At 40.8% G+C, this 576,716-nt stretch overlaps 3 protein-coding genes and 4 pseudogenes across 11 annotated transcripts; 4 read left to right on the forward strand and 3 right to left on the reverse strand.

Moving 5' to 3' along the window:
• Positions 1-323: 323 nt before the first annotated feature.
• Positions 324-390,895, reverse strand: NEBL (nebulette). Of its 6 annotated transcripts, XM_033209539.1 has the most exons (31): positions 171,688-172,737; positions 170,570-170,654; positions 157,832-157,919; positions 118,470-118,613; positions 116,117-116,188; positions 109,195-109,299; positions 107,447-107,557; positions 99,808-99,918; positions 88,482-88,583; positions 87,416-87,517; positions 77,836-77,949; positions 76,365-76,469; positions 71,969-72,073; positions 69,837-69,944; positions 64,719-64,829; positions 59,889-59,999; positions 54,638-54,748; positions 50,785-50,895; positions 50,508-50,618; positions 48,277-48,381; positions 46,186-46,278; positions 42,675-42,767; positions 38,963-39,055; positions 37,137-37,229; positions 35,161-35,253; positions 33,491-33,595; positions 32,336-32,507; positions 29,612-29,704; positions 28,327-28,476; positions 6,896-7,002; positions 324-5,620 (listed from the first exon to the last, which is right to left on the reverse strand). In XM_033209539.1, exons 4-31 carry the CDS (start codon positions 118,479-118,481, stop codon positions 5,444-5,446), a joined length of 2,976 nt encoding a protein of 991 aa, XP_033065430.1. In that variant the 5' UTR covers positions 118,482-118,613; positions 157,832-157,919; positions 170,570-170,654; positions 171,688-172,737; the 3' UTR covers positions 324-5,443. The 6 variants fall into 6 exon arrangements, with proteins under 6 accessions (XP_033065430.1, XP_033065429.1, XP_033065431.1 ...); XM_033209538.1 differs by lacking the exons at positions 118,470-118,613; positions 157,832-157,919; positions 170,570-170,654; positions 171,688-172,737 and adding an exon at positions 116,279-116,754; XM_033209540.1 differs by lacking the exons at positions 107,447-107,557; positions 109,195-109,299; positions 118,470-118,613; ... (1 more) ...; positions 170,570-170,654; positions 171,688-172,737 and adding an exon at positions 116,279-116,498.
• On the forward strand, positions 224,323-224,694 carry LOC117082651 (annotated as a pseudogene). Its single transcript, XR_004436720.1, has one exon. The product of XR_004436720.1 is annotated as a transmembrane protein 258-like (transcript).
• Positions 242,144-244,672, forward strand: LOC117082648 (annotated as a pseudogene).
• On the forward strand, positions 336,449-337,750 carry LOC117082649 (annotated as a pseudogene). The gene has a single exon (XR_004436719.1). The product of XR_004436719.1 is annotated as a 60S ribosomal protein L3-like (transcript).
• Positions 341,826-364,992, reverse strand: LOC117082652 (putative uncharacterized protein C10orf113). The gene is given in 4 exon segments (XM_033209546.1): positions 341,826-342,187; positions 362,766-362,863; positions 362,865-363,553; positions 363,950-364,992. Coding segments are annotated over 3 exon segments (480 nt in total). The 5' UTR covers positions 362,937-363,553; positions 363,950-364,992; the 3' UTR covers positions 341,826-341,877.
• LOC117082650 (AT-rich interactive domain-containing protein 1B-like) lies at positions 390,518-391,628 on the forward strand. The gene is made up of 2 exons (XM_033209545.1): positions 390,518-391,081; positions 391,194-391,628. Exons 1-2 carry the CDS (start codon positions 390,546-390,548, stop codon positions 391,546-391,548), a joined length of 891 nt encoding a protein of 296 aa, XP_033065436.1. The 5' UTR covers positions 390,518-390,545; the 3' UTR covers positions 391,549-391,628.
• Positions 391,629-521,290: 129,662 nt separating this feature from the next.
• On the reverse strand, positions 521,291-522,274 carry LOC117082653 (annotated as a pseudogene). The gene has a single exon (XR_004436721.1). The product of XR_004436721.1 is annotated as a calcyclin-binding protein-like (transcript).
• Between the last annotated feature and the right edge of the window lie 54,442 nt (positions 522,275-576,716).

Consider the following 576,716-nt stretch of genomic DNA (forward strand, 5'->3'; position numbering starts at 1 on the left):
AATTGTACTATTGAGGACATATGAGGAATTTATTCTTGAAAGAAGTTAACTACAATGAAGCATTGTTGCAGTGCTTTGATATAAATTCAGAAAGATACTGAGCTTGGAAAAGCATAATATTGTTATCACTTACAACTAAGTTCATTTGGGGGAGGAAAATATCTTGACTGATTCAGCAATGTAAATATACTGAAGCCAGCACACACCTCTGATGTGATTTGATGTGAGTTGTCATGTTAAACCTCAGACCCAGGGTATTATGAGGGTGCATTACTTACATCTAACAACCCATGCTCCAGGAAACCACGGTGAGAGCCAAGAAGTAGAACCATTTCTTTATATCCTGCATTTATTTAAGCAAACCAAATGTGTAGAGATAGGAAATTAATGTGTTATAATGTTTTACAAATACAGAGAGAAGACACAGAATATTAAGACCCTGAAGAGAGTGCATTTGAGAACGCAGTTTTATCATAGGAGATCACTTGCAGGGAACACATTAAAGCCATTGCTGACACAGCCATCTGTCATTCCTGGTTTGCTGTCATTCAAGTAGTTTCAATAGCTAAATCGGTGATTTGCTTTTAAACAAATATTAATGTTAATGATTAGGGTAGCCTTGAAGGGTTTGTGAGTGACTATACTATACAATGTGATGCTAGGCTTAATGTGTCATTTCAATGCTGTTGTACATTATGCAGGGGAAATAATGTCTTATTACACATTAACTGCGACATCCACTAAAATGTGAACTAGTTTGCATAGGTTAGTCCTTTGGGCAGCACGATGTTGCTCTAGTCCACCAAGGCTTAAAGATTCACAGTGTAGAGGAAAAAAATATGAATTAAAGCATTTCTACTAAAATAGATTTTAATAGCTGGTGTTAACAATTTGCATAACAAAAGCCAAATTATATTAATAACATTGTAACAATTCTGTGAAGCCCCTTCATTTGGAAAACATTCAATGTTTTCTTCAAAACTGTTACACTCTCAAAGTTAGTCTTGCAAATTAATCATCAACCACAATTCTATATATTTTGAAGCAAAAGGAAGCCAAACTGCACAATGGTTCAATTTTGATCACAGGTCAAATATCAAGTTTCACATCATGCCTGTAATACACCTGGTGATGCTTCCTAAATGCTCAGCAATTCACTGCATGGACACTGGAGAATGGGACTGTGATGCAGTTTTCTCTTTTCCTTTAAAGTCCATCATTCTTAACAGCAACTGGATTACAAAGAAGTAGATACTATGCAAACTGGATACCATATATCAAACACAAAAAATCCTATGGAATTCCCACGAATATACTGAAGTCATACAGACAATTGAGAAAATTTGCCCAAAGATTCTTCCAAGTTTATGGATTCAAGTAGTCTAAGCATCATGGAATAGTAACCACAGAAGCAACATACAATGCCTTGACTTTTTTGATCAATAGTTGACAGTTGCCAGGAAAGGGTCCAAAAGGCAGGGAATACTTCAGAGACTTTTATTTTAGCATCCTTGTGAGTTTACATAGCTTCTTACTTAACTAAAAGCTCTCCCACCTCCATATCATGTTACCCAAAACAACCACAATCTAGCCACTTTTAGATGATCAGAAACAAATCGCTAAGGTATAATTAATTTATGAAGTGAAGTTCATCTTGTGTAGTGAATCCAGCCTCATAATTATTCTATCTTACAATAGGCATTTTAAATCCCAAATCTAAAGTTAATGTTTATATAGCTCAACTGTATATAAATCCACAAAGAACCTTTCAGAAATAGAGGGAAGAAGTGGGCATTTTCTAAAGTTCTAAATCTTTAGAGATAAAATACAATCATCAGCTAACACCTTTAATATCTGTCAGGAGCATCCTACTTCCCTACCACAAAAATACCAATCATGTGTAATAAAATATTACTACAGAATACGCAGCAACTTGCTTGCTTGGTTTTCTTTCCAAGACCATACTAGACAAACAAGAGTAATCAAAAAGGCACCTATATTTGTATATATCTGTATTATAGTTTTGGTATATATTTTATCGACTTTCTATAGGGATGTGTTATTAAAGATCACACACATTTTCTTCACCTTTATTGAAAACATTCCACTGGAGATGGATGAACCTGAAAACGAGGTACACCCCTTGAACTTCCACTGTCTTTTTAGAAAAGTCTTGTTCCTCATTCCCAGAGTGCTGTCAAGCTCAGCACAGAGAAGAGGTAAAAAGACTGTGGCACATTGGAAAAACCAGATCTGCATCTTCTTCAAGAAATAAACCCAGTGGCCAGAGAGGGGCTGGTCTAATCTCATCCATATTCCTACAAGGTGCTTGTGGAAACTGTGCTTACAAATGCCTGTGTGGTGTATGGAGGTCGGGGAGACCTGGGATCATCAAGAGCCTCCTCCATGGACATTTGATAACCAGATAAATATTTCAAACTGGGCTACACTGCAAGTGTGTAAACAATAACAAGAAGACATGAAGGATTCATTTTGCCATAGGTTAGAAATAGAAAGCTTTCTAGAGAACAAGTATTATTAGTAAAAACATACTACAAAAGCTTATGACAAAAGCAATATATTCTGTTGCTATACTTTGCTCGAGAGAGAGAGAGAGAGGATCCCCATACAGCTTTGTTTTCAGAACCTTTTAAAAGTGTATCAAACTGTTCCTTGTGCTTCTGCCAGGCTTGAGAACACATCAAACTTGAGAAAGACAAGTGCATGCTCTCTGTGCTTGGACATTTACACAGTCATCTTTAACTCAATTTTTAAAATCTTCTTTAGCTGTCAGCTTTATGCACGAGATACTTGTTGCCCCATTGAAGGTGGGAGGGAAGGACATGGAAAGTGGAAAAGTTGTTCAGGCATGTAATTTTGTTTAAATGATGCTTTTAAAAATAGCACTTTGGTTTTATACATATACTTTTCCAATATTTCTCCTGAGAGTCTTAACATCCTGACAAGCTTTATTAACAATTGCCAACACTACCAAATTATGGCCTCAAAAGCATGCAACATCTTGTTCAGTTTTAGTCTTCATTGTAAAATAACTACCCTCTAGTTGAATTCCGATCAGATCTTAATTCCTAAAGGCTTGAAGCAGAAATATTTTGCTATGCAAACATTATTACATGAAGCTTAAACTTTTAGGAGACTTATTCCTCAAATATGTATTGACTTTTATGTTCAGTGAATCTGGTTTTGAAATCGGTGGATGAAATTACTTTCCTGATTACAAGCATTATTTCAAGTCAGTTTTCATCGCGGTTCCTACAAATGTGCTATTTATCCCAAAATTGTACCTGTCCTACATTTAGTCTGAAAATTTAATCAACAACTACTCTTTCTTATAATCACAAAAGAAAATGGCCTGCCTGGGTGAAATGTAAATACATACTTAGTAAAATAAAATGGAGCAGGTATTTTATCCTCAGTTTTAATGACAGATATTCTTGCAAAAATATTGCAAGTTCAGTTTATTTTTGTAGGTTTGTGTACAACATACCAAAACAGATAAGGGGTTTTATCACTTGAATCACGACTGGCCATTTCAATGAGAGAAAACCAGCCAAACCCCCTTTAAAGAAGTCTCTAGTTATTTGCCTGCATTTATTTTTTCAACTTTATGTCAGTGACATCTAGATGCAGCTTCAGTGTAATAAAGCTTATTTGCTCTTTTAGCCTAATAAAATGAAATCACAGATTTTCAAAAGCATGTGCTAACTTTTCTAAAGTGTAAATAAATTAGCTTTGGCCTTTGGACTAGTAAACACTTCTTTAAAAGATGTTTTACAGGATGTTTTGTTAATTTCCTTGAATATAACATATAAGGCAGATATCCCCCAAGACCCATACATTTTAGTACATTTTCGCAATGTTTGCTTTTCCGGTTTATCATAACTGTGAAATCAGACCCTAAATGAACGCTACCCTGTTGCAGGTCACAGTAAATGGCACAATCAGAAAGACACAGGCTTGCTGATGGGCGCCAGTGGCTTGGTGACCTTGACTGCAGGCTCTGGATGAAATTTCAAGACCCACCAGCAAGGGCTAGCGAAAGCCTGCAAAGTCACTTATTCGAAAATCAAAACATGGCAACGATTTCTTTCTTAGAGAACAGGCTCTTGGGCCTGTACTGAAAAATCTCTGATGACATTCCTGTTTCATTCCCTTAAACATGATTTAGAAAATAAAAGCCAGAAGACGGAAAAGGACGTCTTTTGATTAACCAGTTTTGGTGGCTAGATTTCCATTCCAGAATTTGAATACCATTTTCCAAAAGAAGATACCAGACCATCTCTGTATGGAATTGGTAACTTTGTTTGCCAGGTATTTTTCTAGTCACACTCCAGCTTCCATTGCTTCATTGGCTCCTGTTACATTTTCTTCACTTTGAAATCAATGGTGGCATTAAGTTAATCAAAGCTGTTCAACGGAACACCTAAATCGCTTATTTACTAGATTATACATGTTATTTCCTAAGGTATAAATCCTTCAAAACTAGAGTGCAATGCAGGAGGAAAATCTCAAGCATCTTTTCAAAGTATGTTTTTCTGATGAGCTGGCGACTAGAGGAAGAAAGGGCTTTTAGGTATCAGTCACCCTTTTGCTTCAATAATAGGAATGCGCAGTGCAGCTGCCTATGTTACAGAAGCTTGAATCTACATGACATGCAACAGGGTAAGTGCTACTAGGGAAATTATATCCATGACATTATACTCTGCCTTTTGCAGAGTAGCTGTGAAGTTATTTGGTCCTGACGTTCCATGGAACGGAGCATAGACTTGGGTCCATAGAATATAAATAGAGAGTAGGAGATGCCTTGGTACAAATGAGAAATAAATAGATCCCAGTCAGCCTAGGGAACAAGGAAATTTCTCTGTTTAGTAGAAGTTTCTAGATCCCTAAGGCTACCAGTCAATATTATTTTAACCAGACTGTCCTTCTGCCACTGTTTACACTTACTATATTGGGCAATTTTCACTAATATTGGAAATTGCCTCATGACTCAAAAGCAAAATGGGTTTTAAATTATTGGCTGCATTACCGCGTTAAGAGAATTGGCTTGGGGTGATTTCAAAGTGACAGCTAAGAAGTTTCACATACACGCTACATTTAAGGGACAATCAACATCTCTAGTAAAGTCTACAAAAATACATTTCCCAGAAGGGTTCAATAGCCAATCAAAGGAAACCATGAACACAATTAGCAGCACCAGGTGTCCAGACACAATGATTTTTGTGTATAGGAATTACTGAAAATGCTGCTGTTTTCAGCCCAGAGGTCATTCCTTCTTCCTGGTACCTGTGTGTCTAATTGTCAAAGGAAGGATACATCATTGTAAAATAATGGCCAAGTTGTCTTAAAAGTATCTTCTATCTTTTAAAAAGATTAGGTTTAGGATACATTAGAATAAAGCTCAAAGGGCAGGGAGAAATAATTAATTAACAAACTCAATGTAATTCGCTGGGAGCATTCCTGTTCTCCCTGTTCTCTGCACTGTGCCGTACATCCAGCCATCATCAATGGGCTGCACGTTGACAATGTAGTCGCCGTCTCGAAAGGAGACCTCGTCTTCATCCTGGGCACTGTAATCATACATGGCTCGGTAGGTCCTCTGAGAAAGGAAGAAGGGATTATACGATGAATACCAAAATAGCTACAGTCACAAATTCCAATCACAACACATCAACCCACACATAAAGTAACTATTAGGAATGTTTTCAAACACACGGATCTCTGGAAATCTGTAAACTTAGCATCTCATCGTGCTGATCTCAAGTTTCCTAGTCTAGCAAAAAGCTTAATATTTTTGGAACAGGGATAGAAAAGTCACTAAGTACAACAGCTACCCCATCAAAAAGTAGGCTTTGAAATAATAAAGCCAAGTTCCCCCCAACTTCAGATAACCCCAGAAACCTTAGATTATACATGATTTCCTATTCTTCAGAGAACAAAACTCGTCATATGTCAGAGAAGTCCAAATCTCTCCGGGCAATGTATTTTTCTTAAGGAGATGCTAAAAGTGTTCATTTCCTCCTAAAAATATGTAAAACAAATGAAAGAAAAAACCCACAATATATTCACTATATAGGTTTCTGTCACACTGTGGGAGAAATTGAGCATATAAATGTTCTGAATGCTAAGGTACGTAACTCAATGGTACTTATTGTATTATGATTATAATGAGTTTTCCTATATTTGTTTTTGTTTAAGGCTAAGTATTTAGCTAACATTAACATCAGACAATATCAAAATCAAGTATATTCACAGACTGAGGACATTGGCTGGGACCCAAAGAATTTTAGAGCAATTCAAGTTACCGGACAGTATAGAAGAGTTTTCTAGGTGTTGAGGCGAAGACCAAGAGACTAGGTCAAGGGCTTATAGAAGAAATTTCTGCATGAGAAGCCAAGTATAACCAGCAAATGTTGAACACTGCTTCCAAATTTTACACTGAATATATGAACCAGTTCCTCAAGATTTCCAATGCGGGATTTGAAGATACATTTTGGCCACATAATTTAGGCTTTTGTGTTCATTTTAAGATGAACTTGTAAATACAACCATCAATACCTGTGCTCCTAAGGCCTGAATAAAGATCATAATCAGCTAGTACCAATCATGAAGTAACAACTAGGATATTGTACTGGTAGATTCTTTGGATGTCTTACTATTTTATATAATGCTTATTATTGCCTTCCTTTCTCAACAGTTTACCTCTGTAAGTTTTGTGCTTCCTTCAAAAGAGTTGTATAAATGGCAACACATCATCATTTCTCTTTGAATGAAAATACCCAATACTCAGTTCAACTCTATTCCACAGGTATTTACACGCTTGAGGTGAAATGGGAAGACCAGATAAGGAGGAACATATCAAATGGACACTTACTAGATTTGGTGAATGCTGCATTGATCTCATGGATGACACACTGGTCTGGTGCATGTAGCCATAGCCTTGGGAATGGCTTTGCTGATAGGCTCCGGGAAGAACAGGTGCTGCATGTTAAACATACACACACACACAAAGATTCCTTAAAGCTAGCCTCGAAGCACCCATCCCAAGCCCTCAGAGTGATGTTATGCTCTGCTAGAAGCTTCTGAAACAAAATGCCGTTTCAGTGTTGTGAAATTTGGGTTGCAGTGTTGTAAGTGATCTCTAGATTAGTAGAAATCTTAGTAATTAGGGAAACATAAAGAAACTCAGTTTGGCATGCAGTTAAACATACTTTAAACATTCTTGTTGCTCTATTGCAGATGCTACATTAAAAACATAGACAAAAATTTTTCATACTCCCTTAATGAAATCATGTTTTTATTTGACCATGTGATCCTTTTAGGCATTTTCCAAAAGAAAAATAAGAATTTTAAAGGAATTTAATGACAGAGTATAAATATTTTCACAGGGTATTTCTCATATAACAGATACTGTCAATATTTCAAGACATACAGCTGAATGTTACTTTTACAAAGATGGCAAACATAACGTATGTTTAGCAACATACGTTTGTCAGTAGTTAAAAAGTCTACACCCTTTAAAGAAACATTTACTTAGAATATACGAAGTCTTTATTTTATGAATAAGTGATATTCAGCTGACTTATCAGGACTAAATAAGTCAGCTAAATATGTTACAAAAGCCCGAGAAACCAAACCACTTAAAGAATTTCATAAATATTATTGTTTTATATTAAGAAAATATCAAAATAGTATTCATTTAGTTTGTGCTCTCCAAACCACTAATTATGACATTCAAAAGGCATAGTTCATGTTTTGAAGAGCTCAAAATTCTAGAGAAGCCAACATAGAAGCTAGATTTTAAAATCCCACAGAATCAGCAGACATAAGCTTGTGTGTTTCTCTGTGAATGTATTTAAGTTACCTGTAGCCAGAAACATGAGTTATAAATGAGGGTATTTTCATAGCATGCCCTTCATTGTCTTTTGAATAATTTATATGCTACATTAGTAAAATTTATGTCATATGTGCTATAAAATACATAATAGTTTGCCATTTTTGTTTAATCATATTGAGTATATAAAGTAATTATAATGGGTTGATTTATTCAGAACAGTTTTTATAGTAAAAGAAATAAGATTTAATTCTGGGTGTTATGAATAATTAATATTTTATAAGTAGAAAATTCACTTTAATGATAAGTGAGATCATCAATACTTTAAGTAAGTTTAATCATCAGAAAATTACAAATCATTGAATATGTTCTCCAGATGATAATTATATCAGATTGAAAGGGGATTTTTTAAAATAGTTCTTGAGTGAATTTATCTTATAAAGTTATTACAAATTATGCTTAATGTCCAGATAGGGGACCAAAAAGAAATAGCCAAGATCTCCACTTGAATTATAGTATATTGTAGTCATTAAAACATCATTAAATATCAAATACTTCAGAAAAGAACACTTTTTAACTTTATCAACAAAATTTAAATATTTGATGTCAAGAGATATTAAGGATATTGTCAAAATCCACTCACGCAGAAAAAAGAATGAAATTCCCATAGATCTCCAGTCCCTCTTAATTAGCTAAGTAAGGAGGCTTTTCTATGTATTAGAATCTGGAAGCACTGACCATTTATTCATTCATTGCCTCTCCTCTCAGCAAATACTTACCAGTTAATGTATGCACAGAGCACACTGCATTTCCTGGCACACAGTAAGCCTTCACAAATGGTAACAATAATTATTACTATCCACTATGTTCAAGGCATGCAAGGAAGAAAAGGGGTGACAGAAACAATTGCTCTCCTGGAGCACGGATGGGCCTTTTACCCAATTAACAAAATGTCACTGGCTACTTAGGGTTATTTCCAATTAAATTATTCAGGCTGCATATCCCAGACTGTTAGTCTTGCACTCGTTTTTAACCATTTAAACAACTCATGACTTCATTAATTACTACTTGAATCTATTTGTAAAGTTTTAAAGATTAAATATAAACATCTGTGTAAATTTATAAAAATTAAATTCGAATTGATTGTTACACCATTTAACTATGAACTTTAAGTTTTGATGTGTAGAGGTAAGCACAGCCATCTTTAAATGTTTAGGAAAAACTTTCAGGAATGGACACTGAAAAACTTGGGAAAACAGGCTATCTCATACTCTGTAATACATTTAGGTTCACCTAGTTTATACATCACAGTCCCAGCTTAGTGTCCGTTAAGTACTGACAATTCAAGAATGTTGCTTAACAATGTTCTCTCATTTTGGCTTTCAAAAAATAAGTATGCTGGGTATGGTGGCTGACATCTGTAATCTCAGCACTTTGGAAGGCCAAACCAGGAGGACTGCTTGAACCTAGAAGTTTGAGATCAGCCTGAGCAACATAGCAAGACTCTATCTCTACTAAAAACAACAATAATAATTAAAATAATAGCTGTGTGTGGTGGTACATGCCTGTGATCCCAGCTACTTGGAAGGCTGAGGTGGGAGGATTGCTTGTACCTGGGAGGTAAAGGCTGCCATGTGATCTCACCACTACACTCCAGCCTGGGTGACAGACAGCGACCTTATCTCAAATTTTATATATATATATGTATGTATGTGTTTATATATACACACACACACACACACAAAAGGTATATTTATGCCTACTCCTTACTTATATCTGACTTTCAAAGGGAACCTGTGCTACTGTCAAATATAGCAAGAAAAGAAAGTAATGTATTAGTCCTAAACGTGTATATGTTGGAGAGAGCAAGGAAGAGAGTTTAGAATGAGAAACTTTCCAGTAATTATAACCATCTATCTAGCCCTTGCAGTTTATCTTCATGTCTGTATTGATTATTCTCATTTGCCTTCTGGCTGAATTACTTATTAAAAAGTTTCTTTGAGATTATAAAACCTACTTATCTACCTTATACTTGGTACAATAAAAGAGTTTTTAGGGAACTCCTACGGGGTTATAAGAAACCATAACTGATGGCTCACGTCTGTAATCCCAGCACAGTGGGAGGCTGAGGCAGGCAGATCACTGGAGGTCAGGAATTTGAGACCAGCCTGGCCAACATGGTGAAACCCCAGCTCTACTAAAAACACAAAAAATAAGCTGGGCATGGTGGCGTGTGCCTATAATTCCAGCTACTTAGGAGGCTGAGGCAGGAGAATCACTTGAACCTGGGAGGAGGAGGTTGCAATGAACCGAGATCATGCCACTGCATGCACTCCAGCCTGGGCAACAGAGTGAAACTCTGTCTCAAAAAAAAAAGACAAACATAATTGAAAGCCTAAAGAAACCAACTTAGTAAAAGCAAATGGCAATTTAAGAAGACTTTGCATAAACACTGCTTTTCTATTGTTATGCTACATGAATGCCTTTTTTGGAAACTTAGGTAAAACGAGGAAAAGGAAATCTAAAACAATGGCTTTACATCGGGTTCATTGAGAATTTGGTTGAAAGATAGTTCCATGTATGAGATTTCTTCCATGAACACGTGGAATCAAAGGATTTTTTAAAAAGCAAGATATTAGGTTAATTTGGCAACAAACAAGGGCTTTTTAATCAAAGACTAAAAGCCTAGTGCCCTGTTTATTAAACTAGTAATCAGGTACCATTAGCATTGCTACAGATGGGGGACAATGGCTTTTCTAACCAAAGAGTTTCAGTTTGACAGGTTGTTTTATTTCAACAACATTAAGGCCACAAATAATAGTTTTAGTTATACTAAGTCAACGAAAATACACACAAGTGTGACTCAACTTTCATTTCACATTGATAAGATTTATTGACCAAAGATCTAGAAGCTGACTAAAGCTCTTAGCATTTCAGGCTCTATTTGGAATATTCTACAATATTTATAATATCAAAATATCTCTTCTACTGTACAATAAAGTACTTCCACAGATAGCCTATACTAACATTTTCTGTTTAATGTTTATTATTAAAATGGAAAGAGATAAAACCAAGACAATGAAGTGAATGCATGTGAAGATCATAAAGGAGAAGATGGAAAGGGAGGAAGAAAAGTTTTTTTGTTTTGTTTTGTTTTTGGAGATGGGGTTTCACTCTGTCACCCAGGCTGTAGAGTGGTGGTGTGATCACAGCTCACTTCAGCCTCAAACTCTTGGACTCAAGTGATCCTCCTGCCTCAGCCTCCCAAGTAGCTGAACATATGCCACTATGCCCAGCTAATTTTTTTTTTCCCTACAAACAGGATCTTGCTACATTGCCCAACCTGGTCTCAAATTCCCAGTCTCAAGCGATCCTCTTGTCTCAGACTCCCAAAGCACTGGGATTAAGGGCGTGAGCCACTGCACCCTGCTAAGAACATTTAAAGAGGCTTACCAAATCTAAAACTGGAAAAAAGAGGAAACATATGTAAATACACAAAGATTAGAGTAAATGAAAGGAAGAAATGTACCCACAATAAAGGTTGAAGAGTACTCAAAAGGAACTTCACTGTGGGGGATGTACGCAGAGTGCGTGAAAGAAGAGAATATGATTAAGTGTCCGTGGTGTGCATGGTGCTTTGTATGTTGTCACTTAATTACTGCGACAAGTATCTAAAACAGATACCATTCCCACTTTACAGAACAAAATACAACAGAGGCTGAGAGATTGAACAGGAAGGCAGCAGAAAAATTATGTGTGTAGTGAAGCCACAGTTAAGGTTTCAAGTCATCAAAGATAAGGGGAAGGTTTTGAAGGCCCCTCAATGACTATAGAGATACAGTCGATGGCCAAATTCCGAATACAAAGAAAAACAAGGAAGGAAGGAAGGAAGGAAGGAAGGAAGGAAGGAAGGAGGGAGGGAGGGAGGGAGGGAGGGAGGGAGGGAGGAAGGAAGGAAGGAAGGAAGGAAGGAAGGAAGGAAAGGAAGGAAGGAAAGGAAGGAAGGAAGGAAGGAAGGAAGGAGAAAGAAAAAGAGAAAGAAAGAAAAGAGAAAAAATAGTACTTTATGGACTAACTGTAGATGTAATGTGAAAAGAGAAAATAATCTGAGTTTTTTTTTATGGGCTTACTTTTTGAAAAAACCCAGAAAAAGGGAAAAAATCACCATTCAGAAATTTCCCAATAAAGAGTCTAGGATACAATGCAATTATTGTCATATTTTCTAATACTTGACTACTGTTTTATCAGCTAATGCATGTCAAAGAACTTAATGAGGTTTTGTTTTTCTTTTTAGGACAAAGAACCCCTATTGAGACAATCAGAGAGGAATTGCTAAAAGAGAAAGTATGAATATCTGCTAGTTTTGAAAAAAGTATTAAATAATGAACTAGAGCCTAGTTAAATCCTGTCTAGTCCTGGCCGGGCACAGTAGCTCATGCCTGTAATCCCAGCACTTTGGGAGACCGAGGCAGGTAGATTGCTTCAGCTCAGGAGTTTGAGACCAGCCTGGCCAACATGGTGAAACCCCATGTTTACTAAAAATACAAAAGGCGTGGTGGTGGGCACCTGTAATCCCAGCTACTCACGAGGCTGAGACGGGAGAATTGCTTGCACCTGGGAAGAGGAGGTTGCAGTGAGCTGAGATCGTGCCATTTCACTCCAGCCTGGGTGACAAGAGCAAAATAATTCATCTCAAAAAAAAAAAAAAAAAAAAATCCTGTCTAGTCCATGAGTAAGGTGGCTGTGCTGCTTGGTTATAACATAGGGCCATCGCATGGACCTTTCTGCTCAAATTGCTTTTACACGTGTCACTGAGAGTTTCATGTCAAAGCCTCAAGTCCTATTCACATTTGATCACAAGCCATAAGTGGGAGTTAAATCCACAAAGCTTATACATAATCTAGAAACAAGATACTGTTTTGTAATCTGAAAGGATTCTTAGCACTACAGAAACCCCTTTTCCTTCCCTGCAGGATACAGAAGCAAGCCAGATTGCCTCTAGACTTTAGTTTGCAGATTCTTAATTATAAGCTCTGAATAAGGAACTGCCTAAGAAACAGGCTTACTGCGTAATAAACTAAGAATACACAGACTTCAATATAAAAATGAAGTGTTCTATAATTGAGTTAAAACCACCAAGTTTTAAAGACATGCCTAATCGTCATGATACAAAATAATCAAGCTCAAGCTTTGGGAATCATTTAAAAATAAAAACAATCATTACTGTTTTATATACTAAATCTTCAGTTTCAGCAGGAGCAACAAACTCTGGAAAGGAAGGACAGGAGATTAAGGACTGAAGACAGAGGAAGAATCAGTTACTTGCAGTGTTTTCAACCCTGACTGCATATGAAAATCGCCTGGGATCTTTTCAAATGTACTACGTTCAGGTCCCCCACACCAATTACAATAAATCAGAATCTAGGGTGGCGGTAAAGGAAATTGCATAATGGTGTCTTATTTTTCTTTTTTTCGACACAGGATCTGGCTCTGTCACCCAGGCTGGAGATGCCATCTCAGCTCACTGCAGCCTCCATCTCCCAGGCTCAAGTGATCCTCCCACCACAGCCTCCCGAGTTGCTGGGACTACGGGCGCATGTTACCACACCCAGCTAGTGTTTCTGTGTTTTTCGTAGAGATGGGGTTTTTCCACATTGCCCAGACTGTTCTCAAACTCCTGGGCTCAAGCCATCAATCCACCTTGGCCTCCCAAAATGCTGGGATTACAGGCATGAGCCACTGTGCCTGGCTGATGTCTTATTTTTTTCAAATGAGCAGCCACAATGCAGACCTACTGAACTGGCTGGCTTCATTCGCCCCCATTTGACAGGAATTCAGGGACATATGTGGCTCTATTTTAAACACACTGTTCCCCAATTCCCTCTTTTCCCCCAGTGCCTTGTTTCCAATATCTGTGGAGGCAAATGTTTGAACCTGGGCCTCAGAAAGCAGCCTGGGACTGCAGGAAGAAATCCAAGTCAAGAAAAAGCTCATTGTAGAATAATTTGGAGGTTAGCATGCAACATTCCTGGGAAAGCCAGTGCCACAAAGCAGCAAGGGGGAGCGGACCCCATTTCTTTGGGGCGGAGCAGAGCAGGACTTGATGGTCATCAGCTGAGAGGAAAGAGGAAGTGTGCAACCTAAAACATCTTTGCAAAATCAAAAATTCTCTGTCAAGCCAATGCTAGGATCCTAATAATCAATTCTCTTCTTCTAGACTCTCATATTATCTTTGTTTTAGTTTTCCAGTTTTAACTAAATTTTATTTCTATTCCTATAATATAACCTGTTTATAGTATATACTATATCCTGCTTACTGCTGACCATACTACAGTAATATATACTACTTACAGTAATAAAACAATTATTGCCATTATTACTTTAAGATTGCAAATCTATTTATTGTGGTGAAATATACATACCATAAATGTATCATTTTAATTATTGTTAAGTGTACAGTTGTTTGACATTAAGCACATTCATATTGTGCAACCTGTAAATCTTTATAAGAAAACGCAACCTACGTAAAAGTATTTAAGCACTCAGGTGTGTACCCTGTGAAAGTTGGTGGGGAAAGGGGTAACATAAGACTTTACTTCCTCAGGAATACAGAATCTGCATACAATAAAAATTTAATAATATAAGTTAAATGTTTACAACCCCATTAGCTCAAGATTTTACTAGTTTAGCTCTTAAATCTGCTTTTCAGGAACATCCTTAGTTTCGGGCAATTTGGGATGTTCAGTTTGCTTCCTTACAATGTTCCTTAGCATGTCGCACGCTTTAGTTGGCGTAATCGTCACCACAATCTTCTTTTCACCAACGAAGGAGCTGAAGGTTAGCAGATTAAGTAACTTGGTCAAATATCAGAAACAAGGGGGAGCCAGAATTTAATGCCAAAAATCTGACTTCAGCACCCAAACTCTTGACTATACTAAACCCAAATTATTACAGAAGAAATGACAAAATAGTGTGAGATTAATTTCAAAATAACCACTGTGAATTCAGAAATGTGTAAGCACACTATGGTATGGTGAGCAGAGAAGCTTCTAGGAGTAAGACTGGATCTGAAATTTGAAAAGGAGGCAGTCAAACCTTCCCGGTTGGGGCAGTAGAAATGAGAAAGAGGGAAAGGTAAAGAAAAATGAGTTTAAATGCACGGGATATGTGCCAGTCAGGCTTGTTAGGCTCATAGAGGTTACTTTATTTGTCATTAATTTGTGTGCATATGTGTGGTAAACATCCAACTAGAAGTTTGTGTGTATGTGGTTGATGAAGTATGCTAAAACATCTCTGGAAGAAATTATAGAGACAGCAATTCATCTACTTTTGGAAAAGCAAGCTCAAATAAAGTAGCATCATTTCTGAAGCAATGACTTTTAGATGTATTGTAAGAGTCATTTTAGCATCTGACAGGTCTCTGGGGAGAGAAAGTGTGTGCGTGTGCACTGTGTGTGTGTGTGTGTGTGTGTACCTGTTTAATTTTTGTTTCTTTTTCCCATTGCCGATACCAACCTATTTTATCCAAGGGCAATTATTTAGTCGCCTTACCTTGCATGATAAATTTCAAGCCTATGTTCAATATCACATCTCCTAATGTGACTTCAACCACATTCCCACTGAGTAACAATAGCCTCCTAATGATGGCACCTAACAATCTTCAAAGTCATTGTGTACAACGCTGCCTGAAAAACACCTCCCACCATCACTATTAGAATAAGCAATGCTGCCATCGACATATGAAAGATTTAGTTGAAAATACAATTAATTCCAAGAGATCTTTAACCATTTTCTTCCCTAAATATAAATAACCAGGTTTATAATATTCCTTAAATAAAATATTAATGGATTAAAGATTCTTTATTGCCTGTTAACTGCAAAAGGAAACATATGTACTTTGTACTTTTTAAACTACACATGCAGACATTACATTTCAGCATTTCATTGATATATTTGACTTAGTTGTCTCAAATAAGAACTTCTAGGCTGGGTGTGGTGGCTCATGTCTGTAATCCCAGCACTTTGGGAGGCTGGGGCAGGCAGATCAGTTAAGGTCAGGAGTTTGAGACCAGCCTGGTCAACATAGTGAAATCCCACCTCTACTAATATACAAAAATTAGTGGGGCATAGTGGTGGACGCCTGTTATCCTAGTTACTCAGGAGGCTGAGGAGTATCGCTGGAACCCAGGAGGCAGAGGTTGCAGTGAGCTGAGATCGCACCATTGCACTCCAGCCTGGGTGACAAGAGTGAAACTCAGTCTCAAAAAAGAAAAAAAAAAAAAGACCTCCTCTAAAATATTATTTTGGGGAATCTGCAGTTTCTAAATATTGAAAAAAACACACAACATTAGTTGTATTTGTAATTATCCACCAGTTAAACTTGATTAGCCTCACAAACCAAGAAAATCAGATTTTGAAGCCAACTGCTTTTTCTCTAGAAAAAATTAGTCTGCAAATGTTCCAACAGAACTGAGTTAAACCATAATATGGTTTAAATACAACTAGATAGCTTTAGATTTCAGAATTTCTGCTATTTTACTTCAGAATAATCTAGCCCATTTACTCCTACATTTAGATTTGAATTGCAACTTCCATTTTGTTCCCTCAGATTTGTTTCTCATTTTAGCTCTCTTAGGATAAACTCTCCAAGTTGTAACTATAATTCAAACCACAAATATAAGCAGAATTGTCAGGGAGGAAAAAGAAAATAATTTCTTCCCCAAATTATAGAGTCTTTAATAATTATTCTCACGGCACAAAATCCATATGGTACATGTTTGTGTGCACATGAACACGTGTGAGCCATCCCCCAAAACAAGACAAAAAGAAAAGAAAGGAATGTACAGTGCAGATACATATGTAGCTTCCTGACAAGAACTCCATGACTTTGGGCAGTTCTTTGATAAGATAAAAGCAATTCAGAACATACAACTGGCAGGTGGACAGAGATGCTATTTCCACTTATGTATCCCTATCCCTAAGACTAGCTTGTAGATGCAAATCATGCCATGACTGAAGAGTCCGCTCACAGCAAATCGCAGTTTTCCTCAGTGAATACTACTGCCCATGTTGTATAAATCAATATTTAATATGAAGATTCATTACTCAAGTACAATGAAAGAAATTGCCATTATTCCACTGCAGAGGATATTCTGGAAATACTTATTGGATCAATGCATGTAACATTTTTTTAAAGACTTAAAATGGCATTGCCTTTGGTTTTTCCTGAACTAGCGTATTCTAATACTGACCCTTAGACAATACCATCAATCCATAAGAAGTTCTCATATGTAGTTTTACACTAGACATCCTAAGTAGCAAGCAACACTAAATATCATAAACAGGCATATCTTGGTGCTGATTAAATTGCTGAATGAGCACATATATCTTTTCCAACAAATAGATATATATAAAACTGACTCAATGTGTCCCCAACACGATTTGAAGATACAGAAATACAAGAAAGTAAGTGTGAATGACTGTCTGGGTCTCAGAGAGCACAAATTCTCTCTGTGGGTCTGAACAAACAGGCAGGTATGAAGATTCCCTGCCAGGTAGGGAGGTTAACAGGTTGACTGTACACAATAGACAGGAGCAAGGTAAGAACTTGACAGAACAGTAGACAAGTTTAACACACACGGGTGAGATATGGCACAAGAATAAGATCCAGGACGAGAATGAAAAATATAGGCACAGTGGTTCCATGACTGTAATCCCAGCAACTCAGAAGGCTGAGATGGGAGAATCACTTGAGGCCAGGAGTTCAAAACCAGCCTGAATAACAGAGCAAGACCCATCTCTGCAAAAAATCAACACAAAACAAAAAATACTAGCCAGGCATGATGGAGGATGCCTGTCCTCCCAGTGATTCCAGAGGCTGAGGCAGGAAGATCCTTTGAGCTCAGGAGTTAGAGGTGCAGTGAGCTAGGATTGTGCCACTGCACTCCAGCCTAGAGGACAGAGCAAAACCCTGTTTCTAATTACAAAAAAAAAAAAAAAAAAAGTAGCATGGGCATATCAGAAATACTAGGGGGAAGGATCAGGCAGTAAGAAGTAGCAAATCTGGCCACAGGGGATGAAATACATGACCAAGAGCCAGGGCCACAGATAATGGGCAAGCAAAATGCAGAAAATTCATATGCTATTTCCCCACTGCATTATTTCCAGCACGTGGAAATTTTAAAGAGTTCCTCTAAAGTCAGGAACCAATCCCCATGACCTACATGCCTTGGGCTTCATGTGGGGCACCTGACTGAAATGGAAAGTGGGAGAAAAGCAGGGAGATTTGTGACTGCGGAGATCACATTATGACTCTACTGTTTTGCACATGAGACAGACAGGTAAGTATGCATATCTGTTCAGTCTATGATCCAACTTGGACATTGATTTTAATCTATATAAACCAAAAACGACTACTTTCATTTCATTTGCTAATGTTCAACCATCCGATAAGCAGGAATATCTATTTTCTCCCTTACATGCATGTCACTTTACAGTTTATGAAGCTCTTCCCAAAAAGTTTTCTCATTTGACACACATGCTAGAGCCACATTTATATCCCTCCTGATGATCAAAACTTCTCTTTCTCCAAATCAACTCAGTCTCACAGGAAATATATTTTTAATGTTTTATTGTTTCTACTTTAAGTATCAGATGTTTCTCCTTCACACACATAGGGAACCCTTGGACTGAATCTTGGCAAATGGATGAAAGACACATGTGCATTCTAGAGCAAGTGCTATTCATTAGTATTTGATCCTTTCCCCAACTTCACACTCAGAAGAGAAAACGTATGACATTTCTTTCATTCCATTTCTATTGAGACTAGGAATACAAGTTTTCTAAGGGCTTCAAATTCAATCAGAAGCCCGAAACTTTTTCTTAGGGAATTAATAGAATGAACGAATACTTGCTAACAATGTATAGTGTCTGTTTTTTCACAGGCTAGATGTACAGACTAGATGGTAAAATATAATCATGTGATAGCCTACAAATTGGAGTTTACATTATAAAGAAATAATTCATTTCTCTAATGATTAGATTCATCGCAGAAATTTATTTTTGAGGCAGATTCTTGCTCCGTCACCCAGGTTGAAGTGCAGTGGCACAATCTTGGCTTACTGCAACCTCCACCTCCTGGGTTCAAGTGATTCCCCTGCCTCAGCGTCCTAAGTAGTGGAGACCACAGGTGCATGCCACCACACTCAGCTAATTTTGTATTTTTAGGAGAGACCAGGTCTCACCATGTTGGCCAGGCTGGTCTTGTATTCCCGGCCTCTAGTGATCCACTCAGCTCGGCTTCCCCAAGTGCTGGGATTGCGGGCTTGAGCCACCATGCCTGGTTCATCACAGACATTTAGTACTTCAATCATCAATTCTTCATATCTTCCTAAACTTAAATGAAGACAGCACCTTCTCACCAGAGCCCAGCAGAGCACACATTTCAAAGGGGACAAATTTAAACACAAGAGCATTTTTGGGACAAATTTAAACCGACTTCTCAAATTCAGTTTGGAAATAACACTCAAATATAGTTGGGAAGTACAACTGAAATTTTGAAATTCTCTTGCTGACTGCACATTCTTTACAGAAGTCAGGCTAGCAAGGAGTTGGACTGGGGAGTGATCTTGAAGGGTGACCAATCAGTACTCAGAAAACTGAAGCAGTGGCTAAAATAGAAACACTAGCAAGTGTATTTTAAATGAAGATATATCGTTCTAAATCAGGAGTGTATTTTCTTTTTCTTAAATAAATCTCATGTATATTTGAAGTTTACAACATGATGTTATGGGATACATAATAGGTGGTGAAATGGTTACTATAGTGATGCAAATTATCATACCTACCATCTGACACAGTTGTGTGTGTTTGTGTGTGTGAGAGAGACAGAGACAGCGCAAAAGAGAGTGACAGCAAAGGGCAGCTACAATCCACGTATTTAACAAAAATCTCGAATACAATTTTATTAACTACAGTCCCCATGCTATATGTTACATCTCTAGATGTGTTTATCTTACATATCTGCTACTTTATATCATTTGACTTACATCTCCCCACCCCCCCAATCCCATTGTAACCATTGTTTTATCTTCTATCTCTGTAAATTTGACCTTTCTTTTTCAGATTCCACATATAAGTGGGATCATGCAATATTTTTCTTTCTATGTCTGGTTTATTTCACTTAGTATAATGTCCTCTAGGTCCACCCATATTATGGCAAACGGCGGGGTCTCCTTTTTAAAGGCTAAACAATATTCCATTGTATGTGTATCTATACCACATTTTCTTTACCCATTCATCCTTTGATGGGCATTTAAGTTTTTTCCATATCTTGGCTATTATGATAAAGATGCAATGAACATGGGAGTACAGATATATTTACAAGGTGGTGATTTCATCTACTTTGGGTTGGGTGTGTAACCAGAAGAAGAACTGCTGAGTTGTATGGTAGTTCTATTTTTAATTTCTTTAGGAACTTCCATACTGTTTTATAATGGGTCTACCAATCTACATTCCCACCAACAGTATGCTAAAGTTTCCTTTTCTAGGAGTGTACTTTCTAGTAGGTTTTTCTGGTTATCTAATTTCAGTGTTTCTGCTCTTCTGCATAAACAACAAATGCCCACAATGAGAGAGGTTGCGATATTTGGAAAAAAAAAAAAAACTACCCATACTATTTCTACATCATTAACCCCTCTAGCGAACCACTGGGAAGGTCTCTTGATGCCTGAGGAGTCCATTTCTTGGTGAAAATCTAAACAACGCAGACCAGATTCTCAGAAAAGCTCCGCGAATGGATTAAACCTCCACAGAAGAGACTCCACTCAACTCCAAGTCTAGGTCACTGGTCCTCTAAATAGCGTTTAAGTCTCCTACAGGATAAAATCCAAGGAAAGTGTGCTGGGACCATGTTCCCTTGAGCCCTGTGTCTGCAGAGATTGGGGTTCAGCACTGCCCACACTCTAGTTCCAGACTTCTTCTTCAGCCCATCTACACACACAGCCTCAAGATGTGCTGAACTATACCAAGTTCCCAATGCGCTATGCTCTCTCTCATCTGCCCTTTTCCTGCCTAGAACATTCCTTTCCCATTTCTCTACGTGGCTATCTCTCTCTCTCTCTCTCTCTTTATTTTATTTATTTATTTATTTATTTTTGAGACAGGGTCTTACTCTGTCACCCAGGTTGGAGTGCAGTGGTGTGATCTCAGCTCAGTGCAACCTCCACCTCCTGGGTTCAAGCAATTCTCATGCCTTAGCCTCCTGAGTAACTATGATTACAGGTGCTTGCCATGACAACCAGATAATTTTTGTATTTTTAGTAGAGAAGGGTTTTTGCCATGTTGGCCAGGCTAGTCTCGAACTCCTGACCTCAAGTAACCTGCTTGCCTTGGCCTCCCAAAGTCCTGGAATTACAGGCATAAGTTACCATGCCTGGCCTTTACTTGGCTATTTCTAACCCTATGCAATATTCCATCACAATGTTTTCCTGAGCCCAATGGTTTTATGCAACTGGTTCACCCACCGGAATGTGAGTTCTCTGAAAACAGTGACTGTTTATTGTATTTTTGTGTTCCCAATATCTCATACATACGAGATACAAGATAAATGTTTGGTGACTGAGCAGATGGAGTCATGGGTACCAGTAAAACATCAGGGCAATTGGCTGCACAACTGGTGCACTGCCCTCTTGACATATGCTATGGACAATAAACTGAGAGTTCCAGAAAGTACTGAGGCATCCCTTGCAACTCTTGAATACATATTACATGGGATGAAATGCTGGAAGTACAGCCTGGCTAGGGTGGGTTAAACTGCCACAAAATTCAAAACTCACTTTCAGTCAGTTAAGGCAGGACTAGGGCATCCCCATAGGATTCTCCCACAGCAAAATGGGAAAGGTCACGAGGTTGGAAAGCTGAAAATGTCTATTTTGAAAAGTGCATCTGTTTTTCATTCCCCATCACACTCCCATATCCTATGTTTTCCGGAGGAAAACAGAAACACATAGCATACCTGAAGCAAAACTGAATACAAGTTCAAATCGGGGCAGGTAAACACCAGGTGACATTGCAAGCACATGCCAGTACTTGCGATACCAGAAAACTGCAAGTCAAGGAAAACCAAAGAAACACAAAGTAATACCGGAAAGCAGATACACATTGCAGGCAATGAAATAGAGGCAAACACAAAGATCAAAGGAAACCTCCCAGTGAAATAAGCTGAAATCATCAGGATCCTTTCCACTAAAGGAGCTGTGTGTCAAATAAAATATAAGTTAAGCGAATCTAATACCAAAAGGCAGTGAAGATAATTTCAAGTAATACTATTCATGAATCAAAACAAAATTTGGTAAAGGTTAAATAAAAACCTCTGTTCTTAAATCAAAGTAACACAGTAGAGATGTAAAATGAAAAAGCTTTGGTAACTTAATACATTGGAAAGTAGACTGAAAAGTAAAGAAAGTCCAAAATAATCATATAAGAAAAGAAAATACCGAACAAAGTAAGATGGGAAAATACCATGGGAAACAGGTAACCAAAATGATGACAAAAACTGAAAGAAGAAGGCTTACATGTTAATGCTCATGAAAACCAAATGTGAATGATGAAAATCTTGTACTTTTGCCTTAACGAAATGAGTTGATTGTTCAACCCTTTGTCCTAACAATCAGAACTTCCTCTAACTCAAAAGAAGGAACAAAAACTGTGACTCTCATAACTGTCCAACTACTTAATTCATAAAGTAAAACAGACCCTTTCAGAACATAAACACATTCTTACACATAGAAAGAAGAGAAAGAAAAAAAGGTTATTTAGGCCACTTAGCTGAGGAAATATAAAATATCTGCTTCTTGTTCTGCGCCATTCTTACCACAGATGCAAAATTTAAGCCTAATAAGGTTAAATGACCTCTTTGATAACCCAGACCAAGTCGTGAGAGCACTGGGACTTAAGTCCAATGTCTTGTCCTCCAGTTCAGGGTTCCGGCCACCACAGGACACCACTGCCACACACCCCACTCCGACCGCAGGGAGACAACCAAATATTAAAGGACATCTTTCTGGGACATAACACATTTTATCATGTAAATTACAGCTAGACAGCAGGAATAAATTCTCGTGTTCTATAGCACTGTAGGATGACTATAGTTAACAAGAATATACTATGTAGTTTCAAATAGCTAGAAGAAGGATGTTTAATGTTCCCAATACAAAGAAATGATAAATGTTCAAGATGATGAATATGCTAATTACCACGTTCTGATTACTATATGGTGTATATATCAAAACATTCCTTGGTACTTCATGCATATGTACAATATTATTTATCCATTGAAACATTAAAAAAGAAAAATCAATCCTTAAAATAGTGCATTATAGCAGTGGTATTGGGAAGATGATCTTGAACCAAAATATTTTAACTACATTTTGTTTTTAAAAGTAAATAAAATAAATTCAAAAGAATCAACAACATCCAGAAGAAAAATAGCATTTCTAAATATTTATAAACATTTCCTTTCTTCATCTTACCCCTAACTAGTATTGTTATAAAATTCTTTTCGATTTCTAGGATAGAATTTAAACAAATGCATATGATGGACTGTTACTGTTAAAAGCACTAACAATTTTCATCGCTCCACTTTTTATAGAGTCAATCGGCACCTTCTCACCAGAACCCAGCAGAGCACACATTTCAAAGGGGATCCTAAATTTCAAAGCCACTGAGAAATCATGGAAACTTCTTTCCTTCTGTACCAGGAAAAAAAAAAAAAATACTGGGAATGCTTCCACTTCAGAGTATTTTTTCAGCTATGCTTTAATGTCATCGAAACATATCAAAACATCACCAAAAATGTAAGAATCTTCTTGAAAGCCTTCCCAAAGAGGATTTTATTTTATAAAAATAATTATACTTACATATATTTATGCATGTGGTCCTTGTTTTTAAAACATTCATTTGGCCATTTTATCCCCTCTCCAAATAGTTGCTGAATGCTTATTCTAAGAGCTAGAGCTAGAAGAGTCAACAAAACAGCCAGTATCTCTGATCTTGCTGGGCTTGCAGACTGATCCAAATAAATAAATCAATATATAATATCTGAAGTGTTACCAGGTGCTATGAAGGAAAAAATGCAGAGAAAAAGGACAGTCAGGAAAGGGGTGCTATTTTTTCTCTAGTAGTTAGAGAGGGAGTCACCTGAGCACTGGACATTCAATTCAAAATATGTACTCATTAGAGCACTTTGAGCAGTAGCCCAAACAATTCCAAACAAAGTTCCCCTAGCAATCATCCTCCTGTTAGTTCTCTTGATAAGTGGATCATTTGCTTTATCAACCCTCATCACCACACAAGGGTTCACATGACTAACCCTACCATTATGGCCTCTAGCTGTAAGACGATTTATTTCAACATTAGCCGAAACTAACCGAGCACCGTTCCACTTAAGAGAGGGTGAATCAGAATTAGTCTTGGGCTCCAATGTTGAATATGCTGCAGGCCCACTGAAACATAAAGAAAAATGGCACTTAGCTAAGCAAATATTGGGTGGCAGGAGTATTCCAGGCTGGGGTAACAGTGTGTGCAAAAGCCCTGGGGGGAAGCATTCTTGGGAAGTTTGAGTAAAGCAAAGGAACCGGAAATGGTGAGAGTTGATAGATGTACTCAGAATGGCAGAAAATTAGTTCAGAGCAGTGGCCAGAGCCCAAGATCGGACATGGGTCTTGTAAACAATGATGAAAATTTGGGTTATATTCAGAATAAAATAGTAGAAGAGTGACATCATGTCACCAGGGCTTCAAGAAGATCATTCCAGATGCCAGGTGGAGAACAGATCAGAGCAGGGTGTGGGTGGAAGATGGTGTGGCCAGAGCAGAAGCAGACAAGCCAGTCAGGAGGCAACTATGACTGTCCAAATGAGAGACGACAGTGGCTGACACAAGGGTAGCAACAATGGAGGTGCGGCCAAGCACTCAGATTCTGGATATTTTTGTCATGGTCCAGCTGACAAAATTTGCCAATGAATTGGACGTGGGGTGTGAGTGAAAGACAAGAGTCAGGGGTGACTCCAAAGGGTTTGACTTCAGTAGCTGGAAAGTTGCAGTTGACACTTAGCAAACTGGGAAGCTCAGAAAGGAGATTTCTGCAGGGAAGGGGGAAGTAGAGAGGTGGTATTGAACTGAAAAGGTTTGCTCTACGTCACTAATCATTTGAATACAGACATCAGGTGCCAATTGGTAGAATGTGCTTTGCTTCACTTAAAATAAATTAAATTAGCATATTCCGACGTATCCTAAAATCTTTTCAAATTCATACGGCTCTTTCGTGGGCATGCTGTCACTTGTGTTTATGTTATACAACTTATTGGTACATCCTCACTTTTGCTTCATACCTCAGTATCTATTTTTTAAAATAGGAAATGTCCCTAAAGACAGAGCATCTTGGCCTCAAAACAGGGGATTGAGAACAACAGAAATTCATAAATGACTCCAAAGAGTCAACTTTTTGGCCAGGCACAGTGGCTCACGTCTGTAATCCTGGCATTTTGGGAGGCTGAGGCAAGCGGATCACTTGAGGTCAGGAGTTCAAGACCAACCTGGCCAACACGGCGAAACCCCATCTCTACTTAAAACACAAAAATTAGCCAAGTGTGGTGGCATGCACCTGCATTCCCGGCTACTCGGGAGGCTGAGGCAGGAGAATCACTTGAACCTGGAAGGCAGAGGTTGCAGTGAGCCCAGATCGCATTACTGCACTCCAGTCTGAGTGACACAGTGAGACTCTGTCTCAAAAAAAAAAAAAAAAAAAAGAGTCAACTTTTTCTTACAAGGCATTATTTGAGTCACTGAGTCATCACTGCTGTCCAAAATCTCCCCACATGTTTGAAGGAGTATGAAATTCCCCCTTTTAAAAAAATATGATTATTCCCTCTTACCTATCCATTGTTACTCTTACTCAAATTCTAGTATAATTGCAAGAATATTTGCCTATACCTTCTTCCAATGAGACATTTTCTCATTCAGTTTGGCTTAGGATAGGGTCTTCCTGCTAGAAATAATTAGAAAAGAGAAGGAATGTGGGCTTGAGAAGAAAAAGAGGTGATTAACAGCAGCAGGTTTTTACAGCTTTGGAGAAGAGAATGAAAAGAGGTAAGTGAGGTGGGTGTGGTCTGCTGCTGCAGAGGGAGTAGAGGCATCCAAGCAGAGCGCCTCCGAATTCCTGATCTCTACACAGATCCATTCAGGACCTAAATCATAGACTCGGATGATGATTTCCAAACTGACCTCCAGTGCGGCCTCCTCTTCTCAACTCTAACTGCGTATGTGATGCTTCCATTTGAACATCTCAATGTTTTGTCCTATCCAATGCATGCTTCTATCCAATCAGATATTGCATGCTCTGTCCTATCAGAAACATTCTTCTCCCAAAGCCCCACAGCCTCATTAACGTCCATCAGCATTGACATCTCTACTCAAACATCCCCTACCCAAGGAAGGCTCCCCTGACATCAAGGCCAGAGGCAGCTGCCCTGTTATTGTAGCCCTTATTCCTCCCCCTCACAGGCCTGATTCTGCTCATCATTATGTATTACTTGTGTAAGTGTCTGCTAAATGTCAAGGTCCCCCCAACAGCCTCTAAGCCACTGACAGCAGATGTATGTTTCTTTTGCTCACTGCTGTGTGCATTGCCAGATGTAAGCTCTTGGCTGGTGCACAAACAGCACTCAGTAAACATTTGGTGACTAAATGAATGAATGATGTGCTGGGGAGACAGACGTGAAGTAAAGGGTCATTCATGAAACAAAGACTCTCTGGTACGTTGCCTTTGGGAGAGACATCAATTCCAATATGCTGAACTGAGTAACATTAAATAAGGTTGATCAACATTAGTTCTTGTATTTGCTTTGGGTTTTATTTATCTCTTTAAATATCAATATTATTTTGCATTTACAGAACCAGGAAGGACACTGAGGGGAAAAATCAGTGACCCCATGTCCAAAAAAAGTAATCAGAGGTTGGGCATGGTAGCTCACACCTGTAATCCCAGCACTTGGGAGGCCGAGGCGGGTGGATCACTTGAGGTCAGGAGTTCCAGACCAGCATGGACAACATTGCGAGACCCCTGTCTCTATAAAAATTACAAAAGTTAGCTAGGTGTGGTAGCACACACCTGTAGACCCATCTACTCGGGAGACTGAGACACAAGAATCACTTGAACCCAGGAGGGGAAGGTTGCAGTGAGCTGAGATTGTACCACTGCACTCCAGCCTGGGCAACAGAGCAAGACTCTATCAAAAAAGTAATCGGGAAGTTACTGAACCCTTCTTTAGCAATTCGGACAGACACAAAAAGGGGAGATCTTCTCATGTATATTTTACCTACAAAAAAACAACTAGTTTATAATTATTTCATTAGTTACACAGAAAGGAGACCTTTAGTAAATTTGTACCAAAGTAAGGCCAGTCCAGATTTATAATTCAAGATGTATAGAATATAATAAATTTCATTCCCACTAGTGTTTCATTGTAATGAGTGCAAAATAAAAAAACAATTACACAGTTACAAAATCTTTCACAGCTTCATCATTGCCTCAGTCACACCACCAAGGTGTTAAGTTGCTCAATCTCAAAATGTCCTCCTTTGAGATTTCAGCAATATGGCCTTTGAGTTGAAAGGGAAATTCAGTATTGTTTTTGTTCTCATATGCTTCAGTCCTTTGCCCTTCCTTGCTGTACTAAAATATAACTGCAATGAGGTGAGGAAACATTTTAGTCTTAACCTTTAAAAACAGCTTTATAAGTAAAATTAGTTTAACATCCTAAAGAAATTCATGAAAGTTCTAGGCTTAATCCATCAGCCTGGACGCAGAAAACAGAAGATACAGGAAAAGAGTGGGTATATAAAATGGAGAGAAGATGATTAACAATCAATAGTGTTTCTCATTAGAAAAAAAAAAAAAACCCTCTCATATCCCAAGTATTATGCCCAATTTCTTTTGGCAAGATCTAACTCTGTCTGCAAGTTTATATTAATATTTAAACATATATACATTCATTGTAACCTCTTAGGCACCCCAATATTACTGTAAGATTGATTTTTTTCTTAATGGAAATCAGATACAAACTATGCAGAACTCAAGTTTCTGCTTTGACTGTGTAGGGTGTATATTTATCACACATAACTCCTGTGAAACAGACTCAAGTAGCAAATCTCAAGACCCTTTCGTCATTACAAATCCATTGCTGTGATAATAGTGAAGTAAGACAGCGGGAAAAATAACATGCAAAAATGCAAATTAGTAGGGTTTTTTCTTTAAAAAAACAAAAGGACTATTAACTTTCTGAATTTAATTTTAAATTCTCAAACACAGCCAGGCTAGATGTTCATGCAAAGGTGAAAATAATGTTAAAGACACTCTTGTGACACACTTAAAAAACAAATCGATCTTCTTTGTAAGCGGTGGATGTTTGATACCTCCTTCATCAGACGGTCTTGTTACCTCACTGCAGCATGAAAAGCTAGGGTAAATCTCTGAGATTTCTGACCTGTCGTCTCCAAGACCTGTACCGAAAGTACTGCTGGAATGGGATCGAGACCAGTGTCGCCTAAAGTGACTCGCCTTTTCTATATTGGAGGGAAAATATTTACACGTGTGATTAAGTGACTCGAAAAACAAAATCAACAAAAAAATTACTTAAAAGCTTAACAGAGAAGAAAAACAATCTCTTAGTAAAGAATAACTCAAAATCTCAGCTCTAGGCACCTATTCGCAAACTTCAGCATGCATTGCATCAACTACATGAGGGACTTAACCGTCATTTTATGCTTTTTTAAGTCTCAATTTTAAAGGACAGGTAAGGGATAGGACATTGACAAGGATTAAGAAACACTGGTAAACTAATAAATTTTTGTTAATTGTAAAGCCTGGTTTAAAATAATTCCTTTAAACTATCACCAGGTATATAGTATTTGTTGCCTTTTCTTTATTTTTAGAAAATCAAGTGACACTGGCTAACTATATGAATGAAATTGAGTATAAAAGTACTAGAATTCCTACTTTGCCTCGGGTATTCAATTCTATTCACATCAACAATTAAATATAGTGTAGAAATCAGGGTTTAGAGCAAGATCTAAATGACATAGCTATCTATTGTTTAACATAACTGTATAACTGTCAGAGAAAATCTGAAATGTCAAATCAAGCTATCATTCATACCCCAACTATCCATTTTTTTGCCTTTAATTATGAACTTGCAATCTAAGTTAAAAGCTAACTATGCTTCCTATGTAAACTATTCATTTTATATTACACAAAATGTCAAAGAACATTTTAAAGATACTTGAAAATTTCTTTTAAGACATTTATGATGCCCTATAGAAAACCTTTCTACTGTTCTATATATCATTCCTTAAACCTACCTTTAAAAATGATAACAATGCATTTTATGAAACAAATCTCCTTTTGTCTCAGCAGTTTGATGAAATCCGAATAACTGTATTTGTAAACCCCGAAATTCTATAAAAGCGTTCTTACTAATAAAAAGCTTATTTAAAGGAATCTAGGACAGACTAATTAAGATATATCAAAAAGTCCTTTTGCAAGCTTTCTTTTCGTAAATGATTAATTGTATTTAAAAGTAGCATAGTATTTTTTTGGTTTGCCAAATTCTCAGCTTTAAAATTTACATTACACAGTATAGTGAACCTCTACAGTTCATAGTGGTTTCAATTTTGGGACAAAACCAAAAGTGAGCAATACCAGAGAGCATATGTAGGCTTCTAGACTGAATATTGTCTTCCAGGGGATCGAGGTCGAAGATGGAGCCAGGATCTGTGCGCCAAACTTTGAGGTCTTTTGTCAAAAGGAAGAAATCAACATTCATCAAGAAGGAATTAAAAAAAAAAAAAAAAGCCAGTACCCAAAAGAGTCAAGACAAAGTCTGCAAAGGAGTAGATATAAAAAGCAAACATGTAACAGACAAACTCACAGTGCTACTGACTTCAGAAGAGGATGAAAAAATACTTGCTTTCACAAGCATCTGTTAAGAAATCTTTGTAATCAGATTGAAGCTGCCTGCTCTATTCATTGAGCTGCCCTGCCAGACCTTGCTGAAGGACCTGTGACCCATTACAGATACACAGGAGCACATGGGGCAGCTATATGCATCCCCCACAGCACCCCCAAATCCCCAATCGCTCTTGCTCTCCACAGGCTGAAACAAGCAAAATGTTTGATTATAGCTTCTGATTCAGGACATGTGAGTAATTCATAGGAAACAATTGAGAAGTTTATGTTTAAAAAACAAAACAAAACAAAAAAACTTCCCTTCCTATAACAGAAATAAATATCTAAAATGTGGAGTGGTGGCAAGTCTAGTTTTCATTCTGAGTCCGCGAGTGCAAGCTAAGTGTATCTAATAAGATACACTTATTTAAAAAGTGTTATAAGCAAGGCACACAGCAAGGAAATATGATGAATGAAAAAAGAAATAATATCAGCTTCCTGCTGTCAATGGACCCCTGCTATAGTCAGTGATTAGACTGTGCAAACCACTTTATTCTCCTCGTATTTTAATAGCTTCTGAATTCATCAGTCTATCCAACAAAAGGGCATCAGATCCTAAAATAAGCTGTTTACTTACAGCTGTACCAACAACTGGAAAATAAAAACCTAGTTACAGACATATGGCAGAAATGGAGCTAGAGCAAAAACAATTCATTTGTAAAATGGAACTGAAAATTTGCTTGTCCGTTTTTAATTAATATTATGTAGTGCTGACCATATGCCAGGCACTATTCTCATCTGACACCTAATTAATTTAAGTTTCATATATACCATCCTCATTTTGTAGATGAGGAAACTGAGTCACAGAGAAATTGAGTAGCTTGGCCAAGTTTACACAGCTCGTGAGAAGTAGCAGAGCCTTCAACAAAAATAGAAGCAGCACAAATTGGCTTAATCTGAATTCCTCAGAAAATCTCTAAACGTGTATTTTCATGCCTGATACAGAAGATGGCTCATTGGAAAGTTTAATGTTGGCCAATTACGGAAATCTCAATGGAAAACAGTTCTTCCCAATAAGAATAAATAAACTGACTTCCGGATTGCCAAGTAAGTAAATAACTTAGAGTTATACATCTTATATTTTATAAAACAATCATAATTTCAACCTCAATGGTTTTGAGTACTGAATTCTGAAAGCCCACGGTCTAGACATTTTCATGGTTTTTAGCAACGACCTCACCATCATTCCTGACCTCTGACGTGTGCAGGGCCTGGGAGTAAGCTGTACAGACTTTAGCAGTTCCACCCTAAGTGAGATAAATCAGAACCCCTGCACTATCCCTTAAGATAGTTCCATCCGTTTAGCACAAAGCAATGAAACTCTAATTTGGTGTCACATTTAATGAAAACATCACAACCCATCCATCCAACTTAATGTGATCCTTTTAAGTAATCAACTCCAGCAGATCAGCAAAGCTATCAATTGCCTACAAACATGTTTGGAATCCTTCTTCAGAAAATACTTTCAGAGTCACTTTAATATAATCATAGAAGTTACTTAGTGCTCTGACTTTAGTACACTGGTTTACCCCGTCAAATTTACACTTTCCCCGCATAACTTCATAACTTACCTCTATGGCCTTTCACTAGTACCAAAAAATAAGCTCCTACTTTTGAAGATAAAGAAAACACTGATATTACTGAGTGGCATATACCAAAAATATTCTTTAAGTTGCATAACTGGACTACATAATTCAGAAGCTAACTGCTCTGAAGGAGACAATAGTTTTGAAATGTTGACACAGATTGAAAAATCGATAACCATCCTTCCTAGCCCTGCCTTATACTTCAGTATGATCTTTTCTGGTATCTCAGCCACCATTCAACAAATATCCTTCTAGGATTTCCCCTGACTATAAGAAACAGAGAGCAGGAATAAAAGTTTGCTCTCTTAATTGCAAGACTTTCAGATGGCTCTCAACTACTCCAGTCCAGAAATAGTATTTTTTAAATGAGCTATTACTACTATGGAATACCATCAGAACGCCCCTGGCATGTCAGTTTGTGATCAAAGGACCTAAATGCAATATGGTTATTTCTGCCACTCATGCACATGATGTCAACAGAACAACACATCGACCAAGCACACGGGCTGAAGAAAAACAAAATAATTGTTCAACCATTGTGATCACTCATATCTCTGCTTCTTTGCTTAACAAGAAGGAACATTCTTAACACTAGCAAGGTATTAAAGACAGAGCTTCCAATAATAGAAAAGACTTGAGATGATACCAGGTGAAAGCCAGAAATCCCATTACACATAGTACAAAAATAATGCTTTACCAGTGGTCCATTTTAAATTGGTAGCACACCCAACATGTAATGAGGAGTCAGATGACTAAAGAGGGTAATTCTGAAGCTAGAACAAACATGATCTTTTCGACCACATACACCTGCCGAGAAAGGCCATCAGCTTACCAACAATGATTCCAGGTCTCCTGTCCATCTCCACGATGTGAGGGTGGACCCCTTTATAGGCAGCATCGCTGACTACCTGGGTGTTCTTCCTCACTCTCTCTGTCACCGGATCGTCCACGACAGGAGTAAAGCCTCTCCCCTTTGTTTTTTCAAAATCTTCATGGTATTTTACCTGAAAAACGAAAAATCAACATACTGAATTTTGCTGATAGGTACCTCTTTCACATTTTGATTAAAGGACAGGTGTACACTGCGCTGACTGCGTGCAGATTGTCTACACATATGTATCTTTTCCAAATACTCCAAAACTAAACTCTGGAACTTCAGTTTCTTAACATCAGAAATCAAGTGCTGATATTTTCACAAAGCTTTTCATCATCATAGCTCATATCTATTTTAAATTATATGTAAAACTATATCTATTATTAGTGAGAGGTTGTAAAAAATACATAATCTCAAATCCTGGTTACTTCCTAAAATATACTAAGTATAAATTAAATTTCCTATCTCTTAACCTTCAATATCCAATAAAGTGGTATCTATCTCCAGGCAATCATTCATGAAAATGGCATTATTTAAAATTAGTTTAAAATTTTATAGGTAACAATATATACCGTTTTTAATATAATTACAAAAACTTGTACCTCAAAATACACTTTTTTCATGTCCTGAAATTAGGTCCAGGAGATAGTTGTATAATTGTAAATTATACTAGAAACCACTGAATTGAACACTTTAATGGGCAAACTTTATGGCAGGTAAATTACATCTGATAACATTTTAAAAACACATTTTTAAAAACACACTTTCAAAAATACACTTTTTAAAATATTCTTAATGACAGGCAAACAGACCAAATTTTGTCTTAGAATTAATTGGAAAGATGTCTACACGAATGTCTTTCACACCATGAGTTTATAGTAGTCACATTAGAAATAAAGACACACCAGAAAAAGTCACTGAGAAAAATCATTTTATTAGACTAAATATTTCCATTACATTTCAGTGTGATTAGAAATGCCCCTCCCCTAAAAGACAAGCCAGCCACGTTTCCATGCTTTGTTAGTTATCAGATTAATAGTGAAGTAATGCCATCCGTGCACTGGACCTGGCCATTCCTTAGCATGTTTTAAGAATGATTTGGTTGAACTCTACCATTGAAATATGATTTTGTGCTTCTTTAACATGTCTCATAGCAGGTGTATCTAAAATCAGACTTGGTCTACCTTTCATCTGTTTACGGTCCTGGGTATATTTTACCTGCAAAGTAAATAGCAGACATAAGACAATGATAAGAAAACACATGACATCACTTTTTTAAGCTTTACGAATGAGTGAAACCATATGCAACATACATGAAATTATTTTCCAGATAACTTTTTCAATGAGTTAAATTTTGTTCTAGAATAGCAACCTAAAATTTTACATTCAAAGATCTCCTCCACTGCCTACTGCAAAATGACCTAAATCTATCAACTGAAAACAAATGTGTGAATGACCAATAGTAACTAACTATCTAGTCTGTAAACCCGGCAGGCCCGGTGGCTCATGCCTGTAATCACAGCACCTTGGAAAGCTAAGGTGGGAGGATAACTTGAGGCCTGGGGTTTGAGACCAGGCTGGGCAACCTAGTGAGACCCCACCCCTGCCCCCACCCATCTCTATAGGTAAAAATTAAAAAAAAAAAAATTAGCTGGGCATGTGCCTGTAGTTCCAGCTATGTGACAGGTTAAGACACGACAGCTACTTGAGCCCAGGAATTCAAAGCTGCAATGAGCTATGATTGTGCTATTGCACTCCAGCCTGGGCAACAGAGACTGTGTCTCAAACACACACACACACACACACACACACACACACACAAACTGGTTACCATATTTAAGTTAAACAGAGAAAATCCAAAACTATTAAATAGAACCCAAAGTTATTTTGTTTCTAAATTTCCCCATTTTCTACTATAAGAGTGTTGAAAAATGCATACAACCTACTCTCTATTTCTTTTGATTTTTTTCTCTGCTTAGGTAATAAGAAACAATGAGGAACAAATCTAGTTGTTCTTCTAAGCAGCCACAACTTAAAGGTAATTTATGTGGACAGAAATGCCACTAGGAAGCTGTAAATTGCAAAGCCTAAACGCTGATTCTCAGGCAAACAGCTATTCAGGGTGTGCTAAGAAAAGCGTCTGTGTTCTTGACAGCTGCCCATCAGAACACTGCCATTTATGAAACTGATTAGGTGTAAGATTTGGATACTGCTTATTGTGGACCTGGGGGCATTATGCACAATTCAGAATTGAAGCCCTGATCTTCACTACGAGGAAGCACAATATTCAAATAAGATACTAATGTGCACCACCGGACTTTGGTGAGCAACTGAATTCTACATTAATTGTATTTAAGGATTATTTTCTGTAAGTCTTTAGTGGGAGTAATGATTCATCTCCTATTTTGTTTTGCAGACAGCATTTAACAATCCATGTTCAATGAAATATTTCAGTAAAATGACAGTTATTTAATGCACACATCAAAGGCTTTATCACTTTCAAAGACATGGCTAAAATAGCATGAATCGTTGTTTAAATGAATATAATTATAAAGTAAGCTTTGAATGTAACTGTTGGTCACATCTGGAAATAAAGAGTTGCACGATAATGTAAATGTTTGCAGTGGCAGCTTTTGGAAGTCATCTGAAATAACACGTGTACTTATTGGATGTATCACAAATATTTCTTGAAAATAAGGTTTATTTTCACAAGCAAAAGAGGACCGCAAGTAAATAATAAAAGACATTCTTTGTGATAGTCTAAAATGAAAAAAACCACTTGCCGAGCTAATATTTTCTTGATTCTTCTTCACTCTTTCCATTTCAGGAGTTACACTTAAAGCAGTAGCTCTTCCCAGATGACCTTTGTAATAAATCTATCATTTCAGAGAACAAAAAATAGAATACTATGAATCAATTCAGCTAAGAGGCTTATTTATTTATTTATTTAAGACAGGGTCTTGCTCTGTCACCCAGGCTGAAATGCAGTGGTACAATCTGGGCTCACCACGGCCTCGACCTCCCAGGCTCAGGCAATCCTCCCACCTCAGCCTCCCAGGTAGCCAAGATTACAGGCACGTGCCACCATGCCTGGCTAATTTTTGTATTTTTGTAGAGATTGAGGTTTGCCATGTTGTCCAAGCTGATCTGAAACTCCTGGGCTCAAGTGATCCACCCACCTCAGCCTCTCAAAGTGCTGGGACGACAATCCTGAGCCACCATGCCTGGCTCACAGTATTTATTTTAATGAGTTAGCCAAGGAAGTTGTGTAGGAAACTACAAAAAATATTTTCAGAGGTTGAATTGTATTTAAAATGCTGGCATCTTAAATCAATCTATTTCATTTCATCCCAGAAGAGAGTACATGTGTCCAAATCACTGTGGATGTACTCAAATACATAGGCATACCACCCGTAAAGCTGTAATAAATATTTAATCACAAAAGGAAACGAGAACAAATGTCTTCATGGATATTACTTAAAGGTAGTCACCATAGACTGGTACTATATGGTCGTGGTTTCTTAGGAATTAACTGCGGCAGAATTTTTGTAAAGATGTGTTTAAATAGGTGACTGTGGGCATCCTTAGAAAAGCCAGCATACTTCTCACTGGTCCATTCCTTGTCTCAATAACCATGTTCCTTTTTGAGAGTAATGGAGTCACATCAAGCATGACTCTAAATATATGGGGGAAAGATGAGCGTCTACTTCTCTAAAATATAGTTGTTAGGAAAAGTATCAATCACCTGCCTTTGCATTATAAACTAGTTAAATGACTTTAAAGGTGTGAAGAATAAAGTATTTCTTTGAACATAATAGATTTCCAAGTTTCCTCTTCCAAAGAACCCAATCTATATGTTAATGACTTTAAACGAGGACTTTCTTCTTGAACTGCAACCGTGAATTATTTCAACAACAGGGAATCAGAGCAGGCCACAAGTTGGTGTCCAGGTAAAAACTGCCAGCCCCTTATTAAGTGCCCCCAAAACGATCCTGCCCCATATAACTTATTCAGCCGTGCACACATTATCATTTCTTCCTAGACATTGCCCAAAAACGGAGCCATAATTGTGGGGAGTGGAAAGTGGGGCTCGGAGGGGAAGCACAAGAACAGGAACACGTGCGGGTAGAAAAGGGAGGGAAAAATGTTTGCAGGGCCAGGATGCCAGAAGCTACAACTGTGGGCCTTGAGAGGACCAGAGCACCCATCAGTTAGATGGCAAGACAGAAGGGATACACAACAACCTGTCAAAAAAGTCACCCTGGCCCGGTGGCACACACCTGTAATCCCAGCACTTTGGGAGGCCAAGGCAGGTGGATTGCATGAGCTAAGGAGTTTGAGACCAGCCCAAATCCCATCTCTACAAAAAATACAAAAGTTAGCCAGGCGTGGTGGCATGTGCCTGTAGTCCCAGCTACTTGGGAGGCTGAGGTGGGAGGATCACTTGAACCCAGAAAGCAAAGGTTGCAGTAAGTCAAGATTGTGCCACTGCACTCCAGCCTGGGTGACAGAGCAAGACCCTGTCTCAAAAAAACAAAAAGAAAAAAATCATCCTAGTGAGTCACTGGGAGCCCTGAGGTGGGGAACACCTGACTGTACCCACAATATCAAAGTCCCTGAAATCTTTCAAATAAGTTGTTAGTCAAATGAGAACAGGACATCACTCAAGGTTATGAAAACTCTGTAAATACAATCCCTTCGTTCACACGTGGACAATACATTTGATAGTGTAAGAAAAAAGTTACTAAGATGACCACACATTGCTGATGTTTTTCTGGTTTTCTTTTGCCCTCTTCAGCTCTGGTGGATCAGAAATTGCAGTTCCCCGTTGAAGTTCTCCCTTATATTTTACCTAAGAAGGATAAATAAGAACTTTAACAGATAGCAGAACAGGCTCCACTGAAACACCACAGAGGACGAGGCTCAAAATTAACACCATCTTTTTACACATTTCTTTCCATAGTTGATTACATCAACCTTCACACTTACATATACGCCCACATTCCAATGGGTCTGATTTAGCAGGCACAAGTTGTTGGTGCTACTGTTTAAATATGTCTTCGATAAATACTTTCCTCTTCAATATCAAAATTAACCATACATTCCACAAATAAAAGTAATGGAATCATAAGGGAACGCGTTTTAAAGAAACGCCAGAATGAAGTCCTTACAAGAGAACTCTTGTGAAGTCCATTCCCTGTCAGTCTAGAAGGCTTTTTACTGTCTTCTGACCCTGGGGCTTCCCCCTTCAATAGAAGCTAAAGCTCTCTGACTCCTACCACCTCCCAGGGATAATACAAGGATAAATAGTGTTGAGCCTAATTCTCTCCACCCAGGAGAACTTGCTCTTACATTTCAAACTCTTTCAAAAATACCTGTCTTGGAAAAAGAAGGCTTTTGTTTGTATTGGTGAAAGTTCAACAATACGTTCCAATTTCAGCTCTGCCCTTACTAGCTGGGTGGGGGCCTGGGGAGGAGGCCAGTATGTTCTCTGACCTCCCCAAGACTCAGTTTCCCACATCTACCAGCCAGAGAAACAAACAGTGCTGACCTCATGGGTTTACATAGAACGTTAGCACAGGGCCCAGCACAGAGTAGAGGTACCTTGTTAACTATTTTTGCTTTATTCACAATAGACTATTGAATGATTGAAAAATATTTTCCATTTATGAGGCTCTTTGACTTGATACTATGTCTTAGAATGCCAGTCAAGCCAGGTCTTCTTTTGCCCTGTTCCAATACATACTTTTTTTTCTTTTCATATTGACATCAGATCCAGTATTCTCCATTAACTGCACTTTTTTTTAAGAGATTTACCAACTGAACTATGAGGTCCTTGAGGATAGAAAGTGGGTCTTATCCATCTTTGTGTCTGGGTGACCAGGACAATGCCCAGTCAATCTGAGTACTTAATGAAGATCTCTTGAATAAGCAAACACAGCTAAGGTACAGCAACACAGTCCCAACTTTCCTAGACACACAGTTAGTTCATGCCCTTCAACATGGAAATGTGAAAAGGAACATCCAAAAATGCAGAGGGTGTAAAGCTTTTCCTTTTTAAATTTTTAGACATTTTATTAAATCTGGAGATATGCCCTTTATCATCATCATTATTATTGCAGTTGTTAAACTTTATAGAAGAGTTAATGCTATATGGACATATTCACTTTTTCATATTATAATGATATGATTCATCCATATAATTGCATGTTGCTCAAATTCATTATTTTTTTAAAAACTTTTAAGTTCAGAGGCACATGTGCAGGTTTGCTACACAGGTGAACTTGTGTTATAGGAGTTTGTTGTACAGATGACTTCATGACCCCGGCATTAAGCCCAGTACTCAAAAGTTGCCTTTCCGGATCCTCTGCCACCTCCCACCCTCTCCCCTCCAGCAGGCCCTGGGGTCTGTTATTTCCCTCTGTGTGTCCATGTGTTCTCATCATTAAGCTCTCATTATTATGCAGTATTTGGTTTTCTGTTCCTGTGTTAGTTTGCTAAGGATAATAGTCTTCCAAACTGCATATTTTTAAATAAAAATATGTTATGTTTGAGAAAATATAAAAGGAAACAGAAACAACTTGCCGCACTCAGCTGCTCCTGGTTTCGCCTCACTCTCTCTGTCTCCGGGGTCACGCTTACCGGAGTGGCTTTGTAGTTTTGATCTTTATACTGGAGCTGAGAGACAAGGTGCAAGACAGTTTGAGATTATGGGAAATAAATACATCCCAAAGCATTGGAACAGATTTTTTTAAATGTCACATGGCTACAGAACATTCATTAATAAAATCATCACCAGGATTTCATAGTGAAATATGTATTGCTTATAGATTTTATCTTCTTGGTGATGTCAGTCTTTTCCTTGTCAAGTGGTTTTGTTGTTGTTGTTTTATTGTTGAGACAAGGTCTTGCTCTGTTGCCCAGGCTGGAGTGCAGTGGCATCATCACAGCTCACTGCAGCCTTAACCTCCCACGCTCAAGCGATCCTCCTGACTCAGCCTCCCAAAGTGCTGGGATTACAGGTGTGAGCCACCACACCCAACCCTTATCAAATGTTTTAAATCACACCTTTCGTTGTTTTCCTTCAGATTGTATTATTTATTGGTGGCCTCTCTGAGTGTGATCTTATCAGTAATAATGAATAATCCCTTCATCAATAAGAATGAATTCTATGAATTCATTTCTTCATAGCACTAAAGCAACATTTATCAAATTGCCATTTTATATCTAAAAATAATAATTCTACATTCTTATCATTGGGAAGGAGAGTCACAAAATCCTGTACGTGAACTTTAGTGATAGACTATTACTGTATAAAGAAACCTTGAACTTCAAAGTTTCTTCTCTACGCCATTCTAACATTGGAAGCCCCATCTCTGACCTAGCGTTATAGAAATTTTCCTGACTTAATGCGCACAGGTGTTTTTCTTAGCTGGGGATCTAACTCCATTGTTTGTGGTCAGCATTCCCAACAATTCCACAACACCCCCCAAAATAAATGAGCATCAGTACAGAAAATCAGAATGGCAAATGAACTTCTGACAGGCAAAAGTAGAGCTGGCGGTTAAGATCTCATTAGAAGAAACTTCACAGGGACAGTTTTAGTGTCTTTTTAGACTTTAAAGTTCATGTTAGGGAATTTTCTTTTACAAGAAATCACAAGACTTACAAGGCCTGCTGATGAAACAGACTTGAGGTTGCGTGTGATGGCTCATGCCTGTAATCCCAACAGTTTGGAAGGCTGAGGTGGGTGGATCAACTGAGGTCGTGAGTTCGAGACCAACCTGACCAATATGGTGAAACTCCATCTCCACCAAATATATGAAATTAGCCAGGCATGGTGGTTTGCACCTGTAATCCCAGCTACTCAGCAGGCTGAGGCAGGAGAATTGCTTGAACCCAGGAGGTAGAGGTTGCAGCGAATTGAAATCATGCCACCGCACTCCAGCCTGGGTGACAGAGTAAGACTCTATCTCAAAAAAAAAAAAAAAGAAAAGAAAAAGAAATAGACTTGAGATGCACACTCTCAGTAGTGAACATGAAAGTGAAGGGAAGTTGGATAAGTTTAAAAAATAAACGAAAAGGGATAAGGTTCCTCTGGTCTCTTTCCTCAATATGTAACTGTCTTTGTGCCATAGTATGTAGTTTGAGATGTCAGACAGATTCTTGTGACTGGGTGATTGAGCTAAAGGGAGGAAAGTTTCAGTTTCATCTATATTGATGGCAAGCTCCAAAGAAATCACTCTGGCTAAAGCTCAAAGGGGAAATCTGAATACTAAATTCACATTATTGACATAGAGAAACTGTTACTGCCAATTTCTAGTGGATGTAAGTTTGGGTACATAAGTTTGATAGAATCATCATGTCTCATATTCATCCCTTCACAAACATGCTGTGTGCTTCACAGGCAATATCTCTTCAATACTCTTATCCTTGCCTTATATAGAGGAAATTTAGGTTTGGGGAAGTTAATGGCTTATAACGATTATACAACAAGTAAGATCTGGAGTTAGAATCAAACCATCCAACAGTCCACGGTTCACGTTCTTATACACCACTTGCGTGCTGTCCAAATTTCCCAAATTTCTGCCCTTTGCATGCTCCTTTCCATATGTCATACTAGATAAATACTACAAATAACACCTATGCTGTTATACTTTTTCATTAAATTAATTCCCGGTTATTTTCAAATAAAGTTATTTCTAAGAGATTGTTATATTTCTACCATCAATTGAAAACTAGTCACCCTTCTTTTGGAAGAAGGTAAACATTAAAACAATTTAGTCATGAAGTCCACTGTTCTTAATCATTAAGATTATCGGCAAGCCACATATCTACTGTAATGCCATAATGATATATGAACCACACTTTAGAGACACCGTGGGAATCCACACTACCTTTTCGCGATCTGTATCTCAACTTCCCCTCTAGCATCCTCCCTCTCCTGCCATCTTTCACCCCAAGTACTCATCACACTAAATTCTCTTCTTGAATCCTGGAACAAGCCTTGGATCCTGAACATATTTGGTTTGCTCTGCCAGGAACGCCTTTCCTCACAAAACTCAGCCCTAAACCTTCATTACTTTTTCAAGATCTAACTCCAACGTTACCCCTTCCCCAAGGCTATTTCTCCCTCCCACTGCATAGCCTTCCTTCTGCGTTTGCACAGCACTTTGCAAGAGGCATTATTACTTATGATTAAATGAGATATTGCAATGTGAAGTACTCAAAACGCATAGTAAGCACCCAACAAATAATATTTATTGTAATGGCACTGAAACAATGAATAATAGCTATATACTCCTATCTCTGTTTCTCCTAGAAACGTTGAGGATGCCCACGACCCCAGCCTTAGGTCTTACCTCTCATCTTTAAAATCCCCCAAGAACAAGAACAGAGTAGACATTCAATAACACATTTCATTTTTAGTTTTGTCATTTGTTTTGTTTTGTAGACTAATATATATGTTATCTATCTATAGATATCTATACCTATTTTCATAAATATATATATTCATAGATATCTATACCTATTTTCAGAAATAGGTATAGATAAAAGAAATAGAAAATTTTCCTTCTTGTTTTGTGATTTGTTTTGCTTTGCAGACTAATATATATAGTATATATAGAGAGAGATAGGTAGTCTAGATATAGAAAGACTATATATAGATATATATAGACTATCTAATATAAACTATATATAGATATATATAACTAATATAGACTATATATACATATATAGACTATCTAATATAGACTATAGATATCTAGCTATCTATATAGCTATATAGAGACTATATGTACACGTCTACAAAACAAAATAGATGACAAAACAGAAAAGACAATATCAATATATATTTCTGAAAATAGGTTTCATTCTTTTTTATTTTTTATAGATTCAAAGGTACAAGTACAGTTGCGTTACATAGCTATATTGCATAGTGGTGATGCCTGGGCTTTTAGTGCAACTATTACCCCAAATAGTGTACATTGTACCCAACAATATTTCATCCTTCACCCCGCTCTCATCCTACTACCTTTTGGAGTCTCCAATGTCTGATTCCACTCTGCATGTCTGAATAATACATGTCTTTAGTAAATCAATGCTGTACACAAGGCATTAAGCTAGGTGTCATGGAGGGCACACAGATGTGCAAAATGCTAGCTCCACTTTTAAGGAACCGATCCTCTTGCAACGGGATTCATTGTGATGGGATTTTGCCTGTACAGGTTTTACGCTGTCATTATATGTTGATATACAATAAAATTTTTAAAAAATACTTAAGAAATATAATCACATTGCTGATGTTCTTCTGGTTTTCTTTAACTCTCTTTAGTTCTGGAGGATCGGAAATGGCTGTCGCATGTTTAATCTCTTCTTTGTATTTCACCTGCATAATTTATAAGAAAATGTTAACTTTATTCTATGCAAGGCTTTAATATTGAGAATTCTTCAATTGTAACTATTGCATAATTGAATTTTATTAATTCCAACATTCCTTTTCCTTCACTGGGGACACAATTCTTAATTTTATCTGATGTTTTCAGGATTCCTTATTCCTAAAGTACAAATAAACCCATATCTATTCACTTATTCATCACTACAGGAGTTTATTAAGTAAAATAAGCAAACATTGTTTATGAAAATAAATTTTACCATTAGGCAGATGCAGGAAAAAAAACCTTGTAAATTATCTTAAATAAAGTGATGTATTATTTTCTATCCAAAAAGCAGTTTCTATTAATATGGTAATCAAAATTTAACACATATTTAAAGGCAAAAGTCAAACTGAGTTAGCCACAGAGTCTGGAGAACATTGCCTATCTGACTGAGAGCACATAAATAATCCAGAATAAGGGAAAAAATAAAGTGAGCACAATAAAAGAGGAGAAAAAGGGAGATGGAAGGAAATGTACTAAAAGCATAGACCACTGTGTCCTGCGTCACTATAAGGAAGGTCAGTGCCAGAAAGTCAGAGGTGTCTGCTATCCACACAATCACATTAGGAAAAGCTCACCTTTATCCTGGCTTCTACTCCACTCAAAATCTCCCCCTTCAAATCTATTTAGAGGAAGATCAATCAGGCAAATGGTAATACGAGCATACAGTTATGCACGGGACAAGAAACAGTTCTTTGAACTCATAAAATGATTAGTGATGCTCTCACTTCAGATGGTATTTTAATATGTCTAAAATTCGTGGAAGATAATTCAAATTCAATCTTTCGTGAATAAAAAGGATACATATGTATGTAAATATATGAAAGCATAGGCTCGACTTAAGAGGCTGTGTTGAAATTTAGCAAAGATTTAAATCTACATGAAACATGTTTCAGAAATTACTTGGTAATGTTTAAAATGATAGAGGGTGAAATTCATGCAGACTGTCCTAAAGAAACAGTACCTAAATATCTCAGATATCATCTACGTCTTAGTATCTGTGGATTTCATATAAGTAACAATGCCAATATTAGTCCAGACCCAAAACAGTTAAATTGGAAGTTCACTGAGACAGGCTACCTCTAAATAAAATTCAAAAATAGTTCTTAACACAGAGAGCTAACAGCTAAAAGGCTTGTACTCTGGAGGTGGAAAATGTCGAGATCTTTAAATGTTAGAGAATCATATCTTGGTTTGACAGATCTAGCTAATCTTAAAAGGGCAACTTTCCATTTGAATACTAAGCAGGAGTTTATGGCCCAACCTCATGCAGATACAGAACTATGCATTTATTGTTTGCTAGAAAAGGCTGAGGGATGCTAAGAGAAGAAATGATATACTGTAATACTCTGTGGGATTTTCCACGGGTGAGAAGCTTAACATGATTAAAGATGAACATTTTTGTTTTTCAAAGGGACTCTAATCAAAATGGCACAGTTATTTCACTGTAGTCTATAGAATTGCATACTACAGAATATTTATAATATTAAATCACAGTACATCGATGGGTGCATTTTAAATATTATCATTGGAAAGTGAAGGAATGAGTATTTTATACTTCTCTCCCAAACTAATTTCTCTACCAGGCTAACACAGGCTCTCACCATGAAAGATAAGAAGAACACATTCATCCACCTTCATCCACACCTTAAGCGTAGGACCTCCTTACGCTTTCTTCAAGAGATAGCTCCATGCGTGCTACAGAGGTTTTATTGCACTGATATTCTGCAGACTTTTTATACTTTTATTTTGAAGTAGCTTTACTATTTCATTCTCTTACCTCTCCTACACTTTCTTCACAAATGCTGACCCACGCTGATATTCTCAGGACGCTACATAATGACCAAGTGACCCACAAATGAGTCTAATCAAGGCCATTCTGCTTGGATTACTTAAAGGGAAGGTACTCTTTCCAAAGGTGAGGGTGAAGAGATAAGGCAGAGGAAGGGATTTAAAGAACGGATTCTTTTTACTTCCTCAACAAGAAACTAAATGTAATGGACAGGCACAGTAGCTCATGCCTACAATCCCAGCACTTTGGGAGGCTGAGGCGGGAGGATCACTTGAGGTCAGGTGTTTGAGACCAGCCTGGCCAACATAGTGAAACCTCATCTCTACTAAAAATAAAAATAAAAAAATTCGCCAGGCGTGGTGGTGTGTGCCTGTAATCCCAGCTACTTGGGAGGCTGAGGCAGAAGAATCACTTGAAGCCAGGAGGCAGTTGCAGTGAGCTATTGCATCACTGCACTCCAGCTTAGGCAACAAAGCAAGACTCTGTCTCAAGAAAAAGAAAGGCCGGGCGCGGTGGCTCAAGCCTGTAATCCCAGCACTTTGGGAGGCCGAGACGGGTGGATCACGAGGTCAGGAGATCGAGACCATCCTGGCTAACACGGTGAAACCCCGTCTCCACTAAAAAATACAAAAAACTAGCCGGGCGAGGTGGCGGGCGCCTGTAGTCCCAGCTACTCTGGAGGCTGAGGCAGGAGAATGGCGTGAACCCGGGAGGCGGAGCTTGCAGTGAGCTGAGATCGGCCACTGCACTCCAGCCTGGGCCACAGAGCGAGACTCCGTCTCAAAAAAAAAAAAAAAAAAGAAATTCAATGTACTAAATATACATGGGAGAATATCTAATTGGTAAGGAGAGCAATGATCCATTGCAAATGTCAAACACTCAATGGAAAAAAAAAAACAACAACTTATCCATAACATTAAGCACCTTAATGTTAGAAGCATGCTTCTAACAGAAGGGGACCCTTCCCCCAAGTCTAAATGTTATTGGAAGGTAAGTTATTTCACAATTTACAGTGAAGATGTGTGATTTGTTTCCATTTTTGCTGGAAGAAGCAGAAGGTAAAAGGGGCTGGAAAGAAGAAATGGGCAGAAGTGTGTCTGATAAACAGCTTAGAGATGTGACTGACATGGGTTAAAAATGAATTGGTACCATTTGCTTTTTCAAATCTAAACCTTCCCTTAAGCTGCCAAATAAATGTTCTAGGGCCTTTAATCATTCTATCAGGGAAAAATTTTTCTTCCAACTTGTGGAGAGGTACTGAAATGTACCCTTTCTCTGCAAAATTTAATAGAGTTAAAATTCTCTTCAAAGAGATGAAATCTAATCCTAGGATTCATTAAAATGACCTGGCTCTTCTTCACTGTGATATATCAGAATGAAATACTGCTTCAGAGTCAAGGGGAACAAGGATATAGTTTTTGTTTTGAAAGTTAGATCTTTGATATACGATAAAACAGCATTTCAATAAAGTGAAGAATAAAAGGAAAAAAGCCATCAGTTGAGTAAAGAATTAAAAACATTTGTCTACAGTTTCTGTTTGCTTTTAGAAAAGATAATTAATGATGTAGAGAACTTACTGAACTAATATTCTGCTGATTCTTCTTCACTCGTTCGATCTCTGGGGTATGTTTTACCGCAGTGCCAGATCCTACTTCTTTCTTATAAAATACCTTTATTATAAGAAAAGGGAAAGAATAACTAAGCTTGTCAAAATCAAGTCCTAGATCTGCATCTTAAAAAGACATTTTCTCAGGTTTTATAATAATATGAATACCGCATCTGAGTGCCAGAATTATAGAAAACAATTAAATAATCTATTAAGATAGTAAATAATCCATTAAGATAATCCATTAAAACTTTTGTTTTATATCCCATAATCTTACAAGTAACCCTCTCCTGCTCTAGGGCTAGACCGCTACCATGGCTGACGACAGATTATTTGCTTTAAGAATACGCACTGACAAACCAGAGTTCCTTTCTTCAAATATAAACGTATGTCACACGTGTATTTGAGAAAAAGCAGATATTACAAAAGCCCATTAAGCCGTTATCACTGAATTCAAAAAGAGCATGACATTTTAGGCAACTTCTATTCTCCAAACACAAGGATGCCCACATTCTCTTCCAAGAAAATGTTAGCTCATCGTCAATATCAATGTTAATTTCAAGTCTGTCTTCTTCATCTTCCACTTGTTAACCCTCTCCCATGTGTCTCCACCCCCAGTAACACCTACTCCTTCCAAACCCAAAGCAGAACAAAAACACAAGAGTATTTATGAGTGCTCTCATTATGAGTACTCTGCAGAAAACCAGAGTAATTATAAGAAAGGCAAATGAGGATAGAATCACGGCCTTTCTTGACATTTGGTAATCCAGTGGCCCTGCACGGGTGGGAGAGCACTGTAGGAGAGATGTTTTCCTCCAAAGGCTAGAACTCTAGAACACTATGGAATCACACAGCCTCCTTTCCTGATCCTTCCAGTAAGACTTTTCCATTTCTCAGTACAGACTGGCCATCCCTGTGGAGACCCAGCAGGCACCTGACCAACTTACCCTGAGAGCTGGCACAAGCCAACTAATTAGGAGGTAGGAAATATTCCAGAAGTCCTCACACTTACTAGAATTTATATTTTGATGAGATGCTTGCTTAACTATTAATGACTGAGCTAATTCTATGTTAAAATATTAGTTGTATGGTCAATTTTTACAATTTTAGAACAGAAGTCAAGTTTATACATTTATTAATCATGGACCAAGTCTCTTAATTAATAGTGCTGATGTACTATTTACAATAGCAAAGACATGGAATCAACCTAAATGCCCATCAATGATAGACTGGATAAAGAAAATGTGGTACATATAAACCATGGAATACTATGCAGCCATAAAAAAAGAATGAGATCATGGCCTTTGCAGGGACCTGGATGGAGCTAGACGCCATTATACTTAGCAAACTAATACGGGAACAGAAAATCAAATACCACATGTTCTCACTTATAAGTGGGAGCCAAATGATGAAAACACATGGACATACAGAGAGGAACAACACACACAGGGGCCTATCAGAGGGTGAAGTAGGAGGGGAGAGAGAGGATCAGAAAAAATAACTAATGGGTACTAGGCTTAATACCTGGGTGACAAAACAATCTGTACAACAAATCCTATGGCACAAGTTTACCTGTGTAAAAACCTGCACAGATACCCCTGAACTTAAAACAAAAGTTTAAAAAACATAGTGCCGATGCAATTCCTCTTCCTCAAAATAAAAATATATAAGGTCAGAAATTTATTAAGAATGAGTAAATCGCTAAATATATTATCAGTAAAAACAATTACCAGGAATAAAATCACTTCATATGACTATTTTCATCTTCTAAGTAAAATCCATGTAGAAGACTAAGGCTTCTTTCCAGAGTTAAATTTTAAAATTTAGTTAACTGTCATTTGTACCAAAGAGGGAAATTTGAATTTGTAATTCCAAAAAAACATGAAAATTGATAATTTGTAAAAATTATCAGTATTCTTATTATTTTAAAGAAATAAAGATAATACACTTGACAGAAAACTCAAGTAAGATAGCAGAAGACATCAGACAATGATGAAAAAAGACCATTTCTTACAAAACAAAATTTCAAGGTGTCAACTGAAAAGAAATAATGGCTACTCACCGCACTAATGTTTTGTTGAGTTGTCTTAATTCTCTGAATTTCAGGAGTATCTGCTATGGTAGAATAGTTAGAAAGCATCTTCTCTGCTTCATCTTTATACTTTCTCTAAAAATAAAAACAGTTAATATAAATCTGAAACTGTGTGTGCGCGCACATGTGAGAGGGAGGGAGGCAGGGAGGGAGGTGGAGGGGGAGAGAGAGAGAGAGAGAGAGAGGGAATGATACCATTCTTCAATCTCTACCATACCACATGGCTTCTAGATTTATGCTTTGTGTCCTACTTCAGGTGAAAATAGATTTGATTAAGGGAAAGTTACCAGTATTTTGAAGTTGAGATTAAAATCTTAATTTTCTCTCCACTAAACGAGCTACTATGAGTTCTAATACAACCCAGGCAGTATCTTATCCTAGGACCAGCACTTACATTTACTTACTATGTAATGGGTATTGTTCTAAGCACTTAACACACATTAACTCATTTAATCAACCTGACAAGCAGATACTATTATTATTTCCATCTTACAGATGGAGAAACTGAGGTACTAGATAGTCAGTATCAGAGCTGCAACTTAAAACCAGGCTCTCTGATTCCAAAATCAGTGAAGTTAACTATTCTGGCAAACTACTGCTTATTAAGAAAGGTAACTACTTTTCATGTCGAAATGCACCAGGCTTCATTACACACTCTTAAGTATCCCTATTGTATTTCAGTGATTAAAATCCCTTAAAATTATATTCTCACGTCACACTAAAAAAAAAAAAAAAAAAAATCTATGCTATTAAGTTAGGGAGGAAATCTGACAGCTCAGGCACCTTCACTCTCAATACTTTTCCTTTCAGGTGTATCTATCATGGTTGTAACACTGTATTTACATGATTATTAGATTTGTCTGTAGCTTTCCAAGGGCAAAAGTCATGTCTGGTTTTGCATGCAAATGGGTGCTCAGGAGGTATTTACCGACTGAAGGAATGAGTTTGGCATTCTTGAGACAGAAAGTAACTCTTCTCAACTGACTCAAATGTCCATTTGCCTGTTTAATGTATTGACCTAGGATTTTAGTTCAGCTGATATGGCCAGAGCCAATGTCTCCAAGTTCACGGACACCGAGAACAGAAGAACACACACTTCAGGACCATCCCAGTGGCTGTGTCGTCTGCGGAGGCTGACAGGCACACAAGTCCTCTGACATTTGACTCTGCCATCTTGATACTACCCTTTTGAACTAGTGGATGGTTAATGTCCTTGCTTATGTCTTAATCAGAATTTTAATAAATTTCACCAAATGTTGTTACACATTCCTTCCTGCATAAACTCCATTAATCAAATTAAATTCTATGGTCAATTTTATATAACCATTTTCATTTTTTTCATTCCTTCTATTTTTTTTTTTTCCATTGAGAGTCATTTGTTTTAGTAAATGTGATAGCAAAGATACTATTTGCTAATGAATGTTTTTGCCCAAGTCAGATTTTATAAATAAATTCTTCTTCCATAAATATTTTTTGTGGTCATTACTTCTCCCACATCCAGCTTTGTTTACAGAATATGGGACAAGTATATTTGACAAATCTAAATTTTACCAAGAAAACTTCACTGTTCCCTCTATTTTTACCTAACACTAAACTTCACCTTGTACTTTGTGTAGCTTTTGTCACTGTGTTAGTTTTATTTGGAACTATTTTAATAATAATATTCATTAAGAAATGGTTAAAAGACAAATAGTTTGTAATTTATTTTTCTGTGGTATAAGCAAAAGCATTTCAGCCAAGTGTCCAATAGGGTCAAAAAAGAAAAAAAGAAAGAAAAGGTTAAAATATCCTTAGGCTGGGCACAACGGTTCATGCCCACTGAGGCAGGAAAATAAGCTTGAGCCCAGGAGTTTGAGGTTACAGCAAGCTACGATGGTGCCACTGCATTCTAGCCTGGGTGAAAGAGTGAGACCTCCATCTCTAAAATTAAAAAAAAAAAAAGTTTTAATGTCCTTGGACTCAAAACAAGGAGCCCCGACAGAGAGGCTGTAGCTCTCCATAATGTCTGTTGCATTGAATCTGTGACAGTTGTCCTATTCATTAGTAAGGTTAATCAAGGTTGGCCAATGGTTTCTCAGTGAAAGAGTATACTAACTCTGAATGCAATACCCTCAGAAAGATATCATTCATAGAGACATACAAAGCACATGGCAACATGACATTGGAACACACGATTCTGAGCATCTTCATTCTTGACCAACCTGGCTATAGATTTCAGATGTCCTCTTGGCTCGAAGGATATCTGGGATATCCATGCTCACTTGCATTCCTCTCCCTTTAATTTCATTTTCTAAGTCCTTCTTGTATTGTTTCTAAAAGGACAGAAAATGATCTTAGAACTTTGCTTAAGCTTTAATAGCAATGTTGACATTTACGTGTTTGAATCTCAAAGCCACCCATGTGGAAAGAACACTTATGCTCTTTCTAGCTATGATTCACGGCATTTATTTTAAACTTTGTATCTCACTGTTGTCTTACCTGGCTGGCCATCTCGGATGCTTTCTTAGCTCTCTGGACATCAAGAGTGTCCATGCTCACCTGCATCCCTTTCCCTTTAATTTCAGTCTCCAGATCTCTTTTATAGTCTTTCTGCAGAAAATGAAACACACAGTTAGTGCTCTCCAATCATTTGAAAAACTACTCAAAAATCGAGATGTTATTTGACATCAAGACCATGTCTTTTGGAACGAAGCTGAATCCTTATTTCTTTTATTTCTATAGAAGAAGAAAGAGTTTTTACTTGTGGTAGGACTATGACTTAGTATAACTTATTCACCAGTAATCAGAAGACTTTTTTTCTGCTAATCTGAATTAAGAAGAAGAAAAACGGAGCTAGCCACGGGGAAAATTTAACATTTCATCATGATAAACTTGATATATTATTGGGTCATATACAGCTTGCTGTTTTTCACTCTGTAGTGAATACGTGTTGGTTTTTTCTCTGGAATCCACCCCTTCTTTTCCCTTCATTGGCTCCCTAGCTTGCCACTGGACAACTCAATGCTCCCACTCCTAAACCATCCAGCTTGAGTGAGACTGGCTCAAATCTCTGGACTCTGCTGGGCTTAAATAAATCATTACTCCCTTCACTGGCTCTCTGATTTGCCACTAGACAACTCAATGCTTCCCCTCCTAAACCATCCAGAAACTGGCCCAAGTCTCTGGGCTCTGCTGGACTTAAATCATTATACCCCATCACCCACACTGCAGAATTGGTTCCAGGATGCATGTATCTTTTTTTCCACATAAGAGGTGCTGGAAGCCTCTTTGCAAACAAGAATGTCTACCTAAGAACTGAAAGCTGAAACCAAATCTCATTATTTGAGTCCTAGATCAAGCCATGCCTAGAAATTTCTCTACCGTTCAATCATAAGAACAACAAATAAGTTATCTGTGTTTTTTTTTTAAGCCAGTTGGAAGTGGATTACCTATTGCTTACAAGATAGTCATAATTGCACAGACACACATGTCTTTAGGGACTTATGTCACATTTAAAAACTGATTATAAAATTCAACACGCTGTACATATGTAAATTTGCATTTTCTATATGTATATTATTCTTCAAAGAAAAATGTTATTTAAAAAAATCTATTAACTATAGCCAATTAAATTTGTTTTAAAACAATTATTTCTTATTATGCTGACACACTCCAGATTTGTAGATTCTCTGCTGCAAAGTAAATGTTGGTTTGCTTATTAGTAGATCGTCAAATTTAGATAAGTGGTAAACAAAAGTCTCAATCTTGGAGTATTTTTCCTCCTGTCTTCCACTCACAACCCTTCCTGTTTTTACTGACTTACACTCCTAGTATCACTTTTCTAAATAAAAGTTTACATAATTATGTTTAACTTTCAAAACAATAATATTCAATTATTACTATGTCTATGAAAAGCACTCTGTTTCAGCCTGTTTAAAGCCCCAAAACAAAATGTTTCATTTGAAGGCCAACAAATATGATGAAACTGAAGCACTGATAGCAGACAGCCACGAAGGTCCAATGGTAGAAGGATGTAACAATTTTCCAATATGAACTTTCAAATGTAAATGTGTTCTAAAGCACACAGACTACATTAGACACCCTTGGCATCAGTTATTTGTTGTCTGCATAACAAAACACCCCAAAACTTAGAAGGTTTAAAACAACAACATGGCAGCATCTGTGTTCAAAGAGGGCAAACCCTAATGCAGAAGTGTGTTTATAGCCTCTGTCTGAGTCACATTTGCTGATGTCTCATTGGCTAAAGAAAGTCACATGGTCAAGCCCAGAGATATGGGAAGGCTTGACTATTGAGGGTCATTTGTGTTACAATATGATCCATTGACTTTATTTGAAAAATAAACTTTCGATATTAAAAACAAACTCTGGCAAAGTCCCAAACATTGGTTGAAAAGGATCTGAGCCTATCATTTAAGTGAAATGTGACATGACTATGATTATAATTAGATTTTTATTATTATTATTTGGGGGGTTTTTATTGACTAAGACTCTCAGCCTGAGAGTGGAGACTTCACCAGAGCCAGATGAATCAATTCACACTGGATGTGACTGGAAACCACTAAATAATTGCACGTGAGGAGAGTAACAAAATTTCATTTAATTCCCTCAAGGAGTCTTCTGCTGGGTTGAGAATGTCTACTAGGAAGGCAATAATAGCAGAATTCTAGTTAGGAAGCTACGGCAATGATCTAGAGGATAGAGATGGTAGCTTGGACTACGGTGGCGAGAAAGAGATGGATTTAGACCGCCACTATGGGGGTGACATCAACAAAGCATGCTGATGACAGGAATCAAAGTGACTTCTATGCTTTGGTTGGTGCCATTTGCTGGGAAGCAGATGGAGGAAAGCTAACCTAGGGGAAAATTAAGGATTCTAGTTTTGGCCTGTAATGTTGAGATCCCATTATACACTTCCCTTGTAGACAACAAAAGATAAAGGGTCACATATTCACATTCATGTTATAGAACACTTAATTTTTCTATAAGAATGAGGTAGACCTATATGAAGGAACACAGAAAAAAAATCCATAACATAAAGTGAGAAAACAATCAAACACTTAAATGGAGTATAACCCCATTTAAGATTTTTTTAAGTCTTTGTGTGTACAAGTATATATTTATCTATATAAACACAAAACAGATTTGGAAGGTTCCATAACAAACTTATAACAATGACTATCTCTCGGGAGGAGAACAGAAGTGGGAAAGTCCCTGTTCCTCACGCTCCTGGCCGTCCACCCCTGGCCACCACTTCAAAATGGAACACTTATTGATCAGGAAACCTATACCATCTCCACTTCCTTTGTCTTATTCAATCATGGCAATCCCATTCCCCTGGCCAGTGTCTAACCCTGGGGATGTCAGTCATTTTCAAAACAACAGTAACTTCCCTAGCAGCTAAGCAGCTACTTCTAGCCTTCCAGATTTCCTGTAAGGTGTCAGTCCTCAGTCAGCTCTTCCTAAGTGCAAAGGTCACACAACAGCTGAAGCCCCCACCTAACCAGTCTTGAGATAAGTGAGCAGGACCCATTCACCTGCACCCCAATTTTTCTTCACATACACTTTTATAAAATCATCACAACCCAAATCTTTACTCCAGTGATCCTTTTATATTCTCAGATTTTTGTGGGGAAGTTCAAGAGGTGTAGAGAAAGTTCTAGGGTATTTTCTTTGAAATATATGCATATGGTCTGACTCCTACAACCTTGTGATGTGATATCCATCCTGTTACAGAATTTAAGACAAAACTTCTAAATCAATATCCTGTATCCCATGAAGAGAAAAATGGTATTAGATGAATGAACATGGTCAGTCAGGTTATATCAGACCTCTACTCAAAATGCTATGTAGAAATTTCATGCATGCTGATTATGTCAACAATGGCTATTTTAAGAACATGCAATCAGACAGAAATGACTATTGTACTCACGTTAAGCATCCAAATATGAAGTTCTGCTCAGAAATTTGGAAATACAGATATGCCGAGCAGCAGGTGATCCATTAAAAAATACCATGAAAACATTTATCATAGCCCAGATTACCATTAAATCTGTTGCATTCTGAAGTAAGGTGTGCAGGGGAGTGCATGTGTGCGTGTGTGTGTATTCAATTAAAATGCCTTCCACCAATCTTTTTTTGATATACTGGAAGGATGTGAGCAAAGCAAAAACTGTACATTTTCAAACAGGCATAATGCTGTGGAATAGTCTCCATTCCAAACTGTTAAACCAGCCACAACGCTTTGAGAAATTCCATATAGTCATCAAGTTGCTAATGATTTGTTAGGTTCCACAATATGAGTCTTAAGGCCTGCATCACGCACCCTACTAACCTCACTCGCGATCTCTGCAGCCTTCTTGGCATGCTGCATTTCAAGGGTGTCAGGGCCAGCTTGCATTCCTTTCCCTTTAATTATTGACTCCAGGTCTTTCTTGTATTCTTTCTGCAAAAGACATGTTACAACATTCAAACACTCAGTGGGCAAACATGCATCTGCAGTCAATGATACCAAAAAAATAGTTAAACATATTTTACAAAAGAGGTAACAAAGCTCCTTGAGTACTACGAATGATCACTCACAACTAAATCTTCTGAACTGCTTAGAACAATAATCTTGTTCTCACTGAAGAAGGGCATGCAAAGCTCCAAAGATGTTTAGTATACAAGGGCAACTGCCACGTGAAAATCTTCACTGACAATTGTCTTTAGGGTTGGAGGATAGGGAGGTGGATGTAAATGAGCTGATGTTATACAGAACAGATGAACTTGGGAGGCCACAGCACTCACCAGCTGTGTGACACTGAGAATGCTCAACTTTTCCAGTTTACTCATCTGCAAAATGAAGGCAGTAATGCAGGCATACCTCATTTTTATTGTGCTTTACTTTATTGTGCTTTGCAGATATTGCATTTTTTACAAACTGAAGGTTTGTGGCAACCCTGCTTGCCAAGCAAGTCTATCGGTGCTATTTTTCCAACAGTATGTGCTTACATGGTGTCTCTGTGTCACATTTTGGTAATACAGTATTTCAAACTGTTATGGTGGTTTGTGATCAGTGATTTTTTTTTTTTGACAGAGTCTTGCTCTTTCGCCCAGGCTGGAGTGCCGTGGAATGATCTTGGCTCACTGCAACCTGAGCCTGCTGGGTTCAAGCGATTCTCCAGCCTCAGCCTCCCGAGTAGCTGGGACTACATGCGTGTGCCACCGCATCCAGCTAATTTTTGTATTTTTATTAGAGACCAGGTTTCACCACGTTGGCCAGGCTGGTCATGAACTCCTGACCTCAGGTGATCCACCCGCCTCGGCTTCCCAAAGTGCTGGGATTACAGGTGTGTGAGCCACCACGCCTGGCCAATCAGTGATCTTTGATGTCACTATTGAGACAGACAGATAGGAGGGGGTCACTGCCAAAACTCCAACTGGCCTGAACACTGGAAAGAGTGTGCACTGGGGTGGAGCCAGAGAAATTCAGGCCGTTTGCAACAGGGAGGAGCCTGGTCCCTCTTCTTCCTGTGTGGAACCTGGGATCCAAACGGCGAGGTGGAAAGCACTCTAGCAGGGACTCTGGCCTTGCAGAGAGTCCCTGTTTCCCCCTTTTCTTCCTTTACACCCAATAAAACTCTGCTTTACTCACCCTTCAAACTGTCTGCAAGCCTAAACTTTCATGGCCATGGGACAAGGACCCTGTCTTTAGCTGAACTAAGGAGAAATCCTGCAACAGTATTGTAATTGTTGGGAGATGCCACCAAATGCACCCCTATAAGTCAGTGAACTTAATTGAGAAATGTTATGTGTGTTCTGACTGCTCCACTGATCAGCCGTTCCTCTATCTTTTTCCCTCCCTTTGGGCTTCCCTATTCCTTAAGTGATAACAATATTGAAATTGGACTGATTAGTAACCCTACAATGGCCCCTAGATGTTCAAGTAAAAAGAAGAGACGTACTTTAAATCAAATGCTAGAAATGATTGAGCTTAACGAGGAAGGGATGTCAAAAGCCAACAAAGGCCCAAAGCTAGGACTCTTGTACCAAACACTTATTCGAGTTGTGAATGCCAAGGAAAAGTTCTTGAAGGAAATTAACAGTGCTACCCCAGTGAACACATGAATTATAAGAATGTGAAACAACCCTATTGCTGATATAGAGAAAGTTTTAGTGGTCTGAATACATCAAACCAGACACAACATTCCAGAAACAACATTCCCTTAAACCAAACCTAATCCAGAACAAGGCCCTAACCCTCATTTCTGTGAAGGCTGAGAGAGGTGAAGAAGCTGCAGAGGAAAAGTTGGAAGCTAGCAGAGGCTGGTTCATGAGGTTTAAGGAAAGAAGCCATCTCCATCATATAAAAGTGCAAAGTGAAGCAGCAAGGGCTGATGCAGAAGCCACAGCAAGTCACCCAGAAGATCTAGCTAAGACACTTGATGAAGGTAGCTACACTAGACAACAGATTTTCGATGCAGACAAAACAGCCTTCTATTGGAAAAAGATGGCATCTAGGACTTCCATAGCTAGTAGGAGAAGTCAATGTCTGCTTCAATTCTTCAAACGACAAGCTGACTCTTCTTAAGGGCTAATGCAGCTGGTGACTTTAAATTGAAGCCAATGCTCGTTTTTCCATTCTGGAAATCCTAGGGTCATTAAGAATTATGCTAAATCTACTCTGCCTGTGCTTTATAAATGGAATAACAAAGCCTGGATGACAGCACATTTTTTTAAAGTATTGTTTACTGAATATTTGAAGCCCACTGCCAAGACCTAATGTTCAGAAAAGAAAGATTCCTTTGAAAATATTAATGTTCAGTTACAATGCACCTGGTCACCAAAGAGCTCTGATAGAAATGTATAAGGATATTCATGTTTTCATGCCTGCTATACAACATCCATTCTGCAGCCCATGGATCAAGGAAAATTTTTACTTTCAAGGCTTATTATTTAAGAAATACATTTCATAGGGTTTTACCTGTCATAGATTGTGATTTCTATGATGAATCTGGGCAAAGTAAATTGAAAACCTTCTGAAAAAGATTCTCCGCTCTACATGCCATTAAGAACATTATTGATTCATGAGAGAAGTACAAAATATCAACATTAATAGAAGTTTGGAAGAAGGTGACTTCAACTCTCATGGATAACTTTGAATGGTTCAAGACCTCAGTGGAAGAAGCAAATGCAGATGCAGTGGAAATAGCAAGAGAACTAGAATTAGAAGTGGAACTTGAAAATGTGACTGAATTGCTGCCGTCTCATAATCAAACTTGAATGGATAAAGAGTTGCTTCCGATGGACAAGCAAAGAATGTGGTTTCTTAAGATTAAATCCTTGTGAAGACGCTGTGATCATTGTTGAAATAACAACAAAAGATTTAGGATATTACAAAAACTTTGTCATTAAAGCAGCAACGGGTTTGAGAGGATGGTCTCTAATCTTGAAAGTTCTACTGTGGGTAAAACATATCAACAGCATCACATGCTACAGAGAAATCTTTCATGAGAGGAAGAGGCAATTAATGTGGCAAACTTCATTGTCATCTTATTTTAAGGAATGGTCACATTTACTCTAACCTTCAGTAGCCACCATCCTGATCAGTCGGCAGCCATCAACATAGAGACAAGACCCTCCACCAGCAAAAAGATTACCACTTGCTGAAGGATCAGATGATCATTAGCACTTTTATCAATAAAGTACTTCAAATTAAGATATAGATGTATTTTGAACATAAGGCTACTGCATACTTCTTAGACTACAGTATGGTATAAACATAACATGTATACATATTAAGAAATCAAAAAGTTCGTGCGAATCACTTTATTGTGATACTTGCTTTATTAGGGTGGTCTGGAACCAAACCCATAGTATCTCCACAGTATGTCTGTACCTCCATGGAGGATTCATTGTGAGGATCAATCAGAGTGCATAGCACAGCGCTCAGCACAAAGGAGATGATCAACACCTGACACTTCCTTTCAGTTTTCCACTCTTTTTCTCCTAGGCCAGTCCTTCCTTCTCCTAATAAGGCCAACTAATGCTGCTCCTGCCACCATCCTGCCATTCAACTGCATCCGTCTGTACTTTGCCATCAAGAGAATAAAATAACTTTTACACGTGCTACTGACAAGTAATTACAAGATAATCTCTGCATGTGGATTGGACATGTCATGGCAACAGAAGAATTTGCAGAAAATGACTAATGTAGGGATAATGTGATGACAATGTTAGCCACAGACCTCACCAGGGGCACGTGTTGTTTATGGCTGACCAGCACCATTCCTCCTTCTTCTGGCAACAAGCTCCATGGTTTCCTTTTGGGAAATGACATCTAAGTTCTCTCAATCCATACCCTTGGGAAGGATTGATTTCCATCACCTCCCTACTCCCCACATACATTTTAAATTCTACTAAAGTGCCTTTTAAATGTTTCCTTCATTTAAAGAACGTGAATATAGCCGAGATTAAGGTGGTGTTTTAAACACATAAACATTTATAATGTTTTATATAAGACACTGTTAAACTACCTCAATGAATGGGTGAGAGGATAATCAGCACATTCTACTCCCCCAACCCCAGACACAATGATTAGGCCAGGTGTGAGCACAGGATAGCGATTAATCCAAGGAGATTGAAACCTAAGACTTTAATTAGAACTACAAAAAGGGATGTTCACTTCCCACTGGGATTACTGGCCATAGATATGAGTTATCCTGTTATTAAGATGTTTCATTGCACGGAGACAGCATTCCAGAAGCAAAGCCAATAGAGAAGATAACAGAACCAAGAGATGAAGGAAGAGAGACATCATGTGAATCCCAACATGACAGTAATTCAATCTTTGGATTTTCTATTCCATGAGTGAATGCATCTCCTTTGCTGCCCACCCTAGTTTGAGTTGGGTTTCTGTCATTTGCAACCTAAGAGTCACCATCACCACCATCATCATTATCATCATCCTCATTATCATCAGATTTTCAAAATATGGGAACAAGTCTTTAAGCTCTTTCACTGCTAAATTCAGCTAAAGTCTGTTAAAAGCACAGTGACACTTTATGACCCAAAGTAATGAGATAATACAAGGATTACAGGACTGAAAACACTTCAGAGATGTTTCAGTTCTCCTTATAAAGTGCATGAAAAGTGAGCAGAAACTACTTTAATTTGATAAAGAGGCTGAATAAGTTCATTCAGCAGCCCAGGGCAAGACTGGGAGAGTCAGTTGGGTTATGTGCAGGAAAGCAAGTGAACTTTCTACCTGCAGTTACTGATGGACCATAATAATACACCTTCCCAATCATCTGCCTTTTACCTGCTTAAAAGAGGAAGTTAAATCTCATTAAACTATTTTAGTTTATTACGTGGATTTTCTCCAAAATGGGGAAATGGCCATTTTTCTCACATCACATAGAAAGGGGATTATGAGCATCATTTTTTTTTAAAAAAATTAGTAGTCCAGGAAAAGACTACAGGATATAGCTGTTTACAATCACTTACATATAAAAGTTGTGGATGTATAGAACCTTTCAGAAAGACTGACAGATAAGAAAACCAGCAAAAAGCATATTCATCTAAGGTGTTAAATAAACACTCACCTCACTCGCCATTTCAGAGGCTCGCTTTGCTCTTTGGATGTCAAGAACTTCTGAACTAAGTTCCATTCCTTTCCCTTTTATTTCATTTTCCAAATCTTTTTTATATTCTTTCTATAAGACAAGAATATCATAGTTCAAAACTTAGCAGGAATCACTTTAGTCAGTGTGCTATTCCACATGTTTTCTAGAGATCACAGAAATGAGAAAATATTACTAGGAAGGAATGAATCAGACAGTTAAGTATTTGTGCTTTTTTCCTACAGACACTTCATTTTCCCCTCTACCAAGTTCAGAGTGGCTTCCAATATTTTCAGCCTTTTCCTTTTCATACTTTCTCTCAACATGTTTTGGTATCATAGTGGATTTTTTAAAAAGACATCTTCTCTTTCAATGGTGAGGAAGATCTTAAGAACACATGTTCCTTATTAATTAAAGTATTTTTGAAAGTTGTCTATAAAACATGAATTACCAAAAAAGAACATGATTGCAAAAGAATGGAAAATTACAAAATCAAAAGGACTGATGTAGCCAAAGTTTTTAAAAAAAGTTTAAAAAGTGAGCAGAAACCACTTTCATTAGACTCAGGTCATTCCAAAATTATAAGCAGCCCATTCCAATGTCTAATAAGCTATCAGGAGTTTCAATTACTTGGGCTCACCACAAGCTGATATAAGGTAGTTGAAAGCAGATACTTCAAGCACTATCCATCACAATTACCTTAGGTATTTACACCCTTCTACAAGTCTCAGAATATTTCAAGGCCCCCTTTACTATCTCTGATGGAATCTGTGACTCACATTCATGATGATGAATGGAATCATCCATAGATAATGAAATCTGCATAGACGATGGCATTTATGGCTCAACATGAAGATGATGATGATGATGATGATTATCATTATAGTGATGATGGTGGTGATGGTGACTCAGGTTGCAAATGACAGAAACCTAACTCAAACTAGTGTAGACAACAAAGGAGATGCATTCACTCATGGAATAGAAAATCCAAAGACTGAGTTACTGTCAAGTTGGAATTTACATGATGTCTCTCTTCCTTCATCTCTTCGTTCTGTTATCTTCTCTCCTGGCTTTGCTTTTGGAAGGCTATCTCCATGCAATTTAAAGAGTTGTAAAACCAAAACATTTTCTACAAATTAATAATAATTTGAATTTCACCCACTTGAATCTCATATTTTAAGTAGATCCAAATGCCTTCTATGAATACTTACATACAACTTATTTTTCTCTGCTAATGAGTTGCTTGTTTTCTTACTTAATTGCATATGAAAATCATATATATCTTATTCCTATTCAACTAAGTTGCATTTATGATTAACTTGCCAGATGAAAGATTCTAGGGTTCATTTCATGTTACTTTCCCTTCATCCAATATAATTAAATTAGCCTGTCCTCTGCTCAACTAATAGCTTACTAGACATTGGAATGGGCTGTTTTATAATTTTGGAATGATCTGAGTCGAATGACCCAGGTGAAAGTCAGACCTCTTTCATTTATGTGGTGGTGTGACCTTCGGGAGGACTTTTAAGTAACTCAACCTTGATTTCCACAATGGTGAAATGAAAATAAAAATACTTGTTCTACTAATGTCAAGGCGCAATGGGGGGAATCAAAGGAAATGAAGTATAAAATGATACTTTGAACACTCTAAATGCAATGTCAATGTAAAAACCACAGAGTAAAAAACGCAAAGTTCATTTGAAGCTAAATGCTTATACTTAGAAAGGGAAGTAATAATTTAATTAAGTCACCGAAAGTCCTCTTTTTCAAATTAGACAGGCTGCAACTATTTTTTAAGTTAATTTTTTAATTTTTAAAAAATTCTTATTGGAACTTGACAATTTATGGTTGTATATATTTATGGGGTACAAAATTATGTCATAATTTACGAATACAATGTGGAATAATTAAATCAATCTAAATAATATATCCATTACCTCAAATATTTACTTTTTGTGGTGAGAACATTTGAAGTTTACTCTCTCAGCAATTTTGAAGTGCCCTATATACTAACTATCTTCACCACAATGTGCACTAGATCTCAAAAAAATTATTCCTCCCATTTAGAGATTTTGAACTCTTTGACTATCACCTACCCAGTCCTCCCACCCTCCAGCCTCTGTAACCACCACTCTACTTTCTGCTTCTAAGAGTTCAAGTGTTTTATATTTCACATAAAAGTGAGAATATGCAGGATTTGTCTTTCAGTACCTGCCTTATTTCACCTGGCATCATAGTCATCAGTTCATAGTCATCAACATTATGAACTAAATGTTTCTCTCCACCAAAATACATATGTTGAAGCCCTAGCCCCCAGTGTGACCGTACTTGAAGGTGGGACCTTTGGAAGGTGATTAGGGTTAGATGGGATTGTGAGAGCGGGACTCCCTTGATAAGATTAATGTCTCTAAAGGAAGGAGGAAAAAGACCACAGTTCTATCCCTCTACTGAAGTCACAGCACAAAGGTGTCTGTCTGCAAGCCGGGAAGAGGGCCCTCACTAAGAATCACATCTGCCAGCACCTTGATCTGGGACTTACCAGCCTCCAGAACTTTGAGGAAAGTCTGGTGGTTAAATCACTCAATCTGTGGTATTTTGTTACAGCAGCCTGAACAGACCAATAGAATATAATGTTCTGAGCCTTTTCCTACCCTGATGCATGTATTCTGAATTAATACATTAAGACTCACTCCAAAACAGGAATAAAAGAAAAAGGCAATGGCACATAGTAAAGTCATTTACGAATCTCAAAATAGACTTTACATTGCCTTTTGTACATAAGTGATACAAAAAGATTCTCCTTTAAAAAAGTTCACATAAATAGCGTATTTTTAAATGGAAGACAACAGTAGTAGGAAGTTGCCATTATTTGAAATTGTTTTAAAAATTATTATTAAACTTTTTTCTTTTTAAAAGCCTTACGGTCAACTATTTCTCTTTTTTTCTTCCCTTTTATTTTTAGTTGACACATAATTGTACATATTTATGGGATACAGGATACAGAGTGATATTTTAATATGCGTACACAACATATAATGATCGAATCAGGGTAATTAGCATATCCATCACCTCAAACATGTATCATTTCTTTGTGTTGTGAACACTCAAAATCCTCTCTTCTAGCTTATTAAAAATATCCATTCAATTATAGTTAACCATATGCACCTTGTGGTGCTGCAGAACACCGGAGCTCATTCCTTTGTATCTGTTAACCAACCTCTCCCGATCCTCTCCTCCTGCCACTGTGTCCCAGCTCTACTCTCTAGGAAGTTGCCATTTGCTTAACCTTCAACTTCAAAAATTTTTATTAGGAACTAGAAGTGAGAAAAGATAGTGTAGCAGGAGAACTCTAAAAAAATTACATGTCTATTTTAGCACAATATATATTACAACACTGAATTACATTAAATTTCTAAAACCAGTTAAACGGTACGGCCAGTCAGCATTTGCTTATTAAAGAAGTTCATGGGCCGGGCGCGGTGGCTCAAGCCTGTAATCCCAGCACTTTGGGAGGCCGAGACGGGCGGATCACGAGGTCAGGAGATCGAGACCATCCTGGCTAATACGGTGAAACCCTGTCTCTACTTAAAAATACAAAAAACTAGCCGGGCGACGAGGCTGGCGTCTGTAGTCCCAGCTACTCGGGAGGCTGAGGCGGGAGAATGGCGTAAACCCGGGAGGCGGAGCTTGCAGTGAGCTGAGATCCCGCCACTGCACTCCAGCTTGAGTGGCACAGCAAGACTCCGTCTCAAAAAAAAAAAAAAAAAGAAGTTCATGATGATGTGCTCCTTCCTATAGGTAATTAATCTCAAATTTATTTCACTCGTCTAAGAGATTTCCTTCAGGAATAGTTTCCTCAGTTCAAAAATTCAAAATGAAATGAAATTCATATATATATGTAATATATATTCCACTTACATATCACATAATATACATTATTATATTGTGTATAATATATATACATATATTACATTATAAACTACATTTATACTTAGGGAACACTTTCCCTTAATATAAAGAGCATGTAAGCAGATTTGGAAAATCTACGAGCTACTTTTTGGCCACTTAAAAACAAAGAAAAACTAGCTTTTAAAGGGGTGGACTACAGACATGATATTTTTAAGGTCTTAATGTTAAGAAAATTTAATATATTACTCATGAGCAAAAAGTGCACCATTACGTTTTTGGAGAAATTTTTGCAGAGAATAAAATAAAAAGTGGACATGAGTTCCTCTGTTCTACATGTTAAATATATTATTTTTCCATACTTAGAACACCAACTACTTATAAGTAATGTAGCATTTATCCAGACCTTCACATGTGAGCATCTTATTTCTGATATCAAATGTCAAGAGAGGGAGAGAACTCTGGTCTTTTTCCTCCTTCCTTTAGAGACATTTGCTGCAGGAAAGCGACAGGAAAAGCTGGTTCTAGAATGTTTTTATAATAACTAAATTTGAAAGAATCAAGCTCTCTCCACCCATATTCAAAACATTTTTTTAAAAACTGCTATAAAACTATAAAACTATTTATAGAGCTTCTGAGCTACAACTAAAACAAAAAACCAGGCTGTTTTTCAAGTTTTCCCAGGAAATCTGGGCAATTTCTTCTCACAACTTTAATTGGAAATGTTAACACACACGCTCCTGTTTTTAATGAAAATGCAAAATTTTATTAGTGAAGATCAAAGTGAAAAAAAGAGTAACGCCTTAATATCTCAAACACTGAATTAGTAGAGAATTAGCTAAATATTTCCTGGCTTATTTCTTGACTTTTCTTCGTGATATATAATAGTAAACACCAAGATCGTACCTCCCTCAGAAGGTTGGTGATGTACTTTACATGTAAAAATTCTGGAGTCTTGTCTAAATCCAGTGATGACCTTCCTTTAATCTCCTTCTCAAAATCCTCTTTGTAAATTTTCTGTTAAATAAGACCACATAATTTTAAAGTTAGCAAATATCAGTGACCATTGAAAAGAGATTTGAACAAGAGTTCCCAAAACAAAAATGATGTTTTCTTAGGTAGTTCTACCACATAAGGGTCATCCTATCAACAGGGAAATAAGTTCAACTTTATCATAAATTTAAGAATTCTACCAAACAAAGGAGAATTATTAAGTGGCCTCTTCCTCTGGTAAATCAGAAAATTCTGAGTGAGGTTTCCTAACATCTTACTAGTCTAGGATTAACATCAGCCCATTTTTCGGAGAAGAACCAACAAGACTGGCTATTTGACTGGATCCCCCAGTTGGTTTACTCCAAGGTGAGTGGATCTACTGACTGGGGGAAAATCTGGTGGCATGGAAGCCATTCAAACCACCATCAAACCCAAGCAGCATTAACGTTCATGTCCCCATCATCCTTCTTCATCAGACTTTTGCAAATTCAGGAAACACCACTTCTAAAATGTAATGATGATTGAGGGTAGGGAGGGGGTTTCCCTTTAATGATTTTGGAGTTGAGAATATTTCTCTACCATCTATGGTGTTTGATACGAATGAAGTTGTGCTGTGAGGAGAATTTTATCTTGAACCTTATAACTGAACTCCTCCCTTAAGTGAGAGTTCACAACAAGAAATGAAAGGTGGACGCGACGGTGATAGTGGGGGGCTTAGATTCAGACCACCATTAGCCCTTTTAACACACTCTGCCACTCTTTGGCTATGATTCTCTAAATTCTAACATTTGAACTACACATTTGAAAAATCAGTGAGAATGCATGCTTTATGACTATAAAGACAGCTATAAACTATAAATAACAAAAATATCCATCCATGTGAAATATCTAGTAAACAAGGACCCAGATTTTACCAGCCAAATATTTTGTTCAAATTGCATCCCTGAAATGATAAAAATAAATAAATTCTGCCTGAAATTGTTATTCAGGCAAAATGAGAAGCTATTTCCAGGTTCATTATTTATTCATTACAGAGATAGGTAACTGTATAAATAAATAATGTCTCTAAACCATGAAGGAGAATAAGAGAAACATGCTGGCTCCTCACTTAGCACACGTGTTCCCCATAGCGGTCTAACGATGTGGATATAGCCACAAGGAGAGAAACAAAGGATGTTCTGAAAGTCTAGCAAAGCTAAATAAGCAGTTGCATTGAGAACATTCTGAACTAAAGAACTGAGATACAATGACCAAAAACAATGACTAGAAACTTTCCTCTTCCTTATGTGAATTAGTAGAAATAACAGGCTGAATCTAGGGCATCTCCAGGCTAAAAAGGACTCTTTAAATGGTGAAATAGGAATATGTCTATGCATTTATGCATTCATTTACATCAGCTATTTCACTTCAAAAAGTGCTTCTGAAAAAAAAAGTTATTTTACTGAAGTAAGTCATTAAGGGAGGTTAATTATGACTAGAAGTAGCCAAAATATATAGCTAGAAAAAAAAAACAAAACTTTTTGGGCATGCTTTTTGAAGAAAGCTGTATTTGTGAAATAAGACAACGAACTATTCAAAGCCAGATTTAAAGGTTTCCTCCAGAAAACACACACATTAAACCTATATCTGGCATTGGAAGAAAGCATGATAAACTTAATTATAGGCCATAGCGAAGATACCAGTGGCTTTTCCTGGATCATAAATACTTAAGTTTACCTGTAAGAAGTTCCTCGAGAAACTCGTAGTCAAACCTACCTCTTAGGAATAAAAAAACATCTCTAAGATGATTCTCTTTGCACCTACTTCATCGGTCCTATATTTAAAAACAGTTTTCACGTCAAACTTTGTCTAAGATTTTTAGCTATTTTTCTAACCTTTAGCATATGAATTGGGTCCAAAGATACTTTCTATTGAAAGATTTCATTCTCCTCAAGAAATGATGGTTGAGCCTAAAAAAATCTAATAGTCAATGACTATAATTAAAGGGAATATATGTCAGGGAAAACATGTCTCACTTGGCAAGAGTGAGAGAAGAAGTTGGGTGAAGAAAAGAGACTACCCTAAAATCCCAAATCATAAATTACTGTCATTTCTACTGCAGAAACATAGTATTCAAATATATTAATCATTAATTACAAGTTTCTGGATTTATCAGTGAAAGGAAAGTTATCCACAGTAGAAAAAAAAAATGTTAAGAAACTGCGCAACCAGAATGATAAAAAGGTGTTCGGCATGAATGTTGCTAGGGCTGAGGATGAAAGAAGAGGGGAGGGGGTAAAGGGAAAGGGGCAGGGGAGGGAACTGGAAGAGGAGGACCAGCCTGAAATACTGATGCTGCCAGAAATGTCCTCAGAAAAGGAAAGTGATTTTTGATCCCTGTGTCTTTCAGTGAAAATTTGTTAACAACTTCATATTGTCTTAACCCATTGCCCTTTTGCCTCAAGAATACTCTTGTCCCTAGTCCTAATGTAACATTATAAGCCTGTCTGTTCCATGAGAATTAGAGACAAGTTCTGTTTAGAAATAACTCCAAGAACAGTTTTTATATTTTATTTTCACATTGCAAATCAGGTCTGATTTGCTTCAGCCTCAAAGAGCCTGTTTATGTAAAATTAAATCAGTGCTGGCAGCAAACTGCACATTTTTTTTCTAAATGGGAAATGGGGTTAACCTTTCAGAAGACCCACTAAGCAAAAGCATTATGACAGCTCCTGAAAGTAGAAACGTTTCTCTGGGCTGTGGGTCAGTGACAACGGCCACATTATCTCTACAAAATGGGGACATTCATTGGGTGGCTCTACTCCACGCAAAAAGTACTGCTGCAGTAGAAGATAGTAAAGCAATGAAAAGAATATATAAAATACTTTATATAGCTTATACACGTTTACACACTATTATCTGAAGGCAGAAAAGGTATTCTAGGGAAATTTATTCCATTAAATGTAAATTTTTGTAGGGTTTCTGAATTTTGACCAAACTCACTAGTATCAATTCACTTAAAACAAATAACTAATTTAATCAAAATGGTTACTTGATATTTCTTTATCAGATTTTTCTTCATTGGCTTAAGAAGATATAAGACAGGAGTCCCCAGTCCTTAGACCATGGACCAATAGCAACCTATGGCCAGTTAGCAACCCGGTCGCACAGCAGGAGGTGAGCGAGGGTGAGGGAGCATTCCTGCCTGAGCTCTGCCTCCTGTCAGATCAGTGGTGGCATTAGATTCTCATAGGAGTGCAAACCCTACTATGAACTGTGCATGTGAGGGATCTAGGTTGTGCACTCCTTATGAGAATCTAACTAAAGCCTGATGATCTGAAATAGAACAGTTTCATCCTAAAACAATCCCCTCCACCATCACCACCACTTGCCAATCCATGGAAAAATTATCTTCCATGAAACCAGTCCCTGTTGCCAAAAAGATTGGAGACCACTGAATAAGACATGAAAAATACTAGTAATTCTTTTTCCTTTTTGCTTGAAGAAGAAATTAAACAACTTTGTCTATTCAATAAACCATGGTAATATCTGAATGCCTTTTCCCCAAGAAGATGAATTATAACATTTCAACAAATAGCACGGGTAATGCTTAGAAAATTCCTGAGAGTTTTTTGTCCACAAGTTATCATTTCTGCCTGTTTTGATGTTGTTATTGGGCAACAGGAAGGATCTTATTCATTGAGCATGCCTAGCATGAAGGTTGTATTGAACTGAGACCAGCATCCACTATTTCTGTCCCTTCGCATTAAGAACCCAGCTGCACTCACAAAACTTTGATATAGGCTGCAGACAAAACCTTGTGTGTCTGATCGTGAAAAGGTAGGAAGGAAAACACACACACATACACACACAAATAAGTCTCAGTGGAACAGAGAAAAAAAAGTGTGGGGAATACCGAGATGTTACTTACCATAATCTTAGGTTGGGAATAAAGTAGGTAAGCCGAAGAAACTCTCAATTGTTTATTGAAAAAAAAAATCAATCAAATATGTTGCTACACTTTGAATGTGTCTCCACAAAGTTCATGTGTTGAAAACTTAATCCCCAATGCAACAGTGTTGGGAGGTGGGAACTCTAAGAGGTGATTAGACCATAAGGGCTCTGCCTCATGAATGGATTGATGCCGATATCATGGGAATGGTTTTGTTATCATGGGGTTGGGATCCTGATAAAAGGATGAGTTTCCCATCCCCACCTCTAAGGAGTGTGCAAGCACTCTGTCTTTCCACCTTCTGCCATGGGATGATGCAGCAAGAAGACCCTTGACAGATGTGAACTCTTGGATTTTGAACTTCCCAGCCTCCAGAACTGAAAGAAATTAATCTCTGTTCTTTATAAATTGCCCAGTCTTTGGTATTCTGTTATAGCAACACAAAATGAACTAAAACATAAACTAAAGAGAAAACGGAATCATTCACGATTTTGACCAGGTCCTAAAACATTAACATTTACTGCATATATAATTTCATCTAAGACAATTTCAGTAGACACATTCTTAATCTACAGAGAACACCTTGCTAGCATCATTACTTGGAGGATTAAATGAGCTGACATATATAAGACTCTTAGCATATTACCTAGCATGTAGTAAGTATTTTAAAAATGTTCTATTTTCATTGGGAAAAAAGCGGGGGGAGGCGGGGGGGGGGGGCAGGCAAATAAAGCAACCAGCTATTCGTTTTTAGTTTTTATGAACTCATCATAGTTTTACATTAACATCTGAAAGGCAAAAGGTAAAATTAACATCTGAAAGTGTCAGTTATATAATCACAGAAAATTAGAACTGAGAGGAACTTTAAAAGCTCATCTAGCTTAAGATCCATATTCACCAATGAGAAAAGCTAAGGACCAGATAAACTCAATGTCCTAGACAAGATCCCAGGCAGAGGGTGGCTGGGTCTAGAAAGCAGGTCCTTGAAAATGCCCAGAGCAGCACTACTTTCTTCTAGACCCACTGAACATTCTGTATCCTTTCAAATGACAAAACATCATATTTACATTAAACAATTAATAACAAACCAATTGACTTACTTCACTTTGCATCTTTTGAGCCTCCTTTGAAGCATGATATGATGGTGTCTCAACAAATTCAAGCATTGGCTTTCCCTTATTTTTCTCATATTCTTCTTTGTATTTAACCTTCATTGGAAAAAGAAAAGCATATATAAATCAAGAGCCCTTATACAAACAGAGCAAAGTAAGACAAAATATATGTTCAAAACTAGTCATCTTGTCTTCTAAAATCATATTATTCTGGCCATTTAGGTTGATCACTGGGTTCCCTTTGGTTAATGACATACAAGGAAAGTAAACAGGTAATAGAAAATTTCCTAAAGGATAAAAATAATTTAGAAAAACTGATGTCGTTCTAGGACCTGTATAAACTATTTTGTCAAATGGTTGGAATATATAGATATGTATCATATATATGGGGTTATATATGTATATGCAAATGGCATACACGCATAGGTAGTGAGTATGAGAAAGAGAGAGATCCCTGAGATCACATTGATGGCTATTGGTAAATCAAGAACAAGAAAGAAAATATGGGTATGATCCTCTGTTTTTCTGTCAAAGGGAAGGTGATGTCCTCCAGGACTGTTGAATATTTTCATAGACACTGAGTAAAACACTCACACAGACCTTATATGATTTATATCAATTTCGCTATGCAATATTCAATATCATATTATGAATTATTTAATTCAATTACAGTCAATCCTCATCTTACTTTGGTTTATAAAATGAGTGACATTTTTTATCTTCCAATAACAAAAAATAATAGGTAAGACATCAGAATGGTTGGCTTTTTAAGCAGTATACTCTTTCAAATTAAACTCATAGAAGTTTTTATACTTCATTTCATTCAGAAATGCACTCTCAATAAAATTTGTTTAATAATTATCTATAAAATTATTTGTTATTAAAATAATAATGTTAATGATAATTCAACCCAAGGGAAATTTTTCAAACTTAGAACTTTATGAAACAGGAAATATGACACATTTTTAAATACCTATTTGTAGACATAATTTAGTTGCAAAGAGTATGATAGAGTGATCAATAAAAGTATTGGGAAGTATAATAGCATACACCACTAGGATAAAATTTTGTGAAATGGCCAGGTGCGGTGGCTCACACCTGTAATCCCAGCACTTTGGGAGTCCAAGTCAGGCGGATCACAAGGTCAGGAGTTCAAGACCAGCCTGGCCAACATAGTGAAACCCTGTCATTACTAAAAATACAAAAAAAAAAAAATTGCTGGGCATGGTGGCGGGCACCTGTAATCTCTGCTACTCAGGAGGCTGAGGCAGAAAAATCGCTTGAACCCAGGAGGCAGAGGTTGCAGTGAACCGAGATTGCACCATTGCACTCCAGCCAGGGTGACAGTGCGAGATTCCATCTCAAACAAAAATTTTGTGAAATAAATGAAATGAAATAAGAAATTTTTAGAAATGATGTATATTTCCAAACTTAAAGGGGAACTGTTTTGTTTATTTTTAAAACCAATGAAGATGAGTATGAAATTTTTATGGACTTTACATTCCACAGAATACATTTAAAAGAGTGATATAAAATTTTATCTTAACAGATGCTGGAACTGACATCTTTTGCAACTATTTAAGCTCAGAATTTTTTAAAAAATAGCGACTTTAAAGTATGCTAGAGAGAAGACTTTTTTAAGTTTATCTAGGGAGTACCTAGAATTTCATATTGGAAAAAAATATTAATCAAGAATACATTAGTAAGACTGTATTCCCTTTTTAATAACACTTATAATTGAAATAAAAAATTATAATAAACCTTGCACCTGGAAAATTAATGTTACTGCTCAAAATGACAAATCAAGACACTAGAAAAATTTAAATCATCATGTGGTTTGACCATAGTTTAATTAATTCCTACCTTGTAACTTTTTAATTATGTGAAGTAATGGTTATTTTACAAAATGCCTTTAGATTGAAATATGGTTCAAACTCCCCTGACCCCAATACATACATAGCAAATAGTGTTTGAGATTTTCAAAAGTAATGTTAACATTCTCAGGATTTATTCTTTTCTACAACTGTACATTCTCAGTTAAGATGTACGGCAGTGAGCGGCAGGCCTCAGGATGGTTACGGCTTCCTGGCAGGGAGGGTAGGTGCTCAGTAAGTACGTACCTGACTTTGGAGGATGGCATTGCCTTTATGGTGCAGATGTTCCACAGCATCCGCATCAAAATGATACATTCCTTTGTTTTCCTCAAAGATCTTTTTATATTCTCGCTAAAATACAGAATGTGAAAATAAATTTAGAATCAAAGAGACTGATTAGAGCCATCAATACTTAGAAACGCAAACTGCACAATACAAGCCACCAAGAGCTGCAAAGCGTTGCCAAGTCCCCATCTGCAGTTGGCTGGCAGGTAGGTTTCTGACACTGAGATACACAGGCAATGCAAGACAGACCCACTCTAGGTCAGCATATGAAACACGCAAGAGAGGCAGAGGACAATTAACCACAAACGTAATGTAAAGGATATTCACAACACCAGGGAGTGGCAACGGAAAGCTAGTGCTGGGACTCGTGGAAATAGGTAAAGTGGAGCAAAATAAAGACAATTTGTCTTGCTCTTATCTTATGACAGGAATATGTTTAACACTGTTCAAAAGGAGAGAAGGAAAGAAAAACAAAAAGAATAGAGGAAAAGAAACCCAGAGGCAAGGAATAAAAAAGTCCTATACAAAAAGACTCCACCACAAAGAAGATTGAGGGTCACAAGGAAAATGTAAGAGAAATAATTCAACTATTTTTCCTAAAAGAAAAGGGTAAAAGGTGCCCGGAAGAGAAACTGAGCAATCTGGGAACAGTCAGTTGAGTTTTTAAGGTGAAAAAATTGGATGAAGGCTACTATTTAGACGTACAGAAAACAAGTTGAATTTGGAAGAGACTGAATTGAACAGGGATGCCAAGTCTGGCCACTGAAAGATGCTAAATGTAACAGGCAGCAACATGACAAAAATTGTTTCAATAGCAACCTAAGTGTCCATCAACAGATGAATGAATAAAGAAAATGTGGTACATATACACAACGGAATACTATTCAGCCACAAAAATGAATGAGATTCTGCCATTTGCAACAACATGGACGGAACTGGAGGTCATTATGTTAAGTGAAATAAGCCAGGCACAGAACAACAAATTTCACATGTTCCCTCACTCATATGTGGGAGCTAAAATAGTTAGACTCCAGCTCTACAAAAAATAAAGAAATTAGCTGGGCATGATGGCATGCACCTATAGCCCCAGCTACTTGGGAGGCTGAACTTATGAAGACAGAGTAGAATGATGGTTACCAGCAGCTGGGAAGAGTGGACACCATCTCCTCAAGTGGAGATGGTTAAGGGGTGCAAAAATACAGTTAGAGAGAATGAGTTGAAGATCTAGTATTCAATGCCACAATAGGGTGACCATAGTTAACAATGATTTATTGTACATTTTAAAATAACTAAGAGTGGAATTGAAATATTCCTAACAGAAAGAAATGACAAATGCTTGAACTGATGGATATCTCAATTATCCTGATTTGATCAATACACACTGTATGCCTGTATCAAAACATTACATTTACCCCATAAATACATACGACCATTATGTATCAATAACAATTATAAATTAGAAAATTTTTAAAATGATTATTTCATGATTTCTATCATTGGAGATTGGACACTTAGTTATTTTGCCTTATTTGGAAAAGACCTTTAGAAGTAAATGGTAGCTCTTAAAGACTCAAGGCTACAGAGACTTAAGAAGCTAAAGGTAGTTGCTGATTAGGCAATGGGGTGCCAGTAAAAATGGCAATAGAGTGGAGGGATACAGAAACAGTATTTGAAAGGGAGCAGGAGAGAGTTGGCCATAAGGAAATTTGCATTTCGATCTTAGGGGATGCTCCAGGGATTTCAGAGTGAAAGAGGAAGAAAGCCCAGTGCTAGGAATGGAACAGATGCCCAAGTGTCCTGCCACAAGACAGCTGTCCTTTCATGTGAGACAAAGCAATAGTCCCCAGAGGGAGCCTGGCCTCAAGTGCTTCCAGTCAATTAGGGAGCTGCAATATATGTTCCCTCAAACCTAACCAGAATAAAATCAGGGAGGAAAGCACCCCCAGGAAGGTCATGAAAATGTTCATATAGTACTTTTTTTTTTTTTTTTTTGGACAGGGTCTTGCTCTGTCACCCAGGCTGGAGTGCAGTGCAGTGGAGGGATCATGGCTCACTGCAACCTGACCTCTGGGCTAAAGCAATCTTCTCATCTTAGCCTACTGAGCAGCTGGAGCTATAGGTGCATGTCACCATGCCTAGCTAATTTCTTTACTTTTTTGTGGAGCTAGGGTCCCACTATGTTGCCCACGCTGGTCTCAAACTCCTGGCCTCAAGCCATCCTCCTGCCTTGGCCTCCCAAAATGCTGGGATTACAAACAGGAGCTACTGTACCCAGCCCACAGAATACATCTTGATTGAAGGAAACAAGTGATAAATTTTGGCTCCTCTAATATTTTTTTTAAAAAGTCTTTTTTGGGATAGGCATGGTGGCTCCCACCCTTGGCTCCCAGGTCAAGAGATCGAGACCATCTTGGCCAACATGGTCAAACCCCATCTCTACTAAAAATACAAAATTAGCGGGACGTGGTGGTGTGCACCTGTAGTCCCAGATACTCAGGAGGTTGAGGCAGGAGAATCGCTTGAACCTGGGAGGTAGAGATTGCAGTGAGCCGAGATCACGCCATTACATTCCAGCCTGAGACAGAGTGAGACTCCATCTTAAAAAAAAACTGTTTTTTGTTTTTTTAACCAGTTAAAATCTGGAAAGAAAGAGAATAATATAGACTTTATAATCTGATTAGAAGTTATCTTGTAATACGTATTTATAAAATAATCATGAATGTAACAAACTACAACATAGTCCACTACTGAGTTAAAATCCACAACAGATACATATTAATATGTCTAAAATAATTAATATATACTGAAAAATTCAGTAAATATTGTTCCCAACACAATTATCCATTTTAGTTACAAAGAATTTCAGAAATTCCTATTTAAGAAAAAAAAAAAAAAAAAAAAAAAAAAACAAAAAAATAACAAGGAAAACTTATTTGAACTAAGATCTGCAAAAGAACTTCGAATACGTGTCTTTCCTTATATAACAGTCTCTGTTGCCTCCTAGTGGGAGATACACAGAGTTACACAAAATACACATTTCTTAATTTATGTAAAATTATAAAAGAAACTGAACACTACAAGAGGTCCATTTTCCAGGGGAAAATGTTTCCCAAAATTTTAATTAGAATGATTTTACACACTAATTAAGGCATTCATATCACTCTATAGAGTTTGGGTTAAAATAAAAGTAATTCTGATATTGCTAAAGACATCTAGGGGTCTTTAAAACAACAGCTACTATGACAAATGGATAATTTTGGCAGAATATCTCTTACTGAGCAATCTAATTCAATCTTTTATAAATCAACAAAATTCCAATTCTTTACATGAAAATGTTAAGATAGGCTATTCTTTGTTTCTTCACAAATACTAGATAAAGGAGGCCATTCTAATATACAATAAAGTTGAGCAAATGTATACAGCTTTATACAATGTATACAACTTCGTAAGTAGGCAATTCAAAAGGAACACATTTTTTAAGTCTTAAACTTTCTCTCCCATGAAGTAGTCATTCAATCACAATTTGTCTATGGGGAAAAAGAAATCTGTCCTCTAGGCAAAAACACCACCTAAATGAAGATCTAAACTTTATAAATGATATATGAAATAAGTAACATATGACTTTGTTACGTTTTCTCTGTTGAAGAGATGATAGAAACAATTTACATTAGACTGTACAAAATGGAGCCACTTGTGACTTAGGGTTGTCAGTTACAAGAGCTAGCGAATTCAGGGTCCTGATGTACTATGGGTTGAAACAGCATCCAGGGTAGTGAGAGTCCCGCGGGACTGACTACATGGGCAGTGCACCCAGATATTTTCATCAGGACATGAAGAACTCACCCTTTTCTCCTGGTTGCCTTGATCGAGAACACTGAAACCATGACAAGACTAAAAGCAATGTGTCAATGCAGTATAAATGCTGTTAGGAATTATTTTCAGAGAAAATACAGTTTAGACTAAGACAATTTTTCATGCTACTGAAGGCATACTAAAGACACTCTGGTCTGGCCTGCATAAAATAAAATAGCCCTGACTTGAGAACCTGAACTTCAAGTGGCTTTAATCTAACACAGATGAAGTAAGGGAAAGAAGAATGATAGAAAGGCCGTTGTGCAGACACTTTGAAGTATAGTTGTATGCAGGAGATACTGGAGAGCAGCAAGAACCTCCTTTGCAAAGTGACGGCTCTGATGGGATTTCTGCAAGCAAAGGAGTATTTTTCAACGAGTTAGTTCTTGAGGGAGGAGTGAGGCACAGGCCTTCTAAGGAAGCAGGTGAGCACACGAATGCTGCAGACATATTGGCTTCTTGGAGCCACAAGGCAACTACGGTGGCCATTAGATGAACCACTTACGCCGCTGAGCATTTTGCTGGCTTTCAAAACATGGTCTAAAAACAACAAATTTGGGAGATCTGAAACTGGATCATGCATATTTTGAATGTCTTTCTTGTACTTCACCTATGAAAATAACATGGAACAAAATACCATCTAGGAGAAGAAAATATTATGCTTTTGCATTATTGCATTTTTTCAGACATCATAAAGTAGTACTATTTAGTGGTAAATTGACAGGCGAATTACAAGGAGCCACTAGATGGTGCTGATTTACTACGGAATGAATTTTAAAAAGTTATTTCTATATGGGCTTGAAAACACTTGGATAATTCCTTTTGTTCTTAATATTCATGTTGACAGAATAAAGTAATTTTCACAGTAACTCTGCTTTCAAAAAATAAAGAGAATAGCCACTTTATTCTTTAGAAATTACTACGGTATTTCAATTATGCTTTGTGGAGATTTTAGGATTTTGATGTTTTCCATCCTATCACCACAGACTTTTTTAAAGTAACTTTTTGAAAATATAATACCAGTAATAACAAAATATTGATAGCAAAGATATCACAGACTATGTGCCATTTTTCTAAAACCCTTTATATGTGTTAAGTATTGAATCTCCACAATAACCTCTTTATTGAGTAGGTATTTTAAGTACTCCCATTTTATAGATAAGAAAACTGAGGCACAGAAAGACAAACACATAGTAATAGGTGATGAAACAGGATTTAAATCCAGCCAATCTGACTCGAAACCTTTAGCTTTCAGCACTATGTTCTAGGTTCCTTTAAGTATATTTCATCTCTATTTCTAACAAAGCAACAGATCAATAATGCATAATTTTTATACTTGAAAAGGAAATCTAAATATTTTCACCTATAGCAAAGTAATCAATTTTTTGATATTGCTGTTTCCATACTCTAATTTTAACAAGAATTTAAAACATCATTTCTTGTAAAATTAATTTTCATTATTTTTAAAAACATGGAATGAGAACAATTCATATAAGGAAGCATTTTACAGCATTTACGTAAGGAATAAAAAATAAATTGTAAGTCATTAAAGTAAAATTTCTAAAAATTTCTTTATAGGATAAATTACCATGTACCAGGCAGTACTTTACAATAAACTCAATTTCACAGCCATAATTACATGAGGTAACTACTGTCCTAACCACTAATTTGTGGTAATACAGACCACTTATCTGCAAAATTCTATAATCTAGTTCTACTCTTGAACAGATATAATAAATTCATTTGCAATACTATTACTACTTATTAACTAATTAGTAATCAGTAACCATTAAAAATTAATTACAATAATATATTTTTCTCAGAAAAAGCTTTAGAAAAATATGCTTCAGTTCAACTACAAATTACTTGGAAGCTACATTATTTTGATTAAGTATCAGTAATTACAACACAGTCTATTCTAAAAAAAAAAGGAATCAAAAGATACTGAAAATAATTTTCTACGAATTACAACTTACGTTGCTTGCCAGTGTGGCAGCAAGCTGATTCTGCCTAAAAGAAGCACTTTCAAGAGGATTGTAATGATGTTTCTTATCCTTCATTTCATTATCAAATTTTTCTTTGTATTTAATCTGTCATAAAAGAAAAGATAAACAGTACACGTATCTTTACATTTAAAAGTAACACATTTGATTTTCACATAGATAAAATAAAAGCTACCTTAAAAATGAATGGTTGCAAAGTTTAAATTCCTGGTATCCATTTCCCTCTATAAAGCTTAATGGAATAAAGTGTTTTTTTGTTTTTTTTTTTAATAAGAAAAGCTCTACTTCTACATTGATCACAAATGCAATGGCATGAACTCACATCCTATTAATGAGAATTATGCACTAAAATACCAAGATTTTTAAATGTCAGTTTTCATTTCTGCATTTCTATAATCTATGATCAGTTAGAAACCTAGACCACAAATGTCTTAATGTCTACCACATTTAGAAAATAGATTCTAGGCCCCAGAATTTGAATATAAATTTTCCTAAGGGAATTATTCCAAATAAAGAGCATGATGTGTACCACAGTTTTTCTCATCATTTCCTATACTTCATTTGCTCAAAAATTTAGTCTTAGGAACTACATTTTCTGAAATGTCCTGGGTCAATTTAATGTGAATTTAAAACTTTCTCTGCTTTAACTCCACAATTTATTCACCAGGAAAACCATCTCCAATACTCACTCTAAATTATTTTTCTCCTTTTAAAGGACTCTTAAAACAACCAAAAAGGGATTATCAACTTATTTGGTAGAACTATATTTTTCTCCATGTATACAGAAATGTTAGAATTCATGTCACAACTAATTAGAACATAAACACAGGTTCACTACAAAAAAAAAAAAAAAATCCTAGCTACTCACATATCACACCCCATTTAACTTACTTTAGCCAGGAAAGGGTGTACTGATTTCACAGGTCAAAGTAAGCTGTTTCGTTCTCTCATAATATTTTTCTGATGTTATAATTATTACAATGTTTTGTTTTCTAACAACATTCTGATAATACACCTTTATGCATACATCTAAAGGCTCTGCCTTGCAGAGGGCTTTATTAAAAAGCAATTTGGGATGGCTCTCATGGTGTATTTTAGACATGCATAGGGTGATGGTCTCCTTCCGGGACACATGTCCAGAACCTACCTATGAGAGAGAGCTGGAGAAAATCTTGGTGGGAATACAGCATTTGGTAAATATTTTGAGATGGTTTACAGGAAATATTTTCTGTTCTGGTTCCATTTGATAATAACAACTTTCTGATATTCTCAATACCGTACAAATTGATTTTAAGTAATTGGCAAGACCTCTTTAAAACAAGAAAAACGGACTTTTAAAATTATTTTGTGTCTTGAAATCAAGAACAAAATTACAAACGAAATAAATTTAGATTTCCTTCAGTACTTTATACAGTAGCTGGCACAAAAGCAATGATTCACCCTGCCTGGTCCGCCCGTAAATTCAAAGTCTTATTTTATTTATTTTATTATTATTATTATTATTTTGAGATGGAGTCTCGCTCTGTCGCCCAGGCTGGAGTGCAGTGGTGCGATCTCGGCTCACTGCAAGCTCCGCCTCCCGGGTTCACGTCATTCTCCTGCCTCAGCCTCCCAAGTACCTGGGACTACAGACACCCACCACTATGCCCAGCTAATTTTTTGTATTTTTAGCAGAGATGGGGTTTCACCGTGTTAGCCAGGATGGTCTCGATCTCCCAACCTCGTGATTTGCCCGCCTCGGCCTCCCAAAGTGCTGGGATTACAGGCATGAGCCACTGTCCCTGGCCATAGTCTTATTCTTTTTGCCCTCTTCACCCTTCTGCTATACTTTTACCATATTTTAGTCACTGGTCCTGTCTCTCCTAAGTTTCTAGTGCCTAAAGGATATTCACTCAACAAAGATGGTGGACTCTTCAACAGCCTTCCACTGGAATGACACTTCTGACTCAGCCATATTCATAAACACTGTATTAGCTAAATGGCAAAAGTAGGTTATATGATCTTTGCACACAGAGAGCCCATCATACTGTTTCTGCAAACTCTGAGGTTTCCAGCATAGTAACACTGGAGTACTTGAAAATGAAACTGATGAATTCCTTTCTTGTTATTAAACCTTGCATATGCTCTTCCAAGTAAATGTACGGAAACCCCTTCCTCAACTTATGATGGGGTTTGCATCTCAATAAATCCATCATAAGTCAAAAATATTGTAAGTTAAAAATGCACCAAATACACCTAACCTACCAAACATCACAGCTTAACCTGGCTTACCTTAAACATGCCCAAAACAATGACCTTAGCCTACAGCGAGGCAAAATCATCTAATAACAAGCCTGTTTTATGCATGTTGAACATCTCATATAATGTATTGGATATTGTAAGGTAAGTGAAAAGCAGAATCATTATATGGGTACTTGAAGTATGGTTTCTACTAAATGTGTAGCACTTCCATGCCATGGTGAGGTTAAATAGTCTTAAACTGAACCACTAGAAGTCAGGGACCACCTACACATTTCTAAGAAACAATAATCAATCAGTTATTCATATATATTCATATTAAATGTAATAATAAGCATTGTGTTGTGAAATTTATCTTGTTTGAATGTTCACTACAGTGAGTGATTTGATTCAAGATGCCTAAGGAACAAAAACACAAGTTTCCCTCGTTAATGAATCACAAAGTAAAATAACTGCATTATATAAAAAATGCATGGACCAGACACCGACACCCAATTGTTTCTAAGTTCGCTCTTTCTGTAAGGAATGCAGGTAAAATGAACTAAGAAGATCACCAAATGGCTGAAGGGAGTCACATCACTCACCTTCTGACTTGTTCACTCACTAACTACACAGACATACTCAACATTCTATTGTATTTTCAACCTAGAGCTCATACATCTGTGTGTCTACCTTCTCGTGCAGGCTTGCATCTTCTGAGAGATCCAGGAAATGCTTTTCCTTGACTATAACTTGTTATCCAACCTTGGAACAAGGCATAACACTTCCAGTTTTGAGATCATTTGAGAAAGGGAGGAACAGGTATTGGAGTGGCTTTGTCATGGTTTTAAGACCCAATGTTACTCCTTATACCTACATCAATTATTCTGGAAACAAAGTTACTCCATATGACTGGCTTTATTTACATTATGACTAGTATGCCTAGTGGTCCCAGTATTTATCACTTTTGTTTTTATTTTTTTTATTTTTAATCTTTGTGCGTACATAGTAGGTATATTACATTTATGGGGTACATGATATGTTTTGATACAGGCATGCAATGCATAATAATCACATCATGGAAATATCACCTTTTAAAAAAATACTCTATAGGTATATAGGATCAAACTCCTAGATGTTTTTTAAAAAATTATAAGAGACAGCAGGATTTTCAGAGGCTCACACTTTGAGAAAACACGGATACTGTTAAGCTACAACGACAGCATTGTAGCTCCTCATAACTGCACAACTTCTCATATAAAGAAATGAGAAGTTACATCTGCAGATCCTCCTGTGAGGGTCCAGATTCTCATAACTGCACCTGGGTATGTGTGAAGTCTAACATGCAAACCCAAAACTTTATACTGACATCACCTGTGACTCAGACTCACAAAAAGCCAGCAAAGGCACAAAAAAGCAGACCCTGAATGAAAGTGTTTCACCATAATCACGTAAACATATTTTAGCAAAGAAATAGCTTGATAAGTGTACCTTAATTATCACTGAAAATGAAAAGTAAGCAATTAACACAATACTGCGTATCTATAGACATCAATCCCCAGCAATCTTGGATGAAATTAAACTAAAAGCTGTCAAGGAAGACAGGACAGATTTTTACATAGAACTCATCATAAAATCAATAATATCTTTAAGTCTTAATTTTACACAATATAATATCTCTGCTCTTATTTTCCTTGCAAAATAACATCTTACTGACTTTGCGCCAAATGTTAATGATCCAGAGAATATTGGTTTAACCAGGTTCTATACATCTATTGGCAGCATAATCTGTGTTTTCCTATAATAGTGGATCAAAGCATATGAGCCCTGTCTCCATGGAGCCTGCCTTGTGGGAAGTGAAATGGATTTCTAAAACACACACACACACACACACACACATATATTATGCAACTACTACAAATTGTATCAAGAACTGTAAAGAAGGGCAGAGAATAAAGGGGAAGAGAGCAGTATTTAAATTGGCGAGTCAGGAACATGACATTTGAGCTGATAATTGGGTGTGACAAGTTTCGTGGAGGGAGTGCTTGCCAGGACTGGAGAGTGGTAGATTGTCCAAACCAATTAACACCCCTTGCAATTTAAGGCCACTGCTTACTACTAAATTTATAATGTGATTTTTAGGTTTAAAACCCATTCTTGCTGGGCGCGGTGGCTCACGCCTGTAATCGCAGCACTTTGGGAGGCCAAGGCTGAGGCGGGCAGATCACGAGGTTGGGACATCGAGACCATCCTGGCTAACACCGTGAAACCCCGTCTCTACTAAAAATACAAAAAATTAGCTGGGCATGGTGGCGGGCGCCTGTAGCCCCAGCTACTCAGGAGGCTGAGGCAGGAGAATGGCGTGAACCCGAGAGGCAGAGCTTGCAGTGAGCCGAGATCCTGCCACTGCACTTGCACTTCCAGCCTGGGTGACAGAGCGAGAGACTGTCTCAAAAAAAAAAAAAAATTCTTATCAATGTATTAATGCAATTTTAGAACAATCCTAAATATTATAAATATATAGTTTTTCCTTGAGGTTATAAAACTGAACAAGGAGTCTATTCATCATATAGACAAATTCCAAGTGATAAGATGATCTATGGATATATTAATTAATCAACTACTCTTAGAATTTTTAAAGTCAATAAATTCAACAGTTACTCTACTTATATTTGAGATATATATGCACCAATCCCTTCATCTTGGCACAGGAGATTTTTGCTTTATTTTTTTAACGATTTTTTAAAATAACCTGGCTATCATTTTACCTATATTGGAAATTTTTAAAAGGGGAAGTTTATAACTATGGGAGCAAAGCTATTGTAGAAGTTAATATAAGAAGGGTTTGGTATGTGTTCCCATTACCTTTCCTGGGTAAAATCCCACAGAGTTCAATTTACAGACAACATGTGAGAATCCCACCCATTCACTCTCTGTTCCCATCCTTTCATCAGACAAATCTTATCCCCACATACCTTGACCATTGCCTTGTCATTGCCTTCTCTGTTACAATGTTTCTGGTGCTCTGGTGCTCTTTTTCTCCCTGCATTCTATCCCCCTCATCTCCCTGCTTATTAAATCCCTGAATCGTTTGCCTTCTATGTATTTATGTGCCTTCATCATTAGTTGAGGAGCAAACTAAAAGCTTTAATGCTGTCAATGAAAATAAGAAACTAAACTTTCTGCCCACATTTCTGCTATAATTGATATACCTGAAAATACAAATGGAATATACTGAGTTCATCCCAGAATTCCTATTATTTATTTTCCCACCTTCCCCCTTTTCTGATGAGTTTTTATACCACTTATAAAATCTTACATGACATGAAAAAATCAACAACAATAGTTATAATGTAACTTAAAAATTACAATCTGCTTAAGCATCTGATCACTCATTTGCTAAATAATTTAAGATTTAAGAAAAAAAAATCTGCTTTCAAGCCCAAGTAAGGATCAAATGGGGGAATTTTTGTGGATTGAATTTGAAATGTGAAAATAAAGCTCAAATGTCAAAACTTTATTCTAAGGGCTCTCAAATAGGATTGTGATGGAATGAATTTAAGGTCAGAATTTCACAGTGTTCGTATTCCTGCTCCATTCTGTGCATGAATGCATCTAAAAATGCAGAATAGAAAACTATTTTGATTATCTAAAGTAAAATTATTCCTATGAAATGATGTCATGTTTCTATGGGCCAGGCACCATTTTAAGTGTTTTACTCAAAGTAACTCATTTAACCTTCACAGCAACCCTGAGAAGTAAACACTGTTGCTGTCATCCCCATTTTACAGAAGAGGAAACAAAAACAGAGAAATGAAGCAATTTGTCCCAGGTCACTCTGCTAGCAAGCAACAGAACCAGGAGGGCCCTGCTCCAGGGTACATTTTCTTAACCACTAGACCAAACCATACTGCTTCTCTAGAATTTGCTTTCTCTCCTGTGTAACTGATGGGGAATTTTTGTCCCCAGAAAAGGGTGAAGTTGTAAGAGGCCAGGTAGCTATGCTGGAAATCTAAAGTGAGGCCCATATCCCCTGTCTCTTCAACAAGCATTGCTGGGAATATGTAGCGCTTAGAGTCACAGCCTTTTAATGAGTGTCACCCAGACATGTCCCCAACCTCTTGCACATCAGTAGCCTCCTGAGTTACAAAGTTGCTTTTTAAGTGAAAGTCCCTTGTTAACTGTAAAACAATTACTGTGAGGCACAATTGCATTTGGGCATCTCTCATGTCTGCCTCTCCCAGGGAGCAGTTGTGTCTGCTTCATTTTCATTCCCACAGCCACAGAGTCTATTCAGGTACTGATCATTTTATTTGCAGGTTACCACTGTCACAGCCCAGCTGGCCTGCAGGACGTTCACCACTTGTGAGCCAGACTTTCCTGCCCAATGTCACCACGTTAACCTTCCCTAAGTATTTTCTTCACAACCAATCTTTGCTCAAAATCTTCAGTGATGTCTTCTTTCTTCCCTGAGAGACTACAGTTAACATGGCAAAAAGTAGTTCTGGTGTTTACTTTTTGGAATTGAACCCCGAAATGCTTCCTGTGATTGGGTTCTGAAATCACTTTTTCTTTTTATCATTATTTGTTCACAGAACATACTATTCTGGAAAGGGGCCGATGGGGAGTTATTATTTAATGGGTATAGAGTTTCACTTTTACAGGATGAAAAGAGTCCTGCAGATGGATGGTGGTGAGGGTAGCACAACATTATAAACGCATTTAATGCCACTGAACTACACACTTAAAAACAGTTCAGATGGTAAATTTTATGTTATATATATTTTATCACAATAAAAAAATGGGGAAAAATTATATATATAAACACATTATTCCTATTCTGTTCTCTAAGCAATGGCTTATCATCAAAATCAATACACATTGACCCATCCATCATGACACAGTATCTAAATTCCTCCCAAATTCCTTTTCATACATGCACAACTATATCCTCTTGCTCAGAGCCTCTGCCATCAGATTCCTGTTCCCTGGCACACTTATTCCCAGCCTGTATTTGGGGCCTTCCCCTTGAGCAGAGTTGTCTTCTCCCTTTAAATCCAAATTAGCAAAAATCTACCTTCTACACATGAACTTTCTAAGGACGTGTCTTTCTTCTCTACACTAACAAGACACATTGTGATGGGTGTAAAAGACATTTTGCTCTCACTCAGTTGGTATTTCCCTTTCTACTAATAAATTTGGGCATCTTTTTGCCTGTTGATTGACCATTTATGTTTGCTCTTCTGTGAACTGTCTATTCATTACACTTACTCCTTTTTCTACTGGGCTGTTAATCTTTTTCATTCATGGGAAAAACAAAATTGGGCCCAAATCTTAAACTATATACAAAAATAAATTCCTTTTAAAGAACATTTATATTTTATAGGTATTGCATATTATAGACATTTTATATTTAAAATATTAAAATGTTCTCATCAAATGCATTACAAGTACTTTTCCAAATATTTGAAGACCACTTCTCTTTTTTTGTATTTTAAAAAACTATTCTCAGATACATCCTTCTCTGTATAAACTCTGAATTATTTAATTTATTCAAGTTTTTCATTTCATTAAAATTTTTTTTTTTTTTTTTTGAGACGGAGTCTCGCTCTGTCGCCCAGGCTGGAGTGCAGTGGCCGCATCTCAGCTCACTGCAAGCTCCGCCTCCCGGGTTTACGCCATTCTCTCGCCTCAGCCTCCCGAGTAGCTGGGACTACAGGCGCCCGCCATCTCGCCCGGCTAATTTTTTGTATATTTTAGTAGAGACGGGGTTTCACCGTGTTAGCCAGGATGGTCTCGATCTCCTGACCTCGTGATCCGCCCGTCTCGGCCTCCCAAAGTGCTGGGATTACAGGCTTGAGCCACCGCGCCCGGCTCATTAAAATTTTTTAAACCCTTTTTTTGGATTCCAGTTGGAATTGCATGGAGCTTTTAATGTTAACTTTGAAAGAATTAACATTTTTGGATATTTAGTATCAAGGCTCTTTCAGCAACAGAATACTATGTCTTTTTATTTGTTTGGGACTTATTTTAGGCTCTTCAATCAGATTTCATACCTTTCATCATTTACATCTCTCCACTTTGAAATGTAATTCAAGTAAGATTTCTGCAACTTGAGAAATGAGTATTTTCAATGTCAAAAATAGTATAAATGTGTAAAAATTACTGTTTGCTAACATTATTGTTGACTCTACAAACGTTACCTTTTTCATTAAGAGAGTTTTTCATTTTTATATAGTTAATGTGCCTACCTATTATAGCTTCTGGATTTCTGGTCTTGTTTAAGAACAACTCTGTTATCCTTATGTGGTACACAGAGTCTCCTGGATTTTCTTTGAAGATTTTAAAATTATTTTATTGTTTACATTCACATTTTTAATCCACCTGGAATTCATTTTTGTATACGGTTTAAGATTTGGGTCCAATTTTGGTCTTCCCATGAAGGACGGTGTGTTACGTCAGCACCATTTATTAGCTAATCCAACTTCTCCCCACTGACTTGAATCGACACTTTTATCATATATTAAATTCTTATACATATTGGAATCTATTTCAGGACTCCCTATTCTATCCTACTGATTATTTAGTCTCTCACTACACCAATCCCATATTGATTTAATTTCAGTGATTTTCTATTAACTTAGAGTAACTCGTAACTTAAGTTCCCCTTCACTGGTCTTCATTTTCATACTTTTAAAGGCTATTCACTGGTATTTTCTTTCCACACAAACTTTAAGATCATTTTGTTGGATTCTAATAGAAGTTGCCTGACATTTACATAATTCTGAAAGAACTGACATCTTTATCTATTGAGGCTTTCAGCCAAAAACATAAAATGCCTTTATTCTTTTTCAGACTTTATTTTATGCTCTTTGATAAGACTTCAAAGTTTTCTTAATTTTCATCTCCTCTTTTAAATTTTGTGATTAAACAAAAGCACTTGAAAATTGGGAAAATTAATATTCTTACTACTAAGTTAAAAACTGTGTGTGTGTGTGTGTGTGTGTGTGTGTAGATTAAAACATAATTATTTAGTATGACTATTAATGACTTCTGGAAATCCAGGGAAATGTGACAACATGGCTAAAGTCATTGAAAAATGTTCAGATTTATGCCTGGAGAAAAGAAAACTTTGTTTTATGCTTAAAATTAGACTTAATTTTTTTTCCTTTACTGAAATTCATAATGATTGCAAGCCCATGTGAAATGGGTTCAGAAACATTATCTCTGTTTATCCTTGCAATTAAAGATATTATCTAAAATGAAATATTTTCCTGTGCTGGTAGAAACAAAATCTCTGAATAAAGTCATTGTGGAATCATCACTAGAGCCTTACTTGACTAGAAAGTTTAGAAGCTTCCACGGCATGTTCAAAATCTGGTCTTCCAATTACAGCGGGCTCTTTATTCATTATCCCTTGTCCTTTTTTGTATTCTGCCTAAAATGAATAAATAAGACAATGTTAAATATTTCTGCCCTCCAGTGATGTCAATATGGAAACACTGACATTAGCCAAAATAAAATATAACAGACCTTCATCCCATTAATATTCCTTACAACATATCAAACACTAAAATGTTGACTGCTAAAGCAGAAATTGATTTTATCCTGTGCTTACATGAACAAACTCAACTTTTTGCAGTAAAATACTAATTTTGAGGCTAAGTGTTCAGTCATCATCATCTTTGTAATTATATATAAATACTATAGCAAAATATTCGGAAAAATTTCTGGGGAATTGAGACCCTGTACTCTCCATATAGGTAGCTTTTATAGTTTCATTTATTCTCAGGAACTGTTCTGGCCATACTTGATTGACGTGCATTTGCATATAGTAATGATTGATTTTAGGGTGAATTTAGCCCATGTTATGAAAAATTTTGGTTCAAGTTAAACCATCATTTTTAACCAGGTTTTTCAATATGTTTAAGTAAAATGATATTAACTCAAGTGGGCACCTCAGAGAAGATAAGAAACAGTTATGCCACATAGACAGTGGACAAAGGTAAGTGTTGGTGGAAGAGAATCTACACAATGAACAGCAGCAATATGGAAACAAGGCCAAGCAAGAGTCTTTGGAGCAGGGTGAGGGGAGAGATTATATGGGACCATATGACTTATAACCTTGACTTTCAGGCTGAGACATCTGAATGTCAACTTATACCTAAACAGTATTTCTCTAAAAGAACACTGGCCACAGCCAATTTGAGTTTGGACTGTTTCTGCACATACCCAAATAATTAACATAATAAAATAGATAATTTAGGGGGGAAAATTGAGATTTATTCATTTATATTGATTCGTTACAATAATTAAATTAACCATCCAATCACTGAAGCTATGCTTTGTCTCCTACAAAAGTAAGAAATCATTTCTGTTCAAGGTTTAGAAAGAGAAGTTACATTGCTTATGATCTTAGAGATCTGGGTGGCCATCTTGATGTCTGGTCGGTCGAGCTCTGCACTGTAGGTGTGAGCGTCCTGCACGTCTTTCCTATAAGAAATCTGATCAGAGACAGTTTTGGTTAAAAAATAAATAAATTAGTAATTTCACAGCTACTAGTCTTACTGTTCGTAACATTATTTATTCTCATCATAATAGCTTAGAGAGCCTACTGACTTACGTTGGTTTATTTGTGCATCTATTTGTATAGCTATATTAACTCTTTATACTATACCTATGTCTCACTAATTTAACATATTTGGGGCAGTGGCTCACGTCGGTAATCCCAGCACTTTGGGAGGCCTAGGCAGGCAGATCACCTGAGGTCAGCAGTTCCAGACCAGCCTGGCTAACATGGTGAAACCCCATCTCTACTAAAAATACAAAAATTATCTGGGCATGGTGGCGGGCACCTGTAATCCCAGCTACTCCGGAGGCTGAGGCAGGAAAATCACTCGAATCTGATAGGCAGAGGTTGCAGTGAGCCGAGACAGCGCCACTGCACTCCAAACTGGGCAACAGAGTGGGACTTTGTCTCAAAAAAACAAAAACAAAAACAAACTTGAACTGAATTTATGCTACCTAAGAAATAAGACTAAGATCAAGGCACAAAACCAACCTTAAAGAGTTTTTATATCTATCACTTTATGAGCATGTCTTCGTATCTAAGTGTATATTTATATTCATAAGCAGAATATCCTCATCAAGAACTTCAACTTGTCCATCACAAAGTCTCAAGCCCCACTGGGTGCAAGATAAACCCAAGCACAAGAATATCGCAAATTACTTCCTTGGGGATGGTGGGTGGTGCAGCTCTGTAGCTCTCCAGCATTCGCCCTTTCAACTACACCCTTCTCTCCCTTCAAATGTTCAAAGGCCCATGCCTAGGAGATCTAAGGTACTGATAGCTTTATCACCCAATAAATATCATTGCAATGACTTGAGCCTTCCAAAATAAAAACAATTACATTGAGTAACATTCGCCTTCTGAATGCATGTTAGACACAAGCCAAAGTATGGTAAGTAGAGATTTAAAGAGAAAAATACATAAATGTTGACAAATGTACTCTAGATCACATTCGTCATTTAGATGAACTTGACTGACAAATGGAAAGAGACACAAGAATTGAACTGGCATAACGTCCGATGGCGAATGTTTCACTGGTCAGCTCACTTCTTTATTTCTTGCGATTTATCTTGAGCTGAAGCAATGTTTGCCAGATGTGGTTCTATTTGGCAATATCTCCAGGGACCAGCTGGCAACTAAAATATATTCTATTAGAGTCATAATGCAAAGCGTACAGTCATGGACATTCTTAAAACCCATCTTCATTTTTTCAGAGCATAGAAAGATGAAAGAAATGTATCACCAGACATCTGTACAAAATGCACGATTAATTACATTGTGTACAAATATTTCTAATGTCACCTCCAACCTTTCTGGAATAGCATCATTTAGGGGTACTTATTAAAGATTTAGATTCTTGAGGTCCAGCCACAGTCCTCTGTAACAGAATTTTGATAGATGGTGCCCAAAAATCTAATTTTAATGAATTCCCTAGTTGACTGCTGTAAACCAGTGTTCTGGGTAATATTAATATATCTTGTTAGTTTCCTTTCAATCTAGCAGAATTAAAAATTTCACCCTTTCTTACTCCTTAAGATCAAGTGGCCGGGCGCGGTGGCTCAAGCCTGTAATCCCAGCACTTTGGGAGGCCGAGACGGGCGGATCACGAGGTCAGGAGATCGAGACCCTCCTGGCTAACACGGTGAAACCCCGTCTCTACTAAAAAAATACAAAAAATTAGCCGGGCGAGATGGCGGGCGCCTGTAGTCCCAGCTACTCGGGAGGCTGAGGCGAGAGAATGGCGTAAACCCGGGAGGCGGAGCTTGCAGTGAGCTGAGATCCGGCCACTGCACTCCAGCCTGGGCGACAGAGCGAGACTCCGTCTCAACAAAAAAAAATAAAAAAAAAAAAAATAAGATCAAGTGTAAGAAGTGACAATGCATTAATACATCAACAGACTCCCTGTGCATTATGTTACTTTATTTCAATGAAACATTTATATACACTTCTATTTACTCTTTTATGAGCTTACATTTGCTTCACCATCAAGACTATTTTTTAAACTACACTTATAATCATGAATCTGGCTGACAAGTGAACACAGCTGAAACACAATTAGTATAATTTCAGAAGGAACATCTGTTTTCTTCCACATTTATATTTTCAGAGGTTTTACATTAACAAGTCATTTCAGGTAGGTTTTATGCATACAGGTAGTAAAAGAAACATAAAAATAAGCCGGAAACTGAGTTATTTTGTTGGGTGGATTTTAAATCTTTAGGGAATGTTTTCAAGCAGGCCAGTTCCATCGGCTTCAAAAAGCAATACGCTCATCCACAAATGATGGTAAATCAATCTCATCCTATGCCAAGTTAAATACAAGCTGTGTAAACAAAAACTGGCTCTCAGGTGAAAACAAACCCAAATTATTACCCAACTACAAGACTAACTGCTTCTAAGTTACTACATTCATATGAAAACCACAGGGGGGAAATGTCTTTTTGTTTACAAAGAATGAGGGTAAAAATGGAAACCCTTACTTTCTGAAAAGAACCGCAACCTTTCAGAAATCTAAGCTTTACATGTGTTACCTAATTATATGCTGTTCAGCCTAATGACTGCGTGAAGAGAGGTGAACAGCACAAAGGCGGCAGGAGCAGGACTCTGAATAGGGCCCCATCATCCATGTAAATTGCAAATTAGAGGCCGGCATATGCGACTCACAACAAATATTAAGATTGACATGAACTGCAAATTCAAACAAGAGGACACCATGGAGCCACACAGAAAAAAGCTTCCACGCCTGATCACTTGTCACATCTTCCAGGATATCACTCCCTGGGAATATTCCATAGGAAAGGGGGCTTATGTTGGGGGACATTCAAGAGGGTGACACTCCTGATGTCACGATCTCCAAGGGTGTCTGAATATACATGGAATGGCAACATGGCTTCCTGCACAGATGCCTCATTGTCCTACACCTAACCCATTGCTAGTGTCAGAGGCATCTGAACCAGAGCAACTCCATCTCGAGAAGGGAATGGGTAAAATGAGGCTGAAACCTACTGGGCTGCATTCCCAGATGGTTAAGCCATTTTGAGTCACAGGATGACATAGGAGGTTGGCAAAATATACATGTCATAAAGACCTTGCTGACAAAACTGGTTGCAGTAAAGAAGCTGGCTAAAACCCATCAAAACCAAGATGGCAAGGAGAGTGACCTCTGGTCATCCTCACTGCTACACTCCCACCAGCATCATGACAGTTTACAAGTGCCATGGCAACAACAGGCCAGAACCCTATATGGTCTAAAAAGGGGAGGCATGAATAATCCACCCCTTGTTTAGCATATAATGAAGAAATAACCATAAAAGTGGGCAACCAGCAGCCTTTGGGGCTGTTTTGTCTATGGAGTAGCCATTCTTTTATTCTTTTACTTTCCTAGTAAACTTGCTTTCACTTTACGGACCCACCCTGAATTCTTTCTTGTGTGAGATCCAAGAACCCTCTCTTGGGGTCTGGATCAGGACCCATTTCCTGTAACACTAGGTTTGAGGGAAGCTCATCTGACATTTCTCAATACGTATTTGCTCCAATCTACCACCCATCAGAACTCAGGAAGAATAAAAAACGTAACACAGCAGAAGAGAGGCCTGGAGGTCAAAGTGTGTGTATACATATATATTTTTTTCTATTCCTTAATAAATTCAAACCCTAAATGCTAACCATATTGGAACAATGGACTGGCCTTCACTCTTCAGTCTTCTCATGACAATGTGGTGCTCTATAAATCTTGTTTTGCATAAGGACAGGGAAAAGAAGAAATCATCACCTCAGCAGACGTGTGAACTTGAGGGTCAATAATTGCTTTTACATTATTTTCCTTAATGTCTTGTTCCCTACTCTGTCTTCGGAGCATAGCAGAGAACAAACAAGAAGGAGGAAGAACAGGAGGAGGAGGGGGGAAAGAGGAGGTAAAAGAAAGAAAGATTAAAGAAGAAGAAAGAAGGAAGGAGGGGTGGAGGAAAATAATAATAATAATAGTCTCCATTTCAGACTATTATGTACCATATTAAGGACTTAACACTCACTACCTCACTCATACATTTTTCAATGTATGACTGTTTGAAATTTTTCAAACAATCATATCTGTTAAAGTTTCATTTCCTTACTACTCATCTATTTCATTTATTTTCTTATTTTTATTAGAATAATTTTAGTAAATTCCACAAAGGAAATAACTGTAATTTTAACAAGCATTGCACTGATTCTATAAAATGCCTTAAAGAAAAATGATATTGTAACAAAATGTCGGTCTTTTCCTAGGAGAAAGTGGGATATTCCTCCATTTCTTTAAATATCTTATTATACCTTTCAATGAAGTTTCATCATTTTGTTCTATATGTCTGGCACTGGGCAAAGAAATTATCATATGATTATCATTTTTATACATTTATCTTGTACTCAAGATGATCCACTTTTTCCTTTTAATAGTGTAAACAGTATAGAGTCTTATCTGAAAATAGTGATTCTGGTTTCTTCCATAGGAACACCTAGAATTATTACCTTACATGCTTGATCTCTTCCTCTTGGCTTTTCACTGAATTTATCTCTTTATTCTTTCTCATTTATTTAAGTCATTCTCCTATCTAATCCCTTTGTAGTGGGCATGTGTTAAATTTTTTTGTCAGCCTAAGTTTTTAAATCTGGAAACAGCTCCCCCATCACTCCATGTGATTGGTGGGGCTCTGTTCAGCCTGCCTTCATGTTGACTTAGGCTGTCCAGTCAGATACCCCATCCATCTGGAAACCAGACAGACACATAACCCAAGCAAGGCCAGAGTCATTTGAATGATCTGAGGCTGGAGGAGAAAGAGCTGCTCTTCTTTTCTCTGACATCGGCTGTTGTAAGGATGATTAAAGTTTGGAAACACCAGCTGCCACCTTGAATCCACAGAGAAAGCGCCTATCTGAAAGTGTTATACACGTCCCAGAGCCCAGAGGTGGGGAGAGAAGAAGAGTTCTGGTAACTCCGTGAAGGCTCCAGCCCACTTATGCCTGAAGATAGTTTGGATTTGCCAATTACATACACAACAGAATCTCATTTTTCCCTTGCACTAACTTGAAATAGATTGCTGTCACTAAATCTAGAGAGTTCTAACACAGCCTACATTTCACTTTTCTTTCTTTCTTTCTTTCTTTTTTGGAGATGGAATCTTGCTATGTCACCCAGGTTGAAGTGCAGTGGCATGATCTCGGCTCACTGCAACCTCCACCTCCTGGATTCAAGCAATACTCCTGCCACAGCCTCCTGAGTAGCTGGGATTACAGGTGCATGCCACCACACCCAGCTAGTTTTTGTATTTTTAGAAGAGATGAGGTTTATCATGTTGGCCAGGCTGGTCTCAAACTCCTGACCTCAAGTGATCCTCTCACCTTGGCCTCCCAACATGGTAGGATTACAGGCGTGAGCCACCGCACCCAGCCTCACATTTTCTATAGTGCCAAATCTGTTCTTTGTTACTTCCAACAAATATTTGAAGTCCATCAAAATCTCTCTCTGAATTTCTTTATCTTACCATATTCACTTTCACCCTGAGCTCATATTTTTATCTTATGTTATTCTCTTTTAATCTCAGCTTGTTCTCTCCTTATAATCCTTCCACTTCTGTTTCATAACAGCCATGTCTTTTGCACGTTCCCCATGCTCATGCAGAGTGTCCAAGGTGCCAGGCCATCCTTTTCTGCATCAATTCATTAAATCCTCACTTCATACCTGATGTGTCTTGACTCAACTGGGCTACATCAACACTCCCTTCTAAGGCTGGAACTACATCCTTCAGAATCCCTTTCCTTAAATAGTTCTGGGTTAGACATGGCCAGTAAGAGAAACGCATGTGAGACTTTGAAAGTGGACGTGAAATAGACACCTTTATTCTGCAGGTATAGGCAGACACGCGTGCAGTCAGAGGATTCACAGTGGCCTTCCAGCAAGCTTTTTATACTCAGGCAACAGTTATTTGAGACTCTTTGGTAGGTGAGTTAATAAACCAGACTCTCCTTGAAGTGAAAGTCAAGGAGATGACTTTTACTTGGAGATGAGAAGATTAAGACAGCTCAGGGATGGCAGCCTTGCAGGAGTGACAGCCAGCCAGCCAGCCAGCCGTGCGGGCTAAGGCCTGCATGAGCAGACAGACCTTAAAGAAAACACATCCAGCTGACCCAGAACCCTTTGAAGGTTAAACTGATTCTTGGTGAGAAGAAAGGAAACAGAATATATAATCTTTTAAGTTTGTGGAACAGAGGCAAATCATGTAACTGATATATACCAATAATCTTTAAGCAATGGTTCAACCCATCTCAAGAAAACCTTCATCTTTAGCATAAACTCTCACATTAGAGAAGCCCTCCAGGTATCATCAATAGGCATGTGGACTGCTAATTCCATTTCAAATGACACTTACCTTTGTCTGGGCATGCTGTGAGTAAAAACCTACTAAATTATTAAATTGTAAATATTATTTTTCTGTAAGAGAATATAAGCCTTTTAAAGGTAAGTAAACATAGGTTCAGATACTATTCAGAAGAGATAAAAAGTGTTCAATCTTCCAAAAGAAGGAGTAAACTACAGAGTTATGGCCAGAATGGTTTATCCTTTGGGATTGCTGTCACTGTCTATAAATCATTCTATAGTTGATGAAAGTTGTCTTATTTTCTTATTCATGATTTAATTTTATCACCACCATAATCGTGTATAGAAGGCAAAATAAGTATTACTAACTATTCTGTCTTAGAGATGAATACAATACTAATATATCTAATTTTAATGCTAAATCCTAAAGCACCATTATTGTAAGTCTCATTGGGGAACCACGTAGAGTCATAATTGTTTTTCCAGTATCATTTTACTGATTTATCTTTAAGCTTTCTCACTTTCTGATGGAATAGAAATTGTCTACTGATAAGTTTTTATTAATTTTAAGAAAGTACATATATCATTCTTGAAAAGAACATGAAGTCTTTTATTTCCCATGCTGAATACTTCTTTCTAATACACATTGAATCGATTACCAATATGGTGTTTTGGAAAAGTTTACCACTCCAATTTCATCACAAGTCTGTATAGACCACATTACTTACAAAACTTAAAATAGAGTTTAAAATTTGTTTGACTTATTTCAGAACCGTTGGACTTCATGTCTCTGATAAGATTGATGAGAACTAATAATATAACTAGGGCTTTCATTATAAGTCCATCTTTAGGGGAAAGCCACGGGATAGAATATCTCCAATTTCTCTAATTACATTAGAAAAGTTTGGCAGGGGTATATCCCTTAAGGTACAAGAAGATTTCGGTTGGCTGCTTTTAATCATTTTCTGATTATAGTATTAGTAAGATAGGTTCAGGAACCTTTTGAATATGCCCTTCTGACCTAAACATTTCCTAATATAAATTTCATATTGATTTGGCCTTTTATAAATTGGACTTCCTTTAATTGTTTCAAATTAACTATGACATCACCCTAAACTCCCAACTCACCCTTTAAACATTGAAGGAGGACCAAATAGAACCAATAATGTATGCCAGCGACCTTGAAGATGGAGGCTCTTCTGTGAAGCCCTTTACACATATTGTTTCATTTAATACTTGTGAGAATCTTCTGAGGTAGATATTGTTGTCCCCATTTTACAGATGAGAAAATTGAGATTTAGAGACATTAAGTAACTTGTCCAGGGTCATCTAGGCAACGTATGGCCAAGAAGCATTTTAACCAACGTCTGACTCCAAGTTCCTTTTCTATATGCTACTGATACAGGAGTTAAGAATAAATTATTTAGGCAGATAGCAAGGGTAAGGAAGTCCTTGGTAAGGCTTTCCTTTTAATGAAAAGCAGCCCCAAAGTCATTTTCTTTTCTAACAAAGAGCAGCCTGTAAAATCGAGCTGCAGACGTACACAAGTGAGCTGAAAGCTTGAACGTGTGAATGTTGGCAGTTGTGCCAATAGGAAAAGGCTACCTGGGAGTAGGCATGTTCAAAATGGCAGTTCCATCTTCCCTTTTCCTTTCCAACCACATGTGCAGTAGGGAGCAGACAACAGGGAAACCGCCAGGCAAAGACTCCATTTGCATAGTGGGACTGGAGGCGGGGGGCAACCAGCTTCCTCACAGGCTATGTAAATGTCATACCTGGTCCAAGCAATCTGTGGGCCCTATGTAAATCAGAAACCGGCTCCTCAAGCCCATCTATAAAATCCGGTGCACTCTGCCACAAGGCACAAGTCCCATTTGGGTGTACCTCTCTCTCACAAGAAAGAGAGCTGTTCTCCTTTCTCTTTCTTTTGCCTAGTAAACTTCCACTCCTAAACTCACTCCTTGTGTGTGTCCATGTCCTTAATTTACTTGACATGAGATGATGAGCCTCAGGTATTACCCCAGACAATGATGCCACTTCACTACAGTGGAGGCTATTTTAAGAAATTTTTTTTTAACTGTTTGGAGATCATTTAATTTTGGGGTGGCACAAAAGACTACTGCCTCCAGAAAACTCCGCCCCGGGAACGCCATTACTCAAAGGTGGAAATTAATCCATACAGTCACATGAGCCCTATCCCTCATTCTCTTCTGCTTACTCACATTTCTAAAGGCACAAGAGAGAGAAATCCTGGTTCACTAAAAGGTGTTAGAAATCTGACTTGATTTTTGTGGAAACATAAAGTTAGGCAAAGATGCTGACTTCCACTGTCTTCAGGTGAATCAGATACACATATGACACACTTTTATTTTAAATTAAATGAAGTCATTTATAGCCATAGTGCAAAGTGACAGTCTGTATTATGAAAGGGTAATTCTACTAGCAAATTCTCTGCAATGAGTTTCATTGGGCTGAACTTTTACAGGAGACAGGTTTATGGGAGATTGTCTTTTATAGAGATTTCATAGATCCACCCACAGAACCAAGAGATGTACTTTCAAGACCTATGTTTAAATTTCATATTGTAGGGACAACAAATGTATTATTCTAAGTGGCTTGACTCCAGAGGAATATCAACTACTTCACAGGTAGAATACAAATATCATTCTCACTTTAAATCTGAGTAAATAGTCTTAAACACTTTCTAAATCCTATTATATGTACAAACTTTGCATGCAAAGGTTGAGTCAAGTCGGCAGAGGAGTATAAGTAAATACAGCCTTCTCCCATAAGTACACAGTATTGAATGAAGGAGAAAAGGGCTTTATACTCTATTCCCTCAATCCCTCAATCAAAGACCTTTTAGAAGAAAAGGCAGAGTTAAAATAATAAGCCCAGTTCTATGATAAGGAACTTCCGTATTTGAATTTCATTGAATTATAGAGTTGGAAAGAGCCTCCCGGGGATCCGTGTAACAAGAGACCTCACCCCAGACCACCAGACCACCTTCTAACCCGTGGCCTTTTGTGTGAATTTAGTCTCTTCAGTGTTAAAATACTGGAAACTCAGGGTTTCTCTGCCATTCTTTCCTGCAGTGCATTTGAAATCTGAAGATAACCTATTTTGCTCCCCATTTTTAAAAACTGCATTTAAAACCTCGACTAATTGCCAGTGACCTTTAAGGTGGAACAGAAAGAGCAGACTCAGCAGTTTGATTTCTTAGTCTCATTTTCCTCATCTACAAAATAAGAATCAGTACAGGGTTTTCATGAGAATTGGAAATGATCAAAGTCTTGGCATAGTTCCTGGTGCATGGCTGTGCTCAGTAAGTGGTAGTTATTATGATTATTACAGTCATCCTTAAGCAAACAGTTCTTATAAAGCATCCCCTTAAAAGAACCCTTAAAATAATTATAGACATGTAGCTTCTTCATCTCCTAGCAATCTTAAACTATCTTAGAAAAGTGCTCTGCTATTGGCATATGTTTGTATATTTGGGTTAAAAAGTAAAACCTCATTCCACTTTTTTACTTAAACATTGGCTTACTGCAATTTAATATCAAATAACAGCTGCCATTCTACAAAAAACACTCTGCACAGTGGGGCTATGGGGACACATGGTCAGCCAAGCACCATTCCATAAAGGGACTAAGTGACAGAACAGACTCTATGTGAGATGACAACTGGACTTCCGGTACTTTTCCAAGAAAGGGAGTTTCTTGATCCAAAAAAGACAGGCACTTTATCTTAACTGATTTTAATGCATAAAGAACCTAACGAACAGTTCACACATTCCTTTTGGAGAGAAAAGTCAGGATGAGGAGATTAAAAAAAGCTTCTCCTACAATTCCAGGAAGAAATTACTCTTCTAGGCCACCAAGATGGTGGTGGTAATTGAGCAAATGCATGCAAACCTTGATGCAACTGCTAACTTTAACCAAAGAAGAAACTGATTTTCTACTGATGGATTTCCTCCATCTTGGCTTTAAAGTCAGCCATTTGGCATCTATTGCTGTCATATTTCCCATGGGTCTTAGGTTGGACCATTTGTTCTTACAAACATCCTAAAAGAAACTATAGACCAGGCACAATGGCTCATGCCTGTAACCCCAGCACTTTGGGAGGCTAAGGCAGGTGGATCACAAGATCAGGAGCTGAAGACCAGCCTGGCCAAGATAGTGAAACCCTGTTTCTACTAAAAATACAAAAATTAGCCAGGTATGGTTGTGGGCACCTATAATCCCAGCTACTCGGGAGGCTGAGGCAGAGAATTGCTCGAACCCGGGAGGCACAGGTTGCAGTGAGCCGAGATCACACCACTGCACTCCAGCCTGGGTGGCAGAGCAAGGCTCTGTCTCAAAAAAAAAGAAAGAAAAGAAAAGAAAAGAGAAAACAGTAGTGGGTACAATATAGCTGGTGTTAGTGAATGATCCGTCTGTGTGCCATTGATTCCTGATGCCCTTTCTTCCAATTCTTCTGTGATTCTAGACTTAGAAGCCATGAGCTTCAGCATCAAGTCAAGGAAGCTCTGGAAATGCTTGATAACCCAATAGGTCTAAAGGATCTACATTTGTCTTGTACAAAGCAAAATTCCAATGCCTGAAAGGGCCCAATAACATAAAGGTATTGGGCAAGGTGTTAATGACTGTGGATAGAATAATTCAGATGTACCTCTGACTGATAAGAAATATTAAAGTATTTTTTGAATAGGGCTGTTGTAATATTTAAATTTCAGCAAAATAATCATAAGCCTTGATATGACTTAACTACAATTCACTAGAAAATCATGAGAAATGAGCTTCCTTACATTACTCTGGTGTTTATTGACCTCCACGGCATGTTTGACCTCAGGAGGCTCCTTCATGTGGGCATAAACTGAGAATCCTTTGGCAGCATCATGTTTCTGCTTGTAGGCCACCTGAAAAACACACATAATTGTTAGTCCCATTTAGAGGTGTACAAATTCTTGCCCGCTAAATTTCAGTGTTTTGCTAGGACTTTATCTATTTGAATACCACCACTGATAGTTAATTTGCCTAAATCTCTGTAACAAGACAGTATCCACAATGCATTCATCTTTGTGCTTCTGTTCAGATTCCTAATTCTAACTCTTTGTGGTTTATTTCAAAATGTCCTTGACCAAAGATGGAATTTCCATTTTGATTCTTCTAGCTTAAACCTTGGGTGCAGTTTTGGGAAATCATCCACATCCAAGAGCTTTCTGGGGTATAGATGTCAAAGATTTAAATCTTGGTAAAACAACTAAGTAGAGGGGAATTATAGGATATTTGAAAGTAAACTGTTAGTTTTCAAATGATTGGGTCTGATTTTATGTAGGCACAGCTATAAGATAATATAAGCTTCATCAAATGCACAAACCTTTGGGAGAAAATATAGCATGCAGGCAAAATTCTCAGATACGTCAAGTCTTGGCCTCCACTAGGGAAATGGACTAATACCATCCATAACCACTATGTTGAATTTCCTCCATACTAGGATGGAGAGGGGATATGAGAAAGATATCTCAGAAGTAGATGTAACCAAACTCAACCACAAAGTTGGAAATTAAAGAGGAACCCAAAGACAGAAACCAAGTTATCCCCTTGGTCTCCATTGATATTATTAACCTATTTATTTCCTTCATAATGTTTAATTACTTTGTTTAGTTTATGTATAATTACTTATCCGTCTTCCCTTACTAAACACAACTGTTATGTTCACTGAATCCTCAGAACCCAGAGGAGTGCCTGGCACAAAATATTGCTCAGTGAATGAATAAATAAATAAATGAATAGCTAAAAGAATGAGAATAAAACAATAACAAATGAAGGACAGAAAGGCAATATTAATTTTAAAATATATTAAAAGTTTAATACTAAAAGGATGTTAAATGGAGTTGGAATTACTTGACATGAGAAAAATGGCAACTTAAGAAAGAAAAAGTAGGTTGGGCTCAGTGGCTCATGCGTGTAATTAGAGAAGTCAAAGAGGGAGACTTGATCATGACAAAGTGAGGCCCCCATCTCTACAAAATATCAAAACAAAACCAGGTATGGTGGCACATGGCTGTTGTCCCAGCTACATGGGAGGCTGAGGCAGGAGGACTGCCTGATCCCAGCAAGTCGAGGCTGCAGTGAGTCATGGCATTCCAGCCTGAGTGATAGGGTAAGATCCTGTGACAGAAAAGAAAAGAAGAGAAGAGAAGAGAAGAGAAGAGAAGAGAAGAAGAGAAGAGAAGAGAAAGAAGGAGAAAGAAAGGAAAGAAAAAAAGAAAGAAAAAAGGAAAGAAAAGGAAGGAAGGAAGGAGAGAAAGAGAAGGGAAGAGAAGAAAGGAAAGGAGACAAGAAAGAGAAGAGAAGTGGAAACTAAAGGAAATGAAAGGAAAGGAGAAAGAGAAAGAAAAAGAAAAACTAGAACAGGCTTTACCAACAAGAAAACAAGATGTAGTTTTCAATGCAAAGAATATATGAAATTAAACTTAAGGAGAAAGTTTTTACCAATATGAGCTCCTTGACTGCACGCCTATCTCACACATCTTTTTATCCTGTGCCTATCATAGTGAATGACAGAGTAGAAATGCAATAAATGTTTAGTGAACAGATGAATAAATGAGTTTACTAAACATTCTTGTGAGCTGAAACCCTTCATTGGCTTTTATAAACAGTATTAACCACCCATTCAACTTGGATAATAAACCTATTTAAAGGATTAATGTGATCATTATAAGTCTGATTTTTACAACTAAAGTCATTGAATCTCGTCATCCAAAAAAAATGTCATCTGGTGTAACTATCAATGTTTCAATCCCCTCTCTGGACAGACCCCCATCTAGTTTTTCAAAAACTTCCACTGAAAGAGAACTCAACCCGGGCCACCACAGTCTCTAAATTCTGAAAGCTCAGGTTAAAAGTTCTTTCTTTACTGAAACCCCAGTCTATCTCCCCCTAGCTGCATCTATGTGGCCATATGAAAAGAGCCTAGTTCATGAGACAGAGCTTCCAATGTGGGAAGACAGTCGGCAACGACTTCTGTTCCTCCAGACTCGCAGTATGGATTAAAGTGCTGTACTCCTGAACGCCTTACATGCTCTCTTCAGCCCAAATCCCAATTTATCAATCTCTTTCTTAAGGTGCTCACAATGGTCGGACCAATCTTAATTAGAACTGTTAGATTTAATCCAGGTTATCACCTCCCCCGTGCTAAACGTTATTAACATATCCATAGATCACAATATTTTTCTTTTGATAGCTATGCTGAGACTTCTGTCAACTGATAACTTTAAGTCTTATTAAGTCTTGCCCAGCCATATTTCTGCCTCAAATCCTGAGGATTTGGTTGGTTACCGGGACTCAGAAGCAGCACCTCACGTTGTTCTAGGGATAATTCATCTTGTTAAAGTCTGTCCATCAATATACTCCATCAAGATATCTCCCTCTGGAGACTGCATCTTTATATTTTCACCAATTAATTATGTTAAGCAGGGAACCCTTTAAAAACCTCCATTCAGGTGGAGAAAGTCCATTATCTCAGTTCTATTACACCCTGTGTTATAACTCAGAGGTAGGGGAAGGAGGAGTTTAATGGGTACCCAAGTCTATAAAGCCAAGGAAAAACTTCTATGAGATTTGCTCCTTCGTCTTAAATGAAAAGAACTAGTATATGCCTATTTCCTTTTTCATGGTTGCCTGGTTTATTTTGTACTTCAGACCTACTATCATATACCTGTGACTAGATAAATGTAACACAATGCAGCTGATCATTTTGTGGGTTATCATAGAAATGATGAGTCATCAAGCACAATTTTAAAAAGCACTCTTTCTTAAAAAGGCTATGTAATTTTCTACTTGCAGCATTAAAATCGTCATTTCATTTATAGCCGCTACTAAGTACCACTTTAGAATTAAGATTACATCAACTTGGAGGGAGCTGAACTTTAATTTATCATATTAATTTTCTTTTTTAAAATAGCTAATGGAAAATTGTGTCAAGCTAATAAATTTGCTGATAAATTTGATTTCTTAGGATTTGTCATTATTGTATGGCATTTCCCTAGATTAATGCTGTTTTCTTCATATTTTGAGAACTAAGATTGCCATGTTATTAGGAACCTGGAGACAGGAGTCCACTTGCAATAGTCATATACATTTTATGTTTATACAAGTGATAATTTATTTTACATTTTTGATCTTACAGCATATTTTATATTTCATATGTATACAGCTAAAATGTACATTTATGTTTAACTTACAGATTTTTTTGGCATTTACTTATTTATTCATTTATTTTAGAGATGGAGTCTCACTATGTTGCCCAGGCTGGTCTTGAACTCCTGGGCTCAAGAGATCTGCCCACCTCGGCCTTCCAAAGTTCTGGGATTACAGGCCTGAGCCACAGCACCTGGCCAAATTTGGCATTGAAATTGGGGGTTTTACGGACGCCCTGAAGCTTCTCCCTGCCCTTGCTTTCAGAAAATTCACAGATCTCTAAATTAAGGTTTACGGGCCAAGGAGGTCAAGAATGAAAATTAAAATAATGGCTTTGCCTCTGAAAAGTATGATTTATTTGGCTCCTTAACTCTACTTGATGGTTATTTCTAACAACATAGCATAGGATGCTACAAAGACGATCAGAACAATAACATAACTTACATTACATTTTATGTGACACAGGTAAATATGCTTTTATTCCCACAGCATAGACACCTCTGAACTTCTGAAACAGAATCCTGCGACCACTGCGGATGACACATAGACTCTCATTAAGCTGCAGTTCCAATGCCTGAGTAGCCTGAATTGCTTCTATGATAAGGCATTATTTAGCCTTTGTGCCTGAAACAGCCCTGATGAGAAGGATCTCGCCACCTCATGGCATGGTCCATTTCATTTTCAGAAGCTTTCTTTGTAATCTGTGCTTATAAAATTGTTAACAGGGGATAGCTAATAAAATGGCCTCCTAAAAACTCTACATTTCTGTCTTTTTCTGGCATTTCTTCCTTTCAGGCATTTTCTGTAAGTGTTCATCTAGCTAACTTTACCTTATCATTCTAGTTTCAATTTAAGCATCTGAGAGTGTTTGCAAATTGACTTTAAGATAATAGTTTGTTTTAATAATTTGTCAAAAGTTGAAGAGACTTTTCATTAGAACCCAGAATGTCATTAAATTTCTGAATTCATCCAATACTCCAATTTAGGATATCACAAATCTGATACTATTTGGACACAGTAAATGTTTAGTTGTTTAATTATCACAGACACTGTCAAATAGTTCTTCTACTTTCTTGCCCCTCTTGTTATTAGGTAAACTCTAAGAATCACAATTTTAACAATAATAACATTGATGTACGTAAATCTAAAGAAATGTTATGATGGTTACATAAATCTTTGAAATAGCTACCTTATCCAGAATCCAGGTTTTTCTTTATTAACAAGCTCAGTGACTAATTACAACAATGGAAAGCAATGCTAGAAAGTGAGTGCATATGTATCTTTCCCAGTGGTGTCTATTTTAGTATAGGATAACATGTTAACAATGTTAGTGGGAACCTATTCTGACAAATGATAGATTCCAAAATATACAACCTGGATTATTTTTCATGTTAAGTTCTATGTGGCAGGGATTTGTGTTTTTTTTTTTTTTTTTTTTTTTTTTGAGATGGAGTCTCGCTCTGTCGCCCGGACTGGAGTGCAGTGGCCGGTTCTCAGCTCACTGCAAGCTCCGCCTCCCGGGTTTACGCCATTCTCCTGCCTCAGCCTCCCGAGTAGCTGGGACTACAGGCGCCCGCCACCTCGCCCGGCTAGTTTTTGTATTTTTAGTAGAGACGGTTTCACCGTGTTAGCCAGGATGGTCTCGATCTCCTGACCTCGTGATCCGCCCGTCTCGGCCTCCCAAAGTGCTGGGATTACAGGCTTGAGCCACCGCGCCCGGCCGGATTTGTGTATTATAGACCTATTTATGCTATAAGAAGTTGAGAGCTATTGTGTGCTTCCAAAGAAATGAGGATGCAAGTATCGGAAAAGTTACCTTCCCAAGGAAGTATAAAAGCAATAATAGATTGTTTTCCTTTTCTTTCTTTATTGCTTAATTGTTGCTTGTCACATATCAAGTGTTGGGTTGTAATTTTCTGCTTTTTAAAGTAACCCACATTATCAGCAAGTGCTTAGGTGGCCAGATATTGGCAGGAAAAATAAAGGGCATATTAGTCACAGTCACCCATGCAGAACCTTGACATCATATATTTTAAGCTGCATGTTGCATAACTGAGATTAGTTTACTGCCAAGTCAGGTACACAGTGAACATTTAAATTTGTAATAGTGAAATACTTAAAGGTGTTCTGCAAAGAATAACTATGCTCAGCACTTTTCAAGAGTAATGTATTTTCAGACTACTTAAAAATAGCTAATGCATGCTGCGCTTAATACCTAGGGGATGGGTTGATATTAAATAGGTGCAGCAATCACCATGGCACACATTTACCTATGTAACAAATCTGCACATGCTGCACATGTACCCCAGAACTTAAAAAAAAATTTAAAAATAAGATTATCTAGGTATCTCTACTTAAAAAGATTCTGGGGAAAGGTATGGCACAGTGGCTCACACCTGTAACCCCTGCACTTTGGGAGGCTGAGGTTGGCAGATCGCCTGAGGTCAGGAGTTCGAGACCAGCCTGGCCAACATGGCGAGACCCTGTCTCTACTAAAAAAAAAAAAAAAAAAACACAAAAATTAGCTAGGTGTGGTAGTGTGCGCCTATAATGCCAGCTACTCAGGAGGCTGAGGCATGAGAATAACTTGAACCCGGGAGGCAGAGGTTGCAGTGAGCTGAGATCAAGCCATTGCACTCCAGCCTGGGTGAGCAAGCAAGACTCCATCTAAAAAAAAAAGAGAGAGATTCTGGGGAAATTCTGGGGAAAGAAGTAAACTTACTTAATAAGAAAAAGAGGGTTGGAAATGGTAGGAAAAATATAGCATAGTGTGTGGTTAAAAACCTAGACTCTGGGGCCAGACTGCCCATATTCATGTGCCGGTGCTGCCATTTACTGGCTGTGCCACTTTGGCCAACTGACTTAACCTCTCTGTGCTTCAGTCTCCACAACTCTAAACTGGGGACACCTCATTGGGTTGTTGTGAGGACTGACTGGCATAAATACACGTGAAATGCATAGAACAACTTCTGTGTGTTTACTATTATTAACCTAATATGTGAAATGAAGAATACAAACTATGTAAAAGGAAGCATATCCTTGGAAAGAAAATTTCAAAATTCCACAAAATCCATGTTACGAGTATTTACTGAGCACTCTCTGTGTGCCAGGAATCTTCCGAGACCAGAGCAAGGAACAAGACAGATGAAGTCCCTGCTCCTGTGTAGCTGAGAGAGCTAAAGAATAGATTACAAAATAACATCCCCAAATTTGATTGTTCTGTGAAGAAAACACAACATTAAGATGAACCAGAAAGAGGTGAAACATTCCATTTAGAAATTCTGTTTTAGGAAATGCAATAGATTAAGAATGCCTTATGTGTTGATACGCTACAAAGAGAAAATTACTCTTAAACCCTTCTGGATTCAAAATGAGTTTACATGATGACAATTCTTAAGTTCCTCTGCAACTGGCAATCACCAAATTGTAACTTCCACCTGATGGGGTCTCTTTTTGGTAGCCTGAGATATCCTAAAGGAAAAACACAATCCACAGAAAAGGAAATTCAGGGACCACTTGTTTAATTGATGAAGCAGATCTGTAGATACTGAATTTAACCATTATCTTTTTTTTTTTTTTTTTGAGACAGAGTCTCACTCTGTTGCTGTAGCTGGAGTGCAGTGGCACGATCTTGGTTCACTGCAACCTCAACTTCCCAGGCTCAAGCAATCCTCCCACCTCAGCCTCCTGAGTAGCTGGCACCACAGGTATATGCCAACGCATGGCTAATTTTTGTATTTTTGGTAGAGACCAGCTTTTGCCATGTTGCCCAGGCTTGTCTTGAACTCCCGAGCTCAAGCAGTCTACCCACCTTGGCCTCCTGAAGTACTGGGATTACAGGCCTGAGCCAGAGTGTCCAGCCCCATTATCTCTTAATGTGGCTTTTAGCAAGCTATTCAAATATTCTCTACTTAGGGATCATATATGAAATTAGGGAATAGTTTAATATTTACTATGAGAATTTCATCCATGTAAGCTGTCTAAATAGGATTAAGATTTGCTCTATAAATTGCGTTGAAAGGGACTCAGAAAACAGTAGCATGTGACTGACATAAACCTGCATGTCCTTTTCACTTTCTGCAGTTTCAACAGCAACTACTGACAGCACATTAATCAGTCGCTTTCAACTTTCATTTGGTATTTAACACCCATGATGAAGACATTTTATTAAAATGCTAAGTAACTTTTTTCCAGTTATATGTTTTATCTACATAATTATGAAACACTTTAGGAAAATCCCACCTCACTCTGGAGCTGTGTAACTTCTCTTGCAAAAACACTGTCAATTGTGGCTGGCATCCGCTTATAAAGAGAATTAGAAAGATCTGCTTTAATGGTGCCTTTATATTTTGCCTGGGGGAAAAAAAAACAGGAAAAAAGTTAATAAATAAAATTCCATTTTTTTTAAATTATGAATTTAAGAAGAAAAGAAGAAACTTTCTTCCAAAACAGAATTGATTTTAAAATCTGCAGACCATTTTAATTTTAGATACTGGAGCTGACAAACATATTTTGAAGAGATAGAAATAAATCCAATTTATCATAGAGAACGCTTTCAATGAGACATGCAAGGACATAACGGCTGTCTTTCTATTTAAACACAAGCACATTTCTAAAAGTAAATCTATTTGTGTATATTGACAGTTTCATGCTGGATGAGTGAGCAAGCAATTCGAGTTGTTCCAGAAAATACAAGTCGTTAGAATCTACTATCTAGAACTTGACAAAGGACAGTGTTCTTTTATTCAGGTCTTCTCAGCCTCCTCCTGCTCCAGGGGGAGCACAGAGTGGAGTGCTTTTTTGTTGTTTATGTGCCTACCCACCTCTAACCTGCACTGTCTGTAAGCCATCTCAATCACTACTCCAAAGACAAACACTCTTTCCTCTTGGGAAAACTAAGGTTCAAGGGAACACAACAGATTGCTCACTTCCAATATTTTGCTCTGCAATTAACTCCTTCAGGAAATATAATCAATAATTGAGAACATCAAGTATTTATCTGCACAGGATAACGGAACATAGCTAAGACAAACAAACTGTGTTCTTCCATTATCTGCAGACGAGTTCCTGATGTTCTTCCTGCTCAGAGCTAGATTTGAGTATTGATTTATTGAGCACAGATCCTGTGCAAGCCTTCTGCTACCACACGCTTTGGATTCTGGTACTTAATGAAATAAAATGTACTGATTTCATTCAAAATTGTTTCGCATTAGCAGAAATAATCCCAAGAATATCCAGTTGATCTTTTTCCAACATAATTTATGAAACACTAGAGGTCAGTCATTTACAACATAATTTCATTCCTTTTCTTTTCAAACGTATTTCTTCTAAGTGATCTATTCACAGACTACAGTAATGCCTCATCACAGAAATCATCATCGTTAACATTATGCTTTACAATGCAACATAAACTGTAGTTCCAAATGCTTTCAGAAAGAAACTACATAATTTTTCAGCTGGAAAATGAATGTAGCATATTCCTCAGTCTGTGGTTTCATAATAGGTATCACTGTTGAACTGAATTTTATCCTACTCCAAAATAGTTTAAATTCATTTAACATTATTTATCAAAGATACTACATTTTAGACAACTGGTAAATCTTATTTATTTCCAAAATGATATTCAATCATTTATCTCTAATATATCTATTAGGAAACAAAATAATGGAACTTCTAAAGTGAACCATTGTGCCAGTGCTTTCTACTTATTGAATAAAAAGATGCCTTTTCAAGAGGAACTGTATATACATAAGAAAGATTGAGTCAAAATATAGACATGTATAATAAAATATATAAACCATACATAGTAAAATATGTCAATCTATATGAGTTAAATGACAGTGCATCGCATTAGATAATTATGTAGCTATTACTAACATTCAGTAGTGCTTTTGAAAATATTATTCGCCATCTCTTTAATGCACAGACTTTCATCTAGATAAAAAGAAAAAGAAAAATGCAAGCCAGTTTGCAAGCTTTTGATATCTTACCTCAGAAATAAAAGCACCAATATTTTTTACATGGTTTAGCATAGGAGTGTCAGTCACAAATGTACACTTATCCTTGGACTTTTTAAACTCTTCTTTATAATGGATCTAAAAAAGAGAATGATTTACATAAGAAGAGAAAAAGAAAAACAATTCTAATGGCCTTTTTTGAATGAGAATTAGGTCGATAAAGTCCATTTACTGAAGTAAATACTCAAATGTGAAAGGGGCCTCAAAACAAGCCAAGTTAAATAAACGGATATCCAGCACAGGATTGTAAAGATGATGAGGCACAGTGAGGAAAGACCATTCTTTAGATAAGCGAGGGTCCAGTTAAGCATCAACACCCTGGATGATGGGTCCTGTTTACCCAGCCTGCCCAGTGCAATTAGCAAGCATATGCCATTTCACTCCTACAAGTGTCCTGGTGTTTTGTTGCTTTTAAGCCTTGACACTTAAGCCTTTGGCCAAACAGAAACATAGCTGCCTACCTCAAGGTAGAAAATAAGTAGTCAGCATGGCAGATGTGACCAATTAAGAAGTAGAGGCAGAAATCAAATGGGGATCACTATTAGCGTTACCACCTAGACATGTTTGATTAGAGGAAGAGGCTTAAATTGTGGCCACCGTGGGCTTCCTGTTACTAATTCCTCCCAATTTATGAGCACCCATAGGTTTCCCAATCCTCCTCCCCAGCACAGAGAAGTGCTGAACCTACCCAGAAGGCTTGCTATGTGGTAGAGATCATTCCAGAATGCCTTCTTGCTGGAGATCAGCAAGAGAAAGCCCAGTGAGGCTTAGCCAAGCCTGCTCATCTCTTCTCTGCAACTCACAAGTCAAATGACTCACTCTCTTCCCCTTTGGGGAGAGGCCAGAATTGTTAGGCTGGGGGAAGACCCAGGTTGACAATTCAGACCAAAAGAAGTCAGGAAATGTGGAGAAGGACCTAAAATATAATCACATTGTCACACTAATTGCTGCACAATCTGGAAACTGGGAGGCAAAACGATGACTCGTTGAGAAGATGGAGGTAATTTGCTAGAAGTTGTATCACTCTGTAATATAGTCATGTTTATCCTCCCAAGACCATAGATACTTAGACTGGAAAAGTGTTCCTGTTTCAGATGATAAATTATATGTTCTCCCTAATTATAACCCAAAAGTGGAGTTGAATTGCATATATTACCTGGTTCTTAGAAGACGTGAATAATATTGATGTTATACACTAATGGTACCTGGAGATTTTCCCATATGCAAACCTGATTTGAGGGGCATTACTTAACCTGCGGTAGAACTAGATACGGATTAAGTAAAGTTATTTCAAATTGCCATATTGCACTGCTGTGACTCTTGGATATCAGATGCCTACCACATTAAACATTTGCTTTATTCATGAAATCAACATGAGAACATATTTATCTTATCTGAGCACTAAATTACTTTTTTTTCTTCTCAGAGATTAGCCATAATTTTAGGTTCCTGCAAATCACCCTCCTCAGCCACTAGTAATTAAACTGTTAATGGCAGTATGATAAATAGTAGGCTATTTTGATCATACGGAAAAAAAAGTATCTCTGTTATATAATTAAGTGTGAGAGAAAATAGCCTATCATTAGGCTTAAGTTTGACTCATTATTTTTATCTTTTGCCACCATCTATTCCCCATCACATTCACATTCTTCACTGCAGTGGTATGTGCTTGTGGCTACAGCCTCCTGATAAAGTCTGACACATGCAGAATGTTCAGGACAGGAAGACTGGATAAGGGTGAGGTATTTACTTCTTCTGTTAGGCAGACAAATAGTTCAGTCTTAATTGTGGACTGTGTTTTTTTTTTTCTTGGGTCTTTATTAAAAAGATACATATATTTGTATATTTTAATTGAAGGTGCATTTAAAATTTAAGATCCTTTACAATTGTACAATTCAAGAGAAATTGTACAATTTGTAACACACAATCACATGTGATTTCAAATGAATTGTGCAATATAAATGACAATAAGCAAAGAATCTTAGATTTTTAAATATTTAAGGAATATTTATATAAATAATAGTTACATATTAGTAGCCTTCCTATGCCAAGATAATAGGAAATGATCACTGAAAGGGAACTATATTGGTCAATGAAATAAATCTTAGGTAACCTAAAAATCACTGAATAGATGGCTATATTTTATTACAACCATGTCTACATCTTACAATCTTGGGTTGACACCACCTATTGGATAGACTGACTGGCCACTCCCATTGTCTCCTATTAAAAGAGCCCAGATGGATTAATGAGAGCAGCCAGGCTCCTGCCCCAGTCCCAGAGGACAAACTGATCTAAACCAGGCATGGTCATGCCATTCAGTGTTTGGCCTGGGGACGCCACAAGCTCTGCGACTTTAGTGGAAATCTTCCCAGAAGTGCTTCTAGCATTTCTGGTATAAAGGGATAGATGCTGCACAACCCTTTGACACTCTGTCTTCCACCTTTTCCTTTCTCAATCACAGGGAAGGCAACGGCAATGATGCATTACCAAGGAATAAGCCACCATACTAATGACGACAGAATAGAAGGAAAGGAGCCTGGAAGACTGATAACATCCATAGTATCCAGACTGAACTACCTACCTCCAGGCTCTATATGTGGCAGCTGGGGAAACAAAAACCTACTTGTTAAGTCATTGTGTTAGAGCTTTCCTGTTTTTACAGTCATCCGCACTCCTAACCAATACACAACCCAACTCATTTTCACACTGAAAAACAAAAAGGGCAAAATTGATGACTTCATGATCATTAAGATGTCCCAAACATTGACCTTCTCTTTTGCCCTTACCCACGAATCCCACAATGTCTCCATTAGAGTTAGAATGAATTTAGTGCAGGGTCGCTTCCTCCTCCTGGCCAAGTTTCTTTGAATGAGTATGAGATTAGCTAAAGGCTGAAATTGGATGACAGACATGGAGATGTTTGAGGCTCTTTCCTTTCACCAGCATTCTTTTTTTCTTTTTTTATACTTTAAGTTCTAGGGTACATGTGCACAACGTGCAGGTCTGCTACATATGTATACATGTGCCATGTTGGTGTGCAGAGAAATGCAAATCAAAACCACAATGAGATACCATCTCACACCAGTTAGAATGACAATGATTAAAAAGTCAGGAAACAAAGGTGCTGGAGAGGATGTGGAGAAATAGGAACACTTTCACAAGCATTCTTAACTGAGAGTATCTGGAAAGCCTTTTCACAAGTGAAATCATACAAATTAAATTCAATAAACCATGGTAGAAAGAATTACGGCTCCATTATTATTTAACTGGGCTGGTCATAGCTAAGGTCACTCTCCCAGGTTTTCTGATATCATCTAAGCTTTCTCTGGAGGAGTAACCATAGAATTTAATGTTTTTGGCATTGAAAGGATTTACCCACAACAACGTTCATTTGTCTGGAAAATATTCTTCCTGCTGCCATGCAGATGAACACCCTAAAGAGCCTTGAACTAAACGCGGAGTGAGAGGCTGCATGCAGATGTGGTTCACCTGCTCTGTGGAAGGCTCTTTCTGCCTAATTTACAAGAAACATACAAAAGATTCCCTTTTGCCCAATCTTTTTTATGACTCCCCATCAGAAGGCTACTAGATCCATGATTCTGAGTGCTCAAGAGAGTGGATAGGTTTAACTTAGTCAAGGAATTGATTAGATATTGTTAGATTAGACTAACAGGACTAAATATGAGAGAAAGTATATCTGCAAGAATATATCTGAGAAAATAATAGCATTATGTGATTAACAGAAAAATAAAAGAGGCTGCCTCAGAAGACCAGCTGTTCTTCAAGACTGGGAAGTGAGTTGTGCAGAGGGAAACCCCATAATGTTGGTAGAGCAGGTGCAAAGCAGAAACTAGGATGGGGGAGAAACAGAAAGAAAGAAAAATGCCTTATGCTGATTCCCAAAGTGAAGCCACTTGAACTGAAAAACTGACATTTCTCTCTATGGAGAATTTGAAGCAGTGCAGGCCTCCTAGGGCTGATCTCTAGGCCAATTGCTTAACATTTCTACAAATTGTCTGACAACGGGATGATATAGCAGTGTCTACAGGTCAACTGACTCCAAGCTGTCTCGATAAGGGAAATGGCAAACTGAGATGAACTTCAGAAGTTCTCAAAGGGCCAGGCAAGAGGGCAGAAAACTACAGATTAGATCTAGCCCTGGTATGGTTAAAATAATTCAAACTATTATTTAAAGATGATGGGTCCTAAGCTAGGAGCTACAGGTCAGAAATTAGGAATTAAATGGCTCTGATGGTCTACAGATCATCAAGCTAATCTAATAGCTTTCTGCAGCTCCCAAGTCTAAGAAACTCTTCATAGCATCATAAAGGGTGCTAGAAGCTAAGCAAAACATTATCCTACACATGATCTAGGCCGTCCACATCTGTATCGCTCTGCACAGTTATGATTATTACATCTTGGTTATTAAGGACATAGGAAGGCTGGAAGAAGTTCAAAGAGTAATAATTAGGCCATACCATGAAGAGAAGTCCATGAAACTATCCCTCTCATCTATAAAAACGAAGCAGGGCCAGCCTGCTGGTTCACACCTGTAATCCCAGTGCTCTGGGAGAGCGAGGCAGGAGAATCACTTGAAGCCAAGAGTTTGAGACCAGCCTGGGCAACATAGTGAGACTCCATCTCTACAAAAAAAAAAAAAAATGAAAATTAGCCAGGCATGGTAGCACACACTTGTAGTTCTAGTTACTTGGAAGGCTAAGGCTGGAGAATCACTTGAGCCCAAGAAATTGAGACTGCAGTGAGCTGTGGTCACACCATGGAACTCCAGCCTGGGCAACAGAGTGAGACCCTGTCATAAAAGGAAGGGAAGGGAAGGGCAGGGAAGGGAAGGACAGGGCAGGGCAGGGCAGGGGGAAAGAAAAGGAAAAAATCTAAAAATTAAATAAGTATCTCAGCAAGTATAGAATTCTATTTGGAAGCAAAATGTGAATGTGAACACAGATATAAATTAAGCCACAATAATAATGTCCTAAATATTTAAGTAGTACATTCTACTATGCAACAAATATCTCTAATAAACAGAAAGTATGCCTATCTGTTTAATTTTACCTACATGGGTGTGAAATGTATGGCTTTAAGCTTTTGCAAAATGATAAAGGCACCACCCCTCACAACACATTGGTTTTAAAGTCACTGAAAAACAATCTTACCCAAAACAACTCCAACAAAATCACCTACTAACTACAGTTACCACTTTAGTCCTGATGGTTTATGTAACACAAGTTAGCTCAATTATAATTGCACTTCAATAAAAATATATCAAACTGGAAGAGGTTAGGAACTTAGAGTTTTAGTAGGTAGCATTACTACTACCAATAGTAACGTAATAATAATAAGGCAAAGAACAACATTTCATGGAAATCTACAGTGAGAGATAACTTGGCAGTGTAAGACGGAGGCCTTTGTGTTCAAATATTACTGCTGCTGCTTAACTGTGTGACCCAGGCAAGGTACTGAACCTCTCTGTGCCTCTATCTCTTCACTTCAAAAATGAGAAAAAGCATAGTGCCTACCTCACAAGCTGCAATCCCTGCACATAGTAGTCACTAAATCTTAACTGTTGCCAATATTGTTATTGTTGTTGTTGTTGTTCTCATTTATTATTATTGCAATTTACAAAGAACTTTCACACACAATAGCTAATGACTATTAAGTAACAGCACAAAGAAATACTTAATTTAAAGGGTAATTACATCACATGTCAAGTATATGGGAAAGGGTATGATTTCCACCACCATCCTTTATGCTTGTCTTCTGGTTTGTCAGAAAGAGCCAGTCATATATAAACTGTGATTGGATGGATGTAAAAGTAAGTAACAGACAGAGTAGTTAATAACAGCTAACATTTATGGAGTACTCACAATGTTCCAGATAGTTTATTCAGCATTTTAGATGCATTACCATTATTTAATCTTATTATAAATGTTACAGCTGAGGGATGGAGCCCAGCCAGGTTACATAACCTTTCCAAGGTTATTGTGGAGTCAACCCAGGCAGGTTGACTTTGGAGGACGTGCCAGCCCATTGTCCTCCTGCCCAGAACTGACTTCCCTTTGAAAACAAACGTGCAAAACATTCTGATCATTTTGCTCACTATCAACAACAGAAACAACCAGTATTGTGCTCATCTTTCTAAATGAAGACACAGGCACATATTCACTCTACAGGAGTTACCCTTCCTCTGGACCAGCAATCCTCTTAGAACTGTTAATGAGGATCATCTAAATTCTCATTCCTGGTGAGCAACATTTTTCCTTGTACTTCTTGAATTCTAGCTTACATATTTAACATAAAACTATATGTTCAATCATTCAATAATTCTGGGATTCCCTTGAAGTGTAATATTGACCAATCCCAGTTACTAAAAAATGTCACAACAAAAATGTCCCTTGCACTAATTGTAAATAAAAGTTATATGCATATATATATATATGCATTTTCCTGTTCTGAAAGACAAGTCCATTCATCAGATTCTTCAGAATGCCCCAAAATGTTAAAAAATGACTACTCATTTAGATAGAGGGCCTCCCAAGACAAATTACATCATTACATTCATTTTAAAATCTTTGGGAGTTCTCAAATGGAATAAATACTGCAATTCAATGCCTTATGATTTCATGCCAGAGTGACAGCAAAACTCATAGGGGACAGGATTCTGGATTAAGAATGAGGAGACTGCTCTAGCAGAAATTCTCTGTATAGGTGACCTTGGCGAAATCACTTAAAATTTCAAGACTTTGTTCCATGATCTGGAAAGTGACTGTGTTTTAAATGGTGATTTCAGGGTTTCCCCCACAGCTCTATGCCTCTATAACATAGTAATACCACAGGTGCAATGCAAAATAAGACAGAAAGTACTCCAGCCACTTACATCACTAATGAGTTCCGTGCATTTTCTGGCCAATTCCATGCTTAAGTCTTCAATAACAGGCTTATAGAAGATCTATTTGAAAAAAAAAAGAGAGAGAACATTTTTCTCATCATCAATTTAGAGGCACAAACGCTGGTCATGAGTATGTGTTTTCTCACTCACCCGGTCTTCTTCATTTTCTTCTTCTCCTATTGTTTCTTCTTCAGTTTCATCTTTTACATCCTCAAATACAGGGACCCTCATTTTTACCCTTTAAAATATTTATTTTTAAAATTTACTCATGTGGCGTCCTTTTTCGTACCACAGCGCCCTTGAGATGCTGACGTCTCTGGTGCTCTGGCCGAAATGCCCTTGCCCAAGCCTCAGCCCTATTTAGCCCACACTTCACTCCTTATCGCAGTGGTGTGTGAGTGAACAGAACAGGATCCCAGAGGTCTACCAGGCTGGCCTCACAAGTGGACATAACATATTCTTGGGCAAAACTTGATTTTATGAACTTTTAAAGTCAACATTTTTTCCACTGGTTAAGAAACCCAAAAGAGAAAATTTATTTATCTTTTACTAATTCTATTCATTCATAAAAGAGTGTAAAAAGGACTTAGAGATTCTGCAAAAACTACTCAGCTCTAACACTCAAGATAGCACAGTCCAAAGCCTGTTATCTCAAAGACTCCTCGTCTCTGTCTAAATAAAGCTTTCACTGGAATGTCGGCCTTCCTTCTGACTTGGGGTAGAGAATCTGGATCATTCAAACTCATTTTGTTAACCCAAATTATATGTTTTATCAGACACACCAGTACTTCTCACATCCTAAAAAATACCCACTTTATATTAGCTGATTAGAGGCTAGTTATTTATTATGAAAAGCCCTTTGAACCACTTCAAAGAATCTATTCTGAGTTAATTACGACTGTTAGTCTTATACTGGCGAGTATGGTATTGTATTAATTGTAAACATCATTAAACATGAGAAGTTGCAGTTAACACATGTTGATATATAATTTAACAATTCTAGAAACATCACTGTTTCAAAAATAATCATCATCATCTTTCAATTCTGCAATTCTACTCATCATGTCAATTTTTACAAATTCATTGGCGATGTGCATTATTACTCAACGGGTACCCCACATTCAGAAAAGTTTGGAAAAATAAACCATCACAATATTTATAATGTGGTACATGTCCTTGGTTATGTAAAACCAAGGTTAAAAATACATTTCTCAAAACAAATATTTTAATGTCAATTCAGGCAATTCCAAGACTCTCTACAACTCACGATTTATTAATCTGGTTATTTAAATCTTAGGGGAAATTAATTTTACCAAGTCATAGCATATTAGCGTTGGGCATAAAAAAATACCCTACAAGGAATAGTAATACGATGACAGAAAATACAAATTTATTAAAAATAATACATCATTCTAAGTAGCCAAGCATAACTCTTTTTCTCTTGATACCATATCTAGTTTTCAATGTATTATTAAAAAAATGCCTCGGCCTTACCTAAACTGAAAACCCTAACAAGAAAAACATTCCACACAGTCATCGTGTATAAACTATTTCTGAAATTGTGTTTCATGAGGCAAAAGTTCCACAAAAGATTCTGGGGGAGAAAAGCAGGTTTCTTAAACAAGTATGTTTGGGAAATCTGTACCCCAATCTCTGTCCCTGCCACTTAGAGATCTACAAGGCATATTGACACATTAGAAGCTCTGAGAAGACCTTCAACCAAAAAACCTACTTAGGCTTGCTTAACTTCCTTTTCCCCTGAACACAAAACCTATCTCTCTCATCAAATCTAATCCAATTTAATCTAATCTACCTACCTACCTATCTTTCTATCTACTTATCACTTTTTAAAAATTATACCCACTACCCCAGAAAACTAGCACCCCTCTGTGAAATATGACCTATTACTTAGGGAAATATTGCTCTATTCTGCTAAAATGTTGTGTTCTAGAAGGAGCTATTGGTCTTGAACTAGTTTTTGATAAAGGCTAAATCAATGGTATCACATATCCTCTTCACCAGCAAAGTACCAAAAAGAAATTGTCCCAAGCATGCTGAATTTGGAAACCACAACCCTTAAGATTACAGCCATATCATGCTGACCCAGTATAGTGGATTCCACAAGGACATTGTTTGTACATTTCATTTGTTCCATAAAAGGAAAGAATGTGTGGATTCTAATTATTTCCCTCAAGTCCTCTGCTGGCCAGAAGACTATTCTAGTATTCTATACATCTATTACATTATCTTTATTGGGAAATAGGAGTAATTTCTGTAAACTTGTCTTGCAAATTTCTAGAAGTATAGGGAGAAACTCTCATCAAAACTGCCTGAGACTCACGTTTTGGCTCATATTTGAGGAGACAGTACTGGTGTTGCTCAGGGTGACACCTATTCCCCAAGGTGAATTACATTCATCAGGCTTGCATTGCAGTTATTTCTCATTTCTCATCATGTAATACGTTCTTAAGGACTCTTCACTGTGCTGCAAGAAAATAAGCTGTTGAGATTTAATGTTCAAAGTTTTGAAAACCAAAACCAAACACCATGTGCAATGTGAACACAAATTTTCCATTTGAGATTCTAGAATCAGAATTTCAAGCAAAGGGATCCTTAAGAAATCAATACACCTAAAGCCTTCTCTTTCACAGATGACAAAATGAAGGCTATGAAAAATTATCTGTCTCATTTACAAACTATTCAATGAAGTACTAGGATCAGAACCTAACTAAAGACCTGTGTTCATTTGTTCAACAAATAAATGTTGTTATGCCAGGCACTGTGCTTGGTATTAGAGATACGATGGTGAATAAAACATCCTTCACACTAAGATAGAGTAGGAAATAAAACACTCATCACTCAAGACTTGCTGGATGAAGTCTTTAATGGATTGTTTGGCAAGCTAGAGACAACATTACTTTTGATTGAATGCATCTTTTTTCCTTTCACCTATAATATAAAATTCATGCAAAGTTTTCTCTAAAAAATGTTAAGCCCTGCACTTAATCACAGCAAAGTTTTCTTGTCAATAGCTCTAAAATATGACATGGAGAATAGGAAGAAAGTGTTCCTCATGGACAGCTATCATGTTTCAAAATCCCCTATCAACTTTTCCAAAAACCAAGCTATTTTAATAGATATTTTCACCTTGGGTTGCTGCAAAAGGGAAAATCTCTGTAGCTGCTCATACTTTTTACTTATTGGGCACTTCTTTTATGTTGTTTACTTTTCTACTTTAGTACTCTACCCATCCCTTGATGCATCACTTATGGTGAGACTCTCAAAGTCCAGGTCTGGGTCTATCATGTCCTCTAGGGCAAATTACTTAATCCCTCACTACCTCTAATTCTTCATAAACAGAAAAACTGAGTTGCCAGAAGTTAATAAAAAGAAAGCACCAGCTGGACGCAGTGGCGCACGCCTGTAGTCCCAGCACTTTGGGAGGCTGAGGCGGGCGGATCACGAGGTCAGGAGTTTGAGACCAGCCTGACCAACATGGTCAAACCCCGTCTCTACTAAAAATATAAAAATTAGCTGGGTGTGGTGGCATGCGCCTGTAATCTCAGCTACTCAGGAGGCTGAGGCAGGAGAATCACTTGAACCCGGGGGGCGGAGGTTGCAGTGAGCCAAGATCACGCCACTGCACTCCAGCCTAGGCGACAGAGCGAGACTGTCTCTCTAAAAAAAAAAAAAAAAAAAAGCACCTTAAAAATAGTGGAGCCCCTCACAAACACAAGCTTTTTTTCAACCACCAATAAGGGTAACAGTGATGGGAAAAACACTTGGCATGAAAGGGTCTTCTCATTCTCTGTGCCATTAATATCCTTTTAAAGTTAACAAGGGCCTTCTGCAACTAGACAGCTTAAAGATAAGAGCTCACTTGCATATTTATAATTCAGAAGTCTTCTGATCTTTTGATAGTTTGATGTTTACATGTAAGCAAATGTATTTCCTTAGCAACTGTCAGGTGGGTAATTCAAGTCTCTGGAGACACAGCCCTGCCAAGGGAACATATCTGTGCCACCATCTTGAGTCGTGCAGTGCACAACTGTCTTCACCTTCCTTGAGGTCACCTATGACAAGACTTTCTTGGTTTTTGACTAATGCTTCATACTTATGTCACTTTTTTCTCCTTTTTTAAATAATGATAGAACATGTGCTTTTCCCCAACATGGTGATACATGATTTAAAAATAAAAATTATAATAAACAATTGAAATAGATCCAGATTCAGTTCTGAGTGGGGGGAAAAAGTACAGAGATAAACTGTTTTTCTTTTAACTTTACAAATGAATTCAACATTTCTTATTGTAAAATATTCATCCTAAATGGTTAAGTGAGAGAATTTGTTTGCCTGATTTGTTTCCCTGCCGTGATGGCTTTTCACACTCATTTTTTGTTGCCTGGCTTTTGTTTTGATGACTGTCTTCCAGAAGGTTCCTGCTTCTCATTTGAATCCCTAGTCATTCCAACTTTGCCTCACCTATTTACTCAGTAACTGGTGTCTTCCCAGAAGATAACTTTACTAATGGACGAGAAGAGATAAATCATTTCTTGAAAGAAGAAATATAAGCACTCTAGGACAATTTGTCTCCTTTATAAAAGAGAAGAGTTTTGCTTAATATTGGTCCAATCAACTTCTACAATTAAGAATTCATGAACATATTTTCTCCTTTTTAATGGCTATTTCATTATTCCTTATTAATTAGAAATTGAAACAACACAAAGCAACCTAAACATGTGTCATCATGACCAATTATGCTATTAAGATTTAAAAAGGTATATTTCATATTCATATTCCCCTTTTCACAGATGTAGATCCCACTCACAAATGAGAGCTACATAGTTAGATGGATATTGGAGGAAGTGAACAACAAGAAACTGGAAATAGTGTGGGGCACAACAATTTCCAGGTTGGGTGTGGTTAGGGAAGCCCAAATTAAAATGATGTATTCTGCTTATAGAGGGGGCAGGAAAGTATTCTCAACCTCTACATTAACATAGCACCCATTGAACTGAAAGACTGGTTTCATTTGCAGCTTACTTGAGCGATTAGTTCAGTTTTCATAGCAATTGAGCTAATACCATGATTACTCCTGCAATCCTCACCACCAAGAGGAAGAAGCCTAAGCTCTGTGTGGTCTGTATGTGGCTTATACCCAGAACCGAAGGGTCAGGCAGGATCAAACAGCTTGACTTCCACAGAGTGTCCCTTTCCTAGAATTTTATGTGAGATGTGTCAGGAATAATTGTGAAAGACTTTGAAATGGGCACATACAAAACAAATTACTGGGTATTCCCTTCAGGACTATACTGTTCTTTCATTATCTTTTAGCTACTTCATAATTCCATAAACTGTTGAAAACCAATAAGAATGAGAATGATTCTTATCCACAGAAATGCAAATTATAGTAGCCCCCAGACTTTATCCACAGAGGATGTGTCCCAAGTCCCCCAATGGAAGCCTGAAAGTACAGACAGTATCAAACTCTATACATATTGTTTTTCCTATACATATATACCTATGATAAAGCTTAATTTATAAATTAGAATAGTAATGACATGAAAAGACATTTCCCAAAAAAAGATATACAAATGGCTAACATATGAAAAAAATGCTCAATGTCACTAATCATCAGATAAATGCAAACTAAAACCACAATAAGATACTGCCTTACCTGTCACAATGGCTATTATTAAAAAGTCAAAAAACAATAGATATTGGTGTGGATGCGGTGAAAAGGGAACACTTACTGCTGGTGGGAATGTAAATGAGTACAACCTCTACAAGAGACCATATGAAGGTTTTTTAAAGAACTAGAAGTAGAGCTACCATAGGATTCAGCAATCCCACTACCAGGTATCTACCCAAAGGAAAAGAAGTCCTTATATCAAAAAGACATCTGCATGCGTTATGTTTCTCACAGCACAATTCACAATGTCAAGCATATGGCAACAACCTAACTGGCCATCAACCAATAACTGCATAAAGAAAATGTGGTATGCATTCACCATGGAATACAACTCAGCCATAAAAAGAACAAAATAACGTCTTTTGTAGCAACTGGGATGGAGCTGGAGGCCATTATTCTAAGTGAAGTAACTCAGGAATGAAAAAACAAATACTGCATATTGTCTGTCACTCATAAGTGGCAGCTAAGCTATCGGTATGCAAAGGCACATACAGTACTGTAGAAGTCTCACACAGAGACTCAGAAGGGAGAAGGGTAAGGGATTAAAACCTACAGATTGGGAACAATTACACTACTCAAGTGACAAGCGCACTAAAATCTCAGACATCAACATAAAATTCATCCATGAAACCAAAAACCACTTGTACCCCAAAAACCACTGAAATAAAAGCAAATTTTAAGATGTCACAGTAAGAGATCAACTAGTAATAAAATAGAATAATTATAACAAAATGTTATAATAAAGTTATGTGCATGCATTCTCTTTCTCTCTCAAAGCATCTTCTGATGTACTCACCTATTTTCAGACCTTAGTAACTGAAACCTCAGAAAGGAAAACCAGAGATAAGGGAGCATTACTGTAGCTGTGTTCTTGGGAAGACAATTGAGTACTGCCTACGAGATAGACCCTTTTTGCACCTATTTGTAAATGCATTTCAGTGTTCTTTACTACGTATTTATATGTGGTTCTTCAGATTCACCTATGAACCAACTGTAAGGTCTTACTGGTACCCTCGTGTATTATGAGTTATAAATCTTTGAAATGTGTTTATGTTTTATGAGAGTCATGACTTTACCATTTAAAAAATTCTGTAATGATGCAAGTGATTTGATTATCCTCAATTCTTTAACATTCAGGAAAAATAGAAAGAAAAAAGGCATTATTGGAGAAAGCCCACCTCTCAATTGTGAAATTTAGCTGTAAAAATTTCTAGCATTTATTGATATCAGCTTTTGGTTTTGTTTTGTTTTCAGGTGGGATCTCATTTGACTATTGGCAAATGTCACATGTGTGCTTGTATATATGTACATTCACACATGCAACACACACACATGTAACAAGCAGAGTTCATTCACCACAGCTGCCGGTTCTTGCTCGAAAAGCATAAAAGGCTTCAGTAAATGCAATGACTTAATTACTTCTCACATCTGGAAAAACTTGAATACGAGAGTGGATTTATTGAAGAAGCTCTTTGCTTGGCTGTCAACACCATATCAAGAGCCAGAAAGAGAGCGGGCTTGATCACTCTTGGCAATTCTTTAACCCATTCATAGATAGATGATCTACCAATTAATTCATAACATGTCCTGTTAATATGATTTATGAATTTTGTGAAAACACAGCAATGTAAATACTTTCCTAGTAATTTATGGAGAAAAGCTGTTTTTGTAATGTTTCCAAGAGGAAAAAAAGCATACATTAAAATGGAGAAATAATGAAGTTTTTACTTTCAAGGAAACAAAGGAAAGGGTTTTGGGGGTTATAGAGCATATTGCGAACAACCATTAGAACTGTAACTTACATAAACGCATGCAAAACTAGATGATTTGGCACTTTTTGGAGAAAGTGTAATATAGTGCTCCTAAAAGGGAATAGGGGATTTATATGAGCTCATAGAAAGAAGATTTAGTAGAAACCAAGTGTATTAGTCCATTTTCAAAATGCTATAAAAACATACCTGAGATTGGGTAATTTATAAAGAAAAGAGGTTTAACTGACTCACAGTTTCACATGACTGGGAGGCCTCAGGAAACATACAATCATGGCAGAAGGGGAAGCAGGCACTTCTTACATGGTGGCAGGCAAGAGAGAGCCAGCAAGAGCAGGGAAAACTGCCTTATAAAACCATCAGATCTCGTGAGAACTCACTCACTATCATAACAGCATGGGGGAAACTGCCCCCATGATCCAATCACCTCCCTCCCACAGCATGTGGGGATTACAATTGGAGCTGAAATTTGGGTGGGGACACAGAACTAAACCATGTCACCAATAAATGACCAGATCTCCCCTAGAAAAGGATACTGAAACTGGAATTCGGCAAAATGATGATAAGGCATCCAAAGAGCAATTTGCAAAGATCCAGAGACAAGAGTTGAAAAAAACAAAAGTTCTATGTCACTGGAGCAATACAATAGGACAGAGATGAGGGAAGGAGAGGAGCTGAAGATCCTTCAGCCTCCAGGATGACAGGAGAGAGCTACATGAAGCAAATGTATTGAAATCACTTATCCTAACACAAAAAAACTGAAGTCAGTTTGAACCATGAACTCTTTGCAAATATAACAATTCCTAGTCAGTTTACTGTGGAAGCAGCACTACTACAGCTTCTCTATTCCCTTTATGTGCCTTGAACATAATTTTTCCTTCTTCAGGTTATCATTAGCCCTTCAAAATACTCTTTGAATATCTGGACTTTATGAAAATTTCTAGCGAAGAAAGTGTTTCCAGATTTATGAGTTTTTGGAAGAAAAACATTTAAGGGAAATCCGTTTGTATTATGTAGACTCTGAAATAAATAAAATTTATGTTAAATGTGTTTATAATATAACTTTCACACTTTTACATTTCTACAATTAGTTTTATTATTTAAATGCACCTCTTTTTTCTAATTCTTACTAAACAAGTGATGTCAATGTTCCTTCTCAAACCTTAAGCATCAAGTTACTAACACCTATGTTCACTAAGGATTCCTTCTTCCTGAAATCATGATTTCATCTCACTTTAAGCCAGGGAAAACAATACTACTAATGCTCAAAAGTTTGGAACTTTTAAAACACTAATTTGTGAGCCTTATTCTAATTATTTCCATGGAGCTTTTCCATATTTAACTCAAACTATAAGACAATATCAAAATAAAATTATAATTAAATATATCATTAAAACAGCTATGAAGTTAATGATGTTTTAAAATAACTGGTACCCTTTGAAGAGTGAGAACTAGTTTAACATATGTTGTGGGTGATTTCTCTCTAAGGACTTTATCTTCTTTATTATTTGTGTGAGGGTGTGTGTTGGGGGGTGTGGGTGTGTCTATGTTCGTTCATTCATTCACTCATTTGTTATATGAAGATGGACACGAATGAATTATAATATAATTCAACAAATTTTATTTGTTAATAAGTTCACAAATGTTTCTTGTGTGCATTCTATGGGCCAGGCACCATGTTAATCTCTTCAATCAATGAACAAAACCAACAAAAATCTTTAACTGTCTCTCCTATTTCAATCATACATTCATTTATCAAATATCTATGAGTATCTACTTCATACTATGCACTACAGTGAGATATTTTATATTTATATGAGACATTTTATACTTTTTCCTACTAAGTCTTTAAAATCCTGTGTATTTTAACTTCACAGTTACAGCACAATTCAATCCCAACTAGCGACATTTTAAGTGCTCAATAGTCAGATGTAAATAGCAGTGACCATGTTAGACAGTATAGCTCTATAGTAATGCTATAAGACTGGAAATCATTAGCTATTTTTCAATTTGATCATATATACCTTAAGCATGAAAAAAAATTTTAAATTAAATTTAAGATAATGATCTCAGGGTCTTAAGCAAGCAATAAAATCTACAATCTGATTTTAATTTCCAGACCTGTCTAAATAAGTCTTCAGTGTGGAAATGCATTTAAGGGTTTAAATTTTTATTATAAATAATGAATTAATTTTTAAAATTATGTTTTAATTAAGTTCACCAAAGGTATATTTTCAAAATGCTATCTTGTTTCATTAATGAAAAGATGTAAAGTCCCACTAGTTTTCAGGATATTCACCCTCTAATTTTCTGTCTAATAAATAATTATATGACTGAATAATAAATATTCATTCTATAATTCTCTAAATAGCAAAAAGTCCAAATAGTGAAATATCCTCCATCGATACTCCCATTTTTAACTCATATAACCGAATTTAAGCAAACCATTCGTTCATCACCTTGGCTAGATAAGTCCTTTTAAACAATATTGTGAAGTAATGTCACCAGGAAGTATATGAGATTTTAATAAAGAGGTTGATGTCTCATGAAAAGAACCGAAGTTTCACTGAAATGAGATTTTTCTATTTTAACAGAAACTTTACATTTTTCAAGTATTCAACAGAAAAGATCTTGATCAGTGAGGAAAAACAGTATTTGTGACTTCTGCTCCCAGCAAATTCACCTCTCACCTTGACAGAGTCAGCACAATTGGTACTCGAAAACTGCTGGAATCTTGAATAATATCCAAATGCAATGAAGCGCTTCAAATCTAAAAATGCTGTTATGCAGAATGATATTCAAGGTCTTAAATTTTATTTGTGCTATACCTCACCCAAGCTATGCTGACATTTTTGGGGAAAGAGGAACTCCATATAAAAATAATGGGAGGCAGCCATGAAGTCTTCAAAGTTATTGAACTCTCTACTGACCTATACTAGGTAGCAAGAGAAGGTACCAAAGGATGATCACTGCATGCCAAGCACTGTGCTGTGAGCTTTACATACAGTATCCCACGTGATCCTCAGACACCCATTTCACAGATGAGGTCACTAGGATTTAGACTGATAACTTGCCCAAGCTCTCACAGTAAGAGATTCATACCTAGGTCTTACTGCTTCCATTTATGTAAAACCTACTAGACCACAGGGCAGTAGAACCTTGAATGGATGCTTTTTATTTATTTCTGGTAGTGACATTATTTTCTCTCAACTCCTTCAATTTGCAACTTCAAAGGAATTGTCATCACAGATGGTTATATAAAGGAAGAGTAGTCCTTGTGGTATGGAGACAATTTGGTCCCTGTGATCAGTGAAAACAAACCCCCATGGGCATTAGAAGCAACAGGAAAAGCAGGCAATAATGAAAGCATTATGGGAATCCTTGATCTAGCAGGAACCTAATTTGAGGAACTTTTCCTGCTTTTCATTCATTAAATGGCACATTTATGAGCAGTAGTGAGCTGGTAAATGTTTAATAATCAACTCTCTCTGGATTTATATTTTTTAATTAAGAAATAAATTTTTAATTAAAACACAAAAGCTCTGCTCTGCAGCATAATCACGGAGTTGGGAAGAGATGAACACAATCTGCTCTGGTAAGCTGATAGGAGCCAGTGCCACACAGCACTGTGAGTAACAACAAAAGCCTATATCTAATGCTAAATGGACCAAGAAATGCCAATCAACTGAGGCTAATCTTCCAAATTTTTAAATGGGCATTTCAAGGTATATGGTTATGCCCTGCGGCTATTCTGTTCCTTACCTGTATGTTGATGAATTCATTCTAAATGGTAAGATTTCAAACTTACTTGTGCTACACTTTTTCTACTGATCACCAGACACTGAGATCATAAAATCTGTGTTTATGGCACTCTTTTTAATTTTTAATTTTTTATGTACACGGTAGGTGTATATATTTATGGGGTACATGAAATGTTTTGATCCAGGCATACAATGCGTAATAATCACATCACGGAGAATGGGGTATCCATCCCTTCAAGCATTTATCCTTTGAGTTACAAACAATCCAACTACACTCTTTGCATTATTTTAAAATATACAATTAAGTTATTATTGACAGTCACCCTGTTGCTATTAAATAGTAGGTTTCGTTCATTCTATTTTTTTTTTTTTTTGTACCCTTTAACAGTTCCTACCTCCCCACCACCACCCTTACTACCCTTCCCAGTCTCTGGTAACCATCCTTCTATTCTGTGTGTCCATGAGCTCAATTATTTTGATTTTTAGATTATACAAATAAGTGAGCACATGCAATATTTGTCTTTCTGGGTGGCACTCTTAATAATTTAGATGCCTCTAAGATATTGTACACACAAATGAAACAAATGAAATGGAAAATACTTTTAAGAGGCAGATTTTCTTGTACCCAAATAGAGCCTGCCTTTTCTACATAGCTGTCTTCGCACCGAAAAGGATTAAAACTTAAAATTTTCTTTAAGTAGGATCTAACATGTAAAAATTTAGAATATAGTAAATGCTAATTGAAAATAGTATTATAGTAGTGACTTTTATACTATACAGTCTCTGATTTGAAAAAAGCCAATGAAGATAATTTACAGACTACCTCAACAATTCTCTCAACTGGACTAGAATATTAGGAGAAATTCACCACAAAATATTGGAACAATAATATATATAAAAGAAATACAGAATTGCCAGAGGAAACAACTTATATAATGGCTTTAAGTCTTAAAATAAGGAACCAAGTACAGCCCTGATCCAAAGCACATATAGTGACATTTCTGCAGAAAAAAAAAGTGTTTTATAGAATTACGATAATACCTGTCTAGTATCAAAGCTTAATTAAAATAGTGAATAAACATGTCCCTTGTATTTCACTGTGCGTCAGCAAAAATATCTCCTTTTCAGCAAACTTCACACTAAAGTTTAGTTTTAAAAAGTTTTTTAGTTTAAAAAAGTTTACACTCCTTCAAAAAAATTTTGACATAAAAAAGATCCACAGGGTAGGACTGTACTTTAAAAAGTTGGATTTTTTGGGCAGTTTGTCATGGCAAGTCTTAAAGCAGCTTCTCTGTGCTTTTCAGATGGATAGATTTAGAAGAAATGAATTGAGAACATACTTCTTAAAAATTATCTATATAGTTAAGCAAAACTGTCATTTTCAGCTCAAGGTTCATACAAAAGCAGTATTTCTTTTATATATGTTGTCATGGTTCTGACAATTCTTTATAGTATTTATCTGCCATGATTTTACAAAGATTATAACTAACTCATGAGCTATTTAATCATGTAGCTTCTGCGTACGTTCCATAATGATGTTATACTCAAAAACTAAAACACATGCATCAGATGTCATAAGGTTATAGTCCACAGTGACTGATGGCAGAACTGTATTCTATTTTTTGGCCTGGCAAAAACACTACAACTGACCAGACAAGGATGACTAAGGACAGAAGAGATGTGAAGGCAGCTAAACCCTCACTGCATGAACCATAGTCAGAGAGACACTGTTTGAAAAGGAGCAAGCATTGGAAATGCCGCATTTGGGGTGGGCAGTGGAAAGCATGCCCCACAGAAGGAGTCCTAAGACCTACCTTCAAAATCCCTACACTGCAAAAAGTTAGACTGATCTTCCTAGTTCTAAGATTGTATGATTACCAAATTTATCTACCTATCTACTAATCACCAGGGTACAAGGAATTCAAAGACAAAAACCTTATCTATGAACAAATTCTTTTGTCAAACCACTTTTTTGTTTGGTGTTTTTTGTTGTTTGTTTTGGCCAAAGGGGGATAGAAGTAACCTAAGATAAAGAGGTGGCTCTGGCCAGGTATGGTGGCTCATGCCTGTAGTCCCAGCAGTTTGGGAGGTCAGGGTGGGAGGATGGCTTCAGCCCAGGAGTTCAAGACCAGCCTGGGCAACACAGCAAGACCCTGTCTCTAAAACAGAAAAACTAGCTGGCCGTGGTGTTGTGAGCTTGCAGTTCCAGCTACTCAGGAGGCTGAGGTGGGAGGACTGCTTGAGCCTGGGAAGTGGAGGCTGCAGTGAGCTGTAGTTGTGCCACTGCACTCCAGCCTGGGCAACAGAGCAAGATCCTGTCTCAAAAAATAAAAACAAAATATAAAGAGTAAGCACTGCAGTAAATCCTTTACGTATCTTATCTCATAAAACACTCACAAACCCTCTGGAAAGTAAATACTATCAGGATCCCCAAACTGAAGTTCAAAGGTAGCATGAACAAAACTTAAAACAAGATATTCTATGTTGATGTATATACCTGTTGTGAGCATTCAGCACTGTGAAATGGCTGAAACCCACATTTTAAAACACCCTTTGTATTATGATTACATTTCAGAAACTAACCAGGTATGCTTGCATGGCCATCTGTATTTGGACTATGTATAAATCCATACGTTAGGTATCATAAGAAATATAAAACTGAATAAAACGTAGCCTTTCATATTCAAGGCTCTTCTAACCTATGAGTAGAGACAAAGCACTTCGAGAATATAATGAAGTCATCAGAGAATTAGAGAGTGCCGTAAAGGTTCAGAAGATGAAGAAAATCCCAAATATTAGGAAGATGCCAAAGTTTCATGAACATTGCTTTTGATCTGCAGATCATGAAGATGGATCTGTTTTTCAGAAGTGAGAATAGGGAGGACATTTATAAAACCTATTCCTATATACATCAAAATATTTTTAACTGTTCTAAAACCATAGTCTTCAAACAACCACAAGGACATTCTCATAGTCTAGTTTTAAAACTAGAGCATTTAAATCAAGCATGTATAAATAAGAAAGTATAAGCGGATTTTATATGTACATAAAATAGGGACGTATTCCCAAGGCATGGGAAATCATCAGTGATGTAGCTATCCTTAGTGTATTCATGACTATGCATTCCAAAATCAATATAAACATAATCAGTGGGAAATTAAATTCTGATAGAGCCAAGAGTATGACTTTGAAAAGCTTTTAAGCATTTATCTCCACAATGTTCTCATGAGGAGTTCAAGCTTGCTTTTCAAGCAACAACACCGTCAAAGGCTCTAAAAAGCAGATATTTATCATAGCATTCAATCTGTTGCAAAAATTTCTTGGCAGTTTGACTCAATACAAGAAAAATAAGTTTTCGTGTCATCGTAAATGGGGAAAGAAATTGTTATCTTAAACACCACCTTTATCTCCCAATTTAATTAACATTCTCCCTCTTAAGGTTATAATAATAACTTTTCTTATTCTTCACACTAAAACTATTTTAGTTTTTCTGCAAACATGAATGTAAATGTAAAAAACCTGAAAATTACTTTTAAAAATAAACTAGAATTATTTTTTAGATTATTTATATTTCTTTTATATCTGTTATCATGAACTGTATTTTATATTGCTTCTGTTTTATATTTTCAGGTATATTACCATGTCTCAGAGGAATGCTCATAGATGTGGCTTACAAGAAGAGCGAGTCAATGGCACTGCTATGTTTCAAATAAAAATGTATATTGCCTGAGTGTACATTATGTTCAATATTTGCTTTAAAACATCTGTATTTGGACTATGTATAAATCCATACGTTAGGTACCATAAGAAATATAAAACTGAATAAAACGTAGCCTTTCATACTCAAGGCTCTTCTAACCTATGAGTAAAGACAAAGCACTTCGAGAATATAATGAAGTCATCAGAGAATTAGAGAGTGCTGTAAACGTTCAGAAGATGAAGAAAATCCCAAATATTAGGAAGATGCCAAAGTTTCACGAACATCGCTTTTGATCTGCAGATCATGAAGATGGATCTGGTTTTCAGAAGTGAGAATAGGGAGGTTAGAAGACACATCACATACAAGGACAAGAGAACCACCATACTGGCTGGATGTGGTGGCTCACACCTGTAATCCCAGCACTTTGGGAGGCCAATTGCTTGAGGTCAGGAGTTCAAATCAGCCTGGCAAACATGGCGAAACCCCATCTCTACTAAAAATACAAAAATTAGTCGGGCATGGTGGTGTGTGCCTGTAGTCCCAGCTACTTGGGAGGCTGAAGCAGGACAATTGCTTGAACCCAGGATGGAGGTTGCAGTGAGCTGAGATCGTGCCACTGCACTCCAGCCTGGGTGACAGAGAAAGACTCTGACTCAAAAAAAAAGAACTGCCATACTATGGCCCCCATGAGGAACAGGTTGAGTATGGCATAGGGAAAGTGAAGGAGTCAAGATCGAAGGAAAGGCAGAATGGAGACAGCTTCAAACATCAAGCCAACAACTGCGTATACAATTCAATCAGAAATCTCAAGTCACAACGTTTTAACCAGGGGAGTGACATACAAATCCAATAAAGAAACAGTAATCTAGGTGCAACATAAGTAGGAAATGCTGAAATGAGAGGAACAGGATATCAGAAGACATCTGCAAAATGGCCTAGAGGCTGGCAAGAGATAAAGACACACTGGATTCATGAAAGTGGTTGACAAAAAGATTTGAGAGATATTAAAGATGTAAACAGAGCAATAGATAATATGTGAAGAACGAGAAAAGAAAGTTTGTGTTGAGATACTGTAAGTTGTTTTTGTTTGTTTGTTTTCAGAGACAGGGTCTTGTTCAGTCACCCAGGCTGGAGTGCAGTGGCACGATCGTAGCGTACTGCAGCCTCACCTCCTAGGCTCAAGTGATCCTCCCACTTCAGCCTCCTGGAGTTGCTAGGACTACAGGCACACACCACCACAACCAGCTAATTTTTTTAAGTTTTTTTGGTAGACACAGGGTCTCACTATGCTGTCCAATCTGGTTCCAAGCTCCTGGTCTCAAGTGATCCTCCTGTTTCAGCCTCCCAAAGTGCTCATATTACAGGCATGAGCCACCACACCCTGCTGTAAATTGTTTTGAACAGAGGGTGAAATAGGCTCAGGGAGGAGCATACTGAGTCTGAAATAGAGCATCCAGGTGGAGGATCAGCCATCAGTGAGAGCTGCACAGAGGTTATGACTACAGCATTGACTCAGCTTAGAGAAGGGAGTCAGAGTTCAGAGGGCCATAGGCAATTCCTAGAGCAAGTGAAGAGAACAATTTTGAAAGGCATCTGCTGAAGAAAAGCAATTATTCATTCCTAAAAGACACTGCCGATCCTTCACACTGAACCTCAGAAAAGGTACACTCCTGAAACAAGGTCTCCTGTGGGACAAAGAAAAACTCTATTCTGTTTTCTTAATAATTCTCGAGATCGAGACCATCCTGGCTAACACAGTGAAACCCCGTCTCTACTAAAAAATACAGAAAACTAGCCGGGCGAGGTGGCGGGCGCCTGTAGTCCCAGCTACTCGGAGGCTGAGGCAGGAGAATGGCGTAAACCCGGGAGGCAGAGCTTGCAGTGAGCTGAGAACCGGCCACTGCACTCCAGCCTGGGCGACAGAGCGAGACTCCGTCTCAAAAAATAATAATAATAATAATAATTCTCAAAAATCAGACCACTTTAATGGAATGCTTCAGTAAAAGTATTTATTAAGAGATAATTATGTGAATTAAGAACTTGGAATATAAAAATATTATCTGCATTAAGAGGCTTTAAACATCTCGGATATATGTCTGGTTATAAAAATGAAAAAATGTTCAGTTTACTGGAAATAGCAAAAAAGTACAAAAGCAAAGTGTACAAAATAATGTATCAGGAATTGTTAAATTTTATCAGTTGCTTTTCCAGCATCAGATGGCATATTTGACTTTTTGATCAATATCAATAGCATATTAATTTTATTATATTAATAGATTTCCCAGTATTGAATCACCCTGCATTCTTGGGTTAAATACTATTTGCCTGTGGTAGGTTGTTCTTTGAATGAATATGATCTTATAGCATTTGTTTATACGATCATATGTATGAGACAATGAATATTTATGCTCATGTACTGGAGCCATTTATTTTCAAAAACTGGAGTTTTCTTTTTCAGGCTGTTAGCCTTTTTTGTGCTCAATACCAAAAGACATATTTTGGAAATGGCCATTCTTGAAAATAGGATAGACTCATCAATAGAGCTATAGCAGACATGTCAATAAATTCACCTGTCCAGTCCAAACTACATTCATGTTCAACTTCTTCTGCACAGACTATGAATCAATCACATACCCTGATTATTCACCCACAGCTCATCAGACCAAAAGCAGACACTGCACTTGAGGAGAGGAAACACATTGGTCATTTAGTGACCAATGAGAATGTGTTTTGCGAGTTTGAACTAAGAGACATTGAGCTGTGGATAATTAGATGTCAGTAAGTGTTGGAGCTAAATGCTGGGTAAACTCGGGTGGGTCACTATTTTTCAACCACATACAGGCTAAGAAAACCTGTATTCGGAGAAAAGCAGAGACAAAGAGCCATAGAAACCTTAAAAGATACAGTGAACAAGATTTGCATTTTAATGACTTCACAGTTTACATGAAGTCCAGCCCTACTTATTGCAAAGGTTTTCTATGAGATTACCCCCATGCTTCCTATAAATCTCTTTTTCCTTTAGTCATTCCTTGGAAGCAAACGTTCCTAATACAATATTTAGCAGGGACAGGAACTTTTCATAAAGCAAATTGTTTAATAATATTGTTCAATGCTTTCCTTGGTTATTGCTTTGTTCAGGTTTTCTAATTCCTCAAGTCCATTTTGGTAGTTTATATATTTCTTTTAAAACTCCATTTATATTTTCCAGGTTTGTTAACATAATGTCCTCTTGTGGGTTTTGAATTTAATGATAACCTAGTCAGACTCTGAGCTAGAGGTAACTGCATATCCAGACAGAGGTTGAAACTTAAATTGATGAGAGAGTAAAAATAATAGAAATGGAAATTTTAAATAATTGAGACAATTTTAATACCAAATTTAATATACATTGAGGGTAGTGGTTCTCAAGATGTATTTTTCATATATTTTCTAGGGTTGTTTTGTTTTGTTTTTTGAGGTGGAGTCTCACTCTGTCGCCCAGACTGGAATGCATAGCACGATCTCAGCTCATGCAATTCTCTTGCCTCAGCCTCCCAAGTAGCTGGGAATACAGGCATGTGCCACCACACCCGGCAAATTTTTTTTTTTTTTTTTTTTTTTTTGTATTTTTAGTAGAGATGGGGTTTCACTATATTAGCCAGGCTGGTCTCAAACTCCTGACCTTAGGTGATCCACCCACCTCAGCCTCCCAAAGTGCTGGGATTACAGACGTAAGCCACCATGCCTGGCTTTTATATATTTTCTCAGTAAAAGTTCTTTATCATAGTACAGACCAGGTATGTAATGAATAAAAATAAATGAACCCATCATTACAATAACACTCCACCAACAAATACTTGTTAGACGTTTATATATGCAAGGAACCAGGCTTTGATATTTTTAAACTTTTGAATTGGATCTGCAAGCTAACCAAACGTTTATATCCAGGTAGTCAACCAACATTCTATTTAAAACAAAATTGTTAAAATGCATTACCAAATGTTGTCATAACCTTATCACTTAGTTACATAGGACAGTAAGACATAATAGACTGTCTTTCTATGATAAACCATTATTAACTAAGTCAACCCTAATTTCAGAAATAATCTTTTATTTCCTAGATGAGAAGTAAAACACAATGAATCATGAGGTGATTAATCAGTCATCTAGTTTAACTAGATGTTTGATGAGTGCAGACTGCTAGTGAGAATTTTAGAACTACAGGCAAGAACAATGGGTTATGGAGTTCCCAACACCTTAATCTATACAACTCTGAAAAACAACCATACCTGAGAAACTGCAAAGTAGGGAAGGAGGGAAATAGAAGCAAACTATCGCTTAAAAATTAAATAACTAAAAATGTAAAAATAGCTAGAGTTCTATTACAAAATATTTCTTGGATAGCTCTGAAGAAGAAGAAAATGACTTAACTTTTTGTTTTCTTTTGTTTTTTTGGGGAAAGGGTCTCACTCTGTCACCCAGACTGGAGTGCAGGTGTAGTGACACGATCTTGGCTCACTGCAACCTCCACCTCCCAGGCTCAGGAGACTCACCGACCTCAGCCTCCTGAGTAGCTGGGATTACAGGCATCACCACTACCATCTGGCTTTTTTATGTTGTTGTTGTTGTTGTTGTTGTTGTAATTTTAGTAGAGACAGGGTTTCACCATGTTGGCCAGGCTGGTCTTGAATTCCTATGATCCACCCGCCTCAGCCTCTCAAAATGCTGGGATTACAAGTGTGAGCCACCATGCCTGCCTTGATTTAACTGTCAAATATTCTCTCGATTAAAAGCTTCTAACCTAGCTTCGGTATAAAATGTGTGCCCAGCTGAAGTTTCTCAAGGCAATAGGCTATTTTATACTTTACCACTAGAGTGACACATTATGAATAGTTGAAAAAGAATATATGAGTCCTGTAGTGTATTGACATGTGGGGAGAAAAGTTCCACTTTTTAGAATATTTATTAACTTATTTTAGTTCCAACATTCAGAAAAGAAAACTTTACAAAGCATGTGCATATAATTTATAGTAAATATAAAATATCCTGGGGAATGAACTTAGATTATTATTTACTGAAAGGCACTGTATACTGAAAAAAAAACTGTGATTTAATTATAACCCTCCTGATTATGGGAACTAGACCTGGTTTAACGTATTAGTCCATGTGTGCCTAGCACAAAGCTGGTAAGAACATTAACTTTTTATGAAGTTGAAAATCAGCTTGTAAGCCCAAAATCTATCATTCTGTCCTCTCCTAGCATACACACAAACATAAAATTACACTTAAAATGTTACAGGCAAAACACTGTCCTCTAACAATCACTAATATTGTATTTTCACATTAGCCTGATACATTCCATTCATTTCTTTCTTCAAGGGTCCTCTGAACTATTTCTCCAGGGGTACAAACCCATAATGGCAATACATTTTTCATCTTTTTCACTGACATACCCATTGGTGTCACAACAGAAGCAAAGGGTAGAAGGAGTATTGCTGAATTAGGCTAAAAGTTGAGACCATTCAGGGGATGTCTATTTATTTCTCAAGGTACACAAAAGTCCAAACTATTCACATGTTGGCCACATATTACTATGCATCATGTACCTGATTTTTAACTTGGATTTTGAGACAATGTGGATCTTAGAAAGGCTAGGAAAAATTAAGAAAGTTATGCAAATTTTGACATAAACAAAACTTCAAGTTCAATTAACATAGGAAAGTGAATGCTCTCTAAACATCATGTAAAACACTTAGCAGCAACTATGTCTATAAAATTAATGTGTGTTTCTGTCTCACGGTGACCTTGTCCATAATTGTTCTATTTCATATTTCACTTTCAAGATACTTCTTTGAGAAGCCAATATTCTATACTAACTGAAGAAAAAATATTCTTAAGTTCCTCTTATTAAAATCTGGTTTAGGTCATTTAATTGTGTTAAAAGAAAGATGATAATACAAATAAAATTTAACATGATCATTGAGAAAATGAGGATGAATATTTCTGGTAAAATACTAATAAAATAACAGGATCCAAAATGATATATGCATGACACAATGAAAACAGCGGCTGAAATATAGTTGGTGGAGAAAACACACAGGAGTTAGAATCCAAGCTCCAGGACGAGTGTGGTGACCCACACATGTAATCCCAGCACTTTGGGAGGCCAAGGCAGGCAGATCACTTGAGGTCAGGAGTTAAAGACCAGCCTGGCCAACATGGTGAAACCCCGTTTCTACTAAAAATACAAAAATTAGCTGGACATGGTACAGGTGTCTGTAATCCCAGCTACTCAGGAGGCTGAGGCAGGAGAATCGCTTGAACCCAGGAGGCAGAGATTGCAGTGAGCTGAGATTGAGCCATTGCACTCCAGCCTGGGTAACAGAGCAAGGCTCTGTCTCAAAAAAAAGAATCCAAGCTCCACTGTTCACCAAGTCTGTGAGGTTGGGAAAGTTATTTAATTTCTCAGAGCCAATCATTACTCACCAGTAATAGTGATTAATAAAGATTGCATCTTCAGATGAGTTTTGTGATAATTAAATAGGATAATATACTTAGAGCACTTGACTCAGTACACTTAAGTACGTAATAAATGCATAATATTACTGTCATTCTCTCAAAATTATTCTCAATTAACATGATCATAATAAAGTGAATGATTATGCATAGGAAAATTCTGGAAGGAATTAACCCAAGTAACACAATTCTGGAGGTCAGTAGTAGAATTCTGGAATATTTTTTCCTTTGGAATTACTATTGCTCATTTCAAAAAGCTTCCAAATGTCTTAAGATGCAATGTTGTTATAATTAAAAATAAGCTAAATTATGTATTATCCTAAAAATTCAAAACTAAAAAAAAACATTTTGTAGCAAGAGAATGCATCTGAGCTGTGGTTAAGTCTTTGCTGGGAGATTAGTCTCTCACGCTTTCTGAGAAAATTATGTACTTTTTAGAATATTATGCAATGTATTGGTTGAAGACATAGGTTCCTGTCCCACTGCTGACTAACTGGGTTACATTGGATAGGTTTGTACAACCTCTCTAAGCCCCACTTCCCCTCTGTGCACATTGGAAGAATAAGGGTAGCCCATTCATAGGGTATCTCTAAAAATGCTACCATTTCAAGCTTTATGTTTCCATACTCATGGGAATCATGCCATGGTGACTTTTAAAGTACTTTTAATCCATTTTATAAAGAAAGCTTCCATTATTAGAGCTGTGTGCTCCTGAAGCATTAACCGATAGAATGAGATAAACAGTCCAGAGATACACGCAAGTCCACGGGATAAAGGGCATCCAAGAAAAGGGAGAAAAGGACAACCCTTTAATAAATAATCTTAGAACAACTTGGGAAATGCATATTACTGGATCCATTATTCATGCCTCACACCAAGATAAATTCCAAATAAGATCCAAATGCAGAATATGAAACCATGGAACAAAACATAGGGGAATTGCTTTACAACCTGGGAGTGGGAAACCACTCCTAACTCAAAATCCGGAACCTATGGGAAAAATAACAACTATATAAAAATCAGTTTGACTACATGAACATAAAAATGAATAATAATCTAAAATGTGCAGAGAAAAAGAAAACCATCACTGCAAGCAAAAGCAAGGTAGTGGGGGGAAATTGCAACATGAAGGGCTAAGAGTCCTAATATAAAAGAATTGTCTAAAAATTGAGAAAAAATCAACAACCCAATATGGACAAAAGATGAACAGTTCACAGAAAAAAGATATAAATGGTCCTTAGTGTAAGAGAGGATGCCCAAGCTTCTTACTGGTGATAAGAGAAATATGAATTAAAACAACATGACATTTTGTACCTTTCAAATTAGCAAAAACTCCAAAGTTTAACAACGTATTCTGTTGGACTGTGGAAAAACAGACCCTGTCATATATTACTGTTGGAAACATAAATGGTTCAACCCCAGCAGAGGATAATTTGGCAATATCTAGCAAAATGACATATGCATTTACTTCTTAACCCATCAGTCACTCTTATAACAATCAACCCTCAGGGGTACTGGTAAAAAATATGAGATGATAAATACATAAGACTATTCATTACAATACTAGCAATAGCAAAAGACTGGAAATAACCCAAATGCCCATCAACAAGGGACTAGTTAAAGAAATTGCAGTCCAGCCACACACTGGAGCTGTCAAAAGGTATAAGGCAGATTTCTGCATACCACTAAGGAGTCATCTCCAGGATACAGCAATAGAGGGAAAAAAAGCAAAGTACAAAAGAGTGTGTACTGTACATGACCATTTGGTTAAGGGAGGAAAGAATATATGCTATATGAACACATTTACTTCTATATTCAAAAGAAATAAAGGAAGGACAAACAAAAACTAATACAAAGAAGAAAAAAATATTTACCAAGAAAAGGTCAGAATAGGAAGAAAGAAATGGGGATAAAAGTGAGAGCTCTGTTAATATATATCATTTTGGAAAATCATGGAAACTTTTATACAATTAAAAAATATATAAATAACTCAAGAATACAAAACAAAGCAAACTCTACCATTCAAAATCAAGCTGAAATAAATGGAACTAATTATACACACACATTTTATAAATCTAAATTTGATGTACAATTAGGTCCATTTATTCTAGCCAGGTTGCTGTTCATATTTTGAAAATGCTCTTTTTTGTCTTTCAAAGAAACATGTGTTTACCAGCTCTGTCCACTGAAATGAAAACGTCTCGAGTAATGACAGTGGGAACGGGGAATCAAAAGAGTAGAAAGACTATTTCCTATCTATGTTCATGAACAGAAAGTGAAGTTATGCCTTTTCCTAACTCAGGAAACAAATGTTGATATTTTATTTAAACTGGGAAGCCAACACAGAGTAGTGCCGATCCATGCCAAATTTTTCAGCTCTAAGGTGAAATTCAAAAAATTAGGACAAATTCACACACACACGCACCTGCCTGAGTATTCTCCACTTGCCTCCAGCCCAGCTCCATTCTTCCTCCCCTGCCCTGTTCCATGTCCCAGGAGGAGAACCTGAACCTGAGCACGGCCTCTCCTGGGCTTCCTTGCAGGTTCCCTTCTAACTGAGTTTGGCCAAACGAGGCAGGGACAAGAGATCAGACGACAGGGCAAGAGGGAGGTAGGGTATTTCTTCCCTGCACTCTCCCTGCTTGGGAGGTCTTTCTCTGCCAATAGCCTCATCCTTACAATTAAGTCTCCCTCTGGCAGCACCCCCTCCCACAATTCCAGTTCTCCCTGGGCTTCAGCCCAGAGGGTGATAGGACTTCCTGAATCTCTGGGCACCTCACTATCCCTTGCTTGTTCCCCTAACCATGTCCACAGCTCTGCAAACTCTCTTTATTTGCCAATAAGTGGGCTTACTTTGTTTCCTGCTGCACCCTAATAAGTGACCACACACACACAACACATGCACACACACATATCCATACACATACACACATATGTACATGAACACACATACACGAATACGCACACGCACACGCCCACACACAGAGCTACATTTCCACATCCATACATCCATACACTCACATTCATATATAGACAAACATATACATACACAAATAAGTACATATATAAATATGTGTGAACAAATCATGTGTCTGTGTAAGGTTGGTAATAAACCTCACTACAATTTTAAGTGAAAATGCACTTTTTTGGAAAGGAAAATAGAGCAAGTAATGGTCTCCTAAGTAGGTTCCTAAAATTGTTTTGGCTCTGAAATTTTATGGCTCCAAATCAAATGTCTGGACACTGTATGACAGAGCAAAAACCACAAACGCAAAGAAGCAACAGGGTCAAGAGAAACGTGCATGTGCTGGAGAGCAGGCAGCCTGAAACGGCGACTCGGCTCTGCATCAGCCAGGCTTTGACTCTGGCTGAGAATTAGACGAATCTGTGCCTCGCTGACTCCTCTCTGTGTCATAGGACCCAAAAATAGGCCCTCCCTCCACCCGCCCCCCACCCATGGCTGTTGTGAGGCTCTGAATGCACTAAGTGCTTCAGAAACATTAAAAGCATGAGAACGATATGTTTTATTCTCCATTTATCCAGGATGTGTACAGTGATACTCCAATAAATTCATAGAGTGTCACTTTACATCCCTCCCTCCTACACCGAAAAGCAAACTCATCCATTTAAGAGCACTCAAGACTGAAACCAACCTTGACAGAAAAATCTAGTCTATTCCTTCTAATCAGCAGGATTGCATCAAAGCCATTATGGACAGATGGGCATTTTGTTCTATTTCTGAAGACCTCCAGGGAAGGAGATTCTACAAACTGCCTTGGCAGCTGACGTGCTAATGCAATGTAGGATAACTTATAAATATAGGCAGAGTCAAGGAGGGCCTCCAGAATGCAGCTCAGCATGGGTGTGCACTCGCCCAGCCTGACACACAGCTAAGGAACATTCTGAGCACGCGAGCCATCCCTTCCATTGCTCCCCTTTCTTTTAATTATAATTGGTCCTTCAGAAACCAAGTCATTTAAAGGGGAAGGGAAGAGAAGACTTTGTGCTAGATGGATTCTGAAAAATGTAAAATGAAATGATAATACGAAACACACAGAAACCAACGACTTCAGGCAGATACAAGGCAGAGGAGAGTACAGGGAAGCACTTTTCCTTCCAGTACATGGTAGAATGTTTGTTAAATGAATACAAATATTTGTTAAATGAATTCATTTGTAGAAATACAATCTCTCTCTTGTTCTTTTTTTTTTTTTTTTTTTTTTTTTTGAGACAGTGTCTCGCTCTGTCTACCCAGGCTGAAGTGCAGTGGTGCCATCACGGCTCACTGCAGCCTTAATCTCCCAACTCAATCGATCCTCTAGCCTCAGCCTCCAAGTAGCTGGGACCACAGCCATACACCACCACACCCAGATAATTTTTGTATTTCGTGTAGAGATGAGGTTTTGCCATGTTGCCCAAGCTGGTCTCAAACCCCTGGGCTCAAGCAATCTTCCTGCCTCGGCCTTCCAAGTGCTGGGATCATAGGCATGAAACATCACATCTGGCCACTTATTCATATTAATAGGAAATGTTTTCTGGCCAGGTGCAGTGGCTCATGCCTGTAATCCCAGTACTTTGGGAGGCCGAGGTGGGCAGATCACGAGGTCAGGAGATCAAGACCATCCTGACTAACACAGCGAAATCCCATCTCTACTAAAAATACAAAAAAATTAGCCTAGCATAGTGGCACATGCCTGTAGTCCCAGCTACTCAGGAGGCTAAGGCAGGAGAATCACTTGAACCTGGGAGGTGGAGGTTGCTGAGCCAAAAACATACCACTGCACTCCAGCCTAGGAGACTGAGCAAGACTCTGTCTCAAAAAAAAAAAAAAAAAAAAGGAAAAAAGAAAAAAAAGAGAAAGAAAGAAAAAAAAAAGGTTTCTTGACATGCTATTTGGAAGTGACCACAGCACAGCTGATTGAATGTTGAAGCTGTCGAGTCTGCACTTCATCCCTTTGCATGAGTATACTGGCTCCAAGAACCTGTTCTCTGTCAACACAAGGCAGACCCTTGACTTAGAGCTCCTCATATCTACGAACCCAGTAGGAATAAAAGAAGGGGAGAGCTGGAGGATGAAACTCAGCCTACACTTCCTATCTAGCCCTTTTCTAATTCATCTGGGTGTCTTCTAGTTCTGCACGAAGACACTATGTAAGCTTTCAGGAGCTTTACTGGGCCCCACCTCTAGGTCCCCAGGATTTGAAGAGTTTCCTCTCGATATACAGCAATTCTTGGAGAATGAATAGCAAATCCAAAATCACTCTAAATTGATGATTGTCAGGTAGGGAGATTTTGCTCCCAGGGGACATTGAGCAATATTTAGAGACTTTTTAATTCTCATGATTAGGGGTTCTTATTGGCATTTCATGGGTAGGGGCCAGAGATGCTTCCAAACTTGTACAATAGACAGCCCAATATATCAATAATGCCAAGATTGAGAAGCTTTGTGTCTTCTGAGACCACGAAAGTTTCACCTGTGACAACTTACAGTATCTGTCTGCTTTATATCCACACCTTAAGTTACCAATTTTACAGATGTGTATCAAATGCCTATAGCTCTTGACCAGGCAGAAGGAAAAAAAAAGGCAACAACTTTCCTTTGTTTTGCACTTTGTGCACCAAAATAAGCTCCTCGGAAGAGAAATTGCAATACAGAAAATATCGTGTCAAAAAAACAAACAAACAAACAAAAAACCCAGCAGGTAGCGTAGCACCAAACGCATAACTACATATAGGGTTCTTGTCATTTCTGATGAAATGAGTGAGAATGTGGATGAATAGGGCTTCCTGGAATAAATCTGAAGTTCTTTTTTAAAAAAAAATAAGATGAGGGAAGGTAAGGAAAGTGATAGACATAAAAGGGAGAGAAAATGGCTGGAGGCAGTTTGGTTTAGTGTGCTCTCTGGAACACTGCAGAGTTTCTCCCATAGAAAGAGATTACATATGGTAGTTCAGTTCCAGGTCAGCCCAGAAAAGCTTAGTGAACCATACATAATCCAGCTGGAGCTATAAAACTGCAGGAGTCGTGGGGTACATGGTCCCTGAGCTTTGTAACTTGGAAGAATGAAGGACAAAGAGATGATCTGTCCCTTCCCTGTCTCCTCTCCTCCCCCTGCAGACCCCCAACCCCCTGCTCTACCCCACCTCTCTTAGAGGTAAGAATAATTCTAGAAAACTAACTAGCAGATTTAAAAAAATTAAAAGTAAGTATATAAAAAGGTGAAGTGTATCCCCAGAAATAAAATAATACCTCAGACCCAGATCCTCCATGCTCCTTTTGTAGAGACAAAGCCACTGTTTATTACATTTCTTCCAGAAATACTCTCTGCACATACTCAAACATATATACGCATATATGCATGTATCATCTTTCAAATTATATGCAGAAATGGAAATATACAATGCAATCTGTTCTGCACTTTCTTTTTACTCATAAATCTACTTTATTTCTTTAATGGCTGTGGAATATTCCATGGTATGGATGTACCATTTGTATCAACATTAGGATGGCTCCTAGGAATATTCTGAAACATCTAAAGTTCATCTTTCCTCTCTTATGACCTAGTATCCCTCCCTCCATCCTCCTTGTAGAACTTCCCTGAACCCTTCACCTTCCCTCTCTTGACTGGTTCTACTCTATCCTTTTTCCCAAAGGTCCACCCTCCAAAAGCATGGACTTCCTCATACCAATAAATACACTCACCTTCTTTCAGAGTGGCTGGCCTGACTTACCTTATTCTGAAAGAAAGCAATCTGATTTCACACTAATTATTATATGAATTGCTGCCAACTCAATAACCTACACATTTAGAAAGGAGATGTTTGTTAACTAAGTTGAACTCATTATTGGAATTCCAGAGAGAACAACAATTAAAAAAAAAAAAGGCAGAAAATAAGCTATCAAGAGCACATAATTTAGGGCTGAGGTCAGCCATACTGGCTATTGTCTCATACCAGAAAATCTAGACATAGAGCTTTCTCTAATTAATGACATTTGGGCAGCTTTTTTTTGTTTCCTCTAGCTAAAGTCAAATTATTCTTCGAAAGCTCTGAGATTTTTCACAATACTCTTATTCAGTAGGGGTCCTGGAAAGAGTAGGCCAGCTGTCTATAGGTGTGGGCCATTCGTAAACAGGTGTCCGTAACATATGGACCCACCGTTCCGAGCTTGCCACCATTAAATTGAGAAAGAGTAGAAAAGAATGTTTTGTTAACTATACTCTCCATTATGCCTCTTATGAAATCTTATAGGCCATATAAAAATACCAATCTCTCTTCATCAGATGCACACAAAAAAATGGCCTGAGTCACTACTGGCATCTTTTGCTACATTACACACAGAAAGAACTGGTTCCCTTTCACCAGGGACAGGGTTGCTGCAGATTCATTTCTGAAATGATATCCTGTTTGGAGACAGACCCCAAGTAAACGCTGAAGTAACCTGGTACCACAGAGCTCTGAGCATGATTTATACTCGTGGGATTCTATTGCAATCCTTTATAAAACTTGACTAATTTTTCTAAGAGGGCTTAAACAAACTTGTGATTTGATTATGTGAAATTCTGATTTTTTATTATCTTATTTTTCCTTTTTTCATGCATTTTGGCTCATAAACCATGTGCCAGATGCCTATACCTACATGAAAATTATCCACAGTTTGTCCCAAGGTTATCAAGTATGAGATATCGTATTCCAAGGATTTCTATCACATTCTATTCCTCAGGGGCATATTACTATAGGACTTATGCTCCAAGAAAGAAATCTGTCCCTCATTAGTTGCAGTAGCCAGGGAGGGATTTTAGCTGGATTCATGTGAACTGAGCGGGTACAGGGGGAGAGTGTGTGATCTTGCATTCAGCAATGGCCAGCAGCATTACTGCCAATGGCACATCCAGCTGAAGAGTGATGCTAAATAAGCTTTGCTAACAGTATTCAGGAGAAAATAATGCAAACGCAGAGTAAACACAGATCAGTTTCAATTTCTGAATAAAAGAGAAACACAACCTATGAATATTCCCATCAACTAAGCACAAGCTCTCAGCTAAGACCTAAAAATGCATAGATGAAAGAGACAAAGGCCCCTTTCCTAAGAGATCACAGATGAGAGGGTAGGAAAAAGCATTGAACAATCACAACTGAATGGAGAAGGTCTGAACTAGGCAGTGGTGGTGGTGGAAAGAAAGGATGAGAGGGACTGGAGATAGTTGGAGAGGAGTTTCAGTGCGACTGCATGTGGAGTGTCAGAAGCTCAGGGGCAGAGGATGACTGAAGTGTCTGGCCACTGTGTGTCTAGTGATAACATTAAATAAGATGGTGAATGAAGAAGAATAAAAGGAATGGACCATGAGTTCAAGTTTGGGATGTGCTGACCCCTAGATGCCCACAGAACATCATGGTTGACTATGAACTTCAACCCTTTAAAATTTATATTAACTTTAAATTATTCCTATTAAAATAAACAGATCTTTTCTTCACAAAGACTCTTCATGAAATCTTAACAATTTTAAGACAGTAAAAGAATGTCATCAAATATGGAAGCAGCTTGGTTCTTGTAGATCTACTCCACAGAGCAAATGGTGGTCATCACTGATAGTCAATAAGACACATCAAAGAGTTCACTGTTCGTCTGTGAGCTCAAGGACAAGGAGAGCCCTAACTACAAACTGTGTATCCTCAATTTGATCAAAACAAAGTCAGTAACAGTACATTAAAACCATACTCTGAGAGTCACAATTTCAACTACGAGTTAAAAACCAAAACCTATCTTTTAAGTGTTCATGTAAATATCCTTTGCCAGTGTAAACATGGAATAACTCAAGTGCAAGACTTCACAGAATGACTTATGTGTGGTATACAGTCCAGAGCACAGCCTGTGGCAGCCAGACAGCCAGGGTTCAAATCCCAGTTTTGCAGCCCTGAGACCTTAGGCAAGAAGAATAAAGTCTCTGAGGCTGTACTTCCTAAACTGTGTCTGCTTCTCCTGGTGAGATATGACTTACTCCTAGATAGGCATGACCAAGTATACACACAAAATATGAAGCTTTCATCCTGTAAGATAGCGTCACCCAACAGAGATACAATGTGAGCCACACACTATATTTAACTTGGCTAGTAGGTACTTTTAAAACGTTTCTTTTTAGTCTAGTGAAATGAACTTAATGATATATTTTTAACTCAGCAGATCCAAATTGTCATTTCAACATGTTATTGATATAAAATTATTAATGGAATAGTTTACATATTTTTTAGCTAAGTCTTCAAAATCACTGTACAATTTACACTTACAGCACATCTCAATCCAGATGCTAAACATCCTCTGAAACACTTGGAGAGTTGAAAAAGTAGATTCACATGTCTAAGTTGTCCCAAACATAGTAAAATGTTTCCAGTAACTCAATTGAGTATCAGTGTTTACATTTAAATTAAGTAAAATTAAGTGTTCAATTTCTCAGTTACACCAGCCACCTTTCAAGTAGGCAGTAGTCACATGTGGCCAGTGTCTACCATGCTGAACTGCTGAGTGCTAAGGTAAAAAATATTACTCTGGGTCAGGCTATGCCATCACTTGCAGACACCACAAGATCAGGCATAGATAACTGAATTGAGACTGGAGATGTGCGGAAACAAATCTTAAGCACTGAGAAAAAGGACTGGAGAGAGAAGGAGAAAAAAGAGCAGGCAGAGCCCACAGAGAATACAGAAAGTAGAAGCAATCCATTGTGGGCGTCTCACCTTGCCCTGCCCGTAACTGTAGACACATTTTTCTGCTTTCCCTTCTGATCCAATGGAAGGAAATATTCCTGGATCCTAATGAAGGCCAACACTATACTTGTGCTTTGAATTCTATCCCCTTCTTCCCACCCTTCTCTAGAACTTTGCTCCTGCTATAATCCCTCTCTCTTGTATCACCAGTTTCTCCTACTCTACCAGATCAATTCCATCAATGTTAATTCAAACATGCTTTCGTAGCTCCCATATTTAAAAACAAAGATGAAAAACACAACAAAAATCTTTTGATCTTAGATTACCTCCATCCTCGGTGCCATTTCTCTTTGCCCTTCACAGCAAAACTTCTTAAACTATTATCTCTATTCACTATTTCCAATTCGTCCCCTCCTCTCTTAGCTTCTGTTTCCACATTCACCTTTATTCTCTCTCATCTCAGTAGACCCACCTTTGCTTTTTCCTCCTCTTCCACCAGTCCTCTAAAGGTTGGAGATCTTTGAGAAACCTCCATATCTACCATTTTGATCCAGCAATTGCACTACTGGGTATCTACCCAAAGGAAAAGAAATCAGCATATCAAAAAGATATCTGCACTAGTATGCTTATCACAACACTATTCGCAATAGCAAAAATATAGAATCAACCTAAGTGTCCATCAACAGATGACTGGATAAAGAAAATGTGAGAGATATAAATACATATACATATATATTTCTATCACTGATTAAAGGAACTTCAATAGACTTATTATTCACAACTATTAGGTATATTTACATAAAACCATTTTATTTGTCAATATTAATGGCTGTGCTATTTCTCCACCTGCTTTTCCTACTCAAGAAAATTTTATCAAAAGGACAAAAGTTGAAAATTGTAATCTCAGCAATCCCTAACTTTGAGGACTTACCCCCAGTACAAATGTTCATGTATATGCATATTTTCATCACAGATTCAGACAGATGCCCTTGCATCTATGTATACACATACACACACACCACTGAACACTACTCAGCCATAAAAAGAATAAAATCATATCTCTTCAGCAATGTGGATGGAACTGGAGGCGATTATCGTCAAGTGAAATAACTCAGGAAGTCAAATATCACGTGTTCTCATTTATAAGTGGGAGCTAAATAATGTGTACACGTGGGCATACAGAGTGGAATAACAGACACTGGAGACTTGGAAAGGGGAGAGGGTGGGAGGGGATGACAGATGAGAAATTACCAAATGAGCACAGTGTATACTATTGGGGTGACAGTCACACTAAAAGCCCAGACTTCACCACTGTGCAATATATGTATTTAACAAAACTCTACCTGTACCTTCTAAATCTATAAAAAAAATAAGTAAATAAATAAAATTAAGGTTAGAGAGCTTCAGGATTGTTACTGGGCCACTTCTCATTTCTATCTAAACTCTCTTGCTGGGTGATCTCATCTCATTCCAGGGTGGTAAATGCCATCTAGGTACTGATGACTCTCACACTTATGCCTCTTCTCTGCCTTCTCTCCTGAGTTTCACACTAATAGAGAGAACAGCTTAATGGCCACCTCCATATAGATGTCCACATCCAACCAAAGTGGGTCTACCTTTCATTTATCCCTTCCCTAGTCTTCTTCATCGAAGCTAACTGGCCATTCCACTCATCCATTTACTAGAAACAAAATTCTAGGAGATGTTCTTGCTTTCCCTACTCCCTCATTACAAACATTTCATCTTTCAACATGTTTTATTGGATGTATCTCCAAAGCAAAACTTAAATTCATCTTCTTTTCTCCATTTCTATGACCACCAGCTTAGTCCAAACGACATCTCACATGTCTCCTGTACTCTTTCTCTGTGTACATTCTTGCACCATAAAACCCATTTTTCCGAGACATCAGCCAAAGCAGTCTTTTTGAAAATGCAAATTAAATTGTATCATACCTCTACTTCAAAACGTTCACGACAGTGACAGTAAAATCCCAGCTCTACCATGGCCCTGCCTAGTCTCTCCTACTAAATCCTACACCACTTCCCCTTTTGCTCAGTCCAGCCTTCTCTCCATACTTATGACACACCATGCTCCATGCGCCTTTTTACTGCAGAACTTTCCCACTTGCTACCCCTTCTGCCTTGAGCCTAAATAGATGGCTTCTGCTTAGACATGAACCACATAAATGCCAACAGGAGAGACAAAATCTTCCTTACAAATGATTCTAAGCTTCTCCTAATACACAGGAGCATGGAGATCCAGGACCCAAATCCCACACCACAAGGTTTGCCTAGAATGACGCTAACTGGAAAACATTCAAAGCAGGCAATACTGTATGTCCATTTGCAATCTGGAACATCTAACCAATTGACGTCTGTTGCATGGACAGTCACAGCCTTACCCTAAACATACAAAACATAGAAACAAACGCCTGTACCTTTATCCCAATCAATCATGGAAAATCAATACTGTTTGGGCTTTCAGAAAAGACATTACAACTCCGAGCAAGTCAGTCCTTTCAGATTCACACCTCAGTCATTCATAATTTTCTCCACATTTCCTTTCCCATAACAAAAATAATAAACTCTCTAGCATTTCAGCTCAAAATAAACTAACCAAAATTTCACTGGGAAGATGTTATCAAAGTATGACAAAGACACCATAATTCTCAATCCTTCTAAACAGCTGGTAGATATTAAATTCTTCTGCAATGAGTTTAAAAAAAAAAAAAATTTAACACATCTTTAAACTGCAAAACTGATGTTTCAGAATCAACTCTGTTTATTCTTGGCCTGCCATGAACTGTTAACATAGAAGACTGGAACTTTACCAGTATATAAATAAGTTTATAAATTAAGAGAAACACTTTGCCATTTGAAACTAATAAATAGACAAATCAGAATTGAAAAATATAAGAGATCAAAGAGAAATGTTCCTCTAAACTAACAAAGATATGGGATGAGAGTCAGTAGATCATCAAGGAATGAGGACTGCCAGCCCTTCTGTGCCATGACTGTGGCCTGGAAAAAGTCCAGGCCTCCTGGGAGAGGCTCCTTGGCCTGCCTACGGCGGTTAATCCCAGACACTAGAGTTTCCAACCTGGGAAAGAGTCTGCAGCCCACGCAGGACGCAGAAGTTATAGCCACCTGATATGACATGGACGAGGGTCTCAACAGTGACCACCAAGAACTCGAAATCAAAACCCTTCCTCCCCACCCCAGCCCCATATTCTATCATCCTTTACATTCTTATGTGCAACTGGAAGGAGGTAAAGAAAGTCCCACACTAACCAAGCCTATTTATTTCTATAGGTCAAATTCAAGCCAAAGTAAGTAAAGAAATAATAAAGAAATCAAACATTTCTTACACAAATTATTTTATTACTAACAGCATATTATTTCACATATTCCTTCCCTGGTCTTCCTCACCTAAGCTAACTGGCCACACCACTCATCCATTTACTAGAAACAATATTCTAGGAGACGTTCTTGTTTCCTCTACTCCCTCATTACAAACATTGCATTCTTCAGCATGTTTTATTGGATCTATCTCCAAAGCAAAACTTAAATTCATCTTCTTTTCTCCATTCCAATGGCCACCAGCTTAGTCCAAACCACCATATCGTACCTGTCTCCCGTACTCATATATAAGAGTAAGTGCCCCTCATATACACCATGGAATACTATGCACCCTTAAAAAAGAATGAGTTCATGTCCTTTGCAGGGACATGGATGAAGCTGGAAGCCATCATTCTCAGCAAACTAACACAGGAACAGAAAACCAAACACTTCATGTTCTCACTCACAAGTGGGAGTTAAACAATGAGAACACATGGACACAAGGAGGGGAGCATCACACACCAGGGCCTGGTGGGGGATGGGGGGGAAAGGGGAGGGAGAGCATTAGGACAAACACCTAAGGCATGCAGGGCTTAAAACCTAGATGATGGGTTGATAGGCGCAGCAAACCACCAGGGCACATGTATACCTATGTAACAAACCTGCACATTCTGCACATGGATCCCAGAACTTAAAGTAAAATTTTTTTAAAACATTTAAAAAAAGAATAAGTGTTCTTGCTGAAAACAGCTACACATTCTAAAATAGCATTTTCTAAAAATCATAACACTGATTAAAGGAATTTCAATAGACTTGCTATTAAGTGTATTTACATAAAACCATTTTATTTGTCAATATTAATGGTTGTTATATTTCTTCATATGCCTTTCCTAGTCAAGAAAATTTTGCCAAAAGGACAAAAGTTGAAAACTGTAACCTCAGCAATCCCTAACTTTGGGGACTTATCCCCTGGTACAAATGTTCATGCATATGCATATTTTCATCACAGATTCAAACAGATGCCCTTGCATTGATTTGAATACTTGCATAAATATTAATGTGTACAAATGCTTGCATGCAGAAAACCCATTTATGAAATATCCAATTGCATAAATTAGGTACATTAGATACTAACTGCACTAACACTTCAAAAAATACACGCACAAGTTTGCATGACCAAAAAAAAAGGTACAATCCATTAGAAGAATTCTCTCAATGTGTTTGCCATTCTGTGGGCATGAACTGGGGATCCCCAGAAATGATTTGAAGCCTTTAGAGTATTTACGGTTCACCATTTACACCAGTCCCTCCTGACCCAAAAACTAATTAAGCCCTTTTTTATAGTAAATTTATAAATTGTCACCTGTGACCCTGAAAGAAAGTGTTCATTTTTTAAGCCATCAGATGGCCTCAAGAACTAGTTTTTTTCACAACAAAGATGACTCCAAAGTAATTTTCACAAAATAGCTTCAAAACCTACCTGTACACTACTAGACTATATGACTGACTCACTCTCAGGAGTGGCAGATAAATATAAACCTTAAAAAGTTACAGAAGAAGGCCAGGCACCATGGCTCATACCTATAATCCTAGCACTTTGGGAGGACAAGTGGGTGGATCAAGACCAGCCTGGCCAACATGGCTAAACCCCATTTCTACTAAAAATACAAAAATTAGCCGGATGTGGTGGCACGTGCCTGTAATCCCAGCTACTCAGGAGGCTGAGGCAGAAGAATCACTCGAACCTGGGAGGCAGAGGTTGCAGTGAGCCAAGATCACACCATTGCACTGCATCCAGAGTGGGTGACAGAGGAAGACTCCATCTCAAAAAAAAAAAGTAAGTTACATAAGAAAACACAATAAAGCCTGGTGGTTTGGTGAATCCAAATACAACACAAACGACATTGGCAGGTGTGCTCCACTCGGTTCTGGTTCTCAAGTGGGGACAGTTCTTATCTTGGGGAGATGCGTGTTTAAGAAGCCATTTCCTTGTCACCAACTATTCAGAGTTTCTCAGTTCAGCATATGGCCAGCTGGGTACACTATCAGTTTCACTATCTTTACTTTTGTATTTTTTGTAAAAGTACAGGTTGATTTTAAAATATGTTTTCATTAACGTTGAAAAAAAAAAACACATGGCCTCATTTTACACTTAAATTTTTTGTGCCTGATTTATGAAATGATTGCAAGTTCTCGCTCCCTGCTTCAGACTGGACTTTAGTCTCATCTGTGACTGAGCAAGACTTCAGAGACAGGTCTATGGTCAAAATAAAGGGGAAAGAAGATGGGTTCTGAGCCCAAAGTATTCCTTCTACTATAGAGAGTGCATAGGTCTCCTTGAAACTCAAATTTGGCTCTCATGAGAATATGACAAGCATCTCAGGAGCTGAAGGGATATATAAAGTGTTTGGGACTATTTCTGGCTAGTCTCAAAGTATATACTTTTTGATCAAAGAGTGTACAGCAGGGACTTACTATTGTGTACTAACACACACTTGTTAGTCATTCTCCTTGGCACACCACTCCACATTTTGAGCCTTCCACAGTGAAGTGAGTCTGCAAAATTGAATTCTAGCCTGTGGAATATGGATGGACGTGACGTGCATGACTTCCAGACTGAACATGAAACCCTTGCTATATCCATTATGGGCCCGCTCTTTGCCTGACTGCACACCAGATGCAACTCATCCAGTAGAGAATGCCATGGCCCTACTGGATACCAGAGGTGCTATACAGAAGCAGCCTCGATCCCTGAATGACCACATGGAACAGAGTTCTTTTAAGCCCCCACTGTGCTACCAAGCTGTGTTGGTCTGTAATGTGAGAGTACAATAAAACTCTGTTGTACTCAGATCTGAAGGTTGTTTATTTCAGCAATTAACTTCCTGACTCATACAAGGTGCAACCACAGCACATAAAATGCACCTACTATTTCATTAACAGACAAATCTTTAAGACATAGCAACATTTCTATCAGGAACAAAATGGGAAGAGAGATCTAGGAGTGCACCAAGATAGGTCAAGAGTTGTGACTGGAAATGAATCTGGAAATAACTGTCATGCTGTGCAATAGTGAAACAAAGTGTCACGCAATTTTATTTATTCGTTAAAGCACTTACTGAAGGCCAATACATGCCAGGTACCATGTCTGGTGCTGGTGTTAAAAATATGACTGGTCACATTCCCTGAGCTCAAAGAACCACAGTCTAGCTGGCTGGAAAGAGAGGAAATGCAATCAGTCCTTCGACACAATGTGGTAAGTATTATAAAAGTCACCCCGAGGAAGCATCCACTATCTCCTCTCAGATGTAGATTTTGTGTAATACACAACATGGGTATCCATAACAAAGATCACAAAGTAGATTCATTTCTGGATTAAAAAATAACAGAACTTACGAATCTTCTCAAGACTGTGCTAAACATGACAAATGGCAACTGTGAGCCTACAAGTGATACTAATATCAGCTAAGGCAGCACATGATTATCAGCATCTCTTCATCAAATTCACCAAGCACTGCATGGAAGAATGCAGACAACAGAACTGAGAACACCCCCAAAAACACGCCCCCCTCAGTAGTGAGCCTTAAAATATCTACATCACCTGAAAATCACACGGACTTTGAGGTATCTCCTCCTTTGTAAGGATACTGTGCAATCAGAGACTGAATCTGGAATCTGTGCCTTTTAATGAAATGGAAGCAGAATTAAAACATTGTTACCTCTTTAAATTAAAATACAGAATTTCAGAAGAAATACAGGGTTTTCTCCGTCCCATCTTAAATAATCTTGATGCTTATCACGATGCTTGTAAGGATGTAAAGAAGCATTAGGAAATTACAAATCGTAGGGTCCTGAGTTTAAATTGCAAAATAGCTCATTTGTGAACTAAAAACCTAAGAAGAATTTTTTTCACCTACATGAGAATCATTATAGGACCAACTTCCGCTCTTATCAATGAAAGTTCCATAACGGACATTAGCTTCCAGAAAAAATTTGCAGCACTATTTAATAAAGGTATTATACCTAAAACTGTAAAGGATGGTAATCAAAATAATGTGCCTTCTAAAAAATCCAAATAAAAATAAAATAAACTGTTGCAAATGGCAATAAATTTGAAGACCGGAAATACTACTGCTATTTCTACAAATTCAAAATGACGTGACTAATTAAAGCATTTCCATGCCCAAATCTTCCCTCCGTTTTCAGTTTATTGCATAATAATAACAAAACTATCAATTACTAAGCACAAGGACAAATCTTTCACTCGTAAGAGCTAATATGTAACTCTCATAAAAACTCTGCAAGTATTTTCATTTCCATTTTACAGATGTGGAAACTTAGACATAATAAAGTGAATGAAACAGAACCACTTTATCACTCTATTTCCTATGGTTAAAGGGGCAATAAAAAAAGATGTGGGCATTAGAACTCAGGTCTTGTCTGCCTCTAAAATTAGTTGTTTATGCTCAACAGGCTGTTGCAAATAGAACCTAAAAAATGGTGGATAATGATTATGAAATCTGTATAAACAGAATCGAAATTCAGTCTACTTGTCCCTCTGGCCCATGTCTTTTCTCTCCTGAATCACATAGTTCACTACGTCTGCTCCCCACTTCCTTTTACAATTAGGTCTGGCCTTAGAGCAAGAATTAAGTGAGACCTTAAATCCAAGGCACAGCTCCTTCTCTAGTGTACAAACATTCCAAAAAGCAGAAAGCCAGCTGCCTCTTTCTTGGCAACTTCCCATTGAATCTAAATAAATAATGCAGTGTTTTCTGTGTTTTAATTTTCTTTAGGATTACCGTTCATTATAGTTTAATTTCTGCCTGTTCTAATTATTGCCTTTTCTGACCTTCCAAATAACCTTGTCATCCAACACAGTTCAATAGGCTTGAACATCTCCCACCTTAGGAATAAGCTTGGGTCGATTCTTTTTCAGCATCATAAACATTAGCTCATATCACATACTCTTTAAAAGAACAAAAGCATAAGAAGGAAATGGGGCCTTTCATCAAACATCCCGCTTTTTTGCCTGGTATTAATCCCCATTCCAAAGCAAAACATTTTGGGATCCTTAGGAATAATTACCACCACTTTGTTTTCGATGTGTGATCTGGAAGGATTTAAAATTGCACCTGCCAAGTGCAGCCCAATAACATACGCTCAGCTTTCTCCTGCCCTATATGAGGGCACAAGGATTTCTCCAACTCTCCCAAACCAGGCTAAACTGTTTTTCCCTTGTCTCTCAATTACATGTTAATAAAATTCTTAAAGGCCCGAAAGGAAAGCCAATCATCCCTTGGTGTACCCATCTCCATTGAGAAAGCTCGACTTCACATTTTTATTTAATAGCACCTTTCTTCTGAGTCATGCAAAGGGCTTTTCTATCATGTGTTTATTGATCTTCCCAACTTAAAATAAGCATCAGATACTATCATTCCCATTAGAGATGTAGGAGAAAAGAGGCATAGTGATTGAGATACAATGTTCAGCTGAAACAGGTCACTTCAAAAGTTGAAAGAGCCTTACGAATTTATCACATAATCCATATACCATAGGAAGTTATTTCTTGTTTCTTACCCACATGTCCTGCTACAATGCAAAGGTAACTTCCTTTGCTTTTAACTAGGATCAAGTCCTCAATTCCTTACACACATAAAACTAAGTCGTTCAAAACTATTCAGTTACTAGGATCTTACTTCTCTGTATTCTGACTTTAAGAGTCAAAGCTAAATGATCTCAAACAAGCATCCTCACAAGCTGCCAAAAAATGATAATTCCAGACAGTGTCCTAAGGACAACAGGGACCCAGGGCCATCTCTTGGATCATCTGTATCCAATTGACCTGTGCTAGTCAATCATGTCTACAGTCTAGTCTCTGGTCTGTTTAATGAACAAGAGGTGGTTAAGTTTTGGAGTCAAAGTTAGTTACACTTTATGGTTCACCATCTAACTTTCAGAAACACAGTCAATAAAAACAACAAAAGTTAAGGCTTAACTTGTAGTTAAATATAGTTAAATATAGGCCAGGCATGGTAGCTCACTGACTGTAAAGTAATCCCAGCACTTTGGGAGGCCAAGGCAGGCAGATCACCTGAGGTCTGGAGTTCAAGACCAGCCTTGCCAACATGGTGAAACCCCGTCTCTACTATAAGCACAAAAATTAGCCAGGCATGGTGACGGGTGCCTGTAATCCCAACTACTTGGAAGGCTGAGGCAGGAGAATCACTTGAACCTGGGAGGCAGAGGGTGCAGTGAGCCAAGATCGCATGACTGCACTCCAGCCTGGGCAACAAGAGCAAGACTCTGTCTCATAATAAAATAAAATAAACTATATAAATAAATAAAATTAAATATAATAATTGGTTTACCAGAACACCCCACAATGCAGACATTTTAGGTTAACTGAGATTTTTCGTGTTTGTATGAGAACTAACGTAGCGTTTCCCTCTATATTTGTAAGAGAACTAACACAGCACGCAAGGCTAAAGGCATGCATATTTATATGGGTTTGCACTCTCTCACACCTACCAACCTGAGAGCATGTCTGAGACTAACTATCCCAGGCTTGTATCGCAGTTGGAGCGTGAGCACACCATTGCCCAATTTACATGCCACACAGACACCTTTGCTCAACATTGTCATTCAATTCTAAATCAATGCGATAAAACTGCCTACGTTACTTTTTTAATTGGCATTGCTTCAACATACAGAGATACAAGAAATCATAATTGTTTCCCTTTTGTTCTCCAAAAGCAGACACCTACAAATCCTAGTGCCATAATCATCCCTGGCTAAACAGTCAGACATAAGAGGCCACAAGATCCCATAGTGACAATTAGAGTGAAATCCAATCCACGTAAGGGCCAAGTTGACCACAGGACTAGATGAAGCACTCTCAATATTTAAACAAACAATTACCCTAAAATGTAGGGTCATTTCCGTACTAAAAAATACTTTTGAGTTACTCTTCAAAACTTTCAGGATAAAATTAGTTTTTGCAGCTCATTGAACACCACGCAGTCTCATTCTTCATTCCTGTACACGCAGTTTCCCTAATGTGAAGTTTTTTGCCACCCACCATTCACTGGCGCCAACTCCTCACTTGTGTCTATCCTTATTCATTCTTAAAAACTCATGTCAGGACACTTTCTTCTGTAAGCCATCTGGGACCATCACCAAATCCCAGCTAGGGTTAGGTGCCTTACTCTGTACTCCACAAATTCCCACTCTTCACACACTTACCAGGCCATGTTCTGTGTTCTGCATTGACAGCTGTGCTTAGATCTTATATCCTCAGCTCCTAATATAGTGCCAAGCACAGAAAAGGTACCTTCAGAGAATGGAGGAACAAGTAAAGTAAGCATATTCTGAAGGAGAAAAAGCATCAACCCTTAATAATATCATGCATCACATGAATAAACCACATGTAAATTGTCTGGAAAAATGCAAAGCCTTCTTATATCCCAGCACATAATGGAACATCTGAATGAGAGATTCTACTTGGGGATGAGAAGAAAGACTGGTTCCCAGTGGTAAGAAATTTGGAACTTCAAAATTTGGTCCTAATACTCGCTACACAGACCCCAAAATGTCATTTAAGAACACACTAGCTTCGTACCGACAAAAAGAAACCAAAATTTTTGACATTTGCTCTATAGCACAAGGGCTCCAGATATAACATATAATCAATGCTCCCAAAATCCTGGGGTAGAGGATTCAAGTGCTGGACTTTGAAGTCAGAAAAAAGAAACCCAAACCAACGAACTTGAACTCCAATCTCAGCTCTGTTCTTTACTGATGGTGTGCAATTAAATAATTCATTTATCCTCTCTGAGAGCCAGTTTCCTCATCAGTGAAATGAGAATAATGACAAGTATTTCTAGGGATTGTTACTAAAAAAATAAGTGAAATAACAAACATGAAAGATGGCCGGACACACGAGAGCCCTTCACGAATGTTCGTTCTCATCTCTTCCCTCTATTTGGGGATGTGGGTGTCACCTACGTATGAACGGGGATGAAGAGATGACTGACAGGCCCCTGCTTGAGCCCTGAACAGCTAAATGAGGACAAGGAGGGTGAGAGGCAGCCCTTATAGGCTGTATGAGCAAGGAGCCAATCATGTTTCCTCCAAAGTCTATATGTTGTTTCTGCACATGGAAATTGGATTTTCAAATAATCTTTTCATCTTTTCAGGAGCTCACTATGAAAATCTTGTTTTCAAGAAGCTGTAGCCCTCGTGTTGCTGGTAGTTAGCAGGATGAAGCTGAGTGTCAAGGAACACACAAAGGACTTCAGAGGTTTTTCAAATATTCCAATTCTTGATCCAGGAGTAGCTACATGACTACCCATTTTATTATTTTTGTTTTTTGTTTGTTTGTTTGTTTGTTTTGAGACAGGATCTCACTCTGTCATCCATGGTGAAGTACAGTAGTGTGATCTCAGCTCACTGCAACCTCTGCTTCCTGAGGTCAAGCAATTCTCCCACCTCAGCTTCCCAAGTAGCTGGGATGACATGTGCATGCCACCACACCTGGCTAATATTTGTATGTTTGGTAGAGATGAGGTTTCACCAAGCTGTTCGCCAGGCTGATCTCAAACACCGTGCCCAGTCCCATTTTATTATTCTTTAAACTGAACATATGTTTCTATCAACTGTTTTGTATACATAATATAGTTCACAATTTAAAAATGGGGTATAGTCTTAATATCAGGAGGTTGGAATCAGGGATCCTAGATGTGGAAATCCTGACAGCATTTAACAAAGGATAACATTTATTTTTTTGCCTCCTGAACTGATGGGTTTTTTGAATTGTTAATAGCTACTTTTGTGGAACCCATACAAGTGCCAGAAAGCTCACCACCCCAAGATCCCCAGAAGCTGACTGACTCCAAAGCATTTGGTAGTGAGACATGCAAAGGTCCCCTAAAAAATAATCAGGAGTACAGGGTGCATCCTGAGAACAGGATGATGCTGACGATATCTGAAGGATTTACAGTTTAATACATAGGAGTTCTTGAAAGTCTTCAAAGTTTATTTCTGACTGACTGGAAATTTCGGCAATGCCTGCGGATTTGAGTTTCAAAGTGTCATATGTCGAAAACGAAAGGCAACCTAGACTAGAGGTTAGAATGCCTCAGTGATAGCCCCGAGTGTTTCACAGACAGCATTAGGGGAGTTGTAGGGTAACTTTAAAAGTATTCAGGCAGCACAGACTTAAGATGAGATGCTACCTTGTCTGACATCCTCATATCCTCATTGGCTAGAACAGCAAAACACAGGCTGTTATATGAGGGCAGGACGGAAAGTGTCAAACTCACACTGCTCCCCTCTTCTTGTGCCTTCTCTTAGGACAAGATTCCCCTCCCCAACCCCCTACCTTCCAGTTTTTGGTGTATGTATGACAAGTACAAAATAATTTAACTAAATATTTAACTTCTAAAGATATCACTGTAACAGTCACAGTAATAATCGATGGAGTAATCTGCAAAAGTAAAACAGCACTGATGAGCTTCATAATTGTTTATTATCATTGAGCCAGGCTTTGCTATTTACAAATCACAGCCATTGACATTTTTACTGAGAAATCACACACACACACACACACGGTGTCAGGAGACAAACGGATAATAGAGTAGGAAGCAGATGGAAGGCTGGCTTCATAGCAGACTGAGCACATGTTTCATGCATAAGTGAGGTAACGGGCACCCAAAAGAGAAAAGAAGTCAACAAACTTACACAGAAGTCTGCAATCAGACAACCTAACAAACACCGAATTCTTTTCAGGTTATCGGTATGTCTCATGCTTTAGAGCAGGGGTGTCCAATCTTTAGGATTCCCTGGACCACACTGGAAGAAGAATCATCCTGGGCCACACATAAAATACGTTAACACTAACAAAAGGTACATGGATAAATGTCATAATGTTTTAAGAAAGTTGATGGATTTGAGCTGGGCCACATTCAAAGCTGTCCTGGGTCGCATGTGGCCCAAGGGCCATGGGTTGGACAAGCTTTAGAGTTGAGTGTTGTTCCTGTTGATTTTTAAATTTCTTTCATTTAAGGGGAAGCATCATCCTTTTTATAGAATTTAGAGCCTTTAATGGTTTTAATCTAACCCTGGAAGCAGAAATAATGGGATAGAGGTTAGAAGCAATGTAAACAATTTTAATCATCTGTCCTGCCTCTTGCTAAATATTTCACACCTTTCAACCAATAACATAAAACCTAGGATCAGAACCCAATATGCTAATCAGTTGACTCCAAATAACCCAGTGGTGTGGTTTATTTCATTATACCTATGACACTAGTCCTTTCTTTCTATAAATACCAAAAAATATTATTTTCTCCGTTAAGTAAATCAAGTAAATAACGGCTTACCCTTCACAGTACCCAGTTATTTAATGTATCAAATGCCTTATCTGGCAAAACCTGAATGTGATATAGTTATGGAAGTGTTTACAATAAAGGCACAGAGGTGGACGAGAACAAGTTTTGGAGAAAATGAGGGGAATAAATGGTTAACTGCCAGCAGACACACACTCATGCTGGAGGACACAAAAAGGTTCACAGCAGTTGTTAAATTCATTTAGAGAAACTCACTTTATTTCTCCAACAGAGCTCCCACCAGCTAATCTGTATTACGACCTGCAGGATTCTTAATATTCTCAGCAGGATCAAGATTTGGGCCACACTGATTCAGCTATTTAATCTTGCAAGAGAACAATATTTGGCAGGAAAAGACCCCACAGCACTGAGGGGATGTCCCAGTGGTTTGTCGTTAACACAGACTGGGCCAAGAACGCCAAAGGTGGAAACCAAACAGCACTAAAACCAATGTTTCTCTTTTCCTTTCACTAGCTCTGTCTTCAAACACATATGCGCACTCTATGCACACGTGGCAAACACATACGTCACACGTGCATAGACCGCTAGTTCAGATGCATGTATGTTTTTAAAAGGTAAAATATTTCCTGAATATCTTGGGCCCTGTCATGAAAAATTTAAAATTCAAAAATATCCATTTGACTTCCTCTCTTCCTATTAGAATACCCTTTATTTCTTTATCTTGCCTGATTGCCCTGGCCACAACTTCCATTCTCAGCAAACTAACCCAGGAACAGAAAACCAAACACTGCATGTTCTCACTCATAAGTGAGAGCTGAATAGCGAGAACACATGGACACAGGGAGGGGAACATCACACACCGGGGCCTGTTGGGGGATAGGGGGAAAGCTGAGGGAGAGCATTAGGGCAAATACCTAATGTACACGGGGCTTAAAACCTAGATGGCGGGTTGATAGGTGCAGCAAACCACCATGGCACATGTATACCTATGTAACAAACCTGCACATTCTGCACATGGATCCCAGAACTTAAAATGGAAAAAAAAAAAAAAAATCAAAAGTATCACTATACAGGTTGGAGGCAGGAAAAGAGATGAAGGAACCATGGCCAAAGTTTTGCTTTTGAACCCTTTCATCTTCTCAAGCATTGAAAATCAAAATAGTAAAAACATATTTATGAATTTTTAATGTATGCAAATGTTTAAGATACTGATTTTTTTAACCATCTTGAAATTAATAAGCTGAACAACACTCTTCTATACTTGAACATTTGTGATGTTTTATATAGAATACTGCGGTTTGATTTCCTTTTGTGTTTTGTTTTCTTCTGTTGAGGACAACTTTATTTCTTTATTTAAATACCTGTTAAGTGATTTAGACGGTTTGACTTCATTTTTTGTGGTATTTTCTGGAATACTGATAGGCAAATAGGGAATAAAGAAAACAGACATACAGAAGCAGACAAAACTTAAAAATAAGATGTATAGCTTCTATTATTAAAGATTATAAATCACTATTGAAATCAATGATTCAGTAAAGTTTTTAACAACTAATAAAATAGTATGACTCATGTTCAATTCCTTTCCTTCCTAAACCTGAGTTTGTTATCCTTCTGATATTAACACAGCATTTCCCTCTATCTGGCATTTCTCCCATTTACGTCATTAGATGTATTATCTCATATATGGAGCTTGTTGCTCTAACATCGTCTGCTTGCCTGTCAAGCTAACTACAAACTGCAGGGCCTCAGGGGTCATCTATGCTTTATTCCTCATTAATCCTGCCTCCTAGCAATGTGCCTGGCACATAGTAAACACTTTAAAACATGTTTGTTAAGTCAATAAGTTCTCAAAAGTGGTATCTTCTAGAAATGTTTATTTTGGATTTATAGATGCCCAAAGTACACACATTTGAAAACACGATAAATACTCCTTCAACAATGCTGCTCAACCTATATTTCAGGAATGGGATCTCTCCTTGTACTCTAACAAGGATATGCTGGGTGTTCCTAACCTTATATTCATCTGTTCCCTTCCTTCTGCCTCTTCTCCCTCTTAATACTTTTACATCCAACCGAGGTCCTCATGCATCCTAGGATGAACATGAAACACATCCAGAAAAGTGGTTTTTCACTTTTTCTGAAATCCACAAGGTCTGATGCAATGTTATGTTCAAAGCCAATGTTTCACGAACAAATGTGTATACATGTCAGGTAACTGTGAAGGTAATTTCTACTTCTGTCTTATACTTTACAGTCAAAGCCCCAGATTCTGGAGGATTTAAACACGATCAAGAAATGCCACTTATCATCAAAGACCTCACCACGATTACATAAGAAAAATAAATATTTAAAACACTTTGTTTAGGGGAAATCAATTCTATCAAAAATGACAGTGTTAAAAACAATAGAATGGTTTTTAAGGTTTTTGCCTGTATTCTTTTTTCTAAATCCATACTCTTTTTCCTAGTTTGCTAAACACAGGCAAATGCTAACACCATTATAATTCCAAGGATGTAATGGTACAAAGCTTAATTGAAATGAGTTAAATACTATTTTGTGGCCTGGTATGGTGGCTCACACCTGTAATCCCAGCACTTTAGGAAGCTGAGGTGGGAGGATGGCTTGAGCCCAGGAGTTCAAGACCAACCTGGGCAATGTAGGCAAACCTTATCTCTATTGGAAAAAAAAAAAAAAAGCTGACTTTGTTACAATTGATGTAGCCATGAAAGGAAAAATCAATCAAAAATATAAAGAAGCAAAAAACATGACTTCCTACTTCTTGTCCTTGGAACCAAATAGAGTCTGGAGGCATTTCACAAAAGCAATAGGTCCTTCAGACAGAAATTTAGGGATATCTTTGTGCAAGCAGCATTGCATATGACTCTGTACAAAAGAGAAAAAGGCTACAACGCAGGCCTGACAACCGTGAATGAAAAGAAAGCTATAGGAGAAAATACGAGCAAAAAGAAAAAAATAAAGAAATGCAATTTTTATGACATAATCCTTCCAGGAAAATGAAAAAGCAAATTAGAGAGCACAGTTGTGTGCTTCAAAAAAAAAAAAAAAAAAAAAAGACTTTCTTGTTTCTAACTTCCAAATCATAAAATTTTCTTTAATTGTATAAACTTGGCTTGGATTACCAATGGATTTTTGAAATAAATCTCTACACAATGTCTCCCTTGACTTATGACCCTCCAATAAGCTAAAATAACACTCAACTATTACTCTTAAGAGCTAAAAAAACAACAGGTTTTAAACCTGCCTCTAAAATTCCATCGACATTATAATTATATGGTCTAATTATTAATGATAGTCACATCTGGGACTCCAAAAATATATACATAAGCGTTCTGGTTTTTCTTTAACATTCAGGATATTCTCCTCACTGTGGCTATGTCCTAAGAGGTATAATAAAATCTGGAAGAAAATTTAGATACTTTCAAAGTTCTAAATCTGAATCGTGCATTGGAAACTGAGACATGAAGCTAGTCTTTGTTAGACTTCCTGGAAATTTTTTTTCTATTCTCATCCCTCTGCCCTCCTTTTTATTCAAGTCTGCCCAGGCTAAACTGCTAGCACAGGACATGTGAAGTCTATATTCTGAACTACATAATTCAACCAAGAGCTGGAAAACGTAAAAACTTCACTACTACTCTAAAGTATCTGCGTTTCTATCAATGACTAATGGCTCAAAACTGGAAATGAAAAGTTTGAAAGGTCCAATTAAGAACTGGGGCCGGGGCCGGGCGCGGTGGCTCAAGCCTGTAATCCTAGCACTTTGGGAGGCCGAGACGGGCGGATCACGAGGTCAGGAGGTCGAGACCATCCTGGCTAACACGGTGAAACCCCGTCTCTACTAAAAATACAAAAAACTAGCCGGGCGAGGTGGGCGGGCGCCTGTAGTCCCAGCTACTCGGGAGGCTGAGGCAGGAGAATAGCAGGAACCCGGGAGGCGGAGCTTGCAGTGAGCTGAGATCCGGCCACTGCACTCCAGCCTGGGTGGCAGAGCGAGACTCCGTCTCAAAAAAAAAAAAAAAAAAGAACTGGGGCCGGGTACGGTGGCTCATGCCTATAATCCCAGGACTTTGGGAGACCGAGGGAGGTGGATCACCTGAAGTCAGGAGTTTGAGACCAGCCTGGCCAACATGGTGAAACCCCGTCTCTACTAAAAATACAAAAATTAGCTAGGCATGGTGTCAGGCGCTTGTAGTCCCAGCAACTAGGGAGGCTGAAGCAGGAGAATCGCTTGAACCCAGGAGGCAGAGGTTGCCATGAACCGAAATTGCACCACTGCACTCCAGTCTGGGCAACAGAATGAGACTCTGTCTGAAAAAAAAAAAAAAAAAAAAAAACTGGAAATAGGACATAGGAGGAATTTTGTTTTCTTTTTTTAGTTAAGAATATTCAGCTTGAAAATAGGGAAAAGTTTAAAACTACATGTAGAAGTTTTCCTGGTATGGCAATGGGTAGAGGGTAGTGTCATCTAACTTCACTAAAGAAACTAGCTCATCTGTCAGGGCACAGTGGCTCCCGCCTGTAATCCCAACACTTTGGGAGGACAAGGTAGGCGGGTCACTTGAGGCCAGGAATTTGAGGCCAGCCTGGTCAACATGGCAAAATCCCGTTTCTACTAAAAATACAAAACTTAGCTGGGCATGGTGGTATATGCCTGTAATCCCAGCTACTCAGGACACTGAGGCACAAGAATTACTTGAACCCGGGAGGTGGAGGTTGCAGTGAGCCAAGATTGTCTCACTGCACTACAGCCTGGGTGACAGACTGAGACCCTGTCTAAAAAAAAAAAAAAAAAAAAAAAAAAAAAAAGAAGAAGAAAAGAAAAAAAAGAAAAGAAAACACAAGAAATTAGCTCATGATAGCAGCTTATAATGATGTGACACTTTGGATATTTCAAAGCATGTTCACAAAGTGTATGTCACTTAAATACCTCAAAATTTCTCTGTTATATATGCAGATCATTCCTCACTCAGCCCTGGTATGGACTGAACTGCATGCCACCCCAGCATTCATATGTCGAAGCCCTAACTACCAATGTGACTGCATTTGGAGAGGGTGACTTTAAGGAGGTAATTAAGGTTAAATGAAGTCACAAGGAAGCCCTGATCCGATTGGGTCTGTGTCCTTCTGAGAGGAGGAGACACAGAGATCTCTCTTGCTCTCCCTCTCTCTCCCCACGTGCGCACACCAACGAAAGGCCACATGAGGACGCTGCGAGAAAGCAACTGTCACCAACGAAAGGCCACATGAGGACGCTGCGAGAAGGCAACTGTCTGCAAGCCAAGAAGAGAGCCCTCACCAGCCCTACCATACCTTGATCTGGAACTTCCCAGCCTCCAGAACTGTGAGAAAAATTTCTGTTGCTTTACGCTGCCCATCCTGCAATATCTTGTTATGGTGCCTGAGCAGACTAAGACAAGTCCTATTTTTTTTTTTTTTAATTAGGTTCTTGGATTAGACACCAAAAAGAATTTCCTGTGGTATTTTAAGATAGGGGAAGTCCTGGCATTTCTAATGTAATTTGAAAATAAATTATCCTGCTTTACTGAGGAAATGTTGCTACAATCCTTTGATAAAACTATAGAAATCACTGAATATTTAAGCAGCAGAGAGTAAAAGGTAGTGTTTATCAAGCAGCACCAAAAAGAAAAGAATCATAAAGTTGAAAGCAACTTGAGAAACTAAAAATATCCTTGCAAAGAGGAGTTTCAAGAAAAAGAAATGTACAAAATTAGTCAATATTTTACATATTATTGCCTCATTCATTTATTCCACATGCATTTACTGAGTATGTGCTCTGTACTGAGCTCTACTCTAGGCATAACCAATCTTGGGTTGAAGGGGTAGACTCATTCCTTGCTCCACTACGGCAGATATTCCAGGAAATATTTTATTTGCCTAGACTGAAAAGTGGATGGGATGGCAAACTCTTCTTAAGAAAAGAAAGAAAAAACACCCTGGATATGGAGAAAGTAATCCCACAAAATAATCCAGCTATTTACTGAATAAATACTTGATAACTACTTTGTGCTAGAAAATGATACAATAGAAAAAAAATCTGGGAGCTTTCAGGAAGAAAATTGATGTGCAATAGATATGTAGACTTTGAAAGAGATTAGAACTCCTAGCAATAATCTTCACTGTAAGATGAAATTCACATAAGGCCAGGAGATTAACTCATCAAAGTAAAAAATAAAAAGATTTGTTGACACAAACGGTTGATTCATTTGTTTATTAAATTTGGCAGTGGGCTAGACCCCGGGGCTATAAAGAAAAAAGACACAGCCCATTTCTTCATAGAGTTCAGTCTGAGGGTAGGAAAACTCATAATGAAGCTATAGAAGCTGACTGTCAGAGCAGCTAGGGAAAGATGGTGTTGCAGGACTTTTCCTTAGTTCAGCTAAAGACGGGGTCCTTTGTCCCACGGCAATGAAAATTCAGGCTCACAGACAATTTGAATTATGAGTAAGACAGGGTTTTGCTGGGTGAAAGGAAGAAAAGGGGGAAACAGGGACTCCCTGCAAGGCCAGAGTCCCCTACTAGAGAGCTTCCTGCCTCATAGTTCAAATTCCAGGTTCCACACAGAAGAGGAGGGGCCTGGCTCCCCCACCACCACTCCACTCTCCTCTGCAAACAGCATAAACTTCCCGAGGCTCCACCCTAATGGGCAGGCTGATTGGAGTTTTTCCGGGGACCCCCACACATCTGGCTGTCTCAATGGTAGCCTCTGAGCCAGTGTGGATGGGGAGAGGTACGAAGGGCCTTGCAGACGGAAGTGTGAAATGGATGGGTTCAGGCTGCAAGAGGGCCTCCCAGGCTGGAGGTCTCAGCTAGCACTAAGCCAGGGACAGCCTCACATTCCAAGCAAAAGATTTACATTTTATCCTAAAGGCAGTAGAGAGACTTAACAGATTTTAAAAGAGGATGTGACATGATCAGATGTGCATTTTAGGAAAACCTTGCAAGAAACTATATGGAGAATAGCCCAAGTCAAGAGATTATTCCCACACTCCCATCAAGGGGTAGGGAGTGCCCTAAATTAGGGAGGTGACAAGAAAGGCAAAGTATAAAGCACCATCTGGTGCATTCTTGCAGATATAAAACATAAATGGAAGGAGACACAGATGATCCTCACCTATGGGAAGTTAAGGAGGTCAGACATATAGACACATAAAATGCCAATTAAAACCAAAGTGAAGAATATGATGTGTGAAATGAGTGGTACAAATGATAGTGTTATAGCACAAAGCCTCACAATAATTCAGAGATGAGACACATCACCGTAGCTGGGTTTGAGTGTGTGTCTGGGATCAGGGGGCTGGGCTGTCGTTTACAGATAGTGTGAAATTGTCCTAAACATGCAGAATGACTCATGCAAAAGTCCAGAACAGAGTAAGTAGGCAGGCCTAAAAGAAATGGAAGAACAGTGGTGAAGAACAGTGAAAGATAAGGTGAAAAATAGTCATTTAGGAGCAGATTGTGGAGGGTCCTTAGAGTCAAAATTAAAGGGTTTAGGAGATTAGACTTTATCCTACTCAAACTGGAGGTCCATTTAAAGTATTTTAGTGGGTCATAATTAGGGTCTTGATGAAAGAGATATTTTAGAACAACTCATCTGGTGATTGTGTTTTAGATTCAATAAAAGGAGCAGAAGGAGATAAGGCCAATTAGGAAGTTACTGCAGTAACTCAGGCAAGATAATGGCCTGAAAACAGTGAAACGGAAAAGAAAGGAATAGGGGAAGAAAGGATTTCATGAAAAAAGGGTCTTCACAAATTGTTTGCTGAATCCCTCATCTCTGCTTCAAAAAAAAAAAAAAAAAGTCATATGTGTTAATTACTTTATTACGAGGGCTCCTCTCAAACCTCCCCTTTAGACAATGCCATTTTACAACCAAAACTTTTGTACTTGACACGCACAAGTAATTACTGGTCTGGGATGTATTTGTTTCTTTAAGTGACTGTGGCTGAAAAATTGAGGCTAAAAAGAAGAGATCAGCCTTTGAAGTTCTGCTCTACACGGAAAAATAAAGCAAAACCAGGTGTAAGGGAAACCACAGATTTGGAAACAAGAAAGGACCAAGAGGTAATTTTCCGTACATTTTTCACATGAAAGTATAAGTAATCCTTATAGAAATACTTTTCCTGAGGAGCAGTTGTTCAGAGGATCTAATTAAACAGGGTATGTCAAAGTGTTTCAAAATAAATGAAGTATTCCTACATGTGTTAGATATTATCAGAAAATATGTGTTATTGCCCTATCACTTTCTCTTTTTTTAATCTTTGTTTTTAAAGATAATGCTACTGACCCCACTATTTATTGGGAATTCATCAGAGTTATTGATTGAGATGAGCTACAGATAAGGTCTAGTCCGCTAAAGCAACATATAGATTCACTCTGTAAAAATACTAGCCTTCAAGAGCTTAAATCTAAACCACTGACCTCACAACTAATCATCTCTGTTAATCAACCCACTTATGACTTACAATAAAAATAACATTCATTCTCCTTTCAAACTATTTAGTGTACTAGATTTTACTACTCAAAATCAGAAGCTTTTACATAAATGTTTCATTAGTTATAAAACTTCTGCTTCTTGTATAAAGAACAAAATTAACAAATAATGTATTTTAATGAATGACTTTGTAATTTTTACCTTTCTCATATTTAAAAAAATGTTGCTGAATATAAAAAGAAAAAAAATCTCCTTCAATGTCAGTTGCTTAGATTCATACAAGACCTAATTGCCTCATACACGATAATTTTGCCACCAGTTTACAATTAGCATGCATTGCTCATGCATGAATTGACCCAATTACATAACAAATTTCGCCTTTGGGGATTTCTCTTGACTGCTTGTCTTCTGTCCACCATACAACTCAATTTCACACTGTCAGCAGCCTGAACATGGTTACAGTCAGTCTCTGTCAAAATGATTTATTTAAATTACAAACAGAGACCAAATCCCTAGATAATTGTCCCTACCCTCATGTTCACCCTTGCACTCAACCGAACTTTGAATCAAATCTTTTAATAGCCCATAGACACTACTATTCAATTATTAGGCAAGGTTTAGTCCCAATAATCTAATATTGTTGAAGCTAACTCACAAAATCTCAGGGAACTAAATCAGCAGTATCCGTGTGAGCTTATTAATGGGCATATAATTTATTTTACATTCTAAGAAGTCAGTGAAAAAATTATGTAATGTAGCAAAAGAGCTAAAAATAATTACATTGCAAGATCAAATTATAGAGAGATTACTTTTTGGTATAATTTTTTTAAAGTGTCATTCTTAGCTTCTCTTGTAAAGTAGGCAAGCATTTCTTATGAATGGGTATGCAGAATTGAAAGTGGTAGCAAAAAAGGATATTTGGTAAAGCAGACAGACAACCAAAATTATGAACACTGACAAGGTAAGGGAAATAATATAGGGCAGATGAAAACACTAATGTCTATAGCCCAGTGATCCAGGAAAATGGGGTTTTAGAGACTCTCATTGAAGTCAACACACAGCGGTACATACAGAGATACACACACACACAGACATGCAAAACTATTTTCTCCATTTGTCAAGAACACGCAGAAATCCTAACAAATCAAATAATGGTACACTCACTATTTCAGTCAGTCTTTAAAATACAAGATTTTGTCATCTGGTGGATTTTTTTTTCTTTCCCCTTCATTTGATATTTCTCTTCCCCCTGAAATAAATATAAACATCCAGTTTTTATATCTATGGCACAAAGTCTGTAAAAGTCTCTTGGGGTTTGACTTCACCATTTTATTTCACAATTTATCCCCAGACTGTCTCAGCTAATTGAAAGTGCAGCTGATATTAGTGGGTAAACAGCCAGAATGAAATATCAGTAATCTTCTCAAGGCTAGCCTGAGTCCCTTGAATGTCTGGCGATGGTTCTGCTTTGAGATCCTGCTGCAGGTATCCTGAATACACTGCTTGTAAACTTGAAGGTGGGAACTACTTGAAATTAGAAAGAGCCTTTACAGTTACTCACATGAGCTAGCCCTGTAGTAGCCATAGAAAAGGGTGTTGTTGGTCTTTTTTTTTTTAATGCCCATGGGCACAGTATTCCTCAATTCATATTTGGATACTGTCCCTTAAGAACACTTTCCTAAAATATTGGTAAATAAAGAAAATGTGATGTATAAAAATATTTCTGCCATTTCTGAATTTATGCCCTAGAGTTTGGGGGCAAGGAGAGGGTGGATGGCAATTAAGTGACACAGTTGTGAAAATCTGTAGGGCAGGGCTTTCTAGCCCACAGTTCCTAAGTCAGTGCTGAACACATTGGCTGTCAGGTTTCATTCTGCCGAAGAGATACAGTTTAAACAAAACCTGGACTTCTGAACATTATCTTCAATTAAACGATTTGACTGGATTTCCTGACTTCCCATAAAAACTGTTCCCAAGCCTAACATTCAATTTCATAAGCAACCAAACTCCATCTGAATATTAATACATTCAATGAGATGAAGACATCTTCTGGAATTTCATGGGGAAAAAAATAATTTTCCTTTATTTTAGAAGCCAAGTTCTTTTACTTCCTAACCATTTAGTCAATTCTGAAATCCTGCCTCTTTTCTTGTATTGTTCTGCAGCTATACTAAGTGGGTAACATATCAGAAGAATTTTAAATCGCAGTATTTAATAAATCTCCCATGTTCAATATGTTGTCATTATAGCTACCCAAAGAAGGCAAGTTCAACCACTCTCACCTCTTTCACACACTCAATTTGAAATTTACGGTTGTATTTTATCCCGCACCTCAGTAACATATGCAGACTGAGTGGTCCAAATCCAAATGATTTCAAATCCTCAATAAACGAACGTGAGAATAGCTGAAAAAATTTCAAAACATTGACAACAGACATAAGCAATCAAAAATGCCCATTCATCCATAACATATTACCCAAAACACCTAGGAGTTTTCATTAAATTCACTGCTTTATGTCTTTATACAGGGGAGATTAAAGGCAGCTAAGAAAGAGCCACACAATATTCAGAGATAAAGTAAACTAGAAACAAATAAGAAAATGGAACACGGGGAAACATAAAGGTAGCAAAGACTGCCAATTTCAGTTAACCTACCTACATTAAGTGATATTAAACTTGGTGCTCAAATGCAAGACTCACAAATTTCATACCCCTAATAATTTTCAGGATCTATAATTTTCAGGATTATAATTTCCCAGCATCTCTAGCTGGAAGATTCTGGGGTCTTTCCAGTCTAGACACTTTCTCACCTGTTTCCTCTCATAACAGACACAATCCAGCCACTGTCAAAAAATATCTGCTTGGGTTTTAGCCAATATTGTTCAGTGGGTTTAGATTAAAGTAATATGGAAAACTGGACTTGCCAAAGTACTACTTTTTGGATCAATCCAAGTGTCTTATAGAAAAAGATCCTTGAGTAATATGGAAAACCTAGTGAGGTAAGGGAAAAAGTTCATGAAGTTGCAGTCTTATAAATGAATAATAAATTCACCAGACCTCAGAACACTTAACAGCCTCCCTTCTTCAAGAGTTGGTCCCTAACAGTAATATTATGAAGTCTATATTTTTTACAGCTATCCAAACATTTAATATGCCTCATGTTGGCTAAGAGAACTACTTATAAGACTGCTATGGCTGCTAACATCAAGACATTGCAAACAGTTCTTTTTAAATAGAAAGATGTTGTCTAAGTCACATGCTTTTAAAAACCAGCATTGTCAAAATAATAGTCTTAATCTAAGCGGCGCTTTTTATACTGCTGTCTATATAACATACTATATATGATAAATATAGATTAATACATACCTGTGTTATAAGGGTTTTTTGCATAATTAAGAATGGATCTGCAAACGACCTCTGGTATTGAATAAAATGTATATTCCTGCTAATGATAAAGGTTGGTAAAATGATCAGTTCTTTTTTAATTAAATATGAATATTGACTAAATTTGAATAAAAATTAAAAAGCTTACCTTTGATCAGCTGCAATCCTTATGTTAGCTGTCATGTGGATGTCTTAGGTAGAAATATTTAGTTCTTTTTGAAATAAAATTCAGTGATCGTTGAAGATGTATGATATAACTGTTTCTGGCAGAATTATTTTTTAAAGAAACATTTTCCAAAAATAATCCAAAGAAAGAACTGTTGTTAAATGTAACTGCCAGTGAAATAGATCATTGATTTGCATTTTTAAAAGCAAAAATAGGCTTTTGATTTAAGGAAAGAATAAAGAGGAAGAAAAATAAGGACAGTGATCTTCAGTATTCATGACTGATGGATTGCTGGGATTGGGTAGAAAAACTAAGGGATAAATGTCATGAAGTCTTAAAATTCAACTCTTTTTCTTCAAAGGAAATCCCTAGTAATATAAAATGTCCATTTAAAGAGCAAAAAACAATGTGTGTTTTGCACCCTCCCATTTCCTAATAAATTGTTTAACATGAAATAATTCTGTTTTTGAACTTCAGACATATAAAAAGATTTTTTCTCAAATTATACGTAATTCTATCTGCAATTGTATATGTAGGTGTGTATATATGTGTGTGTATATATACACACATATAATTTATACAAACACATATATAATATATACACATACATATACACACACATACATGTATACATACATCTCATGATGATGAACATGTCCTGGAAATTAGGGCTACATCAGTTATAACACCTAGATATACAAATTTTAGTGACTTTATAAGTGATGCACAAAACACAGTTCTCATGAAAAATGGTATGAGTGTTGCCTGTTTGCTCATACTTTTATGTCTCCCACACATGTTAATTTTCATTCATATTTCCTCTTGGATATCTAACATTGAATTAATTTTTGTGAAAAAAATAAATCCTGACACACTTCATATAATATTTTGGAAGAAACACAATCACAGGTGTGAATTACAAAAACTAAAAAGAGCTGTTTGTCCACCTTTAAGAAGTACTAAATTAATACCTCCCTAATATGTTTTGAACTTCTGCTAGTCTCCAGTTTCTCTTTCAAGGAAACTATATTAATAAACAAGGCACAGCTTCAAGTCCAAAGCAACTACATATGTAAATGTCTATTTCAAAAGTAAGATGTAATACCTGATTTCAACAAATATCTAATTCAAAAGTATGAAATCTTATAAACACATAGTCAGCAAATAGGAGATTTTTTTAAGACTCCTAATCTTATGTGTATATTTTATATGCTTACCCACAGTCAAAACTTAACTTTCAAGTTTCTTATTTTAATTATAAAAGGTCTACTTTGGAAAAATTTGAAAGCTGAGAACCATTCAAAATGGAATAAGGAGATCTTCTATTAGGCAACTAAGCACTGAGCCCTAGATAACTGTGATGGAACCAGAGGGCAGGGTTTACCAGATTAAATTGGCATAGTCTATGCGTGCACTGAGTACTGCTTGCACCCCACAGCAACACAAACGCTTCCAAGTCACCCAGCCTTCCTTTCTCATCCAGAAATGCATGTCAGAGCCATCATGCTACTGAATAAACAGGCACCTACGTTACTGATTTGTTCCTGAGTCCTCTTAAGTCTCTGTAGCTCAGGAGTGTCCGTGACGATGCTGAAGCCTCTCCCTTTGCTTTCTTCAAAATCTCTTTTGTACTTGACCTGACAAGAAGAGGGGAAAGAAAAGTGAACAGAGGGATCACAAATCCCACTCAGGATAGGCCCGGCCAACGAAGCTGCTGGAATTGGAAACAATGGCTAAAAATACAGTTCTCGGCCGGAGGTGCAGTTAAGAGCCATCAGGAAACAGCCAGACTACCTGGTTTGTGTCCCAGAAACTCCACTTACTATTTGTGTGACTTTAAGCAAGTTCTTTAGCCACTCTGTGGCTCGGTGGTGTCATCTGTGCAGCGGCAATAACAACAATGGCTATTTAACAGGTTGTAGGGATGGGATCGGACTACTTGATGCATGAATCTGGCTGACAGAAACAAATAAGTACTCCATAATAGCAATTATGATTATTGTCATTAATACCATCACCACTATGAAAGGAAAGAAAATGTGGAAAAAGAAAGCTGGATCTTCTTCTCCTCCTGTGCCCACCTGTCAGTGAAAAAGCCTCATTTTGAGCCTAAACTGCCCTATGGAGGAGGGAGACGAAGAACTGACAGCTAGCCCTGTCCAAGAAGTTTTTATTCAACTTCAGAAGGCAAACATATGGATACGATTACACAATGCTGTATTGCCAAATGGCAAGTATATAAATGCTTATGAAAATATTTATAAAATAGGCCACACCTAGAGATTAAAAAGCTGCTCACACATGCCCTTGGCATACTGTGTGCTGAAGTAGTGAAGATTTTTTTCAGTATTTAAATATACTTCTTTTCTAATTACAACCCAATGGAGCTGAATTTTACTGTTTCCTCGGGGGACTGGAACAGCTAATGCTTCATCTTACAGAACCCCATCTCCTGTTATTAGCGTAATGACAATAACTGTCACACCAGTTAAAGATTCGGCTTGTTAACGACTGAGATGGTTACATCACTTTGACTGTTCTTTTTTTAAGCCTAAATATCAAGAAATATGGAAACATATTTTGATAACCCATAGAATCCCCATTTTACATTCAAACTTACAAGCTTCCAATTAACACTTAAATTGATCATTAAAATTAATTAAGTTAATTTAGGGTTGCCTATTCAATATGATTCTGTTAGTGCAGTCTTCTGCAGAAGGTGGAAAAGTTCACTTTGTTGAACATGGAATGGCTGTTTCTGTTGAGTCATGGCTGTATTTAAATACCCAATTTTATCAAGCATTATTATCCTCAAAGATACTGCAAGATTTCTTTTACCAAACAAACTTGAAAGAAGAACACATACACACACAGACACACACAGACACACACACACACACACAGGAAAAGCTATAGATACTCTCATCACTTTTAGCTTAAGAATACCTAATTCTTCTCTCTCTACTTTCGATTTGTAAAAGCACTAAACCCCTTACTTTATTCCCATCAGTAAAAGGTCAAATAAACTGCAATATTTTTCTTCCACATAAAATGCTGAGAGATTAGCCTTCTCACCCTCCATCTCCCAGCATGGGTAAAGATCCACATGCTAGCACATTCTCGGTGTTTTATGCCTAACTAAGCAGGCAAGCTATTTAACTTTGCTGGTAGTAAGCACTAGAGCTCAGAGTAGTAAAATAATAAAAGTTAAAAGGACAACAAGGTTGGAATAGCAACAGGCATGAAGATACAGGAAGAAATGCCTGTGAGACAAGTTCTAGCATTTCTAACACCAGTCTCAGAGAAAGCACAACTACATATTATTTTTGTTATTGGTTTATATTTTTTAATAGAAATTTCCAAAGACAGAGGTGAAAAGAAAAACCAATAAATTCTAGAATCATAGGTATTTTTGGTTTTGTTTTTATTTTTGTTTTGGTAGTGATAGGTTCTCGCTATGCTGCCTAGGATGGTCTTGAACTCCTGGCCTCAAGTAATCCTCCTACCTCAGCCTCCCAAAGTGCTGGGATTACAGACATCAGCCACTACCACACCCAGCCTAGGATCACAGGTTTTGAGCTGATGACAGTTCAAAAATCCTTTCTACATTCACAAGACACAAAAGAATCATCTGACTTTGGCTTGCCTGGTTGGGTGACTAGCTTTGAGAAGTACACAATCACCTCTATAAAAGGCCTGTAGACTGTTGCAGGATTCCTATTTCTTTTGAATGGTGTGAAACACAGCCAAGCCTCTTACCCTCTCAGCACCAGTTCGAGCACCAGCCCACCAGTATTTCTTTACTACACATAGGGAAACTCCAAGCTACTCATCAGCTCTCTCTTCCACACTCCCGCCCACTTTCATCCTATCTACTTAGGTCTAATTTTAAATGTTGTATTAGATGGTTTGTCAGTCATGCGTAGTCTGATTCTGGGAGGCAAGTGGATATAAAAAGAGAACAGAGGACAGAGAGAAATAGCAGGATGCCTCTCTCCAATCTCATGTGGCCCCTTTGCCCTCACGTGACCTCATCCAGCCAAAGAGGACACCAGATCCACAGTCCCTGCAATTGATCTGGGAGGGCCACATAATCTAGCAAGCATCCAGGAGCCTCAGCTCTGGGACTCTGGCAGGAACTCTTGGGAAAGGGGTTGTGCCATTTATTTGTGATGCTATAAAGGAATACCTAAGACTGGGTAATTTACAAAGAAAAGAGGTTTATTTGGCTTGTGGTTCTGCAGGCTGTACAGGAAGCATGGTGTAAGCATCTGCTTCTGGTCAGAGCCTCAAGAAGCTTCCATCATGATGGAAGGTGAAGGGGAGCCAGCATGTCACACGGCGAGAGAGGGAGCAAGGGCAGGGGAATGTGCCAGGCTCTTTAAACAACCAGCTCTCAAGTGAACTCACTGTTGTGGGAAGGGCACCAAGCCATTCATGAGTGATCCACCCCCATGACCCAAACACCTCCCACTACTCCATACCTTCAATGCCCGGGCTCACATTTCAACATGAGATTTAAGGGGGACAAACATCCAAACCATATCAGGGGTGCTCTGTTGCTATGGTCTGGCTAGTTTAATTGGCTGTAAAAGTGGAGTTGCAGACTACCATGTGGCCACCGTCCAATAATGAAGTCAACACAGAGGCAAGCAAAACAGTGATTGAGATAGAGTCCTGATATCGCCATTTGAGCACCTGAATTTAACTCTTCCAAAAGCCAGAAACACCAGGTTTGCCAGTTATGTGAGCTAATCAATCTCTCACTTTTACATTCAAAAGAATTCCGATGAACATAACCAGCCCCCATGTCCATGTGTTGTACACACGTATGACAAGGCTCCCAGTAAAAGAAATATGTAAATTTCTCCTCATTGACTTCTATGCCCTGATCTTTCCTATGAGTGTTACAAGATGTAATAGTTTAGATAAACAGCAGATTCTGTCAAGGAAAGAGCATTGCTTTCATGGACGATCCTTTGCTCATTCAGCAAATCTTTACTGAGCACCTATTATATGCCAAGAGCTGTTCCAGATATAGAAACAATGCAACAAAGAGAAGTCAATGGTCCCTGCCCTTGTGGGGCTTATGATAATTACAATGCAAGAAATGAAAAAGACACAATATCTATGTAGGTCATAAATGGTATGTTAGTGGGAAGTGCTAAGAGAGAAAAATAGCGAGACAAGGGAACGTGAAGTACCAGACAGTCTGCCCTTCTAGACAGGGTGGTCAGGGAAGTCCCCCGGTAACAAGGTGGCATTTCAGTAAGGCCTCAAAGCGGGAGGAAGAAAGCCACGCAGACTTCTTCCGGGAGACCTATGCAGGCAGAGGGAACAGACGGAGTAAAGTCCTAAAGCCCTTTAGAAAGGTCAAGGAAGGGCCAGGCGCGGTGGCTCAAGCCTGTAATCCCAGCACTTTGGGAGGCCGAGATGGGCGGATCACGAGGTCAGGAGATCGAGACCATCCTGGCTAACACGGTGAAACCCCGTCTCTACTAAAAAATACAAAAAAAAAAAAAAACTAGCCAGGCGAGGTGGCGGGCGCCTGTAGTCCCAGCTACTTGGGAGGCTGAGGCAGGAGAATGGCGTAAAACCGGGAGGCGGAGCTTGCAGTGAGCTGAGATCCAGCCACTGCGCTCCAGCCTGGGCGACAGAGCGAGACTCCATCTCAACAACAACAACAACAACAACAAAAAAAAAAAAAGGTCAAGGAAGGCCACTTTGTCTGTGTCTTAGTGGGAGGGAAGAGGAAGAGGACGCAGGGAGTGGTCACATGGAGCCTTGCAGGCCCTGAGGATGTTGGCTTTTCTTTCCTGTGAGGCATGGGGCCCGTGGAGGTTTGTATGCGGACAGCGGCATGCCCTGACTTACGTTTTAAAAGGCTTTTTCTAGCTGCTGTCCTGCAAACTCCTTGCAAGTACGCAGGACAGAAGCGAGAAGCCCGGGGGGGGTAGGCATTGTCGGTCCCCTACCCCAGTCAGCCACTGTCAGAGAACTGTCCCAGGACCACAAAAGAAAGCAAAAGTTCTTGGGCCCAGCCTCAGGGCCCTGGCGTCCCCGAAAGACTCCACCAGGCATGCTACACACTCTTGTCAGAATGGAGCAGGAAGGACAAAGAGGAGAGAGGACAGAATTAAGTTACCAACCTGAGCTTAGAAAGAGAATGTGCCATAACCAGGAAGTAACAGTCTTACCTCCCTACAGTCTTAGCCCTTCAAGACTGAAGAAACGCACTTTGAAAATGCACTCAAAGTCAAATGTGAGAAATTCACTCAATAGGCAACTTGCTTTGCCATATTTGCCTTCAAAAGTAACTTAAAAATGTCTTATTTCAAATATTGAATACTAGATATTATGGACATTCTATGTATGTCTTGACATTCTACGTGTCTGTGTGTATATGTTGCATGTATGCTCAGAAACATGATACGCATGTGTACACATATAACTTCCTGCAGCATAGATTAGAACGCTAAAGCAAGAATCAAGAAACCTGAATTTAAACCCTGATTCTTTTCTGTGATCTTAATTTGCTCTATTTGTCTAACAATCCCGATCCTCAGTTAGAAAAGAAAACAAGAGGCCAGGCACAGGACCTCACGCCTGTAATCCCAGCACTTTGGGAGGCCAAGGAGGGCAGATCACAAGGTCAGGAGATCGAGACCATCCTGGCTAACACAGTAAAACCTGTCTCTACTAAAAAAAATACAAAAAACTAGCCGGGCGAGGTGGCGGGAGCCTGTAGTCCCAGCTACTCGGGAGGCTGAGGCAGGAGAATGGCGTAAACCCGGGAGGCGGAGCTTGCAGTGAGCTGAGATCCGGCCACCGCACTCCAGCCTGGGCGACAGAGGGAGACTCCATCTCAAAAAAAAAAAAAAAAAAGAAATGCAGGCAAGGTGGCTCACGCCTGTAATCCCAGCACTTTGGGAGGCTGGGGCAGGTGAATCACTTGAGGTCAGGAGTTTGAGACCAGCCTGGCCAACACCGCCAAACCCTAGCTCTACTAAAAATACAAAAATTAGCCAGGTATGATGGTGCGCACCTGTAGTCCCAGCTACTCAGGAGGCTGAGGCAGGAGAATCACTTGAACCTGGGAGGTGGAGGTTGCAGTGAGCCAATATCACACCACTGTACTTCAGCCTGGGTGACAGAGCGAGACTCCATCTCAAAAATAAAAGGGCATACTGGTGAATGTACGGTGGGAGGGGGCTTGATAACACGACATTCAGGGGAGTGGTGACAAAATCTGCTCATGGAAAAATGTACAGGGAGCTTCCCTGTTACTGGTGATGTTCTAGTTCTTACATTGGATGGTGAATTCACATGTTATCTTTTTATTATCGCCCTATAAAACCTGCATGTACACATTATGCATAATCTTTTGTGTTGATCAACTATCTCACGATAAAAATACTTTCAAAGAAAGCAGGGACAAAGTTTTAAAAGTCCTGATGCAGAAACTGAGGAACCCAGAGGTTAAACAAAAAACATGAGTGGGAAAAGAGAAAAGGAATATATAACCAGGAATTCAGTTGATATTTTCAGTCAGCCAAAGACTTGGGTTTTTCATAAATGGCAGGTGAGCTAGTCAATGGGTATCCACCATTTGCGGAAAGTTAAATCAGCCACTCTGAGTTTCTTCATCTTAGTGAGGCTGTTTAATTGTATCAGCAAACACAGACTAAGAAAAAAGGTAGGCAAAATTGCATTGAGAGAGTGTAAAAGGGTGGTGTTAAAGGGATTCCAAATATGGATTAGGGCCAGGCACAGTGGCTCATGCCTGCAATTGCAGGACTTTGGGAGGCTGAGGCAGGAGGATTGCTTGAGGCATGGAGTTTGAGACTAGCCTAGGCAACACAGCAAGGCCCCATCTCTTAAAAAAAAAAAAAAATTAAAATCAGCCAGGCATAGTTGTGCATACCTGTAGTCCCAGCTAGTGGGGAAGCTGAGACAGGAGAAATGCCTCAGCCCAGGAGTTCAAGGCTTGCAGTGAGCTATGTTCACACCACTACACTCAAGCCTGGGCAACAGAGCAAGACCCCATCTCTAAAATAATGAAATAAATACACAAATATGGAGGAGGGAAGAATCACAGAAGTTCAAGGGGATGCATCCCATGTATCACAATAGACAAGAGCAGTGAGAACTATGCAGGGACGGAAGTATATATAGAAGGAGAACAGTATTTGCTTTAATGCAGCTTGTCAGACTATGTTTAACAGAAGCCTAAAATCTCAGGTGCATGTATTACTGATTCATGTTATTCTGCTCTTTATTTCATACATTTCTGATAACAATGAAATCCATGACCAATTTCATTACCTTTCATGACATGATAGATACTCCACATTTCTTTAAAGGGAGATGGTGAGGGTCACAGTATTTTAAAAGTACATGCAAAATTCTTAATTTGATCTGCAAAATTTAATGCTCAATTATGTATAGTTCATCATCTTGTATCTTTCCATAGATTTTAAGGTACTAGAAAATGTAGACCACATGTTTCTTTCTCTCTCACTGCATTTGCTTGGTGCTAAGCATAGATTAAAAGCTTAACAACCATTTCATGATTGATTACTATCTAGTTTTGTATGTTTAAGGTCTAAAATGCAGAAAATTGGTTAATCTCACAATGTTAGATGGGAATTAAACACTACAAAGGAAAATCTAAGAGTTTTTTTTGAGGTGAAGTTAATTTTAGCAATGTTAAGTCAAAGAAATGAGCTCAAAAGTAAATTTGCTTTTTTATAAATTAATCTCATAATTTGTAAATCTATGGTTAATTAAATAAAATTAAAATTATAATTACCTTTTTAAACATAATTAAAAAGCATTAAAAATCATGTCCATAGATTTCTCAGCTTTCAATTAAACTTCCACTGCATTCCCAGAGGCTCTGAGAGATAGTCACTATTTTGTCACTTTTCCATGTATATTCACAATCCAACTTTACCAAATTTTGGGTTCTTTTACTTAAAAAAAAAATGAAATTTTTTTTTATTCTAAACAAAAATGCTAAATACTTCGAAAAGCACTTTTTTATTTTATTTTCTTTCTTTCTTTTTTTTTTTTTGAGACAGAGTCTCTCTCTGTCACCCAGGTTGGAGTGCAGTGGTGCAATCTTGATTCACTGCAACCTCTGTCTCCCACATTCAAGCAATTCTTGTGCCTCAGCCTCCTGAGTAGCTGGGATTACAGGCGTACACCACCACACTGAGCTAATTTTTGAATTTTTAGTAGGGACGGGTTTTGGCATGTTGTCAGGCTGGTCTCAAACTCCTCACTTCAAGTGATCCATCCGCCTTGGCTTCCCAAAGTGCTGAGATTCCAGGTGTGAGCCACTGTGCATGGCCCCAAAAAGCAATTTGGGGCAATTTCAATTTCTCAATCAGTTAAGATAATGCAAAATTACTCTCAATCAGTTAAGATAATGCAAAATTACTCAAGTGTAGCTTAGTGGTTAAAAATATAGCCTCAGAAATTATACAAACTTGTCTTGGGCCCTGGCTCCACCATATTAGCTGTGTGATCTTAGGCAAGTTACTTAGTATCTCTGAGCTTCAGTTTCCTTATATATACAAAATATACATAATTTTAGTACAATATTGAGGGCACTTTTGTGAGAACTAAATGAGATAATACTAGTGCCTGACATCTAGTAAGTGGCTCCTGTGTTCCAAGCATACTACTGAGTGAGTGCTTTACATATTATGTGAGCAGAGCAAGGATGGGAAGCCCAGCGGATAACCTGTAAGAAGTGCTCAGCACTCCTTACTGTACACACATGTTGACTCACTCACTCATCGTAACTCAACGTCCTACCCCATGGCCAGGGACTGTGCCATCTGCATTTAGGAGCTCATTCACTCCTTTTTGGATCAAAAAAAGAATATAAATAGGCTGGGCACAGTGGCTTACATCTGTAATCCCAGCACTTTGGGAGGCCAAGGCAAGAAGATCACTTGAGCCGAGGAGTTCAAGACCAGCCTGAGTAACATAGCGAGACTTTGGCTCTGCCCCCACAAAAAAAATTAGTTGGACACGGTGGCACATGCATGTGGTCCCAGCTACTCAGGAGGCTGAGGTGTGAGGATTGCTTGAGCCTGTGAGGTGAAAGCTGCAGTGAGTTGTGATCATGCCACTGCACTCTAGCCTGGGCAACAGAGCAAGACCTCGTCTTAAAAAAAAAATGTAATAGAATATTAATAAATAAAGGCAACAACAATTACAAGGTACATATATCATCTTCAGTTAAATCTTAGCAGGCATGCATGTTAAGGTCCATTTTACAGATGAAGGAAGTTTGCGGAAGTCATAGAGCTGATAGAAGGCGGAAGTCTCTCTGACCTCCACCTACCCAGCATCTCCCCAGATGTTATCTTTCAATTCATCTGACACTGAAAAAAATACCAAAGTGAAAAATATCAAAGCAAACACAAGTAAGACATAAACAACATTTTGTAAATAAGCAGAAGTGAAAGTGGAACCAACTGAATATTTCTTAATATAGGACGCCAAAAGATTTGCATAATCTAAAATTAGTCAATTTATTATCTGTGATGGATCCTATAGTGCCACAAAAGAGACAGAAATAATCACCCAAAGTAAAGTTTAACACAACCTACATTTCAATAAAAGTGTTTTCAGGTCTTTCTGTTGAAGTCAAAAATTGCTTAAATTTTCTTTTAGGAAAGATCGGATTAGCAGGGAAATACCATTGCCAAAATGGTAGCACTGGCAAAAATACTAATTCAAGGCGAAAAATTATATCTACACTAATAAAGAAAATTGAAGCCTAAAATATATACACATAGTCCATATTTTCACTAGGAATTTCACAAACAGCATTTTAATAATTTGGACAATTGATAAATTTTGCTTCTGAACACATGTTCTCTTAATCCTTTAGAGACAGTCTCATCTTTATATGATTATAACTTTTAAAGATAAGTAGCTTAATTCACACATAGAATAGAATATTATTGATATTATTTTGAACCAGAGTGACCACACAAGGTTAAAATAAGGAGAGAATAAGAAACCACAACAGGGAATGCATTGTCCTGTGTACATATCCTGAATTATAAAGTATTAGGAAATAAGTAATTTCCAGTTAGAAAATAACTAATTAGGAAATGGGTCATTCAGAAAAGAAAAGCTACATCCTAACTAGCTTGAAGAAAAGAAACAGGATAAACCAAGAATCAAGCAAATATAAACAAAGTAAACTAACACAAAACAGTCATGGAAGTGAAAATAACCTGTCCTAAATCTCAAACTCTTGTCACAGCTGATAAAAATTACAGATTGTTCCTCAATGTTTCTAGATACGCAGATTGATAATGTCATTAAAATTGTTCCTAACCTCCTTCCCATACCTGCAATGGCATTATTCATCAAATACCGACTGTTTTTCTATAACAAAACATACTTCTTCCACTCTACAAAACTGAAAAAAAAAAAAAAAAAAACCTGTAAACAGCAAAAGAGAAAAAGAAACACAAATTTAAAAATCAATGTAGGCCAGGCGCAGTGGCTCACGCCTGTAATCCCAGCACTTTGGGAGGCCAACACGGGCGGATCACGAGGTCAGGAGATCAAGACCATCCTGGCCAACATGGTGAAACCCTGTCTCTACTAAAAATACAAAAAAAAAAATTAGCTGAGCGTGGTGGTGCATACCTGTAGTCTCAGCTACTTGGGAGGCTGAGGCAGGAGAATTGCTTGAACCCAAGAGGCGGAGGCTGCAGTGAGCCAAGATCATGACCCTGCACTCCAGCCTGGAGACAGAGTGAGACTCCGTCTCAAAAAATAAAATTAAATTTTTGCAACCTACTCATCTGACAAAGGGCTAATATCCAGAATCTACAAAGAACTCAAACAAATATACAAGAAAAAAACAAACAACCCCATCAAAAAGTGGGGAAAGGATATGAACAGACATTTCTCAAAAGAAGACATCCATACAGCCAACAGACACATGAAAAAATGCTCATCATCACTGGCCATCAGAGAAATGCAAATCAAAACCACAATGAGATACCATCTCACACCAGTTAGAATGGCAATCATTAAGAAGTCAGGAAACAACAGGTGTTGGAGAGGATGTGGAGAAATAGGAACACTTTTACACTGTTGGTGGGATTGTAAACTAGTTCAACCATTATGGAAAACAGTATGGCGATTCCTCAAGGATCTAGAACTAGATGTACCATATGACCCAGCCATCCCACTACTGGGTATATACCCAAAGGATTATAAATTACTCTACTACAAAGACACATGCACACGTATGTTTATTGCGGCACTATTCACAATAGCAAAGACTTGGAATCAACCCAAATGTCCATCTGTGACAGACTGGATTAAGAAAATGTGGCACATATACACCATGGAATACTAGGCAGCCATCAAAAAGGATGAGTTTGCGTCCTTTGTAGGGACATGGATGCAGCTGGAATCCATCATTCTTAGCAAACTATCACAAGAAGAGAAAACCAAACACCGCATGTTCTCACTCATAGGTGGGAACTGAACAATGAGATCACTTGGACTCGGGAAGGGGAACATCACACACTGGGGCCTATCATGGGGAGGGGGGAGGAGGGAGGGATTGCATTGGGGGGTTATACATGATATAAATGTCATGCACATGTACCCTAGAACTTAAAGTATAATAAAAATAAATAAATAAAAAATAAAATTAAAATAAAAATAAATGTAAATGCATTATACTTAGTGTGTACACAAATGACACAAAGGGATGACAGCATGGATCTCAACAAGTCATTTTAATCAAAGCATGTAAAACATTATTTCCTTAATGCAGAATTTCATTTAAAATATAAATCTCCTAGAAATTTTTATAGGTTATTAAAAAAATCTATGTTACAACTAGAAATAGAGCACTAATTCACATCTTCCATAAGAAAGAAACTATTAAAAATAAGTATATTAGAAATGTTGAAGAGTTATGTGAAGAATTATGACTTCTTAGCTAACAGTAAGAGCTCCACATTAATTACAGTGTCAGTTGTAAGAAATGCTGGAATGTTGCCTCCCTGCTATGTAATAGCAGCTATGATTTATTGAAGACCTACAAGGTATCAGACATTGTTCTAGGCACTTAACAGACTATCCTGATTAATCTTTAAAATCACTCTGTAAAAAAGATATTTTACTTTTTTTTTTTTTTTTAAGAGAGAGACAGAGTTTTGCTCTGTTACCCAGGATGGAGTGCAGTGGCCTGATCATGGCTCATTGCAGCCTCCATCTCCTAAGCTCAAGCAATCCTCCCACCTCAGTCCCCAGAGTAGGGCTAGGACTTTGGGCATGAGCAACCATGTCCAGCTAATTTTTTCTTTCAATTTTGTAGAGACAAGGTCGCACTATATTTCCCAGGCTGGTCTCAAATTCCAGGCTTCAAGCTGTCCTCCTGCATCTGCTTCCCAATGTGCTGGGATCACAGGCATAAGCCATTGCTCTCAGTCTACCATTTTTTTACATATGAGAAATGTATAGGAAACCTATCATTTGATCTACCCAAATCCTCCCTCCTTCTAGTAACTGTCCTGAGCCTCTTTCTCTTCATGTAGACTTTCTCAAGAGGTGCGATTTTTTAATTTAACCTCCTTCTTTAACCACTGTGGATTGGCCTCATTTGGCCTAAGCCAGTTCGAGTCAAGATGTTTGATTTAGGAACTAGAACCCAAAGTCTAGAGTAAATCTTTCTCTCTGGTGACTAAAACTCTAAGACATCAAACTTTAGAACTATCAACAGTCATGTTTGCCATCACAGATGTGGAGGAACAGATGCAGTTCATCTGCCAAAAAGAGTCCTGGTCTGATGGCATTTGACTCCTGACCTCCCATTGTTCGTGAAGCCCAAGCAGGCACACTTCTGCCCTTGGATTTTGTACCCCAATATCCTCAAAACTCTCATTTTGTTTGAGTTAATGAGCATTGGGTACTTTTATCACTTGTGACCAAGAATTCTAACTTAATACGAGAAACTGAGGCTTAGTGGTTTAGTGGTTACAACCCAGGACTAGCATTGCCATCCGTGAATAGTAGAGTCAGGATTCAAACCCAGATCTGCTGTCCCCAAAGTCTTTGCTCTTTCCACCCTATCATGCTACAAAATGGAAATTCAAATATTTCATAAACTTCAGACCATCACTTAGATTTTTTCTTTCTTTTTTTTTTTTTTTTCTTTTAGACAGGGTCTCACTCTGTTGCCCAGGCTGGAATACAGTGGTACAGTCTTGGCTCACTGCAGCCTCCACCTCTTGGGCTCAAGCGATCCTCCCATCTCAGCCTTTCGAGTAGCTGGGACCACAGGCACGCACCACCACACCCTGCTAATTTTTGTATTTTGTGTAAAGATGGGGTTTTAACATGTTGCTTCTTGAACTCCTGAGGTGGGCAAGGAATCCATCCACCTCAGCCTCACAAAGTGCTGGAACTACAAGCATGAGCCACTGTGCCCAGCCTTGAAATGTAATTTAAATAAAAAATATATATATATATATATATATTTTTTTTGAGATGGAGTCTCGCTCTGTCGCCCAGGCTGGAGTGCAGTGGCCAGATCTCAGCTCACTGCAAGCTCCGCCTCCCAGGTTTACGCCATTCTCCTGCCTCAGCCTCCCGAGTAGCTGGGACTGCAGGCACCCACCATCTCGCCCGGCTAGTTTTTTGTATTTTTTAGTAGAGACGGGGTTTCACCGTGTTAGCCAGGATGGTCTCGATCTCCTGACCTCGTGATCCGCCCGTCTCGGCCTCCCAAAGTGCTGGGATTACAGGCTTGAGCCACCGCGCCCGGCCTATCATTATTTTTAAAAGACTAGATTCTAAACAACAATGTAAACAAGATCTTAAATAATTTTTAAATTGTTTTTACATGTTACATAAATTAGCCAATATCAGACCTTTAATGGTTACACATACTACCAATTAGATGTTTAGCAGTTGTCTATCAAATGAGTGAGAAAATAACTAAGATAACTACTTAAAATGACTTGTAAAATAATTGCAGTCTTAAAGCACCAACATAGAAAAGTGTGTAGGTTAATTTGATATTTTGACTTTTAAAAATTAACGTGAATTTTCAGCAGGAAAAAATGGATACTAAATAATTCAAGGAAACTCTAAACTTTGTTAACATTATCACTAGAAAAACAATTGCATCAGTTTGTGCTTTGGTTAATCTATTACCTTGATGGCATTTCTATGAAGTTTCAAGTTTCATGATTCAATATAATTTCGTGGTGTCACAGGTACAATTATATTTGTCCCTTGCTGACTCCAAATGGTCCCCTCAGCCTGAAGACACTAACGGGCTCCAAGCAAGTTCATTTCTGGGTCCGTTTCCCAAAATGACATAGGACCTTTCTTTTTCCTCTACAATAAATACCTCAAGAGCCCATCATATTGTTTTCTTTGTAATGTGGAAATAAAGAACTGGATTTTATAATTACAAAGAGAAAGAATTAAAAATAAGATCTTAAAAGTACTAGAAGTGGGAAAGGAGGGCCAGTTTGAGGTTGACATGGATAGGTGTTTCTGCTTCTCTTAAGAATCCTAATTTTGGAATGTCATTCTGCCTGGGCCCATGAATGGCTCACTCCTACATTTCATAGTTCATGAGAGTACAGCTATTTGAGAAATAGCCATAAGTTGGCATTGCCAATGAGCCAGGTGTTTCCACTGTTTGGAAACCATCTGGTCTGAGTTTTCTCTTTGTCAGCACCATCAATACATCAGTAGCAAGAGCTATTATAGGGGTTGTGTATGTTTCGTTTCTTTAAATAAACTCAAACAAAACCACCCTGAATATAAATTTGTTATTTCTTTGAATTGTTCTTTCAGAGTATAATGAAACCCATGTCAAGATGAGTTACGCCTGAATACCTACAGTCATTACATAACTTTACAAAACAAGGTGGCAAAAGACTGGAAGCCTGCCTCCAACTCCAGTGTCTCTTGGTCACATTAACCATTCTTGAGGTAACTACCGTCCAGCCTAGCACTAGCAAAATGAGGAATTTTCTGCTGAGGTAGCGGCCAAAGGAAATCTATGTGTTCATATAGACATATATGTGGGCTGTAAAGAGATTTAGATAGAGGTGTTATTTAATCAGTCAAGAAAAACAAAAAGAAGGGGCTCTGAGAAAATTAAACCTAATTAATCAGAGGCCCTACTGACCTCATCCAGTGGACAATATGACAAGCTAATGAGCAATACTCATGAAGTCACTGCCTGTATTGTGAAAAACATATGACAAAAATGTGCTTCAAAGTTTGGAGATTTCAGCTGGGCGTGGTGGCTCACACCTGTAATTCCAGCACTTTGGGAGGCCAAGGGAGGCAAGTCACTTGAGGTCAGGAGTTCAAGACCAGCCTAGCCAACATGGTGAAACCCTGTCTCTACTAAAAATGCAAAAAAAATTAGCTGAGCGTGGTGGCGGGTGCCTGTAATCCCAGCTACTTGGGAGGCTGAGGCAGGAGAACTGCTTGAACCCAGGAGGCAGCAGTTGCAGTGGGCCAAGATCACACCACTGCATTCCAGCCTGGGCGACACGGTGAGACTCTGTCTCAAAAAAAAAAAAAAAAAATGTTTGGAGATTTCTCAAAGAACTAAAAAATAGAATTACGATTCAACCCAGCAATCCCATACTAGGTACATACCCAAAAGAACATAAATTGTTCCACCAAAAAGACACCTGCACTTGTATGTTTATCACACCAGTTTTCACAATTGCAAAGACATGGAATCAACCCAGGTGTTCATCAATGGTGAGCTGAAGAAAGAAAAGGTGCTACATATACACCATGGAATACTATGCAGCCATAAAAAATAAGATCATGCCCTTTGCAGCCACATGGATGGAGCTAGAGGTCATTATCCTAAGCAAATTAATGCAGAAACAGAAAACCAAATACCACATGTTCTCACTTATAAATAGGAGCTAAACATTGACTACACGGACACAAAGATAGGAACAACAGACACTGGGGACTTCAAAAGGGAGAAGGGAGGGAGGCAGGCAAGGGTTGAAAAACTGCCTGTCAGATACTCTGCTCACTACTCAGGGGGCAGCAACATTAGAAGGCCAAACCTCAGCATCACAAAATATACTCATGTAACAAACCTGCATATGTATTCCTGAATCTAAATTCAAAACAAAAACAAAAGCAAAAAAAAAAAAAACAGTGCTTTGGGTCCTTACCTGTACCTAAACAAAGGAACATAACTAACCAAAAATACTAGGCTTTCTGGAATACATATATGTGAACAGACACTGGCATTAATAAACCTTGTCTTTTAAGCCCTTAATCTCAGTTTCAGCAAAAGATAAAGTTTCCAGTCCAGGTGTTTTTATCAGAACACCCAAAGTCAAATCTCCCTAAATGCCAGCATCTACCCTCCAAAGGCCGACCTCCATTTCACTGGCCTTTAGATAGAAGCCGGAAGTCATCATGTCACATTCACTTAAGAAGGGACAAATTAAGGAGGTTAAAGTATTGACCTAAAGTTAAAAGAGAAAGAAAGTAAGGCTGTAAGGGATTTTGCTTTCTTCTAGTGGCAGGTCATCTTCGTTCCCCCACTTCTTAACCAATGTTTGACTTGTCAAAATTGCTTTGCTTCATCTGCACCTGACATCTAAATCATTTGACAGGCACATAACCTTATCAAATTTCTAGTTATAGTACAAATAGAGGTAACAAACCATATCCACTGAAATTGATAATGGCTCACACAAAGAGCTGAAAGGCTGGGCTTGCAAGACAAGGGAGAGGCACCACAGACAGGGGAGCTGGCCTGCTGAGCCCACAGGAGGAGGAGGAGGAGCTGGCCAGATGAAAGGCTAATTCCACCAAATCCAATTGGTACTCAAATCCTTCTGCCAGAGATTGAATCAAGTAAAAGGCCCAGCACCGGGGTGAAAAAAAAATGTGAAATCAGTGGTGTTAGCTTGTTCCAACTAGCATTTAAACTTAAAAGGCGAATGTAACAAAAGCATCAGAATGGTACCTTTGAAAGTTGTCTGCCACCCACAGTGTGCCCTAATACGTTGCCAGGTTATGAAGTACCACTTCCTAATTCAGTCTTGCAATGCAAGGAATACTAATATAGCCCTGGTTTTATCTGTAACTCAAGCCTAATCTCCCTGCTCATCTCTAGGATTTGCTCGGAAACAAACAGGGAAAATAGGGTGTGCCATGAAAAGAATGCAATATTTTAAGGGAATATATCACATTGAAAATTAATCTAAAAAGGTGGTATGAAACATACATCCTTTTAAAAATCTTTTTTGTTTGTTTGTTTAAATGCTGTAGGCTCCTAACACTTCAGGAAATATTGCAGAAGAAAATAAGGAAATAGATATGAAAAATAGATGTAGTCAGCTAGGCAATCCCCCAGCTAAAAGACAGACCCAAAATTCGATTCAAGTTTATCCAACCATAAATATTCCATCTTCCCCAACACTTCCCTGGTCTGAGACCTTTTATCCCAGTCCCAGGAAGGGCTCCTCTAAGACTGAATACTCTAATCAGAACACCAAATCTTTTTAGTTTTCTAAATGAAGACAGATCAATAATATCCCAAAGAATAGACAGCTTATTCAAGTAATATAAAAGGCCACTTGTGAGTCTACCCTATTTATGACATTTCTCAGTAAAATTAACAAGAAAAGGTAACTGAAAAAATAACGAGATATTTGATGAAATCAAAAGTTTAGAAAGGGCTGGGTGCAGTGGCTCACATCTGTAATTCCAGTGCTTTGAGAGGCCAAGGTGGAAGGACTGGTTGAGGCCAGGAGTTCGAGACCACCCTGGGCAACATAGCAAGACCTGGTCTCTACTAAAAATCAAAAAAAAAATAGCCAGGCATGGTGGTGCATGCCTGTGGTCCCAGCTACTCAGGAGGCTGAGGTGGATTGCCTGTACCTAGGAGTTTGAGGCTGCAGTGAGCCGTGATTGTGCCACTGAACTCCAGCCTGGTAGCCAGAGCAAGACCCTAACTCAAAAAAATAAAATAAAAAATAAATCAATAAAAAAGTCTGGAAAGGTGTGTTGCCCAGACCAGCCTGGGCAACACAGCAAGACCTTGTCTCTACAATAATAATAATAATAATAATAATAATACACATATAAGATTGTATTTTTATGAGTATTTATTTAGGTATATAAATGCAAACAAAAGAAAAACCTGGAAACAGGTACAACAAAATGCCAAATGGTAGGAATGATCCTTTGAGAGTAGGAAAGAGAAGAGGCAAAAGGTGGTCGAGAGAGCCCAGGTGGTCATTAGCCTTGTCTATAATATTTTCATTTCTTACGTGTATTTATGTTTTACTCGTATAATTCTCAGAAGGCATCTAACATTATTACTTCAAGAAAACATGCCATATTATTTTAGATCTTTCAATATATAGAGTAAAATTGCATTGTGAAATGCTAATCCCATAGATTCTCTTTATTCTGATTGACTGAATAGAGGTAAATAATGATGTAGACATACATAATGTTTTAAGCAAACATAATATAACACAGTTATTTATTTATTCATTTATGTGTTTGTTTAGTAGAGACAGGGTCTCACTCTGTCACCCGCGCTGGAATACAGTGGTGCAATCATGGCTCCCTGCAACCTCTAATTCTTGTGCTCAAGCAATCCTCCTACTTCAGCCTCCTGAGTAGCTGGAACTACGAGCACATGTCACCATGCTCATCTAATTTTTAAATAAAATTTTAGTATAGACCTGGGCTGGTCTCGAACTCCTTGCCTCAACCAAGCCTTCTGCTTCAGCCTCCCAAATCACTGAGATTACAGAAGTTAACCACTACATCTGGTCACAGTTTAAAATTTTAAGATGTGAATATATTCTTTTAAAGTGTCTCATTTCAAAAAAAAAAAAAAAAAAACACCATAAAATTCACCATGAGATGAGTTTCTATAGAAATTCCATAGGACTTGTATTCAAAGAACTCAATTTAAATGGCTTAACTTGCTAGCAAATATTTGTGTGTTTGTAGCCTACACAGGAGTGTAGAGTATTGGAGTTGGTATCGCCTGTAAAACTCAAATGTCATCAGTGAATGGGCTAAGCCATACTTTTGTCCAGCTCTGGTGGTCACAAAGAAAAGTTTCTTTTTGTTCAGAAACATAAAAAAGTTTTTTTTGTTCTGGAACAAAAAGAACAAAAAAAAAGTGTCTTTTTGTTCAGAAACAAAAGAACCAGGAAAAGAAAACAAAAATATTTAGGTGCTTGGGAAAGAAGAGACACTGAAAGAAAAGTAGAGAAGAAAGAAAAATAAACAGGCAGATGTACAAACACCTGCAGTGCACATACAATCTGTTGGTCAAGGTTATGTACATATAGTGTGCATGGTACAAATAGTGCAAGTAGCATGGAGGTGACTACCAGTAACCAGTGTCCTTATACTTGGTAAAGTATCAGCCAGGGCCCCTAGAACAGGGGAAGCCTCTATACCTCAAGACCAATGTGATGGCAAAGATCCACATCTGCCAATCCCTCCCAAGGCTCTAGAAATTGCATCAGGTACAAACTTAGCAGGTTGATCACTATCCTAGCTCCCAGCTCTTCTTGGCTGCTTTTGTTAGCAAAAGTGGGACTGATTTTCTATATAAGTATCAATCCTTTTTGAATCATCTTATAAACAAAGCATATTTTAAGTTTATTACTTCTTCCTTCTAACAGGCAAGAATATTTTTCCAAGGCTGGTAAGAACTGTGTTTAAGACATTCCATCAAAGTCTCAGTCTCATCCAACATTTTTTATTCCTTTTTAAGAAATAGAGATGGGGCCTCACTATGTTGCCCAGGCAGATATCAAACTCCTGGCCTCAAGTGATCCTACCACCTCAGCCTCCCAAAGTGCAGTGATTACAGGCATGAGCCACTGTGCCCAGCCCCAACGAATTATTTATTCAAAGCCACCTCACTAAAATTCCATTTAAACACACAGGTTAATTCACTGTCTTACAACATATGTACCTGGTCAAACTTCATGTGTCCTGAAGATAGAGAACACATAAAGTTCAAAATATAGACATATTGATTTGAGGTTACGTCCTGCTGGAGGCACAGTCTACCCGAAATGGCTTCAAACACTGATACAGGCCAGAAAGGAAAAAAAAAAAAAAAAAAAAAAAAAAAACGCCATTCTAATGTTGGCTTCACAAACACAGGAAAATTATTTGTCTCTCCCCCTTCCCAGTATTATGAAGAATTCTATCACATCTCATAACAAGACACAAAATTATACAATAATCACTTTATAAAGTGGAAAACAAAAATTTCATATATACTATGGTCAGCATTTGTCATTCCTTGAGCAGTCAGCATCCTACATCCCTTCTTTGGGTAACAGCAACCTGACTTGCTTTTGAAAACTCAGCACTCCTTATCTCTCTCAAGGCTGGATGACATGACTTGGGATTGGCTATCAGAGTATCATACTTCCCTATTTCAGTGACTTGTTCAGCCATGGACACAATATCCAATCAGGGCCAGAGAGACCCAGTGACACCGGTGATAGGTGCCTCTCTTCCACCGGACTGACAGCTACAAGGATGTAGGCTGAAGGTCTGGCAGCCACTTTGCAACCATGAGGTAAGCCTGCCTGAAAATGGAGTTGTCACAGAAGACATGAATTGAGAGATGGAAATAAACAGCCTATGAGCCCCTCTTAGCAGCCTTGCCCTAATGCCAGTTTCACCCCCCTGGACTCCTCAGGCACCAGAACCAACAATGCTAATGACAACTGGAGTTCAGATTTCTGGCAAAAAGAATTCCTAACTGATACACTCATCTACATTTTTAGCATTAAAACATATCTCAATGGGTTTTAGACTCTTCTAGATTACTTTCCTCCTGTATCATACCTTTCATTTGCCAGGCTAAGACTTAACACAGCTGTTTGTGATCAAAGTTCAATTACCCACCCCAACAGAAAAGTGGTTCAGAAAATCCTGAACAGTGGGTACTCAAAAATCATTTGCATATGGTCTAGGAATGCATCGTGTAGTTACAGAAAATTCGGAAACATTGTCAAATGTTGTTTAAATTTTTTTGACAGATCCTCCGATGGGACTCCCCCTCTCCAAACTACTGCATGTAAGTCTAACTTCAGGCATCAGTGCTCACACAAACGTTAAATAGTCTCAATTGCAGCAAGCGTGTCCTATCTTTTTATTTGTAGAACACTGAACTTGAGCAAGAATTCTTTTCCTAGAATTTGCTGGGGTATCACTATTTGAGCTTCTGATGATAATCATATTTAATAAGCACATTATAATATCACTAAAATGATATTTAAAACAATTTTTTTTACACTTCGGTAAATGAATTTTCTTTTCTTTTTTTTTTATTATTATTAGACTTTAAGTTCTAGGGTACATGTGCACAACGTGCAGGTTTGTTACATAAGCATACATGCGCCATGTTGGTGTGCTGCACCCATTAACTCGTCATTTACATTAGGTATATCTCCTAATGCTATCCCTCCCTCCCCGCTCCCCACAATAGGCCCCAGTGTGTGATGTTCCCCTTCCGTGTCCAAGTGATCTCATTGTTCAGTTCCCACCTATGAGTGAGAACATGTGGTGTTTGGTTTTCTGTTCTTGCGATAGTTTGCCGAGAATGATGGTTTCCAACTGCATCCATGTCCCTACAAAGGACATGAACTCATCCTTTTTTATGGCTGCAGAGTATTCCATGGTGTATATGTGCCACATTTTCTTAATCCAGTCTGTCACTGATGGACATTGGGGTTGATTTCAAGTCTTTGCTATGTGAATAGTGCCGCAATAAACATATGTGTGCGTGTGTCTTTATAGCAGCATGATTTATAATCCTTTGGGTATATACTCAGTAATGGGATGGCTGGGTCAAATGGTATTTCTAGTTCTAGATCCTTGAGGAATTGCCACACTGTTTTCCACAATGGTTGAACTAGTTTACAGTCCCACCAACAGTGTAAAAGTGTTCCCATTTCTCCACATCCTCTCCAGCACCTGTTGTTTCCTGACGTTTTAATGACTGCCATTCTAACTGGTGTGAGATGGCATGGGTTTTGATTTGCATTTCTCTGATGGCAAGTGATGATGAGCATTTTTTCATGTGTCTGTTCGCTGTATAAATGTCTTCTTTTGAGAAGTGTCTGTTCACATCCTTTGCCCACTTTTTGATGGGGTTGTTTTTTTCTTGTAAATTTGTTTGAGTTCTTTGCAGGTTCTAGATATTAGCCCTTTGTCCGATGAGTAGACTGCAAAAATTTTCTCCCATTCTGTAGGTTGCCTGTTCACTCTGATGGTAGTTTCTTTTGCTGTGCAGAAGCTCTTTAGTTTAATTAGATCCCATTTGTCAATTTTGGCTTTTGTTGCCATTGCTTTTGGTGTTTTAGACATGAAGTCCTTGCCCATGCCTATGTCCTGAATGGTATTCCCTAGGTTTTCTTCTAGGGTTTTTATGGTTTCAGGTCTAACATTTAAGTCTCTAATCCATCTTGAATTAATTTTCGTATAAGGAGTAAGGAAAGGATCCAGTTTCAGCTTTCTACTTATGGCTAGCCAATTTTCCCAGCACCCATTTATTAAATAGGGAATCCTTTCCCCATTTCTTGTAAAACAATTTTCAAACGAGAGAATAATTCCACAAAATGATTGAAAACAAGATAACTGTGATTTAGCTGTGTATATTCACTGATTCTATATTTCTGTTGCAAAGATGTTTCCTGTATTATGTAAAATTCCTAAAAACCCTAAAAGCAAGAACTGATAAGCATCCTACTTAGACCTTTCTGGATATCTTTTAATTACTTAGCATACCACAGGTATTCAAAAGTTCTGTTATCGCCTTCCCCAAAAACCATTTACTCACTATCTTTTTTTTCCAGTCACTTTAGTATTTTATTTTTCAACCATAGTGTTGTTTAGTAATGTCCATTAAAATGGACAAAAGATAATTTCTGATATCAGGGCAATCATATCTTAAGAATGCCAAGTTTTACATGAGTTTGAGAAGCTTGACAATAAACTTAGTATTTAAATTGATCACAGTAAGACGTCAGAACATTCACTAGAATATTTTATCTACAATCTAATTTCAATAAAAAATAAAATGTGAAGGCTGGAAGCTGACCTTCTAGGGTGGGTAGGGTAAGGCAGATACCCTAACCCTTGGGAACTGAAGTGGGGAATATGGCAACCTGGTGAAAAATCCTGGATTCCCAACTTGGAGTTGGGCCTATCCCATGGTTAGACCTTAGCAGCTATCTGGAGAAGCATGTCTCTTCACTTAGGAAGTGAGAAAACCAAATTAGATAATCTCCGTAAGTCTTGTAGAATGCCGAGACTTTATGATTCATTCTAGAGAATTATCTGGAAAATTAACCATGAAAGATAGAACAATTATCTTGAGACCATTTATAATAATCACCAAATACACATAAAATCAGTGTGCTGCAAAACTATGTGCTAAACTTCAGTGCAAAAGTGTGCACTAAACTCCAATCATAGCTTAATTTTGATTTACAGTAGAATCATTTTCAAAAATCATCAGTGAAATAAAGGGAGTTTTCTGATTAATCTTTGGCTAGCCAAAACAGTGAATATGGAAAAACCTCTCTTTCCATAAGTATTCCAATTTTATCTGGCAATAAACCTACTAGTTGTTATCAAATTGCAAATCGCTGTACCCAAAATATCTGTCCATAGGAATTCACAAGCATCCAGTGATAACTAGTGTGGTCTAATTGTGCACAAGGCAAAGAGAAATTAAAGTAATTGGTGTGTCCAGGGACATAACCCAAAACTTGGCCTCATTAATATATTGGCTAGGCCAACTGAGCAGCCCATTAGACACAAACTAATGAGACACATACACTTACCCTGGTATGACAGTCTCCAGGAAAATGCTACACACGACATGCACAACAAGGAAAAATGCCTAAAATCATCAGACACTAAGAAATCCTGGGTGACTATAAGTTACACTTTAATCAAGTCCTATTTAAAATGCCTCAGGGAACTGGTACTTAAAATTCTTTTATAGCAATTACTTTTTTAAAGAGAAAGTAATGATCCTAATTTATCTATTTTGCAAAGCCATGTAGTTTTTCAAAAGGTAAAAACATTAAACAGTTCACCCAATAATTAGTTTTTTAATCAAAACCTACAAGGGAGGGAAAGGCACTTTTTAATAATGAAGTTTTTCAGGCAAACATCCAAAAATCCAACAGAAAATGTACCTGGAAAAAAAAAAAAACACTTCAAACTTCTAAAAAGTAAAGATTATATTAAAAACAGGTACACCAAAAACACATAGTAAAAATCTAATATCAAACTTGTGTATGCTGCATTGATTTCCACCATCATTTTAAAACAAACTACCATGATGTTATCTCAGCTTAATTACAAAATTATTTGTTTCCAAGCTATAGGAACAATGTAGTTGTCAGGTTGTTTGACAGGGTCCAAGGGACAAAACTAAATAATCTAGAGGAATGGAATGTTATTTATGTTTTTCATGTAGGACAAAATAAAATGTTGAACTAAAACTATTATTTCTAGAGAGAAGGCAAATTGGTGAAAATTTTCAATCTGACACAGAAGAGTACCTTGTTTTATCAGGTTTTGACAATGAAATGTCTCTCCCCTAGTTGAAATTCAACTTGTTTTAAGCCAGAAAATTGAAGAATTGGAGCATTCTACAAGGCAGAGTGATTCTTTTTATTCTGAGGTACTGAAGGAGCCCTGAAAAATCTTCCCCCATTCATTCTCTGTGCACTTGGGCCCTGCAGTTCTTCCTTACCAGGCAGAAGTCAGCCTTAGTCTTATGCTATAAAGCAGAGGTCCCCAACCCCCAGACCACAGACTGGTACTGGTCCACAGCCTGTTAGGAGCTGGGCTGCACAGAAGGAGGTGAGCCGCAAGTGAGCTAGCAAAGCTTCATCCGTATTTACAGCTGCTCCCCATCGCTCCCATTATCGCCTGAGCTCTGCCTCCCTTCAGATCAGCGGTGGCATTAGATTCTCATAGGAGCACGAACCCTATTGTGAACTGCATGTGTGAAGGATCTAGGTTGCTTGCTCCTTATGAGAGTCTAATGCCTAATGATCTGTCACTGTCTCCTATCACCCCCAGATGGGGCTGCCTAGTTGCAGGAAAACAAGCTCGGGGCTCTCACTGATTCTACATGATGGTGAGTTGTGTAATTATTTCATTATATATTACAATGTAATGATAATAGAAACAAAGTGTACAACAAACATAACACACTTGAATCATCCTGAAACAATCCTGTGCCCCGTTCATGGAAAAACTGTCTTCCACAGAATTGGTCCCTGGTGCCAAAACAGTTGGTGACTGCTATGCTGAAGAAAATGCCCCACATCTGTAATGCCCTTCAATCTCAAACAGATCACAGCAACTCTATCCCCATGCCCTTCAATCTCAAATGGATTGCAGCAACTCTATCCTCACAGGCTAGGTGGTCAAGGAGACCTCCGTTACCCACTCACAAAAAATTTTGTTTGAAAAATATTTTTTATTCAGGGTCTCTAACATTCTAATAAGATTATCTCCATATAAAATACCAGAACATGGATCAACTGTATTACCATGAAATCTCAATCTAAACTGCTAATTAAGTATCAGACTAACCAGCCACATTTCTCCTTGAATCCTGCTACTCGTTTTGGGCAGTCAGAGACATCTATTAGTAGTGAAAACACTCTACTGTTTTAGTTGAAATGAATAAATAAATAAATAAATAAATAATAAATAAAACTACCACTTCCCAAGTATTTCCCACAATCTACTAGTACTCAGCTATACTGAACATACAATATTCAGGATGGAGAGTAGCTCTGACTAAAAAGGTAACTGAAAGCTATAACTAAAACTATGTTTAAAAAAAAACAATGTGCATCTACACATAAAAGGATTGGTAGGAAAATAAAAATGTTGATGCATTAGATTCTTAGAGAATGGGCCTACGGGTGAGTTCAGATTTTTATTTTTGTTATTGTTGTTATAAAATTATTTGTGTAAGAATTAAAAAGTTTAAAAACACATCCCTTCAGGTTAAAAGGATTTGATATATTCTGGACCTAGTGGCATTACAAGCATGGAGAATGGACCCTGCTCTACAAGGCAGGAATGAACTGCAACTACATAAAAGCAGGCCAAGTGCTAAATGGAAAATACATCAGAGGCAGTGATACATCATAATTCATTGTCCTCCTGCCAAGTTCTAATACATATGCAGTTGCGTATAGGTGCTTTATCCAAATGAGTACAATATAACCACGAAATACCATACCATATATATAATTCATGCAAAGCAACGCAACAGTTCAAAGGCTGGTTCCGCTGTTGCAATAACTAGATTAGCCTACTCCAAAACAAACACAGATTTTAAAATAGGGTTAACAGTAATGGAAATGTGACATATCTCATTGACCTAAGCAAAATAATTAAGCCGAAAATAATTCAGCAACTGTTCGTTTCCCTTCAAAATTCCCAAAGTACATTTGGGTTAGATCCTAACGGAGCAACTTAATGCCTATTACTGTTACAATCAGCTCAGCTAATTATTACTCAAGGTTTGCCAGCCTTCCAATGCCTTAAATGTTCCTAAATAATGGCTAAGGAAGATTTAAACAAATGATACCTAAAATCCCTTTCAAAAATAAGTTCTATGTTTCTCTAGTATCTTAATATATCAAAACACTGCTGCACAAACATACAATTTATAGGTTCTTAAAATAAACTAGCATCAATTAAATCATAATGAACAAGTCATTTCATTTCATATGTTTAAACAAATGAGAGAACCTTGTTTTCTCTTGAGTATGAATTTCCATGATAGATCCTAAATAAAACTTGAAAATGTAAAATGAAATAAATGAGACAGACAATATAAAAACACACTCTCTCCAAATAGAATCAGAATAATAAATCCAAGCATCTGCTTTATATTCACAGGAACTTCTTTTCTTCTCTTTATTTCATTCAACTATGGGAAATTGTTAGCACAGAACCCCTAACAACCACCAAAAAAATGTTATTGACTTACTATCTTTGGAGTCCTATTTTAGCAATCATAAAGCATCATTATTTGAATTTAGAAATTCATTTCTGATATTACATTTCTCAGGCATTTGCTAGATGAAATGTGGATTAAATGGATAAAGATATTAATGTACTTTTTCTAAGCTATTATATCATGTTGCTATAATTGCATATATACTATCCGTAGGACCATTATGGGTAAACCTATAAACAAGATCATTGCTTCTTTTTTTTTTTCCTAAGACATTCACATATATCATTCGTTCTAACCAAACCCTAAGTGGATATTTCCTAAGAACAAGGTTTCCCTTGAAGCCCTCAAATGATAACAAGTTGAGTTGAATAACCCCACGCCTGCCCATTGCTGCTTCCAGGCCTTTGTTCATCTCTCCTCCCTGCTCTTTTGATGCACATGCTGCTGGATGACACACCCATTACTCCAGCCACATCTCTTCATTTAATCCTCCTCACTACTTCACCTCTCTTTGTGCTTTCTCAGTGACCTCAACGTCACGTATGCAATGCACTCCACCTCCTCACTCCTCAATCCTTAACCACCTCTCCCAAACACTATATCCTCCACTCAGCTCTGCCTCCCACAGCCAGAGCCACAGCCTGGAGCACGGTGCCAATAGCTGTGCTGCCTCCCAAGTCTATTTCAAGCATCTTAGTCTATGCTAGGATCCATCTGAGACTGAAGGGATTATAGCAATGTGGGGCATTTTCTTTAGAGCATAAGACCAAGACTAACTTCTGCACGGTGAGGAAGAACTGCGATGAACAAGTGCTCAGGAATAAATGGAAGGAGATTTTCCAGGGCTCCTTCTGTACCAGCACCCTTTATTTTTCCACTCACTCCTTTTAATACTTCAACAATCCTCTGACATCACTAGGACTTCCACTGACTCCACCTACTGGTATTGCCCACCAGTCTCCACAGCTTCATTTCCTTCACACGAAACTTACATTCCATGGTCCAGCATTATGAGATGATATACCATCTTCAAGGACTGGAAAACTTGATAAATATGTCAAGTCTTCCTCAAATTGATACATGGCTTCAATGTAACACCAGTCAAAATCAATTATCCTCAAATACTCTTCCCTTCTGCTCTCTGTGGGACACTTCTAGCAAAACCCCAATTCTGGTAAAATCCAATCTCTTCCTACTCTGCATTGTATCCAAAAGGCCCAGTGTGGCAGAGAAAGACACATAGCCAGGCTCTCTGGCTCCAGCTTATGATCATTTCAACTCAGCCCTTAGCCATGTCTGGCAACCCCACGACTTGTCCTGAGTCCATGACTTTCCTACTCCTCAGAATAAAACCCTGTCCACACTACTCTGCCTCCTCAGCATTCCACAGCTGTGCCTTCACTCATTTTCAATTGATAATAATTTTTATTTTACTGTAAAAATGGGACTACTTAGAAGAAAGCTTTAGCATTTTCCCACCAAAAAAAACCTGGCCAATACTCTCCCTTGTCTCTGTTTCAACAGATGAACTGTCCTGGCTCCTAGCTAAGGCCAATCCTGCCCTCCATTGTGCAGTAAGTCCGATCTCCCCTTGCCTAGCCAAGGACTTTGTCCCAAAAATTAACCTCTCTCCTTTCCATCATCAAATTGTCTCTGTCTATTGGGTCATTGCCATTAGCATACACACATACTATGTCACCTACATCCCTGTTTTTCCACTACTCTATACCAAAAACTCCTCAAATAGTTATCTAGATTCACAGCTTTGACTTCTCTTCTCTTCTCTCACTTGGTCATGAGCACACTCCAAGCAGATGTTTGTCCCACCACACCACGGAAACCACACTTGGCAAAGCCACCAGTGAACTCCACATTGCTAAATCCAGTGGGCAATTCTGCCATCAACTTCTTGGGAGCATTTTAGCAGAGTTGAAACCACCCTCCTTGAACGATTTCCTTCACTTGACTGCATCTCAGTCCATAGAGAAGTGCATGGCACACATTAGGTACGCAATACATATTTGCTGAATGAATAATTAGTCCATTGAAATTTACACTGCTCATATTTTCATAACTAAATATTATCAGTTTACAGTAAATGTCAAAACCGTGATTACTTTAAGAATTTTTGCTGCCAGAATCTGGTTTGTCACTTATTTAAATAAGTGGTCAATTTTCTAAAGTGATGCTTTTAGTACAAATGAATACTAGATTTCTGATCTTGCGAGACGTGTGCATAATAAGTCCTTCTCTCTCAAGGCAGCCAAAATCTTAAAATCACCATTTCCCCCCAGCTTACCGAGTTTAAAAACATTTAATCCAACTTTACTTTGGGGAAGGGGGGATTTGTTTTTGGAGGAAAGGATTTCCAAAGATGATCATTCAAAACATGTCTTAGCCTTCATTAGCAATATATGAAAACCAAAATAAAAGAGAGGATATACCATCCTCATGGACTGGAAACCTCAAAAATATGGTGTAGTCTTCAAATTAACAGATAGCTTCAATGTAACTCCAACCAAAATTTCAAAAAATGTTTTTTTTAGAATGTGATCATTTATATGGATGAATAAACAACCAAAAGAAACCATAAATGTATGAAGTATGAGAAGACAAGGAGGAGGGGAGTGTAGCCTTTCTGGAGAAGAAAAATATTATAAAACCTTCATGAAGTACTAGCATGGGACTAGATAAATTGATCAACAGAACAAAGCAGAAGGCCCAGCAACAGAACCCCACTTATACTGACATTTGATTTATGACCATTATATCTGAGGGATTCTTGTTGCTTGGAGGGTCACATTGCTCAATGAACTTTTACAGGAGTAAATCTTTTGGAGCAGGGGTCTTTACCCTGATGTCTGCAGAGGTTGGGGGGTGGACTGTGGATAAAATTCAGGGAGTCAGTAACTTCAAATGGGGAAAAAGAACATCTTTATTTTTACTCACCTCTAACTGAAATTTAGCATTTCTACCAATTACTGCTGAAATATGAGCAGAACCTGTGATGTTAACATTGATAAAAATCGGAAATATTTTCCTGTCACATTAGAGTTACTAAGAGATATCTTGAAGTATTATTTATACTTGTCATTAAATTAAAGTTATGTTATTTGGCATCTTAATGAAGCCATATTATTCTATTATGAATTCTTTATTAATATTTTGATAACTATATTTAATATACTTCATTTCCATGTGACCTACTGTATTTAATGGAATTAAAGACTTTTTTTCTACATGGCAGCCAGTAAACTTTATACAACTGCCAAAAGGGTCCAAGGCATACAAAAAGTTTAAAAACCCCTGCTTTGGAATGCAACAACACTTATGGCTATGTTTGTGTCCTCCCCAAATTCATATGTTGAAGCCTAATCTCCAGTGTAATGATATTTGGAAGTGATAGACTTTGGGAGGTAATTAGATCATGAGGACAGGGACCTCGTGATTAGGATTAGTGTCCTTATAAAACCACAGCACTAGCTCTCTCTATCTCTACCATGCGAGAATACAGAGAGAAGACAGCCATCTGCAAACCAGCAAGAGGACCCTCACCAGACACGAGATCTGCTGGCACCTTGATCTTGGACTTCTCAGCCTTCAAAACACTGAGAAATAAATGTTTGTTGTTTAAGCCACACAGTCTATGATATCTTGTTATAACAACCCAAACTAAGACACTTACCTTCAGGCCAAAGATATCTCAGAGTACCAACACTATGCAGACAATTTATGCAAGTTAAAATTACTCACTAAATCCAGCTTAGCCAGCCTAACAAAATGACAATTTTCTTTCTGTCTCACACAGTGTGACTCAGTCACTAATCTTCAGCCAGAAAGAATGCTTGCCACTATTTACTACATCCAGCAGATAATCCCTTGGTTTCAGATCATTCATCCCTGCTCTGATTTTCTGACTACCAATCTGACTGCAAAATCCTCTCCACATCCTGCTTTTCTCCTTCCCTTGCCCCGCTACTCAGTCCACAAACCTGGGCACTCTATTTTGCATGCTGTCCATCAATCAAGCTCTACCCTATACAACCAATTAGCATCCCTAACACACACACTGACATTTGACAGCTTTTCTCTACAGGGACACAGGAGCTATAATTTAATAAACAAAACCTATAGAGAAGTATGAGATATTTCCACATTGGTTCATTTAACAATTTTCTCTGCAGCAAATGAAATGTTCTAGACTTCATTCCTATTTCCTAAATGGGGAATTGGCTCTCTGACTTAATGAGGAATGGTATGTAGGAGATTTTTTGCAGTAGATTTATAACTGTCAAGCCTTCAAAAAAAATGCTATTAGCTTGATGACAAAAAAAAATGTTGAAGAATTATCTATAAATAGGTGGTTCTAAAGTTTGAAAATTTTTATGACAAGTGTTGTAAACACTGTCATATTGTGAAACTGACAATCAATTTAGTCACATTTATTATCATAAATTTTGAATAAAATTTAAATCAATTAGATTTTCATGGAAAATAGAAAATTTTACTTGATATTTGCTTTTTGGGGTTATTTTAAAGAAAGTACCCAGCTGACAAATATATGCCTATAAGACCAGAGATTCTACTGAGTTTTTTCATTTGTTTATATAAATGCTCATATTTTCCTTTTTTGGTTTTGTATTTAATTTAATTTTTAAAAAATTTTTATATTCAGGGGGTACAGGTGCAGGTTTGTTACATGGGTATGTTTCATGATGCTGAGGTTTGGGCTTTTAATGATCTCATTGCCCAAGTAGTGAACATAGTACCCAATACTGTCTCAACCCTTGCTCCCTCCCTCCCCTCCCCTTTTTGGAATCCCCCGTGTTTATCGTTCCCATCTCTGTGTCCATATGTACTCAGCATTTAGCTCCCACTTACAAATGAGAACATGCAGAGTTTGGTTTTCTGTTCCCACATTAATTTGCTTAGGATAATGACCACCAGCTGCATCCATGTTGCTACAAAGGACAAGACTGTATTCTTTTTTATGGCTGCATACTATTCCATGGTGTATGTGTACCACATTTCTTTATGCAATCCACCACTGATAGGAACCTAGGCTGATTCCATGTCTTTGCCATTGTGAATGGTGCTGTGATAAACATGTGGGCAGATATCTTTTTGGTAGGAATGCTAACCTTATGTTTTTAAAAGTAATGAAATAAATTATATTTTCATTTTTTAAAAATTACTATACTAATTAGTAGTTAATTAAACGTTGGTTTAAAATAGATATTACAGATTTATATGAATGTTTTTTATGCTCTATGACTATCTAGCATCTTTTGAATGCCTTTCCTAAGTTTCATCAATTTTCCACATTTTAAGTCTTGTTTCCCACCAAGTAGAAGGTATAGATACTTTCTCAACCTCCCTTGCAGTTCAGACACAGGCATGTGACCTAGGCAGCATGAATTAGATGGACCCATAAGAGTCTTTAATTCCAAGGAGAACATGGAGAAGCAGGCACCATTCAGAATTCTTATTCTGAGTGACGACAGAGGCTCCTGAGCTCATGAGTGCCACAGGCCCCAGTGGCAGAGATTCTAGGACCCAGAAGCCCATGAGAGCAATAGGAGCTGTGACCTCTTAACAGCAGATTTAACAGGGTCCTTGCTGACGGTCACTATGCACTTCAAGAGCTCTGTCCCTGACTGCTCAGCCTTCAGACCTAACTCTCCTACCCTCACCTTGAGCTGCCTTCCTTCCCTGAGCTACCTACTATCCTCTACTAAAATTTACTGTCTCCATAGACCAACTACAATGAAATCAGTCATTTGCAACTACAGTCTTTTTTTTTTTTTTTTTTTTTTGAGACGGAGTCTCGCTGTGTCACCCAGGCTGGAGCACAGTGGCGTGATCTCAGCTCACTTCAAGCTCCACCTCCCAGGTTCATACCATTCTCCCGCCTCAGCCTTCTGAGTAGTTGGGACTACAGGCACCTGCCATCATTCCCGGCTTATTTTGTTTTTGTATCTTCTTAGTAGAGACGAGGTTTCACCGTGTTAGCCAGGATGGTCTCGATATCCTGACCTCATGATCTGCCCGCCTCAGCCTCCCAAAGTGCTGGGATTACAGGTGTGAGCCACCGCGCCTGGCCTGCAACTACAAAGTCTTTTAGGGAATTTTTCAAAGTCTTTTTAAAACAATCACATCTACGTGACATTTTAAAACATGTAAAATCCCAAATAAAAAAGATTAAATAGCGGTGTCTAATTTTATTAATATTTAAGAGGATATACTCATGCAAACTCTGGTCACGAAAGTTTTGCTAGCAAAGGACATTACCACATTGCAGGCAAAAGATACCATTAAACTATGAACGACGTTGATTTACTGGCAAGGTGAGAACAAGGATCTAAATGTAAAAGGAGCTTATTAAGCCAAATGAATATCTTACAAGGGCAGGGAATTCTTAACACATGTACACATATTAGCTATTTCCACAATTATGCTGCATAGCAAACTAGTCCAAAAGTCAGTGGCCTACAATAATAGGCATTCATGCCTCTTGCTCATGGGTCATAGTCTACTTAGTTTTAGGTTTAGGGTGGCTTTATTTCTGCTCCACGTCTCCACACCCTGCTAGACAGCAGCTATACAGAACATGTTCTCACAGTGGGTTGCAGGGATGCCATAGAAGCCCATCTAAGACCTCTACTAGTATCATATCTGTTCAAAGCCCATTGGCTGGCATGAGTCACATGACCATGGCTGACCTCAATGGGGCAACACTACGGTCTCTAATAGAAGATCCTACAAAGTCACATGGCAAAGATGTGGGCATACGATTCAAAAAGGGAGAGGTGAAGAATGGAAGGAAAACACTTCAACAATTACAGAGGCACCTACTCCCTGATCTGGGGCACTGCCACCCTAATTAACTCTCTAAAGAATATAATACACTGGTTTATCATGGCTTAACAGGTTTTAGCCACCCATCGGCATCTCACCCAATGGCACTTCACATTACGCATAAAGGTCAGACCAGCCCCTCACAACGTCAAATTAAATCACAGCCACATAAACAACTGCAACCATCTCACAACAGAATCATCTCACAGCAAACAAAATAAAATGTTACATAACTCCAATTACTGAACCTCAGAATGCAAAGCGATTCTTCCCATCCAGTAATTTAAACTGTCTTTCAGTTCAGCCAGCTAAATCATGTTTTCTCACACTTTGAATTACGCTGACCTGAAAGGAATATACCTTGTCACTGAGTCATTTATTTTATGTCATACTTAATTGCTCTCTTTAGTCTCTCCATGTGTAGTCAATTTATCAGACAAAATATATTTGAACTTGAAGCTGATTCCATATAAGAGAAGCTAGAGGCAAAGTACAGCGAAGCCAACTCCAGGGGGATCTTTCAATGAATTTAATCTATGAGATCCAAAAAGAGTAATTGCATCTATAATATACATTAATTCAAGCCTCAAATATCACTGCATTAATTAATGGATACGATTCAAAGGTAACTAATTCAATGTCTTTTTGCATTCAAAATCCAGACTCAAAGATAATTCCTTTCACTGGCCATAATCTAAAAAGCCAACAGTTATACAGTTGACCCTTGAAGAATGCAGGGATTAAGGGCATTGACCCCCTGTGCACTCAAAAATCTGCATATAACATTTGACCCCCCAAAACTTAATCATGTATAGCCTGATTTAGGGAATTTTTCAAAGTCTTTTTAAAACAATCACATCTACGTGACATTTTAAAACATGTAAAATCCCAAATAAAAAAGATTAAATAGCGGTGTCTAATTTTATTAATATTTAAGAGGATATACTCATGCAAACTGGAAGCTTTACTGATAACATAAACAGTTGATTAACACATATTTAGTATGCTCTATGTATTATATACTGTGTTCTCACAATAAAGTAAGCTAGAAAAAATGTTATTAAGGCAATCATAAGGAAGAGAAAATACATTTACTATTCATGAAGTGGAAGTGGATCATCATAAAGGTCTTCATCCTCCTTGTCTCCACGTTGAGTGGACTGAGGAGGAGGAGGAAGAGGAGGGGTTGGTCTTGCTGTCTCAGGAGTGGCAGAGAGGGAAGAAAATCCACTTATAAGTGAACCCATGCAGTTCAAACCCTTGCTGCTCAAGGGTCAACAGTAGTTAACTTATAAAAGTAATTAAAAATGCTTACAAACACCTCTCCTGGAAGCCAACCACAGACACCCACATTGGGTTGGAGAAAACACGGAGGGCATGGGGACCGCCTCACCTTTGAAGCAAAGTCTGAAAGTCAGGACAGGGAAAAACGCCAAGGGAAAATGATCTTGAAAAGAAATGGTTATTCCCCTCTGGGAAATGTACAGCACCCCCCAGTCCCTGAGAACAGGAGCCCAGCGCTGACAGAGCCGGCATGCAGGGCAGACATCATAAAAAAAATGATGTTTCCAGTCCCTGGGGGTGGGGACAGCAGCTAGTGCTGTCTTCTTGGGAAGGCAACAGATTAGCAATTGCAGCCGTGTGAAGGTGGCTGCTTGGTCACCTTTATAGTGCAGGACAATCACTGTTGTTTTTGTACAAAATGAGAGCTGCCACGTACAAGGAAAAAGGGTCCCTGAACATGAGCAAGGCCTGAAAAGTAAAGATCCTCCAGTTCAGTATAATGATGAGGGGATTCGCAGCAGCACCCACGCTGAGGAATACCAATGAGCAGCTCTATGGTAACCGAGCAGACAAATTTATCAGCAAGATAAATAGGAGGACGCTGGAGAAACGAAATGAACTCCCAACTTCGCTGTTCTGTATTTTTGTAAACTGTTGCTAATAACCCCTCCACATCAAAACATCCTTGAATTCCTTTTCAAATTTCCAAAACCTACTTTCAGGGTTTATTCTCGAGCAGTTTTCACACATGCTAAAGCTGACGCAGCTGTTGCCGAGCCATCTCTGCAGATGCTGCTCGGCTTGAAAATAATTATTTCTGAGTGGAGAAGGCTTGCTCTGAGCTAGATGTTGTGAGCAGCAATTCTTACTGCTGTAACCATCAACTTATCCTTTGTGGGACTAATTCTTTTTCTTTTACAGTTTATTACCAAAAAAAAAAAAAAAAAGTCTGCACCTCCATATTTCCAATTCTAATTTTATAAAGGAAGAGTACCCTTTACAAGACTCATTCTGTGGCCAGATTCCTTCACACAACTCCTCTTCGCCAGCAAGGTTCAGAGAACAGCGCGTTCTGGCTCGTAACTCAGGCAATACTAATGGGCGTTCTCAGACCAAACACAGCACGAACCAAAGAAGGCTGGAGACTTCTAGACGCTTCTTACATCAAGTGAAACAAAATCGGTTAATGTGCCACTACTATGTGATGCCCTTTCAAAGTTCTCCCATGTGAAGTTTTAGGAGAGGCCTTTTCCCCAGGCGGGTGGGGCAAACTAACACATTTTGGGGATATGATTTCCAGAACGCTTTTTTACTTGCAATTCCCATCCCACTCCCAAATGTAAGAATAACAGCTGTCATTTTCAACATTGATCAATATCACTTCATAGAAAGTGAAGTGAAAATGCAGAGTATCCTGAAGATAGCGATTGTGGTTATTTCCTGGATGCCTGGAAGTGTCAAGGATTGTCCTAGGTCTACTGGCTCCATGCCTTATCACCAATCTCACCATAATCTTTTGTGAGAGAAAAACATCACCCATTCTAAAAAAAAGAAAATGAGAGTTTAAGTGACTTGTCCGAGGACACACAGTATTAAGTGGCGGAGACAAATTGAAACCTAAGTTTAACTTGTTCCAAAACCCTCACTGTTTCCCTCACATTCCACTCGTTCTCAGGGGACTAGACTATAACGCCAAGCTATTTAAACTGCAAAAGTTACTTTCTTAAAAGTATCATATGGACTGCCTAAAAACAGCCAGAAAGTTTTACAGGGATATTTTTGATATCCTTCAATATCAAGACTAATGGTAAAGCTAAAAATCTAAAAAGCAGTTCCAACTCTCAATACTAACTGTTTTTGTGCAAAGATTTTTCTCTGGCCTCTTTCTCTCTCTGTGCACCCCAGAATAAATTTGGAAATGTGTGTGCAATTGATTAATGCCTCGGCCATTTTGAAAAATAAATGTTCAAACTGGATAACAGTTCATCATACATAATCTATAAAATGTGGGTTATTTATCCATGAATCATAAACATTTAGTTTCAAAAATCCATGTTTCCGTAATGCAACGGAACATAATTTTAGAAAGCTTTGGTCACCACTTGGTTTTTACTTTACTATCACTGTTTGTCCATCAGTATGAAAGTCATTTCCCCTTAAATAATAGCCAAACTCTTTAATCCTAATCCTGAACTCACTCACTCACTCAATCCTTTGTTCATTTAAACATTTACAACGGTGGGGTTGCAGAGACAATGGGATCTGCAAGCCCCCTGCCCTCTCAATCTCTGACCACAGCCAGGAACAGTCCCTGTTACTCAGGTCTAGAATCTCAAAGGCATCACTGACATGAGACTTCCATCTCTCTCCATGCCACTGCCAAGGGGGGCGAGGTGGGAAAGGGAGTGGCCACAGTCACCATTAGGTACCCCCATCCCTACAGCTGCAAACCACATCAAATAAATGCACAGTTTCAGTAAAAAGAAAAAATAAATTATTAAAAATTTAAAAAACACAGTCCTGTGGCTAGTGAACAGAGCATCTGGACATGATGTCTAAGTGCATAAGTGCTCCTCCCTACTTCCCACTGGTTTTCCAATCATAAATTCCTCTAAGGGAGATTCGAGCCACCACCACCTTTTCCACTCATTTATGATCACTCTTCAGTACATGTCTCCTTCATGGCCCCCTCTCCCTTCCTTTCCATTTTCTTGATTAACTGTTTCATTATAATGCACTTTCACTACAGCAAATATGTCCTAACACAGCTCCATACTTCAAATCTCTCCCAGTTCCATCTATTTGCTGCCAGATTCATTAGCAGCAAATCACTCTCCTGCCCAGCACCTTGCAGATCTCCACACCTCATAATGGAGCCCAACCTTCTTAGCATGTTATTCAGGTCCTCTGCCACCCGTTTCACCTCCCCTTTTCTCTTCTGGACTTTCCATAGAGTCACTGGTCCATAAATGGTCAATTAACACATCTATCACATTCCTAGCTAGGATATACTAGGCAAACCTAGAATATCCATCTCTCCTGCCATCGGCTGATGCCTGCTTCCTCCAGCAAGGCACTTCCTCCTCCAAAAGGCCTTGGTTTCTTTCCGATTATACTCATAAATATCCTTTAAGTGTGTTTCATTGAGTTACTTTCAAACCTCTTTGGTGCCAGCACACTGCAGAGTAAAGACCCTTCATGCATGCAAGCAGGAACACACACACAGAAACCTCCAGTGAGCCCAGCCATAGCAGGGAGCACATCTCGTGTTCTCTTGTCGACAGTACCCATCAGGACTGTAACTGCGCTAGCTTTTCTCCTATGGAATTTTGCTTGCCAACAACAAGCTGAGCAAAGTCAGAAACTACAACTCATGCTGCTTTGATGCTTTGGAGCACCCAGAAGCAGCGCCCTAACAGTTGTGAGATAAATGGGTGCTGTGGGTTGCTAAGGAGTCTCAAGAGAAAGACAATGAAATCATGAGATGGGAAGCATCTTCAGCAATAAAAATGAACTCCTGGGTTGGGCATGGTGGCTCAAAGCCTGTAATCCCAGCACTTTGGGAGCCCATGGTGGGCAGATCACTTGAGGTCAGGAGTTCAAGACCAGCCTGGCCAACATGGTGAAACCTCATCTCTACTAAAAATACAAAAATTGGCTGGGCATGGTTGCAGACACCAGTAATCCCAGCTACTTAGGAGGCTGAGGTACAAGAATCGCTTGAACCCAGGAAGTGGAGGTTGCAGTGAGCCAAGATCACGCCATTGCACTCCAGCCTGGGCAACAGAGCGAGACTCTGTCAACAACAACAACAAAGAACTCCTGAAGAATTTAGGATTCAGATTTGCAGCCAACACTCCAATGCACTATGGATTAAAGTGTTCAACCAGTTCCTAACAAAGTATCATTACACAGAAAAGCAAATTTCTAATACAACTGGGTACTTTCTATGATCAGATCTACTTTTTAAAATGTTTTTGAAACGTGAGTAATTTATTCTTTCATTGGTTTTATAATAGCTTCAATGGCAATGTTCTGATCAGCACTATAGCAATGACTGAAAACATTAGATACTTGAGATAGGATCCTATACAGAATTCGAATTTAAAAATCAGTAAGCTCAGAAAACATGAGGACATTTATTCAATACCAATTAAGATGGGTACCGCCAACAAAATGGCAGTGCTGCTAAAATAATAAACTGGCTAAAATCAGTGACCTCCGAATGAAAAGTTTACTGCATAACTTAATTAAAAGGATTAAAAACATTCAGGAATGATGAAAATCAAATGGAGTGAAAAATAAATAAATTAAATATGATAAAAGGCTATTTACCAGAAATCACAATTTTTAAAAGTCCAAATATAAAAATTTCACCTAATGAAGAGATCTTGGAGAATTTTAAACCTAAAACGTCACATCACTGATACGACACGGTGTGGAAGTCACAGAAATGTCATAATAATGACTATGCTGAGAGAGCTAATAAGAAACATCTCAGGCTTTGGAGTCGGAAAGTCTTAAGGCCAAATATTAGCAAGGGCCCTGAGTAGCTGTGTGGCCTCAGGCAGTTTACATGACTTCTCTGAGTTACAGCTCCCTCATCTACAAAATGAGAACAATCATGCTAACCTAAGAAAGTTATGGGGAAGATTAAATGAGATACTGTACAAAAAGCCTTAGCAAATGACTGGCTCATCGTTAACTCCCAGTAAATAATGTCTGTTATTGTTTCCAGCAACTCATTCATTCATCTAGAATCTATGAGGAATCCAAAGATAAGGTCTCCACTCTTGCCAGGGCTCTCAACAACACACATTTAGAAACCATGGCTCCTGGCTGCTTCAAGAAATGTGCAGATAAAAGAAGGCAGGGGAAATGGTAGAACAATAAAAATTCTATGTCTACATCTCATACTTGACATCAGAATTAAAATATATATAACCAAGCAGATGGCCATGAAGAAGAATAGAAATTACAATAATGCACACAGCAATAATACTATCCAATCTGCATATCACATTAAAAATCCAACTGGCATTGCTGTGAACACTCTGCAACGTGTCAATTCTGACACCCCCTAAAAGTAACAATCTGAATTCACAACTAGCCCCAATGAAGTCCCTTAATTCGATCACTTCATTTGTCTATGGACAAACTTCTGTCAGTCCAATATATGGATCATGAGGACTGTGGGATGACAAGGATGGAAGGTCACACCCCAGCAAGTTCTGGGGGCTACCAACAAGACAGGATCCGCCATCTGGAACGAGTGAAGATATGGTGGGTGTTCAGGGTCAGGCAAGGCCTGGAGTCAGAGCCAGTAAAGGAGCCCAAGCAAACAATAATTCATTCTCTTTCCCAGACTTATGTTTGAATTATTTATTTTTATCTGCGACACCAAAAATTTCCAAATCCTTGGCTTTTACCATACAAAACCTATACAGAAACCCAGATGTGTGTGTGTGTGGCGGTGAGGAAGGTGGCGGGGAAAGGCTGTCGGGGAAGAAGGGCGTACTCTCTGAGTAAGACCAGAGTCTTACTACAGAGACCAGACTGTTTATTCCAACAGTCATTTATTGATTGCCCAATTATGTGTGAGAAGACCTGCAGTGATGCTATATTCCCCCAGCCCCACAAGAAATACAAGCCAGGCTGGATGTAGTGGCTCACGCCCATAAACTCAGCACTTTGGGAGGGTAAGGTGTGAGGGGTGCTTGACCCAAGGAGTTTGAGACAAGCCTGGGCAATATGGCAAGACCCCATCCCTACTAAAAATTTGAAGATATTAGCCAGGCATGGTGATGCATGCCTGTAGTCCCAGCTACTCAGGAGGCTGAGGTAGGAGGATCACTTGAGCCCAGGAGGTCGAGGCTGCAGTGAGCTGTGATTGCACCAATGCACTCCAGCATGGGCAACAGAGTGAGACCCTGTCTCACCTCACAAAAGAAAAAAGGAAAAGAAATACAAACCAAACTGATTCTACATCCAGGATTTATATACCCAGGGTTGTAAAAGCCAAAGCATTTTCCCTACACTCACTGGAACTCATCTAAGGCAATGAGGTCCGATGGCTCCATGTTCTCTTACAACCCCCGCTTTAACTGCCATGGAGGCTGTGAAGCCTGTCATATTTCTTCAAACATAAATATGAATGCTGCTCCTTTAATATCTTTCTTCTCCCATAATAATCTACACTCTAATTCAAAGAAATGCAATTTCATCATTGGTTCCCCATGCTGATGCTTGAGAAAAGATCATGTGATGCAAACTGTAATGACTAAGGAATATAATCAAGATGACGCCAGTAAGTGATTTCCAGCAATGTAGTCATTTACTATAAAGCACTTCCTCCTCTGATGGAAGGTTTTAAAAACTTAAGCTTTCACTGCTGCCACGAACTGTTGTAGTTTGGAAGGCGGCCCATGGCCGTGTCACCATCTTCGGTGAATCCTGTTAAGAGTTTTGGCCACTAGGGCAAAGAAAAAGCCAGGCAGAGTGGGGCAGAGCGGGGCAGAGGGACCTGCAGCTACCACGACAGGTTTATTACTGCCCTGCCCTCAAGAGGCCATATGGCCCCAGCGTGGCCCCAGGAAATGGCTACAGAGGGGCCCTGAGTGCTAGCTGGATGGGGTGGTTTATAGTGTCCCATGTTGCACTACAGTAGGCAAGGTTCTAGTTCCCCCATTAGTACCCAGTCAAAAGTGACTCTTCCTGGCCAAACACATTTATCCCTCCCCATCTACACAGGGTTGCAGAATGTTGACCTTCTGCAAAGTACAGAGGTCTCTAAAGAGACAGAAGTTACCCATTCCCAGGTAAATGAGTGAAGCAGGAGACCAGCCTTTGCAAAGGAAGGAGCAAAACATTTGTAGAAAAATAAAATCAAGTGGGTAAGAATCTGTTTAAATTGAAACTCTGAACATTTTGAGATAGAGGGTTAAATACTTACTGCAAACAGCAATAAGGCTCCCAAAACAAGAATGCAACACCCCAAAATGACTAAGTGAGCAAAAGACTGCAATGGAGCAGATGACATCAGGTAAGATGTCTGTTGTCTTTCTGAATGCTCTGCTGTTTTTGTAGTCTAAATGGAAGAAAGCTGATTCACTGGAGAGAAATCAAGTGCACTGAATGGAGAGAAAGAAGGTAGGAATCGAATGGCCAAGAAGGGCCACATTGGGATTTAAGGGCAGAGAAAAACGCTAGAAGCACCAGGTCGAGGAGGAGAGCTGGTCTCCAGCAGACAGAGCCAGCACAGGAGGCTCCTGACTTCCTGGTCAGGAATTTGCTCCTGCACACCCAATCTTCTGCAGTTCCCTCTGGAAACCAATGCAGATCTCCATGAGTTTGTATAGTATAGATCCTCTCTTCTCCACAGAAAGTAGCAGGTAAGATATCAGAGGGATGGAGGTGGTCAGGAAAATGCTAGTCTAACCCCAGGCCTAGACTCTACTGCCTACTTCCCCAGGTCTAGCCAGCTGACAGGCCGCCAGAGACAAAAAGCTGACAACATGACAACACCTGGTTGTCACATTCCAGGGAAAAACAGGTACTTAGTGCTACAGGACAAGCAGTGAGTAAAGAGAATGCTTGTCCCACAGACATTCCCTGGGAGAAGCTGGTAGCCACGTAGCAGCTGAGAACCAGAGAACCCAGGGAGGTGGAACACAGCCAAAATTCTTCCTATCAGAAAGATTTTTCCAACTTGTAAGGTGGACATTATTTCATGGCCTAGCAAAATAAATGATTTACTGGATAAGCTATGGCATTATCAGATACTACAGGAAAAGAAACCCTCAGGAACATCATGCCACTACTGATAAAGCCCAATCTTCAGTAATTAGGAGGTAACTAACAAGCATTCCACAGGTGAACAGATTGCAGAAGCCTAGTGCTCCGTAGTAAGCTTTTTCAATACACTCTCACAACTTTTTTTTTTTAATTTGTCTTTAGCCCATTTATGCCTAGTGTTCCATTATTGGAACTCTAAGCATGTGGGAGTTATTTATAAGCCTACTGCTCAAGGTCATCGCCAAGGTCTGATTGCAAAAATTCAAACAATTGCAACCTCAGGCATAAATGGATTAATTGCCATTTGTTTTGTTTTCTAATGGAAAATAAGAACTGATTTCCTTGCTCTGTTAGGTAGCAATCTGATGTACCCTTTCTCTGCACCTACCACACCAAATATAAGCCAAAGTGGTCTCTGTTTTTCCACTAATACTTATTTCTCATTTGTGAATTGAGCTAACAACACACACAATTAAAAAAAAAAAAAAACATAAAGCCAACACTTTTTCTCTGTAGGTAGTAATTAAGGTGATTTGTTAGTTAGCTGGGGTTTTCTACTATTTCTTTTTCTTTTTCAGAGATGAAAGGTACTCTCCCCACGTAAATGTCAACTTCCAAAAAGGAGTAGGTGCTTCTTAGACAAGAGGAAGATATCCTTGACGTGGGAAGGAGGGAGGTTTTTTTTTTATGGTGATGAAACATTGTTTTTTTAAATGTTGATTTACAATAATCTTACTAACATGAGTCATAAAAAAGTTACTCCTAAATAACTGTAGTAGAACTTTGTGTCCTATGCAGGAAAAAATGTCACATAGAATTGCAGATTACTTTCCAAGATAAACACCAGAATTCAGTCATCTAGCACTTACTCACCACCTACTACTGAAACCTTATCCTACACTGTAGAATATTTACCATGTCAAAGGTCTGTTAGATGATATTTGTATTTTATTACAGAAATAAATTTTTAAATTATAAATCAACAGAAAATTAAAGATTTAAAAATCAATTGTATTAGTCCATTCTCACGTTGCTATAAAGGGTAATTTATAAAGAAAAGAGGTTTAATTGGCTCACAGTTCTGCAGGCTTACAGGAAGCATGGATGGAGAGGTCTCAGGAAACTCACGATCATGGCAGAAGGCAAAGGGGAAGTCGGCACATCTTCACACAGTGGAGTAGGAAAGAGAACGAGCAAAGGGGGAAGCACTACACACTTTTAACAACCAGATCTCGTGAGAACTCATTTACTATCACGAAAACAGCAAGAGGAAATCTGCCACCAAGATTCAGTCACCTCCCACCTGGTCCCTCCTCCAACACGTGGAGATTACAATTCGACGTGAGATTTGGATAGGGATACAGAGCTAAACCATATCATCAATTAATGAGGTCTCTTTCACACCACTACCCATAGTGTTCACTCTAATTTAAAATGCCTTAGACTGAACCCACCGTGATGGGTTTAACAACGTCACAGTTATTTTCACTACGCGGCTTTTTTTTTTTTCCAATTTAACCCTAATATCCCATTTTCTCCAAAAGGAGCTCTACGTTTTTCTTCTCTGTTTTCACAGTCACCACCTTGATCCTGCCTCCTAACTTCTTCACACGGGGCTTCTTTAATTTCTCCAAGCTTTGCGTTTCATAAAAACCCTAGACCACAGCTCTTCTGCAGTGTTTCCCTACACTAATTAAGGAATTCATCACCTGTTTCTACTAATGCTTCTTCCACCCTGGGGAACACAGACCCACCTGCCTGACCTCCCACGCCATGCAGCTGACACCTTTGGAAGGAAACAGCGTTATGGATTAAGCTCACACTTTCTCATGTCTTGTTTCTGTTCCATTGTCTCCTGACAACCCATGTCCCTGCAGCCAACACCTTGCCTGCCCCACAATTTCTCCTTTAATGCTGGTTTCCCTAGCATTTTGGTTGAAAGAATCTTTTGTTATAAAGCCATGTCAAAACACGCACATTTGAACTATATTCTGAACCAGATTATTCTTCAAAGATGGAAACTATGAATTTTCCTTTTGTATCCCTACTGGTACCTAAAACCTACATCTGAAACCAACACTATTCAATCAATGATTATTGACTGAGGGATGACGTCATGAGTTTCTTGAATCGACTTGGGTTGTATACATCCTGCTGTGCAGCTAAAAGGTTCTCAGGCAGGATCTTTCTAATCAGAATAGGGTTGTTCTCTGCACAAGCATAATTGCATGAGGAATATAGGAAAATTGCCGTATAATTCTGCTTTTCATAGGAGCTAGCCTTTGCTTAAATTATTCAATTATTTTAAGATTTTACATAAATCTCAAAATGTATCTAAATTTCTTGGGGAAGAAATGCATGAAAGGGAATAAAAAATATCTGAAAAGCACTTTCAGTTCTTGTCTCCACTATGGAAATGTATAAGCAAACCAAAAGTAGTCCAAAAAATCAAGAATCCATGAGTGCATCAAACGTGTAACACGGGTAAAAATTCTGGTTTGATTCCTGTAGTTCAAAACAACAGAATGCATTGTAACCTGAAATTTTTTCTCATATGTATGCAGATAAATACATGTATATTAAAGACAATTGAATTTGAGCATCAGATTGTTGATTTTTTTAAACCATTCTAGCTTTTAACTGACCTACATTGATTCCTTTACGTTAAGAATGCAGTGGGTATTTGGTAACAACAGTGTTGTTTGAAGAAGTTTCCTCTACACGAAATCTTCTCTAAAATGCAGACATCATTATGAATAAATGCATGAATGAATAAATGCATCATTAATTAATAAAAAAATAAAAATTCAAAGCCATTGAAATATTGGAAAAATGTATTAAAAGAGTAAAATTTTGGGGGGAAAAATGCCAGGAGTGTTCATTATTTGGGACAACGTTTTATGGAACTGGTTCTCAAATATTAACATGCATAAATAAGAATCACCTGGAGAATTAACAATGCAGATTTCTGGGCCTCCCGTGTTAGTGGGTCTGGGACCAGGCCCATCGATGAGCACTCTCACCGGATTCGCTAGGCAACTGTGATGCATACAGGCAGGCAGGAAAAGACAATTTGGAGAAACACTGACTCACAGAAAGCATCTCACCTTTCTTTTTCCTCTAAAACCCTTTCAGTATTATCCTTTCAAGGTCTTTAGGCATTTCTATGGAGAAACTGGAGAAGAGGCAAAAGATGAAATCAAGACCTCACCCAAACAAATTCTTAGGTTCTTACTGGCCTGAGAGTAACACCTCATGCCCTCCATTTGCACCCTCACAACCAAATGAACAGACACATATCAAATTGAAGACAGGAAGTTCAACTGCATCTGTAAACAGTCCCTGACTTGTGCAGACACACCCACACTCACATCTTAGTTCTTTAAGGAGCATGAGGCCTAGTGTATGACATAAAATAGACATCCAATAAACATTTGCTAAAAGACCAAATGCCTTTAGAGCAATAAGTCACGGAATATCCATCTAAGAAGTCAGCAGGGAGACCCCCAGCTGGTCAAATTGGCCAGGGCAGCCCCCAGCAGCCTGAACGGTAAAGCCCCAGTGTTACTGACTATGAATAAGTAAAACAGCAAAATTTAAAATATACATAAGCAAAACTTTTAAAATTATTATCTGGCCAGGCACAGTGGCTTGCCCCTGTAATCCCAGCACTTTGCAAGGTCAAGATGGGAGGACTGCTTGAGCCCAAGAGTTCAAAACCAGCCTGGGCAAAATACGTAGACCCCATCTTTCCAAATAAAATAAAATTAGCCAGGCATGGTGGTGCATGCTTGTGGTCCTAGCTACTAGGGAGGCTGAGGTGGGAGGACTGCTTGAGCCCAGGAAGTCAAGGCTGCAGTGAGCTGTGATCATGCCACTGCACTTCAGCCTGGATGACAGAGCGAGTGTCTCAAAAACAATAATAATAATAAATTAAATGAAATCACTATTTTATTTCTTTTTACATCTACCCACCCACAAGTATAATCTGATACAATTAATTACTGTCATACTAACACTTTTATATTTTTAAGTATTGTAATCTTTTTTTTCCTTTATTTGCTAGGCTCACCCTGTAAGCTCTAAGAACCAATGTTAGTAACCTGGAATATATTAATCCATATTTTTCTACCTATACATATATTCCTAATCAGAGTTATACATATATAGACATAGATACGCACATGCAGGCACACACAGACGGTTTTGTCATCTCTATGCTTTTCTGCATCTGTGTTTCTCAGTGAGCAACATTTTACAGCCATACCTCCAAGGCATTTGGCTATAGATCTCTATTTCCTTCCTTTAAATGACTGCATCATATTCTTTGGTATGGATTATCATAATGTAACTCACTATTCTCCTGCAGATGAGCTTTCACTCTGTCTCCAGTTTTGTGCACTACAAACGGCGCTGTCATAGACATCCTTGTACTTATGTTTTCTATGCTGATAATTTTGTTCCTATGGGAGAGATACCCAGGAGTGGAATTGCCAGACCAAAACGTATTTGTATTTTTCAAGTTTTAACACTTGTTGCTAGATTGCTTTTTTTAAGGCAGTAAGAGTTCATGTTTCCAAAAGAGTTAATATTTTAATGGAGATAAAATAAAATTGTGCTTAGAAGGCAGGGAGTCCATCATCTTTCTGTGACAATGCCGCCACTTTCTGTGAGACCTGTAAATCCAACCAGTCCTTCCCTGTTCCTTCCCTTGGCCAGCCCAGCCACTCCTGCTAAAGCTTGAGACTTTCTAGGGTTCCACTGATGGGGGTCACTATGCCCTGAATGTATATTTTAAAGCTAGCTACCATAACTTTTCCAAACAAGGAGTTGCACGGCTTTCACCAAATTTCCGTAGTGGTCCATGACCCAAAAAGTGTTAGGAGCCACCCGTCTAGAGTCTGATGGACGACAAGAGGATATTGCTTACGACATGATTTGATTTTGCCAAGGATAACAATAAGAAGAAAGTTGCTTTTATTGGAGAAGTCTTCCTGTGTCCATGAAGCAATCAAAACCATTTTCGATTCACATTATTTTAAGAAGGAGCAAGTTCTATAAATAGCTGACAAAAGGGTACAGGTGTTGGGCGGGGAAAGAAAAACAGAAAGAGCTCCTTCCAAACAAGATAAAGCACCCTTTCTTATTCGACATATTTCTCAGAGAATTTGGCATCTGATCCGTGGAAAGAGGAAAAGAGTCACCTTTGGGTTTCTTTCAAAGAAAGGGTAAACATTTCAGTGGAGAATGAGAGGAGAAAGCCAAATGAAATACAGAAAAAAAAAACTGTTTACAGAATTTGGGAGAATATATTTTGAGGGGACCCAATAAACACCTCTAAGTCAGGGGTCAGGTCTTTCCTCCACTCATCCCCTCTCCCCAGGGCCGCTGGTCTCTCGCCTCACACAGCCCCCACCCAAGAGCAGGCAGGGCTGGGCCAAAGGAGGTATCCATTAAATGCAGATTAAACCAATATATAATTAAAGCACCTTATACAGAATAAGTTACAGAAAGTACGGAGGGTCCTTCAGTGAGATTTCTTTGCTGGTAAAGGTTTGAAACCAACAATACCATGGTCTTTCTCCATTTGTAATTTATGCCAAGAAAGAACTGGAAAAGCATCTGTCCACCTGTCAGAAAAGTGTCTTGTTCTTCATTCTTATAAGACTCTTGTTTTTTATGAAACTACCTTCCATTCTTTCTACTTCATTTCATACATTATCACCCTTATCATCCAACGGCACAATATCATCCAGGTGATTGCTTAGTGTGGTTATTTATTAGCAACCATTAAATTAATAAGATCACTGGCCTCTAGTTTAAAATCTACAACAAAGGGCAAAGATGAAAACAGACATAAAAAATCCTTAAATTATGAACAAAATACACAGAGAAAGACCCAATAAAACAGGTAAAGCCTCTTTAATTATGTCTATGCTTGTTATACATTAGAATGAGAGATCTGTCCTCTGGAATCAGTAATATTTTGAAAAAGATCTCATTACCACACTTCCAGAAGTAATACTACATATTTCTGTTACGCTTTGTCATGTTAGCTATTTCTTAAAACATACGGAATAACTAAAAGAGCGAGACTGCAAAGCTAATTCACAGACGCGGAACTTAGATTACAATAAGGTGACTGTTAGACTGTCCAGCAGTGAATTAAATCATACTTAGTCATTGATAACAAAAGAGAAAAGACACTTCATGTTTTCTCGGTCTTTCAGGTTTTCAAGACTTTTGTGAACATTGTCCTTCCAAGTTAACTTTGTTATATTATTATATATGTGTGTGTATATATGTGTATAGGTAGATGTTATACAAATGTATGTAAAAGCATGCATATATTTATATGCGTATTGCATATGTTTGCATATCTATATATATGTACAGCAGTCCCCTCTTCTCCCTGGTTTCACTTTCCACAGTTTCAGTTAACTGCAGTCAACTGTGGGCTGAAAACAGGTGAGTAAAGTATAATAAGATATTTTGAGAAAGAGAGAAACCACATTTGCATGACTTTTTTTACAGCATTCTGTTGAAATTATTCTATTTTACTATTAGTTACTGTTGTGTTTTTTTAATTTTAAATTTTTTTTCCATAGGTTTTTTGGGGAACAGATGGTATTTGGTTACATCAAAAAGTGAGCTAAGGACATGAATAGACAATTCTCAAAAGAAGATATACAAATGGCCAACAAACATATGAAAAAATGCTCAACATCACTAATGATCAGGTAAATGCAAATCAAAACCACAATGCAATACCACTGTACTCCTGCAAGAATGGCCATAATCAAAAAATCAAAAAATAATAGATATTGGCGTGGATGCAGTGAAAACCTGCTGTTGGGAATGTAAACTAGTTACTGTTGTTAATCTCTTCCTGTGCCTAATTTATAAATTAAACTTTATTGTAGATAGATACAAATAGGAAACAGCAGTATTTATGAGGTTTGGTACTATCTGCAGTTTTCAGACATCCACTAGAGTTCTTGGAACATATTCCCTGCAAATAAGGGGTGTCTACTGCATGCCTATGTATGTAATGTATGTATATGTATGTATATCTACATATATGTATATTACATGTAATATTTATTATATATGTATAAAAAACACATATACATACACACTCCTAAGACATTAAGTGGTATTCCTATGAAGAATAAAATATGCTAGAATAAAAAGATTCAAAGCCTTGGAAATTATCCAATTCTAAGGAAAACTTATATAACAGATATGTTCTCTGTCCAATAGCAGAAATACAGTTAAGAGCTACTTTGGTTTAGGCTCCTGCCGACGTGTGCTTCTGGTGGCGGGGCGGCGGATTAGCTGCGCGGGGCAAAATGGAGCTCGAGGCCATGAGCAGATACACCAGCCCAGTGAACCGGCTGTCTTCCCCCATCTGACCGTGGTGCTTTTGGCCATGGGCATGTTCTTCACCTCCTGGTTCTTCGTTTACGAGGTCACCTCTACCAAGTACACTCGTGATATCTATAAAGAGGTCCTCATCTCTTTGGTGGCCTCACTCTTCATGGGCTTTGGAGTCCTTTTCCTGCTGCTCTGGGTTGGCATCTACGTGTGAGCGCCCAAGGGTAACAACCAGTTGGCTTCACTGAACCCCTGCTTTTGTAAATTACCTTTTTTTTTACTGTTGCTGGAAGTGTCCCGCCTGCTGCTTATAATAAAGGCAGATGTATGGCAAAAAAAAAAGGCTACTTTGGTTTTAATTTCAATGGTTTACAAGCATTAAAGCCATTCTAGAGGTTTTTTTTAAAAAATCAGTATTAAGGTTCTACAATTGCCTAATTAAAAATAGAATAGAATTCTTGGCTTTACTATATTTCACTTTTTTGGTTTAAGCAAATCACTTGGAATTGGTATATTTAGCTGTCTGGTGTCTAAAATACTGTGTGCTTAGGAAGCTAACTCAGTAGCGGCCGGGCGCGGTGGCTCAAGCCTGTAATCCCAGCACTTTGGGAGGCCGAGACGGGCGGATCACGAGGTCAGGAGATCGAGACCATCCTGGCTAACACGGTGAAACCCCGTCTCCATTAAAAATACAAAAAAAAAAACTAGCCGGGCGAGGTGGCGGGCGCCTGTAGTCCCAGCTACTCCGGAGGCTGAGGCAGGAGAATGGCGTAAAACTGGGAGGCGGAGCTTGCAGTGAGCTGAGATCCGGCCACTGCACTCCAGCCGGGCGAAAGAGCAAGACTCCGTCTCAAAAAAAAAAAAAAAAAAAAAAAAAAAAAAAAAAAAAAAAAAAAAAAAAAAAAGGAAGCTAACTCAGTAGCTAAAGATGCTTATTAGATTTCCCTTAGAAGACATTCACAGATCATGGATTCCTGTAAACAAGAAAAATTCCACAGAAATAGGAACTCAGTGTCAGTCAAAAGGGGTCCAGAGCAATTCTACCAGTTAGGATCAAATTTGTGTCACCTTAATTTCTGATGTAGCATCATCGTGATCCTTGACCTCACCAAAAATCAAGACAGAGGAAAGGAGAGAGAGAAGGAAAGTCTAATTGCTCTCTTCCGACATTTTGGAATGAGAAAAACTCCATTTTACAAAGCACAACCCATATTTTGGAGGCCCAGGTATCTCATTTCAGAATACAATACAATTGTCCCAAATGGAAGCTTTTTTAAAGTATGATGTTAACATAGACAGGCTCTCACTCTGTCACCCAGGCTGGAGTGCAGTGGCATGATCATAGCTCACTGCATCCTTGAACCCCTGGCCTCAAGTGATCCTTCTGCCTCAGCCTCCTAAGCAGTTGGGGCTAGAAGCATAAGCCACCATGCCTAGCTTGTTTATATTTATTTGTTAATTTTTTTGGCAAAGACAATGGTCTCTCTATGTTGCCTAGGCTGATCTTGAACTCCTGGCCCCAGGTGTTCCTCCTGCTTCAGCCTACCAAAGCATTGGGATTATAGCCATAAGCTACTGTGCCCAGCCTGATTTAATACTTTTAAAGCATTCTCCTTGATAGACAGGCTATATATTCAAATGTCTAATTCAAGGGCCAGTTACCAGACTCTGACCCACTTACTTATAACAAATAGCCTAGAGCCTGCCCCCGCCCCGCAAAGTACAGCTCTCACACCTCCACCGTGGGCTCTGGGAATGATAGAAAGGGAGGTAGGGTGGGCCAGGAGGGAATCAAAGGACCAACTTTCCAGGCCTTGGGAAACAGATGATAAGGATGCAGGTCATTTCAGGAGGGATGAGAGTAGAACACCAGGTCCCTGTGATTAAAGGCTCAAAAACCCAGTGGTGACACAAAAATCAAAACATCTTGGTTATTTTCCTGTCTCCCACTACTGACATTTTTGTCTCTTACATCATTTCATCCAGGATTAAAATGGCCGGGGCGGGGGGGGGGGGGGGGGCGCGGGGCACGGCAGAGGGCGGGGATCTGACTTATGGGAAACTGTGAGGATGAGAGAAATCGCAAAGGTTGGAGGTAACATCTGCTTAGCATGCTGTGCTCCCTGAAGGAAATGTGCCACATCCAGTGAATTCGTCCCCTTTGAAGTTCTTACTCACATTCACCCATTCCTATATGTGAAACGTAATCTCTCATCATTTGCATTGCCTCAAAACCTTGAAAAGAAACACACTGAAGCGTCTCCCAATGAAATTTTACCAATTCATACATGAGAAAGTCCTTACTCGGAGAACAAGAAGCATCACCATGGATCAGAAGACAGCATCAAATGGTGGAAAATCAAAAGGGGGAGGTGTAAAGCTGCCAAAATTAGGTTCAAAGAAAAGAGAAAGTTAGAAGGCAAGCATAAAAGGTTTCTTGTCCAAGACCAGCAGAACCCAATAAAAACTGTCTGGAGAAACAGTGTTTGTGTTTAGAAGTCTGAAGTTGTCCAATGAGACAAGACATAATAAGAGGGCCAGTCACAGTGGCTCATGCCTCTAATCCTAACACTTTGGGAGGCCAAGGCGGGCAGATCACTTGAGGTCAGGAGTTCGAGACCAGCCTGGCCAACATGGTGAAACCCCCGTCTCTACAAAAATTAGCCGGGTGTGGGGGCACATGCCTGTAATCCCATCTACTCAGGAGGCTGAGGCAGGAGAATCGCTGGAACCTGGGAGGCAGAGACTGCAGTGAGCTGAGATCATGCCAGTACACTAACAGAGTGAGACTCCGGCTTAAAAAAAAAAAAAAAAAGAACTCAATAAAGAGCACAGTCCCCTAGGGTTAAAAAATGGGGAACAATGAATATACATTTGGAAATGGGATCCAGAGCTGAGCAGGACATAGCAGACTGTTCTAAGATTTTATTATGCATCTGCTGCAGAAAGGTATACAGGCCTCCAACTCCCCAAAAGTGCCTTAAAATATATCCTTAAAATACACTCCATTCTCTCTGCAGGTCTTGTTGCAGTTTTAAGTTTTTCCTATTTATTATTATTATTAATATTACTTTAGATATAGGGTCTCACTCTGTCACCCAGGCTGGAGTGCAGTGGTGTGATCGTAGCTCACTACAACCCCAAATTCCTGGGATCAAGTGATCCTTGCACCTCAGCTTTCCAAAGCACTGGGATTACAGGAGTGAGCCATCAGGCCTGGCCTATTTTTTATTACATTATTACCACCCTCTCTCCCATTAGACCATAAACCCCCTGAGAATATGGGCCTCACCTGGTTTCACTCACTGCAGGATATCCAATTACTGACACACAATTGGCATTCAGTGGCAAATGAAATTTAGGTCAAGTTTATGATCAGGCAATCATAGAGAGTGGGACTTGAAACTTATGGACAATGCTATCCAAAATAGCTCTCCAACTGTCTTTGGATAGTCAATGGAGTTCCTCAGTCAGGGATTCATCACTTTGAAGGAAGTCAGACTTCAGCAGACACACTTTAAGATGTAACTCCCACCTGAGAAAGGTTCTGTTTTAGGTAATACCAGTAAGGTCCACCTTACTGAATGGTTAGGTGACAGACAACTGAGAGAGAAACCCTCTGGAAATGGAATATAAAATAAGAAGGTTCAGAAACATGCCAAAGGCAAGCCACATTACCGCCTTCTTGAGCTTCCAAAGGTTTATACTAAACACGTGCCTTCATTTCTCCCAAAAGATGTTTAACTATTATGTTCCCTATAAAAAAATCACTTTGCCTTCTCACCCTTACTGCTATCATATATTGTACTTCCTATGAACCATGTTTTTATGACTCTGCAGAAATCTGGAAGATTAAAAAAGAATCAACATAGATTACAAAAGAAAGACTCAAAGGTTCCAGAATGATTTGCATTCTCTCCATTATCATTTTCCATCTTTCATCGTATCAGCCCTCATAAATTACACACACTCCATTTAAGAGCACAGTGAGCCCCAAATCCCTCTTATTTTCAACATGATTGCAAATAGCTAAGCCAAGCACATAAACAACTAAGTGGGGAGTAGCTATCATTTTGTCTTCATTTTAAGCAGCCTTTTTCAAAACTATGCTCTACAGAAGCCCAGGTTCCCTCAAGGCTCTGGGGTTGGGAAGATGAGCAGGGTCGGGGGGTTTGGAGATGCCAGGAGCTTGCTCCCCTCCCCTGCTTCAATCATGACAGCTCTGTGTTGTTGTCTTCTCAGTGGGAGCTCCCACTCAGAATTTCATCGGAAGAACCATTTCAATGGCTTAGAGAAGTCTCCAGACCCCTGGTTCAGAGTACCCAAGCATCTATGCCTTCCCTTCCAGTAAGAGTGTGCTACACAGCCCGAAAAAGGAAACGCTTTCTACCACACGATACTAAAATAATCAGTAAGCTTCTTTTTCTGTTTTTTGCGGTTTTTTTGTTTGTTTGTTTATTTGTTTCTTAGAGTCTTGCTGTGTCCGCCAGGCTGCTGGAGCACAGTGGTGTGATTATAGCTAACTGCAGTCTCCAACTCCTGGGCTCAACAGGATCCTCCTGTCTCAGCCTCCTGAGTAGCTGAGACTACAGATATGCACTATCATGCCCTAATTTTTTATAAAATGTTTGTAGAAACAGGGGTCTCCCTATGGTGCCCAGGCTGAGGTCAAACTCCCAGCCTTAAGCAATCCTGCCACCTCAGCCTCCCAAAGTGCTAGGATTACAGGCATAAGCCACAGCACCTGGCTAGAAATTTCTTTTTTAAGGGGCCTTTCAAAGCACCTGGATGTTTTAAGTTTAGGGCTCACCCAACTTACAAAAAGTTTGTGTTCCAAAACTTTTGTTTCTAAGTCAGGGCTTCGGATCTCACTTTCCTAAAGAAAATGAGGTGAGCCAGGCCCAAGGCAAGCAGTAAAAGCCTGATGCCCCCGCAGGTGAACTATAATGTTGCCGATTCCACCAGAAGCAGTCTTACTTTTGCTTCTTGTTGAATGGACTACTGTGGACCCGTTGGGGCGTCTAACCACTCTTTATCCTAGTTCTTTGAAGCAGTTCATGCTGTGATGTGTGATCAAAAGGGAACTAGTGACTATAAAAGGGCTTTCCCTTCCTCTCTTCCTCTTGACTGCCAAGGTCCAGGGCAGTCCACATCTACTGCAGTCAGGGGCTGGCCGAGTGGATGTTCACCACGTGCTGGATAAAGCCTGTGAACCACTGGCTCTAAAGAGCTAACTCTTGGTTTGTTTATTCGCAGTATTTCATAAAATTTTATTATGACAATCTGGCACCTGATACAGATTCCAAAAAAGCTTGAGAGGATTTAGCATTTAGATTAAAAATATTCACAGTGTTTATAACCCTCTCAAGAAGAGAGAAGGGGGAAATAAAAAGAAAAGAGAAAAATTTTAAAGAAAGAGATAACAGTGGGTAACTATAAATAACTTTCTAGATTGGATTGGAAAATAATTTTTGATTTTCTTTATGTTTGGCTCATTTGGTAAGCTAATGAACTGAAAGAACTAGTTTTAACCACACAACTCTAAAAGATTTCAGAATTTGAAAACTTAAGAGCTATGAATAGATTTGATTCATTTAGCACCAAAATGATCAAAAGAAGCCTATAAAATTTTAATAGTCAATTTTCCACCAAAACCAGTGAGCTGTAGAATTCCAGATATCAAAACTCTAAGGAAATGCTCTCATGCAGAATCAAATCATTTAATAGGCTAAAATGGATTCCAATGCCATTACTGAGTATCACCATTAGGATGGACACCTATCCACGTTTTTGCAAAAATGGAAATATTCCTACATTAGTGTTCTCACCTCTCACCCAGAAAAAAAGAAATCATAATGACTTCTTCCTACTTATACTTAATGCCATATTCTACCTTTACATATACTGCATCATCCCTTGTATTGCAATTCTTTGCTTACAGATCTTTTCTAGGTGCTTTCTGAGCAAGGGGACCAGAGTACTGGTGAACAGTGTGGACATCAAGGGCTCAGAGATCTAGGTCCCATTCCAAGGGCCTATTCCATACCAGCTAAGTGTGAAAGAGCAAGTTATCGAAATTCTCTAAAGGTTGAATGTTTTATCTAAATAGAGATAATACTAAACACCTGTACCATTGAAGTTGTTTGTGATTAAATAATACATGTAAAATTATGTCCTTGGAATACAGTAATGCTCTTGATGATGATGATGTCTTTATATCCCAGTGCACAGAGTAGGTAATCAATACGTGTTTCTTGAATTGCACTGAATTTCCCCATGTTGTCTGCTTGATGGAGCCCAATTGCTTCTAAAGAAGAGGACATTTGAGCAAAATCTTTATAAAGATCCGACGCCTTCCCCTGACTGCTGCTTGGCGATCCCACAGATCTTTGCACATCTCGCCATTAGCTCTTGTCCCACCAGCCTATAATTATTTGTATATGCTGCCCTTTGAAGCTTGCAGCTGGCCACATCAGGGAGAATAAAATCAGCCATTCATAAAACAGTGACCTTGTTTTTCTTTGCATCTCCAAAGTCAGACACATAATAGGAAAACAATAAATGCTTGCTCCTGGGATGTGCTGAAGGCATCTATAACCACTAACCGAGCCCAAAGGGTGTGGTGTGCCTTCGAAAGGGAGGAGACAGTGTTTATATCAGATTCTTTCTCAACCTTGAAGGCTCCATTCAAATCTCACATCTAGCACAAAGCACTACTGAGTCCAATCCACACTGATTCTTCTCTCTTTTTTTTTTTTTTCCCCGAGATGGAGTCTTGCTCTGTTGCCCAGGCTAGAGTACAGTGGCACTATCTCAGCTCACTGCAACCTCTGCCTCCCGTGTTCAAGCAATTCTGCTTCATTCAGTCTCTCAAGCAGTTGGGATTATAGGCATCCACCACCACTCCCAGCCAATTTTTATACTTCTTGTAGAGATGAGGTTTCACCATGTTGGCCAGGCTGGTCTCAAACTCCTGACCTCAAGTGATCCACCCACCTCGGCTTCTCAGCCTTATCTTTCTCTTTTTCAGTCCTTATAACAAATTAAATATAGTCATTCCAAGATGTGTGTTAGTCCTCTTTGCTCAGATACCCTATAAATTTATGAAGGGAGGAGAAACTAATTATAAATTATTTTACACAGTACCAAAGCATATCACAGGCAGGAAATGAGTATTTGATTGCTTGATTTACTTCTATGTCCAGTGTGTAATTGTCCAGAATTACCTGATGAACACTAACTTGACGAGAAGAAAGGCACATTGGATCTGCACAAAGCCAAGATCTGGTATCCCCGAGGGTGTGAACGAACAGAGGTGTTCTTGCCGGCCTCCATAATAGTGTCTCTCCTTGGCCAGCACTCAATTTTTGTAGCCAAAACCAGTACACAAACACCAGCATCTCACACAAACTAAAAAGTAGCTCCCAACCATGTATTCATGGCATTGTTAACCAACAGTAAATTCCACTTGGAGATTATTTCCTCTAATTAAATGGACTGAGAAGTGATCCCAAGTCCCCTGGAAAGAGACTACAGGCAACTGCAACCTCCCCTGTGATTAGATACACCATCAAGGAAATTATTCAATCCCAAGCCACTGAAAGCTGCCTGCTCTCATTAAGAAAGAGCTTCAGGCCGGGCGCAGTGGCTCATGCCTGTAATCTCAGCACTTTGGGAGGCCGAGGCGGGTGGATCACGAAGTCAGGAGTTCAAGACCAGCCTGGCCAAGACGGTGAAACACTGTCTAGACTAAAAATACAAAACTTAGCCAGGCGTGGTAGCAGGCACCTGTAATATCAGCTACTGGGGAGGGTGAGGCAGAGAACTGCTTAAATCCAGGAGGCAGGGGTTGTAGTGAGCCGAGACTGCACCACTGCACTCCAGCCTGGGCAACAGAGCAAGACCCCGTTCTCCCATCCACCCCAGAAAAAGAGCTACAGACTGACATTTTCTAAGCCTGTTAGTTGAACACCACTTTCCTTCACAAATTCTGTGCTTTTCCCTTTCACATACCAGAAATTCTCAGGGACCATCATTATCACCATCGTAACAAGCCTCCACAGTCATAGAATATCTTCTCACTTTTTGAAATGCTTTCACACCTACCTCATTTAATACTTACAGACACCCTCAAGACAGGTAGATAAGATGGACTGCCTCAATGTACATTAGTGCAAACATCAGAGAAACTGGCCTAAGGCCACAGCCAGTGAACAGATGAAGGAGGCCTACAACCACCCAGCCTTCCCTACCTCCACCTGCCTTCTCCCCTCTTCCCTCCTTACTTCAGCACTGACCAATGGATTGCAACGTAGTTGCTCCCTGTCTTCCTATGGGGTGCCAGGAAAGACAGCTTCTTTGAAAGAGAGCACCCCATGTTTACTAAAAGATCGGGTGTCCCTGCAGAAAACTCTGCCACTCACAACCCTAGTCTTAACTGATGTGTTTCACCATATTGAAGGCAAGTTGCCATCTAACATGGTTGACCGGGAGCCAATTGTGGTGTTCTCATCTTTGTTCATGCTGTCAATGTGACATATGAAAGAAATATGAACAAAGTGACAGGAGGAAAACAAAGCCCGTGGCTGGTGTGAGATACACAGACGGGGTGTTAGCCCCACACGCACTGCAACTGGGTCAAGTTAACACCTTGTTTTTCCCCACATATGCGGTGTGGAAAAGCTATTTGTAAAACGTGTTTAAATATTTAGGACCAAATAAGTCAAGATTGTTAGGAAACATCGACTCTGACCGGAACTCATTTACTCGCCCTAGTCCAACGTGAATAACAAAACTGAGAATATCAGGACAATTCAAGACCGGGAACAATACAGATGTTCAACACTTTTACCCGGAATTCCCACACAGGCCTGCTCTCAGGCTCCACACCGGCTGGTGACCCGGCAGGAACAGTATTTGGACAACAATCTCAGAAGAGCAGCCTTGTGAAAAATCTGTAGTGCCAAAGGAACAAAACAAATCTTCTAGAAGTTACCTGACTCTGCAATTCACTTTGCTGCTTCAGGCGAAGATTTTCAGGTGTATCTGCCACCGTGGTGAAGGACTGCTTTGGGTAGTGTCTGTGGAGAAATTTTTTAAAGGACATAATTAAAATATTGTGCTACAAAACAACACTTTCACACATACCCATTGTTTTGCGCATCCCCCCCTTTCCCCACTCCATCACAGCAGAAGAGGGACCTGAGCTTGGCTCACAACTTAACATTGGCTTCTCTTTTCTAAGAGCATCTTCACACATGCTCAAGGTTCTCCTAATCTCCACCATTCCTCCACCCCACACATCGTTCCAGCATGAGTGCCAGCTCATCCATCCTTCCACCAAACTTCCTGACAAAGAAGCCTCACCTCACTGTCCCTGCCCATCTCCTCTCCGACTCACTCCCCAACTCTATGACTGCCTTCTGGCTTCTGTTTCTATAAGTTTCTCTTGCCCATTATAATGACTTCCTGTGGACACAACCAACAGACATCTTGTAGTCCTCCTCTTGGGCGGCCTCCCTCCATCTTGAAATGTTCTTTCCGCGGGTTTACACACACCCCTGGCTCAGCTGCTCCCTCTAGTGGTTCCTTTCCTGTCTCCTGCCGGCTCCCCTAAGTCTGCGCATCCCCCTACTCAAGGTGCTCACCTGGGATCTCTTCTCTTCTCAGTCTACACCATCACCCAGGGATCACATCATTCCCGCAGCTTTGGGACCTCTCTGCAAGCTGACTACTCCCAAGTCTGAGTTTCAGATCCAATAGCATTTCCATTTGCAGATTCCATACGCAGCACAACTCCACCAGTACAAAACGCAGCTGTTTATGACTCCACTCCTCCCTGGATCTTCTTTTTCATTTATTATATTAGTGTCCTATTGCCCAAGTCAGAAAGCTGGGAGTAATCTAGATTCCTCACACATCCAATCGCTCGTTCACCAAATCTATTGATCTTATCTGCAAATATATCTCAAATATTTACTTTTATAAATGTATATATGTGTATATGTCTCCATCTTGACTCCATTTTTTAATTGTCTGCCACATTTATCGTTTAGGTGACTACAGCACCAGCCAGTCTTGCCCTTCTCATCTGAGAACAATGTTCTCAAATGCAAATCTGATCACGTCACTCCCCTGAGTAAAACCTTCCCGTTGATCTTGGAATAAAGTCTGGCCTCCTGTCTAACAAGGCCCCCATGGCCAGGCCTCTGCAGACTTCTCACTGAGAACACTGCATGCTTCTGTTGCAGGGATCGCTTCAGTCCCCGGAGTTCCCCCTTCTCGTTCCCTCTGCTCCCCTGACACGTTATTCCCCTTTCCTGGATAATCCATCCCTCTTCCCACCCCACTTCCCATTTTTTATAAACTGTGTTTATTTTTCAGGTCTTGCCTTAGATGTCACTTTCTCCAGGAAGCTCTCCTGGCCTCCCGAGTTTGGGTCAGGAATGGCCCTCGGATGGACTTTTCTGCCCCTGTGCTAATGCTTATCATGCTCATGGCTTTTCTTATTGGCAGGCCTCTGCCTCACAGTACAACGAAAGTTCTGTGGCAGCAATGGTGGGCTGTCTTGTCCCTTGCTGGGGTACATTCCTGCCTATATCACTAGCACCTACTAGTGTCTATCTCCTAGTGTGACCTTAATAATTACTCGTGGACAGAAGAAATGAAGGGATGGAGGGGGACAGAACAACCACCCAAAGAGCCCAGCCTTGGCTACAGCCAAACTTCAGCGTGTCCTATAAGGCATGTCATCACATTTGTGCAAACATGCGGTGGTCTCTCATGTTCACAGATGACCCTCCTGGTGGTGAGGAGACGGCATTTCCTCCCTGTGTGAGGGTAAAGACTCAAACACTGATTCAGAGCTGCCGTCCCGTCTACTCACTGCTCCCACGTTCAGCTGGTGCTGAGGAGACAGCTTTAGCTGCTGTGACCCCATGGCCACAAAAGCCACAGAGCTCAGAGCTGCTCCTCAAAGAACATCCTCTCATTCCCTCTGCTCCCTCTCTAGCCCCTCTCCTTTCTGGTATCCACATGTGTCTCTTCCTGTGGCTTCTCAAATGTCCTCACTGTCCTCACTGTTTCAAACTCGACTCTCCTCGTAAAAGGTTCTTTTCAGCATCCCTGTCCCTGGCGTCCCATGAGAAGGCTGATGCAGTAATCATTTGTCAGTGCAGATAAAACCTACCCAAAGCACGCTAGCACTTCTGAAATAAAGATTAAATATTGTAACTCCCATGGAGTCAGATTCATGGTAGGAAAACGTACATGCAAGTCTCATTTTTCCAGCATTCTTCAGGAATTCAATGTCCCATATAAGCCAAAGTTCCAGGTAATTGGAGTTAACCCCATAACTGCTGGACTCATTTTAACTATTTTAATTAACATCCTTCAAAACCCTTTACATGATTTTCCTGCCTTCTTAGAGTATAAACAAACCTAGTTATATTTTTTCCTGATAATATAGGTCATCTTAATAGATATTATCAGACCATGATATAAAGAAGTCATGCTTTTGAAGTTTATAAAGGTAAATAACCTAAATCATACAAGATGATTGTACTTGTATAACCGCTGGCCTGTCAGAAGATAATTTCTTACACATAGCACTCGGTTCTGCCTCGTCTTCTCTAGATAGTCAAGTTTGTTTAAAATGTTGGTAAATACCAGAGTTATTGATTCAAGCAAGTAAGTTGTAGCAGGTAAGATCTTTTGCTCTCCTTATGCTGAAGTCAGACACAATGTTGGCCACACTCTTCCAAGGGCTACTTCTGAACTATGTTCCAGACAATAGACAGAGGAAGTTGGGCAGACAACTCTGGTGCGTTGTGTAATATTTGCAAGTTCCAGCTTGGAAAGTTGAACTTTACTGAACTTTAAAATGTAGCAACTACGTATGGCTGTATTTTAAAGCTATAGTAACAACTGAGCATGTTTTCTCGTGTTTTGTTTTACAAAATGTATTCTGTGGGATAAAGTTGCCACTGAGATTTTCAGGTCTCTATGATGTTTAATTTGAAAATTTTATATATGGATTTTAACCATTTTTAAACTGTAATTAGAATCCACTCTCAAATGTGTTACAGAAACTTTGGCCCATTGGAAGATCCACTTCATACTAACTTACAGGTTCACTCAGTTTGGGGGCATGCTTTGGGGAACAACCTTCTTCTGCCATTTACATTTAATTTAAAATTCTGAGTTGGGCACAGTGGCTCACGCCTGTAATGCCAGCACTTTGGGAGGATGAGGCAGGTGGATCACTTGAGGTCAGGAGTTCAAGACCAGCCTGGCCAACATGGTGAAACCCCATCTCTACTAAAAATACAAAAAAAATAGCCAGGCATGGTGGTGTGCACCTGTAATCCCAGCTACTTGGGAGGCTGAGGCTGCAGAATCACTGGAACCCAGGAGGCGGAGTTTTCAGTGAGCTGAGATTGTGCCACTGCACTCCAGCCTGGGAGACAGAGTGAGACTCCATCTCAAAAATAAATAAATAAATAAATAAACAAACAAATAGATAATAAATAAATAAAATTCTGCTTAATCATTTAATTAAGGAGCATCCTGAGATTGAAAAGTGAACTGTTGGAGGAGTGTGCAATTTGTACCTCTGCACTATGTGTGCACAAATTTCCTCCATGCAAGGCAAAAACGAATTCTATTTGGATAGTAATGAACTTCACTTGCTGCCCATACCACTAAGTTTGCAGCATCATTTCAGGAAAACAATCAAATTGTTCTCACCATTTGACTTTGCAACGTGAAAGCGTGATAGATTTGAACTTATAAAATATATGCATATAAACAAAACACTACTTTGATATGTTTGGTATGAGCACCAAACAAAGTTCTATTTGGAAAAAAATACTCTGGGGGGGGAAAAAACATTGAAAAGCTTTTGCTGTCTTTTAGAAAAATATCCTGCTAACCTCATGACCAAAGTGCAAACTTACTAACAGACTATGCAAATGTACATTGATATCTAGGACTAGAAACAGATGACGATGCTTTGTACCTTTTCCAATTATCTTTTTAAATCCTAAGATTTAATGATTTTTTTAATAGTGGGTTAATCAATATGTAGCATAACTTTCTCTAAAGTGCATAACAGGAAGAAGTTATACAAAATTTTGATGTAGGAGAGAAAAAGTTCAATTTAGTATTAGTAACCAAAATAATAAATGCTGAAGGAAAGAAGGAATTTATACCTGAAACTACCAGGGGTCATGAGTACTAAAATGAATTAAAGAGGATTGGGGGATTCACATTATATTGAGAACTAGCAAAATTCAAGAGAATAAGATCTTCAAAAAAAAAAGAAGGCTTAACTATTGAGAGAGAGTGGGATGGCCTCATGAGTTGAGACCATAAGACTCAGAAGAAATAAGTGTAGTTATGGAGATGGCAATTCATACGGCCTTATATTGAAAATAAAAATTACAGTATCTGTAGGAACCTAATTAATTTCAAACTCAACGCATCTGAAAATCCCATCAAACACTGGATTTCTCAACATCATGTCCATGTAGTAATGTCCATCTAATCTAATTCAACAACACTCTACTCTGAAATCACAATCTCAACTTCCACTCACCCACAACTCCACCTCTCCAGCAAAAAAGAAAAAGAAAAGAAAACCAGATACAGAAATAAACTGAGGGGCTGGTGGTCCTCGTGTGATTATAAAAGAGAGAAGTCAAGCATCTAACACGAATCAGTAGCACCATACAATTAGTTCTAAAGCCCTTTCCAAACACCACATTTAAAAGGTTGTGAAAGGTCTTCCTAAAAATTTGTCTTGAACAGAATTCTTAAGGAAAACAGAAGATTTCTCCACCAGGCCTACAGGAAGAATAACACTTTTTCCCTCCTCCATATTAAGAGTAAGAATGTAGGAAGAAGACACAGGGCATGAGCAATGGATGTTCAAAGAGAAACAGGAAGCAAGTAAAAAAAAACAAAACAAAACAAAACAAAAGGAGGAATGGATGAATTGACACATTCATAAGTTTCCTGGAAAACAAAACATAATTGTGGAAATATGACATGTAACGCATTCAGAGCTGGTTGAGAGATGTGGGGAACATGCTGAAATGTTTAGCATCATAAACAGAAGTCTCTTAGATGAGCTATGCAACAATTGGCTGAAGTGTGTGTATCAAGACTGAGCTGACAGTTGCAACAAATCCAGATTTCCATAAAATGCTGTATTAAAAATAAAGAGAGAGAATCAAGATAATAATAGAAGACTGCATCTGAAATAGCAAAGTTAGGTCACAGAAAGACGACTTCAAATTTTTTTTCTCTGTGAGATTCAGTTGTTAAAAATATAGGAAAAGTTATATGCAAATCACTAGACCAGAGCTCGTCAAAATGCAGGAAGCAACATAAGCAAATGGCAACCTCCATGGAGATGGGAATGAGAAAGAACATGACTGGGGAGAGCAAGAACCCAGAAACACTCTCTTTTTATCCAGAATCCAGTGCTTATAGGAGCACAGGAGTCAAAGTGCTTGGGTTTGTACTTGGCTAGTCTACCTTCCATCTGTGTGCCTTTGGGTTAGGCTTCTTATTCTCTCTGGCCTCAACTTTTTCATCTATAAGATAAACATAACAATAGCACAATTCGAGCTTGCTGCAAAATTCACACGTATAAGTCATCTGAAACCATTTGTGGCTCATAGTAGGCACTCAAGAAAATGTCTGCTATTAATTATAATATTATTATTACTATTACTATTAATACTACAGCTACTAACTACTGCTACTTTCTCTTTGCTCTCCTGCAAAGTAATTTAACCTCTGTGCTTCACGACCTTCATCTCTATAGAGGGAATAAAATATTCCTGGTTCTCTCATGAAGCTGCTGCTGGAATCAGATGAAAAAAGTTTTATAAATGGAAAACTACTGTAAATGTGAAATATTAGTGAACAACTCAGACATATAAAGCTAAGATCTTCATGGATTTATTTTCTGTAAATCCTGTGTTTTCATACTGTCCTCAGAGGACATTTGGCAATAGGCAACGTCTGTAGACATTTCTGGTTGTCACATTTGGGAGTGAGTAGGGAGGGGAAAATACTACTGACATCTCGTGGGCAGAGGCCAGGAATGCGGCTATCCTACAGTACACTGTACAGCCCCCTCCCTGACAGACTTATCCTGTCCCAAATGTCAACAGTCCTGAAGTTAATAAACTTTGTTTAATACATATAAATCTCTAACATTATAGGCAACCACTCATTTTAAGACTTCTAGCTCTAACAAATCTCTAAACTTTGTTTTCATTCTGTCTCCTGGTGAAATCAAACAGCCACGACGCCCTCTTAATCTTTTGCCATATTCTAAGTCAATTATATCCATCTCCATCTTCTCCCTCCTGAGCACTTAAGTCCACCTTCTCTGGCTTTCCATTTACCTGACCACTGTCGCATTTACACTCAAACTAGAGGATCTGACAGCAGAATTCAGATGTCAAAAGAATTTGTTGCTATATGATGATTTCCTTATGGGCTCTATGTGAAAATGAGTTAACATGGCGGGGCTGCATGCTAGCGTTTGAAAGGTGTGCTTACAAGGATGGCCCTTCTCTGGTGTCTGCGAACTTGAATTTGGGGAGGGTTTTCTACCATCATTAACCACCAAGAGTGGTTCACTGTGCTGAAGCTGTTTGTACAAACAGCTAAACACCTGTTTTCTTTGTGGGTGTCTGGAATTTGGTGATAACCCACTCCCCCTCTCCACCACCCCTGGGCACTAAGTCTCTAAGGAGCTTCGCTGGTTGGCAGTGTTTGACGTAGGTTGTCACAATTCATTGCTGGAGGAGTTAAGCGCATCCCATGTGGCTCTGCTGGAACAAGCGTCTCGTTTCCTCCTGACCTGTCCCCATGCATTTTACCTTTGCTGATTTTGCTCTGCATCTTTTCACCGTAACAAATCATGGCCGCATGAATAAGCGGGACTGTATGCTGAGTCTTGTGAAATCTCCCAGAGAATCATCAAACCTGAGGATGTTCTTGGGGACCCCCAGCACAGGCCCCTTTGTGTGTAACAAGCTTTCATTCGTAAAGGAAGAAGCATACTAACACATTTAACATATTATTTATTTTTTAAAAAAATATACAACTTTATCGTTAAAAAAAAAATTTCAAATAGAGTCTCACTCTGTCACCTAGGCTGAAGTGCAGTGGCAGGATCACACATCACCACAGCCTTGACCTCCCGGACTCAGGTGATCCTCCCACCTCAGCCTCCTGAGTAGTTGGGACCAGAGACAACTGCCACCACACCCAGCTAATTTTTGTATTTTTTGTTGAGATGGGGTTTCACCATGTTGCCCAGGCTGGATCTCAAACTCCTGGGCTCAAGCAATCCAACCGCTTCAGCCTTTCAAAGTGCTAGGATTACAGGCATGAGCCTCCATACCTGGCCATATTTTTTAAGACCATTTAAAAAGCAAAAGTCCTAACCTCACATTATGAAACTGGCTTTTTAGCTCCTCCTCTGTGAGTTAGGAGACAGACCAATCTCTTTGCTTGGCACCATGTTTCACACTCTGATTTTAACAAAGGAAGTCACTTTGCCCGAGGACCAAGACCATAACTAACTGTTAGGGAAGCAGGAAGATGATAGAAGGTTTAAATGTAATTTTAATTATTCCTCCTAAGTCTGAACCACTCCATTTTGTAGCAACAATGATTGTTTTATGTCATTCAAAATTATCTTTAAAGAATGAGAAATAGGCCGAGTGCAGTGGCTCACACCTGTAATCCCAGCAATTTGGGAGGCGGAGGCAGGTGGATCACATCACCTGAGGTGAGGAGTTCGAGACCAGGCCAATGTGGTAAAACCCTGTCTCTACTAAAAATTCAAAATTAGCTGGGCATGGTAGCGCACTCCTATAATCCCAGCTACTCAGGAGGTTAAGGCAGGAGAATTTCTTGAACCCAGAAGGCAGAGGTGGCAGTAAGCTGAGATTGTGCCACCGCACTCCAGCCTGGGTGACAGAGCGAGACTCCATCTCAAACATCTCAAAAAAAAAAGAAGAAGAATGAGAAATAAAACGTTTAAAAATAAGCAGACTCTGAGAGAGATTACCACGATCAGGTCTTCTATGAAGCTACTTATTATAAAGGATACACTGTCAGGAGGAAACAAAATAATTCCAGAAGGAAAAGCTAAAACGCAAAAAAGGAGAGTGGCAAGCAAATAAAACGTAAATGTGCACACAGGCATGCACAGGCACACACACACACACACACACACACACACATTGTGTGGAATAATAACAATGTCTACTACGTAGGATTTTTTTTAACGACAAAGCTAAAATACTAGATAGTAAGTTGAGAGGGCATATGAGAATTAAAGTATTCTAAGATCTTTCTATTCTTCATGAGAAAGGTTAGAATATTATTGAGTTTTCGATTTTGTTTAAACACATGCAATAACATTTTAAGTATAATCACAAAGAATGGAAATAAGATTACATAAATTCAAATCCTACAAAAGGGAAAATATCAAATTTTTTAGAAGAACCAAAAATCTAACTCAATATAATTTTTTTAAAAAAAAATGAAAACAGAGAGAAAAAGCATAGAATAAACAGGACAAATAGAAATTAAACAGTTGGAAGAAATAATTCAATAATCATAAAAATGTAAATAGGCAATACTTGCCAGCTAAAAGATTGACATTGTCATATTTTTTAATTCCACTATAAAATAGCTATACTAATATGAGACAAAATGCCTTTTAAAATGAAAATGTTGCTTTCCTGCTCCCAACATGGCAGCCTCAGCAAAAAAGAAGAATAAGAAGGGGGAAAACTATCTCCCTAACAGACTTTCTGGCTGAGGAAGCGGGGACTGGTGGAGGAAGCACCTATGTTTTCAAATCAGTCAGCTGGGCTGATGAAACAGATGACCTGGAAGGAGGTGTTTCAACAACTTGCACAGTAACCATAACAATGTGCAATGTGCACAGGGCGCCTGCAATTGACTGTTCAATCCTTCCCACTGCTCCACGGGCTGCCCGGGAACCCAATATCGACTGCAGCCTTCTTCCCAAATCGCCCCCCTACACTGCTTTTCTACAGAACCTACCCTATGATGTGACGGAAGAATCAATTAAGGAATTCTTTAGAGGATTAAGTATCAGGGCAGTGCGTTTACCACGTGAACCCAGCAATCCAGAGAGGTTGAAAGGTTTTGGTCATGTTGAATTTGAGGACCTGGATTCCCTGCTCAGTGCCCTGAGTCTCAGTGAAGAGTCTCTAGGTAACAGGAGAATTGGAGTGGACGTTGCTGATCAAGCACAGGATAAAGATAGGGACGGTCATTCTTTTGGCCATGATAGAAATCGGGATTCTGACAAAACAGATACAGACTGGAGGGCTCGTTCTACCACAGACAGCTTTGATGACCACCCGCCTAGAAGGGGTGATGATAGCTTTGGAGACAAGTTTTGAGACCGTTATGATTCAGACCAGTATGGCGATGGGTACTGGTATGAGTATCCGGATGGCCCATGCCAGGATATGGATCGATATGGCGGTAGGAATCGCTATGATGACTGAGGCAGCAGAGACTATGCTAGAGGCTGTGAGTCCTGGATAGGCAGTGGCAGAAGAGCATTTGGCAGTGGGTACCGCAGGGACGATGACTACAGAGGAAGCAGGGACCGCTATGAAGACCGATACAACAGACGGGATGATGGGTCGTGCAGCTCCAGAGATAATTACTCTCGGGATGATTATAGGTGTGATGATAGACGGCCCCCACCCAAAGACCCAAACTGAACCTAAAGCCTCATAATACTCCTAAGGGAGATGATTCTTCCGCTAGTACCTCACACTCCATTCGAGCTGTTTCTGTCTTTGGAGGGGCAAAGCCCGTTGACACAGCTGCTGGAGAAAGAGAAGTGGAAGAACGGCTACAGAAGGAACAAGAGAAGTTGCAGCGTCAGCTGGATGAGCCAAAACTAGAACGACGGCCTCGAGAGAGAGACACTCAAGCTGGCGAAGTGAAGAAACTCAGAAACCGGAACGGTCGAGGACAGGAAGTGAGTCATCGCAGACTGGGACTTCCACCACACCCGACAGAAGTCAGTCAGACCAGGATGCAGGAAGGAGAGAGAGTGAGAAGTCTCTAGAAAACGAAACACTCAATAAGAAGAAAGATTGTCACTCTCCAACTTCTAAATCTCCCAAACCTGATCAGCCCCTAAAGGTAATGCCAGCCCCTCCACCAAAGGAGAATGCTTGGGTGAAGTGAGGTTCTAACCCTCCTGCCCCATCTCAGAGCTCAGACACAGAGCACCAATACCCTACAAGTGGTGGGGGAAAAGTAACTCCAGCTCAACCGTCTGAGGAAAGACCAGCAAAGAAAGATGAAAATAAAGTAGGTGGGATGAATGTCCCAAAAGACCACACTGGGAACTCTAGCTGTGGTCCAGGAGACCCAGGGAACAAAGACCACTGGAAGGAGTCAGATAGGAAAGATGGCAAAAAGGATCAAGACTCCAGATCTGCACCTGAGCCAAAGAAACCTGAGGAAAACCCAGCTTCCGAATTCAGTTCTGCAAGCAGGTACTCTGCTCTCTCCGTTGACGGTGAAGATGAAAACAAGGGAGAAGATTACACCGAATAGACCTTGACATCTTGTGCTTTCTCCTATTTTCTCTCCACCCTGGAACATTTGAGAGCAAATCAAACCTCCATGCAGACAAGACAAAATAAAACTCATCATCTCCTGGAGACCTTTCTTGCCTTTAAAAAAAAAGAAATGAAATTATTTCACATGCTTCTGCAGCCTTATAAAGTGTTGAAGTTAACTGGAGAATCACCAGCATAGCCAGAGAGAAAGAGACTACAGCTTTTTAGTGGAAAAGTTGTTGTGCGTTGTGTCACCATACAGTTGCTGGTGTGATTAGTGCCTAAGGGTCTCCATTTAGCAAAAATGGTAATGACAGTGATACAGCATCTGCAATCTGGTTGGGCAGTAGGGGAGGAAGGTATAAGGAAAAATGTGAGATGTCTACCTTTCAGTTTTCATCCTATTGTGGCATATGTGATTTCTCTAACATTATCTGAATAAATTTTCCACTCTTGGAAAGGTAGATTAGCCTCAAGCTGTTTTAATCTGCAGGAGGCTGCCAGCCCCTCCTCTTATTTAATTCTGAGTTTTGGGGGCCAGCCTAGGGGGAATTCCTTCTTTGCTTTTTATCCCCCAGGGGGGTAGTTGGGAGTGAGTCTACAAGCCACAAAGAATAGGACTGCATTGGACCAAAATAAATGGGAAAATCATGGTTTGAAAAGAAGCTTTGGGGAGGTGATGAGTCATTTTGCACCAGGCAATAGGGGAAAATTGTGACCTCCAGCAAACACATGAATGGTTATTTCCCGGAGCCGGAAGCAGTTGGGGGTCATGGTAATTCCCAATGTTTTGTGTGTCCTGATTTTACCCTTTCTAAACACTGTCTTTTTTGAAAGTTCAAATATATCCACATTCTGTTGAAACCTTGAAACTTTAAAAATTTAGACTCTTGTTGTCATCTTAAGTTCTTCATGTTACTCTTAACCTCCCAAAAAGCAGCCTCTAGGTCACATAGATGACCCCTTGGGCATTTTCTCTCTCAGCCATGGAGAGCTGTGAAAGGAAGAATCGCTGCTTTTCTCAAGCAAATCAGTTTCTTGATGTCTTTTGGTTCTCACTCCTTGCCCGCTCCTGATGCTTTGACCCCTTTTATAGATCAGAGTGCTCTAGAATAATGGATGGTCTCGGGTGGTGAATAAAGGTAGATAAATAGGGACTGGGACAGTTAAATTGGGAGCCTTTCTTACAATCTTGGTGTGTTTTTCCCCCCAAGTTTCCTTCTCCACTGAAATGCCACACCAATGCTTGTTGGATTTATGAGGTGGCCAGACCAATGTGTTGTTTTTTTCTTTTTCTTTTTCTTTTAAGCTTCCCTTGAGAGAATAAATGGCAATGAAGAGAACTATTTAAAAAGGTCCTGGTTTCTCTTGCAACACAGTAGCTAAACTTGCCTGCTTTTACGTGCATTTTTGTAGGGATCTGCCTCGTAGACAGTATTAGCAGAGAAATGACACCTCGATCTTGGTCTTGATTTGCAAGCCCTTCTCCCACCAATCCTAGATCAGGCCCTGTTCAGCCATGCAGGGGTGTTGGTTTATGCATGCTGCAGCAGTGGGCATAATGAACATAATTTAGCCACAGACAAAGGTGTGTACCAAGTAAATTTAAATAATTGGTGTGGATTGGCTAGTAGCTAAGAAGTGGGCTTTTAAAGAGATACTGAACATTGAAAGAGTTTTTTTTTTTAAAGAAAAAAAATAAAACATTGATTGTAGACAATGAAAAGCTAGGGTTTGCCTCTTCATGTCTACTCTCCTTCCAAATGGTTGTATCCAAAACTGTTTTTCCCTCTCCCCTACCTTGCCCCCTTGTTAAAATGGAAACGGGGATTGATTAATGTCCCACTCATGAATACATGTAAAATTTGTACAAAAATATCTTCTATGAAAATGATTTATAATCTGTAGACTTATTACCTGGGAGATGTCTTGAGATATAAAATCCCATCCTTTGGGTTGTGGGTTTTTTGTTTTCTCCAAATAAATCTGATCTTTACAGTTCAAAAAAATCCAAAAATAAAAACAAAAATAAAATAAAAGTGTTAAGAATAGAGACACTACATAGTGATTAAGGTTCAATGGTTCAATTCACCAAAAAGTATTATTCTAAGTGTAAATGTACCTAATATTAGCCTCAAAAAATTTTTTAAATACGTATGTATACATATAAATACATATAATGCAAAATTGGTAAGATGGGAAAATTGGCATTCCACCAACATAATGAGAAATTTCAACACCCTCTCCCTATTTTTGCTGGGTGATGCAATGAAATACAAACTGAGTAAAGATATCCAATATGTGAAATATGGAATTTGTGACAATGATATTAGTCATGTCTCCATGCAAGAGTGGTATTCAAACCACTTAACACCTGTACATCATGGCACTCACCAATCAAAAATGGCATCTGAAAGATCAGAGAGGCCTGGCTACAAATTACCATTAGGACACAGCGGTGTGCACTGATGAGCATCACCCTGCCTCCAACAGATCCCATGTGGGAAAAAAGCGTGATGCCCACGTGCGCCATATGGAATGAGAACAGAGTAGTAGAAAAAAAACAATTCTCTCTGTTATGACACTGGCTCTCTTCATGGACGTCTGTCCCATCTGAGTTAGCTTCACTGAGGATGTCTGCATTTAAGCCCAGAAGTAGTGAGAAAAGGAAACAGCATGTCAGTAGGGTGGAGGCAGAGAGACAGGAGGAGAGAGAGAGAAAGAGGATGATGATAAACCCTACGGGGGTCAGCCATCACCTGCTCACCATGAGAAAGCTGCCACCACAACTACCCCAGGAAGAGAAAGCCCGGGCTGCAGAAGCCCAAGGAGCCCCACGCTCAGACAAAGAGGTTTCCCCTGGCAGAGGGAACAACAGGAACAAACACAGCCAGAAGACCACAGGACAGAAACCAGACATAGCGATGAAGATTGGACAGACCAAGACCGCGGCTACTCCTGCTGGGATGGGAGGCCCAGGGGAGCAGAGAGATGCAGCAACTTTAGGCAGAAATATAAACTGGTGAATTTACATCTGTGTGGCGCTGTGTTCTCCCCAAAACAAAAATGTTAACAGATTTGTTTAAGGAAGACTTCCTCCAATGCCTAGAAAATCTGAACTGAAGCCAGCTCCAAGCTGCCGCAGTAAGAACAGAATGGAGTTGGGCACTTGCTTTTGCAGATGCCTCTGCTACCTGGGCAGTTTCTCTCCTACAATGTTCTTTCTTTCCTACTGGGAGCCCAAGTTGCAGAAGGCCTGAACCCCCAAAAGCGAAGCCCTGGGCCTCCTTCACTCACTTCTTCCAGGACAGAGTACACACATACTCACTTCACTAGTCTTCATATTTTATTCCCTATAAGAAGATTTTAAAACTCACATTCATTGCACATAAAAGATTCTGTCTGTTAGTTTCAGAACTGTAAAGCAAAACAGCCTATTATATGAGATAACAAGAAAAACGGAACATTTTTTTCCCTTGAATAAAAAAGGATGTTTTAAAAACTCAAATGAATAAAATGTCCTAGGAAATGGTATAAGCTATTAATAATATACAAATATAATCCGAATTGGGTTATTATTTCAGGTGTGTAACATTGTATACATGAAGAAATTATCCCACCAAATGTTTTAAGTCTCTTGATAACATAAATGCAACAATTCTACATATTTCCACAGATTTCCCATTTGAGCAGCGCCAGGAGAATCACCGTTTAATAGGTAGAGACATTTTAAGATAATACCTTTTTTACATATTGGGGTCAATCTGGGCATTTTCTACCTAATTGAGCCACTCAAGTAAAAATTTGGCAGTGTACCATTAGCACTATTCAACATCAGCCAAAGGCATAATTATAATGACTATAAGCCTGACATTATTCCAGGATTTTGGGGTCTAACATGCTTCTTGAACCTATCTTCCTGCAGCATTGATGCGATGTCTATTCATGAATTTCCTTCCACAGCCATTGTCTTGTTCTTAATTCTACCACTAATCTTCCCTATAGCAGCACCTCCATAAACAACTCACATATAATGCCTCTGGTTGCAAAACATCAATTTTATAATTTTTTAAAAAGACAGTGAATTAGAGCACGTAAATGGGGAATGCCCTTCAGAAAGCTGACTTACGAGAGCTGCTGATAGATAACATAAAAGCGAAAAATGGATTATGATAATGTGGGCCTCTCATATGTGAAATACAAGCCCCAGCTGAAAGGAGTTACAGAATCCAAACCCCTGGCTCTCTAAAGGGCAGTCAATAACCTGTCTAACAATTTACCAAATTCTCTTTCTGACTCGAAGGGTCAAACAACTTGCCACCTATCGATCTACTTCCTCAGCAGGACTCAATTGTAACTTCTCTCATGTATTTATAAAAGAAGGCATTATCAAAGGGATTGCACGGTAAACCTGACCTACCCCACTATGAAATGCTTATCGGCTATTGGAACATGTCACCTAGATTTTGAATTATGCTATAAAAGGCGAGAAATTAATACACACACTCACACACACACACACACACTCCTACATGCTGTTTAAGAAAAATACGAGCTGGTGGAAGAGAGTCTATTCCCTGTGCTGTTGCTGATATTGATCACGGGAATACACAAACAAGGAAATGTGTGACATCAAGCAGCCCTGTGATTTGCGCCCAGGAACACCAACCGGCACTGATGATTACAAACAAGAGGAACACATGCAGATTTGGGACCTGAGTATCTAAGACATGACTATAGTCTGAAAAATATCAAAACAAAGTTTATAAGAAAACAGAACATTAGAAGCACAAGAAGAATCACGTTCGATTCCTTTGTTAAAGATAATAAATAAGTATCATACCTATAGCAAATATGCAATATGAACAAAAATAATTATTTAAAGCCTAAAGATGGGGGAAAACCATAAAATAATTATACTTTCAAGAAAAGACCATGTGTAGATGGACATAAGTGTGTAAATGTTTAGTTCCCACTTATAAGAATGTATCACAAATATTAAAACTTAAATCTCTATCACTCTCAAAATTCATCCATGTAGAACAGAAAGCTCTTATTGAAAATTGTCCTGTCTCTACTAAAAATACAAAAATTAGCCGGGCATGGTGGTGCACGCCTATAGTCCCAGCTACTCAGGAGGCTGAGACAGGAAGGAGAATTGCTTGAACCCAGGAGGCAGAGGTTGCAATGAGCTGAGATTGCGCCACTGCACTCCAGCCTGGCAGCAGAGCGAGACTTCGTCCTAAAAAAAAAAAAAAGAAAGAAAAAAAGAAAAGAAAATTGTATGATAAAATATCAATATCTCGCTTGACTCTTATATGAAACTACATCTTCAAATAAAAAATAAAATATTTATTTAAAAAAGACCAGGCTGGGCACAGTGGCTCACAGTAGTACTCCCAGCATTTTGGGAGGCCAAGGCGAGTGGATTGATTGAGTCAGGGACTTTGAAGCCAACCTGAGCAACATGGTGAAACCTCATCTCTACAAAAAAAACACAAAAATTAGCTGAGTGTGATGGCATCCACCTGTAGTCTCAGCTACTAGGGGACCTGAGGTGGAAGGATCGCTTGAGCCTGGGAGGTTGAGGCTGCAGTAAGCTGTGATTATGCCACTGCACTCCAACCTAGGCAACAGAGCAAGACCCTGTCTCAAAAAAAACAAAAAAACCTAAACAAAACTAGAAATATCATATTGCATTCAGCTGTATATTTTCCATTAAAATGTTATGGTCTTATAGATAAATGTATGTCCTAAAATAATGAATAAGCTAAATAAATTGTGGAAAACTAACAATTAACAATAGAAATAACAAGAACAACCACTACCACTGGCATAATGGTCTATGCCTAGCTTATGTGCTACCTCTTGTGCTCAGGGCAGACATTACTAATCACACCACTCTTAGTAGAGTCCAGAAAAGATCCAACATTCTTCTCAGCACAGAAATGCAGGCACCTGTTGCCAGACATCCCGGAGCACAGGATAAGTCTCCTTGCAATCCATAGACTCTACTTATTCGACAATTTGCAGATCAGTTATTTCCTAACTTGTATGGCTACAAAAGCAATTTCAACAGACTAACATCTAGGTAACCATTGGCTTCCACTATGGAATTAAAGAACTATCCTTGGTGAGAGGAGGAAATTGTCTTAACGCACTTCAATTTATTAAGTTCCAAATTTTATATATTAAATTCACTTAAGTATGGCTTTTCAGGATAGACAGACTGAGGGAGGGAACAATTATACCAAAATTAGCATCTTTTTTTAAATTTTTATATTAAGTTCCAGGATAGATGTGCAGGTTTGTTACACAGATAAACATCTGCCATGGTGGTTTGCTGCACCTGTCAACCCATCGCCTAGGTATTAAGCCCAGCATGTGCTAGCTATTTATTCTTTTTTATTTATTTATTTATTTATTTATTTATTTATTTATTTTTGAGACAGAGTCTCACTCCATTGCCCAGGCTGGAGTCTAGCTCTGTTGCCCAGGCTGGAATACAGTGGTGCAATCTCAACTCGCTGTAACCTCCACCTGCCAGGCCCAAGTGATTCTCATGCCTCAGTCTCCTGAGTAGTTGGATTACAGGCACCTGCCAACACGCCTGGGTAATTTTTGTATTTTTAGTAGAAACTGAGTTTCACCATGTTGGCCAGGCTGTTTTCGAACTCCTGGCCTCAAGTGATCTGCCCACTTTGGCCTCCCAAAGTGCTGGGATTACAGTCATAAGCCACCACGGCCAGAACCCAAGCTATTTATTCTGATGCTCTCCTTTTCCCTACCCCCCAAAATTAGTATATTTTACAACAGTATGTGTTAAAGAAAATGAACTAAGCATTGTGTACAACATTGTCAACTACGGTGTCCCCAACTATTCTCCTCACCTCTTCCAAGTAACTCAATAAGCAAATCACATTCTCTTCCTAGGTACTTCAAGGCAGAATCTAACCACAAAATATATCAGCTGTTCTTTAAATATATTTATTCCTGGTCATCGATTATTATATAATTAAACTAAAACTCAATAGGTCATTCTACTTCTGCTGTATTCAGTGCCTTGGATCAGGAGAAAGGTGTCCAGCTTTAAACCTCTTCCATCAAAGGTTAATGGCATAGGAAGAAAAGAAGAATTTTGTGGATGGTCTGAACTAGACACCATTTTTTAAAATACATATCCTTATTACCTTCAAAATCATACACATTTTCTTCTAACTCAAATGGCAAACCTCCCACCCAAAGCCCAACTGAAATATTTTTAAGTGTACATATATACATATATAACATGTACATACATACAAACAGAGGGAGAAAGAGAGTTGTTTAAAAGAATAAAAGGGCTGGGCACAGTGGCTCAGGCCTGTAATCCCAGCACTTTGGGAGGCTGAGGCGAGCAGATCATTTGACATCAAGAGCTCAAGACAAGCCTGGCCAATGTGGTGAAATCCCATCTCTACCAAAAATACAAAAATCAGCTGGGCATGGTGGTGCACACCTGTAATCCCAGCTACTCAGGAGGCCAAGGCAGGAGAATCACTTGAACCCAGGAGGCAGAAGGTGCAGTGAGCCAAGATCACATCACTGCACTCCAGCCTGGGGGACACAGCTGGAGTCTCAAAAGAAACAAGAAAAAGAATAAAAGGACAGGCGCAGTGGTTCATGCCTAAAATCACAGCACTTTGGGAGGCCGAGGCAGGAGGATTGCTTGAGCCCAGAGACCAGCCTGGGCAACATAGCAAGACCTCCTTTCTACAAAAAATTCTCAAATTAGCCAGGCGTGGCGGTGTACACCTGTGGTCCCAGCTACTCGGGAGGCTGAGGTGGGAGGATTGTTTGATCCTGGGAGGTCGAGCCTGCAGTGAGCCATAATTGCACCACTGCACTCCAGCCTGGGCATCACAGCAAGGCTCTGTCTCAAATTTAAAACTTTAAAAAATAAAGAATATAACCATTGACAGTGGAAAGGAAAGAAGAAAGACCCCTTAGTTGATAATCAATGAATAGGAACAGATTGATAGAAAAACAAAACAGCCAATAATATCAGACAGATAGGGGCTCTGGAAATGTCACCAGGACCACAATGGCCAGGCTATTCAAAAAGTGCATTCAGATCAGCTGGCTACTCAAGTCCTTTGCACCCTCCTTTTACTCCATATAAGCAAAGCGTGTTCCTCCAACAGAAGAGGCATCTACCCCAGTTATAGACTTAAGCTTGTCTCTAAAGAGAGTGAGCCATCCACCTGAGCATGGACATACCCTGTCTTGGGGCCAGAGATGAGGAAGATAGGCCTGGAGGTGACTTGTGGATTCCCACATCAGACAGCAGATAGGGGAAGCAACACTACTCAAGGGTAGAATATTCTAAAGTTCTTGACCCCTGGAGTACAGCCCTCCTTGCTTTTGTTTGTTTTGTTTTGTTTATTCCAAGAAACTTGAGAGGTTCTCCACCCTAGCTGTTCCCACCTGTGCACTTTACAGAAGCTGGTCTGTTAACACCCCTGGCCACACACAGCACTTGTAGAAGCCCACAGTCAACATTCCCAGTCAAAACTAAGACCTGCTCAGGAATCAGGCCTTCCCCATTGCAACAGAAACCCATTCTGGCTACCTGTGCTATTCAGCCTCCTCTTTGCTCCTAAAAAATGAACAAACAGCCAGCGACCAGCCAGTCATTTAAGAAAACCCAACCAGCAAGAAAGAAAAGAATGAAGATGAAAATGAGGGTGGGGGTGGAGGAGGTGGGGAGAGGGAGAGAGCGAGCATAAGAGAACATCGCTAGTCCTGGAAGAAGCAGATAATTCGTGCATGAGAACCCTGAAAACCATTCAAGAGGATGTGACATCACACGATTCTGAATATTACAACACAATCAAGTTAGATCAATAAAGTAAGAACAAATTGCAAAGAATAAAATGGGATTCAGAAATACCAAGGAGCCACTGAAAACTTTAAAAAATTAAATATACTTGTTGAAATTAGGGGTTCATGTGGGCCAGGGGTGACAGTCAGGGCAGGTTCACCACAAAGGAGCCACAGGAAAAAATTTTTGGGAGTGATGAAATGTTTCATACCTTGATTGTGGCAGTGGGTAATCAACTATATGGGTTTGTCAAAACTCATAGAATCATATTCCAAAAAGAATAAATTTTACTCAACATAAAATTTAAAAAGTGAATTTTTTAAAAATATGTGATTGTTGAAATCAAATAGCCAATAGAGAGAGAGAATAATGGAATGAACAATCAAACTAGTGATCTTCAAGATAAATTACAGATCAAAAAACACTCCCCTAATGAAGAGCAGAAAGATAAATAGACAGAATGAGAGAAAAGCTAAGGAAACTGTAGACAACTTCATTTAATACAAGGTTCAGAAACAAGAAAGAGAGTAAGAACCACTTGCATCTTCACCTCTGAAGAACAAACTAAGTGCCCAGCAGAACGAGCAAAACTATCTTCATCAGACATATCCTAGGGAGATTTCAGAATCGAAAGTAGAACCTTCAGAAACTGTCTAGAGAGAGAGAGAGAGAAAAGTTTGCCTATAAAGTTATGATATCACATCTTCTTATCAGGAAAACTATGCCTTTGAGGTTTTGAGGGCAAAATTACTACCTAACTATGAGGGGAAATGCATGACATTTTCAATCAAGTAGCAACTCAAGATTATAACCCATGCACTCCTCCTATATATATTCTTTATTTTACTTTAAGTTCTGGGATAGATGTGCAGAACATGCAGGTTTGTTATGTAGGTATACATGTGCCATGGTGGTTTGCTGCACCCATCAACCCATTATCTAGGTTTTAAGTCCCACATTCATTAGGTATTTATCCTAAGGCTCTCCCTCCCCTTTACCTCCACCCCCCAACAGGCAGGCGTCCATGTGTCCATGTGTTCTCGCATTCTCATTGTTCAACTCCCGCTTATGAGTGAGAACATGCAGTGTTTGGTTTTCTTTTCCTGTGTTAGTTTGCTGAGAATGATGGCTTCCGGCTTCATCCATGACCCTGCAAAGGACATGAACTCATTCTTTTTTATGTCTGTATAGTATTCCATGGTGCATATGTACCACATTTTCTTTATCCAGTCTATCATTGATGGGCATTTGGGTTGGTTCCAAGTCTTTGCTATTGTAAATAGTGCTGCAGTAAACATACGTGTGCATGTGTCTTTATAGTAGAATGATTTATAATTCTTTGGGTATATAACCAGTAATGGGATTGCTGGGTCAAATGGTATTTCTGGTTCTAGATCCTTGAGGAATCACCACAATGCCTTCCACAATGGTTGAGCTAATTTACACTCCCACCAACAGTGTAAAACGTTCCTATTTCTCCACATTCTCGCCAACATCTGTTCTTTCCAGACTTTTCAATGATCACCATTCTAACTGGCATGAGATGGTATCTCATCGTAGTTTTGATTTCCATTTCTCTAATGACCAGCGATGATGAGCTTTGCTTCATATGTTTGTTGGCCACACAAATGTCTTCTTTTAAGAAGTGTCTGTTCGTATCCTTCACCCACTTTTTGATGGGGTTGTTTTTTTCTTGTAAATTTGTTTAAGTCCCTTGTAGATTCTGCATATGAGACCTTTGTCAGATGGGTAACTTGCATAAATTTTCTCCCGTTCTGTAGGTTGCCTGTTCATTCTGATGATAGTTTCTTTTGCTGAGCAGAAGCTCTTTAGTTTGATTAGATCTCATTTGTCAATTTTGGCTTTTGTTGCCATTGCTTTCAGTGTTTTAGTCATGAAGGCTTTGCCCATGCCTATAATGCCCTGAATGGTATTGCCTAGGTTTTCTTCTAGGGTTTTTACGGCTTTGGGTTTTACATTTAAGTCTTTAATCCACCTTGAGTTAATTTTTGTATAAGGTGTAAGGGAGGGGTCCAGTTTCTGTTTCTGCATAGGGCTAGACAGTTTTCCCAGCACCATTTATTAAATAGGGAATCCTTTCCCCTTTGTTTGTTTTTGTCGGGTTTGTCGAAGATCAGATAGTTATAGCTGTAAAAATTGATATAAGACATTTTCTATGACTACAAGAAAATTCGAGAGAACTAAATTATATAAAAAATTCAGTGACCACCAAAAATGACTTAAAATGGTGTTTTTAAAACTTTGATTAGAGCCCACAGTAAGTGATGCATCTCACCTCACAGCTCAGTACACGCACAGATGCATATGAAAATGCAAGCTTCAGAATAATATCCAGACTAATTTTGTGTGATGCCCTTTAACTTTTTCTATTTTATTCTAATATATTCCTTTTTTCTTAATGTTGGTCTTCACACATTAAATCAATGTCTTGACCCAGTAAATGGAGCCAATCCACAGTTTGAAAAATACAGACCTCACAGAAGCAAGCAGGAAAACAACTAACCATAAAGAATGGGAGGACGCAGTAGACCGTGACATGTGGGATTATCCTTTTGACTGGCAGAGGTTTAACAGCATAGGATTACGCAGCCAGATAATATTTTTGAAATATCAACTGTTAGTCTGTCTGTGTTGCTATAAGAATACCTGAGACCGGGTAATCTCTAAAGAAAGAGGGTTCGGCTGGGCGTGGTGGCCCACACCTGCAATCCCAGCACTTTGGGAGACCGAGGCAGGTGGATCACAAGGTCAGGAGATTGAGACCATCCTGGCCAACATGGTGAAACCCCATCTCTACTAAAAATACAAAAATTAGCTGGATGTGGTGGCGCATGCCTGTAATCCCAGCTACTTGGGAGGCTGAGGCAGGAGAATCACCTGAACCCGGGAGGCGGAGGTTGCAGTGAGCTGAGACAGCACCACTGCCCACCAGCCTGATGACACAGTAACACTCCATCCAAGAAGAAAGAAAGAAAGAGAGAAAGAGAGACAGAGAAAGGGAGAAAGGGAGAAAGGGAGGAAGGGAGGAAGGGGAATGGGAAGGGGAAGGAAGGGAGGAGGGAGGGAGGGGAAAGGGGAGGGGAAGGAAGGAAGGAAGGAGAAGGGGAAGGGGAAGGGGAAGAGAAAGAAAGAAAAAGAAAGAAAGAAAGAAAGAAAGAAAGAAAGAAAGAAAGAAAGAAAGAAAGAAAGGAAGGAAGGAAGGAAGGAAGGAAGGAAGGAAGGGTGGGTTTATTTGGCTCACAGTTCCACAAACTGCACAGAGGCCATGGCACCAGCATCTGTTTCCAGTGAGGCCTCAGTAAGCTTCCAGTCATGGCAGAAGGTGAAGGGGGAGCAGGTGTGTCACATGGTAAGAGAAGGAGCAATAGAGGAGAGAAGGAGGTGCCAGGCTCCTTTAAACAACCAGCTCTCATGTGAACTAACAGAGCAAGAACTCACTCATTACCATGGGGAGGACACTACGCCACTCATGAGGGATCTGCCTCCATGACCCAAACACCTCCCACCAGACCCCACTACCAATCTTAGAAATCACATTTCTTTTTTTCTTTCTTTATGGTTTGGATTTGTGTCCCCACTCAAATCTCATGTCAAATTGTAATCCCCAGTGTTGGAGGACGGGCCTGTTTAGAGGTGACTGGATCATGGGGGGATTTCTCCCTTGCTGTTCTCATGAAAGTGAGTGAGTTCTCATGAGACCTGGTTGTTTCAAAGTGTGTAGCACCTTCCCCTTAGCCCTATTCCTCCTCCTCCAGCTATGTAACACGTGCCTGCCTCCTCTTCACTTTCCACCATGATTGTCAGTTTCCTGAAGCCTCCCCAGCCATGCTAGCCATACAGCATGTGGAACCATGAGCCAATTAAGCCCCTTTTCTTTATTAATTACCCAGTCTCAGGTAGTTCCTTATAGCAATGCAATGAACTAATACACTTTCCAACTTTTATTTTAGTTTCAAGGGCTCCATGTGCAGATTTGTTACATGGGTAAACTGCATGTCTTGGAGGTTTGGTATATAGATAATTTTGTTACCCAGGTAATCAGCATAATACTTGATAGTTAGTTTTTCAATCCTCACTCTCCTCCCACCCTCCACCCTCAAGTAGGCCCTGAAGTCTATTGTTCCCTTCCTTGTGTCCAGGTGTATTCAATGTTTAGCTTCCACTTATAAAGAAGAACATGTGGTATTTCGTTTTCTGTTCCAGCTTCATCCTAGAGTGACAGATGTAAAGCCAGTGCAGCTTCAATACTGCAACAGCACTGTCAAGACTGAGCAAAGACAATGTCATCATCACCACTAACAACCACGGGAAGATGCAGACAACATGGAAAAAAGCCAAGAAGAAAAAGGAGAGTTTTGACCTGAGAGAGAAATTGCTTTTACTGAAAACAAGCAATAACAGAAAGAAGGTTATACTAACCTTCAGCCCATTCTTAAATGCATTTGAGATTTAAAATCACTAGAAGGATAGTTAGATACATAGCCATATGCTATTCCCTCGACTCTTTTTTTTTTTTTTTTTTAGTGAAAGCAAGTTTATTAAGAAAATAAAGGAATAAAAAATAGCTATTGCGAGGGGCGGAGCAAGATGGCGGAATAGGAACAGCTCCAGTCTCCAACTCCCAGCGCGAGCGACACAGAAGACCGGTGATTTCTGCGTTTTCTTTTTTTTTTTTTTTGAGACGGAGTCTCGCTCTGTCGCCCAGGCTGGAGTGCAGTGGCCGGATCTCAGCTCACTGCAAGCTCCGCCTCCTGGGTTCACGCCATTCTCCTGCCTCAGCCTCCCGAGTAGCTGGGACTACAGGCGCCTGCCACCTCACCTGGCTAGTTTTTGTATTTTTAGTAGAGACGGCGTTTCACCATGTTAGCCAGGATGGTCTCGATCTCCTGACCTCGTGATCCGCCCGTCTCGGCCTCCCAAAGTGCTGGGATTACAGGCTTGAGCCACCGCGCCTGGCCGATTTCTGCATTTTCAACTGAGGTACTGGGGTCATCTCACTGGGGAGTGCCGGACAATCGGTGCTGGTCAGCTGCTGCAGCCCGACCAGCGAGAGCTGAAGCAGGGCGAGGCATTGCCTCACCTGGGAAGCGCAAGGGGGAAGGGAATCCCTTTTCCTAGCCAGGCGAACTGAGACACACAACACCTGGAAAATCGGGTAATTTCCACCCCAATACTGTGCTTTAAACAAACAGGCACACCAGGAGATTATACCCACACCTGGTCGGGAGGGTCCCATGGCCACGGAGCCTCCCTCATTGCTAGCACAGCAGTCTGCCATCTAACCGCAAGGCAGCAGCGAGGCTGGGGGAGGGGTGCCCACCATTGCTGAGGCTTAAGTAGGTAAACAAAGCCACTGGGAAGCTGGAACTGGGTGGAGCTCACAGCAGCTCAAGGAAACCTGCCTGTCTCTGTAGACTCCACCTCTGGGGACAGGGCACAGATAAAAAACAACAGGGGAAGCAGCAGAGGCCTGTGCAGACCCGAATGACTCTGTCTGACAGCTTTGAAGAGAGCAGTGGATCTCCCAACACAGAGGTTGAGATATGAGAACGGACAGACTGCCTGCTCAAGTGGGTCCCTGACCCCTGAGTAGCCTAACTGGGAGACATCCCCCACTAGGGGCAGTCTGACACCCCACACCTCACAGGGTGGAGTACACCCCTGAGAGGAAGCTTCCAAAGGAAGAATCAGACAGGTACACTCGCTGTTCAGCAATATTCTATCTTCTGCAACCTCTGCTGCTGATACCCAGACAAACAGGGTCTGGAGTGGACCTCAAGCAATCTCCAACAGACCTACAGCTGAGGGTCCTGACTATTAGAAGGAAAACTATCAAACAGGAAGAACACCTATACCAAAAGTCAGACTTAGACTCCCATACAATAATAATGGGAGACTTCAACACTCCACTGTCAACATTAGGCAGATCAACGAGACAGAAAGTTAACAAGGATATCCAGGAATTGAACTCATCTCTGCACCAAGCAGACCTAATAGACATCTATAGAACTCTCCACCCCAAATCAACAGAATATACATTCTTCTCAGCACCACATCGCACTTATTCCAAAATTGACCACATAATTGGAAGTAAAGCACTCCTTAGCAAATGTAAAAGAACAGAAATTATAACAAACTGTCTCTCAGACCACAGTGCAATCAAACTAGAACTCAGGACTAAGAAACTCAATCAAAACCACTCAACTACATGGAAACTGAACAACCTGCTCCTGAATGAATACTGAGTACATAATGAAATGAAGGCAGAAATAAAGATGTTCTTTGAAACCAATGAGAACAAAGATACAACATACCAGAATCTCTGGGACACATTTAAAGCAATGTGTAGAGGGAAATTTATAGCACTAAATGCCCACAAGAGAAAGCTGGAAAGATCTAAAATTGACACTCTAACATCACAATTAAAAGAACTGGAGAAGCAAGAGCAAACACACTCAAAAGCTAGCAGAAGGCAAGAAATAACTAAGATCAGAGCAGAAATGAAGGAGATAGAGACACAAAAAACCCTCCAAAAAATCAATGAATCCAGGAGTTGGTTTTTTGAAAAAAATCAACAAAATTGACAGACCGCTAGCAAGACTAATAAAGAAGAAAAGAGAGAAGAATCAAATAAACGCAATAAAAAATGATAAAGGGGATATCACCACCGGCCCCACAGAAATACAAACTACCATCAGAGAATACTATAAACACCTCTACGCAAATCAACTAGAAAATCTAGAAGAAATGGATAATTTCCTGGACACTTACACTCTTCCAAGACTAAACCAGGAAGAAGTTGAATCCCTGAATAGACCAATAGCAGGCTCTGAAATTGAGGCAATAATTAATAGCCTACCAACCAAAAAAAGTCCAGGACCAGATGGATTCACAGCTGAATTCTACCAGAGGTACAAAGAGGAGCTGGTACCATTCCTTCTGAAACTATTCCAATCAATAGAAAAAGAGGGAATCCTCCCTAACTCATTTTATGAGGCCAACATCATCCTGATACCAAAGCCTGGCAGAGACACAACAAAAAAAGAAAATTTTAGACCAATATCCCTGATGAACATCGATGCAAAAATCCTCAATAAAATACTGGCAAACCGGATTCAGCAACACATCAAAAAGCTTATCCACCATGAACAAGTGGGCTTCATCGCTGGGATGCAAGGCTGGTTCAACATTCGCAAATCAATAAACGTAATCCAGCATATAAACAGAACCAAAGACAAGAACCACATGATTATCTCAATAGATGCAGAAAAGGCTTTTGACAAAATTCAACAGCCCTTCATGCTAAAAACGCTCAATAAATTCGGTATTGATGGAACATACCTCAAAATAATAAGAGCTATTTATGACAAACCCACAGCCAAAATCATACTGAATGGGCAAAAACTGGAAAAATTCCCTTTGAAAACTGGCACAAGACAGGGATGCCCTCTCTCACCACTCCTATTCAACATAGTGTTGGAAGTTCTGGCCAGGGCAATCAGGCAAGAGAAAGAAATCAAGGGTATCCAGTTAGGAAAAGAAGAAGTCAAATTGTCCCTGTTTGCAGATGACATGATTGTATATTTAGAAAACCCCATTGTCTCAGCCAAAATCTCCTTAAGCTGATAAGCAACTTCAGCAAAGTCTCAGGATACAAAATTAATGTGCAAAAATCACAAGCATTCTTATACACCAGTAACAGACAAACAGAGAGCCAAATCAGAATGAACTTCCATTCACAATTGCTTCAAAGAGAATAAAATACCTAGGAATCCAACTTACAAGGGATGTAAAGGACCTCTTCAAGGAGAACTACAAACCACTGCTCAGTGAAATAAAAGAGGACACTAACAAATGGAAGAACATACCATGCTCATGGATAGGAAGAATCAATATCGTGAAAATGGCCATACTGCCCAAGGTATTTATAGATTCAATGCCATCCCCATCAAGCTACCAATGAGTTTCTTCACAGAACTGGAAAAAACGGCTTTAAAGTTCATATGGAACCAAAAAGACCCCGCATTGCCAAGACAATCCTAAGTCAAAAGAACAAAGCTGGAGGCATCACGCTGCCTGACTTCAAACCATACTATAAGGCTACAGTAACCAAAACAGTATGGTACTGGTACCAAAACAGAGATATAGACCAATGGAACAGAACAGAGCCCTCAGAAATAATACCACACATCTACAGCCATCTGATCTTTGACAAACCTGAGAGAAACAAGAAATGGGGAAAGGACTCCCTATTTAATAAATGGTGCTGGGAAAATTGGCTAGCCATAAGTAGAAAGCTGAAACTGGATCCTTTCCTTACTCCTTATATGAAAATTAATTCAAGATGGATTAGAGACTTAAATGTTAGACCTAATACCATAAAAATCCTAGAAGAAAACCTAGGTAGTACCATTCAGGACATAGGCATGGGCAAGGACTTCATGTCTAAAACACCAAAAGCAACGGCAGCAAAAGCCAAAATTGACAAATGGGATATGATTAAACTAAAGAGCTTCTGCACAGCAAAAGAAACTACCATCAGAGTGAACAGGCAACCTACAGAATGGGAGAACATTTTTGCAATCTACTCATCTGACAAAGGGCTAATATCCAGAATCTACAAAGAACTCAAACAAATTTACAAGAAAAAACAAACAACCCCATCAAAAAGTGGGCAAAGGACATGAACAGACATTTCTCAAAAGAAGACATTCATACAGCCAACAGACACATGAAAAAATGCTCATCATCACTGGCCATCAGAGAAATGCAAATCAAAACCACAATGAGATACCATCTCACACCAGTTAGAATGGCAATCATTAAAAAGTCAGGAAACAACAGGTGTTGGAGAGGATGTGGAGAAATAAGAACACTTTTACACTATTGGTGGGATTGTAAACTAGTTCAACCATTATGGAAAACAGCATGGCAATTCCTCAAGGATCTAGAACTAGATGTACCATATGACCCAGCCATCTCACTACTGGGTATATACCCAAGGATTATAAATCATGCTGCTATAAAGAGACATGCACACGTATGTTTATTGCGGCACTATTCACAATAGCAAAGACTTGGAATCAACCCAAATGTCCATCTGTGACAGACTGGATTAAGAAAATGTGGCACATACACACCATGGAATATTATGCAGCCATAAAAAAGGATGAGTTTGCATCCTTTGTAGGGACATGGATGCAGCTGGAAACCATCATTCTTAGCAAACTATCACAAGAACAGAAAATCAAACACCGCATGTTCTCACTCATAGGTGGGAACTGAACAATGAGATCACTTGGACTCGGGAAGGGGAACATTACACATCGGGACCTATCATGGGGAGGGGGGAGGGGGGAGGGATTGCACTGGGAGTTATACCTGATATAAATGACGAATTGATGGGTGCTGACAAGTTGATGGGTGCAGCACACCAACATGGCACAAGTATACATATGTAACAAACCTGCACGTTATGCACATGTACCCTAGAACTTAAAGTATAATTAAAAAAAAATTTTTTTTTAAATAGCTATTGCATAGGCAGAGCAGCGGCGTGGGCTGCTTGACTGAGTATACTTATAGTTACTTCTTCATTATATGCTAAACAAGAGGTGGATTATTTATCAGTTTTCCAGGGAAGGGGTGGGCAATTTCCAGAATTGAGGGTTCCTCCCCACTTTAGACCATATAGAGTCACTTCCTGACGTTGCCATGGCATTTGTAAACTGTCATGGTGCTGGTAGGAGTGTCTTTTAGCATTCTAATGCAATGTAATTAGCATATAATGAGCAGTGAGGATGACCAGAGGTCACTTTCATCGCCATCTTAGTTTTGGTGGGTTTTGTCTGACTTCTTTACTGCGTCCTGTTTTATCAGTGGGGTCTTTGTGACCTTTATCTTGTGCCGACCTCGTATCTCATCCTGTGACTAAGAATGCCTAACTTCCAAAGCTCTAATGCTAAAAATAACTTACATTTACTGAGCACTTAGGATGGTGCTGGCTACTCCTCCAGGGACTCTGTATTCAATATCTCATTTAACCCTCCCAACAATCTTATGAGGTACATACTCTCATTTTCCTCACTTTGGGACTGAGGAACATGTGTCTTGGAGATTACACAGCCAGTGAGTGTTGGATCCAAAAATCGAACACAGGCCCATCTACCAGCAATGGGCTAGAGTTGGCTCACACTGGTTCATGGGAGCTGACTGTGCACTTTTTGAAAATTTATGAGTAAGTTGCTAAATACAGCCATTATTAAAAATTAAGTTGTATCAACTTACAGTTAAATCAATGGTAATATAAGCAAAGGTAATAAATGTTCACATCTCTTCACTTCCTAATTATGTTACTACGTGGTATTATCATCTCTGCTCTCTGCTCTTAGTCACATCTCTTGTATCTGTAAGGGAAAACGCCATCAGGATGTGCCTTTGTGCCATTCTTTCCAACTTCAGATCATGTAATGCCAGTTTGATGGCTTGTAATTTACCATGGTGGGAGTATTTTTCACTACAGAACATGGCAAACACTGCATATGAGGCCTTTTTGTTCTCCAAGAGAGCCGGTTTTTAACTACTGACCAGCAAACCTCTGGATTATTCCTGCAGACCACAAGCTCTTAATGCAACAAATTTTCTCTTTCACCTGATAAGAATTATACATTCGTTTTTATTAACAAAAACAAATAGCTTTCAGAGAGCTTTTGCTTTCACTTAAAGAATTAAACCACATGAAAAGTAAAAGTAGTTAACTCCATTGAACCATTTAATTAAGTCCTCCGAGGAAGACTTTTCCTTTCTTGTTCAAAAATAACACTGCCCAAGAAATCAAGGAGAGAAGGTAGAAAAGTCTGCTGTGTACACAAACAATAAAGGACAATGCTTACACCAATATCTCCCTGTAACCTACTTATACAGCTCTTCTAAAGTCTTAAATCTGACAGAAGTAGGCCTTTTTCTCTCATATAGCACATTTTGTATCTTAAAAAGGGTCTCAGATGATATCCCAGCAACAGCCTTTCCTCATTACACACTATCTCATAGTACAATGCTTCACATCCAACAGATGGTGGAGCCATTTTTGATACTTTCCTTTTTTCAATAAAATGGAGCAACACCAACCAGTTGTCATCCTACAAAAAGACAGCCCTCAACATTGACGAATTTAGAAGCAGCCCTGTCAGAATTTTGAAAGCCTGCAATCTTACAAAAATCCAAAATCTTCGAGTATGCTTTCTATGCACAATAAACAAGATAATTAGCTCCTTTCCTTGAATACTTAACTTTCTTATTTAAGAGGGACAACTGTAAGGTATCATTCTTCAAATTTTAATTTTCTCTTTAACTAAATAACACACATGTGACTCAATTTTGTGTATACAGACACACATACATGATTAAAGGAATTCTCTTTTTAACTTACTTATAAACTAGATTTCCTTTGTACTCAAGAAGAACTATAGATGGGAATATTTTAATATCATCACCTTTCCTAGTGCGAGAGTTGCACATGTTGTAATTGTTACTCCCAGCAACAGATCTGCCAAGCCAAACAACCTTGAGGTCTCTCAAATATTCATTCTTTCAACAAATAATTATTATGTATCAAATAATAATAGTGTTATGTTTATTCAACATAGATGCATCAGACTATGTAACCATGTGTAACTTTATGTATTTATTTTTATTATCTATTGCAAAATTTTAAAAGTTGCCAATTCAGGATGAGAAGAGAGAATTACAAAATGAGTGGAGAGATTCTAGTCTACAAGTCTAAATAGATCCACAATGTGCATACAGCAACCTGAAGCTCCCTTCTACACATTCGTCTGAAAACAGAGTAGGATATTTCTTTTACAGAAAGCTGATGGGTATTATTTTAGAGGAACATTCCCTAAACAAGGCTCTGTGAAACACAGATTCCACAGAATGTTAAAAAACCACTATAGGTAGGGCACAGTGGCTCATGCCTGTAATCCCAACACTTTGGGAGGCCAAGGCGGGCGGATCACCTGAGGTCAGGAGTTCGAGACCAGCCTGGCCAACATGGTGAAATCCCATCTCTACTGAAAATACAAAAATTAGCTGGGCATAGTGGTGGGCGCCTGTAATCCCAGCAACTCAGGAGGCTGAGGCAGGAGAATCGCTTGAACCCGGGAGACAGAGGTTGCAGTGAGCCAAGATGGTCCCACTGCACTCCAGCCTGGGTGACTGGGTGACACAGTGAGACTCAGCAACAAAAAAAACAAGGCTCCTACCATCAAATACATGTGGGCAACGATGGATCAGCAAAGTTAAACAGGATTTTTACTGCAGGACTTCTCAGATTTGGCCCTCTTTTTCCAGGAACATCTTATACAACTGGTACACCTCAGAACATATCCTGAGAAACGCTGATTTGTGCAGTGCTGTAGCCTAAGTATTTAAATAGGAGAGGGGTACTTAAAAGAAGAGAAAATAAATTCACATGACTGTTCACAGATTCTTCCTTCAGAACTGAGATTTCCAAACAAATCCATTTGCTTTTGCTATTCCTTAAATGTGTTCCTCTTCCTTGCTAAATGGTCAACATCTATGCACCTTTTACATCCCTGCTCAAATGCCCCTGCTCCATAAGCCCTTCTCCATAATACCACATGATCCCCCAGCCACAGATTCACGTCAGCACTTCTGCAACTTATTCAGGATAATCTGTCATGGCATTTGTGCACATGCCCATTGTCCCTAATTGCTGGTATGTTTGTCTGGGGGAGGAGGAGAACTGACAAAAATACTTAATGAATAAATGAATTACTAAAAGACTGATTAACTGAAAGAATGATACACCAAACAGCTCACTGGAAACTAGTGAAAATAATAAAAGTATAATTGGCCTGAAATACAGGCATTCTCAGAAGAATGTTAATTATACACTATTTTGCTAAAATGAAAATTCAGCCTTTTTTTCTTCAAATACATTCACATTTTCATGGGCCTCCATAAATTGTTAAAATTAAAACTGTATCTTTAAAATTGCTGTATGACTTTGACTCTGTGCCTCTGCTTAAAGTCAGTAACCTTTTTTATGGTTTCTGAATTGTAGGAAATACTAAAGTAAATTAATAGAGTCAAAAGAAAATGTATGCTCAAAGATGAAATCTGACCATTCAAGTATTGAACAAACCATAATTCATTGGAAAATTGAATTTACACATTTAAAGGAATATGTTACTTTTCTTTTAGGTGTCACAATCTCAATCTCGCGATACTAACTGCCAAAAACCAAAAGCATATGCATAAATGTCATTGACTCCAGTGCTCAAAAACTCATAATACACCAAAAACCATTATGAACATTCAATTGCTTAAATAATCAATCTATTCTGGTCAAGAAATAAAGGGAGAAAGAAACTCAATAGTAAGAAAACAAATAACCTGATTGAAAAGTGGGCAAAGGACCTGAATAGACATTTCTCAAAAGAAGACATACAAATGGCCAACAGGTGTATGAAAAATGCTCAGCATCACCAATCATCAGGGAAATTCAAATTAAAACCACAATGAAAAATCACCTCACACTTTTTAGGATGGATGTTATCAAAAAAGACAAAGAACACATGTTGGCAAGGATGTGGGGATGTGGAGAAAAGGAAACCCTTGCACACTGTTGATGAAAATGTAAATTAGTATAGCCATTATGGAAAACAGTATGGAGATTCCTCAAAAAATTTAAACTAGAACTACTATATAATCCCAGCAATCCCACTACTGGGTATACAGTATATCCAAAGTAACTGAAAACAGTATGTCAAAAAGATACCTGCAATCGTATACCACAGCACTATTCACAATAGATAAGACACGGAATGAATCTAAGTGCCCGTCGGCGGATGAAGGGATAAAGAAAATGTGGTACACACACACACACACACGTGTGTGCACTGGAATACTACTTAGTCTTTAAAAAGAAGAAAATTCCATCATTTGTGATAACATGGATAAAACCTGGAGGGCATGAAGGGAAATAAGCCAGGCACAGAAAGATAAATACCACATGATCTCACTCATTTGTGAAGTCTAAAAAGTCGAACTCATAGAAACAAAGCAGAAAATGGTGATTATCAGAGGCTGGGAGATGAGAGGAGTAGGAGATGTTGGTTGATGGATACAAAATTTCAGTTAGACAGGATTAATAAGTTCTGGAGACGTACTGTACATCATCATGACTAGAGTTAATAACAATATATTTTATACTTGAAAATTGCTAAGAAAATAGATTTTGTAGTGTTATTATATGAGGTAACATATATGTTAAATAGCTTGATTTAGCCATTCCATAATATACACATGTATTGAAGCATCGTGTTGGACACCATAAACATACATAACTTTTGCTTCTCTATTCTAAAAAATAATTAAGAAATAAAGGCAGATATATGACTTTTCATTTGCTTTCTGCTTTAAAAAATTTGGATTCTTTACTGGCAGGTTATAAACCTAACCTCAATATTTTTATCATTTGTTACTTTATTTTAACAACTAATGGGGAAGACGTCCATTTTGGATGGGGAAAAAAACAAGTACACATATGATTTGAGACCACAGTCTCTTATAGTGTTATATTTTCAAGGAAGTATGGTTTACTGAATAAAATGTGATGAATGTGACTGACCAGTAGACTTTTCAGATCTACTGACAGTCAATCACTGACTTCCTGATAATGAAAAAGCCACACATTTAAACTATAAGGGAAAAGCAGATCATCTATTTAGTCACTTTTACTCAATCAGCTTGTTGATTTACTTAAGAACAAACATAAAAGATCAGCGCAAGTAATAGGCACTGATTATGGTCATGAACAAAGTGATGATTGAAGCATTCCTTTGTCAAAATGTCTGTCAACACTTGACCAGGTCACATCTATCCTGGGAGCGCTGTGCCCTAGGACAGTATCCAGTCAGGTCCTTGATCAGGAGAATGGGACAGAAAACAACAAAAATATATGTGGGGTTCTGCAATGTTTTAGTTATTTCTATAGAGGAATTTACTAATCATACAACTCACATTTCTCCTAAACTCATTCAATAATAGATCACTTTGTATTTAAAACTTCCCCAAATGAAGCTTTTTTAAAAAAGATGTTTTTTTAACACAGTCTGCTTTCTCCCACAAATAAATGAAAGTAAAGTGGCATAAAACAAATATTGGCCAAGTACATAGTATTGACCAAAAAAAATGTGCTGGAGGTTTATGAAAATCTGTGCCTAAAATAACCTAAACCACTATTGTATGCATCAGAGGGGGTGAGTCTTAATTCTTGTTCTGCCACCAACTAGCTCTGTGACTCTGACCAAATCACTTCATCTCAAGAAGTTCCCTTTTCCTCATATTGTTAAAAGCAACTGGAATCTTCCCTGCATGCCCGAGCAATATTGTCAAAGGTGCTTGCTGAAATAAGTCATGAAGAGATATATAAATTTCAAGTATTATTAACTTTGCCAAGAAGACCACTTCACCCTACAATGTTATTGCCGTATAGCTTAGAAGCTTTCCTTTTTTATGGGGGTACACAAGCACCAGAGGATATTTAAGCAACTGATGAATCCCAGAATCCATCCTTCTGCACGTCACAATATCAACACATTGCAATGCAAAGTGAGTGGTTTTCCAAGACAAAAACTTCTGCTGTGGCAGCTTCGCCAGGAGGGACAACCTGCACTGCTCTCCCAGCGTCCCTTGTCATTTGCATGGGCAATTTCAGCCTTGTTCTCCCCTCACATGCTGTCCTCAAAGAGTTGGTATCCCATCAGTCACTGTGACAGCTCCACATTATAGATCAATGTAATTTGTTTATTGACTTCTGAATGCCAAATTCCTCCGAGGAGAGTCACAGACCCACAGCATGCTGGGGAAACAAGGCTGGAAAACATGTAAATACAGATGCAGCCTGACAGCTTCTGATGGTTGCCACTCAGAAAATCTCCCGGGGTGCTCTTCTTCCAAGGGCCATTCTACTCTCAGACATAATAGATTTCTACAAAAAAAAAAAAAAAAAAAAAAAAAATCTAAGTAACAGAAAAGAAACAATAGATTTAGCACCACATGAGTTTGAAAAATACAAAAGTGGTAAAGATGCAAATGGTTGCAGTCTTAGAGTTCTTCCTAGAAACAGAATCAAAAAGATGGAGAGAGAGAAATTCATTTTATGGAACTGGCTCACAAAATTGTAGGGGCTGACAAGTCCAAATTCTGCAGGGTAGAGACCCAAGCACGAGGTGATGTTGCAAATTCGAGTCTAAAGGTGGTCTAAGCTGGGCACGGTGGCTCATGCTTGTAATCCCAGAACTTTGGGAGGCCGAGGTGGTGGATCACCTGAGGTCAAGAGTTCAAGACCAGCCTGGCCAACATGGTGAAACCCCATCTCTACTAAAAATACAAAAAAAAAAAAAATTAGCTGGGCATGGTGGTGTGTGCCTGTAATCCCAGGTACTAGGGAGGCTGAGGCAGGGAGAATTGCTTGAACCCGGGAGGTGGAGGTTGCAGTGAGCCAAGATCGAGCCACCACACTCCAGCCTAGGTGACAGACAGAGACTCTAACTCAAATAAATAAATAAATAGACGGTCTAGAAGGAGAATTCCTTCTTCTTTGCAAGAACTTAATCTTTTCTCTTAAAGCCCTCAACTGTTTAAATGAGACTTACCCACATTATGAAAAGTGATCCGTACTAAAAGTGTACTGATTAAAATGTTAATCTCATGTTTTAAAAAAATCTTCATAGCAACACATAGATAGACAGATGTTTGACAAAAGATTGGGTACCATGGTCTAGCCAAGTTGACATATCACACTGAACATCACAGTGGCCTTTCAGAGTTTTTCTCCTATGAGGGTAGCTACCATCTAGCAGGCTCACGCACCCAGGGTCTGGGGCCCGCTGCTTTACATTTTTGGAAAAGAAATTTTACCAATTCATTGTAGATTTGGGTGAGAACTTAGCAAAATTATTTATTCTAACCAAGCTCATAAGAAGACTGATTACACGTCAGAACCAAACTCAATGGCATAGGATGAGATACCACATCACTCCAGAGCCTAGAATGTCATCTGTGTAATTTTCATAGCTTTGCTTCTACTATTGTTCTCCCACCCATCTATTTATTGAAATCTTCTCATTCCTGGAAAACACCTGTCAGATGCCACAATCTTCAAAAGCCCTTTGAATCTACACAGTCAAATTAAGCCAACCGCCCACCCTGCCCCCATTCCTCACTTTCTTTATTCTGCTTTACTGCTGGTTCATTGTTCGCATGCTTCTCCCCATGCTGCAGTGACATTCGCTTCTTTGCAGGCAAAGGCTATGTTTCTGCATCTCTCTTCTCTAATGTGGAGAGAGGAAGGCCATTTAGAGGCAAAGTGAACTGTCTATTACAGAAATATTTTCCTTCCAATTTTATTTAATTTTTGTATATTACTTCTTATTGGCATAAAACCTCAATGAGCTAGAAAAATGGTCTCTCTGGAATACCTCACTGATGATGAGTAAGAGCTTCAGTATCCCCCCAGGAAACCAAAGTGAAAATGAGAGGTTACTGAAGAGCATAGGATTTGGATGACCTTGAGAGACCAAACGAAGGGGGAGGAAGACTAGGTAATATCTAAGGTCCTTTCCAGCTCTAAGTTCTAGATAATTCAACCTTGTAAACTGCTACTATCTCATAACAGAGCATACCGTTCTTTATAATCTATCTTTGGTTTCACCAGGTAGAATCTCTCTTTTGCCTGGACATCATTAGATACATGCTGATAAATTCTTACTTTCTGATTTTACTTTTTCTGCATTCCTGCAGAAACTATCTGACTTCTGTTGGCAACTTTTTTTTTACCTTTTCTCAATTCAGTAGTCCTTCATAACATCATTGTTACAACCACATTTTAAACACATTAAAATCAATTCTCACAGCCAACATGTAAAATCCCTCTTTCCTATTTCCCTCTTTTTACAGGTCAGAAAATTCAAAGACATTAAATATTCTTGGAGGCAATACACTTTGCCTCTAAGTGGCCTTCCTCTCTCCACATTAGAGAAGAGAGATGCAGAAATACAGCCTTTGCCTGCAAAGAAGTGGATGTCACTGCAGTATGGGGAGAAGCACGAGAACAATGAACCAGCAGTAAAGCAGAATAAAGAAAGTGAGGAACGAGGGCAAGGTGGGCGGTTGGCTTAATTTGACTGTGTAGATTCAAAGGGCTTTTGAAGACTGTGGCATCTGACAGGTGTTTTCCAGGAATGAGAAGATTTCAATAAATAGATGGGTGGGAGAGCAATAGTAGAAGCAAAGTTATGAAAATCACACAGATGACATTCTAGGCTCTGGAGTGATGTGGTATCTCATCCTATGTAGAATGCAGAAAAAGTCATGAAGCCATTTGGCTGTAGGGGCTGTGCTCTCTCTCTCTCCAGTACACAGCACTGTTTCCTATGTTAAAAAAAAAATAGCGCTTCAGAATCCCTGAGTCTTACACATCCTGTTTCACTGACTTTCATCCTTTTGCCTATTGACTTTGCACCTAGATTTGGCCTCCATCTATTATGAACACTCCACCCAACCATGAATGTATGGAATATACAGAATATCCTTCTTCTTTAGAAGAAATTACATGCCCCTGAAACCCAGTCAGGATGAAAAAAGAAGAAAGAGAATAAAGCACCATCCCTGATGTCTGGAGATAGGAAAAAAACACATACACCTCAATCTCAACCTGACTATGACCGCAACATACTCCTTACACAAAAAGCCTATAGGGCTTTGTCAGGATTTATATTCAGAGATCACATTTTTTATTGTAATTCTCATTTGTAATCCCTCCTTTTATTTTCTGTATGATTTAAAAGACAAATGCATAAAAATTAGAAATCAATGTTAATGCATACATAATGTGTAAAGATGTAATTTGTGATACCAATAAGCTAAAGGGAGTAGAGATGTAAAGCAGTAGGGATTTTGTATGTGGTTGAGGTTAGGTTGATATGAATTCACAACAGATAGTTATAGTTTAGGATGCTGTATGTCATCCTCGTGGTACCCCCAAAGAAAATATCTACATAATATACATAAAAGAAAATGAAAAGAGAATCAAAGTGTGACACCACAAGTAATCAACTAAACACAAAGGAAGAAAGCAATAGAGAAATGAGGCACAAAAAAATCTATGACACATGGAAAACAAGTAACAAAATGAACAAATTAAGCTGTTCCCTAACAATAATCACTTTAAGTATAAATGGATTAAATTCCCCAATGAAAAGACACAGATTGGCAGGATAATTTTCTTAAATGTCCTAACTATACATTATCTACAGGATACTCTGGTTTTAAAACCACTTTATTGAGATATGATTGAATCTTAAAAAGCTGTACATATTCAATGTATACAACTCAATTATCACATTTGTTCGTTAAGTATTTAATTTAATTGAAAACTTCACCTGTGAGCATATGGTGATACACTGACCCGTAGTCCCAGCTACTCAGGAAGCTGAAGCAAGAGAATCACTTGAGGCCAGAAGTTTGAAACCAGCCTGGACAACACAACAAGGCCAAAAGGAGGGCAGAGAAGGGGAGAGGAGAGGAGAGGGGACATTCACATGGTTCAAAATAAAGACATATGTTTTTTAAAGATATATGATAAAAAGTTAAAAAAAAAAAAAACTTTACATATCAGATAAGAAGGAAAATGACACCTATAGCACCAAGTAGTGTTTGTGCTTTTTCCTTCAGAAGGACATGCAAGTTGCAATGAGCTGTCACCCTCCATAAGGAGTGGTTCTGAGGATGGATAGTCAGGCTCAGTTGTCAGCAGATATCATTTTATGAGTCAACACTGGAAAGAGAGAGCAAACGACCTCAAAAGTTTCACAGAAAATGATGACACAGGGCAAGTCTGCATTTTGCTAAAAGAAACTAAGCTTTCCACCTCAATTCTCTAACCACTTCACAATTTTTCTGCAGTAGAATGATAGGCAGCTAACAATAAGACTCCAGAGAGCCTGGCAGCAGAAGACACCCAGAGCCTAATCCAGCCTTGATCAGGATCCTCAAAGCCCACACAGTTCAAAGTCAGTGTAACAGGGGACTCACCCCTGCCTTTCATGTGGAAACTCAGTCACCATCTGACTGTCACCTATTGGTCATCTGGATATAGAAGCTCTTTGTATATAGAGCAAAGTCTGTAGCGATGTTAAAACCAAGATTGAATGGCATAATCTTGAAAGAGCACGGATAATCCAGTGAAATCACCAACATTCAGGAACAGCAGTGCCACTCCAGGCCTCAGAATGGGATTTTACAGACCGGGTTGTCTCCAGCCATGGTCTGTAGAAATGCCACCTCCTTGAACCCTGGGAGGGCCACCAGTACTGCGTACAGACAGAAATTGCTCAGCCCCAACCTGCTGTCACCTAGTCCTACTGATGGTCCCACCAAAGACCTGGGGTTCACATAAATAATTCGCTGACATACTATTATATGGAAAGAGCATGTTCTAGGGTTTGACACCACAGTAAGGTGACTATAGTCAACAACAATATATTGTATATTTCAAAACAGCTAGAAGAGAAGATGTTCCCAATGCATAGAAACGATGTTTGAGGTGACAGATATCCTAACACCTTGATTTGATCACTATACATTGTATGTATGTATCAAAATATCACATGCCCCATAAATATGTACAAATATTATATCACAATAAATGAAAATAAATAAATACATAAATTAAAAAAAAAATTCACTGACAACTTTCCTTCCCCCCTATAATCTTGAGCATATACAATGTAAGATTCGTAGTTTGGAGACTTTTCGGGAGAAAAGAGGGTGTTAATTAAGTGACGTTAAGCAGACTTCTTGGCTATAATCCCACTTCCCACTCTTTTAAAATCCTGGCTTTCTAGATGCTCTCTGTGTGTCTCTGCATACTCATCCATACTCACAAGAGTCTGAAAGGAAACAGGCAAAAATGTTATCTATGATTGTTTCTGAAGGATGGGAATTTCAGGCAGTTTCTTCTTCTTTATTGCTTTATGTTGTTTAAAACATTTATGATTAGCATCAGTAGTTAAAGAAAAAGATAATAAAGCTGTTTTCATTTTTCAAGTACAAAAATAAGCTTACCCATTGGATTCTTTATAAGCCTCATCCAGTGGTCCCTGATTATAATAATCCCCAAGAAGTTATGAAAATCAAGGCCTTAGCATTTCATTTTTAAGGTGTGGCCTGAAACTTGAGCTAAACCAACATGAAGAGTTGTATGTGAGCATGATGAAGTGGGATTTAAGATGTATGCCTAGGGCCAAGCGCGGTGGCTCAAACCTGTAATCCCAGCACTTTGGGAGGCTGAGGCAGGCAGATCACTTGAGGTCAAGAGTTCAACACTAGCCGGGACAACATGGTGAAGCCCAGTCACTACTAAAAATACAAGAATTAGCCAGGCGTGGTGGCGCACACCTGTAATCCCAGCTACTCAAGAGGCTAAGGCAGGAGAATCACTTGAACCTGGGAGGCGGAGGTTGCAGTGAGCCAAGATCGTGCGACTGCATTCCAGCCTGGGCGACAAAGCAAGACTCCATCTCAAAACAAAAAACAAAAAAGAAGTATGCCTAAAACACTCAGGATATCATGGCAAAATGGACAAAATAGGGGAAAAATTGAAATGTTTGCAAAAATATTTTTTCAAATAAAATTTTTAATGACTCATAAAATCATAAAATAGTGCTGTGACAAATGAACTAGAAACAGTAGAAAGGTGGTTTGGGGTCCACGTATATTTTCTCTTTTTTATGGTGTTTTCTGTTCTCTGTTTGTTGTTATTGTTATCATTACTATTAACAAGAAAAACAAAAAGTGCTAGCTAAGGTAGAGCCAGGCCAAATCTGTTTAATGGCTATTTTTCCCAGTTGGTTGTGGGGTTTATAGGTGACTAGCTGGCATTGTCCAGAACGTTCCAAGTCAACCGTTTGCCCCAAGCACCGTCGTGTCATACTAATCTGTCCAGCCTTGCACTTGAGCAGCTATACTGCCTCTCGGAGAGGCATCAGGGCATTGTTTTTGTTTGTTTGTTTTTCTGGCTCAAGAACAAGATTTTTCTGTTTTCTTTGAAATGTGAGAGATTCAAATAACTTTTTCTAAGCCCTTTTCAATTCATAGTTTACATGTAAACTCTCTTGGATACAGATGAAAGGAAAGACCACAGCACAAACATATTTTTTCCAAACTGTTCTAAGAATTTTGAAAAACTTATGAAAATGCCAGGCTCTGCCCGAGATCCCTATTAATGTCATTCAATAAAATTTTATTTTATTGAAACTCTGCATTAAAAGAAATATATGACTTGGCATTGACTCCGAGGCATACAGTACAATTATAGTATTCAAAAATGCCCACATTTTTTAATTTCATGAAACTTAAGAGTTAATTACCCAGGCACTGCAAGATAAGTGCTAATATAAACACAGAGACAGATTTCAATGTCTTAGTATTACTTTATAAAATAAAGTTGTTTTTAAAGCATTCTTCTGGGCAGAACTGATGCAAGTTCTGTTTCTGTTGAGAGGGAGATGAACTTCTACCCTGAAGAAGAAAATGTATCCAGATAGTTTCAAAACCAACATAGTTCATTATATCTGGGGGAGTTGTTCGTACTGAGAGTTCTTTTAAGCTTCTGCTATTAAAAAGTTTTACAACCATATGCTTTCTTAATTTTATCAGAAGCATTGTAACAAGTTATAACCTTGAGCTAGGACTATGAAATTGGAAAAAGTCCAAGCAAATCTTTTAAAATCTATAATTTCAGGGAAAGTATTTACAGTTCTAAGTACTGGGAAGAATTCTCTGAGACTTCAAGAGATGTTATAAAGAGGGAAGTATTCAGCAAGCAAGAAATTTCTAAATCGGCTCATTCAGGCACCCAAAAGGAAATAGGGCTGCAGGTAGAGGATCTGTGGCGTCAAAGCCACAGATCTTTTAACTTTGGTGTCAACGCTGTATTGACACACAAAGATCAGGGCACCAAACGATCGTGTGACAGAAATGAAAATCCACCCACCTGTTCTGCTACTTTAAGGTTACCATTCTGCAGGTAACCACATCCTGGCTCTATCACGCACTAGCTATGTCACTTGGGGATGTTATTTAACCTTTACATCTCAGTTCTGTCATCTCTACAACGGCAATAATAACAATGTGTACCTCACAGAATTGAACTAATATCTGTAAAGTGTTGAACATGTCTGGCACAAAGTCTGTGTTAGGTAAACTGCAATTTACACAACTTCTGCCACCCAACTCCGTAGCAAGCCTGTAGCGCAGATAAACCGGCCAAAATAGCATCGAGTGTAGCCACCATGCGGATGAGGGCGTTCAGGGGGCTCCCGTGTGAGAATGAAAAGAAATGATCCAGAATGACTCCAAGGGGATGCACCACAGCCAAGCACACATTAAAATCAGCCGGAGTATCTTGGCTCTGGGCTGCCCTGAGGCTACACTGGCAAATGCTTTGTTTGTCCTGAGGCTTAGTTGTCTCCGGGTGGTTCATCCCAACGCAGACCAGTGAACTATATTCAGAGTCCTGCCTTAACATTACAGTGGAGTGAAATAGAAAGAGCAACTTGTACTTCCTGAGCTCTGACACAGGCTAGACACTAGGTCAGATGTCTCTGCATCATGATGTAGGATGATTATCTGCTTTTAACAGTACAGAATATTTTGCCATCATGAAGGTATTACGTTTTGCAAGGTAGGAGGAGGTTATAGAACTCACACCCAGATCCCTGATTGCAATTTATGGGTTTTCTCCTACCCAGTCCTCTCTCTTGTTCATAAAACCTAATATAGAGTACTTCAAAGAGAATGGGGAAACTTACTCGATTCTTTAATTCAACCAAATATTGAATCAGACAATCAGGCATTACTAAATTTGCACAAAGTTCACTGTTAAAAGCTGGACCTGCAAAGAGAGACAGAGTGACTGTCCTCCCAGAACTTTAAAAGCAGTAGGAAAAGGTTTTGGAGCAGGAATCAGTATCTGTGGCTGGTGGGAGGATAATTTTAGTACAACCATTTTGAAACACAAAATGGCATCACATCCAGGCATCACATCCTGGAAATGCTGAACATGAACAGAGAACGAGCCAATCCACTCCTAGGTATATCTTCTAGACTTGGAACTCCTGCACATGTACACCTATATTGCCGTGTCAAAAGAACTGGATATATTCCAAATTGGAATATTACACAACAGTGAAATTGACAGCAGTGATGGATTGCAACATTAAAGCTGTATGGATGCATCTCAGAAGCAAAATACCGTGGGAAAGAAAGCAAGTCACAAAATCATCCACATGCAGATAAACTATAAAAGAAAACAAGGAAATGATAACCACAAAATTCAGGATGGTGGTTCACCCAGGAGGGAGGAGGTATGGTCAGGGGGAGGGCCATGCAGTACTGCTAATCTCTTTCTTAAGCTCAGAGCCAAAGACAAAACTGCTTGTTTTATGATTCTTTAAACTGTGCATTCAATTTAAAGCTTTTTGCATATATATTTATCAAATAAAGTTTTTTTAAAAAAAACAAGTAGGAAAGATCAAGTTTACTCTATTAAATGCCAAAAGCAAAATAGTCATATATACAAGGGGCCACAAAATAAGATAAAACAAGTGGTTAAGCTGAGATTTCTGGGTGCCTATGCTGCAGATCTCGTGCTGGGCTTTCACATCTAAAATCTTATTTAAAATAACACAGAGGTTATATGGAGTTTCAGAGAAAAGGGAGATGACACCTGGCTGGGAGAACAACTTCCTGGGAAGGGCTGCTCTTTGACTTTGGCGGTAAGGCAGAGTAGTGTGTAAATAGTATTAATAGCAGGGAGATGCAGCATCTCAGGTAAAGCAAGATGTGGAAAAGGGGCATCAAAGACATCTTGCACATATCAAAGAAACACCAAGCAACACCGAGAAAAACCATTTGGGACCTTTGTCTTAACTCTGTGTCACCAGAAGTCAAGGTTACTACAAACCAGTTTTCAAATCTGAAATTCTGTTAAGAATCTGAATGATCCCTAATAGCCAATGAAATACCTTTTTTTTTTTTTAATTTTTTTTCCTTTGAGACAGGATCTGGCTCTGTCGCCCAGGCTGGAGTGCAGTAGCGTGACTTTGGCTCACTGCAACCTCTGCCTCCCAGGTTTGAGCAATCCTCCCACCTCAGCTTCCTAAACAGCTGGGACTACAGGAGGGCACCACCACACCCAGCTAATTTTTGTATTTTTTGTATATTTTTTATAGAGACAGAATTTTGCCATGTTGCCCAGGCTGGTCTCAAACTCCTGAGCTCAAGCCGTCAGCCCACCTTGGTCTCCCAAAGTGAGCCACTACGCCTGGCCCTGATCTGTTAATTTATTCATAACTTAACATGACATGAAAAGGATATTTAAAGCTAGACTTATTTTTGCATCTCCAAATTTCATCAGTAAATCATATAAACTTGAACACCAGCTTACTCCACCATCAAAAGGGAAAGTTCTGACTTTCCATCTACTTTTTCTGAGAGATACATCACTTTGAAAACAGGGCAAACTTCAAGTCATTTTTACAGCCAATTGCAATCAACTCAGCATGTTTCCTCAGAAATACTACTTATAACTGCTACTATAAATGTGAATAACATTCATCCCAGGGGGTTATGGAATGTAGCTACCAGTGCCATTGTTCATTGGGTCTTTCCATTTTGGTCAGGAGCCAGGGTTAGTTCAGACATGCTAGACTTGTCTCCTTGCATTCTGCCTGCAGTCCTGAGAGTGTAGCATTCTCCCTGGCCCAGCAGAGCATAGATACAATCCTTTCTTGCTCTTTTGGACTTTTGGAAGGTGCTTTAAACTAAACTTGGCATTAAACTGTTCTATTAGGTCAACTTTCACTGCAAGTTTTAAATTAAGCAAACAAAAAAAATTTCAAACACACACAAAACAGCTTCAATTTCTTACAAATATAAAGCTTTAAAATATAGAGGAAAAAAAGGAAAGAAAAAGAACAAATTGAAAACCTATAAGCCAAAACCCACTTTGGAAACAATGACAGTGTAGGTAAAGTTTTATAGAGCATTAAAAAAACTAACAACTTGTAAAAGAACCAACATTATTTAATGGCATGTTTATCAAATGCAACATTAAATACAAAATTGTCTTAGTCATGAATCTCAAGCCAAACTTTAAAAGTTCCCAATTATAATATCAGAGTTGCATGTGAAGGTTTACAATTTCAAGGGAACTTAAAGAGAATTCAAATATCCTTTAAATTACTGTTGAACTGTAAGTTGGTCTATATATAACTTAGAACCAATTCTGAAATGAATCACAGTTCATTTCCTTAACTATAGGTACAAAACATTTAGACCAGGATTCAGATGTGCTAAGTATTAGGCTTGGCTCCTACCAATTGTGTAAAGTTGAGCAGGTCAAATGTTCTAAGTCTTGATTTTCTTTTTTGATCTGCCTATATATTGGGTGTGTGTGAGGATAAAACAGATGGGTATAAAAGTAATTAAATATTAAAATGTGAAATATTATAATACATGTTATTATAAAGGATTTAAAAGATTACATATTCGACAGGCTTTCCTATCACTTTCCCCTCATTTATCAAACTTACTATTAACCACCACTCCCAGCAGTCGGAGTGAAGCCCCCCTCACTTGTGCAGCCTGAGCAGCCTGTACCTGCATCTATCATTGCTCTTATTATGTTGTGTGAATTACAGATGCTATTTTCTGGATACCATTCCACCAACCCAGGCATTCCATATGGTCTGCACCACCTGGGCTGGGCACAGGCACTCTATCTGTTAGATGCTGAGTGAAGGTTCCAGGATGAAAATGTTAACACTGACATTAACAGACGGGCAATTAACAACATCCCAGAACACTAAAGGGCAAGTCTCATTCCAAATTTCCTTAGATATGTTCAGAGAAACCAGGGAAATAACTTTCTAGTATCAAAAGGCACTTCAAATCCTTTGTGACTACTTCAAAAGGGAGCATGGGGAATGCCCTTTTGAATATACAACCTTAATAATCTTATACTTTCTACCACATAAAGCAAAATCAATATTCTTAAATTAATTTTAACTGCTAGAAAAGCATAATGTTCTGTGCTAGCCAAACATTTGCTCACACCAAGTTATTTTACTAAAACTCGGGTTAGTTGCTGCGTTGATTGAAACTCTTTCCGTTGTCTCAACTTTTTTCAGTCCTGTAACATTAGGAAAATCAAAATCAATTTTAATTGACTTGAGAAAGAAAGTATGGCCATCTTGTTAACTGTAAATTTTAGAATTAAAGGTTATCTTACAGTGATAATGCCAATCTACAGCCCCAATTTATAAGGAACAAAATAAAGTCATAAGATGGCCAGACACTCCAAACTGGGGATTCTTCTTTGGGAAGGTTTCAGTGAAAATACTAAGTCATATTTTAAGGAAACTTGATATACAAAAATTTGATACAATAGCATTAAGGTATTGGGACACTAATTTGTTATACAGCCTTTGGGTTCTGCCAAATACAAATATTTTAAGTCCCTGTGACACTCTCTTCACTCTGCTAGGGTTTAATGCCCGGTCATCTAAAAATAGCAACTGGAGATGCAGCCAGATCTCCCAGGCAATGATGAAGAGGTGCTTCTAAATGACAGAAATTATAGTTTAAAGAGACAGTACAGCTGATTAAGCCTCTCAGAGTAAAGCAGAGATGGAGAGCTACCACTCCCCACAGCACATCTCCCTATAATACGTGTGGTCACATTCCATCTCAACTCTCAACTCATTCTTCATATACATTAGGCAGTATCATCATTCAAAACAAAAGAGGGGGTTTCATTATCAGCTAATGGGGTAAAAGTCATCACGAGGCACAGAATTTTAGAGAGTCCTAGAGATTACCTGGAACAGTGGTTCTCAAACTTGAGCGTGTATCAGAATCGCCTGGAGGGCTTGTTAAACCAGCCATATTCTGCAAAGCTATTAGATCATACACGCTCTTGCCTACTCAAAGACATCACTCTAGAAACTCTCTCCTTTTCCTGTAATATTTTCCCCCCTACTGGCTCATATATTTAAAAATGATTTTATTTATCTCATTTTTTAAAAAATCCCCTCAAACACTGGTTTCCCCTCTGCCACCTCCCATTTTTCTCTTGCCCTGTATGCAAAACTCTTCAAAAACCTCTCTATGCTTGCCTTCTCTAACTCCTCTGTTTCCATTCTCCCTTCCATTTCAGTCTAATTCTCATCCTTACCACTAAGCTGAAACCACTCACTGCAAGGGTGATCACAACCTCCGCATTGCTCAATGCAACCGTCAATCTTTTGTTCTCATCCTATTTGCTCAGTCAGCAGCACCTGACTCCGTTTATCCATCCTTTCTGCCTAAAGCACACTCTTCACTTGGTTTCTAGAGTGCCACGCTACTTTGGTTCTCCTATCAGCCTTACTGGCTGTGAAGGGTTCAATTGTGTCCCCAAGAAAGATTTGTTGAAATCCTAACACCAGGTGCCTGGGAACGTGACCTTATTTGGAAATAAGGTCTTTGCAAATTTAACCAAGCTAAAAAGAGGTCATTAGGGTGGGCCTTAATCCAATACAACTGGTGTTGTCATAAAAAGGGGAACATGTCCCCTTTTTTATAGATGATATATAATACATGTTCTTATATGTATTATATATATCATGTGATATATCTCTTATATCATATATTATTATATACCATATGATATAGAGATGTGATATATATTGTGATATATTACATATTATATGAATCAGATTTATATATTATATTGTGTATAGTATATCATATATTACATGGTCTATGATATATCATATTACATCATATATTATATATCACATATTACACAATATATTTTTATATATGGTATTGTCTCTCTATATATAGTATTGTCTCTCTCTCTCTCTCTATATATATATAGCATTGTCTTAAGTTCATCTACCTAAACTTCTCTGAAGTTGGGATGAGCATAACTGTATCTCAGCACTGCAGACATTATGGCCATAAAAGAAAATTCAGAAAACCTGGGGAAAAAGAAGCATGCTAATAAGTTCTTCCTTTAAATGATGTTTTTATCCCTAAAAGTGGTTGGGACCTCCTCAGCCTCACAGAGTGGATAATGACTGAGCCACCTAAATAATGTGACTTCTTGGCAGGGGTTTCTCCCCTGCAGTGATTATACTTGGGTCACCTCTGTACCTAAAGCTACAACACTGTCCTAGAGACAATAATTTGTACATGGCTGCACTTTAGGTTAACATAAGCTATAGATGCAAGCACAGAGCTAGATGATTCACATGTCTGCTTCTGCAGGATGAAATGATAATCCTGAAATTTCCTACCGCCCAACATGCACAATGCAAACCCGATGAAAAGAGCAAAGATGTAAAACTAGAATATCTAAGCAGTCAGTGGTGAAGATTCTAGTCGTGTTTTGTGTGTACACAGCAGCTGCATAGCTTGTGAAGTTTAATTTTATCAGTCTGACTTATATTTTATGTGCCAAGTTTTTCCCTTTAGCATTTCAGCAGGTGCAATGGGACAAATCAGTACAGTTAAATTCTTAGCTACTGAGCTAAGAAAACTCTCACAACTCACACATCACTGCTTGAGAGACTGCAGAAGTTAAGGGGAGGGGAAAGAAGAAAAAGACAATGAGGTAGAAAGAGATGAGATTTTAAACGAAAACTGTTATGTATGCCTAGGGGTGCTGTTAGAGAACTCTGTTCCTGGCCGGTGTAGTGGTTCTCGCCTGTAATTCCAGCACTTTGGGAAGCGGAGGTGGGAGAATTACTTGAGCCCAGGAGTTTGAGATCAGCCTGGGCAACATAGAGAAATCCTGTCTCTACCAAAAAAAAAAAAAAACTAGCTGGGCATAGTGGTGTGCACCTGTGGTCCCAGCTACACCAGATGCTGAGACAGGAGGATCGCTTGAGCCCAGGAGATCAAGGCTACAGTGAGCAGTGATTGCACCACTACATTCCAGCCTGGGTGACAGAATGAGACCCTGTTTCCAAAAAAAAAAAAGAAAAGAAAGAAAAGAAACTCCATTCCTCTTGTTTCCCTATCTGAAGGATCTAGAATGAGATCAACCCTCTGAGTTCTGCACCAGTCTAGACATTCCTACTACAAGGGGCTTGAAATGTGGTCTGTGGAAGGTAACAATGCTGTGATATCAATTTTTTTTAATGTTTTAAGCATTTGAGTCTACAGATGAGTATACCCATAAAAGAGAACAGAAAAGGACAAAAGCGGCTAAGCTGTTAGCAACGAGATAAATCTAGAAGAGTGATTTTGCTACAGAGGAGACCTGGAGGGGAAGTTGAGTATGCAAAAGATGAGGCAATAGAAATAAAGGTTGCAGGGGTCGGGGGTGTGGCCTCAGTTATATGAGGGCCGAAGTGATGCCAGCATGGGGACGCCTGCAACATAACAGTGTGTGCTCCGTTGCTCAGAGGACTGAAAACACACACAGCAAGACCCCTGGCACTTAAAAGGGCCCTTTAACCCCATGCACACACAGTTCCAGTCTCGCTCCCCCATACCTGTCAGCCGCGCTTCTGACCTCCCTAGAGGCCCACAGGCTCACTTGTCATATTCACAGTAATGCTCAGAGATCATTCCACGCTCACCATCAAGGACACGGGGTGTGTCTTCTGCCTCATATGATGCTTAATGCTCTAAGTTCCCAGTTAATAGTTAATCACTAGTAGTCACGAGATACCTACTATTTGAGACTCACATTAGAATAGTGAGTCAAATTTAACAAGTCATAATAAACAACATGGAGCCGAACTCCCTCTTTAATGAAATCCATGGAAACATGATGGAAATCACCCAAGTTTTCTATTCAAACCTAGCAAATCAACACTGGTTATATTTTTCTTCTTATTCTCACTGCAGAACAGGAATGCTTTTAAAGATCTCTGGAGCTGACCAGATGTGGTGGCTCACGCCTGTAATCCCAACACTTCAGGAGGCAGAGGCAGGCAGATCTCTTGAGTTCAGGAGTCTGAGACTGGCCTGGGCAACATGGTGAAACCCCAGCTCTACAAAATATAAACAAAAATTAGCTGAGCCTGGTGACATGTGCCTGGGGTCCTAGCTGCCAGGAAGGCTGAGAAAGGAGGATTGCTTGAGCCCGGGAGGCAGAGGTTGCAATGAACTGAGATCACGCCACTGTACTCCAGCCTGGGCAACAGAGGGAGATCCTGTTCTCAGAAAAGCTTTCTGGAGTTAAGGCTTCTTTCTACTCAGGGGTTTTTGTTTGATTTTGTTTTGCTGTATCTGTTGTTTAAATAATCACAGCAGTAGAGGAGACTTAAAATAGAAACATAGCACATACTTAAATATAGAGTTAACGTCAAAAAAATTGAATTCAAATGAATTTTCTAAAAATACATACATATTTCCTTTTTGATTTCCACAGATATGTTCACTCCTTTGAAAACTTCTATAATATTTTAGGATTTCACTGCAAAGCCAAGATAAGCATTGATTTTTATCTAGTGAGGGTGTTGCCTTCCCAGAAAAACAATCCAGGTTGACAACCACAATAAAAGTAAACACAATGGCCAAGGATGTGGAAAAAGAAAACTCATGATCCCACACTCAACTGGTAGGGCTCTAACTCAACCTTCAGAAAAAATGAACCATATATACAATTCCCTTTACAAGTCTAGTTTTATTAACCATTTAAAAGCAACTGAAAGTTTCTATTAGCTTTTCCTAATTAAATGCATGTTGCTTCTTTATTAAGTGTTGCTGGTGTTTTGAAAGTAACAGTGTCAGGAGATGCATTTCTAATTACTATTTTGAAAAATAATTCAAGCCATGTTTTTACCGTATCAAAATGATGCAACTAACTGTAGATGTCCATAATTAGAAATGCAATGTAAATTTCATTCTAACAAATCAACCCATTGTGTCTTAAACATAGGATAATTAACACAGATACTATTAAACTGAGATCTATGGTGAGAGGTGTCATAAAGACTTACAGACAGATCATAAAATGCAATCTGAGAAGGGAAATTAGGCGGTCTGTACAAGCAGGAAAAAAAATCTTTAAGAATGAGATAGAAAAAAAGAAAGCAAGAAATAAGAAGAGCGAAGGGTATTGTAACTGGTTTTAGGGAAGGTGTGTTGGAATACGTATTTAATATAAGTAGTTCTCCATATATACCTGAGTCTGCCCAATAATGAGACATTATGACCTTTTACTGAATAAGATTTTCTTCTTGATGGCACTGCAAAAAAAGAATCTTTGTAAACATGGAAATGGGTGCAAGGAACAAATGAAAAAAATCTCCTTTGAATGAAAAGAAAAATCTGACCCCACAGCATATGCCTTAGTTACAAGGAATACAGCAGTCTTTCAGGTTTGTTTTGTATTTAACTCATCAGTTTGATGAACACACTCTGTTTAACCCACAAATGAATAAAACTGTTGTTTTGTTTTCTTCAAACTTTGCAATACTTTGGGAGAATTTGAGATGATAAAAAGGAAAGCAAGTGTGAGGGAGGAAAAAATTAGGTACCCAGCCCTAACTTCATAGAAAAACAGGGAAGATATGATTGTTTTTCCACCCACGGTGCTGGAAAATGAATTAAGTACTTAGCAGGCGTTCAAGGAACATTTGTTTCAGAAGAAAGAAGGTGTGAAGGAAGAAACTTGTTTACTTCTGAAATGCAGGTAGAAACTGTGCTAAAACACATAATGTCTTAACTCATGATTCTTAATGCAAAACCTGTCACATCCACATCTAGCATCTTCACACAAAGCCAGTGGCATTTATTGAGCACCTACTATGTATGAGGATTGCCCCTTCGGCAGCTGCCACTCTGTATTAGTCTTTAATCCTGCAGCTGATTGGCCGGGCGCGGTGGCTCAAGCCTGTAATCCCAGCACTTTGGGAGGCCGAGACGGGCGGATCACGAGGTCAGGAGATCGAGACCATCCTGGCTAACACGGTGAAACCCCGTCTCTACTAAAAATACAAAAAAAAAACTAGCTGGGCGAGGTGGCGGGCGCCTGTAGTCCCAGCTACTCGGGAGGCTGAGGCAGGAGAATGGCATAAACCCGGGAGGCGGAGCTTGCAGTGAGCTGAGATCCGGCCACTGCACTCCAGTCCGGGAGACAGAGCGAGACTCCGCCTCAAAAAAAAAAAAAAAAAAAAAAAATCCTGCAGCTGAAAAGCCCCAGGGGCTGTGAGCAGATGGGGCTAGTAATGGTGCATCACCCTCCCTGCAACCCTATCACTCCACCTGGCACATCTTTCCTGGAACAGTCCCTGGAAGAGAAATTGCACCAGGTAAGAACATTAACAAAGGGAGGGTGATGGGTTTCAACAGAAATTGCATCTGACAAGCAACCTTTCTAGTCTTGCCACCAGCAGCTGCACACCTCTCTTCGACCTGGTTACATGTTAGCTGTCCTCTTTTTATCCTTCTACACCTCCATCTTCAATTCACCCTCCTCTTAGACTAATAGTTCTGCCAACTCAGGGCCCATCAATCTTTCCATATTAGCATAAGCTGGATGGAAATGGAAGAGAGAGTGAAGTACAGACCCGTGAGTTGGGCCACCTCCCTCCATTCTCGTGGGCTTACAGAACTCATTAACCTTTTCCCTGCTTCTCCTTCCTAACTTGTTAAGAAGTATGTGCTTCTTAAAGCTGTTCAATTTCCTCTTCCACATACTTTTACAGACCCAACATAGGATAGGAATGTTGCAGTTGTTGAAAAAAAATGTTAATTATTGGTGAACTTTTCATGAATATGGCAATCGCCACCTAAATAACTGAATAAAATTGTCCATTTCTTATAAAGATGATAGCAATTCGTTGTTGATAAAATATTTTTCATGCTAATGATTAAAAAATAAGTTAAGAAGTAAACAAAATGTAGTGAGTACATGAGATACGATTTAAAATGGAAAAACCAGGAACTGAAATGATACACACCTTCTCTAAAACAAATGTGTCTAAGATATTTAACTAAAGGAAAACAAGACTGATCCAGAAATGTAAATGGCCAAAGCGAACAGAGAATCATTAATAATGGAGTTTTATTTTAAGCCTCCGAATTTCCTTTAAAAAGCTAAGACTTTAATATTCTTTGCTTAGATTTACCATTGCTTAAAACACAGCAATACAAGAAAGAACAATGAGACATCCCTTCTTAAGAGTTCATTTACTAGGTCAAGTGCATATTAGAATCTTAATTCCCATCTAGAAAATCATTGTTCTCTTACATTGATTTTCTTACATTGTTCTCTTAATGGTTTTTCTATTAAACTGAATATTTACATTCATGGGCTATTTAAGGACACTTAAGAACTTTTAGCATCATGCCCAGTTTGCTGCATCTTATAGAATACTGAGGACACAAAAAGATGCTTAAAGACCTGTGTTTCCTGAAATAATTAAACTTTTAAAATGAAATACATAAATGCTGGAGAGTGCTGTTTTAAAAATTCAGTTTTGTGATAAACACTTTATATTGAGTCTTCAAACTGTAATTCATTAAGAAACAAGAGAAACTTTTAAAACGGAATTACATGTCCAACAATTGTCATGAAATTGGATTATAAGCTTTCTTTATATCATAAAAAAGAGAAAGCAGGAGGAGAGAGGAGAACAAGCAGGGAATAACTAAGAGAAACAGTTACGTATAGCCAAAAAACAAATTCGACTTTGAAAAGAACAGAGGAGATCTTGGAAAGATTACATTTATTTTATGTAACTCCAAAAGGCAGAAAACAGACCATTAGAACAAAGGTGAGGGAGAAGGGAGGGCCTTTCAGCTTAATACGAGAGGGAACACCTTCCTATTAAAACGGAATATAGGCCAGGCGTGGTGGCCCACGCCTATAATCCCAGCACTTTGGGAGGCTGAGGCAGGCAGATCGCTTGAGCCCAAGAATTCAAGACCAGCCTGCGCAACATAATGAGAACTTGTCTCTACCAAAAAAAGAATTTAAAAAATCAGCTGGGCATGGTGGCGCACCTGTGGTTCCAGCTACTCAGGAGGCTGAGGCAGGAGGATCACTTGAGCCCAGAAGGTTGAGGCTGCAGTGACTCGTGACTGCAACATGCACTCCAGCCTGGGTAACAGCAAGACCCCATCTCAAAGAAAAAAAAAAATGTAATGTACTTCCCTACAAAGTAATAAATACAACATCCCTAGAAGAACTCAACTGGAAGTTGACATACTTCTTGGCAGGAACACTGAAATTGTGAATTTCTCTATTAGGTGGGGAAAAAGGCCAGCTCCATGATTCTACACTTTACATTTTTTCCTTCTCTTTACAGATGTCAATTACATGGTTTTAGTCAAATGTGTTGAACAATTTTATAAAGTTAAAAAAGCATTTGTTAGCACTTTTCAGTAAACAGGTTTAATTTATACGTCAGTGACAGACATCTGTATTTTGAGGTCAGCATCCATATCCTTCCTCCTGATGGCATCAACTTGATTTCCCCTTTGAAATACACCCAGTCCTTTTGGTTTGCATGGGGCTGTTTCAACTCCCACTCCATCAGTTTGTACCCTCCTGGCTACAGGGATGGCCATATGACTGGAATCAGGCCCAGCCAAATAACCCTGGAGTTTTCAATCAAACTATGGGAGAAGGAACATTGTTTCCACTGAGATGACTAGGATGTAAGCCTGAAGCTGCAAAATGTCAACTTGTCACCACGAGGAAAGAAGCTACCCAGAGAAGAGCTAAGAGGGACAGGAGGTGACACCTGACCATAGACCCCAGACCCATGGACTCGGGTCTTTTCAGCTGTCAGCTGCTAAGTCAGTACACCCTCTTTTCTGCTCTAGCTAGTTGGTGTTGAGTTTCTGTCACCTGCAATCAAAAAGTCCTGACTAATGTCAAAGAAGGAAATAGGGAGAAGGAGAGCTTGAATATCTAAATAGGCTAATTATCTAGTTTGCTATAAATTTCAATCTTTAAAGCTTGACATATTTGGAGCATTCCTCCAAATGTTCATTACATTGTCTCATCTTCATCATGTTTGTTGCTGTTGTTGTTGTTGTTGTTGTTGTTTTAGACAGATTCTCACTCTGTCACCCAGACTGGAGTATAGTGGCAAGATCATGGCTCACTGCAGACTCAAACTCCTGGACTCAAGCAGTCCTCCCACCTCAGCCTCCTGAGTAGCCGGGACTACAGGCACATGCCACCACACCTGGATACTTTTTATATTTTTTGCAAAGACAGTGTCTCACTATGTGGCCCAGGCTGGTCTTGAACTCCTGGGCTCAGGTGATCCTCCTGCCTTATCCTCCCAAAGTGCTGGGATTACAGGCATGAGCCACCACACCTAGCCCACCATAACTATTTTCCAGTTTGCATGGAAACCACTTTGCTCCCAGTTTTCTGCCCTGGTTGCCCTTAAGCCCCTCAAGAAGTTCTCCCTTCGTTTTTCATAATCTCCCAAGAAAGAAATGAAATGGGGCCGTTAATGGCAGGCACACAATTCTTCCTCATGGCATTGTTCTCCCATGCGCCATGCACATAAACCACAGCCAGTACAGCATTTGGAAATTTCCCCTCTAAGTGAACAGATTGTTTCAAGAAACAGGATTCCAGAAATAGTTTGTCAAGCTGTCCAGGTTGGCTGTTTTGAAACCATGGTGCCGGCCAGAAGAATCAGTCTCCTGCTCCCTGTATCCCAGTTTTCTCAATGAGTCTCGGGCCCATTAACCAGGGCATCCTGAATCTCTTCATCCGTCCACATTGAAGTGTTCTGCATTTTGGAGCATTTAAAAATCTTTATGTAGATTTTTCTAGGAAACTGAGAAATGGTTCATTTTATACATTTTCATGCAACCTGGCATGGACCAGGGTGAGGATAGAAATCTCTTTGCTAAGGATCATTGTTTCTAACCTTCTATAGAATAAAACAATGCACAGAGACAAATATGTACATTATTATTATATTCATCTGATCATTATCTAACTGTATCTAATTATATTAATCACAACATTGCCTTTTATGAAGATTAAAACAAGTTTTTTAAAAGAATAAATCTTCTGCAATTTTCCCCTGATAGCACAAGTCATGTAAATATCCCCTATCATGTACTTATGGCGGCTTAGGGACTGCGCCCCTGGAGCCAGAATGCAGCCACTCATAATAGAAATGAAGCATCTGATTTGCAGCACACGGTGTCACCTCCACACAAAGCCTCACACTTCGGGACAGGAAGGAGAGAATAATACTGTATCCACTGGTAGCTGCAGGGGGACTTTTCGGGAGGCAAAATAGCATTACTTGAGTTGGAATTTGGCCAGGACACTGGGGCTAAATACCCGGACTCTTAGGGAAAGTGCCCTAGGATTGTTAATGCCCTTGAGTCGTCAGGACCTCAGTTTTGTGTCTGCTATGAAAAGAAAAGCTGATTAGATCATTTAAGTAAATCTCTCAGTGGGCTTCTTTAGCTTCTGATTATCTAGATATGCTTTAATCACCGTCAGATTGCCCTGGTTAAAATTAATGACAGATTAATGTAAGACTCTCCAAGATATCAAAGCACCAAAATATATACTACCTCAATAATATATCACACATATATTTTTTCATTTGTTCCCCAGGAGATTAATTTAGAGCCCCAGCAATTCCTACTTGGACTAAATCATGCTGTTTTAAAGAGTACATAATATCCTAATTATCCAGTTGCCCTTAGCTTCATGAGTCTCCAAAGGACAGATAACCTAAGTGGGCGATTAGATTTAATATCACATCCCTGAAACCAAGACACCCTTAAAAAAAAATTACTCTGAACATTAAATCTTCTATGTTATTTACCAAAATGCTTACCCATAACAAGACCTCAAACACAATTATTCATCTCCTTTTCCGTACAGAAATCTAGGCTCTGTTTGAATTTCTTCAGGGAATAAGGAAACAGAATCTTTATTGAGGTGGCAATGAAAATCATAAATATTTTAAACTGGCATACGTGTCTAAGAAGGAAAACATGTCTTTTATTGTACACATGAACAAATCAACTTTTAGAAATGATTTAGGCCAGATGGCAGTGGCTCACGCCTATAATCCCAGCACTTTGGGAGACTGAGGTGGGAGGATCTTTTGAGGCCAGGAGTTCAAAACCAGACTGGGCAACATAGCAATACTCTGTCTCTACAAAAAAAAAAAAAGTAGCCAGGTGTGGTGGCATGTGCCTGTAGCCCAGCTGCTTAGGAGGCTAAGTCGGGAGGATCACTTGAGCCCAGGAGCTTGAGGCTAAAGTGAGTCATGACAGCCCACTGCACTCCAGCCTGGGTGACAGTGAGACTCTGTCTCTAAACAATAAATAATAATAATAATAATTTTTAAAAATAAAAAGTGGGTATGGGGGAAGGTCCTTGAAAAATATTAGAAGAAGAATTCTTCCTCCATTTTCTTAGCCATTACCACCCACAAAACCCAACAATGAATTTTTTTTTCTAAAATTTTAATTTACAGACACACTCCTTTGTCCTTCAGTGAGTTGTTTTTCCCCTTTCAAAACCCTACAAAGGGACTTTTCAAATCTTTCTTTGGACCACAAAGCAACTTTGCCGAGTCTTGGTTTTCTTATCTGCAAAATGTGACATCTGGCAAAGATCTGTGGTTCAGAACCCAGGCTGTACATGACAATCGCCTAGGACACTTCTAAAAATATTAATCCCTTGACTCAGCCCTCAGAGACTCTAATGCAGTGGCTGTTCTTTCTAAACGTTCTCCGGGTGATTCTAATGACTGAAAGTGACTGAGCTGGGATCTCCAGGATTCATCCAGAATTGGCTTGCTAGGACTGCCATAAAGAATCACCACAAATTTGATGACTTAAAACAACAGAAATTTATTCCTTTGCAATTTCAAAGGTCAGAGGTACAAAATCAAAGTTATAATAGTTGGGGTTTTTTGTTTTTGATTTTGTCTTTTTTTTGAGACGAAGTCTCACTTTGCTGCCCAGGCTGGAGTGCAGTGGTGCAATCTTGGCTCACTGCAGCCTCTGTCTCTTGGGTTCAAGAGATTCTCACGCCTCAGTCTACTGAATAGTTGGGACTACAGGTGCCTGTCATCACACCCGGCTAATTTTTGTGTTTTTAGTAGAGACGGGGTTTCACTGTGTTGGCCAGGCTGCTATTTAACTCCTAACTTCCAGTGATCCACCCACCTCAACCTCCCAAAGTACCGGGATTACAGGCATGAGCCACTGCGCCTGGCCCATTGGTTTTTTCAGGAGGTTCTGAAAGAGAGTAAGTTCTGTGCTCTTTGCAGCTCCCAGTGGCTGCAGTCCTTGGCTTTCCTTGGCTTGTGGACAGATGGCTCCAATCCCTGTCTCAGTCTTCTCATAGCCCTCCCTTCTGTATCTGTGTACCTCTTTTCCTGTTCTGTCTTTTATAAAGTCATTGGATTTAGGGCCCACCCACAGCCAGCACGTGCTTACTTCAAGTTCCATACCATATGTTCATCTCCCAAGACTTTTACTGCAAAGAGGGTCACAGTCTGAGGTTGTAGGTGGACATATCTGTTGGGGCCCCTATTCAGCCCACTGCACGAGGGGTGCCACTTTTATCAGGAGCCACCAACAAAATCTTCTGGAACAAGTGGTAGGACAACTAAAAGGCATGATGTATAGAGGTCATCCAGGCCACAGTGCTGTCAGCTGCCACACAGGGAAAACAAAGGACAGAGTGCGGAGCACAGGAAAGGTATACACAGGGGGATCCAGGCCAATCCCCACCGGCAGCTCAGGGTTCAGCTGTCAGTCATCTCTGCCCAAGTGATAAGACTCAGTGAGTCAAGAGAGAAGCCAGCCAGGTTCAGTGGCTCACGCCTGTAATCCCAGCGCTTTGGGAGGCTGAGGCAGGTGGATCACTTGAGGTCAGGAGTTCGAGACCAGCCTGGCCAACATGATAAAACCCTGTCTCTGCTAAAAATACAAAAATTAGCCAGGTGTGGTGGTGGGTGCCTGTAATCCCAGCTACTTGGGAGTCTGAGGCATGAGAATTGCTTAAACCCGGGAGGTGGAGGTTGTAGTGAGTCGAGATCATGCCACTGTACAACAGCCTGGGCAATAGAGTGAGACTCTGTTTCAGAAAAAGAAAAAGAGAGAGAGAGAGAAGTAGCCACAGCACAGGGCTCCCCCAGTGCCAACTCTATGCTGAGACAGAGGATGGGACAGGTTGTATGGCCTACAAAGAGGGACCACAGACTTTGAAAAGGCCTGCTAGGACCACTCAAGAAGTATGCGTTCCCCAACCCTGGAAAAATATCTTCAATCATCAGGGTGCAGTAGTTCACATCTGCAACCCCAGCACTTTAGGAGGCTGAGGCAGAGGGATCGGTTGAGCCCAGGAGTTTGAGGCTACAGTGATCCATGATTGCACCACTGCACTCCAGCCTGGGCAACAGAGTGAGACACTGTCTCCCAAAAAAAAAAAAAAAAAAGGCCAGACACAGTGGCTCATGCCTGTAATCCCAGCACTTTGGGAGACCGAGGCAGGTGGATCACTTGAGGTCAGGAGTTCAAGACTAGCGTGGCCAACATGATGAAACCCCATCTCTACTAAAAATACAAAAATTAGGCAGGCACGGTGGCACACACTTGTAATCCCAGCTACTCAGGAGGCTAAGGCAGGAGAATCACTTGAACCTGGAAGATGGAGGTTGCAGTGAGCCGAGATGGCACCACTACACTCCAGCGTGGGTGACAGAGCAAGACTCTGTCTCAAAAAAAAAAAAAAAAAAGTCTTTGTTTCAATAATCTTACTGCTTTCTTTTCCCCACTGCCTCCTACTCCCAAAGAAAAACAAATCTCACACCTAATGTTTTTCTAGGCAACCTGTTAATATACATGGCTAAAAGGAAAAGAGAGGAGGAGAATGCTATAAAATGCCTACTATAGCTATCATTTTGCTTTTATGCCAAGCCACGTTATTCCCTTCTTTTGAAATTCTGTTTCAAATCCTCACCCTTTCAGGACCCCTCCTCACCCCTAGACCTAAGCACATCAGCCCTTGTGCCTTAGAATGAACTTCTGTCATTTTAACTGTGTCTGCTTGTGCTTATCCATATGTTTACTCCACACATCTTTAAGTCTCTTTAGATCTAGGCTTCAGGAGGCTGAAAGCTCATCACAGGCAGAAATCCTGCCATTGACTTCTATGGGATTCTTAGAAACTAATATTGTCCACTTCACAGAGGATGCTATCAAATAAGAGATGATTATATTGTACATCTCTTGTAAAATGCTGCTCCTCATTTAACTTCTGATTTTTTTTTTTTTTTTTGAATCAGAGTCTCGCTCTGTTGCCCAGGCTGGAATGCAGTGGTGATCTTGGCTCACTGCAACCTCCACTTCCTGGGTTCAAGCGATTCTCCTGCCTCAGCCTCCTGAGTAGCTGGGACTAGAGGTGCACACCACCATGCCTGGCTAATTTTTTTGTACTTTTAGTAGAGGCGGGGTTTCACCATGTTAGCCAGGATGATCTTGATCTCCTGACCTCATGATCCGCCTGCCTTGGCCTCCCAAAGTGCTGGAATTATAGGCATGAGTCACTGTGCCTGGCCAATTTTTTTTTTTTTTTTTTGAGACAGGGTCTCACTCTGTTACCCAGGCTAGAGTACAGTGGCATGATCTCACCTCACTGCAGCCTTGAACTCCTGAGCTCAAGCCATCCTCCCACATCAGCCACCCAAGTAGCTGGAACTACAGGTATGTACCACTATGCCCAGCTAATTTTTTGTATTTTTATTAGAGGTGGGGGTTTCACCATGTTGCCCAGGCTGGTCTCGAACTCCTGAGCTCAAGCAATCCACCCGCCTCGGCCTCCCAAAGTGCTAAGATTACAGGTATGAGCCACGACACCCAGCCCAGAATTATTTTTTAAAAAGAAGAACAAGAACCAGAAAGAAGAAAGCAGATGAAAGAAATATTTCTCTTCTGAAACAAGAATGGCAAACCCATGGTGGAAACACAATGGTAATATTTTGTGCTACAAATCCAGGAAGGGGCCCAGCAATCCAACAATTAAAACGCTAAGGGCAAATCCTCCCAAAAGCCCAGTAGTTTCTTTGCTTCTTTAAAATGGCTGGAGACGGACTGAGAGGGTCACTTGCTGATAATTGGAGAAGCTGTAAATGAAGAGCTTATTTTTCCTCTTCAGTACCCTGAAACAACATGACTTAAGAGGGCCTCCGCCTCTATTTGATTACCTGGCTCTCTGGCAGTGGACCTTAGTGATCTGTGATGTTACACCTGATGGCAATGACTTCACATCACCAACCTGACACAGTGAGGTGACAGGGGTTGCTTTGTCCTTGCTGAGCCAAATCCTTCCAGGAGCATGATATAGTCACCTAAAAGTGAGAGGCTGGCCACTGGTCTGCAGCATGGACTATCCATTCAGAGGGAGGCCCTCATTTTCCTCAACTCTTAGCTTCAGCAATTTCAGCCATGTCGTAGGATGCTTGATTTCTCAAGCTAGGGCATCATCCATTTAAATCGTCAGTCCACTTGAATTTAGCTACCCTCAGAAAATATTTGCAAATCACACATCTAATAAGGGATTGATACCCAGAATATAAAGAACTACAACTCAACAACAAAATAACGAACAACCCCACTTTAAAAAGGGCAGAGGACTTGAATAGATATTTCTTCAAAGCAAATAGACAAATGACCAATAACCACATATGAAAGATGTTCTACATCAAGGATCATTAGGGAAATGCAAATCAAAACCACAATGAGACATGACGGCACACCCATTACAATGGCCATGATTTTCAAAAAGGAAGAAAATAACAGGTCTTGGTGAGGATGCAGAGAAATTGGAACTTTTATGCATTATCAGTGGTAATTTAAAATCGTACAGCTGTTATGAAAAACTGTATAGCAATTCCTCAAAAAATTAAATATAGAATTACCAGCCAGGCGTGGTGGCGGCTCACACCTGTAACCCCAGCACTTAGGGAGGCCGAGGAGGGTGGATCACCTGAGGTCAGGAATTGCAGACCGGCTTGGCCAACATGGTGAAACCCTGTCTCTATTAAAAACACAAAAAAATTAGCCGGGCATGGTGGTGTGCACCTGTAATCCCAGCTACTCAGGAGGCTGAGACAGGAGAATCACTTGAACCCAGGAGGCAGAGGTGCAATGAGCTGAGACTGTGACACTGCACTCCAGCCTGGGTGACAGAGTGAGACTCAGTCTAAAAAAAAAAAAAAAAAAAAAAAGAATTACCATACAACCCAGCAATTCTATTTCTGGGCATATAACCAGAAAAAACTAAAGTGGGAACTCAAGCAAATATTTAAACATCTATGATCACAGTAGCCTTGTCCACAATAGATAAAAGGCAGAAGCAATCCAAGTGTCCACCAATGAATGAATCAAAAAACAGAATGTGATGTACACATATGATGGAATACTATTCAACCTTAAAAAGGAAAGAAATTCTGACGCATACTACAACACGGATGAACCTTGAGGACATTATAATTGAAATCAGCCAGTCACAAAAGGACAAATACTATACGAGCCCACTTATATGAGGTCCCTAGAGTGGTCAAATTCATAGAGACAGAAAATGGGCAGAGGACTTGAATGGATATTTCTCCAAAGAAGATAGACAAATGGCCAGAGACAGAAAGTAGGATGACGGAGGGGGAAATGTGGAATTAGTGTTTCACGGATGTGGAGTTTCAGTTGGGAAAGATGAAAAAGTTCTAGAAACAGATAGTTGCACAAAAATGTGAATATACATACTGCCACTGAACTGTCCACTTAAAAATTGTTAAAATGGTAACTTTTATGTATGTATATCTTTCCACAGTTTAAAAATATATTTAAAAATAGCCACCCAAGTCCAGAAATGATCTACAATATAATATTATATTCAAAATTAAGGTAAGTTATTGGGGTCTATCTTGCTTTTTACTCTGAACAGTATTTAAAAATCGCGCTTAATCTACTTTTCTTCAAAAAAAATTAAAAAATCAAAGGATCGGAGGGAAGAAAAGCTTTGTTCCTCACTCCCTTATATTTGCTATGGAGCAAGGTACATTTTAAATTGCTTTTGTTATTTGTCATTTTTATAGTTCGAATTCAGTTGATGCTCTGTTGGTTCCTGCTGTTTCCCTTCTTCATTTTCTGTCCTCCCTTCCATCTCATTCATTAATCTCCTAGCACTTGTCCCTACGTCCCACACACCTAGGAAGTGGGAGGAAATCTCTCTCCCCCGCGGTAAACATTGTTAGGCACAACAGAATTGACAGACCTTTCAACAACCCAAGCTTTGGGCTTCCCACACCATTCACGACCATGAGAAAGTTCTTTAGCTCTTAGAAAAGCAACACTACAGCAGCCACAGTTTCAAGTCCAATGGATACTGCAGAGTCGGCTGTCACAGGGACACTGAGACACATTCTAGAGCATGGATTGACTCTCAATACCAGACTATTCTGAAAGCCAGGCTGTGTGGAGAATGGATGGGGGATGGAGATTGGAAGACAGAAATGCATTCTATGGGGGATCGAAAATAAAAGTAATGGGGAAAGCAACAACCAAAGCTGGAAGCATATCTCAAATTAGTCCTAAAATGAACACAGCAGCATGAGTACAAATAGACTCTTCTTGATGACAGATAAATGGACAAGAATGAAATGGATTTTTCTGTATCCTAAAAATCTTTGTATTTTGTGTTATTTACAAGGTGTTTAATAGCCAGTAGAATGTATTCTTTTTAAAGTAATAAACCTTTCAAATTATTACAACGAACACTTTTATGATCAGGAAAAGAAATACTCTAAATGAAAAATGAAAAGTTTACAGACTGTAATAATATAAATGGTTTCCTCTCCTAAATAGAGTCGTGTGTGTTGTCTATACTATTTGCCATCATGTATAGTATTTGTTATCCTGAGTTTCACCCCCAGTTAACACACCTTGGAAATCTTCTTGAATCCCAGCACACACAGCCCCAGCCCTCAGTTTTTATAAATGACCTGTACACACGTATGCAGAGGTATCTACTCCTACGACATGCTCGTTGGAGCGGGACTTCAAAGGTTTTTATTGTTTAATAAAGAAAAATCATGTATCCAAGCTCTGCAACATGCCAGAAGAAGGTACGTTTACAAGATCATTCTCTCTATATCCATTCAAGGAAAATAGACTTGATCTTATTTTTAGAAAGAAAAAGCGTAAGAGACAGAGACATTTGGGCAAAGCACTAGAAGTTGCAGTCTCTGTTTCAACTTGCTTATTTGCCAGCTGCCACTTGGTGGCACTGTTGATTCCAGTTTGCTCCCAGATCCAGGGGATGGGTGTATCCACTGATCCAACCTTAATAAGCACGTGCGGCTCCTGCCCCATGAGGAACTTCGTTAAGCCCTGACAGCCTTTATAGAAACATCAGAAGGTCAGTATTTCTATCACCTCCAGATCTAAATGGTAAATGGCACAGTAAATGCCCTCCTCTTAGAACTTTCCCTAGCTTTTTCTCCAAAGCAGATATCCAACCTTTCCTTCCAGGTGTCTGCCTCAGCCTCTCTCTCTGAAACCTTCTCTATTAACTGCAGCCAGAGCCTCCCATGGGACATGGCAAATCTGGGAAAGTGTCCTGGGTGCATCCTGGTGGAGGGGACAACAGGGCAAGACCGGAAAAAGAAAATGAGGAGGTGAAGAGGCAGTAGTACCACCATCTTGAGATTTTAAAAAATACAAGATGAAATGCAGGGAGCACAAATCTTCGGTAGGCTCTCATTTCTGTGACTTATTTGACAGGTGCTTTCATCTAAACCTCCCAGCACACCTGTGTGAGGACCCTATTTTGGAAGTGAGAAAACTCAGGCTCACAGGCTTAAGTAACTTGCTCAAAAGTGGGCACACAGAACTTGTGGGTCCAGGACTGGAGCTTCATCCTCTTCTCCAAGTTGCCAACACTACACAGCCTTCAGAGAGCTTTATAAAACTAGGGCTCCCAGTATAAATACATAGGGAGGCCCAACAACTTCTCACCCAAATAGACGGACAAAAGTGGGCAGCTTCCCTCTCAATAAGATCTATGGCTCTCATCTTCACCCATCTGCCCCATAAACACACAGATTGAGATGCATATTCCTTTATTTATTTTTCCTCCTTTGAGATGGCCAAGGCTATTAATTTTCAAAAGATTTCAGTTATAGAAACATTTGGAGGAAGCACATGCACAGACATATAAGATCATTATTTGTTCTTTGTACTCCGCCCCACCACCCAAGGTAGCTCCACCTCTGTCCTACACTGAACTCTCCTTTTTCATATAATAAAAGAAAATTACTAGAAGCCTTGAACAATGACTAATATAGAATCCTCAGAGAGGGGTGGAGTATGGATACTATATATCAATAAGTCTTACACTATTGCTTTGAACGTGTATTATGATCCTTTCCTGGTAAGAAGAGCATTCTATGATGTCTCAGCTAACTCAGAACATAAATCATCGCAGGTGAACTGTAAAGTATACAGAGACGGTTCTGGTGGCTGTGATCTTATGATAAGCACTTAATTCATAATGCATATAAAACATGGCTGACCATAAAGTAATGAAACTGATCTCTTAACACAATTCATAGATACAACAAAAGAATGTCATCACTTTCTAACTGTATACTTTGGGATATTGTATCCATATTCTGTGATCTTGAGACTGCTCAAAACTCTGAAAATTCCTCTTTTGATATTGCATTCCATGCATGAGACATACATTTTTGACTCTTCTCAATTGTGGTAAATATTCATACTTTGAGGGCAGAATTTCATTTTTGGGAACAGCTGAGTCATTTGGGACTAACTCTGGCATATAAGCTGGAGAAAATTGAATCAAAGACAAGATTCATTCATTGAATAATTCAACAACTATTGTGTTGGACGCTGTACAATATGAAGTTAGCCTCGGATCTGAGGGTCTCACAGACTAGAGGGGAAGATGAGCATATACATAAATCATTGTAATAAAAATCATTTTCCCACAGAGATTTACGCAGCTCTGGTTGCCTTTAACTAGGACTACAATGGAAAAGTGGCAAGGCTGGGTTTCTGGATTGGGGTTGGAAAGTGGTTCTAAAAACAGGTCTAGAAGGAGGTGTCCAACCTGTTTCAGTAAATGGAACTTTGATGGAATGATTACATACCCTCCCAACAGGGCTAATTCTGGCTTATTCAGATATTGATATTCTGGTATGCGTCATTTTAAAAATGTGATCTGGTTTTCTTGTTTGTTTGTTTTTTTGTTTTTTGAGATGGAGTATCACTCTTGCCCAGGTTGGAGTGTGATGGTGTGATCTCAGCGCACTGTAACCTCCGCCTCCTGGGTTCAAGCCATTCTCCTGCATCAGCCTCCCAAGTAGTTGGGTCTACAGGCACGCTACCACCATGCCTAGCTAATTTTTGTATTTTTAGTACAGACGGTATTTCACCACATTGGCCAGGCTGGCCTCAAACTCCTGACCTCAAGTGATCCACCCACCTTGACCTCCTAAAGTGCTGGGATTACAGGCATGAGCCATCGCGCCTGGCTGATCTGGTATTATTTAATAGCCACATTCCAACCCCAAAAAACTGTAATCATGACTTGATAATCAAATGATGCAAAAATTTTCCACTGTGTTTTTCTAAGCTGGCCTAAAACCAATGAGGCCACCATTTGAGTTGGGGGGAGCTCCAGCAGCTGGCACAGGATGACAAAGTCTTTCATGGGAAGTGGGGGAAAGGCAGTCAGCCACAGGGGTGTGAGGCTTGTTATGCACAGGAGGGTTGATCAAAGAAGTAAACACATAGAAGAAACCAGGAGCCAGGTTTCTCACCATGGCTCCTGGTGGGAAAACTGGAGGTGGAGATAATTGGCGTGAACTCATTTTTAATAATACTTATAATAGATAAAGAAATTGATATTTAACACACACATATAAACACATATATTTCCTAGCTGTGTCCACTGAGAGAGTCCAAGAGCAATGCCACTCCAATAGCAACAAGCATGCTTAATGCCCTGGACGCTTGGTTTCCAAAGACTGTTCTTCACTAAAAGGAATCAAGCATCCTCGGAGAAGTGATAGATTCCAGGGATGGGGGAGGGAAAATATAAGATAAGTCTGGAACATCTTTATTGTGCCGAAAAGTAAGGACGTACCCAAGGAATGATGGAGTTGTGTTGTAAGGACCTGGAAACTTGCTCATAAGGGCTCCCACGGGCCAAGTGTGGAACAATTTAAGGATAGACATAAATCATGAGAGTGATGGATTATAACCCATTGAATAAAATATGAAATTGAAGTCTATATCAATAAAAGTAAATAAATGAGCAAATTAAAAGTTTGATGAGGTCCAGGATACATCATGTCAATTACCTTCATCGAATGAAGAGAGTTAACATCACCAGGTCTGGAATCAATCAAAATATGTGCCACCTGATAGGATGCCATGAAAAGAACATAGCACCCCTTCCGTGAAATCCCTGCCAACGATGCTTAACCTGAATATAATCATGAAGAAACATCACCCAAACCCAAACTGAGGAACTTAACCGACCTTCAAAAGAGTCGTCAAAGTCACCAAACAATGAAGGAACCCTTGCAGGTTAGTGGAAGCTGAAGGAACATGACGATTAAGTGCAAGGCATCATTCTAGATTGGATCCTTTTGCAATAAAGAATATTTATTTGGGCAAGTAGCAAAACTTTAATGGGGTCTGAGGATTGGATCGCAGTGATACATAAATATTAGTGTTCTGATTTGGATGGTGAGATTGTGGCTATGTAAGAGAATGCCTTGTTTGTGAGAAATACGCAGTAAAATATTTGGCAGTGAGGAAGCATCATTCTGGCAACTTACTTTCAAGTGATTTCAGGAATAAAAACATTCTTTGTAGTGTACTTAAAATTTTTTGTAAGTTTGAAATGTTCCCCCCACCACCACCAAAAAAAAAGAAAAGAAAAAATTAAGACTGTGTAGACAGTGGAATAAACGGTCCAACTCAGCAATGGGCTATTTCCTCACCTAATTCCACTGCCCCGTTTGAGCCTATACTGGTGAACTATCACAATGATGGAAAAAGGACTGTACCTCTCACAAAGGACTTAAAAATACACTTATTTAAGAAGGGAAAATTATGGGATATACAGGAGGGATGCTTTTTTTTTTTTTGAGGCAGAGTCTCGCTCTGTCACCAAGGCTAGAATACAATGGCACGATCTCGGCTCACTGCAACCTCCAGTTCTCCTGCCTCCTCCCAAATAGCTGGAATTACAGGCACCCACCACCACACCTGGCTAATTTTTGAATTTTTAGTAGGGACAGGGTTTCACCATGTTGGCCAGGCTGGTCTCGAACGCCTGACCTCAAGTGATCCACCCAACTTGGCCTCCCCAAGTGCTGGGATTACAGGCGTGAGCCACCGCACTTGGCCTGAATGCATCCTTTCCTTGGTGACGGTTTCATTAACCAGGAGCACAGTGCTGAAAAGAAACATTTACACTTAGCAGATGGCATCAGAACCCCCTTGGTATAAAAGCCTTAAAGGTTCTTTAGAGAATAGAAACACAAGCAAGTTACGAAGGCCTATCAGGGAAGATTCTAGACAGCATAGCGTGACACCAGGGTAAGCAATCGTTGATTTAAATTGATTTCACAAATGGACTTTCAAAATGAAACTGTGTAGCTGTTGTATTTGACGATCCAGGAAGTTTTTGTCCCTTCTTCTGGGCACTCATTATGTCCCTCCTCCCCAGTGGCAGCACCCCACCTCCTTGCAGCAATGATCTCTTCAAGGGGTACAGTGAGAATCAAAAGAGCCCATCTGAGTTCTTCCTGAAATATTTTTGCAATGCTAGAAGAAGGAAACTCTCTTTGCACTGCAGTCACTTAGCTAAGATCACCAGCTGCTATGCACCGCTCCTCTCAGAGACGGCCTCGGTGGTGGAGAGAGAATAATGCCAATGCGCAAAGAGGCCAAGGCAGGAGTATCACTTGAGCTCAGGAGTCTGAGAACAGCCTGGACAACATGGCAAAATCCTGTCTCTACTAAAAATACAAAAATTAGCCAGGCATGGCGGCATGCAGCTGTAGTCCCAGCTACTTAGGAGGCTAAGGCAAGAGGATGACTTGAGCCCAGGAGGTGGAGGATGTAGTGAGCCATGATTGTGCCACTGCACTGCAGCCTAGGTGACAAATGTGCAAATGTGCAAAGACAAGCAGGGAAGGAAGAAGCTACACTCTTACAGGTCTGCCTATGCCTGGAACAGATACTCTGGCATCCTTCCAGAGCCAGCATACCCTTTCTTACTGAAGAGCCTATGGCCTGGGTTTCTCTCATTTGTCCCCAAAGAGTCCTGACTAATCCAATTGTCATCGTGGGGAAAGCCCCTAGTATAAATAACCTGAATTTCCAGCACCAGTTCCCAAGTATTTGGGTAGCACAAGCTGGTTTTTCAGGCCCTAATCACCTGCTGGATAAACCAGCCACTGTGGTCCCAGATTGGATGTTAAATCCTGCAGTCCAGAGACATGGGAGTAGCTTTGAGACTTTCTCAAATTTCTCTGCACCCTTCATTTAACCGCAAATGGTCACAGTGTGTGAGCTAATGGGTTGAGTGTTGAATGCAGCTATATACATTGTTGCCTCATTCACAAATTGCTTTATGTCTGTATGGCTTGCTTCCTCAGTTACACTTTAACAGTTTTATGGGCAAGAATCTCTACTTTCTCTCTGGCTGCAATCACTGAGTAGATACTCAATAAACAAGACTGAATGGGTAGAGCAAGTATAAAAGGCCAATGTTAAAACCAAGTCTCACCCTGTAATCCTAGCTACTGGGGAGGCTGAAGCATGGGAATCACTTGAACCCAGGAAGGATCCCAGGAGGCAGAGGTTGCAGTGAGCCGAGATCGTGCCACCACTGCACTGCAGCCTGGGTGACAGAGCAAGACTCTGTCTCAAGAAAAAAAAAAAAGAAAAAGAAAGAAAAAAAAAGAAAAGAAAAAGAAAAGAAAAAAATAAATAAACAAAGTCTCTGAGGGAAATAAAACTAAAGAGACTAGAAGAGTTCAACCAGAAATTAGAAATTCACAGAATTCAGGATGGGTGTCTAAGAAATACTGAATGAATGAATTAACCTTGCCTTCTCCCTCCTGTTCCATTGCCAGCATCATCCAAGCCAAAGCACAGGGGCATACGCACTAGCACAGAGAGAACCCGGTTGCTGCCAAGACTCAACATGACTTTACCACCTGGTCTGGTCATGGTTCTTGGTCAACTCATTAGGAAGCTTGGTGGGGAGTTTATGCATGGCTAGCCCTGTTGCACATGAATGCTTTTTAGAAAAGAGACCAGTGGGTTAGTACGGAAAAATGTGAAAGGGTTATGCCAATCTGATTTCCTCTAGCCTATGGTAGTGTCACTGGGCTTGTCACATTCGCTGTGCCTGAATAGCTTCTTCCCAGCCACCAACCAATACCACTTGGAAGACAAACCTACCAGAGATTTTGAAAGAATTGCCTTCTAAACTCGCTTGATTTTAATGTGAGGACCCATTATATTTCTAACACTCCATCACATGCTGATCTTGAAACATTTATATTTCTTCCAAAAGTAGAATGCCCTTCTGAGATTTTACTAAGTCATAGCTACTTTCTTCTCATTGTTTTAGAGATGTGGCATTTTTCCAATTGTGCATTTTCAGTTAATTTGTTTTAAAATAGCACATAGGCCAAGTATGGTGGCTCGTGCCTGGAATCCCAGCACTTTGGGAAGCCAAGATGGAAGGACTGCTTGAAGCCAGGAGTTTGAGACCAGCCTGGGCAACAAAATGAGACCCTGTCTCTACAAAAAATAATAATAATAATAATAATTAACCAAGCATAGTGGTGCACACCTATGGTCCCAGCTGCTTGGGAGACTGAGGCTGGAGGATCACTTGAGCCCAGGAGTTAGAGGCTGCAGTGAACTATGATCATGCCTCAGCTGTCTCTAAAAATTAAAATTAAAATTAAAATTAGAAATAAAACAACATATATATATAAGCTCTTTTAATTAATACATTAAAGCAATTTTCTACATAAATAGTAAGAAGTTTATATGTGTTAAAGTAAAATTTTATTCTAATATGAATGCACAACTATGAAAATATATATAAAAGTAGGACCTCATGGCAACAAGACAAAAGAGGCAAAAATATGCACTTCTCATTTACATCTCACTCGGCAGGGCAGGCAAGTCTCTCAGAGATCATGAATAAACATTTAAAAATTTTAGATATACAGGAGGAGCTTTTATGGAAATCTGCATTTTTTTCATTTTAGATTTTCTTAAAATGGGCTACATCTGTACTTTTCCTTTTCTTCACAGTATTTCTTTGATAAGATGTATTTTGAAAAAATAAATAAATAAATATGTGTGTTTTCAACCAGGAGAATCTGGTACCGTATTGCTGTACTAATACAGAAAACAATCAAAAGAGACTAGGCAATGCAGTTTGTTGCCCGTTTTCACAATCTCCATAGGAATTAAAGAGTTCAACTCTGTGCTGTTATCATTTAGGCCCACATGAAATAGAGTTCTTTTCTAGAAGTGTTTGGAAATATCCCAGAAAAATATTAGCTTATGCAAAACTGCACAATCTGTGTAAGGAGAAATCAATGACATAACGGATTTCTCATTTTCTGTCACCCTGTAACTCAAACAGGGCGATGCTATTTCCAGATGGCTCTAGCTCCTCCCTATAGGTTTCCTTTCAAACATAAAAGTTATTCTTTAAAACACTGAAGCCAACAAATGACCTGGAGAATTTCATTTCTGAAGGTGCAAATTAGAAATCAGATGTCTGGCCGGGCACAGCGGCTCACACCTGTAATCCCAGCACTTTGGGAGGTCAAGGCAGGGGCATCACTTAAGCTCAGGAATTTGAGACCAGCCTGAGCAACATGGTGAAATCCCATCTCTACTACAAATACAAAAATGAGTCATGTGTGGTGGTGTGCACCTGTAGTCCCAGCTACTCAGGAGGCCTAGGAGGGAAGATGACTTAAGCCAGGGAGGTGGAGGCTGCAGTGAGCCATGAGCGTGCCATTGCACTCCAGCCTAGGTGACACAGCAAGACCCTGTCTCAAAAAAAAAAAAAATTACTGGAAATTAGACTTCTGGTGAAATTAAAAACCAATGACAAGGACAGATACCAGTTTGCTAAAGAGTTGAGTCATACCTCTTATGTCTGCCACCCATAGGGAATGTTCTCTGCCTGAAAGATCTCCCCGCATCCCAGTCAATTTGGTTATCTGCTCAACTACCCATCTACACTCAGCAGAACCATTAGTTTTCCAAGGGATCTCTCTTAACCTACCACCCTCCCTCACCAAGAACTTGCCTCTCTCTCTTCTGAGCTTCCATCTCACCAACCGTGTATTCATTTCCCCTAAAACATATGACACAGTGTCACATTTATTTATTTTTCTATCTCTGTGAACTCCTGGAGAACAGGGACAGTTACTGTCTCCTCCCTCCACTCCCCTACCAGTGATTAGCAGTGTCTATTTTAGTCAACAATAAATATTTGCTAACTAAATGAATGAGTCGGTAATTTTTCTAAAAACTAAGCTGATGATCTCGTTTTGACTTTTTATGGAAATTTGTGTGAGATAAGCCTGGCTTGTTAAGGTATAATACATAATTCAGCTTTTTTTCTTGATGACCCAAGTTCATTCTCACTTTAGAAAACACACACTGAGAACCTCTGCCTGTTGATATGTACAGACTGTCACCTGGAATCCCAAAAAGCCTCTGTCTCTCCTCTTTTTTCAGACTTTCTCTTCTCCCAGTTTTTAGTAAAACTGCCTCTAATAGAATTCATAATCCACCTCTCCTAATTGGCAGCCTTTAATCTGCTAAGGGCAGAGGAATTTGATAACTAAGCTTGTTAAGCTCCTGCAACTAAAATGAAATAGTCTCTGAATTGGTGTCTATCGAGTAATAATGTCTTGGAGCTTTGGAATTTGGAACGTGTGACAATTAATTCAGCTGTTTGAGGTCTTAGAAATTATTTCATGAGTTCTCCACCCTAGTTTGCAGCCCTGACCTCGGTATAATTGAGATTTTACAATATTTAAGTGCCTTAGATATGATTTACCATAATCCATCCTTAAAAGAAAAGGACTTATATGGAAATTACTCAGAATCAGAAAATGGACATTTAAAATGAATTAAATGGCTCTTGGTACACTCTGAAATAGGCAAATCGATTTCTGCCCTGAATCTGACTATTTGCCAGACCAAAAATGCCACTAAACTACTTTATGGAGATATTCTGTATCAGTCAGAACAGGCTTGATTATGCTGTACAAGCAACATGGAACAAACAATGTGAAACTTCCCCTGAGTGTTCCCCTCCCCCACCATTCATGCTGCATGTCCATCAGGAATCACCCCTGGGTCTACATTCTCACCCTAGGGCCCAATTGTCAATCTCCACACTGTCAGTCTTCTGGCAGAGGGAAAGGGACACAGTGTACCACATCCTGGCTCACAACACTTCTGGCCAGGTGCAGTGGCTCACATCTGTAGTTCCAACACTTTGGGAGGCTGAGGCAGGACAATCACGTGAGCCAAGGAGTTGGTGATCAGCCTGGGCAACACAGCAAGATCCTATTTCTAAAAAAAATTTTAATTACGTGGGTGTTGTGGTCCCAGTTACACAGGAGGCTAAGGCAGGATTACTTGAGCCCAAGAGTTCAAGGCTGTAGTGGGCTGTGATTGTACCACTGCACTCCAGCCTGGTTGTCACAGTGAGATTCTGTCTCTTAAAAAACAAAACAAAACCTTCTGCCCAGAAATGACACACATCACTCTGACCTTCTTTCAGTGGCGAAAGCATGTCCTATGGCCACTCTGAGTGTAGCCAGGCAGGAAGATGTAATCTTTCTGCAGGAATGGGAGCCACAGAGATGGAAACTAGAATATTTAGCAAACAGAAATACAGTCCACTACAATTACTGTAAAAGACAGAATGCAGGCATCAGATGCACACATTATCAGCAAAGAATAGTGACAGCCGTCCTTCCAATGGAAGATGGACTGTACTTTGGAATCTTTCTTACTCCAACATTCTGGACAACCACTACCAACTGGCAGAGGCCAGCAAGTAAGACAAGAAGTATCTGCCAACCCTTCTACAGAGTCAGATAGTCCAAGCTTCAGGGTTAAGGGAAGTCTTTCTAGAAGAGTTGGACACTTTCTGGAAGAACTGCCCTCTGCGGTGAGGATGGGCAGTAACGAACCATGCGAGGCAGGAGAGATCGTTTGAGGTAGCAGCACAGGTGAAGCTCTAGAGGGGAGATGGGTGAAATGAGGGTCCCCTGGAGCTCTCAATGAGGAGAGATGGTGCAGTGACAGAGGAGACAGAAAAAGGGAGGCACTACAGGTGTTAAGGAGGTCAAGTTGATTAGACGGGATTGTGTGGTGATTAAGGAAGAAGCAATCAAAGAGGACATTTGGGTTTTTGCTTGAGCAGAGTCTAGAGGATGCTGACATTCAGGAACTAGGCAGGAGGAAGGAAGGACAGGTCTGTGGGGCGACATGAAGTCAGGGCTGGACATGTGCAGTGTGAGGTGCTGTGGAGCCACCCAGTAAACAGCTGGATCCCAGCCTGAAGCTCAAGGTGAGAGCTGAACTCCAAATATGAACACGACCATCATCAGCTTAGAGCTAGCCATGGAAGTCCTGGACTCCAAGACCACGTTGGAACAAAATGCATGGGACACACAGCAAGGAGGATTTCGATCAGAGCTTTGAGGAATGCTACTGGAGAAGGAGAGTGAGAGCAGGTAGCCAAAGCAGTTAGGGGGTGACACAGGTGAGTGTGGCAAGAGGAAAGCTGAGGGCAGAGAGACCAAGAAGGAGGAGACTGATCAGGTGCCACTGAATTCACTCAAAAAGTGGTGTACTGGTACCTAGCAGAAAGTGGGTGAAAGCCTGGGTAAGAGGGGCAGGACTGGAGGCTGCTCTCAGTGATTGATGGGTGAATGGGAAGAGGGGAGGCAGAGGCATCCTTCACTCACCAATGTGCTTCAACAACAGAATCTTCTCCCTTTTCTCCCTCCTTCCCCTGCCCAGATAAACATCAAATGCTCCTCCAAGTAAAAGTCCCCATTCGAGTTAAAATAAGAAAGAGGAAAACAGATGGGTTTTCCAAAAAAAAGTTCATAGTTCCAATATTCAAAATTACCCATTTGTAGCACTGTGCCTTCTTTTAAACTTAAAAATGATTACACATCATTTTCTATAGTGTGTCACATATGCAGAGTGTACAAATGGCCTCTGTGTTGACGACTCCCCAGTTCGCATTTCCAGCCCAGATCTCTGCCCCAAGTCCCAGCTGTCCCATTGAACATCCTGCTCACAACTCAGACCAAACATGGCCAAAGGCATCTTCCCCCAGGTGCACTGTGAGCTCCAGGAGAATGGAAAGAATGAAAGTCCTGTCCGGTCAGGCCGAGAGCTATGGTCTCCACAGTGAAATGCTTTCAAAACAGTATTTATCACCCCAAGAACCACTGCCTAGAAAAACTACACACAAAGATTCTTGCTATAAACAAAGATACATGGATATCTTCTAAATCACAAAGGCAAAAATACAGTCAGCCCTCCGTATCCATGAACTCAACCGATCATCAATCAAAAACATTTGAACAAAAATGTAGAAATTCCTTTTCTTTGTCATTATTCCATAAGCAATACAATATAACAACTATTTACGTAGCATTTACATTGTATTAGGCATTATAAGTAATCTAGAGTGATTTAAAGTATACAGGAGGATGCGTGTAGCTTATATGCAAACACTATGCCATTTTATGTCAGGGACTTGATGTTCTGGAACCAACCCCCACAGATATTGAGGGACTGTATTCCTTTGTTTGCTTTTCCCCCTAAATTATAAGAATATGTTTATACAATAAACAAATTAGTCACACTTAACACTTTTATTTTGGTACTTATCCAACTCACTGACTTGCGTTATACAACATCTCCTGGAGCCAAATGTCAGCCTTTAGGAATTAGGAAGCGGGCCGGGCGCGGTGGCTCAAGCCTGTAATCCCAGCACTTTGGGAGGCCGAGACGGGCGGATCACGAGGTCAGGAGATCCAGACCATCCTGGCTAACATGGTGAAACCCTGTCTCTACTAAAAATACAAAAAAACTAGCCGGGCGACGTGGCGGGCACCTGTAGTCCCAGCTACTCGGGAGGCTGAGGCAGGAGAATGGCGTGAACTCGGGAGGCGGAGCTTGCAGTGAGCTGAGATCCGGCCACTGCACTCCAGCCTGGGTGGCAGAGCGAAACTCCGTCTCAAAAAAAAAAAAAAAAAAAAAAAAGAAGCGAAGCTAGTCAGGATGGCCGAGCGGTCTAAGGCGCTGCGTTCAGGAATTAGGAAGCGGAATGGCCTCCCTATCGCCACCTGGTTTTGTCATTAGCCAGTTTTCACCTGGCTCAGAAGGCGCCACAGCTCATCGTTGCTGGCCCCTGCTGTTCACTTCCTGTTTGTGGTTCAGTCTAGATCCATTTATCCACTGAGCTTTAGATACACATCTCCAACCCACCAGCAGATCCATGCAGATGTCCTGCAGACACTTACAGCTCAACGTGACAAAACCAAGGTCATCATTCTATCCCAAAAATGCCAATTCTCTCCCAGTGTCCCACCACCACCCACCCAGCCACCCCAACTAGAACCTCAACACAATTTTGATCCCTCCCTCTCCTCCATGCCCCAAGGTCAACTCCACCTCTTGAACCTCTCTCAGATTCATCTGTGTATTTCCTTCCCCAGCAATATGACCTGGGTTCAAGCCTCCATTGTCTCTTTCCTGGCTTACTAACATAGCCTCTGACTGCAAGCAAGAAAAGAAGTTCATGTTTCACATTTAACTAAGAAGACTTTAAATGTCTACAGATACAATTCCATTGTTGGGGGCTGGGGGGTGCCCCTTATAAAACATCTTGGTCATAACATTTTCCTGCCAGAACATTTGAACCTGGATTCTCATTTTCCTCAAAAATCTTAAGAGTTTTTCATGTGTCTAGGCCATTTCAATACATACATAAAAAAGAATAAAGGATCAAGGATCCTAGCTAGATGTTATATTCTTTCTATCACAAGGAAAAAAAAATGTATGGGACAAATAGAAAGCCTACAAAATACACTGTTAATTCCAAACAAAAATACTTCATTTCTTTATCCAATTAGCTATCAGGTACCTCAAGTTTTCCTCTGAAATTCTCCCAAATTCAGTCATTGTTCTTCATCTCTCCAACTGAACTTATTAATTCATGCTTAGATTGCTACTTTCATTTTATTATATTATTTGGGGGATGGGGATCAGGGTCTCACTCTGTCCAAGGCTGAAGTACAGTGGCGCAATTATAGCTCACTGCAGCCTCAAACTCCTGGGCTCAAGGGATCCTCCCATTTCAGTTGCTAATACTCCCAAGTTGCTAATATTACAGATGCATGACAACTACACCAGGCAAATTTTTTTTATTTTTTGTAGAAATGGGGTCTTGCTATCTTGCCCTGGCTGATCTCGAACTCCTGGACTCAAGCAATCCTCTTGCCTCAGCCTCTCAAAGTGCTGGGATTACAGGCACGAGCCACCGCACCCAGCTTGTCACTTTCAGATAGTTTTTCTTATCTTGCATTTGCTATTGATATTTTTATCCATAGCTAATTTAACACTATAACATATCTTTTTTTCCTAAGTGTTAAGGGCGATTTTAGTTATGTCATATTTTACAGAGTATCAGCAACTACATGCAGTCTGATAATGGAAGAGTTCTGTTCTCAAATTTTTTTTTTTTTTTTTTTGGACGGAGTCTCGCTCTGCCGCCCAGGCTGGAGTGCAGTGGCCGGATCTCAGCTCACTGCAAGCTCCGCCTCCCGGGTTTACGCCATTCTCCTGCCTCAGCCTCCCGAGTAGCTGGGACTACAGACGCCCACCACCTCGCCCGGCTAGTTTTTTGTATTTTTTAGTAGAGACGGGGTTTCACCGTGTTAGCCAGGATGGTCTTGATCTCCTGACCTCGTGATCCGCCTGTCTCGGCCTCCCAAAGTGCTGGGATTACAGGCTTGAGCCACCGCGCCCGGCCTCTGTTCTCAATTCTTCATCAAGTTGTCCAAAGATACATTAAGCAGAACTGGTCACTATGTGCTATCACTACTCATATGGCCTTTCATTGACTGTGGGAACAACAATACATGTTCTGTGGGTGTGCCATTCATTCATTCATTCATTCATTCATATGCCATTACTACAGTCAAGAGAAAGCACCAGCTTCCTAAAGTTAAAATAAGCATATCTAGTATTATCCCACTGTTTGCCTGTGCTTCTAAATATAGAGGGCAGTTAGATTGCTCTAATGCTATTTAGTTTGTGCAAAACCCTGTTGTTTACTATGTTCCTCTGGAAATAACAGTAAATTATATGATTATTTATTCTGATATCATTTCATGTATTTGAGGTTTGTCTGACCTGCCTATAATTTCCCTGGTCAATCTATTCTGGCTGTGTGTTTTATAAGCTAGTCACAATACCATATTTTAATTCACATGGACTTCTTTTTACCTCTATAATTTAATAATAGTAATAATAATAATAATGGCTCACCACCACAGTAGCACCTGCCAGTTCCTTTAGTAGCCAGCAGGCTTTACTAATACAAATGGCTCCAGTTCTTCAAAGCACTTTTTAACTCTTTTTCTATTTTGACTCTCTTTACTTTCATCAAACCTGGGAACTGTTCCAGGCCCCTTCACATCTGATATCTCTTATGAAGAGTGAATCGACTAAGGCATTAAAAAGCCTTTGCCTTTTCACCAGCTTATGTTATCAGCTTTCCCAGCCTGTCCATCACAGACTCATGCCAAGCAACTGGTGAAATTATATTACACTAAAGTCTTTCTGGAACTTTCAGTAGCTAGCCCATATGGACAGGATCCAAAGTGGACTCACAGTATATTTTCTCTGATGTGGGAAAAGTTTATGACAAGAGAATAAGGAAAATCTAGATTGCCTTGTACAATTTATTGTATTTTATTGTATTATTTTATTTTTGTTGTATTATCTTATTTTTGTACAATTTATTGTATTTATTTTATTTTTGTTCTTGGCTTCTTACATATCTACCAAGGAGAAAAGAGGAAATAATTTTTTAAGAGTATTTTTATTCATTTAGCAACAAGTCTTTTTTTTTTTTTTTTTTTTTTTTTTTCATTTTAACAGAGCCAAATGAAGATTCTTCAAGATATGGTATCTTTTCACTTGGCTGTTTCTGCCTGGGTGACTCAGAGCATAAGTATTTGGCAAAGACATGAATGGTAGTGCCAGGGTCCACCAGCCCAGAAGTATTGGAGGCATTTTATTATAGGACCATGAGTTGGACAAAATTTTATAGGTGGGAAAAAAAGAAATGGGCTGGAGAAGGGAGACCCTCATCTCTCTTGGCTTGCTCTGTCTCCTTCTCTCACCCATCATGTCAAGGGAACCAGGTGCTCAAAGCCAAGTTCATCAGTCCCTCCATCAGCACTGAAAACATCCATCAGTGTTCTTAAGTTGCTAAGCCTGTGTAAACTGAGTGCCATCTCCAAATTTCCAGTCTTGCCAACAAACTGAAACAGGAGAAAGAATATGCAACCAGATGGGGGTACGAGCATTTTAAGTGCTTTCTTCAAGATTAAGAATTGGTAGAATCAAGAAAAGGAAAAGACATCCAGAGTGTCTTCAGCTCATGTATCCACAGATCTCTGTCTTGTTCAGGCATATCTAAGTTCATCCACTGGAAGACGAGAAAAATATTTTATCCTGAAAAACCTATTGCTTTGTAAACAAATCAATACACTTCTTGTGAAAATCTTCTATAAAAATATCCTAGACTGGTTTCCTCAGCCTTCATTGCATGTGTTACTCATGATCCATGAATCACACAAAGTTCTCACTGACCTTCTTTTGTACAGAGATATTTTTTGAGGGAACCAGAAAACATTTTGTCATTTTTGTGAAAGACTATTTTCCATTCTAAGCTTTCCATAGAAAGCTATATTTATCTGTGGTTTGACACATTAAGCATCATTACTCAACTTAATTTGTTCATATGAGTCCTTAAGAGTCTAAAAAAGACCAGGCTGGGTGTGGTAGCTCACGCTTGTAATCCTAACACTTTGAGAGGTTGAGACGGGAGGATTGCTTGAGGTCAGGAGTTCGAGACCAGCATGGCCAACATGGCAAAACCCCATCTCTACTAGAAATATAAAAATTAGCCAGGCGTGATGGGAGTGACTGTAATCCCAGATACTCAGAGGCTGAAGCAAGAGAATCACTTGAGCCTGGCAGGCAGAGGTTTCAGTGAGCTGAGATTGCCCCAATCCACTCCAGCCTGGACCATAGAGCAAGACTCTGTCTCAAAAAGAAAAGGAAAAAAAAAAGTCTACAGAAGACCAGAAGTCTGCTCCTTTGTAAATGGGACTTTTGGGTGTTGGCATGAATATTACAGACTCCTGTTAACATCAGATGACAAAGCAAGGTCACCTCTTTGCTTCTAAGTCTCACATTGTTGAAAATTAATTTCACCTAACCAGATTCAGCAATTGGAAGAATGGCAGTACTGTAGGAGACACTAGAACTCTCTCCTCATAGTTTCCCAGGTGATGGTGAAGGAAATCCTCAGGCCAACACACAGAACACAGAAAACACTCCCTATAATTAGGTGAAGGGATCCAAAGTGTAGGTGTGCCTATAGTCTATAGTAGTGTATCCAAAATCTGATACCACTAAGCATTACGATCTGGGAACCACCTGCATCCCACTGAGAACTCACCTAGATAGAAAGATTTGTTTCCAATTTACATTCCAAGGCCTCATCTCAGACCAACCATACCAGAATCTAGAGGTGGAGCCCATGAATCAGCTCTCTGCACTGTTCATAAGCCCACTAAGGTTTCAGAACCCCTGCCCTGGAAGCTGAGCCTCACAAAAGTTCCATCCAACAGGGAGTTATCTAGGGGGTGGTAAAAGGTAAAGACATTTGGCCCAGGTATGGATGAAATCAGGGAAAGTCTAGCCTAAGAAAAGCAGATAGGAGAAAAGATAAGAGAAACATGGTCAGAGTGATGAACGCTGACAAGGAAAGATGGCCAGGACCAACTACAGATTCCCTTCTATGTAGAATTTTAAAATTCTAAATCACTAAACTTTTGGGAAATGCTGAGTTAAGGGTGTTAAACTGTGCTATTAGCATAACTGTACCTTTTAAAACCAAATCACTAAACTGCTATTCAAACTGTTAGGCTTAAGGATTTTGAAGCTAATCAAATTAGTTAGGGTGTGATTTTAAAGTAAGTAGGGTCCAAATAAGAATGGCAATTTTCTATTAAATCTTGAACGCTTTTGATATCAGTTCATCTTAAATCTGAATTTGGAGCACTTGGTGCTCAGAGAGAAAGGGACATCTCAGTGGCATCTGTCTCCTGGTCACTGGACAGCTTCATCTTGACGCAACGAGACGTAATCTATTCCCTTCAGCTTTTCGAGAAAATGACAAGGAAGACTTGGGGTTATCTGTCTCATGCCTCCCTCATCCATGAGTCCTCTTAGTACTGTTCAAAAGAAGACAGAACTAGGATGTAAGAAAACCTGGGTTCCGAGCTCTATAAACCCCTTAACTAGACTGGATAAGTCATTTAACCTTGGTAGGTTGCAGCTTCCTAGTCAGTAAAATGAAAAGGTTAGACCAGATTATCTTCTGGCTCTAACATTCAAAATGTAACATTATACACAATAGTGATGCTGTGCTTCAGACTTTAAATAGGATTAAATAGACCCCATAAGCATGGCCATTTATTTTCCCCTAAAGAGAAATGTAATATGTCAGAATAATCCTGTTGTTAATATTGTGACTTGGAGTGGAAAAAGCATCCATGGAAAGAAACAAACACTACTGTGGACTTCAATACCACTGAGTTCTAGGATCCTCGTCCTTCCCTCCCTCTTCCCACTGTCCTCTGATTCCCTCCCTTTCCCTATTCTCACCTTCAATCAGCTAATTCCCCTTGTTGGATATACATAGAATATAAACCACAATACAATTTGCATATAAAACTCGCTTCTCAAAAACACTGTTGAGGCTAGTATCTTAGATTTGCCTGAAGAAGTTGTTAAAAGCTCTTTTTTTTTTTTTTTTTTTGAGGCGGAGTCTCGCTCTGTCGCCCGGACTGGAGTGCAGTGGCCAGATCTCAGCTCACTGCAAGCTCCGCCTCCCGGGCTTACGCCATTCTCCTGCCTCAGCCTCCCGAGTAGCTGGGACTACAGGCGCCCGCCACCTCACCCAGCTAGTTTTTGTATTTTTAGTAGAGACGGGGTTTCACCGTGTTAGCCAGGATGGTCTCGATCTCCTGACCTCGTGATCCGCCCGTCTCGGCCTCCCAAAAAAAGCTCTTTTATTGAAGAGTTTACTAAAAAAAAAAAAACCCACAGAATGTTTACACAGACTTTAGAGCGACTTGGTTTTGAGTGTGTGTGTGCGTGTGTGTGTGTTTTGAGACAGGGTCTCAGTCTGTCACCATGCTGGAGAGCAGTGACCTGATCATAGTTCACTAAAGCCTCAAGCTCCTGGGCTCATGCAACCCTCCTGCCTCAGTTTTCCCAGTAGCTGGGACCACAGATGGTCACCACCACGTCTGGCTAATTTTTACAATATTTTATATAGGTGAAGTCTCACTGTGTTGCCCAAGCTAGTCTCACACTCCTGGTCTTAAGCAATCCTCCTGCCTCAGCCACGGCAGGATGACAGGTATGAGCCATCATGCCCAGCCTGAGTGTATATTTTTTTAACATAGATTTTGGCTAGTTTCATCACATTGGCCTTTCTTTCATTAACTTATCTCTCCTTTTTGCATCACTCTAGACCCAGCTATTTCATCTGAGCTACCCACAAATTCCTCTACTCTTGTCTGTCACAAAGAGGCTCAACCAAAAATCTCCAAGGCATCCTTAAAAAAACAAAAAGTAATATTGCTTGGCTTATATTTTATTTAAATACACTTGTAGGAGTTTCACCTTCCCAGATACCTCTACTTTGGAAATTTTCACCCCTACATTCCCAATACTTCATTGTTTCCAAATAAAATTTATAATAATTACTCATTGCCTCTTTGCAAATAAAAGGAGCTCAATATCCGGCCGGATGCAGTGGCTCACGCCTGTAATCCCAGCATTTTGGGAGGCCAAGGAGGGCGGATCACAAGGTCAGGGGTTCCAGACCAGCCTGACCAACATGGTGAAACCTCATCTCTACTAAAAATACAAAAATTAGCTGGACGTGGTGGCAGGTGCCTGTAATCCCAGCTACTTGGGAGGCTGAGGCAGGAGAATCGCTTGAATCCGGAGGCAGAGGTTGCAGTGAGCCAAGATTGCCCCATTGCACCCTGGGCTGGGCGACAGAGCGAGACTCTCTAAATAAATAAATAAAATAAAACAAAATAAGATAAAATGAGCTCAATACAATGGTGTGTCTTTTCTGTTTCCTATAGCAATAGGCTGACCTCCCTTTCAGCATGGCTTAAATGAGTCATTTTGTATATTGCCAAGCCCTGGGCTCTGCCTGTACTATTCTGGTTACATCATTACCCACAAAAGATTTACAAACAGGTTTCCATGGCAAGCTACAAGAACAAATGAAAAAAGTCCAAGAGAAGTATAAACAGAAAAGATAAGTCTGGGTCAATTTCTGATGAAACTGGTATGCAAGCTACCCAAAGCAATGACTTCAATCACAACTGAAATGATTGTCATTCCCCTGAAACATGACAGGAACCACCCAATAAATGAAGACATTGGACTTTTGTATGAATGTAATAGTCACAGCTCCATGAGAAAGACTCTAGTAGCGCAAGGGCAGTCACCTTCTGTATACCAATTTTTTTCCTTGTTTAATGGTTAGACAAGTGCTACTGCTTTAATTAATGGCCCTACATGAAATGAACATTTGTAATAATCTCCTTTTGAATCTTGATGTTTTCTGTAACCCTGGTAGCTAAGTGCGGATAACAACAATTATCTAAATGTAAACAGTTGTTGCAAAAGGATGAAATCAGTAACAATGGGTCTACTGAAAAGAGGCAAAAACGTGGGTGGATATGAATTTATAATAGCAATAGGACTAAAGCTGCAGGACCCTTTCATGTAGGAAGATAGCAACACACACACATTCGTACACATACACACACATTCTCACACACACATACACACATACATACACACACGCGTACACATTCACACGCACTCTCACACAGAGAGTGCAGATATGAAAGGAGCCATTTTCACACATCCATACAAAAGACAAAGATCAAACTATGACTCTTTCCTCTTTGTAGCCCTACAACTTTTCCTATCACACAGCAGGTCATCAATAAATGCTCACTGAACTGAAATATGGCACCAAATTCAGACTCAGGAAACCCATTGCTATTTAATAATTATCATGCAAATAAAACTGCATCATTTCACACAGAAATAGGGGTGACTTGTTCTACCTCCCTTAGTATTGAGAAGCCATTCTGGACCTCTTACTGCTAGGACTAGAATAATTTCTTGTTTCTCAGTTCCCTCTCTTAATAATTCCTCCCTTCCCAATCAATCCATGAAGGTGAATTCAGTTCATTTGGTGTCCTACAACATTGTTACAGGACAGCATAAATACACTCCTATATACATATGTATCATCATAAGTTGAATGTATATAGAAAACAAAAAAATTTAAGGAAGTCCTCCTCTGGCCAGCTTTCCCCCACGGCCTCTCATTGGTGATGACCTGAACAGTTGTTTTGCCTGTAGCCACAGATTTAGCAAAGAAATCAAAGTGAAGCAAGTCTAGCCAGGCATAGCGGCTCACACCTGTAATCTCGTAGTCCCAACACTTTGTGAGGCAGACCCAGAAACATCACTTGAACCCAGGAGTTCGAGACCAGCCTGGGCATCATAGCAAGAAACCATACCCACCAAAAAAAAAAAAAAAAATAGCTGGACATGGTGGCACACACCTGTGGACCTATCTACTCGGAAGGCTAAGGCGGTAGGATGGCTTGAGCCCAGGAACTCATGGCTTCAGTGAGCCATGATCGTGCCACTGCACTCCAGCCTGGGTAACAGAGAAAGACGCTGTCTCTAAAAATAAAAATAAAAACAAAACAGAGTGAAGCAAATCTATCTTTTTCATAAACATACCATTTTTCAAAATGGCATGAACCTACTGAGTAAATTATTAAACTAAAAGTGACGGGTATGGATTCAATGATTTCTATTTCTTCTTCTATAACCTCACACACTTAGTAGCCCACCCACCGACATGGCTGCTTTGCTCAGCTTGCTTCTCTCCTCTCCCCTCGCGTCCTCCCCTGTCTGGTGCCAGCCTGTGTTCTGTCCCTTCACACCAGCTTGCCATTGCTATTCCTGCCATCTGGAGTCGGTTTTCAGTATCTCTGTCTCATCAGCTCTCCATCTATTTTAAAATATCATCTGAAAACATATGTTCCCCCCACCACCACCCCTTTCAATTTCCTCTCTGCTTTTATTTATTTCATCTTGACTTCCTTTAGCTCTGAAAAACTCATCTGATTCACTTCAGAAAACCGCTCTACAAAGGGCCGTAACTGCATTTGATATGAAAGATTGTAATCTCTCAGATTTGAAATATCTCATACGAGTGGCCAGCACATGTTCTTCCATTTTATCTCCATGAAAGGATGGAAGGAGGGAGAAAGACTATGAGCCAGGAAATGAGGGTATTTCCAGCATTAAAATCACCTCGAATGCTGTAGATCAGTTGCAAGTAGTAGCTCTTGCACACTCCTCTGTTGAACAAGGCCAAAGAAGAAGCCAACCCAAGATGCTACAGTTACTGAAGTTTTGAAAGCAGGCTGTTCTGAACATCTTTGTAAACACTTATAACTCAGTAAGAAACTGTTGAACCCCTATTTAGGTTTGCCAGTAAGAGAGTTGCAAAAAAAAAAAAAAAAAAAAGCAAGAAGTCCTCCTCAATCCTTTCTATTTCCCTTAAAAACATGCCCAAGAACCTGGCCTAAAAAGAAACAAAACCCCAAAACAGGAAGGGGATGAATGTGCTTAGACACCCACTCAGTCAAAAACTTCCATTTCCAGACTGCCCGACCATCACATTCCATTGACTCTTTAGTTTCCCTAATTAACCTCTGCTGCTGTGATCACCCCCTTTTAATTTTCTTGGCGAGCATTTATTAAGCCTGTATGGGATGTGTGGTACCAGACCATTCCCCACCATCAGCCGGTCCTTTTCTACACAGTGCTGTTGACTGTGTTTCTTTCATCCCACTTGCCTTTTCTTTCTTTATTCCCTCTCGCCACAGTGAAGAAGCTGAAAAATGAGGAGCTCACTCGCAAACTCTGCTCCATTGTCAGCTGTGCGGGCTGCAGCAGTTGTTAGAGCTGGAAGAATCGATGTTGCTAAGCAACACTTTTGCACCCTGTGTAAAAGATAAAGAGTGCAAAGCATGGCTCCGAGGATGAGGCCGTCCGGTTTCCCGTGAACTCTAGGGGGCTGACCTCTGTGCAATCAACAGAGAAATGTAGATTCTGTTAACACAGGGCTTGGGGAGGAAAGTTCTTCAATTTTCTTTCTTTTTCTTTAGATCATTTCTAATTTTCTCCAAAAGAAATATGACCTGATGGGCAAAGACATGGATAGCAAACCCCTAGTTTGGGTTTCCAGGATTGGTTTTTACCACAGATTTCCTTGTTGAACAGAGCTACTTCATTCTATACCCTTCCATGACTCGGTTTCTTCCCTGTGAAAAAGTGGAAAGGAAAATGAGCTGCTTCACAAAATTATAAGAGTAAAGTATTCAGCAATGACTAAACTACTATCCTTTAAATGATGATAACAAATGTCCTGTGACTGGTCTCGGATGTCTCTTGTAACAGTTTTCTTTGTTTGTTTGTTTTAATCGAAGGTTCCATTCCCCCATATCGACCTTTCACAGGAACATTTTGTGGCTTTTTTTGGAAGGAAATACTCACCATCAGAATGTAACTTGAGAGACACAGGGGAAGTTATTTCCTTCATTCACAGGCCTGAAGCAGAAGTGGATGGACCAGGGATGGGGTAGAAAGGTGAGCCTGTCCCCTAGCCACGTGACTCAAGTCTCCCCTCTGTGTCACTTCCTGAATTGAGGCAAGGAATGAACAATCGGGAGACATTATGATATCATGAATGTCCATGAATTCTAATCATCTGTAAGGCTAAAGCTTCTGTGATACGCAAATCCTTCCCTGTGGCTAAGGCTGCTAGGCAGCCTCACAGTATCGATTCTCAGTTCTTCCAAGATAAGACTTCATGCCCAGATCACTTGCAGGCAATGTGGTCAAGTAACAGCTCTGGCTAAAACAATCCACACAGAAGTGATGTGTAGAATTTTCTGGTAGTAGTTTTCACTCCTCCTTCCTCTACTCCTTCTTGTTAGAGAGAGTGGGCATGATAAGAGCCACTGCGAAACATCTGGACAAAGGCAAGACCTAGAGATGGTGGGGGAAAAAAGAAAACAAGCCTGGGTCCCTAATGGTTTCCCAGAACAGAGCCCCTGCATTAGCTAAGACTTAGGTGACAGAGAAGTACAATTCCACCTTGTTTAAGCCACTGTTGTTTGGCTTCTCTGTCACCTGTAGCCAAACTCAGACCTTAAATACTATGTACCCCCACAATTTATGTTCCACTTCAGAAGCTCTTCCAGACCCAAGAAGTGTCAAGCATGCCACTGAAACAACTTTGTGCCCAAAGGAAACTCCAAATGAGCTCAATAATTGGAAATTGTAATAAGATCTACCACTTACTGAATGCATCTTTCCACTATACCAAGAAAGTGAAGCACTTCTCATCTATAATTCAGTTTAGGAAACATCATGCTTTGACTAGCCAGCATCTATTTACTGAGCACCACTGTGTACAAAGCATTGTCCAAGACAGAGTAGAAGCCACAAAGGTAGACAGGGCAGGCCCGTCTTCCGTAACATTCTGATAGGTGTGTCACGAAATGTAGCATTCCATTAAGGGCTTAATTAAATTACCTGTAACTATCCTGACCAACTCATTTTACTTCTCTGCAATGTCAAACATCACTCCTAAGGTCTCATCTGCTCCAAATGTCCAGACTTCTACCACAACTGTTAATAAGCTACTTGAACGTTTCACCAAAGATGTAAGTTAGGATTCTTGCCCAATGCACAATCTAAACTTAGTCTCTCAATTCTCTATATCTTCTTTTTTTAACAGCTTCAATAGGGTATAATTGGCTCACAATATAATGCATATATTTAAAGTGTACAACTTAATGGATTTTGATATATGTATGTCCATGAGACTATCACCACAATCAAGATAATAGATGTTTTCATCATCAGCTGTTATCTTATACCTCTTTGTAATGCATTCCCCATCCTTACCCACTAACCCAAACCCGGGGAACCAACAATATGCTTTCTGTTGCTATAGATTCAATTGTATTTTCTACAATTTTATTGAAATTGAGCCATACAGTGTGGACAAATTACTATTGTCTGGTTCCTTTCACTCACTTAGAGTTGCCTTTGAGTGTAGTTGTCTTACTGGCATGCTTGACATTTCTTGGATCTTCCTTCTTTTTAGAGTCATTAAATATATTGATATTGATATTTCCTTTTCATTATGAGTAGTATTGAATTGTATGAATATAACAAAATTTAACCATGTACCTGTTGGAATTCTGGATTGTTTCTAGTTTAGAGCTATCAGAAATGAGCTGCTTTGCATGTTTGTGTACAAGTCTTTATACATGTTTGCACATATATTTTTTGCTTGTTTGTTTGTATTATTTATTCCAATTAAAAATGAATTTAGTTCCGGGGTACATGTGCAGGACATGCAGGTTTGTTACATAAGTAAGAGTGCGCCATAGTGGTTTGCTGTACCTAGCAACCCATCACCGAGAGTTATTAAGCCCAGCAGGTATTAGCCTAATGTTCTCCCTCCTGCCACCCCACCCCCAGACAGGCCCCAGTGTGTATTGTTCCCCTCCCTGTGTCCATGGCACACATATGTTTTTATTTCTCTTGGATAATTATCTTGGACTGGAATCACTGGGGGGTATGGTATCTAACTTTTTAAGAAAACACCAAATTATTTTTTTAAATATTTGTACTATTTTATAAAATAAAATGTATGTACAGGAGCATATGAGAGTTACAGTTGCTCCAAATCTTTTTCAACTCTTCTTTTTTTTTTGAGACGGAGTCTCACTCTGTTGCCCAGGCTGGAGTGCAATGGCCAATCTCGGCTCACTGTGAGCTCCGCCTCCCAGGTTCACGCCATTCTCCTGCCTCAGCCTCCCAAGTAGCTGGGACTACAGGCGCCCACCACCTCGCCTGGCTAGTTTTTTGTATTTTTCGTAGAGACAGGGTTTCACCGTGTTAGCCAGGATGGTCTCGATCTCCTGACCTCGTGATCCGCCCGCCTCGGCCTCCCAAAGTGCTGGGATTACAGGCATGAGCCACCACGCCTGGCCTTTTTCAACTCTAGATAAGGTGAGTCTTTTCCATCTTAGCCCTCCTAACAGAAGTGGTTTTACTTTGTACCTACTTAATGACTAATGTTGAAAAAAAAGAGGCTCCTTCAACTCTTCTGCCCATTTCTAATTGGGTTTTTGTCTTCTTCCTGCTGAGTTTCAAGAGTTCTTTATATATGTGTGATATATATTTTGCAAATATTTTCTCCTATTCTCTGGCTCCCTAGTTCATGACATGCAATTATTAGTATCTTTTGAAAAGAAAAAGGTTTTCATTTTCATAAAGTCAACGTATCCATTTTTTTCATTTATAGTTATACTTTTTGAGCCATATTCTTAAAATGTTTGCCTAGCCCAAAGTCACTAAGATCTTCTACATTTTTTTCTAGAAGTTTAATTGCCTGAACTCTCACATTTAAGTTTATGATATGCTTCAAGTTAATTCTTCCATGTGCTGTGAGGTAAGTGCTGAGGTTTTGTTTTGTTTTGTTTTCGTGCTTCTGGATATACAATTGTTCCAGCACCCCTTGTTGAAAGAATTCTCCTCGCCCAATTGAATTAACTTGGTGTCTTTGTGGAAAATCACTGCTCTCCATTGCCCTGTATGTCTTCTACCTGTATAATATTACCACACTGTCCTGATTACCAGAGCTGTATAATAACGTTTAACATCACATACTATAAGTGTTCTAACTTTGTTCTTCTTTTTCCAAAATTGTGTTTTTGAATCAGCAAGTGAAATTATACAGAACAAAGAGCCTTCTAGAATTTCAATTGAAATCATGTTAAATATATAGATCAATTTGGGGAGAACTGGTATCTTAACAATATTGAGTCTTCCAATCTATGAGCATTGTATATCTCCCCATTTCGTTAGGCCTTATTTAATTTTTCCAGCAACATTTTGTAGTTTTCAGTGTAGAAGTTTTACACATTTTTCCTCAAATTTATCCCCAGTGTTTCATAAGTTTTGATGCTGTCATAAATTGCATTGTTTTTCAATTTCAAGTTCTAATTGCTTATGGACAGTACATAGAAATGCAAATGATTTTTATATTGGTTTATATACTGCATTCTCACTGAACTCACTTATTAGTTCTAGTTGATTTTTTTTTTTCAGATTCCCTAGGATTATCCACATAGACAATCATGTGGTCTGTGAATGAAGACAGTTTATCCTTCTTTTCCAATCTGTGTGCTTTTTATTACTTTCTCTTGCCTTACTGCACCGATAACAACTTCCAGTACTATGTTAAATAGAAGTAATGAGGCAAACATCCTCACCTTGTTCCTGATCTCAGGGGAAAACTTTCTGTCTTTCACCATCAAGTAAGATGTTAGCTTTACATTTTTCATAGACGCCCTATATCAGGATGAAGAAGTTTCCATCTATTCCTAGTTTGCTCAGAGTTATTATCAAGAATTGATGTTGCACATAGTAAAATGCTTTTTCTGCACCAATTAAGATAAACATATGGTTTTTCCTTTTTAGTCTGCTGATATGGAAAACATTGATTAATTTTTTTTTTTTCATGTTAAGCCAACTCTGAATTCTTGGAAGAAACCCCACTTGGCCATATTATCTTTTTTACATATTGTTGAATTTTATTAGCTAAAAGTCTGTTAGTAACTTTTACATGTGTTCATGAAGAATATTGGTCTGTAATAATCTTCATTTATTTTTCTTTTCTATCTTAAGTTCTGGGATACATGTGCAGAGCATGCAGGTTTGTTACATAGGTATACATGTGCCATGTTTGTTGGTTTGCTGCACCCATCAACTCGTTATTTACATTAGGTATTTATCCTAATGCTATCCCTCCTCCAGTCCCCCAACCCCCGACAGGCCCCAGTGTGTGATGTTCCCCTCCCTGTGTCCATGTGTTCTCATTGCTTAACTCCCACCTATAAGTGAGAACATGCAGTGTTTGGTTTTCTATCCTTGTGATAGTTTGCTTACAATGATTGTTTCCAGCTTCATCCACATCCCTGCAAAGGACATGAACTCATCCTTTTTATGGCTGCATAGTATTCCGTGGTGTATATGGTGCCACATTTTCTTAATCCAGTCTATCATTGATGGACATTTGGGTTGGTTCCAAGTCTTTGCTATTGTGAATAGTGCTGCAATAAACATACGTGTGCATGTGCCTTTATAGTAGCATGATTTATAATCCTTTGGGTATATACCCAGTAATGGGATCACTGGGTCAAATGGTATTTCTAGTTCTAGATCCTGGAGGAATTGCCACACTGTTTTCTACAATGGTTGAACTAATTTACACTCCCACCAACATGTAAAAGCATTCCTGTTTCTCCACATCCTCTCCAGCATGTGTTGTTTCCTGACTTTTTAATGATCGCCGTTCTAACTGGCGTGTGATGGTATTTCATTGTGGTTTTTATTTGCATTTCTCTGGTAACCAGTGATGATGAGCATTTTTTCATGTGTCTCTGTTGGCTGCATAAATGTCTCCTTTTGAGAAGTGTCTGTTCATATCCTTTGCCCACTTTTTGATGGGTTTGTTTGTGTTTTCTTGTAAATTTGTTTAAGTTCTTTGTAGATTCTGGATATTACCCCTTTGTCAGATGGGCAGATTGCAAAGATTTTCTCCCATTCTGTAGGTTGCCTGTTCCCTCTGATGATAGTAGGTATTTTATTCTCTTTGTACCAGCTGTGAATGGGAGTTCACTCATGATTTGGCTCTCTGTTTGCCTGTTATTGCTGTATAGGAATGCTTGTGATTTTTGCACGTTGATTTTGTACAGACATTTTCAAAGTTGCCAGTATTACTTTAATTGGACTGCCTTCATAATACATTGCCTCTGCTTCAACAATGTGCAATTCATCCTTTGCACGAGCCCCTAGCCGGACTGTTCTTAAAAATAATTGGTGATCTCAAAAGGAGACATTTATGCAGCCAACAGAGACACATGAAAAAATGCTCATCATCACTGGTCACCAGAGAAATGCAAATAAAAACCACAATGAAATATCATCACACGCCAGCTAGAATGGCGATCATTAAAAAGTCAGGAAACAACGCACGCTGGAGAGGATGTGGAGAAACAGTAATGCTTTTACATTCTTGGTGGGAGTGTAAATTAGTTCAACTAATTGTAGAAAACAGTGTGGCAATTCCTCCAGGATCTAGAACTAGAAATACCATTTGACCCAGTGATCCCATTACTGGGTATATACCCAAAGGATTATAAATCATGCTACTATAAAGACACATGCCCACGCATGTTTATTGCAGCACTATTCACAATAGCAAAGACTTGGAACCAACCCAAATGTCCATCAATGATAGACTGGATTAAGAAAATGTGGCACATATACACCATGGAATAATATATAGCCATAAAAAACGTTGAGTTCATGTCCTTTGCAGGGACATGGATGAAGCTGGAAACGATCATTCTAAGCAAACTATCACAAGGACAGAAAACCAAACACCGCATGTTCTCACTTACAGGTGGGAGTTAAGCAATGAGAACACATGGACACAGGAAGGGTAACATCACACACTGGGGCCTGTCGGGGGTTGGGGGACTGGAGGAGGGATAGCATTAGGATAAATACCTAATGTTCTCACTCATAGATGGGAATTGAAAAATGGGAACATTTGGACACAGGGCGGGGAACATCACACACCGGGGCCTGTCGGGGAGTGGGGAACTGGGGGAGGGATAGCATTAGGATAAATACCTAATATAAATGACAAGTTGATGGGAGTAGCAAACCAACAAACATGGCACATGTATACCTATGTAACAAATCTGCACATTGTGCACATGTACCCTAGAACTTAAAGTATCATAAAAAAAGAAAACAGAAAAAAAAAAAAGGAAAATGTCTGTACAGTCAATGGTTTCCCTTAGGGGCTTTGAAATTACACCACCCGGTCTTAGATTTGAAGTGTGGTTCAGGGCCTGTACATATTTGTGGACAGCACTCAGTATCTGTGGAGGAAGATGCGGAGTCAGAAGATGAAGAGGAGGAGGATGTGAAACTCTTAAGTGTATCTGGAAAGTGATCTGCCCCTGGAGGTGGTAACAAGTTTCCACAGAAAAAAGTAAAACTTGCTGCCACTGCTGAAGAAGGAGGAGGAGGAGGAGCAGGAAGAGGAGAAGGAAGGAGAAAGAGAAGGAGAATAAAAAGAAGGAGGAGGTGGAGGAAGAGGAGGAGGAGGGAGGAGGAGGAGATTTTGATAATGAGGAAACTGAAGAAACAATGCCAGTGAAGAAATCTATATGAGATGCTCCAGCCAAAAATGCACAAAAATCATTTCCACCATGGAAAGGACTCAAAACCATCAACACCAAGATCAAAAGGACAAGAATTCTAAAAAAAAAAAAAAAAAAAAAAAAAAAATACAGGAAAAAACTAAAACAACAAAAGGACATTACAGCAAAATTGCAAGCAAATATAGGTGGTTCTCTTCCCAAAATGGAAGCCAAGTTCATCAATTATGTGAAGAGTTCCTTCTGGATGACTGACCAGGAGGCTATTCAGATCTCTGGCAGTGGATTAAGTCTCTTTAAGAAAACAGTGTTAACAGTTTGTTAAAAATTTTCCATCTTATTTCGTCTCTGTAACAGATGATATCTGGCTGTCCTTTTTATAATGCAGAGTGAGAACTTTCCCTACCATGTTTGATAAATGTTGTCCAGGTCCCACTGCCAAGAATGTGTTGTCCAAAATGTCATTTACCTTGTAAAAATGGAACTCCACCCTTTGCTTGGTTTTAAGTTTGTACATACATACTTAAAGTATGTATGTACTACATACATAGTAGCACCAATGGTCAGACATGGAAATGGTGGGAAGACAAAAATATACATTTAAAATAAGCTCAGTATTTTAATAAAGTAAAAAAACTAGCCTTTGCTCTCACTGATTTTCTCTATTATTTTTCTGTTTTTTATGCCATTGATTCACTCCTATAGTTTATTATTTCCTTTCTTCTGCTTACTTTGGCTTTAATTTGCTCTTCTTTTTCTGGTTTCTTATGGTTGAAGCTTAAGTCATTGGTTTTAGAACCTTCTAGTTTTCTAATGTAATATATTTTTAATGCTATTAATTTCCCTTTAAGCATTGTTTATTGGTAACTCACAAATTGTTGTTGTGGGTTTTAATACGTTGTTTTAATTTTCATTTACTTCAAAATATTTTCTAATTTCACTTGTGATTTCTTCTTGTATTGATGGTTATTCAAGTGTGTTGTGTGGTTTCCAAATATTTGGAGATTTTCCAGATATCTTTCTGTGATTAATTTCTAATTTAATCTCACTGTGGTCAGAAAACATACCCTGAATGACTTAAATCTTTTTAAATTGATTAAGATTTGTTTTATGGCCCAAAATATGGTCTATCTTGGTAAATGTTCTGTGTGCACTTGAAAAGAACTTGTATTCTGCTGTTGTGAGATAGGATGTTCTATAAATGTCAATTTGATCATGTTGATTATAGTGTTGTTCAATTACTCTATATTCTTACTTATTTTCTGTCTGTTTGTTCTACCAATTATCGAGAGTAAGGTGTTGAAATCTCCACCTAAATGGTGGTCTGGCTATTTCTTCTTTCAGTTTAGGATTAGAAACTTCAACCACATTTAGGATTGCTATGTTCTCTTGAGAAAACGATTCCTTTATCATTTTGAAATTACCCTCTTTATTCCTAGTAATAATTCCTGCTCAGAAATATACATTGTCCCATATGCATACAGCTACTCCAGCTTTCTTTGATTAATGCTGGCATGCTATATCTTTTCCCATCCTTTTGCTTTTACCCTATCTGTGTCTTTATATTTAATTAGGTTTCTTTTAGCCAATGGAAAGTTGGGTCCTGCTTTTTTTTTAATCCAATCTGACAGAGCCTGTCTTTTAATTATGACAGAATTTAGGCCATTTACATTTAATGTGACTATTAACATGACTGAGTTTAAATATATCATCATGCTATTTGTTTTCCGTTTTTCCAATCTGTTCTTTGTTCCTTTTTGCTCATTTTTATCTTCTTTTGAATTAAGTGTTTTTTATGATTCTTTTTATCTTCTTTATTGGCTTACTAGCTATATCTCTTTGTGTTGTTTCTTTAGTCATTTCATTAGGGTTTGTAATAAACATCTTTACATTGATACAGTCTACCTTCAAGTTCTGTTATAACACTTCACATATAGTGTGATAACCTCATGACACTTTTTCCCTTTTGCCCCTTCCTGGTCTTTGTGCCACTACTGTCACAGATTTTACTACCATAATACCTTGTTAAAATATTCGCTTTAAATAGTTAATTGTTTTTTAAAGATATTTTCATAAACAAGAAGTCTTTTGTATTTACGTTCATATTTACCTTTTCTAGTGCTTTTTATTTCTTTGTGCAGATTCAGTTTCCATCTGGTATCATTTTCTTCCTGTCTAAAGGCCTTCTGTTAACATTTCCCATACTGATGGTCAGCTAATGATAAATTCTTTCAGCTTTTGTATGTCTGGGAAGGTCTTTATTTCATCTATTTAAAAATTTTTTTTCACTTGGTATGGAAGTCTACTTTGAGAGTTTTTTTCTTTCAGTGCCTTAAAGGTGCTGCTCCATTGTCTTCTGACTTGCATTGTTTCCAACAAGGAGTTAGCTCAATATCACCTTTGTTCTTCTGTGCATAATGTCCTTTGTCTCTGACTGCTTTTGATTATATGATGTGCCTTGGTGTGGTTTTTTTCCACTTTCTTCTAATTGGAGCTTATTGAAATTTTGGGTCTGTGGGATGATAATTTTCAGCAAATTTGGATATTTTTCAGCCACTATTTCTTTAGATTTTTTTTCTGTTCCTTCCCCCTCTGCTCTTAACTTTTTAGCCATTATTTTTTAAGATATGTTTCTTTTCTTCCACTCCTTTTGTCACTATAATTATAAATATGATGGGCTATTTTCTATGGCCCCACTACTCACTGATGCTCCATTAATTCTTTTTAGTCCTTTTTTTCTTGTTTCATTTTAGATAATTGCTATGTCTTCAAGTTTACTAATTGTTGCTGTTTATCCCTCTCTTGTATCTTCTGTCTTGTATTTTTTTTAACTCTAGAAATTTAATGCATGTCTATTTTATATCTTCAATGACTCTCTTTATCGTACTCATGTTTTTCTCTACATACTTGAACATATGCAGTATATTTACAATAGTTGTTTTAATGGCCTTGTATTAGCTCAGGCTGCTATAACAAAATACCATAGACTGGGTGGCTTAAACAACAGATATTTATTTCTTACCATTCTGTAGGTTGGAAGTCCAAACTCAAGCTGCCAACCAATTCAGTTCCTGGTGAGAGCCCTCTTTTTGATTTGCACATCGCTTCCTTCTCACTGTGTTCTCACACGGCACATGCAAAAAGTTAATCTGTATCTCTCTCTTCCTCTTCTTATAAAGTTATTAATCTTATCATAAAGGCCCTACTCTCACGACATCATCTAACACTAATTACCAAATTACCAAAGTCTCCGTCTCCAAGTATCATCACATTAGGGGTTAGGACTTCAATATACGGATTTGGTAAAGATGAGGAGGGTCACAATTCAGTCCATAGTAGTCCTTGTCTAGTAATTCTATCATCTGTGTCATTTCTAGGCCTTTTTCTATATACTGTTTTTCTCCTCATTATGGGTCACATTTTCCTGCTTCTTTGAATGCCTGGTAATTTCTTTTTATTTTTACTTTTTTAGAGACAAGGTCTTGCTGTCACTCAGGCTGGAGTGCAGTGGCACAATCATAGCTCACTGCAACCTCAAACTCCTGGATTTAAGCAATCCTCCCACCTTAATCTCTTGAGTGGCTGGGACTACAGGTGTGCCCCACCAATCCCAGCTACTTTTTAGATTGTTTTCCAGAGATGGGGGTCTCACTATGTTGCCCAGACTGGTCATGAATTGCTAGGCTCAAGCAATCTTCCTACCTCAGCCTCCCAAAATGCTAGGATTACAAGTGTGAGCCACAGCACCCAACCTGAATGACTGGTACTTTTTATTGGATTTCAGAAATATACATGTTACTTTGTTGGTACTGGAGCTTTTTATTCTTTTAAATATTTCTGAGCTTGATTTGGGTGCAATAAAGTTACTTGGACACAACCTGTTCCTTCCATGGCTTGCTCTTAAGCTCTGCTAAGTAAGACCAGAAGAACCTTTCGTCAAGGGCAAATTTGGCCCCACCATGAGACCCACCAGGAGACAATGGTTCCCTGAGAACCAAGGTCTTTCCACTCTGGGTGATAAGGGAAAAAAAAAATCTATTGAGCTCCTGGATGACTCCACCCAATTCTTGATTCTCTCCTGCGTCTTTCTCTGGCCTCGGGGAGTTTCCTCACTGAAAACTCAACAGATCTCTAGAGTTGCCTCTCTGTCTCTCCTAACCTTGGTTAGGTCTCTTCTAACCAAGATCTGGCCTTGTGAATTCTAGCAGCCTTAGCCTCTCCAACCTCTGAACTGTGTCTCCTCAACTTAGGGTAATTCCTGGGCTCTGCTACATGTCTAGAAATATAATATGTATTCCTGTGCCTCAGCCTAGAACTCTCTCCAGGCAGCAAGCTGCAACAATCTCGTTTGTTTGCCTTCTCCAAAAGGTCACTGTCTGTGCTGCTTGTCTAATGTCTGACAACTGTTGGGTCCTATATATTGCCTAGTTATTCTTAGTATGTTATGTTGAGAGAGTAATTCCAATCCCTTTTCCTCAATCATTGCTGAACGCATCTCTCTATAGCTAAAAAGCCTTCACATCTTTTTCATCTGTTCTCTCAAATATCAACTTTAGAGAATCAGTTGAGTATAGCGTGGTGGTTATAAAACAGGCTCTAGAGTCACACAACCTGAGTTCAAGTAGCAACTTGGCCACTATTATCTGTATGACCTTACATAAGTTATCTAACCTGAGTCCACCTAATCTATAAAAAAAGGAATATTAGAAATATTTCTTACCAACCTCGGGGATATTGTGAGGTTTAACAGAAAATACACAGAAAGCATTGAACATCACTCCTAGTGCAGAATAATTACTTAATGGTCGCTAATATAGCCATCATCATGATTTCCTCATGTGCCCACTGAGAAAGATGGCAACCTAGTGTCAGTCTGGCTGATGTGGCACCCCACAGCCACCACCAATGAAAACTACAGCCCACACCTGAACTGTCTATACTAGCTGAAGAAATTCGTCAAGTTCATTGCCTGACAGAAACGTCTCCTCCAGCTGACAAGTTATGTTTGTTGTTCCATAATCCCTTCCTTATCATTCTTTCAACATGGTTGTCTTCCAGTCAGGATCAAAATGTCACCATTTTACAGATATTTTGGCCTGCTTCCCTGAGAAGGGGCAAAATGTTCACTCTCCAGGTTCATGTCAGTACTCCACAGACATAGACTCCATTTTACATTTAGTCTAACAGTAAAATCCTGAACGCACATGCATACTTAAAAAGAAACCTAAATTGAAATTATCACAAGATAATAGCACAGCACGCAACTCTGAGCTTTTCTCTACTTAATGTTCTATTGACTTATATTAAAGCTGCTGTTTGCTCACTTTCCAACCTCTGGGGAAAGATTTTCCATAAATGCAACTGGCTAAATGAGCATTAAAAGTAAGTGAAATTTTGTTTCTTTACTGAAAAAAACAATCTATTATTTGTTAGATGTATTTAGACACTGTTCTAGATATGCCATGGGCAGAACTATATTAATCTCAGTGAAATGGAGTCAGTTTTCTTTTTCTAAATTACATATGTGTGAAATGAGTCTTAATAAAGCCACTGATTAAGTTTCTCTTTCCTATGAATCCATAGTCATTCATAGAAAATACAAACACTGGATGTTGTACTTCAGCACAAGTTACAACCCAAAATACAACATTGGGTGTTATAGTTCAGCACAAGTTACATCCTAAACACAAAGAGGTTTAGAGACATTACTTTCACAGCTTACAAAGCACTTTCATACACATCATCTCAATCATTCTTACAACGATCTTGTAAGATTGTTGTATCTGCCTCGTCTCTAACACAAAGTTCTTTTTTCCTAACTTTTTATTTTGAAAAATTTCAAACCTGCAGAACAGCTTCAAAACTAGTGTGATGAAGATACCCTTCATCTAGATTCACCAATCACCAACATTTTGGCATATTTGCTTTATATACATACACAAACGTGTATATGTGCAGGTACAAAGCAAATATTTGTAATATACTTAATATAACATATATAGTTATATTGAGTAATATACTGAATATAACATATGTAACATTTATTTTTATTATAAATAAATATTACCATACATGTTTTAGATAATTTATATGTATAAATGCGAAGCATTTGAAAGTTAGTAGCAAGCATCATGACAATTAAGTTATAAATGCTTCAACATGAATCTCCCAAAAACAAAAACATTCTCTTACATACGCATGATTATCACACTCAGGAAATTGACCATTGATACAATATCATTATCTTATATAGTCCATTTTCAAATTTCCCCAAATGGCCCAACAAATGTCCCTGATAGCTATTTCCCTGATCCAGGATGATATCCAGGATCACATCCTACGTTTAGATGTCATATCTCTTCAATCTCCTTTAAACAGCTCCCCAGCCTTTCTGGTCTATAATGACTGGTATTTCTTAAGAGGATAACACCTCATTTGGGGATTTATCTAATTGTTTTCTCATGATTTGATTCAGGTGGAACATAATGGGGAGGAATGCTAAGTGACGGGCAGAGAATAAGTCAACGGGTAAATGATGTCAATTTGTTACTCTACTAATGATGTTAAGTTGTTTAAATTTAGCCAGGCACAGGGGCCTGTAATCCCAGCACTTTGGGAGGCTGAGGCAGGAGGATCCCTTGAGACCAGGAATTCGAAACCAGCCTGGGCAATATAGGGAGACCCTGTCTCTACCAAAAATTTAAAAATTAGCCCTGCATGATGGCATGTGCCTGTATCCCCAGCTACTCAGGAGGCTGAGATAGGAGGATAACCTAAGCCTAGGAGGTCAAGGCTACAGTGAGCTGTGATAGCACATCTGCACTCCAGCCTGGGCAACAGAGTGAGACTCTGTCTCCAAAAAAAAATTTGTTTAAATTTGATCACTGGTTTAAAGTATTCTCCATCATAAAGGTGTGTTTCATCTTTGTAACTAAGTAGTCCAAGGGTTGATACTTGGAGAATATTCTATTCCTCAACAATCTTTCACTCACTGATTTTAGCACCCGCTGGCAGTTCTTACCTAGGTCACTTATTAATTACTAGGGCAGTCATAAAATAGTGGTTCTCTCTCCCATCATCCTTCTATATTTATTGGGGATTGGCACTCTTCAAAAGTATTTCATGACAACACCAACAACAACAACAACAAAAAGAATAGGACCACCTATACAAGAGGATTAGAGTGAAGAAGTTCCCTGTGGAGAACTAAGCCCTGCATAGGAAGAACACACACCCAAGTGAGGTCTGAAGTCAGTGCTAAATACACACAGCTCTGTGTTGGCTGCTATGAAGATATGCAGATATTTTCCCTATGGTTAATCTGGTTCAAAGGAATTCTTCCATTCTATTGTGTAAGTTGTGGATGTTTACCATATTCTTTGTCCCAAGATGATGATGAGATACTGGCACAGGATCTAAAGGAACTACATTTTCAGGCTTCATACAATAACTTCTGACTTCCTCCCTGGAGTAGAGGAGGCATCTGAAAACATCACACTGAGAACATTGGACCTGACTGAAAACCCCAGGAGATCAATTCTAAAGTATGTTTGGCCGTGAAACATTTTTTTAAAAGTATCTACCAAATGCCTTAAAATTATACTCTTTCATTCCTTATCTCGCATGGCTTCAGTTCAAAGAAGGAAATGGTATTTCTTTCCATCCCTTTCTTTTTTTATTATTTATTTATTTTTTTTTTTTTTTTTTATTATACTTTAAGTTCTAGGGTACATGTGCATAACGTTTATATCATGTATAACTCCCCAATGCAATCCCTCCCTCCTCCCCCCTCCCAAAACCACAATGAGATACCATCTCACACCAGTTAGAATGGCAATCATTAAGAAGTCAGGAAACAATAGATGTTGGAGAGGATGTGGAGAAATAGGAACACTTTTACACTGTTGGTGGGATTGTAAACTAGTTCAACCATTATGGAAAACAGTATGGCGATTCCTCAAGGATCTAGAACTAGATGTACCATATGACCCAGCCATTCCACTACTGGGTATATACCCAAAGGATTATAAATTACTCTACTACAAAGACACATGCACACGTATGTTTATTGCGGCACTATTCACAATAGCAAAGACTTGGAATCAACTTTCCATCCCTTTCTATCTTGCTTATGGAGAGATACCCTGAGCCCTTAACACTGTATAACTCTATAAACTTAGGCTAATTGTCAGGGAATCAATCACTTTAATGCCACGGTCATGCCAATCCCAGTGCTTCCAAGGTGCAGCCCCTACCTCTTGAGTTCCATCCTACCAAAAATAAACTCAAGATAATATTTATTTTAGTTTAGTTCAACAATCATAGCATAATCCATAAATACTCTGCCACCCTTGGACATCATTTTTAAGTGCTTAACTTTCTGCCTTCCAAGTTGTCATAGAAAAAGTCCAAATCAAGGTATGCCTATCACATGCACACTCTATAATAGTAGAAATGCATTATGAAATAATTGTCTTATGAATCACTATAAAGTTAGAAAATCCTAATCTTAGAATGAGTCTTAGAAAGCTAGTCCAATCTCCTCTCTACCAGCGGGATTTGATGGCGTGATGTCTCACAGAAAGTTCTCCGCTCCCAGACATGGGTCCCTTGGCTTCCTGCCCGGGAAGCGCAGCAGCTGGCATCGCGGGAAGGTTAAGAGCTTCCCTAAGGATGATCCGTCTAAGCCGATCCACCTCACAGCCTTCCTGGGATACAAGGCTGGCATGACCCACATCGTGCGGGAAGTCGACAGGCCAGGATCTAAGGTGAACAAGAAGGAGGTGGTGGAGGCTGTAACCATTGTGGAGACGCCACCCATGGTGGTTGTGGGCATTGTGGGCTACGTGGAAACCCCTTGAGGCCTCCGGACCTTCAAGACTGTCTTCGCTGAGCACATCAGTGATGAATGCAAGAGGCGTTTCTATAAGAACTGGCATAAATCTAAGAAGAAGGCCTTTACCAAGTACTGCAAGAAATGGCAGGATGAGGATGGCAAGAAGCAGCTGGAGAAGGACTTCAGCAGCATGAAGAAGTACTGCCAAGTCATCCATGTCATTGCCCACACCCAGATGCGCCTGCTTCCTCTGCGCCAGAAGAAGGCCCACCTGATGGAGATCCAGGTGAACGGAGGCACTGTGGCCGAGAAACTGGACTGGGCCCGCGAGAGGCTCGAGCAGCAGGTACCCGTGAACCAAGTGTTTGGGCAGGATGAGATGATCGACGTCATCGGGGTGACCAAGGGCAAAGGCTACAAAGGGGTCACCCGTCGTTGGCACACCAAGAAGCTGCCCCGCAAGACCCACCAAGGCCTGCGCAAGGTGGCCTGCATTGGGGCATGGCATCCTGCTCGTGTGGCCTTCTCTGTGGCACGTGCTGGGCAGAAAGGCTACCATCACCATACTGAGATCAATAAAAGGATCTATAAGATTGGCCAGGGCTACCTTATCAAGGACGGCAAGCTGACCAAGAACAACGCCTCCACTGACTAGGACCTGTCTGACAAGAGCATCAACCCGCTGGGTGGCTTTGTCCACTATGGTGAAGTGACCAATGACTTTGTCATGCTGAAAGGCTGTGTGGTGGGAACCAAGAAGCGGGTGCTCACCCTCCGCAAGTCCTTGCTGGTGCAGACGAAGCGGCGGGCTCTGGAGAAGATGGACCTTAAGTTCATTGACACCACCTCCAAGTTTGGCCATGGCTGCTTCCAGACCATGGAAGAGAAGAAAGCATTCATGGGACCACTCAAGAAAGACCGAATTGCAAAGGAAGAAGGAGCTTAATGCCAGGAGCAGATTTTGCAGCTGGTGGGGTCTCAATAAAAGTTATTTTCCACTGAAAAAAAAAAAAAAAAAAAAGGAAGCTAGTCCAATCTCCTACCCAATGCTAGGCTCACGTCTTCAGTATCTGAAACAGCGATGCCATCTCTGTTTAAATGCCACCGGGGAAAGACAGCCCACAACACATAACAGTTCATTCCACTAATTGACAATAGCACATTAGACAGTCTGGAGATAGATGTGCTTTGCATGTAAACCCACCAGGATACCAAAACGCAGTGATAGAAAATGCAAATTTAAAGATGCAAATTCCTTTCAATGCTAAGCTTTTCTGAAACTTTGAAAGCAAAACTCTATCAAAATCTGATATACCAATATTAAGGAACTTAACAGGTAATGTATATACAAATACATTTTCAGGCCAAGGAATGTGGGGATTTCTCCTATTGTTGTTTTGAGACAGAGTCTCTCTCTATCACCCAGGCTGGAGTGCAGTGGTGTGACCTCAGCTCACTCTAACCTCCACCTTTCGAGTTCAAGCAATTCTCCTGCCTCAGCCTGCCAAGCAGCTGGGATTACAGGCACCCGCTGCCATGCCTGGCTAATTTTTGTATTTTTAATAGAGACAGGGTTTCACCATGTTGGCTGGGTTGGTCTCAAACTCCTGACCTCAGGTGATACGCCCACCTCAGTCTCCCAAAGTGCTGGAATTACAGGCCTGAGTCACCGCACCCAGCCGGGATCTCTCCCATTGTTCTATCTTGCCCCGAAACAGATCTCAGTGCCACTAAGTCAAAACTCTACCATCTGTGTCTTCCACGGAAGAGACCTGAGAATGTCACTTCATTTCCTTCTCTCCTCCATACTTGCTTTGCATATTTGGGCTCATTTGATTAAAAATCTCTCTATTCTCTTGATCTACTAACAATCCAGAATAAGTGGCCATGGTGAGTAATAAATATAAAGACATACAGATATGCAGAAATAGTCAATGATTTTAAGCCTTGGTAATTAGAAGGGTACTATAAAAGGCAGAAAGGAAATGAGACTTAATCTGGTTGGGAGAGACAGAGTTTGGGTTTGGAGATCTGAAGTTTAGGATGATGCAAAAATGCTCAGTGTATGGGTAGGAAATCCAGAAGAGATATCTATTTGAGTCACCAGTAGAGATAGCAGTTGAAAATATGACAGATCAATTTCCTAAGGAAAAGGGAAATGAGAGAAAGAACATCAGCAAAGACATCCACTTATACCCCCTTCAAATATTCCCTCCTTGTATATGTCTTTATTTCCTAATTTTCCTCCAGTGAATACTCTCATCTTCCTAATAAGTTCTGTAGGATCAAGAATCAGGGGTCTCACATATTTTCTCATAGGCTGCTGGGGTCATAGAAGATACTCAATAAAATCATTTTGGCTGGTTCTAATTACAAGCCAGAAACTTTTTTGAAATATCTCATATCAGTGGGGTTTTATCAACGCTTAACACTTTCCCTGGACAGTGAAGACTGCCTTCTACAGGTGGCCTGGAGAGTCACATATACTATCCCTTTGAGGTCGACACCAAAGGAGGTCTTTATATTAAATCCATGCAACTCTTAAAAATCCAGCAAGTGCCAAGATTCTCACTGTTCTAGATCTTACTCTGTACAAAGTCAAAGGTAAATCTGTGCTTTTTGTCATTTTCGGACACTCCAGTGTATTTGCAAATATAAGCAGTTGTGATTTCATAATTTTCTTTCAATTTTGGCAAATAGACTAAACTACTTAAACTAGCAACAATATAATTTGAGGATAATTGCTACTTCATATCTGTACAGAGAACTGCATATTGTTAAAGTTCTTTATCATCAACTTCATTCATACACTGAAGATATTAGTAAAAAGCTCACTAAGTCTTTTATGTCACAAGAGCCCTGAGCTCAAGTCATCCTGGCCTTCCATAAATTCCCACAATTTAGTCCTTCTTTTTTAATTTACCAGTGTTATTTCCCATGCCTGGAACTCTTCTTCTCCCCACCCTGCTCCCCTCTATCCAAATTATCCAAATTCTTCCTTCTCCTTCATATTGGTATCTTCGACTTCATTCAATCTATAGTTCCCCTTCTCTGAATTCTGATGATCATATATATCATCAGAATACACATATATATATATCTCCAACCAATATATTCATAAAATCTTCAACATATATAATTATATATAATATAAATATACATAATCCCCAACTGGTTGTATATGTATATCTCCAACCAATCTAACATTTAGGTTTAAGTTTTCTTGTGTTATTTAGGAAATATTTCATGTAAGTTCTTTTTTAATTTTTCTCTCCTAGAATGTACCAGTAAGTTATTTGAAGCCAATCGACACCTGAGATATATGTGTGTGTTCACTGGCACCAATCTATGACATTTTATGCATACAGAAGGCAGACAATATTTGTAAATCACTGAAATACCTCTTGGTATTTGTAGAATTTCATATAATTCCTTATCTACTTGGCCATTGAGAAATGCTTTTAAATCATAATATTGCATACTAGACCAACATAAATTCATTGTACTCATAACCCAAGCCTTCAGGGAAGGTCCTATTTTGATTAAAAATGAAGGAGTAGGAGGAGGTAAAGCTTTTAGTATATTGATAGAACTGTTACTAATATTGCATTACTGTCCTTTATAATTTAAGGTAACATCACTAACAAAGATTAGGGAAAAGATCAATAAGTTATGAGCTATTAAAGCAGGAATGAAAAGAAGTCCAACACCAAAGACACTGAAGCTAATAATATCTTCTCCTCCACTTGCTGACCCATTATAATCAGGCCTGAGCCTTTTTTCCCTAGTAGAGGTGATAAATGTTTACAGAATGGCAGTTTCTCCCTGAGCTGTCAAAAGACCCTAATGTAATGAAACCAACCACTTCAGGCTCATTAGGGTCACTCTTTAACAAGTTAGGCAGAACCCACCACCCAACCACATCAGGATTCAAAGTTTCAAAGAGGATGGGGAATGTAGAGTTTGGAAAAGAGCAATAAAAATGATCAAAAATAAATAGTCCAAAAGAAATAAAAACAAGGCCGAGTACAGTAGGTCATATCTGGAATCTCAGCACTTTGGGAGGCTGAGGTGGGAGGAATGCTTGACGCCTAGGAGTTTGAGACCAATCTGGACAACATAACAAGACCCTATTGCTACCAAAAATATACGTTTTAAAAATTGGCCAAGCATGGTGCCATGCACCTGTAGTCCCAGTTACTCAGCAGACTGAGGCAGGAGGATGTTTGAGCCCAGGAGTTTGAGGCTGCAGCGAGCTATGATCACAGGACTGTACTCCAGCCTGTGAAGCAGAGCAAGACCACGTCTCTAAAAAGGAAAAAGAAATAGAAACAGCACCATCTGCATCAGTCTCCACTGAAGTGCAGTGGTGAGGGGTGATGGGGCAAGGCAGCACAAAGACAGATCATGAAGGAAACATCTCAAAAACAAGCCATAAGGAACAGTCCTGTGGTGGCAAAGAAGAGACAGAATTGCTGAAAGCAATGCTGACATCTCTAATTCTTATGATGAATAGAATTCCAGAATCTCTAGAAGCTCACAGGCACACACATACACACACATGCACACATGCATACACACACAGCCACTGTGCACATGCATTAGGTTGAAGCTATATTTGCTCATCACCAAGGGTTCCCACCACATTGAAATGAAACCAGCAGTTTCTTTTCACATCATAAGACTCCTATGAAAGGGATGGTTCATGTTTAAAAGTCTTACAAACAACTGTTTTAAATTGGGGGTTGGGGAGAAGAAATGGTAAGTTGCAGAGGGGACTGCTTAATGAACTGGGCTATTTAAGGCTTCCCTTGAAATCTAGCATCATTCTTGCCTTTTTCCTGCTAAATATAAGCCTCAAAGTAAGAGGAATGCAAAGGTTGAAGAAGCAGAAATCATCACTGTAGAAAAACAAAGGTGGATCTGGCAAATGCAATGAATTTAGAGAGAATGTAAGTTTTGTTCCCCAGCCATCAAAAATAGTTTAATGGATTTGTGCCAAAATGAGAAATAAAAGCACACTCCTTCCTCCCTGCACCCTACAGAGCTGCCTTTGAAGTCACATGTGCTCCACAGGGCACGGATGGAAACAGAACTCAGGCTCATTTAAAATTTTATTGTATATGGTTTGGTATAAGACAGTGTCCTTTAGACATTTACAAAAAAAGTCATTTTCAACATCTTCTTAGATACATTGAACTTTTCTTTTATGCCCTGGAATTTAAATCCATGCTTCCCTTTGGTTATACCTTCTGGTCCCAGAGACAGCCTTGGGGACTTGGCCCAGTTGCCTGGATCTGGTTCAGGAGCTGCCTGGATGGACGGCTTGTAGAGACTGAAGCTGACTCTCCGCAGCCACCTGGCAAGCGTTGGGCAGCTTTGCAGCCTTCTGGTCTCCCCAGCCAGCTCCCTGGGAGGCCTCAGGCCCTTCTCGGCTCTCCATTCTGCCTTACCAGGCCTATGCGATGAAGTGCAGCTGTCCGTTCTTTATGCCTGGTACCCTCCATAGACGGGAAAAAAAATACCACATTTGGAATAATAACAACTACATTGCTAGTTATGTTTCAAAACCAATCCATCTTCAAAATCAGGGACTTCTTTTGTAAGCCTCATTACAGCCTTAAGTACAGAAATGTTTATATTGTTTGCTTTGTTTGGTTTTTTACCTAGATACTGAGCTTAGAGTGTGGACTCCTGTCAAGCCAGTGTCACATAACTAGGAGCTAAAACATCAGAAAGAGAGAGAAACAAAAGCATCCTATGTTTTCAAATGCATTAATTCACCCAGTGTGTGGACTCTAAAGAGGGAAAAAGTAAAAACAGATTTTCAGCATAAGAGATTTAGTCATAGAATATTAGCATATACCATCTTTTTTCTGGAAGGGAAGCTACAACTAAAAGGAATCATGAAGACCAACTAACCCAATTGTTTAAAGAGGAGGAAACTGCTGCCCAGAAGTTAATGGCTCAGATTAAGAGTGTCAAAGAGACACACAAGCCAAATAGAAGAAGTCTCCACTGGCCAAAGATGGGGTAACATAAATACCAAAAGGAATTACTGCAACAGATTCAAATACACTCAAATGCATCCATGGGTTTATAATGAGTTGATAAGATGTTCCTCCCACCCCTTTCCCTCTTCCCCAAAAGGTAGAGAACAACTCCCTGGTTCCCACCAAGGCAGGATGCCAGGACCCCAATTCATTATTCAGAAAATGGACCAATAACAGAAAAGAATGACGAATGGATCTTGCTTTTTCCTTTCAAACTATATTTCAGAATACCAAATAAGTAAGGATAAAAAATTGATCCCTATTAAAGAATTCCAACTAATAAATGCAGAAAGAATGATGGAATTTTCTCTAGAAGTCCATTGCAAAAACCATTACTTAGGGTAATGTATGGTTGATGAGGAACCTTATAAATGATGGACCAGGTATACAGCTAAGTCTTCTGACCAATCTTAACTCACTGAAACTGGGACAAACAGATACTATGCCTCTCCCAATGAGATGCACTAGAAAGTACATAGCACCAACTATAAAGTGATCTTGCCTAGAAAAAAAAGAAGAAGAAAAGAAAATTTGAGCCCGAATATTATCAGGCCTGTTGATCCATGAGTTTATATGAAATATGGGGATAGAGGCACAAGTTAAATGATACTATAAGGAAGCAATCAGCCCAACCCAGAATGTGGGACATGCTATAAGGCAAAAACCTGATGTCTCCAACAAATAAAGGGAATTAAAAGGGGGAAAGCAGTGGAAGGGGATTATTATAAATTTAAAAATATTTAAGAGACAAAGCTGCTAATTCAATAAATGTACTTCATTTGGCTCATAACTTGAGCAACTACTAAAACAAAACAAAAGACTTTGCAATTTGCAAATGAAAGAAATATCCAATAAAATGTGAATATGAACTGTGTTAAAAGGAATTAAGAAATTATTGTTAATATTTTGCAATATTTATGTTATAGGTATTTATACATACAACTAAATACTTATTTGTTAGGAATGCATACTAAAATATCTTGGCATCTATATTTTTGTAAAAAGGAAGTTAATGACTCGGTTGGGACTAGAATCTGCTCTTATGGTACCCAGCACACACTCATTTAATTATAACCAAATTTAAAGGAAACATAAATAGTAAATTTTTTTAATTCTTAAAAAAGAGCAACACCAACCGTCATTTGTGTTCCCTCTTCCCTGCATTAGTAAGACACCATGTATGTTTGAAGACCATAGACATTTTCTTCCTCTTGAAACAACAAAAACATATAAATAGGATTACGTAATAATCTTATAGATTACATTAGTTAAGTGGGGTTTTGTGCATTGGGTGAGTTAATCTCAATATAAATAAGAAAAGGCTCCCTAGACAAAAAATATCACACACACACACCCAAGAGCATTTCAAATTCTCATGTACACTTTACCATGTGATATGGAAGGAATGATACACTGAGCCACATAACTTTGATTACGGTATCAGATTAAATTTAGCCTAAAGAGATAACACACAGGACAACTAAGAATCCGTAAACATACAGAGCTGAAAAAAATCCACAGTAAGGGTCCTTAATTACTAAAGATATAAAAGAAATGGGGCCCCGCGCGGTGGCTCAAGCCTGTAATCCCAGCACTTTGGGAGGCCGAGACGGGTGGATCACAAGGTCAGGAGATCAAGACCATCCTGGCTAACATGGTGAAACCCCGTCTCTACTAAAAAATACAAAAAACTAGCCAGGCAAGGTGGCGGGCGCCTGTAGTCCCAGCTACTCGGGAGGCTGAGGCAGGAGAATGGCGTAAACCCGGGAGGCGGAGCTTGCAGTGAGCTGAGATCCGGCCACTGCACTCCAGCCTGGGCGACAGAGCAAGACTCTGTCTCAAAAATTAAAAAAAAAAATTAAGAAAAAGAAATGGGTGTCTAGAAAAGAAAGTTCAGAATGGAGAGGGCGAGAGAACAAAAGCAAAAAAAGGAAGAAGAACAAGAGAACATCATCAACACCTCTTCCAAATCTTAACTCTCAACTTATCCCATAATTGTTAAAACACTTTTTTTAAAAGTGTGACAAGGCCGGGCACGGTGGCTCAAGCCTGTAATCCCAGCACTTTGGGAGGCAGAGACGGGTGGATCACGAGGTCAGGAGATCGAGACCATCCTGGCTAACACGGTGAAACCCCGTCTCTACTAAAAAATACAAAAAACTAGCCAGGCAAGGTGGCGGGCGCCTGTAGTCCCAGCTACTCGGGAGGCTGAGGCGAGAGAATGGCGTAAACCCGGAAGGCGGAGCTTGCAGTGAGCTGAGATCCGGCCACTGCACTCCAGCCTGGGCAACAGAGCGAGACTCCGTCTCAAAAAAAAAAAAAAAGTGTGACAAAAGTGAAAACATACTCAAAGCATAAAAATATAACATTGAAGAAAAACAACAGACAAGATGGTCCTCAGACTCTCACTTCTCTCACTTGAATCTCCATCTTCAATGAACAGCATGAAAGAAGGACACACAGGGTTTTAAGCTGTCAGTGGTCTAAGAGCTGAATATCATATAAGCCACATGCATATTAAGTAGAAACAACAAAGTTTCAGAAACAATGACAGGTGTGCAACTTTCAGTGTGTGGTTCCACATGTAAGCAGTTTGAAAGCTGCCACTCTAGAATTCTGTACCCTGCTAAGTTATCCTTCAAAAGTGAAGGAGAAATAGCAACTTTCTCAGACAAACAAAAATTGAAGGAATTTGTTGCCAATACACCTGCCTTGGAAGAAATGTTAAAAGAAGCTCTTCAAAGAGAGAAAATGATGAAGGTCAGGAACTTGGATCTGCATAAAGAAAGTACATTAAAAAAAGGTGTAAGTAGAGGTAAAATTTACATTTTTTTAACTTTTTTCTTTTCTTTTCTTATTTTTTTTAAGAAATGGGGTCTTGCATATTGCCCAGGCTCTGGCATCAAACTCCTGGGCTCAAGTCATCCTACCACATTAGCCTCTTGAGTAGCTAGGACTACAGGTATGTGCCACCATGCCTGGCTTCTTATTCTTAATTGACCTTACAGAAGTTTGTTCAAAATAATAATAAAAACAATGTATTCAGTTACATATTCTTATATACAGATATTTTATGTATGTATATATATGTATATAGGTATCTATGTTACACACTCATATATGCTTTTGTATAAGTGAAATGGATGACAAAAAGGAATGAGAGGGAGGAATTAGAAGAATTAGAATTACTTTATTATGAGGTACTTATACTACCCATGAAGTAGCATAGTGCTATTTGAAAGAGGACTTGGATTACCTGTATATTGCAAACCTCAGGGCAACTACTAAAAAAGAAAACTTTAAAAAACAGTATAACAGAGATGCTAAGAAAGGAGAGAAAATAGAATCATATAAAATGCTCAATTAAAACCATAAAAATTAGAAAGAGTGTAACACAGAGAAATGAAAGAACAAGGACAAAAAATTTAAAATAGTAATAAATATGGCAGATACCCAATTATATCAATAATCACTTTGAACATCAGTGATCTAAATGCACCAACTGAAAGACAGAAGTTTTCAGAATGGATCAAAAAAATATGACCTAACTGTATTTTGTCTACAAGAAATCCATTTTAAATATAAAGTCATATATAATTTTAAAGTAAATGAATGGAGAAAAAGATACCATGATAACACTAACCAAAGGAAAACAGGAGTAGCTATGTTAATTTCAAAACAGGGTAGACTTCAAAACAGGGAAAGTCATCTGGGACAAAGAAAGCCATTATATAATAATAAAGGGGTCAATTCTCTAGATAATATAACCATCTTTAACATGTATGCACCTAAAAACAGAGCATCACATTACACAAAGCAAAAACTGATAAAACTGCAAGTAGAACCAGATGAGTTTACTCTTACAGTTGGAAATTTCAACACCCCTCTATCAGTACCAGACAGATCCAGCAGACAGAAAATCAGTAAGGACATAGTTGAATTCAACACTAGCATCAATCAACAGCATATCATTGACATGTATAGACTACTTTACCCAACAACAGCAGAATACATACTCTTTTCAAACCTACATGAAACATTCACCAAGACAGACCACATTAAACACACCTTAACAAATTTAAAAGAATAGAAATCACACAATGTCTTCTCTCAGATCACAATGAAATTAAACTAGAAGTCAATAACAAAAAGATGGGAAAATCCTGAAATATATGGAGAATTAAATAACACGCTTCTAAATAACACATGGTTCAAAGAATGAATCTCAAGATAAATTATAAAATATTTTGAACTGAATGAAAATGAAAATACAACTTGTCAAAAATTGTGGGATGCCACAAAATCAGTGATTTGAAGGAAATTTATAACATTGAATGCACATATTGTAAAACAAAAAAGATTGAAAATTAATAATCTAACTTTCCACTTTAGGAAACTGGAAAAAGAAGAGCCAATTAAATACAAAGTAAGCAGACAAAAAGAAATAATAAAAACTAGAGCAGAAAACAATAAAATTGACAACTGGGGACTCCATAGAGAAAAAAAAAGTCAATGAAACCAAAAACTGGTCCTTTGAAAAGATTAATAAAATCAATAAGCCTCTAGCCAGGCTAAGAAAGAGAGAGGACACAGATTACTAACATCATAAATGAAAGAGAGGCCATTATTACAGATGCCATAGATATTAAAAGGATAATAAAAGAATACTATGAACAACCCTGTGCTCACACATTTATTAACCAGTTTGAAATGGACCAATTCTTTGCAAGACACAATCTGCCAAAACTCACACAAGAGGAAATAGACAATCTGAAGAGGCCCATATCTGTTCAAGAAATTGGATCAATCATTGACAATCTTTGAAAACAGAAAGCACAAGGCCTAGATTAGTTCACTAGTGAAGTCTAGCAGACATTTAAGGAAGAAATTATACCAGTTCTCTACAATCTTTTTCAGAGAATAAAAGCAGAGGGAATGCTTCCTAACTCATTCTTATGACACCCTCATTGCCCTAATGCCAAAACCAGACCGAAATAATGACCATGTTGTATACTCCACAGCTGAGTCTCAGTAGGCCTGTACTCTGCTCACTGTGATAATTTTCTCTGTACAAATAAATAAATAAACAAACAGAAGTAACAAAACCAAAGCAAAAAACAACCCAGCTGGAGAAAAGCGCAGGACAGTAGAAAACCAATAAAAGCAATGTGGGAAGAGACAACATTTCCATATGTTACTGTTTTGGAATCCATGTAGAACCTCTGGTGTGTGTGACAGGTCATGACATGGAACACTGCTTCAAGACTGAAACAGAAGCAGCATCTTTTTTCTCCCCACTGAACTAGTTATTTCCTCCAACCACAAAGTTTGGGAAAAGGAATAAGAAGAAAAACATAAGAAAATGAAGTTCGTTTGGCAAGCAGCTGGGTCCCAGTGCCCTTGGGTGCCCAAAGTGCAATTGGTAAAAATTTCCTGCTGTTGTATTTTTTGAATGGTCAATGCTAACTGTGCTTCCTACTTTCTGCAAAAGGGCAGATACAGCTTTCTTTTTTATTTTTGTATACGTATGCGTATATTTGCATTGACATGTAATCGTAATACCATAAAATTTATCTTTTTAAAATGTTTAATTCAGTCAGTTTTAGTATATTCTCAAAGTTATGCAATAATAACCATTATATAAATCTAGAACGTTTTCATCACCCCAAAAAGAAACTCAGTACTCATTAGCAATCACTCCCCATTATCCCTATTCCCTAAGAACCTCTGGTAACTGCTAATCTACTTTCTGTTTCTATGGATTTGCCTGTCCTGCACATTTCATATAAATGGAATCATATCATATGTGGCCTTTAGTGCCTGATTTATCTAGCTTAATGTTTTCAGGATTCATCAAGTTATATTAACAGTATGATGAGTGCTTCACTCCTTTTCAGGGGTGAATGGTGTTCCATTATGTAGATGTACCACCCTTTGTTTATCTACTCACCAATTAGTGGACATTTGGGTTGTTTCCACTTTTTAGCTGTTAGGCATAATGCTTCTATGAACATTCATGTACAAAGTTTTGTATGGACATATGTTTTCAATTCTCTTGGATATATACCAAGAAGTAGAATTACTGGATCATATGGTAATTCTTCATTTAAATTTTGAAGAAATGCTAGGCTATTTTCTAAAGTAGCTGCACCATTTTACATTCCCACCTGCAATGTATGAGGGTTCCAGTTTCTCCACATTCTCACCAACATCTGTTATTGTCCACCTTTTTCACAATATCCATTCTAGGACGTATGAAGTGTCTCATTGTGGTTTTGATTTGCATTTCCCTTAAGAGTAACAATACCAGGCCTTCTTTTATGTGTTTATTGACCATGCATCTTCTTGGGAGAAATGTCTATTCAAATCTGTTGCCTATTTTTAATTGGGTTACTTGTCTTTTAAGAATTGAGTTGTAACCATTCTTTATATATTCTGGGTACTAGTTCTTTATCAGAAGAATGATCTGCAAATATTTTCTTACATTCTAGGAGTAGTCTTTACACTGTCTTGAGAGTGTCCTTGAAGGACAGGTGTTTTTAAATGTTGATGAAGTCTAATTTGTATTTTCTTTTGTTGCATGTGTTTTTTGGCATTATATATAAAACCACTGCCTAATCCAAAGTCATAAAGATTTACTCTGTTTTCTTCTAAAAGTGTTATACTTTTAGCTTTCACATTTAAGTCTTTAGCCCATTTTGAGTTAATTTTGTATGTGTGTGAGCTGGGAGTCCAATTTTACTCTTTTACCAGCTTTCTTTTTGTGACACTTTCAGTTTGATTTTTGAACCCACAGCCCTCACACCATTTACCTCAGTAGAAGTCATGGTTTCAAGGTAAGAAAAGCAGATGATGTTTTTAACCTAATGAAATTACTGGTTAAATCACAAAAGGGAAAAAGTACTGTGTCTTGGGAGGCCAGGCTCAGTGGAGGGGGCTCCTCACTGTGGGTGAAATGTGACTTGTTACAATTTCTCTATGATCCCCAATCACTGGGGAGCAGTACACAAGGGCTGATGAAAAGCAAGTCCCAAAGCCAGATTCCATCTTAATTCTACAGGCTGTGTGCCTTTGAGTCAAGTTATTCTCTTTTCTGTGTATCAGATCCTCCCCATCTTAAAATAAGAAGAGAAAACATAGGGAATCTGCATAGAGTTAGAAGGATTATGTGAATGAATATAGGCAAAGCACTCAAAACAGCATATGGCACATTGTGAACACTCAGTACCTACTAGCTGTTATTATCAGGAAAGATCCCATCATATTAATCCTAAGGGAATAGGTTCCAAGGAAACCTATGTCTCAACATAATAGCAGAGTAGCGTTTGGTTGGGTGATGTGGTTGTCATGATGACATCACTGATTCTCCCAAGTGGCTGCCTCAAATCCGAGAACCTTAAGGAGCTTGGGCACCACTTGACGCTGATGGTCATCTTTGTCCTGTGTATAAGTCAATCTCTGTTTTGTTTGCCACAGACCTACACATTTACCAAAGGCAAATTCTAAAAAGGTCTGGGCACAGTGGCTTACACCTGTAATCTCAGCACTTTGGGAGGCTGAGGCAGGTGGATCACCGGAAGTCAGGAGTTCAAGGTCAGCCTGCCCACATGATGAAATCTCATCTCTACTAAAAATATAAAAATTAGCCAAGCATGGCAGCACATGCCTGTAGTCCCAGCTACTCAGAAGGCTGAGGCAGGAGAATCACTTGAACCCGGGAGACGGAGGTTGCAGTGAGCCGAGCTCATGCCATTGCACTCCAGAGCCTGGGCAACAGAGCGAGACTCCATCTCAAAAAAAAAAATCTAAGCAGGTATCAAATTAATTTTCCATCCTGCAAGAAAATAAGACTTCAGTTGAATTAAGTCATATCCTACTCTCCTAGACTCAAAGCTTCTTTATATGTATTCTTATTTTCTATAGTATTTTTGTTTCCAGGTCATTTAGCAACAGTGTTAAAACCCAGCTACTCGGGAGGCTGAGGCAGGAGAATGGCGTAAACCCAGGAGGCGGAGCTTGCAGTGAGCTGAGATCCGGCCACTGCACTCCAGTCCAGGCGACAGAGCGAGACTCCGCCTCAAAAAAAAAAAAAAAAAAAAAAAAAAAAACCTTTGTAATGCTAAAGACAGAGGGCAGGATTAATTCTTAGTCTCATTTGTTTTCAGAATTTTCTGCATATGTTTCCTAAATTTTGGAAGACACTATTCAATCCATGTAAACCCACATTATAAGCAACTTTAAGTCTTCTTCCAAGGACTACCTTTTACACAGTCGATCCCAAATTATCCAGATTTGGACAAGTTTCCATTCAAAAGTGATACCCATCCAGTTAGAAAGCTTCTAGAACATTTTCCTTCCACTCTCACAACTGTCCCATCAATTAGTGTGTGTTTAGCAATTGCAAATTACTTTTAGTATTAGCATATGCACAATATAATTAGATGGGGAAACCTTCTGGGATTAATTCATGTCTTGGGTGATTACTGAGTTCTGACAAACATCAGGATTCATTCATCCATAGGAACATTGTTCTCTTTTCACCTGGAAGGTATGCTATTCTACAATGCTGCCGTGCTTAAAATCGTTTTCAGAATTTCTCTTATGAATTCCTCTCAAAATCTGTTTGTGGTCTAGGTACACACATCACACACAGTTAATATTTTATACCTTTTTTAAAAACTAGAAATGGGATTATTCAGCTTGATTATTCACCCACTCCACCCTCCATCAAGGGCAACATTTGTCCAGGTTCCAGTACACTCTTTCATTTCCTCTGGACACCTCTTGTGAGTCATTTTAGTTCAAACAGAGCTTTGTCTGTAACAGGCCCTATTTCATCCCAGAGCTCAAGCTGAGAGGAAAACAGCCTGAACTCCACCTTGGGGACATTCCTCATTCAAGAAAACACATTTTCCTCTTCCAAACTGAATTCAAGAAGAATATAGTACAATCTCTCTAGGCTAATAGTAAAGCCACTGGGTGGGGCGAGGCCACAGGGCCAATGCCGACAGGACAGCCCGTCCTCCCTTAACTCCTTTGTGTGGTACTTCCCCATTTGTATCCTCCAAAGGGCTGTTTGAAGATCTAATTTCTCTAGTCTCAGTGAACTCACATCCTAGTTATAGCCTCAGTGGAGATAAAAAAAAAAAAAAAAATCTAGCAATGATTCTTGACATTATAATATTTGACAAAAAGGAAGCACTGAGAAATTACTTCTCAGGCCAGGTAAGGCTACCAACAATCAGCCTCCCGCAACCACAGGAAACAAGTCAAAGAAACTAAACTGAAAAGAGCTTTTCTGCTAAAGAAAAGAGAAACAGCTCCTATGCGTGCACCAAATATACTCAGTGAGTGATTCCCCTGACCTGAGACATCATGGCACAGTCTTTTTGTAGCGGAGTAGAATTGGTGAGGGGTCTACACCACATGGGCTTCTGCCCAAGGAGGGGACTCACCATCCCAGTGTGTCCGGGACTGTCCCGGCCTCAGCACTGAAGGTCCTATTTTCAGCGGTCACCCCCTCTTTTCTTGGCTCCCTGAAGCTGGAAACCCAGCTCTTCCTCCTCAAACCTGGCCAGGATGAGAGATGGAGCCAGAAATTAGCTAAGAGGCAAGGAAGAAAAAGGCAGCCTATCCCTGAGGCAGAACTTTCTGGGCCTTGAAAAGCTTTGCCTGGATTGATTAAACACATTTCTTAAAGGCAGGAAGCCCTTCTTCAATTTAAACACCTTGAGCTGTTCAACCAGGGAGTCCCCAGCCTCACAGAAGCCACAGGATCACATTCTGGGTTGGGTGTAGACTTGCCTACCAGCCCAGTGGAAGACACTCTAACTCAAACTTGCCACAAGTTTGGTCCTCAAGGCATCTGCATTAAGATCACCCAGTGAGCCTGGTACAATCCAAGTTCCTTGGTCCACTCCACACTTCCTGGATCCAATTCTCTAGTAATACATTTCCAAAATCTCCATTTTTAAGAAAGCCCCAAATACGACTAGTGACTGTTGAAATCCAAGGACTGCTCTCCTTACTACTTTTTTGTTGTAGTTTAAACACAGGGTTTCACTCTCTTGCCCAGCCTGGAGTGCAGTGGCAACATCACAGCTCACTGCAACCTCAAACTTCTGGATTCAAGCGATCCTCTCACCTCAGCCTCCCAAAGTGCTGAGATAACAGGCATGGGCCACCATGCCCAGCCCTTATTACTTCTTATTTCAAACCTTCACCCTCATCACCCACCACCAAGAATCCTCAGAGTCAGCAAAAGCAGGAGAGAGGTGAACTTGTCTTTGGATCTTCCCCACCGCTCCTTCTGTATCCCTGTCCTATTTCAGCCTTCCAAGTTCCCTCTCACCTTCCTCTTTACTTTCTACCCTACGGCTGGACAAAGGTCGCCAAAGCCTACCCTACTGTAAAGGGTCTCCATGTTCCAAAACCACCTCCACTTTCTCCTTCCCGAACAGCAAATCTTTTATTCACGCAGTACATTGCAGCCTGCTGTTAGGAAAGCAATCTGGGTAAATTAATTCATATCTAGAGCAAAACGACTGATAAAACTTCTTACTCATCTCTGGACGGAGGAGTTGCTTATTGCCCCCAATGAGTCATGGATTGGTAGAATTAATGGACATCTAGAGACAATATTTTTGGAGTTGATAGGTTCTTCTTTAAATCAGTGCTTTCTGGTGACTTCCCTGACTGGCATAACATTTTCTTAATTTGGCAAGGAAAAATCCCACTAAGTTAGTTGTTAGAAAATTCCTTATGCCATTTGTCTACAGGAAGTGATTAAAGCATGATCTTTGATCTTATGTAGATATAGGTCTTAGTCCTGACTCTATCACTTACTGGCCATGTGACTCTGGGCAATGAATTTAACCTTTTACTTGTGAAAGTGGAGATAATTATAACATTTATCTCAAAGGGTTGTTAAAATCCAAAGAAATACATTTTTTCAAAGTATCTGGCATCTGGTACTTAATAGTAATTGTCATTATAAGAGTCCGTATATAACAAATATCCATCCAAACAACTGCTGCCTTCAGTTAGCCATAGTTATTCTTGCATGGTTAGTCTTCCTTGTTAACTGTTCATATAGCCTTGGTGTTTATTTATAATTCTGAAAACTGAGAAAAATATCAGTCAGGACCAATCTGGCTTTGCCCTGGGCAAGTAGAAATCTGTAGAATTATTCCAGTTTGCTCCTGCTCAGTGTCTAAGAACACCATGGCTACTGCTGCCCCATTAGGTTTTCTGTCTTTAAAATCCACTCAAGGTCATGGTCACTGAGGTTACTACCTCCTTGGCCACTCCTGATAGGTGGCACAACCTAAGCTAAGTGAAACTGGAAGTGAGCCAGTTATGCCTGTAATCCCAGCACTTTGGGAGGCTGAAGCAGAAGGATTGCTTCAGGCCAGGAGTTTGAGACCAGCCTGGGCAACATAGCGAGACACCTCTGCCATCTCTACAAATAAAAAAACTAAACCAGCTGAGCATTATGGTGTGTGCTTGTGATCTCAGCTTCTTGGGAGGCAGAGGTAGAAGGATCACTTGAGCCCGGGAGACTGGGAGGTTGAAGCTGCAGTGAGCTATGATCACACCACTGCACTCCAGCCTGGGTGACAGAGCAAGACCCTGAAAAAAAAGAAAGGAAAGAGAAGGGAAAGGAAGGGAAAGGAAAAAAGAAAGGAAGGAACTGGAAGTGGAGAGGAGCCCAGCATGCTGTGGATGGTGGGTGTCGCGATTTCCAATGGTCAGTGGTCAGCTCCTCCTTGCCAAGTCCTCCTCCTAGAGGGTAATGATGTCTATAACCCTAAAGAACAAGGTAGGAGGGAGCATGAATCTGGCTTCCGAAAACAGTAGAAACCAAAACAGTCTTATATTATTGGGACAATGGACAGCACTGACGCAACTCACCGTAAACACTGCAAAATGTGTGCATGTTCTGCTGGAAGTGTCCAAGATCAAGGAGAAACAGATGCATCCAAGGAATGGCCTCTAAGGTGGAGAGGAATGATGGCTTATGGATTCCCACCAAGCTCAACACAAAGAAGCCAAGAAGGTACAACTGAGGGGCTCTCCCAGGAGACACAGAGAAGAAATCTTTATAATAAATGGACTGTCCACTATGCCTCTACCGTGATTATAAGGTAGAAGAAATATATATTGAATATAGGCAATGTACAGCTATTAGAGAAACCAAAAGAGGGGTCAGGGCTCAATAAAATGTCATTGGGAGAGGTGAGGCAGACCAGAATCAATGGATGAGGACAGAAACAACAAAAATGGGAAGTGTGAATAATAAACATTATAAAAAACTATACTCCAGGTGCTACATTATGTGTTCCAAAATCAGCCTAATCCTCATGACAACCCTGCAAGGTTACCCACAGGAGGCTCCGAGAGGTTTGGTAACTTGCCCAGAGTCACACAGCAAAAAAACTGCAAAACTGCAATTTCAACCCAAGTGCAGCTGATTCCAAAACATGTACTTTTAGTAAGGACACCAAACTAAACTATAAAAAAAAAAAAAGATTAATGGACAGAATATCTGCCAAGAAAATGGAAAGTGATTACTATTATTCCAGACACTCTAAGTAAGCAAAATTAAATTAAATTACCAAAAGTAAATAGCACATCGTAATAAATAATAGCCACTATCCATGACTTCATGATGTTCTTATACGTGATCTATTCCTACTTTGATTGTATTTGTTCATTTGTAATTTAGCTCTCAAATCTGTTTGAAAGCAATTCAACAACAAAATTTAAAAGAGCACACTCAGTCATCTCTAGTTACAATATGTACACAGAGCTCTCAGATGTTAAGAGTCATGGCTGGCCTAGGAATTTTTTATAATCATGTTACATAGCACTAGTGGAACTTTTTCTGGGAATCTAAGTCAAGCTCTAAAACCTATAATTCAAAGTAACATGAAGAAATTAGAGAAGGGCATTTTCATTAGCATGAAGCTTTGGAGTTGTGGCCAAAGGTTTTGAAAGAAAATGTAAAATCCAATCAGACAGAATAAAATGACGACATAATGCTGCCAAGAGCTAAAGAAATGCAGAACGTAATCAAGCAGGAGGGGAAATCCTTTGCAATTTGGATGAGGATGCCCTGCATCCACCCAAATCGGAGGAAAGGATATCAACCCAGGAGACCAAAGTTGAAAATCCATTACATCTGAAGGGTGTGGACCGCTATCTGTTGTCATAGCAATTATATGAGGCTTAGCCTCATGTTGTCATAGAAATGATGAAATGAATTTATCTGTAGTGCAAAAAGAACAGGGACATATGGTTCCTCAACCCCAAATCTCTGCCAGATAAACAATTGTGTAAGAGGAACATATTAGCACATGTCGCACCTATTAGCGTGGTAACCTCAATCCAACTCCCATAGTAGACCTGCTTTCCACAGTGCACATTTGTCTTGGCAACCTTGGGAAGGTATAGAATTAAATATAGAAATGCTGAAGCCATAGTATTAATAACTTTGTGTGACGCTCAGAATAATCTTTGTAAATTAGGGATTAAAGTGTATGGAATGTGGCCGGGTACCAGTGGCTCATGCCTGTAATCCCAGCACTTTGGGAGGCTGAGGCAAGCAGATCTCTTGAGGCCAGGAGTTCGAGACCAGCCTGGCCAACATGTTGAAACCCTGTCTCTACTAAAAATAAAAAATAAAAAATAAAAAAAATAAAAATTAGTCAGGCCTGTAATCCCAGCTACTCTGGAGGCTGAGGCACGAGAATCACTGGAACCCGGGAGATGGAGGCTGCAGTGAGCTAAGATCGCTCCACTACACTTCAGATGGTAGACAGAGCAAGACTCTGTCTCAAAAAAATGTGAAATAATAATAATAAATAAGGTATATGGAATGTTTGAGAATCTGACATCTTTGAAAATGTGCCAGATTTGAAGTGATTTTAGATGTGATTGAGTAAGCAGTGAAAATATGAGTGTTTTCAAACAATATTAGAATGTCTGGAAGAATGAGGAATCTACCGTATTTATAAGTTTAATTTTTAATTTGCAAGAATTATTCAAGTACTTAGGAAAGTGTTTGCTAAGGTCTTCAGGTTTGCTTTATGAGGCATTTAAAGTGATTAAAAGAAAGATTAGATATATTTATTTACAAATACAATCTTAAATGTTTAAGAAGATGTAATTAAGTTACAAACTGAATGGATTAATGGGAATTTAGTCTGTCCAGCCTGAGTGTATCAAGCATCATTTAAAGCAAACACCCATAAATGATTTGTTCTTATTTCATACTCTACTTGCTAGATTTATATATAGAATAACAAGACATTTACAGTAAAATAAAATCATACAATGAAAAAATATAGTTTTCAACTTGAATAAATCAATACTAATTAAAAACTAATATCCATTTAAAAGTAATATAAATTACAGTGAGAACACATGAACACAGAGAGGGGAACATCACACATGGGGGCCTGTCGGGGGGTGGGGGACAAGGGGAGGGACAGCATTAGTACAAATACCGAATGCAGGCAGGGCTTAAAACCTAGATGGCGGGTTGATAGGTGCAGCAAACCACCATGGCACATGTATACCTATGTAACAAACCTGCACGTTCTGCACATGGATCCCAGAACTTAAAGTAAAATTTTTTTTAAAACTAGTATCAATTTTAGTCCTATCAATAATGCAAAGCCTGAATCTAATCATGAGGAGACATCAAATAAATGTAAAACAAGAGGCATTCAACAACAACAACAAAAAAAACCTGATCTATGCTCTTCAAAAATCTCACTATATGAAAGAAAAGAAAGAAACGTCCCAAACTAAAGACACCAAAGGGACATGACAACACAATAAACTGCATGATCTTGGATTTTATTTTGCTAAAAGATGGCATTATTGTTTCATTTAGTGAAATCTGAACGAGGTCTGTAGATTGGATAATACGACAGTATCAATGTTAATTTCCCAGTTTTGAAAGTTATATGGTATTTATGTAAGGGAATGCCTTCGTTTTTAGGAAATACACAGTGCATTATTTAGGGGCAACGAGACATCTTATCTGCACTTACCTCAATGGTCTCAGGAGAAAAAAAATAGCATATAAAGAAAAAGGATAAAACAAATGTATCAAAATGTGACCATTTGGAGAATCTGGAAAAATGTATACAAGAATTTTTCATGATATTCTTGCAACTTTTCTGTTTGTCTAGTATTACATCAAAATAAAAGTTGAAAGAATGAAAAACTAATATTTAAAGTAAAAGTGTTGTTGCTGTTTTCTTAACGCCACCCTTGAACATCAAAAATCACCCATGACAGAGAAACACAAAAAAAGATGGTTAAAAGCTGAAAGAGTAAATCTAAGAGACTAGAACAAGATTGAATAAAATGAATAAAAGTCAGAAAATCTCAGAGTGTGTTATCTGAAGTATGTTAATCTTTCCTCTACCTTGAACCCAAAATTGATGATATCCCTTTGGATGAAGCTCTGATACAAAGCATGTGAGATGTTCACAGCAAATCCATGTCCTAAGGTTCTACCCGTAGGGTGCCTGAGGTCCAGGATTAATCTGCCGCTCCACCTCCCACACCTTCAGCAGAACTCCTGTTCTAGAAAATCTTCCTCTTGACATAATACCATATACTTCTAGGTAGAAGACAGGCCCTGCCCCCGGTATCCAAACATCAACTCCAGCCTGGCCAGGATTAAAGGGTTTTGAATCACTCTCTGTAAAAGGACAAAAGACCTCATTCAGTGGTGAAACTTGTAGGAACAATAATTCTCTTAGCACTCTCCTTGGTAATATAACCCACCATTCCTAAGCATTCACTCTTGGTGGTATTCCTAATACACAGACATCTGACTTAAAACATGCCAGCCTTTCTCAGAGACCATGACAAGACAGACCAACCAAAGAGCCTAGAGATATTTATGACTTCACCCTGGGTTGCACCAGGCCTGTCTACTGGCACAGCCTGAGCCACCTATGTACTGCAGCCACGCAGACTCCAGCGTGGCTTACTCTGACAGCACCGCGGGACACCACTCCAGAAGTTCCAGATCGCCTTACCACTCAGTCCATGGCCCAACTACCCATTCAGGGTGTATAAGAGAATACTCGGGCAAAACAAGCGAGCACAGGAGTCAACAGCCACCTGTGAGACAGACTAAAGCAGACAAGTTTTCCAACAGCGTCAGTTCTGAAAAATCAAAATGAGCATCTAAGGGAAATTGTGGGATCCTCTTCTGTATTTAAAATCATGGGGAAATGATTTACTTTTAATATTTCAAATACTCCATACCTGAAAACAGGAGATAGACTATATCAGGAGCCTCCAACCCCCAGGGTGGCAGGCAGTATGGCGAGCATTACTGCTACTGCCTTCTGCCAGACCAGCGGTGGCATTAGAGCCTCACAGGAGCATGGCCCCTGCTATGAACTACACATGCAAGGGATCCCAGTTGTGCTCCTTATGAGAATCTAATCAACGCCTGATGATCTGAGGTGAGACCGTTTCATCGTGAAACCATCCTCCTGCTCTCATCCTGAAACCATCCTCCTGCCCCAGAGCCCCAACATCTGTGGAAACCACAAAACCTGTCCCTGGTGCCAAAAAGGCTGGGGATGGCTGGGCTGTATACCCTTGGGGTGGCTATACAGTGGTGAATTTGAGGCTTAAGTGTGTGTGGGGTGTGTGTGTGTGTGTGATTAAAGTATAGAAATACATAACAATTATTCTTTTATTAATTCAACAAGGGTCAACGAAGCACATGTTATATGCATAATGTGAATGTGGAAAAAAAGGGGTTTTCATAAACATGTTCAAAGGGAGGTTAAAATTCAAACGTGAGGCCAGGCACAGTGGCTCACACCTGTAATCCCAGCTCTTTAGGAGGCTGAGGCGGGCGGATCACTTGAAGTCAGGGATTCGAGATCAGCCTGGCCAACATGGCGAAACCCTGTCTCTCCTAAAAACACAAAAATTAGCTGGGCATGGTGGTGGGTACCTGTAATCCCAGCTACTTGGGAGGCTGAGACAGGAGAATCGCTTGAACCCAGGAGGTGGAGGTTGCGGTGAGCTGAGATAGCACCACTGCACTCCAGCTGGGTGAAAAGAGCAAAACTCCATCTCAAAAAAAAAAAAAAAAAAAAATTCAAACGTGAAAAGAGCTTTATCAACTACTTAGCACAACAATTCAATGCAGTAAGTACAACCAGTCTCATTTTCCAGGTAAGAATCCTAAGGTAAGAGGAAGGAGAACATAGACAAATGTCAAAAAGATATAAAATGGCCCAATCGGAAGTCCTAAAACAGTTGAAGAGGACCCCAAATTCTAGTCTTCGATCTGGAATAACTGAGTGCCTTGGCAAACCACCCCACTTCCCCAGATCTTAGATTCCCTACGTGTTCAATAAGTGACTTGACCCAGAGAGCTCTGAAGATTGCTTCCAGCCTTTACAAACAAATAAATACATCTAGACTTTCTATTCCAGGACTTAGCCCCATCAAAAAACATTACAAGCCAGATCAGGATAAGAAAAAAAAAAAATCTTAAAATAAGACCATTCCAGAAAAACTTTATATCAAGTTTACTCTTTTACACAGGAAAGGAGAATGGTAATTATTCAATCACAAAAAAGAAGTGATGATTATTCAAATAAGATACCACTGAAAACTCCAACAAGGAGAGGATTTTTGTTTCAAGTCTCTTGTGATTATTGAGAATAGTCATGTTCTCTGGTCTCTGTAACGTGAGGCAACTACAGTACTGTTTGTGCCCTTGGAGGGCAGAAAGGTGGCACCGCCAAGGGGCTATCACTCTCCTCCTCCTTTGTCTTTGTAGCCAACTCCTCAGGAACAAAGACACAGTCATGGCCCTCAGGCCCTCAGGCCCTCAGTTACCTTCACTTTTTCCCAGGATTAGGTGACACCTGCAGATGGGGCTGGATGGCTGCTGGTACTAGAAGAAACCTGTGCTGCACATCATTCCGCTTCCTTAACCCAGTGACTTCCCTGGTACTGCATTCAATCATCCAAATTGCCCTGCAAGGTAACCCACCCTCCCTGGCCAGCTGAGCCTCCCAAATAACCCTTTCTTGCTCAAATAAAACTAGATTGGGGCCGGGCACTGTGGCTCACGCCTGTAATCCCAGCACTTTGGGAGGCTGAGGCGGGTGGATCACCCGAAGTCAGGAGTTCGAGACCAGCCACACCAACCTGGCAAAACCTCATCTGGACTAAAAATACAAAAATAAGCCAGGTGTGGTGGGGTGTGCCTGTAATCCCAGCTACTTGGGAGGCTGAGACAGGGGAATCACTTGAACCCAGGGGAGTTGGAGGTTGCAATGAGCCGAGATCATGCCACTGCACTCCAGCCTGGGAGACAGAGTGAGACCCTGTCTCAAAAGAAAAAAGAAAAGAAAAAAAAGGCAGATTGGAATAGGAAGAGCCAGGTTCCTACCCAGGCCCCATCATATACGGCCAAGTGACTGTAACTAACTATTCACTTCATATGTCTCTCATCTCCACTGTAAAATAGTGGTTAACATGGGCTCTCTCCTCTCAATGAAAAAGTACATAAAATGAAATGAAAAAGTATTAAACATGTTCAAGTACACAAATAGCCCCTTCAAATTTAAAAAAAAAAGTCTCTCCAAGCACACAAAAGGGGTGGATAAAAAGGCTACCCACAGAAGTAAAAATGGTAATAAAAAAAAATAGAAGATGCTTGTGGATAGAACAAGAAACCAAAAATAACACAACCATTAGATATTACTTTTCATCCAGCAAACTGGTAAAATTGGAAAATTAGATTCGCCAGATAGGGAAAGATGGGCATTCTCTTACATGTTGTCTGGGACGGTAGGTTGCTATTGCCCTTTGGTGTGTTTGATAGTAGCCAACAAAACATGAAGTATATAAGACTTCCGGCTTCACAAAATCTCTTTCAGTACTCCCCTAGAGAGATATTCTCACATAGGCCAAAGTTATATGTATAAACATGTTCAATGCAGCACTATTTGCTTAAATGTCCATAAATTGGGGAATGGTTAAATAAATGATGGAACACCTATATTATAGGATATTAAAATGCCATTACAAAGGATTAAATAGATCTATTGATTTGTTCTGACATGAACTATATTATGAAACTAGAATAGTGCCTGACACTTAGGAACCACTTGGTAAATATCTGTTGAATAAATGAATATGTATACACCTTTACATAGCGCTTTACATAATCTGTCTCCTCTCGTTCTTACGCCAACCCTACAATATGAGCCAAGTGGCTGTTATTGTGCCCTCTGTAAGGATGAGGAAATTCAAGTCCAAGGAGGTATGACCTGCCAAACATCCCAAACGTATGGAACCAAAACAGAACCAGATCTACCTGACGTCCATTCTGCCTGCAACAAGGCTAACCTGCAGATAATCCCTGTAGGGAAATGCCAAGGGTTCCGGCAGCTGGAGAGTGACTCAGTAATTGCTTGCTGATTTGGACTGACTCAATCTTCTTTTACCAGCAAAGCCCTCCATTAGGTGAGGCTCGGCTCTCTGGACCGCAGCTCGGGCCCATTGGGCATCTAACAACAGGTCTGAAAGGAGGTCATTCAACAACAGGTCGCCATGGAAACCCTAACCCCCTCCTCGCCCCTGGAACAAAATGGAGTGGGAAGGCAAAGAGGAGCATTTGTTAAGCGCCCGCTATGAGCCAGGCACCATGAATAGGGAAAAATTCATCTGAGTCTTCCTTTACAAATCTCCAAAAGAAAAAGAAACTGCATTGTTACACAAAGTACAGAACAGGCCTGCATTGCTGCTTAATCTAGGTCAGTGATAACTGCAAAGGAAGTTTATTTCATGCAGAGGGTACTCCGTTCACCCCTCTTATAGCTGCACGTGTCAGGCAGCATCATTTACATCACCACGTGGCCCTGTCTTAGCAATAGCCATGCAGTATAAACCTGCCTCCAATATATACTCTACCTGTTCATGTCTGGAATGTACATTTCAGCCACACAAGAAAAAAATGACTGGCTGATTAGTAAAACACAAACACTCTCCCTCATATAAGCTAGAAGACAGACAGCCAATATCTTCAGAAATTTCAGGTGCCATGCTTTCCATAGAGTAGATTCTTCTTTCACTTGTAGCCATCCTACTCCTCCTGCATTATCAGAAAATGGTGAAAATGGTGCTGTGTTTGGGCATTGTTACCTTGGAACTTTCATCTTAATTACAGAAGCTCTTAGCAACCGTTGCTTAGTAACAAACACATTTGAAATAGATTTGTTGACTGATTATGAGATGCTCTGAAAAGACTGTAGAGTGAAATTCACTGATGGAAAAGAATTGCAATGGCCTGGTAAAGTAAAAATATTTTTTTAACTACAAAAGTATTCACAAACTTGGGCTATGAGCAGGTCCCAAAGATATTACTGAACTTCTGGAGTAGTTTCATAATATTTTATGCTGCTTTATGGCTGGTCTATTATTTTCAGAATCAATTCAGACACAGTTGTCTGACTGAACAGCTACCGAAGCTCTGGGAGATAGGCCTCAGGGTTTTAGGCAATGCAGGATTCTGCACAGAAAATCAATGCTTTCTTGATTTCCATGGGTCCACAAGGTCCTCCCTGCCATAATGCCTCTTCCCACTCAAGATTTCCAAAGTGCCTGAGACTTCTAGTGACTCTTCAAGTCAGAAGCAAAAAGCAAGGGAAGCTTTGCCTCCATCTTTCCAATACTATTTCTTCAGCACCTGTTAATAAAATCTGTGATAAAAAGTAGAAATGGAGATGCATTTAGGACTACATCCACGCACAGCTTCCCCAAAGCAAAACCCCAACCCCACACGCACTCCCCTCACTGAGCCTGGGACCTCCTCCTGCCTCGCGACAAGGTCTCATTGTCCGTTTGCTATTTTCACCTCAGAAACTAGGGACCTTCGCCCAGTTTCTCAGAAGAAGGGGTCCTTATTGGCAGAGAAAGTCCCTCCCCTCCCTTGTATCTTTCTGGAATTCTTCTCTGACCCTGTTTCTCCTCCGGTCTCTTTTTTTGCCTTTTTTTTCTTTTTTTTTGGACAAAATTCTCAAGGGAGGAGCCTCCCTTCACTGGCTTTCCCTTCTCACTTCCCACTCAGTCCTCAACCCACTGCAGGCTAACTTTACCTCGTGATTTCCTCTTTCAGTCACCACTGCTGTGGATTCTAGAAAGACTTCAATGAAGAGTAGTGTAAGTGTCCTCAGTCTTCTCTACTCCATAAGTCCTGTCTTCCCGGGGAGTCCTTGATATTTACCACAGTTCAAGCCTACATCCCTGAGTGAGAAGAATCCGCCTCCACGGAAGGAACAAGAGAACATCCACCGAGCAGGCACCTGTCCAGAACATTCTATCTGGTTGCCCAGAGCAACTCAAGCTCCTCACAGTCTGCTTCACCCGTTTACCTTAGCTACCCGGCCCCTTCAGCGTTTGGACTTGAGGCTGCGGGCAGGAATCTTTGTACTGGCCTTCCTGTCACCAACCAAATTCAATTCACTCACAGGTTCCTTCATGAAACAAATATTTATCAATCACAGATATTTATCACCATGCCAGGCATTGTTTTTAGGCAGTGATGATACAATAATGTCCAGAAAAAATAACGGAACTCTTCTTTATCTCTTGGAGTTCACAGGATAAAGAATTACTCAAATAAATATAAAATGAGTGCTAAGAAGAACTACACAAGGTTAGAAGAGTTTACAGTAGAGAGAACTAGCCAGACCAGAAATGGCATCCCCGTTGACAGTTGAGGCCTAAAGGACAAAAAGGCATCAACAAGACAAAGATGTGTGGTGGGAGAAAGTTCCAGAAAGGGAATAACACGTGCAAATGTCCCAGCTTCTACTCAAATGATTTATCCAGTATACTCCTGTGATATTATGAAGCATGTACATTAGTTTCCATCCACAGTTCATGACTCATCACTCCCAGGACCCTTGTTATTTCCTAAGTGACTGAAACAGTAAGTTTTCTTCTGTTAAATTATGTGGACTCTGGTCTGTGGTTCCCAAAGCAGCTTTGGAACAGTATCAGAGTGATGAAGGTGAAAGATAGTCCTGTGTTAGAATGTAGGGGCTCTTTAGGCCTCAGAAAACAGAATCTCTCAGTCTGAGCTTTATCCTGCCCTCCTTTTTTGTTGTTGTTGTTGTGGTTTTGTTTTTGTTTTTGTTTTTTAGACACAGTCTCGCTCTGTCGCCAGGCTGGAGTGCAGTGGAGTGATCTCGGCTCACTGCAACTTCCACCTCCCAGGTTCAAGCGATTGGCCTGCCTCAGCATCCTGAGTAGCTGGGACTACAGGCGTGCACCACCACGCCCAGCTAATTTTTGCATTTATAGTAGAGATGGGGTTTCACCATGTTGGCCAGGATGGTCTCGATCTCCTGCCCTCAAGTGATCCACCCACCTCAGCCTCCCAAAGTGCTGGGATTACAGACCTGAGCAACTGCGCCCAGCCCCTGCCCTCCTTTTGCCTGCTCCTTTCTCTCCCCAGGACAGGCCATAGAAACTAAGAATATGCTCTCACCTTCCCCTACCTTTCCATAAAGAAATTCTCTGACGTCCATTATCTGATTGTGGGTCGCAAGACCCCCGTTTCAGAAGGGGTCCTGCCCCATCCCCAGGAGGAAGGAAGCCTGCACAGAGAGGCCAAGAAGAACCTGAAAGGATGGGTCTGGCTGGCTTTCCCCACTCGTCTGTTAGCATTAGATCATCCCCTCTGTGTCTAATCACATTTCTCCACACGGGTGTCCACACTTCAATCACACCTATCCAGTGAAGTGTCCCAAAAAGGCCCAAGAGAACATGGTAGTGAGAACTTCTGGACAGCTGTTCCTGGAGGGGGTGCAGCAGGGGAGGGCATGGAAGCTCTGCACCCCTTCCTCACCCTCTGCACCTCCTCATCGGTATCCTTGGTAATAGTCTTTCTTTTTTTGCTTCTTTTTGAGACAGAGTCTCTCTCTGTCACTTAGGCTGGAGTACAGTGGTGTGATTTCAGCTCACTGCAACCTCCGCCTCCTGGGTTCAAGCGATTCTCTCACCTCAGCCTCCTGAGTAGCTGGGACTACAGGCGCACGCCACCACACCCAGATAGTTTTTATATTTTTAGTAGATACGGGGTTTCACCATGTTGGCCAGGCTTGTCTCAAACTCTAGACCTCAAATGGTCCACCTGTGTTGGCTTCCCAAAGTGCTGGGATTAGAGGCATAAGCCCCATCGCACCCGACCTGTAAGTCTTTCTAATAAACCAGTAAATATAAGTAAGGGTCTCCCTGAGTTCTGTGAGACACCCTAGCAAATTAACAGAACCCAAGGAGAGAGTCATGGGAACCCTGATTAATAGCCTGTTGGTCACAAGTGCAAATAAAGTGAATTGGAGCTTGCGACTGGCATTGGAAGTGGGTGATGGGGCGGTCTTGTGGGACTGAACCCTCAACCTGTGGGATCTGGTGCTATCTCCAGGTAGATAGGGTCAGAAGTGAATTGGAGGACACCCAGCTGGTGTCCACCACAGAACTGATCACTTGCTCTGTATGTGTGGGAAAATCCCTCACACTTCTGGTCACAGAACTCTTCTGTGTTGACTGCTGTCGGGTAAAAAGAGGAAAAACAGTTTGTGCTTTTTCCACTCAGAACTCTCCCCTTAGGGAGGTTCTCTACTAAGTTAAGTTCCTTTTTTAGCATATTATTATTGACTTCTAAACTAAATAAAGGCTCCCATTGCAAAATCAGAGCAACGATTATTTTTGAAAGACCAAGACTGAAGTATGAAATAACGAAGGCCTCACTTTTAAATTATTTACAAAACAAATAAATAAAATATGGACCAAAAATATTTTTCTCTACTTCCATAGCCTCGTTTATGTGCGGCTTGCATCTTTTTTAAACTAAGGATTTATATCGAACCGTTGGAAGCTTTCGCTTCTCATCAACTTTCCGACAAATTCTGCTCAGAACAGCTGCTACCATAAAATTTAATTTGCTACTTCCCAAAAAAGTCACTTCGGTGTAAAATAACTTTGCCTTCCTGCTAATATTTTACAACCAATTAAAGCTGAAATGATGGCTGGGAGTCTACCCAGTGAGGCTCCAACCACGGACTTGCACAACTACAGTATGTGAAGAAAAACATGAAGTCACATGTGCTGAAGAACATACAATATATCTCCAAACATTTGCACTGCCAAGAAAAGAAACTGGTGGGGTTGTTTGGCAAATATAAAAATGAGATGTGAAAACTTCAGAATTATTATCTGTGTAAACCCATTTCCATGTTTCAAAGGTTTAAAAGACAGAATCATTACATGTTCCTAATTAATCTTTATAGTAATCATTCTTTGCACACCTTCTGTACAAAAGTCACACCTGAAGCCAACAGCCTGGCACACCATGTTATGGCATTTATTATGAGCTCACAAAATGAAAACTTTCTTCAGATGTTTTCCTAGGTGTCCAAATTGTACAAGAAAATTAATAGGAAGTGGAATTTCGCCAACTTCTTCAACCCTGGCTGCAGAACAAGGTCCCGTTGTCAAAACTCATTCACACCAAGGTGGTGCTCGATGTTCAAAAGAGGTGACAGGAATGTTTCCTCAGCCAAGCCAAGGAAAATTAATGACCACTACTCAGAAATATACACACTGTTAGGGCAATTCCCTGACCTCTGATCGTCACTGAAGGGCAGAGACGGGAAGGATGAAATGAGGGAGAGCAAAGAAAGGAACTGAAGTCATTTTTGGAGAAATAAACAAGACTCAATTCTTCTGCAGGATTTTTCCAAGTTCCCTCTAAAGCAACCTAGGCTAAAATTATATTCAGGAAACAAAAGATATGTTTTTGCACATACAGCAACGCACACCATGTAATTCACCCTGCTTTAGTCAATGGTCATGACTTTGTCACTGATGATGACAGAAACCTCCTGTGTCATCACTTTCTTCTGACACTCATGTGTAGAAACTTCCAGGGGGTCCAACTCCCTCAAGGACCATAGCCTCATGATAACTCTTGGTTCATTTTAATGACAAAATGCACTCTTGTTTACACCCAAGGGGATATCGTTACAGTAAATATGTGACTGTCCCTTTAGCGTGAGCACACACACAAAAGTCCTTTTTTAGCCCATTAGTGCTTTATTTTTACAGCCAGGCAAAGTGAAAAAAAAACTAAAACCCTAAGTCACACATCACGTCACTCCTCTGCTCAACACCCCAGCAACTGCCCTCTTAGTCAGAGCTGCCCGGATTCTGCAGTCCCTGTAATGGTTTACAGGCCTTGTAGGGTCCCCATTGTCCCTCTGTCCCTTCCTCCCTTCCACACAGGCTTCCTGCCTGGATTGCTTTTCCCACACGCCCCAAGTTCACTCCGTGCCCTTGCTATCCCCTTGCCTGTACCAGGTTTTACTCCAGTGTGAGAACTAGACTTCCCTGACCAACTTATGCAAAATTGCAAACTCTCCTCCTACTCCCTGCCCAACCTAGTGAAACTTATCTCTTCCCCTGCTCGATTTTTCTCTATAGAACGCATCCGTTTCTAATATTTTATTGATGGTTTTGTTTTGGCTTTTATCTGCTTCTTTCCACTAAGAAGCTCCACGAGGACAGGAATTTTCCTCTACTTTGTTCACCGCCTCATTCCAAGTACTTAGGACAGCGCCTGGTTCATAGGAGAGGCTCTTTCAATATTAAGTAAATGAACAAATGAATTCCAGCATTACTGAATAATAAATGAAGGACTGAGTGCATTTCCACTATCCAGAAATGGGACAGAGAAGGCAAGCCTTCCAGGGCCTGCGAGGAATGTAGGCAGAGTCAAGTCTGATCTTACTTCCACCCAACACAGCTCAATCCATCATGGATTCTCTTTCAGGCTCATCCGTCTGGCCACCCCTTGACTTCCAATGATCATTAACGAATCTCATAGATTGGGCCCCAAGGACAGTGACTCCAGTAAAATATTTTAAATCCATTAGTACCAAGAATTCCAAAGGCATCCAATGAGCATCTCCTCACCTCCATTTCCCAATGTTACACAACACCCCCGGGGCTATTCCTCACATCACAGGCTACAAGGACAATAGTATCCAACATTGGTAAAAGTCAACATAAATCCACAGGACACTGAGATGGGAGGATCACCTGAGCCCAGGAGTTCAAGCTTACAGTGAGCTATGATTATGCCACTGCACTCCAGCCTAGGAAACACAACAAGAACTTGTCCAAGAAAAAAGAAAAAGAAAAAAAAAAAAAATCCAGAGTAACAAAAGCCAAAAAGAAACAGGAAGAGGATAAAATTTCATCCAAACTTCTAACTATTCTGCCCAATTGCACATTAAGTAATATTATACTTGGTTCAAGCACAAACTCCACTCTGAATTTCAGAACCTCAGAACAGTAATTTAACTTTCTATTTAGAGAGAAAAGAAAGACTAATGAGTCAAGCTGTAGTCCAGAAATCCAATGACCGCATTATTTTCCTTCTTTATTCTTCTAAAGTGAAGAGTGCCCTTGAAAAAAACAATTGTACATCAGTGTCCTTGTTTGTAGCAACATGAATAATAGAATAACCCCACAGAAAACCAGCACCACCTTATGTACTTACAACCAAAGTCTTGGTCTCCTTGGTCTCAACCTCCATCTTCAGACTTGGTGGATTTTATCTGGTTAAGAAACTCCAGTCTCCTAAGCCAAAATTGTCCACCCCACACCATGAGCCTTCTAGCTCACAACTGTACAATGGCTGTGAAAATACGTAATATTTAGGGGTCAGGCACTTTCTATGCATTATCTCATGTAAACCTCTCAACAACTCTTGGCAGTAGATGCTATTATTCAATATTATCTCCCATTTCACAGATAACGAAATTGAGGTTGAAGAGATGAAGTGATTCCCCATGTGGGTCTAGAGCTCAAAAAGAAATGAGTCTGGCTCTTAATGCCCACGCTATACAGCAAGGCTGCAAAGACTCTTGTATTTTAAATTTAAAAAAAAATTTTAAGATGGAGTTTTGCTCTGTCGTCCAGGCTGGAGTGCAATGGTGAGATCTCAGCTCACTGCAACCTACGCCTCCCAGGTTCAAGAGATTCTCCTGCCTCAGCGTCCTCAACCTCCTGAATAGCTGGGATTACAGGCACCTGCCACTACACCTGGCTAATTTTTTGTTTTATATATATATATATGTGTGTGTGTGTTTTCTTTTTGTTTTTGTTTTTGAGACGGAGTCTTACTGTATCTCCCAGGCTGAAGTGCAATGACACAATCTCAGCTCACTGCAACCTCCACCTCCAGGGTTCAAGTGATTCTCCCACCTTAGCCTCCTGAGTAGCTGGGATTACAGATGCACACCACCACAACCAGCTAATTTTTGTAGTACAGATAGGGTTTCACCATGTTGGTCGGGCTGGTCTCGAACTCCTGACCTTGTGATCCTCCCTCCTCGGCCTCCCAAAGTGCTGGGATTACAGGCGTGAGCCATCATGCCCGGCCGTAAATTAAGTTCTTAAAATAAAAGTATATACAGAAATAAATGTAAGCCTTTACATCTTAAAAGTAAGATGTAGCACCTCGTTATATTTGTTAAATGATGCAAAATGAAATAAGACCACATGAACAAAATAGAATGGGCAAAATAGAGAAGTTCATAATGAACACAGACATGATAGGTATATTTTTCAGAAATCTATTCCACCTGATTCAGTGTTTTGGGGAAACTGTTTCCTAAAAATTGGCTTAATCATAGAGAGAATGATTCTCCAGTTCAGAGAGGAACTTCTCATTTTATTAATACCATACAGAGAATAAATTTTCTTTAAAGCAAACACTAAAGTCAGATTTAAAAGTGAGTCACAGGCTGGGCGCGGTGGCTCACACCTGTAATCCCAGCACTTTGGAAGGCCGAAGCAGGCAGATCACCTGAGGTCAGGAGTTCAAGACCAGCCTGGTCAACATGGTGAAACTCCATCTCTACTAAAAATACAAAAATTAGCCAAGCATGGTGGCATGTGCCTGTAGTCCCAGCTACTCGGGAGGCTGAGGAAGGAGAATCGCTTGAACCTGGGAGGTGGTGGTTGCAATGAGCGGAGATTGCGCCACTGTACTCCAGCCTGAGTGACAGAGTGAGACTCTGCCAAAAAAAAAAAAAGTAAGCCACAATGGAAACAAGCTATAACATTAAATTTTCATGTCTTTGTGCTCATGGGCCTCAGTAGCACCTGTGTTTAGAAATTCACAATATGAAACAGAATATGGGAAAAGTAGCACAGCAATCAAAACCAGCAGCATAAACTCTCCACATTATTCAAAATGTTAAAGAGATGCTGGATGCGCACTTTCCTCAATTATCAGCATTATAAAATAAATCTTCACAGTCTGGAGTCTCTTTATCGCCTTTCTTTATTAACTCTTATTCCAAACCCAAATCTTACACAAAATCTAAAATAATTTGACAATGCAATCCAATTTGAAATACATACAGGAGTACTTTTTGAATTTTTTAATTTTAACCTTTGTGGGTACATAGTAGGTGTATATATTTGTGGGGTACGTGAGATGTTTGGATACAGCCATGCAATGCATAATAATCACATCACAGGCTGGGCGTGGTGGCTCACGCCTGTAATCCCAGCACTTTGGGAGGCTGAGGCGGGTGGATCACAAGGTCAGGGGTTCGAGATCAGCCTGCCCAACATGGTGAAACCCCATCTCTACTACAAATACAACAATTAGCCAGGCGTGGTGGTGCACACCTGTAATCCCAGTTACTCCAGAGGCTGAGGCAGGAGAATTGCTTGAACCCAGGAGGTAGAGGTTGCAGTGAGATGAGATCTCACCACTGTACTCCAGCCTGGGTGACAGAGTGAAACTCTGTCTCAAAAAAAAAAAAAAAAAATGTTATTTTTAATAATCACATCATGGAAAATGGGGTATCCATCCCCTCAAGCATCTATCCTTTGAGTTACAAACAACTCAATTATATTCTATTAGTTATTTTTAAATGTACAATTAAGTTATTATCAACTATAATCACCTTGTGGTGCTATCAAATACCAGGTCTTATTGATTCTAACTATTGTTTTGGTACCCATTAGCATCCCCACCTCCTCACCACTCTCCCACTGACCTTCCCAGCCTCTGGTAACCATCCTTCTACTCTCTAGCTCCATGAGTCCAATTTTTTGGATTTGTGGATCCCACAGATAAGTGATAACATGCAATGTTTCTTTTTCTGTGTCTGATTCATTTCCCTTTACATACAAGCACTCTGGAAATCTTGAGTGCTGTGCCTATAATAAGGTAACACTTCAACTTTCAAACGCACATTCAAAACCCAGGTAATCACTGGTAATCACTGCATTGCTACAGCTCAAACAATTGACACACTTGAAAAGGCTAGAAGAGTGAAATAGGGAAAACATTGCCTGGGTCCACAAAGAAAACTGACTGGGCAAGGGAGGTGCGTTGGAAAAGCACTATCACGTGGTCATTCGTGTTTCCATTTATTGAGCTGTGCCCAGTTCTTTATAATTATCCATTTTCTCTTTTCCTCCTCACAATCAATTTCTCTGCAGAGATTAACGCCCACTGCACGACAAGAACAGAGGCCGCAAGAGGTGGAGTTGACCCCCGCCTACTGATCACTGCCACCCCTCAAAAGCAATATGGGGAACAGCCCTACAGTCTCCAGCAGGGCCCAGACCCCATATTTCAAAACAACGGTTCATAGAAAAGTTAAAAACATCCATCACATCACAAGTGCTGAATTTCTGGCCACTCAAGTGATAAAACAGAAAGAATCAGTAGAACCTCCAAGGAAAGAAGAAAACTGCTGGCATTCATTTATTGGGGGACAGGAGGAATTCTAGTCATGTAATTTGCGAGAAGTAGCTTTGCCCTTTCTTTAGCGACCAGGAGAGTTTTCCATTTGGCATCTTTTTGGTGTGGTTGTAAACATGGGGCAAAAAAGTACAAATGTGCTTTTGTACAAATGGACAAAGAGTTATCAAAAAATTAACTCAACAGCATTTAGGAGGCATTGAAAGCTAAGAACTGATTATGAGGAGGAAAAGAGAGTGGTGTGTTTGGGATTTGTTTTCAAAGTCAGGAGCAAACATGGAAGAAGAATGCTGTTTTCAAAACACACATTAATTCAATTGATGGATCAGATTTCTATCAGGTAATAAAGTTCACCTGGGAGAAAAGGCTAACCAGGGAGCATGTCTACTGGAAACAAAGCAAGACGACCAACCCAGTTCTTATCACAGGACATAACTATGCTGCCTTCGTGCTTTTTTTTTTTTTTAGGAGCCCATTACTTATATATAAAAAAATGGCAATTACAAAAGTCTATTTCACTCACTCTTGAAATACGGATACAATCCTTCATTACTTAATAAAATAATAAAAGAAGTTTTAAGAAAGTGAAGCTATCTGAGAAAGTTTCATGAGAAAATTAATAATTAAATTTTGAAATTGAAATATAAATCCTAAATTGTAGGAATATTAAGATTATAAATCTCCACACCAGAATCTCTACATTGAACTAGAGCCAAGGTCACAATCGTGCGTTTTTCCCCCTTCTTTTTAACATAAAGCAAGAACTATGTCATTTTCTGTAAAATTTTAAACCATATTTCTTCTTGCCATTTGAAACTGAAATTCATTTCCTTATGAATATTTCAATACCATTCTCCTACAAGCAAGAACAATCTATCAGAGAACAATTTTCTAATTGTTTTGCAAGCTTACAAAGCACATAATGTCACAAAGTAAAGGTCCTGGGTGAAAGAGGAAAGGTTATTACTCCTTGAAAATATTAGTGAAATCATGAAGACATGCATGTCAAAGGAAGAAACAGACACTGTGGTCAACTTGTAATTCAGAAAAATTCTCTACTAGTCTTTCATTTTTTTTTAACACTGATCTTTTATAAGCTTTATTGAGGTATCATTGATATGCAAAAAATTAACAGCATTGAGGCCAGGTGCAGCAACTCACGCCTGTAATCCCAGCACTTTGGGAGGCTGAGGTGGGTGGATGACTTGAGATCAGGAGTTCAAGACCAGTCTGGGCAACATGGTGAAACCCGTCTCTACCAAAAATACAAAAGTTAGCTGGGTATGGTGGCACGTGCCTGAAAGACCCAGCTACTCAGGAGGCTAAGGTGGAAGGATCCCTTGAGCCTGGGAGGCAGGGGCTACAGTGAGCCGAGATGGTGCTACGGCACTCCAGCCTGGGTGGACAGAGCAAGATTCCATCTCAAAAAATAAAAAATAATTAACAGCACTGAATTTGTTTTAAAAAAATTTTAAGTTCACTGTGTATGTATTTCCTTTCTTCTCTAGCATCAAAAACACAGTTAATTTTGCTCTGCTTGACTTTTCTTAGTGAACCTGTTGGAGTTGAATTGTGTATGTATTGGAGTCCAAAAAGTTTGTTAGATTCCCAACCCCACAGACCTCGAAATGTCACCTTATCTGGAGATAGAGTCTTTGCTGAGGTAATCAAGTTAGAATGAGGTCATAGGTGTAGCCCCTAATACAAGATGCCTGCCTGGTGTCCTTAGAAAACGAGATTAGGAAACAGACACACACGAAGGGAAGTTGATGTGAAGACACAGGGAGAAGACGACTGGCCATCTATTCAACAAAAGCCAAGGAGAGAGGCCTGAAACAGATTCTTCCCTCAGTCGCCAGGAGAAACCAACCTACCGACACCTTGATTTTGGACTTTTAGTCTCCCGAACTGTAAAACAACAAATTTCTGTTATTTAAGCCACCCCATTTATGGCACTTTGTCACAGCAAGCCTAGCAAACTATGACAGAACCTAAGAGGACTTTTTATTTCGAAGTTTTTACAACCATCCTGCACTCATCCATATGAGGATTTTGCCAGGAATTACTCTCACATTAATTAGGCTGTAATTTCTACAATCTGTCTCTTCTTCTTTCTAAAACTTGGAATGTTTTCCCATCCCCAAAGCTTTCTTTTGCTGACAATTTCTCAAAGAGAATAGGCAATAGTAATAACAGCCAACTTTTATACGGTGTCTACTCTGTATCAACTATTTACATAGATTATCTTATTTATTCCTTGCAGTAACCAGAAGAGGTAGCAAATACTATTATTATCAGCAAGTGAGACACAGAATGCCCATTTTGCAGACGAGATAACTGAGACAACATCACCATTTTATAGGTGAGGAAACTGAGGGACGGCGAGGTAAAGTAACTCAGCCTCAGCCCCAGAAGGGAATGGTCCCTTCACTCCCCCACCACATCTGCTTTCACTGCTAAGGGACATGATTCCAGTATTTCAGTTCCAGGACCACATCTACAGGGTTTTCTCAGGTCCCTGAGATGCCACCCTCTGGATGGAGAGATTCTAATTTCTTTAACCCAATGCAAAACGACTTGATGTTGTCTGACTGCTGGCTCTCCTAACTTTTACTTTAATTTCTTAATGATGTTTTTGGATCTTTTCTAGTTGTAAATATATTCTTCTCAGTTGAAAGGATAAAAGCTACAAAGGAACTGCATAAAAGCTAAATAGGATTCTTTTTCCTGTCATTGTTTATTATCACAATTATCCTCCCTAAGCCAGGGTTCCACTTTTTTCTTAGAATATAAGTGCTTTTGAAACCCACTTTGTCTTTAGAATTGTCACAAGCCATGGTTTTGGTTTTTCGGATCCCGGTCTTACTGTGTCTGCCATCTTTGAACACTCAGTCATCCATCTTTTAAACTGTGTGTTAGGCTAATCCGAGCTTAGAAAGCTCCCGAGGGATGTCCTAGGATGCTTTTCCTCCACACTTTTTTAAAGATGTGTTCCTCCTTTCTCTCTCTGAAATAATTAACACTTTTTCAATCAGGATTTTATTTTTGAAAGTCTTCTATCTCACTCGAGCCACCTTTTTTTCTTATTCCTTCTTTTGTTTATTCAGTAAATCTTTATTAAAAGCTAACTGTGAGCTAAGGACTAGACCAGTCACAGGGATATGGCACACTTCGTTTATCTCAGAGCTTCTGAGAACCTAAGATTTCTTGAACAAGCACAGCCTTTCCTTCTTCCCCTACACCGTTTGAAGGCTTTCTTCAAAGTCTGGGTGTGGTGTGACTCCTTTTGCTCTTGTGAATTTCAACATAACAGAGACCACTTGTTCTAAAGTCCTCACAACTGCTACTCCATCAACCAATTCTTACTTGTTTTCCAAATTAAGCGCAAAGCAGCTTGAAAGCAGTGACATTGTCCACAAAAAGCAAAGCAAGAAACCAACTGGTATTCTCTCTTAAACCTTCAGCAGATAGTTCATTGAAAAAACCTCTGTGACATTTCCATTCTGGACAAGAGGCACATGGTCTGCCCAGCAGCAGGGCCACCTGTTTCCCTTCTTTTCCTTCTCACTCAAATGTTCTCCATCATCTTTTCACCTTCAAGATTCTTTCTTTCTATTCAAGGGTTCACCTCCTAGACATGTGTCTCTTTTAGCATACCAAGCCTCTCCACTGTCACAATTGAATCATCAGCCTGTCGTCATCCCACGTTGGCAAAACTCCTGGACCTTACCTATCCCCTAACATGTCTATCTATGCATTGGTAAAGACAAGTGAGGTTGTAAACACTCCCCTGCTGGTCTCTTCTGAGAATTACTTGATCCTTCCTCCATTCAGGGACTTCTTTTATGTTACCACCTGTTTTCTCCTGCAAGGGAATTAATTTTTAAATCCTGGGTAACAATTGTTCCTGACCCACCACTACAGATCCAGAGAAAGAAGCCAGACTTGGGAAGCTTGCTATCAGATCAACGACTGCTGTCTCCCATTCAGAGTAAAGGTTCTTTTACAGTCAATCAACACATGTTTATTCAGTCCCTGTTATATACTCATCACTGTATAAAGAAAAAAAAAAAAACCAATATGCTTTTCTTTCAACGTCTGCCAAACTGCCATTCTGCAGGACACTTCCTGGGCAGCAGCCCCCGTGTGCAAATCTTAAGTGCTTTTTACGGGCCACTCAGCCCTGCAGGTATATATGACATGAGAGGCACACAAATAAACTAGCTTCCTGACTCCCAGCCAATTAAACCTGACATTACATAACTACCGTTTTAAAAAAAGACCACAGAGGCAAACCCTCTAAACAGAATTTTCCTTCTTTAGTAGCCTCTGAGGAAGAACTGTTCTAATACGGTGTTTCTATTCCTGATAGGAATAACCCTTAATTATTACGTGCCTTAAGCATTTAGACATTTTAAAATAGAATTCCCCTTAATGTTAAGAGAATCAGAGAACTACGTCACTGGCAACAAAAAAGACTTCAAACAGAGAGAAAGAGAAATGGAGAGATGGTGCGGTGGGGGAGGGTTGGGTTGGGGGAGAAGCATTGATCCTACAGAGTTATTTTTAAAGTTCTGGAAATGTGGGAGAAAAGGCAGAACATTGAAGGAAAATCACATGAGAAAAGAAGATTCTTCCACGAGAGCCTGTGAAGACCTTTCATTCATCAGGAATTGACCATTAATCCCTGATTAAATTTAGTTTCAGGAAACGAAGCCATCAAACTTATTTCCAGGAGATACAAAAAACATGATATGCAAGTAAATGTATATATGACCTGATGTGTCAAACATGTGGTTCACTCCTAAGACTTTGAAAAACAGTCGTAATAAAGTGATTTTTATAAACTACCTTTGTAGACAACATTATTCTTGTCATCCTTTGTTCCATTGCATGTCAGTGACCAGTAATCCAGCTATAAATTTCAATATTTCACCTAAACAGAGGAAGTGTTCGCTACTGTTCGTGTGCATTATCAGTCCAAGCATGGCGAGCAACAGCTGGGATCGCCACACAGATCCTCATGGAAAGATAGGTCTATTGCTTCTCTCTTTTTTTTTTTTTTTTGTTAGAGACAGGGCCTTGCTATGTTGCCCAGGCTGGTCTTGAACTCCTGACCTCAAGCGATTCTCCTGCTTCAGCCTCCCACAGTGCTGGGATTACAATTGTGAGCCACCGCACTCATCCTCTATTCCTTCTCATTGAGTCAGCTTTCTTGGCTGAGGATGCCTAGAATAAGGCTAAGCTGTGTCACTCAGACAGCCAAAAGAACTCACCATGCCCCCAGCAAAGCTAGATGGGCAATCTGTTCCAACAGGGTGACAGTTTCTGAGCACACAGCACGTGTGCTGTGTAGACAACAGCAATTAGGACCATTCCTGACCTCAAGAATGTAATTTGCCAATAGGACAGACTCATGTATCAATAAAAACAAAATCTAGAGAGTTATATTAAGAGTCCACCCATGATTAGTGCCCCCACCTCCTTCCTGTTCACAAGCAGCAAACTATTTCTAATCTTCCCCAACTTCTATTGACTGACTGGAGATGGTGGATTTTAGGCCCTCATTCATGTCCTGATGGAATAGGAAGGCTCAGGATATAAAGAGGCAACACAACAAAGGTAGCTTTGATGGCGACAGCATGAAGCATGCCTGTTGTATAATAAAGAATTTGAATGGCCTTTGTCCCTGGTTCCTGGGAGGCATACTCTGAATACTTGAAATTTCCCAAGTAATTGGAATGTCTTTGTTATTCATGAGCTCCTTGGACCATATCTAAGGGGACATGATCAAGGTGGCTCAGTGCACCAGAAAAACCAACTCTGTGATTAGACGGTTGGTGCTTTGAGCCGGATGAGATCAGTTGACCTTTTCCAGGGAAGAGAGGAGGCTGGAGATTGAACAGTCACATCACCAATGAGTCAATCAATCATGCCTACATAATGAAACCCCAATAAAAACTCTGGACACCAAAGATTGGTGGAGATCCCTGGTTGATGATCACATCAATGTGCCAGGAAGATAACACATATTGATCCCATAGAGCAAGGACAGAGAAGCCCCACATCCAGGATCCTCTCAAACTTTGCCCTAAGTGTCTCTTCATCTGGCTGGTCTTGATTTCTATCTGTTATGCTAAAACAATCATCTTAGGTACAGCACTGTCCTGAGCCCTGTGAATTGTTCCAGCTAATTATCAAATCTGAGGGGGTTGTGGGAACTCTCAAATTTGCAGCCAGTTGGTCCAGAGTGTAGGTGACCTAGGGACTCCTGGGCTTGAAGTGAGAGCAATTTTGTTGGGGTCTGTGCCTTTCACTGGCAGAGTTGATGCTAACTCCACATGGCTGGCATCAGAGCATTGCAGTTTTGTAACACCTGTTCTCAATTCCTTACACACCTTGCTCTTTAAAACACAAAGCAGTCCCTTCAAGGAGCAAAGCTCTCACAGGCTGACTTGACCTCTCCTACCCCAACCCACCTCCCACTCCAGGCCGAGAACATCTATGGTCCAATCTCAGCAGGAAACCAACTCAAATGGGAAGACAAACATGGCCATAGTACAAAGCAGGCTCTTTGATAGGTGATATAATTGAGGCATAAAAAGTACAATGAATCACAAAGAAAGAGTTCAGTGATTGAGGGATTAAGAATATCTTTGCAAAGGTAGGCATAGCCTTACAGATGTGCCTTAAGGATCAAAGTCACTCCAGTGCCAGAGGGCATAAGAACAGCATGAGTAAAGGGTCAAATCACTGTGTCTAGTTAATAATGATTAAAGTTATAAATATATCTAAATTGTATTAATTCCTTACCATGTGCCTGAAACTCCGCTAAGCTCATTATTAGATTGGATATTCCAACGAATCCTTAATCCTATTAGGTAGAGTCTATTATACCCATTTTACAGATGAGGATACTGAGGCTTAGATTAAGAAATTTGGTGAAGGTTTCAAAGCTAGCAGCCCAGTGTGGCTGAAGAGAAGGAGGTTAAATGGAAGTGGATAGAGGAAGGTAGACTGTGAAAGGCTCTGAATGTCTGCTAGAAACCCAATTATTTTTCCTATAAGCAATAGGGAGCCATCAAAGGTGTTTGAGCAAGAGAGTAGTATAATCAGAACCATGTTTTCAGAAAATAACTGTAGTGGCAGGAAATGCATGAAGCTCAGGAGACTGGGCAGATAGTGGGGAGAGTAGGCAGGAGAAGACATGTACGTTATCCAAACAGGCCATCAAAAATACATCTACTTACAGGGCACGTCTTTCTGCACTGGTGTATGTGTTTGCTGCAGTGTTCTTGCCACTCCCATGCATTGCCTGAATTTGCTGGAATTCACACTCTGGATCAATTAAAGGATTAACGGATACAGGAGTCACATTTTAAAACCAAATTCAATATTGGCAGGCAACCATCTAACTCCCACTGCACATCCCAGATCTATAGACCCTTGGCTGAGCTTAGCCATCCTATTTCTCCAGGTTCTCTGTGTTTGGTCGCACCTGCCTTTGATGGATAATAAGCATCAGAGTGCCAATCAAAGATTTTTATCCAAATGGTTTTTTAGACTGCTGAGCTGATGCAGAAGTACAACAGACCACCAGTCTGGTTATCGATTAGATGCTCTTCAAGAATGCACACATCGAACTAGTTATCTTCTGGCTCCTCCTAGAATTCAATAAGAATGAGTCAACAGAGAGTGTGAAAAAGTAAACAGAAGTTAAACGCAAAGCAACTCCTTTGAAGACTCTGCTAAGAAAATTGCACAGCTAACTATAAATAAAATTAATACGGGATTTCCAGTGATGGAAGAAACAATCATTGCCACTTAAACCTGGTCCTTCTCACAACTTCCTATTCTCGTGGTTAGGTCTGTGCCCTATCTAGGTTCAACTAGAGGCCTGAAGAAATGTTAGACCCATTAGCAGGACTTTGCTGAATTCAAATAGCCAGCTGAGCATGGAAGAAATCAATAATAATCATTTTACTTAGTTCCTAAAACGTTCTGGGTACTCGGCTCATAAACATTATTCTAGATTCCATGCTAAAAAGCCAAGGTCTCCTAAGGCTAAAAGCCAAGGTCTTCCTAGTAACACTAACTGTAAAAACTGAAACAGAACAGAAAAGTAATTAATTTATCCTTCCTCTAGAGACTGAAAGGAGTTCTAAGCCCTTGAGGACAAGGGTGCCATGCATGGCTATGTCTGTATCTCTCTTACCCCCTGATGTCCTAGGAACCACTCTGTAAAGCACTCATCTGAAAACATTTAAAGAGGACCCACTGGCCGGGCGCCGTGGCTCATGCCTGTAATCCCAGCACTTTGGGAGGCCGAGGCTGGCAGATCACGAGGTCAGGAGATTGAGACCATCCTGGCTAACGTGGTGAAACCCTGTCTGTACTAAAAATACAAAAAATTAGCCGGGCGTGGTGGTGGGCGCCTGTAGTCCCAGCTACTCAGGAGACTGAGGCAGGAGAATGGCCTGAACCCAGGAGGCGGAACTTACAGTGAGTCGAGATCGCGCCACTGCACTCCAGCCTGGGAGACAGAGCGACACTCTGTCTCAAAAAAAAAGAGGACCTACTGAAATGTACTCTCTTGCACAGGCCCTTGATACATAATCAATATTCCTTTAAGCACACATATCTGTATCTTGTATTAACCTTGCATTTCACCATGATTGAGATGAGATCTGCTGGGTTTCATCTCAAAATCTTTTCTAATCTGACATCATTCCATAATAAATACACCATCATAAACAGGCAGAACTTACACATCAAAGGCACCTTTCAGAAACATTTTCAAATGGGACACAGAATCCAGAGAGTGATTTGTAAATATGATTCCCTACAATGACTTCAAAAGTACCAAAATGCAATATCTAATTGCCAACGGTCCAATACGGTGACTGAGAACCAGATCGTTTTGTATATACACTGGAACCTTTTTATTGGCTCAAAGTATCTCCTTCGTTTGTTTTTAATCATCCAGTTATAACCAGAAAAGAAAAATGAAAACTGTCATCCTTTCATGTCAGATACTGTGTCAAGGGGCAAAGGTTTAATTTTTTCCTTGAGGTATGTAACTAAAAAGTCAGGCAGGGCACATTGCAGTGGATGCTAACTAGAACTCTTACATGCCACAATATCCTTCCATAGAAACGGTCACTTCTAACAATGTGACATTTTCTCTTGTCTTTAGCGGAGAAATATGAGACAATAATTTTCCATTTACTATTATAAGTAAAAGAGTGGACTGACATTTGGGTCCTTAGGTGTTATTTGATGGGCTCAAGCTTACAAACATTTCCCCCATTTAATCTCTATAAAGTCCCTGGTAGGTGGGAATTATTTTCCCATTGTAGAGATTGTAATTTAACCCAGAAGGAAATAAATGAGTATTCGTAAGAAATGTTTTTAGAAAGATGTCACATTTTGAAGCCAAACTCTAAGTAGTGAAAGTAAATTCCCACTATGTTCATTACAGATCAGAAGATGTGAGACTATCCCAACAGCAGGATACTTTATTATCCCTTGGAATTCAGGCTTAATGACCCCTAGTCACCAGTCCACATGGATCAGGCTCCTCAAAGCCTCATCCTAACCCAGTTCTTCTGAATCACGCAAATTCTGTCTGCCTTCCCAAAAGAAACCAGCCTGGGCCTCATCCTAAACGAGGGACTAAGTGCAAAGGCTACACACAGTTCTTATAGTCACTGAGGTGACTAATATGATCAAGTACCTTCTAAATGCCAGGCTTATCTATGGCCATACCACCCTGAACGTGCCCAATCTCGTCTATGTGCCAGGCTTGAGGGATATGCAGATACATGGGACAGATCCCTTGGAGGATACAGACAGATAAGCTCATGGTTCCTGCACAGGATGTGGGCTCTTACTGTTGAGCTGAGACCTATGTGATGACTGTATTGGACTGAACCCCAGGGAAAGGTGTGGGGTCGGGTGTGATTGGCACAAAGAGAAACGTGGTTGTTAGGATTCACAAACTTATTGCATGCCATTGTACATTACAGGTAACTTTCAGTGCTCTCTGATGTATGGAGCATTAAGAATATGGAACTAAACTAGTGTTTCTCATACCTTTCAATCACCACTTCCAGTAAAAATTATTTTCCATTGGGAGGCCAAGGCGGGCGGATCACGAGGTCAGGAGACCGAGACCATCCTGGCTAACACGGTGAAACCCCACTAGAAAACACAAAAAATTAGCCGGGCATGGCGAAGGGCGCCTGTAGTCCCAGCTACTTCGGAGGCTGAGGTAGGAGAATGGTATGAACCCGGGAGGCGGAGCTTGCAGTGAGTCGAGATTGCACCACTGCACTCCAGCCTGGGCGACAGCGCCAGACTCTGTCTCAAAAAAGAAAAAGAAAAGAAAAAAAAAAGTCTACATCATGATCCAGTACACATATGTACCCGTATCACTGAAAAAAATATATTTGCCAAAAGAATCCTCTGTTTAGTACTTACATGAAGTCTGATGTTTTCTCTTATTCTCTTTTCTTCCTTCTTTCAATTCTGGTTACAACTCTCTAATGGGTAGCAGCCCACAGTGTGAAAAACTTCGGTATGAACCTTTTAATAGGTGTGAGTGAGTTCCTATTATTTATTGATATACCTCCTCTTCTCTCTTCCCCACTCTTTCTTCACCCCTCAAAAAAGTACTGATGAGGAAAGAAGGACACTACTGTTTCCTGGAGATCTGCTATGTGCCAGAAACTAGGCTATGGCCTATCCTAGTATTGTTTTGTTACTTCTCATACAGCTCTGTGGGTTTAGTATTACTGTACCCATTTGACAGACGGAGAAACTGATGTTTGGCAATCCAGAGACTAGCTCAGTAGGCCAGGATGGAGCCAGGATTCAACTCCAGCTCCATCTAGCTCCAAAACTCCAATGACAACATGTTGTACTTTGTGACACATTGTTTTGTAATCAAAGCTAACTTCATAGCAGGAATTTCATCAATCTCCTTGAGATAACTCAAGTCCTTGGAGTGTTCTAGAACCAAATTCAGGAGGCCCAACTACAGATAAGGAAAATAGATGGTGGGAATACTCTCAGGTTTCAATTTAATTTCCTTCTGTGTCCTCTGATTCCTTAGGAAAGGCACTAACGAGGAGTGACCAGCAACAAAATGGTACGTGGGAGGCAGTGAGGCACCAGCCTGGACAATCACACTCAACACGGGCCGGCAGAACTGTGCTGACCGTTCTGAGTGACTCGTCATGAGATGCACCCAGCCCAGCCTCTTGCAGGTGGTAGAAAGTCAATAAATATTCACGAGAGGGAATGCAAACACAGGCAGAGAGAAAGTAAACACGACACTCAGCGCCTGCTGTTTTATTTTTTAAAGTCTTCGGAAACCACTTTAAGTGAAACTCTTTGATGAGAGGGAATCTTATTTGGAAGGATCACTAAAGATACTTCAGTGGATATTTGTGTTCTTTTAGCCCCATAATTAAAGATACATTTGACTAAGATACAGGGTATAGTAAATGTAGGCAGGTCAGAACAAATGTTCAGCCCAAAAATATGTCTGCGAATAATGTTCAGCCCAAATAATGTTCTGCGGAAATTATTGGCAAGGTCATGTTAAACTGTTGCATCGTTCCTTGGTGGCACCCCAGACCTAATATAACTTGACATTTGGTGAGAACACATTAACTGGTCAGTCTTGGCAATGCTACTTCTAAGTGGTAATACCTCCCAGGAAATTTTAAGAACCGATGTATATTTTACAAAGACATAGTAAATGCAATTTTGACTTATACACACAGCAAATTAAATAATTTATTTGACAAATGGTCTTAGGGTGTGTGGCTTGCTGGGTAGGAAAATGTTTCTAGTTTAGCTTGGCATATAAATTCACATAGAAATATTAGCTATGTTTTTTGTCTAATCATCTAGTGTTACTTTCTCGGAACCTCTTAGTGATAAGAATTTTGCCTAGTCCTCATTTCTTTGTAAGTTCCACGATGAAAAAAATCCTAAATGTGCTAAAGAATCCATTGCCTGCTTATGAAACATAAAGGCTTATGAAAACATGGCACGCACTCAAGTACAACAGTTTGTTTTTAAATATTTTAATAGTGTGCACTGCTGCATTAGGAGCAAAACGGGTATTATGCTCAATCTTACATCTAGCGTGTACTATACTTTGATCGTTCTATCTAAAGATCAAAATTTAAATATCATGTAAATTATATTTTATACATGTTCTCCTTTGCATGAAATCAAAGAGAATACTTGTTTCTTCTCTAAACACATGAGAATATAAACAAGCAACATATTTAAACTGAAGAAGCACTCACTACTTCATTTCCTTTAAGAATGCCCTCAGGTAGCGATTAAAATAAGAAACCTCTATGTTTTCTTACAGTAATTCTAAATGTCTATGTTCATGCTTTCCAATTTTTAAGCATATTCTTAATATTCATTTTAAAGGTTCTTCATTTAATTATGGATGTTATTTTCATAAGAAATGCTACTTAAGCCCTTTTCTTGAAAACCGTGATAGGTTCTGTAAATTAGTAGAAATAATAGCAGAACTTGAATAACTGATATTGAATCTCTAATAGCTAAGAAAAGTTGTCATTTTCATAACAGCTAAATGTAAATTATGAACGCTGATTGGATCCTGGCTTTAAAAAAAAAAAAAAGATAAAGAACATTCTTAGGACAATGGGGGAAATATAAAAATAGACAGGCTATAAGATGTTATAATAATGCATTTGTTAATTTTCTTAAGTGTAATAAAAGCTCTATGATTCTTTAAGAAAATGCCCTTATGCTTAGTGCATGCATGATGTGGTTTTTAGGGATGAAATGTCACCATGTATGAAACCAGCTTGATGTATGAAATGGAAAAATGGCTCAACAGTAATAAAAATATTTGGACATGGCCGGGTGCGGTGGTTCATGCCTGTAATCCCAGTACTATGGGAGGCTGAGGCAGGCAGATCACAAGGTCAGGAGATCATGACTATCCTGGCTAACATGGTGAAACCCCAGCTCTACTAAAAAATACAAAAAAAAACTAGCTGGGTGTGGTGGCGGGCGCCTGTAGTCCCAGCTACTCGGGAGGCTGAGGCCGGAGAATGGTGTGAACACAGGAGGCGCAGCCTGCAGTGAACCGAGATGGCGTCACTGCACTCCAGCCTGAGCTACAGGGTGAGACTCCGACTCAAAAAAATAAATAAATAAAAATAAATTTTTAAAATATATATATATATATTTGGACATATAATGAGATCAAAATATGAAGCAGCAAACATGGCAAAATGTTAATAATAGTTGAATGTCAGTGGAGGGGAGAGAGATGTTCCTTGTATTATTCTTTTACTTATTTTGAATGTATGAAAATTTTCACAATAAAAAGTGACAGCGGAAGATGAAGAGTTGTTTTCATTTAAGCATGTATATACATTGACTCCTGAAACAAACCAGGTGCAGATAAAATATTGCATTACATGAAAAGCAAATGTTTCATTTTCTGGTAGCAGTATACATTAGAGAATCAATTTTCTACTATTGACCCAGAGAAATTATGGCAGCCCTCTGGCCACAACCACAGGGAACAGCTGATTGACATGCACCACCTGAATTAGAGCGGATGCGTCAGGATCCCCAGAGGGCAATCCACACTGCCCAGCCAGTGTACACGGCAACATGTATCCTTAGCAGACTACAGACTGACAGCAGGGACCTTCGAGCCCAGAACCCTCATAGCAGACAGAACCCAAAACTTTGCCAGGTTCCATTTTCTAGAGGTAGCATATCAAGCTATGACATGAACCTAAATCTGAATTTTAAATATCAGCTCTCTACTCATCCATTCACTAAGGATGAATTCCTATTTCCCCCTATTTATCTGCTCAATAAAGTGGACTACCAGGTTCAACATGAAGCAAAAATCCTCGAGTGCTACCCCCAGAATTCAACTGAAAACTAATAATAATGTACTGGAATCATATGAGAAATTTTAGAGAGGAAAATCTATAAACATTCTATACAGGTATATTGAGAGTATTAAAAATGAGATCAAGACCGAAGAAACAATACAACAGGATGTTTCTTTTTCATAAGTAAAATCATTTCCTTTTGGGGCCCAAATCTCAACGTTTCTGGGCACTCATCACTATCAAGTCAAAGTGCAAAATAGCTCTTCCTAACTCATCCAGAATCTCATAAACTTTTAAAATTAGATTGAATCCAAACTAAGCAATAAGCACTAAATAATTTTCAAGTAGCCCAATGCAGTCAATGACTCTACTTCAGTTGAACTGTTTTCTGTCCTTTTATTTTTGATCATTTCTTTTTCTCCCTTATCCAGTTCTCTCTCATTGTTGTAATTGCTATTCTCTCCCCATTTTCTTTCTCTCTCTTTCCTCCTTCCCTCCCAATCCCTTCAGGCCTACCAGGGCCACCCAAAGGCATTGTTATCACTGGGGTTAAACTCCTGGCCCTGCCCTGTAAAGAATCCTGAATCCTGATGTGGTCCATAAAGCCTGATGGAATCAGGCTGCCAACTGAAACAGTTACAGGAAGAATGGTTCACTTTCCTTTAACCAAAGAACAATTATCCCATTTATGAGTGGTTGGGGCCGTTTCCCTTCTCCTTACGCCTGCCTTTGATCTTTAACCAGTTGTTTATGGCTCTCTGGAAGGGAAGCAGGAAATCATGACACCGAAACCTCGTTTTTGCTTCACGCTATTCCGATAGGAAGAATGGTATAGCAGGATTGAAGACATCAGAAAGTTTGGGGAATATCTGTGGACTTCCCCTCTCCAAGAAAGTCCTGAATTCTGTTCAATGCCCCCATTTTCTGATTTCTTGAAAAGATTCTGGTCTACCTGTAAGCACTAAGGACTAAGGAAAAACAAATATTAAAGTCTTCACCAGATAAAATGCTTTTTGAAGTTCTTCACCAGAGAGGTATGAGCAATTCCATTTGGTTACCAAAAATATACGGTCTATGATAACATACTGTCAGTATGTAATGAAGCATGAATTAACCAAGGGCCCTCCATCTCCAGGAGACCTGAATGATGAACCTACTTCAAAAACTGTAGGGAAGATGAATCTCTGGCAATGTTCCAGCCAAAAGGCTTGAGGTCCACAGGCACCTCTGCTGGCTCCAGACCATGCCAACCCCACAGGGGAACTGGTGAGAAAACTCAACCATCAGGCCAGGTGCGGTGGCTCACACCGGTAATTCCAGCACTTTGGGAGGCCGAGGGCGGCAGATCACCTGAGGTCAAAATTAGCCGAGCATGGTGGTACCTGCTTGTAATCCCAACTACTCAGGAGGCTGAGGCAGAAGAACCACTTGAACCTGGGAGGCGGAGGTTGCAGTGAGCCAAGATCATGCCATTGCACTACAGCCTGGGCAACAAGAGCAAAACTCTGTCTCAGAAAGAAAGAAAAGAAAAAGAAAACTTAACCATCAGAGCCAAGAGCTTACAGTTGAAAACAGTTTGGGGTAGGAGGATGCTCACAGGAGTGGAGAAACATGTGCCTCTGGGCAGCAAGATAGACATATGGAAACACTAGTCAAATCAAACCACCAGCAGCCTCCAGGAGTGATCTGAGCCCCGCCTGAGCCTGATCCTCTCAAGGCTTCAATTTCATTACCTGCTAAATGGGGGTAATAATAGCATCCCCTAACTTGTAGGGTCGTTGTAAAGATTAAATGATCAGTATGCATAAAGTGCTTAGAACAGAGCTTGACACATGGTGAGCACGATATAAATGCTAGCTAATTGCTATTCTAGGCTAGCAGCATGCCTACACAAAAGCCTTCCAAAGAAGGCTTACCTTTTTTAATCCCCACCTACTACAACACTAACCAGCCGGAAGTACCGGGTCTACTGCAGTAGATCTACTACAACCGACCTACTACTAACCAGCCAGGAACACCCATGTCTTTGGTTCCATTCTCCAAACCACTCTTTGATTCCCTGTTTAAGCCCAGAATTTCTGCAGTGGTCTCAGCTAAGACCAAATGAGCAAGACTCCTTTCCATAGCAACTAGGTTCAGGTATGAAATTGCAGTATGGCAACATCCTATGATTAAAATGGAAATTGACACAGGATTAAAATGGAAATCTACCTGACATGCACTTCAGAGCCCACACGTTCTCAGTGGGGAAGTTCTGCAGCTTCTAATAAGTGTCCCTAAGTCTGTAACACTGTGAACCTCAAAAACTAACCTAGTTGAAGATGCATAGAAGTTACCCAACACATTAGAAAGGCATAAAAAGCAGTGATCATCAACAAAGTACATGGCTCCAGAGTCTGTGATAGAAACAGGTAACTAGCCACTGCCACACCTAGGTGACACAGTGAGTCAGTTCTTCAAAACAGGCAGGTCCACTGGCTCTCAAGCTCTGAGGCTGTGCCACACCTGGACAGCATGTTGACAATACTTACGCATTACAATAGGGCTTCTTTTCATAGCCTTTGTAGTTGTTCATGTTGAGTGCCATCTTGCAGACCTCACAATGGAAACATCCTTTATGCCAATACTGGAAAAAAAAAATAAAAATTCAGTACAATGCCAGTTCTTGCCAGGATGGGCACAGAAGGAAGGCTTTTGAGCGCATCACGGTCCCTGTAGCTGAAAATGCTACAACAAAATAAGTGTAGGGAACTGTGGATGTGTTTATCTACTTTCAGCTAAGTAAATAAAGCAGGCAAGCAGGCAACTCTGAAAATTGAGTCTTAAAGGAAGACTCAACCACAATATACCGAGGCACCATGGAAGAACTGTCAACGCTCTGTCGAAACAGCACTTCTCTGAGCAGCCAGAAAAGAATTCTGAGCTCGGTTAATGAAGAAACGGGGCCCAGAGAGTGGCTTTGAAACCAAAAGGAAGCCAGTTCAAAGTGTCTAAATGCAGGGTTTGTAGGATCTCAACAAATATGTGTTCACCCGAAGTCAGGCAAGCTGAGGGGGCTGCAGGAGGACTATGTAAGTACCCCTACACCGGACCAGCTTCCACTAAAATGCTGGACCTCTGACTCTGCCTGGGATGACTGTCAAGATGACAGCTTGTTCTAAGGAAGCATTTGTATCTTCAGACGCAAATTTCCCCAGAACGCCCCTGGCTGGTTTCAACTGTCAGTCACTCCGGATCGCTCCTGGGTGTCTCTCCCCGGCTGTTCATCTCCATCCCTGCCCGGGGAGGGCAGGAGGTAGGGCTGGAGGGGCCCGGCTACAAAACTACTTCCCCTGGAATTCCCCACCCGGTGGATGAGACACCCCTGGGTCCGGCTTGCCGCGCTGAGCCGGGGCTCTCCAGCAGGGATTATTCTTAGCAATGCGGCAGCGGCCGCCCCATGACATATTAATTACTATTTGCCTCTCCCCCTCGCCGCGGTCACAGGAGGCGCTAGGGGTAGGCGGTGAGGTGGGATCGCGGGCGGATCTGTGCTGCAGGGGTCAGGGGTATTGTGGAACACAAGTGGAGGTGGAGGGGGCGCGGCTCGCCGAAGTGCCCCCCTGGGTGCCCAGCCTGGTCCCTCCGGGGCCCGGGACCGCGCACCGCCGTGCGCCCTCCGCAGCGGCTCGGCCGATGTCGCGCAGCCCGGTACCGCGACAAAATCCCTTCCCGGTTCCAACACCACAATCGCCAAGCGTGTCTCTGACACTCCCGCGGGCGTCTTCGTTCGCGCGCCCTCCCCCCTTGCCAAGGCACAGGCACACGCACCGACCCACTCATCGCTTTCCATCCCAGGTGCCAAAACTTCTCGGAGCAGGTGCAGCCCGGCGCCCGGCAGGTCCAGGCTGGCCCGGCGCCCCCTCGCTCACCTTATCCAGGCAGTTGACTTTCTCGGTGGGATACACGACTTTTCCGCAACGGGCGCACTGGGGGTTCATGATCGCGATTCCCGGGGGCGGCGGCGGCGGCGGCTGGCTCCGAAGAGCCTCTGTGACATCCCCCGGCGAGCCCCGCACCGCCTCCGGGCAGGCGGGAGGGCTGCGGGCGGCTGGCGCCGGGTGGGGAGTCGGCGCCGGGCCCCGGGTGAGTGCACGGGGAGGGCGACGAGGCCTGGCGCCTGGGGCCGGCCGCGCTCTAGGGCTCGCAGGCGCTGGGGCTCGGCTCCGGCTCGGGCTCCGCGCCGCTGGCTCTGCGTCGCTTGCACTCCAGGTACGGGTGACTCACACAGTCACTCGCGCCCGCCCCTCGCGCTCACTCGCTCCCCCGCCTAGCCGCCGCCGCGCAGGCCAAACCCACTGGCGCGCCTGGACCGAAGTGGCAGGGAACGTGCACGTCGGGCACCCTGGGAGGGAGGGCGCAGCGGGGGAGGGGGCGGGCAGAGACCCGGAAAGCTCCGCAGACCGCCGCGGGTGCGACTTTGCGGCCTGGGGAGCGAGCCTCGCGCCACCGCCGCCGCAGGCCGGGGAGCCCAGGTGGGCGGCGGCTGGGGAGGGAGGGATCCAGGCGGGGGACGTGACAAACACCGGTGGGGAGAATGCTCAAACCCACGTACTCCCTTCCCTCCCTCTCGCTTCTCTTCCCCAGCCAGGGGCACCCTCATCCCAGGCTGACTGACATCCCTGGCACCCAAATGTCGCGGGGAGTGCGGGGCCAGGGTGCGCCCTCCCTCCTCCTCCAGCCAGTAAAACCGGGGACACCGGCACCCAGTCTCAGGGCGGAGGCCGTCTCTGCTGCGCGCAGCGACGCGCCCAGGCCCAAGGGCCAGCAGATCCGCGGGGAACCCGGAGACCCGCGTCCCAGAGGCGCCGAGGGTTGCACCGCGCCCGCTCCCACGGGCCTCTTCCGAGAGGACGCTTCCCGCGCGTGTCCGCGGGAAGTCCTAGGATCCTGGATGAGAAAGAGCCTTCTCTCACCGGCTCCCAGACCCCGTGCTTTTTAATACCTGTCCTTGCAGAGCGACTGGTCATTTTTGGCCCGAGGCAAGCTTCTCTTGATTAATAAATGACCACGGCTCGTTTTAAATGTGCGTAGATGTATACATTGTATTGTTTTGCAATTCAACACCTCAAAGATCTGGGAAAAGTTCTTCACCTGCATTACGGAAAGCAATTACAAACTCGTAGTCCAAACCAGAGGAGCCAGAAAATCAAGTAGAAGGCTCAGGGTAGGATGAAACCAAAGGGAACAGGAATCGTTTCTTGCTTTTAATCAGATGTCAGGTTATTGGACTCACTTGATAAGAGGGAGCAAAATGAATCAAACACAGCCTAGGTTCAAAGCCTGACCCCGCCGTCTAATGATCTGACCTTGTGCAAATTCTTAGTCGCTCTGTGCCTCAATTCTTTAATCTACAAAATGGGAGTAAGGATGCAGCTACGTAACAGCTTCTACCCTCCTGCTGTGAGGATTAAATGAGTCAGCAGTTCTGAACTGCTTCAATTGGCCTGGCTGAAGGGAAGCTCTAGGGAAGAGTCAGCTAGGATTATTATAAATTGGTTATAACAAAGAAGCGAATACATTCCGTTGCTAGCACACAGATTAAGACTCAATAATGCCACATACCAACTGCCACTGCTCTGACGAATATTTCTGTCATTTCAAAAAAAATATCATGGCTGCAGCTTTTCATGACAAAAGAAAACCATTGGTTTCTCGGCCTCTTAAACAGCTGCACTGATGAACATATTCATAATAATGCTGTACTGTTTGACTTTCCAGAAGACGTAACTTCTTTAAATGTATTCACCAAATGCAACCGCCCCTGAGCCACTCACTCACTGCCATGTTCACAAGTCCACCTCAAAAGCAAATAAAATGAGAATTTGCTGTCAGAGAGGATCGGTTGTCTTCTAAAAATATTTCAGAGCTCGTTAGAAATGTATGAGGAGGGGGAAAAAAATATGTGATCACCTGAAAGGCAGTAGTTTAAAAAAAAATTACATTTTCATAACTGTAGATCATGAAATATAGTTTGAATATCTTATTCTCTTTTTCAAATTGTAAGCACAAAATTCAGAGCAAGAATGCTGGTGATATGTGACATGTATAGCTGATTACATCTGACCTTTTAACTATAAGTTATGTTTAATCTTTTCTTTTTTTCTGAGACAGGGTCTAACTCTGTCACCCAGGCTGAAGTGCTGTGGCACAATCACGACTCTCTACAGCCTTGACCTCCCAGGCTCAGGTGATCTTCCCATCTCAGTCTCCTGAGTACCTGGGACCACAGGCATACACCACCATGCCCTGCTAATTTTTGTATTTTTTGTAGAGATGGGATCTTGCTGTGTTGCCCAGGCTGGTCTCAAACTCCTGAGCTCAAGCAATCCTCCCACCTCAGCCTCCCAAAGTGCTAGGACTACAGGCATGAGGCACCACACCCAGATACATTTGATGATTTCTTACCAAACCAGCAGTGATCACAGTGCCTGACATATAGTATGAGTGAAATGAACAAATACATTAAAACCATATTCATGTGATATTTTATTCTCTGAAGAAGTGATACATGCTCAGAGTTACATTTTTCTCTCATTTTTTCTCATTTTCTACATCAAACGAGCCTCTAAATTTCTTAATGCCATTTTACTGATGTAAGAAGAATTTTAATACCATCTGTCTTAAAAGGACTTCTTTATTTCCAAATTCAAAGTACTGTAAACAAAGAATTGGCAGAAACCTGTCCTCTAGCCAGCCTTCCCTCTTCAAGCAGATAAATGATTGAATTGTCTACTAGGGATACCTTTGCCCTTCCATGTCTTTTTAACTTGACTGGTTAAGAAATTGTTCCTTATGTTAACTCTATCCTAATATCTCTACTTTAATTTCAATCCTTTTCTGCTGGCGGTGACATCCACAGATATAAAAAACAACTGACCTTCATCACCATCCTAAAAACACTTCTATATTTATAAAGTTGAATTTTTTTTTAGCTAAAATCCCCAAATCTGTTTACTTTTTCCTCCTATTTATGAGAGCCCCATTTATGCAAAATCAATTATAATCACCTTTATTATTCAGGCTACATAAATTGAACTCCAAATAAAAGTTTTAAAGCATAACTAATATCACAAAAGGCCCAACAATGACTTTGACTAACATCACTTTGGATGCAGAGCGTGATGGATGGTATGATTTGTTCACAATTTTTTTTTCCTTCTATTCTGGTACACTTCTATGGGCAGTGTGTCTTTCCCCACTGAGCTTGACCCTGTGACTTCCGTTGGCCAATGGAATGTGAGTGGACAAGACATGCGTCGTATCTGAGCAGAAGCTTAAAATGCACTTGCATAGTTTGCTCCTGTTCTCCCATCCCTTTGGGCTTTGGCCCTCGGCCTTGAAAAGATCATACTGCAGGGGGGTGACTGCTTCTTTGACTTATGTCCAAGAATGAGATGGGCTGAGCCATGCCCAACAGAGCTACAGCAAGCCCACAACCCTCACAGAACGGGAGTAAGAAATAATTGTTATTGTAAGTCACTGAGATTTGGGCGATTGTTTGTTACTGCAGCAAAAGCTTACTAATACGTCAACGATGAGACTTCAAGAGAAATGTTTTCCACTTCATCAACAATAAGAAACTAATAAATTTACATAAAAATTCAGTACAAGTCTTTATTTTTCTAAAAGGTGAGCTGTTAAAAGTGTAGTGGCCAATAAAGTATAGAGCTCTTCTTATTATTTCATCATCTCATTTTATACAGCTCAACTGTGTGTTTTCCATTTGTCAGGTATTGTATAAAATTGTGTATGTTGTTCCTAGCTGACTCAAATTCACCATGGAGGAAAGTTTTCCCAACCAACAACTTTGGTGGCAAAACGAAAGGAAAATGGTCAATTTTAGCTCACAGTTTCATTTGATATCCACATATGAGCTTTAGCCTAATGAAACATTTCTCCAAAGATCCTTAAGCACTGTAGAGAAATTATCTCATTTACCATTATAGTATTTCTGCAAGTCAATGAGAAATGTAAAATATAAACATTAAGGGAAATTCAAGATTCAGAAGCTATTTCAGAAACAATTACCTTCCTTCATCCATTCAACATATAATTATTGGTAGCCAGGATGCTAGGCACCAGGAAATGCACTGGGGAATAAGACATGATCTCTGCTTATAATAAAATCTAGTGGGACTGATAAGTAGGCAAAGAATTACAATACAATATGATAAATGCTGTAAAATAAATCTCTACTCTAGATACCATGGAAGAACAGAGGAGGAATTTCTAATTCACACCAGGAAGTCAGGAAAAGATAGCTAGAAGAAGTCATCACTACTACACATCTCACCAGGGTTGGAGCTACCTGATTTCCTCTCCCCCAGAGAATATAAGACCCCCTAAAGTGAAGGGATTGGAGTGTTTACTATTTTTCCTGTTTGGGGGATTATCCTGCTTTGGCATACATGCTGAAAATTTATTTACATCACTCAATGTTGGCGAACATAGCACAGAACAGCAACAAACTTCAAATAATGATGAAACATTTCTTGATAAGATGACATATCAAAATAAGTCCCAAACTTCCAATTTATCAAAAGTGTCTGTAGATACCAACTCATAATTGCAAGTGTGAGCCAAAACCTTTCAAGACTTGGAAAGAGAAAAAAAAGAAAGGTAGGAGGACCAGCAACCCTTGTTTTGCCCCTTCTAGGACTGAGTCTCATGGGATAAAGGACAAGACAGACCCTTCATAGCAGACAAAATAATGCACCCACCAAAATGTCCACATTTTGATGCCCAGAACTGGTGAATATATTGCTTTACACAGCAAAAGGGACTTTGCAGATGTGATTAAGTTAAGAATGTTGAGATGCGGAGATTATCCCAGATTATCCAGGTGGATCCAGTGTAATCACAACCGGCCTCCTAATGAAACTGTCCCTATAAACTTTACAAAATTAATCAGGGAGGAAGGGAGGGGGAGAAACAAAAATAAACCAAGCTTATAGCTCATGCAGCCTTAATCACAGGGTCAGCCTGCTCTATGACCTGCTGCCTCATCGTTGTTTGGGGCCTGTTGCTTCAGAATCACATAGACCTTGTTACAAGGTTATAGTTCCCCTTAACTGCTCCATAGATAACAACTTGGATGTTATGAGACATCAATTTTCCCTTTGAGATATTCTTTCAGGTACTGCATACCAGTGAGGTCAGCTGCTCTGAAGGGCCCCACAAGAAGCTAACTCACCAAAGAATGCAGTGTCCATGTCCTGATCACTTCTTCCCCCTTACCCCAACCAATCAATGACCCCCATCCTCCAGCCCCTCACCCCCCCATCATCCCCTTAAGAACCCCAGCCCAAAACTCCTTGAGGAGATAGATTTGAGGATCTCCTCCCAGCTCCTCACTCGGTGCCCTGCGATCATTAAAGTTTCTCTGCTGCAAACCCTACTGTTTCAGTGTATTGGACCATTACTGCGCAGAGAGGCATTTGCATCTGTTGGTCCTGTAACACTAAGAGGGAGGCAAGAAAGTCAGAGTCAGGGAAAGAGATGTGACAACAAAAAGCAGAGGTCAGAGAGAGAAATTTGAAGATGGTACACTGCTGGCCTTGAAGATGGAGGAAGGGAAAGGGGCCACAAGACAAGGAACGTGGGTAGCGTCTAGAAACTAGAAATGGCAAGGAAGCTGGGAGGGGTAGCTCACACCTGTAATCCCAGCACTTTGGGAGGCTAAGGCAGGCAGGAGTTGAGACCAGCCTGGCCAACGTGATGAAACCCCATCTTTACTAAAAATATAAAAATTAGCTGGGTGTCGTGGTATGCACCTGTAATCCCAGCTACTCAGGAAGCTGAGGAAGGGGAATTACTTGAACCTGGGAGATGGAGGTTGCAGTGAGCTGAGATTTTGCCACTGCACTTCAGACTGGGCAACAGAGTGAGACTCTGTCTCAGAAAAAAAAAAAGAAAAAAGAAAAGGCAAGAAAACAGATTATCTTCCCGAGCCTCCTGAAGGAATGTGCTCCTCAGAACTGTGAAATAATAAATGTGTGCTTTTAGCCAATTAATTGTGCTGTCACGGCAGCAAAAGGAAACTAATACACCCTCTCTGTGTGAATTCTGGTCTCTCTTTAGGGAAATAATGACTTTCTGGGACTTCTAAAATAATCAGTTGGAAGGGGAGACGTTATGATTCCTTCTCCGTGTTGTCTCCATGAAAGAGACCTTAAAACAAAGTAGGTAAAAGTTCAACAAGTGTCATTCTCTCTCCCTGCCCCATCAAAATAAAAGGACTTATTTTACTTGCAGTCTTCAGATAATTGCCTCACTTCTCCATTTAATTTTGCACAGGTAGACACAAGCATTCTAGGTAGTTTGCAAAGTCAACATATTTCTCTCCAAATTTCCCTTCCTTCTCTATAGAGCAACTCCATTAGCAGCATCCTCATCTTCTGATCCAGAACCCTAAAAGTCAACACTAACTCCTCCCTCTCTCCCTAAGCCACCTTGTCCAGCTGTCTAATTCTGCCAATTTTGTCTCCAAAAAGAGCTCTTGAATCATTCCCACACCAAGAACCACTGCCACTGCCTTAGCTAAGCAAGTTATCATGTCTTCCCTGGTTGGTTTTGTAATGATAAGACTCTCTGAGGTCTTATCATGCCAGGCAAGAAAGGAGGTAGGATTTTACTCTCCGAGACAGGATGTAGAAATGTGGTAGATTAGAAAATTGTTACCTGTAGGCCTGGGACCTCTGCACTGTATTTTTTTAAATAAAAATAAATCATGTAGGCCAGGCGCAGTGGCTCAATGCTGTAATCCCAGCATTTTGGGAGGCTGAGGCAGGCAGATCATTTGAGGTCAGAAGTTCGAGACCAACCTGACCAATGTGGCAAAACGCCATCTCTACTAAAATAGAAAAAATTAGCCAGGCATGGTGGCACACGCCTGTAATCTCAGCTACTTGGGAGGCTGAGGCAGGAGAATCGCTTGAACCCAGGAGGCAGAGATTGCAGTGAGCCAAGATGGTGCCACTGCACTCCAGCCCAGGTGACAAAGCAAGACTCCAACTCAAAAAAAGAAAAAAAAAAACCAAAAAAAAAAACATGTAAACCACAGAACACAGTTCTTAGCAAATATTTATTTAATCATTCAATGACTACAATAAATTCACCAAATATTTATTTAATCATTCAATGACTACAATAAAAGATAAAATCAGGTGCCTTGATATATTTTAATATAAATCAGATGGAAGGTGACAAGCATGATGATAATTACTCTCACTCTCCCTGCCCATGTGAGGACACAGCAAGAAGGTGGCCATTTGCCAGCCAGGAAGAGAATCATCTCACCAGAACCATGCTGGCACCCTGATCACAGACTTCCAGCCTCCAGAACTGTAAGAAAATAAATTTCTGTTGTTTAAGCCACCCAGTTTATGGTATTTTGTTATGGTTCCCTGAGCTGACTAATACTCTACCTCAGCATGACTTACAGTCAATTGAGAAGTAGACTAAGGCTGCTCTGCCTATGGAGCAGCCATTCTTTTATCCTTTACTTTCTTAATAAACTTGCTTTCACACAAAAAAATACAGAGGCTGGGTGAAGTGGCTCACATCTGTAATCCCAGCACTTTGGGAGGCCAAGACGAGCGGATTGCCTGAGGTCAGGAGTTCGAGAGCAGCCTAGCCAACAGGTGAAACCTTGTCTCTACTAAAACTACAAAAATTAGCGGGGCATGGTGGCATGCACCTGTAATCCCAGCTACTCGGGAGGCTGAAGCAGGAGAATCGCTTGAACCCGGGAGGCAGAGGTTACAGTCAGTCGAGATAGCGTCACTGCACTCCAGCCTGGGCAATAGAACAAGACTCCATCTCAAAAACATAAATAAGCCAGTCGCAGTGGCTCACACCTGTAATCCCAACACTTTGGGAGGCCGAGGCAGGTGCACCAACTGAGGTCAGGAGTTTGAGACCAGCCTGACTAACATGGAGAAACCCCATTTCTACTAAAAATACAAAATTAGCCAGGCATGGTGGTACATGCCTGTAATCCCAGCTACTTGGGAGGCTGAGGCAGGAGAATAGCTTAAACCGGGGAGGCAGAGGTTTCAGTGAGCCGAGATCGTGCCATTTCACTCCAGCCTGGGCAACAGGAACGAAATTCCAGCTCAAAATAAATAAATAAATAAAAAGAAAGAAAGAGAACTAGATCAAGGAAAATGTTTTTCTTGCGCAATAAGGATAGTGATGAAAATAAAGACAAGTTGTTTCTGAATTCCTTGTAGTAAGTTCTTATGCCTTTTACACCAAAGCTCTGCTCGCTAATTGCATCCATTTTGAACTATGAGGAAAGTCAGTTTTCAAACTGCTTGGCAATAATTGCAGTTATGTTCAGTGACAAAGTAAGGGATCATCCTCCTCTTAATATACAAAACAGCAAATAAATGTTTAATCATTGTAAAGAGTCATAGTAAGTTATATGATTTAGTACCAGTCAATGAAGGGTTGTTTTAGGTAGTTAAGAACAAAAAACAAACAAGTAAGCAAACAAAACGAGGGTTACAATGGATTAATTAAACTGCTGTGTGGACTCAACAAAAAGCAAGTAGGGGAGAAGTAAAGAGGGTTGGAATGTACCTAAAACTCAAAAGCATTTTAGGGGACAAAAAAGACATTAACTCTAAAACTGATCCAAAGTAGGCCGACTGTGGTGGCTCAGGCCTGTAATCCCAGCACTTTGGGAGGCTGAGGTGGGCAGATCACAAGGTCAGGAGTTCCAGACCAGCCTGGCCAACATGGTCTCTACTAATACAAAAATTAGCCGGGCACAGTAGTGCATGCCTGTAATCCCGGTTATTCAGGAGGCTGAGGCAGGAGAATTGCTTGAACCTAGGAGGCAGAGGTTGCAGTAAGCCAAGATAGAGCCATTGCACTCCAACCTCAGCAACAAGAATGAAACTCTGTCTCAAAAAAAAATATATCCAAAGTGAATGTAGCCACGTTCTGTGCATGTATCCCGGAGACTAAAATAAAATAAAATAATAAGAAAAAATAAACAGAGACAAAAAAAAAACCATCAAACAAAACAAACAAAGTGAAGGTAGCATTTTCTGTGAACTGTTTGCTTAAAAAAAAACAGAGCTACCATGTACTCTCAGTAAGAGGAGACTCACGATCATCTCCCTCACATGCAGGAACCCAGGAAAAACTGAACAACCCAGCTTCAAAAAGGAAGAAATCTTTGTAAAGCTGGGCCACCAGAGAAAAAAAAAAAAACTCCATCTGTAATAGAATCAATTCAAGGGTCTTCAGCTGAGCGATCTGCATTAGCATAACATCTCTGACCCTCCCGGATGAGCTTCTCGCGACGCCATGTGCTGCTTTTCACACTCATCTGCCAATCATACCTGCTTCTTCATGCACAGGTTTCCTTGCCCACAGAGCGTCCTTTCCCACAATTTCATCCCTATAATGTTGGCTGGCTGTGACCACACATGGACCCTCCTGCTTCTCTTGGCATCTTTTCATCTTCACCTCCCACAAACAACGGCCTTATTCTTTCCTATTTCCAGTAAGGATTCCAAAGAAAAACATGCTGATTGGCCCAGCTCACTTTTGCACATCTCTGGGTCATGAATCTATGTCTGGGTTGTCCTGCAGTCATGCCTTAGCAGTTCTGGAGGAAGTGAGGAAGCGGACTGGACAGGACCACAGGGCACAGGGACCTGCCTGTCAGCAAAGGCATCTGATGGCCTAACCTATCCAGAATATTAAGGGAAACTCAAGAACAAAAATGGAGGAAGGGCTAAAGCTCATTTTAAAAAATCTGGATATCATTATAAACTAAAATTTAACCATGGACAGGATATGGATGCTGGCTTTCCCCCCGCCCCCTTTTAAAAATTCATTTTAGAGCTGGCCACGGTGGCTCACACCTGTAATCCCAGCACTTTAGAAAGCCGATGCCAGAGGATTGAAGGAGGCCAGGAATTCAAGACCAGACTAGGTAATGAAGCAAGGCCCTGTCTCTACCAAAAAAATAATAATGATTAACCAGGTGTGGTGATGTGTGCCTGTAGTCCCAGCTACTCAGGAGGCTACGGAAGGAGGATTGTTTTGAGTCCAAGAGTTCTAGGCTGCGATGAGGTAGTATCGTGCTACTGCACTCCAGCCTGGACAACAGAAACAGACCTTATCTCTAAAAAGAAAAAATATATATAATTTTAAGATGAGTAGAAGTGTATATATTCTTGTATTTAAGACAAATATTCCCATTTCCAAGAAGTAAAGTAAACAAAAACAAGAAAGTCATAATGTCCTCAGAAGAAAGCTCTGAGACTTAGCAACCAGAAAACTGCAAGTTCTGAGCAATAGTCCAAAGATCCACACATGTGTCATCCAACAGAAATATAATGAGAGCTGCAAATGTGAGCCACATGTGTAATTTTAAATTTTCTGGTAGCTATATTTTAAAAAGTAATAAGAAACAAGTGACGATATTTTAGCAATATATTTCGTTTAACCCAACGTATCCAAAATATTATTTCAACATGTGATCAGTATTTTAGAAGTTAATGAGATCATTTACATTGGTTTTCTCATACTAAGACTTCAAAATGCAGTACCCACTTTACATTTCTAGCGTCTCTCAATTTGGACTAGCCACATTGCAAGTGCTTCAGAACCACCAATGGCCCGTTGGACAGCACGATATTCATTCACCCTAAGACAGAAAGCAGGTGGCATGAACAGGGCCAGGGTCAAAGAACTGGGCAGGATTAGCATTTGCTTACTCTGAAGAATTCCAGGCAGGAGTGATTACACCAGGGACCCCCAAGCAGGGACACCACCAAATTCTGCTGACATCAAAACCGCTGATACATCACCTCCCGCTCTATTCCCAGATCTCGCCTGGCAGCATGAGAGGGAGAGAAATAGCAGAGATGAATGAATGAGTCACTGTGAGAGAGAGACAAGAAGAGGGCAGAGAGGGAGGAAGATGGGGAAGGAAGAAATAAAGTGAAGAAGGGAAGGAAAGAAAAGAGTAAGGACAAATAGGGTTGGAAGAGGGGAGAACCGCGACCACAGGACAAGAGGGCATCTGGACACCACCAGAAAGAGCACAGATGCGGGGGCCTCTCAGCAAACTCAACAGGGCAAATGGAAGGGAAAACAAGAAAAGGGTCCCATGAATTCAGGGAGGCTGCAGGGTTTGCTGAGCCCAGAAGTGAACTTCACAGAAACCAAGAGCCTGGAAAAAATCAGCAGGGCAGTCTCAAAGACAAATGCCATCCACGTCATTTACAAAAGTACAATGTTTTGTTTTATATTAACAAATTAATTCAGTTGCTTAGTCTACTTGTGTTCAACTACTAACTCTGCGTTTAAGCTCAGTGCGAATGACTTAAGCTCCTGGGAATGAGGCCCACTTGCAGGCCGGACATAAGGAGGAAATAGTTGCAGGGTGATACGGTTTGGCTGTGTCGCCACCCAAATCTCATCTTGAATCATAGCTCCCACAATTCCCATGTGTTGTGGGAGGGACCCAGTGAAAGGTAATTGAATCATGGGGGAGGGTCTTTTCCATGCTATTCTCATGATAGTAAGTCTCACGAGATCTGATGGTTTTATAAAGGGGACTTGCTCTGCACAAGCTCTCTTGTCTTTTCTGCCGCCATGTGAGACCTGCCTTTCACCTTCCACCTTCCACCATGATTGTGAGGCCTCCCCTGCGAGGTCCATTAAGCCTCTTTATTTTGGAAATTGCCCTGTCTTGGGTATATCTTTATCAGTGGCGTGAAAACAGACTAATACACAGGGCAAGTTTTTAATGAGTGAAAAAAGGAAGCTTAGCCCAAATGAAAACTAAGCTAGTAGTCCAAGTGACTATTACTTTTATTATTTCTCTGATCCTTTTCCAGTGAAATATGGGTGCAGCCTTATCCAAAGGTGTTTTCTTGTCTCAAATAATACAACAAAAATGTCCTGTGGCAATCGACAACAGAAGTAACCCACGCTAACCTACTGCTGGTTGCTCAGTAAAAGAGGCTGAGATTTCACTGAAAGATCTGGAAGGTGGTTTTCCCTTCAGGATAATGACTCATCAAACAAGCATGTAGCCTGCTCTTCTACCAGTATTTCACAAATGTGCACGGTACACAATGTGCCCATCAGTAGTAGACATCAGAACAGCCAAGTGTCCTTCAGCATGAAGAATATGAATTAAGTGAAATGAATGAAACTGGCTTCATGGCGGTGGATGGAGAAAAGAGTCTTCATTATATAAAAAAGAAACCTGAGCCCCTGCTGCTGCTGCTGCTGCTGCTGCTGCTGCTGTTACAGGAATTTCATCCAATCAAAATAGGTATTAAAGCTCAAGTAAAACAAAACAGAGATGTCATGTTGGAACAGAGTGCCTCTTAAAAAGTAAAGTGAAAAGGTAAAACATAATGTTAAATAGAATTTAATGACATAAGAAGATGTTTCTGATATTTTGTTAAGCGAAAAAGACAGGTTATAAAAACATTTGTTTGTGATGATCTCATTTTTTGTTAATTTTATATAAGTGAATGTGTATAGAAAACATTGGCCTGGTGTACCCGAAACTGTTAACAGAGGTGGGATTACATACAGTTCATTTATATTTTCCTGTGTTTTCCAAATTTTCTACAATAAACATTATTTTAACAAGTCAACTCTTCTGTAAAGCACAGGGCTTTGTTTTGAAGATTGCTCTCTTACCTTCTCCCATCCTAGCCCCATGTCTCCCCTGACCAGGCTCCATCTGATTCAACCACCATTAAAGATGGTGGCCCTCCCCATAATGGTATGTCTCTTGCTCCATTAGAGAAAAAAGGAACCAAGAGAAAGTAATGACCAGTCCTCAGGACAAATTTTAGGGTGTGGCTTCTGTTTTGTTTTGTTCACATTTTAAAGAATGTGGCCGGTTGGTAACACCCAAGCCACTGCCCTTGTTCTGGCTCCTTACAAGAGTGAAAGGGCATGAAAAGGTCACCCTTCCCAGAGACTGCAGAGACCTGCTGGGCAAAGGCGGATGGGAAATAATCCAAGTCTTTTCCATTTCTGGAACTCCTGGGGGTCAGGGAATAGAGGAGGATGTGGGTTCTCAAAACTCACCTCTGCATGGAGAGAGGTCACCACCAAGCTAAGCACACAGCATTTCAACTTCTCTTTCTGTTCCATTTTCTTTTCTTTTTCTTTTCTTTTCTTTCTTTATTTTTGACATAGAGTCTAGCTCTGTTGCCCAGGTTGGAGTGCAGTGGCATGATCTCAGCTCACTACAACCCTCCATCTCCCAGGTTCAAGTGGTTCTCCTGCCTCAGCCTCCCGAGTAGCTGGGATTACAGGCATGCACCACCATACCTGGCTAATTTTTGTATTTTTAGTACAGATGGGGTTTCACCATGTTGGCCAGGCTGGTCTTGAACTCCTGACCTCAGTTGATCCGCCCCGCCTCGGCCTCCCAGAGTGTTGGGATTGTAGGTGTGACCCACTGCGCCCTACCTCTTTCTGCCCCCTTTTCCTCAGACCCTGTGACACATACATTGCCTTCATAAAATTCTAGTAGTTTGTGCAATCGATTTTGCTATTTGGGAAATCCTCGTGTCTGACTTTAGTAGACTATTTTGGCTGAGAGCAGGGATTTCAGTTATACTCCTGCTGCTGCTTGAATTCCAGAGAAGCTCACTAAAGGCATCAGAGATGTGTGCTATGGTGGCTTCCATTCCCGATGAGAAGATTGTTTGGTTTCATTTCCATTTGTACCTCTCTAATTTCCCATCACTTCGTAAAACATCAAAGCCAAAAGTGACTATTAAATTTTAAGACTTCAGGTGATATTAAGGCATACTTAAAACTTTGTAAAATGTGTTTTTATGCATAGAAAGCTGTTAGAGATGTATTAAATGTGAAATCAGATAGAACACACATAACCATCCCCTTTTAAAAATTTTTTATATATACAGACACACACACACACACACATTTCCCCCACCATTAAATGTATGCATTGAAGTCCTAACCCCTAAGATAATGGTATTCAGAAGTGGGACCCTAGGGAGAGGGACTAGGTCATGAGCGTGTATATGTGTGTATACAGTTGCCTTTGATATCCATGAGGAATTTGTTCCAGGATTCCCTGCAGATACCAAAATCTGAGATGCTCAAGTCTCTGATATAAAATGGTGTAGTATTTGCATATAATCTACACACATCCTCCTGTATTCTTTAAATCAAGCTTGTCCAGCCCATGGCCTACATGCCACATGCAGCCCAAGATGGCTTTGAATGTGGCCCAACACAAATTCATAAACTTTCTTAAAATATTATGACAATTGTTTGTGATTTTTTTTAGCTTATTAGCTATCATTAGCGTTAGTGTATTTCATGTGAGGCCCAAGACAATTCTTCTTCCAGTGTGGCCCAGGGAAGCCAAAAGATTGGACACCCCTACTTTAAATCATCTCTGGACAACATATAGGCAATACAACGTAAAAGCCATGTAAATACTTGTTATACCATATTGATTAGAGAATAATGACAAAAGAAAAAAAAAAGCCTGAATATGTTCGGTAGGAATGCTTTTTTCTGAATATTTTTCATCTTTGGTTGTTTGAATCCACAGATGCAGAACCCACAGATACAGAGGGCCAACTCTCTGTGTGTGTATGTGTATACATATGTATATGTAAGTAATAATTTTTTATTTTACCTTTATTTATTCCTAACACTCTTCCTTTTTTATGTAAATTCAAGTACATACACATGTATATATACATACATACACACACGCACACGTGTGCGCATTAAAAGGTCTGAAAGGATGTTTACCAAAGTGACCTGTGAAGAGGTGCCTTCCACCACGATTATAAGTTTCCTGAGGCCTCCTCAGCCATGCAGAACTATGAGTCAATTAAATCACTTTCCTTTATCAATTGCCCAGTCTCAGATATTTCTTCATAACAGCATGAGAATGGACTAATACACTCTCCTAAGTGAGACAGGAAGAGAAGACTTGTCAGGGAAGCCTGAAATTGGGTATTTCTTCTTTCCTCATGGGGATGACGCTTTGTCAAACCCCATCAGCTAGGATCTGGTAAAATAATTTCTTTTGAGGGCAAATCTTGGCTTTTTAAATATATTATTATTATTACTATGTTATTGTTATTATTAAGATCAGATCTGTCACCCGGGCTGGAATGCAGTACCATGATCACGGCTCACTGCAGCCTCAAACACCCAGGCTCAAGCGATTCTCCCACCTCAGCCTCCTGAGTAGCTGGGACTATAGGTGTGCACCACCATGCCCTGCTAATGTTTGTATTTTTTGTAGAAAGGGGGTTTCACCATGCTGCCCAGGCTGGTCTCGAACTCCTGAGCTCAAGCAATCCTCGCACCTCAGCCTCCCAAAGTGCTGGGATTACAGATGTGAGCCATAGCACCTGGCCACACCTTGTTAAGAAAAACAGAATGCTCTGCTCATTTCAAAATGGTTCCTTTTTCCCCTCTGCCTGCCAGAAGTATGATGGGATTTTTCTCCCATCTTCATTGTGAGAGACTGGTAGGGCTCCTGGAAGTAAAACTCACAACGTGTGGGGCCGTTGTAAAACTAGGCCCCTCTGCAAAGTTTATCTCTCAGGCTTGTCCTCACCGAGGCTTCATCAATTGCAGTTGAGGTTTTCCTACCCCAATACCAGCTCTCATGAAGGTTTCTGCTCCGGTATGTTGTCACTCTCTTTACCTACATTTCTGTCTCTCTAATTTTGAGGTCAGTGGTTTGCCCTGTGACCTTAACTCTCTCATGGATCTAAGAAGATTTGCTGATTTAAAATTATTCAACTTTCTTCTTGTGTGGATGAGAGTAGCAACTTTCAAGCTCCCTACATGCCCAATCAGAAATCCGAAGTTGTCGTGTAACACTTTTTATGGCTCATGTTCTAGTTCCCCATGACCAGACAGCTCATATGAGATCTGGAACACTAAGAAAATCCAAGTACCTCAGCATCATTTTCACAAGTGTGATATAAAAACAGTTGTCATTTCTAGCTAGACTTGTCACAGTTTGGGAATTTATATTTCCTATACTAATTATAAGTCTGATTTATTTCTTCTCAAAGTTTAACAAGTGTTATAATAGCAAAATGCCTAACTATAATAGTTGCAAAATGTGAAAATGCAAAAATGAAATTTAAACAGGCAATTGGTGGATATATAGTAAAATCTTTTTTTTTTTTTTTTTTTGAGTTGGAGTTTCACTGTTTTCACCCTGGCTAGAGGACAATGGCGCAATCCCGGCTCACTGCAACCTCCGCCTCCTGGGTTCCAGCAATTTTCCTGCCTCAGCCTCCCAAGTAGCTAAGATTACAGGCGTCCACACCACGCCAGGCTAATTGTTGTATTTTTAGTAGAGCAAGGGTTTCACCATGTTGGCCAGGCTTGTCTCGAACTCCTGACCCCAGGTGATCCACCTGCCTCAGCCTCCCAAAGTGCTGGGGTTACAGGCATGAACTACCACACCCAGCCGTGAATTCTGAATTATCCACATAAATGAAGAAATAGAGTAGCTCAAAATTACTATTGTTTTAGGGGACATACTTCGGCACCTACATTATATATAAGATTTTTCTGAAGATTTTTAAAATAAAAATATTGGAAATACACATACTGTAAATAACTATAGTAGATTGAATGGTGACCCCCAAAAAGGTATGTCCATGGCCTAATCCCCAACATTTATGGAATGTTAACTTATTCATAAAAAAGGGTGTCTGCAGATTTAATTAAGTATTTTGGGGTCAGGGGATCATCCTGTATTATCTGGGTGGGCCCTAAATCAAATGGCAAGGGTTCTCACAAGAGAAAGGCAAAAGGAGATTTGAGACAGTCGGAAGAGGAGAAGACACAGAAGAGGAGGCAATGTGACCACACAGGTAGAGATTGGAGTGATGCAACCACAAGCCAAGGAATGCTGACAGCCACCAGAAGCTGGAAAAAGCAAAGAATGGGTTCTCCCCCAGAGTCTCCAGACACCTCGATTTCAGACTTCTCCCCTCCATAACCGTGGAAGACCAGCTTTCTTTGTTTTAAGCAACCACATTTATGGTAATCTGTTAAGGGGGGTCTGAGAAACTAATCCAACAATTTGGAAAGGTTTTCTAAAGTGTCCATTTTTCTCATTCTGCTCCCCTGCTCAGAATTCTTCCTGGCATCACAGCATCTCATCTCTGACTGATGCAAAATAACAGCTTCAATTCAATTACCCTGTTGAAATGTTTCAGAATTTCAGATATCATCCCAGAATTGACGTGTTTTTGCTTCAGGGCAAGAAGGAATCGGTCTCCTTTAATAAATTATAAATTCTTCAAGTGCTAGGATATCATGGATAATTCATATTGCTACCCCAGCACAAAACTTGACACATTATAGGCACTCAATATTTAGTTATTAATGGACTGAAAAGACAACGCAAGATCCTGGATCGGGCCAGGCCTAGTGGCTTATGTCTGTAATCCCAGTGCTTTGGGAGGCCAAGGTGGGAGGATCACTTGAGGACATGAGTTTGAGACCAGCCTGGGCAATATAACAAGACCCTATGTCTACAAAAAAAAAAAAAAAGTTTAATTATCCAGGCATGATGGTGCATGCCTGTAGTCCCAGCTACTCAGGAGACTGAAGCAGGAGAATTGCTTGAGCCTAGGAGGTAGAGGCTACAGTAAGCTGTGATTGAACCACCACATTCCAGCCTGGGTGACAGAATGAGACTCTGTCTCTAATTAAAAAACAACCAAAAAATGATCCTGGATCTGGTACATCTCTGAGTAGTTAATAAGAATTTGAAAGGCAGAATTGTCCAAGGATAATTTAAAGTAGATGACCTACTTGTTGATTATTAGAAGTGAATTATATAATACAATTAATCTCTTAATGCAACTTGGGTGTTATAATCTGCTTATATCAAACATTTAAAGGACCATTAAGAATAGATTTATTAAGAATACAAGATCCAGAGATCCAAACTGTTCCTGATATTGAAATGTCCTTGTAGAACATAGAAAAAATTTTATTATGCTTGTAGAATAAAACAAAATGCTAATTTAACCAGCAAGTAAATAAAGCTATGTAATAGATTTGTCCTTTTTATTAACCAGCTATATTTTATTGTTTGAGGTAAGTGATATCTGAGGGCTTCCAAATTACCTTCTCATAATTCATCTTTCCCCTCTCTCTGAGGACCGAGAATAGCACATTTCCAGAAAGGAACTAGGCATTGCTTTCTGTTCATTGGTTCCTTTAGAAGTGTTCCCCCATTTGTAATTAATAATGCCTGAAGTATTTTCTATTAATGGAGGAACCTTAAACTACTTAGAATAAAGGGATGCAGCTTCATATACAATATGTTCTGTGTCGGGCTCAGGAGCATCCACAGTGTTCTTACTCAATTTGCCAATTTCCCACCTGGGATCTCACCCCCAAGCGCTCTTAAATCTGATATAGTTTCAATGAACACTCCTAGGAGCTTATGATATGCCAGCAGTAATCTAAGCACTCTGCATGCATTGACTACGCCTCACAATAACCCTACTAGTATTATGATAACCCCATTTTATAGATGAGGAAAAGGAGGCACATGGAGTATAATCTTGCCCAACATCACACAACTAGTAAGGCAAGAATCTGGGTTTTCATCCAGACCATCTCGCTTTGGAGTTGAATTCTCACCCACCATTTGCTATCAGGATGAGCTGAGCCTTGTTTATAGTATCTGGATACCAGGTTAGGAAGTCAGAGTCAAAATTTTTCCTATCAATGGAAGTCCTTATCTTTGGGATGCCCTATCCTATTGCCAGGACAACACCTGAGTTTACTGATCAGAACTTTTATTGTTATTTTGCTAGGCCTGTGTAGGAGAGGCCTATTCAGAAGGAAAGAATGAAACCAGCATTCACTACTGGCTTCTGTGATTCCATTATGTAATTGTTTGACCATAGGCCCAAAGGCTTTAACAATAGGTACATTATAACAATATTGTTGCTTTTAGCTGAAGGCATTCTATATGGTGAGTCACTCTTATCAAAAAACAAATCTCATCGATTTCAGAATCATTTTCCCAGCCCCTCCCTTTGTAAATACGACATGCTTTCCCACAAAACATTTGATGATCGAAAGCTTCCCCAACTTCTAAAACTAGAAATGGTGCGGGAGACCTGGAGACAACGGGAGGCATGAAAGAATGACAGTCAAATATCCGTAAATCCAAGTTTTTAGAATATCTCTTTTACCGGCTTAGCAGGAGTATTAAAGGGTTATTGATTGCTCTTCTCAAAGGGGTCCCAGGGTTTTTGTTTCTTTAATGACTTACTCAGTAGAGGGTATCTTATGGGTAATCCATCATTCCCAGGTTCTCAAAAAATCTGCTTCTTAGGAGATAAACTCTTCTAGCCAATGCAATTTCTAGGCACTTCATTCATTCATTCACTCTCCTAATTTGATAGAATTTTTTTTTTTTTTCTGGAGACAGAGTCTCTCTCTGTCGCCCAGGCTGGGGTACAGTGGTGCGATCTTGGCTCACTGCAAGCTCTGCCTCTTGCGTTCATGCCATTTTCCTGCTTCAGCCTCTTGAGCAGCTGGGACTATAGGCGCCCGCCACCACGCCTGGCTAATTTTTTTGTAATTTTAGTAGAGACAGGATTTCACCATGTTGGCCAGGATGGTCTCGATCTCCCGACCTCATGATCCACCTGCTTCGGCCTCCCAAAGTGCTGGGATTACAGCCGTGAGCCACTGCGCCTGGCCGATATACTTTTTTAAAAATATCAGTCATTGTGATAAACATCAGGAATAAAATAAGAGGGTACAATGTCTGGCCAGGCGTCGTGGCTCGCACCTGTAGTCCCAGCACATTGGGAGGCTGAGGCAAGTGGATCACCTGAGGTCAGGAGTTCGAGACCAGCCGGGCCAACATAGTGAAACCCCATCTCTACTAAAAATACAAAAATTAGCTGGGCATGGTGGCACGTGCCTGTAATCCCAACTACCAGGGAGGCTGAGGCAGGAGGATCGCTTGAACCCGGGAGGCCAAGGTCACAGTGAGCCGAGATCACACCTTGCACTCCAGCCTGGGTGACAGGCCTCAACAAAAAAGAGGACAGAATATCTGACTTCAAGGTGCTCACAGTCTAAAAACAATGAAACAGAAAAAAATATACAAACACCTTAAATACCAATGACATGATAAGAGTCCCTAGAAAGACTGACTCCGAAGGCACACTTTACTCCAGAGGTGGAAAATCTCCAGGACTGACTCAGCGTTGAATGTTCAGGGATGAGAAGTTTGCTGGGCAGTCAGGAGGGAACAGAGCATTGCAGACCAAGGGAAGAGCGTGTTCAAATGCACTGAACAAGCTCCCAGTGCCCTCAGGAGGTAGCAGTCACACCGCCCCCAACCACAGGGATGGGGTGGAGTGAAAGGCTGACAGGGAGGAAGAATGGGAGAGAGAAGGTAGAAATATGGGGGAAGAAGAGGGTGAGCACCTGGAGACCTGGAAGCTATAGCAGCCAAGAGATTCAAGGATGTCAGAGATCTGAGCTCACACAGCTAGTAGCTGGAACTGGACAGAAAGTTGATTGCTGATGGTCGCAAAGAAATTTGAGAGCCTGAGCCAAAAGCCTGAAGTGGTCAGAAACCAGCAGGAGTGCAGGAGTGATGAGTTGGGGAAGCTTCAAAACTCATCCCCACTGAAATCACCATTATCCATCCCTTCATCACCCACGCTTGGATGATACAATCCAAGTTTTAAGGGCTGCACTAGCTGTACAAACACTATTTGAAGCCAAGTCCTACAGATCTCCTTCCAACCAGATTGCTTGTCCAAAGCCCTCCTCTATAGAAATTCTAGAGCAACCACTGAGCAACAGAAGGACAAAGGGGGAAAAGGATATGAATTCCACAACCTCAGTTTGAGCAATAATTGAGAATAATTATAGCTGATATTGATTGAGGGCTTACTCAAGCACAGTACCATATATTTTCCTTGCATTGTGCCCTTGATTCTTTATACAGTCCTGTAAGAAAGCCCCTAATGGACTGTCACTTACAGTGTAGCCATGTTTATTCGTTGTTGTGGAGATTTCTTCAGCACAAGAATTATCTACTGTTGAAATTCAGCATCTTTTTACATGCATATTATTTTTAAATGTTACAAATTCAAAGATAAAATACTATCATGATATTTCTCCCAATGAAGAATGTAGCTTCTCAAAACTAAAATGCATTTTTTACATTTATTTATTATTTTTTGAGACAGGGTCTTGCTCTGTTGCCCAGGCTGGAGTACAGTGCCATGATCATAGCTCACTGCAGTCTCGAACTCCTGGGCTCAAGCAATCCTCCTTCCTCAGTCTCCTGAGTAGTTGAGACTATAGGCATGCACCACCATGCCTGGCTTTTTTTTTTTTTTTTTTTAAATAGAGACGGCATTTCAGTACGTTACCAAGGCTGGTCTTGAACTTCTGGCCCCAAGTGATACATCTCCCCCACTCAGTTTCCCAAAGTGTTGGGATTATAGGTGTGAGCCACCACCCCCAGCCTAAAGTGTATTTTAAAATATTTAGATTCTACAAAGTTACAATAAATACTGTCAAGTCTAGCAATTCTTTAATAGAAAACAAGTTATTGAAGTAAGCATTGATACCAAAAGCAAGCCCTGTAACTGTTTTACAACAAATTATTAAATCATAGAGACTTTGCCTAACTGTTCATTTGGAACTAATTATTAATTTTTATGACCTCATGTTCAATAACTGATCACCTTTAAAGAATTATTTTGTCATCATTGTTACTATGAGAAATAAAGTGTACTCACTTAAACGTTGTTTACTTAACGGAAGGGCACCTTTTTCTAAGTCTCTCAAAGCCACTATATGGGCCAGCAGCTGCCCTGGGAGTGGGGCCAAGAACAGAGAAAGGGAAGTCCTATGCCTGTCCTTTGAAGCCACACAGAGCCTCTCCCCGTATCTGACCTGCACAATCCAATTACATCAGCCAACAAATTCCTTTTAGTTTTGCATAAGCTACTTTGGTTCAAGTTTTCAATCATTTGCTACCCCCCGCCCCCACAACCCGACCCCTGCCTGCCGCAAAAATATAAATGCACCGAGCAATGTAGCCAGATGTAATCTGACATGACTCACTTCAGGGAAATCAATAGGAAGCTAATCACGTAGATCAAGGGAAAAATGAGTACTATTTGTATAAGGCACCTGTAGTGGGGACGGATTCAAGAGGTGATCAAAGCCAGACTGGATAGAGAGACCTTGAACACGAATGGGACACAGGGGAGAAGGGCATGGGAGTCATTTAAACTGACTCCCACTTCCAAATACGTTTTAGAATTTCACAAATGATTAACTAATAAAATTAGGTAATTTCCTAGCCCTGTCAACCCTCCTTTCTCCTATCTAGATAACGTCAAATCAATCCAAGCAGTGACCCTAGAAATGCCAGTAGATACAGCCATCCCCATCCTTATGAAAGGAAGATCTTCAAATTTTTGGAGAGACATCACTCAACAAGACTAAACCACAAGGAAGAAACAGCAAATGACAATAAAGGAGGAAATACACCTAGCTCAACTTGAGTGACAGCCATAAAATTAACCCTACTTAGGGTATTTTCTAAAAACATAAATCTTCAAGTTGTCAGGGTGATGTTCAGCCTAAAAATCACAACATATCCAGATGTACAGTATATTCTAGTAATTAAATTGACTATCTGTCACCAGGAAGGACTTTTATTCCCACTGAATATATTCCATCCATGAACCTGCCAGACCGGCTCAAAACATGAGACAGGTGCTTTCAATGACTGGCTAAATACTGGATGTCAGCCATTTAGTTGCATAACTGTAATTCCAAGAGTTGAAAAACAAACTCATCTTCACTGTTTTTATACCATGTAACCACATACCTCCCTTCCTCTCTCTCCCTAGAGTTTAAAGTATACATGCAAGTAGTTTAAAATATACATGTAAACTAGACAAGTTTAAAATAATCACATGTATATTTTACACTCTAGGGATAGTAAATTAGCTCTCAGTAAATTCAAAGTTACCAAAATATACTATAATCCAACAGAAATATTTGTGCTATTTGATATTAATTACAAGCACTCTGTAAATATTTTTTATTGATTTCATAAGGGCTGCATCTTCCCACAACCAAAATTAAAGGAATTGATTATACCAACACAAAACCCTCCAAAGAGTTTTTTGTTTGTTTGTATACTGGCTTTATTTTATTTTACTTATTCATTTGTTTATTTATTTATTTTTTCAGATGGAGTCTCGCTCTGTCACCCAGGCTAGAGTGCAGTAGCACAATCTCAGCTCACTGCAACCTCTGCCTCCTGGGTTCAAGTGATTCTCCTGCCTCAGCCTCCTGAGTAGTTGGGATTACAGGCAGGCACCACCACGCCTGGCTAATTTTTGTATTTTTAGTAGGGACAGGGTTTCACCATGTTGGCCAGGCTGGTCTCGACCTCCTGACCTCCAGTGATTCGTCCGCCTCAGCCTACCAAAGTGCAGGGATTACAGGCGGGAGCCACCACACCCAGTTGTCATTGGCTTTATTTTGGCACTATTGATACTGGAGACAGCTCTTTATTTCTGAATCTCTCCACTTGACTGGCTTCAAGGACACTACTCAGCTTGTATGCAGTGCTAGAACTCTTCTGAACAACTCATTTGACAAAAAATAGTTTTAACCACTCATTGGCATCACTTTGACCCAGTCTATGTCAATATCATTAAGCATTCTTTTAAAAGCTCAAGATTTTGCTCTAAACTTTTTCTGTGTAATGCTATCTTTCCTATAATACATGTCCAAGCTTTGCTGCAAAGGAAATGCACTACAGCATTTTCCATGAAGTGCGAATTTTTTTTCTCGGATGTTATTTCGTTTTCTCACATTCCCAGTTAGCAGTTGTGATGGATCTCATAGTTACAAACTAAAAGCATGATGAAGATACATTGGCACAGATTCCTCCGACAAATCGTGGCATATTTAATTTTGCTCTTCCATTTGTGAAAAAAATGGTTACTTCTCTTCTGGTGAATTTTATCCAATGATTTTCTCTAGCCGTGGCGCTCAGCCCTGGCTGTGCATCAGAATCCCTGTGAGGTTGTTTAAACATACAGATGCCCAGGGCCCTGCTGCCAGGAATTCTGAAGCTGTAGCTGGCATTTGTATATTTAAAAGCTCCACAGGTAATCTTGATGGGCAGCCAGGGTTGAGAACTGCTGTTCCACAATATGTCTAGAAGTTTTTCTTCTCAGAGAATGGAGTATAAAGTTGCCTTAATTCCTAAATTTTGAAAGCAGCAATTAAACACTGACCCATGTTTGCATGTAGTGACTCAAATGGAGAAGGGGGCTTGAGTGAGATAAGGAGAACAAGGATTATAGCCTGTCCCCCTGTGAAACCATCCCTAGAAGCTGTATAAAATTTAATCAGGGAAGAAGTGGGGAAGGTGAGAAACAAGAATGAAAATAAGCCAGGCTTACAGCACACTCAGCATTGATCACAAGGTCAGCCTTCTCTCACCTGCTTCCTCATAGCCGTTTGGGGACCATTGTCCTAGAATCACACAGACCCTAGATTAGGGTTTCCCTTTACTGCTCCATAGATAGCAACTTGAACATTACAGAATGTAAAGTTTTCCCTTTGAGATATTCTTCCAGGTCCTGCATACCAGTGAAACTACTGATGTTGGCTGGTCTTTGAGACCCCATGAGAAGCTAACTCACCAAAAACTGCAGTTTCCATGCCCTGATGATTTCATCTTCCTTACCCTGACCAATCAATAATCCCAATCCTCCAGCCCCTCACCCTCCATGATTCCCTTAAGAACCCCAGCCCAACTCCTCAAGGAGATGAATTTGAGGGTATCTTCCTATCTCCTCCCTCAGCCACCCTGCAATCATGAAACTCTTTCTCTGCTGCAAACCCTGCTGTCTCAGTGTGTTGGTACATTACTGCACAGCAAGTAAACAAACCTGTTGGTCATGTAACATCTGTAGCATCATACCTTACAGTGATCACAGTGTTCACCAGCCTCCTCTGAATATCAATTGCTTCCCTGTATTTTGCAGTTGTCTGCTGCCTGGATATTCCTAAGTCCTTCAGCCTGCTAGGTCACCTTATTCTCTTAGCTCTTGAGAAAACTGATGTAAACCCCATTTCATTAACTGGGGAAAAGTCAGAGACCTTTTCCATATCTTTACGATGTATTGGGAGGAAGAACAGGAAGTGTGGAACTGTCATTTTTCTGGGCTCTTTGGTCTCCAGGCTGCTGCTTCCTCTAAAATCCTTCTCCGTGCCTCCTGGTTTTGCCTCTGTGCACACAGCATCCTGCTGGCTTTGACACCCTCCTTCCCAAAGCACCACCATCACAAAAAGGAAGATGCTAGCAAATGTGGAATGTAGGTTTAGGCAATAGAGGTGGGCTACTCAGAGCACACAACAGCTAAAAACTCCAAGTTTAATATTAAGAATCTGTGTTGCAGAAATCCTTCGGCCATTCTTACTCCAGAACTCCTTCTGTGTCTGTCCCTCTATAAAGAGCCTCCCCATTGCTAGGTTACTTGCCTAGTCTTCCACACACTCCCCTCCCACTGCCAGCACAAGCCACCATGCCAGCTACTTTCCCCACGCAGAGTAACTTAGCTCTTCCTCTGCCCAGAGGCTGCCCTATGACAGACCTTCCCCTATTGTTCCCCCAAAACCATCTAAGTATTGAATAATCCAGAGAGTGACCATTTTCTCTCTCTCAGGAACTTTACCACCTGCTTTTAAGCTAATTTGTTTCTGTCCATTAAACTGGTACCCAATTACCTTACAGAGATGGGCCTAAAAGACTGATTAATTTTTGATATTTTATATTCTATTCTACTTTTTATTTATTTTTACTTTTATTGTATTTATTTATTTATTTGCATCACTGCACTCAAGCCTGCACAACAGAGTCTTGCTCTGTTGTGCAGGCAAGACTCTGTTGTGCAGGCTGGAGTGCAGTGGTGCAGTCACAGCTCACTGCAGCCTCCAACTCCTAGGCTCAAGCGATCCTCCCACCTCAGCCTTCTGAGTTGCTGGGACTACAGGTGTGAACCACCACACCTGGACAAATTTTAATTTTTTTGTTTTTTTAGAGATGGGGAGTCTCATTGTGTTCCCAAGGCTGGTCTCAAATTCCTGGACTGAAGCCATCCTCCCACCTCAGCCTCCCAACGTGCTGGGATTACAAGCATGATCCACTGCACCCCAATTGGAATAATTAATTTTTTAAAAATCATTACATTTCTTTGGATTCTTGAAAGATTTAACAAAAAGTCCTATCACAAACCTCTTGAAAAATCCCAAAGTCTTTACGAATTGCATATTAGGATCTTTGAATGTGGCATATCTGAATTCTTCCTATTCAAGTGGAAGCCTCCTTAAATGTATATATCAGGCAACTGACTAAAACAAGACAGTACACAGTCACAGGTGGGCACATGAACACAGCTCAAGGGTGATTCAGAGAAATGACTGCTTGGAATGATCTGAGGAGGAACTGTGCTGTCAGGAGGCAATGCATGGGTAGCCACCCACATCATCCTTCACGATGAGCCACACATCTCTCCAGCTGCTGGGGACATTGGCAGCTAAGCCTCACCGGTGAGTCCCTCTCCAGAAGTCACTCTTGTCCAGGGAAGTCTGTCCTCCCCAAGATGATGCTGTCACACCCAGGGTGTGCCAGGAATTTTTTGACAACTGGCTGGAAGTCATAGAAAGCCTGATTTGTAGCTTGTCAAGGTATCAAGGCTCCTGTCAATGTGAATTTCAAGCTGCACTGTGGCATTATTGAACACGGAGCTGGGGAGAGACTGTATACCATTGGCTCTACACTGCACTGAGATAGCCCTCATCTCAGGGTTGGTTAAAGCAGGCGACCACAGACCATCTCTTTGTCTCAGTCCAAACAACTCTGGGATGGGCCATCCTAGCTCCAGAACTCCCTGTGGGATCAGCTCAGGTCTCAGCTGCAACTTAATAGTATTTCCATTTCTGCCCCAGCCCAACCCTGCATTCCTCACTGCCCTACAGGTGCTGCACCAACGAGCACGCGTCCCCCACTCCCTACTCAGACTCAGGGTCTCAGAGTGTGCTTCTGAGGAAACCTGACCTAAGAGACTGCTGGCTACATCTATTGACTGTTTTCACCCAAACTGGTTGAATGAAGTGACAGATCCCAAGGGATTTTTTTTTTTTTCGAGGTGGAGTCTCACTCTGTCGCCCAAGCTGGAGTGCAGTGGCACGATCTCAGCTCACTGCAATCTCCACCTCCTGGGTTCAAGCGATTCTCCTGCCTCAGTCTCTCGAGTAGCTCGGACTACAGGTGCACACCACCACACCCAGCTAATTTTTATATTTTTAGTAGAGATGGAGTTTCACCATATTGGTCAGGCTGGTCTCGAACTCCTGACCTCAGATGATCCACCTGCCTCAGCCTCCCAAAGTGCTGGGATTACAGGCGTGAGCCACCATGCCCAATCCCAAGGGAATTTTAAGATGGCCACAACTCCAGAGATGTTTGCAAGTTGGTATTCAAAATACTTAGCACCTGTTAGAACATGAGCATCCTGGAGTCAGAGGAGAGGCCAGCTGTGGTCAGCCAGCACGCCTGGACCAATGTAGGCCAGCTGAATGTCATTTTGAATTTTGGTGACCTAAGGTTACAGTGATGGAGATGATTTAAAAAGTGGAGGCCAGGCACACTGGCTCACACCTGTAATTCCAGCACTTTGAGAGGATTGCTCGAGCCCAGGACTTTGAAAGCAGCCTGGGCAACACAGAGAGATCCCGTCTAAAAAATTAAAAATTAGCTGGATGTGGTGGCACAAAACTGTAGTTCTAGCTACTCAGGAGGGAGGATTGCTTGAACCCAGGAGATCGAGGCTGCAGTGACCTGTGATCACACCACTGCACTCCAGCCTGAGTGACAGAGCGAGATTCTGTCCAAAAAATAAAATAAAAGTAGATTTTTCAGCAACCACCCAATTCTCTCCTTCTGCAGAATTTTGTTTGCCATGCCAAAGCTGGGGTGCTAAGACAGAAATGGTTATTACTTCAACTATCTGCCTAACTCAGGATAAAAGAATACAACTTCCACTTCTTCATGAAAATGGGTCTCATCTCCCTGCCTGTGTTGGACTCTCCCTAGTAAGTGTGTACTGAAAAAAAAGTACTTTCCTACATAGTGGCCAGATCAACAGAGTGTGATCTTTATGTTTTCAGAGGCAGAATTCCAAAACCCTAACATAGAAAGAATCTTTCCGGCCAGGCGCGGTGGCTCAAGCCTGTAATCCCAGCACTTTGGGAGGCCGAGACAGGCGGATCCCAAGGTCAGGAGATCGAGACCATCCTGGCTAACCCGGTGACACCCCGTCTCTACTAAAAAATACAAAAAACTAGCCGGGCGAGGTGGCGGGCGCCTGTAGTCCCAGCTACTCGGGAGGCTGAGGCAGGAGAATGGCGTAAACCGGGGAGACGGAGCTTGCAGTGAGCTGAGATCCGGCCACTGCACTCCAGCATGAGCCACAGAGCGAGACTCCGTCTCAAAAAAAAAAAAAAGAAAGAAAGAAAGAATCTTTCCTAGGTGCATCAGAATTTATTGTAAAGCATGATTAGCACATTTATATTCATAGGTAAGAAGCAGGAGTGGAAGCAGGAGTGGAAGCAGGTTTTGTGGGTCCTGAAGCTTATATAATTTTGGAGTATTTCCTTAAGGAAAGGAATACAAAAATTATAAATACAAAAGTAGCTATGAACCTGAATATTTATTTTTTAAAAAGATAAAATTACAATATATTTCAAAAAGTGACAATTACTGCAAACATCACAAAATCTGGAAATTACAATACTGTTCCTATTAATTAACTGACACACCTCTCTAATCCAATTTGGCTGCATATTCTTTGATAGCATCATTTTTGGGAATACTTTCATAGAAAATACTTCAATTTCAGTCTTTCCTCTAGCATGGTAATTCTGTCTTTCCTCTAGTATGGTTGATCTTTTTTGTTGTTGTTTGTTTCTTTTTTTATTATGGATGGTTTCTTTTTTTTTTAATGAATGGTTTGGAAAAGTTTCTTTCAACGTCACAAATTGCTATTTGTAATGTCACGCAAATTTTTAGGAAACAAATTTGGGAAAATAAACTCTATCCAATTTCTTTTTTCATGTAGATTTCAAAGGATATTCTATGGAGTAGCTTGTGGCTCCACACATTTCAACCTTTTTCTTCCTCTATTGGCATCCTTTGGGTACTTTGCACTGTAATCTGATTTCCTATCGTGACACATCTGTCTCTGCATCTTGATGTTGTGACACCAGGTAACTCACAATGCTGACTGTAAGAGAAAATCTATGCAGGTCATGTTGAGAGAATATGATCTACCCTATGCACCCTACAGAGATGGGTGGGGTTTTTAAATGTCTAGATTAAATGTGAGTTGATGGGAACAGCACTTTTTATAGATGATAGGTGATTTTAAAAATGAGTAGTCATTGTGTTTTTTAAGGATTATAGATGCAAGCTACTTTTATCATGATTATTATTTTTGTGAGATAAAAAAGATCTCCTGAAAGTTCCTGTCACATTCTCTGTGCCCACTTCTTGACTCACCTACATTCTAGAAACACACATCACAGAACCACTGATAGAAGCTTGGACAGAATAGAGTTGATTCACCTTCCAATTTTTCTTATTATTTCTTTTCTTACCAGCTCCAAGAATGGAGACTAATTTTACTTTGAACTTTGTAAAATACACATTAAAAGATGGAACATACTTTCTATACTAAGTAATAGTCGCATCAGAATGTAACCTGGAGCAGTTTATCCAGCTTCCTAAGAATCTCTGCTCAGACCACAGAAAATTCCTGACAGACTAGGAACGGCATGTTAGAGTTAGTAAGTTTGGCAATGCATTTATTTAAAGCATATTTGCATAGTCATTTAGGAAACTTAATGCTGCAAGATGGGGAATAAAGTCCTTGGAAACAAAGTTTCTGTTCTCTTGGAGATTCCTGAATCAACTTATTACTATATAGGTACTTTTTAAAAATCAGCCTTTATTAATATGCCGCTTGTTCTCTTGCAAACAGGATTCTTGATGAGATAGAAGAACACGACTAAGCTGTTCCCTCATTACCACCAAAGCATCTCTCTCTCTCTCCCAAGACATTCTCTGTACAGTCATTTCTCAGGCCCAGATGGCCACAAGCTCCCACATCAAAATTTCAGAACTCCTGAGCTAAGTATTTTCCCTAGAGGATCCACAATTATCTATATAAGTTAGTGTAAAAAAGACTGAGAAATTGCTTTTATAAAAAAGTTCTCCAACTTGTGGACTGAAATCCCGTGGGTGTTTACCCAGGCAGTAGAATTTCTCACTTCATTTCTGTTTCAGTCTAAGAGTGGCCAGCAGATAATTTTCTATTTTGGTGGAAGAGCAGCAAATGCTTTCTTACTCCCTCTGTAACTGGAATAGACGAGTGGGGCCGAATGATAAAGAAGAATAAAAGGAGAAAATAACAGCAGTATTTTATATGCTAACAATGTCATTTGCAACAGGTCTGAATACAACCTGTTTCTGTCATGGGGAAATGGAGTCACCCAACAAAAATACAGTTTGCCCCTCGAAGGGACATTTATTGTTCTTTTGGACTGCACAGTATCGAAAGCTCCTTCCTGCATTTGATGACCATCCCATCTGACGGGTCTGAGCTCAGGATGACTGTGCCAGAGACTTGCTTTTCCGGGCCCCCTTGCAGCCAGTGTGCAGGCAGGTAATATTGCCCACCCCTACCAGACCTGACTCAGAGCACAAGAAGCAGAGTCAGAGGAGTGTGCTCTTTCCCTGACGTCAACAGCAGCCTTGTCTCAGGAATAAGTCCACTGGAATAAGCCTATCTACCCAGTCAGGTTCCCTAAGAAGCACACCCTGAAATCAGGCTTTGAAGACAAGTTGTTTATCAGAGATGTGAGCTCAGGAAGCATGGGTTGAAAAATCAGGGAAGAGAAAAATGTCAGTAGAGTACTTCAACGATCAGGTTATCCCTGTGAGCTACTGAACTTCAGTCCTCCTGGGGTCCTCTGGGAGGTGGCTTAGAACAAGCCTCAGAATTAGTTACCCCCATTGTGCAGGAAGAAATCCAAACTGCTTATTTGCTGTTATGGACTGAACATATTTGTCCCTTCAAAATTCATACATTGGAGCTCTAGCCCCACTGTGATGGTATTTGGTATGAGGCCATCAGGGTGAGTCCCTAATCCGACAGGATTAATATCCTTATAAGAAGAGACAGTAGAGAGCTTCTCTCTTACTCTCTTTCTCTCTCTCTTACTCTCTTTCTCTCTCTCTCTTACTCTCTTTCTCTCTCTCTTTCCGTGCACACATGATGACACACCATATAAAGACACAGCAAGAAGGCAGCTGTCTGCAAGCCAGGAAGAGAGCCCTCACCAGAAACTACACGGGCCAGAACTTTGATGTTGGACTTCTCGCCTCCAGAACCGTGAGAAAATAGATTTCTATTGTTTAAGCCTTCCAGGCTGTGGGATTCTGTTAAGGCAGCCCTAGCAGAGGAATACATCCTCTGATTCTCTTTCGTCCTGAGGGCATCATCACTCCATGACACCCAGCCTGCCCCATCTGGGGTGGGCAGAGCATTGTCAGAGGCAGCCCTCAGGAGAGAATCACAGGTACTTTCAGGATCACAGGTGACTGAGGAAGGAGTAGTGGACGCCAAGCAACTACAGGTGGGGCACTGACAGAGCCTACTGCAGTCCCCATCATGAAACCATGACATTTAGAATTCTGTGGCAGCAGACATGGTTTTTTTCTGCTGCATCATTTTCATCCCTTTTTCTGGCTGCCTGGCCTTGCACCAGGGTCCAGCCCTCCAATAATTCAAAGAGCTACTATTTCATAAACTACTTTCCTGCTTCAATGAGTCAGCGTCCATTTCTGCTGTTTGCAACTAAGAATGCTCACGTGCACTCCAAGTTGAATCTAGGGATGCAAACAAGAATTTATCAGTGTCATCTGCATCTTCCAATCCAATATTACAACAACAAAGGAGTCTAATTCATGACTGAAACAGGCGAATTGGTAGATGACACTGAAGGGATACTTTTTACAAAATAAGATTATAATATCTGCCCCAAATATGTAGCAAAAGCCTTAATATTTTGTCTACCATGTAGTCCAGCAGTTCTATTTCTAGCTAATTTGTTCTAAAATAATTGGACAAGAGCTGAATGAATGTGTATCGTGATGAATACATAATTATATTCAGGGCAATGTATATCATGTCGAAAATAAGCAAATCAAATATCCAAATCAAGAGAGTATTTAAATAAATTACAGTATATCTTTAGTGGAATACTTTGCAGCTATTAAAAGTGACATTGCAGAAGTATATTTTTTAATATGAAAAAATACTCATGATGTAAGCAAAAAGAAACAAATTACAAAACAGTATAGATCCCATTTTTGTAAGAAGAAAGCTTATTAAGTCTCGGAGAAAATTCTGAAAGAATCTATACCAATATATTATGGAAAAAAACACAATTACTTTGGCACCAACCTATTAAAGCTAAATTTGGGTAGTAGAACAAAGGTGATTTTTATTTTCACCTTATATTTAGATATACTTATGATTGCTCTATAATAAGTATTAGATACTAACCAAATTTTTACATAATAATAACACCTATTCTACCTCACTCACAGGGATGGGTAGGAAAGTGTGATTGTCACTAAAAATTTCATAAACATGCACCTAAGGAAAGCCTCCACAGAATAAGATGTATGATAATCTTCAAAACAATTTAGCATATAATTCAACAATGCATTAGTAGAACTGCTGTGATTAATATCAGCAGGCACAAAAATAATGTTAAGATTATGCACGAACCATTAGTCATCAAGTGTCAATTAATATGGGAAGTCACTCAGTACTAAAAGTACAAACCTAAGATTGCCTTCAGCATCAGCTTCATCAGGATATTCTGGAATAAAACCAATTACAAGAGACCAAAAAGTGCTGGCCAATAAAATGATCATTGGATTATGTAAAATATTAATAACACAATGGGTCTTGCTAATATCCTAATCACTGTTAACAGGAACACTTTTAAATCCTAAGGAGACAGAATTAAGTAAGGAGTTCTGGCAGAAGAATTAAAGCAAATATATAAATTGAATACTACTAAAATAAATTATTTCGTCCTAGCAACTCCAATGCTTTGAGAAATAAGTTACTTGACATCTTGTAGAACCTGGAATTTATCATGTGCTAGTGAAAATTCAGAAGTCATTCTTTTTATGTACTTGTCACATGGCCAAAATATTTTTATCTCAAAAATAAATTGTAGCCATGAATTTATCTAACCGGGGGGTAGAAACAGTGGATTGCTCCTCGCCCTCCCTTACTGTAACTGTAATAGGTTCATTGCCTGCCCATTGCTTATGGCAAGTCAACATACCTAGACACTGGGTTGCAGCAGATAAAAAAGTTTAAGAGTAGGGCCACTGAATGAGGAGACAGAAGGAAACCTCAAATCTATCTTACCAAGGAGTTTGAGGCTAGGGTTTTTGAGAGTTTCGGAGTGGGCTGAAGTACAGAGATCACTGACTGGTAGAAGAGTGCGGGATGAAGTCGTGGGACAGGGGGATGAAGAAGCTGTATTTCCATGCCAATCCCATTTCTCTGTGGGAGTCTTCCAGCTGGTTGGCATCAGCTGTTTCACTGGAATTCAGGACCAGAAAAACATATTAAGTAATTCTTAAAAGCCTTACAATTCCAATGTTGGGGATCCTATCTTAAGCAAAAGCCATATTATTCTTTTCTTTTTCTTTCTTTCTTTTTTTTTAGACAGAGTCTTGCTCTATAGCCCAGGCTAGAGTGCAGTGGTGCAGTCTCAGCTCACTGCAATCTCTGCCTCCTGGGTTCAAGCAATTCTCCTGCCTCAGCCTCCTGAGTAGCTGGGATTACAAGCACCTGCAACCATGACTGGCTAATTTTTGTATTTTTAGTAGAGATGGGGTTTCACCACGTTAGCCAGGCTGGTCTCAAACTTCTGACCTCAGGTGATTCACCCACCTTGGCCTCCCAAAGTGCTGGGATTACAGGCATGAGCCACCACGCCCAACCAAAAGCCATATAATTCTAATGTCAGACATCCTATCTATAGGAATGATGGGGATGTGAATGGTCTATATCTACTACTACGTGACTTTCAGTCATAAGGAAGTGGGTCAAAGTGCAGCCTGATTAATACTTAATTATAACAACATTTTTGTCCAGAATTCTTATTAACTCTATAAAGATGACATCATTGTCCCCTTTTCAACATCCTAACAGAACCCAGATTTGGTTTTTGTATTGACTGTGCACACACACAGCCTGTTTTCTCCTCCTTTCTCCACCCTACTTTGCCCTAGGAGCCTGAACTGGCTGGACTACATCATGGGCTCTCATGACCCTGGGCTTCTGATTGGGTTTGGCCGATGGGAGCCCCTGCGGGAGATCATGGAGCAGGGGAAGGGTAAAGCTAGAGTAGTTCTTCCCCTGGCTCCCTCCTTACAGACTAGTTGCATCTCTCAGCCTAAGGTCCTAGGACTGGAAAAGCAGCCCTCTACCCACAGACTAGTTATACCTATGGAACATCTGTCTCCAGGTTCTAGAAACCATTCATTAAAAAGTGGACAGAAGATACAGGGCCCAATGGGGTGAATCTCAATATTTTTACTTGGAACGTAGGCCTGAAGCAGTCTCTCTTATGACAGATACTGTTGAATTAGTTGATCACAAAGAACCTAGCATCTCAGTGGTGTCACAGGACCAACAGGTTCATATGTCCACTGCACAGTAACAAACCAATTACACTGAGACAGCAGAGTTTGCAGCAGAGAAAGAGTTTAATGATCACAGGGTGCAAAGTGAGGATATGAGAGGAAACCCTCAAATCCATTTCCCTGAGGAGTTCTAGGCTGGGGTTTTTAAGAAGATTGTGGATGATGAAGGGCTAGAAAATTGGGGTCATTGATTGGTCAAGGTAAGGTGGATGAAATCATCAAGATATGGAAATTGCATTCTTTGGTGACTCAGCTCCTGGGGGTCCTTCAGACCAGCTAACATCAATAGTTTCACTAGTATCCAGGACCTGAAAGAGTATCTCAAAGGGAAAAATTAATGTCTCATAATGTTCAAGTTGTTGTCTGTAGGGCAGTTAAGGGAATTATAATCTTGTAACAGGGTCTATGTGATTCTGAGGCAATAGGTACCGAACGACTACGAGGAAGCGGTCAGAGAGCAGGCTGACCTCATGATGAATGCTGAATATGCTATAAACTTGGTTTATTTTTGTTTCTCTCCCTCCCTTCTTCCCTAATTAATTTTATAAAGTTTACAGGGAGTTTCAGTCACTTGACACAAGGGAAGTTTATTTCTTGCTCATATTACAGTACAATGAGGGTCAGCATGAAATGGGAGGGTCTACTCCCAGAAGTCACCATGAACCCAAGTTGCTTTCCTCCAATGTCTCCACTATTCCCTATGGTCCCTGTTCTTGCTGCAGGTGGGGAGAGCACAAGCAAGGAGCAGGCCTGGAAGTCATATACATTCCTTCCACCCACGTTCCATTGGCTGGAACTCAGCCCTACAACCCCACTTAACTGCAGGGGCCTGGGAAAATGTAGTCCAACAGCATGGCAGGGAAAAAGAAAACAGAACAGTGTGGTAAACAACCAGCCAGTCTCCACCTCACCCTTCCAGCAAGGAGTAACTAGATGAGTCAAGACTGCTCTTGACAGCATGTGATAGGAACTGAACTACGGTGACTTGGCCAAATAAGGGTGCCCTTTGTTTGTTTTTATACAGCAAGGAATCTGGGAGTAAGTAACTCAGAGATGTTTAAGGAATCTGGCTTATCCTCCCTTCTTTCTCTGCAATCCTTAAAGTATGAATTGTATCTCCTAGTTGCAAGATGGTGCGAAAGACAAAAGGAATGTGTCTGACAAGTTTAGTCACTTTTTCAAAAGATTTTTCTGGAAGCCCCCCTCTCATGGGACGGTCTCTTTCATGACTACGCTGCCTTAAGAAAACCTAGGGAAAGGTTGCCAGATAAAACACAGGACGTTCGGTTTAAATTTGAATTTCAGATAAACAACAAATAATTTTTAGTAGAAGTATGTATGTCCCATGCTGGGTATCCTGTTTTTTGTTTGTTTTTGCTAAATCTGGAAAGTCTAGCCTCGGGAGATGTGTATTTTTTCATGGATGCATTGCCTCTCTGAAAAAAGTCAAGATTCTGTTGAAAAGAAAGAGAAGAAAATGGACTTCAGGTAGGCAGCTAGAAGTGTATGTCCCAGGGACCATAGGACTCAATACGTGCCAATAGCACATAAGCAGAAGTCTGCAGGGTGTGTCTTCCAGGAAGTTTCTCCTGTCTCCTGATACAAGTAGGCACTTGACTGTTTTTTTTTTTTTTTTTTGGAACCACAGTTGTGACTCCTGGAGGCCCAGCAGCCATCTTGAGATCATGAGGAAAAAGCATGAGAACAGAGGCCTACACATCAAAGATGGAGAAACAGAAAGATAATCAATGCCTGGGTCTAGAAGGGATTGTTGCCCTGCTGGGAAAGGCCATCCAGGCTGACACTGTCTTTCCTTGCACTCCATGATTATCCTTGTGGAGCCAGGAGCTAGTGTCATGCTTGTCAGGATGAGGGACCTTAGAATTAAACCAAGAGCAAGCAGAGGGTACAGACGATAGAATTTCCCCAAAACCAGACCCATCTGGTTAAGCTGACCCTAAAGCCCCAATTGTTCAATACCTCCAGTTCCATAAGCCTCAAAATGTCCTTACTGTTTAAGATCATTTGAACTAGGGTTTCTGTTCCTCATAGGAAAAACATCTTGGGCCGGGCATGGTGGCTCACACCTCTAATCCCAGCACTTTGGGAGGCGAAGGCAGGCAGATCACCTGAGGTCAGGAGTTTGAGACCAGCCTGGGCAACACAGGAAGACTCCGTTTCTACAAAAAAATAAGAAAAACTAGCCGGGTGTGGTCATCCACACCTGTAGTCCCAGCTACTAGGGAGGCTGAGGTGGGAGGATCGGTTGAACTCAGGAGGTGGAGGCTGCAGTAAGCTGTGACCTTGCCACTACACTCCTGTCTGGGCAACAGAGTGAGACTATCTCAAAAGAAAAACAAAAAACAAAACAAAACCCTAAGGTTTTTTTCTCCTGAGTTAGCTGATGTGTGCACTCAAAACCCTCTCTCCACTTAACTGGAGAAAAGACTGGTCCCTGTAAAGGTCCTGCTTCCCTGATGAGGAAAGCCAACTCGTTGCCATTCCCTCTAGAACAGAGATGCCAAACCCAGTTACCTCAACTTCAAAAACCCGTCTGAGTCCTTTTGTAAAGGTAAAATTTTGTTGTGACAAATGTTTGTTGTGTCAACAAAGTTGGCCATTGCCAAGGGAGATCCTTTTGTTGGGGAAGGATCCTCAAACCAGCAGTTATTGTGATGATGGAAATGGATCTGTCGTCATGGCTTCATTCATTCTCCAATGGTAATTGGAGAAGTACAGAATTTCTCACTCATGCTTAGGTCAGAAACCTTTCATCAATGACCTACCAAGTTATTATCAAGTGTGTTTGCTCTTATGTAATGCTAGTAAATACATTTCAGGGTTTTAAATGACTCAATTCTCTCTCTCTCTTCATATACATATATATAAACATATGTACATATGTAAATGTTAAACATATATTATTATTGCATATTATACATCTATTACACAGTATACATATAATATATACTATGTTAGATATAGTATATATAAAGTATCTCACATCTGAGTGATAATACTATATATACTATATATACTATGTACAATATATTTATAATATATCAGAGAGATAATACAAATATATGATTTATTATGTTACATATAATATGCATATATAACAACTTATACATTTATATATACCAGTAATGTCCAACACAATCTTTTTAATCTTTCAGGAAATTCACTGAAAATTAAACTGACAAACAAAGATTTCCCAGTTAGTGCAATCTTGGCCCCAACTTTTCTTGCAAAGATTTTGAACACCCAGCACTAATGTCTGGACAGCACCTACCCCTCCTCAGAGTGATGGGAGGAAGGAAGGAAAGGCAAGCAACAGCTGAAAAGATGGAAGGAATAAACTATCGCTCATCATTTCTCAAGAGTTTGTGAAACTTCCCATTTTCTATTAAGGAAGTAAATTACGGAAGTTTCGGTGAAAGGGGTGGAATCACCCGGTCCTTCAGCTTTGCTTAGCTTGTTGGATGACCTCGGATGTCTTTAGATTTTTGTTACCACACCTGGTTCCTGAGCCCGGTCCTTCAGCGAGTGCTTTCCAGAGTCCCTGCGGGCACTTGCAACTTCCACTGGCTTCTCGTGTTTCGACACTAGTTTTATTTTTGAAATACTTGCCACTTTTCGTCATAGCACATGGCTGGCTTGACTACCGTTCTCACTCCTTTAGCTGCTGTGTCAATACTTCAAAACATTCAGTCAGTTCACTCAATTCAGTCAAAAATTGTCACAATGTTTAGCATTGTGTTGACAAAGCCTATGGCTTTGGAGAAAATACAGCTCATTAAGTTCTTAGTGATTCTTCATGGTGCAGAGCTACACAGGAGCAGCTACAAATGGAACCAGACCACCGTGACAAAAAGAAGGCCATGAATTAATATCGAATGCTCACCATGTGCCAGGCACCCAGTTAGAATTTAGCCATGTCTCATCTCACTTTATGTCACAATAACCCAAGCCCTTCAAGCTGATGGTTGCCCAAAGTTGGATTGAAATGATAGTTTATTATGCCATTCCTGTTTACTCACTAATACTCAAAGAATGCAGAAAAAAGATAAGCTTGACAGGCAAATTTCACTTGATGGTTCAGTTTCCTTGAACTTGTATTTGGTCTTGTTGCAAACTGATTTGGCTCCCTTTAAAAAATCAGAATGTAGAGTGTCTGGGCTCCTGTGCCCACAGAAAGGACATTAGAGAAGATTGAAAACAGATGGAGATGGAGAGCTGGTTGCGTGCAGGGGGAGGAAATGGGAGAGGAGGGGAGAGAGGGAAGCTTCAGTCTAAAGAACAGTGTCTATAAAATGCACTTTCAAAACAACACTGAATGCCTCCTGTGTGCAGTTATAGGGCTGACCAAGAGATTTTTAAGTAACCAGGAGAAGACACTAACTTTGCTAATGAATAGCCAGGAAGTGCTAATGACGTATTCACGAGGATGCTCTCAGGACTTAGCAATGAGAATGTCCCGAGGCAGAGAAAAACCAGGGCAGGGTAAGGCCTGGGGCGACCTGGGCTTGAGGAGTAAATAGAGAAAAACCTTAGAAATGGGTTCTATATCAGCCTTTAGCTATAATGTAAGTGGAGTTTATATCTTAAATAAATTATTCTATTTTTACTGCAAATATTCCTCTCTTAAAAGGACCAGCAAATATCTATACATTATATACCTGCTCATCTTCCGTGTTCTGTGCCCAGAGGAAGTCCAACAAGCTGGAGACACCACAAATCATTTGTGAGGAAAAGGACCAGCTCTTCCTTAAAAGCAGTAAACTGTGTCTCCTGGACTTTCATGAAAGTATCGGCCCAGTAAAGGGAGTTGTCACAGACAATAGATTTTCCCCACAATTCTAAAGCTCAGCAGTTTTGTGTCTTGAATGATGATAATACAGACAGATAATTAAATCCTAACTTTTGCCTTAGTGTTATTCAATTTTCAACAACTAATTGGTAATTTGAATTTCATGATATCTATATATATGTATATAATATATATGCATATATAGTGTATATATCATGCACACACACAAAAGGCAAAGAAAAGTGCTTTCTATCTTATGTTTTTCAAATTAAAAATTTATCTTGCATGTATTTTTAATGGTATCAAATAAAGCATTTTTTGTAGTTTCTGAAGGTTTATTAAGACACTAATAAGCCTTTATGCATTTGTGCTAAGGGAAAAATGAAGAGAGGGAGGAAGGAAAGAAACAAGAAGAGAAGAAAGGAAAATGATCTCCCCAGTATAATAACTACCCCATACACACATGCACACACACATATTACACACACATTACACACGCATGCGCACACACATGCACATACATTACACACACGTGAACACGTGCACACATACATATTACACACGCACACACATTACACACACACACATGCACACATTACACACATGCACACACATACATACATTACACATGTGCACACACATGCACACACACATTACACACACATGCACACATGCAAGATTGTTGGGTACAGTGAGGAAAAGCTTGTTCAGGTGCTTCTTTTTTAACTGCTAATACATGGTATTTACAGAAAAGTCAGAAACTACATAGCATGTAAAAAGGGAAAAAATGGAAATCACTTGTAATTGAAGCTCCCAGAATTAATCATTGTCAATATTTTTAGCTACATTCTTAACATTAGATTATTTAAAGAGAATATCCTGTGTTCTTTAAGAAAAGAATGGAAAATAAATTAGAGGGGCCCTGCTCCGTGCCCCCATCTCCTGGAATCTAGTTCCCTTTTCCCTGCCAGGGAGGAGCAATAAAGTGTGAAACCCTCCCTGTGCCACCGGCCTCACCCTACCCTGACCCCTCCAACCCCATGAAGAGATGTCAACTTCCACTTGCCCAGAGTTTTAAATCCACAAAACTTGAAGATTAGATCGAAATCACTACAATGAACTTTTAGTTTCTGTCTTCTTACCTAACATACAAGTGGGTTACATTTGCACAAATTAGTGGCACGTGGTGGCACGCACCTGCAGTCCCAGCTACTCAGGAGTTGGGGCAGGAAGATTTCTTGAGACCAGGAGTTCAAGGCTGCAGTGAGCTATGATCGCGCATACTCCAGCCTAGGTGACAGGGCAAGATCCCGTATCTTTTCAAAAGAGTTTTTAAAAGATCTGCACAAATGAAGAATGTGTGTTTGTGATGGGCATTTCATGGTGCTCATAAACTCACATTTGGGAGGATTCTCTGGAGCATCTGTATTTAGGGAGCAAATAGGCAAAACGATACAAACTTATGAATGCAAAATGTATCACAACAGTAAATATTCAGAATGAGAAAAGAAATCACAACAAATAACACATCTTTTAAAACTAATAAATACCGCAAGTGCCACAAAAAGCAAAGAAAAAGATATAATCTGTTTATTAACTGGCTGGCCCATGACCATAATATTTTCCACAGACTAGATTTTTTTGTTTTGCTTTGTTTTTGTTTTTGAGACAGGATCTTACTCTATCATCCAGTCTGGAGTGTAGTAGCATAGTCACAGCTCACTGCGGCCTCAACCTCCCAGGCTCAATAGATCCTTTCACCTCAGCCTCCTGAGTAATTGGTCCTATAGGCATGTGCCACCATGCTTGATCAGTTTTTGTTTTGGTTTTGGTTTTTTATAGAGACAGGGTCTTGCCATGTTGCTCAGGCTGGTCTTAAACTCCTGGGTTCAAGTGATCTTCCTGTCTCAGCCTCCCAAAGTGCTGGATTACAGGTGTGAGCCACATCACCTGGCCTCCCAAACTAGTTTCTAGTTCTACTTGTTCCTCCTTCACTTCCTACTTCCTCGCAGGGTCAGTACCCTGAGACAGGTTCACATCACAATTCCGCCTCTGACTCTAGGCTGTCATTCATAATTCCAGTCAAGTTGCCACAGTGTGCAGTAGGGTAGTGCTGAAACCCATTCCTACGTGGGAGCGCCAACCACAAGTTGTCTACGGAGTGACTCTGAACCACAGGAACACACCCCGCTAAACTCTCACTAAATATATACCCCCAACCTGACTTCCCCTCAGCCACATATCCAAGTGCCTGTGGCCACTTCAATGCCATCCAACTCAAGGAGAAGAAGAAAGACAAAAACCCATCTCTACTAAAAATACAAAAATTAGCTGGGTGTGGTGGCACATGCCTGTAATCCCAGCTACTTGGGCAGCTGAGACAGGAGAATCGCTTGAACCCACAAGGTGGAGGTTGCAGTGAGCCAAGATTGTGCCACTGCAGTCCAGACTGGGCGACAGAGCAAGACTCAGTCTTGAAGAAAAAAAAATCATACTTTTGCTAATTTTACTAAACTACTACCGTAGGAACACAGTGCCCCTGGGAAGGGGCTCTGCACTGAGAGGACCTGACGTGAGTGTCATTAGCTTCAAGGTAAGTCCACCTCTGCACTCAGAATTTTTGGGGAAGACTTTTTCAGTAACACCCAGAGAAGCTGGCATCCCAACCCCCCAAAACCTAAAACAGATGAGAGGGTAGTTATCAGGTTAAGTATACAGAATTTACTTAAGAGGTCATGGAGAGGAATCCAGAAGTTTCCTCCAAATTGAGCCACAGCCAGGGACAGAGAAAGCAAACCAATCATGAGCCCAAGTCACAAGGGACACTGCTCCAAATTACAGGCATAGATTTGCCAAAGAGCTGCAGGGGAAACTCTATCTGGTTTGTTCCGGAGTGGGGAGCAGCAGCTATTTATTTATTTAAAGGTGGTGAACAGCTCTCCCAAATATTGCCAGGTGGCCAGCAAGTTCTAAATATGAACTCGCTTCCAATAATTTAAAAACTTTAACATTGATAGCATCTGCTGCTGAAAAAAAAAAAAATGTAGGCTTTGGGTGTCACACAATTGTGGATTCAAATCCAGGCTCTGCTAGTTACTGGTTATATGACCCCAGATAAGATACTTCGCTGCTTGGAACCTTGGTTTTCTCACCTGCAAATGGGTTTAACAATATTTACTCTATAGTATTACTTGAAGATTCATGGTATTTGTGACAATTCTGCCACAAATGAAATTTTCATCAAATAGTAGCCCTTATTATAAAGATGTATTTTCCATTTATTTTGCCTTGGCACAAAGATGATTCAAACTCCATCTAAAATTTGTGCATTTCCATCTGGCAGCAACCAGCAAGTCAGCTAAGATGGGGATTTACTCTAAGGGTGCAACCTACAGCAAGCCTGTTCATTATAGTATTAGTCAGCTAAAGTTTGTTGCAAGCTTTCGGTCTGCTGCAGAGGAACAAGCTGGATATCATTTGGGGCTCTGAGAGGCCTGAGTTCTTACCTGATCGGTGAACTAGTGTATGAAGAGTCCACATACAAATTCTTTGGCCTCATGGATGCTTTTCATAAAGCTACCGGAAGAAATCCTGACACCCAGGCAATCACCAAGCCAGGCCACAAGCACAGGGACAGACATGGGCTGCTATCTGTAGGCTCAAGAGCCTTGGCCCTGGGAAGGGCCACTCGTCCCAACATCCTATGGCGATCGTCACTGGGCAGGCGGGAAAAGGCACAACACTCCCCAGCGCCACCGTTACCATTGATATAAGTAATGTTTGCAAAATGCATACCTAACAATTTAGGACAGTCAGGTCTGCTTAAAAGTATTCTTTAATTTGCCTGTTTAAACCATTCTGCAGATAGTTTCATGACTGTCAAATTATGAAAGTTAAAGTGCAATGATATTTGAAGACTCTATATGATGGTGCATCTTTTTTCTCATAAGATAAACTTTTTTTTTGTCTTTGCTTTATCTTATCAAGGAGTTATATATCAGGCATGCTGTGTGGTATAATAGATGTAAAATAAATTATTTAAAAGAGGAAAAAATGCAGGAGTGTTGAAGAGGAAAAACTTTTCCTCTGCCCTCTTGTGTTCAGTGACTTGGGTCCTTCAAATTTAACTGATAAAAGATAAACAGGAGAAATGGAATACACAGTTTATTGATATTTACATGCATAGGAGGTCACAGAAAAGAAGGAAAACCCAAGGAAGTGATTAGACTTGGGGACATTTGCCATAGTAACAAAGGAAAAAAGGATTTGGGCTTCAAGGGACAATAAATTGTAGCAAAATGAGTGGGAACTATATGGAGAAAGCTAATGAGATATAAGGGTTATTTTATAACCCTATTTTATAATCTGTTCACGCAGATTCATTTTGCTGACCCTCCAACTTCCTGGTACAGTTGTCTCGTCTTCCTGGGGAAACCTTCGCAGATGGAAACTTATGCTCTGCTTTTAGACAGAAAAGAGGAGAGAAGAGAATGCTTCCTGTTTGATTTTCATTGCCTTCAGCTCAAAATAATCCTCATGCCACGGTGGCATATTTTGGGGTGGCATACCCTGATCCCCTCCCTGCAGGAGCATGTGGTCGGGCCAAGACATCAGCCTTTGATTTGTTATAAATGAAACTTTCTAAAAGTGTGAGCTGGGTGTGTGTTTGGTGTGTATTTGGTTTGGAAATAAAGTGAGAAAAGGTATTAATTATAAGTAATAAATGAAATTTAAGATGTATTTTTTATAAGTGAGGGCTATATAAATTACAAAGTTGTCAGGACTGATTTAAAGGCTAGAATTTCTGCCACTAAAATGTATATTTGGGAGGCTAAAACCAACCAGTTGACATTCAAGAGTATTAAAGTAAATGTAAATGTGTCTGTACTCCTAGTCTCTATTACCATTTTTTTCCTCAAATAAGCTCATTTCGGCATTTAAAAAACAACTGATATTTTTATTCCAGTAACATGCTGTTTTGATTACTATAACTTTGTGGAACATTTTGAAATGAGGTAGTGCGATGCCTGCAGCTCAAGATTGCTTTGACTATTCCTGGTCTTTTATGGTTTCATATGAATTCTAGGACTGTTTTTTTAAATGCCATTGGAATTTTGATAGAGATTGCATTGGATCTATAGATCGATTTGAGTAATATACATGTTTTAACAACATTAATTCTGCCAATTCATGAACATAGGATGTCTTTTCACTTATTTGTGTTTTCTTCAATTACTTTTATCAATATTTTATAGTTTCCAGTGTACAGATCTTTCACCTCCTTGGTTTAATTTATTCCTCAATTTTTTATGCTATTGTAAAAGAGATTATTTTCTTGGGGTGTTTTTCTTTTTTTTTTTTTTTTGGAAAGTTCATTGTTAGTGTATACGAATGCTACTAATTTTTGTTTGTTTGTTTGCTTAGACAGAATATTGCTTTGTAGCCCAGGCTGGAGTACCATGGGGCAATCTTGGCTCACTGAAACCTCTACCTCCCAGTTCAAGCAATCCTCCTACCTCAGCCTCCTGAGTAGCTGGGATTACAGGCACCCACCATCATGCCCAGCTAATTTGTGTATTTTTAGTAGAGGTGGGATTTCACCATGTTGGCCAGGCTGGTCTCGAACTCCTGACCTCAAGTTATCCACCCATCTTGGCCTCCCAAAGTGCTGGGACTACAGGCATGAGCCACCATGCCCGGCGTGATTTTTGTATGTTGATTTTGTATCCTGCAACTTTACTGAACTCATTTATTGGTTCTAACAGTTTGCTTCTGGCATAAAAACAGACATATAGACCAATGGAACAGAGCAGAGAGCTCACAGATAAATCCACACTACTATGATCAATTGATCTTTGACAAGAGTACCAAGAACATACAATAGGGAAAGGACAATCTTGACAACAAATGGTGCTGAGAAAACTAGATATCCACATGCAGAAGAGTGAAACTGGACTTTTATCTCCCACCATGTACAAAAATCAACTCAAAATTAACTAGGGGCTTAAATGTAAGATCTGACGGTATAAAGCTACAAGAAGAAAACATGGGGGAAAAGCTCCATGACATTGATCTGGACAACGATTTTTTGGATGTTACCCCAAAAGCAGAGGCAACAAAAGCAAAAATAGACAAAGGGGATTGCATCAAACTAAAAAGCTTCTGCACAGCAAAGGAAACAATCAACAGAGTGAAGAGATAACCTATGGAATGGGAGGAAACAACCTGCAAATCATACATCTGATAAGTTACTCTTATATATTCAAGATATATAAGGATCTCAACCAATTCAATATCAACAAAACAAATAACCCAATTTTAAAATGGACAACAGACCTGAATAGATACTTCTCAGAAGAAGACATGCAGTTGGGTGTGGCGGCTCATGCCAGTAATCCCAGCGCTTTGGGAGGCCGAGGCGGGAGGATTGCTTGAGCCAGGAGATCCAGACCAGCCTGGGTAACACGGCAAGACTCCTTCACTACAAAAAATTTTAAAAATTAGCCAGGTGTGGTGGCATGCACCTGGAGCCCCAGTGGTCAGGAGGCTGAGGTGGGAGGATTGCTTGAATCCAGGAGTTGGAAGTTGCAGAGAGCTATAACCACACCACTGCAGTCCAGCCTGGGTGACAGAGAGAGACCCTGTCTCAAAAAACATTTTTAAAAATAACTACATGAAGTGATGGATAGGTTAATTAGCTTGACTCATACATTTCACAATGTAGACATATATAAAAATATCACTTTGTACCCTGTAAATATATACAACTTTTATTTGTTAATTGTACCTTAATAAAGCTGAGGGGTAGGGATTTAAAAATAAAGAATAAAAAAATAACTGACAAGGCCGGGCGCGGTGGCTCAAGCCTGTAATCCCAGCACTTTGGGAGGCCGAGATGGGCGGATCACAAGGTCAGGAGATCGAGACCATCCTGGCTAACACGGTGAAACCCCGTCTCTACTAAAAAATACAAAAAACTAGCCGGGCAAGGTGGCGGGCGCCTGTAGTCCCAGCTACTCAAGAAGCTGAGGCAGGAGAATGGTGTGAACCCGGGAGGCGGAGCTTGCAGTGAGCTGAGATCTGGCCACTGCACTCCAGCCTGGGTGACAGAGCGAGACTCCGTCTCAAAAAAAAATAAAAAATAAAAAATAAAAAAATAACTGACACAAATGTGCGAGGCTACTGTGATGAGAGCTAAGCCCCTGCAGTCACAGCATGCTAAACTATCATTTAATGACACACACCTAAGTCAGCCTTCACCTTCTCAGTGCATTCCTTCAAGTCCTACCTATTCTACAAGAAAAACAGATGTCTGATTTATTTATTTATTTATTTATTTATTTATTTTATTTATTTATTTCTTTCTTTCTTCTTTCTTTCTTTTTTTTTTTTTTGACAGAGTCTTGCTTTGTTGCCCAGGCTGGAGTGCACTGGCCCGATCTTGGCTCACTGCAACCTCTACCTCCCAGGTTCAAGCGATTCTCCTGCCTCAGCCTCCTGAGTAGCTGGGACTACAGGCACATGCCACCATACCCAGCTAATGTTTGTATTTTTAGCAGAGACAGGGTTTCACCATGTTGGCCAGGCTGGTCTCGAACTCCTGACCTCAAGTGATCCACCCACCTTGACCTCTCAGAGTGCCAGGATTACAGGCATGATTTCTTTTCACTTAAAAAGAAAAAGTTTTTAGCAAGTTACATCAGGGAAATTAAGAATGTCCTTGCTTCTGTCCTCTCTCATGCATCTTTGTATTGTTCCTTTTTATGTAAACACTGAGACCTAGGTGCCCATCCTGGCTGCACAGCCTTTGGTGATGAAAGATGAGACCCCCTAGAAAGAGATAGTGAGGCTCTGAGCAAGCCCGTTCTCTTTGGTGCCCCCGAGAACCAGATGGGAGTCTGTCTTTGGGCTGCAGTGAACTCTGCCATGTTCATTTCAACAGGTTTTATACTACTATCTCATTTTGACGTTTATATTTTCAAATTACGGTATACACAAAAAGAAGAGGTGCTTTCAAAAAGTTTAGTGATTTGGACTGGGCATGGTGGCTCACACCCGTAATCCCACCACTTTGGGAGGCCAAGGTGGGAGAATCGCTTAAGCCCAGGAGTTGGGAGACCAGCCTGGGCAACACAGTGAGACCCTGTCTCTACCAAAAACAAAAAACAAAAAAAGTGCAATGAGTCAAAACTAGGTTTCAGTTTAATTCTCACCATTTTTATATCCTAGAGAATAATTCATTTAAATTGCATATTTTGCTTTGCTTCCTTCATTTTTTTACTCTTCAAATCTCATTTTCTCCTGTGAAATTCACAGTTTAATTGTTCTGTGTTTTTGATGTTATTGTTGCTGATGCTGTTTTTGGTTAATATGATTAAAGAAAAAGTTTTGTTACTAATACCTTATTGCTGCCAATTCTAAAATGTCTAACCCTGCCAAGTCACTACTATTTTCTTTTTGTTACTTTTTTAATTTCTAATTTTTGTGGGTACATAGTAGGTGTATATATTTATGGGGTACATGAGATATTTTGATACAGGCATACAATGTGTAATAATCACATGGGCTAAATGGAATATCCATCACCTCAAGCATTTATCCTTTCTTTGCATTACAAACAATCCAATTATGCTCTTTCAGTTTTCTTTTTTTGTTGTTAGACAGAGTTTCGCTCTTCTTGTCCATGCTGGAGTACAATGGCTTGATCTCAGCTCACTGCAACCTCCGACTTCCAGGTTCAAGTAATTCTCCGGCCTCAGCCTCCCAAGTAGCTGGGGCTAATTTTTAGCCACCACCATGCCCGGCTAATTTTTGTATTTTTAGTAGAGACAGGATTTCATCATGTTGGCCAGGCTGGTCTTGAACTCCTAACCTTAGGTGATCCACCCACTTTGGCTTCCCAAAGTGCTGGGATTACAGGCATGAGCCATCGCACCTGGATTTTTTAGTTATTTTTAAATGTACAATAAATTATTGTTGACTTTAGTCACTCTGTTGTGCTATCAAACACTGGATCTTATTCATTCTATCTAACTATATTTTTGCACTCATTAACCAGTCCCACTTTCCCCCCATCCCTGCTACTCTTCCCAGCCTCTGGGAATCATTCTTACACTCTCTATCTCCATGAGTTTAATTGTTTTAATATTTAGCTGCCATAGATAAGTGAGAATATGTGAAGTTTATCTTTCTGTGTCTGGCTTATTTCACTTAGCATAATGACCTCCAGTTCCATCCATTTTATTACAAATGATAGTATCACATTCTTTTCTATGGCCGAAGAGTATACCATTGTATATATGTAGCATATTTTCTCTATTCATTCGTCTGTTGATGGACACTTAGGTTGCTTCCAAATCTTGGCTATTACAAATAGTGCTGCAATAAACATGGGAGTGCAGAGATCTCTTTGATATACTGATTTCCTTTCTTTTGTGTATACACCTAACATTGCAATTGCTGGATTAAATAGTAGCTCTATTTTCAGTTTTTTGAGGAACCTCCAATTGTTCTCCATAGTAGTTGTATTAATTCACATTCCCACCAATAGTGTATGAGGATTCCTTTTTCTCCATGTCCTCACCAGCATTTGTTATTGCCTGTCTTTTCGATCACTGGAGTGAGATGATATCTCATGGTAGTTTTGATTTGCATTTCTCTGATGATCAATGATGTTGAGCACCTTTTCATATACCTGTTTGCAATTTGTATGTCTTCTTTTGAGAAATGTCTTTTCAGATTTTTCACTCATTTTTTTAATTGAATTATTAGACTTTTTCCTATTGTGTGTTTTGAGCTCCTTATATATTCTGGTAATTAATCCCTTACCAGGTAGGTAGTTTGCAAATGTTTTTTCCCATTCTGCAGGTTGTCTCTTCACTTCGATAATGTTTCCTTTGCTGTGCAAAAGTTTTTTAACTTGATGAGATCCCATTTGTCCGTTTTTGCTTTGGTTGCCAGTGCTCATGGAGTATTACCCAAGAATTTGCCCATTCCAATGTCCTGGAGAGTTTCTCCAATGTTTTCTTTTAGTAGTTTCATAGTTTGAGAGCTTAGATTTAAGTTTTTATTTTTTATTTTTTATTTTTTATTTTTTTTTTTTGAGACGAGTCTCGCTCTGTCGCCCGGGCTGGAGTGCACTGGCCGGATCTCAGCTCACTGCAGCTCCGCCTCCCGGGTTTACCGCCATTCTCCTGCCTCAGCCTCCCGAGTAGCTGGGACTACAGGCGCCCGCCACCTCGCCCGGCTAGTTTTTTGTATTTTTTTAGTAGAGACGGGGTTTCACAGTGTTAGCCAGGATGGTCTCGATCTCCTGACCTCGTGATCCGCCCATCTCGGCTTCCCAAAGTGCTGGGATTACAGGCTTGAGATTTAAGTTTTTAATCCATTTTGATTTGATTTATGTATATGGTGAGAGATAGGGGTCTAGTTTCATTCTTCTGCATATGGATATCTAGTTTTCCCAGCACTGTTTATTAAAGAGACTGTTTTCTTCAATGCATGTTCTTGGTACCTTTGTCAAAAATAAGTTCACAGTAGATATACGAATTATTTTCTGGGTTTTCTATTCTGTTCCATTGGTCTCTTTTTTTGGTGTCTGTTTTTATGCCAGTGCCATGCTGTTTTGATTACTATAGCTCCACAGTGTAATTTGAAGTCAGATAATGATTCCTCTAGTTTTGTTCTTTTTGCTCAGGATAGTTTTGGCTATTCTGGGTCTTCTGTGGTTCCATACATTTTAGGATTTTTTTTCTTCTGTTTCTGTGAAGAATGTCAATGGTATTTTGATAAGGATTGCATTTAATCTGTAGATTGCTTTGGATATTTTAACAATATTTATTCTTCCAATTCATGAATATGGAATATCTTTCCACTGTTTTGTGTCCTTTTCAATTTCTTTCATTAATGTCTTACAGTTTTCATTATAGAGATCTTTCACTTCTTTGGTTAAGTTTATTCCTAGGCATTCAATTTTATTTGTAGCTGTTATAAGTGGGATTACTTTCTTGATTTCTTTTTCAGATTGTTCGTGTGTTGGCATACAGAAATGTTACTGATTTTTGTATGTTGGGTTTGTATCCTGCAACTTACCAAATTTGTTTATCATCTCCAGTAGTTTTTTGGTGGAGTCCTCAGATCTTTCTAAATACAAGATCATATCATTTACAAAGAAGGTAATTTTACTTCTTCCTTTCCAATTTTGTTGCCCCCACTTTTTTTTTCTCTTTTCTGGTTGCTCTAGTTAGGACTTCTCGTACTATGTTGAATAACATTAGTAAAAATGGGAATCCTTGTCATGTTCCAGATCTTAGAGGAGAAGCTTTCCGGTTTTCCGCATTCACTATGATACTATGGCTCTTGCAGACTTGTAGAGGTACCACAGTGGTTTTGGGTAAGATCCTGAAGAATGCTCTAGATGACAAGGCAGAGACTCTTTTTCTCTTCCCTTAACTTTCTCCCAAACTAGTCTGTGCTTAGCTTCCCAGAGCTGGGGGAGAGGTGACACGAGCACCCCTGTGACCACCACAACTGGGACTCCCCTGGGTCAGACCTGAAGCCAGCATAACACAGGGTTTCACTCAAGGTCCACAGTAACCACTGCCTGACTACCACCTATGTTCACTCAAGGATCTAGGGCTCTACAGTCAGTAGGTGGAGAAGCCAGCCAGGTTTACGTTCTTCTCTTCAAGGTGGCAAGTTCCCCCAGCCCCAGGCAGGTCCAGAGATGCCATCTGGGCGCTAGGGCCTGAGTTGAAAACCTTAGGAATCTGGCCGGGCGCGGTGGCTCAAGCCTGTAATCCCAGCACTTGGGAGGCCGAGACGGGCGGATCACGAGGTCAGGAGATCGAGACCATCCTGGCTAGCACGGTGAAACCCCGTCTCTACTAAAAAATACAAAAAACTAGCTGGGCGAGGTGGCGGGCGCCTGTAGTCCCAGCTACTCGGGAGGCTGAGCCTGGAGAATGGTGTAAACCCGGGAGGCGGAGCTTGCAGGAGCTGAGATCGGCCACTGCACTCCAGCCCGGGCAACAGAGCGAGACTCCGTCTCAAAAAAAAAAAAAAAAAAAAAAAAAGAAAACCTTAGGAATCTACCTGGTGGTCTATTCTACTGCAGCTGAGCTGGCACCCAAGCCACAAGACACAGTTCTTCCCACTCTTCTCTCCCTTTTCCACAAGCAGAGGAGTCTCCCCATGGCCAAAACCTCCCCAGGTTCATGGCAAGTACTGCGTGGCCACTGCTATTGTTCACTCAAGGCCCAAGTGCTCTTCAGTCAGCTTGTGGTGAATGCTGTAAGGCCTGGAACTCTTCCTTCAGGGAGGTGGATGTCCCTCTGGCCCAGAGCAGGGCAAGAAATGCTATCCAAGAGCCAAGCCCTAGAAATGGGGCCTCCAGGAGCCCGCTTAGTACCCTGCCCCACTGTGGCCAGCTGTTAACTAAGCTGCAAGACAAACTTCCTTTTACTCTTCCCTCTCCTTTCCTCAAACAGGAGTCTCTTCTTGTAGCCACCACAGCTGGGAATGTGCTGGGTCACACCTGAAGCCGGCACATCTCTGAGTCTCACATGAGGCCCACAACAAGTACTGCATGGGTCTCACTGCAGGGCGCAAGGGCTCTTTAGTCAGCATTTGATTATCCTGCCAGGACTGTGTCCCTCTCTTTAAGGCAGCAGGTTCCCTTCTGGCCCACGGTGTGTCTAGAAATGTCAGGGAGCTAGAGCCTGAAACTGGGGCCTCAGGACTCTGCCTGGTGCTCTATCCTACTGTGGCTGAGCTGGTATCCAAGTTGCAAGACAAAGTCCTCTTTCGCCTCTCCTCTCCTCAAGCAGAAGGAAGGAATCTCTTCTGGAGCTTCAAGCTATGCCGCCCGGGGTTATGGGAGGGGTGACATGAGCACTCCCTTGGTCACCCCAGCTAGTATCTCACTAGTTCACATGTCGCAAGGTCCATTGGCTCTGAGCCCAGCACAGCACCAGGAATTGCCCAAAAATTGCAGTCCTGGTGGCCAGACTGCCTTTCAAGTTTATTTAGAGCCCCAGAGCACTTTAGCCGCTCGTGGTAGTAAGGCTTGGCAGAATTCAAGTTCCAACCGCTGGGATGAGTGATGCCTGTCTGGCTACGGCTAAATGCTCCCTCCATGGTCACTGACTGAGATCTGCCTGTGTTGCTTTCTGCTGTGACAGGGCAGCACTGAGTTCCAATACCAAATCCCACAATCACTTTACTCTCCCTCCTGCAAGCACACGGATTCTCTGTCTGCGCCACACAGTCGCTGTGTGTGGTGAATGGGAGAAAAGTGCATCAGCATTTCAAGACTGTCTTTCCCACCCTCTTCAGTGCCTCTCTCGGCAATATGAAGGTAGATACAGGTACTCTTTCTCTCCCTTGACTTTTAGGTCCTATGCTTTTTTGTGTGGATAGTATTCAGTTTGATGCTCCCATAGAAAGGACCATCACTGGCGGCTTCGAATCAGCCATCTTTTCCACCTCCCCACTACTATTTTTTTTTTAATATTACATTTCCCAACTCCAGAATATCACTCTAGAGTTGGGAATAAGATAAAATTTCACCAATTTAATTCTTAATATATTTTCTTATAAAATAGCTGAAATCTGAAATCAGTAACAATGTTTTTATTGCTCAGTGAGGGCTAGATTTAAGCTTTTTCCCTCCATTAATTGGAAATTTTCCGATCTGTGAACTTAAAACTCCACTTATGGGATAGTTTGTTGAGCTCATTGCATCTTCCTTGCCCAGGATAGAGAATTCCTTTTCGGGACATCCTTCTCGTCTCCATTCAGTTAATTCCATATTTTAGGGCTTTTGTTTGTCTACTACAAAAGCTCCCAAACTTTTGGGAATTTAACATTAGTATATAGCATTTATATACCTACTTGCCAGATATATAAATAAGTAATGCTAAATTCTACTTTTAAAATGCCATATGGCATATTTCTAATTTAAAGCAGGTGAACATTAATTTTGTGTTGAAAATGTTGATTCTCCCTGTGATCACCAGAAATGGTTTCCCGATAACATGAAACACTTTTTCTTGAAGGTGTTTGACTTTCCGCCCTCTCTGGCTGTAAACCAGTTCCCACAGGTCAGAGAAAAGCTGTATACTTTTTCAAGGTGCATTTTACTTTGCCAGGAAACACTGCACTACAGGAATTCAAAATCACTTGAGTCGTCTTCTCCTTCTCTTCTCCTTCTCCTTCTCCTTCTCCTTCTCCTTCTCCTCCTCCTCCTCCTCCTCCTTCTTCTTGTTCTTCTTCTTCCTCTTCTTCTTCTTTTTATCTCAGGATACCTTGAGAAACAGCACTCAAAAATATAAATGGTAATGTTCACAATCTTGTGGCAAGCACTGATTTTTAAAATAGATATTTACATTTACATTCTTAAAAGGCAGTTCCAAAATGGTCTGATTTTGAGAACCAGAATTAGAATAACAGAGAATGATGGTGTTTCCATATGAAGGAGTATTTTCTTTGACTTGGCTTTCTTGAAGTTCAAAAAAGTTAATCCAAAGTTTTTTTTTTGTTTTTTTTTTTTTTTTGAGTTGTTGTTGCTGTTTCTTTGTTTGTTTGCTTGCTTGTTTTTTAAGACAGGATCTCACTGTGTCACCCAGGCTGGAGTGCAATGGGGCAATCACGGCTCACTACACCCTCAAATTCCTGAACTCACACAATGCTCCCGCCTCAGATTCCAGAGTAGCTGGGACTATAGGTGCAAACCATCACACCCAGGTCATTTTTAAATTTTTTTATAGAGATGGGGTCTCACTTTTTGCCCAGGCTGGTCTCAAACTCCTGGTCTTAAACAATCCTCCCACCTCAGTCTCCCAAAGTTCTAGGATTACAGGCATGAGCAACTGTGCCTGGCCAATCCAAAGTTTACAACGGGTGATATTTTTGAATTGGCCAAGGACAATTAGACCATCTTGCTCACTGGCAGACCTATCATCTACATGGGTTCCTCTCTAAAGAGAGGTAAAGAACAGGTACATTTTTACAGATTAGAGTCTAAGAAAAGCAAAATAATTTTATTAAATCACTTTTAAATGATTAATAAAGACAAAGTAATTTTTTAAAATTAAAAATAGTCATCACACATTTAACTTGAATTTTATCCTAAATTACTTCCATAAGTAAAATTTCTAAAATATAACTATAACGGAGATATTAGATTCAAGAAATGTAATTGCACCTCATGAAACCTTTGCACTAACTCCAGGCCTGTTACAGTCATTCATTTTACTCATGGACTGTTTCTAAATCCCTGCACTTTTTACTGCCCTTGGGCTTGGATGGACCCAAGAGTTAGTAGCAGCCCATGGGTTGAGGCGGAAGTGAAGTGTTAGACTCTCCAGAGCTCCCTATTTCCTCTGTCATAGCCTGCATTCCAGTAAGGATAAATTAGGACATGAAGCAGAGCCCCCACCAACCCATAGTGGACATAGAGTGTCAGTGGGAAAAAAAAAAAACTCTCTTACAATTTGGGACTATTTGTTACCTCCCTATGTTCTAATCTGTACTGAGTAATATAAATTCCATATAAGAAGATAATTAAAGCCAGGTGCAATGGCTAACATCTGTAATCCCAGCACTTTGGGAGGCTGAGGCGGGCAGATCACTTGAGCCCAGGAGTTATAGACAAGCCTGGGCAACATGGCAAAAGCCCATCTCTACTAAAAATACATATATTATCCGGGCATGGTGGTGTGCACCTGTGGTCCCAGCTACCTGGGAAACTGACGTGGGAGAATCACGAGCCCAAGTGGTTGAGTCTGCAGTGAGCCGTGATCACGCCACTGCACTCCAGCCTGGGTAATAGAGGGAGACCCTGTCTCAGAAAAAAAGTAGGGGAGGGAAATAATATAATAAAATGTTACCAATTTGGAATAATGTTTTAAAAGGCAGCATGAATTAGTCATGTCTCTGAATCTCAGAAGTTTTAAGAAGAGCATGTTATGTCTTACGACTGTCTACCATGAATTTCACCCTCTACTGAAACTCCCTCAGCTCTCGTCTGACGGGAGAGTAAGTGGTGTTATTTTCAACGGTTTTTATTCCCACTTGTTTCATTTCTATTCTGTATCTCTCAAGAAGGTAGGAGGGGATATATCCAACTGAATAAAGATGTCGACAGGAGCAGATGGGCCTAGCTTGCAGTCACGTCTCTGTAACACACCAGCTGGTAACCTTGACCACGTCACGTACCTTTGTATGTAAAATGGGGATAACATGTGCCAGCACAGAGTCTGGCGTGTAGTGAACCGACCTGGTAAACCTCATATGGGAGCCTGACATTATCAGAAATCATTCAGAGCAGAAGCTTTTCCTTTTATATGTAACCCATGCTGCATAGCTCAGTGCTCTGCATGGGGTGGCCACTCCGCTAATGTAGTGGGCAGGCAATATTTTTCAAAATGAATCAACTCTTCTTCTTTCTCCAGTTCATGGTTCATCAGATAATTCCATCTCTTGGGTTAGAGATCCCTGCTGTGGTGTTTTTAGACGCAAACATTCCATTTCATTTTTAAATTGGAATTTTGATAGCCCATAAAAATAATTCAAATATACCTGTGAGATTCTCACCCTAGTTTCCCCCATGTGAAGGAGTCTAAATACAAAGAATATGGGCTTGGGAGTGAGTCAAGCTGGATTTGAATCTCCCTTCTGATCTTCACTACCACGTATAGCAATCAGGTACATTTTCTCATTCTCAACTTCCTTCTCTCTAAAGGGCTAACAGCCCCTGTCCTAGAGTGAGCTGAGCATGCATGTTAAAGCACATTACATGGGAGACAGTAACTGCTCACTTAAAAAAAGAAAGAAAAATATTAGTTTCCTTCCCATGTCATGCTTCTGAGATTTCAACATGATTTGTTAAAATGTAAATTACTATGGTTTCAAGATGAATGTGTCAACAATCTCACTTTCTCAGAGCTTTTTCTAGTCCCTTTTGTTTTGGGAGAAAATGGACCAACTCTACTTGAATTTTAAGCTTAAGATCATCTGCAAACTGGAAACCTTTTTTTTTTTTTTTGAGACAGGGTCTTGCTCTGTCACCCAGGCTGGAGTGCAGTGGCGTGATCTTAGCTCACTGCAACCTCTGCCTCCCGGGTACAAGCAATTCTCCTGTCTCAGCCTCCCAAGTAGCTGGGATTAAAGGCGCCCACCACCAAGCCCGGCTAGTTTCTGTATTTGGGGTAGAGATGGGGTTTCGCCATGTTGCTCAGGCTGGGCTCAAACTCCTGGGATCAAGTGATCCACTGGCCTCGGCCTCTCAAAGTGTTGTGATTACAGGCATGAGCCACTGCACTTAGCCACCAAGAGTCTTAAGAAACAAAAAGGAACCTCCATGTCAGTCCATTTCTTCTTAATCATTTAATTAAACTGAAAGCTATTAAAATTCTGCTTTACTGTATGTCTTCTGCCCAAATGAAGCAGGATCCATGGACCAAAAGAAAGTCAATTGATTCACAATAATGCTTTGCTAAGAGGCATAAGGACCCAAGTTGATGTATTCATTCATTCGTTCTTACTGTGTCCTCGCAATGTGTGAGTACTTCTTGACTTGGTGGATGCAGTGATGAACAAGAAAGCCAAAAGAGTCATCCTTATGGAACTTACATTCCAGTGGAGGAGAAAAGCAAATATTTGCTGTGAAGAAAAATAAAAGGCTGGGCGCGGTGGCTCACATCTGTAATCCCCGCACTTTGGGAGGCTGAGGTGGGCGGATCACCTGAAGTCAGGAGTTCAAGACCAGCCTGGCCAATATGGTGAAACCCTATCTCTACTAAAAATGCAAAAATTAGCCTGGCTTGGTGGCACACGCCTGTAGTCCCAGCTACTCTGAAGGCTGAGGCAGGAGAATTGCTTCAACTCGGGAGGAGGAGGTTGCAGTGAGCTGAGATGGCACCACTGCACTCCTGCCTGGGCAACAGAGTGAGACTCTATCTCAAAAAAAAAAAAAAGAAAGAAAGAAAGAAAAGAAAAATAAAAGAAAAAAAAACTGTGTTACAGTTAGGAGAGAACATCAGAGAAGGTACGGTGAACAGGGGCATGAAGATCTGGGGAGAGGACGTTCCTGGAAGCCAAAAAAGACAGTCAAAGTCCTGAGGCAAAACGAATTTGCCAAGTTCAAAGAATAGAAAGGCACCAGCAGGAGGAGGCAGGGAGAAGGGTAGGAAGCAAAGTGAAAACTAAAAATAAAATTCTATACCCTCCAACCATGGAACAGACCCCCTCTTGGCCAAGGAGACCTCAGAAAAAAACTTGAAAACTGAATTCCCAGGCACAGCAGGATGGGAGGCCAGACACGCCTTGTTATGCCCCTTCCCTTTCGTGGTTTGTATGCAACAGCTGACCAGCATTAGTGTCAACATAGGGATCATAAGACCAAAAAATGCTCTTCATGACAATATGATACCAAATTATAAATAGGACCCAAAGCCATGCCAGACAAGGGTTAAGTCACACGCCCCTACGCTTCGAGAATAAACTATGTTCCAACTGCCACAGGGTTTTATTTTTTTCCCTCTCTTTTCTTTTTCTCTTGCCAGCGGGAGGAGGCAAGAAGAAGGGTAGGAAACAAGGTTAGAGAGCAAAGTAACCATAGACCATGCAGTTCTCTGCAACCCATAATACAGAACTTGGATTTGACTTTAGATAGTCTAGGAAACCTTTAGAGCAGCAGTCCCCAACCTTTTTGGCACCAGGGACCAGTTAAGTGGAAGATAAGTTTTCCACAGACCAGGGGTTGGTGGGGGGTGGTTTCAGGATGATTCAAACCCATTATATTTATTGTGCACTTTATTTCTATTATTATTACATTGTAATATATAAGGAAATAGTTGCACAACTCACCATAATGTGCAATCAGTGGGAGCCCTAAGGTTGTTTTCCTGCAACTAGACAGTCCCATCTGGGGATGCTGGGAGACAGTGACAGATCATCAGGCATTAGATTTTCATAAGGAGCGTGCAACCTAGATCCTTCACATGCGCAGTTCACAATAGGGTTTGCACTCCTATGAGAATCCAGTGCTGCTGCTGATCTGACAGGAGGAGGAGCTCACGTGGTAATTCAAGTGATGGGGCGACAGACAGGTACCAGTCAGTGGCCTGGGCTTGGGTGTTGGAGACCCCTGCTTCACAGGGTTTTCAGCAAAAGAGTGACATAGTCTGACTTACATGTTCAAACAATCACTTAAGTTTCTATGTAAGACTAGACCACAAAAAGGCAAAAGCAAAAGCAGCAGCTCTATCAGAAGTTGCAGTAGTTCAGGAGAGATGATTCCTACTCAAACTGGAACAGTAGTGTTAGAAAAAGTGAAAAGTAGTCATACTCAGGGTATATTTTGAAGACAGAACCAAAAATACTTGCTGAGCAATTGAAGATGAGCCATGAAGGAAAAACCGGAATCAAGGACAATGCCTTTTCCTATCTCAGGTTCAACCACATTTCTTTTTTTATTGAGACAGAGTCTCACTCTGTTACCAAGGCTGGAGTGCAATAGTGCAATGTTGGTTCACTGAAACCTCCACCTCCTGGGTTCTAGCGATTCCCCACCTCAGCCTTCTGTGTAGCTGGGACTACAGGCGCACACTAAATTTTGCATTTTTTGTAGAGATGAGGTTTCACCATGTTGTCCAGGTTGGTCTTGAACTCTTGGGCTCAAGCAATCTGCCCACCTTGGCCTCCCAAAGTGTGGGATTACAGGTAGGAGCCACTGCACCCAGCCTCAACCACATCTCTTGACTTGCTCCAAACTCTGGCACACTACTCAGAGTTGTAAGAGCATATTTGGTCATCTGACCTTCACTACTTATAATTTGGGAAGGACTCTTCCATACTAACACACATCCAGCATAGATACAGATATATATATGCATACATATCTATATCATATATATCTCTATAGATATATATGCATGCATACATATATAGATATGGATATATACACACATGTACATATCTCTATAGAGATATATCTATATATGTATATATAGATATGTCTCTCTATATATCTAGAGACATTTATATATGCATATATATGGATATATTTTATATATGTATATGCTGGATGTGTGTTGGTATAGAAGCGTCCTTCCTAAATTATAAGTAGTATAATTTAGGAGATTGTAAGATATATATATATATCTCCAAGGAAGCTAAACACTCCAGGAAAGTACTATTTTTAGAACTGGAAATATTATAAAAGAACTACTTGTTGAAAGGGGGATGAGTGGATTTGACTTTCCTATGCCAAAATGGATTTGGATTCAGAGACTCTGGATCTGATATAGTTTGGATGCTTGTTCCCTCCAAATCGCATGTTGAAATGTAATCCCCAGTGTTGGAGGTGGGGTCTGGTGGGAGGAATTTGGATCATGTGGGTGGATCCCTCACGAACAGCTTGGTGCTATCCTACCAGTAATTAGTTCACCAGAGAGTGGGTTGTTTAAAGAGCCTGGTGCCTCCTCCTTCTCTATCTTGCACCCTCTCTCTTCATGTAATTCACCTACCTCTCCCACTTCACCTTCTGCTATGGGTAAAAGCTCCCTGCGGTCTCACCAGAAGCCAAGCAGATGCCAACACCATGCTTCCTATACAGCCTACAGAACTGTGAGGCAATTAAACTTCTTTTCATTATAAATTACCCAGTCTCAGGTATTCCTTTATAGCAGTGTAAAACTAACACAGACCCTTAATTCCCCTCTGTCTGCTCCAGCCCACATTACTGTTCATCTCCCAGAGAACCTCAGCCAACTTGGATCAGAAATCTGGCTTCCTAAACAGAGACCAAATCAGCTTTAATGGATGCAGAGAAGCCAGCTGAACCCACAGTGGCCACCTCCAGTTCACTGTCACTCAGCAGCACTCTGCCCTGAAGTTTCAGAACACCTAAAGGTCATTGATTTGTCTGGAGGGAAGACATGGAACAGCTAGCTTCTTCCAGTACAGGCCAAAACTAGGCTCAACTGTGAGATATAACCAGCACCTGAGACCTCTTTAACAGAGAGAAAGGAGAGCACCTAAGAAGATTACAGAAAAAGAGCCATGAAGCCATCACAAAACATAAAAAGTAGCCAGGTGTGGTGGCACTTGCCTGTGGTCCCAGCATTTTGAGAGGCCAAGACAGGAGGAGCACTTGAGCCAGGTAGTTCCAGACCAGCCTGGGCAACATAGTGAGATGCCATTTCTACAAAAACATACAAAAATTAGTTGGGCATGGTGGTGTGTGCCTGTAGTCCCAGCTACTTGGGAAGCTGAGGTGGGAGGATCACTTGAGTCCAGGAGGTTGCAGCTGCAGTGAGCTATGACTGTGCCACTGCAGTCCAGCCTGAGTGACAGAGTAAGACCCTATCTCTTAAAAAAAAAAAAAAAATCCAACTGTCAAAAAATCCAAAAACGTAAGTGTTTTTATTTATTTATTTATTTATTTAGAGACAGAATCTTGCTCTATCACCTGGGCTGGACTGCAGTGGCGCCATCTCAGGTTCAAGCGATTCTCCTGCCTCAACCTCCCTAGTAGCTGGGACTACAGGTGCCAGACACCACGCCCAGCTAATTTTTGTATTTTTAGTAGAGACAGGGTTTCGCCATTATGGCCAGGCTGGTCTTGAACTCCTGGCCTCAAGCGATGCACGCGCCTCGGCCTCCCAAAGTGCTGGGACAACAGGTGTAAGCCACTGTACATTTTTAGAATTCAACAATTGTTCTCCCAAAAGTGAATATGAGATGGCATAAGTCATTGGGGGCAGCGTATTAACTAGCACCTATGAACTGGGAATAGCAAATAAAAACTTGATAACATTCTTATCGATTTCTGCCTGTTTTAAAAAAAATATTTTATTATCAATTATAATTAGGGATCAGGGATGTGTCAAGACAGAAAAAGTGTTTTACTATGTTGTGCATCGATTTATGACACACCTATCTCATCTGAGATGTGGCGATCATTCATGCTTCCTGAAGCATAGGTCATCAGTCAAATCTCTGAGAACATATTACAAAATGGAAAAGAAACAACTTTTTAAAAAATGATATATTGCACAATCTTATAGCCCCTTATGGCTGAGAAGGGTTCAGGACCACCAGCTTTGACATTCATAACCCCCATAGCCTTTATTTATATGACAAAATAGAAGTGTTCGCTTCTGGAATGATTTTCTTTTCACTTGTACAAGATTAGCAGTCAGTAATTCTTTCTACAGGTGTTTCATATCAAATCAATTCATAATAGCTCACAGTCTCAATCATGGGAGGGAAATCTTAGCACCTTTAGAAGTTTGGAGCTATAGCTGGAAATATTTAAAGACTACAAAGAATTTAACAACTGAATTTTACAATGTTGCTTCCTCATGTTTTGTCATTCTGGTGCTGTTACTCACCTACTTTATTTTATTCCTTTTCTTATTTTAATTCTTTTTCTTTTTTTTTTTTTTTCTTGAGACGGAGTATTGTTCTGTTGCCCAGGCTGGCTAATTTTTTTTATTTTTAGTAGAGACAAGGTTTTGCCATGTTGGCCAGGCTAGTCTCAAACTCCTGACCTCAGTTGACCTGCCTGCCTTGGCCTCCCAAAGTGCTAGGATTACAGATGTGAGCCACCGCACCAGGCCACTTACCTACTTTAAAAAATATAAAATATTTGAAGATTTCCCTATGGCCTATCAAATTAAATATAAATTTAAATCCGATATAATTTAGGCCCCAAAATGAACCCCAAACTCTTTCTAGTCTCATAAACACTGCACCTTCTACTAAACTCCACTAACAACTACAACAATCGCTAACATTTCTTTTCTTTCTTTTTTTTTTTTTTTTTGAGACAGTCGCCCAGGCTGGAGTTCAGTGGCACCATCTTGGCTCACTGCAAACTCTGCCTCCCAGTTTCATACCAATCTCCTGCCTCAGCCTCCCGAGTAGCTGGGACTACAGGTGCCTGCCACCACGCCCGGCTAATTTTTTTGTATTTTAATAGAGATGGGGTTTCACTGTGTTAGCTAGGATGGTCTCGATCTCCTGACCTCATGATTCGCCCGCCTCAGCCTCCCAAAGTGCTGGGATTACAGGCATGAGCCACCGCGCCTGGCTCAACAATCACTAACATTTCTAAAGCCTTTACTGTAAGTCAGGAACAGTTCCAAGAGTTTCACATCTTAAAAAAGTTAGTTATCATAACTACTCAGTAAGACATGTACTACTATTAGTCCCCCTTTATAGAGAGAGGACCAAGGCATTGGTTAGTAACTGACCCAAAGTCACAAAGTCGAATTCAGGAGAGTTGGGATTTAAACCCAGGCAGCCTGACACCTAAGCCCAAATGCTTGATCTTGATCACTTACATTCCTTGAACTTTCGTGTTTGTAGATCCCTCTCTACTCTGCATCTTAAATAACCTCCTCCATCCATTGTCAAAATCCTGTCAAAGTCTGTTTCAAATATGACATCTTTGTTTTTGTTTGTTTGTTTTTTGTTTTGTTATTTTTGAGACAGAGTATCACTCTGTTGCCCAGGCTGGAGAGCAGTGGTGCAATCTCAGTTCACTGCAACCTCTCCCTCCCAGGTTCAAGTGATTCTCCTGCCTCAGCCTCCCGAGTAGCTAAGATTACAGGCGCGAGCCACTACACCCAGCTAATTTTTGTAGTTTTAGTAGAGACGGGGTTCCACCATGTTGGCCAGGCTGGTCTCAAACTCCTGGCCTCAGTTTATCCACCCACCTCAGCCTCCCAAAGTGCTGGGATTATAGGCATGAGCCACTGCGGCCAGCCTAATATGACATCTTTCATGAAGCCTTTTTTTCTATTAACATCTAATTGACATCTGGTCTTCCTTGGGAACCATGCAGCATCTCCCTCATATCTTTCTATCTCCCTGATGTTCTTTTTTTTGAGACAGGGTCTGTCTTTTGAGAGCTCTGTCACCCAGGCTGGAGTGCAATAGCACCATGTCAGCTCACTGCAACCTCCACCTCCCGGGTTCAAGCAATTCTCCTGCCTCAGCCTTCCAAGTAGCTGAGACTACAGGTGTACACAACCATGTCCGGCTAATTTTTGTATTTTTAATACAGATGGGGTTTCACTATGTTGGCTGGGCTGGTCTCGAACTCCTGACCTCAGGTGATCCACGGGCCTCAGTCTCCCAAAGTGCTGGGATTACAAGCATGAGGCACCGCACCCAGCCGTATCTCCCTGATGTTCTATTCTACCTTAATTTATCGTTGGGTTTCTTGCCTTAGACCCCTCAGTGACCTGTAAACCGTTGAGCACACAGCTCTCCTTTCTCTCTGTTAAAGAGGTCTCGGGTGCTGGTTATATCTTCATCCCTGCAGCCCATGCAGCAGCTACCAGAATTCCTGGAACATTGAGAGCTCTTAATAAATGTGTTCACCTAATGAATGCTTTCTTCCTTATTCTGGTCTGATTTTACCTGGGGTGCAAAGCAAAAATAGAGTCTCAGCTTTCAGGTGTGGTATCAGGTGGCCTGGCCATGCATTATGTCAACCTCAACAGCAGTTGGGAGAAAGTCAAGGAAGTGTTCCCGTATTTTCCGTAAAGTAAGTCATTTCAGAGGAAAGGGTAATTGTATGTATTGACAATTATCATGTAACAATGTCAAGGTGAATGTCTAAAATAGTTTGTACTTTTCCCTAAGGGCTCAGAGGCGTAATCTAGCTTTGCACTTCATGAAAGTGAATATGATGTTTTTCTTTCAAAGTTAAGAAGGTTGGGCCGGGCGCGGTGGCTCACACCTGTAATCCCAGCAGTTTGGGAGTCTGGGGCAGACTGATCACTTGAGGTGAGGCGTTCTAGACCAGCCTGACCAACATGGTGAAACCCCGTCTCTACTAAAAAAAAATACAAAAATTAGCCGGGCTTGGTGGTGCATGTCTGTAATCCCAGCTACTGGGGACTCTGAGGCAGGAGAATCACTTGAACCTGGGAGGCAGAGGTTGCAGTGAGCCCTTGTGCCATTATACTCCAGCCTGGGCAACAAGAGCGAAACTCCGTCTCAAAAAAAAAAAAAAAAAAAAGGTTGAGGGGAGAGGAGGAAGAGAAGAAATGGTTCCTTCTTTTCTTTTAAGATCCCCCCCAAAAGCCTGTATAACTCAGTGGCAGGTATCTGACTAGCTACTTTTCAAGGTGTGTCTGATGTTGGTTTAGAAGGTTCAAGTTACCAAGAAAACAGATGCTCTGGTTACCTTGACAACATAGAAAACTCAGGGCTACAGCATGTTTGACTCAAAATTCCCTTTCAAAGCCTTTGTAGATTGATCCATTTTATAAGAACGACATGCCTGAAACTCTTGTTTCTGTCATAGATTAAAACCGCACTAGAAATGGTTTTCAAGATAAATATATCTTTTGTTTCATGGATAAAGCTACACAGCTTTAATAATTCTGATAAGCCAAGTTTCCTATCTTGAATTGCCTGGGTTGGTTATCTCTACTTCCCAAAGCCCCTGAATGATACTCCCAAGTCTGTTCCAACTTGTCCTGGTGAGGTGGCAAACACAGTGCATTTTACCTTCTTTTAAACAAACACGTGAAAATGAGCTTTGGCCTAATGTTCAGATGCTGAGTATTTTGCTCTCCATTAAACGTAAAAATGCCAAGAAATAGTCGTCTGAAGAGATCAAATTATTTTTTCAGGTATCTAGTCAGCTGCTGCTGACTTGATACCAAGGGAAACAGATACTCTGAAATGCTGTCCCACTCTGCATCCCCACATCCCATTTTCTCACACCTGCCTTAGTCTTTTCCAGTCATGTCAGGCTCATTGAAAGGATTTATCTGCAGGACCCCCAAACCCAGAATTTTTAGAGTGCTGCTCCCCTAAAAACTCTGGGGGATCTCTTCTTTGTACTCTATTCCTACCCCCTGAACCCCCCTCCCAAGTGCCAGAATCTCCCGGGCCTTGACCCTTCTCCCCTTGGGACTGCCAGTGGAAACGTGATCTTAGCCAGCCTCGTCCAAACTCAGAACAGATTTCATCGTTAAAATACGCAGTAAGTGGTAGTGAATATCTGTATTCCTGTTGGTACAATAAAATAGAAGCAAAATAGAATTTTATAAATTAGCCTAACAACCTGTACATGGCTGGTATCTCTCTAGCAGGAATGTCTGCTAAGTTCAAACCAGCTAAGTTACCAAAAAAACTCTTGGAACCTACTATATTCACAAATTGGATTCTGCCTATATTTCTAGCTTTTCAGTGCATTTTACATATTGAAAATCCCTTTGTTAGTTTAGGATCATAAAGATTCATTGCATACAAGTAGAGTCTAAGGAAAATCAATCACTTGGTTCATTTTTTTTTAAAAGCCATGATGTGACCGGGCACAGTGGCTCATGCTTGTAATCCTAGCACTTTGGGGGCCGAGGCAGGAGGATCACCTGAGGTCAAGAATTCGAGACCAGCCTGGCCAACATGGCAAAACCCCATCTCTACTGAAAACACAAAAATTAGTTGGGCGTGGTGGCACTTGCCTGTAATCCCAGCTACTTGGGAGGCTGGGGCAGGAGAATCACTTGAACCCGAAACTGCGCCACTGCACTCCGGCCTGGGCGACAGAGCCAGACTTCGTCTCAAAAAAAAAAAAAAAAAAAGCCACGTTATTAGACGTGTGAAATATAAAAGCAATACTTAATATCGTTACAAGTTATTCTTGGATTTGGTTTTTAATGTTTTTACATTTCTAACAAATGACGCTGCAAGTTCAGAATATAAAATAATACACCATCTTTTAGTTTTTTTCTGGGTTACGATAAGTAAGTAAAATTTTAAGTTTAGAAGAAAACAGTTACAATAGAATCGTATCTCCTGGGGAAAAAAGGAGGAGGAACACTCATTTTCAGAACGGAACAGGGCAAAACACACACATATACACACACACACACACACACACACACAAAACAAACGGTATCAAACTGTCGACAACTTTTGGCATGTTGAGCATTTTCTACTGAGCCCCATTTTGGGGGCTTTCACTATCATATTTCCTGTTTCTTCTGTGGCTTTATTTTTATCAGCTTCACAGATTTGTGAAAAGAGGAGTTCTTCCCAGATTGAAATATGCTTCACTACCCTTTCACGTGTTTATTTCTTGACTTACATTCAAGCTTACGTCCTGATTTCAGGTTTGTGTTATATCTCTCGAAGACGTAGTGAGCTCCTCCACAGAGTCCAGAAGCTAGAAAACCCTGATGCCAGCAAAAATAAATAAATACAAATAAAAATCGCTGGCTCAAGCCTGTTAATCCCAGCACTTTGGGAGGCCGAGACGGGTGGATCATGAGGTCCGGAGATTGAGACCATCCTGGCTAACACGGTGAAACCCCGTCTCTACTAAAAAATACAAAAAAAAATCAGCCGGGCATGGCGGCGGGCGCCTGTAGTCCCAGCTACTCCGGAGGCTGAGGCAGGAGAATGGCGGGAACCCGGGAGGCGGAGCTTGCAGTGAGCTGAGATCCGGCCACTACACTGCAGCCTGGGCGACAGAGCGAGACTCCGTCTCAAAATAAAATAAAATAAAGTAAAATAAAAATAATAAAAATCGATCAAAAGGACCAACAGCCAGCCTGAGCCAGGCCACCAGGGGGCCGCCTGCGGGATGAGCTTGTTCGGCCCCCTGGGTTGCATTCCGGTTCCCGAGCTGTGCATCTGTGGCTGTTCTGCTTCCTGTAGCTTTTGAAAACATCTCTCCTACCTGGAGGATCCCTCTAGAGGGATGCTATGTTTTGCAATCAAGTCAACACAGCAGTAACACAACCATGGCTGACATTTCTGCCATCGTGCTAGAAAAATGTTCTTCGTGTATACTCTTCCAGAACATTCTGTTTCTGCTTCATTGTCATGTTCACAAGAAGTCATTTGCTACAGGCTGAAAAAGAGAAAAAGACATGCAAGATTTTTCTCCACATCTGGAGAGCCAGATGTGGAGCCTAGGTAAGGAGGTTCCTATGCCTGTAGGGAAACCAGGTCACCACCCAGACATTTGGGTTCAGTGTGGTCAGCAGGCTGGTGACAGCACTATCAGCATTAAACAGGAATTAAAAGATATTAAGCTGGTGACATTTTGTAAAGTCATCTAGTTCTCTATAGACCTGGGATTCCATTTCTGTCTTAGTACATCTTGGTCCTTGAATGGACCCATAGCTCATCTAAGAAATGTTCTCTGTAGGTCAGGAGCAGAGGCTCACGCCTGTAATCCTAGTGCTTTGGGAGGCTGAGGCGGGTGGATCTCTTGAGCCCAGGAGTTCAAGGCCAGCCTGGGCAACATGGTGAAACCCCATCTGTACACAAAATATAAAAATTAGCTGGGTGTGGTGGCACGCACCTGTGGTCCCAGCTACTTGGGAAGCTAAGGTGGGAGAATCACTTGAGCCTGGGAGGCAGAAGTTGCCATGAGCCAAGATCACGCCTCCACTGTGCTCCAGCCTGGGTGACAGAGCAAGACCCTGTCTCAAAAGGAAAAAAGAAAAGAAAAGAAATGTTCTGTAAAGAAAATGTGGTACATATACACCATGGAATACTAGGCAGTCATAAAAAGAATGAGATCATGTGCTTTGCAGCAATATGGATGGAGTTGGAGGCCTTTATCCTAAGTGAACTCATGCAGGAACAGAAACCCAAATGCTGCATGTTCTCACGTATGATGGGAGCTAAACATTGTGTCCATATACACGGACACGAAGAAGGGAATAACAGACACTGAGGCCTACTTGCGGGTAGTGGGTGAGGACTGAGAAACTGCCTGTCAGGCACTGTGCTTATTACCTGGATGACAAAATAATCCATACACCAAACCCCCATGACACACAATTACCTATATAACAAATCTGCACATGTACCCTGAGCCTAAAATAAAAGCTTTTTGAAAAAAAGAAATGTTCTGCTGTACTGGCTGAGTGGTGCACAACTCACTTGGGTAAATTGAGGAAGAGACCGCTGCACTAATAATCCTATAGGTAGTTTGTATTTACAAAGTACTGGAGGCATTTCAGTATACCCAGCGGCTAAAAGAATTGACTGTTTTTCAGGCTAGGACTGAAAAAAGAGCTAGCTTGTCCAAACACCTTTATCTAAGGAAGCTGTAAACCAAGCCTCAGGCAGAGTGAGCTATGAAAGGTCAACAAGCAATGTTTGGGGGTGGGAGGAACAGAAAGAAAAAAGCTACAATGAACCCTGAGCACACCCCTGCCTTGGGAAATCAGGCAGGATCCTTTGGGTGGCAGGGTTTTAGGTAAATAGTGTTTCTAATCTTATGAGGGTCTCAGAAGCCTTTGACCTTTGCTTTTTCAGCCATGCCCACTTGAAGGAATGCATGATCAGGGAAGCTGATAAGAAAGCCGATTGCCACACTCTGATGAGTCTCCAGTGAGAACCTGTTGCCACTGTTCCTGTCCCAGGAGTGGGAAGTGTCTAGTGAGTGAGATTAAAATCATGGTAGACATCCATTCAAGATATCTAGACCTTTGCAGATACCTTGTCAACCCACAGGACCAAGCATGACCTAGCCCCTCTGTAGGCAGACTCTGCCGGGTGACTAAGCATTCACATTTTTTTTTTTTTTTCTGAGTCAGGGTACCGCTGCATGCTGTCGTCCAGGCTGGAGTGCAGTGGTGCAATCTCGGCTCACTGCAACCTTTGCCTCCCAGGTTCAAGCAAGTCTCCTGCCTCAGCCTCCCAAGTAGCTGAGATTACAGGTGCACACCATCACGCCTGGCTAATTTTTGTATTTTTAGTAGAGATGGGGTTTTGCCATGTTGGCCAGGGTGGTCTCGAACTCAGAGGAGATGAGGTGGGAGGATCACTTGAACCTGGGTAGTTGAGGCTGCTGTGAGCTATGATCATTCTACTGCACTCCAGCCTAGGCAACAGAGCAAGACCCTTTCTCAAAAAATAAAAATAAAAAACAAAAGTCAGCATTTATAAAAGGTCCACATCCTGAAAGAAAACATCTGGGAAGAAGGAGAGAATACTCAGCCGAAGAGAGCAGAAATCTTAAACACCTGTGGAAACAGTGCGCTTGACCCATGCTTCTGAGAAACATCAGAGAATTTCTCAGTTCAGACAAGGTGCATGTTAAACTATGGTATGTTTTATTCTGTTTTGAACAGCATACTGAATACATTACATAAGCTCAATGATAAATGTTATCTATCAAAGTAACTATTTAACTCTTAAGAAGTCTGCCCCAGTAGAGAAGTAGGGATTTATTCTTGCATTTATTCATATTTTCTGATCTTGATTTAGGTTCTATTTGGGTTTTTCGTTGTTGTTGTTGTTTTGAGACAGAGTCTGGCTCTGTCACCTAGGCTGGAGTGCTCCAGCCTAGGAGCACTTGCAACCTCGATCTTGGCTCACTGCAACCTCCACCTCCTGGGTTCAAGTAATTCTCCTGCCTCAGCCTCCCAAGCAGCTGGGATTACAGGTGCCCACCACCATGCCTGGCTAATTTTTTCTATTTTTAGTAGAGATGGGGTTTCGTCATGCCGGCCAGGCTGGTCTCGAACTCCTGACCTCAAGTGATCCATCCACCTTAGCCTCCCAAAGTGCTGGGATTACAGGAGTGAGCCACTGCACCCAGTCCTTGAAAAAGGTTCTATGCTGAAGTTCAGTCTTTCAGTAAAGAGGCAATCTTGATCAGGGGGAAAAAAAAAACAAAAACAGATTTCCAAGTAGTAAAAACAAAAACCTGCTCTGAAATTGATGGTACATCTTTTATGCTCCCTACAAAATCATGATTGATATGTCACCATAAATCAACAGTAATAATTGATTGACAACAATAATTGACAACAAAATTCTTCCAGCTTTCCTAGAAAGTATTTTACTTTTTTTTTTTTTTTTTGAGACAGAGTCTCTCTCTGTCATCCAGGCTGGAGGCGCGATCTCCTCTCACTGCAAGCGCTGCCTCGTGGGTTCACGCCATTCTCCTGCCTCAGCCTCCCAAGTAGCTAAGATTACAGGCATGTGCCACCACGTCTGGCTAATTTTTCGTATCTTTAGTAGAGACGGGGTTTCACCGTGTTAGCCAGGCTGGTCTCCATCTCCTGACCTCGTGATCCGCCCACCTCGGCCTCCCAAAGTACTGGGATTACAGGCGTGAGCCACAGCACCCAGACATATTTTACTTTTTATATACTTTTTTCCTTCTGTGTCCCCACACAGAGCTACATTCGTTTCATCAGAAAAACTTGGTAGTGAACAGGAGGAGTGTGCTGCATGACCTTGATGCAGTTACTGCTACAGGCTTTTGATAAACTTGACCACAAACTCCTCTAGAGCAGGGACTGTGTCTTCTCTACCTTTCCCTTTCTAACACCTTGCACCATGCCAGGTGTTTAAAAACTATTTGTTCTACAAGTGCTGGCAAGAATGTGAAGCAACTGGCCGGGCACGGTGGCTCAAGCCTGTAATCCCAGCACTTTGGGAGGCTGAGACGGGCGGATCCCGAGGTCAGGAGATCGAGACCATCCTGGCTAACATGGTGAAACCCCGTCTCTACTAAAAAATACAAAAAACTACCCGGGTGAGGTGGTGGGCGCCTGTAGTCCCAGCTACTCGGGAGGCTGAGGCAGGAGAATGGCGTAAACCTGGGAGGCGGAGCTTGCAGTGAGCTGAGATCCGGCCACTGCACTCCAGCCTGGGCGACAGAGCGAGACTCCGTCTCAAAAAAAAAAAAAAAAAAAAGAATGTGAAGCAACTGAAACTTCGCTAGTAGAAATGTGAAATGGCATAGCCCCTCTGGGCAGTTCTTATAATATTTAACATGCACTCGCCATATAACCTAGTAATCCTACTGCTGGGTATTAACCTTAGAAAAAGAAAATGTTATGTCATACAAAAACCAGGACATGAACGTTTATAGCAATTCTATTCATATTTGCCAAAAACTGAAAACAACTCAAATGTCCTTCAAGGGATAAATGAGTTTTTTAAAATTGGGCCAAGTACAATGGCTCACACCTGTGATCCCAGCACTTTGGGAGGCCAATGCGAGAGGATCACTTGAGGCCAGGAGTCTGAGACCAGCCTGCCTAGTGTTTAGTGTTTTGGGAGGCCAAGGCAGGAGGATCACCTGAGGCCAGGAGTTTTTGTAGAGACCTGGTCTCTACAAAAAAATTAAAACAAAAAGAAGCGTTAAGCGTGGTGGCACATGCCTGTAGTTCCAGCTGCTCTGGAGGCTGAGGCAGGAGGATTGCTTGAGCCCAGGAGTTTTGAGGTTGCAGTGAGCCATGATCACACCACTACACTCCAGCCTGGGCGACAGAGTGAGACTCTATCTCAAAGAAGAAAAAAAATAAATTGGTGTATCCATATTGGTATAGTTTGGTTCTATGTCCCCACCAAAATCTCACATCAAATTGTAATTCCCAGTGTTGGGGGAGGGACATGGTTGGAGGTGATTGGATCATGGGTGTGGATTTCCCCCTTGCTGTTCTTGTGATACTGAGTGAGTTCTCATGAGATCTGGCAGTTTAAAAGTGTGCAGCAAGCCGGGCGCAGTGGCTCACGCCTATAATCCCAGCACTTTGGGAGGCCAAGGCCGGTGGATCACGAGGTCAGGAGATTGAGACCATCCTGGCTGACATGGTAAAACCCCATCTCTACTAAAAATATAAAAAATTAGCCGGGCGAGGTGGTGGGCGCCTGTAGTCCCAGCTACTCGGGAGGCTGAGGCAGGAGAATGGCGTAAACCCGGGAGGCGGAACTTGCAGTGAGCTGAGATCTGGCCACTGCACTCCAGCCTGGGCGACAGAGCGAGACTCTGTCTCAAAAAAAAATAAAAAATAAATAAATAAATAAAATAAAAGTGTGTAGCACCTCCCCCTTTACTCTCTCTCTCCCCTGCTCCACCATGTGGAGATGTGCCTGCTTCCTCTTCACCCTTCCGCCATGATTGTAAGTTTCCTGAGGACTCTCCAGCCATGCTTCCTGTATAGCATGCAGAACTGTGAGTCAATTAAACCTCTTTCCTCCATAAATTACCCAGTCTCACAGTTCTTTACAACAGTGTGAGAACAGACTAATACCCGTACAATGGAATACTATTCAGCAATAAAATGGAACAGACTATTGATACAACAACTTGGATAAATCTCAGGCATTATGCTAAGTGAAAGAAGCCGTCTTAAAAGATTATTTACTATATGATTATTTTCGCTTGACATTCTCTAGAAGACAAAACTATAATGGTGTAAACCAGATCAATAACTGCCTGGGGTTGGAGTTGGGGGAGTAAAAAAATTTAGATCACAGGAGTAGGGTAGCTCCAGGATTGATGTAGGGACTCCCTAACGTGGCCAGAGACATGGGGTCTTTCTAATTTTTCACCTCATCATCCTCAGCAAGTGGCTAGTCTGCTTCATCTATACTGAAACTCTGTTCCCATTAAGCAATAATTCCCCTATTTGCTCCTTCCCCAAGTCCCTGGTAACCACTGCTGTACTTCCAGTCTATATGAATTTACCTATTCTAGGTACCTCCTATGTGTGGAATCACGCAGACTGTGGTGCTGTGACACAGAGGAGATGGCTTCGCTTCATAACCTAACACTTTCTGAAAAAGTGCTGACAAATCATCCCAATCGGACAAAGGTTAACTTCCTAGATATGTCTCTAGATGACATTATAATCTATAAAAAGTTAGAAGAGATCAACGCTGAAAAAGAATAAAAGAACCATTGTAAAAAGGATTCACCTTCAAGACAGCGATCAAATGCTCATGGACATTGCCATCAGAGAGGATACTCAAGATTCAGAAGCAACTCTGAGGAAAGAAATTATGATTTTAAAAAACCATCCCAAGAACCTTCTGGATTCAAGTCTGGACAACGCCCTTTAAATGGGCAGCCTTTAATTGATCAGGGTCTCATTCTATTGCCCAGGTTGGAATGCAGTGGTGCAATCATGGCTCACTGCCCCCTCGACCTCCCGGGCTCAAGCAGTCCTCCCACCTCAGCCTCTTAAGTAGCCGGGACTACAAGCACGCGCCACCATGCCCTGCTATTTTGTTTTTTCTTTTCTGTAGAGATGAGGTCTCACTATGTTGCCCAGGCTGGGAAAGCATCCTTCTATTACACATACTTTCAAAACTTTTGAGACTATCATTATAGCCAAACTCACTAGGAAAAAAAAAAATTACCTTGCAATAAAGAAATGTATTTTTTAAAAAGTGGAATCATGCAATATTTGTCCCTTTGTGTCTGGCTTATTTCACTCAGCATAATGTCCTCGAGGTTCATCCATGTTGTATCTTGTGTCAGAATTCTATTCCTTCATAAGACTGAATAACATTGGGCACATGTAGATCACATTTTGGTTATCCATTCATCTATCAGTGGATGCTCATGTTGTTTCCACCTTTTAGTTATTACAAATAATGCTGCTATGAACATGAGGTTATAAATACCTGTTTGAGTCCCTGTCTTCAATATTTTTGTGTATATGCCCAGAAGTAGAGTTGTTGAATCCTATGGTGATTCTATATTTAATTTTTTGACAAACCACCATACCATTTTCCCCGGCGGCTTCACCATTTTGCCCTTGAACCAGCAATGCACAAGGGTTCCAATTTCTCCACCTTGCCAATCTTTACTGTTTTCTAGTTTTTTTGACAATAGACATCCCAATGGGTATGAAGTGATGTCTCATTGTGGTTTTGAATTGCATTTCCCTAACGATTAATGACATTGAGCATCATTTTATGTGTTTATTAACCATTTGTAGATCTTCTTTAGAGAAATATCTATTTAAGTCCTTTACTCATTTATGGGTGTTTTTGTTTTTGTTTTTTCTTTGAGAGACAGGGTCTCACTCTATCACCCAGGCTGGAATTCAGTGGCATGATCATAGCTCACGCCAGCCTCAAACTCCTGATCTCAAGTGATCCTGCCACCTCAGCCTCCCAAAGCACTTGAGTTACAGGCATGAGCACCATACCCAGCCCTATTTTTGAATTGGGTTGTCTGGTATTTTTTGTTGTTGAATCTTAGGAGTTCTTTATATATTCTGGATATTAATCCTTTATGAGATATGTGATTTGAAAGTATTTTCTTCCATCTGACCCACAGAATGGGAGATGTTTACAAATCTGCTGATAGTGTCCTTCGATGTGCAAAAGTTTCTAATTTTGATGAAATTCAGTTTGTCTATTTTTCTTTTGTTGCCTGTGCTGTGGGTGTTATAGCCAAAAAATCATGACCCCATCCAGTGTTATGAAGTTTTTCTCTGCTACAAGAGTTTTATGGTTTTAGCTCTTGCATTTAGCGATTTCATCCATTTTGAGTTCATTTCAATTACGATTTTAGGTAAGGTAAGGGTCCTATTTAAATATTTTATCTAAATTTTATTTTTTATCTTTTTTATTATATATTTTATTTATTTTTAAATTTATTATTTACTATCATATTTAGAATCATGATTCAAATATTACATTTGTCTTTAAAAAGCTCTTTAAGTTGGGAAAATAAATGAATAGAAATTATAAAAGTCTTTTAAAATGTTTCCTGACTGGGCACAGTGGCTCATACCTGTAATCCCCCAGCACTTTGGGAGGCTGAGGCCAGTGGATCACCTGAGGTTGGGAGTTTGAGACCAGCCCAACCAACATGGCAAAATCCCGTCTCTAATAAAAATACAAAAATTGGCCAGGTATGGTGGTGCATGCCTGTAATCCCAGCTACTTGGGAGGATGAGGTACAAGAATCACTTGAGCCTGGGAGGCAGAGCATGCAATGAGCCAAGATCACACCAGTGCACTCCAGCCTGGTGACAGAGCAAAACTCCGTCTCAAAAAAAAAAAGGAAATCATATTTCACAATGGATCCCTGTGATGGTTAACACTGAGAGTCAACTTGATTGGATTGAAGGATGCAAAGTATTGATCCTGGGTGTGTCTGTGAGGGTTTTGCCAAAGGAGATTAACGTTTGAGTCCACGAGCTGAGACAGGCAGATGCACCCTTAATCTAGGTGGGCACCATCTAATCAGCTGCCAGCTTGTCCAGGATATAAAGCAGGCAGAAAAAACATAAAAAGGTTAGACTGGCCTAGCCTCCCAGCCTACATCTTTCTCCCATGCTGGATGCTTCCTGCCCTGGAACATCAGACTCCAAGTTCTTCAGCTGTGGGACTTGGACTGGCTTCATTGCTCCTCAGCTTCGCTTGCAGACAGCCTATTGTGGGACCTTGTGATTGTATAAGTTAATACTACTTAATAAACCATGCCATATATATATATATACACACACACACATATATACATATACACATACATATCCTATTAGTTCCGTCCCTCTAGAGAACCCTAATACAATTTATGTTTCCTCTATAAATGTCCTTTATGACGGAGCCTCTCATATCCAGTACTTTTTAAACTTTTTAAAAACCTGGCCGGGCTCAGTGGCTCATGCCTGTAATCCCAGCACTTTGGGAGGCCAAGGCAGGTGGATCATCTGAGTTCAGGAGTTCAAGACCAGTCTGGCCAACATGGTGAAATCCTGTCTCTACTAAAAGTACAAAAAAATTAGCCAGGCATGGTGGCAGGTGCTTGGGAGGCAGGAGAATCGCTTGAACCCAGGAGGCAGAGGTTGCAGTGAGCTGAGATTGCGCCATAGGACTCCAGCCTGGGAAAAAAAGCAAGATTGCATTTCAAAAAATAATAATAATAATCTTTTGGCAATATGGTATGTTTCTTTTTACTAAGTAATGAAGTCCTTGTCATTTTTCATTTTTCCTTTCTTTTCTGGGTTGAGAAGAAACTCAGAACTAATAAGTACTTTCCGATGAATTGCAATTGTTCCCCTTAAACCTAGTTATTTAGTATAATCATCTTCTCATCTTCCTTCTCCCTTCTACATTACCCAAAATTGTATTATTTTTGCTTGTGATATTTTACCTTAATTGTACTGATCTGGTAGCAGCTGTTTCTTTTATTTCCTTTTGGAGTAGGAGCTAGCCAGATACACAGTGATGTGTCCATTTTAACCTCAACATTAGTAAGATAGAAATAAAAAAAATAGCTTGTTCATTTTCTGGAACACTTTAATCTTCCCCATGAACCCTCATCCCTTTTGGTAGCTGTGGCCAGGTCAAGGTAGGGCTATTTGAACTAACCAGTTAATGGTATCTCAGTTTCATCAGGCTGTAATAGTCTATTTCAGTTATGTCAATCTCTTTCAGATGAATGTTCAGTATTTAATATTAAGATTTTCTCAGCCTATGTAGTAGGTTGAATAGTGTTCTCCCAAAATTCCACCCAGAACCTGTGAATATAACCTTATTAGGAAATAAGGTCTTTGCAGGTGTCCCTTCTCCAAAAGACCTTACTACAGACTGAATGTTTCTATCTCTCTTCTCTCAATTCCCCAAAAAATGCGTATGTTAAATCCTAATACCAATCTAATGGCACTTGGAAGTGGGGCTTTTGAGAAGCTCCACTCTCATGAATGGGATTAACACCCCTATGAAAAAGGCCCCAGAGAAACCCCTTACCCCTTTTGCCATATGAGGACACAGAGAAAAGACGGCCATCCGTGAACCAGGAAGGAATCTGCCAGCATCTTGATCTTAGACTTCCCAACCTCAAGAACTGTGAGGAATAAATTTCTACTGTTTGTAGCTACCCAGTTGATGATATTTGGTCATCACAGCCCAAAAGGACTAAAACAGACCTCAAAATGGAGAATAAGATAAAGCCTTTTCAGCTTTCCGCTTCCCTCTCTCCCCATCTAAAACCAGCCCCACCTCCCAGGATGCTGGTCCAAGGAGGTAAGTCAGGCCTCACAGCTTCCCTGCCCTCTGCCTCTCTTCATTCTGTGTCCTCAGGACTAAAAGGCATCAACTTCTCCTACTTCCCACGTACATCATAGCTTTGGCTTATAGAAAAGTCTCCAGCTTTTGAAGTATTAAAGGGAGCTTAAGAAACTTACAAAACACTTCCTCTATTACGGTCTAGTTTTCAATAGTCTTGCTGTGGACTCAAATATCCTATTTTGGATATCAAACACTTACCATTGATTCTTCCTTTTTGCATTTCTGTGTAATAACTCTAATCCTCCCCAAGGCAAGTAAATGCCCCTGGCAGAATAGGTGGAAAATCACACAAGCACTAAAGACAGACAAAAAAAGCAGAAATATGTTGATTGATTGATAGATAGATATTTTATATTAGCCTTGTTGCAGGAAGGCAGGGGAAAAGCAAATTCCATGTCCTAATTTTAGGTGAATTAGTTTTGGATCTTGTAATTCATGTTGAGAGTTTTTAAGGAATTGAATTATCCAAAAGAAGCAAGCCCATAGATACCACATTTTTAAAATGCACAGCCTTACTGGGAAAAAATATATATAAATACACAGAAAAGGGGCCACATCGAAGCACATACAAGTAGAATGTCTACTGTAAAAATGAGGCAGAGGAGGCTGGGTTTGGTGGCTCACACCTGTAATCCCAGCACTTTGGGAGGCTGAGGCGGGCGGATCACCTAAGATTGGGAGTTCGAGACCAGCCTGACCAACATGGAAAAACCCTGACTCTACTAAAAATACAAAATTATCTAGGCATGGTGGCACATGTCTGTAATCCCAGCTACTCGGGAGGCTGAGACAGGAGAATCTCTTGAACCCGGGAGGTGAAGGTTGCAGTGAGCCAAGATTGCACCATTGCACTCCACCCTGTCACCCAGGCTAGAGTGCAGTGACACAGTCTTGGCTCACTGCAACCTCTGTCTCCCAGAGTCAAGTGATTCTTATGCTTCAGCCTCCCAAGTTGCTGGGACTACCGGTGTGCACCACCATGTCCAACCAATAATAATGGAACCTTTTTTTTTATTATTTTATTTTATTTTATTTTTATTTTTATTTTTTTTGAGATGGAGTCTTGCTCTATCACCCAAGCTGGAGTGCAGTGGCGAAGTCTTGGCTCATTACAACCTTTGCCTCCCAAGTTTAAGCAATTCTCCTGCCTCAGCCTCCTGAGTAGCTGGGATTACAGGCATGCACCACCAAGCCCGGCTAATTTTTGTATTTTTTTTAGTAGAGATGGGGTTTCACCATGTTGGTCAGACTGGTCTCAAACTCCTGACCTCGTGATCTGCCCACCTTGGCCTCCCAAAGTGCTGGGATTGCAGGCGTGAGCCACCACACCAGGTCAATAATAGAATTTTTAATTCACAGAACATGCATGTATTATTGCGGCAATTAACCAGCCCCTAGTTTAAGCACCACTGCAAGGATGTGGCCAGTCACAAATGGACAGAAGTATCTGAAATAGATGAAGGGAAAGATATGGGACCACCTCAGGAGCTGCACCCACCAGTAGCTGCACTCACTAGGGGCCCCTGTCTGGACTTCACATGTCCTGCCCATGACTGCCTGACCCTGGGGCTTGTGTCTTACTTCCTGGAGATCTAAAACGTTAACTGGACACACCAAGGCCGCTGGTCTACACCAGGCAATGTCCCACGCTGTGGCTGGATGCTGAGGTCCAAGTTCACATGGCAGAGCATCTCATTAGTCACACATACTGTGCCTTGGGGTAACAACAGAATGCCGATGTAGCTGGAGTTCTCTGTCTTGGAGGCCATAGGACAGTCTATCAGACTCTGCTCCCCGCAAACCTCCCTCCGAAGAGCCCCAAACAAAGCTGCTTGAGTCTGAAGATGGCTCGCCCAGGAGCTTCATCCACACCAGGCCCTGCCAGGCTACCCTGAGAGTTTAAGAGGGCAATGGTTCACAGGCACATGTGTAACCCATGAGTGGCACATATGGGAATTAGAGTGACAACATCAGGTCCTAAGGCCAGATATGAGAAGCAGCTGAGTATATATATTAGTGATAGAAAAAAGACCCATGGAGGAACTAAGGTTGAGAGGAGGAGTCAGTGCAAGCAGACAGACTGAGAGAGGCTGACTTGGGTATTGCGAGCTGAGGAGCTGACACGTGATCTGATAATAAAGACCTACTAAAAATCATTTGGCAAAGTATAAGCTGTGCTGTTCAATACAGTAGCCATTAACCACATGCAACTACTAAGATTTAAATTTAAATTCATTAACAATAAATAAAATTTTACATTTGGTTCCTTCATTATACCAGTCACATTTCAAGTGTTCAAGAGCTGACACGTGGCTAGTGGCTACTTTACTGGACAACATCATCATAGGAAATTTCACTGCAATGCTGCATCAAAGAATATTCCCCCTTAACTATGATCAATCTTCAGCATCAGGGGATAATCTAACCTCTGAAAAGGATTCATCTCCAGCCTTCTGAGACAAATTTTAATGATAGATTCATTACTGAAATTTATTTTTATGTCCTTGTTTTGGGGACTGAGTCTTGCTCTCTCGCTCAGGCTGCAGTGCAGTGGCATAATCTCAGCTCACTGCAACCTCCACATCCTGGGTTCAAGTGATTCTCCTGCCTCAGCCTCCCTAGTAGCTGGGATTACAGGCACCCACCACCACACCTGGCTAATTTTTGTATTTTTAGTAGAAATGGGGTTTAGTAGAGATGGGGTTTAACCATGTTGGCCAGGCTGGTCTCGAACTCCTGACCTCAAGTAGTCCACCCACCTTGGCCTCCCAAAATGCTGGGATTACAGACATGAGCCACCACACCCAGCCTCTTTTTATTTCCCTTTCAAGTCATAGCCTGAGGTATACTGAAGCCAGTTTATACTGTCCCACAACTGCTGAGTGTTAAATTTCCTGGGATGTTACAAACCAGTTGCTAAACACAGCCACTATCAAAAACTAAATATGTAAACTTAAAATTAAATAAATTATATTGAAAAAACAAAGATAATAGGCTGGATGAGGTAGCTCATGCCTGTAACCCCAGCCCTTTGGGAGGCTAGGATGGGAGGATAGCTTAAGGCCAGGAGTCTGACACCAGCCTAGGCAACATAGTGAGACCATCTCTAAAACTATTTTGAATATTATCTGGGCACAGTGGCTCACACCTGTGGTCCCAGCTACTCAAAAGACTGAGACAGGAGGATCCAGGAACTCCTTGGGCCCAGGAGTTCCAGACTGCAGTGAGCTCTGATCGCACCACTGCACTCCTGCCTAGGCAACAGCGCAAGACCCTGTCTAAATAATAATAGTAAGTACTCAAACTTACTCTTCCTAATTACTTTTTCTACATTTGACTGCTATCTATGCTGTTGAGGTTTTGTACTTCTACTGGATGTATAAGCAGAAATACCATATAATGGTGGGCTACCACTGTCTCTCCCCAGTGCCATGCCGGTAGCTTGAAATTGGCCATAGTGGGAATAGCGACACTATGAAAATTAGCCATCACTGAAAATAGGGCTTTTGTTTCAGAGTGCCAATTGCTAAACATTTATCAGCACGTTACTGCTGCTTTCTCACAGTATTATCTATCAAGTGTTTTATATTAAAAATTATATGACTTGGGTCCTGGAATAAACACTACCAAGCAAAGGATAAAGTTTCAATGTGGCTACTGTTTACCATCAAGCATTGTTTTCAGTATTTCTATGAGGCCCTGAGATTCAGACATACCTATATAAATATCCTCACTCTGCCACTTACAAGCCTGTGTCCTTAGTAAACTAGGGAAACTTTCTCACTGTGTATTCTCAGTGAATCTGGTGAGCTCAACAACTCTGAACTTAGCCAGGCCACTTCAAGCACAGTGGAGATAATGATAAGAATCTTACAGCGTTCTCCTGAGGATTATGTTTTAATATGTATGTAAAGTGCCTGGTACATAATAACTAGTAAACACTGGTCCTCTCCTCCATTGCTGTAGGAATTGAAAAATACCAAAAAGTTTAAGTCCTGGCCTGTTTTCATAAGAGGTGACAATCTGGTTGAAGTAAAAAACCACCAACACACACACACACACACACACACACACACACACATGCTACATACATATATTGTTTTTTAATATCTTTAAGTCTAGATTACATGCTTTCTTGGTTTGGGTTCTCCCAAAAGCAGAGCCTGAGATAAGATCTTGTGCTGTATTTTTTGGAAGATGATTCCAGGAAACAGGAGTGAGAAAGTAGGGAGACTGAGCGTGAAGGAGGAAATGACAGTATAAGAAAGCATGATCAAGATCACTGCCATAAGCTAGGCACAGTGACTCAAGCCTGTAGTCCCAGCAACTCAGGAGGCTGAGGTAGGATGATGGCTGGAACCCAGAAGTTCAAGGCTGCAATGAACTATGACTGCATCACTACACTCCAGATCACTGCTATAGAAAACAGAGGTCGAGGCTGGGTATAGTGGCTCATGCCTATAATCCCAGTACTTGGAGAGGCCAAGACGGGTGGGTGACTTGAGGTCAGGAGTTCAAGACCAGCCTGGCCAACATGGTGAAATCCCCTCTCTACTAAAAATACAAAATTTAGGCTGGGTGCGGTGGCTCCTACCTGTAATCCCAGCACTTTGGGAGGCCGAGGCGGGTGGATCACCTGAAGCTAGGAGTTTGAGACCAACCTGGTCAACGGTGAAACCCCGTCTCTACTAAAAATACAAAAATTAGCCAGCTGTGGTGGCGGGTGCCTGTAATCACAGCTACTCAGGAGGCTGAGGCAGCAGAATCGCTTGAACCTGGGAGACGGAGGTTGCAGTGAGCTGAGATCGCACCATTGCACTCCATCCTGGGCGACAAAAGCGAAACTCCATCTCAAAAAAAAAAAAAATTAGCCAGGTGTGGTGACAGGCGACTGTAATCCCAGCTACTCAGGAGGCTGAGGCGGGAGAATTACTTGAACTCAGGAAGCAGAGGTTGCAATGAACCGAGATCAAGGCCACTGCACTCCGGCCTGGGCTGGAAAAATAATAGCTAATATTTACTGAGGACCTGCGTTGGGTCAGGCTGTGTTCTAGGTACTTTATATAGTTTAGGTCATTAATCCTCACAATAATCCTATGAAATAGATCCTATGATTACCCCCATTTTACAGATGAGGAAAGTCAAGGCTGAGATGTTAAGTAGCTTGCCTGGTAGTGGTGACACTTGGGGAAAAAAAGACGCACAGTCTTTTTTTTTTTAATAGCTTTTTTCTCTTTTTTTGAGACAGAGTCTCTCTCTGTTGCCCAGGCTGGAGTGCAGCAGCAGAATCTCAGCTCGCTGCAACCTCCACTTCTTAGGTTCAAGCGATTCTTGTGGTGCCTCAGCCTCCGAGCAGCTGGGATTACAGGAGCGTGCCACACCATGCCCGGCTAATTTTTGCATTTGTAGTACAGACGAAGTCTCACAACACTGGCCAGGCTTGGAGACACACAGTCTTCATCACTAGGCTGTGCTCGTCCCTACTTGGAGAAGGCAAGGAAGAGGAGGAGGCATGGAGAGAGGAGGAAGTGAGGGTGCAGCCATGAAACTGATTTACACAGGCTTCAAGTTCATTCCCACTCTTACTTCCTAGGGTTTGGGATGTTACTTCACCTTCTGTTCCTCACCCCATACCTCTTTCTAGCCTTTCCCACTCCTAAAAGATCCAGACCTAGAGATGACACCTGGTCATTGCTTAACTCGCTCCACCCCAAGTCCCACCCTTACCCGCATCCCTCTTGCTAACAGCACCCCGACTTTCCTTTGAGGGAACACCAATCTTCCTGGTGGCAAAGCCTTATGCTTGGGGTGCAATTGGCCCCTATCCTCAGCTCCAGGGGAGGCTCCGATGGCCAAAAACAGTAAACAGAATTGCACCCCACGTGCGATGGCTTCAGGGATGGGTAGTAATCCAAGCCTAAACCAGTCAGCTGCCGGCCTTTCCTTGGCCACAATATTGCAAGCGTCTTCCTAGAGGGCAGGGGGTTGGATCGAAGGTGGAACAGGAAGGTGCAAGACTTTGGCTTGATGTTTGAGTGGCCGAGGAAGCATGTCACTCTGAAGGCAGTTGGCAACCACCTTGCAACCAAGAGAGAAGCCAACCTTGGAGTAAACCTGATAGCACTGGAGGCAGCACGGAAGAGAAAAAGAAATCCAGTCCTTGGCAATACCATTGAACCATTGGATCCAACCAGCCCAGTCCTGCCTTGCATCTGGGCTTTCCTGTTAGGCAAATCAATATGCTTCCAGATTGCTTGAACTCGTTTGCATTGGGTTAATCTGAAAAAGAAGCATCCCTTAATGACTGAGTCCATGGGAAGCCCCAGAATGAAACAGCTCATCCGGGAATCCAGTCCAGACTTCTGCAGCCTCTGGCCCTTTGAAAACAGCTCTAGACAGGAGCAGGTCATCCAACCCTATCTGCTTAAGAGCCACTTTTCCAAAAGCCAGAAGGCTCTGGAGAGAGCCCAGGGTCTGTGGTGTGTGTGCCAAATTTGCTAACAGGGCCTGCGGATTCCAGACGCAGTCTGATGGACTTCTTTATTCTATCATTATGTTCATCATTTTCTTGTTTGCAATTAGAAACATTGACTTTTAATTTAGATAATTTCCTCTTTTTCTTTTTGCCTTGCCTTTAAAATAAATCTGCTCTAGGATGCTGCGTTATAAACTGCCCTTGATTGTGTGTTCATTTGTTCAAGTATTTGGTATATTGGCAGCCAAGAAGCCCCAGGCTCTGAATCATTATGTTCCCCTGTTTTCCCTTTCCAAGTATTCCGTTAAAACCCATGATGAAATCAGACAGGCAGACCTTTCAGGCATTCTTCTGAAGGTCGAGCCCTTCTCTTCTGCACCCTGGTCAGCTCCTACTCCGGACCTGGCATCTCCTAAAAGAGAAAAAATGTTGCCCCCCATTGTGCCCTTGCTGAAGTTCTAGCCACACACAAAACAGCAAATACGTTCAGAGCAGAGGAATTTTCTTTAGAGATTCTTCCAAAAGCTCAACAGCAACAAACAACAAAATCTTGCAGTGAAACTTAAACATTAGGGAGTCACAGGCGCTCTCGATACTTAAACCTCATGGTGGTGCACAGGAGCACTGGTGTAGACTCGCAAGCAGGAAGCATTTCCATTTCAGTCAGTAAGAAGGGATCGTGGATGGCAAGGCATGCTTTGATGTGCTGATCCTCTTACTGAATTTCTTTCTCTAGTTGTTCTACTTGTGAGGATAGTTGTCTGCTTGAATCACTAATGCTTCTTGCAGGTCTTGGCTTACACCTATTAGACTAAACACACCCCAGGGAAATGGTGGGTAGCTCCTGTCTGAGTACACATGAAACATGAAGGCAGTGGGAGCCACAAGGCTCCAGGCTGCTCTGCTCAATGTCACTGACATTAAGTGTCCCAGAAAAGTCTCTAAAAAGAAAGCAAAGTTATCTTGATTCCAACTTTCAATAATGGACACTGAGCCTCATGATGGAATTTTTTCACCCTAATCATCAGTACCTTCAAAATAAAGAGGCAGGCTGGGCACAGCGGCTCACACTGTAATCCTAGCACTTTGGGAGGCTGAGGCAGGAGGATTGCTTGAGCCCAAGAGTTTGAGACCAGCCTGGGCAACCAAGTGAGGCCCTATCCCCACAAACAATATAAAAATAAGCAGGCGTGGTGGTCCCAGCTACACAGGAGGCTGGGGCAGAAGGATTGCTTAGGTCTGGGAGGCTGAGGCTGCAGTGAGCCATGACCATACCATTGCACACCATCCCAGGCAACAGAGTGAGACCCTGTCTCAAAAAAAAAAAAAAAAAGAAAAAAAAGAAAAGAAAAAAGTGTCCCAGGAGATGCTCTAAAAAGAAAGCAGTCCTGGCACGGTGGCTCAAGCCTATAATCCCAGCACTTTGGGAGGCCGAGACGGGCGGATCACGAGGTCAGGAAATAAAGACCATCCTGGCTAACCCGGCGAAACCCCGTCTCTACTAAAAAATACAAAAAACTAGCCGGGTGAGGTGGGGGGCACCTGTAGTCCCAGCCACTCGGGAGGCTGAGGCAGGAGAATGGCGTAAACCCGGGAGGTGGAGCTTGCAGTGAGCTGAGATCCGGCCACTGCACTCCAGCCTGGGTGACAGAGCAAGACTCTGTCTCAAAAAAAAAAAAAAAGAAAGCAAAAGTAAAATGATCTTGATTCCAACCTTCAATAAAGGATACTGAGCCTTGTGATAGAATTGTTTTCGGCCGGGCGCGGTGGCTCAAGCCTGTAATCCCAGCACTTTGGAGGCCGAGACGGGCGGATCACGAGGTCAGGAGATCGAGACCATCCTGGCTAACATGGTGAAACCCCGTCTCTACTAAAAATACAAAAAACTAGCCGGGCGAGGTGGCGGGCGCCTGTAGTCCCAGCTACTCGGGAGGCTGAGACAGGAGAATGGCGTAAACCCGGGAGGTGGAGCTTGCAGTGAGCTGAGATCCGGCCACTGCACTCCAGCCTGGGTGACAGAGCAGACTCTGTCTCAAAAAAAAAAAAAAGAAAGCAAAAGTAAAATGATCTTGATTCCAACCTTCAATAAAGGATACTGAGCCTTGTGATAGAATTGTTTTCGGCCGGGCGCGGTGGCTCAAGCCTGTAATCCCAGCACTTTGGGAGGCCGAGACGGGCGGATCACGAGGTCAGGAGATCGAGACCATCCTGGCTAACATGGTGAAACCCCGTCTCTACTAAAAATACAAAAACTAGCCGGGCGAGGTGGCGGGCGCCTGTAGTCCCAGCTACTCGGGAGGCTGAGACAGGAGAATGGCGTAAACCCGGGAGGCGGAGCTTGCAGTGAGCTGAGATCCAGCCACTGCACTCCAGTCCGGGCGACAGAGCGAGACTCCGCCTCAAAAAAAAAAAAAAAAAAAAAAAGAATTGTTTTCATCCTAATCACCCTGCCTTTAAAATAAAGAGATAGGAGTGTCAGCTGCAACACACACTCACATGCACTAAAACAGCCCTGCGTGTCCTGCTCAGAGGTGAACACTCCCAGCTGTTGCCATGATTCACTCAGACCAGCAGCCGCCTGGAGACGGCACAGGAATGGAGTCCATACTGTTCAGTCCAAAATATCGCCTGGGATAATGAGCAGAGGCCTAAGGATTTTGAAAGCCAAAAGGCCCCTCTCTTTTGTAAGGCTGCCCCCAACCGAAAGCAGACAAAAAAGAGAAGGGTAAAATAAAACAGACTTTGTCTTATTATCCTGGCACACACGCCTGGTGATCCCTGGCTTAGCTGGCAAATGGCAGGGGCCTCGATAGGAGATTCAAAACTCAACAAGTGGCTGTCACTATGGAAACGGCTCCAATGAACCCCAAGAATGAAGGACACTGGCCTGGGGAAAATGTCGGAGGAGGATTGCTGTGTCTCTGGATATGCCATCACGAAATGCTTTGCTGGGGAAGAGGTGAAACTGATTGAACAAGTGCCTCTGCACAAACAAGAAGTTTGCCCCAGGTCACAGGATTTAGAAGGGAAGGTGCTCTCTGGCCCACTCGGCTAGGGGGACCCAGGCTGCGTGAATCTGGCCCCATGCCTGTTCCCTGTGGGGGTCTCTGAAGAGTGTCAGTCTTGCAAAGCTCCCAGTGCCAGAGCTGGAAACCCAGGGAGGAATGAAGGAAAGCAAAATGTATCAGGGATTGGAAATTAAACTGGGGCTTTGACGAATTCAAAGCTGTGGGCAGTTAAATATAGGGCTGAATTTTCTCTCAGGAAGTGATCAAAATCAAGGTCACATTTTTTAAAAGAAATTTCCCCAGAAAAGCCTCATTTCCAAGGAAGGCCAGGCTTGTGTCTGAGCACATTGGTTGAGCCTAAGGTCCTGCCCCAAGGCTGGGGCTGGGGATGGAAGGCTGGACTTAGCATCTGCCATCCCTCCCTGGTCTGTGACTCCATGATAATTGGCTGGTGGGTGTAGTGGTTTTCCAGTGTGCCCATGATTACAAACCACTCTTTAAATTCACAGTGTAGACATTCTAAATAGCACGTTTGTAGACAATTACCCAGTCAGGAGATTATACAAATGCAGTAACTAACATCAGAGTAGGATCCTCTTTCAGCATCAGGGGACAGAAAAGGCCATCTAAAAACAGCACCCACAGCCCCTTCGGTGGGCTTTTCAAGAAGAGACAGATGAATTATCTACTTTGGGTCTTTTTTGGATGCACAAGATGCTGTTATAGTCACAGTAATAATAATAAGAGAAATAGCCGGGCGCGGTGGCTCAAGCCTGTAATCCCAGCACTTTGGGAGGCTGAGACGGGCAGATCACGAGGTCAGGAGATCGAGACCATCCAGGCTAACACGGTGAAACCCCGTCTCTACTAAAAATACAAAAAACTAGCCGGGTGAGGTGGCGGGCGCCTGTAGTCCCAGCTACTCCGAAGGCTGAGGCAGGAGAATGGCGTAAACCCGGGAGGCGGAGCTTGCAGTGAGCTGAGATCAGGCCACTGCACTCCAGCCCGGGCGACAGAGCAGGACTCTGTCTCAAAAAAAAAATAAATAATAATAATAATAAGAGAAATAATCACAATGGCAACAGCGATTGAACATGTACTATGTTCTGGGCATTGTTCTAAGTACTCTTATGTGGAGGTATTTGCCCATTTAATCCTCATAGTTACTGTTTGAGGTATTGTAACCAAGTCCAAAGCTTGTACTGCTCACTGCATCACAGCCAGTAAGTCAAGAGACAAGGAGTTGGGGCAAGGAAAACAGCTTTTATTAAGGAGACCCAGCAAATTGAGAAGATGGTGGACTAGTGTCCTAAAGAACCACCTTAAGCTAATAGAATTTTAGGCTCCAGTTATGTTAGGGGAAAGGGAAAAGAGGGGGTTGAGATCAAGAGGTGACTGATGATCACAGACATCTGGGTGGCAGCGAGAGTCCAAGCGGGGGAGGTTGTGAAACTTCTCTGTCCTTGACCAGGTCACAGTGCTTCTATAAATTCTAGCATAGCGTGGTTATTTGTGTGTGCTCTCCTATCTGCCCAGGGGTTAGTTTTGGGAAGGGACTGTGATCATCCTTGCTTTAAAATTAAACTCTAAGCTAAATTCTTCCCATAGTTAGCTTGGCCTATGTGCAGAGATAAGCAAAAGCAGTTAAACTGGCAGGGCGCAGTGGCTCACGCCTGTAATCCCAGTAATTTGAGAGGCCAAGGCAGGCGGATCACCTGAAGTCAGGAGTTCAAGACCAGCCTGGCGAAACCCCATCTCTACTAAAAATACAAAAATTAGCCAGGCGTGGTGACGGGTGCCTATAATCCCAGCTACTCGGGAGGTTGAGGCAGGCAGGAGAATCACTTGAACCTGGGAGGCAGAGGTTGCAGTGAGCCAAGGTTGCACCATTGCACTCCAGCCTGAGCAACAAGAGCAAAACTCCATCTCAAACAAACAAAAAGCAGTTAAAATAAAAGATATCACCATGGCAGGAATGGGAGGGAGGGTGGTGCAATTAAGGGCAAAATGGAGCTAGTCATGCTAGGTCTCCTTTTCTCTGCTACAGTGTTCCTCTTTTCTAGATCTAACAGTTGAAGAAACTGGCCCAGTGGTGCCATAAGAAGTTTATACTGTGATTGGACTTGAGGCATATCCACTTCACACTGTGTCCCCAGCTGGGGTGATCCTGTAGGGAGACAGCCTGAAGCAGAAGTGTGGGGAGCTGGAAAGCCACAGCACTGATACACAAAGAGCATCTCTCATCTGCCCCCACCACGGTGCTGGGACAGTGAGGGACCATTGTCCATGGCCTTCCAGGCAGCACATGGCCCTCTGCAAGGGGCTAGAGAAGAGGAATTTGCTGGGCCTTCGCCTCAGGAATGAACTGGGTGGGCCATCACATCCCCACAAGAGCAAAGGACTGAGAGCAAGTTGTCACCCTTCTGCAGGTGTTGTCCTCAACTCTCCTTCTGACTCACTCAAAGTGTTAGGGTTCTTACAAGATACGAGGGAAAGTTGTGGAAAACCAATGTAAGTTTACAGGTGGGGGAAAAAAGAGTGATGACTAACGCAGAGGTGTCCAGGCACCTTGTTAAGCTCATAGACCAGAGTATATTTTCTGTTGTTCTCGAAAGCATTAGTCCCTTAATCTGTTCCAGTTGCCATAAAAAAAAAAAAAAAAAAAAAAAGCCTTAGACTGGGTAACTTGTTAACATGACAACAGAAATGTACTGCTCACAGTTCTGGAGGCTGGGAAATCCAAGACCAAGGAGCTGGCAGATTCAGGGTCTGATGAGGGCTTGCTCTTTTTCAAATACGGCACCTTCTTGCTACATCCTCATATGACAATAGAGGCAAAAGAGCTTGCTGAGCCTTATTTACTTATTTATTTATTTAGACAGAGAGCAGTGGCACAATCTTAGCTCACTGCAACCCCCGCCTCCTGGGTTCAAGTGATTCTCCTGCCTCAGCCTCTGGCGCCACCATGCCCGACTAATTTTTGTATTTTTAGTAGAGATAGGGTTTCACCATGTTGGCCAGGCTTGTCTTGAACTCCTGACCTCAGGTGATCCATCCACCTGGGCCTCCCAAAGTGCTGGGACTACAGGTGTGAGCCACCGAGCCTCTTTTATAAGAACACTAATCCCATTTATGAGGATGGAGCCCTCATGATCTAATCACTTCCCAAAGGTCCCACCTCTTAAACTATCACATCAGTCATTAGGTTCTAACACAGGAATCCTGGGACAGTGAGAGGGGGACACCAACATTCAAACCACAGCAGTCTCTTACTCTCACGTAGCAAAACCCCAACACAGGTTTTATCACTACTAATCTGACTGCGTATGGTGAGCACCATCATACCCCAAACACTAATCTTTGAATTTAAGAAACTGTAAGCATTTCTGATTGCTGTGTGACTGTATTGGTTGAATTCCCTCAGAAGCAGGTTTTGATGCAATAATTCAAGTGCACATAGTTTATTTAAGAAGTAAAACAGTACTAGAAGAGGGGAGGAGTGAAACAGGAAAGGGAAGAAAGCCAATAGTGTGTTATCAAAGTGGCCACTGTAGGCACCTGAAGCTCAGTCCCACCTGGAACCTGGGACACCGTATAAAACAGGGCACAGTATGCTTTTCAGAAAAGCCCAGACAGTAAATATTTTTGGCTTTCCAAGCCATGCCGTCTCTGTCACAACTACTCAACTCTGCCACTGGAATGTGAAGACAGTCACAGGCCATAAGCAAACAAATGATCATGGCTGTGTTCCAATAACACTTTGTTTACAAAATGGGTGGTGGCTGGATTTGGTCCTTGGGAGTTAGTTTGTTGAGCCCTTGTGTAGAACACACCTTGGAGTTATCCCAACCAAGGGTGAAGAAGTTGGAGTATTTATCAACAGACTCTAATCTGTCATTGGTTAAGAATTGTTTCTGGGGCCGGGCGCGGTGGCTCAAGCCTGTAATCCCAGCACTTTGGGAGGCCGAGACGGGCGGATCACGAGGTCAGGAGATCGAGACCATCCTGGCTAACATGGTGAAACCCCGTCTCTACTAAAAAAAAAATACAAAAAACTAGCCGGGCGAGGTGGCAGGCGCCTGTAGTCCCAGCCACTCGGAGGCTGAGGCAGGAGAATGGTGTAAACCCAGGAGGCGGAGCTTGCAGTGAGCTGAGGTCCGGCCACTGCACTCCAGCCTGGGCGACAGAGCGAGACTCCGTCTCAAAAAAAAAAAAAAAAAAAGAATTGTTTCTGGGAGCACTAATTCTTCAGCACCTCTGGCTGCCCCTGCAGACCAGTGAAAAAGCCCCTTGATCCTGCTGCCCCCCATATCTGATCGATCACCAGGTATGCTGATTTTTTTTTTTTTTTTCGCTAGTTTGTTTTTGTTTTTGTTTTGTTGAGATGGGATATCACTCTGTCATCCAGGCTGGACTGCAGTGATGTGATCTTGGGCTCACTGCAACCTCTGCCTCACGGGCTCAGGTGATTCTCCCACCTTAGCCTCCTGAGTAGCTGGGACAACAGGTGCGCACCACCATGCCCAACTAATTTTTGTATTTTTGGTAGAGACAGAGTTTCGCCATGTTGCCCAGGCTGGTCTTGAACTCCTGAGCTCAAGCAATCCACCCAATTTGGCCTCCCAAAGTGTTAGGATTACAGGCATGAGCCACCACTCATACAGCTCATTACTCATGGTAGTTAACGTTCTAAAACATTGCTGCAAGCACTGACTTAGCGAATACTCAGTGGAAGACGCTGCTCAAGGCAGGCCCCAATTCCCCACACGTACACTGCGTGAGGCTCTTCCCTCATCTGAGTCCTGGGGTCGAATCTTGGCAGGATGTCCGGAGAAGCCTTGGTTTGCCCATTCCACACAGTGCTCCCTGGGGGGACTCTTTTCAGATGCCTGTGTCTCTTGTCAAACAGCCCAGAATCTTCATGGGAAGCACTAAGGTGAGCATCTCTCAATCTCAGCAAGGGAGTAAATCCCAGGCTTGGTTTTTAATTGATGGAGCTTGAAGGGCTTATTTGTTTTGGAGACAGAGTCTTACTGTGTCACCCCAGCTCACTGCAACCACTGCCTCCCGGGTTCAAGCAATTTTCCTGCCTCAGCCTCCAGAGTAGCTGGGATTACAGGTGTACACCACCATGCCTGGATAATTTTTTGTTTGTTTGTTTGTTTGTTTGTTTGAGACGGAGTCTCACTCTTTCGCCCAGGCTGGAGTGCAGTGGTTGGTGCGATCTCGGCTCACTACAAGCTCCACCTCCCAGGTTCACACCATTTTTCTGCCTCAGCCTCCTGAGTAGCTGGGACTACAGGCGCCCACCACCATGCCCGTCTAAATTTTTTGTATTTTTAGTAGAGACAGGGTTTCACCGTGTTAGGATGGTCTCAAACTCCTGACCTTAGGCGATCCGCCCGCCTTGGCCTCCCAAACTGCTGGGGTTACAGGCATGAGCCACTGAGCCAGTCCTCTAATTTTTGTTTTTTTAGTAAAGACAGGGTTTTGCCATGTTGGCCAGGCTGTTCTCAAACTCCTGACCTCAAGTGATCTGCCCGCCTCAGCCTCCCAAAGTGCTGGGATTACAGGCGTGAGCCACTGCATCCAGGCTCTTCTGATGTGTCTTATTTGAACTGTTGGGGAAAAAACTTTTCCCAGAAGCCCTTTCCTCCCACTTGTTGTGCAGACATGGATCACAATTAGGGCTGCTGTGGGCCTACACTTTGCCTTTATGCAAACTGGAGATGGGATCCTCTTCCTCAAGGAAGACATCTCCTCCGAGACACCCCCTCTGGTTGAATTTGGGAGTGATTGTGTGTGTACATGTTCCCGACAGTGTGGTCTCAATGGAAGATGCTGAGAGGGATTTATGATCTAAAACTGGCCATGGTCCAATATGGCAACCATCAGCCACATAATGCTATTTCAATTTAATATTAAATTAGTTAAAATTAAATCAAATCAAAAATTCAGTTTGTTCGTCAGCTGTACTGGCCACACTTCAAGTGCTGATTGCTGTGTGACTGTATTGGTTGAATTCCCTCAGAAGCAGGTTTTGTGGCTAGTGGCTATTGTATTCAAAAGAACATTTTCATCAACACAGGAAGATCTATGGGACAGAACTGCTCTATAATTCAGCCAGAAGGCCAGAAGCTTCATGCCTGAACACTCTCATCAGTTAATGCATGTGTATGATGTGAACGATGCCCTCTTAGGTGTGGTACCTTCAGACTGTGTGCAACATGAACACAGATGTGTGGCACCCCAACTACATGCTTATTCATAAACAGAGACTCCTAGGATTGCCTTGGTCTTAGACCAACCAGGAGTCAGTCCTGGTGTTTGAAATACCTCCCTCCCACGGCATGTGACCACTCAAAAGAGACTGGAAACTACAAAATCAAGACTGTGGAAACTGAAGCTGGATTTGGGATTATGTCTGTAATGCCAGCACTTTGGGAGGCTGAAGCAGGAGGATCAGTTGAGGCCAGGAGTTCAAGACCAGCCTGGACATTAAAGCAAGACCCCTGTCTCTTAGAAAAATAATTTTAAAAAGTTAGCCTGGCATAGTGGCACAGTGGTATGCACCTGTAGTCCCAGCTACTTGGGAGGTGAAAGCAGGAGGATCGCTTGAGCCCACCAGCTTGAGGCTGCAGAGAGCTATGATCATGCCACTGTGCTCCAGCCTGGGCAACAGAGCAAGACTCTATCTCTAAAGAGTAAAAAAATACATTAAAAATATAAATTTTCATTTTATTTATTTATTTGTTTGTTTGTTTATTTATTTATTTGGAGATGGAGTCTTGCTCTGTCACCCAGACTGGAGTGCAGTGGCATGATCTCAGCTCACAGCAACCTCTGCCTCCCAGGTTCAAGCAATTCTCCTGCCTCAGCCTCCCAAGTAGCTAAGATTACAGACATGTGCCACGATGTCTGGTTAAATTCTGTATTTTTCAGTAGAGACAGAGTTTCACCATGTTGGCCAGGCTGGTCTCGAACTTCTGACCTCAAGTGATCCACCCACCTTGGCCTCCCAAAGTGCTGGGATTACAGGCGTGAGCCAACACACCTGGCCAAAAAAATAAAATTTTAAGAGACTTTGGCAACAAGCAGATGGGATGGATTAGGATCGGCATACAACTCACAAGGTGATTGTATGAGTTAAAATAAAACATCCAGAGCAGTGTGTATAATGCCTACAGCATAAGTACCTAAGGGATCTTAGCTTAGGTACTTTAATCATAATCATTATTAATTAATCATTGCATCTCCATTGTGTTTTGACCACTGCCAGAGCAGAGTATCTCACAAGAATGCCAAAGAAGCACTGTGGGGATCCCCAGTTCCTGCTGGGCACAACAGATCAATGGAAGACACTTGTCCCATCTTCTCCCACTGTGGCTTTCCATGAGGGCATTCCTAAGTGTTTTTGGCCCTCTGGTACCCAGGGGCCTTCTGAATCCTCTAAGTGGGGTTGGTTGTGTACAACAACAGCAGATGCTAAATTCCAAGGGCTGGCCAAGGCAGCCTGGGCCAAAGCAATTGGGCCCTCCTCCCGCTAAATGAGAACGCAAATCAACATGCCTGTCACAGCCACCTCCAGAGAGACAAAGGCAGATTCGTAGAGATGGGATCTCCCAGATAAAACCTTATAAGAGCTTTGGGCTTCTTGGGAAATAGTCTCGATGAGCACAACAAATAGAGTTTGCTTTTATCTTCTTCACACTCTAGAGTGTTTAATATTCCAAAGCAAGCCAATTTGTCAAACAAAATAATGAACGTTCGTGGTTAGAACTATGCAGCAGCACCAGAACACTTTGACTTCAAAGGCTACACCCTCTTTCATTATCAAAGAATACTAAATATCAACACATTAGGATGAAGCCCACAGCTCATTAATGCTGACTATAATTGCATCAGGCTGTCCATACTGGCTTTTCCACTGGGCTGAATCTGTTGTTTATCGAGATTTGCTGTAGGGAATATATTTGCATATATAGTGACAGTAAATGCCTAATAGAGGAACAAGTTTACCTCCAAGGTGGTGGTCTTCCCAACCAGACTGGGTCTCCAGGCACAGCTCTCTGCCACCTTCTATTAATCTCATCGTCACTTGACTTAGAGCAAATACGAAAAAGTGGTTAAGACCCAGCTAGGAAAATGGGTCAATGTACGGAATTTACCTGAGAGAAATTTGAGTAGTTCTTTGTTTGTTTTCGAATTCTCTATTGCTTGTGTGCATGAACTCCACATGAAATTGCAGTAAGAAAATTATTTATGTCTGAAACAGGTTACAGTATCTTTTTAGACATCATCTTGAATTGAACCACAACTGTACTTGTATCCCTAAAGCAAAACTCTAGAATTCCACTGAATGGTGGCATCATCTGGTGGACATAAATGATACTGCAACTCCCCTACGGTTTTTATCATCCCTCTGTGAGAAATATTAATTTCTTAATTGTGCTAAATTGCTCAGAAATTATTGTAAACCACAGAAGTTTTCTCTATTAAGCATCTTCAATTAAGCTGCACATCTCCAAGTTCGTATAACCCTCCTAGACCGTCATAAAAATCTTACAATCTGATAGAGTCTGAGACTATTTTCCATAATTTTTTTTTTTTTTTTGAGACAGAGTCTCACTCTGTCACCCAGGCTTCAGTGCAATGACGTGATCTTGGCTCACTGCAACCTCCACCTCCTGGGTTCAAGCGATTCTCCTGCCTCGACCTCCCATGTAGCTGAGATTACAGGTGCATGCCACCACACCCAGCAGCTAATTTTTGCATTTTTAGCAGAGATGGGGTTTCACCATGTTGGCCAGGCTGGTCTCAAACTCCTGACCTCAAGTGATCTGCCCGCCTTGGCCTCCCAAAATGTTGGGATTACAGGCGTAAGCCACCGCGCCCGACCCATAATTTTTAAATTGTTTGGTGTATAGATCTTATCTCACCCCAAGAGGTCATGAACTCCTTGAGGACAAGTCGTTTAACTCTTTTTTTATACCTTATACTTCCTACGGTCTTAGTGGGTTCTCAATAAGGGCTTGTCCAGGACCGAATAATTCACACAACATTTGGATATGTACATTAAAGAGAACAGAATGTGCAACTGAAAGTGTACAGAATTTGGGACAAAATCCCGGGGATCTCCTTGTCTCTGTTGGTGAGACTGTAAATTGGTATAGCCATTATGGAAAACAGTACGTCAGTTCCTCAAAAGACTGAAAATAGAATTACCATGTTATCCAGCAATCACACTTCTAGGTATATAGCCAAAGTAATTTATATCTCCACTCTTGTGTTCATTGCAGCATTATTCACAATAACCAAGATGTGGAAACAACCTAAAAGTCCATAGACCAATGACAAGATCAAGAAAATGTGGCATATATACAATGGAATATTATACAGCCTTTAAAAATAAGGAAATCCTGCCATTTGCAACAACACGAATGAACCTAGAGGATGTTATGCTAAGTGAAATAAGCTAGACACAGAAAGACAAATACTGCATGATCTCACGTAAACTTCTAAACAACCTCTAAAATTTCAACTCCTAAACACCTTCTCAAGAAGTTGAACTCATGGAAGTAGAGAGTAGACAGGTGGTTGCCAGGGGCTGGAGGGTAGAGGAAATAAAGATGTTGGTGAAAGGTTACAAAATTTTAGTTACAAGATTAACATAGTCTGGATTTCATGTACAACATGGTAGCTATAGTTGATAATAATGTTTGTATACTTGAAACAACTAAGAGAATAATGAAAAGATTTTTTTTTTTCTAGGTGGAGTCTCACTTTGTTGTCCAGGCTGGAATGCACTACCACGATCTTGGCTCACTTCAACCTCTGCCTCCCAATTTCGAGCGTTTCTCCTGCCCCAAGCTCCTGAGTAGCTGGGATAACGGGCACCCACCACCATGCCTGGCTGATTTTTGTATTTCTAGCAGAGACGGAGTTTCACCGTGATAGCCAGGCTGGTCTCGAACTCCTGACCTCAAGTGATCCACCCGCCTCAGCCTCCCAAAGTGCTAGGATTACAGGCATGAGGCACCGCGCCCGGCAGAGAATAGATCTTAAATGTTCCCACCACACACAAAAAAATAGTAACTATATGAGGTGATGGAGATGTTAATTGTGGTAATCACTTCATAGTGCGTATACATCTAACAAAACATCACATTGTACATCTTTTAAATATAAACAATTTTTATGTGTCAAAAATAAACAAATATACCAGGTGTAGTGGCTCACACCTGTAATCCCAGTGCTTTGGGAGGCCAAGATGGGAGGATTGCTTGAGGCTGGAAGTTTAATACCAGCCTGGGCAAACAGCAAGGTCCTGTCTATACAAAACAAAAAAAATTTTCAGTTAGCCAGGCATGATGGTGCACATCTGTAGTCTCAGCTACTCAGGAGGCTAAGGTGAGAGGATCACTTGAAGCCAGGAGTTTGAGGTTACCATGAGCTATGATCACACCACTGCACTCCAGCCTGGGCAGCAGAGCAAGACCATGTCAAATAAATAAATAACAAAACACTGGGGTTCTTGCTCCAGATCCTCCGTTTGATAGCTGTGTGGCATTTGAGCAATATCTACAAGTTGCTTTCTACATCTGTAAATTGGGTATATTAATAGCTCTCTTGCAGCATTATCTTAAAAAAAAATCAATGAGATCATTGCAGTGAAAGAAAAGTGTCAACTGTGAATCATTGTTAGTTCCTCTTACTGTCCTTTATCTTCCTCTGCCCTGGATGGTTCAGTGCGCATTTTTTGCTTTATTGATATTATGTCCATTATGGTCATTGTGCTATAAAACGGCAAGATAAATTGTCCCTTGAAGCCAGGATCATGCTGGCATCTCTCTCCTTGGATATAGAGAATAGGCAAGGCTCCTTCTTACTCTGCCACCCCACCCAACGGAAACAAACAAACAAAAAATCTAGGCCCGGCACGGTGGCTCACGCCTGTAATCCCAGCACTTTGGGAGGCCAGGCGGGCGGATCACAAGGTCAGGAGATCGAGACCACGGTGAAACCCCGTCTCTACTAAAAATACAAAAAAATTAGCCAGGCGTGGTGGCGGGTGCCTGTAGTCCCAGCTACTCGGGAGGCTGAGGCAGAATGGTGTGAACCCGGGAGGAGGAGCTTGCAGTGAGCCGAGATCGCGCCACTGCACTCCAGCCTGGGGGACAGAGCGAGACTCCGTCTCAAAAAAAAAAAAAAAATCTAGGCATAGGTAAGAGGAAATTTGACTTGGCAGCTGCTCACCAAAGACAACTGGAGTTGGAAGTTCCAAATGATTAAATTGGACAGCCACCGGGTCGGGAGCTTGTGGGCCCTCAGAGGGTGTTCATAGAAGAGCAGTTTGTGGGGAGGTGAGAGTTCCCTCTCACCCCTCTCCTATCTGCTTTAAACCAACCACATCTAAGACACTATTTATACCTTCCAGCACCAACCCGTAAAATTTCAACAGGAGGAAGGATCCTAAGCAGCACACTTCTGCCTTGGAGAGCTGGTGTCCAAGAGAAAGAGGGAACTGAGCTTCAGGGAAATAGAATTCATTTCTGTATAAGAATAAATTTCCTAATAGTCCTGGAGGGAGTGGGTCAGGGGGTATTCCAAGTCTAGGGGGCTCCCTCCCACTGATGCTAGACAGAGGGGCTAAGCATCACAGGGCTGAGATCCAATTTGTGAGGCTGGGGTTTCACATTCCAGTTCAGTTGACCCTGAGGAAGTGGACAGTCCCTCCCTATCTACACTATAGAGCCTCTGCCAAGTGTTGCTCTGTGGTCCAGCCATGAGGATTCTCTAGCGAAACACAAGAAAGACCGCCTGGCAGAAAGCAGCACATCCCTTAAGACGTAGCTTCTAGTCCTGCCCTCAGGGGCTCAGACCCAGGAACCAGGAGCTGCTAAGTGCTCTACCCAGCTGAGGGGTGGATCTCACTGTCTGGGACGAAAGGCTCCCAGGGTTCTCAGCTTATCTCTATACACAGATAATTTGCCCTTGACCTTTCCTTACCAACACCCCTTCTCCTTCACCAGAATTTGCTTACCCCTGCAGCAGATGCTGTAAGTCCTGCTCACATTCCCTCTGCCCACGCTAGCTCTGCCAGGCAGCCTCTAAGATGGCTCCAAGGAGACCCATCTTTCAGTGTTCATGGCCCTTGTGATCTCCTTGAGTAACTTGCATTTGACCAATAGAATATGGTGATGTTGAGGGGATGTTGCTTCCGTGAGTAGGTTATAAAACATTCTAACTGGGCCGGGCATGGTGGCTCATGCCCGTAATCCCAGCACTTTGGGAGGGCGAGGCAGGAGGATCACCTGAGGCCAGAGTTCGAGAATAGCCTGACCAACATGGAGAAACCCCGTCTCTACTGAAAATACAAAATTAGCTGGGCGTGGTGGCACATGCCTGTAATTTTAAAATCATAAGGAAAACATATTTCCTATTCTTTTTATTTTTTAATTTAAACTATTAATATTAATTCTTTTAAAATAAATTTTAAAAAGAAAATATATTGACTATTCATTGAGTGGAAATGGATCATCATAAAGGTCTTCATTCTCATGATCTCCACATTGAGTAGGCTGAGGAGAAGGAAGAGGAGGAGGAGTTGGTCTTGCTGTCTCAGGGAAGGCAGAGGAGGAAGAAAGTCCATGTGTAAGTGGACTCATGAAGTTCAAGCCCATGTTGTTCAAGGGCCAACTGTAAATTCTGCCCACCACCATGTAAGTGAATGTAGAGGTGGATTCTTCCCCAGTTGAGCCTTCAGATGAGATGCCCACCCCACCCTGCTCAACAGCTTTATCGCGGCCCCATGAGAGACCCTGGAGCAGAGCATCTCTCAACTAAGTCATGCCCAGATCCTGACTCCCAGAAACTATGAGCTAATGAATGTGTGCTGTTTTAAGCCATTTTAAGCTTTTAATAAATACACTGGCTTTCTGCATCTCTCTTCCTATGGGTGTTTTCTGTCTCAGGCTTGGCCCCAGCAGGTAACATTACCAGAGCAAACCTCAACCACTGGATTTGGATAAACTTGCCCAGCTTCCAGACCTTAAGTGGGATGATTCCAAAATAGGGTTCTCTGAGAGTTCCTCTCACTGAGCCCGAGTGGTACAGAGGGTCCACTCACGAAACCCCTTTGCAGGTTTTCCTCTCTCTCTTTCATGTCCCCACTCCTCCTAGTATTTCCTGAGATCAGCTCTGCAAAACCTACTGCACCCGTATATCTTATTTGCTTTTGGAGAAACTGAACTAACATAGACTCATCACCTTGCCAGCTTTTTTTTTTTTTTTAAGATGGAGTTTTGCTCTTGTTGCCCAGGCTGGAGTGCAATGGTGCAAACTTGGCTCACCGCAACCTCTACCTCCTGGATTCAAGTGATTCTCCTGCCTTGGCCTCCATAGTAGCAGGGATTACAGGCATGCGACACCATGCCTGGCTAATTTTTTTTTTTTTTTTTTTGTATTTTCAGTAGAGACAGGGTTTCTCCATGTTGGTCAGGCTGGTCTTGAATTCCAGACCTCAGGTGATCCGCCTGCCTCGTCTCCCAAAGTGCTGGGATTACAGGCGTGAGCCACCACGGCCAGCCCCTTCTTTTTTTTTTTTTTTCTTTTTCAAGACAGAGCCTCACTCTGTTGCCCTAGCTAGAGTGCAGTGGTGTGATCTCAACTCACTCTGACCTCTGCCTCCCAGGTTCAAGCAATTGTCGTGCCTCAGCCTCCTGAGTAGCTGAGACTACAGGTGTGTACAACCATGCCTGGCTAATTTTTTGTATTTTTAGTAGAGACAGGGTTTCACCATGTTGGGCAGGCTGGTCTCAAACTCCTGACCTCAAATGATCTGTACACCATAGCCTCCCAAAGTGCTGGGATTACAGGCATGAGCCACCATGCCCAGCCCACCTTACCACCTTTCTGTGCTTATAAAAACCTAGAATATTTTTTCTACATGTCCTGGCTCTGCTGTTGCAAGGTTAACCCACCACTTTGGTTTCATCCCACCACAACCCTCCACCTACCAACCCCCAGTGTGGCACTGGTGTGGCTTTTCAAGTTCCTTGCCATGAGACCCACACTTCCTATCATCTTCTACCCCTTCCTCACAGAAGCCTCTTCTCACCAAAACTGAGCCACAAGAAGAACATGGTAGTTTGTTGGTCAAAACTGATTGCTGCCCGAGTACAATGGCTCATGCCTATAATCCCAGTACTTTGGGAGGCCGAGGCGGATGGATCTCTTGAGTTCAGGAGTTTGAGACCAGCCCAAGCAATATGGCAAAACCCCATCTCTACAAAAATATACAAAAGTTAGCCAGAGGCCAGGAGTGATGGCTCACGTCTATAATCCCAGAGCTTTGGGAGGCCGAAGCGGGCAGGTCACTTGAGGCCAAGAGTTTGAGAACAGCCTGGCCAACATGGGGAAACCCCATGTCTACTAAAAATACAAAAATTAGCCAAGAGCGATGGCAGGCACTGGTAATCCCAGCAACTTGTGAAACTGAGGCATGAGAATTGTGTGAACCTGAGAGGTGGAGGTTACAGTGAGCCAAGATCATGCCGGTGCACTCCAGCCTGGGTGACAGAGTGAGACTATCTCAAAAAACAAACAAAAATAAATTAGCCAGGCGTAGTGGTGCACACCTATAGTTCCAGCTACTTGGGAGGCTGATACCTCAAGGTCCACTTGAGCCCAAGAGGTCAAGGCTGTAGTGAGTCATGATGACGTTACTGCACTCCAGCCTGCGTGACAGAAAAATACCCTGTCTCAACAACAACAACAAAAAAACAATGATTGCCCATACCTGCAGATACCTGCAGATATACAGCCTGGAGCCAATGCACGTAATATTTCTTTTTTTTTTCTTTTTTTTTTTTTGAGACAGAGTCTCACCCTGTCGCCCAGGCTGGAGTGCAATGGTGCAATCTCAGCTCACTGCAACCTCCATCTCCCAGGTTCAACTCCCAGGTTCAAGCGATTCTCCTCCCTCAGCTTTCCAAGTAGCTGGGATTACCAGTGCCCGCCACCACTCCTGGCTAATTTTTGTATTTTTAGTAGAAACGGGGTTTCCCCATGTTGGCCAGGCTGGTCTTGAACTCCTCACCTCAAGTGATCCACCCACCTTTGCCTCTCAAAGTGCTGGGATTACAGGCATGAGCCACTGTGCCTGGCCCAAAACTTAACCTGTCTAAGCTTCAGTTTCCTCACTGGTCAAACAGAAATAGTGATAGGATCAATAACATATATTGCTGTGTGGGTGCATGGGACAGAACATATAATGAGTCATTGGTGCTACCCAGTGCTCAGGAATCATTATCTTCTGTTACTGTGACCAATTGTCATTCCCTGCCTCTTGCATTCTTTTTCAGTACCAGGTAATGATTATTCTGACACAAGGCTTTGGGTCTTTCCACGTTAACAGTCTTCCAGGACTGTTTTTAACTCCTTGTCCACTGGTTTTATGAAAGTCATTTTTTTCTTTCTTTCTTTTTTTTTTTTAAGAGATAAGGTGTCTTGCAGGTGTTAGGCAGGCTGGCCTCAAACTCTTGGGTTCAAGTAGTCCTCCTGCCTCAGCCTCCCCAGTAGCTGTTTCTACAAGTGCCACCATGCCTGGCTATTTTTAAAGCCATTTTTAATGACCCAGTTCAAGGCTGCTTTCTTAAGGGTGCCTCCTTTCACGTGCCCCAGTGGCCCAGGTAGCAAGCCTGGGCAACAGGGCGAGACTCTGTCAAAAAAAAGAAAAAAGAAAAAACGAAAGGAAGGGAGGGAGGGAGGGAGGGGAGGGAAAGGGAAATGGAAAGGGAAAGGAAGAAGGAAGGAAGGAAGGAAGGGACGGAGGGAGGGAGGGAGGGAGGGAAGGAAGGGAGAAAGGAAGGAAGGAAAAAGAAAGAAAGGGAAGGAAGGAAGGAAAGAAGGGAGAGAAAGAAAAAGAAAGAAAAAGAAAGGAAGGAAGAGAGAAAGAAAAAAGAGAGAGAGGGAGAGAGGGAGGGAGGGAGGGAGGGAGGGAGGAAGGAAGGAAGGAAGGAAGGAAGGAAGGAAGGAAGGAAGGAAGGAAGGAAGGAAAAAGTTAAATTTTGCCCAAAGTCACAGAACAAGTGAGTTATAAGTAAATCTTCATACCTACTGATTCAAAAGCAATTTGAGAGGAATTGATTGGGCAACCACACAGCCTACAAAAGGATGGGCTTTGGCATCAAACTGCCTGGGGGTGCTTTCTTGTTTGTAAACTGGGAGTAACTATATCACCTGCTTCATTGAGCTGTTGTCTGTATTCAATGACAAAAGACCCCTTGAGGCTTTGCCTAGTGTCTGGAAAGCATTAAGTGCTCAGTAAATTTTAGCTCCTACTATTACTAACAACATGTGAGGGATGATTAGGAAATGCCAGCACTACGAAACATTCTGGTTGACTGAACCAGAATATGTGGCCTTAAAGCATACATGCAAAGATCTGACTTGAGCCGGGCGTGGTGGTGCACACATGCAGTCCCAGCTACTCGGGAGGCTGAGGCGGGATAATTGCTTGAACCCAGGAGTTCAAGACCAGCCTGGGTCACACAGCGAGACGCCGTCTCTACAGAATAAAAATAAAAACATGAGCTAGGTGTGGTGGCGTGCACCTATCGTCCCAGCTACTCAGGAGGCTGAGGCAGGAGGATCACTTGAGCCCAGGAGGTCGAGGCTGCAGTGAGCTGTGATGGCACCACTGCACTCCAGCCTGGGTGTCAGAGCAAAACCCTCACTCTAAAAAATAAAAAGTAAACTGGTCTGGGGCTGTTCTCAGTGATGAGGCTCTGGACCCATAACTTCTAGGTCTGGGAGGAGTTTGGAAATCTCTTCTGTGCAGTCAGCACGGGTCAATGAGGGAGGCTAAGGCCAAGACCCACTTCCAGCAGAGACTCCACCTTCAGCTGTTTACTGTATTAGGGGTCTATAGGAGCACTGATTTGAGGAAAGGATTCTGCTAAGAAGAACGCAGAAAGGAAGGGACAAAGAAACAAAAGGAGTTTTAGAACCATTGAGAGTACAACCCCCTCCTTTTACAGATGTGGATTTGAGGCCCAGAGAAGTTCGGTGAGATCTGCCCCTGAGTTCCCTGCAGGGCCAAGATTAGAATCAGGCCTCCTCACTCCCTGCAAGGCCTGTCCACCACACTGACTGCTTCAAATCCAACGTTGCCTCCAGGGGGCGCTATACCCCTTGTATTGTACGTGCGTGGCACCTCCCTGGGGCCCTGCACCTCCAGAATCTTAGCAATTAGATAGTTCATAGCCCCAGTGCCATGAAGAAAGATTACAGCTACAACAAGCATGTCTTATGTGTGTACTGTGCCTTATAGAGGTGGGCAGAATTTCTCTGTGTGGGCTGGATAGTTAATATTTAGGCTCTACACATCACACCGTCTCTGTTGCATAGCCTCAACTCTGACATGGAGGAACAAAAGCAGCTATAGGCAGTAAGTAAACCAACCAGCCTGGCTGCATTCCAATAAAACTTTATTTATGGATGCCAAGATTTGAATTTCATATAATGTTCACATGTCACAAAAATAGCCATCTTTTTATTTTTTCAAATTTTTTTTGAGGCAGAGTCTCCTCTGCTCCCTCTTTTGCCTAGGGTGGAGTGCAGTGGAGGAGTAGCTCACTGTAACCTCGAATTTCTGGCCTCAAGCAATCCTCCTGCCTCAGCTTCCTAAAGCACTGGGATTACAGGCCACCATGCCTGTCCTTTTTTTTTTTTTTCGACAACTTAAAAATATAGGCCGGGCACAATGGTTCGTGCCTGTCATCTCAGCAGTTTGAGAGGCCAAAGAGGGCAGATCACTGGAGGTCAGTAGTTCGAGACCAGCCTGGCCAACATAGCAAAACCTAAAAACACAAAAAGTTAGCTGGGCATGGTGGCAGGCACCTGTAATCCCAGCTACTCAGGAGGCTGAGACATGAGAATCACTTGAACCTGGGAGGCAGAGGCTGCAGTGAGCCAAGATCGCACCATTGTACTCCAGTCTGGGTGACAGAGCCAGAATCCATATCAAAAAAAAAAAAAGTAAAAAGCATTCTTAGTTTGTGGGCTGTACGAAAACAAACAGCAGGCCAAATGTTCCCGTGGGCCATCATTTGCTGCCACCTGGTTCGTATGAGTCATTGGTATTCTTGCCTCTCTTGAGCTTTGCAAGAGTTCTAAAAGCTGATAAGGGAAGTATCAGATCTACTTCTTAGAAACAGAAATGGACCAAAATCCAGAGATTAATTTTATACTTTATTGCCCAAACTCTAAAGCTTCTCTGCCTCTCTAGACAAGCCACAAAGTCCCCTAAAGACCCTAGAAAAAGCCAGTTTTTAAATAACTTTCTGATTGAGGTTGTCTAGAACCCAAGTGGATCTTGCAGATTAGGGTCACCTGGGGTCTTTCCAGGGTTCGTTCCAGTCCAAGCATAAGTCCCCATGATGCCCCTATAGCAAAATGGAACCAGCGTGGGTTCCAGAACACATGGTCCGAAGTCACATGACTGTCTCTTCCAGGGGTGCAATTCTCATTTCTACATGTGAAATGGATCACTCACATGCTCCCATACATGCCCAACCAAAAACAAATCGAAGTGTTAAATGTATGAGTTTATAGCACTGTCCTAGTCAGTAGAAGAACAAAATAATTCTAAGTCCCTGCAGGAGTTGGATTTGGGGCAGAGAGCAGTGAATGGGGAGAAAGATTCTAGGCATGCCAGCCCAGAGAGATACAAAAGGCAGATAGAAGGTGGGAGGTTGTATTGAGGCAACTGAAAAAGACAGTGAGGGAGAATGTGTGGATGGTGAACAGGGTTCCCCTAGAGTCAAGAAAGAGCCAAGACTTCACGTAAGGGGCCTTGTAGGTATTTTTTGTTTTTCTTTTTCCTTCTTTTTTTTTTTTTTTTGAGATGGAGTCTCACTCTGTTGCCCAGGCTGGAGTGCAGTGGTGCGATCTCAGCTCACTGTGACCTCCACCTCCCAGGTTCAAACGATTCTCCTGACTCAGCCTCCCGAGTAGATGGGATTACAGGCACACACCACCGCGCATGGTTAATTGTTATATTTTTAGTAGAGACAGGGTCTCACCATGTTGGCCAGGCTGGTCTCAAACTCCTGACCTCAGGTGATTTGCCCATGTCAGCTTCCCAAAGTGCTGGGATTATAGTCGTGAGCCACCTCACCCAGCCAAGCATTGTAGATTTTTTAAGGTGAGAAGTAACATGAAGAAATGCATTTTAATCCGATGATGTTGTATAGGATGGTAGAGGAACAGGCAGAAATGTTCAAATATTCAGAAGACTGTTAGAGTATTCCAGGGGTGAGATAAAGGAGGCCCAACCCACAGAGTCATGGCAGAGGTCAAGCACAAATGCTTTTCCAAAGGAAGGACAAAACGGCCTGGGATTCACCAGACCTGAAGGCCTGAGCTGTCAACAGGGACCCCAATGAATCCAGCCTGAGTGATTGGACTATTTCCTCCTTTTAAGAATAATCAGTTTGTCTGCACTGACTCTAATTAGTTTAAACATAGTGAGCCTCTAGCACAAAATCCCAAATACTCAGGCCCAGTGCAAGCCCTTGTTTTTTGGTTTTGCAGGGTTTTTGTGTGTGTGTTTTTAGAGAGAAGGGATCTTGCTATATTGCCCAGGCTGGTCTCAAACTCCTGGCCTCAAGTAATCCTCCTGCCTCAGCCTCCTGACTCGCTGGGATTACAGGTACGCACCACCACTCTCAGCTGCTTGTCTTTTATTTTCTTTCTTTCTTTTTTTTTAATTAATAGACATTTTTAGAGCCGTTTTAGGTTCACATGAAATGGGGTAAAATATGCAGTTCCCACACAGCCCCTCCCCAAACACACATTCATCTTCCCCACCATCCACATCCTGACATCCCACACCAGCGTGGGACATTTGTTACCTACATAAATCTACATTAACATATCACAGTCACCCGAAGTCCATAGCTTACTTTGGGGTTCTGTGTTGTGCATTCTGTGGATTTGGGAAAATGCATAATGATGCACATCCCCCATATAAAGGAACCTACAAGATAATTACACTGCCCTAAAAGTCTTCTGTGCTCCCCCTTCTCATCCTTCCCTCCCTTCAAGCCCCTAGTCACCAACAGTCTTCTTACACTATCCATAGTCTTGCCTTTTCCAGAATGTCATGTAACTTTTCTTTTTGAAAAATAAATTACTTTCTTTTTAAGTAATACACGTGAGGGTACAACAAACAAAAGATACAATTGTTTTAAAAGTCTCTCTCCTTCTGTCCCACAGCCATTCCTCCAGCCTACCAACCTCTTCACATTCCTATAGATGCAAGTGTGGGATTTGTGTGTATGTGAGACTTTTGAAGGGAGAGGTTGAAAATGAGGTGCTAGCAAGACAGTTAGCTAAAGAGATCAGTAAACATCTGCAACAATGGAAGAGGAATTCCAGTGACAGGTCAGACCTGAATATGTAGATTTAGGAGCCTCTGCCCAGCCGGTGACTACTGTGAATGGATGAGCTCTCTGCAGGGGTAGAGAGCAGCAATCCAGGCCTTGGGGAATTCCTTCATTACAAATATTTACTAGTACCTACAATGCAAGAGGCTCTGTAGGGTGCACAAACCTAAGAAAGGTGCAAACAAACAAAACAGAGGTTTGGTCAAGGAGGCAAGAGGGAGGAACAGCTACCATGGTGTCAAGGAATGATGCCAAGGAAAGGGCCCACAGGAAGGAGGAAGTCATACCTTTGCCAGCAGATCAAGAAGTTAAGGCCAAAGGGGGGCATTTGGAGAGGGGGGAAGAAGAAGAAGAAGCAAAAAGAAGCATTGATGAGAGAAAATTCACCTGGAGCCTGAGGAACAAAGCCATATATTGAATTAATAGGGACTGTGCAGTGAGGAACTAGAGGCTGAAGAAAGACCATTTTACAACAGGTCATATTGTCAGAGGCGTGTGAACCTCTGAGCAACTCCATGTTGAATAGGAGCTGGGTAAAATGAGGCTGAGACCTACTGGGCTGCATTCCCAGACGGTTAAGGCATTCTAAGTCACAAGATGAGACAGGAGGTCAGCACAAGATACAGGTCATAAAGATCTTGCTGATTAAAAAAAGGTTGCGGCCGGGGGCGGTGGCTCACACCTGTAATCCCAGCACTTTGGGAGGCCGAGGCAGGCGGATCACAAGGTCAGGAGTTCGAGACCAGCCTGGCCAATATGGTGAAACCCCCGTCTCTACTAAAAATACAAACATTAGCCAGGGGTGGTGGTGGATGCCTGTAGTCCCAGCTACTCAGGAGGCTGAGGCAGGAGAATCGCTTGAACCCAGGAGGCGGAGGTTGTAGTGAGCCGAGAGCAGGCCACTGCACTCCAGCCTGGGAGACAGAGTGAGACTCCGTCTCAGAAAAAAAAATAAAATAGGCCGGGCGCCGTGGCTCAAGCCTGTAATCCCAGCACTTTGGGAGGCCGAGGCGGGCAGATCACGAGGTCAGGAGATCGAGACCCTCCTGGCGAACACGGTGAAACCCCGTCTCTACTAAAAATACAAAAACTAGCCGGTCGAGGTGGCAGGCGCCTGTAGTCCCAGCTACCCGGGAGGCTGAGGCGGGAGAATGGCGGGAACCCGGGAGGCAGAGCTTGCAGTGAGCCGAGATCCCGCCACTGCACTCCACCCTGGGCGACAGAGCCAGACTCTGTCTCAAAAAAAAATAAATAAATAAAATAAAAAAATAAAAATAAAAAAAGGTTGCAATAGGCAAGGCGTGGTGGCTCACGCTTGTAATCCCAGCATTTTGGGAGGCCAAGGCAGGCAGATCACCTGAGGTCAACAGTTGGAGACCAGTCTGGCCAACATGATGAAATCCTGTCTCTACTGAAAATACAAAAAAAAAACAAAAACAAAAAACCGGCATGGTGGCATGCACCTGTAGGCCCAGCTACTCGGGAGGCTGAGGTAGGAAAATAGCTTGAACCCAGGAGGCAGAGGTTGCAGTGAGCAGAGATCAAGCCACTGCACTCTAGCCTGGGTGACAGGGAGAGACTCTGTCTCAAAAAAAAAAAAAAAAAAAAAAAAAAATTGCAGTAAAGAAGCCAGCTAAAACCTACCAGAACCAAAATGGCAACAAGAGTGACCTCTGGTTGTCCTCACTGCTACATTCTCATTAGTGCCATGACAGTTTACAAATAAATGCCATGGCAACAACAGGAAGTTACCCTATATGGTCTAAAAAGGGAAGGCATGAATAATCCACCCCTTGTTTAGCATATCATCAAGAAATAATCATAAAAATGGGCAACCAGCAGCCCTTGGGGCTGCTCTATCTACGAAGTAGTCATTCTTTTATTCATTTACTTTCCTAATAAACTTGCTTTCACTTTACAGCCTCGCCCTGAATTCTTTGTTGCGTGAGATCCAAGAACTCCCTTTTGGGGTCTGGATCTGGACCCCTTCCCTGTAACTTTGGAGTCTGGGGTATTCCAAAATTCAGATGATTTTTGGTTTTAGAAAGGTTATCGAGTACATATTATTCTATTATATTCCATGTAACACACCCAGCAGAGTCTGGGATAAGACCCCTCAATCAAACCCATTAATATTTCTGCAGCAAATCATATGAATATTCATACCAAGTGGGATAGGTAAAGACTATAAAATTTCAGCTCCTCCTTAAGAAAATCTTTTGGGTTTTCAGAGCTTCTGAGACTTCAGAACAGATAAGGGACCTGAGCTGTATTTCTTTTCAGCTCTTAGGTAGGGCAGCATAGGTTTACTTTTAGGTCTTAGACTGCAACAAATAGTGAAGGTCCTCCATTGGACTCTAAGTGGCTTGGCCAGCTGGGCACGGTGGCCCACGCCTGTAATCCCAGCACTTTGGGAGGCCCAGGTGGGTGGATCACTTGAGGTCTGGAGTTCGAGACCAGCCTGGTCAACATAGCAAAACCTCATCTGTACTAAAAAAAAAAAAAAAAAAATGAGCCAGGTGTGGTGGCTCACACCTGTAGTCCCAGCTACTCAGGAAGCTGAGGCAGGAAAATCTGTAGAACCCGGGAGGCAGAGGTTGCAGTGAGCCAAGATTGCACCACTGCACTACAGCCTGGGTGACAGAGCAAGACTCCGTCTCCAAAAAATGAAGTGGCTTGAAGACAGAATTCAAGTCTGATGATATTTCCCTGGCACATAGTGCATGTCCACTAATTTCAGCTGCACTAAGCTTTTGTTCTTTCTAATCATTACAATGCCCAGGCCTGATCACTGTCCCAACTTGACTCTTCTGTAGCCCACCCTCCTAGCCCATGTCAGCCCAAGCTCCAGAATTACTCCTCCATTGATATGCAGCAAGCACATCCTATTTCTCTTCTTAAATCCAAACTCAATAGCCATCTGTTTGTTCTGGTATTCTAGCACTAATTGCCATTCCTGATTTTGTTTGATATGTTTGACCTGGTATTTTAGAACTAACTCTTAATTGTGTTTTTATTTAATATGGATAGCACATATAAAGGAAGAGCATAAGGAGTGCTATATAAATGCAAATTTTATTGTATTTCACTCCAGACCTCAGAGACTTGCCAAACTTGGTTCTACTCTGAAGAAGTTTTCCCCTAAAGGGGTGAGGGAGGTTTCCTCACTCTCCCTTGCACAGCTTCCTCAAAGCTGGACTAATGAGACGAAAACCCATCACATCCAAGCCAACTGGTCTACTGAGTTTTGCATCAAATTTAACAAATCTCACACTAGATCATGATTTTTTAAATCCTGTTTTTGTGAACTGGTTGTGCATTTTGTATGGAAAAGCACCATTCACAGGGCATTCACAGGGTGGTTTGTGTCTGTAATCCCAGCTACTTGGAAGACTGAGGCAGGAGGATCGTTTGAGCCCAGGAATTCGAGGCTACAGAGCTACCATGGTACCACTGCACTCCATCCTGAGTGACAGAGCAAAACCCCACCTCTATAAAATAAAAAAATAAGAAAAGCACCAGCCTAACTGGGTCACTATGACATTGTTTAAAGTTTAAATTTGCATTGCGCAAAGGACTATTTTAATTTCCTGTTTCTTGAAGGACAGATTCATGGTTACAGAAGTGTGCCATTATCGAGTGGATCCTTGGTGCAGCTTGTAAGGTTTGTGAAAAGAAAATAAATCTGGGGGCCCGCAAATCACTAAGCTAAAGGGAAAAGTCAAGCTGAGAGCTGCTTAGCGTAAATGTCCCTCCTATTCTATTCAAAGTCACCCCTCTGCTCACTGAGATAGACGCATATCTGATTGTCTCCCTTGGAAAGGCTAATCAGAAACTCAAAAGAATGCAACCATTCCTCTCTCACCTACCTGGAAGACCCACCCCATCTTCCTGCCTTTGATTCAAGTTGTCCCGCCTTTCCAGACCAAATCAGAGTGCTTCTTACATGTATTGATTGATGGCTAACATCTCCCTAAGATATATAAAACTAAACTATGCCCCAACCACCTTGGGCATGTGTCGCCAGGACTTCCTGAGGCTGTGCCATGGGCATGTCCTCAGCCTTGGCAAAATAAACTTTCTAAATTAACTGAGACCTGTCTCGAATTTTCGGACTGCACAGGCTCCACTAAAATTTTTCAAGATAAGCTGTTCTACTTCCAGGAAGTATCTAAAGTCATTATTATAATGAGATTTCAGATCCTGTAAGAATCAAGTAAGGCATCAATCACTACAGCAAAGGAGTCACTCTTGTGACTGATGAATCATCCCGTTTAGAGGCCACTGAGTCGCCATGCCATGCTTGGCTCCTGTGCTCTAAATAGTCACTCCGGACCCCACACCCTGTGAGAGTTTAGTGCGTCCGCTGTCCAGGGTCTTAATTTTGAACTTCTCGCCCTGACCCATTCCTCGGGCCACATTCCATGCGGGGCTCAGGCCTTCTGGCTTTTTACATCACTGCTCATTCTTCCATCTCTGCTTCTCCGCCTCTCTTTAGACTTGGCCTTCAGATTCTCTTCCTCACTATGACCTTGGCTCTTTCTCAGCCTATCTATGACTGGATGAATGAATAATTTTATTTTCTATTTTCTCTCAGTCACTGATTTCATCCTATTGTGTTCTTGAAACAGTCTAATAGGTTATACATGACTGCAATGTGAACAGCATATTTGGTTTTCATCACTGGAGACAGAAAATACTCGCCATTTCAGGAATCTTTTTATCTTTAATGATTTATTTAATAACATTCTTTGTAGCCCAGAGCTGGTCTTGGAAAATTACTAGCATTCTCCATTTGTGGAGCACGGCCAGGCCAATGAAATGCTACCAACATTATTATGAAGTCTCCATTGATGTCCTATCTGAAGAGAATTGCCATATTAAGAAAGATGTTCTGTTACTGTACATGTTATCTTGCATGTATCACCACGAGGTTGACATGCCTCTACTCCTGTTTTTGGCCTTTAGCAGACTGGATTTAGACTACAGCTATAAAGATTGTAGAAATCATACATGAACAGAAAATTCGACCTTTGTTCACACCAGGGTGGAGATGGCAGCAGTGACAAGTGTGACCAACAAAGGGCGGTGGGGAGGCAGAGGGTATAGACCAGAGGATTATTCAAAAAGGTCAAGATCCAAGTAATTAGGATGAGAATCTGAGCAGAATTTCCTAAGAAGAACCAAGGCTGGTTAAGGGTTCCAGAAGCTGAAAAACCACAACCAGAAGCAACCATTAACAGAGAAGCAAGTACTGGCATCCAGGAAATCACAAAGACCAGGAGGTCAGCGGCAGCACCAGGCCAAGGGAAAGAATCCAGGAAGTCATGAGAACTCCCTTAAAAGAAGTGGAGGCTAAGAGCCTTGGTCAAGAGCCAAAGGGATAGGCTGGGCTCAGTGGTTCACACCTGTGATCCCAGAATTTTGGGAGGATGAGGCAGATGAATCACTTGAGGTCAGGAGTCCGGGACTAGCCTGGGCAACATGGTAAAACCCCATCTGTACCAAAAATACAAAAACTAGCCAGGCAGGGTGGCATGTGCCTATAGTCCTAGCTACTTGGGAGGCTGAGGCAAAATAATAACCTAAGCCCAGGAGATGGAGGTTGCGGTGAACCAAGATTCCACCACTGCTCCTTAGCTTGGGTGACAGAGTGAGACTCCGTGGAAAAGAAAAAGAGTCAAAGGGTTGAAAATATGTTCAACTCTACATACAATAAGAGAAATGCAAGTAAAATTAAAATTATAATGGGAGACCATTGCAAGTATTTATTAAAAACCTAATCAAACCCCTATAATCCAGATATATCACTTCACAGGAAATACAGGAGACAGAAGAAATGTTAAATGTTAGTACATACTGAATCAGCAAAATTAAGAATGAAAATAAATCTAGAAGACAAGTAACGATACTCTCTCAACAACAACAAAAAAAAATTGCAAAGAAAATAGAAGAGATGGAAAAAGGGTACAACTATCAACCAATTGCAATGTATAGATCTTATTTGGATCCCAGTTCAAAAAAGTGTAAGAAAATAAAAATTATGAAAGCATCTCTGAAAAAAAATAGGCAGAGCATATGTTCATATCCATATATTATGTGAGTTATTCCAGGCAAGCTATTAATCTCTCTGTCTCAATTTTCTCATCTGAAAAGCAATGAATAATGCAATGTATCCCCATAGGATTGTGAGAATTAACAGATAATGCATATAAATGCTTAGCCAAGTACCTGGTACCTAGAAACCATTAAACAAATGGTAATCATTATGACACCAGTAATCAAAGGAGTGAAGTAATAACAAGACATGAAAATCATTGCCGCCAGCCGGGCATGGTGGCTAACACCTGTAATCCCAGCACTTTGGAATGCCAAAGTGGGCGGATTGCTAGGTCAGGAGTTCAAGACCAGCCTGGCCAACATAATGAAACCCTGTCTCTCCTAAAAATACAAAATTTAGCCAGGCGTGGTGCCAGGCACCTGTAGTCCCAGCTACTCGGGAGGCTGAGGTAGGAGAATCACTTGAACCCAGGAGTCGGATGTTGCAGTGAGCCAAGATCATGCCACTGCACTATATAAAAATATATGTAGATTTTTTTTTTTTTTTTTTGAGATGGAATCTTGTTCTGTCGGCCAGGCTGGAGTGCAGTGGCACAATCTCAGCTTACTGCAACCTTTGCCTCCCGGGTTCAAGCAATTCTCTGCCTCAGCCTCCTGAGTAGCTGGGATTACAGATGCCGGCAACCAGGTCTGGTTAATTTTTGTATTTTTAGTAGAGACAGGGTTTCCCATCTTGGCCGGTCTTGAACTCCTGACCTCGTGATCCACCCGCCTCAGCCTCCCAAAGTACTGGGATTACAGGCGTGAGCCACTGTGCCTGGCCCTTTTTATATTTTATGATAGGGCAGGAATCAGGACTTAAGCCCGGTTGTTCCTGAACTGGAAAGAATGAGCAGGAACATAATTGCACCTGATTGGATCCGGGCCTTGTAGCTACAAGGGAATCCTGACACTAGCTGGGTATGAGAGGAGCAACTCAGTGTTCACGGAGATCATGAAAGACTGTCCGGAAGACAAGCATGCAGCTCATTGCTCAGCTAAATGGTCTCCATTTGATGTCAATTTCAGCCCAAACCAGCAGCAATAGGACTGAAGTGCCTTGTGTCCTCAAATTTGTTTTTCTAAAATATGCTTTGGAATTGTGCCCTTGGCTCACTTAGACAGTTGCTTAACAGCAACTATATGAAACTGGCTACTGAAAATGTAACGCCGTGGGCTTTGTCCCTTACACCACAAAATGCCCCCTTTCTCAGGGCCTTTAGGAGATTATCACAGCCACAATGTCAGGACTTCTCCGGAGCACCCAGTGTGTCTTAATCTCATGGAAGTAAGCCTCATCTTACTCTTTGCTTTGAGCTTTAGGAAACTCATAACTAAATTTGGGCTCCTTTGAATGATGATACAAACCCTTCAATTATGCAGTTCACTGAAAATATATTTTCCTTAGTTTAATTTTAATATTCTGAGGCTAGACAGTGGGTCAGAAAACTACAGTCAAAGGGCAAACCCAGCCTGATGCCTGCTTATTGTTCCATTGAAGATGCTTATTCACTTGCCTACTGTCTGTGGCTGCTTTTTAGATAGCTGCAACAGAAACTACAAGGCCTGAAAAGCTGAGACTCTTTACTCTCTGGCCCTATACAGAAAACATTCGTCAATCCTTTCTCTAGACTTACCTTTTTTCTAACTTTTTCTCTTGATCTTTACCCTGTTATGGGTGTTTTATAAATCCATTTTAGAAGAAAGCAGGTTGTAAAGAATCAAATATGGAAGCAAGGCCAAGAGGGCCATGTGATGCTGTGTGGTCCTCAGCGACACCCAAACACACCCACACTAAAATGTCTGTGGGAAATTAGAACCACTCTCCCTGCTGTCAGCATAGACAGTCTATCCACCGCATGCAGTTGTAGTCAGAGTAAAGAGAATCATCCTCCATCCCGATGTTGGGGCTCAGAGCACTGCAAAATATGGTGCTCTGTTATGCTGAGCATTTTTAAATTAAAGGAAATTGGAAAACCTTAGAAGCTACCTCAGAATCAATAATTTTTCTAACCTTCTCTTGTTTCTTTCTCCAACCCCTGCCTCTAAAGCCAAGCACATGCAGAGGGTCACTCGGGAAGTTTCCTCATCTGATTGAGGAAAACTTCAAAAAATATATATATATATAATCGTCTTAATACCCCCTTCCTAGGAATCTTATCAAATCACCAAGAAAAATTAACCACCAGAGGAGAGAAAGACTAAAATCATCACAATGTTCAGACAAACTTTTCTTCTGTTCTTCTGAGGGTAACTCCAAAAGATTATTAGGAGATTTTATCTGCATAATAAGACAACCTTTGTTCACAGTGCAGTTCTGCCCCTCACCTTACCACCACCTCCCCCAGAGCTCAGAACTTTGTTCCAGGCCATTGTCTATTATTTGGGCTCACCCAATTCCCTTGAAAATTATTTTCCACTCCTCAAAAGTGCCTACACCCCCCATTTCCCTCTCGCTATGAAGACTATATTTAGGCCTCAACCATCTGATCCTTCCTTGAGTCTCATAGTTATCATGGCTCCCATGCTTATACATGTTAGTAAATTTGCATGCCTTTTCTCCTTTTAATCTATCTATCATCAGTTCATTTCAGCAGACTAGAACCTTCAAAGGGGAAGGGAAAATTCTCTTCACCCCTACACCCACACCAGATGCAAGTAATGGGTCTTACAGATTCCTCTCTCCTAGACCTCAGTTATTTCTGTCTTTAAGAGCTTTCTTTGCAATTCCTCTAAATAGTCAGTTTTCAGTAGATCCCACTGGAACCTAAAAGAAGAAATACTGGGCAAAGAGTAGAAAGGAGTGCAATGGAGTGGGGGGAAGGTAAGAGGGTCTAAGAAGGCTAAGAGAGGCCAGGTGTAGTGGCTCAAACCTATAATCCCATCACTTTTGGAGGCCAGGGCAGGCGGATCACTTGAGGTCAGGAGTTCGAGACCAGCCTGGCCAACATGGTGAAACCCCGTCTCTACCAAAAATACAAAAATTAGTCAGGCGTGGTGGTGCATGGCTATAATCCCAGCTACTCAGGAGGCTAAGGCAGAAAAATTGCTTGAATCCAGGAGGCAGGGTTGCAGTGAGCCCATATCGCACCACTGCACTCCAGCCTGGGTGACAGAGCAAGACTCCGTCTAAAAAAAAAAGAAGAAGAAGAAGGCTACAAGAGCTAGAAGTCACATGTTATCCTTCCTACTCAGCACCAGGCTTGACACCAAAATTGGGTCACGATGATGGCAATTATGAAAAATAAAAACCTGGCCAGGCGCAGTGGCTCACACCTGTAATCCCAACACTTTGGGAGGCTGAGGCAGGCGGATCAAGAGGTCAGAAGTTTGAGACTAGCCTGGCCAACATAGTGAAACCCTGTCTCTACTAAAATACAAAAAGGCGGGCACGGTGGCTCACGCCTGTAATCCCAGCACTTTGGGAGGCCGAGGCGGGCAGATCACCAGGTCAGGAGATCAAGACCATCCTGGCTAACATGGTGAAACCCCATCTCTACTAAAAGTGCAAAAAATTAGCTGGGCATGGTGGGGGGTGCCTATAGTCCTGGCCACTCGGGAGGCTGAGGCAGGAGAATCACTTGAACCCGGGAGGTGGAGCTTGCAGTGAGCCAAGATCGCACCACTGCACTCCAGCCTGGGCGATAGAGCGAGACTCCGTCTCAAAAAGTAATAATAATAAAATAAAATAAAATACAAAAAAATTAGCCAGGCGTGGTGGTGGGCGCCTGTAATCCCAGCTACTCAAAAGGTTGAGGCAGGAGAATCGCTTGAACCCCGGGGGTGGAGGTTGCAAACGCCACTGCACTCCAGCTGGGGTGACAGTGGGAGACTCCGACTCAAAAAAAAAAAAAAGGGAAAAGGAAAAACCTTATTTGTTTTACAATTAAACCCATATGCAGATGATAATTGCTGTTAGAAGTTTAATGCCCAGACTTGGTTTCTCTTCCAAAAAAGTATAAACTCAGTCCAGCTATAACTTTGTAATGCTCTTAAATGTGTCTCAATAAGGAACAAAACATCCGATTTTCAAGGTATTTGGGTCTCTGTAGCTGAAAGTGGTTTCTTTTTCTCTTCAAAGAGGATATTTCTAGGAAGTCTTTCATCAAAAACTACTAATTTAAGGCTTTGTTTTGTATAAAAGCTTATTTTGTATAAAAGTTACACGCTTCCCAAGATCACGTTTTTTTGTTTTTTTTTTTTTTGTTTTTTTGTTTTTTTGAGACGGAGTCTCGCTCGGTCACCCAGGCTGGAGTGCAGTGGCCCGATCTCAGCTCACTGCAAGCTCCGCCTCCCGGTTCACGCCATTCTCCTGCCTCAGCCTCCCGAGTAGTTGGGACTACAGGCGCCGCCACCTCGCCGGCTAGTTTTTTTGTATTTTTGGTAGAGACGGGTTTCACCGTGTTAGCCAGGATGGTCTCGATCTCCTGACCTCGTGATCCGCCGTCTCGGCCTCCCAAAGTGCTGGGATTACAGGCTTGAGCCACCGCGCCCGGCCAAGATCACGTTTTAATTAACAAAGCACTGTATGGTCTTATCTAACAAAACCCTGAAAATCAAATTGGCCATTAAAGGGTGTTAAATGATTAACTGATAATCATTAAATGATAGGCAAACCAGCATATCACTGGAATTGCATGATGATCTTATTAGTCTCTCACACTATCTACTGTCAATGCAAAAGATCACTTGGGAAGAAAATTTATGGCTGGGGTTAAAATAAATATTAGAGCCCTGAGAAATTTACTGAAATTTACTGAGAAAGTAACACTCGGGACTTTTTTTCCTGAAAACTGTTCAAGCCTTAAGCAACTGCAATTATACTTTTATCTTACCGTAAATACTGTCTTTATAATTAAGAAAAACATCCCTTGTACCTATTCTTTTAAAAGGGACTTTTTCCCTCTATTTCCCTTAAAAGGAAATCAAGGTTTTACATTTTTCTAGTGAAAGCATAAGAAAAATGATGAAGGTGTCTAGTGAAAGGAAAGCTCATCAGCATCAAGTGTAAAAATCTGTATAAGGATAGCTTGTTTCATTTTGTTTCTTTAGAACATAAGAGAATTCGAATCACTTACATTCTTGGCTCTTTTTCCACCCACGCAGGGAAACCAGGAGGAATTCCAGAATCAAAGAGAATCGCATTCCTCTCTACCACAAAGTACTCACACTTGGCAAATGGCAAAGATTTGGGTCATCATTTTTTAAACGACAGCCAAGCATTAAAGAGTCCAGGCAGAGAGCAAGTAACAGAGTCTCCGCGGTTCCTCCCCGCGCTAAGTCTGTGGCATCCACAACATAGCATGTTGCAGGAAAAATTCCAAATGTCTGGGTCCCAAGGGGAGGCATTACTCAGCAGCATCAGCGGTGACGGCGTCAGCAGGACAAGAGCCGTTTGCTGTGGGAGGACTTTGGTGTTTCTTTAAATGGTTTCTGCATCTAGTCCAATAGAATGGATGTGGAATTATATTTATTACAACCACAAGGATGTGCAAATATATTTATGGTATAAACGGTTCTTTCCACAAGTCCTAGCTGTCAACAACTCCTTATTTTCCTAGAGTGCCTTAGAAGCCAAGAATGTTTTGTTTCTTAAGCTTCCTACCTGGAGAGGTAAAATAACAATCTTGTTAATGAGAAGACAAAGAAGCTAACTGTTCTGTTTTGCAGCGTTCCTACAGACCGTACCTTTTAATTGCCTAGTGCTGGCAACTTAACATACTGTAATGAGTACATTGTTCCTTTTTTTTTTTTTTTCACATAGCTCTCTTGAAGTGCGTTAGAAACTGAGTTTGTTTTGTGTACAGAGCAGAGAAGATTCTTATTAAAAACTGGCGGAAGCCTTTGCAACAAGCGGTTTATTTTGACTGGTGAGGTATGTCTTACATAGTTTGCATTCAGATGCAAGAGGAAAAAGAGATAAAGTGAATTAGTCCCAATCATCTGGGAGATGACATTTCTTGCCGTGTTTGAAGTATTTTATGAATTAGAGAATGGGACTGATTTTGAAGGCTAAATTAATTTAATCTGTTTGCTTTTGTTTGATGCAGCAGCTGCAGCGACACACCCTACTTCTTTGAAAATCTGCAGCTTTCAAGGGTTTGGGTTTAGAAGAGAAAGAGTGCAGCTAAGTGGTGTGGCTTGCTTGGTGGGGGTGCTGGGGGAGGGAATCCGTTTGCAGTTTCCCCTGGTGGAAGTCTGGCATTCTCAGAGAGGGTTTGTCTCAGACATCAAGGTAGCCGCTCACTCATGCCCACCATTCTTGTTATTCAAGGAGAACTTTCCAGGTGAAGCAAACAGGAGGCAAAGAAGGGAAATTGTCATCCAACTCTTTACACTACCACTCCTCTCCCCCCAGCACATTTTCATTAGGGAAAAAAACCCTCCAGGGTAAAGATAAAAGAGGCAGAAAGGTTCCCATTGGCCACGGTCCATTAACAGTGACTGACACCCGGTTTGCCACACAAGAGCCCCATAGCCCATAGCTTCCTTATTTGTGTTTGAGTTGGGGATTTCTTTGGTGCCACAGATGGGCTGATAAGTTCGAGAACTCAATACTAACCATGGATGTGTGGCCCATCATCTTCATTTCTCTGTCGTAGAAGATGAGGACTGTGCATTTCCAAGCAGGACAGAGAGACATCTTTTTTTTTTTTTTTTTTTTTTGAGACGGAGTCTCGCTCTGTCGCCCAGGCTGGAGTGCAGTGGCCGGATCTCAGCTCACTGCAAGCTCCGCCTCCCGGGTTTACGCCATTCTCCTGCCTCAGCCTCCCCAGTAGCTGGGACTACAGGCACCTGCCACCTTGCCCGGCTAGTTTTTGTATTTTTTAGTAGAGACGGGGTTTCACCGTGTTAGCCAGGATGGTCTCGATCTCCTGACCTCGTGATCCGCCCGTCTCGGCCTCCCAAAGTGCTGGGATTACAGGCTTGAGCCACCGCGCCCGGCCTAGAGAGACATCTTTACAACAACACTGAGTGTACATAGGTCAATTTCTCAAAAACGGATTAGATTACTAAGAGGAGAGCAGCTTCACCTGGTACAGTTTCACCATCAACCACCAAGTCAGGGAGGCTTTTTGCAGATGGATACGCTGAGGAGCGTTGGACCATTTCAAAGTTCAGAAAGGAGTTGGGTTCTGTGAAATTTGCCCATCATGGTACTAAAGGCAGGAGATCAGGTCACATGATTCACCCCTGACTTGGTCTGGAAGAAAAATAGGCTGGCCGATTTTAGCAAAGGAAATACTGTACTTGGAGAAATCAAGAAGAGGCTAGAAGTGGCCACAGACAGTCACATCATACTGGGCAGTGTCTGGTTGCAGAGAGATATTAAAGTCCATGTGCCTTTTATGGAGTCATTACCATCACAACCTCCAGAACTGTAAGGTGGAGGAAAAAAAGCTTGATGTATTTTCTGATGAGTAACACATTTATCGGAGCATTCGTCTTGTAAAGCAAGGTGAGCTGGCCCTATGTTCTGTAATCTGCTACCTCAGGTAGACACAGGGGCTGAATGCCCAGCCTCTGTTGCTACCAGAAGCTGCTGGTACACAGAGTGTGCTGGGCTTTGTTCCTTCTAAGAGGGCCCAGGGTAAGTCTGTGACTTTGTTTTTTTTTTTTTTTTTGAGACAGAGTCTCACTCTATCACCTAAGCTGGAGTGCAGTGGTGTGATCTCAGCTCACTGCAAGCTCTGCCTCCCAGGTTCAAGCGATTCTCCTGCCTCAGCCTCCTGAGTAGCTGGGATTACAGATGCCTGCCACCATGCATGGCTAATTTTTGTATTTTTAGTAGAGACAGGGTTTCACCATGTTGGCCAGGCTGTTCTTGAACTCATGATCTCAGGTGATCCGCCCACCTTGGCTTCCCAAAGTGCTGGGGTTACAGGCAGCCTACGACTTTAAGTGAGGTTAAAGGTGAGACCTTTTTCCCAGAGCAATTCAGCTCCTCCCTGAGATCCTTGAATGATAAAACACCCCCCATCTGCACCCTCCCTCTTAAAATTTTCCCTCTACATTATGGAATATTGTTTAATATTGACTTTTTTAATTAAAAAATCACTGCTTTATATCTTTGAAAAGAAATGATCATTTACTGAAATTGAAGCAAACATGTTGCATTTATTTTCACAGATCCATCTTTTCCAAAAGCTGCATCCAGTCTCTGCTCAGAGCAAATGGCACAGAACTTGGGAGGCAAAAATGCAAGCGTGTGCTCTTCTCCATCACACAACTGTTCAGACATCAGGACAAACACCTCCATCAACTAAGTGTTTTTGGGGCAATCTCATAATTCTGTATTTCCAAGACCAAATATTACTATGCAATGAGCAGGAGAGAGTAAAAACAAGACTAGCAGAAAGACAGGAAGAATAGCTGGTAGGCCCAGGATACCAGGAACTGAAAATAACCAGGAAGCAGGTGCAGGCATGCTCTGGCCAGGCCCTGCCCTCTGCCTTCTCCTCTGTTTCTTGCCCCGCCAACCCAGGTAAAATGCACCTGCCTCTCCCCACCTCCCTGCGGCTCTCCCGCTCCTCCCCAATGGGGATTGAAACTCTTCCAAGGGGACCAGGTGCAGTGGCTCACACCTGTAATCCCAGCACTTTGGGAGACTGAGGCAGGTGGATCACCTGAAGTCAGGAGTTCGAGACCTGCCTGACCAATATAGTGAAACCTCATCACTGCTGAAAATACAAAATTAGCAGGGCATGGTGGTACATCCCTGTAATCCCAGCTACTTGGGAGGCTGAGACAGGAGAATCACTTGAACCAGGGAGGTGGAGGTTGCAAATTAGCTGGGCATGGTGGCACATCCCTGTAATCCCAACTGCTTGGGAGGCTGAGACAGGAGAATCACTTGAACCAGGAAGGTGGAGGTTGCAGTGAGCCGAGATCCCGCCATTGCACTCCAGCCTGGGAGACAAGAGTGACAATTCATCTCAAAAAAAAAAAAAAGAAACTCTTCCAAGGGACTATGAGAGCAGGTTTTCACTACTAACAGCAGCTGTGGCAAATAACTGATCACAGTGAACACCCACAGTGTCCCCATGTACCTTGGACACAAGTCTTCCTGGGCGAAGTCACAAAGCAGCTGGGCAGCCACAGGAGGCTCCACCCAACGTCTCGCCAGACCATGTGGGGAGCAACCCACCCACGGGTCCTGACCGGGATCTGCTCGTGGCTACCACATCAACCCCTGCTTGGAACCCAGCTCCAGCAACTGTGGGTTTTGTTTTTGTTTTTGAAGACAGGGCCCGGCTCCGCCACCCAGGCTGGGATGCAGTGGTGCGATCATACTCACTGCAGCCTTGAATTCCCAGGCTCAAGTTATTCTCCCAACTCCACTTCCCAAGCAGCTGGGACCACCGGCACATGCCACTATGCCAGCTAATTTTTTTTTTTTTTTTGAGACAGAGTCTTGCTCAGTCACCCAGCTTGGAGTGCAATGGTATGATCTTGGCTCACTGCAACCTCCGCCTCCCAGCTTCAAGTGATTCTCCTGCCTCAGCCTCTAGAGTAGCTGAAATTATAGGCGCCTTCCACCACACCTGGCTAATTCTTATATTTTTAGTAGAGACAGGGTTTGACCGTGTTGGCCAGGCTGGTCTTGAACTTCTGGCCTCCAGTAAGTGATCTGCCAAACCTGGCCTCCCAAACTGCTGGGGTTACAGTAATGCTTTAATTTTTGGTAGAGATGGGGGTCTTACTATGTTGCCCAGGCTTGTCTCAAACTGCTAACCTCAAGTGATCCTCCCACATCAGCCTGCCAAAGTGCTGCTGGGATTACAGGTGTGAGCCATCATGCTTGGCTGCACCTGGTTTTCAAAAGCAATCCCTACAACTTGCAGGTGTGTTTGCCAAGCTCTGCCTCTGGAACTGCTTTTCCCCTGGTGTGGAGCTGAAGCTGTGCCTGCTCCGTGTCAGGGCCCAGGGCTCCATTGACATGGCTCTTTCATGTCTAAGAAGCAATTCCTTCATTGCTGAAAAAATAGACACCATATTTCCACAAAGAAGACCCCTGACATGAATAGTTTCAACCTATACATAAAGTGTTTTGGGTTCAGATTTGCAAAGCTATTCTGCCATTTTGAGTTGAAAGAATTGGGCCCCGTGACTTTTTGCACAGGCACCTTGAGCCCAGGAAGTTCGAAAATAATTATAAATAATAAATCTCTTTAAGCCATGCAGTCTCACCATAAGAGGACAGAACAATACCAAACCTACAGAGAAGTCCCCAAGAGGTTAATTATCCTGCCCCAGCAAATAGAGACAACTTGGAGGGGAGTCCAGCAGGGACTCCAGACCCTCCTCCAGCTCCAGCTTCAATTTTCATTTAAATCATGTACTCTCTCCTGTTTCTCTTTTTTTAAAGTGTTGACCGCATCCTTAGAAGGCAGATTCTAGTTGTAATTTAGCTTTGACGCTTTCAGGTCCAATACTTATTGTTATTTACGTCAGTTTCTGGGACTGGGAGTTAGGTAAGAAAACAAGGAAGGAAAAAAGAGAGAGAGGGAGGGAAGAAGGAAGGAAGAAAGGAAGGAAGAGAGGGAGGGAAGAAGGAAGGAAGGAGGGAGGGAGGGAAAGAAGGGAGGGAGGGAAGAAGGAAGGAAGGAAGGAAGAAGGAAGGAAGGAAGGAAGGAAGGAAGGGGGGAGGGAGGGAGGGAGGGAAAGAAAAAGAAAGAGAAAGAAGGAAGGAGAAAGAAAAGAAAGAAAAAGGAAGAGAGGGAAAGAAAGAGGGAAGGAGGGAAGGAAGAAGGAAAGGAAAGGGAGGGAGGGAAGGAAAGGAAGGAAAGAAAAAGAAGAGGAGGAAGGAAGGCAGACAGGAGGATCATATAATCTCTCTAAGCCTCTGTTTTCTCTTCTGTAACTTGGGAATGAGAATTCCTACAGCACCGTTATTGTGAAGACAGAGGATTATGTAAGGCATTTAAACCACATAATCAACACTACACTGCAATTATTGTGTTACTGTTATTATTGCAACCATCACATTGCATCATCTTAACTCTCTTGGGAATTCATTTATGAAGTTATATTTTCTTGCTTTTTTGTAAGAAAGTTATTTGCAAACAACTGAAGTATAGCCTTAGCCAATATAAAATGAAAAACACTTCTTTCAAGAATACATATCTGGTCATCAGTGGATTTTAATAGCAACACCATACTATGAAGCAAAACATTCCTAATTAATATTCCTCCGTAAGTGTGGCTTTTGTCAAAAAATATGTTTTTCTGCTTTCTTTTGTGTCTTTATGTGTTAAGAGTATCAAGTTATCTAATTTTTTTAAGCATCTACTCTGTCTAAAATGTCACACTAAATGTTGAGAAAGACATAGATAAATGTTATAAATAACTATCTTAATTCAATCAATGTATGAATCTACTGTCAAAATAATAGTGCCATACTAGTCTGTCATTTGCAAGTGACAGAATCCCAATTGAGACTGGCTCAAGAATAATTTATTAGCTTGTGTGCCCCACAGAGTAATGGAGAAGCTCACTGAAGGAGAAAGGATATACCTAGGAAGAGGAGAGAGGTTTTTAGAGGCGGTTACAGTCCACTACACCTCCCAAATGGTAACATCGTCGTCTTCATTAATATAAACCACATTTGAAGTTAAACAAAAATAGAGGCCGGGTGCAATGGCTCACACCTGTAATCCCAACACTTTGGGAGGCTGAGGAAGGAGGATTGCTTGAACCCAGAAATTCAAGACCAGCCTGGACAACATAGTGAGACCCCCATCTCTCAAAAAAAAAAAAAAAGCCAGGCATGGTGGTGTGTATCTGTAGTTCCAGTTGTTACTTGGGGACTGAGGATCACTTGAGCCCAGGAGTTCAAAGCTGCAGTGAGCTATGATCATACCACTGCAATCCAATGTGGATAACAAAGTCAGACCCTGTCTCACCAGAAAAAATATATATATATATAGCACACAAACAAGAAGTACTTTTAAAACTGATAAAATAATGATACTTGAGTTTTCAGGGAATTACATCAAAGTAGATAAAACACTCACACCAAAGGGATCTTCCAAAGGCAACTAAATTTCAGTGCCTCCACTCAGCCTAATTCTAGAAACCTAGTACATTTGATCAGAGGAGAGGTGGAAAGAAACAGAGATGCCCTCCTTCAACCCACTCCCCAGTAGGGCTGGCACCGGGTAAGGCTGTCCCCTAAGTCCTGCTCCGGGATGACAGCTGCCTCCTCTGGCACTCTCTGGGCCGTCGCACAGCATCTTTCTTCCTGTTTCTCTCTCCTGCTCCACAGTAGGCTCTGAGGGACAGCCACTCCAGTCTGTCCCACTCCCAACTTACTGAGTGCCTACTATGTGCCAAGTGGGGCCATAGAAGTGAGCAAAACAAATCACACGTTTCTTGTAGAGCCTGCATTCCAACACATACAAACAGGTGCGTCTATGTCAGATGCGAAGGGAAGGGGAGGAGAGGGGAGGAGAAAAGAGGGGAAGGGAGGAGAAGAAAAGGATGGCAGGGCCAGTGGGAGACAGGAAGGCGACCTTGAGGTGGGTGCTGGCGAAGCCTTGCCTGGAGGAGATCTGGGGAGGAGCAGGCTCCAGAGCAGAGGATACAGCCAGCACTGATGTGCAGAGGTCGGAGCCTCCGGCCTATCTGAAGAGCAGCATCAGGGGTGGGGAGTGAGGAGATGGGAAAGGGGCCATGGTAAAGGCTTAGGATTTTATGCTAAATAAAATGAGAAGCCATTGGGAAGTTTTGAACAAAGAGATTTTATTTATTTATTTATTTATTATTCATTTTTGAGACAGAGTCTCACTCTGTTGCCCAGGTTGGAGTGCAGTGGCACCATGTCAGCTCACTGCAACCTCCAACTCCCGAATTCAAGAGATTCTCTTGCCTCAGCCTCTGGAGTAGCTGGGATTACAGGCACCCACCACCACACCTGGCTAATTTCTGTATTTTTAGTAGAGTCAGGGTTTCACCGTGTCAGCCAGGCTGGTCTCGAGCTCCTGACCTCAGGTGATCCTCCTTCCTCAGCCTCTCAAAGTGCTGGAATTACAGGTGTGAGCCACTGCGCCCAGCCAAGAGATTTTAGTATTAGCATTCAGGACCCTGCCTCGGTGTCTTTAGATTCTGTCTCTTCTACCATTGGCCCAAGGCCCAATGTATGAGAACAGGTTTGCTCTCAAAATTTGTCACATGATATGTTAAGGTACATACATTCCTACAGTAACCCTACAATAATACTTTAATTCATCAAAAATGTCCTGAAAATAGTATATATATTTTTAATTTCAGAAGTTATTAAGAAGCCTGAATACACAAGAATCTCTCTGATCTCCTTCCTAAGTAATCTTGTAGATGGTGACAGTTCTTTGATGGGTTTACTTGGGTTTTAACCTCAGAACTACTGAATTTCATCCTGTCAATCGTTCCTCTTTCTTCAAGATAGAGGAGCCAGGCCCTTGCTGGTAACAGCCATTGGCGGAGGGTAAAGGGATAGTCCAGAGATAAAGGAACCAAGGCTGGGGCCGGGCGCGGTGGCTCACGCCTGTAATCCCAGCACTTTGGGAGGCCGAGGCGGGCGGATCACGAGGTCAGGAGATGAAGACCATCCTGGCTATCACAGTGAAACCCCGTCTCTACTAAAAATACAAAAAATTAGCCGGGCGTGGTAGCGGGCGCCTGTAGTCCCAGCTACTCCGCAGGCTGAGCCAGGAGAATGGCGTAAACCCGGGAGGCGGAGGTTGCAGTGAGCCGAGATTGCACCACCGCACTCTAGCCTGGGCTCAGAGCCAGACTCCGTCTCAAAAAAAAAAAAAAAGGAACCAAGGCTAGCAGGCCAATGGGGGGACTAGGATGGATTTTTTTTCTCAGTTGAAATAGCTGTGGGTAGAACGTTCTCCAGTCCTGCACCTCACCCAACAATCACTACCATATTCCACCTATAAATCATCCTTATAATAACGCGTACACATTCTTTTCTTCTCTAGAGTTGGAATCTCTCTAGGTTTTCCAGACTGGTCTCAAACTCCTGAGCATAAGTGATCCTCCCACTTCAGCCTCCTCAGTAGCTAGGACCACAGGCACGCGCCACTGTGCTGGACCTAAAGCACGTTTTTAAGAGAATATCGAAATACTTTTCCAGAGACACAAAGCATTTTCTCATCTGGGAAATCAGGAAGATGGAAACTCGGAGAAGTTAAATACTTAACTGAGATACCCAGAAGTTCAGCTGCCAACCAGGCAAGGCATCTGAGAAGGCTGTTCCATGAGTCTGGTTTCTGTCAGTTACAGATATTTCATCCAAGTTATGTTACATCTGTGTTACTTTGTCAAGTAAAATGGCACACTCCCTCAGTCACAGTCTTTTTTTATGTATTTTTTTGAGTCAGTCTCACTCTGTTGTCCAGGCTGGAATGCAGTGGCGAAATCACAGCTCACTGCAGCCTCAACCTCCCAGGCTCAAGGTGATCCTCCCACTTCAGCCTCCCGGGTAGCTGGGACTACAGGTATACGCCAGCACGCCGGCTGGTTTTTTTTATTTTTTGTAGAGGTGGGGTTTCACCATGGTGCCCAGGCTGGGCTTGAACTCCTGGGCTCAAGCAATTCGCCCCCCTTGGCCTCGCAAACTGCTGGGATTACAGTTGTGAGCACCGCGCGTAGCCAGTCATAGTCTTTACACTATTTATTCATCTACTGGGCCCTATAATGTCCTAATTCTATCTGACTTGCCTAGATGCAAAGTTCAGTGGCCAGGACCAAGGGCAGGTCTGCCTAGATTCTAAAGTACCCAGGGCTTTGTGAAAGTTCAAGAACCACACAAATACCAGAAAAGCAGTGTCCTGGGAAAATCTTTTATAACCAACTCATAAATGGATGATTCTCCAGGGAGGGCATCAAGGGGAAAAAGAAATATGATCTTCCTCCAACCCCATCCCGCCTCCACCTCTTTGCTATAAAAGCCTTATTTCTTATTACTTTAATTAATTTTCTGACATGATGCCTGGTAAAGGCTTTATGTTCATACAGCCTTGTAGAAAACAGCCCTGAACTGGCCTGGTGCAGTGGCTCACGCCTGTTATCCCAGCACTTTGGGAGGCCGAGGTGGGCGGATCACGAGGTCAGGAGACCGAGACCATCCTGGCTAACATGGTGAAACCCCGTCTCTACCAAAAATGCAAAAAATTTGCCAGGCATGGTGGCGGGCACCTGTAGTTCCAGCTACTTGGGAGGCTGAGGCAGGAAAATTGCTTGAACACACGACGCGGAGCTTGCAGTGAGCCAAGATTGCGCCACTGCACTCCAGCCTGGGCTACCGAGCGAGACTCCATCTCAAAAAAAAAAAGAAAGAAAGAAAGAAAAAGAAAAGAAAAGGGCCCTGAACCCCACAATGACAGCAGCAAACCCAAGAACTTGGTCACCTATACAAGCCCCTACCTTCTCTCCTGCCTGTGTTAATCTAGGCCACCAACATGTCAATGTTGGCCAGGCATAGTGGTGGTTCACGCCGGTAATCCCAATACTTTGGGAGGCCAACATGGCATTGCTTGTAGTTTGGCCAGTAGTTTGAGACCAGCCAGGGCAACAAAACAAGAACCAGTCTTCACAAAAAAAAAAAAAATTTTTTTTTTTTTTGAGATGTAGCCCAGGCTGGAATACAGTGGCACGATCTCGGCTCACTGCAAGCTCCGCCTCCTAGGTTCACGCCATTCTCCTGCCTCAGCCTCTCGAGCAGCTGGGACTACAGGCGCTCATCACCATGCCCGGCTAATTTTTAGTATTTTTTTTTAGTAGAGACGGGATTTCACCCTGTTAGCCAGGATGGTCTCGATCTCCTGACCTCGTGATCCGCCTGCCTTGGCCTCCCAAAGTGCTGGGATTACAGGCGTGAGCCACCGCGCCTGGCCGAGAAACCATTCTTATAACAATATGGTATACCGACAACTGGATTCTTGGTGTCTGTAACATCTAGATTGTCTTTCCTGTGATTTAGAATCTGATAGCCCTGAGTTCGAATCTTGACTCCAGGGGGTTGAGGAATTTGATCAGATATGGCAGACGGAGATTCTTGCAAAATGGACATAGCAAGATTTTTGCAAAAATTGGGAGGTGCCTTTGTACAGACATGGAAGTCCACAGAATAGACTTAGTTGAGAAAGCAGCTCAGAGGAGCCTGTGTAACTTTTGGCAAGTAATTAATTTAATCTCAGGAGGTTTCTCTGCTCAATGGGAATAATAATATCCACCCCACCAGTTTTTGTAAAGTTTAAATAAGATCATCATTTGTTCCCAGCTTTTAGTAATGGAAATGAAAGCTGATTCCCTCATCTGCCTCCTATGTTCCTTCCCTCAAGGTTGGCCAATCCGCTTGAAGAAACTGTCATCACAGAAAGACAAATACCTTCTGTTCGCACTTAGAGGTGGAAGCTGAATAATGTGTACACTTTGACATAGAGAGTGGTGATAACAGAGTCTCAGAAGGGTGAGAGAGTGGGAGGCAGGTGGGTGGTGAGAGATTACTTAATGGACAATGTATGATACCCTGAAAGCCTGACTTCACTTCTGCACAATCCATGCATATAACAAAATCACACTTGAACTCAATAAATTTACACCTTTGTTTTTTCTTTTGAAATGGAGTCTCACTCTGTCGCCCAGGCTGGAGTGCAGTGGCGTGATGTCGGCTCACTGCAAACTCTGCCTCCAAAGTTCAAGCAATTCTCCTGCCTCAGCCTCCCAAGTAGCTGGGATTACAGGCACCCACCACCATGCCAGGCTAGTTTTCTATTTTCATTGCGGATGGGGTTTTATCATGTTGGCCAGGCTGGTCTCAAACCCCTGACCTCAGGTGATCCACCCGCCTCAGCCTCCCAAAGTGCTGGGATTACAGGCGTGAGCCACCACGCCTGGCCTCCATAAATTTATACTAATAAAATTTATTTAAGTTTAACAATAAAAAAAGAAATTGTGATCAATAAATTTTATCAAACTTTTTTTTTTATTGGGGAAGACTTGCTCTTTATATTTCACATGAGAATGCAATTATAACCCTTCCTTGAACAAAATGACCAGGATACTAATAAAACCATGTTTGCAGGAGTGTTTAATAAGCATATTTTATTTAAATAAATCCTCCAGTAGGAAATGGAGAATTCACTGCCTTTACTTAGAAGGCTATGTAAATAGCTATCTGTCAAATTTATATATGCAGCTCACCAATATTCCCTTACTGGAAACATCAGTATTTCCACATCACATCACAGTTCCCAAAAGGACCTTAAAGTCTCAAAACTCCTTTGGCTTGCTTCTCTCTTGATTCCACCCAGTCTTTATTAAGGGTTCTCTTTATATCATCATCTCCATCTTCATAAATTTTCTTTAGAGCATTCATCAATCCCTCACTAGGATCTGTTTCAGTGTCATAGGAGGGCTTCTCTTTTTCTTTGCACTCTTTTTCAACCTGGGTCAGGTAATCCCACCTTGTGTTTTCCACTTTCTTTCTACACAATATAAGAACTGTATCTGTCTTGACTTTTTTTGAACTGCCTTCCACAGAGATGGGTTTCAAGAGCTTGTTCACAATCATGGAGTAACTCTTCCCATTTAGATTCTTTACCAAAAGATCAAATGACCTCTCTGTGAAATGCACCTGCACATTCTCAGTGGGAACTTGATGCACTCCACTTAAGGTAATGTAGATTTTCACACACTTATCTGACTGATCCCATCCATAATTACTGCTTTTCACCTTATAGCCCGTTGTAATGGGAGCAACCACAGCAGCTGGTTTTTCATTATCAAGAAGTTCCGCTTTCTTCTGTGATTTCTGTTGCATCTTGTTCTTGATTTCCGTCTCAATCTTGGATTTTTCAGCTGTAAGGGCATCACGTACTCTTTTCCTAGTAGCCTTTTTCCAGCAACACCTTTACCTCTTCTAGGTCTTTCTGTAGCTCTTCTGAAGCCATGGGGGCTGGATCAGGCCAAAGGCCCGAGCTGCAGCCGCGCTGAGGAGGGAACAGGAAACGCCGCGCCGAGCCGTCAAACTGAGCGCAGACGTCCACCCGCAGGAGTCGCGGCGCTGCAGCCTGCGCCTATCAAACGTTTTATTTCTGTATTATATATATACATAAAAGAATCATTCGTGCAAAGAATATTATATTCTAAATGCAATTAATCTGCAAATGATACATCTAGAGAGAACATGAAGCTTGTTCCAGAACAGTCATTTAACAAAAGGTTTAAAGTTAGGTAAGGAATGCACTTTGGTGAATATGTAGTGATCCGTTCACCCACAGGTTCAATAAAATGGTTAAGTGGTCAGCAATTGGGCTAATTCACACTGGTGATTGCCTGGGAGAAGGAAGGCTGAAGAGTTCAATTTAGATAAAGAAACGAACTCTTCCTCTGGGACAACTTGAACGTAAAGACTGTACCACACATTTTTGAGTAATAGAAATAGCAAAGATGTATGTATCTCTTGTCCTTATCTTTTAAGGAAAGCTGAGCAAATGGTACAATCTTGAGGAACAGAGTAAGTGTTTCTACGTTGTTTCCAAAATGACCTGGGAACAAGAGTCAGCGTCTGCAGTAGAGCTCTTCAAAGCCTGGGAGAAACCATGGAGCCCAGGTATCAAAATCACACCCACGACAGAATGATTTGTTTCTTTGATGTCCCTGATGTTGTTCATGCAGAATTCACTCCTTGAGGTCAAAAAGTTCATCAAACTTCTGTAGAAATTCCAAAGTATTTGATAGATTCTCAGCATTGCAAAAAGAGAAAATTCCAGTTTAAGGCTCCAACTCAAAGTGTACCTCTGTGAAGTACTCTTGAAAAACAACAACAGTGAGTGCTTCTGACAAGACACTCTCCTTGACCAAACTTTGGTGAGAGTCCTCTGAGCCTTTGGATTTCTGTGTCTGTCTTTGCATCACCTAATTTTAGCAAAACTTCTGCTGCGTCAGTTAAGCAAGAATCCCTCTATATCTGATCAAATTTCTCATCGCCACCTCCATCACCAGGTGGTGTCTGATTACCTGGAAGGAGGGATTCTGTCGAATTGGTTTAGCCAGAATCCCCCGACTGCTGATGCTTCTTCCTAGAAATTTTTCATCCCCTGATCTCCACCCTACTCCTTGGCTATGAGTCCCCCACGCTGTGTTCAGAATGGAAGCGTGTTCTGTACTGAAGTCTTTTCCCCTATTGCAATAGTTTCTCATTAAAATCTGTTTCCACCAGGCATGGTGGCTCAGGCCTGTAATCCCAGCACTTTGGGAGGCCTAGGTGGGCAGATCTTCTGAGGCCAAGAGTTCGAGACCAGCCTGGTCAACATGGTGAAACCCCCTCTCTACTAAAAATACAAAAATTAGTTGGGCATGGTGGCAGGTGCCTGTAATCCCAGCTACTCAGGAGGCTGAGGCAGGAGAATTGCGGCAAGCCAGGAGGTGGAGGTTGCAGTGAGCTGAGATTGTGCCACTGCACTCCAGCCTGGGTGACAGAGCAAGACTCTGTCTCGAAAATAAAAATAAATAAAATCTGTTGGTCAGGCACAGTGGCTCACGCCTGTAATCCCAGCACTTTGGGAGGCCAAGGCAGGCAGATCACCTGAGGTCAGGAGTTTGAGACTAGCCTGGCCAGCATGGTGAAAGCCAGTCTCTACTAAAAATACAAAAATTAGCCAGGCATGGTGGCAGGTGCCTGTAATCCCAGCTACTCGGGAAGCTGAGGCAGCAGAATCGCTTGAACCTAGAAGGCAGAGGTTGCAGCGAACGAGATCGCACCATTGCACTCCAGCCCACACAACAGAGTGAGACTCAGTCTCAAAAATAAGAAAATAAATAAAATAAAATCTGTTTCATTCCGTTACTGTCTGGCTCTGGTTTTTCCTTAACCCTTCCCAGCCTGATCACTCGCCTCTTCCTCAGTCTTGGCTCCCAACTACTAACTGTTCCTCAAAATCAAATACACCCTTGGAAAATGAAGATTCTCCACCATTAAAGATGGATGAGGCTGGGAGCAGAGGCTCACACCTATAATCCCAGCATTTTGGGAGGCCAAGGCAGGTGGATCACCTGAATTTAGGAGTTTGAGAATAGTCTGGCCAACGTGGTGAAACCACATCTCTACCAAAAAAAAAAAAATTACCCGGTCGTGTTGGCAGGTGCCTGTAATCCCAGCTACTTGGGAGGCTGAGGCAGGAAAATGGCTTTAACCCAGGAGGCAGAGGTTGTGGTGAGCCAAGATCATGCCACTGCACTCCAGCCTGGGCAACAGAATGAGACTCTGTCTCAATAAACAAAAACAAAAACAAAAACAAAAAACAAAACAAAAAAAGATGGATGAATGTCTGTCTATGCTGTAGGCTTAGAAAATAAAACCAAAAGAGGAGTTGTAGAAATCTCTGCATTGTTTGAACAAACAACCCAACGTGACTGCTTTAAGGGTGACAACTATTATCTGACTCTTTATGTTCCATTTTTTTAAATTACCTTACTTTATAGTCATATCTCTTATAGTCACGAGGTAAGTTGCATGTCAATATGACATGTCAATGCTTGAACTAAGTTGACTGATGGTGTCAACCTGAGTTATCTTCAGTTTGACTGACGTTCTTTTTTTTTTTTTTTTTTGTTGACCTTGATTCTTGCTCTGTCACCCAGGCTGGACTGCAAAAGTGCAATCATAGCTCAGTACAACCACAGACTCCTGGGCTTAAGGGATCTCCCACATCAGCCTCCTGAGTAGCTGGGACTACAGGCACACACCACTGCACCTGGCTAATTTCTTTTAATTTTTTTTTATTTTTATTTTTTGAGGCAGAGTCTTGCTCTATCACCCAGGCTGGAGTGCAGTGGCATGACGTTGGCTCACTGCAATCTTTGCCTCCTGGGTTCAAGAGATTCTCTTGCCTCAGCCTCCGGAGTAGCTGAGACTACAGGCATGTGCCACCAAGCCTAGCTAATTTTTGTATTTTTAGTAGAGATGGAGTTTCTCCATGTTGGCCAGGCTGGTCTCGAACTCCTGACCTCAGGTGATCCACCCACCTCGGCCTCCCACAGTGCTGGGATTACAGGCTTGAGCCACCATGCCCAGCCACACCTGGCTTATTTTTTTAAAAGAAATTTTGATAGAGACCAGTCTTGCTTTGCCACCCAGGTTGGAGTTCAGTTATGCCATCACAGCTCACTATAAAGTCGAAACTCCTGGGCTAAAGCAATCCTCCTGCCTCACCCTCCCAAAGTGCTGGGATTACAGGCATGAGCCACCGTATCTGCCCCAGTTTGACTTTCCATCTCCACTTTTGCAGACTCCCCAGCCTACAAGTAAAGTTCTTTCTCAACTCTTTGGTGTTGGACGAAGCAAAAGTCTTTCTGCATGGGTCCTTCAGTCCTTCTTAACCTCACTTTCAGGCAAACCAGATTACTAATTAATTAATATTACATCCTCACAGGTGATATCCCAGGATCTCAGATCTTGCCTTAAACTCTCTCTCTCTCTCTCTCTCTCTCTATATATATATATATATATATATATGTATGTATATCCCCAACTCCTCCCTCTCCCTCTTTCACATTTTTTTCCTATTGATACATAATATTTTACATGTTATGGGGTACATGTATTTGCTATATACATAGAATGTGTAGAGAAGTGAACAACTCCATCATCCATCACCTTGAGTATTTATCTGTTTTTATTTAATTAATTAATTTATTTATTTTTTGAGGTGGAGTCTTGCTCCATTGCTCAGGCTGGAGTGCAATGGCACGATCTTGGTTCACTACAACCTCTGCCTCCCGGGTTCAAGTGATTCTCCTGCCTCAGCCTCCTGAGGAGCTGGGATTACAGGCGTATGCCACCACACCCAGCTAATTTTTGTATTTTTAGTAGAGATAGGGCTTCACCATGTTGGCCAGGCTGGTCTCGAACTTCTAACCTCAGGTGATTCACCCGCCTCAGCCTCCCAAAGTGCTAGGATTACAGGCGTGAGCCACTACACCCAACCGAGTATTTATCATTTCTATGTGTTGGAAATATTTCAAGTCCTCTCTTCTATCTGCTTTGAAATATACTATACATCGTTGCTGGCTATGGTCGCCCTACTCTACTATCAAACATTAGAACTTGTTTCTTCTGCCTAACTGCATGTTCCTACCCATTTACCAACCTCTCTTCCCCCTTCCCCCACCCACCCACACCTCCTTCCCAGCCTCTGGTATGTATGATTCTGTGCCACACAGTTACCCCTTTTTATATCTGCCTCTTTGTAAGTCTTTCCCTTATAGCTTCCATCAGCCCATTGTCCCAACATCTGGCAAGCAGAGTCCTTCATTTCTGTTTGAACATCTGTTCCTGTAACCACTCCACCGGCCTTCACACTTATCCATCCCCAGTTTTCCACCTGGAGCCTCAAGCTTACATCCTAGGGCATCCCAGTTCCTCCTCACTTCAGTCTCCACCTCCCCTACCCACCTAACAAGCCAAAGAACACAAGCCATCGCTGATTTCAACATAACCATCAGATTTTGCTGAACTTAATGTTTTCTTCTGAAGGAGACAATAGGCTATCTATCTATTTATTTATGTAGAGACAGGGTCTTGCTCTGTTCCCCATGCTGGAGTGCAGTGGCTCAGTCATAGCTCACTGCAGCCTTAAGCTCCTGGGCTCATGTGATCCTCCCACCTCAGCCTCCCAAATAGCTAGAACCACAAGTGTGTGCCACCATTCCCAGCTAATTACTATTTTTTTAGAGACGGGGCCTCACTATGTTGCCCAGGCTGACGATTCTGTGTAGTAAGTATTTAAGAGCTGTACAAATGTCAGACACGGTTTTCAGTTCAGGTGAGCCCCCAGCTGTGCTGGGGCCTCCTGCTCTTTGGGACAGCACTGGCCTGTGTCAAGCCAATGAGCTAAACACAGGACAGGCTTCTTGGTCCTCAGTCACAGCCTGGCCCCAGGAAGGCAAGGCCCCAGAAGCCACTCAACCAGTGGAAACAGCAAGGCTTATGGTAAGGTGAGAGGGACTGCCAGTACTTAGTACATCTAAAGACCCTTCTGTTGTTTTCCTTCAAACGTCTTCTAAAGGGGAATATCTTAGAAAAACCTGAGCTCATTCAAAGAACAAAGATGTGAGAGGGGCTGGAAAATAGGACCCATGAGGAATGGGGAAAAGAAGCTATGATTCTTAGTCAGAAGGAGAGAAAGCCTAGAGGCCACTTAACAATGGCCTGCAAGGTTTAAAGCGATATTCCTCCGAGAATGGAGACCAGCTGTTCACCATCTCCAGCGAGGACAGAACAAAAGGAAATGAGCTTCGGCTTCCACACGAGTGATTTAAGCTGGAAAATAATCTCTGCCAATGAGGATATCAGACTTGGGATAAGTTATCAAGGGAGATCAGGGTCTCTCCTCTGGAGTTCTTCAAAAAGCAAAGAGGCCCATTTTCCTGGGTGGGTCAGGCGCGATCTGGCAGCAGGCAGAGGGGAGGAGAGGAAGGTTGGGGGAGGCTTTGGGTCCTCTCCAGTCATATGAGTCCACGACTTTGTTTTTCAAATAGTCTCCTCTTTTGTCCTTGCGGTCTCTCCAGCAGCATAATAGTTTTTTTGGACTCTGGCATTTGCAGGATTGAGGCAGGGGAGAGGTGAAAGCAAAGGCATGTGAGGAATGAGAAAAAGGAGGAGAAATTGATTAATTTTCCATGGGAGAGGCGAGGGGAAACTGCAAATAACTAAGCACAGTCCCTTAGTAACTGTCAGTTTCTAAAGTAAGAATCTCTCACTTTCTCATATGAAAATTAGCTTCCATATATATATATATATACACACACACTAATTGGTTCTTCTTTTCCTTTCTTGTTGGGTTTCCTGGCCTCCTTTTGAATCCTTTGTACATTCCCTTTACACCTTCAATATTAGCCTGTCTCAGTTTCCTGTACAACAAAAGCCAAAGACAGATTCTTCTTATTGAATCCAACACTTGACAAATTCAAAGCCCAAACCTTTGGCATAACATTACCCGTCTATGAAATGCAAACCCAGCCCCTGATTCATATATGTTTTTCCTGTTTTTAATCCTTTAAGGCCTTTGGGTGTCTCTCCAGCCTTTGGCCTCCTTTATTAAGCCTGATGCTAACGGCCTACTCCTATGACCCCAGAACCAGTGTCTTTGAAGTACAGGGGCACTCAGGGTCAGCCACACCCGCTGGGCTGAACCGGTGGCTGCACTCGGGTATGGGAGAGTGACATTGTCCATCTCTGCATCTGCCCCGACACGGGTTTTGGCTGGTCCAGCTCAGAGACAGCCCTGAGAATGACAAAAAGGAAAAGATGCTTGTCTTGTATCTCATCCAGCGCCTGGTGGTAGGCTCCAAGGTGACCCAGCCTCAAGGCTTCCTTCCTCAGGCAGCTTTGATGGTGAGCACTAGGATGTGAGCCCCACCAGAGCTGAGCCTCAGCTGTCCTGCTCACCATGTGTATCTCCTGTGCCTAGAAGAATGTCTGGCACGTGTCGGAGAGAAATCAGTATTCACAAGCAAATGCCAGAGCAGGAAAGGGCTTGGAGACCATCTGCCCCCACATGTTTTTCTTTTTTTTTTTTTGAGATAGGGTCTCACTCTCTTGCCCAGGCTGGAGGGTAGTGGTATGATCATGGCTCACTGCAGCCTTGACCTCCAGGCTTAAGTGATCCTCCCACCTCAGCCTCCTGAGTTAGCTGGGACTACAGGCCTGTGCCACTACACCCCACAAATTTTTTTTTTTTTTTGAGACGGAGTCTTGCTCTGTCCCCCAGGCTGGAGTACAGTGGCACGATCTCAGCTCACTGCAAGCTCCATCTCCCAGGTTCACACCACTCTCCTGCCTCAGTCTCCCGAGTAGCTGGGACTACAGGCACCCACCACCACACCCGGCTAATTTTTTGTATTTTTAGTGGAGATGGGGTTTCACCGTGTTAGCCAGGATGGTCTCGATCTCCTGACCTCGTGATCCACCCGCTTTGGCCTCCCAAAGTGCTGGGTTTACAGGCGTGAGCCACCGAGCCCAGCCTAATTTTTTTTTTTTTTAAAGACAGGGTCTTGCTATGTTACCCAGGCTGGTCTCAAACTCCTGGGTTCAAACAATCCTCCCACCTCAGCTTCCTGAATTGCTGGAGTTACAGACATGAGCCAACACGCCTGGCCCATTCTCACCTCTTGTTGCAGACAGGGGAGGTTCCAGGCTTTTCTAGGATCTTTGTGACTCTCAAAGACCTATCTGTACCCCTCGAAGGAAAGATCTCATCTGGTCAATTAGTCTGTGCTAAAATGTTAATGGTACTAACGGGTTAATTCATTCTCTCTTGTGCGCTGTTTCTCTCTTTCTCAGAGCCTGACCTCCCCCTAGACTCCTCCCCTTGCCTTGCTGGGCAATGGCCATTCATCCCCAGATGCAGAGCAGAAAGGAGCCTCCTCCACCACCAACCCTTGAATTCTTGAGCTGAGGCCAAGAACCAGGCAGATGGAACAGAACCATTTGAGATTAGAGTTTCACGCATCTTCCAAGGACAGATTCTGCTGGCTGCCCTGGGAACCCACATAGCCTTGCCCAAGTAGAGAGAACACAGAGCCAGCCCTGCAGAAGATGTAGGGAACAAGACAGTGACTCTCAGCGGCCCTAGGGGGTCTTGTCATCACCCCAGCCCGGGCCTGTGGCAAGTCCTCACCCTCGTAGCCAGGCTGTGCTGTCAAGGCTGCCCAGGGTGAGAGAAACAGGGCAAAACCAACCAACGGATGGTGTTTCTAGCTCCCTAACCTGCTGTGTATGCCCCAGAAGCACTGGGGAGCTTTTCAGTTATTAATTTTTGTTTGTTTGTTTCATATTTAATTGTTTTTTATGTTTTTGAGACAGAGTCTCACTCTGTTGCCCAGGCTGGAGTGTGGTGGCACGATCTCAGCTCACTGCAACTCCACCTCCCGGGTTCCAGCGATTCTCCTGCCTCAGCCTCCCAAGTAGCTGGTACTACAGGCATGTGCCACCATGCCTGGCTAATTTTTGTATTTTGTAGTAGAGACAGAGTTTCACCATATTGTCCAGGCTGGTCTCAAACTCCTGACCTCGTGATCCACCCGCCTCAGCCTCCCAAAGTGCTGGGATTACAGGCGTGAGCCACTGCACCCGGCCCCATATTTAATTTAATTGTTTATATCGAATTTGTTATTCATGGGGTACATGTACAGTTTTGCTACATTGATATACCACGTTGTGGTGAAGCTAGGCCTTCAATGCATCCATCACTAGAACACACTCTATATCCACCAAGCAACCTCCCATCATCCACCCCCTCCCACCCTCTTACAGCTCCAAGTATCTAGCATCTATTATTTCACATTCTATGTCCCTGGGTCCACATTATTTAGCTCCCACTTATAAGTGAGATCATGCAATGTCTTTCTGTTTCTGAGTTGTTTCACTTAAGATAATGGACTCCAGTTCCATCCATGTTGCTGCAAAAGACATTGTTTTATGCTTTTTTATGCCTGAATAGTATTCTGTTGTGTATTTAGAGTGCGTTTTCTTTAGCCAATCCTCCATGACTCTGCTATTGTGAATAGTGCTGCAATAAACATATGAGTGCAGGTATTTTTATACATATATAATGATTTCTTTTTTTGCGGGGGTAGATACCCAGTAACAGGTTGCTGAAGTGTATGATGGTTCTATTTTTATTATCTCCACACTATTTTCAACCAGGGGCTTTTTTTTTTTTTTTTTTTTTGAGACAGAATCTCACTCTGTTACCCAGGCTGGAGTGCAGTGGGACCATGTCGGCATACTGCAACCTCCACCTCCTGGGTTCAAGAAATTCTCCTACCTCAGCCTCCTGAGTAGCTGCGATTACAGGTGCACACCACCATGCCCGGCTAATTTTTTAATATTTTTATTAGAGATGGGGTTTCGCCATGTAAGCCAGGTTGGTCTCAAACTCCTGACCTCAGGTGATCCACCCGCCTCAGTCTCCCAAAGTGCTGGGATTACAGTCGTGAGCCACTGCACCCAGCCTTTTTTTTTTTTTTTTCCTGAGATGGAGTCTCACTCTGTCACCCAGGCTAAAGTACAATGGTGCAATCTTGGCTCACTGCAACCTCCACCTCCCAGGTTCAAGTGATTTTCCTGCCTCTGCCTCCCGAGTAGCTGGGATTACAGACACCCACCACCACACCCAGCTAGTTTTTGTATTTATAATAGAGATGGGGGCTCACCATGTTGGCCAGGCTGGTCTCGAACTCGTGACCTCAGATGATCCACCCGCCTCCGCCTCCCAAAGTGCTGGGATTACAGGCGTGAGCCACCACTCCCAGCCCAACCAGGAGATTTTTAAAAGTAGATCCACTGTATCCTGACCGAAATCCACCAGCTGCATCGGAGTCTCACAGGCTAGGCCCCAGAATCTGGGTGGTTTTTTTTTTTTTTTTTGAGGCAGAGTCTTGCTCTGTCGCCAGGCTGGAGTGCAGTGGCACAGTCTTAGCGCACTGCAACCTCCGCCTCCTGGGTTCAAGTGATTCTTCTGCCTCAGCCTCCCAAGTAGCTGAGATTACAGGCACGCACCACCATGCCCGGCTAAGAATCTGTGTTTTTAAGAATGTTGTGAGTGATTCCGACATACAACCCAACTTAGGAATAACAGGCTGACTGACTTACCTTCCCTCTCTCCCTCTCGTCTTTGTACGACTCTGTTTTCCCCGTTGCGGGGGATTTCAGCTCATCAAGTTACACCAATTGACTGTCAGCATCACTAAGCTTTTTCCTTCTTTCTTTCTTTCTTTTTTTTTTTTTTGAGACGGAGTCTCGCTCTGTCGCCCAGGCTGGAGTGCAGTGGCCGGATCTCAGCTCACTGCAAGCTCCGCCTCCCGGGTTTACGCCATTCTCCTGCCTCAGCCTCCCAAGTAGCTGGGACTACAGGCGCCCGCCACCTCGCCCGGCTAGTTTTTTGTATTTTTTAGTGGAGACGGGGTTTCACCGTATTAGCCAGGACGGTCTGGATCTCCTGACCTCGTGATCCGCCCGTCTCGGCCTCCCAAAGTGCTGGGATTACAGGCTTGAGCCACCGCGCCCGGCCTAAGCTTTTTCTTTCACATCCAGGGTGAGTTTCAGTCAGGGCTTCTCTGGGTCTCACAGGAGCGGACATTGTAAAGCCAGCATCTCCTCTGAGTAACTCACTCCCTGATGATGGGAGTTTGACTTTTCCTCGGTTATGAGTTAAGAGATGAAAGTCAGGTGCAAACACTTATTTCTTCAAGCCAACAAACCCTAGCACCTCCTCCATCTCAGAGAAGGTCAGCAGACATATGTGTGCCACGTTTCTTCATCTCAAGAGCTGTGCATCATGGTGGGAAACTGGACTTGCAAATGGCTCTACAGAAAGAGAAGGCTGTGTGAGTGTCCGCCCCTGGGTGGAGGCTGTCTTTGTTGAAACCGTGCTTTCCAGGGTGGTGCCCCGACAAAAGCCGGAAAGTGAATCTCTTTCTACTACCCCTGCAGGCTCTGGGCCCAGGCATGTTCCGGGCGAGAGGATATTTAGGGATTTCTGGGTTTAGCTTTCTCCGTTTTGCCATTCAGCTCACTCTGGCCCCTGGCTGTCTCCAAAGGAGAGGACTGATACCATGGGATTAAGTCCTTATGCTCAAGCTCCAGTCTGGGAAGCTGAGTCTCCATCTCTTTCTGAGGCCAAGGCATTGTTCTGACAACTGCCCTTGACTCCAGTTCCTTCAGGATGAGGGCCGTGGCTTTTCTTGCCCACTCTTCTGCTCCTGAATCCTTCCTCGCAGCCTCTAACCATCCTGCTAGCCCTCATCTCTGGCTTGCTGCCAGTTTCCTCTGGCACTATCCTCCCTAGCTGGCTGCAAAGCCACCTGTTGTTTTTTGGGTTTTTTAGAGATGGGTTCTCGCTCTGTTGCAATCACAGCTCACTGGCATCGAACTCTTGGACTCGACAATCCTCCCACCTCAGCCTCCTAAATAGCTAAGACAATAGGTGCCCACCACCAAATCTGGCTTACTTTTTGATTTTTTTGTAAGAGATGGAGTCTCACTAGATTACCCAGGCTGCCCTCAAACTCCTGGCCTCAAGGGATCCTTCCACTTCTGCCTCCCAAAGTGCTGGGGTTACAGGCATGAGCCCCAGTGCCCGATCGCCAGCGGTTTTCTCTTGTTTACTCTCCCTGACCCTGGGCGTCTGCCCTTGGAAATGTCATTGTACCCAGCTGCCCCAGCTCCTGATCCCATGCTCTGTCTGCTTCATTTTCTGCTGTTCCCTTCATCCATCCTTCGCCCATCTCTCAATCCCCCCTCCCCCAGCCATTCTACCTCTAATGTGTGATTTGGTAATATGAATCGGAATTGGAAAGGACACAGGATTTCATGTGTAAAGGACTCGCTGTTTTCTTTATTTGCTATTGCTGCCGTGCAATCAGTTGCCCTTTTAACCAATGATTCCTCCTGACACAATGCTCTTTTAATGTTTTCATCCCTATAGGATGAGTGTTCCTTGATACAAATAGCAGTTGCCACTTCCTTTGTGGACCTAAAGATTAGACAATGTTCCTTTATAAAAGTTTTCAGCCTTTACTGTGCCTCATAATTGCCTGGGATGCTTTATAAAACCACATGGCCTGGGTACCACCTGCAGATTTCAGTTCAATTGGTCTAAAGTCGGATTCTGTGTCCATATTTTAAAAATACTGTGGCTGGGCACGGTGGCTCATGCCTGTAATCCCAGCACCTTGGGTGGCTGAGGTAGGCGGATTACCTGAAGTCAGGAGTTTGAGACCAGCCTGACCAAGTGGTGAAACCTCATCTCTACTAAAAATACAAAAATTAGCTGGGCATGGTGGCAGGTGCCTGTAGACTCAGCTACTTGAGAGGCTGAGGCAGGAAAATTGCTTGAACCCGGGAGGCAGAGGTTGCTGTGAGCCAAGATTGCACCACTGCACTCCAGCCTGGGTGACAGAGCGAGACTCCGTCTCAAAAAAATAAAAATAAAGTAAAAATACTTCTGACAGGGCACGGTGGCTCAACCCTGTAATCCCAGCACTTTGGGAGGCCAAGGCAGGCGGATCACTTGAGGTCAGGAGTTCAAGACCAGTCTGACCAACATGGTGAAACCCTGTCTCTACTAAAAATACAAATTAGCCAGGCGTGGTGGCACACACCTGTAGTCTCAACTATTTGGGAGGCTGAGGCAGGAGAATTGCTTGAACCGGGAGGCAGAGGTTGCAGTGAGCGGAGATCACGCCATTGTTCTCCAGCCTGGGCAACAAGAGCAAAACTCCATCTCAAAAAAAATAAAAATAAAAATACTTCCCAAGAGATGATAATGTGCAGCCAGGCCTGAGATTCACTGATTTATCAAAAAATCTTTCATGATAAAAGTATGTTCAAAAATTCTGTAATCCCAGCACCTTGGGAGGCCAAGGCGGGCTGATCACCTGAGGTCAGGAGTTTGAGACCAGCCTGGTCAACATGGTGAAACTCCATCTTTACTAAAGATACAAAAATTAGCCAGGCGTGGTGGCAGGCACCTGTAGTCCCAGCTACTCGGAAGGCTGAGGCAGGAGAATTGCTTGAACTGGAAGGCAGAGGTTGTAGTGAGCTGAGATCATGCCACTACACTCCAGCCTAGGCAGCAGAGCAAGACTCTGGCTAAAAAATAAAAAACAAAAAACAAAATTAGCCAGGTGTGGTTGTACGTGCCTATAGTGCCAGCTACTCAGGAGACTGGAGTGGGATCGCCGAGACTGGAAGGTTGAGGCTGCAGTGAGCTATGATCGCACCACTGCACTCCCGTCTGGGTGACAGAGCAAGACCTTGTCTCAAAAAAATAAAAAAGAATTGAAATGTGACATACACATGATTTTACATCCTAAAACAATGCTACATATACTTTAAATATAATCCAGAAATTTTATGACTTGCTAGTGCTTTACAAGTTATTTAAAGAACACAACTTATTTAAAGAACACAAATTCATTGGTAGCATATCACCAATGATTTTCTCCTGCACAAGCAAATGTTTACAAGGATTATATAATCATCAGCTTCGAATAACAACTTTTGAACTATTGCATGTCCATGAGTGGATTAAAGACTAGTTACTAGAAAATAATAGACCAAAAATACAACTTATGAAAATAAGTTCCATAAACACTATCATCATCACCAAATGTCACTCAAACTAACAGGAATTTATTCTTTAAAAGCATGAAAAAAGCCATTTGAAATCACAACCACATCTAGGCAAGTGATATCAAGCTTTCTTTCCCCAGCCTGTAGGGATTCCTTGAGCATCTAGGCAGTAGTTGCTCAGTAACAACCAAGCCTAGCATAGCTGCCAGTATCTTAGAATACTGAAGTTGTATTATCAGTAAATGCTAAAAACAAAATAGATTTAGTTACTTAATATTGAACATAACCACCCTTAATTACTTGCTTGATAGAGTGGTGGGTAAGTAACCCCAAAGGTTGATCATAAAAGTGAAAATTTATGAAATTTTGCTTCGCTTACCCAAAACATATCCCCCCAAAGGCATGCAGTGTCACCCAGACTGCAGTGTAGTACACGATCATAGCCTGACTAATTTTAAAATATTTTTAGAGACAGGGGTCTCACTATGTTGTCCTGGCTGGCCTCGAACTTCTGGATCCTCCTGTCTCAGTCTCTCAAAATCCTGGGATCACAGGTGTGAACCATCCCACCTGGCCACACTTTTCTTTTTTTCTTTTCTTTTTCTCTTTTTTTTTGAGATGAAGTCTCGCTGTTGTTAGCTGGGCTAGAGTGCAATGGCACGATCTCAACTCACTGCAACCTCCACCTCCCAGGTTCTAGCAATTCTCCTGCCTCAGCCACTAGAGTAGCTAAGATTACAGGCCCCCGCCACCATGCCCAGCTAATTTTTGTATTTTTAGTAGAGACAGGGTTTCACCATGTTGGCCAGGCTGGTCTCGAACCCCTGACCTCAGGTGATCCACCTGCCTCAGCTTCCCAAAGTACTGGGATTACAGGAGCAAGTCACTGCGCCCCATTCCTGGCCATATTATTTTATCTGTATCAGCCCATTAAGAGAACACCCTAGTTAAGGACTACACTGTGAGATGCCTAGTTTCCAGAAGGATATAATTTACTGCCTGTTGAGACAGGAAAAACTGTTTCATTATTATGTTTTACATGTGCATTTAGGTGCAAATCTGACCTGCCTGATTACAGATGCCCCCAAAGGCAAACATCTTGTATTCTAATGATTGTATTGACTTGTTCACCAGATCATTTTTTTTATCATTCAGACAAAAAGCTGTGTTTTTAATAACTGAGAAACTGTTCATATCAAATGAGAAAAAAACCTCAGCTTTGAATAGGAACTTATCCAAAGGCAAATTTAGAATAGCCTGAGTGAGTTATCCAAGTCTTTGATGGAAAATAATCTTTCCCCAGCAATTATCATTTCTGCAGATTGAGAAATCAGCCTAAAAAATAGAACCAGTATAGGCCGGGGGTGGTGGCTCATGCCTGTAATCCCAGCACTTTGGGAGGCCCAGGCGGGCGGAACACCTGAGGTCAGAAGTTCGAGACCAGCCTGACCAACATGGAGAAACCCCGTCTCTACTAAAAATACAAATAAAATTAGCTGGGTGTGGTGGCGCATGCTTGTAATCTCAGCTACTCGGAAGGCTGAGGCAGAAGAAGCGCTTGAACCCGGCAGGCAGAGGTTGCGGTAAGCTGAGATCGCACCACTGCACTCCAGCCTGGGCAACAAGAGCAAAACTCCATCTCAAAAAAAAAAAAAATTGAACCAGTATAAATTCAAATATCCAGGTTAGCTAGGTGCAGTGGCTCACACTTGCAATCCCAGCACTTTGGTAGGCTGAGGCAGGAAGATTGCTTGAGCCCAGAAGGTTGAGGCTACAGTGAGCCATAATCATGCCACTGCACTCTAGCCTGGGCAACAGAGCAAGACCCTATCTCTATAAATATATATATATATATATATATATGCCGGGTGCGGTGGCTCACATCTGTAATCCCAGCACTTCGGGAGGCCGAGGTGGGCGGATCACGAGGTCCAGAGATTGAGACCATCCTGGCTAACACAGTGAAACCCCGTCTCTACTAAAAATACAAAAAACTAGCCGGGCGAGGTGGTGGGCGCCTGTAGTCCCAGCCACTCGGGAGGCTGAAGCAGGAGAATGGCGTGAACCCAGGAGGTGGAGCTTGCAGTGAGCCGAGATCGCGCCACTGCACTCCAGCCTGGGCAACAGAGCGGGACTCCGTCTCAAAAAAAATAAAAGAAAATCCCGGTCAAACAGGGCTATTGAGATCTGAATATAAGAAAATTCAAAAAACGTAGAAAATCCAGAGTCGTTGAACCCATTTGTGAAGACAGTAGAAGTCTGAGGCTTCGCTGAAATGGAAGAATATAAATTTAATTTTTGTTCATTCTTTTTTTTTCTTTTTTGAGATGAAGTCTCACTCTGTTCCCCAGGCTGGAGTGCAGTGGCACAATCTTTACTCACTGCAACCTCCGCCTCCTCGATTCAAACAATTCTCCTGCCACAGCCTCCTAAATAGCTGGGATTACAGACACCCGTCACCATGTCTGGCTAATTTTTTTTTCTTTTTTGAGATGAAGTCTCACTCTGTTCCCCAGGCTGGAGTGCAGTGGCACAATCTTTACTCACTGCAACCTCCGCCTCCTCGATTCAAACAATTCTCCTGCCACAGCCTCCTAAATAGCTGGGATTACAGACACCCGTCACCATGTCTGGCTAATTTTTTTTTCTTTTTATTTTTAGTAGAGATGGGGGTTTCACCATGTTGACCAGGCTAGTCTCAAACTCCTGACCTCAGAAGATCTGCCCCTGTCGGCTTCCCAGAAAGCTGTAATTTTTGTTTATTCTTATTCTCTGAATTTCCAGAAACAAAATAACTACCAGGAGCGAGGTATAGTGGTGTGTGCCTATAATCCCAGCTGCTAAGAAGCTGAGGTGGAAGGATCATTTGAGCCTAGGAGTTCAAGACAAGCCTGGGCAACACAGTAAGAGTCCGTCTTCCATCTCAAACAAACAAAAACAAAACGCACAAACAAACAAAAAAAAGGAAAAAAACAAAAAACAAAATAGCTGCCAGTTCCTGGGAGTACAGGAGCTTGCAACTTGTGCATAATTAGTTTAGTAAGTATAAAATATACATCATAAATACAGCATCGATACTTTAATTCCGCAAGTTTAAAACTAACATGGGAATTGCTATTTTTAAGTTTCTGGATAACGGGAAGTTGATGTGTTTTTTATCTTGGGTCCTTCTAATACTTAGCACAATACTTTTTTTGTTTTGTTTTTTAAGACACTGTCTAGCTCTGTCACCCAAGCTGGAGTGCAGTGGCACGATCACAGCTCACTGCAGCCTCAACTTCCTGGGCTCAAGCTATTCTCTCACCTCAGACCTCAAAGAGCTGGGCCCACAGGTGCACACCACCACGCCTGGCTAATTTTTAAATTTCTCAGAGAGACAGAGTTTCACCATGTTGCTCAGGCTGGTCTCAAACTCCTGACCTCAAGCGATCTGCCTGCCTCGGCCTCCCAAAGTGTTGGGATTACAGGCACGAGCTACAACATCCGGCCGTAATACTTTTTGTATTACAGATTTTATCAAAAAATGTTACCTCATCTGAGTGATGTGCTTAAGAGCTTATAGAGCAGGGAAGATCCTAAGCTTAAGCAATTCCTCCAAAGAGTCATCTTCCAGAAGTCACAACAATCACAATAGACTGGAAAGGAACTGTGTCCCTTCTGCTAATTAAAGGGACAACTGGAGGCTGGGTGTGGTGCCTCACGCCTGTAATCCCAGCACTTCGGGAGGCTTGGGTGGGAGGATTGCATGAGGTCAGGAGTTTGAGACCAACCCGGGCAACATAACAAGATGTCATCTCTACAAAACATTTTTTAAATAGCCAGGCATGGCAGCATGTGCCTGTAGCCCCAGCTACTTGGGATACAAAGAAGGGAAGATCACTTGAGCCAAGGAGGTTGAGGCTGCAGTGAGCTATGATTGCACCACTGCGTTCCAGCCTGGTTGCCAGAGCAAGACCCTGACTCAAAAAAAAAAAAAAAAAAGTGGGGACAGAAGACCGGAGGGACAACTGCAGTCAGTTACCAGTGCTCTGCTTTTACATACAGCTTTGCCTCTAAGCACACCAGGCAAGCAACGCCTCACATTCTAAAGGACACATCCTGACTGCTGCCTTCATTGCAATAGGGGCAGCACCACATCTGAGTACAACAGGCCCCCTTGCCCTTCCCAGGTTTCACTCCTTTCATAGAGAAATCAAGCCCATGCTCTCACCGCCCACCAGTATTTCCCAGACTTTCCAGATGGTGATGAATTGCCTAAAGCAATGACTTGAAACAAAGCAAACTAAAACCAGATTCTCAGCACCTGCTCTCGGATGGTCTGACAAAGCCCTGGAATCACTCAGGGGAGTTTAATGATCAGATGCATTTGGGAAATGCTGAGCTGCCTACAACGTCTAAAGTCCGAGTTTGAGTTTCTCTCCGTCCTCCCTCTTGTTTGCATCCTGTTGCTTCTGCAAACAGGCAGGCTAGACTGTTTAGAGAGTCTCACCTGGCCTCCAGCATAGTCTAGAGTCAGGTGCTGATCTTGCAGATGGATGACTCACCACATCATCCCCACGAGGGGTCCGGAGTCCTCATGTGTCACCCAACCTTTAAGTTTTCTGGACAGGCTGGAGAAGGTCATGGGTCGTAAAGGAGAGGTGACTGACGCGGACTTTGTGTTGCTAAACAGCCCCGGCCATGACAGTATAGATTAGTACAGGACAGTTCCTGGAAGGGCTGCATTTTGTAAAATAACAATGTAAGAGTCTTCCTTGTCTTTTTCTTTTTCTTTTTTTTTTTTTTTTTTTTTTGAGGCGGAGTCTCGCTCTGTCGCCGGGCTGGAGTGCAGTGGCCGGATCTCAGCTCACTGCAAGCTCCGCCTCCCGGGTTTACGCCATTCTTCTGCCTCAGCCTCCCCAGTAGCTGGGACTACAGGCGCCTGCCACCTCGCCCGGCTAGTTTTTTTTTTTTTTTTGTATTTTTAGTAGAGACGGGGTTTCACCGTGTTAGCCAGGATGGTCTCGATCTCTGACCTCGTGATCCGCCCGTCTCGGCCTCCCAAAGTGCTGGGATTACAGGCTTGAGCCACCGCGCCCGGCCTTTCTTTTCTTTTTCTTTTCTTTTTTTTTTTTTTTTTTTTGAGGCGGAGTCTCGCTCTGTCGCCCGGGCTGGAGTGCAGTGGCCGGATCTCAGCTCACTGCAAGCTCCGCCTCCCGGGTTTACGCCATTCTTCTGCCTCAGCCTCCCCAGTAGCTGGGACTACAGGCGCCTGCCACCTCGCCCGGCTAGTTTTTTTTTTTTTTTTTGTATTTTTAGTAGAGACGGGGTTTCACCGTGTTAGCCAGGATGGTCTCGATCTCCTGACCTCGTGATCCGCCCGTCTCGGCCTCCCAAAGTGCTGGGATTACAGGCTTGAGCCACCGCGCCCGGCCTTTCTTTTCTTTTTCTTTTTCTTTTTTTTTTTTTTGAGATGGAATCTTGCTCTGTCACCCAGGCTGGAGTGCAGTGGCGCAATCTTGGCTCACTACACCCTCTGCTTCCCAGGTTCAAGCGATTCTCCTGCCTTAGCCTCCCGAGTAGCTGGGATTACAGGTGCACACCACCATGCCCAGCTAGTGTGTGTGTGTGTGTGTTTATTTTTAGTAGAGTTGGGGTTTCACCATGTTGGCCAGGCTGGTCTCAAACTCCTGACCTCAGGTGATCCACCTGCCTTGGCCTCCCAAAGTGCTGGGATTACAGGCCTGATCCACCACACCCAGCCATTCCTTGCCTTTTTCAAGCTATTTTAACTATTTTTAGATGTACACTTATGTGGCATGAAGTACATTTCCACTGTGCAACTGTCGCCACTATCCATCTCCAGAAGTTTTTCATCTTCCCCAGCTGAAGCTCTGCCCCCATTAAACACTAACTCCCCATTGCTGCTCCCCACTTCCAGCCCCAGGCAACCACCATTCTATTATCTGTCTCTATGAATTCAGCCGTTCTAGGTACCACATGTAAGTAGAATCATATAGCATTTGTCCTTTTGTGACTGGCTTATTTCCCTTAGCATACTGTCCTCAAGGTTCACCCATGTTGTGCCTGTGAATTTCCTTCCTTTTTTTTTCTTGAGACGGAGTTTTGCTCTCATTGCCCAGGCCGGAGTGCAGTGGCATGATCTTGGCTCACAGCAACCTCCTCCTCCCGGGTTCAAGCGATTCTCCTGCCTCAGCATCCCGAGTAGCTGGAGTACAGGCACGCACCACCATGCCCAGCTAATTTTGTATTTTTAGTAGAGACACAGTTTCTCCATGTTGGTCAGGCTGGTCTCGAACTCCCGACCTCAGGTGATCCGCCCACCTCAGCCTCCCAAAGTGCTGGGATTATAGGCATGAGCCACCACGCCCGGCCTCCTTCCTTTTTTAAGGCTGAATCGTATTCCATTGTATGTATATACCACATTTTGTCGATCCATTCATCTGCCAATGGTCACCTGGGTTGTTTCCAGCCTTCAGTTATTGCGAATGATGCTGCTATGAACATGAGTGTACACATGTCTCTAAAAGAACCTCCTTGCACTTCTTTTGGGTGTATGCCCAAAAGAAGAATGGCTGGATCACATGGTGATCGTATATTTAATTTTTTGAGGAACCACCTTCATGTTTTCCACAGCTGCTACACCATTTTGCATTCCCACCAGCAACATGCAAGGGTTCCAATTCGTCCCCACCCTCACCAGCATTTATTACTTTCTGGGGTTTTTCTTTTTCTTTCTTTCTTTCTTTTTTTTTTTTTTTTTTTAATAATAGCCATCCTATCCTAATGGGTGTGAAAGTGGTGTATCACTGATTGTGTTTTGTTTTGTTTTGAAACACAGTCTTGCTCTGTTGCCCAGGCTGGAGTGCAGTGGAACAATCCAGAAATTCACCTTTCCCATGAGCTGGACAGAGAAGCTCGGTTTGTTTGTTTGTTTGTTTGTTCATTTGTTTTAGAGATGGAGTCTCGCTCTGTCGCTCAGGCTAGAGTGCAGTGGTGCAATCTTGGCTCACTGCAACCTCCACCTCCTGAGTTAAAGCGATTCTCCTGCCTCAGCCTCCTGAATAGCTGCGATTACAGGCCCCCACCACCACGTCCAGCTAATTTTTTTGTGTTTTTTAGTAGAGATGGAGCTTCACCATATTGGCCAGGCTGGTCTTGAACTTCTGACATTGTGATCCACCCGCCTCAGCATCCCAAAGTGCTGGGATTACAGTTGTAAGCCACCGCGCCTTGCCCCCGAAATTCACCTTTCTACCTGTCTCTCCCCAGGCTTAGACCAGCGCTTCACGTATAATTTCCACATCATTTTTTTTTTCTTTTTTTTCTTGAGATGAAGTCTTGCTGTCTCCCAGGCTGGAGTGCAGTGGCGTGATCTCGGCTCACTCCAACCTCCGACTCTTAGGTTCAAGCGATTCTCCTGCCTCAACCTCCTGAGTAGCTGGGATTACAGCTGTGTGCCATCAAACCCAGCTAATTTTTGTATTTTAGTGGAGACAGGGTTTCACCATGTTGCCAGGCTGGTCTCGAACTCCTGACCTCAAGTGATCTGCCCGCCTCGGCCTCCCAAAGTGCTGGGATTCCAGGCGTGCGCCGCCGCGCCCGGCCAGCATTGTGGTTTTGATTCGCCTTTTCCTAGTGATTAGTAAAGTGTCTTTGTTTTAGAGAACAAAACAACGAAACATGTAGCACCAAAGATTTAGGTTGGAAGAAGGTCCCAGGAAAATGGAAGCAAATATACAGAATCATACGAGAAGACAGGAAATAATGTGGGAGTGCAGTGCTATAAAAGCACATCTTCAAAACATTCTTTAAGGACAAACGCAATATTATCTTGAACAAAACTAAATGAGGAAGGTACCACTGTCCTTAAGGTATAATAAGGAACTGAATTGCCATGAGTAAGGTCACAACACACAGAAGTTATATGTGGAAAATCAAGAAATAACTATGGCAACATCTCTCCAATATTAAACAAACAAACAAAAAAAGCAGCTGGGCACGGTGGCTCACGCCTATGATCCCAGCACTTTGAGAGGCCACAGTGGAAGGATCACTTGAGCCCGGAGGTTTAAGACTAGCCTGGGCAACATAACAAGACCCTGTCTCTACAAAAAATTTAAAAATTAGCTGGACTTCGCAGTGCACGCCTGTAGTCCCAGCTACCCAGGAGGCTGAGGTGGGAGGGTCGCTTAAACCCTTAAACCCAGGAGGTTGAGGCTAAGCTGAGCTATGATCATGCCACCGCACTCCTGCCTGGGGGACAGAGAAACACCCTGTCAAAAAAAAAATTAAATTAAATTTAAAGTATCAATTTATTCATTAACCTTTTAAACAATTCAAAAGAAACTCAATCAGGAGATAATTTTCACAGTGATGAATCAAATTGATAAAAATCTCCTCACAGCCTGCTGGAAGACAGGAACAAAAATTCCTCGTGTCATTTTTAAAATATAGACCTTGTGTGTTTTCAGCCCACATCCCTTGTACAGAAAGTCTACAGGTTTGGGATTAGGCAGGACTCCCCAGGAAAGGGATCAGGATGAGGGATTAGCAATAGGAAATTTGGCATCGGGTAAGGGAATATTCCGGAAAAACGTCAGTGCCTAACTTCCTTCCCCATATGCTCAAGGAGTGTACATCCACAACACAGCCCTAAGCTTTAAGGATGTGAACTCGTTTAACCCACCGGATAGGTAAACACACTCGAAGTCTGCCTCTGAAAACTCACGCTAAAGGGAATTGATTCTACAAATTCATTACTTTTTCTTTTTCTTTTTTTTTTTTTGAGATGGACTCTCGCCCTGTCGCCCAGGCTGGAGTCCAGTGGTGCGATCTAGGCTCACTGCAACCTCCACCTCCTGGGTTCAAGTAATTCTCCTGCCTCAGCCTCCTGAGTAGCTGGGATTACAGGCATGCACCACCGCGTCCAGCTAATTTTTGCATTTTTAGTAGAGAAGGGGTTTCACCATGTTGGTCAGGCTGTTCTCAAACTCCTGAACTTATGATCTGCCCGCCTTGGCCTCCCAAAGTGCTGGGATTACAGGCATGAGCCACTGCACCAGGCCAAATTCATTACTTTTAATGGCAAAAACTGCAATTGCTTTTTCTCCAACCTAAATAAAAAATTCTATATAAAAGTTGTGTTCTATTTACTCTGATGTACAAAATAACTATTATCTTTTTTTCTTTTCTTTTCTTTTTGAGACAGTCTCACTATGTCGCCCAGGCTGAAGTGCAGTGGTGCGATCTCGGCTCACTGCACTCTCCATCTCCTGGGCTCAAGTGATTTTCCTGCCTCAGCCTCCCAAGTAGCTGGGATTACAGACCTATGCCACCACACCTGGCTAATTTTTGTATTTTTAGTAGAGAAAAGGTTTCACCATGTTGGCCAGACTGGTCTCAAACTCCTGACCTCAGATGATCTGCTCGCCTCATCCCCCACAAAGTGCTAAGATTACAAGCATGAGCCACCAAACCTGGCAACATTATCTTTTTTTTTTTTTTTTGTATTTCTAAGATGTAGTCAGTTTGCAAAATATTACATCATTTGGCCAGAAAACTAATTCTCATGCTTCTCTTTTCTTTCTCAAATTACATTATTTTCGTAAGAGGTCAAAAATAGTTTTAAGGGCCAGGCGTGGTGGCTCACGCCTGTAATGCCAGCACTTCGGGAGGTCGAGGCGGGTGGGCCACCTGAGGTCGGAAGTTTGAGACCAGCCTGACCAACATGGAGAAACCCCATCTCTACTAAAAATACAAAAAATTAGCCGGGCGTGGTGGGGCATGCCTGTAATCCCAGCTACTCAGGAGACTGAGGCAGAAGAATCGCTTGGACCCGGGAGGTGGAGGTTGTGGTGAGCTGAAATCGCGCCATTGCACTCCAGCCTGGGCAACAAGAGTCAAACACGGTCTCGGGAAAAAAAAAAAAACAAAACTAAATTTAATTTAATTTAATTTAAAAAATAAAAAAATAGTTTTAAGAATGATCAGGGTTGGCATTTCCTTTCTAATAATGGGTAGAAGTTTCTTAGGAATCATAATTAGTGCTGTTACTTAATCTCAATCTAATGTTAATTCAAAGTTGCCCTGTTCAAGAAGGCAGTGTGCTAGTGTGCAGGGATCACACAACTGTGATTAATCTGGCTGAGTGCTGGAGCTGCAATTGTTTCTTCGTGTAGCTGCAGATAAAATAACAGTCTTGGCCGGGCGCAGTGGCTCATGCCTGTAATCCCAGCACTTTGGGAGACCAAGGTGGGCGGATCATGAGGTCAGGAGTTCGAGACCAGCCTGGCCAAGACAGTGCAACCCCATCTCTACTAAAAATACAAAAATTAGCCAAGCACAGTGGCACGTGCCTGTAATCCTAGCTACTCAGGAGGCTGAGGCAGGAGAATCGCTTGAACCCGGGAGGCAGAGGTTGCAGTGAGCCGAGATCTCACCACAGCACTCCAGCCTTGGCGACAGGACGAGACTCTGTCTCAAAAAAAGCAAACAAAAAAGTCTTTGTCAGTAAAAGAAACATAACCCCTGAGTGCCTGGACCAGTGGACAATTACATAGGAAGTGGTAATGGGAGGTAAGAACTCTTCGGCTGTGTCAGTGAGAAGATCCAGTAGAAAATCAAGGAGGACCAGAGAAACTTTGTAGTGAAAGGAAAAAAAAAAAGTCTCTCCTTGGCTGCACACAGTGGCTCAGGCCCATAATCTTAACACTTTGGGAGGTTGAGGAGGGAGGATCATTTGAGCCCAAGAGTTCGAGACCAGCTGGCCAAGACAGTGCAACCCCATCTCTACTAAAAATACAAAAATTAGCCAAGCACAGTGGCACGTGCTTGTAATCCTAGCTACTCAGGAGGCTGAGGCAGGAGAATCGCTTGAACCCGGGAGGCAGAGGTTGCAGTGAGCCGAGATCTCACCACAGCACTCCAGCCTTGGCGACAGGACGAGACTCTGTCTCAAAAAAAGCAAACAAAAAAGTCTTTGTCAGTAAAAGAAACATAACCCCTGAGTGCCTGGACCAGTGGACAATTACATAGGAAGTGGTAATGGGAGGTAAGAACTCTTCGGCTGTGTCAGTGAGAAGATCCAGTAGAAAATCAAGGAGGACCAGAGAAACTTTGTAGTGAAAGGAAAAAAAAAAAGTCTCTCCTTGGCTGCACACAGTGGCTCAGGCCCATAATCTTAACACTTTGGGAGGTTGAGGAGGGAGGATCATTTGAGCCCAAGAGTTCGAGACCAGCTGGCCAAGACAGTGCAACCCCATCTCTACTAAAAATACAAAAATTAGCCAAGCACAGTGGCACGTGCTTGTAATCCTAGCTACTCAGGAGGCTGAGGCAGGAGAATCGCTTGAACCCGGGAGGCAGAGGTTGCAGTGAGCCGAGATCTCACCACAGCACTCCAGCCTTGGCGACAGGACGAGACTCTGTCTCAAAAAAAGCAAACAAAAAAGTCTTTGTCAGTAAAAGAAACATAACCCCTGAGTGCCTGGACCAGTGGACAATTACATAGGAAGTGGTAATGGGAGGTAAGAACTCTTCGGCTGTGTCAGTGAGAAGATCCAGTAGAAAATCAAGGAGGACCAGAGAAACTTTGTAGTGAAAGGAAAAAAAAAAAGTCTCTCCTTGGCTGCACACAGTGGCTCAGGCCCATAATCTTAACACTTTGGGAGGTTGAGGAGGGAGGATCATTTGAGCCCAAGAGTTCGAGACCAGCCTGGGCAACATAGGAAGACCCCCATCTCTAAAAAAAAAAAAAAAATTACAAAAATTAGATAGACATGCTGGTGCCCACCTGTAGTTGCAGCTACAACTTTTTTGTACTTGGAGGCTGAGGTGGGAGGATCCTTTGAGCCCAGGAGTTGGAGACCAGCCTGGGCAACATAAGGAGACCTCCAGCTCTACAAAAAATTAGCTGGGTGTGGTGAGATGCATCTGTAGTCCCAGCTACTTGGGAAGCTGAAGTAGGAGGATCACTTGAGCCCAGGAGGTTGAGGCTGCAGAGGGCCAAGCTTGCACCACTGCACTCCAGCCTGGGTGACAGAGTAAGACCCTGTCTCAAAAAACAAAACAAACAAATCATCAAGTTGTATTCCTTAATATATACCAGTTTTATTGGTCAATTTTACCTCAATAAAGCTGGGAGGAAAAAATAACTAGTGTAAAAGCTATATCATCTAATAATGAGTAGCAGACAAAAAGTAGCCCCATTAATACAAAATGTAAGAGGAGTTATACCATCATTTTGCCTTTTTTTTTTTTTTTTTTTGTCTTGAGACAGAGTCTCACCCTGTCGCCCAGGCTGGAGTGCACAGTCTCGGCTCAATGCAACCTCTGCCTCCTGGGTCCAAGTGATTCTCCTCCCTCAGTCTCCTGAGTAGCTGGGATGACAGGTGTGCACCACCACACCCAGCTAATTTTTGCATTTTTAGGACAGATGGGGTTTCACCATGTTGGCCAGGCTGGGATTTTGTCTTTTCTACACACCAGAATCATGATTATATTCATTACATAGAATCACCCCAATTCAAGAATCTGTTTTAAAAACAGTATCTGGCCGGGCACGGTGGCTCACGCCTGTAATCCCAGCACTTTGGGAGGCTAAGGTGAGCGGATCACTTAAGGCCTGTAGTTTGAGACCAGCCTGGCCAACATGGTAAAACCCTGCCTCTAAATACAAAAATACAAAAAAATTAGCTGGGTGTGGTGGCACAAGCCAGTAGTCCTAGCTACTCAGGAGGCTGAGGCAGGACAACTGCTTGAACCTGTAAGCCAAGATGGCACCACTGTACTCCAGCCTAGGTGACAGAGCAAGACTCTGACTCAAAAAATAAAAATAAAAACAATATCCAGTTGCATTTTGTAACCAACAACATAATGAAAATAGCCAGAGTGTCACCAGTATTAAAGATTTTCATAAACACTTGGATATAAGATGGCCCACTCCAAAGTCAACGCATAATGGACTACAGAGATATGCAAGGTCACCCCAAAACAACGATTCTCAAATTTTTTGTACATTAAATTCAACTGGCATGTTGGCTTAAAATTCAGATTGGGATTCCCAGCCCCCAGCCCCAGAGACACTCATTCAGACCAACGGAAATGAGATCCAGGAATCTGCTTTTTTTTTTTTTTTTGGAGATGGAGTCTCGCTCTCTCGCCCAGGGTGGAGTGCAGTGGCACTATCTCGGCTCACTGCAAGCTCCGCCTCCTGGGTTCATGCCATTCTCCTGCCTCAGCCTCCCAAGTAGCTGGAACTACAGGCGCTCGCCACCACGCCTGGCTAATTTTTTGTATTTTTAGTAGAGATGGGGTTTCACCGTGTTAGCCAAGATGGTCTCGATCTCCTGACCTCATGATCTGCCCACCTCGGCCTCCCAAAGTGCTGGGATTACAGGTGTGAGCCACCTCACCCGGCCTTTTTTTTTTTTAGACGAAGTTTCACTCTTGTTTCCCAGGCTGGAGTGCAATGGCGTGATCTTGGCTCACCACAACCTCCACCTCCCAGGTTCAAGAAATTCTTCTACCTCTGCCTCCCGAATAGCTGGGATTACAGGCATGTGCCACCACACCTGGCTAATTTTGTATTTTTAGTAGAGATGAGGTTTCTCCATGTTGGCCAGGCTGGCCTTGAACCCCCGACCTCAGGTGATCCACCTGCCTCGGCTTCCCAAAGTGTTAGGATTACAGGCGTGAGCCACCACACCCTGCCTGCATTTTTAACCAACACACATACTCAAGCACATGTGATTCTGCTGCTTGTGTTCAAAAGCTCACCCTTTGAGAAACACTACCCTAAAATCATGGGATGATTTCCAGACCTCCAAACTTGAATTAACCAGACCATCTGCATTCATAAGCCTATGGTGAGTCATAGAAACTTTTTTTTAAAAAAGTAGAATGTCAGAGGCAAATGTTGGCAGTAGCCTCTCAACCCAGGCCAAGGGAGAGAGATTCGTGATCTAATCTAACAACAACTCACTCTGCTTAGGCAAGATGGCAGGGATCTCCCTCTGTGCAGGTGGACATAGCAGATCATCTTACGCTGGCATCATTAAACATTTGTATTAGAAAACCAACTCCCCTAGTTCTGATTTCTGCGGTCCCTAAGCAGCTTCTTCGTACAGAATTTGACTTCCCATGTGGCCTGCCTTTACTGTTGGTCAAAGGTTGCCAGCATTCGGTCCCCCTTGGCCCTTTTAATCATGAGAAATTGGCGGGCACTTCGGTTTATCCATCATTCCCTGAGGTTGGTTCATGTGACTCCAGCCATGAGAAACACTCCACTCCCTACAACCCACGGGGTGATAAATGAGGATTTTGTGCCTCTGAGGCTAAGGACCACACTCTCGACGCTTAAAAAAAAAAAAAATTATCCAAGGAGTTGATATTATAAATTCATAGCCTGCCTGACAACACCCAGTGAAGACCCTCCTGTTGGAACCTCCTCACCAATAAGTTGTTGTGACTTTTTTTTTTTTTTTTGAGATGGAGTTTTGCACTTGTTGCCCAGCCTGGAGTGCAATGGCGTGATCTCATCTCACTGCAGCCTCTGCCTCCAGGGTTCAAGCAATTTTCCTGCCTCAGCCTCCCAAGTAGTTGGGATTACAGCTGCCTGCCACCATGCCCAACTAATTTTTGTATTTTTTTTTTTTTAGTAGACATGAGATTTCACCATTTTGGCCAGGCTGGTCTTGAACTCGTGACCTCAAGAGATCCACCTGCCTCAGCCTCCCAAAGTGCTGGGATTACAGGTGTGAGCCACCACACCCAGCTGATTTTTTTTTTTTTTTTTAATACAAAGTCTCACTCTGTCCACCAGGCTGGAGTGCGGTGGCATGTTCTCAGCTCACTGCAGCCTCAACCTCCTGGGCTCACATGATTCTCCCACCTCGACCTCCCAAGTAGCTGGGACTACAGGTGCTTACCACAGCATCTGGCTAATGATTAAATTTTTGGTAGAGATGGGGTCTCGCTATGTTGTCCAGGCTGGTCTCAGACTCCTGCCTTCAAGCGTTCCTCATGCTTCTGTTGGGAGCAATTGAATCCATTCTTGGTAAAGGGCCTCCATGTCATTTACAATAACCTGTCATCAAGGACCCAAAGCTGGTGCTGATATGAGTCGCCTGTTGCCTCTCATCAGAGCCTGATTAAAGGACAGGCTAGACAGAAAGATGACAGAAGGACAAATGTCAGGCTGTCACTTCAGCCCCTGTCCTCATTCAGGAACAGAAGGAGCCCATGCCAGTGTGACCCAGGGCAGAGGTCAGGCTGCTGTTCTGTTTTGTGTGTCTCTGGTCTCCTATGCCCCCTAGGGCTGGTGGAGCCTCAATGTCCTCCAACTCAGACATATTCTCTGCTGTTGGTTCCGTAGCCAGGTGCATACCGCCTCCATGCGGGTGCCCCTCCCTAGTGGCTGCATTTGCCCAGGGGACCAGCATGCTGTCACATGCTAAGGCAAAGAAGAGGAAGAAACAATCCCTTGTTAGTGGCAAAACATTACTTCTGTCTTCATAGGACCATGACACCTTCGGTCTAGGATCTTAAAACCTCCCCCACTCATGCCCCAAGTTGGATATTGTGGGGTGACTTGCCCACCCCCTGTGCACTGCACTCGATGCAGCCTGATGTTCAGTTTTGTGTAGCCCCGGCATCCTGTGCTCCCAGGCTGGCTAGAGCCTTGATATCCTCTAACTCAGACATATTAAGGCCACGTATATGTGGAGAGATTTCAGCGCATTATCTACTGAGAACACTGATGACTTGAGGCAGTGCCAGGGCCCTCCTCCAACTGAATACTTCACATTCCCACCCAGTGACTCAGGCTGACTCACCAGGATGCCCTTCCCCTTTGTCTTTTTTTTTTTTTTTAATTTTTATTTTAGATTCAATGGTAGAAGTGCAGGTTTGTGACATAGGTAAACTCATTGTCGTGGGGGTTTGTTGTACAGATTATTTCATCGTCCAGGTATTGAGTCTAGTACCCATTGGTTACTTTTCCTGATCCTCTCCCTCCTCCCACCCTCCACCCTCCGGCAGGCCCCAGTGTGTGTTGTTCCCCTCTGTGTGTCCATGTGTTCCCATCATTTAGCTCCTACTTACAAATGAAAACATGTTGTATTTGGGTTTCTGTTTCTGTGCTAGTTCGCTAAGGATAACAGCCTTAAGCTCCATTCATGTTCCTGCAAAGGACATGATCTCACTCTTTTTTATGGCATATTCCATATTCCATGGTGTATATGGACCACATTTTCTTTATTCAGTCTACCATTGATGATGCCCTCCTCCTTTGACTGGGATCCAGCAGGAGACTAAAAAGGGGCTTCCTGTTTGATTTACACCCTTTTGCATTCCTTTCACCTCCAATCACCAAGGAGTGAACAGCAAAGAGAAGATTTCTGAGCAGCTATTAAGGCTCCAACCAGCAGGGGAGCACAGGAAGCCAGGGATACATGAAACTGAACATCAGGCTGCACTGGGGCAGTGCACAGGGATGGTGCAGGGTATGTTCCTTAATTTCTGCCTACTTTCCCAACTGCCTTCTGGCTCCACGTTGGTTTAAGGGCCTTCTCAGCATCTGATCCTTCTCTTCAGGCCTCAATTTTGTTGCCTCTCCTATTCCTACTTCCCTTCTTTTTCTCAAATCCACAGACATCTCTGGTAATCATGATAGCCAATACCTTACGACGCTTACTATGTGTCTGGCGTTCTTTCAAGGGCTTTGTGTGTATTAACAAGTTGAATGTTCACACTCATCCTTGGAGGTCACTCACTATCATACTCTCCATATTAAAATTGACAAAAATGTGTTCAGAGTCTTGCCCGAGGCCACCCAGCCTCCTATTCTCAAAGAGACAACAGAAGAGCTTCCTTGTTAAAAGAAACAGCTAACATTGATCATAGAAGTGAAAGACCTACCTAATAACTTATCAAATAACTTCTTCTTCTTCGTTTTTTTGTTGTTGTTGTTGTTGTTTTTAGGAGAACAGGTCTCACTCTGTTGCCTAGGCTGGAATGTGAGTGCAGTGGTGCAATCACAGCTCACCGCAGCCTCTAACTCCTGGCCTAAAGCAATCCTCCCGCCTCAGCCTCCCAAGTAGCTGGGATTACAGGCACATGACTCCATACCATACCCAATACCTGTAATGATTCTAATCTGCTACTCAGAGGCCTGGTCTCTGTGTAAGTCATTTTGAATTTTTGTTGAGAGCCCGGTAAAGTGAAAAGTGTACATGGGCTTTGAAGTTAAAATCTCTGTTAAACCACTTGCTAGTTATATGACCATGGACAAGTTATTTGGCCACTCTGAGCTTCCATGTTTTGGGTAGATTTGTTTTGGTTTGGTTGTTGTTGCTGTTTTGTTTTGTTTTGAGACAGGCTCTCTCTGTCACCCCGTCTGGAGTGCAGTGGTGTGATCTCGGCTCACTGCAACACTGCGACCTCTGCCTCTGGGGCTCCAGCGATCCTCCCACCACAGCCTCCTGAGTGGCTGGGACTAGAGGCAGATGTCACCACACCTGGCTAATTGAAACAGGTTTCACCATGTTGCCCAAACTGGTCTCGAACTCCTGGGCTTAAGCAATCTACCTGCCTCAGCCTTTCAAAGCGCTGGGATCACAGGTATGAGCCATCATCCCAGCCGAGCTTCCATTTTTTTGTTTTATTTAATTTATTTATTTATTTTTATTTTTATTTATTTATTTATTTATTTATTTTAGATGGAGTTTTCCTCTTGTCGCCCAGGCTGGAGAGCAGTGGCGCTACCTGGGCTCACTGCAACCTCCGCCTCCCAGATTCAAGCAATTCTCCTGCCTCAGCCTCCCAAGTAGCTGGGATTACAGACGCCCGCCATCACGCCCAGCTAATTTTTTGTATTTTTCGTAGAGACGGGGTTTCACCATGTTGGCCAGGCTGGTCTCCAACTCCTGGCCTCAAGTAATCCGCCTGCCTCAGTCTCCAAAGCGATGGGGTTATAGGCATGAGCCACTGTGCCTGGCCGCTTCCACGTTTTTAATCTGTACAATGGGGATAAGACAATAATACCTTCCTTACTCAGGTATTGTAACTTAAAAAGATACTGTGCAAAAAGCATTTAGTGCAGTACCTGGCACAGAGAAGATGCTCCGTAAATGAGAGTTTTTTCCATACATTCCTCAGAAAACCTCATATAATTGCTTTATCCTTCAAATAGACAGCCCATTGTGCCTCCCAAATGCTACTAATCATATACTCTGCTTTTTAGGTCATTTATACTCCTGATTTATCTGCCCCCTGACATACTACCGAAAGACAAGAAATATGTTTATTCATCTCTGATCCTTTTTTTTTTTTTTTCTTTTGAGACAGGGTCTCTCTGTTGCCCAGGCTGAAATGCAGTGGTACCACCTTGGCTCATTGCAACTTCCGCCTCCCAGGCTCAGGCAATCTTCCCACCTCCTTCTCCCGCGTAGCTGGGACTACAAGCATGCACTGCCACTCCTGGCTAATTTTTGTAAGTTTTGTTTGTTTGTTTGTTTGTTTGTTTTGAGGCGGAGTCTCCCTCTGTCGCCCCGGCTGGAGGGCAGTGGCGCGATCTCGGATCACTGCAAGCTCCGCCTCCCGGGTTCACCCCATTCTCCTGCCTCAGCCTCCTGAGTAGCTGGGACTACAGGCGCCCACCACCACGCCCGGCATTTTTTTTTTTTTTTTTTTGGTGTGTTTTTAGTAGAGACGGGGTTTCACTGTGTTAGCCAGGATGGTCTCCATCTCCTGACCTCGTGATCCGCCCACCTCGGCCTCCCAAAGTGCTGGGATTACAGGCGTGAGCCACGGCGCCCGGCCAATTTTTGTAAGTTTTATAGAGACGGGGTTTCTCCATGTCATCCAGGCTGGTCTCCAACTCCTAGACTCAAGCGATCCACCTGCCTAGGCCTCCCAGAGTCCTGGGATTATAGACATGAGCCATTGCACCCGGCCCCTCTGATCCTTTAAAGACCCCTAAGATATAATAGTCAATGAAAAGCTCAAACAGCAAGGTAAAAATAATAATAATAATAAATAGGTATAGAGAAATACCATTTATTTGTGTTTCAAATGAAACGTACATATATGCACATATATATGCATTCAAAATTTTTAGAAGAATAGACAAGAGATTATTAACACAGTTCATCTCTGGGGATGGGTGAAAAGGAAAGAATGACTTGCCTTCTCAGTTCTAGCCTTTTTTTTTTTTTTTTACCATGTCAGATATTAATTTTACAATTAAAAAGAAGGAAAAAGAATGTTGTATGCATGATAATATGTAAATGTTTAGATCAGTCACCTAAAAAGGCAGCCCAAAAGATTTTACCTTTTGGAGATTCTAAGAATCTGGGAATTCTGAGGTTCTGAATGGAGAATCTCTGCATCTCAATTCTGAAATTCTGAGAATCTCCAACTTGAATCCAGCTAATCAGGGCACAGAAAGCATAGCTGGATGTGACTCCAACCAGGAGCTGCAGCCTAGACCACTGGAATGAGCCCTGTTTGAAGAAAGAGTGTTTTTAGCAGAAGGATACTCAGAAAACTGGGAGCTCCAAAGAGCTTGTGATGAAACCATAAGCATACTGGTGGTTCTGGAGAACTGGATTCCATTTGCAGGGAAGGAGCGATTCACCAGATTTACCATCATCCCAGTGGAACATTATTTATGGCTATCCAAATCCCTTTGCTCTAATTCCATGCTGACCACATACATGACTTAGGGTAAGTTATGCTAGCTGTTATAATGGATAATTCTGAAATGCACTGGCTTAAAGCCATAAAAGTTTTATGTTTCTGTCACATCACATTCCAGTGAGAATTGGGCCAGGAATAGGCTGTACTCCACAAAGTCATTCAGGGACCAAGGACCATTTAATACTGTGGCACCACCGTCCACAGGCTCCCTGAAGTACCGTCCATTGAGCTGATGGATGGGGGGATGAGCAATGGTGGAGAAAGAACACCCACTCCTAAGACTCTTGGCCCAGAGGTAACACACATCACTTTGGCTCATATTCCAGTGGAGAGAACTCCTCATATGGCCCCATCTAGATGACAGTAAGGAGCAAGGGGCAGGCAATGTTGTCTAGCAGTACATCAAGGAAGAGGAAGACGACATGAGCATGGGTGAGTATCAACAGTTACTCTCAAACCAAGTAATATTCTAATTATTATTTGTTATTTATTATTAAGAGGCAGAGTCTTGCTCTGTGGCCCAGGCTGGAGTGCAGCGATGTAATCTTAGTTCACCGCAACCTCGAACTCCTGGGCTCAAACGATCTTCCCTCCTCAGCCTCCTGAGAAGCCAGAACCGCAGGCACACACTACCACACCTGGCTAATTTTTTTTTGTTTTTTATGGAAATGGGGCCTTGCTATGTCATCCAGATTGGTCTTGAATTCCTGGGCTCAAGCGATCCTTCTGCCTCAGCCTCCCAATGTGTAGGGATTAGAGGTGTGAGCCACCGCACTTAGCCTTTGATTATTGATTTAGGCTGACTAGTATATTAAATCTAAAAAGAGGGAGACACGAGAAAGGTATGTGAGTATCCCCATCACTACAGAGCTATGTCTTGTATCCTAACTGACAAATCATCTTTCTAGTTCATGCATCTCTTGGTTGTGACTTTACTTTTATTGCAGGTTATCCCTGAAGAACGTATTCAACACTGGGTATGCTAATAAGGTGAAGGTTTCTTATTTTGTAAACCTGGGAACAGAAATGTGGGCCATGCTAACCTCAACAGGACACCGCAAACCTATGAGGTCCTTTCTAACTGGCCAGATAGCCAACCTCTAAAACATCTCCGCCTCTTCTCTCTAAAACGTCAGCCAGGCCAGTCTCGGTGGTTCACACCTGTAATCCCAGCACTTTGGGAGGCCAAGGTGGGTGGATCACCTGAGGTCAGGAGTTCAAAACCAGCCCAGCCAACATGGTAAAACCCCGTCTCTACTAAAAATGCAAAAATTAGCCAGGTGTGGTGGCTCACACTGGAATCTCAGCTACTCGGGAGGCTGAGGAAGGAGAATCATTTGAACCCAGGAGGTGGAGGTTGCAGTGAGCTGAGATTGCACCATTGCACTCCAGTCTGGGCAACAAGAGTGAAACTCCATTTCAATAAAATAAATAAATAAAAACAAAACTTCAGCCATTCTAAGAACTGTCAGCTTCTGCTTTTGGAAAAGTATACTTTGGGGTTTACCTAGACAGGGAAATAATTTTTCAAATTTAAGTTACTTGTTAGTGGCCAGGCACAGTGAAGTACACCTATAACCCTAGCACTTTGGGAGGCTGAGGCATAAGAATGACTTGAGTCCAGGATTTCAAGACCAGACTGGGCAACATTGCAAGACCTTGTCTCTACAAAAAAATGAAAAAATTAGCCAGGCATGGTGGCACATGCCTGTAGTCCCAGCTACTGGGGAGACTGAGGTGGGAGGATCACTTGAGCCCAGGAGGTTGAGACTAGAGTGAGCTATGATCATGCCTCTCCGCTCCAGCCCTGGGAGACAGAGCAAGACCCTGTCTCAAAATAATAAATAGGCTGTTTAGGCTGGGCGCAGTGACTCATTCCTGTAATCCCAGTACTTTGGGAGGCTGAGGCAGGTAGATCGCTTGAGGTCAGAAGTTTGAGACCAGCCTGACCAACATGGTGAAACCCCATCTCTAATAAAAATACAAAAATTAGCTGGGTATGGTGGCAGGTGCTTGTAATCCCAGCTGCCTGGGAGGCTGAGGTGGGAGAATCTCTTGAACCAGGGAGGTGGAGGTTACAGTGAGCTGAGGCGACAAAGAGAGACTTTGTCTCAAATAATAATAATAATTAATAAACGAATAAATTACTTGATAGTGATCAAGGATCCGACAGAGGATGAGGTCTTCACATGGGATGAGTACATTTCTTTCATTTGGCTGCCATGGCAAATTGCCACAAACTTGGTGCTTAAAACATCAGAAATGTTTTCCCTTACAGTTCTGGAGGCCAGAAATCTGGAAACAAGGTGGCAGCAAAGCCGTGCTCCCTCCAGAACTTCTAGAGGAGGAACCTTGCTTGCCTCTTCCAGCATCTAGTGGTCCCAGGCACTCCTTGTCATGAGGCTGCATCACTCCAGTCTCCACCCCATCTTCACGTGGCCTTCTCCCTTGTGTCTCTCTTCTTTGCTGCCTCATACAGAAACTCATCGTTGGTTTTAGGGGCCACCCTAAGCCAGGATGACCTCATCTTGAGATTCTTACCTTAGTTATATCTGTGAAGGCCGTTATTCCAACTAAGATCGCATTCAGAGGTTCCAGGTAGACATATCTCTGGGAAGCAGGAAGGACCACGCAATCTACTATACCAAGTAGAAAAGCTTCCTGCTCAAGCTCGTGTCGCGTTCAGACAGGCCCTTAGCAAATGCTGACTGTGTAACCCTGGGTGCCTAGCTTCCGTGGTGCCACATGGGGCTGATGCTAAGGTTTGCAAGCAGTCCTGCCAGAACACGGCACACTAAGGATCAGAAGTGCTTTACTTAGCTGGATGTGGTGACTCACCCCTGTCGTCCCAGTGCTTTGGGAGGCCGAGGTGGGAGGACTGCTTGAGGCCAAAAGTTCAAGACAAGAAGTCAAGACAAGTCGAGATAAGACTGGGCAACACAGTGAGACCCTGTCTCACAAAAAAAAAGAAAGTGAGAACGAAGGAAGAAAGGAAGGAAAGAAGGCAGGAAAGAAGGAAGGAAGGAAGGAAGGAAGGAAGGAAGGGGAGAGAGAGGGAAAAAGAAAGACAGAGAAAGAAAGGAAAGGAAAGGAAGGGAAAGGAAAAGGAAAAGGAAAAGGAAAAGGGAAAGGGAAAGAAAAGTTAGCAGGCATAGTGATAAGCATAGTTCTAGCTACCGGGGAGGATTGCTTCAGCCCAGGAGTTCAAGGCTGTAGTGAACTGTGATCACGCCACTGAACTCCAGCCTGGGCAACATAGCAAGACCCTGTCTTTAAAAAAGGAAAGAAGGAAGAAAGACGTGCTTTTCTTTACATTCTAAATACTAAAATTATTTTTCAGTCTCTCAAACCTAAAAGGCTACCCTGAGCTTCTTATACTTTGTTATGGTGTCAAATCCCAGCAGTGTATTTGGCAACCAACCTTTTGGTAACTGAGAGCTTCCATGTTCACTTTAGAGCAGGAGACACTGACACTGAGGCTTTGAAAGGAACAAGAGAGGGAGCCCTGTGTCAGACAGCACTCAGGAATCCTGGTTTGTAAAGAAAACAGTGCAATGGCCAGGCAGGTAGCTAGGAGGACAAGAGGACAGCCTCAATAAATTGACTGGCAATCCATGAGCTGAGATTTCGGGGTCTCTTGATGCAAGCTGAAAGGTCCCCTGTTACCGATTCAGACATTGTATGATCAGCCTATGCAATGCAGTTTTCCACATATGAATGTTCTTCTTGTCCTATTTTGCTGTTATCACACCATCAAGAATAAAGAAACGGCCAGAAACCTACCTGGTACTCACAATGATTGGAAGTAGGAAGGAAGAAGGCAAACAGAATAAGCTTAATGGAATGTGGCACTTCTAATTGGATCGTATTGTGTTTTAGTGCCCTCCTTTACCATGTAAGTCTAGACACTGTGATATATACGCAGAGAGGAAAAGAGCAATATCGATCTCAACAGCCAATGAATTCATGCCTTCTCCCCACTTTTGTATTCCTAAATTTATCGAACTCCCTCCAGCCTAAAGAAAAGTTTTTCTGGCCAGGTGCAGTGGCTCATGCCTGTAATCCCAGAACTTTGGGAGGCCGAGGCAGGCGGATCACCTGATGTCGGGAGTTCGGGACCAGCCTGACCAACATGGAGAAACCCCGTCTCTACTAAAAACACAAAATTAGCCGACCATGGTGGCACATGCCTGTAATCCCAGCTACTCAGGAAGGCTGAGGCAGGAGAATCGCTTGAACCTGGGAAGCGGAGGTTGCATTGAGCCAAGGTCATGCCACTGCACTCCAGCCTGGGCAACAGAGTGAGACCCCATCTCAAAATGATAATAATAATAATAATAATATATTTTAGGAATAATCAGAAAAATGTTCTCACTTTGGAGGAGAACGAAGTTATCTGCTGGGAGGAGTAAAATGAGGAATCACAAAGAGGAAAGAAAGAGGTAAGAGCAGTTTGCAGGCAGGAGAGTGATGTAACTGAGGTGGTAAAATTCAGTCTTGGCTGGGCGTGGTGGCTCACGTCTGTAAATCTCAGCACTTTGGGAGGCTGAGGCAGGTGGATTGCCTGAGGTCAGGAGTTCCGGCAGCCTGGCTAACAAGGTGAAACTCCATCTCTACTCAAAATACAAAAAATTAGCTGGGCATGGTAGCACATGCCTGTAATCCCAGCTACCTGGGAGGCTGAGGCAGGAGAATTGCTTGAAATGGGGAAGTGGAGGTTGCAGTGAGGCGAGATCGCATCATTGCACTCCAACCTGAGCGACAGAGCAAGACTCTGTCTTAAAAAAAAAAAAAATGCATTCTTGGTCATGATAGTGTGGTTCCCTCAGCCTAGCACGTCTACCTTGCCTCCCTTGCTCAGGCCCTTGCTCCAGGAGCAGCCTATTCAGACTTTACAGTGTGTATTAAACATCCCTGGCTGGAGAGGACATAGAGTCAGGTAAAGATCTGGGATTTTTTTTTTTTTTTAAGGCTCAAGTGACCCTCCCACCTGAGACTCCTGAGTAGCTGGGATTAAAGGCATGCACCACCGTGCCTGGCTGGTTTTTTGTTTGTTTGTTTGATTTTTTTTTTTTTTAAGTTTTTGTAGAGATGGGGTCTCACTATGTTGCCCAAGCTGGTCTTGAAATCCTGGTCTCAGATGATCTTCCCACCTCAGCCTCTCAAAGTCTAGGGATTACAGGTCCAAGTCACCACACCCAGTCAAGGTCTGGGTTTTGCAACAACCACAGAGACACCATCTCTATGGTGCTATAGGGAGAAGTCACTGGGGCACATAGCCTCTGGTGGCTACTTTCACTCATCCTCAAAAATAATACTCTAGCTGCTAGTGAGAGGGGAATAAAGAGAGGGCAAAGCCTGGAAGTCGGAGGTTAGAGGCTAACAGTGCTGCAGGCATTTTTCCTGGTCAAAAGAAAAGAGAAAAAAAGTAGGTTTACAGGTGGATACCAAAGCCAATATTGGACGAGCAGTGCCAAAGGAAGCAAGAGAAGGAAGGAGTGCCTATGCTACCTTAAGGTGCTGAACTTATACAATTATGTGCTCCAGACAATTGTGTATATGTGTAGTGCTTTAGCCTCTGTATGGGTGAGGAAATGATAGCTGCTATAACAAAGAGACCCAAAAATTCAATGGCTCAAACAAGACAAAAGTTTATGTCTTACTCATCTAACAGTCCAATTTAAGAATTCCAGGTGGGTTTGTCCCCATTCCAGGGTGGCCCATGGCAGTCCTTCCACACATGACTTCCAAGGATGTCCAAGTTGTGGCCAAGCCAGACTGCAAGAATAGTGGCAAGAGAGTTGAGTTCAGGGCTAGAGATTTCCTCTCAAACAAGTAAATGGGAAGTTGCTCCCAACACTTCTGTTCATATTCCATCTATGAGAGCTGGGTTGCATAGCCACAGCTTGCTGCAGAGTGGGACATGAGCCAGGGGAATGTAGCCCCTGGAAATGCAGCCAAAATCCGCAGTAGTGTTCTAATACTAAGGAAGACTGGGAGGATAGAGTCTGGTGAAGTAGACTCCACCATCATTTTTCTTCACCTGGTCAATGCCTTTATGGATATGTTAGTCCATTTTGCATTGCTATAAAGGAATACCTGAGACTGGGTAATTTATAAAGAAAAGGAGGTTCATTTATTATTTTTTTTTTTTTTTTGAGACAGAGTCTCACTCTTCACCCAGGCTGGATTGCAGTGGCACAATCTCAGGTCACTGCAATCTCTGCCTTGGCCCAGGTTCAAGCAATTCTCCTGCCTCGGCTTCCCAACTAGCTGAGATTACAGGTGCCCACCACCACACCCAGCTAATTTTTGTATTTATAGTACAGATGGGGTTTTACCCTGTTGGCCAGGCTGGTCTCAAACTCCCGACCTTCAGTGATCTGCCCATCTCGGCCTTCCAATGTGCTGAGATTATAGGCGTGAGCCACCGCACCCAGCCCAGAAAAGGGGTTTATTTGGCTGACAGTTCTGCAGGAGGTACACGCATGGCACCAGCATCTGTTCGGCTTCTGGTAAGGGGTCAGGGAGTTTATAATCACGGAGGAAAGTGTCCAGGGAGCAGGCGCGTCACATGGCGAGAGCAGAAACAAGAAAGAGGAGGAGAAGGTGCTAGATCCTAACAACCAGATCTGGCATGAAATCATTACTGTGGTAAGGGCACCAAGCCATTCACAAGGGATCCACCCCCAGGACCCAGACACCTCCCACTAGGTCTGACTTCCAACACTGGGGCTCACATTTCAACATGAGATGTGGAGGGGAGAAATATCCAGACAGTATCAATGGATAACATCTGACTCTTTTTTTTTTTTTTTTTTTTTTGGCTAAAGAAAGTGCCCAGTTTATCACTAGACCAGACAAGTGTTTATTCCAAATTGTGATCAAGATAGAATAATTAAGTACTTTCCTTATATAATGAAAATTACCATTATCCTATTAGTGCAATCAGCTTTCTGAGTTTATTGATACTGCATTAATATTAAAATAGGCTGGGCATGGTGGTGGCTCATGCCTGTAATCCCAGCACTTTGGAAGGCCGAGGCAGAAGGTCACTTGAGCTCGGGAGTTTGAGACTACATGATGGGCTACATGATGAAACTCCATCTGTACTAAAAATACAAAAATTAGCCAGGCATGGTGACACGTGCATGTAGTCCCAGCTACATGGCTGAGGAAGGAGAATCGCTTGAACCAGGGAGGCAGAGGTTGCAGTGAGTTGATATCGTGCCACTGCATTCCAGCCTGGGTGACAGAGGGAGACTCCATCTCCAAAAAAAAAAAAAAAAAATGAAATTAGAATAAACAGATGTTAATAGGCAGCATGCATATTTGATGTGCCTTTATTTTCTTCTGCTTTAGGATAGCACTTCATTCTTAAGTGTGTGAGTAAAGGAACCAAAATAGTAGTAAGCTATATTGATGGTATGTAAAAGAAATATAGGAAAGGTTTACATTTCATTTGTTAGATTCCTGCCAAGTATTTTAAGTGGTAGGGTATATAAAAATAATATTTTAAATTATTAAAACACCTTGGTATTGGCTCATTTGATTACACTATAAATTTTTCTCTAAAGGCAAGTATGGTATTTTATATTTTCTAACAATAATCCTATTCTTCCCTTTTCCTTATATTTTTCTTTGGTATTTTCCTGATGTATTAGAAAATTATTTTCAAGTATAAGACTGGTTTGTAAAAATACCTACATATTGTGTGAGATGATCATTATCATTTTTTTCTCCACTACCTTCTCATCAAATAAAGAAAGACAAGAGTGATACAACAGTTGCCAAAGAAACAAAAGGCATCCCAGTTATTTCTGTGCTGGGATGGCTCTTGGCTTGCCGTTGCTGAAAAGCAAACAAGATACAGCCAAGAAATTGTGCCGTCGTTGCCTGGTTGGAAGGAAAGTTAGGGGCGCATATTCGGTTCAAGATGACATTCAGGGAGGACCCAATGTCAGTGTTCTGCCAAGTCACACACAAGGAGAGAAAATCTATAATGACAGTTCAAATCTTTCTTCCCCCAGCAAATTGTGTCAGCCCTGTTATAAACGGTAACAATAGCACAGGAAATATCTGACCTTTTTGCCATTGGTTAAGAGTTATTGCTAGCTCCTAGTTGGCTAACAGCTTGAGTCTCTGAAAAACAAGGAATATTTCAGAAACCTAATTATGAAGAAGAGATACCTGCAATTTCCAGGTAAATGAAGCAAGTCTTGTACATGCCCAGATGTGACCAGGCCTCTGTTATATGAGCCCTGGCAAGTTAAACAGGCTATATCTTCTTGTTTGAAGCGGCTAAGAATGTCCCGAGCTCACTGCAATGCTAGGAGGCCCCGGCACTGACTCTTGAGAAAACGTTTGAGACTACACATGAAAGTTGCTCCCTAACCCGCAGTGTTGTCATTGCAGTTGTTAACAAAATAAAGTAAATAAACCTAAACTCTCAGTGAACTTATTTCTCAGTTTATTGAATTGAATTTCCTGACATGCTGCGCTGGGTGCCCGGAATACAAAGATGCATAAAGCCTGGTTCGGTGAGAGAGATGGTTATAGAGACATATGATGACGGCAACTGAGAAACAGTCTAGGCAGACCTCGATCCCAGAGGAGGAGCAAAGATATCTCCCTGGAGATCAGGGAGGGCTCGCAGCCAGGGATGCTTGAGATCAGGCAGACAAGAGACATGCCTGTGTTTAACCCAGAAAACAACGAAAAATTTGCTGGCCGGGCATGGTGGCTCACGCCTGTAATCCCAGCACTTTGGGAGGCCAAGGTAGGTGGATCACAAGGTCAGCAGTTCCAGACCAGTCTGGCAAATATGGTGAAACCCCATCTCTACTAAAACTACAATAATTAGCTGGGCATGGTGACAGGCACCTGTAGTCCCAGCTACTTGGGAGGCTGAGGCAGGAGAATTGCTTGAACCCAGGAGGCAGAGGTTGTAGTGGACTGAGACTGTGCCATTGCACTCCAGCCTGGGCGACTGAGCAAAGCTCTGTCTCAAAAAAAAAAAAAAAAAGAACAGTTTGCATATGACTTGTGGGATAACCTTTTTTGGGGGGCAGTGGTTTCATTGGGAAGTTAAATAATAGTTATTAATAGTTATAATGACTACCACTTTGTTGCAGGAAGGCAGGGACCCCAGATGGAGGGACCAGCTGTAGCTGTAGCAGAGGAACATAAATTGTGACGATTTCATTTTAATATGGACATTTATCAGTTCCCAAATAATACTTTTATAATTTCTTACACCTGTCTTACTTTTATCTCTTAATCCTGTTATCTTCGTAAGCTGAGGATGTACGTCACCTCAGGACCACTGTGATAATTGTGTTAACTGTACAAATTGATTGTAAAACATGTGTGTTTGAACAATATGAAGTCAGTGCACCTTGAAAAAGAACAGAATAGCAATTTTTAGGGAACAAGGGAAGACAACTATAAGGTCTGACTGCCTGTGGGGTTGGGCAAAAAGAGCCATATTTTTCTTCTTGCAGAGAGCCTATAAACAGATGTGTGAGTAGGGAAAATATTGCTAAATTCTTTTCCTAGCAAGGAATATTAATATTAATACCCTGGGGAAAGAATGCATTCCTTGGGGGAGGTCTATAAACAACCACTCTGGAAATGTCTGTATTATGCAGTTGAGATAAGGACTGAGATACACTGTGTCTCCTGCAGTACCCTCAGGCTTACTAGGGTGGGGAAAAACCCAGCCCCAGTAAATTTGTGGTCAGACTGGTTCTCTGCTCTTGAACTCTGTTTTCTGTTGTTTAAGATGTTTATCAAGACAATACGTGCACTGCTGAACATAGACCCTCATCAGTTCTGCTTTTACCCTTTGCCTTGTGATCTTTGTTGGACCCTTATCAGTAGTTCTCATTTTTGCCCTTTGAAGCATGTGATCTACTCCCTGTTCTTACATTCCCTCCCCTTTTGAAACCCTTAATAAAAAACTTGCTGGTTTGAGGCTCAGCTGGGCATCACGGTCCTACCGATATGTAATATCACTCCCAGTGGCCCAGCTGTAAAATTCCTCTCTTTGTACTCTTTCTCTTTATTTCTCAGCTGGCCGACATGTATGGAAAATAGAAAGAACCTACGTTGAAATATTGGGGGCAGTTTCCCCCGATACCATTTATTGAGTTATGCTACTGTACTAAGCTGGATATAAATACAGATACATAAAATTAGTTTACTAGAGCTACCATAACAAAATCATTAACTGGGTGACTTAAACAATAGAAATTTATTTTTCTTCCAGTTCTAGAGGCTGAAAATCCAAGATCAAGGTGGTGAGCAGGGCTGGTTTCCTCTGAGGCCTCCCTCCTTGGCTTGCAGATGGCTGCCTTGTTGCTGCTTCTTCATGTGGCTGTCCGTCTGTGCACATATGCCCCTGCTGTCTCTCTGTGTATCCTAGTCTCTGCTTGTAAGGATGCCAATCCATATGGGTCTTGTTTTTGTTTTTGTTTTGCTTTGTTTTGTTTTTGGAGATAAAGTTTCACTCTGTCACCCAGGCTGGAGTGCAAGGGCGCTATCTCAGCTCATTGCAACCTCTGCTTCCTGGGTTCAAGTGATTCTCCTGCCTCAGCCTCCCGAGTAGCTGGGATTACAGGCATGTACCACCACACCCAGATAATTTTGTATTTTTTAGTAGGGACAGGGTTTTGCTATGTTGGCCAGTCTGGTCTTGAACTCCTCAAGTGATCTGCCTGCCTCGGCCTCCCAGAACACTGGGATTACAGGCGTGAGCCAGTGCGCCTGGCTGACACCAGTCCATTTGGATTACAGCCCACCTTGAACTTCATTTTAACTTAATTACCTCTTTAAAGATCCTATCTCCAAAGATAATCACATTCTGAGATAGAAGGGGTTAGGGCTTCAATATATGAATTTTGGGAGCACACATTTCAGCTTATAATACATATGTGTACACGTATATACTTAAACATATAATTTTAACTGCAACCACCCTACAATGGTCCTGCCATTCCATTTTACAGATGAAGAACTGATGCTCAGATAGGTTTAATAATTAGCCCAATGTCACCTAATTAATAAGTGTCAGGAAGTGTAAACCCAGGACTGTTTGACTGCAAAACCCAGGCTTTTAACCACCTTGCTATACTTCGAAGGGAGAGAAAAATAAGTAGCAGTTATAAAAATTCTTTTGTGTTACCTGGTATCCGTTTGCACACTCAGCCATGCCATTAATTGGCCCAACATTTATTGTGTGCTTATGACGTATCCCAGGTAACAGGAGAAGTTGTGACTCTTTCATGAGAGAGTTGCAGAATTAAATTGGAAATAATTTTACATGTGGAAGAACTGTGCAGTTCTCCCAGACAGGAAACCTACTGCAGGGGAGCGGTTAGAATTCTATCAGGCTCAGGGATATTTAGAGCTAGGAAAAAAAGTATCCAAAATGCAATCAGTGGATGTGGGCTTATAGACACTGTAAAGAGATAGTAGAAGATTTGGTCACGTAAAACTTGAACTTAAAGGATATGAAATCACGTGCCCACCTTCTGTAAGTTATGGAATCACTGACGTAGCACCTAGGGTGGGGCTCAAGTTATTCCTACTCTATTGTAGACATGTATTCTGTTGCATCCTCCCAAAAAATTATCTTGAGAAGGCAATACCTAACGGTGATTGTTCTTTAGTGGACAAGAGTATTTAACCTTGAGAGAATTCAAAATGAAGTACAGAAATGTTTAAGAGCACCAGGCACAGTGGCTCACGCTCTTAAACCCAGCACTTTGGGAGGCCAAGGTGGGTGGATTACTTGAGGTCAGGAGTTCGAGACCAGCCTGGTCAACATGGTGAAACCCCATCTCTATCAGAAATACAAAAATCAGCTGGGTACAGTGTCGGGTGCCTGTAGTCCCAGCTACTTGGGAGACTGCAGCAAGAGTATTGCTTGAACCCAGGAGGCAGAGGTTGCAGCGAGCCAAGACTGTGCCACTGTACTCTAGCCTGGGCAACAGAGCAAGATTCTGTCTCAAAAAAAAAAGAAAAGGAAGAGAGAAATTTTTAAGGGAGTGAAACTTGTACTACTGATAACCCAATATTAAGGAATCTGGACATATTAATAATATAGTACTTATAATACTTGTTATGGACTGAGTATTTGTTCCCCCGAAAATTCATATGTTGAAATATTTTTTATATAAATATATATATTTGGGTTTCTGTGGGATTTTTTCAGTAGAGACAGGGTCTCACTCTGTCACTCAGACGGGAGCGCAGTGGCACAATCATAGCTCACTGCAGTCGCAAACTCCTGGGCTCCAACCATCTTCCCACCTCAGCCTCCTAGTAGCTGGAACTGCAGGCACACACCACCACTCTTGGCTATTTTTTAAATCTTTTTTTTGAAATGGGGGTTTTGCTATGTTACCCAGACTGGTCTCAAACTCTTGGGCTCAAGAGATCATCCTGTCTCGCCACCAAAAGTGCTAGGATTACAGGCTTGAACCACCATACCCAGCCTAGACTTACGTTTTTAAGTTGAAAGTTTACTACATTTTATGTAATATTGGCGCTTAGAGTTAAGGCTGGCTATATGGTCATGTTTAATGATTAAATTTATAAAAATTAAACATTTTAGTCAGGCAAGTTGGCACACACCTGTAATCCCAGTTACTCAAGGAGGCTGAGGCAGGAGGATCACTTGAGGTCAGGAGTTCAAGACCAACCTGAGCAACATAGCAAGCCCACCATCTCAAGAAAAGAAAGAGATAATTAAACATTTTGGAAAGTTTAAGAGCCAGACATCTGAGTTACTTTAAAGGGAAATAAATATATTAATGGGTTATTATTGCAGTTTCAAATAAGTAAAGGTTTAGATTTATAAACGGGACCAAATATTAATCAAAGGCGCCCCTCCTACAGTGTTGCAATTTGCTAGATTTATAAACAGAAGTTTCTAAATTGACCTGAAAAGAAAGAACTTGATTTTTTGATATGTAACCTAAATAAATGGCAATTTTTAAAATCAAAGTAAACCCCTGAAGAAGCTTTCTGTGGACAAAGCAGAAAAAGGTGTAGTTGGAACCTAAGAAAGGAGGCATCTAAACTGGGAGTCAGGGGAAAGCTTTACAGAGGAAGAACTGAAGATAGGTATGAGTTTGTCCAGCAAATTAAATAGGGGAGGTCAGTGCATCCAGGTAGGGCCAGGCGTGGTGGTTCACATCTGTAATCCAAGCATTTTGGGAGGCTGAGGCGGGCGGATCACTTAAGGTCAGGAGTTTGAGACCAGCCTAGCCAACATGATGAAACCCCGTCTCTTCTAAAAATACAGAAATTAGCCAGGCATGGTGGCAGGCACCTATAATCCCAGCTACTTGGGAGCCTGAGGCAGGAGAATCACTTGATCCTGGAGGCAGAGGCTGCAGTGAGTTGAGATCATGCCACCGCACTCCAGCCTGGACAACATAGCAAGACTCCGTCTCAAACAAAAAAAAAAAAAAAAAGAAAGAAAAAGAAATATATGAACAACAGCTACAAGTAGTTCAGCATTCCTGAGTCAAAAATCAAGCTGGGAAACAGATCCCAGTGATGTCAGCTAGGTAGGTAGGAGCCAAGTCATGAAGGGACTTGTGTCCCAGGTAAAGGCATTTCTGTTTTAACCTGTAGGCAATAGTAAGACACTGAAGAATTTCCCTCACATTTGATCTGATTTGCCTGGTTCGGAGCTCACAGTTGAAAAATAAAGTGAACCAACACTAAAGACAGGAAAACGATTAAAGTCTAGATAAGTGATTTTGGAGAGTGGGAGGGAAAATGAGGACAGGAAAAGTAAAATCAAGCTGAGGGCAAAATGCATACCTAAAGTACATTCTCTTGAGTCATGGGTACGTTGCTAGTGGTAAGCTGCAAAATTTATCAAATAGCAATGAAGGAAGGAAGAAGAGAGAGAAGGAAGCTGACTCAGAAATTGAGGGGAGAGGATTGGGCTAGAAATGTGTTTTAGGCATCAAGAACAAACAGATGGTGATTTTTGAAGCCATGAGTATAAATGATTTTCCAAAGAGTGTGCAGAGAATAGGGAAGAGAAAAAGGCTAAGGATAAATCAGAAGGAAAGTCAACATTGAAGGGTAGGGAGCAGAAAAACAATCGGGTCAATGTAATTGTGAAAGTTCAGTCCAAGAAGCAGGAGTGACCATTCGGAAGCACGAGGTACCAGGGTACCAGGAGGTGAGGTTTTCAGAAGGTGGAAGAAGCTGGGCACAGTGAACTTGAACTTGGGCTAGGAGTTCAAGCCAGAAGTTTGAGACCAGCCTGGACAAGACACCATCTCTAAAAGAAAAAGGGAGGCTGAGGCGAATGGATCATGAGATCAGGAGATCGAGACCATCCTGGTCAACATGATGAAACCCCGTCTCTACTAAATACAAAAAATTAGCCAGGCGTGATGGTGCACACCTGTAATCCCAGCTACTCAAGAGGCTGAGGCAGGGGAATCACTTGCATTCGGGAGGCGGAGGTTGCAGTGAGCCAAGATTGCGTCATTGCACTCTAGCCTGGCAACAGAGCGAGACTCCATCTCAAAAAAAATAAGGTAGAAGGAAGTGTGCACAGATGTTACCAAGAAGACCCATAATACAAAAACTAGTATTGTGAGGATCTACCCAGCCAGGTTTGGGAAGATGGCCCTACCCTTACCTGTGTAATATTTCTAAAAATAATAAAGGAAGCTATGCATGGTGGCTCTCTCCTGTAATCTCAGCACTTTGGGAGGCCAAGGCGGAAGAACTTCTTGAGCTCAGGAGTTCGAGGTCAGCATAGGCAACATAGTAAGACCCCATTTCTACAAAAAATTTAAAAATTATTAGAGCGTGCTGGCACATACCTGTAGTCCTAGCTACCCTGGAGACTGAGTTGGGAGGAGCACTTGGACCCACGAGATGGAGGCTGCAGTGAGCTCTGATCGTGCCACTGCAATCCAGCCTGGGCAACAGAGTGAGACTCTGTCTCTAAAAAGTAAATAAATCATAATAAAGGAGAAAAGGGTTTTCTCTGCCTTCAAATTGCCTCCTTCTATTTTCCTTATGGGCATGAGATCCATTAAGCTTCTTTTTTTTTTTTTTTTTTTTTTTTGAGACGGAGTCTCGCTCTGTCGCCCGGGCTGGAGTGCAGTGGCCGGATCTCAGCTCACTGCAAGCTCTGCCTCCTGGGTTTACGCCATTCTCCTGCCTCAGCCTCCGCAGTAGCTGGGACTACAGGCGCCCGCCACCTCGCCCGGCTAGATTTTTGTATTTTTTTTTTTAGTAGAGACGGGGTTTCACCGTGTTAGCCAGGATGGTCTCGATCTCCTGACCTCGTGATCCGCCCGTCTCGGCCTCCCAAAGTGCTGGGATTACAGGCCCATTAAGCTTCTTAACCAACAAACAGTCTTTGGTCAGTGAACCCTCAGTAACATTCAATCCCTATGTCCACCTCTGCCTTTAAGAAACTCATCCCTTCCTTGGCTTCAGTTCTTTGCTGGTTTAGCCCTCATCCCTCCCTTTCACTCCCACTTCCCCACCTTTCTGCCCTCTCTTCTCCCTCGTACCCACTCTCTGCAGGCATTTCTCAAGGCTCAGTGTTCAGCCCTCTGTTCATCTCGTTCTACACTCCTGGAGTAATTCTGCTGGACTGATTTGATTTCCTTCTTTAGCTATAATTTTGTGACAGATATTTCCCAGAAATCATAAAATGTTGCTATTGTTGTTGTTCAGTACATCATTGCAGGGAAAGAACCGCTAGATGTATATGTCCTACATTCAAAATCAAGATACAAAGTGCTGCACATACCTCATCCATTATTCCCCTATTCTCTTGCTCTATTATTATTTCCAAGTAGCTCTAGGCAGCTTGGTGCTTCCAAGCTTCTGGGACTGTTGGCAGGAATAATAATGACTTATCCAACTGCAGCGACAAATCCAACCGCACAACCACTATTCCTGCAAGTGAGTTGAAAATGTATGGTGGTGCCTGCTAGACCTCACCCTTGAGAATGCACTGCATCCGCCAAACTCATATTGTCGGCCCCATCCATGCAAGAGGGGACACAGTATTAGCCTCTTCTAGTTATAATGTTAGCATATTTCATTGATTCTAAGGCTTACATATTTTTCACATTGTAACTTCAGAAATTGAGATGCACTCTACAATTACAGTTAGCACTTTTCATTGTTATTGGAACATAAAATAACGATGTGTTTTATAATCTGCGGTGTCATGCATCTTGAGTATTTGAAGAACAAGATGCAAAAATAAATTAGTTTCATCTATTGTACAACATGGTGACTACAGTTAATAACATTGACTTTTTTTTTTTTTTGGCTTTTTTAAGAGATGGGGTCTCGCTCTATTGCTCAGCCTGGAGTGCAGTGGCGATTCACATGGGCAATCATAGTGCACTACAGAGCCTCAAACTCCTAGGCTCAAGCGATCCTCTCCCTCAGCTGGGACTCCCGAGTAGCTGGGACTACAGGCATGTACAACTTGTATTTTGAAAATTGCTAAGAGAGTAGATTTTGTGCTCCTATCACAAAAACAAATAAGTAAGGTAATGCACATGTTAATTAGCTCAACTGAGCCATTCCACAATGTTTACATATTACAAAATGTCATGTGGTACACAATAAATATACACAATTTTATTTGTCAAATTGTTAAAGTGTTTTATTTTTGTTTTGTTTTGCTTTATTCTGAGATGGAGTCTCGCTCTGTTGAACAGGCTGAAGGGCAGTGATGCAATCTCGGCTCACTACAATCTTCACCTCCCAGGTTCAAATGATTCTCCTGCCTCAGCCTCCCGAGTAGCTGGTATGACAGGCGTGCGTCACCACACCCAGCTAATTTTTGTATTTTTAGTACAGAAGAGGTTTCACCATGTTGGCCAGGATGGTCTCGATCTCCTGACCTCTTGATCTGCCCTCCTTGGCCTCCCAAAGTGCTGGGATTACAAGTGTGAGCCACCATGCCTAGCCATTTGTCAAATTTTTAAGTGTTTTTTTTTTTCTTTCCAAGATGGAGTCTTGTGCTGTCACTCAGGCCGGAGGGCAGTGGTGTGATCTTGGCTCACTGTAACCTCCACCTCCTGGGTTCCTGCAATTTTCAACTCCGCCTCCCAAGTAGCTGGGATTACAGGCGAGAGTCACCGTGCCCAGCCTTAAGTGTATTTTTAAAATAAATTACTTTCGCTTTGGAAGACAATAAGCACAGTGTTTAAAAGGTAGATTTAGAAGTCAGACACACTGGGTTAAAATTCAGCTCTGACACTTACTAGCGCTAATAACTAGAAAAGGTTGCTTCATCTCTCCAAGTCTCCATTTTTCTAACCTGAAAATTGGACTAAGAGACTGGCAATATCTACCTCATATGGTTTTTAGAGGTTTAAACCCTGTTGTGTGATGTGCTTAAGACAATGCCTGGAAGCTGGTAAATGCTCTGTCTGCTACATCCCAGTCTTCTTGTATTTGTCAAAAGGAAAAGCTGTAAGATGTATAGGAACAATATTGGATTTGTATTTTGACTGAACCAGGCAAACAACTCTCTAATGACTCTAATCAAAGAGAGAGAAAAAACAAACAGCCCATAATTCAGGGTTGAATAGAGTCGTAAAACAGGCAAAGCAAATTCTCATGCTTGTAAATCAAGAAAAAGTTTCTACAGTAATAGATCAATGCCATTTCTTCTTCCCTACCTCACACTACTGAAAATGGTACAGGGCATACATTACATATTAAATCCAAATTTACTCAATAAGAAGATAGCCCCCTTCCCTCTGAGATTACCCAGTCAGCATTCTACAGCTTACTAAGCTGACTAGAGTCAATCAGAATCAAGATATTTACCAAAATCTCTAGGTTATATTTTAAGGGAGAAGATATAAAGCTGCATACAGTATAGTCTGATTTTTACAAATATACATATATTCATAAAGAACTGAAATGATAGATACCAAGTTACCTGCTGGATAGTAAGATTATGAAACATTTTTGTTTTATATTTTCATTTTTAATTTGTTTATGACTGAAATAAACTGCTCTGGTAAAAAAAAAAAAAAGAAACTCGTTTAATCTTTTTATTTATTTTATTATTTATTTATTTATTCATTTATATTTTTTGAAACAGGGTCTCACTCTGTTGCCCAAGCTGGAGTGCAATGGCATGATCTTGTCTCACTGCAACCTCCACCTCCTTGGTTCAAGCAATCTACCCATCTCAGCCTCCGGAGTAGCTGGGACCACAGGTGTGCACCACCACACCCAGCTAATTTTTTTATGTTTTGGTAGACAGGGTTTCACCATGTTGGCCAGGCTGGTCTCAAACTCCTGGCCTCAAGTGATCTGCCTGCCTCAGCCTCCCAAAGTGCTGGGATTACAGGCGTAAACCACTGGGTTCAGCTAATCCTTTTATATTATAAAAGAAAGAAGAGTAACTTGTTTTTCACAGGATTTAGGAGAGATTCTCTTTAGCCAATGTCCCAGAGGTTGTTTTTACAAATTTAAACACACACTTTGGAGACATTAATTCAGTATTTCTTAGGAAGACTATTAAGTAGTCCCCTGCAAGCTATTGCAGGATAGACACATAGTGATGATGTGTTCATACTAACTAATGAAAGGTTCACTTTAGCAGCTCAGAGTAAACCAGAATCTTCTAAGCAGGCTAAGTGAATTCAGCGTAGAAGAGACAAAATAATCAGCTTACAAGGACACTGCTCGGGGTAACTATTTTCTTTGGGAGCATATAGGAAAAGAACTGTTTTTAAAAAAATTAACAGTGGCTGGGCGCAGCGGCTCACGCCTGTAATCCCAGCACTTTGGGAGGCCAAGGCGGGTGGACCACCTGAGGTCAGGAGTTCAAGACCAGCCAGGCCAATATGGTGAAACCCCATCTCTACTAAAATACAAAATTAACCAGGTGTGGTGGTGTACATCTATAATCCCAGCTACTCAGAGGCTGAGACAGGAGAATCACTTGAACCCAAGAAGCAGAGGTTGCAGTGAGCCGAGATCGTGCCATTGCACTCCTGCCTGAGTGACTGAGTGAAACTCCGTTTCAAGAAAAAAAAAAAAAGCAAAAACAGCAGCAATGCAAAGTAATATTAATATCTGTTGTCCAATATGCCTTACTAAATAGACAAACAGTAGTAGCTAAAACCAAGAAATCCACTTTTTTCCTGGTGTCATCTGTATATTGGTACATGTATAAACTGAACTGCTTGTATTAGTCCATTCTCAAACTGCTATAAAGTTACTATCTGAGACTGGGTAATTCATAAACAAAGTAACAAAGGAGGTTTAATGGACTCACAGTTCCACATGGCTGGGGAGGCCTCAGTAAACTTACAATCATGGTGGAAGGAGAAGCAGGGAACTTCTTCACAAGGCTACAGGAGGAAGGAGAACATGGGAAACTGCCATGTTCCCTATAAAACCATCAGATCTCATGAGAACTCACTCAGTATCAGGAGAACAGCATGGGGGAAACTGCCCCCATGATCCAATCACCTCCTACCAGATCCTTCCCCCGACAAATAGGGAATACAATTTGAGATGAGATTTGGGTGGGGACACATCCAAACCATATCACTGCTATAACAAAGGGACCCAAAATGATGACCCCTACAGAAGGGCTGGGTGCAGTGGCTGATGCCTGTAATCCTAGCACTTTAGGAGGCCTAGGATGGTGGATCACCAGAGATCAGGAGTTTGAGACCAGCCTGACCAACATGGTGAAACTCCATCTCTACTGAAAATACAAAATTAGCCAGGTGTGGTGGTGCATGCCTGTAATCCCAGCTACTTGGGAGGCTGAGGCAGGAGAATCGCTTGAACCCAGGAGGCAGAGGTTGCAGTGAGCCAAGATCCCACCATTGCACTACAGCCTGGGTAACAAGGGCGAAACTCTGTCTCAAAAAAGAAAAAAAATTAGCCTGGTGTGGTGGTGCATGCCTGTAGTCCCAGCTACTCAAGAGACTGAAATGGAAGGATTGGTTGAGCCCAGGAGTTTGAGGCTACATTGAGCTATGAATGCAACTACTGCACTCCAGCCTGGGTGACAGAAAGAGACCCTGTCTCAAAATAAATAAATGAGTAAATAAATAAATAAATAAATAACCATACAGAAGTTCATTCTTGTGTCATTTCCAGAGGTGAGCGCATGGGGTACAAGGTGGTGAGGCCGCTCTGCTCCAGGAGGTCCTCATTCTCATTGTTCCACCACCTGGTAGGGAGGGATCCTTGCCCAAATGGTCAGACTGGCTCACCATAGCATCTGCATTCCTTCCTAAAGGAAGGGAATGGGGGAAGAAGTCAAAGGTGAGCAATTTCTCTTTAAGAAAATTATGTGGAAGTTGCACACCTCACTTCAACTCACAACCCAGTGATAAGAACTTAGATAGCCTCACCTGTTAGAAAAGAGGCTGGGCACTGTAGCCTCTACCTGCTAAACCTCAGGGAGAGGGGTGTACACACCAAAAGAAAGGAGGGGAGGCTGGCTGCTAACCCGTAGTTGCAATTTATGCTACAAAGAGCCTTTTTCTTTTCTTTTCTTTTCTTTTCTTTTTAAAGACAGCATCTTGCTGTCACCCAGGCTGCAATTATAGCTCACTGTAGCCTCAATCTCCTGGGTTGGGATCCTCCCATCCCAGCCTCCCGAGTAACTGGGACTATAGGTGCATACCACCATGCCTGGCTAATTTTTTTTTTTTTTTTTTTTTTTGGTAGAGATGGAGGTCTCACTATGTTGTCCAAGTTGGTCTCAAAGTCCTGGCCTCAAGCGATCCTCCCACCTCAGCTTCCCAAAATGCTGGGATTATAGGCATGAGCCACTGCATCAGGCCCAAATAACCATTTTAAACAGCATGTTTCTAACTTAATTTTTTTTTTCTTTTGGAGATAGACTCTCGCTTTGTTGCCCAGACTGGAGTGCAATGGTGTCAAATCAGCTCACTGCAACCTCCACCACTCCAGATCAAGCAATCCACCCACCTCAGCTTCCCGAGTAGCTAGGACTACAGGCATGCACCACCATGTCCAGCTAATTTTTTATATTTTTAGTAGAGACAGGGTTTCACCATGTTGGTCAGGCTGGTCTTGAACTCCTGGCTTCAAGTGATCTACCCGTCTCAGCCTCCCAAAGTGTTAGGATGACAGGCATGAGCCACCGTGCTTGACTTCTAACTTAAAATTTTATGTTCTTTTCTGTCTACCCACTTTCAAAATATGATTGATACGGCACTGCCAGAGGCCACCAGAAGCTGGAAAGGCAAGAGTCCTCCCCTAGAGCCTCTGAAGGGAGTGCAGCACTGCCCACACCTTGATTTCAGCCTAGTAACACTGATTTTGGACTTTCAGCCTCCAGATCTATGAGGGGATAAGCTGTTGTAAACGATTCGGTTGTAGTCATTTGTTACAGAAGCTATAGGAAATGAATACAGTCACATTGTCTGTGACTTCGGCCTTGGAAATTTTTTCATAGCCATAACCCTGAGCCAAAATGTTCCATCCTGATTCTAACTTGACCTATAAATTGGAGTTAGTGATTTGAATCTAGCTGAGCGTTTAAGAAAAAGAAGTCTCTAAATCTTTCTAAGCAAAAGGAGTGGGCTGTCATTGATATTTAGTTTCCTAAAACCCAATATAAACACGGGTGCCCTGT

This window comes from Trachypithecus francoisi, unplaced genomic scaffold (genome assembly GCF_009764315.1).
Source record: "Trachypithecus francoisi isolate TF-2019V2 unplaced genomic scaffold, Tfra_2.0 Lachesis_group9, whole genome shotgun sequence".
Classification (NCBI taxonomy): Eukaryota; Metazoa; Chordata; class Mammalia; order Primates; family Cercopithecidae; genus Trachypithecus; species Trachypithecus francoisi.

What these genes read in the sequence shown, in the direction of transcription:
- NEBL (XM_033209538.1), bottom strand. Translation starts at nt 116,359, where the DNA reads ATGAGGGTCCCTGTATTTGAGGATGTAAAAGATGAAACTGAAGAAGAA. An exon ending in CTGCAGAGATCGCGAGTGAG is followed by an intron (nt 50,896 to 54,637) that starts GTTAGTAGGGTG and finishes CATTTTCTGCAG; the next exon opens with AAAGACTATAAAAGAGATCT. An exon ending in GAGACCTGGAATCATTGTTG is followed by an intron (nt 29,705 to 32,335) that starts GTAAGCTGATGG and finishes TTTTGACAAAAG; the next exon opens with ACCTCAAAGTTTGGCGCACA.
- LOC117082650 (XM_033209545.1), top strand. Translation starts at nt 390,546, where the DNA reads ATGATCGCGATTCCCGGGGGCGGCGGCGGCGGCGGCTGGCTCCGAAGA. An exon ending in CCGCAGGCCGGGGAGCCCAG is followed by an intron (nt 391,082 to 391,193) that starts GTGGGCGGCGGC and finishes TCTCTTCCCCAG; the next exon opens with CCAGGGGCACCCTCATCCCA.